At 43.4% G+C, this 547268-nt stretch overlaps 12 protein-coding genes and 4 long non-coding RNA genes across 41 annotated transcripts; 8 read left to right on the plus strand and 8 right to left on the minus strand.

Moving 5' to 3' along the window:
• The first annotated feature begins 1413 nt into the window (after positions 1 to 1413).
• Positions 1414 to 54200, plus strand: SMG7 (SMG7 nonsense mediated mRNA decay factor). Of its 6 annotated transcripts, XM_082052756.1 has the most exons (24): positions 17138 to 17246; positions 18003 to 18085; positions 22356 to 22387; positions 23683 to 23800; positions 24734 to 24866; positions 27881 to 28052; positions 28903 to 28974; positions 29685 to 29835; positions 30167 to 30302; positions 32725 to 32887; positions 33933 to 34089; positions 36983 to 37053; positions 37389 to 37449; positions 38115 to 38234; positions 38480 to 38915; positions 42552 to 42696; positions 43748 to 44136; positions 44848 to 45213; positions 46705 to 46854; positions 48927 to 49007; positions 49648 to 49807; positions 51137 to 51307; positions 51393 to 51544; positions 52055 to 54200. In XM_082052756.1, exons 3-24 carry the CDS (start codon positions 22381 to 22383, stop codon positions 52166 to 52168), a joined length of 3525 nt encoding a protein of 1174 aa, XP_081908882.1. In that variant the 5' UTR covers positions 17138 to 17246; positions 18003 to 18085; positions 22356 to 22380; the 3' UTR covers positions 52169 to 54200. The 6 variants fall into 6 exon arrangements, with proteins under 6 accessions (XP_081908884.1, XP_081908881.1, XP_081908880.1 ...); XM_082052758.1 differs by lacking the exons at positions 17138 to 17246; positions 18003 to 18085 and adding an exon at positions 1414 to 1756 and having other exon boundaries at positions 44977 to 45213; XM_082052755.1 differs by lacking the exons at positions 17138 to 17246; positions 18003 to 18085 and adding an exon at positions 1414 to 1756 and having other exon boundaries at positions 33933 to 34086.
• Positions 54201 to 54397: 197 nt separating this feature from the next.
• NCF2 (neutrophil cytosolic factor 2) lies at positions 54398 to 64713 on the minus strand. The gene is made up of 15 exons (XM_082053053.1): positions 64447 to 64713; positions 63894 to 63976; positions 63456 to 63564; positions 63108 to 63242; positions 62374 to 62481; positions 61796 to 61855; positions 60690 to 60733; positions 60348 to 60489; positions 59805 to 59867; positions 59345 to 59423; positions 58334 to 58377; positions 57519 to 57670; positions 57336 to 57447; positions 56927 to 57089; positions 54398 to 55115 (listed from the first exon to the last, which is right to left on the minus strand). The coding sequence occupies exons 1-15, from the start codon at positions 64618 to 64620 to the stop codon at positions 55018 to 55020; spliced, it is 1566 nt and encodes a 521-aa protein (XP_081909179.1). The 5' UTR covers positions 64621 to 64713; the 3' UTR covers positions 54398 to 55017.
• Positions 64714 to 67514: 2801 nt separating this feature from the next.
• Positions 67515 to 71698, minus strand: ARPC5 (actin related protein 2/3 complex subunit 5). The gene is made up of 4 exons (XM_082052452.1): positions 71511 to 71698; positions 71022 to 71093; positions 69244 to 69420; positions 67515 to 68798 (listed from the first exon to the last, which is right to left on the minus strand). Exons 1-4 carry the CDS (start codon positions 71652 to 71654, stop codon positions 68736 to 68738), a joined length of 456 nt encoding a protein of 151 aa, XP_081908578.1. The 5' UTR covers positions 71655 to 71698; the 3' UTR covers positions 67515 to 68735.
• A 1595-nt stretch (positions 71699 to 73293) lies between these two features.
• On the minus strand, positions 73294 to 74253 carry APOBEC4 (apolipoprotein B mRNA editing enzyme catalytic polypeptide like 4; the record flags this gene model as incomplete). The annotated part of the gene is made up of 1 exon (XM_082052294.1): positions 73294 to 74253. One exon carries the CDS (start codon positions 74251 to 74253, stop codon positions 73294 to 73296), a length of 960 nt encoding a protein of 319 aa, XP_081908420.1.
• A 29365-nt stretch (positions 74254 to 103618) lies between these two features.
• Positions 103619 to 182641, plus strand: RGL1 (ral guanine nucleotide dissociation stimulator like 1). The gene is made up of 18 exons (XM_082054809.1): positions 103619 to 103761; positions 104723 to 104833; positions 130069 to 130277; positions 139934 to 140011; positions 150316 to 150500; positions 153681 to 153805; positions 154446 to 154661; positions 158379 to 158482; positions 159492 to 159576; positions 161735 to 161824; positions 163016 to 163102; positions 164117 to 164149; positions 165618 to 165739; positions 166557 to 166646; positions 168575 to 168764; positions 169662 to 169922; positions 180356 to 180470; positions 180649 to 182641. The coding sequence occupies exons 1-18, from the start codon at positions 103735 to 103737 to the stop codon at positions 180834 to 180836; spliced, it is 2316 nt and encodes a 771-aa protein (XP_081910935.1). The 5' UTR covers positions 103619 to 103734; the 3' UTR covers positions 180837 to 182641.
• Positions 181175 to 185158, minus strand: LOC309440758. Its single transcript, XR_014184259.1, has 2 exons — positions 184806 to 185158; positions 181175 to 184648 (listed from the first exon to the last, which is right to left on the minus strand). It is a non-coding gene; the product is annotated as an uncharacterized lncRNA (long non-coding RNA).
• Positions 185159 to 187186: 2028 nt separating this feature from the next.
• Positions 187187 to 199074, plus strand: LOC309440757 (uncharacterized protein). Of its 13 annotated transcripts, none has more exons than XM_082054815.1 (10): positions 187191 to 187230; positions 189031 to 189109; positions 191284 to 191341; positions 192048 to 192119; positions 192279 to 192543; positions 193388 to 193445; positions 196418 to 196491; positions 197305 to 197359; positions 197537 to 197603; positions 198722 to 199074. In XM_082054815.1, exons 5-10 carry the CDS (start codon positions 192511 to 192513, stop codon positions 199008 to 199010), a joined length of 576 nt encoding a protein of 191 aa, XP_081910941.1. In that variant the 5' UTR covers positions 187191 to 187230; positions 189031 to 189109; positions 191284 to 191341; positions 192048 to 192119; positions 192279 to 192510; the 3' UTR covers positions 199011 to 199074. The 13 variants fall into 13 exon arrangements, 10 of the variants coding, with proteins under 10 accessions (XP_081910938.1, XP_081910940.1, XP_081910941.1 ...); XM_082054816.1 differs by having other exon boundaries at positions 191287 to 191341; XM_082054812.1 differs by lacking the exon at positions 192048 to 192119 and having other exon boundaries at positions 187187 to 187317.
• Positions 199075 to 199216: 142 nt separating this feature from the next.
• On the plus strand, positions 199217 to 426387 carry RABGAP1L (RAB GTPase activating protein 1 like; the record flags this gene model as incomplete). 7 transcript variants are annotated; one of them, XM_082054683.1, is made up of 26 exons in its annotated part: positions 199468 to 199640; positions 218372 to 218539; positions 219757 to 219934; positions 221741 to 221951; positions 223315 to 223489; positions 224249 to 224409; positions 225235 to 225345; positions 229001 to 229067; positions 230510 to 230612; positions 232210 to 232376; positions 236505 to 236649; positions 250804 to 250897; positions 255565 to 255715; positions 325105 to 325218; positions 335027 to 335101; positions 339005 to 339130; positions 340501 to 340644; positions 354997 to 355038; positions 372264 to 372392; positions 411290 to 411382; positions 418638 to 418748; positions 421066 to 421170; positions 422302 to 422385; positions 422872 to 422943; positions 424236 to 424433; positions 424771 to 426387. In XM_082054683.1, 25 exons carry the CDS (start codon positions 218405 to 218407, stop codon positions 424924 to 424926), a joined length of 3147 nt encoding a protein of 1048 aa, XP_081910809.1. In that variant the 3' UTR covers positions 424927 to 426387. The 7 variants fall into 7 exon arrangements, with proteins under 7 accessions (XP_081910811.1, XP_081910809.1, XP_081910810.1 ...); XM_082054684.1 differs by lacking the exon at positions 199468 to 199640 and adding an exon at positions 199886 to 199905; XM_082054685.1 differs by lacking the exons at positions 418638 to 418748; positions 421066 to 421170; positions 422302 to 422385; ... (1 more) ...; positions 424236 to 424433; positions 424771 to 426387 and adding an exon at positions 411676 to 414895 and having other exon boundaries at positions 199217 to 199640.
• Positions 279225 to 280310, plus strand: GPR52 (G protein-coupled receptor 52; the record flags this gene model as incomplete). The annotated part of the gene is made up of 1 exon (XM_082053843.1): positions 279225 to 280310. One exon carries the CDS (start codon positions 279225 to 279227, stop codon positions 280308 to 280310), a length of 1086 nt encoding a protein of 361 aa, XP_081909969.1.
• LOC309440711 lies at positions 410167 to 430661 on the minus strand. Of its 2 annotated transcripts, XR_014184247.1 has the most exons (4): positions 427492 to 430661; positions 419786 to 419956; positions 417852 to 418051; positions 410167 to 411304 (listed from the first exon to the last, which is right to left on the minus strand). It is a non-coding gene; the product is annotated as an uncharacterized lncRNA (long non-coding RNA). The 2 variants fall into 2 exon arrangements; XR_014184248.1 differs by lacking the exon at positions 410167 to 411304 and having other exon boundaries at positions 417422 to 418051.
• Positions 430662 to 433448: 2787 nt separating this feature from the next.
• On the plus strand, positions 433449 to 439778 carry CACYBP (calcyclin binding protein). Its single transcript, XM_082053517.1, has 6 exons — positions 433449 to 433630; positions 434086 to 434278; positions 434974 to 435070; positions 435662 to 435761; positions 436961 to 437055; positions 438248 to 439778. Exons 1-6 carry the CDS (start codon positions 433478 to 433480, stop codon positions 438405 to 438407), a joined length of 798 nt encoding a protein of 265 aa, XP_081909643.1. The 5' UTR covers positions 433449 to 433477; the 3' UTR covers positions 438408 to 439778.
• Positions 439779 to 439780: 2 nt separating this feature from the next.
• MRPS14 (mitochondrial ribosomal protein S14) lies at positions 439781 to 442536 on the minus strand. The gene is made up of 3 exons (XM_082053518.1): positions 442436 to 442536; positions 441880 to 442038; positions 439781 to 440274 (listed from the first exon to the last, which is right to left on the minus strand). The coding sequence occupies exons 1-3, from the start codon at positions 442478 to 442480 to the stop codon at positions 440092 to 440094; spliced, it is 387 nt and encodes a 128-aa protein (XP_081909644.1). The 5' UTR covers positions 442481 to 442536; the 3' UTR covers positions 439781 to 440091.
• A 988-nt stretch (positions 442537 to 443524) lies between these two features.
• LOC309440136 lies at positions 443525 to 446736 on the plus strand. Its single transcript, XR_014184136.1, has 4 exons — positions 443525 to 443644; positions 444342 to 444505; positions 445061 to 445347; positions 446143 to 446736. It is a non-coding gene; the product is annotated as an uncharacterized lncRNA (long non-coding RNA).
• Positions 446737 to 448738: 2002 nt separating this feature from the next.
• Positions 448739 to 458194, minus strand: KIAA0040. The gene is made up of 2 exons (XM_082053519.1): positions 458129 to 458194; positions 448739 to 452079 (listed from the first exon to the last, which is right to left on the minus strand). Exon 2 carries the CDS (start codon positions 451966 to 451968, stop codon positions 451642 to 451644), a length of 327 nt encoding a protein of 108 aa, XP_081909645.1. The 5' UTR covers positions 451969 to 452079; positions 458129 to 458194; the 3' UTR covers positions 448739 to 451641.
• A 12867-nt stretch (positions 458195 to 471061) lies between these two features.
• On the minus strand, positions 471062 to 500176 carry TNR (tenascin R; the record flags this gene model as incomplete). 2 transcript variants are annotated; one of them, XM_082053516.1, is made up of 21 exons in its annotated part: positions 471062 to 471181; positions 471634 to 471797; positions 473387 to 473548; positions 474348 to 474444; positions 475784 to 475935; positions 478215 to 478347; positions 479333 to 479463; positions 480059 to 480196; positions 480932 to 481051; positions 481675 to 481818; positions 482722 to 482841; positions 482950 to 483216; positions 483874 to 484137; positions 484250 to 484339; positions 486849 to 487034; positions 489060 to 489329; positions 492013 to 492163; positions 494582 to 494697; positions 495493 to 495756; positions 496581 to 497057; positions 499681 to 500176. In XM_082053516.1, the coding sequence occupies 21 exons, from the start codon at positions 500174 to 500176 to the stop codon at positions 471062 to 471064; spliced, it is 4062 nt and encodes a 1353-aa protein (XP_081909642.1). The 2 variants fall into 2 exon arrangements, with proteins under 2 accessions (XP_081909642.1, XP_081909641.1); XM_082053515.1 differs by having other exon boundaries at positions 480059 to 480202.
• A 16768-nt stretch (positions 500177 to 516944) lies between these two features.
• LOC309440307 lies at positions 516945 to 518852 on the plus strand. The gene is made up of 3 exons (XR_014184169.1): positions 516945 to 517197; positions 518409 to 518535; positions 518715 to 518852. It is a non-coding gene; the product is annotated as an uncharacterized lncRNA (long non-coding RNA).
• The last annotated feature ends 28416 nt before the right edge of the window (positions 518853 to 547268 follow it).

Genomic DNA, 547268 nt, shown 5'->3' on the forward strand with positions numbered 1-547268 from the left:
GGGGAATGGCTCCCTGCCCAGCCCTGATTGCACCGAAACCAGGAAACCGATTCTGCAGCCTCAAGAGGCTTCTGTTTAAACATGTGAGGCCCTGAAAATAATTTCCCTAAACATGTTCTCGTTTCAACCTGAAAAAAAAAAAAAAAAAAGTGAGGGTTTTATTTTCGAAACATGATCTTTCATTTTGTCCTTTGGGTCACTTATGTGCTCAAATAACATGATTCGCATCAACCAGCCTCCTCAGTGCTCATCTGATCCCCAATTTTCATCTGCCTCATTTCTTCAGCCCACCATCGAATGGCCACTGAACTCAGGGAGATTTTTTCTGCCCATAAAGATGGGTTTGAGCCTAAAATGAGTCACTGAGTAGGCACAGGAGGCAGTACCACATGGTGTAGATAGTGTAAATATTTACCTGTGATAGGCTGGGGCTGTTTAGTCTGGAGAACAGGAGCTGAGGGGAGACCTTCTGATCTCTGAACTGCCTGAAAGGAGCTTGGAGCCAGGGGGGGTCGGGCTCTGCTCCCCAGGAACAAGTGCCAGGACCAGAGGAAACAGCTTCAGCTTGCTTCAGGGGAGCTTCAGGTTGGATCTTGGGAACAATTTATTCCAAGAAAGGGTTATAAAGCATTGGAACAGGCTGCCAGGGCAGTGGTGGGGTCACCATCCCTGGAGGGGTTTAAAAGGCACACAGATGAGGTTCTTAGGGACGTGGGGTAGGGCCAGAGTTGGGTTATGGTTGGACTCAATGACTTTGAAGGTCTCTTCCAATCGGAATGATTCTGTGGTTCTATGATTCTGTGACTGCCACACCGAGGTGCAAGGTCACCGCCCAAAGCGCCCGTGTCCTGGGTGCAGGGCTCACGCTGTGCCTGAGCTCGCTGCCTCCCAGGCGCTGCGGCTGCTGCTGACATTTGGGTAACACAGGGACTCGGAGATGAGGGCTGTTCGGGACACTTTGGGATGACCCTTAGGGAGGGACACCTGAGCAGCTGAGCTGTGGGCAGCCTGGTTTATGCGGGAAGACCATGACACCCAGCATTGTTCCCGCCAAACCGTTTTCTGCCAGAAAGGTGCGAGGCCACCACCACCCTGACACGGAGGGACGGCGCCTCTTCCCCTCTCGCCTCCCCGAGCTCCGTGAAGGGGCAGCAGATAACACGGGGATGGGACGAGGCCGCCGAACGCCGCGCCTGCAGGCCCGGGCCCGGCCCCGGCGGGCGGGAAGGCGCCGCGGTTGCCATGACGACGCCCCGCTGCCCCCTCGGTTGCCATGGCAGCGGGCGAGCCAATCGGCGGGCGCCGCCGCGGGTCGGCGGGGGGGGAAGGCGCGGGGGAAGGGTTTGCCGGTGGCGCCGCCGGAAGTGGCGGCGGGGCCGGGCCCGGAAGCGCGGCCGGCCGGCGGGAGGGTCAGGGCGCCTCAGCGAGGCGGCGGGAGGGTCAGGGCGAGGAGTGACTGCCGCCGCCGGGCCGCTGGTGTTGCCGGGGCCGGCGCTGCTGGGGTTGCCGCGGCGCGGGCGGTCTCTGCCCGGCCGGAGCGCAGAGCGGGGACACCCCCGCCCCTTCCTTCCTGCCGCCCCTCCCCCGCGGCGGCAGGCCCTGCACGGGAAGATGGCGGCGGCGGCCGGAGGCGGCAGCGGCAGCAGCAGCAGCGGCGGCGGCGCGGGGGCGGCGGGCCGGCCCGGGCTGTGAGAGCCGCGGCGGGACGGTGCGGCGAGCGGCGGAGGATGAGCCTGCTGTGTGCGCAGTATCTCCGGTGAGAGCCGGCCGGGAGCGGCGGGGTTGGCGGGGGCGGGTCGCCGGCTGCCCTGAGGCGAGGCCGCGGCTGCCGGGCCTGAGGCCGGCGGGGAGAACGTGGGGCAGGCGTGAGGAGGCGAGGAGGTCGGGGATGTGAGCCGGGGAGCTGCGGGGGTGACTCGGCCGCCACGTTACCGAGCCCCGCGCCGCGGGCGGGACGGAGCCGCGTTCCCCGCAGGCGGGCGGCCCGGGCGGCTGCGGAGCTCAGGGCTCCCCGGCAAGGTCAACCGGTGCCTCGGAGAGGGAAGGGGGAACCCACCGGCTTCCCTTCCCCAAATTCTCCAGCCCCTTTGGAGTAGGTGTCCTGATCACCCGCCGCTGCGGAGCGGCTGCCAAGTGTGATCCCGGACAAGTGAAGCCTGTGCCCACAGCCCCCGGGGGGCTCAGGGAGAACGGGAGTAGAGGAGTCGTGCCCCAGCCCGCGCGTGCTGCAAGTCCTCTGGCGGCTTGAACACTCCATCGGTTTGGGGGACGGTCAGCAGAGGGTTTGGGGGAGAAGTGAGAGTCAGCCGTGGTTGTGCTTCTTGGAAACGCTTCGCTGAATGGAAGTGCTCCTGAGCCCCTGAAGTGGAGAGGGCGAGATGCCGCACGTTGATCTGAGCAGAACTTTGGTAGGTTTTGGGGGAGCTTATCTTTTGGGGATGAAGTGCCCTTTCTTTAGCGATTTTTGGAAAGGAACTTTGTGAGATACCAATAGTTTTTCAGTAGCTGTAAAATCCTAAATACTGCGTTGTACGTGATGTGTTACCCCCCTCCAGCTCATCCAGAGCACCTTATGGAAAAGGTGCAGTGATGCCAAAAGGGTGTGCACGCTCTTTCAGAAGAGTTCAGGGCTTGGGAAGGATTTCTAAGGGATGAATTTAAGGAGGTCTTTAAATTTTCAAAACACTTTCTATCCAGGGTTCTGAAATGCTTTTACTGTCTCTCCTTACTGATTCTTCAAATCCTTCTCTTCCTACTCATCTTCTCTTGTATCTCTGTCTGCCTCCTTCTGGTAGTCTAGATCCTGCCTCAAGTTTATCTTTTCAAAACAGGAAAAAAAAAGTAATATTTTTTCTCTAATAGCAAGTTTATGAGCCTTTTTCTCTTCCAGGCTGCTAAACGACGCTGTCTTAGGACGTTCTTCTTTCTTTCCTGTTACATTATGGAAAAAGCTCTTAAATGCCTTATTATTAGCTCTCCTCTACCAGTAAAAGACTTGCTTTTGTATTTTAGTATATGTCTTCATAATGTTTTAACCTCTCGCTCCCGTTTCCCTTCCCGTGACTCGAGTCTTTGGCTGCTTTGCGTCATTATGAGAGTCACACTCATCGTGTCCCAGTCACCTTTCTGCACCACCGGACTCTTTCTTAGCGTTCTGAATTCTGCCATACCAAGCTGGAGATCCTCCTTGTTTGCAAGAGCAAGTGGGCAGTAATCACCTGTTTCTTCTAGCTTTGTTCCTCCAACCCTGTAGCTCATCCCGGGCCTTTATCACTTGATCCTCCTGACTGCTTTCTTTGTGTTGGGTGTAATACAACAGGACTGAAGCATCTGGGCACTAATGTATTACACATAAGGACTCCTGCCTTTGTCATCAAGAACCTTATCTCCTCCAGAAAACCCAGGACAGCCCCCCTCCCAGACTTTTCAAGCACTTTGTAGTCAGTAGTCTTCATCTTCTCCCTCTAAAGAACATTTAGGATTGTTCCTCTGTTAAGAAGGTAAGCTTGGGGGTGGTTTCCTTAAAAGCTGTGATATGTTTCTTGCATTCCCAGAGTGTCTGTTTAAATTGTTTGATTTACATAGGGCAGAAATTGAGCTGCAGATTTCTGCAGCCCAAGCTCATAAAGAGAACTGGGAATAGAGCCTGGAACTCTCAGAGCCAGTTCTGTTAGTCCTTTGCATTAAGGAGGAGGGCATCCTCCTTCTTACTGCAGCGTTACAAGCTCAGTCCAAGTGTAATGAGGAAGGAATAGACAAAAGTATAATGATATGAAAGGGCAACTTAACAAAACATTGTGCCAAAAGAAGATGTGGAGTGATTAGTCTCTGCTCATCTTTATAATCTTAAAACTAAGGAGGGACAGGAAAGTTTTTGTGAGAGATCTTTCCCTGTGTATTTGAAGTTTAGACAGATGAGAGCTGAATTTATAAGGTGACCACATAATGGTTGAATAACTAGTGAAATAATGACTCTGCAAGAATCAAGATGCTGAAAAAATGAGCAGGGAAGAAAGGACTTATAGTTGGACTTACCTTAACTCCTCCACTACCAGTCTCTTGCTTTCTGTATAAATGTATGTGAATCAACTGTTTTAAAATGCCATCCTTAAAAGATAGTACCCCTTCAGTTAAAGTGCAAGAACTGAGAAATACCTGAGGCTCCTACAGAAGTCTTCCAGAACAAATGAAGAAGGTCAGATTTCATGTACTGAGTCTTTTAAGTGGCAGGAGAGGCTGTTTTTAAGTAATCTTCGTGTGTCGTAACAAAACATTGAGATTTTTTTGCTTTTCTAGTCTTACTATCCTTTTCAAGGTCATCTTTCAAGCCTTCTGTCCTATCCAGTTTCTTAGATACTTCTCTCGGGTCATTGTTTGAGTCATTTCTCCAAGATTTGCATTACGTCTGGTCAGGTGAGTAGACCTTTCAGAAGGTTCTTACAAAGAGTTTGTAGGAAAAAGAGGCACAGTTCACATCTCTCTGTTCAAGTGATGGTGCTTGTCTCATCTGGCTAAAAATATGTACCCATGCCGTTTGTGCGGCTTTGGCAATCTGCAGATACTCCCCATAAATGAACTTTGTGGGGCAGTCATGCTACAGTAAACATTTCCTGTATCCTGCTAGATTCGAAAGAAGTAACTTTTAAGCAAAATATCACTACCTATAGGATTTCTAACATAATACCACAGAAACTTCTGAGCGCATCCTTTCTATAAGACCGTATTGAACTTTAGTTCATGTTTGTTCACTTTAAGGAAATTATCTTGGCTGCCAATTTTATATGTTGATGTTTGAAACATAGTTAACTTGGATTCAAAAGCTTATGAGTTTGACTGTGGTCTGACTGTCTCAGTTGCATTTCACAAAGATGTGGACTCTAGTTACTGGTTAAATATTGCATTACCCTGGTAAATTGTGGCTTTTAGCACTCTGTAAACATAGAATCAAAAGTACTTGAATTACAGGGCTTGAACACCACTTAGAAATTTCAGTGCTGACAAACCTAGTAGTTTCCTGTAGTCTTATGATGAGGCTATAACCAACTTCATTAAAGGTTTGACTGCTTTAATAATTTAAATTGTGGGTCTCTTTTCAAAGACTCATCAGTAGCTCCATTAACTTCTGCATCTCCTGTGTCTCTTCATGGTTGCTCCTTTGCTGTCTGTCAGCCCATGACGCACCTCTTGCAGTGTTTCTTCACTTTTAATGGAGGAGGGTAGAGCAGAGGTAATTTAGTGCTGCAATCTATGCTCGTGAGTGTGTTCTGGTACCAATTCCTGATCAGGATTATGTAGAAACATAGAATTGTTTAGGTTGGAAAGGCCTTTAAGATTGAGTCCAACCGTTAACCCAACTCTGCCAAGTCCACCTCTAAACCACGTCCCTAAGAACCTCATCTTTGTGTCTGTTCAACCCCTTCAGGGATGGCGACTTTGCCAATGCCCTGTGCAGCCTGTTCCAATGCCCAGCAACCCCTTCCAGGAAGAAATTTTTCCTAATATTCAGTTTAAACCTCCCCGACGCAACTTGAGGCCGTTTCCTCTCATCCTGTCGCTTGTTACTTGGGAGAAGAAATGTAAAGGTGATGTTTGTCAGTGCTGGAAAGGCACTAAACAGAATACTTTTTGAAGCCCACAATGAATTTCACCAGGACAGGCAGAGCGAGTTATTTAATTATCTTGAGGAGGAAAAAATAAACGTAACTACAGCGTTAATAGATAATCTTGTCACGTGTGCCTGCAGCGTGCTGCCTGGAGGTCATAGGATCACAAGGTAACTTGGGCTGGAGGAGACATCAGGAGGTCCCTGTCCAACTTCCTGCTCCAAGCAGGGGCAGCTCTGGGGTCCGACCAGGTTGTTCGGGGGTTGAAAACCTTTGAGGATGGAGGCAGGTCAGCCTTTTGGGGCGGCCTGTGCTATTTGACTGTTCTTACAATGGCAAAGATTTTTACATCCAGTCTGTACCTCTCATATTTTAACTGATGCCCATTGTCTCTCATCCTCCTGCCCCAGGCTGCTGCATAGCCTGGTTCCACCTTCTCAGTCTCATCCCTGTGGGCATGTGGATGCTGTGGGTGCCCTGAATCCTTCCCTGCCCCAGGCCAACCATGTCCCGCTCCCCTTCCTCCAGCCCCAGCCACCCTGGGGTCCTCTGCTGACCTTCATCTACATTTTTCGTGATTTGTCTTGATATCTGAACAAGACCAGTCAGTCTCAGAGAGTATTCCCTCCAGCTTTTTTATTTTCTGAAATGATTAATGCTACTTTCATACATTGTTTACTCCTGAATTTTAAACAGGAGAGGAGTAGTGGAGAGATCAAATACTGTGGTGGCCTTCAGGAGTCACCTCTTAGCACACTGTTTTCTTTGGGGGAACATGAAAGGAAAGTGTTCCATCTTCATTTCTCTGGTTTTTTCCTCTATGCAAGATGTCCCTACCATTTGATAAATAGAATTGCTGCCAATATTTGGTATGAGCAACACTTCTCATCCCTCTTCAAGGGTGAGGGTAATGGTTTAAAAAGGCAAATAAGATCGATGATTACTACCAATCAACAAGCTTTTTGTGGTGATCTGTGAAATTAAAAAAAATGACAATTTAGAAAGCGTTAAGCAATTTGCCTCTAAGCTTTCTGCTGAAGGCAATTCATCTTGCTGAGAGTCCCAAGACACGCACTCTACCCCTGGAGTCTCTAGGCAGGTTCCTCCCAGCCCTGGCCACTGGCGGTGGCTGGGACAGCCAGGCAGTGGTAGCCCAGCAGCTATTTTTTCCTCCCTTCTGTTGTGGAGATTTACATTATAGAGCGTGCCACCCCTGGACAACTTGTGCTAAAGTCACAGGTTGGCTGGATGTGCTCTCATAGCTCTGACACTTTTTTTAATCAAGCCTAGATTCCAAAGGGAACAAGGCTGGTGTGAATATACTGCTTATCACTCGTTGCTCCCCTTTCTCAAATGGTTTTGACTAATTTTAAATGTCTTCTACAGAGGAATGGAAGATTCAAAGCTGATTGTTACCATTGACTTTATGGAAGTTAGAAGAGCAATCCAAATGAGAGGCAGAGCTCAGCTGGTGTAAATCAGCACATGCAGAGCTTCATGTCCACTTTTCTGAGTGTGGAGTTTGAGTTTGCTCCTCTGTATGGAGCTGGAGTGCAGGATGTTGAAAGAGTGGCTAGATTCACATCCTTAGAAACGAGAATTTGAATGCATGTGCAGTTCAGCAGGTGGTGGGCTTGTTTTTCCACTGGAGGGAATGGTGGCATGATGGTGACTATGTATGAATGTGTGCCAGCGGGAAGAGCGCTGCAGTAATCAGAAAACCTGATCCTTCTTGCTTAGTACTTGGCAAAAACTTGACCATATAGACAAAGGGTGTGTTTTAAGCTTGAAGCTGCTCCTGACAGAAGTTTCTCACCCTTCCTCTCACCCTCAGCCCTGATTTGATGGTGTAAGTGTATGGCCAAGTCTTCAGTGAACTGGACTGGGGAACTGCACGAGGTTAAAGTGCCTTTTTCTTTTTTAAACCCACAGAGTTTAACCTGAGTTGGTGTCCTGATGTGCTGACAAAAGGGGTGAGGTTGTGTACAACAGGAATGAGGCGCTAATAGTAAGGGCAGGGTGGGACCACTGCTTCTAGTGATAGCACTGGTATCATTAAAGTGCTCACTGACCCATAACACCAGTAAATAACACCCCATTTCCTAGAACATAGCTGTAGCTATATATAAAATATATATATAATGCTATATATATATATATAATGCTATATATATATATATATATATACACAGAATGTAGCTGGTATCACTGTCACAAATAGTTCTCCTGTTTTCAGTCCAAGCTGAGTCTCCCTTTTTTTTTATTTTCTGCTGCAGAACACAGCTTATTATGGGTGCTGTTACTGCGCTTGCTTTGAGGTTACTTGCAGAGCAGTGTTCCAGTGACCTAGAAGTGCAGGTTAGTGTAAGTAAAGTTACAGCTGTATTTATTTGTGATGGCAGGGGTGACTCCTGTAGCTGTTAGCTCTTGTTCTAACCTGCATATTCCTACATAGTTTGATCTTTTATTGAAAACGAAAAGGTTTTCTTGTGGCAGTGAAACCAGGTGATGCTTATCTGTAGTTTTGATGGGGCACTTAAGCTGTGCCAAAAGCCTTTTGAGAAGGCTGCCACCTTCCCTGAATATGGGGTTTGGAAGGGTTTTTTTTCCCCATTTTTTTGTTTTCAGTGCATGATAAGGAGATACGTTTTCTTGGTGAATGCTTAGCTATTTTATTTAAGTACTCAATATAGAGTATACAGTGATATTAATGAAAATCTCTTTCTTCTAAGAGTGCATTTTCCATATAGCAGCCTCATAACAAGTAACCCTAGCGTGTTCCAGTGAGATGATTTTGCCTCCAAGTGAACTGATCTGTGTCCTGAATCGTATCACTAAACTTTTACCTCAGACAACTCAGAGCTTTATTTAAATCAATCTATGTGGATTAATTGCAGATCGAGTGCATGGTGTCTGGGGAGGGTGGAGAGGATAGTTTGCGGTCGTGTTTGATTTTGTTGGGTGAGGAGCTGCTGGGGGTTGTAGAGTTTTAAGGGTCCTTCGTCTCTACTGTTGGATCTTTGCAAGAGCAGCAGAGGTGCACTAGTAGGAGTGTACTCCTTGGGGTAAGGAATGGTGGAAGAGCAGTTAAGGAATGCAGCTGTGATGTAGAAGTAGTATATGTGGGAGGACATTAGGTGTTGATTTTGTTACTTTGAACTTGAGGCTTGTCCTCATCTCACTCGAAAGCTGCGCAGCTGCTGTCGAGCAAGTGAGGAATGAAGCCACAGATTTATTTCCTTAGAATCATTAGCAGAGTTGCATACTTTGGTCTGGCACTTTTTAATACATTACTAGAGAGGTCATAGATTTCAGTGGTGTTTGGTAAAGCCAAAGTTTTCCTGTGCTCAGGAAGGGGTATGGCATGTGAACTTTATTTCTCTGTCTTAGTGCAGTGAAAAGACCAGAGAATTGTGGAACTGACTCTGGGCCATAGTTTTTCGCTATTTCTTATAGGAGGAAGTTGGATGTTGTGTTTTTTGCTTGCTTGTTTGTTTTTTTGTACATACCTCTTGAGCACTCATGTTGTTGCATGTGGTATCTCATTGAACGTAGCTTTACAGTTGTACTGGTTCCATCACCAGCTCCTGCTTGTGCAGCCGTGCTCAGGGTCCTCCTGCCTTTAGCCCACATTTCTAGACTTGTCTGGCCACTACTTTTCTTCCCGTTTGAATTTAAGAAGAACTTCCGATCCTAAGCTTGGGGACTTCCTAGACAACCAAATGAGGGGGAAATGGCTTAAGCTGTGTTTTGATATTGTATATTTCAATTCCTCTGAGATAAATCGGTAGCTACCCATTCAGATCAATGTAATGCTGTGATTTGGGGTGGAATAAGAGCTTTTTTGAATAACATTAGGCCTGCTTTCTCTTCTTTCTGTATTCCAGTAGGATTTTTCTCGGATTATTCACACTGGCTTCTGCACTCAAGGGATTATCTTGAGGAACCAGAATGCTGAGGAGTCTCTTGGGATTGTAACACAGCCGTGGGCGACAGACTGAATTTCACTGATGGGACTCAAATCAGAGATACCCTTGAGGTACTTAGGAGTCCTGCTAGAGTTAATCTTCTCATCCACCTTTAGGGAAAAGAAATGTCATTTTTCTGAAAGTACTTATGATGTCTCTAACACACCAGCAGTATATTTCATTGTGGTGTTGAAAGTACCCTCTAGTGCTCAGCCCTCTTGAACAGTTTTCTGCTTCATCTAATATTGGTATGTGTAAGTTGATTTTTATTTTTTTTTTCCTGCCTTCTGAAGCGTTGTCTGTTTTGAGTCTGTGGAACCATTTGTCATATGACTGAATTATCTCAGAGAGCTGCTCTCTAGAAGTGAGAAATTAATGCTGCATGTGTTTTCAGTGAAACCTTTATGATTGATACTGCCAAATTAGCATGGGGAGAAATTCTTGAATTACTTTAAAGAACCTTAGGCAGCGATTAGACTTTTTGGATGCAGTAAAACAGACATTTTGGGTATTGAGAGTCTTTATTCAAGACTGACTTGGTGGTTTTTGTTGCCTTGATTTATTGAGGCCTTGATAGTTGTTCGTGTTTGATCAGGTTACACCATAGGACAGTTTGAAGACAGCATGTTCCAGGGTCCCCTGGACTCCCTGATGGTCTGTGCTACATTATTTATCCCAGTTTGACTTCCCTACAGGTGTTGTCAGGAATATAAAGAAATTATCATTTTTTCCCCTTTGTTTTATGATAATCTTATAAATTCTGCTACTGTACTTACTGTTAGAGTGAAAGTCTTCTGGTATTTGCTTTGCTGTGTCCTGTCTTGGTCTCGCTGTGATTTGAAGAAAGCACATGGATATTGCTATGTGTCAAACAGCTGCGACTGTGCGATAATCTTTTTTTAAACCAGGGTTTCCTGTAGCCAGCAAGGAACCTTTGACAGACTCCAGCTTCAGTTCCTTCTGCAGTCGGTGCTGGTTTTAGCCCTGCCTTTGAGCATTCTTACCCTTAATTTGAAGTACACTTGAGCCATTAACAGGGGTCTCCAGAGTAGTCTTTCTCATCTAGCCTGATAATAACTAAAAACAGAAACGCTAATCTTCTGCACCTATGAAGAGGGGGAGAAGGAAGGATGAGACAAGAGTTTTGGCTGTTGAATAGATGCTGGTGGTTTGTCTTGACGTAGTGTAAATACTTGTTGAGGACAATGCGGCGACAAAACTTCTGAGTGTAAAGGCTTGATCTAGCCAGCTATTCCTAAAAAAGCCAGTCTACTAGTGGGTCTGTTTTTTGTGAATAGCAGTAAGAATAGTGCCCAAAGGATTTAAGCTACATTTTTAGTATTAAAGAAAAACCTAAAACCACTGAGAGTGCATAAAACCATGAAAATTGTAGCAGCTCTTAGAGCTTCAACACCCAACTGCAGTTGCTAGTAAAACAGAGGAAAAATTATTTGAATATGAAGAAAAAGGTGAGGTTTCTATATACGTTAATGATTATAAATTAAATTATTAAAGTATGGAGAGAGAACTTGCAATAAAAATCTAGAAAGTGTTTCAGTTTGTCTTAATACCATCAATGTGCACAAGTCGAACACATCTGAAATCTTTAACTGGGAAAGAACTGCCTAACATGCATTGTCAACATTCGTTTGAATTAATACAGAAGGTCTTAATTCAGGAGTGTGTCGCATAGATGATGCTAGGATATGAACTTCTGGCAGTTTTTCCACCCAGTTTGAACATATTTATACCATTTCATTTTAGAGGTGTTTTGGTTTGAGGTAAGCTGGAAGCCTTATGGGGCTTAGGGCAAAGAGTCTTGTAGGCAATTGTGGCTTGCCAAGTGTGCAGTCCAGCTTCAGCTGAAATATTCCTCTTCTCCTGGCTTTGCTATCAAAGACCAGAATAACCTCTGAAGCTTGAAGCTATCCGGAAAGATATTTCCAGCATATATATTCAGAATTTTAGGTTGGTCTCTCAAAATCAGGTAAAATTCTCCACACTTTGCATTAAAGATGGTTATAAAATTTTATTTTGCATCTTGTGTAACTGATTCCGTTAATTGCTGAAATAATTCTTTGTGGATTACCAAAGTAGAAACTGCTGTGCTGGAGTGAAGTGGCCCAAGAGTGTCTTGTCTTTAGGAATGACGCATGAGAAAGACGTGAAGATCTTTGGGCCTCTGAGGACACAGCCACAGGAAATTTTATTTGTATGGTTGAAAATGCCATAGAACAGATGGATTTCAGATTTTGGGTTAGGGCAGCATGGTTCAAGTAGTTTCCGTGCTTTATTGTCAAATACTGAAATAGAATGCCCAAGTTATTCTATTTTGAAATTTGTTTTGGACTTGCTGGTATCCTATACAAAACTTTTGACGAGATCCAAGCTATTGTGGTTGCAAAGTGAAATGCTGAGGCTGAGTTGGCTTGTGCAACTAGTGTTGAGTTAATAACCGGTAATTGTGTAGTCACGTGCTGAATAGTTTACCAGCATCGTCCCTCCTCGCTTAATATGTGCCAAAGATTCAGAAAATGTCTTCTCAGTCTAAGCAGGTGAGGACAATCCCTGCCTCTTCACTGCCTTAGGAAGGTCGTGGTGGGTCAAGTGAGGCTGGTGGTGTTTGGTGAGGGGAAGGAGCCAGAGTGGGTGAACCCAAAGCAAAATGTAGTGCCATGTGGAAAAGGTTTAGCCAGGTGGCTGAGATGGGCTGCTCTGGGGTATGGAGGTATCTGGGCTATGTAACCTTTTGAGGTCCCTTCCAGCCTTAAGGTTTGATCTTCAGGCTGGGTGTGTTAGGCCACTGCTTTGGAGCCTGTTCCTCAGCTGTTGCGGAAGGTAAAATTAATGCAGTGAACGAGTCTGGTCTGAATATTGAAAGGGAGACTGCAGTCGGGTAAACTGCTCTTGGGTTTATGTTCTGTAAAGATCTGCTAGACCCCCAGAATTTTCCATACGTGATTCCTGAGGCAGATACTGATTTGTAGTTGGCTGAATATCACGTGAACTTCTTGAAGGCAGAGACTTTTTTAGTTCTGCAAGTAAGATGTTGAGATTTTATTTAGATATAAAATGATTTTCATAAAAATGTTTAATCACCAAAAGCAGCATTAACCTTGGAAGCTACAAATGTGCTCGGCTGCTTGCTCTGAACCAATTTATTAGTTTTTAAGATGGGAAAGGCAGGGGCTGTTCTTCTTGTAGTGTATCCATACCACTTCTCAGCTAATAAAATTGGCTAGATCTGAGCTGGTTGGATTGGTCACAGGTTGTTCCTTCAGCTGAACACAGATGAGAGTGAGTAACTTTTGCATATTCCAGGAGTACGTGTGTGTTGGTGGTGGGCTCTTGGGTTTTGTAGGAGACAGCCCACACTCCGGTACCTGGGAGAACTAAGAGCAGAGCACTGGGAGTGAGCTGTGTGTTGATAAACCTGAAGTTGAATCTGAGGTTCAGTAACAAACTCAACTTCTCCTTCACATAGTTCCATGCAACTCAAACGGGTATCCTCGGTACCTTGTGTCATATGTATGCTTTTACTGAAATATTGCTGGTTGTGTTGTTTGAGGTGTGAATTTAATGATCATGCCTTTTTTTTTTTCTTTCATTAGAAATAAATGTATTTGGTAGGCTTGCATTAAACCTGTGGTGGTAGAGGATTCAACCTCTTTCTTATTTCCCTACTTTTTTGGGGGAAAATAATTATTCAAATATTCTCTAGTTGAAAAGTAAGTATGTTTAGAACAGTGTTGCCTGTGTGTTCGTGATAGAGAAGGGGAAGCAGCTAATGAGACTGCTGTAAACTATTGGCAATATGATGCACTGAGAACCCATTTAATTGTCATAAATAGACAATATAATTCTCCCTGACTGGTATTCAGTCTTTATGCTTTAAGAGTGTACTTTGCATTTAGTTTCAAGACAGAGGACTGAAAATAATTTCTAAGATGGAGCTTGCAGTTAGGATCGTACTGGGATGTGATGCGAGCGTTATTGTTATAGCTTGTCTAAACCCTGCATTGTCCTTTCACACTGAAAAAAATCTTAATTATGAAAAGCTATTTTAAAGCTTCTGGGTATGTCACATTTGTCAATGGGTATGTTTTGTGTGATATTTATGTAATTGTGAGTTTATAAAATGAATGGGGTTGGATAAAAATCGGCTTCATACAGTTGCTGAGTGACTGCAATTAAGAATTTAAGTATCAATAATTTTGTGTTAGGCCTTATGTTTTTTGAAGGCCTTGACTATCTGGGCATAGATCTCAGTACTAGTGCTTTGAGAGCACATGCTCAAAATGCTGAACTCCATTGTATCCTGGTTAACTTAATACAAAGGCAGTATGAGGGGTTACTTGTGCTTTATTTTTGCTACCTGTGGTGGTGACATCTAATATATTTGCTCTTTCTCCCTCTGCTGCTTAGCAAGGAAGGCAGTATATTGAATTCTCAATAACAGAGTCCTCTAATTCCTTCCTCCATCCATGTGAGTAGTTTTCAGCTTGACTGAGGGTAAGGATCAGCATTTGCTACTGGGCAAGGGGTAATTTCAGAGGCATCCATAGAAAACACTGAAAATCAGGCAGATATCTTGGCTTTATATCCTGAGCTGGTTTTAGTGGAGGTTGGAGGCAGTGGGGCCCTGCTAAGGCTCGAAGTCAGGACTTGGAGGGCTGCAGGTATTGCCCTCTTCATGCAAAGTGGCTGGTTTTCCAGGGGGAAATGTGTGTCACCTTTATAACCAGCTCCCAGCTGCAGAGTTCTGCTCTCTGGCTCCGTGGGCAGGTGTGAGGGTGTATTTGATCTGTGTGGCACTAAATTAGCTGTGTAATTACCAGCCCTTGAATTGAACACCGTAGACTTGCCTGGGAGATCCCCAGCGGTAGCTGCGGAGGGTTGGCATCTGCTGCCTGACCTCAGCTGATCTGGCCTCTGCAAGGCTGACTTAACGAGCAGAACAGTCTGAAAGTGATGTGAAGATATCCAATTTGCATTTTCCATACTTCTGGACATGGTTTTCATAATGCAAAAGCTGCTGAAAGAAGTTAAATAATGTTAACTTATCTTAACATCTGTTATCTGCCATTTCCAGCCTTTAACACAAGTGTTTACCAAGTAAGAAACTGTAATAGAACAAATGAGTACTGGTGTTACTATTTATCACAACTGATATTGTGTGCACTCTAATCAGGGTGGATTTGAAAGAGCAAAATAAATTTTGTTGTGAATTTTTTTTTTGTTTTGGTGGTGTATGTTTAGTTGTTGTGTGGGTGGTGGTTTCGTTTGTTTGGTTTTGGGGTGTTTCTTTTGTGTGTAAAGTAATTCTGTGCTTTTCCTTGCTTAGTCTCAAAATCTTGTGGGGATTACCATGGGAAATAAGGTAGTTCAGATGCAAACCTCTCACATCCCGCTGAGCACTGTAGTCATAAGAACTAATAACCCTCCTATGTGCTTACCAGAAGTTCCTCATTGTGGGTAGCAAGCAAGCGGAGCTTTATAATTTTTCTCTCCACCATTTGTATCTTTTGAAGGGAGCGCCTGTCAATGGTTGAGTGGTTTGCAAGGCAATCTTGAAGTTCTGTGTCTTCACACCTTTAAAATTGCTTTGGTTTTTAAAAACTAGCTTGACCAATGGATAGTGTGAAGTTTAAGGAGGTACGCAGACAGATTATATATTCTGTTGAATGTTTTCCAATTGACTTGTTCTCAGGTCAGCTGCAAAGCTGATATGTTGTCAGCTGATGCAGTAAATGTGTTGCTGTATGGATGCTGACAAAGACACAGACTATTCCATAAGCAAATTTATCAGCTGTTTCCTATTAGAAACTTTCATTTAGAGCTATTGCTTAAAATATGCAAAGATATCCATGTCATGGAGTGCCACAGATATTGAGTATCTGTTCTTTCCCGAGTATGCCTTTATTATAGTTATTAAATAGTTTTTAATCCTTTGGGAATTTGCTCTTAATTTTTCTGTACTGCAGACAGTGTCAGGGTTACACGCAGCGTGATGCTGTCAGCTCCGGAAAGGTGAACAGTGTCAAGGTGACTGGAGTTTGTGTGCTTTTCTTTCATGGGCAACATCCATTTAGAGGTGGGTTTTCTCCCTTATGGCTCCAGTAAAATTCCGGATAAGGAGCAGGTCAAGACAAAGAATGGCATAGTCAGTATTTAAAAAATACGTTTACAAACCAGTGACTGTGGAAAATGCAGCTGAGCTTTCCCAAGTTGGTCTTAATGCTGCACATTTATCCCAAGCTATTTTTGTTTGCATTGAAAAATACAGATTGTTCGGTATTTAGTTTGCGGGTTACTCTCTACTTAAATTTTAGAACTCTGTGGGATAGACACAGCCATATTGCTGATGCTGAACAACTGCCTATGGACTGGATCCCATTTCTGAGGCATTTAACTCACGTTTGCAGCACCGCTCTTCTCTCAGGGCTCAGACTCGCTCCTGTGCTTTGTGAGAGCTCTCAGCTGTAAGAAGAGGGAGGCTGGAGATTTTGGTGAGGATAGCTGAATGCTGGAAGCCTGAGCAGGATGGGAGACTTATTTCCCTCCCTGTAGATTAAACTGGAGAATAAGCACATATAAACTTCCTTCAGGGTAACTTTTACCTGTTGGGCACATCTTTTGCAAAACTTGAGTCAAAGGAACTGACTTTGCTGAATCTGGAGGAACAAAATGAGTTTGAATGAAGGTGACTGTGAGGGTGTATCTACTCTTATCCAGGGAGGAGGCTTGTCAGTTCTGATCAAACTTGGAAAGAGCTGCTTTTGGTGGTTGCTTTTTGAGGATGATTATTATGACTTCTAAGAGAGCCTGTGCTAGGAGAAAGGGGGATGATGGGATTAAAATAAATCCTGTCCTGTGTCCCTGTTTCTCACCACCCCTCTCAGTTGAGGTGGGAACAAGAAGGTAATGGAGCAGGATTCCCTGTGGAGAGGGTTTGGGTTCTGGTGCTGATTGCCTTGCTTCAGCAAGGTGGCTTTTTACTTGCACAGTTACGCTGATGCAGAATTGTTTGTGTGGCTTTGATTTATGGCTATAATCTGATAAAGCCACTGGTGAAAGAAACTAGAGGTACCCTGGCTTCAGTTGCCTGTAACAGGAATAATAAGCTTTAAACTAGTGAGCACATAACATTGACAATAAGGCGGTACTGTTGAAAGTGGCTTTTGTTGCCGTGTCTGTGAGGACTGTCCTTTCAGTGTAAAAGGCACATGGATCATTTAATTTGATGTCTCACATTCTCTTGCTACATCAGTAAGAGCTGACATCACCAGGACTTTCCTTCTCCCAAAGCAAGTGATTCCACCCCTTTTTTGAAAACTGTGGTCATTTGAATTAAGTGACAACACTTACAAGTTTGGAACATTAAGAAGTTGTTCCATAAAGATAAAGTTGCTTGAAAAAAATTATTAAACAGTACATAGCTGATGCACAAGTGAGTAGGTAAAGTCTATACGCAAATAAATAAAATCTGTATCGGGCTCTGTATATCACTGCAAAATCCTGACTCCATCCAGTTACTCTTTCAGGACGAGATGTGTCAGGCTGTTAACTGGAGCTGCTGTCTGAAACCTGTTGTATTCAGATGATGTTGAATTAATAGATGAAGGAAATATCCAAGATGAAGCTGACCCACAAGTTCCCTGCTACTGTTATTCAGGTATAAAAATTTAGGTTTGTGCACAATCCTAAGATTGCTATAAAAATATGTCCCTTTGACAGGTTGTAGTTAGAGATACAGTCGCTATCTACAAAACAGTGCAGGGAAGTCAGAGTTATTTTATTTTGGTATGTTTCAAAATCCAACGTTTGGCAAAAAGTGTGAGCTATAAAGGATTAGTGCCCAGCAAGTCTCTCAAAACTGCTAATAAAGCTTTATATGTTAGCAAGCATTAGTGGTTATTCTTAGGAATGAAAGGAAGAATGTTTATCTTCCATAAAACTGTCAGCCACTTAGATCAGACCATAATTTTTGCTCAGCGCTGAACTCCAGATGTGAATGTTGTCTTGGGAACAGTGTTCAGGGGCTTCTGGACAACTCAACTCTCCCCTGAATCTGCTGTGGAATATTCAGTGTTTTCTATAGCTTTCCCCGGCCCTGAATCAGCATGGGTACACTTAAATCAAAACAAACAAAAAAACATACTGAGGTATTAAGCTATTATAAAGTTTTCTTGACGTTAACGACTGTTTTGAGGAAAATCTGCAGTAGTAGTTGCTGGGTGTTGCTTTGGAGTTCCCTCTGGGTGTGAGCCTTGCCAGGTATTGGAATGACTAAAATGTAATAAGTGTTAAGTATATTTGACTTTTTTTTTTTTTTAGTGCGCTAGCATAGAAAATTTACCTTCTCTACCCAAAATGAAATATTACCTACCTTTATTCTATGTATGTTCTCTATCATCTTATTCTTTTTCAGAGGAAGGAAAACTTTGTGGCAATGCCCTTCAGATCAGTCACCTCGTGCTAAGACTTACTTGGCTGCGGGCACTTTTCACCGTGGTACTATTTCTGCACTTACCTCCGGTGAACAGAAGTGCAGGAATATAAATTCCTCCTTGGAGTGAAGCTGCCTGGGCCTTTCAGTATGGTTTTCAGTCTGTATTCACAGAACAAATGACTGGATTCTAATTGCTGTTGTATACCCAGTTGGATTCATTACCCATTTTGGTACTGAAAATCCTCAATTCCTTATCAAGGGGTTTGCATTTCTGTGATTTGATAAGGGAACTGATACAGATGCTGATGCTTCAGGGCTGCCAGGGGAAAACCGAGTGGAGTTCCCCCTTCAGCCATGGTGGAAAGCAGAGCATTGTGTTCAGTGTTTATTTTGTAGGGCTTGTCGTGCCATAGAAGTTCTTGCCTGGCTCATTCTCACTGTGTGAATGTGGTGTAAGTGAAGCTTGGCTTGGACCAGTTGAACTTTCCAAAATAGTGCATGTTAACTGTCTAACACAAGACTGCTGCTTTGAAAAATTTGGCTTAGTTTTATTTGCCTTTCTGTGTGCTTGATGATGAAGCTTTGTAGCAAAACCAGGCTTCTGTAGAACTGATATTGCCCTCTTACAGATGCGGTGTGGTGTATGGAGAACTGAAGTTTTTTTATTCTCCATGCTTTGAATTATAATGGAATTGAAGAATGTAGGTTGAAACACAGATGAGCTGTTTTGGGGTCAACAGTGAAATAGACCCATTTGTTTAGTGCTACGTGAATGGAGTTCAAAGGCAGGGGGTAATAAGAGGATTAGGATACTTAATTTACAAATGTTAACGTTTTGCTGTACAGGAGAGAACAGACGGTTCAGAGTATGGATTTAAGCCACTGGTTTTCCATGGTGTTGGGAGCCACACGTGGCTGTGGGGAGGGCTTGCTTTGCATAAAGGGGCCTTAGTGTTTCAGAAAATGCTTCTGGACTTTCACTGAGCAATAGAGTAGTTAACCAATGTGCGTGGGAGAATCATCCCCGTATTTGTAGGGCTTCTCTAGTGTTTATCAGCTGAAGGGGAACAACTGATTTTCTTTGTCTGCTTGGGGAAAATTCAACTGATTAAGAATGGTAAAAGCTTGAAAACAAAATGCGTCTGTCTTGTCTTCCTTTGCTAAATCCGGTGGTTCATTCCAGGCTGAACGTAGTGTCTGGGTTCCCCGGAGTTACAGTAAAACAAGACTTTGTATACTGCCAGGTTTTTAAGAGGAGAAAAGTTTCCTTTGCCATCTGTGGGTACTCAGATGTCAATATGTGTTATACCTTCAGAATGTCAGAAGAAAGTCCTGACTATTGTCTTTTAAAATGCTTAAACATTTCAAATATTTGAATAAAATGAAAGTTCCTTTAGCTGTCAAACTATTTGACTGAATTGAATGATAGGCTTTTGTATCTGACTTTTGAGTTGAACTAAAGCATGGGCTGAATTATATTTGGTTAGGAAGTCATAAAGAATAGCTATCACAATATATCAAGATGATGTATCATCTAACAGAGATGCTTGAAATACAACTTTCTGAACTGTGGTTTGTGCTTATTTGGCTTTGGACCAACAAACTCAGGGAAACTTGCCTGAACTGCTGAGTCCAACTGGGCAAGGAGGTACTTGAGAATATTCTCAAAATGATAAAATGTGTAAGCAAGTTTGTTTGCAGGCCACGGATTTTTGCACCAGAATGAGTCATTGTAATGCAAATTCAATATGAGGCGGTGCAAGAAAATATATGGACAAAAAGGCATGTTAAAAGCAGCTTGATGATGGAAGGAACGACCTGCACCATCAGAAACTCTTGCTGTTATCAGTGAACTCCAGTTCGTGCCCAGTAGAAGTCTCTGAGCACCGGCGAAGGCTCCTCAGTGACATTCTTTCAAGGAGAAGGCAATGCATCTTTCCTCTCGAGATGCTAATATTTTGCTGCTCCTGTGGAACACATTTGGTACCCAGGCTGCTCTCTCTTGTCGTGGTTTAGCTATGGTAGGTGCAGCTGGTTTAAATAAAAGTTGGTTTTAGGTGGAAATGAGAAATGTCAGACCCACTTTCTAATTCGTTTGGCCCCTAGGAAGTATTGAAATGACATCTGTACATCTTATTAAAAATTACAGTGATTATCAGCTCAGTGTAGCTTGTTGCAAGCTTATTAAGTATAACAGGCAGTTTGCTGTATGTCTAGTGAAGAGATTGGCCCTAAAAGCTCTTGTTCTGTGAGCCCATGAGTATTGCCTTCCAAAAAAGGTGTTCTAAAAAGAAATCTTTCTGATAAAAGTTCCGGTCTGGCCATGTTGTTAGGGATATGCAGTTACGGAGCATCTGTCAGCAGTTGCACTGTTGTAGGGGTTGAGGCTCACTGCATCTAAATTCTCCAGGCAACAGCTGCTCAGAACTTTATGAAAATAAGCCTTCAGAATGGTGCTACTTGTAGTTCCCCCTTTAAAGATTCATACTTAAGGTAGTGGAAGGTAGTTCTGCACAAGTCATTTTCGGAGGAGCAGTTCTTGGCTTTTACGGGGCAGAGCCTTTTTGCCTGCAGGAGAACTTTGGGCTCAGCTTTGCCCAAGCGGCACTGTGTGTCCTTCTTGGGCTGAGTGTCTCGGTAGGATTCATGGCTTTGGCAACGCAGATTGTGTTCTCAACTCAAATAAAAAGTTTGCAGAACTGGTGGGTGTTTAAAGTGCGAGCCAAACTGTATTAACTTGGCTGGCTGTTTAAAAAAGGGAGACTTCTGCATCGAAGCAACTCAGCTCTTCTTTCTGAGCAGCGGCGTTTCCAGCTGCCAAGTCAGAGCATCACAGAACGGGCTCAGCTTTGCGCTCGATTAGACGTGCAGGTCAGAGTCGCAGAGGCTCCTGAGGTGCAGCACGCAGAGATTGCCGTCCTTCCTTGGCTCCTCTTAGCTGTGCAGGGGGTAGAAACCTGCTTTTTCCATCCCGCTACCCGCCGTGGTGGGGAGGGCATCACTGAGCTGCCTTTTCTGACCTCCGTGGTGACTAGGCAGAAATGTTTCTTGGGCTTTCAGCTTTCTCATGACACAATATCTAAAATTTTCCTTGCTTGTCTGCCAGCAAGAATAGGTTGTATCTTCTTCCAGCGTACCCTGTTGTTAGTTGAAAAAAAAAATATATTAATGCGTTCTTGAAAGAAATCCACTAAAAAAAGTTGGAATTTGTGAAGCAGATGAGGAGCGTGCTGATTTACTTCTGGCACCAGTTAAGATATTCTCAGTTAATGTCCTTGGAGCATCCCATTGCTTCTTGGATGGTGGTGAGCTGCTATCGGTAATTTTTTCATTTGATAAATAGAAATTTTGTGAAGGGACTTACCAACATGCATCACCCTAGCGAAGCACTGACACTGGTATGATATCTTTTGAATCCTGATGTGGACCTCAAAACCTTCCCTATAATTTGTGGCCAGTAGGTAGAACCCAGAACAACTTGAAAAACTGTTTTTACAGTCACCAGAACTTCACATTGGCAAGAGAGCGTCTATGCCTGTGTCTGAAACCTCTTTATGGTTGAGGTGGTGCTTTCTCCTAGCTCTTCGTTCTTGCCCAAGCTGGCATCCGACTTTCATTTTAGACACAGTGTGACTTTCATCTTTTTTTTTTTTTTGGTGGATGGAGGTGGGTATTTTGTACAATAGGAAGATGTCTGGTGTGGAAAGCTCACACTCTGTAGTTACCATTCTGTTTGTGTGTTCTGTATGTTCTTTTTTCTTGAAAACCTGATCAAACCATGATTTTAGGGAGGCAGTGCAAGGGAGGGGGTTAATTGGGGAAGCCATTGTCTTTTTATTGCCTCTCCTTAAGGAAATCTAGTGCAGGACAGAGGGGTAGGAGGGCTGTGGTGATGTGCTGACAGGCACCCATGGGAGTTTGCTTCATTCTCTGTTGGTTACTGCATTTGTTGTGTGGCAACTTGGAGTTACTATCAAATTCCCAGTTACAGGTAAGCAGGTCTTATTAAAATCAGCAGGACACTGCTGCCAGGTAAAGCTTTGAATATAGTGTAAGCGTTTTCTAGTTTATATATTTTTCTGAAAGAGACTTAGGCTAAGCAGGGAAAAGACCTGACTTTTGTTCTGGTGTGAATTAGAAGAAATCAAACTGTTCAACAACAGTAGCTCAAATCCCTGCTGCAGGGGGTAAACTATGGCAGTGGAGGTTGTAGGCAGCCTCTATGGAGCTGGTTCCACGTCCTCTACTCACTGTTGCATGAATGTGCTTTAGCATAATTCAATTATTTTGATCAGTCTGTTTCTGATTTATTGTTTTATTGCTTTCCTACAGGCAGGCAGAAGTCCTGAAGGCTGACATGACAGGTAATTGCCTTTATTATACAGTTGATCTAGCTGCTCATGCTTGGTTCCTGGTTTTGTTTGCCTTTTCTGTGTTCCTTATGCTTATCATTCCTAAGAATTCTCTGGAAAGTGAGTGACGTTATGTTGAAGGTTTGTCCTCTGTATTTAAATGAATAGCACTTCAACAGCTGCACCCTTCTTTCCTGTGTCTCAAATACATGTATTTTTGAAGTTGACTTGGAGTGTTTTAAAAAATTTGGAGATGGAGATCATGTTCCTACTCCTCTCCCGTCGTGTTCTCCTTTTGGGGATGAGAAAGAGCCTCCTGCCCAGACTGCCACAGGCACTGCTGTGCTTGGGATTAGCCAGGATCTGGTTTTGAGAGACCTGGGTGATGGAAATGATGATCTGAATGCTACCACAGGTGTTATGAAAGTGATGCCACGAAATGCTACAATCTCTGTTTTAAGCTGTACGTGTTTATGGAAAAATGGAAATGGTTTATATAAATGTATCAGCCAAGCAGTGCAAGCAGCTTGTCTAATGAACCTGTGCTTAAGTGCGCTCACCGCCTCGGTGCGGTACACAGAGCAGGTGGTGCGGTCCCCACAGGAACATTTTAACTGCCTGGATCCGTTTAACCCAGCAGGAGCAGCTACACCCTCAGCAGAACAGCTTCCCGGGGGTGAGGCTGCCCCTTGTGCTCCCGCAGCCCCAGCTCGGGGGATTTCACAGGGAAATTAGGCTCGGGTAGTAGGGAACAGCGTTTGAGTTCTCCCGCAGTGACAGAAAGCAGATGGCTACCAAAGAGGTAGAAAATGGCAAGCATGCAGCAGCGCTTGCCCAGTGTGTTCTTCTAAATGCCAACAGCGCTGGCTCTAGGAACTGTCCTACTTAGCATCCCTTGATGGACTTTTTTTTTTCCTAATAATTTTTTCAGGCGACTCTGGACTTTTTTCTAAATTCATCCGGTGGCAAGAAGTTCTGCAGCTTAATGACTTACAGAGAATCGCCTCCTTGTATCTGTTTTGTTTGTTTGGTTTGGGGTTTTTTTTGTCATTTTAATTTATTTTAACTTCCCAGCTGCTGCCTTTCCTCATGTCTCATTATGGTGTTGTAGGAGACTCATCAGTTAATCAGTGATCAGCCCCTCTGTCATTCTTGTATTTCACTGTTCTAATGAATCTATGATAAAAGCGGGTGTTTGACACCTTACACTGTGCTATGTTCTTTCCTTCGGTGAGTGGGTGAAAGATCAGTTGGAATAACTCTGAGTATTACAAAAACTGTTGTGTCTTTGTTTTTTTGTTGCTCAGATTCAAAGCTGGGTCCAGCAGAAGTCTGGACATCCAGACAGGCTCTACAGGACTTATATCAGAAAATGCTAGTGACTGATTTGGAATATGCTTTGGATAAAAAAGTGGAACAGGACCTGTAAGTACCTCAATAAATTCATGTGTATATGTAATCCAGGCTGAAGTGCAGGAAACCCAGAGACTTTTAGAAAGTGATTGTGTGCTGTGAAATGGTTGTCCTATTTCCTTTAAAATGAGAGCTGTGCTGTGGGTGAGAGATGAGAACACACTGCAGAGTCGATGGAGAGCGTTCAGTAGGTCAGTACTTTACCTCTGGCAGTCAGCAGCAGCTGTGTCAGGCAGGAGGGGGGTTTGGTGAGCCAGATGGGAGAGTTTGGAATTTCCAGAAAGGAGGGGATTTGCCTGATGTAATCACCTGGACCTTTGAGCCGGGTCTAACAGGAGTTCAGTAGCTGCTAAAGACCCTGACTTTAAGCCTTCTGAGGTAGGGCTGGGCAGAGGGAGGAATATTAGGAGAGAACTTGGCCGGGGTGCTCAAGGCACATGAAGAATCAGGGTAAGATCCTGCTGGGTTTTCTCCATGCCCCAAGTCTGTTCCCTGTTAGTTAAGACGCAGACCTGGCTTGTCACAGGTTTAGTTAAGAGAAGGACGTGGTTCTTCCAGCACGGAGGGGAGGAAGATGAGCAGGCTGGCTGAGTTATCCTGTCCATGCCTCCAGATGCTGAATGATTTTTAACTCGAATTTTTATACCGCACATCCTGTTTTCAGAAGAGAGAGCAATGCTACCTAAACCAGAACAATTACAAGCAAATATTGATGCTATTACATTATTAGCTATACAGTATCAGGATTGGTTTCTCTAGTTGTGAGAGGTGGGGACCAGTAATTCTTCCATATTTAACGTTATTTCTAATCTGAATGTTGTCCGAACTTGAATATACTTCATTTGCACATGTGATGCTATGTAATTAAACAGTTTCTTGTTGCTTTTGTTGTCTGCATAAGGCACTTCCAAAGTAAAAAAAGGAAAACACTTCTTCTGTTTGCAGTTGGAATCATGCCTTTAAAAATCAAATCACAACGCTGCAGGGTCAGGCGAAAAACAGAGCAAATCCAAATCGGAGTGAAGTTCAGGCGAACCTTTCTCTGTTCTTAGAGGCAGCTAGTGGCTTCTACACACAGGTGAGTTGCAAAAAAATGTCTGTGGTATATTTGCATAGTCTGGAAGAAAATGTGCTTCAGCCTTACACTGCTGGCAAGTGGGTCCTTTACAAAGCTGTGGCTGTTAGATCTCCTGTGCTGCTCCAGCCACTGCTCGTGAGAAATGAGCTCTGGTATCATACCAGCATGAAAAACTAGTTTCTTGCTTTCTGAGTATACATTTGTTGCCTTCTTGAGCTTGTTTGTACCTGAATCATCTGGCTATGAGGAGGTCTGGCCTTCACTGACTCACCAGTCCCTCTTGAAACCATTTACTCTGGTCTTTGTAGTAATCTGTGGTGAAGAATTCTGTATTTTAATTGTAATGTCTTAAGAGAAAGACCAACAGAACCCCACCTGAGCCCAACAAACATGTTAAATGATGGTTTCATTGTACTCTTATTTTTTTCATGCTATTTCTCTACAAATTCTCATTCACCTTCTCATTACTAGGCCTGAATTCATGGGAGATTGTTTATCCTTCACTATGCAGGGGAACCCTTTTTAAAAGAAGGAATTATGACAAAGATAATAAGTTTTGTTCTTGGCTCCAGTCACTCAGAAACAGGTGCAGAATTCCAAAATGTGGATGCACTGAGGATTTGTGTGATGGCTTAATGTGTTGTGCTTTGTTGTGTGTCTCCTCTTTGTAACTCCTGGTGCCAATGGTGAGCACAGAGTTAAGTTTTCCAAGAACCGTCTGTGTACATACTGCACACATATCTGAATACAGCTCTTTTTCTCTTAATGATAATAGCTTAGTGCCCACTACAGCTGTGTGTTTAAGTAGCGTGGATGTCCCCAAGAGTATTGTGTTACATCTATAAAGTACGATGCCTTACTGCTTTTCTGATCAAGACTCTCAGGCTTTACAAGCACATCTTCAGTCTCAATTCTATATTTTTGTCCACCATTATTTAGAATTGCAAACTTCATTTATGGGAGTTTTTCTTCCCCTTAACCAAAGCTGGATTGTTGAGTGCTCTTGAGCTAAGTATCTTTTGCAGGGTTTTCAGCTAATTGCAGAAGGGTTGTGACTCCTCTTCATCTATTTATTCCTTACTGTCAGTTTTTTGCCCATATTCTCTTTCCAATGGTAGATTTCAGCTCGTAGATTATGGAGATTAAGAGTCAGTGTGTGGCAGTGACCTTAATATAGATAACTTTGCCTTTCTTTCCTTTTTTTTCCCCCCTCTTTTGGTGAATGCTTCAGCAGCATTGTCACTGCTGAATCCTCTGTCTCAGGTATTGGTCTGACTAGACTTTGTGGCTGGTTTGCCCCTGCCTCAGGTTACAACACACACAGTAGGTCATTCTTACCACATCAGTTCCTACCTTGATTCTGAACATCTGCAAGACAACCCCAGGTTGGTTTGTTTGGGTTTTTTTGCGTGTCCTCCCCCCACCCCAATCTGTGTGATTATCGTTATTATTTCCCCTTCGGCATTGTTTTCTGGAAAGCTTCTTATTTGAAGCAGCCAGTTTGACAGGCTGTGGTGGGGTTGCCAAGGGTTTTCTTCCATCTCCAGCATTTGTCTTGCAAAAGCTTTGTTCTTCCCTGCAGTGTACTGGGGAATTTTGCTCATTTTGTGTATGACACTACAAACTGCGTTGTCTTTCACCGTTTGCTGTGATGTTAATCGTCCCATTTTTAGTTTAAATATTTTGCTCAGGCAAGATACCTGCTCTGCATCTGCGAGGCCTGTGCAAATGACATCTTTGAAAGGGAGCACACATTCTCCTAACTCAGCATGTAGGAAGCTGTCAAGTTTCTCTCTTTTATCCAGCTTTCATCTGTGAGATCCCTCTCTTCTGGGGATTTTTGTCTACTGTATAAAAGACAGAGCAAAAGGGGAGGGAAGTGTAACACAAACCTTTTCCTGCAGCAAGCAAAAGCACCGCATCGCAGGTTTCGCCGTTGACAGAGCGCGCATCTCTGTCACCCCTTCAATGCGCCTTCATCTGCAAGCAGAACCCTCCTGCAGGTCTGTTTTATTTGGAGACCGATTATGTTCCCAGCGGGGAGAAAGTCTCTCAATTCTTACTTTCATTTTCAACTTGTAACACAGTAGAACAAACACTTTTCATCGCTATGTGGTTATGGTTACTTTCCGAAGTGTTTGCTGGAGTTTCGTTGTGAAAAACTTCAGAAGCGCTAATTAGAATGGAAGAGTTCAGATTTTCCTTCAGTCAGCTTTTAAGATATCTGATCAAGTAGCTGATGCCTTGTTCTTTGAAAGAGTCTCACTCTTAGCTTGGCACAAAGGTTTCCTGACAGCTCAGCCCCTGAGCTCTTAGCCACTCTTGCCTGATGTTGCTCACAAACTTGATGCTGAAGTTTAAGTCAGGGTAGTGCTGTTCCTTATGCTGGAACAAGGTGCTTTGGAGGATCCGTGGCATTCCTTCCCCTTATTTCCAGAGAATGGTGTTGCTTCATCAAGGGATTAAAAAGAATGTCTTCCTCTTGAGTGCCCTATTTACAAACCAAACAAAGGAAAAAAAAAGACAAAGCCAAACAATAACAACAAAACACTACAAAAGCAAAAAAACCTGCAAACAAACAAAAAAACAACCAAAGAGAAACAAAGCAAAAAAAACCACAAAACAAACTAAACCAAACACAACAACAACAAAACAAGCAGAACACAAAACCTGACAAGGTTGGTAGATCTCTGATAGTCAGTCTCCTGATGCGCGCTTGTTAACTTAAATATCGCAGAAATTAAGTTGCTTGCTGGTTTGGGATGCACAGCTCTCTTTTACAGAAGTAAAACTTTTCCTCATGGTTCTGAGCAGAATAACACAGTGTGGAGCTCAATGACTTCTGTATGGAGAATATAATTTTAAGTCTCTCTTTCAGTAACCAAGGCTTGTTCACTTCAGACATGGTTAACTAATCCACACCTCTGAGTGATGCTCTGTTAGTTCTGCCTGTTGTTTCAATGCTTTTCTGATTACTCTCTTGAGCTGCTACTAAACTAGACCTGTTTTTCTAGTTATTACAGGAATTGTGCACAGTTTTTAACGTAGACTTGCCGTGTCGTGTAAAGTCTTCCCAGCTGGGGATCATTAGCAATAAACAGACGCACACCAGCGCCATAGTGAAGCCGCAATCTAGCTCCTGCTCTTACATCTGCCAGCACTGCCTTGTCCACCTGGGAGATATCGGTGAGTTTTTGAAGGAAAAAGAGGTAGGATGCTGTGTTCTACCTGCGTTCAGCCCTCATGAAGAGAGATCTCTGTGTACCCTGGGCATCTCTGAGACCGAGTGCACTTCAGATTAACAGCTGGTAGCTGATTGTACATTTGGTGGTTGCTGCAGGGGGAAAGGTGTGGAAAGCGATGCTGTTAGACCTTTCTGATGTGTGTTACGCATTAACGCGTGGAGACAGTTAATCACAAGCTTTCTAGTGACTTGCTAGAATCTGTCTTCTGGTGTACTAATCATTTTGTAGCTGGTAGGCACAGCGAAATGTCGAAACCGGCAACGATTACAAAAGCTTGTTGCAGCAGGTTAGCGTACTTCTCCGTTTCAGAACATTACTTTTAAATCTTGTGTACAAAGGCCACAGTTAGAATTTCAGCCTTTCATAAACGACATTTCTCTTTTACTTTAAGTTCAACAGGGTTATTTCTTTGTTTATTAGAGTAGAACTATGTGTTGTAGAAAATTCTCTTTTCACAGGAATTTGCAGTTGCTTTTGTGATAACCTAAAAGTAGATCTGGTTGCTGATTGTGCAAAGTAGTATGAAAAATATTTCTTGCTGTCTGGAGGTGATGCTTTTGGCACAACATCTTTCTGAATAAGCTGTGATAATAGGATCTGAGGAAAAAGAACGACCTTAAAATTGAACATTTTGAATTTCACACTGCTTGGTGTAATTATATGTTCTTCTAATGCCTGTTTCTAAAACAACAGTAAAATGCTCTTCAAGTAAACCGGGTTGTATGAAGGTATGTGCAGGAGAGTTGAATTTTTTGTCTCAACTTGTTTTTGTTTTGTGTTTGTTTTCTTAGCTCGCTATAGGAATCAGACCAGCCAGGCAGAGTCTTACTACAGACATGCAGCTCAGCTCGTCCCTTCTAATGGTGAGTCTGGGATACCTTTTATATTCATAATTCCACAGGAAGATTTAGGGTTTTGATTTTCTTGCATGGCAGTTGGAAACTGGGGATTTTACATAAACCTTCCTCCCCAAATACTCGAAACAATCCTGCAACAAAGCCTGTTGGTAAATCATTTAGACAATAGCTGTTTGCTTGATCCGTGCTGCTTGTCTCCTTTTTGTGAAGATTAAAAGAAAACCCAAACAACAAAGAGTTAATGCACAGCTTCACTCTAAGGCTTCACAAATGCTACATTATACTGTGCAACGTTCATATGTTATAAAGTACAATGAATGAAAACTTGTCTACCAGCAGAATTTTTTATTGTTTGCTCACATGCCAGTTTGTAAAGTTCAGTCGCTAAAATCAGACTTTTCAAGTTGCTCATGCAAGTGAAGAGCTTCTTTAGTTCAGGTATCTAGCTTTTTATACCATATTTATTGCTCATTTTAAAGCATATGTTTAAAAAAAATAAAATAAAGAAAAAAAACACAACAACCAAACAAGGTAAAATATACTGGAAGTTTGGATGCTTTTTCATTTCAGTGATACCAGTGTGAGGCTGGAGTAAAAGGGTCGGCAAATGAATCTGAACCTTGTATGCTGAAGATTTTAGGACTTTGTGCTCCCTTTTAAGTTGACCACACTTATTGTGAAACCTAGCACACTCAACTTGTCTTTTTCTCCCTTAGGTCAGCCTTATAATCAGTTGGCTATTCTAGCTTCCTCCAAAGGAGACCACTTGACCACAATTTTCTACTACTGCAGAAGCATTGCTGTGAAGTTTCCTTTCCCAGCTGCCTCCACTAACCTACAAAAAGCACTTTCTAAAGCACTGGAAAGGTAAGACTAAGCATAATGTGCTTCTGCTCAGATAAGGTGGTGGAGACTTCTTCCAAATGTACCTGCCTTGCCAGAAGTTATTTGTATTTGGTAGTAAAACCAGAAGTTTCTCGACCCCTTACACGTGTATGAAGCAAAAAACTGTTTGTGTCTGGGATGCTCCCAAGTGTGAATAATGAATGCAGAAAACAAGCATCTTGTGCCACCATGAAAAAGTAGCTTTGCACAGACATTCCTCCTTTCTTGAAGTCCATAGAAAAACTTCGTAATGTTATATGCAGCTGTGTTTAACTCCAAAGACTGAAGTCGAGTGTTTCTGTTCTGAATGTAGTCGTGATGAGGTGAAGACTCGATGGAGCGTGTCTGACTTCATCAAGGCATTTATTAAATTCCATGGCCATGTGTACCTGAGTAAGAGCTTGGAGAAGCTGAGCCCTCTTCGAGAAAAGCTGGAAGAACAGTTCAAGGTTAGTTCTAGCAACACAATAATGAGTGCATTGAGGAGACTATTTTTAGCAGCTGAGTTCTGAAATTACAGTCCAATAATTTTTTCACATATTAAAATACAGGAAGCTCAAATAGCCAGTTATGGAAGGTTTGTACCGAAGCTGACACTGGATAGTTCTGTTGACTTCTGCAAACAGTAGGATTTTTTTCCTGTGTGGCATGTGCTGCGTTATTAGTGAAAATACAGGAGAAATCAATGACTACAGTTGATTTTTCTGCCTTTTAACATGCAGTAGTGAGTTGAGAGAAGGGAATGGAGCTGGTGAGGGGCTGGAGAACAAGTGTGATGGCAGCGGCTGAGGGACCTGGGGGGTTCAGCTGGAGAACAGGAGCTGAGGGGAGACCTTCTGATCTCTGAACTGCCTGAAAGGAGCTTGGAGCCGGGGGATCGGGCTCTGCTTCCAAGGAGCAAGCTCCAGGACCAGAGGAAACGGCCTCAAGTTGCACCAGGGGAGGTTGAGGTTGGATGTTGGGAACAATTTATTCCCAGAAAGAGTTATTAAACATTGGAACAGGCTGCCCAGGGCAGTGGTGGAGTCACCGTCCCTGGAGGGGTTGAACAGATGCGGAGATGAGGTTCTCAGGGACATGGGTTAGAGGTGGACTTGGCAGCATGAAGTTGACAGTTGGACTCTATCTTAAAGGTGTTTTTCAACCAAATGATTCTGTGATTCTTGGATACCTGTGAAAAGCACTTGATTCATCTGTGAAGTCTTGGTGCAGTTGCCTAAGGAGTTTTGAGAGCTTCATTTTTGGATGGCGTTCATCCACTCCCACTGGTTATTAAGACTTCTTTTAACCTTCCTCTGAAAACTTGTCTCTCCTGACCGCAGTTTGCATTTGAAAACTATGTCCAGTACAACCTTAATTTGTGTGCGGACTAGAACTATTCAGAACACGTTTCCTCTGGAAAATACAGGAGTACCCATTAATTACATAGCCAGTTCATTAAGTTGAACAATACAGCAAAGACTGAAACAAAGAGAATTTTGTAAGGAATTTATAAAAGGTAGTACAATTTCAAAGTGGGCATTATATTAACTGTTATATGCCTTTTGGGAACTGCTCTGCTTCAGCATCTTCATTTGTGGAAAATGAGCAGGTAGTATGGGTACGTTCAATAGAGCAAATGTAGTGGGTGCTTTTCAAAATTAAGAAAGGGGGAAATGGTCTTAGCAGATAAAGAATTGCAAATGTTCTTTACAGTGCCTGTTTGCATTTTTGCATCAAATTGGGCTGCTAGACCAAGGTCCAAACATTCCTTCAAATAAAACAGACAAAACCCACGCCTTGTGAATTGCAGGAGCTTTCAATGTGAGCTGCTTGAACCCTGGGAGTTAATGTTGTTTTAAAATTAAATAATTGTTTCTTTTTGTGTGTGTGACTGTCAAATGAGTGCTGCTTTTTCCACAATGCTTATAATCAATAATTATGAGCATTGCTCAGGCATGTGGAAAAGTCTAATTTTTCTGAACTGATCCTGGGTGTTCAAAGAGAGCTAATTGAGCCTGGCTTTGTTGCTTAGATTACTTTGTTGTTTATATTATGCAACATAAGGCTTAATTTTCTAGGAGAGCAGTCGCGGGGTTAGGAGTGTTCAGCCAGGCCTATGGTTCTGCTTCTGACAAGCTCTGCTGGTTTGAGTTGTCAGTTTCACGCCCTTTACTAAAAATCAAGGTTGAACATGGAGCTCAAACCTCTTCCTGATGCGTATGCTGGTTAATCCACTTGTCTCCCTGACTGTTGTGTCTGAAGATAAGTTTATTGTGGTTTAGGGGTTTTTTTCCGCAATGCTAAAAAAAAGCATTCAAGTTTCTTTTCCTGTTCTGAGAAAGGTGCCTTTTACAGCATAGTTACTGAAATGCATTTGTGAATAGCCCGTGCTCTTTAAGTCCACCGTGCCATTCCATGATCCATGAAGTCAGATGTGGAATTAGTCTTTAATACAAAACCAAACAGTATTAAATTTTCCTGGGGTGTTTTTTTTTTCTTAATGTCACCTTCTCTGTGCTGTTTCTTCCAAAGACTGAAAAATACAGTGGATATACATGCCTTCGTAATTCTTGCATTGCAAGGCTGTCATTGCAACATTAAAGTTGCACTTAGTCTGAAAGAGAGCTGTATCCAAGGGGGTGTTGGTTTGTCATGCGTGTGAGTTGGTGTATGAGCAAAAACCTTTGGCTTAACAGTGCGTGTCTGCCTGTGTCCCCTTGGGAAGCCCAGTGCTGCGCTAACACAGATAACCTGAAAATAAAATCTAGAATGAATGTCGCCTTCAGGGCAGAAACATTAGTCAAGCAGTGAAGTAGCAACTACTAATCCTTTCAAGCGTGTGCTTTGCCAAATAAAAATACGTATTTTGTACGTGTGTCTTTGTTGCAGAGGTTGTTATTCCAAAAGGCCTTCAACTCTCAGCAGTTAGTCCATATTACTGTTATCAATCTGTTCCAACTCCATCACCTGCGAGACTTCAGCAACGAAACGGAGCAGCACAGCTACAGCCAGGACGAGCAGCTCTGCTGGACGCAGTTGCTGGCTCTCTTCAGTGAGTAGGAAAATGAATTAATTTTTATTTTATTTCTCTTTGGTTTTTATATGGAATCCATTAGTAATTTGCTGTCAGCATCGAGCTTAATGGCTGTGTAAGTGATGAGAATAGACGTTACAGGAGACAGTTGAGAGGAGATGGTTGCGCAGGATCATTTATGTCTAGCAGTGCTGGCTACCGCTGGATTTCTATACCCCACACTTAATCCGTTTGAAACCTCACCGAACTCTGCACCTTTTTCTTGATTCTGAAAGAGCATTTTAACCTGGGTGCCCAGATGGATCTGATTTAACAGAGGGTAGTCACTTGCTTGTGGGCTGCTTTGCAGTCAGCTGCAGCGTGGGGTTTGAGTTGCTTTGAATGGAGCTGATTCTGATTCAACAGGACTGAACTAGGACCTCAAGTGCTTCTGTGCTCTTGGTAATATCAAGTAGGAGATAAGAGGGACTCTAGGCACCTAATGCTGATTTGCTTAACCTGATCCAACCCGTGATCGGTTTGGCCTTGTTCATGAACACCTAAATCTCTGAATAATTGAATTTCTCCAAGTTCTAGCCTGGAGACCATGTGCCCATGACTACTGTGACTACTGTTTTTCAGCTTGTGTGTCTGAGCTGGCTGCCCACAAAGCCAGCTCCTCTGGATTTGTGTGCCTGCTGACCTGGGAAAGCAGATAAAATGCAGATAGATAGTTTAGTCGATCATTTCTAATAAATGAACAGATGAATGAATATTTTTGTAATGGGCTTGTCTCATCAGATTTTGTTAACTTACCCAAATAATTTGCCATGACACTTAAAAAGGAGAAGGGGAGGAAACAACCACCGAGATTCTGCTTTGTGGTAGAAAACTCTTTATTGAAAAAAAAATGTTCTCATCTTCTGGTGGATTGTTAAGTAATTGGGCTGGTTTGTTCTAAAGAACTAGCTCTAGGGTTTTATGGGTGGGATGTGTTTGATTAGGTTGTTTAGTCAACTTTCAAGTGTCATTTCCTCATGTCATTTTTTTATTTTATTTCTTTTTCCCCTGCTCTGTTTTCTAGTGTCCTTTCTTGGAATTCTGTGCAAGTGTCCTTTACAAAATGACTACCAGGAGGACTCTGGGGCTGCATATCCTCTTCCAGCTGTGAAGGTTTCAATGGACTGGCTGAAGCTGAGGCCCAGTGTTTTCCAGGAGGCCGTGGTTGATGAAAGACGGTAGTGAGTGTTACTCTTTCTTTTGATACATTTAATTGCACAACTGCAATAACTGATGCTATGCAAATTAGTAATGGGGAAAAGTGATCGTATAAAACATTATTACAGACATCAAAATGATATAGAATGTGTGTGTGCTAAAAAGTTAAGAAAACACAAAATGAGACTTGTGGGCTACATGAGCAAATTCACTGTTCTAATTGGCTTTAGGTTTGCATGTAACTTTTTTTAAGAGCAGAGGGATCTACTTTTAAATGTCTGGCTCGAGCATAACTACTGAGTGTACCCTTAGTCTAATCTATTGTAATGATTTCTCAGCTTTATTGAGGTGGGCGGTGGGAGAACATTTGCCTTAATTTCATGCACTAAGCCACCTCTTGGACAGTACTGGAATCCAGTTTTCCTGGCTCATCATCTAGGAGTTAAATTTAATTGAGCAGAGGGGGAATCTTTAAGTGTCAGCACAGGCGTTACTGTTGTCAGCTGTTGCTCTGATTTTTTTTCATTTCTGCCTCTAATCTCATAAATTTGTGCTTAAATAGTTCAAAACTCGCCAAATTTTTTCATAGCCTGTTCACTTCTCATAAATTATAGCAATTCAGTAAAGTGCTTCTGACTGCTTCACTGCAGATTGGAGTGATTGGTACTGACACAGTTGGATGAGTATTTTTTGTAGGATGGCCACTTTAGGTAAAACAGCGTGAAACCAGCTTGCTTAGCTGATCTTTTGTGATGTGCCACAGTGGTTTCAGCTCTCCTGGCGGTGTGTGATGTAAGATGCCATTGTAGCCAAGGCTTGTGTTTTCTGTGCATTGATGTATAGGAGACAGGTGTTCCTAAAACCTCCATTTGCTAAATGAGTAATAAAACTCGGGCAAATAGGTGAAAAACCTAAAGCCCTGGAGCTCTGGGAACTTCAATTCCCGAGTTCCTGAAGGCAAGATTAAGGAAAAGAGGAGTTCACAAATGGTTTTGAGATGGTAATAGGTATTACTGGATGCGTATTCTGAGGGAAGACTTTATACCGGTGTTTAAATAGGGAAGATTATTACTTAATATAAGGTAGTCCTTGCAGAGAGGAGATACAGACAGTGCTTCATGGAGTATCAAAATAAGTCTTTGGGTGAGAATGTAGTATATTTTGAGTTAGCCAGGGTAGGTCCTTCTGCCCATAAAACTATCAGGCTCTCTTTAAAGACTGTGCCTGGCTTTTAAATCTATAGTGTGATACTGTGATGTTCTCGGGTGCTCATTGTACAAGGGAGCTGTGAAGTGGGCAGCAAACAGCTGTAAAATGCACAGCTGAACTTGAAGAGAAAGTTAAAATGCTGCTAAGATTTGTCAAAATGGGCATTAATTAGCAGCCATTAAATTTGTTGGCTCTATGAAGTTGAGGTGACTGACTGTCTGTCTTCCCCTCTGTTTGTAAGGATGGGAGTTTTATTTCTCTTGTAAGATCCTAATAAAAATCATTCTTTGCAGATTATACAAACACACATATACCGCTTTATTGGCTGCTGTTTAAAACCGGGTGTCTGTTTTATATTGAAAAATCTTCCTTACTCTGAATTAATTCTTAATTGTGCTCTTGGTTCTATAAATAACCCTTATTCCTTTTAAACTTGCGGTCATTTGTCCTCACTTTGTGCTTATCCATTTTCCTGGGGATAATTAATCCTACCCCAAACCGAACAAGCATGTCAAGTAAGAAGGAAATGTGTTTACCTGGAAAAGTAGATGAATCTGAAGGCAAGAACTGAGGACAGAAATTACTCTTATCTCTATTAGTGTGTGCTGTTTGGAAGTGAGTTTTCTAAGCCTGCCCTGTGCAAGCTACTTCAGGTCTAGTTTTTTACGTGTTTCACTACATCACTCTTCTTCAGAGATCTCTTATTATGAAATCTCGCTATTTCAAGTGTTGTGCAGGAAGCTGGCAGTTCACTATAGGCTGCAACAGACCTGCACTCTCCCTTTTTTCCTCCTTCTGTTCCTTGTCAGTCATGGGAAGGAGCTATTGCTTAGGTTTAGTGCAGACAATAAGCACAAACATCATGTTTTGGGTGCACGTTGCATTCTCCAGTCCAGGTGCTGGATGATGAGCAGGAGCCGTGCTGAAGGAGGATGGATTCATTTCACTAAAACCGAGCACAACGGTCACCTTCCTCAAATAGTTTCCAGTTGCCTCCATGGACTTGGTGCCCATCGCTAAACCAGAAGGGGGATGCTTGGATTTTTGGCTTGGAACTTTTAAAAAACAGGAGAAAGCAGCTTTTTGGTCACAGTTAAACGTTAACCATCTATGGAGCAATCGTTGCGATTTTTAAATTATTTGCTCCAGGGCCTTTGGAAAGAATTTCCAGTTGCTGGTTGTACTGGCATTGCCAGTGCAGGGTAGGGAAACTGCCAGTTAACCTCTAGTTTAATGGCCTTACCCTTACCGGGACCTTTTTACCTTTCTGATAACTGTTTCAGTGCTACAGTATGGTGTTAATGTTCACAGAACAGAAGTGCTTCTGCACAGCTGTATCCTGATAAATCGTTTTGCTTCCCAGCTGATGAACTTACTGTTCTTGGGAGCAGTCAGCTTTGGACTCGAAAACAGGAATTGCAAACAGGTGCTCTGAATGTTTGCTCTTGCAATAGGTTTGTCTAATTAAATTCATAACTGGCTTTCTGACTTGCTGGATAACAAACACTGTGCTGTCTGGCTTCCTTGTTAACTTTAGATTGACTTAAAAAGTTTTACGTTCTTCGAGAAAGCAGTCTGTTCCCTGACACTTTGAAATCGAAGGATTCGTGGAACCTGTGACTCTGAGTTCAGTGTTTTCTTAGTGAGGGGGTAGATTCCATATTTTGTAGTTCTCACTTATAGTTTGTCTCTTTTCTGGTTTTGTAGCATATGGCCCTGGCTGATTTCTCTTCTAAACAGCTTCCAGCCTCATGAAGAAGATCTATCCAGTAACAATGGTAAGGATGCTTCTAGGCTGTGCTGTACAGAACTGGGAACTTTGCATGTTTTTCCTGATGTTGTGGGGAATTGCAGTTGAAGAGCAAATAAGGGAGCAAGTTATCTTCTAGTATTGGTGCATGTGAGTGCTTTGCAAATGCTGCTTTCTTGTGTCGAGCAGACTTTGCTCTGCTTTGTCATTCCTGAGGTCCTCGGATTGCAGGGTAGACTGGTACAGATGAGCATGTTAATAAAATTATTTACTACCTATGGTGACTTTCCTGCATTATCTGCTTATGATACTGTACTCAATGCATTTGTGTTTTCCTTATGCTGTTTATTATCTATTCACCAGCAACCCCCCTTCCAGAAGAGTTTGAGTTGCAAGGATTCTTGGCTCTGAGGCCCTCATTCAGGTGAGTGACAGCTGAAGGAAACCCTACTCTTGCTGATGTCACTACTTCAATTAACATTGACCTGTTCCTTACAGTATCTTATTTATGAGTACTTACTAATGTACGGACTGATGTAGGTATCTTTGCAAAACAACTGTAGTAGATAATGCAGTAAAACTCGAGGGAAAGTCATGAACTTATAACATTGCTCATGACTTTTTGTTTTCCTTCTGTAGTTTTCAGACTAGGAAACTGAAATGGAAAAATACAAGAAGTGAGGAAAGGAATAGTTTGACATGAAAACTGCTCGATGTGTTTCTACTTTGCTGATCTTTTTGCACTATTTTAACTGTGTCCCTGTACCTAATATCATGCACAAATGCTGACTAAATATTAGATGTATTCAGTCAACTATTAATTTTGTGATTTTGATAATCACACAGCTGAGCTTTCAGCCTTTTGTTTTTTAAAAAAGCCCACCAAACCTCTTAATGTAGATGCATCTTACCGAAAGTGAATTGCATCTATAAATCAGACATCTGTGACACTCACGTTTTGAATAGTATCTGGTGAAATTTCTCAGCTTCTAATAGAGTAATGCTGATCAGTTGTATTTCTAAAGAAATATGATGTTGCAAAGGGTAATTGTGTAATTAATATTATTCCCTCTCCTATGTCAAAACTAGGAACTTGGATTTTTCCAAAGGCCACCAGGCGATTTCAGGAGATAAGGAAGGGCAGCAATGTCGGATACGGCAGCAGCGTCTGATCTTCACAGGCAAATGGATTGCTGATAACCAGCCGAGGTAATTGCGAGTAGCTTCTCTGTGTTTCACTTGCTGCTGTAAGCTTAGGTAAGGTGGGTGCTGGAGTTGGATGGTGTTTTTCTCACTATTCAACACAGCAATTAGATATAATGTGAATACAAGATGCTGACAGTGCCAGTAACGTGATCTGTGGGTCAGCATGCCATTGCTACATAGACTGATTATGATAAGGAATGTATTTGAAGTAATGTGCTTGCTTTTCAATTCCTTTCTGTCTTTCTCAGGTTGATTCAGTGTGAAAATGAGGTAGGAAAGCTGCTGTTTTTGACAGAAATCCCGGAACTCTTACTAGAGGACCCTAGTGAAGCCAAAGAGAGTCTCGCCTTGCAGGAAACATCTATTGCAGAGCCGCTGTCTACAGATGGGAGCCCTGGCCTCAAATCAGTTCTGTCCTCTGGCAGAAGCCTCAACAACAACTGCGACGCAGGAGAAAAACCAATGGTCACGTTCAAAGAGAACATCAAGCCCCGGGAAATGAACAGAGAGCAAGGGCGAATCTATCCCCCTAAAGACATAGGTAGGGAAAGACGGGACTATAGCAAAGGAATAGTAGCCAATAAGAATGATGGGAAGAAGGATAACAATAAAAGAAAGAACGAGACCAAGAAGTGCGGCTTGGATAAGATGCAGGAAGCAGGGAAGCAGAACGTGGCAGTTCAGGTAAGCCTTTAGATCAAAGGGATTCTGCATCTTAATCAGTAAAAAAAAAAATAGAAACACGTGTATCTCAGGCACCGGGTATTGGTGATCGTTGTGTCTCTGCCCTTTTTGGTGATGCTGTTTCAATTTATTGGGGAGGAAAAAGTAGGGAGCAATGACAGGTGATTTTGCTGTGTTAACTGTCTTATAAAACAGACTTCTACCTGTTGTTCCATAAATAATTCAGGCTACCAAGACAGTTCACGTGGCCAGGTCTGCAGAACGCTCTTACCCATACTAAGGAAGCAGGTAGTTTGCATTTTTGGTTCAGTTGACTTGTGCACATTCAATAAATTGGACACATGGCAAAAGCACCCAGTTGTTGATGTGGACTGAGATCCTCCGTACTGTGCACACTGTCGGTTCGCCTCTGTGTGAGTCAGGAAAGCCACACTGCCCTTAAACCATCATCGTGTGCTCAGGCGCTTGCTCAAAATTGTTTGTTTTCTCAACAGCTGCTCTTCTATCAGGTGTATTTTTTCCCCTCTGTTTCTGTGAGCATTGCCTGCAAAAACGCTCACCTCGTAAGCAGGTAGTGAATTTGCTGCTCTGGTTTTTGTCAAGCTGTAGTAAATAAGGGGTGGAGACTTTCAGGGCTGATCTGATCTGCATAGTTTGACTGCATCTCAATCATTCCCTGATGACGTCTGTAGGCATTTAATGATAGTGATGGAGACTCTATTATTTCCCTAGATAAAGGGTGTCAATTCTTCCCTGCTCTTGCAAGTGGAAATTATTTCCTAGCGCACTTTTCACCTCCCTTGCCTCTGTGTGAGCCTGTTGCTGCTTCCCAGGTCAGGTCTGCAGAATAATTTAAATCTTCCTCTTTACAGCTGCTCTGAAGGCCTGTGCAGTCAAGGTCTTTATTTTCCTAGGTGAGAGAAACCAGCTCTTTTAGTCTTTCCAGCTTGTGCTATTAGGACCCTTGGGTCATTCTTGTTCTTCTCCTGACTATTTGCTGTTAATCATCATTATGAAACGAAAGGTCTGAACTGGCAGGATTTATGCAGTTGGTTTTGCAGGGGGTCCTACCAAGGCAGGTGTAAAGGGGAGCAGCCCACAGAAACCATGTGGCAATTGTTCATGAGTCTGATGTCTGAAAACCCACTTGGGTAGGCGAGTTAGAAGAGCAGGTTTCTGATTTATTTGTTGAACGCCTCTGGAATGTGGTTGCAGGCCTGAGCACAACTCCGGGTTTTAGCGTTCATGCCCTTGTCTTGCAAAATAAGGACTTGAGGCCGATCAAACCCACTGGATCTTCTGAGGAATATGTGTAGTTTTTTGGATAGAGAAGAAATCTTAATTTTAACCCAGCTGATTTATCAGAAGCCGTCTTGTCTTAATACTAAGGGATAACCCAAGAAAAACTTATTTCAAAACCAGCTGTAGCAGAATCTGTTTTGATGTGGTTGATCACTCAAATTCTCTTGCTGAACAGAAATTAATTTTGATTTTTTAGTTCCATCGGCTGTATTTGTCATGGAAACTGTTCCAATGAAATGCCTTTTGGTTTATATATTATAGTTTGGTGGACTTATTTATCCAGAGCTACTCCAGAGTATGGGGAGGGTCTGCTTTCCCCCGCAGTGAGGAGAAACCAGGGTAGGTTTTGTGCAGATTAGTGGCCTCTCGGTGCTCTGCTTTGGCCTTCCTGGAAATTTCAGGCTTTATCTCCTCCACAGATCATTGCTTTTGGAAGTCTGAATGCTATTATACAAATGTTGCAGCTCTTACTTAGCAAAAACGTTAAGAAGGTTATACAAAAGTAATTAGTCCTGTTTCACAGATCAGTGGAAAACTTGAGCACTCAGGATCGTGAAAGTGTCACATAGGTTGAATCTCTGTTCTCCAGGTAAAATAACGTTAGGTGCCAGGGGAGGTTTAGCGCAGACTTACTCGAGGTGTAATGTACTCTGTAGAACCGTGAACAGGTGCTTCTCCTGAGCACTGTGTAGGAACCCTCAGGCCAGGGTAAACACATGGTAGTATTGACACTTGGGGTGAGGTCAAGAAGGAGCAGGGAAGCAACTAAAATTTGTCTGTCTTGATTGATCAATTATCGTTTTAAAAAGCTAAATAGCTAAAAATTATGTGGAAGGGTCTTTTGGAAGCCACTTTTGGAAATGTGTTGTAGCAGCTTTGAGTTAATGATGGCCCGGAACTCATGTTTTGAAATCTAACGGCAGGAAAGAATGTCTTTGAATTCTCCGACATTGCTATGAAAGGATGCATAGATCTCAGTATGGGTGATAAAAACATTCGGCTCCTTGTGGAGCAAAAAGGGACAGCACGATATAAGTTGAATATGCAGAATGCGATGAAGGGTGAAGGTGGGCAGTGAGGAGATGCAGCATGAGCAGGGGCTGCATCATTCCTGCTGCTTAGCATCAACCAGACCTTTGAGGTGGAGTTCCCTCCTGACTTGTTCTAGCGGGAGATCTAAAATACACCCAAACCTCCCAGTCTTACAATCTACTTTTTAAATTAAATGGAAAAACAAACAAACAAACAAACAAAAAAAACAACAAACTGCACTCCCATAATTTTTAAATGGGGAAATTCAGAATTATTTGAAAAAGCACTTAAAGCGTTTGAATGCACCTACACCTTTACCACTGTATTTTGGCAGAAAAGACCTGCCCTCTAACTCCTTTCAAATAAACCCCACGCAGTTTTGGTTTGTTTAGTTTGAATTTTGTTTTTTAATGTGGTCCCTGATAAAAGCCCTTTCTTTCAACCACCCGTGAGGCTTGGTGTCAGGTCTGCTCCGGGGCCCTTTCTGTATTGCCCGGGTTCCTTGCTTGCTGTCTTTTTCCTGCCTGCTCCATCTTGCATTCCAGGCAGTTCTGCCGAGCTGAACAGAAAGGGCAAGTAGTCTTCCCCTCTGTCTTCCTCTCCAGGAAGACCCAGACCGCAGCAGACTGAGAATCAGGTAAAAATTCCATTCCATTCTTCTCTCTGCCTTTAACCGGTGCAGCTCTTTTAACAGAACATACAGCAGTTGTGCAGTAAACTGAAAGAAGTGAAGCCCTCCTGCTGTTTGTCTTGTATGTTCTCTGTCAGAAGGATTTTGTAGTATGCAGGAGTTTGTGCGTACGCTGTACCATATGGATTAGGCTGAAGGAGCTCCCTAGGAAGAAGGTGGTAGTGTTTGTTTTTTAAGGTGCTGCAGGTAAGTCTCATGAGTTAGTTTGAAGCAGTGCCCAGGGAGAAGCATAGTAGCACCTGCACTTTTTATTGTTGTTTTTAAGGCATTATGGGTGAGCAGCATGGTAAGTTCTTTGTATGGTCTGAGGATATTATTATTATTACATCCGCTTCCCACTCTCTCACTAGAGAAGGATTCTGTTGCAGTTTTCTGGGTAGATATCCTCAGTGTGCTTTTGTGAGGCAAGGAGTGCCTGAGGACAGGCAGGGTAACCTGCTTGAGGTCAGCAAGGAGGGAACTGAGTTCCTGTGTTCCAAACCTCTCCCAGTGACTTAAGGAAAAGAAAATAATCTCTCAGACAGTCTGGGAGTTGATTTTTTGGCTTGAGATGTGAGGTGGGTAATTACAGGAAAAGTTACCTAATTTCTTCTTACTTTCTTTGGCATTAGGTGAAATCGCAGACGGAGATGAGGAAGACTCCGGTGCCTGAAGCCAGGAAAACACCTGTAACTCAGACACCAAGTCAGGCCAGCAGTTCTCAGTTCATCCCCATTCATCACCCAGGAGCCTTCCCTCCCCTTCCTAGTCGACCAGGTAATTTGTGTCATTCTTTTGAAGTGTGATTTACTGTTGACTGCGAAGAAAATACTGTAATAGTGGTTGTTACAGCTTTTGAAGGTAGGAGCTGTTTTAACACACATGCATTCTCATGTTGAGAGCCTTACAAAGTAGTAAAGAAGGGGCATAGCAGAACTGAAATGAGATACGTAAGATTACTTATGCTTTGAAGTCATGTCTGTTGTGAAATCTGCCATCTTCCTTCTTGGTTAGTGGGTGTGAGATCAAGGACCTTCACCGTAGGCTGTTTCTGTACTTAGTCAAAACATGACAAAATCTTCTGCTAGCTCAGGAGGAAGCATTCTCTGTGCACAGGACTCCATTACAAAAGATCAATCGTGCTGCTTTCTTCTTTAAAGCTCAGCTTCTTTTGTAGTGGTGCTCATGTTTCAAGCTGTAATTTGTCTGGTCTGATTTGCTGTAGTTGCCACATTGCGTGCTCCTGTTTTGTTGTGGAGTGTTCCTGTCATGCCTTGCTGTCTGTTTGCTCACAAAATAGCTGCAAGCTCCATCTTCCCTGCAGCGATTATGTGTAGTCACTCAATACATAATGGAGGGACATCTTCCCTGTCCCAAAGTCAGCATAAAATCTGGACCAAGACACAAAGAATTAAAGCTTGCCTTCTAAACCTGGCTTTTCAGTGTCAACTACAGGAAAGGAATTGATCTTGCGGATACAAGGATTTGTTTGCTTACCATCTGTCTCTCTATCTCAATTAATCCAGAGACTGGTGATCCTTTGGGAGAGGAGGCAGTAGACTTATTGATTGCTTCTGTCTGTTGCTCCTGAAGTTTAGTCCTTGAAAATGTGTGTGTGAGGGGGTGGGAACTCCATAATCGGGGGATTGGACTGGATGATCTTTCGAGGTCCCTTCCAACCCCTAACATTCTGTGATTCTGTAATGGTGAAGGAAAGAAGTAGCGGGAGGAAAAAAAAGGAGGAGATTTGGGCTGAGTGGGGGTAGCCTGTGACTGTTCCAGATACTCTGCCAAATTGCGCTTAAAGTTGTGTTTTTATCTTCTGCAGGGTTTCCACCTCCGACCTACGTTGTCCCCCCTCCCGTGGCTTTCTCCATGAGCACGGGGTACACCTTCCCAGGTGGTGTTTCTGTCCCAGGAACCTTCCTCCAGCCCACAGCTCACTCGCCTGCAGGAAACCAGGTGCAAGGTGGGAAACAGTCCCACATTCCTTACAGCCAGCAACGGCCCTCCGGACCAGGGCCCATGACCCAGGGACCTCAGCAAACGCCGCCTCCTTCCCAGCAACCCCTCTCATCTTTACCAGCTCAGGCAACAGCACAGGCTCCAAGCCAGTTACAGGTCCAAGCTCTAGCCCAGCAACAGCAGCAACAGTCCCCTACAAAAGCTGTGCAGGGGCTGGGGAAGAGCCCGCCACACCACTCCGGATTCCAGCAGGTAAACTTGACTAATGCAATGTGCTAAGCTTCGTTTAAAAATAAATGACAACGTTCAAGGCTTGACATTCCTGGATTACCTTTTCAAACCTGCCATTCAAGACCTTAGTGTGTGGAATTTTGATCTGTGAACTGGGCAAATTTGAAAAGGGATGAAATTTAGTGGGTATGAATGTAAGATTCTGTAAGTGAGAGGAAGGTGGTCGTCTGTTTTCTGTGTTTATAGACAAGGTATGAAGGTGATATTTCTGATCAGGTATTTCTGTTTTAGTCCTTCCTAGTTTTCATGGGTGAGTAGAGAGGACTGAGTCTGAACCTTCACCTGCCCTCTCCCTTGGGCTAATTGGATTGCAGTGTCAATTCTTAGTTTTATGCTCATGTCATGCTGGAGAAAATCTCCCTTCTGGCACATCTGGGCTCAATGGCGAGACCCTCCTGGTGTTGTGGGCAGCAAAATGCTGGCTCAGTACCTTAGTAAAGGAGTTTCTAAAGCGCAGGATTAGAGTAAGGATTATACTTGGCTGTTGGCATAAAGCTTGACACGGGAGTCTTAGCTGCCTATCGAGACTGTGCGTTTTGATGAATAACAGCAAATTAGGATGTTTGTGGAATGTCTGACAAGCGAACCAGACTGACAGTTTGAGTGGAGTTAGGCTTTCGGTTAACATTAATTGTTCCTACCTGCCGGTGAAATTGTATGTCTCTGCCCCAGTATCCGCAGACGGACTCGTCAAAGCAGCTCTGGAACCCACCTCAAGTCCAAGGCTCACTGGGGAAGATCATGCCCGTAAAACAGTCCTATTACCTGCAGGCCCAGGACCCTCTAAAGTTATTTGAACAGTCGTTACAGCCTCCTGTGATGCAACAGCAACCTCTGGAGAAAAAAATGAAGCCTTTCCCAATGGAGCCATATAACCAGAACCCCTCAGAAGTCAAGGTGCCGGACTATTACTGGGACTCTTCCTACGGCCTGGCTGACAATCGGGTGATGGCGCAGCAGCCCAACATGGACCGCCGGGGAAAACGGCAAGGAGTCTTCCACCCAGAGCAGGAGGCTGTCTCCAGGATGACCTTTGAGGTAAAAGATCCAAGCTATAAGTGGGGAAAACCAACAAGGCTCTGATATTCCTGACAACTCTAGGAGTTTGCCTGTTTCAGGGATGCCCTGTAGCCCCGAGTAGGTCAATGTGAGCTTATTTAATAGGGAGCTGAGTATCAATAAATGGGATTCCAGCAAACAGTGATGAATTCTCCATTTTAGTTGGCTGTTTGTGGGGTCCAGCTCTTGGGGATTTGGTTTCAAGTAGGTGTAAGTCTTGTTCAGTGCAGATGCGACATCGATCTTTGCACTATGTCCGTCAGGTCGAGAAACATGGCAGCTGATAGTTTGGGGGGAAATTTCTTGTCTGGCAACTGGTGGCAACCATAAAAGCCATCCAGATAATTGCAGTTGAATTATTACCCTTTAGATGAACTCCTGTGTAGTTATGATGAACGCCTGATGTAGTTTAGATGAACGCCTGTGTAGTTATGAGTGTGTTGAATGGCTGAGGCTGCAATAGTCAGATTGAGGCTGGAGCAGTCTTGTCTTGGATTATTTTCATTGTTTTTCCTGCAAATCCCACCATGCAGTGAGAGCTGAGCGACTTCTTTGCTCCTGGTTGCACGAACGGAATATTTCTGTTCATGCAGTTGTGCTTCACATTGCTGTTTAATACATAACAAAGATTGCAGGTTTTATAACAGTCCATGAGTTGCCTGTGAGTACTTTTGGTGATGTTTATAAGGAAACTTACACAGAGACCTCTTTAAACCTTTGGTCAGATGTGTCTCTGTAAACACACTCGGGATTTTCAGGAGCTCAGCTGAGATCGCTTGGCTTACCCCTCGGAGGGAAAAGCCAGACAATATACATGAGGCTGCTGCTACCCCGGTGTCAGGTTGTGGTTTATAGATGGAGCCTTGTTCTCATCCCTAACAGGGAAACCAGCACAGTACGGACAGAAGCTGCCACTGTGATACTTGTGTTTTCAGCATCCTTCACAAAATTTGGGATGTCAAGTTTGACCAGCACTTTGCAGGGTTTTTCAGTCAGCTGTATGTTGCCGTAGCAGCCGTTAGCAGTGGAAATAAGCCTTCTGGGATTTAAACTCCACAAATAGAGGAGGGAGAAGAAAATGCAAATGTAGTTTTACTTGAAGCCTAAATTATTCCCAGGTCAGTTGTAGGAGAAAAATTGTAAAGTTCTATGTTCCTTGTCCTTGAAGGTGCAAGCAGGTTCAGTATTTGGCACGGACTGCAATGGGAAGCACATGCTCCACTAATTAAAATGAGCTGCCCGTCATTTTGATGATGCAGCGCTACTCCTGGTGTATGTCAGACCACAAGGCCAGCCGTTTTCTGCTCAGCATTTTCTCTGTGCACCACTTTCTCACCTCTGCATGCCGCCTTCTGCCTTCCTCTTGCTCTTTGCGCTCCTCCCGCTGTGCTTTTTTAGCCTCTCCTGGCCACCTTTTGCTGTTTCCCTCTCTGCTTTCTGTTGTCTCACTGTGCTCATTTCTGTCACTAGGACCCCAAGAGCTCCCCTCTGCTTCCTCCGGACCTGTTAAAGAGTCTGGCTGCCTTGGAGGAGGAGGAAGAGCTGATTTTCTCTAATCCTCCCGATCTTTACCCAGCTCTGCTGGGGCCTCTCGCCTCTCTTCCTGGACGAAGCCTCTTTGTATGTATTTGACGTTAATACTGCTGCTTCTCACTCTTAACTGGCATCTCTTTCTTCTGTGAAATCGTAAGAAATGTGCGGTTCCTTTCTCTCCCCCATCCCTCCCATCCACTTCCCTGCCTCACCCTTGAGCTACTCTTCATGCCAAAGCTCAGACCAGCCCAGGGTGTAGCTCCCAGGCCTCCAAATTTGTTCAGAAATCTGAAGAACAGTTATTTCTAAGTACAGTCCACAGGAGAGACATTGATGCATCGTTTAACGCACTCACTCTTCTGTAGTTGTACAGGCTTAGACAAAAGGGCACGGGGGAGCACAGATTCAGCTGCAGAAAGTCATCCGAATAAGTGTGGCTTATTACAATCTCTGTATAGAAATTCCATAAGCGCAGGGGAACCTGCCCTACTAAATGCAAAAGAGATTGTAAAAGAACAAGATGATGGTCTTAGAAGAAAATTGCAAGCAGCTGCCTAAATAAACAGAAACTCCTATAGAAATACAACAATTTTTGATGGACTGAGAGATTTTTTTTTTCTCTTTTAATATTTATATATTAAAACCTTCCTAGCTGGAGGATCTGAGCTGCTGAATTTATAAATTGCCTCTGAAAACGCAGTATGCTTTTCTAGTATACCCACAAGCATGTACGTTAAATAGTAGTATTTCAGATTAGTAGCAGTAACAAAGAAGAGTTCTACTCAAAATCTCTGATAAAGCCTATTTCTCCATTATTTTATATGCCATCCCGAGGAGCCGCTAGCAAAATAGACACCTGTTTCTGTCTCATTAGATACCTTTGCTGAGAAACTAATAGCTGCTTCTTCAGCAGCTCCCTTTGAAGCTCTTATGGTTGCTGTCTGCTGACAAATGGAAGGAAATTCTTCTCTGTGCAAGCTGTGTGGATATGCAGAGTGTGAATTTTGTCTGCCTTTTAAAATGTGCTTTCAAAGTATCGAGTTGTCACTTTGGAAATCTAACAAGCTGGGAGCTGCTCGCCAAGAAAATCAGGCTGTTTGTCTTAGATTTACAGGATAAAAGCAAAGATGTTCCAGATACTGAGACAGTGGTAGAGAGAGGTTCGCTAATTCAGTTTTTTGATGTTTGAACAATAAATTTGAAAACATCTGGCGTGAGTGTAAGAGGACTTTTATTTGGAACAAGACTGAAGCTTTTGGTTTGGATCACACATAATTTTACTTGTGGCTTCACTGGTTCTATGACTTGGTGATCCTGACGCTAAATTGAGTGGTGTTTGTTGTCCACCAGCCAAGTTTTATAATTTTGCTTCAATTTCTTTATCGATGATAACTGATCCTATTTCTTCTCTAAATGGGCTTGTTCCAGACACACTATTTTTCATTGCTTAATCATAAGAACCAAAGACAAAGCTGAGAAATATTATGCTGGAAATAACAGCTGTATGAGAGGGGGTGTAGCTGAGGGAAAAGGTCACCGTCCATCATATCTTAACATGAAACCTCAGGGGAGTTTTGGAACCTCTGCTGTAAACACTGAGGGTTTTTTCTTGCTCGCTACAGTCACTCGTAATGAAAATGAGAGAAACTCGGACTGTTTAGCCCAATTTAAAAAATCACAGCACTTGGCTGCTCTTACTCTCTAGGGATGCTTTCAAAACTGAAAAATATTCTATTGATAGCAATGTACAAGAGTCTAATTGTGTTTGAAGGAGTCCTCTCATCACTGGGAAGGATCTTGTCTCATTTGTACAAGTTTTTACATAACCATAGTGTTGGTTTTTTTGGCAGGAATCTCCCCTCTAGATGTATCAGAGTATTCCACGTCAGATTTGAAAAGCTGTTCTGGTGGTGGGGTTTGCCCGAGACTCACAGCTGTCATGCTTGTTGATTTTTAGATATTAATTAGTTAGTAAGGGAAAACAGTGATTTTTCTGTATTCGTTAGTTTGCTTCCCCTGCCCTCCACTGTGCTGGAGCTAAAATACCAGGAAGGTTGTAAATGTGACCAAAAAACCCTTGGAAACTTCTGCAAGCGTACTTTCCTCCTGCTCACTACACTGAGAACTAACTGCTCCTTTCCCCTTTTTGGTTTCTGAAGAAGTCCCTGCTGGAAAAACCATCGGAATTGATGTCTCAGTCGTCATCTTTCCTGTCCCTCAGTGGATTTTCTCTTAATCAGGTAAGTCAGGACCAGAGTCTGCAGCCCTTTGCTATTTGAGCTTGCCATTTAGCTATTAAAATAAAAAATACTGTGGCTAATAAATAATAATGTGGCAGGAATGTGGTAATATTCTTTAATTTAGGCTAATGGAAAACCTGAAAGAAACCCATGCTGGTGCCTAATTTCAGTCCATATCAGCAAGGTTATCTTTGCCTTGATCAGTTGTCTTCCCAAATTCATCCTCACTATGGTTCTGCAGATGTACCGGTGAATCTTGGAGCTCATGCACCCCTTGATCTTCGTAGAATCAAGGAACTGACTGAAAAGATGCATCTCAAAGTGTTCCGGTGTGGAGGTTTTTATTCCGGAGCTATGGGTTACCCCTTCTCTTATAAAGAACCCAGCAGGGTCTTGATCTGCTTTTCATGAGTATTGGGAATTTAAAGATGCTGTGAAAGCTTTGCAGTCCAGCCAGGAGAAATCTGTCCTGATTCAGAATGTGATGAACTTTTTGTGAAATAAAATGAGCAAAGAAAATGGGTCTAGGGAGTGAAAATGGAATTAGGAAAATATTTTGACCTGTAATTGTTTCCTTTGTACAGTGTCAGTGTTTAAAATAAATCCAGCGCCTAAACTCTTACATTCTTTCCCGCCCCAGGAAAGGTATCCAAATAACAGCATGTTCAATGAGGTATATGGGAAGAACATGAATACCAGCACAAAACCAGAAGTCACCCCTTCAGTTGCCCATCAGGAGACTTCACTGTATTCCCTCTTTGAAGGGACTCCGTGGTCTCCATCTCTTCCAGCCAGCTCAGGTAATCCTGCTATGATTTTACTTGTGTATAGTGATTTAAAAGGATTTAATTCTGAACCTACCGTCAGTTAAGTGTCACTGGAAATTAAAAAAAAGAAAATAAAGCTGCTTAACAATGTCTGAAGATTTCTGTTTTTCTTTATGTATCCTCAGAAATATGAGGGGATTCTGTAATTAGTCTAGGCTAAGAACCTGGATTTTAATAGAAGTAGTTGAGTAGGATAAAAGTTGTAGGACGTATTAAATCCTGAAATCTCCTTAACTTAGGTTCCTGAGAAGCATTTGGGAATAGGGCTTTAGTAACTCAAAAATCCTATACTTTCAGTGTTGCTTCTTTGGAAAAAACAGGAAGAACTGCATTTCATAATGTAGATATTTGAAAGAAACCGTATGATTGAAGAATGTAGAGGAATATATGACAGTTCTGTTTGGTGTTTTTGGTGGTAGTGTTGTTACTGTAAAGCAGCCTACACAGCAAAACAGCTTTTTCCTTAGTCATTTTCTTAAAGGCATAAAAACCATTACAGTTACATCATGATTTTACTCTAAAAATCCAGAAGAGTGTGAAGGAAGGAATTAGTTGAATCTAAGAAGTGAGTGGATTTTAAATAACATCTGCACTGGATGAGAGGGGTTTTTTTTGGTCACACTAAGACTTTTGAAACCACCCAGGAATAACCCTTGTGGGTGAAATGGACAGAGTTGCAAAGTGCTTTTATTTGAGCAGGGCTTATGGCTCACGTGGGTTCAGCTTCATCTCCCTTCACCTCGTTCAAGATGGCAGAGTCTCCTCTGGTGTCTTTGGGCATCGTTTTCTGCTGCCCACAGTCAAGTTTTTCTGCTCTTGCTGTCCTCTTTTGCTCAGGATTGTGTTCTGGTCTGAATTGCTTTAAAATCCACAGAGGTATAAAACATTCCCAGCCTGGAGAGTTCAGGCTGTTAACTTGCGAACTCCTCGAGGCCTAACCTTTATTTTTAGCGACTTGTAAAACTTGGAAGCAGATATTTATTATTCTTTTCTTAGTTTGAGAAAAGTTATTCAAGAAACATGGGGAAAACCCATTTTGGGTAGCCAGCCCTCTTGAGTTTTCCTGGATTTGGGTGTTCCGGTAAGCATGTGGATGCATTAAACGTAGTCATTCTGTTCTCGTGTATGCACAAAAATTTTCACTTGCAACTTAGGAATTTGCATTATACTTGTGTAATGGAGGGAACAAAGCAGTGGAGAAAACTGGGGAATGGCAGAATTTGCAGCAGCACCAAGAAACTCAAACTCGGGAGGCTCCTGCCGTTTCTGTTGACCTTTCTCCTCTTGCCTTGTCATCACTAGATCATTCGACACCAGCCAGCCAGTCTCCTCACTCCTCCAACCCCAGCAGCTTGCCGAGCTCCCCTCCAACTCATAACCACAATTCTGTTCCCTTCTCCAACTTCGGACCCATCGGGACTCCGGACAACAGAGACAGGAGAGTCGCAGACCGCTGGAAAGCAGAGAAGCCAGGCAAGTGCTGGGCTGCCGACTCTCGGTGTTTGTTTTGAGATGGTTTTGCTACATTCCTTTGAACTTGTCTCTCTCTCATTTTTAGCAATGGGAGGGTTCGGTCTGGACTATCTCCCAGCAACATCGTCGTCTTCGGAGAGCAGCTGGCACCAGTCCGGTGCTCCCAGTGGCACCTGGGCAGCCCAAGGTCCCCCTGCCATGGAGGACTCCTCAACTGTGCTTATGGAGAGCCTGAAGGTACGTTGGGCCAAAACTCAGCTCAGGGACAGGTCCTTGTCTGTGGGGCTGGAAGATGCAGTGATGGGCTTTAGCCTAACAAGCGTCAGAGTTCAGCGTCAGAAACGAAAGGTTTTTCCTGCAGATTCGCTTACACAGGCAGCGTGGGAGGTGTTGACCGCTGCTGGAAGGTGTCACAGTTTTCCAGTTCTTGCTGTTCTAGAATATTTTGCGGAACAAGACCAGGCTGGCAGAACTGGAAGAAATGATAGCGTTTGTTTTGACTAGTCTAAAATTAGTAATCGTTAATGTGGGATGAATTTTTATGGTAATGAGGGTTCTGGAGGAGGATCAGCTTCTTCTAGGGGAGCCTCTCTTCAGAAAGCCTTCTTTGAAGTCTGGCTAACTTTCATGATAAGCCAGGTAGGAGTGATAAAGAAGGAGAAAATAGAAAATTGTCTCTGCTTTCTCATCTGTAAGAGGAGGGCTGTGTAACGCGAGGAGGTACTAGTGTTGGCTGTTTGTTTTTAGTCCATCTGGTCCAGTTCCATGATGCACCCTGGCCCCTCAGCCCTGGAGCAGCTGTTAATGCAGCAGAAGCAGAAGCAGCAACGCGGACAAGGCACCATGAACCCACCGCACTGAGGAAGGAGGTGGCGACCCTTGCAAACGAAGGCTCCATAAACCATGGCATGTTGGGTTTGCAGGCCTGGCCTGTGCGGGTGGCAGCCCTCTCTTCTGTTCCTTGCCGTCAGGAGGGCGTAAGTGCTCCACCGACCCGCTGAGTGTGCAAAAAACGTCTGCAGCGCAAGAAAACCGACACCAGGAACTCTCCCATCCCTGGGGCCACTGGAGGGAGAGAGGAACTGCTGTTTGTCTCACTCAGTGACCCGATATCACCGCCTCTCACCTTCTCCATCGTGCATGTCCCCGGCCACATGGGAAGCAAAAGCTGAGAACGAAGGGCAGATGGGAGAAGCCAACGAGAACTTCTCAATCCTTTTCCTCTCTTTTGGGGAGATAAAAATAGGAATCCATTAATGATTGCTTTGCTGACTGAGAATGTAGTTGAAAAATTACTCCTAAACATCTTTATTACTATCTCAGTAGTAAGATCACACTGAATTCTTCCGTACACGGACGTGCTTCGTAGTCAGTGTGTAGCAATGAAAGCCCCGGTTGCTGCTCCGGTCAGAGGTGGTTGGTGACGAGGTGGGGCTCTGTCTCGTGCGCTAGCGAAGGAGTTCCATGAAGGAGAGTCTGGCACTTGACACCACTTCACCTGTTGCCCAAAGGCTTTGGCCAGCCCGTGGGTTGGGTTAGAGACTCCAGCATGAAATGCCCTCCTCTCAGGAGGTGTTTGAGCTGTCAGCGGTGACGCAGGGCATCGCAGAACTCTGCTGGACGAGCAAGTTAACTGCTACGGGGTTTTAAATTAATGTTTGATTCCTGTACATTTTACTGTAGCATAGTGGCTAGCCCCACAACGGGCAGGCTAGCCTGTGCACTCACCGCCTGACTCATTTTAATAGGTAGGTAGAAAGCTTTCAATGGTTTTTGGTTTGTTTTGGGTTGTTGGTTTTTTTTTCCTTTCTCTCTCCATCCTCCCATCTTCGCTGGACGCTAGTAGTTTCATTACCCACATGCAAATCTCGCAGAAAATAATCAGGGGTCCAGCAGGGCTGGGTAAAGCTGATGCCGGTCGGCCCGGACAGCGCGGAGTGTATGCACCCCTCAGCAGCTCTGCAGAAACCCGTCCGCCCCCGCACCCCAAACCCCCAGCTGCAGCCCCAAACTTTCCGTTCCAGGATGAAATTCAAGGCACCCGTGGACCCACGTGTGTGAGCCGCACGCGGAAGAAAGCGTAGTGCTGTTCATAGGTGAAAAGGTGCAGAAGGGAAAAGGAGAACGTTTTATTTGCTATTTATTAGGGGGAAAGAAGACTGGAAGCTTCGTTAAAGAGAAGGACAGCGTTTTTGTTAGGTTTCCCGGGGAAGTTCTGGAAACAATCTCCATGTCCGTGTGCTGTGTTTAGCAGGAGGGGTTTTGTGATGATTCAGGATCTCTGGGCTGGAAATCAGCTGCAGGGCAAAGCACATGCAGGAGCTGAAGTGATGCTGGAGCCTGGGCAGCCCCAGAGAACACAAAAAGGGAAGAGGGAGGAGACACGATGCCCCCCCGGGGGTACAAGCAGCTCCCCCACCATCTCCACCTTAGCGACATCCCCATTCTTCAGTGCATTTTGAAGCTGTATTTCCTTTAAAAAGTCCAAAAAGTGAAGTTTCCACCCAGTGGTAAGATGAACCGAACCCCTCCGTACTTCTCTTCAGCCCCCCCCGGTTTGTGTATCCAGCTGTGCACCCAGGGCAGCTGCCACATTCCCGTCTTCGAGCCATCACCGACTCTTGCACCCCAGACGCGCTAACCAGGTTCAGCGGCTCGCTCCGGCAGCGCCGGGGTCCCAGCCGCGCCGTTCCACTTGTGCATGAGCATCCAGCCTGGGGAAGGCGTCCGACCCTCGGCTGGGACCCCCCTCCGGTGCCCGGGGGAGCAAGGGAAGGAGCCCCCGACAGAAACTGGTTTGTGTCGTAAGCTTTTTTTGTGTTTCTTGTCTGTCTGTGCAAGAACTGCAGCTGCTGAAATCAGCTTTGCCTTTAATTAAACCATGTTCTCTCCATCCAGGCCTGTGTGTCGTGTTTTATTTCCTGTGTAACTTGGCTGCGAGCTTTTAAAAACGCATTATTTTCCTAGAGAAGTCAGAAGGAGGTTTGAAGTTCATTTTTTTTTAATATTTATTTTTATTTGAAAGAAAACTAAATAAATGGCAAAGATTCTGGCTTGGGCTCAGCACAGATAATTGGATCGTGGGTTTGTGTGACTTATATGTGATTCATTTTAACAGGAATTTGGGACAGGAGTAGCTTGCAGAGCTCTCCTTTGGTCGCAGGCTGGAGTAGCTGAACCTGTTGGAATGCAGTCAGCGGGAGCTGGAGGAGATGGATCCTTCTGCCCTTGACCTGCCTGTAAATCGGGATGTCAGCTGTTTGCAGCCAGTTTCTAAATGGTAAAATGTGGCAAAGAAAACTAGGGAGATGCTTTGTTTTTTTAAAAAACTATGGGTGTTTATTGTATTCAGACAGCTCCTCAAGATAAGCTCTCTTAAAAAGAAAGGTGAGATTTAGGTTATTGGGAGAGTGAGTTTGTCCAGAACGCTCGGTAGGATCCAAAATGGGGAAACCGCTGCCCTTGGTCTCTTGGCAGCAAAGTGCCCCCGGTGCTGTATCTGCAGCTTGTGTGTTTTGAGGATGGGGCAAGTCTCTCGGTAAGCACAGGGGGTTTTTAGAGAACAATGCAGAAGGTAAAAATAAATCTTTTAGTACAAGTAGCAATAATAATTCAAGTCCATTTTCAGATGCAGTGGCTAATATGAGAACTTCTCAACTACAATAGTTGATTTTTAATTTCTTCCCACAACTCCTTTAGCTCTTCCGAAATCACATCTCCGGGTCTTCAGCGTCAGGCTTTTGAACGAAAGCGGAGGGGAAGATGCCAATCTTCCCGTTGCATTGCCCTTCTAACCAGTCTTCATTCACTGGAATGAAAAATTAACAGCATTTGTGTCACCCCAGGGCTGTACAGCAGCACAGTAACCTCCACATGCTACAGACAGGCCTGAGATCTCCATTTTAAGGTTTTTTTGCTGATTAACCTTTTGGCTGAGCGAAAGCCTGGTAGAGAGAGGAATGTGGCAGAAAGGGGCTGAGGAGGCAGGAGAGCAAAGCTGTAAGGTAAGAAAGAACAGGCTGCCAAGCACAGGTGAGAAAAATAGATCAAAATAGGGGTTTAGAAACTGCCTTGAATACAAGGAAACTGAGTGCAGAGCAAGGAAATGGTCTGAGACGTGTTCCATGGTGCAAAAACTCACCCGTGCAGCGGTGGAGGGGGGGACTGAGGTGGCTGCCAGCCAGTGCGAATTACTGAGAGCTACACAGAGCAAACTGTCATCGTTTGTCATTCCTCCTGTGTGCTCTGCACAGACGTGAAAGGATCCAACTCAAAAATATGTGCTAGATCTTGCTGAGGTTTAGGCAGTGTTTGAGCCTCAGTTCTCATAGAAGCACTAAAGACTAATATTAAAAGGACTGAGGCCGATGGGAGATGGTAGACTTAAAAGCAGCCAGGTGAAGGAAGCAGGAGTAAGATTGTTCTGCCGTTGTGGGGGTGGCAGCCAAAATTAGGCATCTCCTTTAAAAAATAATCTGTGATCGGTAAAGTCAGATGCAGCTCGAGTGAAACTCTCCTGTCTTGAAACTGTTTGGGGCAGTTGGAGGCAGAAACAGGGCTGTGATGAAAATATGTAACTGAGACATGGGTGGGAAACCTCTGGTAGGGCTGCAGGAGCAGCTGTGGTGGAAGATTCTTAAAGAAAGCCATCTTGAAGATCAGAGAAACACAGAAGCTTTGGAAGGGCCCTTCCCAGCTCCCCCAGTGCCACCCCTGCCATGAGCAGGGACATCTTCACCAGCTCAGGTTGCTCAGAGCCCCGTCCAGCCTGGCCTGGGATGTCTCCAGGGATGGTTCAGCCACCACCTCTCTGGCCAACCTGGGCCAGGCTGTCACCACCCTCAGTGTAAAAAATGTCTTCCTCATGTCTGGCCTGAATCTCCCCTTTTTTAGTTTAAAACCATCAACCCTTGTCCTGTCACAACAGGCCCTGCTCAAAAGTCTGTCCCCAAAGCTGTTGGGTCCTGCTTGTCTTGTGGCTTCAGAGAACAGTCTTGACAAGCCAAAAGCCCTGTGGTTAGTTAGGACTGAGCCTGGAAGCACTTCAGTGGGCTGGAGCACCCTCTGCTCTATTACAGGCAGTGAGTGGCAGCTTGCAGGAGAGGTTTGCTTTCAGTGAAGCTGCCTGAGCCAGGCTGCTCCTCGGCAGGTTCCCAGCATGAAGCAGTTTGGTTTGCAGGACAGGGAAAGAGATTTTAGAATCACAGAATCATTTCGGTTGGTAGAGACCCCCCAAGATCATCAAGTCCAACCATAACCCACCCCTGGCACTGCCCCATGTCCCTGAGAACCTCATCTCCGTCTGTCCAACCCTCCGGGGATGGTGACTCCACCACTGCCCTGGGCAGCCTGTTCCAATGCCCCACAGCCCTCTGGGGAAGAAATTGTTCCAAGATCAAGGTCCCTAGTGATGCTTTTGAGCTCCACTGAAGAACTTGTGTCCCATGTCTGACCAAATTCCCGAGACTTTTTGGCCTGACCAGCAGACTCTGGGAACCCACAACTTGCACTGAACAGAGCAGGAGCTGCTGCCATTGCCCGGCATCTCAGGTTCAGGCCTGTGTTCTCACCAGAGCCGGGAGGTCCCTCCCTCCCCCCATCGTGGAAGGAGCAGATTACCTTTGGATAAAACGAGTATCACATCTCCTGCCTGAAACTCCAGGTCTTCAGGTTGGGTGGCTTCGTAATTGTACTGTGCTACAACTTGGGTTAGTCCCGTCTCCTCCAGCATTGCCTTCTGCGGTGACTCCTCTGGTTTGCTGTCGGGTAAAAACCCCTCTCCCTGGGGTGGGAAAGAAGCTGGTAAGGATGCCTTTGCCTTCACATTTTTCTTTGTACCAGGGTAAGAGAGACAAGCTCTGCTGCTTCTCGCCTCCCTGCTTTGCTCCTCTGCCTTTCCAGATGTCACTGGCTTGCTTTGAAAGCCCCGAGCCTGCGCTCACAGCAAGGAAAGCAGAGGCAACATCTGCTGAGGTTCCTTGCTGGGAGCGGGCGGAAGAGGTGACCGCCACCGCGAGCCGTCACTGACCTCCGTGATGTCGCACCAGACTGTCAGACAGCTGTCCTTGCTCTGGCTCCAAGCCTGCCCGAGGTTCTCCGTGCTCAGAGTCACCAGCGCTTGGCTCTCCGCAGGCTTGTACCTGGGCGGACACAGGGTAAGTAAAGGGGGGAGCTCTGAAAACATGGCTCACCTCTGAAAACAGGACCTCACCTCAGCTCTGTGTGCTCAGGCTGGAGCTCCAGCTTCTTGCAAACCAGGTCCAGGAGCTCCCGGTAGGACAGGCCTGGCTCAACTTGCAGGGCAACCGTGTATTTGTGATGCACCTTGAGGACATGGGGGCCGGGGACGGCTGCTTCGGGCTCCTGCGGGTGGGAAACAGTGTGTGAGGGCACTGGGCTGTGGAAACTGGTCTCCTGAGCCAGATCGGAGCTGCAGGACATCAGGAGGGTCAGGAGACATCTCAGCCAGCATGTGCAGCCTCGGGTATGTCCCTCGGGGCAGGTTGTGCCACCAAAGCTGTGGCTGGACGCATGGCTGGTTGGCAGCCCTGGGCTTGTTCCAGGAGACAGCACAGTAACGCGTTGGGCACTTATCAACCAAATTGTTGCTTTGAGGTGGCCACATTCAATGTGTGTCCATCCCCCAATCCCCTCATTCTTTTTTTTTGAGTTGGGATTGTCAATTTTCTCATCTGCACAGTGTGACCTTCTGATGTGCTGACCCTGCCCAGGAGCACACACGTTACAGCCCAGCTCTCCTATTTCTCCTTCTCAAGTGCCACATGAGTTGAACAAGGGTTTTGCCAACAGCCACAGGGGGAGCAGACCTCCCAAAAAGCAGCTCTAGTCACCCCGTTGGGTCCTGGTGACCTGCTGGTCCCTAGGTCTGTCGTTACACTTTGGAATGGTGAAAACCTGGATCACTCCAAGGACCGTGGTGCTTGCGGGGCGTGCCAGCACCTTTCAGTGTATAATAAATATGGGTGTGTAGCGTGGACCTTGGGATTCACATTCAGGAGATGTTACCTTGGCTGCTTCTCTCAGCTGTGCTGGAGTCACAGGAGCGTGGTCTGTGGAGGAAGAAAGAGATGGGATGAGAGAAACATTTCTGCTCTGCACCTAAATATGTGTTCAGATCTCCTGCAGCCCTTCTCCTTGACACCCGTCATTATCTGCAGCACCAGCAACCAGCCCTGGAGCCACCAGCAGATGTCCCTTGAGTGGATGCAGCATCGACCGCAATGGGATTCATCGGTAAGATTTAGATAGGACCACCAAGCAGAGGTCTGGGCTCTGTGCCTTTCCTCCTATAGGGACAGGAGCTCTATGGGTGGGATGTCTTTCTGGGTGGAGAAAAAAAAAAATTCTATATGAGCTGCTGGTGTTAGTGTCTTTGCTCTTCTGATCTCCCCAGGTCCACACTGAAAATTGGAGACAATCCTTGTCCTTCACTGTGGTTGTAAAGCTAAATTTGGACCTGCAGGTAGGGCGATTTGATGCAGGTTTGGTGAAATCCTTCACAAGGACCTGCTCTACGTTTTGTCAAGGCTTTGACACGACTGTGCTTGTTATGGGAAGAGACAGAGCTTTGCTCTTGAATGCGGTCGCGCTGCTACATCTGTGGTGGCTTTTGGTGCCACAAAGATGCTCTTTGAGATGGTTTGGTCTTTATGATGTTTGCCCTTAACTCCCATGAGCTACAACCATCTTCTCTGTCACGTGGACCACCTGGGTCACTTGCCCCATTCCTATCCCCAGGCTCTTTTCCCAATTAGTCACTGTGCTAATTAAGAGCACGGAGGGACTTGTTTTCCTTGAGGATTATTCTATTTTACTCCATTCTCAGCGCTGCAGTTGCTGTCTCTGCCTCGTGCTTCAATGTCTCTCCACCCTTGACTGCAAATGAGCCCCGGAACGAGATGGAGATGAACCCCAGCTCTGGTCTCAATGTGTGAGGACACTGAGGAGACCATCTCAAACCTGCTGCCGGGGTTTTGTCCCTAAAGCACCCCTATCCCGTCACCTCCCTGCGCTGACCTGGTGCTGGCCGCCGCGGCTTCTCCGGAGCGCTGCAGCTGGGTGGCTCTGGAATATTGTCTTCTGGAGAGTTTTCTTCCTGTGATGGGTGGGAAGAAGGTAAAGCTTCCAATCCCACCCTTCCCAATGGAGCTGGGGCACTGCGGCCTCGCGGAGCCTCCCCTCCAACCCAGCTTCCCAAGGTTTGTTCAGGGTCTTGAACCACGGAGGGTTGACCTCTCTACCCTTTCGTCTCCCGAGCATTGCCAACCACCATCCATCAGCACAGCATCTGCCCAGATTTCACAGGTTTCTGAGCTCACATTAAGGTACTGTGATCCAGAAGAACCAATTCCAGCACTACAAGGGGGAGGGAGTTGCAGTTATGGGTCTTGCTGGAAGGCCCAGAAATAGGTGGTGGTGGGTGAATATGTGGACATCTGGCCTCCCCAGGACACCATCTCCTCCTGGGCCTCCTCACCTGGATGTGCGGCTTGTTCTGGAGCTCCATGGGCTCAAGGAAATTGCAGGGGACAATTCCTTTCTGCAGAGGAAGGAGAGATGAGTGGGGATTCCTTGGCAAGGAGGCAACACACTGCTGGAGGATGTAGCTGAGCTTGTCCCTGCCCTGACTCCAGTAGAGTCCCTGAGGTGCGAAGGTTTGTTGCTGCAGGTTGAATGGGTTTCACTGAACCCTGTGGCCTCATCCAGGTGGACAGAAGGGACTTAACAGTGAAGGTGGTGAGAGCCTGGCCCAGGTTGGCCAGAGAGGTGGTAGATGGACCATCCCTGGAGACATCCCAGGCCAGGCTGGACGAGGCTCTGAGCAACCTGAGCTGATGAAGATGTCCCTGCTCATGGCAGGGGTGGCACTGGGGGAGCTGGGAAGGTCCCTGCAACCCAAACCATTCTGTGATTCTGTGACTTAAGTCAGAAACTCAGTTGTTGACAGCAAGGCTTTGTTCTCCAAGTCCTCTGCAGAACCTCACAGCATCCTCCCCCCAACCAAGTACACCCCCAGTACCTTCCCGTTGAACATCACTGTAGCCCAGTTGTCCTTCTCTTTCTTCAGGACAAAGACGATGTTTCCCGGCAGGACCTGCAGCTCCTCACTGGTCTCGGGGATGAACTCATACAGGACGCGGTGCGGCTGCCCTTCTAGAGCCCTGCGTGCAGGAGCAGCAGGTGGGTGACATTGCTGGTTTACTTTGCAGGGGGAACCCAGACCTCTGCCTCCTTGTTCCTATGATCCTTTCCCCATCCCCCTAGAGCTTTGGGTGCTACTGGTTGCTCAGGTGTGACGGTGCAGGACAGGGTTGGGCCTGGCTGCACAGGTCAGCAGCACTCTGTCTTTCATCCAACTTACCTGAGGATCTCTGGGGTTTTGGGCCTGGGCGGAGGACCAGTGGCCTGCCAACAAGAAGACAAAAAGAAAATTATCAGTAGTCTGGAAGATTTCAGTTGTGTTGCAGAAATGTCCTGCAGCCTTCTACTGTCATCCTGACCTGGTTCTTTTTTCCCTGAGCTGGTGTTGGGGCAGATGATTTGAACCCAAATTGATTTTTTTTTTGCTGCTCTGCAGCTGGCTGCAGTAGATTTTCGGCAACTGCCTTTTGTGGCTCTGCTCCTTCAAATGAGCACTTTCCAAATTCTTCCACCTGCGGTTGGTTTTCAGAGGCACAGTCCTGGTGTCATTTGTGACTTTGGTTTCAGCTCACAGAAAGCTGAGATCGCGGATTTGAGATCCACTGATTTAAGCAATAAGTTGTGCTTCCCTGTACCTTCTCTTTTGTAAAATACCCAGCTGCTGTCATCCTGCTTTATGGTGTCTCCTGCCGAAGTATTTTGAGGTCTCTGGTGGATTTTATCAAGGCCCTGAAGAAGCTACTTGAAATAGTCCTGACTCCTGCAGCGAGGTGTCAACACTTGGCTGCGTGGAGATGATGTATTTTCTCTTGTGTAATGGTGCTGTGGGCTGCAGCAGCTGCGCTTCCCCGTATCCTCCCAAAACGCTCCTGTAAAAGTCTCCCGGGTACCCTTAGATATGGATAGATGCTGCTGCTTCATCATGAGAATGCAAAGGGCTTTGGGAACCGGGAGGAGGAGGGAGCTCTTGCTTCTCTGGTGGCTTGAGCTGAGACACATGAACCTGATTAATCTTACAGGGAGGGTCTGAGACAGCTCCCTGCTAAAGCTGTTGCCCAGTGGGGGCAGAGGATGTGCTGCCCAGCCACTTCTTCCTTGTTTGGGGAACTGGGTTGGCCTCAACCACAATTGTAGGTGGGTTTGATGATAAGGAGATCAGCTGAGATGCAGGGGCAGCGTCTGCCCCCTCCCCGCAGCAGTAGCAGAAAGTTCAGGGTGATGATGCTGCCGTTTGCTCCTCACTGTGAGACAGAGATGGGGGGTGATGCCCATCCCCATGTTCTCCTGAACCCTCACCAAGGCTGCTGTTCATCGGTGGTGACTTACCTGTGGTTGGAGTGGAGCAAATCCTGAAAAATCATCTTTATCCACCACAGATGCCACCACCTAGAGCCAAAGACAGACAGGTAGTGATTTGATGCTCATAGACCTCTGATGCCCACCCTCCTCTTTTGCTGTTGGCCAAGCCAAGCTCCTCGGGGTGCTTCAGGTTCAAGATTTTACGCAAAGTATCTTTGACTACAGGCTGAGTGCTTCCGGTAGCAAAACTCGCCTCTCAGCTGTGGCAAGGTCTCAGCTCAGCCTCATCTTGACTGCAGATAGAATCACTCTAACCTCAATGTTTCCCTTTATATTCAAATTACAAATGTTGAAGTGAGTCAGAGTTCAAATCAAGCCCCTACCTCCTGTAGGCAACTTTAAACATTGTTTAGAAAGTTCATAAATGTTTGTGTTCTTCAGGGAAAGAACTGGAGATCAGTTGTGGGTGTCAGATGTTAAATATCTTCTTTTCCCCTACCCGAGGTACAGCCCAGCAGATAGCAGCTCGGGGGGGTTAGAGGGTGGTCAGCACCTCACTTCAACCCCCAGGCTTGGCCTGAATGAAGAAGATACTTCTTTCTTACCATAGCTTTTCCCAGGTAGTCCTTCTTCTCCAGCTGAGCCACCTGCTTTTCGTTTGGTCTGAACAGCTTCCCTGCAGGAATGGCCACGAGCTCGCAGACCTTCTGCTTCTGTAGCGTAGAGAAGTCATAGAGTCACAGAATCATTTTGGTTGGAAGAAACCCTCAAGATCATGGAGTCCAACCATACCCCACCCCTGGCACTGCCCCATGTCCCTGAGAACCTCATCTCCATCTGTTCAACCCTCCAGGGATGGTGACTCCACCACTGCCCTGGGCAGCCTGTTCCAATGCCCAACAGCCCTTTGGGGAAGAAATTGTTCCCAAGATCCAGTCTGGACCTCCCTTGGTGCATCTTGAGGCCACTTCCTCTCATCCTGTTGCTTGTTACTTGGGATAAGAGACCAACACCCTCCATGTGCTCTTCAGAGCAGTGACTGTCCCCTTCCTCCTACTTCCGGGGCTAAGGTCCTGCTCCATAAAGTCAAAACCCCACCGTGACAGCCTTTTAACAGACAGTCCATTTAACCTGGTCTTTCCATCCCTGCCACCCCAGTGACCCAAAACTCTTCCCACCAACTCACGTCTCAGTGCGCCACCCACATTTTGCTCCGCCAGCTGCATTTTTCTCCTGCTTTGCTAAAGCTGTAGCTAGAAGTTGGTTTCTCTGTCACTGGGATTTTTCTCCCTCTTCCCTGTGAGCAAACGTGGTGGCTGTGGGACCCGCTCCTCCTTACCAGGATGGCTTCCATCGCCCTGTCGATCTTGTTGTGCTGGGGCTCGCTCTTCATGCTCATGGCCAGCGTCAGGTGCTCCTCAGCTTTCTTCCAGTCCTCCAGCGTGGCGAACACCAGTGCGATGTTATAGAGAATCTACCAGAGGGATGGGAGAAATGAGATGAGCAAGGAAATGAGTTCTTGGAGCAGCTGAACCCTTGCCAGGTGAACGGGAGGACAGCAGGGTGGTGGCACAGAGCTCTGCACCAGCTTGCTCCCTTTTTTTGCAAGGCACAAAGAGAGGTTGGCTGTCTTCTCCTGAGATTTCTTGAGATAGTGAAAAACCCTTTGGGGTCAAGTCTTTCTCACCTCGCAAGCAAAGAGCCTGTATCGCAACCCCAGGATCTTGTAGTCGATGAGCTGGTTGCCTCGCAGCTGGGCCAGCGCCTCTTTGAAATCCTCAATGGCTTTTTCATGGCTGTAGAGCAAAGGACAATGGTGTCACCACCTCATGGTGGCACTCTGGCTGCCTGGTACCCCTTGCAAATGTCTCCAAGTCTTTACTTAAACTTGTTTGGGTTTAGTTGGGTCTCTCCTATCCCCTCGTAGTGCTTTTGGACACACCAGGAGGAGAAGAGGTGCTCCAAAGCTGGCGTTAATCCCAGCTGCACTGCTGAGGAACCGGAGCCTTTTACCTTGAGGGTTGCAGTTTGACCCCCATGGTACCACCCCACCTGGGGCTGTCCCCAGCCAGAGGTTGACATCTCTGCAAGCCGCAAAACTGAAACGCTGAAGCCTTCCACTCACTTCTGCCTGCGATAAAACACGGTCCCCCGCTGGAAATAAGCCACTGCCAGGTGCTTGTCACAGCCGATGCTCCGGGTGAACGCCTGCACGGGGGGCAAAAAGATGGGGAGAAGAGAAAACCTTTACAAATCTGAGGGTTTTGGAGCAGTTATACCTGTCCTCACTTAGCCAAGGGGCCTAAGCTGGGCTCTGTGGGCGATGTCTCCCTGCAGCGTTGGGCACTGGGTGGTAGAGCCTGTACCGGGCTCCTAATTTGTTTTGAGCTGAAGCATCTGCCACTGCTCGCCCGGCAGCTCAGTGCCCTGCGGTCACTTCTGGGAGGGAGAAAACACGAGCAGCAAACTGCGCACCTCTGCTGCCGCTTCGCCTCTGATTCACCGAGAAAACAGGTTCAGCAGGAACAGCCCAGGGCTGTCATGCTTCATCCTGGCTTTAAAAAGCCCCGAATCCTTCCCTTAGACCGTGGCCCTCCCTTTCCCAGCATGTCCATCTGTCTGGCAGGTCTCCGTGCAAACTCGCTGCTGCCTGCAAGGGTGCAAGGGCTGTCCCTTACCTCCTCCGCCTCGGCCAGCTGCCCCAGGACAAGGTGGATGCAGCCGATGTTGAAGCAGATTTTGGCAGGGGGTTGCTGGACAGCCGTGAAGGCGTCCAGGGCTGCCTGCCACTCCTTCCTGTCCGCCGCACACACCCCTTCTTGCCACAGACGGATCGTCTCCACCAGGGACATGGCGCGGTGGCAGCGGGATGCAGGGTCCCCAGGTCCTTCCTCGCAGCGCTGCTCAGCCTCTCTCTGTTCCCTTTCTGCTTCTGCCTTTGTGTCGCAAAACTGCCAGGAAGTGGCTTCACTAGCGTCACCCCAGGCGGCCCCACCATGGGGAAGTGGGGCAGAGGCTGCTGTGCCACAGTGGGTTTCCACGCCGACCTGCCGTGGGTTGCGCGACAGGTCCTCTTCAGGCTTTGCTTCTTTGGGTTTGCTCATGATTTTGTCAGCTGCGTGGTTGAGCAGTTCGAATTTAGGGTTGCAAAGCCAGAGCAGCTGAGCCTCTTGTGCCCTCCAAAGTATGGTCCTTGATGGGGGTGGTTGCCTGGAGAAGAGGAGGCTCTGAGGAGACCTTGTTGTGTTGTTTCTGTACTTAAAAGGGGCCTGTAAGAAAGATGGGGACAGACTTTTGAGCAGGGTCTGTTGTGACAGGACAAGGGGTGATGGTTTTAAAGTAAAAAAGGGGAGATTCAGGCTGGACATGAGGAAGACATTTTTGCCCGAGGGTGGTGAGAGCCTGATCCAGGTTGGCCAGAGAGGTGTTGGATGAACCATCCCTGGAGACATCCCAGGCCAGGCTGGACGGGGCTCTGAGCAACCTGAGCTGGTGAAGATGTCCCTGCTCATGGCAGGGGTGGCACTGGGGGAGCTTTGAAGGTCCTTCCAACCCAAACCGTTCTGTGATTCTAAATGGTTCCTGCAGGCAGGGCTGCTCGAGGGGACAGGTGACACTGAGCATGCGGCAGCAATGACAGCAATGACCGCTGCTGACTCAACTTGGGAGCTGGCTGCTCCACACGTGGTTTCTAAGTTATTTTGGAAGTACTTTGCCTCAGCCGCATCTACCAGTGATGTGATGTGCATGTTGTAAGAGCTTAAAACTTGTCAGCAAGACTTGGCCCTTAAGCGTTTGCTCAGAGTTCCCCAAAAAATTACAAAATGGCAATGAGAGGAGGGAGACAATGGAGGAGACTGTTGGTCGCCTTCTGCTCAGGATGAAACCCAAGCTGCTGAAGAGCAAGGATGTTTTTTAATCAAAAGTAGGACCAAGCTCACCCCTGAAGCTCGGGTCTCTCTTTGGTTCTCCAGCTGCAAGTATGTCCTTGGCATCCCTCTGTGCACAGCTGGCTCCATGGGCTTCTGATGGGAGCGCAGAGGAGACTCTGAGAGCTCCAGAAAAAAAAAAGCAGAGGGAAATATAACCAGCTGAAGCGATGCTGAAGGAGAGGGGTGGGAGTAAAAACACAGTGAGCATGAAAACACCCCTCTGAGACACCTTTTCTTATTCCTTCGGGGAATGGGAAACCCCATCTTGCAGGAAATGGTTCACCTGATTGTAGGGATAATTTTCTGCTCATTTAATTATCTGAATTGGCACATTGGTAAGGAGGGTCAGGTTGAGCCCGAAACTGGTACAAGGGGAGCTGAAGGAGGGTGCGAGATCACCCGTAGCAAGCATGTTTTGTTTTGCTTTTTCTTGTGTTTTGCAGAAAGGTGGGATCTGAAAGATGTAAACGCTCAGAGCAGCTATCCTGCTGCTCGGTTATTTTTAGTGTAACATTCAAGCAATTTCAAAGCTGTGACAAACACACCCCTTCTAGTGAGTCTCTTTGTTCCCCTTTCTCTCACCAAGTTGATTTAGCAGGCAAACTTCTTTCTTCTACAGCAATGTCCAAGAGGAAGTGAGTAACAGAGCTGGTGACACCTCCCGTGGGAGATTCTTGGAATCCAGCACAAACACAGATCCCCAAGATGCGGGTAAGAAATGCACAGAAATGCTCGAAATCCAGCCAGCGTGCAGCAGTTGGGTTTGAGTTGCACAGTAACAACATGCTCAAGTTTATCATCATTTTTGGAGAGGAGACTCAAGAAGAGATTGATCCGGGCACTAGAAAACATTATGTATGAGGAAAGACCAAGGGGATTGACCTTGTTTGGGAGGCGATCTGTAACGCAGGAGGAGATGGAGCCTGTCCAGCTCTTTCTCTGGATGGTGGGTCTGAGCTCTCCCCACACAGGACCCAAGTTTATTTTTTGGGCTTTATGTTGTGCAAATGTTTCTAAACGCATCACAACCCAACCCAGTGGAATCTGGAGAACCTTACATGGCTCTTTTTGTTGCCTTCGTTTATCTGATGCCACCTAGAGGCAGCTGACCTGCTTTGACATTGTTTTAAAAAATATTTTTCACCTATCTGGGATTACTTTTTACGTTTTTCTTTTAAATTAGGATCGATTGGTGTCTTCACCAAATTTGGATGAATGGAAGGAAACAGAGAAGCCAAACACAGTCCTGCAAATGCAGCTGCAAGGACAGAGCCGTTGCTGCAGGAGCCTTCTGTACCTATGCATGAATGTATGTATGTACAGTTAAATTATTAAAACCAACAATTAAATGTTTATTTAATCTCCTGGAGCTGGGGCAGGCAGACAAACAAAAGGCCAGCTGTGAAATTGGAAGTGTCCACACAACTGCCCTGTTGGGCCATTACCCTTTTTCTTCTTCTGTTCCTGAGAAAGCATCTAACATCAATGGTTGTAAGGATCCCGCCTTCTGGCTATTAATAGTACAATATAATAATACAATTAAAACCATTCCAGCGTAAGCAGAGATAGTTCTGGTTTGGAACGATGTGCCGCCTTGTTTAAATATCTCACTGAAATAATCACAGATTTTCTGGCTGGATGAAGCTACGCACGTGTTGTCATTACAAATAATGGCTAGAAAGCAAACCTAGCCAGAAAAATACTGAAATGAGGAAGCTTTGGGACTTGTTTTTTTACTCTTGTCCATCCTTGAACAGCAGCCTCCTGGAAATAGTTAGTCCAAGAGTTAACTTCAAGGCATTTCAGACACCGGCTAAGTATTCAGTGACAATTTATTGTCTGGTCTTTATTATTATTATTACAAAAAAAAAAAAAAAAAGGCAGATATCAAAAACCAGCAGAGATTTCACAAGTTCCTCAACAGTTTTACACAACTGAACTGCAGTAAAATGGTGAATGTAAAACACACATATTTCAGTCTTGGCCCTAAACCTTCAATGTGATCTGTGGTCTGGGATGCCCTGGGCTTTCCTAATTTTTTTAATGCACTCCTCTATTTTGGAGCCTGATTTGCCCACAAGCTGGCACAATGCCACTGGAATGTGAACTGTCTGGTATCCTTTAAGGCCCTATGCATCTAGAAAATAACATACGAGAGCTTTGTGAGGGTGGTGTGGATACCAGTACCCGTTTCTCAAATCACCCCAGGCAGCCACGTTGTTGTGCTTGACAAAAATCAAATCCCTTTCAAGTGGCTGAAAGGTGATTCGCTGTGTGAAAGCTGCTTTTTTCTTCTTTTCTTCAGGATCTTTGCTCCCCAAATTAGAGAGTTCACTGGGGTGGGCTCCGGCGTAAATGGACCATCAGCCTTTTAAATTCTACCATCCAAACTGCGCGACGGACAACTTGATCCCATTGTGATTTTCGGGCTGCGGACCCAAGCGTTTGACTGATCACGAGGAACCTGAACCGGCCGTGAGATGCGAGATGAAGGGAAATACTCAGCTCTCTGGAATGATACTCAGGATGGGAAGGGAGCCTTTGCTTTCTGTCCTGTTCAGAGGTGGACCAAAGGAACCGTGGTCCAGTTACCGATAGTAACAGCTGCCCCACTTCTCCAATACAGATTTTGCATCAAAACACTGCTTGGCTAGCGAAAAGGATTAAGACATTGCCCTGCGTCCCTCAGCATTTGCTTGGAAAGTCAGGTCCAAATCTGCCATAATTATACACAAACGCAAATCATCCTAAACATGAAGTTTGCACATGTCGCTATACGTGTCACTGAAATGTTCACGAGTACCAAATATTCCTGTTAGAAATACAATTGCACCTTCATAATCTTCCAGAAGAGAGAGGGAAAAAAAAAAAAAAAGAGATCACGATATGCATTATTTGTCAGGTATGAAAGAAGCAGCGAGAAGGCAAGCTGAGAGACAGGCGCTGCCCACAGGGCAGCAACGGCATTCGGTGCTTTGGGCTGTGTACCCGCATTTCGCGCGCCGCGGACGGCCGGCAACCGCTCGCTGCTGCATTTAAACCGTTTTCCTGGCAGTCAAAACGCGGACAATGGACCCCACTCCTCCAGCAGCCAGGGCCTGAGAAGGAAAACACAGCAATTAATACCAGGGTGAGGTAGTTACGGGCTGAAACAGCTGCTGAGCGGAAAGGCTGTATTTCAAATGAGCATCTCCCCACTCTTTGTGTTAAAAATGAAACCCTCACGCTCAGGGTGCCTGGGAAGGATGATCACATTTGCTTTGAAGACAGTTATTTAACAGGCCTTTATTTCCCTGCATAACCGAGTTGCAAATTTTGCTTCCCTCTAGGAAGGAAATTTCACTTCCAACTGCTTGAGTCACTGGATGGAACCATTTTGTTTGCCACAGTCTGACATAAAATCAAACTGCAGGATTTCTACCCAGAGGATCGGAAGAAGTAAACACGCGAGCTCGCAGGACCGTACCCTCCTCCCGGTGTGAAAGACGACATTTCCGATTTACCAAAGCGAAAGGCGGTTCTTACCAGTCCCTACCCACGCACCTTCTCGTGCCACTGCAGCAGCACCGCGCTGCTGTTGTCCGAGGGGCTCTCGAAGCCTTTGTAGATGTACTTCATCAGCAGGTCGACGCCGTTCTTGTCCAGCGACTGCACCGCCTTCTCGATATCGTTGGCTTTGAAAGATATGAGCACCTTCAGGACGATACTTTCAGCGCGATCCTGCCAACAAATGAGGAAGGCAGAGATACATTCACTCTCCTGTAAGGTGCGTTCAAATATTACTCAGCTCTCCAACAAACAAAACTAGCTTAATTTTTTTAAAAAACAATTCTAAAATTTGTCTGACTAGGACAGGTATGTCCTCAACGATGAACAGCATAAAAGAGTTTAACACATTTGTGCTGCTCTGGGTTTTCTGCTTCTCTGCTTGTGTCGGCAATTTCCACCAATTACATGAGGATACAGTTAAACACTAAATTTTCATATCAAAACTCAAGGTCTGGCAGGTTCTGAAAGAATTATAAGAATTAAGTACTTGATTGTCACCAGAGCCCTTTCCATGCCTTTGTGCTGTTTAGTGAGATACAACTATTTCATGGAAATGCCCTTGGCCAGCCTGGAAGAGGCGACTGCTGGAAGCCACACGTTTTCAACCCAGTCAGCTCCTGTCTCAGGCACACAGGCAGCATTAATATTTTGCATTAATAACCATTTGCATGTTGATCCAGATGTAGTTTCAAAACCAGGAATGTGTGTGGCATGATCACAGCAGCAGACTGGCCTTGTAATCAGCAAAAAGCAAAAATCTTCCCGTTCATCTGTCACTAACTGAGCGAGCATGAAAAGGTCTTGGGTTTGCTGGACTTCTGAATAATTCCATTATACAAATACTTCAAGCGGCTTCCTTCTTCAGAAATGATGCATGTTTGCTCGTTCAATTTAACAGCCCATAGCTGCTTGGCTTAGCAAGACCTCACATGAAGAACTTTAAGTAAAAAACACAAAAATTTCCGTGAGAGCAACTAAAAATGAAGCCAAACATTAAAATTCAGTCACTCTGCCCTCTTCAATCCCACTGCTTTCAAAGTGTATTCTTAAACACATCAATACGGACCTAAGGGAAACAAGTCATGAATCTGAGGACAAAGCCGATCAGTCTCTTATACAGCATGGATCGCAAAACCCTGCGAAAACCCGCAGGAAAGGGCTGGGTGGAAAAATCTCCACCGGTGGCCTGGTGAGCAGCAGGGAAACGTGCCTGTAAGGAGAACAGAGCTCTGCAGGCGCTCGCCATCTGGGCAGTGCCACATCTTATCTGCTTGCTCCTCACTGCCGCAATCATGAGCCATTCAAGGTTTATTTTGGGGAGATTCAGAAATACATGCAGCCAGCAATCTGTCACAGGGGGAGCGCTCTGAGGTTTTAACGGCTTCATTTTGATTGGATGCGCTAAGCATCATTTCTTCCTTTTTTGCAGGTCTGGCTGTGCTAGGAGGGTTTCCTCAGTCAGTGGAGGTTCCTCCATCGTTCAGTGCCGACTACATCGATTTGCTGCCACGTCTGGATTGGGCATGAGCACCTGGAGATGTGCAGAGTTACCCAGGGCACACAACATACAGCCACGGTACACGGGAGAACACGCAAAACCTGACCTAGCAACAAGTTAAAGGTATGTGATTAAAAGAGGTCATAAATGGTTTGACATAGAGGAGTATCCTAAAAAAACAGCCCTCTTGGCTTCCTCAAAGCACATCTGGCCAGAGTTTTTAAGGAAAGGGTTTTTACGGCGTAGCCCATGAGTGAGTTAGTTCCTGTTTCACCTTCACTGCCTGGTTCTTTGTGTTGATGGGAGGGTTCTTCAGAGCCGCCTGCAGCGCAGCCATCATGTTCCCTGTGCCAGGGGGTTAAGGACCAGACACCAGCTCTTTGCAAAGCAACAGAACCAGCTCCGGGCCAGGGATACCGGGAGCTGGCTTGTGCACACCTCAAGGTTCAGTGGGTGCAATGATTCCCTCAGCAGGCAGCACAGGTTGCAATGTGAGGTAGCAATTATCAGCACACAGGAAACCCCAACCACGGGACACCTCCCAGATACCGCAACCCCGGGACGCCTCTGCCGGAGCCGCCTTCCGCCGTCACCCCTGGGCCCCTTTTCCCCTGTCAGGACAGGCCCCGGTCGCCCCTCTCCGTCCCCCGCACGTTTGTTCCCATACACGGCAGCCCCGGTGCCGCCGAACACCGCCCCGCGCACCCCCCCACCCCGCGGCCGCTCCCGACGGAACTCGTTCCCGCCCGGCGGCGGAAGGATATTGCCGCAGACACGAGTCCACCTCGCCCTCATCGGGCCCCGCTTGCCCGTCGCCTCCGTCCTCCTCGTCCACGAACTTGTTCTCGTCGTACTCGTCTACGTCCACCCGGCGAAACCGCGCCGAAGACACCGTGTGTTTCGCCATGGCTGCTCCCCGTCACTGCTGCCGCTGCCCCGCCCGCCGCTGGGCGCATGCGCTCCGCGCCGGCGCACTGAGGGGAAAGGGCCAAGGGGCGCTGCGGCGGGAGGGAGGACAGACGGGGTAAGAAGCCCTTTTCCTCACAGAAAGACTGGGTGTTTGCAGCGTTTCCTCACAGAAAGATTGGATATTGGCAACGTTTTCTCACAGAAAGGGTTGTAAAGCGCTGGAACAGGCAGTGATGGAGTCACCATCCCTGGAGAGGTTGAACAGACACAGATGAGGTTCTGAGGGACAGGGGTCAGTGCCAGGGGTGGGTTAGCGGTTGCACTCGATGTCTTCCAACCGAGATGATTTTCTGGTGTTCGGGGTTTGGCTCTGAACTTGGCGAAGCCCAAGCTCAAGCACACGTTTGTTACTACAAGAGTTAAAAAATAGCACAGGCTTTATGTTTCATGGCAAAAGAAAATAATCGTCCTGATGCTACAGCTGCTTGTGATTGTGTCAGTCAACATTTTAGCAGAAAGTGCAGACCGAGTATGATCTAATTCAAGAAAGCTTTTCTAAGGCAGCGCCGAGGTGCTGTACGTGTGAGGGATCTGGTGAATTTCTGCACGTTTCTGCCTGTCTTAGGTCATTAGAGACGCAGAAAAATGTTGGAGGTTTGAACATTTGCACAAGTGGGGTCACCTGCTGAAGTGAAGGGTGTTTAAGGTCACACTGGGAAGCAGCCTCATTTTTTCACTCAGATACATAATTGCTCTGACCATAGAAAGAGGGAAAAAAAAAGAGCAGAAACACTGAGAAATGAGCTAGTGTGTTTAACCACAATTAAACATTTCTGGGGAGGGAACCACCCGTTTGCCTGGGAACAATATGTTCTTGATTTCAGTCACCTATTCTTTAAAACCTTTAGTAGAATAATGAATATATTGCATCACAAAATGATCATATTGCTCTAAATGACAAGAACTTCATTCTTTCCCACTTCTGCTTGGATTGTGTAGTTTTTGCGTTATCTGTATTATCCTGTTTGATATTTCTTATTAATCAGAACATTACACAGCTGTGTGAGGTTCCTCTTCATGGAAGGCAGCAGCCTTAGAAAAAACTATATATATATATATATATGTATATATACACACACACATATACATGTTTGTCTAAACCCCTCTATTGTTAAGGAAGCGGCTGGTGTGAAAACCTTATTCATGCCCCAGTGTTCCCTGCAGAACCACCTTCTTGCTCGAGCAGGAATGTGGGATCTGTCCTGTGTTCCACCAAAGCTGCTCAGCTGGGGAGCCACAACCCGGCTGGAGTTGTGCTTGTAGCCCGTGAACTGTTGACCTGTGTCTGGTGGAAACTGGCTTGAAAGCAAGATACAAATTTATCACCAGAGGTATTCTCATAAGATAGTGAGGTTTTGGGTTATGTTTGAAACGTACAGTAGTAAAGCAAAAGCATGTCATCATCATCATTTATTTGAGACCCACAGTTACTTTATGGGTTAACTTTTGTAGGGGTGACTTTTTTAATATATTTTTTGTGATGTCAGTTTTACAGCCTGAAAGCAGTTCAATTTGTGTCATCTTCAGAGTAGGTGTCTGCTGCTTGGAAACCCTTCAGAATGATGAGATTCATTGAATTATTCCTTTGGCATTTTTAAATGCCTTATGATATTTTTAGGTCTGGGGTCTAGATGTTCCCTCTGAAAGGACAGAAACATGCCTGGGAAAAGCACTGAGCAGCTCTGGGACATGGGAGGTGGCAGAATGCCCGGCATCGCCTGGAAAGGCTGCTTGGGAGAAGAAAAGGCTTTTAAGTTGTGCTGCGCAGCAGGATTTTCTGGCACTGCCTGTGGAAAGGCTTTCCTAAAATACAGTTTCATTTCCATTAAGCCATTAATTTGATATGGATTTTGTCCACCTGCTGAGGTTCTCAGTGGTGAAGCTGGGTGACAAAGGCTTGTCCATGGGATGCTGTAGACAAAATTGCAGAGAAGGTGATGCATTGTCCCCCCAGGCAGCCTCTGCAGTGTCACCCGAGGCCACAAGCTGCAGAGGCTCCGCAAAGCCTCGCGGTTCCATGCGGCCGTGGGGAAACCGGCCTCGGTGTGATAAAGCTGAGAGAAATAGATGCAGAGCGTGATTTCTGGATGCTTCAGCAAGAAGTTGTAGATTTTAGTGATGCAGCAGTGGTAGGCCTCGTTACAAGGAGAGAAGTTGGAATAGAGGGTGATGCTTCTGATGTTGTCACAGGCATCTGTAACCGCACCCAGATAACCACCCGCCGCGAACAGCAGAGATTCGGGATGCTTGTCTTGGTCAGTGCAGTTTGTAGCATGGCCTTTCTGGACAACTCTGCCTGAGAAACTCCTCAGTTCGTAGAAGAGAAGGTGTTTGTTTTGGGGAGTTGCTGTTGATCTGTATGGGAAGCCAAAGACCCTCTGAAATTCCGTGTAAGGGACTCTGGCTTCTTCACCGGTCCGTATGTGGTAGGGACACGCAGCACAGGTGTGGCTCTGTCTCTGCCAGCGATAGGGCTTTACTACTGTCCCCTGGTTTGTCAAATATTCTTGCAAAATGGTCTTCTCTTCTGGATTCATGTTCTGTTGAAAAATCTCCCTGTTTATGTGCTATGTAGCGGACAGTCCTGAGTAAAAAAGGGAAACTAATATTTTCATTTAATCCTCCAATTCGCTTTGCACTTGAACTGCAAAAATAATGGGGGGCAATTTCTCAAAAATTGTGCTGAAGCTTGTAGTAAGACGTAATAACTTGGTTGATGACATAGAGAACAAAGTTCTCGGACAGCCTGGGAGCATTTTTAGTTTTCACAAACTAGCCTTTTTGCTAAAAACAGAAGTCAGAAACATTTATTTGGCTTCTACCCTCTTATCCTAAACAGGAGAAACTGTACAATAAAAACAGCCATGCTTTTCAGGAACTGATTAGCAGATGAGCTTTATGCAATCTGGCCAAAAAAACCCCAAGTAAATACCAACACCAACAAAAAAAAAAAAAAGGTATAATTACCATCTCTGCAGCTCCAGCTCAGGGTAACAGTGAATATTTATCTGGCTTCCTTCACTGACTTTTTAGGATTGGTTCAGAATTCCCACTGGGTGAATATTTCAAGCTTTCTTTTCAAAATGAAGTGGTAAAGCCGGAAGTTCCTATTTCTCCCCTGTTTGGGTAGAAGGCTCTGTCCCCAGCACAGCAGCTTTGCTGCGGTTGGGATGGTGACAGCAGGCGGCTCCTCGACTGGTGCCGAGTGCTGGGAGACCAGAATATAAACAGGATTTTCTTTTGTCCAGCCAGCCACCTGTGGGAATTAAGCTGCCGTTCTTTGCCTGTCAATATTTGTTTCCTATCTTATTAAGTTTCCTTTGTTTCTTTAGTGCTGTTTTGATACAGTGTTTTTATAGCTGAAAAATGGATTTTGTTCTAAGGAACAGGTTACTAAATTTGTTTCCAGGTGATTGTGATTTCTGCGTGTGTTGTGCCAGCTGGGCAGAAAGCTCTTGTTGTGCTTCTGCTCTCGTTCACAGGCAACACGTCATTTCAGAAGTTTGTGTGTGTAATTCAAGTGAGCGGTGGCCGTTCCGTGAGGAAGCTGAGCTGTGCATGCTTTGTTGGGCAGGGCTCCAGATGAGGGCAAACACAAGGTTTGTGTAGATGAACAACTTTTGGCTCAAGCACTGCAGCAGATAATTATTTTTCTTCACTGCTGCTGTAATTGAGCCACTCATCATCCCTGGATCTGGTTTAATTCTGTTACTGCTTTTCTGACTGTGTGCAATTTTTCCATCTGCACGTTTTATTACAGCTTGCTTCTGCATTCCATGTTGTTTCACCCTCTGACTGTATTTCATTTTCTTCTTAAATTACTAATTTGATTCATTTGCTTTGTTTTCCACTGCTGACTCTATGCCAACTTCCCTGCATTTTCCTGTGTTGAGGCTCTTTCCTGATCCAAGCCATTGTGCTGCTCTCATCCAGATTACTTGTAAAGATTGGCTTCCTGGCATCAAGAACGCTCCATTTGTCATTTTTGATGTTTCTATGCATTTTTGATATTCAGTCGTACTGTGCATTGCGAGATAGTTGTGGCAGTGGTGTGTCTTAGAAAATGAAAAATGCATTTACCACCTGTCACAGAAAAGAGCAGGTCTGAAAACCAGGGTGGTTTTATTTGCAGAGGGATGTTACGAGAGAGATATCGCCACCTTGTCAGTTCTCCTGTAGGCTGCCAATATGATTAAAGACAATTTAAAAAGCTGTAAATGTGGGGCAAGGTTCCAATTCCTTCTGTCCCTGGGGGTGTTTTTGCAGAGCCGGGATGGCCACACGATGGCAATGCTGCACACCAGGGAGGTGTCCCATTTTGTGCTAGAGAGACCTGAAGTTTAATATTTCCTTCTAAAACTTGCCTCTTTTTGCTTGTTTGGCAGTTGGCCTGATCAAAACCCAGCAAATATTCAGTCTTCTCAATTAGTGGCACATCCTTCTCATTTACCACATATGGCAGTCCCGTAACCGATCATTTTGGGGGTGCAAAGAGGAAGGATGTTCACCAAAAGTGCAAGTTAGGCACAATGGAAGAAAGCTGAGCACTCGTCATATTCTTGGGATGGACCCGTTTCTGGTTTATGAGAAAGCAGGAAGTTGTTTTTTTGTTTCCCCCTCCCTCCCTTTTTTTTTTTTATTTTTTTTTTCTAAAGTAGAGAGAAAAAGGTGCAAATGTCTTATACAAAATCTCTTAAACTGGTGCCTGTATGCACGTATATTTGGATGTGTGTGTGTACACGTGTGTGGATTAAGCAGCTAACAGGAGCACTCATCATTCAGCTCTCCTGCAGAAAAAGTTCTTTTCCCATGCACAGTTTTATTTGATAATACTGAACAGCTCAGTAGCATCTGTCATCTTCAAAGTAGTTTATGAATCTGACCAAGTGGTTAAAATATAATCTGGTCTAAATGGCTGCTTTCCCGGTATTTCTGCTGCTTAGTGTCACTTAGATCCTGCGCAGGGGAAATTGTTAAAGTGGCTTCTGACTTCCAGGGTGCCTAATTTGTCAGTGATCCTGATGCCTCTGCAGAGCTAGTAAATGCTGCAGACTTTAGCTGAAGTTCATAGCTTCTGTGAGTTGGAAGTTTGGAATTCAGATGGTTTCAGGCTGGGAGATAAAAAATGAAGCTACTCAAAAGATGGTTTTCCTACTGTCTGTCTCCAGTACCCCCTTTTTGGCACTAATCAGTTGTAAAGTGCTTTGAGAGCTTCCAAACCTGTGGTGCACCACAGGATTGTATGGTGATGTATAGCTCATTCTGTTAATTTTCTTTATCCTTTAAACACAACACACCAATCAAAATAGTCAATGCCCTGATATAAAAGCGAGATGTCCAAACTGTTCTTTTGCATTGCTTGGGGTCCCATGTTTTTGCCTGTATCTTCCCTGATAGTCGCCTTTTTCAACACCCAGCCCTTCCTGAGCCCATAGGCTGTTCCACATCCTCAGAAGAAATGCTTGATTTTAAATATGCTGTATGTATCTCAGGGCAGGTCGTTTAACACTTGAAGTTGTTAGGAAAAATACCATCTTTATTTATCAATTTAATTGCATGAAAACATCATCCTGATATAGAAGAGCATGTCTAATGGGTATGATTAGGAACAGATCCATGTCCCTTCCTCAATTATCTTTAAAATTATATCCCTGTTCCAACTATATTTGGACAAGGATATAATTATAATTTTAAAAAATTGTTTTGCTCATTACTCAAATGCAGCCATCTTTGGGGCAGAGGGCAGTAGCTGTTAAATAGTTTTCCACAACAAGGTATAAATGTTCACAGGAGGAGCTGGAAAGGAATGCTTTATCCAGTTAAAACCACAGGGGAAACTTCTGTGGTCAGTATGTAATTACTCAAGTTGGAAGTTAGCCAGGATACAAGCCATATGTTCTGCTCCTACAGCAAAAAAAAAGTGTAATGATCAGATCCGTGCATTTTCTTAATCCAAATATTGCCTAAAACCTGGTATCTTTTCAGGCTAAAAAAACCATACAGAAATTCTGATCCACCCCAACATGATCAGTTTGGACCTGATATTTGGTTTACTGATTAGATCCTGAGATTTATGCATGCAGATGTCTTTTGGAAGCAAAGTTGCATGCGTTGATTAAGCAAAAGCTGTTTTTTCTGGCATGTGATTATGTGGAAGTATGATGATGTTTTTATTCCCCGAACTAAATAATTATCTACTTCCATAGTCTGGTACCAGTTTAGTCCTGTTTCTGTGAGGGGATCTGGTGCTTCCCCCCAAAGAGCTGCACTCAGTATAAGAATGGTTCCTTTTTTTATTTTCTGCTGAAATTTGAGTGTTGAAATTCTGTTGCATTTCTTAGTACGGCTTGGTTCAAAATAATCTCTGTTGGAAAGCATTTTACACATGACTTCATTCAGTAAGAAGTTTATCTGAGTTCAAAGTACAGAGGAATCACATGGTCCTTAAAGAGCCAGAGACTTGATGTTCTTGTGCAGTCCTAAGATTTTCAAAATGAGTAGCAAAGGAAGTGAAGGAAGAAGCAGAACGCTCTCCAAAGCTGCTAAGAAACATGTCCACACAGACAATTTAAACCTGAGTTCTTAGGGCATAACTTGCCTCCACACTGAACAATCTGTAGTTCATTTAACCTGTGAATTTGGGATATCTAGTCCTGCAGGAACGCTGGCTCTCAGCTCCGGAGCGCAGCCCTGGTATTCTTCATTCCGCCACTGAGCCGTTAAGATTAGCGAGGATTTAAGTCCTGAGTTTCGAGCGTTTCCTGCTTGAGCTCCTGTGAAAGTCAGACCTCCACAAAACTGTTCCACCAAACATTCCTCACCTGGCTTGTCCAGCTTCAAAGTGATTTAAATTATCACCTCGCTTCCAGAGATTTTTCCAGGGCTCCACTACTTTTTGTTCATTTCTCTTTATCTTTATGTCTAAACCTAAGTATTTTTCCCTTGTCTATCTACTCAGAGTGGAATCTTACATCCACTGATAAATTTATGTTTCTTCTGATAATGAACAGCAGCTTGCCTTCTGCTTCTGTTACATTGACATGTAGATCTGCTGATGGTGATCATGAAAACACAGAACACTTTGCTGTACCCAAACTATCTGTATTCTCAGAGAACTCGATATGAAACTGTTTCCTGGGCCTCCTGAAGTCCGCAAGGTACTACAAGGTTCTGTGTCTTACGCTTCTCTTGTTTATCCTCACCTCTTTGCCTGAAATAATATAATAAATAATATAATAATCTTACCATTCCTTTCTGTAGCAGTCTCTCCGCTCTCTGGTAGCCGGGCAGGGAAAGGCACTGGCTGACATGAGTTTCAAACCGTGCAGGTCCAGATCTGCTGATGCCAGGTAGTGGAGCAGGTACCAGATGAGTCATATTGACAAATTTTCCTTAGTGGGGGCACTTTTTTTTGTCTTTGTCTGCCGATTATGCAGAAGTTAGTAGGAACCCTGCACATTGGTGAGCTCTGTTCATTTCTCAGCTGGGTTTGATGGGTTCAATGAGACAATAAGTTCAGAAATCAGCCAGGATGGAGCAGGAAGGGGGCAGAAAGACAGCGGGATTGCATATAGTTTGTTTCTTTAGGATTTTAGGCTAATAACCCTATAGAAGCAGGAAAAAAAATGTCTATCCGTTTTATATCAGTTGAGTCAGAAGGTCTCAGCATGAATTGCCTGAAGTGCTTAAGCAAGCTTAAAATAGAATAATAGAAACTTTACTTATTCTTGATGAATTCATTGGGTACTATAGCACTACACAGACAAAGAAAAACTCTGTAGTGAGTTTATACCTGAAATTCATCTACTATGTTTGTGAACTTTTTGTTTGTTTGTTTGTTTTCCTCCAGTTGTTATGTAAGGTGAGTTACTGAAAGTTTGGTTAGTGGTTTGCCAATTTTTTATATAGTCTATGTGTTACAGCAGGTTACTCCTGTGCTTGCATATGGGAAGAATCTTGCCCTGTCTTGCTTATATTCACATGCTTAAAAAAGTGTAACGAACTAGATCATAAAATGGAAAAAACATATGTCATTGTTAACAGATCAAAAACTCCATCTGTCAGATTGTTTCCAATCAATATTGAAGAGAAGGCAAGAATGTTATTTGAAAAAAAAAATATTGCAATTGAGCAGAGGTAAAACCAGAGAAAATGAAAGACAAATGCTTGCTAGCTTTGGAATATTGTCCATCTTGAATAAAGCAGGAAAGTGCTGAGTCAGGAACAAGCTGTAGGTGCCACAGAGCGGGGAGAGCCAGCAGCTTTCCTTCGTATTTCATGGTCTTTGTGTAACCTTGAGATAGAAACCATCACATCTACTCAAGTAAATTAGTGAAACACTTTCATCCTACTGCTGACACATGGCTCTTCATTTCAGCAGTTTTCCTATGCTCTTCCTACTCACTGCTTCCAGAAATGTGAGATCTCACCTCCTGATGGCTCTTAGACTGGGTATTGCCATTAAAATGGCAGCCTCCTCGCTAGTCATAATTGAGGTATGAGAGAGATGCTGCAATCTCTTGTGGTGAAATGCAGGTTTGTCCCGTAGCAGAAGGGTGGATGACAAATAAGGAATACTGAAATGCCATAGGTGGGGTGACCAGCTTAAGTGTTAGGACAGCAAAAAATATAAAGAAAGAAAGTAACCTGAGATTTTTCTTGCTTTTTGATTGCTGAAAAAAAAAAAAAAATCCCATTTTTGTTGAGTGTGGTCCCAGTACAGATTCTAGGTTGAGAAATTCTTCCATGTGACTTTATAAAGTGTTATTATATCAGGATGCTTTGTTTGTCAAACAATTGGGTAGGTTTCCTCTTGACCTATGAAAAAGCCAGTGAACTTGCCAAGAGCCTGTGTTTGTAGGTAGACAATATGAAAGACCAAAAGGTAAGCTTAGAGCTGGAAACAGAAGGGACCTTGGTGGGTTTGTTTTTTAAGGTAGAATGATACTGGTGAGTTTGGTTCTGTTTAACTCTCAGTTTTTACAGGTGTAAATAATGAAGCAGGTCTACAAAGTTGGCTGCAATTCGCGTGAGACACATGAAGCAAGTAGAAAGAAGAAACCAAAAAATGATTGAAAACAGCTACTGAATGGCTGCTAGTATTATGCTGCTTCATCTTCTTTCCATTTAAAGTGAAGATGGTTCCTGGGCTTCAAAAAGCCACATTTCATTCTTTAAAAAAATATCAGTTCAGAAAGTAATTTGAGGTTTAGGGTCAAATGATGAATGTGTATACAGATTTGCTTCAGTGAAAATCAGTAGAGCTAGGCTGGTTTCCAGAAGTGTAAAGCCAGAGAAGGTTTTACCAACTACTTGCCTGAGTGTTGTAAGACAGGCAGAAATGTTCATTTTAGTTTTTGTAAGAACTGTGAGCTGTGTACATGTAGAATATTGCACTAATATTTGGTCCAATTCTGATCTCACTTCCACTTGTCTAATTTAGGGCCCTTCTTTTGAAATAAATGCAGTTGCACTGGCATAAAACCTGTTTGAGTTCTGACTCCTCTCTAGTAATTGTATAAACCAGGCAAATCAAAATTAATTAGTGCAATCAGGGATGATTACACCTATCAGCTCCTCCTTCCAAACCAGCTGCCTGGTGATTCAGATCAAGCCGATTGACAACTACTGGCTGTATATCAACAAGAAGAAATAGGAGAACAGAATTTGATGTTCTCTGGGAATTCCCAGAGATGCCTGGGGATGCTTTAACTGGGGGCTTTGAGCCTGGGCATCCCAAACAGCCCCTTGTGATTTTTGGGGATTATTTACAAGAACAGTCACCAGAGAACCAATAAATAGGGCTATGTGGCACATATTTCTAAATGGTTTGGTGGGGCTCTAAGTGTTGTTTTGGGCCAGTTCCATCTCTAATCTAGTCATTAGAATAGTAGAAGAGTGGAGAAAAAGTCACTAATATTTCTCTGTTTAGATGACATGTTCTTTCACTATGCAGAGATGAGTGTTAGCTAAATAACACGATTTAAGATCTGCTGGTCTCTAATAGAATAAGACTTTTTATAGTTCAGGAAAATCTGCTTTCAATTTCTATTGTTAAGCATTATTTTAGTCAATGAAAACAAAGTGTGCTTGGGAAGCTGCCTAGAAAACATGTGATTTCAGGGTATTGCTATTTTCCTTTTTATGAGAAAAGAGCCAGCTTTTTTCTTTTATGTCACGGTTGGACAAAGTGATGTATTCAGTATGGATGATGGGAATTCACTTGGACTCCTTTGGTATGTGTAGGGCAGCTCTATGTGCTCGCTGGTCGACGAGGGGTAACTATTTCTCTGTACAGCACCAAAGTGTCTTACTTGGTCTGGTTAAAATGCATGTGAACTACCAAAATTTAGTTCATCATCTCAAGATCCAATATGAAAGAACATATTGTTTCTATATGCATGCATTGCACAATTTAAGCTGTTTTGTATCAGAATCCTTTAGGAGAGAATGAGGCATTTCCTGGTATAATTGATGGTATTAAGACTGGGAAGTTTGAGCTTTGTATTATTTTATGTTGTGCTGTTGATAAGCTTGTGCGGAGGGGGAAAAGTAGAAGAGGAAAGTGGATGAAAACAAATGGAAAAACGTGAGAATATCACTGGCTGTGGAGCACCTTACATTTATAGGGTGGCAGACTTCCTCCCTCCTCCTATGTTCCCTTCTCCCTTTTGCTGATGTTGAACTGCAGGAATTGCATGAGCTCATGTTGTTGCCTACGTGATTTCTTGACTAAATGGGTTGAGGTTTCCTGTGCTCTCAGCTTGGTGTCGTGTTTAGTGGTGGTGGGGCAGCCTCAAAAGGTTCAGATTGCAGACATAGATCAGATAAGCAGTGGAGTTACCTATTCAAATTGAATATCATGGGGCTGCAGTCTGGTCCTTCCTGCTTCTGGTTAAGCTGAAAATACCTCAAAACTCCTGTTTTGATATTTCTGTCCAGATATTTCAGATGCTCTAGGAGGTTTAATGCTTGCTAATATATATATATATTTATATGGCTAAACTTACGGGTGAGGAATGTCTTGTTAATTTTATTCTGAATGTGACTAAATATTATTTTCCAAGTATTGATGCTCTGTTGTGCTATATGATCCTTGTTCCAGGACTTCTAAAACATTTTTATAAATATCAATGTATTTGACTGAACATTTCTCTGAGCTAGCTGAATTTATGAAGCCACTGTACCAACAGTATTTAGTGTAACCGAATCAAAACCGTTTATGTTCAGTGTATAGAATGAGAAACAGAGGCACAGGTGACTTACTGACTGAGCCAGGAAAAGAATCCAGATTTTTCCGGCTTCATGTCAGCAGCAAGACTAACTTTTCCCAGAACAGTAGTTTCTTCCAGTGCCCCGATGCTTGTGTGCCAGCTGTTCCCATTACAAGCCAGATGTGCTGTAGCATAAGCCAGATGTAAACATTATTGGTAGCCTCCTCACATCCCCCTAGAGTTGGCCCTTATAGAAGCAGATCAAAAAACTCTGTGTAGATCAGCGTTGCATCTGAAAAAAAAACAACAGCCCAGTTGCAGACACTTGGAGAATTCCAGACCTGCCTGTAACTCACTGAATTACACAGCACTGGCCCAGAGGCTGAGGCTTCAGCAGCCCATTTGGTGGTTGTTCTAACTGCAGATGTGATTCTTCTTCCTATTGATGTTGAATTTGTGTGTGAAGCTTACAGGTCCTGCTTTTTGCAGCTTTACCTTTGAATGGAGTCAGGCTGTATAGGGGAAAGCAAGATAAATTTTGTTCATATATATATATATATATTTGTGTGTTTGCTTTTAATGAGCACGTTTCTTTACACACTTTATTGTATTTGGATGTTTGGGGTTTTTCATTTTGTTGCTTATGTACAAAAGAACAGACTAATTATTTCCAGTATTCTTGTGCTGACTCTGGAGAGCACGTTTACAATGCCTTGGGAGATGACAGAGAGGACTTGGTCTGTCCTATACAAGCCAGGAAAGATGGGCTGCTGATTTCCTGGGCCATTCACCACAGTCCCAAAGGACCTGGTCTTTTGGGAATGTACCTCAAGGATTCTGTTTCCTTGCATGCAGTTATTTTCTGGAAACAGTAGCCAAGGGGAGGAGCTGTGTGCTTTTTCCTTTCTAAGTGACACCGAATTGCTCTCCTGATTATATCCAATTCTGCTTTCAGGATTCGTGGCTTGCAGAAGCTCTTGAGAAAAGGAGGCTTCAATCTTTGCTGCCTGCCTCTCTTTGTCTGGCTGATACATTAGCAAGGTGGATAAAAACTCGCAGGGTGGAAGGACTCTGGCCTCAGGAGGCATGGATTCAGCTCCCAGGTTAGCATTTGGGCTCTGAATCGCCTCCCTCTGACACTGCACTGCATAACGTACATGGAACAGTAGCCAGAAAAATAAAATTTTAAATTAAGTTTTCTTCATGTGTTAGCTCCTAATTGCTGTTCAGCTATCACTATGGAGATCTTACAGGGTGAGGAGTTCCTGACTGAACCTACTGGCTACAGCAAAGAGCTGCAAGTCATTTCTAGGATTTATTCCTGGCTCTTGCATGCAGACAGTCCCTCCTGATGTTTTGACTGCCAGTGGTTCAGTTCCTGCTTTGTAATATTCATCCTCGTGACATTTCATCCTTGCTTCTTAGAGAATTGTGGGATGTTCAGTTCCGTAAAAATCTGTGAAATGTGAGGAGACCTGATAAAGGATGTAACAAAAGTGCTAAATGTTACAAAAAAACCAAAAGTTGTAATGTCCCAAACTATGCTGGAGTTAACAGTGTGTCCTTTGTGCTCATATGGTTTGTCTACAAAGTCGGATTATAATTGAAGGTAGTTCATTGTTCCGTACAACCCTTTGATGCACTCAGTACGAAGGCTGTGGTGTAAAACCATATCCTTCTAAAAGAGAAATTGAAACAGATCTGATTGAGAAAAAAATCCTACATCTGGTATAGTCATGCCTTTTGCAAAAAGCTCAGGCTTTAATATCCCAGAGCAGGAGAAAAATCTTACTGTTGTATAGGAAATGCTTGAAGACCTGCAATTTTCTTTTTCTTTAGGTTTTCAAATGCTTTAGCAGGGCAGTGTCTGGATTTCTCATCAGATCTTAAGAATAGCTTGGGTAATTGTTAATAGCACTTGCAAAGACAATGCAGAATGGCTTGTGTGTATTTGTTGGGTGTTGATGCTTTGATCCTTGCTCTTTACACATTTTTATGTGTGGATTTTTTATATATAGGTTAAGGGTTAAAGTTTGACAGCTGTGGCTGCTACCTAATTGACCTCTTCCATCTCTTCATATAAGTCGATCAAGGAATATGTAATGCTCTGAGTTTGTGCTAAAACTCAAGTGAAAAGTAAAAATTTCCATTTACGATGGCCAGTAAATTTATCTGGGAAGCCAGATGCAGCTGCTGCCCTTAGCTGTCTTGTCTGCTCTTCTGCTGAAACTGTTGCCTCTGTAAGTAAAAATGACCAGACAGGGTATGTATCTACTTCTGAGTTACCAGAACTTTTATAGTTCACTATAGTAGCATAAACAGCAATCGCCAGTGGACCGTGGGTTTGTGCGGGACCATAAACTGCTGTCAGCCATATAATCTCAGAGTCTGCAGTTCTTTTCTTTTGGGGGAGCCTGTATTCTAGTTCTGTAAAAGCTTGTGAAAGTCTATTTTGACTTCCCCCCCGCCCAATCAATTGTATCATATATTCTCTTAATCTGTTTTAGTCAGTATTGAATAAAATCAATTTCATGCCTGAGACACATTTTTTTCTTTTATTTTCTTTTTTTCTTTTTTTTTTTTTTTTGCTACAATTGTAGAACCAACCTTCTCTACTTGAAGGTTTCCTGATTTTACTTTGCTCCTAAACTTTGTCTTATTTTGCAATGATATTTTCAAATTCTCTCTTATCTCAAAGCAATTGTATTTATTGGCCCAAGCAAGCAAGCTTTTATGTGCGTATGCCTTCTTTTAGCCTGTAGTCCAACTGAATCTTGAATCACTTTGCTAAGCTCAACTTAGCAAAGCAGTAGAGATTTCCCAGGTAGTAATGCAAGTGTCATAAAAACCAGCATTTGACTAGAGAACAGAACTCCTTTCATGGACCCCACTGTGAAAAAGGCTTCCAACTGGAGCTCCAAAAGTTTTCTCCTCTATGTTCTTCTAGCAGGCTGGTTGGCATGGACATGCTGGTTGGGCAGGCAGTGGCGATGGGGAGCAGCTACAAGACAAACTGTTTTTTGCCTGGGCTACATAGGAAGAGGGGTAGGATTAGGGTGTTTGTAAGGAAGTTGGGGTATGTGGAGGAAGGATGAAGTGATCTAGGTCACAGATCAATCAGAAATAGGCTTCATTCACTCTTCTGCTAGCAAAACTGATTGGTTTTAGGGCTGCATTATGGTGTTCCAAGATAATCGAAGTCTCAGAGTTTCCAAAACTCCACATAGCACGTTTCCTGAGATCTGGTGAATGTGCCCTACTATGTATTTTCAGGCACTCTCAGTCACAGAGGCCAGAACTAATGAAGCCTGGTTTACATCTAGTTTGTGTTTTGTGATTGATTCTGGATTTTAAGTTGTTTGCTCAGGACAAAATATTTCCCAAGATTGGGTCCATTTTTATCAGTTAGATGCTAGAAGGCCCTTTCTTCCTTTTCAACTGTAGCTTTCCAACAACTGTACAGCAGTTTAAACTTCTAAGCAACCTGGCTTGGATCCACCGGCTTAAGGGGGAGGGTGGCAGGCTATGTGATTGCAGGAACACAAGGGAAATCAAGCTGAAAAAGAAATAGTATACTGACCTAGTTCCTTCAGTGTTGTTTTACGGAGGTAGCCAGCTGAGCCCTCAGAGTAAGGCTGATCCTTCCCAACATCTCACCAGGTTCTGACTGCTGGGCTTAGGAGTTTTATGACTTGCTACTGACTTATAAACCTCTGGACTTAAAGGTTGTTCTTCAACACATACAAAATGCCTTTCTAGCTTCATGTCTAATGAAGAATCAGCTTGCAGTTGTCACATCCTCTCAATTCCTTGATCAATAAATATCAAGTATTGGGATAGATTATATGTGGCAAATACACTGATTGCTGCACTTCAGGGAAGGCTCAAACAGGTCAGTAGTTGCTTATCTTGGGGGCCTTCTTGAGCTACTGTTGTGTAGGCGCTCTCTTGCTTTTAATGGCATCTTTCTTTGCAGTGGAAACGTGATAAACTGGAAAAATTCCCCTATGGTCTTGGCTAAATATTGCTTAAGATACCATTTACCTCATGCTGCGCTGTATTGTTGCTGCCCTGAATACCTAGATCAAAGGAGGCTGTAAAACAATTCCTCAAATAATTGAGCAGGAAAAGGTAAAACAGTGACCTAGATAAGAAACATTTTCACAAGCATAGTAAGCATAATAAAGTCCTGAAGAGGGACTCCATGGTCCCCTGGTGTGTGTCTCCCATAGAGACTCATTACGTTTTGCTGTGCATTCTCTCTTTTAGCATACCTGTTTAGTATCTGCGTTTGCTCTGGGTGTTGTACTCTGTTCTTGTATAAGCACAGGAGACCAACAAAGATTCTGGAGAACAGGTTAGCACAGGTGAAAGATTTATTGCCATATGACTGTTAGGGAGATGTCTAGTGTGGTATTCTGATCTTGAAGCTAGTCATAACTTGAATGCAATACGCATCATGACTTTTTTTCTTAAGTCTTTTGATTAAACATGTAGGAACAAGGCAGTTACATGCCCTGTATGTGACATCCAAGGAACTTTGTTTGAATGTAGATTTATGTTAATTGACATTTGAATATTACTTGGGAATATTTATTTCCATTCTCCTAAGTACTGTTGCAGGAACTGCTTTCCTCACCCCACAGACTGAACCAGAGGAATTTGCAGGAATTTATTGTTTGTCCACTGAGTAGCCTGAGAGCTGGCAACAAGGTTACAGTGAAGGAAATCCATGGTAATTTCAGAAAAGGAAGTGGGGAGAGAAGGAAGTGGACCCATCCTGTCATTCCGATTCAAGTGGTGTGAGTGTTGTGATGACACAGACCTTCAAATTATGAAGTCTCTGCTCTCTCCTCTCTACCTTCCCCCCTCACTAAACCACTAGTAGCCAGACTATTGTAAAGGGTTAGTTAGTATTATCTAGATGTGATTAGTGATGAGAAGTTTGAACAGATCATCTTTCCTTAAAAGGAAGAAAGGAGCAAAGCTGAAAAAAAGGGAAAATGCAAGGCTGGAGTGTTATCCAGTGTCAGAGTAGTAAAAACTATATATATAGTCTTGTCTGAACCCAATTATCAGCCTTGCCTGACTTCCCTGGAGATTTAACTGTTGGTTCTTTTCCAGAGCTCAGCTGTGATCTCAGATGCTTTGCATTTTGAGATTGAAATGTAAGGAAGTTAGCAAGTAATCTATGGATTTTCAAATTAAAGCCCAAGGAGAAGTTTCATTTAGAACAGCAGGACTTCATGGCTGTACTCCTTGGATTAAATGTTGCCCTTCTCTATACCTGTGTATATATACATTGTGTATCTCAGGAGAAAAATAATGTCCATCAAATTAACCTTGAAGCCTGGGAGATGTGGTGGTAGCTGCATAGTCAGTATTGCTTTTCTACAGAATGGAAAGGGATTTGAAGTAAATCTCTTGGTGTTCAGATTAAAAGGGGCGATATCCTTATGTGTCCGAATGACAGCTGTTAGGATTACAGCCACATCATTATCAAGCCCATCTGGCAGGATCCTCCCTCCCCAATGTATGACATAACAACAAGACTTAAAAAGTAATAATGTTTGCTTTATCTTCATTTTTTAGGTGTTAAAGAAGTTATTGGGGGAGCTATCTTGAGGTGTTGGAATGCAGAAAATCATTTGTATGTAAATGAAAGGTATGACTTTGCAGGGACTAAACAGGGGGTTCTTCAAGGGAAAGACAAAATGAGAAAAAATAATGACAGAAGGCAAAATTGCTGCCTGGATCACTTGTATTAGAACACATATCTGGCCTAGCAAACATATACGTGAGCCTCAGCATGTCCATTGGGTGATAATAAAGAGTGTATATCGGTTGCTTTGCATTCCTGCATTGCTGTTTGCTACTGCTGGAGCCAGTGTCCACATTAAAACTGTCATAGCAAGGGCTGCAGAATCATTACAAGAGTTTTACAAGAGATCCGCTTTCTTCATTAAAGTTGCTCCTCTGGTTGCCACTTGATATGAAGCTTTTCCATCGCTTTGGTGGTAGATGCATCATATTGTTAATGATTTCTGTGTTGCTGTGAGAGACTGAATGCATTAATTAAAAAAATGAGCTGAAAATAACATCTTACAAAGTCATGATGCGTTTCTTTGTCAATGATTCTTTGTTGCTTTCAGGCTCTGTTTCTTTTTTGCGAGGATTTGTTCCTAGGCCGCCAGGCCTGAATGGAGAATAGGAAGTCACTCCAGCTGTTTTCCTCGTGTTGGCACTCTGTGCTGAACAGGAATTGCTGAGCAAAGAACATCATTTCCCCAGAGAGGTTTGCTGGGGTAGCACAAAGGCAGTCTGGATTTTTTCTTTTAATTAGAAGTTCCTGCCAAATACTATGATCAAGGGTTGGGGGAGAGAGGGAGGGAGGCAAAGAAATACATGAAGTCTGGAGTCCACTTGGAAGAGCAAGAAACCTGCCTGAGAAAGCAACAGTGTTTTTCTTTGCTGAACTCTTGCTTTTTAACGTATTAGCTATTTATCCAGAAAGAGGACTGGGATTTTTTTTCCTTCCCTTTTCTGTGAATCTTGATTCTGACTATTGCTTCTCCAGTGAAGTTGGAGTGATTGTGTAACTTTGCACTCGCTTTTGGACTAGCTAGTGGAACAAAAAATAAGCAGAATTCCTTCTCATAAGTGAGTGCCAAATTATCAACTGTCACATTATGCCACATTATGGTGATAAATGCACATCTGGTTGTGGTTTGCAGTAAGCTTAAATTCTCTATTATGTTTTAAAAACAAAACAAAAAGATAATACGACTCTGGCTTCTTTGATTTCTTTTTGCTTTGCAAAAGAAAGGTTAAGAAAACAAGCCATAAAGAAAAATTGACACATGTTTGGGGAAGAGGAAGATACAGAGTCATTTCACTTCTTGCTTGCAGGTTTAATCCAGGATAAATCCATAATGACTGGAACACGCTGCTGCCTGGTGCTGCCTGATGCGGGATGGGAAAGGCAGTGGGTGGTTTAGTCCAGTCCTCTGTACACTGGTGACCACTTAACAAACTCCTTTGGAGTACTTGGCACCTTTCTGGTATTCTTGCTGGCAGTATTACTAAAAAGTTGCTTTGCAGTTTGGATAGTCCTCTCTAGCAAGGCAGTTTCAGGTAAGAAATGATTCGTGGATGAAAGATATGTTTTAACGTGTTACTTGAGGATGCTGCACAATCTCAGTAATGTGCAAGGCAGCTGTTTAAACCAAGACTGACAAATTGCCCATGGAGTAGTGCATCCATAGCTCCTGACAGTTCCGTTGTGGACAACCGAGCAGTAACTTCTTATAGGAAAGGTTCCTGCATGGATCCTACCAGTGTTCAGCTTATAACCCAAAGGGAAAGGATTTAATATTCCTTTGACTTTGTGTGTGTTTTAGTGTGTTTTTTTTTTTTTTTTTAATGTAATAGCATAATTATTAATTATGTGCTTTAGGTTTTGATTTCGAATTCAGTTCATCTCCCTGAGCACAGTAACATATTGCACAATTAATCTGCTGTTTGGAATATTCCTTTGAAAAGAGTATCTTCCATCCTGTTTATTGGCGTGTTTCCAGCTGATCTCTGGAGAACAAAACAGTTGGCTTCTGCCTCAACTTTTGTGTTGCAGTGTTCAACCCTGGCTGAGTTTGAAGTTCTTACTTGGTTTTTACTGAGGAGAAAGTCTGTCTGACTTCAGCTAGATCTTTGCCTATGTAAAAACTTTAAAATATGTCCGTAGTGATGCCATCCCAATACAATGGATAGGGTTTGAGTTTGATATGTACGCTCTGTTGCCAGTAAGCTGGATGCTTGTTCAGAATAGCACAAAACTGACTTACATTCTGGCTTCGTCATTGGTACCTTTTCTTAGTTTTTCTCTTAATACAGCTGGGTTTTTATGTTCATGTATTAATTATTAAGAAGGCACACATAAGCTAAAGGGCATTTCTCAGAAGTAGATTGGATGTGAGGCTTCATATACCTAAAACATTTGTGTTCTATGTTTAACAGTCACTGTGGTAGGTACTTTGAAAATACCTAAGCCAAATACCTTGTAGCTATACCATCACAAAACATGCTAAATGATTTTGTTTGTTTGTTTGTAATTTTACTTGGAGACAGACAATGGGATTTCTCCAAGCAAAACACAGAATCATGAATATTTTTTCTTGTTACATCTTGTTACTGCCATGTTGCTATTCCATTCCTGCTTTTATATAGTCATTTTTTTCTAACATAATGTTCTAGCCCTAGATTCTTCCTAAAATTTTCCACTCTGTTGGTATCTGAATATAAGAGGATTTCCCCTTCACAGAGTTTTGTTTATGTTTTTATTTTGCTTTTCGGACTTTGTCTAATTCTTCAGTAAAGATCCTCTGGAAGAGAACTGGGGGAACTGTCAAAACACGGGCTGTTTCCTGTCATTGTCTGGAGTCTCAAGCATTGTGGACTTCCATCTCCTTCCTGCCTTTTGTTTCTGGGTCGGTAATGTTGTCTTTAGGTTCAAATAAAAATAGATGTAATAGAGCTGGAAATAGAAGCTAGTGCCCTTAAATGAATATCTTTGCTGTCTGGTCACAATGCGCCAATAATAACAAACCGAGGTAATCCCGGAGGGTACTGAAGTGTTTACAGCCTGTGGTTCTAATCCTGTCACCTTTCCCTTGCCAGTGAATCCACTGCAGCACTTCTTCAAGGAAGTGCTACGTGGAGCACAGCAAGCAGCCAAGGAGCAAGAGCACGAGCAGTGAGAGGGACTTTGCTTCAGCTGAGGGTGCTGAGTCATGCTGCTCCCAAAAGTTCACAGAATTTTTACTGGGCATTGAGCTAAATCTGTTCAAGTGGTTTGAATTCTATTAATCTACATCAGAGTGGGATCAGCGACTGTTGGATATCGGACCAGGGCAGTGACTGTCCCCCTGCACTGAGCACTGGGGAGGACACACCTCCAATCCTGGGGTCAGTTTTGTGCCCCTCACACCAAGAAAGCCCTTGAGGTGCTGGAGCGAGTTGAGAGAAGGGAATGGAGCTGGTGAGGGGCTGGAGCACAAGTGTGATGGGAGCGGCTGAGGGACCTTTGGGGTTCAGCCTGGAGAACAGGAGCTGAGGGGAGACCTTCTGACCTCTCAACTGCCTGAAAGGAGCTTGGAGCCAGGGGGGGTCGGGCTCTGCTCCCCAGGAACAAGTGTCAGGACCAGAGGAAATGGCCTCAAGTTGTGCCAGGCGAGGTAGAGGTTGGATCTGGGGAACAATGTCTTCCAAGAAAGGGTTGTAAAGCATTGGAACAGGCTGCCCAGGGCAGTGGTGGAGTCACCATCCCTGGAGGGGTTGAACAGACACAGAGATGAGGTTTTCAGGGACATGGGGTAGTACCAGGGGTGGGTTAACAGTTAGGCTTGATGATCTTGAGGGTCTTTTCCAACCAAAATGATTCTATGATTCTCTCATACAATCTATTTTTGCATTGTAATAGTGCCTAAAGGTCACAACCAGGGTTTATATCGTCTTGTCCTGGAACATTTGCAACTGGGTAGAAATGTGTCTCAAAGAATGTAATGAAAATTAAAAGAAAAAACATGGGTAGAGGAAACAATGGGAAGGATATAGGGCAAAGTATGAAGGTAAATACCAGTGAGAGCAAGTATTTATAGATCACTAGTGATATGCATCACTTGCAGGCTGTAAATCATTTAAACTTTTGTTAGTAATGGAAATGTTGCCTGTGTCCCACAGGATCTTTTTGTCACTGTTGTGAACTGCAGATGCGTTTTTGGCATCAGAATAAAGATGCATCTCAGAGCTGGGTTTATCAGTTTGAAATGGTTACCAAGTATGTATTGGTAGCATATATTAATAAAAGAAAAAGCCTCCCAGGGAACTTTACCATTGGGAGCTTCTGGTAGGCATTGATCTGCGAGAAGCATCAGCAGAGGTGAGAGGCTTCTAAGAGATAAGGAGAGTCAGAAGAGAGATTGAATTCTGAGGGATCTTAGTGAATATTAAATAACTGAGTGCAAAAGAAAGTCTTAATGCTGCATTTTGGCTGAGCTGGAGGGTCGGAATATGGGCTTTGGCAAGCTCAGAGTTTGCACAAGGTGGAAGACGAGTCATAACAGCATAAAGGGAGAAAGGTTGGAGCTGACTTATGCTGGTAAAAGCATTTTTGCCTCCCCTAGCAAAACAGGTCACTAGTTTAGTGCCCATTTTCTTCATCTAGAGATGTCCTGGTCGAGGAAGCCTTAGCTCCACATTGACACATGCAGTGTAGTCAAGAGGCAGAAGGAGATGTGCTGCCCGGGTTACTGGCTTAGGCCACTGCAACAGCAGAGCTTACTCTGGTGTCAGAGAAAGCAGAAATTGAAGGGAGCTGAGAAGGGGCCTTGCGTGTAGGTAACCGTGCCGTGGGTTGTGAGTGGCTGTCACGGCATCTAACGAACACGACTGAACATCTTCCTTGTCTGTCTGATGATCTTATTCAATTTGTGGTGTTTCACGAGAGAGAGAAAGATAAAGGGCATTAAAAGTAAATGGATGCTATCTGCATTTCAAAACTGCCTTTCTGTTGTTTTCAAACAGGGTCGTAATTTCTCCTTAAAGCACCTGTCTCTTCAGAGATGTTAGAGGAGATGAAGAAGGAACCCACCTGAGCAAGATGGGGAGTCTCTCCACAGCCTGGAGGAGGCAAGTCTGAGGAAGCCTTCTGAGCAAGTTGTGGAGGCTCCACAGAGCCTTCAGGAGGCAAGTCACTGGTGTACAGACTGTTCTCTCTGACTAGGGGATATTTTAGAGATGGAGGAGGTAAAAAACAGACAGAAAAACAACTCAAAAAAACCCAAACCCAGCCTCCCCAAACCGGGATTTTATTGCACTGCCCTCAAAAGATATACTATTTTAGTGATTTTTGTGCTGAAGGCTGTGGTAGTTAGTAAAGCCCTGAAATCTTAATTGTTCAAGTGGAATGTATGATGATCCAACATTACATGGTTGCAGAGGGACCCGTATATGTATTTCTAAAGTTAATTGTTACGTATTTGTTTACAGTTATCTTGTAAACAGTGCTGAAAACAAAGCTGTGAAGTAGGAGTCTGATTTAATGGTGCCAACTTGGCTCTGTAGTGGGGCTGTAAGAGGGTAATAAAATTCTTGCAGGATTTGATGAAATCAGATAGAATGAATGTAGCGTTAAAGAAAACAAGAGGCCCATAGATAAGCTGAATTCTTGCTTCACTTCAGTTATTTCCCTTTTAACCCAGTGAAGAGAAGAAAAAAGTTGACAATTCTGTCTTCCTGTTGCTTGAGCACTGGGAAAAAGGTAGGTCAGTAGCCCAAGCCAACGGGAAAATGAGATTCTTTCTCACATCTTTGCTCTGAGCTCAGTTGAAGCCTATGTTCTGTTTTCTGTTACGCTACTGGGAATCCTTTGTTGGCTTGGATTAACAGCATTGCGATCTGAGACCAAAGAATTGCACAGAGTGCAATGAAAACTTGCAAGAATTCGTTTTAGATCTGGCTGAGAAATCTGTCCATGGTGTTCAACAGTCTTCAGCATCCAGAAGAGCGCTATGATGGTAATACAAGGACTTGTGATCAGTTTATCCCTGTTAGTTTAATGACCTCATAGAGGTGAAGAGTGTTGTGTTGGTGCACAACGTTCAGAAATGCAAAACTTTGGTTTGTGGTTCACAACTCTCAGGATTGCTTGCAGATTTTCTTCATGTTTTAAGCCTAAGATATGGAGTTACTTTTGCACATTTTAATTGTGATCTCTGACATAGATAATGGGGATTGGTCTCCCCGGCAGTCAGCAATAGGACAAGGGGGCATGGGCTTAAACTCTGCCAAGGGAAATTGAGGCTAGATATTAGAAAGAAATTCTTTGCAGAGAGAGTGGTCAGGCATTGGAATGGCTGCCCAGGGAGGTGCTGGACTCACCGTCCCTGGAGGTTTTTAAACTGAGATTGGACATGGCACTTAGTGCCATGATCTAGTAAATGGACTGAAGTTGGACCAAGGGTTGGCCTTGATGATCTCTGAGGTCTTTTCCAACCCAGTCAATTCTGTGACTCTGTGCTGTTGAAAACGTGATTACTAGGGTTTGCTGTAGGAACAGCATTTAAATTGAAACTCTTCATTTATTCTTTCTGGAAGCTATGTGTGCATGAAGCAAATGAGTCAAGAGACATGCCATCTGATTGCAACTCAATGGGTGGGAGGGACAAAGTCCTTGGGCTTTGAACTAGTTAGATACAAATACAGAGCTAGCTGGCAAAAGTCTGCTGAGAGGAACGGGAGGCCCCAGATTGAGTGGGAAATACTCCCATATCCTAAATAATAGACACTCCAATAGAATTATTAAGCCCAGACAGCTTAGTGGAATGCTTGGATTAAAGGATACCAGAGTGTTGCAGACTTCTAGGGGAGGAAATATTTCTTTTTTAAGAGGAAAAATGAAAAAGACTTACAGTCAACAGAGATTTATACTGTTTAAACAAACTGTAACAGGGCCATAAAAGGCATATGTGTATCTGTAACCAAAGCAAAATGAAACAGAAAGGAAAAAGAAAGTTATGTTTGTAAATGGGAAGTTTTGAGATCTCATTGTAATCAAACAGGTAAATTTCTTATTCTGGAAAGTGAAGCTTTCTAGAAAAGACCATGAATGGTGGCAAGTAATTTGTGAGTGAGGGGGAGGATTCAGTACCAACTAGCCAAAAATATAAATAACAAATTTGTAAATGTATTGAAAGTAAAAAGATTCTTATGGAGAATCAGCTGTTTATGAAGATGAGAGAGCAACTAGGACAAATTAGAATTTTGCTAAATCAAACCAATACATGCTTTTGCTATGACCAATTTAATAATTAAGCCTTACTTAGGTGCAAAACACAGAGAAGGCAACCTTCTGAAACACAGAGAAGGCAACCTGCTGAGTGACACTTGTGTACGAGAGCCATTTGATTCACAAATCAGGAAAGCGGTTTTCTTTTTCTGACTTCAGCTGGTGTAAACAAAATGCCCCGTTTATATCACAATGTCTGTAAGATTTTCTTTTTTTCCTCGTGTTTGTTGGATTAATTTTATGATGCTGTCTAGGAGCTATGGCTCCTAGGAGCCAAATGGAAGTGTGTGTGTATGTCTGTGTAAAAGACGGTAACATCAGTCCTTTCCTTGAAATAGGAAGCAATCGGTGAGCTCCGTCTCCATGTCTTCTCCTTTATACGCACGCTTGTCTGTTCCTCTGTGAAGCAATCATAAGACAAAGGAATATGTTCCCATTGTTTACAAACCGTGATCTCAACAGGACAGCCTTGTTTCCAGCACTGTACAGTGTCTGAACGCTTTGGTCACAGCCTCTTCAGGCCTAAACCCTTGACCTGTTACAGCTGTTTTGTCCCATCATCTTTGCAAAGAAATTACCGAGTGACATCACGATATGACATTGTATTTGCCTTTATTTGTTTTTGGAGATATGCTTGAATTATCATGAAAAGGTAGAAAACTCACGCAACCAGAGTCCGTTCAGGTGTAACTCCATGCCCGAGCTATCAGCTGAGCCAGACGTGGGCTGTGCTGGTGCAGGGTCTGCTGCAAGGTCCAAATCTCCATGTGTCTGAAGCCACGGGGTTGTCCTGGAGCTCTGCCACATACCAGGGCCAGCTCCGTGTGGTCATGGAGAACTGATAGGGAGCCGTTGTCCTCTTCAACCTCAAATGCCTCTGGAGTTCTCTCTTTCTACCATTTTTCATGCACCTTGTGATACAAAGATTTTGGTATGAAGCCTAAAGGTTTAGGCATTTTGGTCTGCTCTTTTATGGTGCTGTTATTTTTGTCACTGTTCTTAGAGATATTTAATGCTTGCTGGATATATTAGCTTTCTCTTCACAGTCTTCCCTAACTTTTTATTGAAGAAGGGAGTAATAATTTTCATTCTGCATAGGCACTGGGGTTGACTCTGGTCTCATGACAATATAAATTGGGAGAAACTGAATTGACGTCAGGAGAATTACCCACAATCAAATTTGTAATTGAGCAATGCTTTTTTTATATAGGATTAAAGTATTTATTCTTTGCAGAAAGTTTTAAAATTGTTCAAATGAGGCCCTTGGACTCTGCTCAAAGGTGAATTTTTTGGAAAGTTTGAGTGAAAACATTTCATCCATGTGTGAGTATGAGGAGAGTGGGAAACTATTTTTCCCCTTCATAAAGACATTTGCTGCCTTCTTTTGAACAGCTCTGCAGCTTGAGGAGCTGAGGGCTGAGTGCTAAAATTTGGCATCAAAATAGCCATAGCTATGAAGTATCTTAGTTTTGGCTTTTATTTGACTGAGCTATGAGCCTTAGAAAACCACGTACTCCGCATGCACTTCAGGGTTATGTTTCTTCCTTCAAAGCTGGTGAACGGTGCAGTCAAGAGGATTTGCTGTGAGCACCTGAGCAGCTATACAGCATGAAACTAGAGAGAGAGATTGCTTTGTAGCAGCAGGGACACATGGGGCTGGAAAAGGAACCTAAGACCTTGTGTAGCACTTATGGCCTAAGAAAAGTTTCTGTGTGTTTTGCAATATGTGCGACTGAGACTCAAAGTCTGAGAACCTGCTGTCTCTGCTCCTACAGGTTGTTTCTAAAGACCCAAGAGAGATTTCTGCAGACTGAGCAGGGAGCAGGTATGAGAGCAGAGACTCTCTTTGGACTCTGAGATACACTGGCATGACTTAAAATCCTCTTGAGGCAAAAGGCTTAGGGGCCAGAGCATAAAATCCATCTTTGTTGCTCTGTATGATGTTGCAGGTGCTGCTGTTCACTGGTGATGTGAACCGTGGTTTTGCTCTTCACTGGTGATGGCCCATGGTTTTGCAAGCAGCATTGCTTTGAAGTCTTAACAAATGGAACTCTAAGGACTTGCTGTTCTTGAAGGGGATATGCCACCTGGATCTGAGATTATACAACAGCACAGTTTGTGAAACAGTGCATGCCTATCTAATTGCAATCACATGGGAAACGAGAGGTCAAGGGAAGGCTGGATGTGCTTCCTTAACTATATTACATTTACAATGAACCTGGTTAATATGTCCAGTTACTTGGAGGCCTCTATTTAGTTCTAGTGTCAACAAAACCAGATTATGATGAACCTGTGTATCTGGTTCCTTACTGAGCTGCTACTACATTGTCACGTCTTTCAATGCAGTTCAGAGTAGAGTCGGGAGCACTGTTTTTCCCTTTTTGCACAGGAGTAGGGAGTGCAATGGTTGCAGACAGTGGAAGGTCAGACATACAGCACGTAATGTAATGTTTCTTTTGCTTTGATTAGTTAGTAGTTTGAAATTCAAATTTAATTTGTGATCCCAACAACTTTTCTTACTGACTGATGTATAGTGACAATGCGTCTCATTCATTTAAAGAATACAAATCTCCCAGTTAGTTTATTTTCAAATGAGGAGGATGGAGGGCCTGATTCACCTCTGTTACCCTCTACATCAGCACACAGAGTGTGAGAAGTATTGCCCTGGTACTGAGGGATGCATGAGGTATGTGCCTGGGAGGTGCTTTGTGCTGTTAAGGACCTTCAGCATAGATGAGATTATAGCACACTGAATGCCAAAGTAGATCTAAACCACTCCCTGACAAACTAACTGTGTAACTGAGTGGAAAGCAGGAGCTCAGGTAATGATACTGCCACATGATTTTCATAAGGGAACTCTGGTAAAGGGCTCTGTGTAGCCAAGCTACAGGTCAGAGTCCACAGTCGTTAAAACACAATATAGAACTGATTTGTGTTTGCACTTCTACAGTTTTTGAATTCTGTAGCTTTTGTGGCTGCTCTGCGCACGATTTTTTTAAAAATAGCTTCAACCTCAAGAACTGTCGTCTGCAGCACCTGTTAGTTACCAAATTGAGGGCTTATGCCACAAACGGAAAGCAAGAACTAAATGTGGTTATAAAGAAACCAGGCGAATAATAATTAATGAGATAGTCTTAATAGAAACAGCCTTTATTTCCTTTTGTAGGCGTGCACTTCTAATGCATTATCCATTGCAGATGTGTCTCTTCGGACAGGCTTTATTCTTTATGATAGATTCTAACTTATTTATTTTTAGAGGGTGACCAGAGAGTCTTGTGGAATCCTCTCTTCCAGTTAACAGCTGCATATGTATATGTGGTACCCTTGAGGTGGTAGCTGTTGCTTCTTAAAAATAAAAGAAAAAAAAAGGAAATATTGGAAAAACATTTAATGCAAAGACATGGTTGCTAAGATATGTCTGGCATATCCAGCATGCAAGCAATTCTAGCCCCTGGTGCAATCAAGCGCCAAGGAGCAGAAACTGCTGGAGCTGGCACTGCAATTGAAAGGGACATCTTGAAAGCATGGCCTTACATTTTTTTGTAACGCAAGGAGTGTTTTCCATTTTTTGGGGGAAAAAAAAAAGGACACTGTGTGTTTTTCTTTCCTATCTCCTCCTAAGCCCCTAAGCATCCTTTCGCAGGGACACTAATTTCATGCAGATCTCTGGTACCTGGCTTCTTCCCTTTTAGGCTGTGTGATGCTGTTCTCTCACAGAGAAGCTATCTGCGACGACTCTTACATCACCTGGTTACTTTGTCCTTTTTCTTTGCTCTCCCAAATATTTTCCTTATTTGGGCTTCTCTGACTTCTGTTTCCTCTTCTCTGTCTGATAGGCCCCTAGCACAGGCAGTGAGACTGCCTGTTCTTCATTTCCAGCTGGTTTATAGGTCTTTTGCTTTGTCTTCTCATGACAGAGTCTGCCTGCCAGCTGTAGCAACAGCTGAAAACAAGGAAAAATCATCACTCTGTGACTAACTTATTTCTCTGTGGACAGTCGGCAAGTTCTTGTTGGGGTGGTCAATGATCTGCAGTTTGAGAACTTTCCAGACCTCAAAGTATTTTCTTATATAACATTTCCCGGTGAGAAGTGTAGGGTTGCATTCACAAGTGGATTTGTATTTCTTTGTTGTTGCGAGGGGGAGGGAATACGTGCTCAGATGTGTTAGAGGAACAATTCTGATTCAGTAGGAAGGGCAAACACAGGGCTTGCCTGTGGCAGGAATGTAGTTATTCCATGTGAACATGATTTGGAAAGAACCAACTATTTAACGCAACGTTGACCATGAGTCTGGTTCATTGAAATAGATGGGATTTGTGTTTAAAGTCTGTTAAAAGACCAGAACAGCAGTTCTACTAAAGAAAGTTGCAGACTGTTCTTATTCTTTCTCATGCTTCCTTTGGTCCTTGAAATCTTTACAGAACATATTTTAGATTAATCAGAGCCTGCTTTGTCTTCACGTTTTCCTGTGCATTTTGATCCTGTCTCTTGGTCTCAAATAAGTGGTTGAACACCACGTAATGGTCTGACAATGCAACTAAATGGAAGTAAAATGTTACATGTGCTTTTCTCCCTTTCCGGTATTAAATAATCAGTGTTTGGATGTAAGGTAGATTTTTAGGAGCCTAGACTGACCATAATCCTTTCTCTCTAAAAGGCCAAATAAATACATATATGGTTTTGTAAAAGTTAATTACAAGATCTGGAGTTGAAATGGGTCATTCCTTTAAATTTGTAGTCAGTACTGTATGTTTCATCCACTTTGCAAGATTCTGTTAGTCTGAGAGAAATTTCTTGTATTCCATGTAACAGCTTCGTTGTAGCTACAGGATCTGATGATATAAATACAGACAAGGGCTGTCGAAAGAGGTAGTATATTTAAATTGACCTCTTTGTTTAGCTGGAGAGCAACCCCATACTGTGGCTTAAGCTTTTCCAACGCTATGTTGGAAAACACCATCCCATCCCTTCTCAGCTGCTTTAATGAAGATATCACCCCAAGCTACAAACACCCTTTTCTTAAGTGAGACAGTTATTGGTAGCATCCAGACTTTCAAGGAACTAGAAAACTGCAAAATCAGAATTGGCAGAGGATTTGGATAAACACTTTCCCACTGAAAATCTATGGAAAATGTGATTGCTGGGCTGTTTGCAATGCAGTGTTTGATGTAATTCTCATGGGGAGAAGACTTGGTCCCATGGAGGTTTGAACCTGCAATTCACTTTGATTTCAGGGTCCAGGCTCTAGTTCACCAAGGAAACTTCAGAATTTAGTTCCTTTGATGTGAGAGTTTTAAATTCATGCCAAAGTAAAGCTACTGCTTACGTGCTTCTCTGAACTGGCCTACTAGGTAGGGGCTAAAAAAATATTAATTTTCCAAACTAAGCTGCACTGTGTGTTGTCCTGGCCATCTTGCAGTTTTCCCCTTGCAGCTAAACTAGTTAATGGAAACAGCCTCTAGAAGCTTAATCATGTAAGTTAATTTAAGGCATAGTAAACAACATAACTAGATTAAGATTTCAATCAAGTAAATACAGAAGGTTCTACAAAGACAGACTGTTTTTAATATTGGAGAGGTTTTTTGCCTCATCTGTAAAGCGCAATAACTCTTAGCATAGACAATGAATTATTCCCTCAGGCTAATTCTGGTACTTCCCTCCTGGGTCAGCTGACTGAGGACACTACAGAACCAAACATTCCATTGTAAATGTATCGTCCTCAAGGCTCACTCAGAAATCTGTTCATCTGGGAAATAGCTGCCCCCTAAGTATATCTACCTTCACAAGTGCTTTTAGTCTAGCTCTCAGTAGGACTAATGGCAAATCTAATTAATGAAAAGGGTGGCTTTTTGCTTCTTGCTAAACTGGATGAGTTCATCTGGCACTCCCTGACTTGCCAGTGACCAAGAAAATTCAGAAACATCATCCATGAGAGGGTTCGTGCCTTACCTTGAATGAAAAGTCCTAAGCTTGTCTTTCCATAAGGTGTTCCCTAAGGATTCAATCTGAAATGTGTGATTCGACAAGCTAAATGGAGCCAAATAAGCGTGCTCCTTCCCACTGTATTAACTCAATCCCATTTTCTTCCTATTAAAGAAATAGTTAGAAATAAATGCTGGGGTTTGCTGACTGCCATCCAAAGTAATACTAGTGCACTTATTGTGGCACCAGAACATCATACCACGATAAAGCTTTTATTTCAATACAGAGTAGTTATTTGGCTTTGGTGTTAAATTCCTTGTAGCTGGGTATCCATTTTCATATGCTAACAGATGTTTGTCCTGTTCAATAGCAATTTGTTCTGAAACTGCTTGCCTGCCTGCTGGGCTAGCTACATGAATTCAATGCAGACTCCATTTTTTGCACCTAAAAATTATGGTTTGGAAAACCAGTTTGCAAAATCTAAAGCATTCAAAATGGTCTGTGCAGTTTTACAGGAGAAGCCAAGGGACTTGGGAAAGCTGGACTTTGCTTTGTATGCTACAATACATTTTAGTCAGATTATTAAAGCCTGTATCTGTCTCAGCATATTCTGGATAACTTCAGTATTACACAAAGAAACTAAATGCACAGCCTGGCAAATAATCAGATCAGTTCATCCATGACAACAGCTCAATGTTGGTTTCGTCGCTTAAAATAATGTTCCTTGCTTTCATGTGCCTCCTCACGTTCACAGCTGCAAGTTCTAACAGTCTCTCTGCACCAGCTCCTGAGGTAACTGGTGCTAACACTTGTGTATCAACATGTTAATACAGTCGCTGTTAGTGCTGGCCTTCAGGAGCCCTGGACTCTCTAGTTCAATTCTTACCTCTTTCATTGGCTTGTACAGTAATTTGTGCGCTCAGCTCCTCTCTGCTTTCATTTGTAAGTCCAAAACAAACCCCCAGGTAACTAAAGGCAGCTAAAAAGAGGCAACTTAAGTTAGTTTTATAAGGTGTTTTGAGATCCTGGTGTTAGCATGCTGGTGTCTGCAGCCTGCGCTTGTGTGGGGACGATGATCATGGTTCATACGGGCTTGGCTGTGACCAAGGACCCACAGAAGAAAAATAAGGATATTGTGGGTTTAGTCTGTGTAAAGATGTAGGTAGGAAATACGATAATCTATTGATTACAGAATCAGTATCAGAAACTTTTCTTCTTGAGTGGGAAGTCATTCTCTTGAGGCGAGATGGGTGAAAATAGCCGAGGTTTGTTTCTTGATGCCAGTTGTACAGGTCAATGCTTTTCCCCATACCTCCACTTTCCCATCACCCTAAACCCCTGTCAGCCGTATTGGGGCTTACTACAACGTTTACTTCCCTTACTTTCAAGCTTGTGGAAATAAGCTTATAAAATGAAGCCGGGCTTAACATTTCTACCTTTTGTGGCAGTGGTGTGGGGTTTGTTTTGTTTTGTTTTTCTGTGGGTGTGGTGGTTTTGTCTTTTTTTTTTTTTTTTTGGCTTGTTTGTTTTTCTTCTTCCTGCAGAACAGTTCGCAGCCCCCCGGCAGCGGGGCTGGGCCCGCGGCTCCCGCACCTGCCCCCGGACCGGCCGCCCCCTCACCGTGCCCGGGCGCCGGGGCGCGGCTGCACCGGGGCGATGGCTGGAGGGAGGAGGCGGTTCCTTCGCTCCCCGTCCCCGCTGAAGCCCAGCAGGACGCTCCGCACCTTGTCCCCCCTCCCAGGGCCATCACGGCGGCGGCGGCTCACGCAGCGTACCCCGGGGAGCCGCAGCTCCGGGTAGCAGGGACGAGAGAAGCCGCCGTGACTCGTCGGCCGGGGCTGCCCGCGATCAACAGGAAGCCCCTTGGCGGGGCCGGGCCGAGGCGGGGCCTGGCGGGGCCGCCCGCCCTCCCTCCCGCGCCGCGGAGCCGAGGGGCCGCACGGCTCGGCCCGGCCCGGCCCGCGGCGGCGGCCGCTGACAGGGCGGAGCGGCGGCGGCAGCGGCGGCGTGTCCCGGCGAGGCGCCCGGGGAGGCACCGAGAATGAAATTGCTGTGGAAAGCTAAAATGGTAACGGGTGTCCCGTCCCCCCCCTCCCCTTCCCCTGCCCGCGGGGTGACCGGGCGCGCCGGCCGCTGCCTCCCGGAGCCCCGCTGGGAACGCGCTGCCTCATCGCTGCGCTTCCGAGAGATGCTTCTCTTCGGGAGAAACTCTATGTGTGTGTGCCTGACAGCGAGGGGATGGAGAGGGTGCTCCGGAGAGGGTAGTTAGTTTACTCCTCGGAGAAATTCACATGCGTGTGTTCTGTCCGCGTTGCAGGAGCTTGTGCTCTTTTGTACGGTTAATAAGCTTGGAAATGAGGAGTCATTGCAGCACATGTTCGGTTAAAGTTTGGAAGACGTTGCACTTTTTTTTTTTTCATCCGCTTTCTATTATTTGTGAGTTTTAAAGCCTCGACTCTGTAAAGTTTTTTTGTAGCTTGAAATAATAGGTTTTGGAAAAGCAAACCACAAGCGCTTTAGATCCCTCCTGTCAAAAGAAATAAAGGGTTGCTGTATTTCAAATGCTGTTAGCTTCAAAGTTTGAAGGCTGCTTGCCTAAGTAGTTCAACAGTTTTTAAAAGTGCAATTCCTTCCATAAATGAAAGGCCAAAGAGATTAATTGCTTTAAAAAAGGGGGGAAGGGGAGGGAGAGGGAAGACAAGACTGCTAATCAAAACCAAACTGTTGCCTTAGAAAAGAGTTTATACAACTATTTAAAATATGTGCTAGTCTAGGAAAAATAGTTAAATGGAAAGTCAGGGTATCTCGCTACCGCAGGAAAGGACAGCTTGCCAAAAATATCTGCAGTGTTCCCTCAATCTAAAAGTATTCTGTATTGCTTTGATTGTTGTATTGACTTTGTGCAGCCCATCTTCTGCCCTCAGCTGTGCATGAAGCAGTAGAGCACCTGGTATAGATTGTGGTTAGCAGAGGAGGGAAAATATTCCTTTCTCTCTTACTTTTTTTTCTCTTTGCCCTTTTCCTGGCAGAGCACAATACAGGATGGGGGTGAAGAAGTAGAAGAAGGAGCTGTTTACCATGTCACCCTGAAAAGAGTGCAGATCCAGCAGGCTGCCAACAAAGGAGCAAGATGGCTCGGGGTAAGTAAAGCGTGGTGGCATTTTGGATGGATGTTCGTGGACTTTGGAGCCCGCTCCAGGGAGCTGAATTCTACACGGATCGTTATGATATTAACTTTTAGCACTGGCTGCTCTCACTATTAAAAAACAGACAAACAAACAAAACCACCAAACAAAACAAAACAGTGAAGTCATGTGTCTGGATCATCTGAAATGACTCTCTCCTTGTGTTGACTCTTCTTCTTTTCCTGGTGTATAAAAAAGATTTGACCAGTTGTAGCTGTGGGTCAGAGGGTACTTAGTGCAGAAATAAGGGTTTGGCTCATGGCCTGAGAAGCTGAACATTTGTCAATTATTTTGGAGTGGCTGTGTCTCATTTCTGCTGTTAGGAACCTGTCTCAGGTCTCCCAGACAAATAGTCTTGGTGTTTTGACTAATGGAGGTCTCTGAAAAGTCAGCAGAAACTTCTTCAAAACTTCAGTGAATATAGATTTGGGTCTTATTTTCATATTGCTTTCTCACCTGGGTGAGAAATTATTTGTCTGCCTTTCTGCAGGAATTACAGCTCTGTACTGTTTTTCAGAGGTATTTCCAAGCACGAAGGCTTTAGGGGTAAGTGCAATGAGCTGAAATGCACAGGCTCTCAGTTTGGCAGCTGCTGATGCCTGCACCGTTGTCAGGCCAAGTCCCCAGCTGATTAAAGTGTCCTCACTTCAGTGCAGCTGTGGCAGTTTGAGCCAGATGGTCAGGAGGTGGGTAGAACTTCCCTGTTGTGTGGTGATGTTTCTACATTTTCTTCAGGATCAAAGGCAATAACATAAGAACTTGCTTTGATGTAGTGTCCAGGTTGGTATTGTAAAGACTTAAAACTGCCCTGATGTTTATATTGAGTAATTTTCTTGTGAAATTCCATGACATAAGGCAATGCAGCAGTGCTGAAACCACAAAAAAAAAAGGAGGCAAATTGTATTCTGCATACAAATAGTGCTTAGAATCTCCCCTTCCCGTCTTTCCAAGAAGTACATAGAGTTCTCATCAGAACAGATAATTTCAAATCTGCTTCCTTTGAGTGGCAGATTTCCCATCTCTACCTCCTGTTTTTACCAGGAAAAATATTAGAAAGTATTTTTGAGCTCCTGTCCATTTCCCAGCTGATGGTTTTGTGTAAGAGGTGGGGAGCTTTTTGAGCGTGTCTGTGTCCCTTAAATGTACTTTAGAAAAGTAGATTTTTTTTTTCCCGTTTCAGGGGTGTTGCTCCTTGTACGTAGGAGGAGTTTGCCAGATGTTGCTCATATTCTCAAGGGAAGAGTGCGTGTTGTGTTCATAAGATCGTCCCCACAGCTGATAGTGTCCATCTTAATAGAATGACAAGGGACTGCAAGGTCAGGGAAGTGACTTTGAGCTTTCTGGGGCTGGTGTTGGTGTTTTCAGGTCAGAATGGAGCCGTTTGGGGGGGAAGGAGGCAACATGTCACAAGTCCACACCTGTTCCAGGCATCAGTTAGTGGTGACTTCAGCTTCCAGGCTGGCACCTTTCATGAGCAAAAAATCTCATGCATACTAATTATTTTAAAAGTCTTTAAATGTGTGGGCTGTTTTGTTTCCCTTAAGCTCTTCAGAGCATAAAATATTTTAAGCTTTTTTTGTGATCTTGTATTATTAATGGCTTCGCTGTGGTCCTAAAGTCAATAAATAGCCTCTAACCCAGACCATTATTTACGAACAGCCATCCCTGCCCCCAGCTGTTTTGCTTTGGAAAGCCTAATTGTCTCTTTTATAATTGTCATGAGGTGACTTTTTTTTCTTTAATCTGGAGCTTATAGGGGTTTATGATGTTAATGTTTTTTTCTGTGCTTTGAAATTCATAGCACTAAACTAATAAGCTGATGGATTTCTCAATGTCGGTCTTAATTTTTTTGCTGGTGCTCTAAGTCAGGCTTAAGTTGAAGACTCAAGGTTAACTGAAGAGTGTGAGAACAACCTATTTGCACATTAGCGAGTATTGAGGCTTCCTTGTCACAAATACAGTAACTCTGTTACTGATTATATGTGTGTCTGGATTTCCTTTTTAAGAAGTTTATTTTCCGATGTCAGTTTGCGTCCTGTAAAGTTCCACTTGGCAGTTTGACCTTCTCTGGGTTACTGAGCTGCTGCTGTTTCTTGGTGCAGGTCAAGGTCCTTCTGGCTTGAGAGGCCCAGGTGTTTTAAAACATGGATGTTGGACGTGTCTGTTCAAAGTTGTGTGATATTGGAGCCGGGGGGTGGTCCAGCAGTTCCACAGTGGTTAGTTCTTAGTGATGCTGCATTTGTAGAGTGATTTGGAGGCTTTTCAGCTGAAAAGCATTAGCTGGTAAATTATTGGATGTGTCTGAGAGAAATGCAGCTCTAACTGAAAATTTCGTAGAACCCGCGTTGAAAGGAATATAAAAGTTTTTGTTCATTTTAAGTGAGTTGGGCTTTATTACCAATTCGTTTAAGTACTGAGAAGCTTGAAATCTTGCTTAGTAACTTCTTGCAGAGGTACCAGTAAGTGAAGGAACTTAGATCTTTTATGCTTCAAGAAGTCTAATAAACCTTTCTTAAAATTCCTGATCTGAAGAAAGCATCCAGGGTTCCTTGAATAGTTGGCCCTGGTATGAGAGAATGGTCAGTTTAAAAGCCAACCATAAGATTACAGCTTAAGCACTGGAAACACTTGCCTGTTTAAATAAGAAATGTCTTTCTAGTGTTTCAAACTCTGACAATTAATGGAAGAAAAAGACAGACAGGCTGTGACTGATGCAGTCATCAGCACTTCTTAAATTTCAAGTGTGAAGCTTTTGTATAAATACCAAATTCCTTAGCTTTAAATTTAATATTAGATATCAAAGGATGGCAATCATAGCTATTGTTTTTGTCACTAAATATTGAGAGAAGCTTTACACTTCAGTCACTAGAGTGTTGTGAAGTATTAAAAGCTGTGGTAGTAGCTCATGATTGTGATAGATGCTGCACAAAAGCACTGTCCTGTCTGAAAAGAACTTGCAGACTGAATATGAAATGTTGCTTGTCTGTACCCATGTTGTCTCAGCTGCTGGTCGGTATCCGAGGCAGTGGTATCAGTTTGGCAACAATCTGATGTTTCTGAAGTTATTTGTAGACATCGAGGCAATAGAGAGTCGTAACAAAACTTCCAAAGGCAAACGTTACTGCTGGAGATGTTGGGAGGGAACACCTCCCAGACACAATTGGTCCAACAAAAGAAAGCATGAAGGCATTTTGTGTTAAAAAAGTGGGTTTTGGTGTCTCCAGGATCTTGAGGGAGATGATGTGGAGACTGGGGACAGGCCATGGAAACTGAGACACCTGGCCTAACATTTTTTTGTGGGAAGGATGAAGATGTAGAGATTTGTACAGGTGGATGGTGTGCTCAGAAGTAGGGATGAGGAGAATGCTTTCTGTGGCAGGCTTTCAGCATCAGTTTGAATAGCATTACGTCAGGCTAGAGAAAAAGGCATAACTGGAATAGAAGGTTTGAGAATGCAGCAAGGAATTTTAATGACGTGACTAGGAAGAGAAGGTTGTATTTTAAAACTATGACACAGAAAGAACCTGGAAAATGAGATTTGGCTTACCTCTGAGGATGTAAAGACAGCCTGTAGGGAGGCTGGCACCCTGTGTGTCAAACAGGATGGTGCTATTGTCCGTGAAGAAAAGACAACAAAACAGAAAAGAGAGGTGAAGAGTTTAGACTTCTCTGGGGTTTTTTGGTCTTGAACTGACAGCCAGGTACCCATGAAATGAAAGAGAGACAAGCTGAATCATACCGTGGCCAGCAGCAGATAAGAACAGTAAAACAGTGGCTGTAAAAGTAGATCAGCTGCTAAACACCTGAATTTCTGTTGCCAAGGGCAGTATGCTGACTGAGCATGAACAGCATTGGAAGAGGTGAACTCCAGTCAGTGACTTTTTGTAAGCAGTAAACTGAAAAGCAGACAGTTAGTTGAAAGAGAAAGGAAGAGGCAGCAGGAGGAGAAGCAAGCAGAGAGATGAGGGGAATGTTTAAGGCTGAAAGAGACTTTTGTCTAGGAGAGTAGTAGGACTGGGGGAGGTAAAAGGTACAAGAGGTATGAGTGAGTGAGTGGGGTCCTTTGGAGAAGTGAAAGGATTAGAGGCAAGAAACTCCTGCAGTTGTCACATGGTAGAAATGAGAATTGTTCAAGGTGTCCTTCGCAAAGAGGAACTGGAGGATTTGAGGGCTGGGACTACAGATGTGGAAGGAGGTTAAATTGCAGTTGCTGAAATATGGAGTGGACAAAATTGAGGAGGCGGGGGGAAGGAAAAAAGGCCATTCTAGTGAAGATAACAGGCCTGGTGGTTGTGTGCGTGCCAGATGCCAGGGGATGCATACACTGAAGGTCCACCAAGGCCTGGGCTAGCAGAATGGGCCTTGTAGTCATGGAAAAAGAAGAGAATGAGTGGTGTGAGATGATAAGGCAGGAAGAAAATAGTTGACCATAGAAATAGCAAAGAGGCAAGTGGGTGGGTGGTTTACGGCTACACAGTTGGATGAATGGTCTTGACAACTGACAAGAACTGAACCAAGGCAGTAGATGCTGTTGCCAGCTGATTCCTTCATCAAATGTGACTGATCCAGTAAGAGGTGATGCTGTGTCAGTGGGGTTTACTTTAAATTGGCTTCCAGGAAAGGGTTAAATTCTGTAGAAAGCAAAGTAGAGCAGGTCTGTGAGATGTTTAGCTTTACAGTGGCACACCTGGGGACCGGGGGAAGCATTTGGTGAATTGGAGCAGGAAGTTCAGGTAGCTGAATGTGTGAACTTGGAAGTTTGAGAGTCAAAACGGCAAATGCTACCTTGACTTTCAGTTTGAATAAGGGAAAAAACTTTTGGAGAAGGTTGCAGGAATAATCATCTAAGAAGGATTAATTTTGTTTTTTTAGGAGTTAGGTTTTGGCAAATAGAGAAAAGCTCTTGTCAGCAGAGAAAGCTGTGTCTAAGACTTAAAATGAGAGTTGCTGAAAGTCAGGCATTTGCTTAGAAGGCGAATGAAAACAAACATCTAAAAGTTTGTCAACTGTATGAGAACAACAACAACAACAAAAGTATGCTTCACAGACAGAATGAGATAGAAATTAAAGTTAATATACATATAACTCAAAAAACTAGATACATTTCTACCTGTTTTCTATAAAGATGACAAAGGTGAACCTGGAGGTTGATGGTAATGATGGCAGATGGAACTTTCACATGTCTTTATGTTTTGTGTTTGCGTAAGAGCTTGATGTGTGCCCACACTGGGCAGCTGGTAGCGTCTGGCCCAGAACTGCAAAGAAACTGGTGTATGAAAGGATAGTTGAGCAGCAAGGACCTTTTAATTCATCTGTCAAGTCAGAAATAACTTTGTCTGACTGAAGAAGAGCAAATGTGGTGCCTGCATTGGGGTGGGAGAGGTGTGATCTGGGTAGGGAGGAGATATTTCTCTCCTGATCTTCTGGATTTAAAAAGGCTGCAGGTTTACTTGGTTTGAAAGTTTACTCTTGAAATCACTCGAAAAAATTAGTCTCTGGAGAGACTGAGAAATTATAAGGTCAGTGAAGGACCTGTGAAGCTGAAGGAGGGACTGTTGGTCTGGAGGCAGGTGCTTGTGGGAGTTCTGCATGGGTCAGTGACAGAAAAGCAGAAGAATGCTGAAAAAAATCCAATGGTCTGGCAGAGGAAGAAAACACCTGGAAATGGAAATATTCTACAGGCTGGCATTCAGGATTGATGTAGCAGAAGTAGGTTGAAATTAAGTAGCACAGAATGCAAAGGGATGTTTGTGAACAAATTAAAATTTCTCTATAGGATATTTTTTTGTCCTCGTCCCTTCCAACTTTGGGTGTATTAGTCAATCACAAGATAATTGAGCCACCAGCACCATGCAAAATAGAAAAGGCAAATGTGATGTTTTGTTGGTTTAGGTTATTGCCAGTGAAGATGGGAAGGGTGAACCCCCTTGTTAGAGTGTCCTGGCTCACAGTCTGTAATTTTGATCATTTTTGAGAGAGTCGATTTAAGCTGGGAGACAGGAAAGGACTTTTGGGATCATCAAGAAAATGAGGAATATGTCCAATTATAATCTGAAGACTATAGCTTAGATTAACAAAATGAAGGTTTAGGGAGTATGTGATTAATACCTATAAAAATCATGAAGTAAGCAAAAGGAAGGAAAAAGAGCCATTCACACAAGCTATAGATCAATGTATAAATTGTTAGAATAATGTTTCAAATCATCAAAGCAGTGAAGTAGTGGAGTGGTGTTCCAGGAAGAGTGAAGGAAGCAAAGAACCCAACAGCATCAACATTGGAGCTGGATCAGTTGGTGAAGAGGATTATAAGGTAACTTCCTTTGACAGCAGCACACAGCATCCTCCAATTGTATGTTTCTAAGCCAAGAGGAAATATAAGAGCAAGAAAATGTGCAGCGAAGGGAAGGATTGAGGTAGATCATTGATATGGAAGTTGCATTTTTGAGGGAAAAATGTGGGAGTTTGTGGCAAAAGAAAAAGAGCGATCCAGATGTATAATCCGAGAGAGGGAAGTTGGTTGGGTGGAGCTGGTTGCATGTAAAAGATGAAGACAAGAGTCCGGAGAAGAGAGGCTGCAGAGGAGAACTGTGTGGTGGAAGTCCCCCATAGCCTTACCGAGGCTGATGACAATAGGTTTGCCTGTAAAGCCTTGGACAATAAAATATAGACAGTGGTGCTGGTCTCTCCCGGTGCTGTGTGCAAAGAGGTCACTGTCAGATTTTAAGATTGGAAGCTGCTGTTCTAGAGGCAGCCAGAGAAAGGCAGGTGGGAGTGAGGAACAGAGTGGGGAGGAGGGAGGCGGAGGAATTTGTGCGGATGTCTGAATGTGCACTGGGAAGCGCAATATGGAGAAGTGGATGCAGAAAACTAGCAAAGAGGTGTTAGACAACGTTGGTGTGGAGCTGGAGGAGGGGGAGCAGTGGCCTAAGAACAGAGCGGATGCAGTGCCGCAGAAAATGAGCGGTGAAAGGCATGGGTGTGGCGTGGGCAGATGGACAAGAAGATTATAAAATGAAAAACAAGAAGTTTTTAAATGCTGTGAAATGACTTTCGTAGACCTCCCTGCTAAGCAGCGGGAGTGCTTTATCTCACCCTTCCAAGGGGTTAGGGAGTGGTGGGCGACCCGTGTCCAGCCCTGGAGCAATCTGAGGGAAGCAGAGAGGAATGAGCCTTTGAGCCAGGAGGGGCTCGGGCTCCCTAATGCCTGCAGATGTTTTCCTATCGGAGCCTTTTATCCGGGCAGGAGTGAGGAAGAGACTCTGGAGTTTTTACTGGGGCAGGTCACAGGAAACACAGCCAGGAATGGGAGTTCCCCCAAGGCTCCGCGGATATGGACAGAGACTCTATCTCCACATCTTAAGTGATTGCTGAGCTTTCAGAGCTGGTCCTTAAGCATCAAGTTCCTTGCTCTACGGTGGATGACACAGACCACTCTTTGAGTCCTAAATATCCAGATAACGGAGAAATACTATGCTCCCTCGTGGCTAGCGCTGCCTGGTTTAGTTAATCATTGGTTGTGTGCCTAGAGCGGATTTGAGACACATGCCTTTTTCTTTCTGCTTTCTTATTTCGGCCACAGCTGAACTTCTGGCTCTGGGGTTTGTTCAGGCAGAGATTGATTGAAAAATTTACTTGTCTCATGGTGTCTTCATTGCTATAACATTGAGCATATAGCAGAACATGTTCTTCCAAAACTATTAACAAACTGCTGTAGAAGGATGCTTTAAATACCTTCAAAATTCTGAAATGGGAAAAGCTGAAAAGTAACAGATCTATCATTAAGTATTTTTGTGTTTTCTTAACACTGATATTGATAATGACCTTTTCTGAGACTTTTGCGATGATTTAATAATGTATTTGAATGACTGTCTCACACTGCATATGACCACAGATTTGGCTTCTAGGCACCTCTACAGTCACATACACTGGCAAGAAGCTTCTGTTGGAGAGTTCAGTCAGAAAAACATTACAAAAAAGTCTGTCTAACTAATCTGTATCCCAGTTAGGACCTAGAACATAACCTTTTATTTGACTTGAACAACGTGTCAGAAAAGAAGTGTTAGCTTGGATTTTTTTCTTTCCAACACTGACATCCTCCTAAGTATGAGTTGAGATTTAAATGGTGCCTGGAACCATCAGCATTTTTGGAACATGAAAAACCTCCAATTTTCTTTGGGCCTCCTCCTGCCGTCCTATGTGCCCTTCTGAGCCAGCTCTGTGATTTCTTTTTTATCTCACTCTCGGGTCTGGTCAGATGTAGTTTCCTGTGCAGCGCAGAGGCAAGGGCTTGGCTGATCTCTGTCCTCGCTGCAGCTTGCTGTTTTGACTCTTTATTTATAGCGTATGTTGGTCCCTTTTGGCTAAATCAGATTCTTTAGACCAAAATCCGGTTCCTGCAGCCTGTCCTGACTGCCCAGACCAAGGCCAGGGTGTAGTTCTGACTGTATGTTTGGCGGAAGGAGAAAAGCACTTCCCAAGGAGCTGACAGGATCTCTACAGAAACCAGATTGCCCTATTGCCCACTCTTAATGCTTTTCTATCCGAGGAACTGTTTTGGAGATGGAGAAGGAAGAAAGGTGGGGTGTGGTGACATTGATTTTTGCATGGTGGAAGATGCCTGTCTACTGCTGGACACCCACAAAGAAGATATATAGGAGATTTCAGAGGGAACGATGATTTTACCTCTAGACAGGTACATAGTTATCCAAAACAAAAAGCCTCGGCGTCTCATGCAGCTCGCTCCTTGGTTTTGAGTAGGCTGTTCCTTCCTGTCCTTTCCTTCATTTGTGGGCATAATAGTACCATAGCATCGTAGCCTTTATTAATGACTTCTTATGGAATATTTTTCTCCTTGCTTCCTGGTTCAGGCACAGATCTCTGCTCCAGGGACATCCCACATAGCACTCTTGGATGTGGTCATCAGATGGGTGAAGGCTGTGTGTCGAACAGACATTGAAAAATGAAACCTGAGCTTATTATGAGTTTTCAAATGCAAGTCTGAAAGGTGACTGTCTCTTACTTGCCCAGTTCAGAGTACGAAATGCATAATTAGAAGGGTCACTGGCTTTGTAGCACAGTGTCATGCTCTCAGTTGAGTTTAAAACCTCCCATTCCAAGCTGTCCAAGGGTGACAGGAGGGCAGCGCTTTAATCTTGCTGTGTTATTAACAGCGAGTCGAGGCTGTTGGATGCTCCTGTGAGGCCACACGGAAGCAGGGAGAGAGATGTCAGCAGCCTCCCTTCCTACGGGGCTGTGCAGAGGCATCTCTTGCTAATTATCCTCCTGTTAAGTGGGACAGCAAGAGGCAAGGGAGGCCTCTGGAGTGAATGTTGCTGGGGACCACACTGCTCTGGTTTTGCACTGTTTGCCTGTGACTGCGTTCTGGTGGTCTCACAACCAGCCTACTTATGTACAAAAACTTACATCTGGCACAGTTTTGGTTTACCTGGGACATGTAGGAATATAACGACATCCTGTGCTATAATTAGTATCCACCGGGAATTCCTCTGATAGCCAGGATGCCTTTTTAAACTGTTGTTCTTGGTAGAGGTTCTCCCTGAATTGTAGCATCTGAACTGTCTTCCTGCCAGCATCGCTGGATGGTACCTTGCTTGCTTTTTCAAGAAGAAATAAGTGAAAGGAATAACAACAAAAAAAATAAGCCTGCTCTGCAAAGAAACTGCTATTTTCCTTCTGAATGCTAGAAGATCTAGGTCACTTGTTCGGTTAAAGAAGTGTTGGCAAGGAATGTGGCTATGTGTCATTGGAAAGCCTAGGAGAAGCAGCATGCAAACTGGACTGAGATGCTGTAAGCAGAATAGCCCTGCAGAAACCATTAGTTTTACAGTTTTGGTTTTGATGTTTTCATTTAAGAAACAGGCCAAAGCATTGCGAGCACGTTAGTCACACTTGGATTTAAATTTAGCCTTGGTAAAGCTAATTAAAAAGATGTTTAGTGACAGTGTGTAAATGCATACATTAAACTTGCATCTTTTCCTACTGCTGTAGGAATCTGTTTTCTAAATGTATAGCTTCCTATAGCTGGCACTGTAAGGGGGTACAGCTGCGTGAAGAAATGAGCACAAAGTGACCAGATTGTTGCCTGGCCCCTTGAAGAAAACGGAGTTACCTTGTGTGAAAGGGGTGAATGGATGTTAACTCGATGTGAATCCTGTTCTTGCTTGTTGTTGGGTAGCCCAAGTCTAGTGTCTTGTAAACCAGAGGCAAAATGTGGTGTTTATCACCCCAGTAAGATAGTGTCAGAGGTTGTAAAACATTATGCATAAGACCTTTCTTATTTTTTAAACACCAGAAAAATTGAGTGTCCCTCTTGCATCTGAAATTTTATATTCTTAGGAGATTGCTCAGACAGCTGCAAAGCTGCTTTTATCCAGTGAATTTGGACTGGGTTGATAGAGCATTCTTTGAACACTGGGCTGATACTTCGATATGTTCCATTTGCAGACTTTTCTGTCTCTCCTCCTAGCTAACACAGGTGCTTCTAGACCTCATTCCTTAAGGGCAGAGCAGCTGACCAGGAGTTGTCTCCAGGGAGTTGTCGTGGTTTGTCCCTGCAGCCTTCCAGACCTTTTTTGCCCCTAATTTGCCCCCCAAATGCTCTATTTTCATGTTCAGTGGCCATACAAGCTCTTGAGAAGTGACTTCTAGTTCTTCATGGGCGGTACACTAGCATGTGAGTTTACATTTAGGGCCAAACTATAAAGTCTTCTTATGTTTTTACACCTGGAATAAGGATTTAATTGACATGTATGAGAATGTGTTTTGATGACTTTGTCGTTTTGGTGTTCTGTGGGGTTGTTGTTGTTAATAATGTTTTAAAGCTATAGTGGGGAATTCTGTGTTTTAGACATAGAAATCCATTTAGTGTTTGTGGAAATCACTCCCCCTTGGACCAAATGAGCTTGTGCTAGTGCCTGGATACAGCCGCACTGTAGTTCAGTTCAGCACCCCGCCACCAATCATTTAGGGACCTGAAGGAAAGTAAAAACATATTCAAGTGAGAGGATAATGATCTTGCATTCTTACAGCATCTTTCATCCAAATAAATTTCAAAGCACAGTCACAAATTTTCACCAGACAATGTGAAAGATGTTGTAATGTGACATAGAACAAAAGTATAAGATGGGTGAGGCTTAGAACCCAGCAGCAGAGCTTTTGCGTGGGAGTTGGTAGAATTCCCTTTTATTTGGAGAGGTGGGAAAGAGAGGAGAAAAAGTGGGTTTGGGACAATGTGACCTTTAAAAGGGTATTTTTTGAGGTTGTTGAAGAGATGAGTGTCAGAAAATGTTCTGGGGGAGGTGGATTTTCTGTCAGCGTTGCACGGTAATATTTATTTATCGGCTTAATAGTGTTATCACATGGATAGCTTCTCCACATGTGGGATACATGCCGCAAGGAGCAGCTGCTTAAGAATGCACAGCAGCATGTTGAAACAATTTAGGACCAGAAGTGAATTAGTTAAAACCACTTGGGGAGAAGACCTGGACTTCTGAGAGTCCAGAGTTCTGTGGAAGCATCTGCCCACTGTGCAACAGTAGTTGTGAAAACAAGCTCCACTATTAAGCTGCAGCGGGGAAGAGGGGAATGAATGAAGCTTAGAAAATACTAAGGAGGAGGTTACAGTGGCACCTCCCTTGCTGATGATGCTTGTCCCCCCATCTCAAAGATAAGAGAACTAGAAAAGGGATCCGCAGATGGAAGAAGATTGTCAGCATTTGAATATAGAGAAAAGGTGAGGACTGTTAAATTTGTGTTTTGGTGAATGAGGGTTCATGAGCAGGTTTAATAATAAGTGCACTTATTAAGTCTTCACAGGATTGAGGCTTGAGACTGGCAATGAATAGGAGGATATAGTGAAAGCATTTAAAACAATGAGTGGAGAAGGGACTTTATCTCCAGGGAGTGTTTGGTAGGTTTGAAAGCAAGGAGGAGGAAAAGAAATGTGTAATTTCACAGTGCCTGTGAGTAATCTGAAGGACTCAGTGCTGGAAGAAATAATTGAGTCCAATTGAGTCTAGAAAGCATTAGACATTTAAATAATAATGAGAACAAATGCAGGAATACTGCATGAGATTTAAAACACAAGACATGTAACTTTTTGTGATTTAGGTATAAAACAAACACCTTCTGCAGCTGAGAAGAGTCTTTCCCTTTAGACTGGTTATTCTGTGTGTTATGGGTGTTATTTGTGCACCTTCCTCTATAGCTTCTGGGCATTGTCAGAGGGGAAAACGTCTAGTTTAGTTTAAAATGACAATTATTATGTGTTGCTATTTATAAGCTTCTAGTTTCAATTTGTTTGCAGCAAATATTTAACAAGGCAGAATAAAATTGAACACAGGCACTCATAAAAGGAATGAGGAGAACTTTAATGTCCAGAAGATGTCAGGGCTATATTGCAAAATAGTATGGGAGTTTGTTTTGGGCCTGTTTTCCAGCAGTCCTGCAACCTCCTGCTGGTCGTAGAGAACTCTGGGTGCTCAAATCCGGCTTTTATTTTGTGTGTGTAAAACAAAAGTTTGCATCCTTGCTGTTTTAGACTCTGCAAATGTAGGAATTGGTGTGGGTTGCCCTTTGCTTTACCCCATTCAACTTCATAATAGCTGCTTTAAAAATCAGGCAGCTAGAACAGAGTATGGTTCTCTACATGTGGTCTCATCAGACCTTTTATGCAGTGGAAGAATAATGTCATTTGACTTGCTTTGGTACCCTTTATTTATACTTTGCAGAATTGTTTGCTTTTTGTTGCTGCTTCCAAGCATCGTGCTGAAAGATTTAATGTTCTGCCTCCTCTAACCCTTCAGATCTTTTCTCTGATCTGTGTGCCACAGTGTGACCTTTGAGGGTAGGACTTTCAACAGACTTTTTTGCTGGCCTCTTACATTTTTCTACATTTACTTGCAGGAGCCATCTGTTGCCCATCAGAGTGTAGCTGCCCTCTAACAGCTTTGGCAATCAAAATGAAACTTTGGCAGCCTCCACCTTCCATGTGAAGCTTTCTGTCACTTTGCACGGTAGCAATCGTTAACCTTTTGCTCTGTCAGGTTACTGGGTTACAGTCTGATGGAGTTTTTACTTGTTCCTCTTTGCCTCCAATTGGTGTCCAAATACCAATTTATGGCCAGAGTTTTGCAGTCGTCTCTGTGTAGCTCAGCCCTGCAATCAGTGCAAAAGCTGTAATACGGCAAACACCACCGAAATTTGTGGTGGTGGTCCCTTAGCTGCTGTTGCTCCACTTGTCTCCCATGGCCTCAAAATAATGTGAAATCCTCACTGAGAATAAACTGTTCACTGCATATGATATTGGGCACATGAATTATTATGTATGGAAGCCCTGCTTTGCCAGTTTGAGAACAATCGTGATACTGGGTTTAGAGCAAGTCAGGAGTCCTGTGTTCAGTATTCATTTGCTAATAAATCACCCGGTGGCTTGAACTGACCATCTTCTCTTCTGGGGGTTTTAATTTTCTCACCTGTAACATACTTAGTATTAATTTTGAGATTTAGTGATCCAAGGAGTGTAGAGGCAAACTGTTGTGCTTTTATATGACTGTATAGATTAAAACCTGTGACAGAGGAAACTTTCCTATTGTGGTGAACACGCAAGGAAAGTTCTGTGGCAGAACAAGATCCTCCTCGTAATGCCCTGACTTGGTTGTACAATGCTTACCATTGAAATTTTGGAGGGCAATATATCCTGCTGCTTGCCTTTTCTAATCCCTTCCCACTAATAAGGTGTAGGCATTTAAAATGCTTTTGCAGAGTGATCCTATTATGATATTTTATTATTTCATCTATTTTCCTCTTGCGTTCTTCCCAGCTTTTTGTTCCGAAAGCAGTTGAAGGGATTATTTTATTTTCCTCTTCCCACCCGCTCAGCTGCTTTGTACAGTTGCCTCTTTCCTTATGAAGGCTCAACCTTTTTCCCTGTCACTAGTTGTTTCTTCCTTTCTAGGGAGTCCATGGGCTCTTTGTGCAAGTAAAACATGTTTTTTTAATAAAGTAGTGTTTTCTATTGGAAGATCTCTGATCGAGCAATATGGAGTGAATGAGTGCTTTGAGATGTGTTTAAATTATCATAGCTATTGGGCTTCAAACTGGAGACTTGTATCTCATGTAGTAGCTTAGACTGATCTCAATGACTCCTTCTGACTTTTAAAAATCAGTGCTCTAAACTTTGAAGGATCATTATATCCTAAAGCAGAGACAGACTGTCATGTTAAAGAGCTGTCTAGGGTTTTATTGCCTCCTATACATAGCTAATGCTAATAATGCTAATACATAGCTATAGCTAATGCATAAACTTGTATAAAAGCCTGCATGCATTGAATTATACTGAGTCTCTGTTTTGACTCGAATCAAGTGCAGAATGTCCTTCAGCTGTTTATAGTATTCACCTGGATTAAAACTTACCAGATGAGGTTGGGAATTTTCAAAGCTTTGTTGGTGTTGGGATGCAAATGATAACTCAGTATACCCTTCAGGATTCACTGTTGTCTTTGGTGCAAAGAGATTAGTTAACTAAATGTTCCTGAGATGCATGAGAAAGTCAGTTTAAATATTACATGCAAGTACAACAAGAACATTATTATAAAGATACGCCTACACATCCTTTTGTCTGTTTGCTTGGTTTGTAGTAAACTTTGGTGCATTTTGTATTTGTAGAGTGTAAACCCTTTAGGGCAGGGATAGTGTCTTACATTTTGACGTGGCAGCCATTACGCTGCTGTTGGAAACATTTCATAAGTAACAATAACGTATTTCATTTGGAAATCAGATCTTCTGCTTTTGCATTCCTCCCATTGAGTGCTTTGGATTGATTCTGGCTGTGCTTTCAGTCTGCTGGCTCCCTGTAGCATGCAAAATGTGAATGCACTCTTGCACACTTACTTAAGTGATGAGGCTTGCATTTTTCTTTGTGCAAAAACAGTCGTGGTGTTCGGAAAACATCAGGTGGCCATAGAGTCAGAACAGGGCAGAGAAGAACAGAGGTATGCTCTTAACTCCTGAGGGGTAATTAAACAACAACTGGGAAAAAAAAAAAGACAGTAAACGTGGTCAATGTTTTATCTTGCAGCCTGACATTTTTTGCTCTTTCTTTCCCCCTTACTTGGAAGCTATACTTATTTTGTATTCTGACTCAATACTCCCACATAATTATGTGTGCGTTTTGATTTGTGTCCATCGCCTAAGGATTTAAGTTCCACTGCAACATAGCATTCTTAAACTGAAATACAAACGTCTGCGGCAGGTTCAGCGCCAGCACGAGCAACCCGTGCTGCTTTCCGCTGTGTCAGAAGAGATGGGGTGATGGCTTCAGGAAGGCAGTAACTTGTGTAGGGCTGCACTGTGTTTAGTTGCCATGTGCTTATGCAGTTTGTCATACAAAATGCAGATTTTTTTTTTTTTTTTGTCAGAGAAGATACCTATAGAATTGGCAAAGGGATGTTGCCATCAGAGATATGGTACATATAGACATATGTGGATTCACACATAGACGCTCCCTCTCCATATACGTGCACAGGAGAAGAATTCCAAGAGATTCTATAATCCGATCCACTGTAACATCTGGATAATATAGTAAAAATGCAGTTTGGCCTGAAGTAATGATTGAACTAAGATTTTTGGACTTTTTCAGCACTTCAATAAATGTTCAAGCTGGTAACTCTTAATATTAGGTAATATTAGGTTACTATTACTACTTTTTCTACTCAGGCCCCACCCTGGAGAGGTCTCTTGGCTTCAAAACAAAGGATAGGAAAAAGCACAGCCATTGTAGTGACATTTATAATGCAGTGTATGTATGTATTCATGCTGCAGTTGTAAAAATGGTTTACTTACTGCTACCCTGTTTCTTTTAGAAAAGATTTTAAAAGCTTGGCAATAGAGATTGCTCACAGTAATTATCATGAAACATGTAACAACATTTCCTGGATATTTTTTCTTCCACAAAAATACCTCGTGTTTCAAGTTCAGTTTATTTTAAAATCTGTATCGGTCTTCTGCCAAATATTTTCTCCTCTGTCAGAATGCATTTAATGTCCCTGCACCTACAATTTTATTTTCCAGCTATTCATAATATTTAAATCTTTCACTCTTTCCTTGTTGTTTACACCGAGCTCAGTAGCAGTTTACACAGATTTCCTGAGTCAGTCTAATTTTCATTTCTGTGTACTGTTTGAGCAAGCTTTACAGTGTGAAATGAAAGCCAGCAATACAATCAGGATGAATAAAACCATTTTGGGTTATGTAATGTGCATTCATACTACTGTTATGCAACAGAATTATTACTTGTGGCGTCCTTAAATCCATTTTGAGTTCAGCTATGTTGCCTGCTGTCTCACACAGGATTTTCTTTGTTTCTATTGACTGAGCAGAAAGTGATGATGCACCCCACAATTAAATTAAATTACATTCCTGGAAGGGGAAAAATAGTGTGACTTTTCACAGGAAAATCATCATAGTTTTTGACTACCAACAAAGCAGGTACTGCTGAAAAACGGTCTTTACATTTCCGAATGGTCAAAACCCAATTTTGTCATGTTGACCTATATTTTTCATAAAATGATGTGACCCTTGCCACATTAAATCTGTCAGACTGTGTTAGTGGTAATATCAGTCATCCCTTCTCTTTGCTATACTTGAGTGTTGATTAAAAAGTGACAGCGTATTTTGTTTTAGCATTTTTCATGAAAGCAGCATGGCAAATGGCTTCACTGAGCAGTGTTTCACAAACAAATTGTCTATAATAGCTTTCCTCTGGTGTTTCTGAGGCTGGATGCTGATTTGCTGTCATCTCAAAAATATAAGGATAATTGAGAATTTTCAGCTTCTGCGCAGGGGTGATGTTGTTGGGCTGATAGCATAGCAGTGTTAAGTGACATCAAAATTCAGTTGTACTGGAAATAATCCTGTGATGTCTAGCCCTGTGTCAAAATAATCAAGGGTTATACAACAAAATAGGGAATTAGGGACACGGGAGAGGCTGAAATATTGAAATTGTGTTTATGCAGTAACTGCAGCGTAAGCACTGAGGTGGATGGGACCAGGAGATGAGGCTTGGGACAGGGTTATATACAAAGATTGACAGACAACGCTTTTGATTTCAGGGCAGGCTATGGGCTACTTATGGGCTTGGACAATGGCTTGAGCAGCTGTATTTTGTGTGTCTGGGAGGATATTGATGGGGGGAAGGCTCCGATGTTGTAGGCCTTGAAAGTCTAGATTAGTTTGAAATAGGATAAAGTATTCTGTGTAGAGGCCACAGTGTTGTCACATGCCCTTGAATCAGGTAGCCTGACTTTTACTAGTTTATACAGCCTGCCTTGTATAAAGTTCTTTAATATTTGCATACAAAAGGAGTCCTGGAAGGACAAAACGTGACTAATATGTGCTTTTAGGACAGTAATTTAGCCTAAGCTGCCTAATCTATTGAAGTGAGCAAGGTAAGTTATTACTGTGCATGTTCATGTTTGAAATGCACTTAAAGGTGGGACGTTGACATGGCCTTAGCCCTTGATGCCATGTTTGCGGAGTTTAGTTAGCTCTTCTGGTGGAGATTTACAGACTAATAAGTAAATTCCATTATGTGTGTTCAACCTGGCTGCTTATAATGCATATCGGTGTGTCACGTTTAACAAAAATACCACCATGATTTTGGACAGCATTCTTTTTTTCAAAGTATTTTTTCATACCTGGGTTTGTACCTCTCTGGGTTTGCTTGCTGTGCCCTTAGTTGTTGGCTCGTGACAGCGTTCTGCAATCGCTCAGTACCAGTGCAAAAGCTTAAGGCCATGTCGAAGGTCTCTTTTGTGGAACGCTCTGATGTCCCAACCCAATATTAAGATCTAGACAGACTGGTATTGCGTGACACTGGCAGGTGACTCCTCCAAAGATGGAAAAATGGGTGAGGAGGAACTGGGGAGAAGTTTTCATTTTGGTAAGAGACGTTTTTTTTGTTGAGCTCCCAGCAGACCTCGTGAAGAACTGATCCATGATCTGGCCTTTTGAGCTGAACATATAGACTTATTGCAGTACTTTATTGAGGAGGTCGGTGTAAATCTGCCTGTCCATCGCTGGAGAAACTGAGGCACATGGACATCTCATATTTGGCCACCCAGGAGGCAGATATTACTGTGGCCTGAATTTCCCAAGTGCCAAGACTCTTTGAGGACATCCCAGGAGGGACGACTCTTCTTGCAAGAGTGTCATATGGACAGCAACACTCCCTACCATCTGCAGTTAACAAATATTCTGTTTTGTGCACCTAAAATGTTTTTGAAAAGAATTAAAATCTGTGAGCGGAGAAAATAGTTGCCCTTCTTGCAAAGGGCAGCCAGTAGTTCTGGCTAAACTTAGGGGTGGGCAAACCTATATTTGGCTGTGTAATTTGATTTGTCTGATGTTTTATAGGTATGGATTATATTAAATTCTGAGGTGTTGAACAGTGGGAGCATCCTGCTTCGTTATGCTGTGTTTTCAGATAATCATGATTGAGGTTTGCGTTCTGTGTGTAAATACGATATTTGTTGTGCAGTGAGCTTACACCAGTTAAGTAACTCCTCAGGTAGAAGCTGCAGTATATTTATAATTGTAATGTATAGTCAGGATTAGTGAAAGCTGTTTTAGAGTCAAGTGAAAGGTTTGAGCTGTCTGCCACCTTTTGCACTATTTTTCCTTGCTCAAGGCCCCTTGATTTCTCCTTTATGGTTCCCAGTAAGTAACTGGGCATGGGAACGATAAGCAGGCTTTGGCACCTCCCAGTGTCCAGGGCAGACTGGAAGCAGTGAGAGTGTGGGAAGGGAGGAAGAGAAGTTAAGAGAAGGGTTGTTAATAGGAACAGTAATTACTATTTACTGTTTCTGGGGCACAGGGGAACTGCCCCAACTGCCTCTTTCCGTCTCTTAGGGACCCTCTACAATCCATACCTGTAAAAGCTTTTATTAGTGTTGACAGTTAATCACTGACTGTTTTATGGAAGTCCAAAGACTTTGTATTTGTGGAGATACTATGTAACGCTTCCTTCATCTCCAGAAGTCAACATATTTTACCAAATGGGCTGATTTTACTGCCAAAATGGGTAATAAAACCTATTTCCTTGCCTTCATTCTGGTGCTGTACTCAGCTGTTTTTATTTACTGCTCAGTTTGGTGCTTGCACATTTTGATGTTGCTGCACACTGAATTGCTAAATTTTGCAGAGGTAATTCTCCTCTAATATAGAAGGGTTTTGGAAAGTTATTTAATATGGGGCACATTTGTCTGCTGGGTTAGAAGAGTGTATCTAGTAAATGTCATTTGATGGCAGCTGTTCCTCTAGCAATATAAGGTGCACATGACTAAGAGTCTTACCTCACTTACTAGTTTCTTTTCCTTGCTTTTATATTTTAAATTAGGAACTTGCTAAGCTTCAACGTCTGATCAAAACCACCACAAGGAATATTTGTACGTACTGACATATTATGAAAATAATATGTCCCTGGCACACTTATGAGAAAACAAAGGTTGTGGTGAATGGCGGAACTGTGAAACACGTCCAGAAAATGAAAAGGGTTTTAAGTAATCTGATGTTTCGGGTTCAGTTAACTCAATGAAGACAACAAGTCAGACAAGAAGAGGGTGGGAGGGCTTGTTTTGATTTTGTTAGAAGTCTTTCTAGCAAGACAGATGAGAGTCAGGATGAAGCAATGAGAGTGTAAGTGCATAGAACATACAAGATAGAGATGGAGATTTGGGGCTGAGCTGTTGAGTCAATTTTTGGTCTCTAAAAAAGTTTGTATGCTGCATAGCGAACCTCTCAGGGGACTTGATTTTTGCAGAATAATATCACTACATCGCTTTGCACAGATGCTTCTAAGAAGTGGGCTGAATTCCAGGAGGAATTTCTGTGTTCCCATAGCTAAATAAGTTCCATCATTTGTAAGAGGTGGACAATACCATTTCAATGTAGACGCCTTTGAAGATTCAGTTTCTTAATGCACTTGCTTAAACTCCTTTAGATGCACACATGGAGAGGTGCTGTGTAAATTAGGCTTTACTTTTGTTTTGATTCATTTGGAGCTGGTCCCACATAGTTCAGTGATATCCAAATGAGGCTAAATTTGCATAACTTGAGAAGGTGTGAGAATGCACAGCTCAGTGCCATGGTATGCCTGTTGTTTCTTATTTTCCCCAGAGAGGCTTTAAGTAGCTGCAAGGTGCCACAGTGAAAGGGTTCTAACTGAGCAACAACATTTGTGTAAGAGGCTTTTTTTTTCTGTACCTCTAAATCTGACCCACAGCTTTTGTTACTGTTTGTCAGCTCTTCAGACAGATACCAGCCAGGCTGTGAGCCCTAAGGATACGAGAAAATGAGAATGCCTTTTGTATAATGATCATGGAATTAACTGGTGCTGGAAACTCTGGGTTGCTGCCAAGAAAGGTTATTTATGTGGCAAGAATGGAAAGGAAAAGGGTGGAGCTTTGGAAATCCAGGAATACCCCTAGTTATCAGATCCTAGGAAAGAGCTCAAAGTTATTTTTGCTTCTGAGTTTGTTGCAGTCAACATGCGGAATTCTGATTTTTCAACAGCATCCAAAACGAGGAAACGGGAGTTAGTGAAGTGCAGAGAGCTCTGCGGAGAGCTCCATCGTAATTTGATTTCCAAGTGCACCGTGGGGTAAAAGCAGCCACTGCTGCAAAGGCAAATATCTGCACTTCCCGGGGTCTGAGGCTGCACCAGCTCCTGCCTCTGGCCACCCAAACCCTGCATGCCAAGCCACTGTTTCCTAGAGTGGAAGTTCTGCTTCAAATTCAGAGTCTTAAACTCTGCCAGGGGAAATTTAGGCTGGATATTAGAAAGCAATTCTTTACAGAGAGAGTGGTCAGGCATTGGAATGGCTGCCCAGGGAGGTGGTGGACTCGCCGTCCCTGGAGGTTTTTAAACTCAGATTGAACATGACACTTAGTGCCATGATCTAATAAATGGACTAGAGTTGGACCAAGGGTTGGACTCGATGATCTCTGAGGTCTTTTCCAACCCAGTCGATTCTGTGATTCTGTGATCTCACGCGAGCTGTTTTCCAGGCTGAGAGTCCTGCAGATTGGAGAAGGAGGACAGAGAGTGCGGGATGCGAGGCTCTTAAACCCTGCCAGCCCTGCAGAACTGATGGCAGGAGGGAGTGTGGACGGGATCCTGCCCTACCAGCACTTGAAATACTTGTGACTTTGTTTGATAAGCCCAGACCGGTGACTTGTCTTTCTAACATGCGCTATGATGTGGTGTTGTTAGTGCAGAATTACCACTTTTCATAGTCTGTTTTGGTTGTTTCTAATGGTCATGGGGTGTGGATGGGGGGAGTCAGCACAATGTGCGCAAGTTTGAGTCAGTTCAGCATGATTGTCAGCTGCCGTGGGGTTTATCTCTCCATATACCTATGGGACGATCTTCCTTACTTTTGAGCGGAGCAGGCTCAATTATAAAGCTCATTGTGATCTTTGTTGGAAGGAAACACTACATGAAATAAATTGTTAATGTCTTTGCAGCTGGTCTTTACAAAAATACTCGACTAAAGTGGAGTCTTACGTAGCATCTTGAAGACATAAGTTCTGTGTGTTTTTGCCATGGAATCTGATTGTTCTTCAAAGAACTTTTTGTTTTATCTGTCTTGCTGCTTTCTTTAGGTGATGTATGACTGCATGTTAAACGAAAGATACCTTAAGTTTTTCTTCTCTCAGAGTGATGTCATGGATGCTTTTGAAGCTTAATTGTTCCATTATGTGATTTCCCCCCCTCGAGGTTGAGTGTAGTTCTTAAAGGCTTATGCTGGAGAGCCTATGTGTAAGGAAACAATATTGAAAAAATAAGGGCAGAATCACAAAAAGCATCTTATTCCAACTTTCAGAAGGGTAAAGCTGATTCACATTTAAACAAACAGTGAAATGAAGCTGTCATTCTTAATTAGCGTGCCTTCATTTTAGTTAACTGACAAGTTAATGCAATTTAGGCAGTTTTATTCCAGCACAGGGTGTCTGTCCAGTAAGTTAATAAAAACAGGTAGAGTGGAAAGCTCCCCATCTGGAAAAGCTGTAAGTTTCAAGGAAAGTCAAAAGCATTTAAAAAGATCAGTCAAAGTCAGGCAAAATGGAATTTAGGAGACTCTAGTTGGTTAGGAGTTTTTGAAAATTATTTTGCAGCATTTCTAAACAGAACAAACCTTTAGTAAAGGGATAATGTTTTAAATGACTAAGCCTGAAGAATATTTACCTGCTTTACTTATTGTTCATCCCAGTTGTTTCAGTATTTTTCCAGTCTGCCTCATGAAAAACAATTACATTGATTTCATTCCATGATTCTCACTTGCAGAATCTCAGAAGATAATATTTGCATTGGAAAAAAAACGCACAGCAGTGTTTTTTTGGGTAAAAGCAATTATTTCCAGTGATACTTCTGAAGTAACAACTACAACTATTTGGATAGCAGCCTATTTTTGTACTGTTGTGAATTTGAACTATTCTTTTTGCCGTGAGTCTTGACTCCCTCTTGCTGGCATGTATCATTAACTTGGGAGATGGTGGAGTTTATAATCAATATATAATCCCATTGCAGGTTAACAGACGTTGTTTGTACCTTTGGCCCACGCGGCTGTGGGATCGGATCTGTATTTTGGCTGTTAAACTGAGGGCAGTACGTGGCAACTTGGGGCCATGTGGAGGTTTTCCTTTATTTTCCTGCCATTGGTAGGCAAAACAGCCAGAGATCTTGCCGAGAAGGACTGATAGGAAATGGAGATTGTGATATCGGTGGTTCAGGAGCCAGCGTGTGCAACGTAAGGGCAGGACGGGAATTGTAACCGGCTCAGAACCAAATCACAGCTCCCTCAGCATCTGCAGCTGGGCCTGGGGTCGGTTTGTGGCTGAAGGAACTTCTTATCCTGAATACTTTTTAGTCTGCGTAGAGCTCTCCTGTTTCGCTGTCAATGTGGGTAAGGTTTTGCGCTGTATAGCTGTAAGACGATCACCTTAAAAGAGAGTGGGCCCCTCTGAGGGTAAAGCGTTGCAGGGGATTGGTAAAGATGTTAGAATGACACTGGATCAGTACTTGCACAGCCTGAGAAAATAAGGGCTTGCAGGAATATACCTTTGTTCAATCTTCCTACATTTGCTTTTGAAAGATGCTGTCTATCTGGTAGGAAGCTATTTGGTCATCAGTTACGCTTGCAGATTATCAAGGCTATAATCTGTTGCCTGAAAAATCAAAGTGGGACTGTTTAAAAAAAACATAAAATAGACTATATAATGCCATATCCATTTCTTTATTTTTAGCATTGCAGAGGACCAATAAAACCTTACTGAAACCCTGAGATGTTGGGGTCTAGCCTCTCTGTTACACTGCTGGACACAGTGTTGAAGGAGGCGGAGGGAAGGAGCTGGGACAGCCTTTTTTTGTTGTTTTGATGCACAAACCGCTGCAAAACTTCTGCTGGCTTTAATTGATACCCGGTAACAGTGATCGCCGTGTGCCTGTCAAAACTTGCAAAGAGCTTAAGGCACCTCTTTTAATAGCAGTAGATACAGTATTCCTCTGAGCAGACAACACAAAAGCAAACATGAAATCTCTTTAGCCTTTGGGCAGCCTGGTTGTGTCAGTGAAGGGATGGCCTCTTGATTAAATCCAGACTGAGCAGTTTCCTGCTCACAGGCAACTCAGCCCACAGTGTCTTACTCAGAAAGTCTGTTATTGAGCTTGTCTGCCAAGTCCTTTTTCCTTTTAAACTTGCAGGCAGAATTGCTAAGATAATACAAACAATCCTTAAAAGTATCCTAAAATGATTTCTAGCAGTTTAATGCTTTGCTGACAAACTCTGTTTTAGATTTTCAGGGTTTGGGGTTGTTTTTTGTTTTGTGTCTTCCACAAAGCTGACGTTCTCTAAACATGATGTCTTGGGGAAGTTGCAGCACGGAAAATTTTGCTCATGTATCAATCCTGGAAGCAGGTTCACGATCACATCAGAGAATGAGTGGTTTTCACACACAGAGTAGAATATGGCCCTGACTCAATATATTGTGAGTGGGGCAATCTGCTGGATAGAAAATGAACAGTTACATACAGTGGTGCAGACTTTCTTCCCTGTTTGGCAGCAGTTGTGTGGTATAACTAGTGATTTTCAAAAGTACATTTTAATTGTGAGATGAAAAGTCAGCAAGAAAAATTTAGTTTGCTTGTTTTTCTGAGCAAGTTTTGCCTAGGAAGGAAAATATAGCAGTGGTAGTGACATATCCTTTTAGTGTTTCTGTAATGTTGAGGTCATATATAATTCCGTATGCATATGTAAGTCAGGTATATAACAAATTACCTTTAAAACAGCCACAAGGTCTGTGGAGTGAAATTTTGCAAGTTACTCTGGTGCAATCCCATCCATTGCCTGTGGGGTTGCGTTGGGGTAACAGGGGGTTTGCTGCAGTAGTTAGTTCTGTGCATCACCTTGTCTATTTATAAAAGACATTAACGGGTTCATGGCACGAGACCAGCTTACCCCGTCTGTAACTCCACAGTCTGTTTAAAGAGATGGAAATTGTCTTACAGCTTGTTTGCCCTGTACAACACCACCCCCAAACCATCCATTTGCTGGAAATATTGTGCCAAATGGAAATGTTACAACGGCACGTTTGCAAGATGCCTTTGACACCCTTCTTACAAAAGTATCATTATATGTTTCACATCTGAATGTATTCATGACCTGAGGTTCTGGGGGGCAACCCTAAGGTGATATTTTTAGCAAAGGAATTGCAAGTGCTGATGCTAAAGCTGTGATCAGTATTCGTGTTCGTTCAGAAGTTAAGTGAGGTGCTGAATTACCTCTGTTGTTCCCTCTAGTAATGTTATTCTTTGTAGAATAATGGATTTTCTTTTAGGTAATAACATATGGTGCTATCACAAGATAACTTGATAGCAATTGGACTATATAATATTTTGTGGAGAATGTCAGAGCAATTTCTTAAAGATAAACTCATTAAAAGCCTCCATTGTTTGATACAGCATTTGGAGAGCCAAAAGACAAAATTGTTTACTAGCTAGAGATGGACTGTTCCTGTGAAAAGATGGAGTTGAATCTGTGGTTCATTGTGCAAGCTGTGTCAGGGCTCTGGCTTCTGTCTGAGTTTTGTGCTTTGTTTTTGTTTCCACTTTGTAGGCTGAAGGGGACCAGTTACCTCCAGAACACACTGTCAGCCAGTACGAGACGTGCAAGATCAGGACCATAAAAGCTGGAACTTTGGAGAAACTTGTGGAGAACCTTCTGACGGCTTTTGGGGATAATGATTTTACGTACATCAGCATCTTCCTCTCCACATACAGGGCTTTTGCTTCCACCAGCACAGTCTTGGAACTGCTCCTGGACAGGTAAGAGCTGGGACAGAGTGGAAACTGAACCATCATTTATTATACATGACAAGGGGATGTTGACAAGAATTTCTTCCACTACTTTTAGTGGACATGGAGTTAATAACCTGATGGACGGAGGTCAAGAATTCTGCAAAATTCAGGATTTCAGCATAAATGCACAATGTGTAAATGCACGCTGCCCACATCCCAACTCTTATTAAAGCTTAAGCACCAGGTGGGGAAAGTATGTGGGGTCTGACTGCTAAGGAACTAAACTGGGACCGACACAAGAAAATCAAAACAGCTTCTCCCCTAAAACACGCAGAATGTGTGGGCTGCAGAATCATTCCTGTTATGGAATAGATTCCTACTTTTTGCTGGATACTGCTATTTTCAGACCTAACTCTCCTGTTTGGGGGCTGCTGATTTGAAACGGGGATTGTACCAACATAAGAAAGAATTCACCATCCCCTTCCGGTACTTCACATGAACATGCAGTCATAAATTTTTGCAGATAGCACAACAAACACTTAATGTTATAAGAATAGCTTTTATGGTAAGACTGTTAAGTCATATCTGTTGTATCTGTATAAATGCTTAGAACCCACAATGTTAGTTTTCTCACCCTAAATCCTGACTGAGACATGGCTGGGTCAGAGGTGATCTTATTCTGGGAGAATCGTATTTATTGCATTTTCAAAATCAAGTGATGGAGACATGAACAGTTATTCTGGCACACGGTCATCAGAACAGAGAAGTAGCATAAGAACTCGTAGGTGAATGGGTGATTCTCTACCCCCAAGTTTTGGATTCTGTGTTTTGGACATGCGTATCTTGGAAGAATAAAAAAGGAAAGGGCACCACATCTGCGTGGGTTCTAGTAGCTTTGAAGAAGGGCTGACTTGCCAAGTGACAGCGTGTCATGAGAACCTCTTGCTGCTATAAGCATGTGAATTGCCAAAGAGCCATAAATTTATAGGCGAAACTAATAGTTCTATGCATAGACGTCATTTCAGCCAGTAATACTTCATGTATGATTTATTTTACTTACTTTTATAAAGATACATTTTTAACAGAAAAGCCTTTGCAAGGATGCTTTGCCTGAAGGGGCTGTTTGAAATACCATTCCCCTACCAGCACAGGTTTTGTTGCTCTGTGTTGGTGGGTTGCCAGGCTGCTCTTTTAGGGTTCTTGTGTATTAATTGAAGTGTGTCTGGGGAAATTTTCTTTCTGTAATCAGTGAGGACTTGTGAGTAGATCACATAATGTGAATCAGCCAGTCAAAGACGGCTCTAAACTTGACGATACACAGCTTGCATTTTGATTAAAGGCTCTTAAGTTGTCTTAGGACAACATATTTTGTCTTAAAGTACATTCTTATATTTAAATGCCCAAAAGGCATCTTTATGTGCGTTCTCCACCCAGTTCAATGTAGATTTTTAGTAGTTTCCATTCTGATTTCTCTCTTACTGAGATACTTCAGTAATGCAAATAAATCTCCCACCTGAGACTGTGACCTCATTTTCCGAATCGCTGTACGAACATGCCTAGAATTGTTGGCAGCAGCCTCCACCCTGAAGACCCTCTACTGTCAATAGATGATAAAGAAAACCAGTGAGAGGAACAGGCTGCGATGCAGATACTTGGGAGGAGTGTATTGAGGCAAAGAGAGAGTAAGGGTTTAACTCATAGTGACAATTTTGGAGTTCAACCTGGGTTTTCACATGGCCATAGTTCTACACATCCATATCTGGTTGGTTTTTGCTGTCCTCAGGAGACAGAAGACTGTTACGCAAAGACAATATATTGCACTGATTTAATTTGTGTAGTTATAAAAGATCCTGTGTATCTGACAAGCAAGTTTAGAATCTCCTATCAAATCTTTGAAGCTGAGTGCTCACCGAAGTGATGCTGTTGGAGGAAGGTTCTTGGCGCTGGGAGGCTGCCTTGGGCCCTGGGTACTGGGCTGGCTCTGGTCGCTGCAAAGCCCTGGGGCAGGACTAGGAAAGGGCTATTGGAGCTGTTGGGCTGTTCTGTGTTTTTTTGTGGTTCTGCAGGATGAGCTGGGACATGGGAAAGCACTTCCAGCTGCGGTGTCCCTGCTACTGCTTCTTCCCCTTTGCCACTTCACAGGGGACATCGCTCTCCAGAACTGTCAATTCAGCCCTTCAATGACTCCTACAGTAATTATATCTCTCTGTGTAATTGAGGACTGAAGCATTTGAAATTTGGGGTTGAGGCCAAAGGGGTCATCCATTGAAGCAACAATCTGTCTTGCAGTCAGTTTTTGGGTTTGATTTGTTTGTGGTGTTTCAGCCACTAAAAGGTTCAAAGTCTGTTACGCTGCACTGTTATAAGGATGATGAAAAAGTCTTTTGGGAATCTTGCTTTTGCACTGAAGTTTGTAGAGTCCTTTAGGTAAGCAATTCTGTTTTCTTCCCATATTTTCCCCTAGTGAAAAGAGTCATAGCAACCTAGAAATAGAAACGTACAAAGTTAGTGGAACATTGAAGTTATAAAATCGGATGCTTGAAGATCAGAAATTTGAGAGGGGGAAGAACTCAACATCTTTATGAAGTTCATGATTGTGGGTTTTAGTTGCTACTTCTGCATTGTCTTCTTTAATGTGCTGTAATAATGACAGGATTTTAAAAACAGCCTGAAGAAGGTAATTACTCATTCTCTGAGAATCATTGGTCTTGAGACACCTGAACTCCTTGGGTTCCTGCAAAAACGCCAACTCCATGCACTAAAGGTTTCTGTCAATTGTATAGCTGGTGCAATTTAGCACAGTTAAATCTGCAATTAAGTTCTTAGTATTTTCATATCTGGGAATTACATCTGTGATATTACAGTTGGATGGCAACACAAAGGAAGGGGCAAGTCTGACTTACGAGTTTCCTCAGCAGTGTACCAGAGGAGACAAAACCGGCCTGGATTGGAAAAGAAATGGAGCAGCCAGGAGTAACTCAGCATTTAAATCTGTGATTAGCCAGGTAATAACGGATTTCATTCACAGCTGCTGCTTTTCCTGAGAACGTTTCTTTTTCAAAATGAAAGGCAAGTGCCCAGGCTGAGGGGTTTGCTACCATCTATGAACCAGGAGCTGAGCGTTACCTGGAACTTCTCCTGTAGGCTTTTCCAAATGTACATGACCCTCAGGAAGTCAGCCCTGTCCTCCTCCTCTGATGCCGCTTTAAAGAGATGAAGAAGTCAGAAGAGGGCAAGAGAACACAGGGGAAAACTCTCCATAGAACGGAACTTTATTTTTCTAAGCCTAATTCCAATCCTACTGGCTTGTGTACCTCTCAGAGCAAGTTCTAACGTCTCCTTCAGAGGAAGGGCACGTTGACCTTGTCAACGTTATCCCCAGCCTTTGGTAATAAATGGTAGAATCCACAGGAAATCCGAGGAGGTCACTGCTTCCTTCCCCCTCACAAATCTTAGGAGTGTCATGTTCAAGAATCCATGGATGTTTCTCTTGGCTTTTCGAATATCATGGATGATCTAGAATTTTATGGCTCGAGACATAATATAGATGAAATTTAAGCTATAAAAGTAAGAATGATCTACGTGCGGCTGTGGAATATGGACTTGTGAAGAAGAACAGATGTTATAAGGAAAAATAAAAAAATAAATGGATAGTAATTGAATTAAGCCAGCTTAGTTTTCATGTCTACGTTAGTGTAGAGTAAGTAGCAAATAGTCTGCGTTTTTGCAACTTTCTCATTAGTTGTACTTGTTAATAATAACAGTACAGAGACTGAAGTGGGTATCAGCGCATAATCTGTGTTTTATAAGTGCTTATATTTTGTTTTCCAGTGAAGTAAAAAAACAATGAAAAGGGCAATCTCCTAAAAAAGCAAGTAAGATTTTGACATTAGTTGTCCATGTTAGTTTCATGTGAAAAGCTTGAGCCCCTTTTCTTATTCTTGGTGACAGAGCAGGATTGTGGAGTAAGGGGACACTTGCGATTGGCAGTTCTGAGCTCTTGTCATTTGGTCCAGGCAGAACAGTGATGTGGCCAGATCAAAAAAAAAAAGCATTTCATCTTTTTACAGGTGAGCAGCTCCTTGACACAGAGTAGGAGGAAAGAGCATCTGCATCTCCCAAGATGTAGGATACATATTTTTGTAGGAAAGTACACACTGACAAACTTCCCCCAAAATCTACATGTGTGGAAGCTGGATTCCCCTTAAGTCCAGTGCATTCAGTTGATGTTGGATTTGCTGCGGATACACCCCACGCCGAGTGCTGCAGAATTGTCTGATGTATACATTAGACGTACACAAATTCAGATTAAACAAAGAGAGACCTGGGACCCTTGGAAAACTGTCCAGGAAAGATCTGGATGTATTGTACCTTGTGGGGAGACACCTGTCAGTCATTTGGTGTGATCTGCAGAGTATCCTCTACAAGCATTAGTTGAGTTTTGGATATGAAACATTTATTCTGTCCAAAAAAGGTGAGATGCTTTTCCCTGAGTGACAGAGGCAAAAAAAGGCAGATCCTTTATTTAACAGAAACTAAAGCGTTAGGGCAGGAAAAAATGATCTTTTAGAAGGTTTGAATAATTGCAAATAACGCGTGCTTTTGTTAAATTAGTTCACACTGTGGTGAGGTTTTGTGACTCCTCTTCATGTGACATCAGAAAGCAGCGGGAATTTCTCGCAAAGCCAAACACGTGTGGCTTTGGTTACGGCACCATTGCAGGGTGCTGGTCCTTGGGGTGGTTTTGACTCCCAAAGCCTGTGATGGTGTTGTCATCACAGCGATGCACAAACCAGCCGGGCAGAGAGGGACGTTTCTCAAGGTGGTTTCTGGCCTGCGATACATCCAGTGCATGAGTGCAGTCACACGAAGTATCCAACAAGGCATACAGAAAGGTTTAAATTGCTAATGTATAATTCAGAATATTTAAAGACCAACATAGTTCTCTGTGTTTCGGTCAGAAGGTAGTTACTGGATTTTTAGTGCTGTGCTGCTTGTTGTAACGGACTTTAAATTGGGCCATTCAGTAACTTCTGTCTTTAGTAAAATCAGAAATTTGCTATTTGCTTTTAACACTTCTTGGAGATTGTGAATAAATCTGCTCTGTGGTGTTTTTTCCTCCCCCCACCCCCCTTCCATACTTTGAATTAATCTTTTGCTTTTTATTAAATTTGAGTCTGGAGCCCTATTTGTTCTTTTGGTGGATTCAGCCTATAAAGGTTTTCTTTTAACACATAGTAGAAGTCAAATCAAACAAAATCTTGAGCATAAGCTGGTATGCTGAGAAGTGAGGGGGATGACTTGTATTTTCAAAGCTATTTAAGAGTAATTGGACATCCACATCCCTTTAGTATTCATGGAAGTTTGGCATCTAAAATGCAGCAGACAGCTTTGAAAACCTGCCAAGTCTTTAACACTATATGTTCTGATATTTCCTCTTTGTTTGGCAGAAGTGGGTAGGGACATTTAAAAGGAAAAAAGAAAAATTTTGTTGGCATTTTGATGTGAAAAACACCGGATGGAAGTTCCTGGCGAGAGGAAGAGGAGCCCAACGCCTCCTGCTCCGGCTGTGGGGTCCAGCGTGATGCCACCTGTGGTACCCCCAGTGTCACTGGGTCTGCTCACGAGTGTGATGGGAGCCAAAGATGCTCAGCTGTCCAGATGAGAGCAGAAGCCAGGTTCCTCTCTTCCGTATTTTATTTTGTCATGGTAATCATGTTCCTTGCAACCATGCTTAAAAGCAGGGCCACACTGTGCTTGGCACAGTCGCATCTAAAGTAGCAACTGGTCCCCATCTCAAGGAGTTTACAGAGAAAGAAATTGATGCTGTTTGATGGGAGAGCCAGAGCTGGATAGTGACAGCAAGTAACAAGATATTTTTGTGTTTTCAGTTTATTCCTTTTGCTGGAGGATGGCTCAATAGGGGGTAAACAGAGAGGAAAATGAAGGTAGGGAAAGCATTGCAGGAATGGGTTCTTTGGTCTCACATTTTGGGACAGCAGCTTTACGTGGCATTTTCTCACTGTTATTGCTGGAGCATCTCTTCTTGTCTCTGTTGTTTTCTGGTATAGCAGGTGGTTTGTCCACTCAGTTAAAGAAGTGACTTTGTTTCCATGATTCTCTGTGTGTATAATTCAAAACACCTTGTGACTCTTGCTGAGTATCTGTGCTTCCAAGCTGCTTGTTTCAATGCTTACAAGCCTTATTTAGGGCTATGTTTGGGGCTTGTGCAGAGAACCACCTTTCCCTATTATTTCCGAGTAATTCAAAGAGTATTTTCCTCCTTCTTTCCTTCCCTTCTCAACAGAGATGCAGGGGTGCATTTTTCTGTTTTCTAGTATTTAAATATTCAGTACTATCGACTACGTTCTCATCTCATTTGCTTAGTCAGTCCCTTTAAGTGGAGTCTCTAACTTTCCAAACAGCCAAGCAAGGCTGAGAAGTTCTGTGGGCTACAGGATCCTTTTGTTTCTCATGTCTCTTTTTGTATGCAAAGCGTTCATACAAGGCTGGGGAGTGAATGGCTCTTTGTCCAGGAGCTGGTGAGAACAGAGCACTGAAGTCTGCAGAAATGCTGTTCTTTACATCAGATGTGGCATTAACTCCTCCTAACCCGTAGTTAATGACCTGTTGTTCATGCAGAGCTCTTGTGGTGGGAGATAGGCAGAGGTTGACATCTGGCAGCATAATGAAGCGTTACATTTAATACTTCTCCAGTTTTGTACAGAAAATTCGCTGCTCTTTATTACTGTGTTATGGATTTATATTGTAAAAGTCAGCACGTATCTCTCTAGTGGGATTTAAATGCAAATGCCTAATGTTCTGCAAATACATATTTTATATTTCACACAATACTAGGACAATGACAGTGAGTCATCTCAGTACATTCTGCTCTAAGAATTAACAGCAAGTTTTGAAAAATGGATATAAAAATGTAATTGCTATTCAAAATATAAAGCTTTCTTTGCATATTTCTCCCAACAGAGGGAAAATGCCTTTTGTGTGTAGGCTAAGATGTATTTTAGCCACCTTACCTAGTAGATGGCAGTGGAAAGTGAAATCCTTTCCCTTGAGCAACTGTCACATGTGTAATGTGCTTTATATCACATATATGTCTTGACTCTGTCCTGGATGATCTCCACTGAGAAGGCGTTTGCATAGTTCTCTAAATAGCCCCCTCACGCTCTTTTTGTATCTTCTTGGTAAGATGATGTGTTACAGTATTTGGAAATGCAGGACAATCTACAGGTCTGCACGTCCAAATATTGCAATGAATACGGTTAAATCTAATAAAAATAGGTTAAACTTTACACTTCAGCTTAGTGAAGTGTTGGCGGTGTTGTTCTTAAGGCTCCTCTGGTGTATTCCATCCCTTCAGTAAAGTAGTGGAAGTTTCTCAGTTAGTTAATTGCATCATTTGGAACTGCAAACATTGTAATGAGCATTTAGAGTATGACTGAGAGCTGGGAGAGGCCAGGTAGGATTCAAGTGGCAAGTTTGGGCGTCGCTGAAAGTCAGAAAGAAGATATCTGTTCGATTTTATAGCTTCAGTAGTGCTGATTCACACAGGCAGGGTGTGGAATTGCTTGGGAGGCTTTAAGAGAAAGCACAGTGGCCACTGATGCACCAAAACCTGTCAGAACAAGATGGAGACTCCTTCTGGTACCAAGCGATGGTTCTGCTGAGGGTGCTCCTGTTGGGATTTCTTGGGAGCCCCAAGGCATCTGGGTGTTATTCAGCGTGTTGAGAAGGCGACTCTTATCCCACTGTCAGTTCAGCTAAGTGTATTTTTCTTTAGAAGTTTGGATTAGCTGTGTAAAATCCCAACGGCAAAATGGGTTATCCTGTGTGTACATCAGTCTCTAAGGACTCTTTCCATTTTAAGAAGCCCTTAAAAGCTCCTCTCATACTTCTGCTGTCTTACAGAGCCAGCAGGATTGTTTCAGGATGACTGAGAAGAATTTGGGTCCTTTAAAACACAAGTTTGCAAGTTCTTACGCATGTGTTACACCTTTTTTTTTTTTTTTTTTAAAACCTGAACAGATAAAATCCTGCGATTTCTGAAGCCTTCACCACTGATGTGGGAACTTAGAATGACAGACTTAGAATGCATGAGAAGTTAGAATGAGAGACAGCGTATGGGTCAGACTAAGCTCCGGGGGTCAATGAGTCGTGGTTTTGTTCTCAGCCTGTGACAACAGGAGCAAATAATTTTTGTTAGGTCTACCTGCGGTGTAGTTGGCGATGCAAGGTGTGGTTTGAAAGGAGCTGTTCCAGCTGCCGCCAGGGCTCTCCCCGCAGGTCTCTCGAGGCTCAGTGTCCCCAACTGAGCTCCCTATGGCTGTGGCTGCGCCGCTCCTGCCAGAAGGACCACGGGTTTGCCTGGTTTAGTCTGGGTTTGCTTTGCAGTGCACGGGGATATGTGCAAACCCTTCATCCCTGCCTCAGCTTCCCCAGCCACGGTGGAATTGTCCTGCATGAAGCCCTTGTCATAAGATTGTTGAAACTTTAGTTCTTAGTTTAAAGCCTTGGGCGGTGCTGAGGTTGTGAGCTGTGACAGGGCAGAATATCAGTATGAGGGCAGCAGATGGTGCTGCTAAAACCTGTTCTGCTGCTAAAACCTGTTATTTATAGTCTGGCAGATCTGCTGCTGAGAGGGAGCTTGAATGCAGTGACACTGGTCCACTTTCTGTACAGATCTGGGATTCTGACATGTGAAGCCTTAGACTGATACTTTAGACTTGCATAAAACTCTCGCCTCTTCTTTTGATCCTTTGAAACATTTTAGATGAATTTGTTCTGATGAATTTAGATGAATTTGGTTCTGATATGAGCCTTCTGGACACAGACCAACAGCCCACTGGATTTGCTCTGTCTGATGCTACGGGGATGTTGTAGCAGAAACACTGGAAGATGCACTTGTTCTCCTAATTATTCAGATTAATTGCAGGTGCCTGACACAATTAGTTGAGCACAGAATGTGTAAACTCAGTTTACATTATTCTGGACTGTGAGTCATTATCTGTCTTCATTAAAGCTGCCTGTAAGGATCCGTGAGATTCTTCCTGGAGTTGTAGATGGGAAACAATGGGCACTGCCAAGGCACAGGCCTTGCCTGGGTAGGTAAGAGATTCTGCTTTGCTGTTGGAGTTGTGCCCATGGTTTCCTCTTTCCCGGTGGCGATTCCACAGCCCCACAGCCATGCCCACTGGCGACAGCTGTGCCAGTAGTTTTGGCACAAGTGGCATGTGCCACCTGGAAAACTTGGTGTAAAATCTCCCTTGGAGTGGGAAGGAATGGCAAATACTGGAGAAACAGAAGCTGCGTTGCAGAAAGCGGTTGTGTTCCAGCCTCATTGTATGCTGGAGTGAAAATGGGCAGAAAGGGTCTTGGAGCTGTGAGCAGAGAAACTGTTTGGGTTGATTCCTCCTCTGTGCAGGCTGCTTCCTATGTATTAACAAAAAAAAAATGGAAGATACTGGCTGTTTTTTTAGGATTTTTTTCCACCTAAATGAAATAATCTTCAAACTCCTTAAGTTTTCCCAGCTGTTAGATTCTGTATTTGCAATTTGAGCTAGAAACGCTCTTTAATTGTTAATGCTAATTGTATATGGATTACATTATTTGGGATTTTGGTTTTTTTTTCAGTAGAGGTTCCTCTAAACACCCTTCTCATTTTTCAGGTATGGAAACCTGGAGATCTCAGGCTGTGAAGAATCTGGAAACCAGAATTCCCCCGAATCCAGCACAGTGCTCAGGACGTAAGTTTGGTTTCGCAGCGCCCAGCGAGCCCCAGTCAGGGTTCGGTGCTGGAGCAGGACGTGGGACCCAGAGCTGTCGTTTCCTTTGACAATTCACAGCCCTGTTTGCTTCAAGGAGCTTGTGTAGCTGTCTCATAACATATCCAATAATACAACCCAGAGATGTTTCCTTCAGGGAAATCGTCTCAGAATTAAATGCGAGATGAACGCATTTTGGCCAGTGTTTTGTTTATTAAGCCAAGGAGTGTTTTTTTTTCCCCTGCCTTATCTATAGTAGTAAATGACTATTGCTGATGACTGATTTTATTGTGTGTTAGGACAGTGTCTGCAGACCAAAGCTGAGGTTGTTCCAGGCAACGTGTGTCTGCGTGTATCTCTTCCATTAGTGCCTTGATGATTTACAGTGCTGCTTTTAGAGTGAAGTTTAGATTCTGAAGTCATCCTCATTTGCAAGAAAAATAGCAAAGTTGTTTTGAAATGCAGTTTAAATGCGGTAAAAAATGGTTTGATTATCCTCCTAGCATCATATGGAACTGTGTTTTATCTTTAGACATGGGGTGTAAAATGTGCCTTAGGTCATCACCATTTGTACTTTGGCATCTGTATGATCTGTGGTCTGCACGCATCGTGGCAGTAAAAAGTAGCTGCTTGTTATATTTGATTAAAGTGGTGATGCTTGATTCTTGTCAGTGTTACTGAAGATTGGTTTTGTATGAATTTATCTCCGCTTCTAGTGAAAAAAACCCTTAAATTCTTTTTTGTCAGTGCACTGGTTTCTCCAGTTGTAGTTGAAGAAGCAGCCTTTTCTTTTGAGATGGAAGAAAAATGTTGAATTCTTCTGTCATGCAGTACTTTCATTCCTGAGATTGAGGAAGATTATTGGTTGAAATCACACTGTTCTGCAATATTGGGCCTGCCCTTCCTACCACTTACAGGCCAGTGGAAAAGCACAGAGGTGTGTTGCCATGGGGGACTTTGAGTGTGCCTTAAAATGGTTCAAATATCTCCAGCCCAGAAATGTGCCGTTAACATACTGGACACCCTCCTCCTCTCCATTATCTGTTGGACAGTGGGGTTGCTTTGCCTTCTGTCATCCATGTGGAAACTGTGGGGTTTTTTTAACCCCCAGAGATAAATTGATAAAAGCTCCTTGGCTGTGAGTGTTTCAATAGTTGTCTCTGAAGACACAATGAATTGTGCTTGCTTGACTGCAGAAGAAATGCAAAGCTTAATTAATGGCTGTAAACGATACAAGATTCTTTAACGTTTTAGTTAGAAACAAAATGTTGTTGCCTGTTCATTTTTTTTTTTTTTAGCAGTTTGTAAGGACACCAAGGTACAAGCTCTGATGATTGGGGCTGTCCCTCTTGCCCCATGAGACTCGACATGGGAGCTCAATTCTCCAGTTCTTTCCTGGTTGGAAATATTTTCCTCCTGTTTTGCCGTTAGAATTCACCAAAGACCAACTGGGGGTTAAAACCTGGTCCCAAGCACCCAGAAGGCAGTGTTAAGGATTTATACTGGGGATGAGGAAGATAATTTCACCAGTATAAATCATGTTGGGATTAATCCCCCCAACTACCTTTTCATGGACCTGAAGGAGCTTGATTATGAGATGGAGAGAAAAGGGGTGAAAATAATCTTGATGTTAGTGTCGCTTTGGGCAAAATGCGCCAATTTTTTGTTACGCCTGGAGGTGAGCATGCAAGTGAAATAACATTTAGTAGGACCATGTTTGGTTTATTTATTTTTAATGGAATTGTTTTCCTGCTGACATACACATAGATTATGATGCGTACCCTGCCCGGTTGCTTCCCACAGCCAAGGGACTGACAAATGGATGGAGCTGTGGTCCTGTTTCTGTGACAGCACAACTTCTGATGAATTTATCTGACAAAATTTTCATTAATATAGTTGGCACAGCTGATTTTGTTCCTTCGGCCCTCGTAAGGTACCTTTTATATCTGAATTTGATGCCTGTTACTCAACTATATTTATTTATAAAAAGCTGAATGACGAAGTTGTCAACGAAGTGATTTGTCAGGTATACGTGTTTTAACAGATCCTGGATAAATGCGAATTCACTTTCCTGCCTTAAAAGTTTCCATTGCTCTCCGTTGCTCTGGCTACTCGTCTCTTAGATATGATTAATGGTATCTGGAAAAAAGAGGTTGCCTTTGTAGTCCTGTTGTGAAACACGTAGTTCAGGTTTTCTCTCAATGGGGATAATTCCGATAGAATTGATGCAGTTGTACTCTCAGTTTTGTATGGCTTGAAGAAATAAGAGGAAGGAGGTGTAGAGCCATGTTGTTTCTTGCCGTTAACTCCAGATTTCTCAGAGGAAAAACATCTCGTGGGGAGGCCCGTGGTCTGTGGCCAGAGATCATCTGTGTCCGTCACACTCCTGTTGTGACAGCTCAAATGCTTTAAAAACCCATTTGGGGCATTAGAAATGAGGATGCAATTTAAAGCATTTCCACTGGTTTGACACACAAAATATTGCCACAGAAGTGAAAAACAACTTCAAGAAAAGAATTTATGGCTCTTTGCATGTCTCATGGAGCTTTAAAAAGAGAGGTTTTTTTTCAGAAATCTTAGGTACGTGTGGAAGGAATATTAGGTTGTATGTTGTGTACTCTAAGCCGACAGGTTACTCATTTCTATGTTGAAATTCTCTGTGCTTCTTGTACTCATAGTATAGAGTTGTGACATGATTTGAGGAGGAAAATGCCTGCTGTATGTACATTTTTTATTAGTAGTATTATTCTAGCATTCCATCCAGTGTTTGTATAGCTCATAACCCACTAGGGCTTGGGTGCTCTGGTGCACAGCCTTGTTGGAGAGACTTGCGGGAGCGATAAACCTGCCCTTGTGTTTCCAAATCCTGGGTGGGAGCCAGCAGTTGCTCATCACACTTGTTGCAGTGACATGGAGTTGTTACAGGCCCAAGATCACTGCAGCTATGTTCGGAAACACGCCTTCTAAGAATCCCTTCTACCAAGGGGGTTTTCTTCTAGTCACTTAAGTGTCATTCGTGTCACTTTTGGGCTGCTGGAGTGGTCAAAAAAATTCTATTCTTCCATAAGAATCGGACTAAATAATGCCTAATGCAAAATGTCTTTCAGGCTTTTTATTATTATTTCCATTTTCTTTAAAACTGCACTTAAACAAAGGTACTGTAATTTTTTAACTTTAAAACAACACAGACAGTTTGGACCTTAGAGTTACGAGTAAGCTCTGAAAGTTTTGTGAGATTTAAAGAACCTGCCATGCATGACTCCAAGCTTTTTTTGGAATTCTTTTTAAGTACCATGGCCCATGGTAGCTTTTCATGTTCAGTAGCTTGCTTTCCACAGTTCTCCCTACTTTCAGTCTGTGATCACAAGTAGGAGAAGAATAAAGTCCAGAAGAGGTCAGATATTCCAGTCATGTGTCTGAGTTAGACGGACTTCAGCCTGTGTTTCCAGAAACATGATGCCATGTTGCTCGTAATTGTCTGATAAGGGAGTTGTAAGGAGTAACTTACTTGACCCTCTCTCTGTCTCCTCCTATAAGCAATTCTTTTATTTACATCATATAAACCAGGTTTCCTGGTGCTGTTTCTCAGTTCTGCATGTTTTTGTGTCGAGTCGCCTCTTGATCTTCAGTTGTCATCTTCAGAGTTCTCTGTGTTCACGGCATGTTTTTTAGCTCGTGACTTCCGCTGACTTTCAAGAAGAAAAGAGTAGATGTAACACACCAAGATATGTGACAATTCAGAATAAAACCATATGTGCATTAAACACAAAAATTCTCAGCATGATGAGTAGCAGTAAGAATTAAAGAGAGGTCTGTATGAAAGTACCGCAGCGGTTGTATTGCCTGTGAGACAGCTAGAAACAAAGCTTTTGGTGACACGACCTGCTGGCTGTGATCTCTCTTCGGAGCAGGAGTGCTCCTCAGTTGACTTTTAACTCGCTGTTAAAAGGAGTTTTCTACGCGGAGTTGGACCAGTTGAACAAGAAGCAGAAACAGTTTACCTGGCACAAAAAACAAGAGAGCTTTAAGCCTTGAAACTCTCCTCTTTTGCAGTCACAAGCACCACGCTGGCTGAGTCTTGAGGCTTTTAAATCCTAAATGGGCCTTGAGTAACAGTAGAAGTCCTTTCAAGCCTCCTGTTAGACTATATTGTGGTTTCTTTCTGCTGCTGGCTTGGGTTTGCTGGTTTGGAGTAGATTGGTGGTGTTCTCCCTCAGATGAATGACAGAAATGAATCAAAATACTTGGGGCTTTTTTTGTTGTCGTGAATGTCAGCTCCTAGTTGCATCTGCTTTATTATCAAAATGTGGAATTTATTTGTTATTAAAATTTGGAATGTGGCACGATTGAAAACCGCAGACGAAGCAGCTTGAAGCTAAACTGAAATCTCCTTGTTTCATTCCACAGGAATTGAGTAAAACAGTTCAAATAGAGAAAATTAAGGAACACACATGGCAACGTTACAACATGGTACATCTTGCGTGTTTACCTCTCATCTTCTGCATTGATACAGCAAATACTAAAACTGCAGCATTTAGAGTTTCCATAGTGATAAACTAACGTTGTCCCATGGTTGCTTGTGCATTTAGACCTTCCCGACAGGAAACTTGACTTTTGTTTCCCACTGAAGTTAACCGTCCTGCTGGAAAACAATGTGTGCAGTTCCAGTACTGCAGAAATAAAACTGGTCCTAAAACCTTGTGCTCCAGAAGAGCAGACACCATAGGAATGTGAGACAAATGGAAGAAAATTGGCTGGAAGTTTCTGCTGCCTGGGAAAGCCATGGTGGGAAGCAGTTAAGATGCATTTGGGAGAGCAACAATCAGCATTCATTCCAGTAAGGCCAATTAAGCTAAAACAACAGCAGAAACCAATGTGGTTACATGAGAAGTCGAGTCAAACACAGGGCAATGTAAGCAATGCAAGAGTGGGAGAGTTATGAAAACAGCCAGAACCAAGAAAAAGAGAATAATTAGAGGAGCAAAGAAAAATAATGATTGGTATCTCAGTTAAAACAAAGAACTACTAGCAGAGCTATTCCCTTAGTGACTTTTCATGTGTCCCAGCAAAAGCCCCCATGTGCTATTTAACCAGTTCTTCCCAAATAAAAAGAAGAGCAGAATATGTGCTGGAAATCATCAGCGTGTTATTTATAAATGGACTGGGTGTGAGAAGCTACCATTGCATCAGCTTTGCTTGCAGTTTACATACGTTTTACCCCGATTAAAAGCTGAGATTTGTTGTTATTTAACAAGCAAACCTGAGAAAATACAGCTGGCTTAATTTAGTCTGTGTGAGCACTGGACAGTGGAGGAGAGGAAATAGCTTTCTGTAAAGATTATTCCACTGATGGTCTTAAGTGTGCGTTTGGCAAATTACGGATAGTTTTGTGCATGTTCGTGTCTAGTTTCATAATCTCTTTCTGCACATGAGGTTCTCCCTATTCTCCTTGATTGCTGAGATTCCCTTCTACTCATTCTTTAGAAATAATTGTGGTGGGAAAGAAAACACCGCTTTTCCTTTTTGGCCAGAAATGTTGTCTTTAATTCCTATGCAGGCTTCTTTATGACCAATGTTATAGCTGTCTTCCCAGCTGAGAAAAGACTACGCAGAATTCTGTGTATCCTATTGAATCACTTGTGGTTATGTGATATGAAAGCCCCATTTTCCACCTCCTCTGTGCCCTTAACAGAGATGTTAGACTTGGAGCTCCTGTGGTCTCATCATATTTTGTGGGAGCTCGTGTGCAAATGGGACTGGGTGGGTAGTTCTGTGTTGGCAGTTTGTAAATGACAGAATTGGATACGCTTCTTCCACCTAACAGTAGGTATATTTTGGAGACTGAAACCTTCAGAAATGGGCTTCAAGCTGGTATGGAAATGAGAAGACTTTGTGATAGATATGAAACTTGAAAGCATCGCTGACCGGAGCCCGGAGTCTGCAGTTGGCAGGGTAGGAGTTAAACAGTCATTTTTGTTATTTTTTTTCTTATAAGCAGGAAAAAAAAAATTATAGCTCATAATCAACCCATGAAAAATGTGGTCTGTGATGTTTCTTTCCTGTCTGAGATCTTGGACGGCTCCCGTTCCTATCTGTCTCTGGGTCTCTCAAGTACAGGGAGTTTCTTCTCAAGGGCAGCAAATGTAAAGCTACTGCAAGATATGGGCAATTCTCCAGCCGGCTTTCAGAACTCTCCCCTCTCTGACATGCTAATGAAACAGTCAGGCGATAGGAGGTCAGTAGGGCACAGTGTACCTTTTTTCTCTTTCCTATTTTCCTTCTTGACTGAAATGATTTTGCTGGCAAAAATCAGTGTCTGTAGCGGCTGTGAACTCTTCACCCTGCTCTGGGAGACTGGGTCTGTCTTAAGCCGAAGAATAAACAGAGTTTATGGAAGTGGCCATCAACCAAGCCTCTGGAAACTGAGCTTAGCAGGACTGTGTGAACAATATTAGTCCGAGGATTTCTCCTGTGGAAAGGCTCCTTCTTCTGAATCATTGCTAAGCTGGCAAATGCTCATGAGAAAAGAATACCCAGCCTTGTTTTTGGTAGTGGGACAAGTAGGGATGATGGTGAGTTTGTGATGCAGCGTTCTGGGTATGTGCGGATGATTAAAAATGTGAGGAGAGGAATCCAGAACATGTTAGCATGTTAATTTTTGGTTATGAATGCTTTTTGTAGCTCTGAAATTGTAATTCCAGAGCTTCTCCATTCAGCAAGCCGAACCAAACAGTATTACCGACGGATTACCGAATGCTCTCGCTAATTAGAAGTTTGAACTTGCCACAATATCAGAGAAGGAAAAAAAAGACTAAAGTAGATAGGACTTGTAAAATGACATCTGTGTGGGATTAAAGTGAATTTTGAGGAAAACTCAATACAGTTAAGAGAGCCAAGGAGAGCGGGAGAAGCAGTCATTGCCCTTTCTTACCTGCTGGTTTATTTTGAGTGCCACTGAGCAGCTGAGTTAACCAGATAATTGCTGTGCAGAACAAACGTGCCTCTATTTGTCCCTGGCTCCAACGTGAGAGCCTTCAGGGCTGCCTCTTGGGTTCCACACTGTCTACATAGGAAATCTGTGTTTGTATTTGCGCTCTTCTCATGATCTCACAGGTTGAGGAGAGAGAGTTCCTCCTGGCGTGCTCATCCCTTTCCATTTTGCAGCTATTAATGCAACAGACCTGGAGCCACATCCGTGGTTTTGAGGATTTGAACTTTAAAAGCCAAGTGCCCGATTGGCACGAGCACAGGTGCTCTTTGAACAGGAACATTGGTGTCTCTAACTGGATCCTCATGGTTAGAGGTTTTTACTGAAAGCATGGCCCTTCTCTTCATGGAATATCGTTGGGAGCATGGGATACTGTTATTGCACGAGAGTCTTCTGAAATTACATTATTGGAATAGGTATCACTTGATAGAAAGGTTTCTGTAGAGGTGAAAACCATTTTCATTGAAGGGCTGAGCTCCCACAGCGAACTACGCAGCACAGCCCTAAGCATTTGCAGAACCCAATAGGACCTGCTGCAAACAAAATTCTGTTTAAAAAGTGTTTAGATACGTTTTCTGTGTCTTCCCAGCCTGTAATATGTGCTGTGGCCAGTGCTATTAGTGCACCGAATTGTACATGCTGATTTACCAGCACGTTGCTGTGAAGAGCCAAGGATCTCACAGCCTTTCCTGCAGCAGAAAAAACAGAAGTTGATCGTTATTTTTAATCCAGGCCTGAATTTTCTTAAAACCTGAAGAAACTTGGTTATTTTTCCAGACTTCTTCCAGTTTTTCCACACGTAGTTGAATTTGTCAACAACATTGTGAGTTACTTCTGAAAAACTATAGCATAAATTGTAAGTCTTATTTTCTTACAAAATTGGGTTGAAAAATCCCTGCAAAAACAGGAATTAAAGAAATTCCCACAAGCATACATTTGTAGGGTATCTAAGTACCAACCTAATAGATGGGTGTGAGTTAAAACCGATGTAAACCAGGAAAAGTGTAGCTAAACAGCTCACTTCCCTCCGCTTCAGGCAGGATGGAAACCCTGGTGATTCACCAGCTCTGGTTTCCTCTCATCCCCCGCGGTCTGCAGAAGGATTGTCCATGGCCAGTTCTCTGCAATGGGTGCTTTTTTAGGTGTGCGTGTCTTAAGAAAGTCCTGAATAACTTTCCTGATGGAGATCCAATGCACCCGTAACTCCTCGAGCATCCCTTTCCTGCACTGAGATACCTTCTTGCGTCGTATAATTTGTCAGCCCCTCCTTATCTTTGGGCTAAGTCTAAAGCCCAGGTTCTGATGATATCTTTTTGTTACGCATTTCATCTTCAGATTAACAAGTCCAATCTGTCTTGTGGCTCCAGCTATCTCGGTGCTCCCAGCCTGATCCTGGGTGCTGGCAGCACTCACCACCCGAGCTGCACGTGTCGCCGTGAGGGTTTTGTCTGTGCAATGAGGCAATCTTGCTGGCCGCGTGTGCTCCCGGGGTGAGGTTCAGGCTTAGACTGCTTTTTTGCAGAATTCAAGGTTTTATGAGCGATGTCTTCTAAGCAGAGAATACTTAGGAGTGCAAGTATATTTCCGGTGTAAGCTGGGGAATGACCTATCAGAGAGCAGTGTAGGGGAAAGGGACCTGGGGGTCCTGGGATGACCATGAGCCAGCACTGGGCCCTTGTGGCCAGGAAGCCAATGGTACCTGGGGTGGATTAGAAGGGGGATGGTTAGTAGGTCAGAGAGGTTCTCCTGCCCCTCTACTCTGCCCTGGGGAGACCACACATGGAATATTGTGTCCAGTTGTGGCCCCTCAGTTCCAGCAGGACAGGGAACTGCTGGAGAGAGTCCAGCGCAGCCACCAAGATGCTGAAGGGAGTGGAGCATCTCCCGTGTGAGGAAAGGCTGAGGGAGCTGGGGCTCTGGAGCTGGAGAAGTGGAGACTGAGGGGTGACCTCATTCATGTTTACAAATATATAAAGGGCGAGTGTCAGGAGGATGGAGCCAGGCTCTTCTCGGTGACAACCAATGATAGGACAAGGGGCAATGGGTACAAACTGGAACACAAGAGGTTCCACTTAAATATGAGAATCAACTTCTTCCCGGTGAGGGTGGCAGAGCCTGGCCCAGGCTGCCCAGGGAGGTTGTGGAGTCTCCTTCTCTGCAGACATTCAAACCCACCTGGACACCTTCCTGTGTAACCTCATCTGGGTGTTCCTGATCCATCAGGGGGATTGGACTGGATGAGCTGCTGAGGTCCCTTCCAATCCCTGGCATTCTGTGGTTCTGTGAATGAGTCATGCTTTGTGGAGGAATCAGCAGCTTCAGTTTGGTCCCTGGACACAGCAGCAGTGATTGGTGAGAGGAAGGGCACGGAGGGAAGTGTTTGATTTAGGACTTCCACGGGGAAGCCACAAATATCTTGTTTCCTCCCTGCTATTTTCCCCCAACATCCCAAGGAGCAGTGACGGAGCAAACATTGCAGCCTCGCTGGGCTACAGGTTTTCCCACTGGCACAAGGGGGAATTAAGAAAATTATGTTCCGCTTTTGATTGTGTGCATAATGTCTGGTAGTTATTCGAACATGGTCAGGGTACAGCTAAGCCAAGATACTTCAAGTGATTAAGCAAAGCGTATCTGCAAGGTAATTTGCAAGTCTTGCTTTGCTTGCTTGGCAAACAGTGCAGTACAGGGAAGCGGGATCATAAGCTCTGCAGCTCCCTGAGGAGGGACGTGGACAGGGAGGCGCTGAGCTCTTCTCCCGGGGACCCAGGGACAGGGCATGTGGGGATGGCTCAAACTGTACCAGGGGAGGTTCAGACTGGACGTTATGAAACGTTTGTTTACTGAGAGGGGGGTCAAACACTGGAAGAGGAGAGGTGGTCAACATCCCAAACCTGTCTGTGTTTTAGAGGCATCTGGACAAGGCCCTTAACAATGTGCTTGTACCTGTGGTCAGCCCTGAAGTGGTCAGGCAGATAGACTAGGTGGTCATTGTAGGTCCCTTCCAACTGATTTGATTCTGTATTAGCTTGCATTTTGGGGCTATAGTTTTACTCACTTGTGCGAGTGCAGATCAGGAGCGACTTCACTGAATTCCTTGGCAAAATCTGAGTAATATCTTAATAAGATTCCATGCATAAAAAGAACAAATTAAATTCCTTGCTCAAAAAAGTCTTCCTACTGCCTTCACGTGGGGGATGAATATCTCAGTGTTTCTGTTGTTATGTTAGATACAAATCCATGCGATGGCATCAATACCTGCTGTATACAACCCATGTGTTCTCTCTGAATTTGCTCACAGTGCAATAGCATCAATCTTACGGGCCTGGCTCGATCAGTGCGCCGAGGATTTCCGAGAGCCGCCCGACTACCTCTGTCTGCTGAAGGTGCTGGATTATCTGAAGAGGAACATACCTGGCTCTGACCCGGAGAGGAGGGCACAGAACCTCTTGGAGCAGTTCCAGAACCAAGAAGTGGAAAATGAAGGTAAATTTACCTTTCTCTGCTGTCTTTCTGTTCTCCCAGACTGTATGGTACCACAGGGATTTATGTGCAGTACACTTCATTAACTCCTATGCTAAATGACAATATTGTGAGGCTCACGGGTGACTTTTTCCTTGTTTCTTTATTTTATTTTTTTTGTAAATCTCTGTATGAGGCTGCATGCTCCATGAGGGATGAAATAGTTGTACAGTGTAGGTGCCTATGCCTGTTGATTCTGGGGTGTATTGAGAAATCCAGCCCTTCTCTAGTATTTAGCTAAAGCTTTGAGGTTGCTGCAGCAGCTAAGGGGTTAATTGTCAGCACACTTCCCATGTCATTGAATTAAAACACACAGCTGCTCTTTAGCTGGTCTTCTCATTTCAACCCTTCCCCCCACCACCAAGAAAAGCCCAAACCACCAAAAAGGAAAATACAGAGCTGCGACAAAATACAGCTTGAGTCACCAGTCTTGTTGTCATGAAGCTTTTCTTCCTAGTTACCATCATGTCAAAGGAAGTGTCTGTAGCTGTTTTTTCCTATTTGAGTGGCTGGCTTGCTGGTATCCAAGGCCAGAGGAAAAACTTACGTTATTGGGGGTCACAATCTACTGAAACAATGGTGAACTGTAGCAACGCAAATATGCTGCGTGCAGTGTCAAGCCTGATACATCCCCTTATCCTGGGCAGAAAGCTTCCTGTGCCGTGAGCCGAAAAGTTGTAGGAGCTCACGTAGTATGTGGATGAGAACTGGAATCAACTTCCAGCTTTAGTAGAAGGGTGAGAGGGAATAATTTGTGTACTAAAGGATAAAGGAAGTGACAGGAAGAAAAAAACTCATCCCATAAAAATCATGTCTGCCGGATGTTCCAGAAATACCGTGTGAATGCATGATACTGTGAGATGCCAAATTAACTTGGTCATTAACACATACATAAAAAGGAGTAGTGTGCAGTGCCCAGGCAGTAAGTGAACAGGGTTACGAACACGTGCCTGGTGCTGTCCTTGCCTGGGTTTGGGTCCCACCGCACACCGAGTGAGCTCGTGAGAGCTCTGTTTAGATTCCTCTGGTGTTCCAAGTGAGCAAGAGTTCCCAGCAGCCCTGCCTCTGCGTTTGTTTCCTCAAGTGACAGCTGAAAAGGTTATTTTTTCAGTTAAAGATCAGTCGATTTGAAAAGCAACGTTTTGCAAATTGTGGCAGAATAGAGGCTGTTAATTAGAATAAAGTAAGAGAACAGAAGTGACCTGCGAGGTCTACAGAGAAGAGTTTCAGAGTCTAGAGCTCCATCATTGTTTCATTTCAGAGATTTTTCATGTGTTATCTGCAATCAGGACTTGCTGATAATTATTGTTCTAAAGCATTCATACTGGGCTATGAATTTACAAGTGTTGGTCCTAATCGTACAGTTTGATTTGTGTAATCAGACCTCCACGAAGTGCTGCTATCAGCCCTGCCTGTAGATTAGATTGCAGGACCAGGTACATAGATAAAAATCTGCTCCCCAGCCTCAGCGCTTGCGGCTTGAGCAACACCAAGTGAGTCAGAAAGGGCACATTCAGAAGGGGCTGTGGTTGCTCTCACTCAAGAGGGCAGCTGGGCTTTGAGAGGGCTAAATGGATCAGAGCAATTGGAACACGATAAGATGCTGAAGTACAAGAGGATTCCAGCTTCTTGGGCAGCAGGGAGGAGGCTGGTCACACATTCGTAAAGGTGAGAGAGAAAGGAGAAAAAGAAGCATGAAAAAAGTAAAGGGGAATGTTGAGTTGCACTCCAGGGCCTGATTTTAAGGGCACTGTGAGGTTTAGAGCAGGGTTGCAACTCAGCGATGAGGATTTTTAGTTGAATTTCAAGAACTGAAAGGAAAATTAGGAGCTACGTAGCCAAAAAGAAAGCGAAAAAAGTGTGACTCTCATAATAGTTCAATAGAAGTCCATTCAATTACACATATTGTTGCAAAACAGCCACAGAAATGCTGGCATAGAGGTCTCCATTTATCACATTCAACTCTGTCGAGAAATTGTGCAATTGAAATGTACAGATGGAAATCTGGATACAGCCAGTAGTTATAATGTTACATCAAAACCGCAGCAGTTTACATTGATGACTAGGTTTTGCTAATTAATGAAGAAAGGAGAAATGAAGTATCTTGGAAAAAAACAATGATGAAGTAGCACTTTATCTGCGTTTGTTGCTTTAGTGCCTGTTCTGCTTTAATTGGATATGAAGCATTGCGTAACATTGTTTTTGTTAATGACATCTCGCTAGTAGTAAACTCAGTACTTTGGTCATTAGTCTTCAACAAGTCCTTTATTTTTTCTTTCCCTTCTTTTGGAGTTACTGTTGCCTTACCGTAAAAGGGATTAGGGAGAGGATTTATTTTCAGGGATTTTGTGTTTGTCTTCCTTCTCTACCACAGGAAACAAGGGCATATTTCTTGCTGTTTTAATATGGATTTGTTCCCAAACTGGCCAAAAGGTGACATGGGAACATCTGTGAAATCCCTTCCCTTCTGCACTGGATCAGGTCCCTGGATGAGAACAGCTCTTCTCTCGCACCTCTCCACTGCTGCTCAGTGCAAATTTTAGAAGCTGCATTTATAGCCGAATGCTGTAGTTCCCTTTTCTGGGAAAAACTCCCAGAGAGGGAAGGTGAGGGATGCTGGAAGAAACTCTATTCAATATAGTCAGTGTAGCCCTGTAAAGGCACAAAGGGTGCCAAGAAAACCTGATATCACCTTCTATTTCCACACATGGGAAGTGAAATCTGAATATAAGAACATTCCTAATGCAATATTTTGGGGAGATGATTGCAGTCTCATCCCTTTGCAGTTTACAAAATTCATAAATACTGAAAGGCAGATTAACAAAATTCTGAAATGGTAGTAAGGAATTGTTGTTGTTGGGGTGGTGGTGCTTTGTCTTTCCAAAGATTGATTAGTGAATGGGTTAAGCCAGCTAAGAGACCCTGAACAGCTCAATTCTCTCTAACTCTGTTTCTTTTTCTTCCACCTTTTCTTTGCCAATTTAATCTTCTTGTCATCATCTTTCTCTCTAAAATATGCAGCATGGTGAGGCAAGACCTTTTGGGTGTTCTGCTGTAATATATATAGTGATTTTCAAAAAAAATCTGCTTTGATTAATTGCTTTCTGTATAAATTTCCTAACTCGTGTTTTCCACGCTGGACAGACGGGTTCCACAGCCTTTCTCCCTGTAACCTGGATGACGAAGAGGAACTGGAGATGAGCAGTCCAGAAGAATTCTCATTGTTCCAAGAAGACCTCGTGGCAGAACAGCTGACATACATGGACGCGGTATGTACATCATACGTATTACTTGAAATGCTCAGGGAAATAGTTCTGGGCTTCTAATTGTTTGGTGTTTTTTTTTAACTTACATCAATATAAGTCTAGTGTTCCAGAACAGTTCTGTTGCTGGGACACAGAGCACAGCTCTGCTTGGTTATCCAAACTTGCTTCATTGATTGTGCTTTTCCTTCAGTTATTCTGAAGGTGTTTGTCTTTTTTTTTGAAGTGTGAATGTAGACTGTGTAGCCTCTTTTGCAAAGTTTAATGTTAGACCCCTCAGAAATAGCATATTTTGACTATATTTTAGGCTACCTCGCCTAGAGATGTATGATTGTAATTGTAGTGCTCCAATTTGGTTTGTTTGTATCAATCTCCTTCAAAAATATCATTATATAACATTTTTCCTCTTGGTTATGCAAGCGATATAAAGGTGTCTCTTATTTTGCCAGGACTGTTTAGCTGACAGTTCTTCTAGGGCATCAAGCCTAAAGAGTTATGCCAAAGTGTATATTTTAAACTAAGAGAAAACAAATATCTCTCTTTTAATACCATATTAGCTTTAGATCCAGTTTGTACTGTAAACATGCATTTCTTCCTGTGGGCAATAGCGATTCAGGCTGACTTGGACACCTCTGTTTCCCTCCAGACACTCTTCAAAAAAGTTGTGCCCCACCACTGTCTGGGCTGCATCTGGTCCCGAAGGGATAAAAAGGAAAACAAGCACCTGGCACCGACCATCAGAGCCACCATCTCGCAGTTCAACGCCGTCACCAGCTGCGTGGTCAGCACCGTCCTGGAGAGCAAAGAGCTCAAAACACAGCAAAGAGCTAAGATCTTGGAGAAGTGGATTCATATCGCACATGTAAAGTGTTCATTGGCGACTGTTTAACGTTCCTCGTGCGGGTGCTGTGGAGCTGGGAGGGGAGAGGGGGGTTTTTCGCGTTGGGCCCAGGCCAGGGAGCAGCTGAGCTCTTGTTCTTTCTGGTTTTGACAGACTGTCCCTGTCACAGCACATGCAGCATTGCCCTTCCTCTCTTTATTCCTTCCCCACCATGGAAATGGGGTTGACGCTTCTCTCTCCACAGGGCTGGGAGTGTGAATTAGTGGTGAGGCTGATACTGTGTCTTGCAGATGGGGAGTTCAATATGTTTACTCATGTTTCATTTCTGGTAAGACAGGTATAAATTCAACCAGTTCACTTCGCAAGGAAGAAGCTACTGCTCATATCAGTGAAAAAAGGCTAGACTGGGTTTTGGCATTACAGTTTAATCAGAGCAGAGCAGGACTGGCAGTGGTGCAGCTTTACGCTTACCTGCCCTTCACTGTTCATGTTCACTCAATGAGCATCGTGCTCCCCTTCCTGTGCCTTTGAACACTGTGAGAGTTGAGATCAGATGTGGTGGAAGACAGCACAACTGTTTGTGTTTTCATACATTTACATGAATGCGTGTATATAAGTAAAATGAATACAAAGTTTTAAGTAAGTGCAGGCAAAGCTAGCTTACTTCTAGGAAACAGCCTCTTTAACATAGAAAAAAATGAAATTATTGTTCGTAGTCTTTGTTTTGAAAAATTCTTGAGGTTGAAAGGTCATTTGTCTACTGAGTTATTCACAGTTTACATCAGGTATACAAACCAGCTGTGTTTGGAGGGGTGAGAAGTGCAAATAGGGACCAGGAAAAATAAGTAGAGTTACAATATTATACTGGTCTCCTTATCTCCTTACCTTTCTGCTTTAGCATTCTCTCATGTGTTTAGAGAAACACGTTTTTACTCTTTGCTTCAATTCCTTTGTCTGGTAACAGATCATGTGTTTCTTTGCATGAAGTGGTTTCACATGCCTTCTTATGGAACTCTACATAGTGTTTCAAAAAGATGGACCTGATTTCAAAGCAGCAGTGATTTCAATTTGGATCCATCTCTTTGAAACACCCTGTAGTTTGCTAATTGCTTATATTTTATCTTTAATAATTTACTGTAACCTTTCAATCTCCCCTCACAGCACAGTGCAGCTGGCACTAAACTAGATCTCTCTTTCAAAGAGAACATTTAAAGCACTTTCATATGGTTGTCGCTTGCCTTTTATTTTAAGAACCACATTATTCTTTCTGAGCTATATAAAATAAGCCATCAGAAAAAGCTCCAGCCAAACAGAGCCTTTCTGGCCTTGACAATGCACTTTGGTGCTTCCAAAGGAGGATTGTTAGTCCTGGCACCTGAGCTCCAGCAACCGCATGGTTCAGTAAACTGGTACGGGGAAGTCAACTCTATTTTCATCTGATGGCTGCTTTATAGCCCGTGTGAACGGATTAGGAAGTTGGATTCCTATTTTCTGTGCGCAGATCTCTAGGTTGCAGAAGGCACCAGCTCTATGGGGCGGACTGGGCTGCAGCCTGGGCGAGCAAGTGGGAAGCAGATTCCTGTTCATCACAGGGCAGCAGGAGAACTTTTGTTCTCCACCTCCGTTGATTCAGTGCTTCTCCTTTTACTTAATTCATACACATAATTAAATAGTCTAGTCTTAGCTCAGCGCGTGAAAAATGCACGTGCATGCTCTACAAAATAATGGCCCATGTAGAACAGCTCGTTGCATTTATACTCAGCTGCCCACTTCTGAAGAAAGGTGCTTTGTGCATGGAAACGAGCCTTTTGCATAGTTAGATGCCTGAATTAGAAAATAATCCGCTCATTAAAGCGCAGTTATTCACTGACAACTAACTCTGTAACTTAGCAGCATGGAGTTCCACGTTTGTTATCTGTTCGTGACTTTTTGATCCAGTTTCTTGGTTTACAAGATAAACCGAATACTTTGTCTTACTGCCAGCCCTCTCTGCTCCACCTAGATCTAAGGTTCCTGAGCAGGAGCAGCCAATTTCACTCACATAATATTTTCTTTAAAAATAAAAAGTTAAAATGAAATCATTAATATCCTGTTATGCTTATTTTTTTTAAATCAAAGTTGCTTCTGCACAGGATTCTTTCTGGTTTTCCCCTTGTGAGGGACACAGTGTGAAACAAAGTTATTCAAACCAGTCTTAAAAATTCTTCTTATAAACAAATTGAAAGCTTGCTAAAGTGTTGTCTACAGTTAGCTAAATTATTTGGAACACAAAATCCAATACTGAATCCCTAATGTGCTTTGAATTACACAACATGCAGTTAAGTCAAGGTGATTCCAAATGGGATCTACCGGTCAAACTTCGGTGTATTAGAAAAAAAGAAATGCTGAGACTCTGTGCCTCTAAATCCCTGTTCTCCCCAGCCTGAATTTCAAGTTGAAAATACAGACAGTAGGATCTCGTTCTGAAATGTGTCAGTGTCTGAAGAAGAGCTGTTATGTGGCTTCTTCGCCCCAAGCCATGCAGGAATAGCTTCAGGTCTGGTGTGTCCCACCACATGATCTTGAACTTGGTCCTTATCTGGCCTGGCTGTCAACCTGCTTCAAGTGCTGTCTGCTCAGCCAGTCTTCTGGGCCACACTTTGTGAAATGTAGCCTCTTAAGTTGCATGAAGATATCTTTTTTAGCTAAATAAATGGGAATAAATATAATTCCCTTAGTTGTTCAGTCAATTTTAATGCAACTCAGGAGCAGAGGTGCTGATATATTAAGGTCCGACTTTTGTTTATGCTAAGGTTGCTTTACATTTGTTTGGTCTTACAAAGGAAATAAATTATGTCTGTTTTCACTGTAAGGATTCTTTACATAACCAGTGTTATTGATGTAATAATAATATCCGTAAAAATCTGGAGAATTGGAGTTGTAGTTTGAATACATTCTCATCTACGTGCAACAATCAAATTGGCAAGTGTTTTGTCCGCTTAAATTTGCATATACAGACCCCTGTTTGTGAGAGTTTGCAGGAGTTTCCTGTGTCTGTGGTGCCCGTGCTCTGGTTCACGAGCCACCAACAGATGTGCAGGAGCCCCTTGAAGAGTCACAGGCCAGACTTCCCCCAGCTCCCCTTGCTCCCATCTGCTTTAGCAGCAATCTGTACTATTTTTTTGAGAACTAAGTTTTTCAGTGTCCTTTTCCATGCCACAGAGAAGCTGCACAAGAAATGTGTGTGATCCTAACTCTGGAAAAGCTGGGAAGGATTTTCTCTTTAATGCTGTGCACATACTTGAATAACAGGTTATTCCTTTGCATGTCTTTATTTTTAATTGACACTTAGGAGGCTGAGGGTTTACATTTTAAATACTGCATAGAAAGTGGCAAAGCCTGTTTTCTCCCCCTAAAGGTTAAAAGGGATTGGTAACTCTAAAGAGCTTTTTAAGAAGTGTAACTTTTGTGATTTTGAACCTGGCTTCATGGCCTCAGTTCCACTTTTATTTCTCTTAGAACTGGAAGCTGTAATCACAATTAGGTGAAAGTGAGGAAGACGAGATGTAAATGCCAAAGCCCATCAAGTGTTTGGTGGCTGGAGTGGGGAGTGATATTTTTGATGCTCAATATTTGTAGAGCTGCCTGCTTAGCAGGGAGAATGTGCAGCAAGCAGGACATGGGTCAGACAGAAGAGCACTGACCTAGTGGTGATGCTGACATTTAATGCTCCTGTGTTTCTAACCGCTCCTTTTACAGGAATGCAGGATCCTGAAGAACTTTTCCTCCTTGAGGGCCATCATTTCAGCACTGCAGTCCAACTCCATCTATCGTCTGAAGAAGACCTGGGCCTGCGTTCCAAAGTAAGGCTTGGCCCAGACAAAGGCAAAAAGCTCTGCGCTCTTTCTTTTCATGTTGTTCTCGCTCTCCCTGTTCTGCTCCTTCTGTTCTCTTAGAAGAGCCTTTTGTTCCTGTGAGGCTCAGACCCCTTTTTTTGGGTCTGACTGCTATGGGGTTCTCTTTGATACTGAGGGGACAACCTGCCCTTGGGGACACTGGGTCTCTCCTGTCCTTTGCAGCATATTGGGTCTTCCCCAACCTATTTGAAAAGCTCTGGCACTGGCTACTCAGTCAGCTAAAGGGCACTGTGATCCCTGCCTCTTGTCCTCTCTGCTGTGAAGCCGCAGGAGGTCCAGGTTGCTGCAAACACTCATTAATCCCCTCCTGGTCTGACATTGCCTTAAAATACATCCCCAAACTACAACATCCAAATCTGTATTGAAGACAATACTTCTGACAGGAGGAAACCTTTTTGTGCAGCTGGCATAATTACTGCTTGCCAAACAGACACCAGAAATCTCTTGCAGGAAAGATGCTGTTCTGCTTGGTCAGTTTGGGAAGAACAGATTTCTTTCCTTTCCCTCTGATAAATCAAAATGCGACTCTGCCAGGCAGTCTGTCACACTTCTGCATTTCCCCTGGCGGGGGGGGTGGTGTCTTTCCTTCCACTGCCCCGTGTTCCTGCTCAAAATATTGCATCTTGTGTGTATCATGTTGGGGTAACAGAAAGGGCCTTGTACGCTTAAATCCAAAGTGCATGGAACAGGGGGAAAATGAAGTATTTGGGATACCTCAGAGCTCTTGTTCTGTTCCTTTGTACCCATTTATCCACCTTCTTACAAGGATCTCATACCTGCAGTGTGACGATCCCAGGAAGGTTCCTGGTAGATGTGCAGCGTGTCATTGGGTGCATTTTGGTGCTGTTATCTTTTATATGCCCAACTGTTTTACTTGCCCAAGAGAAAAATAGTAATCTGATCTGATTCAGAGTGCTTACAAATAATTTACATGATTTAATCTTTTCCTCTACAGGGACGTAATGCTGATGTTCGAGGAGCTGTCTGATATCTTCTCAGACCATGACAACTATTTGACAAGCAGGGAGCTGCTGATGAAGGTGGGAATTAGTTTAAGTTGCAAGGCTTGTGATCTCAAATCAAAGCCAAGCTCAGCCCTTTTTCTAACCAACTGAACTCCCGTATGCGGTGCTTTGGGGAAGAACAGGTCTGTAAATCCTGGGCTTTTCTGCTGGGGTGAGAGGTACTGCACAGCGTAATTTGACGCAGGTGAGTTACAAATGAGCACTTTGGCTCTATACCTCTCTGTACAGACACGAACCACTGGCTCGTGCACCCTCGGGCAGCCCTGGCACAGCTCAGGTTTGCACTGGTGAGCGCTGAGCAGCTCCACAGGAGATTCTCAGCTGGGTTGCGCTCCTGTAATGCTTTTGGCTCCACTGGAACGATGCCACTGGGCTTCAGCTGAGGAATTAAACCAAGATGTTTATCTGACTATCCTGTACCTTTCTTGGAACTAGAAAACAGGGCTGGGAATTTCGAAGGAACAGGCTTCCTGCTCCGTGTGTGGCCAGATGGACAACAAAGCAGGCTCTGTCCGAAACACTTGGACTTGTGCGCTCTCCTGGGCAAACCCCAACAAACTCAGGAGCTTGAAAGGAGTGAGGAAGAATAGCAGGGAAGGGTTATATTCTGTAGGCACTAAGGAATGTTTCTGGCACTTTTTTCTGTTTACATTAAAAAGTTCCTGTAAACTGGTGAACCAGTTTACTCTTTGGCAGTTCTGTGCAGTCCATCTGGCATTTGTACCTTACCCCTTGCCTTGGTATCTGAAAGACTGTGTTTTATTCAGGGATGATGAGTGAACACATTGAAACCTGTCAGTCTGTTTTGTTTATCTTCCATTTGTCAACATCTGTAGCTGAATTTTAAAGCTGGTGAAACAATAATAAGCATAGAGGGAAAATGTGTGTTCAAAACAGATTATTTGGCTAAATATTAAAAAGACAAAACAACAACTCAGTCTGAGCCCAGACCTTCTGGCTCCCAGCAAATCATTCTATCCAGCTGCCTGTAAGTAGATTTGCAAAACATTTTGAAAGCGACGAGGAGAGAAAAATTCCACACAATAGCTAGAACCTCTCTCCTACTTCTCCTCTTGGACAGTTTTGTAACAATTGGAGGATTAGTGTCCACTGAATCCTTCAAGTCTTTGTTTTTCTTTCACTATAAATAGTCTCTCTAGGGGAAGCTGTGTTTGACCTTGCCTGTCCATCCTGCAAATGTCAGTGTAGAGCAGACAAAATGCCACAGGAACCAGGTTGGCTGGCGCGGAGAGGGAGCACCGTGTTCCCTCCTCCCCAGACAACGGCTCTGCTGCAGTTTCAGCTCCTGTGCCTGCCCGCCGGCAGCTGCTGGAGAAGCTCGAGTTTATCTTTCAGTATCTTGAAGACACGGACACAACGCTCCTTTTTTCATTTGCTCCTGTTTTTCAGCCAAGGAAGGAAATAATCTGTTCATTAACTGCGACTGGGAGAGGTAAACATTGTAATGAGAGGAGCTTTACAAGTGCAGGCTGTTGTTTTGTGCCTCTTCAAAAAACATTCATAATGATTCATGTCCCATCTATCCGACCACTGGAAAAAATAACAATAACTCCCAGCATCCTGTATGGATCCAGGGAAATAAATGCTATTGTGAAATAGCTCATCCATTCACAGCAAAGCTTGAATTGTGAAGATGAAAACCTTTTACTTTCATTTCCTGTGTGGTTTTGGATTAGTCAGTAAGCCACAGATGCTGGATCTCTGTGTTGCAGCATAAGAAAAACAACAAAGCATTAAAGATGATAGAAATGTTTGCTTGTAGCTTTCCTGATTAAGAAATTAAACAGAAATTTTGAGGTCAAGATTGTCAGGATATAGAGCTCAAAGAAGCTTCTGGACACCTGAAGTATATCTATGCTTCTCTGATTTGAACTCTCAGGAGATTTTTGACAGCACTTAACTTTGGCTAAATAGAGCCATTTTGCAGAAAAATTCATCCTGTGGGATTTTGTCCGAAATTCCAAGTCAGTGTATGAGTCCCAGAAAATTAGGGTACATGTGAATGTGTACATGCACGTATCTGCACAGCAAAGATTTTTGCTGGCCTAGCTTGTGTGGTTAAATGTATCTGCAATTGTTTTACACAGATGTAGTTGCCAGCTTACCACTTAGCTCCTCCATTAACAGCCGTTAATTCCATTTTAACTCACAGGAAGGAACATCCAAATTTGCAAACCTGGACAGCAGCGTGAAAGAAAATCAGAAAAGGACACAGAGGCGACTGCAACTTCAAAAAGATATGGTGTGTCTGGAGTCCTTTTCCTCCCATTTTTGAAGTGGTAACATGATTTAACCTTAATTAGTGGATTATATAAGAAGTAAACATCTAGAAAGGTATTTAACGAAGTGAGTATGCAGTAGGTGATGCTCTTGTATGTGGACGGATGCAGGGCCCACGTTTCATCCCTGCCCCAGTCAGGTCTGGGATAGCTGGGCGTACAGGTTTGCTGCTCCCGTCCCCACCTGCATTTGCTTCTCATCCCAACCAGCTGGTCATAAGTGATTGATGATTATAAACATGTGTTCATCATTTTCAACTATCTTGGTTTCTGTCCTACAAGAAAGAATTCCATTAACTACTCCTGTTACGCTTGAGAGAGAAATACAGGGAAAGCCACACTATTTTTATGTAGTAAAATGCATCATGTAAATACCAGAATTCTTGTGATCAAGAAAATTAACTCTGGCCAGCGCAGAAATCTCCTTTACTTTTAAACAAGCTCATGAAGCTTCTGTCATACCAGCTTGAAAATGGCACAGGCTTCTGCAGAGATTGGTTTGTAAAATGTGTCCAGTTTCCAGTCAGCTGGTAAAAATGGCTTTTGTCTCGAAGTCAGCAAAAATTTAAAAGGATGGGGGGAGAGAAATCTGTAGTAGGGAGGCAAAAGTGCTGAATGTGATTTTTTTTAATATATATATATATTTTTTTTAATTTGTTTGTTTGACTGGAAAAAATATGGATCCTTTTGGATGGTAGTAACAAGTGTTTTCTTCACAAGTGTAGCAACAGCCTGAACTCTACAACTGCTAGCAGGCTAGAAAGTTTAACTTTTGAATAATCACTGTTAAAATGCAGTGAATGGCTGGGGCAGAGGATCACTTCTTGGAGGAAAAAACCTGTGACTTGATTTGACTTCACTGTCATGTGGGACAGCAACGTAATGAAGTAAAAATCCGCTGGAATGAAGCAGAGAGAGAAGCTGCTCACACAGAGCAGCCAGGACCATGCCCCAGCTGGGGCTCGATGCTGCTTCCACAGCCGTGTTTTCTGGTGCCCCACGGTTAGAAATCAGTGTCTAGTGGCAATATTGTCATATAAACCCACCTGGCAGTATCCGTGAGAGCATCCCATGCTCATTAGCATTCAATTCTAGCATTCTAATTGTTACCATTTCTCAGTCCATTAATCCAGCGCTGCTCTGATTGTTTGCAGGGAGTCATGCAAGGCACGGTACCTTACCTCGGTACCTTCCTCACCGATCTTGTGATGCTGGACACAGCCCTTCAGGATTATCTCGAGGTATTTTGGGGCAATTTTTGGAATCCTAAATACCCTCCCTGCCCTCCCAGCACTTCTGCTCCTGTATCTTCTATTGGGTTCTTGTGTAGCTCTTTTAAGAGGAATCTGTTTTCAAAGCTTAGCATTATATTCAGTTTTGTTTTCTTAGGATAAAAATGTGAAGAAAGCCAGCTTTCCATTATTGTGTTTTATTTTTCTGCAAACAACATTTTAGGTGTAAAGATTTCTGTAAAAAAATGGTAAAACACCCCGAATCACCAATTCAGCTCTTCAGGCTGCTCACTGAAGTGCTTCAGTATCAACTCGGGCATGTCCGAGCCCTGAAGCTATTAGAGATTTGCTTTTTCATTGCTCTGTAGCTGCACAAGGAGCTGCACAGGGGCTCAGGGTGGGACAGATTTTCAAAGGTGTTTCTGTGCAAAGGTTTTCAAACACCTTTGAGAATCGGCCTCGTTAATGGAGACACTGAAGCAGCCACACTGCAGCCACTCAGCCGTGTGCTGGTGTGAGACCAGTGATGGGAATGGGCAAACACGCTTCTCCCTGGGCTGCTGCTTGGGTGGGTTTTTGCAAAGCTGCGCTCAGGCAGGCCCGCCTAAAGTTACAATAGAACTATTTTCTTGTTGGCCGTTTCCCTTCTGCCCATGCTGTGTGTTTGGTTGGTGTTTCAGATGCTGGGCACACACAGCACAGGCAAAAGCCCAGCTGGGTTCTTGTATGCAAAATCCTACTTGCGTTCTGCAGACGTGATCTCAACACAGCTTATACGAGCATTCTTGTCCTGGGCTTTTCTGCTTGGGCAGAGGCCATTCAGGCCATGAGGAGAGATGTCCTTTGCAGACGTGGGGACACAAGTGCTGTGGTTTATCCTAAAGCTGGAAACAGGTCTTTGTAGAAGCCTTTGGTCAGGGCAGGTCTGGCTTTTCCATTGGTGTCGCTACTTCATCCTGTTTGTGATTAATCCATCTGAGCCTGTGCTCTTCTCCTCTGATCCCTTCTCTTTCCTTCCAACAGGGTGGCCTGATCAATTTTGAGAAGAGGCGAAGGGTAAGTGGAACGTTGACTATTCTGTGATGGTTAGTTACTGATGCTCTCTGCTAGAGCGTTCTCTTGGCAAGGCCTGTTGTCTTTGCTCAGGCATATCCAACAGCCACTGATGTTAATGCAGATTGTGAGGAAGGAACTATCCCTGGCATGCTGTGAACCTCTGCCGGATTGTGAGGGGCAGCGCAGGAAGAGAAATTCCTTTTAGATGCGGGCAGCAGGGGAAGAGGAGCTGCAGGGCACTCGCTGCCACGGGATTTATATCTGGGGCACGTTCCCCCTGTTTGGTGTTCACGGGAACACATTACACGTGTTTGTTCTATGTGCTGGGAGCGAATCAGACCTGCTGGCCTGAGACCTTTGCTGGCCACAAGATACAGTTTGTGACCATCTTCCTTGTGCTGCAGTAAATAGTTGTGGGTAAAAGGTGCAGAGAGCGAAGCAGGTACCTGGGACTGAGAAATCAAGGCTCAGTGTTTCCTTCCAGCCTGAGCCTTGTTGGTCAGAGATCAGTAGGAGCAAAGGTGCCGGGGTTTCCTCTGTCCGAGGGCAGTTGCGCCAGATCTCCGCTCTGGGGTCTGCAAGCAGACATGGTTTGGCTGTGATGGAGCTGTTTCCTTCCCTCGGCTGCTTCAAGCTCCACAAACCACCGCTCGGACTTGCCGTGTATGCAGAACCGCGCGGGCCAGGATACTCATGAGATACACGAGCTGCTCCGTGCTCATCGGTCCAGCTTCACACAAACAGTGGCAGAGCTGAACTGCGCTGAGAGCTCAGCTCTGATTCCATAACCTGCTCTGACATGAGGGGTTATAAGAATTATTTTGGGCAAGTGTGTGTGCAAGCGGAGTGAGGGAAGAGCAGCGCGTTCCAGTCACACGTTGGGGGCAGCGTTTTGTGTTCCTCTGGTGCAAGTGTGGGTGCAGGACGTGCGGAGCCGGGGAGGATCAGGCTCTGCTTTCATCACAGGCACCTCTAGTTATTTCCCTTGCTTAGTGCCTGAGAACCGCCTACGTACAGAGCATGATTCCTCTCTCAGCACCGCTCTGGCCACGCAGGGGTGAGCGGGAAGGGTGAGCTGAAGAATCTGTGACTGTTTGCTCCCCTTGTTCCCAGAGGCACAGCCAGCAGTACTGCTGTTCAGTGGGTTTGCACCAGCATTACACTTGGTTAGTACTTGGGAAAAGTTCTGTGGTAAAGTATGGTTCCTTGTGTTTGTCGTCTAATTTGTGCGTGTCTGACAGAGTGTTCACATTCAGATGCTCGTTATGGATGCTGGGGAAAAAACAAACAAAAACCTTCGCTGTTTGGAAAACTGGTTCTTGAAATAGCCAGTTATTCAACTGAAACTGAACTTCAGGTTGAACGAAGTTTCTCCTGGATCTGTTGTTGCATGTGTTGAGTATACGAATGAGTCTGTGTGGCTTCATCATGTTTGCTAATTAGAATTCCTATTTGATTATTTTCTCAGGAATTTGAAGTAATCGCCCAAATTAAGCTCTTGCAATCTGCATGTAACAGCTATTGCATGACACCAGATGAAAAATTCCTGCAGTGGTTTAGGAGGCAGCAGCATTTAAGTGACGAGGAGAGGTAGGTTCTGAGCCCAGCTGGCGAAGCAGCTCTTCTTCCCCCGCACCCACCCGCAGGCAAGTTCTCTCCGCTGCCAGAAGCTGCCGCACGCTGCTGCTCCCGGAGAGTGGAAATACATCTGCCTTCTGTGGAACAGCTGGAGAAAACCTGCAGAAAATGCTGAGCGGGGTTGAGTTTGGAGACTGGAAGTCAGGCTTTTGACTTGGAAACGTGATAGTCTGTTGTGTCTGGGCTGTCTGTGTGCCCAGAGACGCGCTCGGAAGAGGATCCCGAGGGATATCAAGATGCAGCGGTTGTGTGTTGGGCTGTGGATGTGGCAGCTGGGAGCCAGGGCAACACACAGAGCTCACTGAGTGCCCACCAGATCAGTGTCTCCTGGGCAGCTGGGGCGGGTTGTGCAGCCTCACTGAGTTCTATGCTACTGCACATGCTGCTAGGCCAGCCCAAGGCTATTTAGTTACAGCATTTTAAGATCTCCGCTAGGTATTTGAATACTGCTCTGCCACGCTAAGGGTGTAAGCACAGATACATACTTGCATGTACTGAATCATAGTAAAAAAATGTCAGCTTATCCAAGATTTACATGTTAAGTATGTTTTTTAAATAAAATTACTAATGTCGTCCAAAAAAGCATGAGGTTTTAAAAATTATTATAAAGAAGTAAAATATCTCCTTCACCATGGTAAAATGCAGACAGAGCTGCCTTCCTCATTGGGGGATGCAACCCTCTGTGAAGTGGGAATAACCAAAGGTTTCTTATATTTCTCAAATATTGCTTCTTCGAGACATATAACTAATAGTACTGTCTGTTCTGCAGTTTCAGCCTTTCGCGTGAGGTTGAAGCGGCTGCCGACACCAGCACCACGTCACCCAAATCTCGGAAGAGCGTGGTGAAGAGATTCAGCCTGTGAGTACGACGGGGAGAGGGGGGTTTGGTGTGTGAATATGAACTGGAATAAATCAAACAAGCAGCGCATACTCATTTCACCAGCTGACAAACCTGGCTGGGGATCCAGAGCACTGCAGTACTGTAAGGAGACACCACCAGCTAGAAATACGTATTTCTGTCTGAAGTTGTCCCTTTCTATTGGTATAAGTAGTCATGAGGATTATTGATGATTAAAGAGATTAGAAACAATCAAGCCTTCCTAAGGTGCCAGACAAAGGAGCAATTTTAGTGCTGGATTAGAAATCCAATATCTGCTGTGTAATTGAATGCAGTAGCAAAACAGAGTAAATATGGATAAAGCCCAGCCTATTTTTGGTCTCATGTGCTGTACACATACAAAAAATTCCTTGCAGCGTTTTAATATGAAAATTAAGGTTAGCAAAATGGCATTTGATAATAGAATCAATCTGTAGGACTGCCTTCAAGTCAGAGAAGGAAGAAAAATCAGGGAGACATGGTCCAATTCGGTGGGTGGAGAACAGGGGCCGCAGCTCAGCACACGCAGGAAACAAGACGCCAGCAGGAATTCAGGGAAAGCTGCAGGGAATGAAAGCAGAGATCGAGGACCAAAGGAAAAATATCGGAAAGGTGAGAAATTTGAACCTGGAGAGCAGATATGAAGGGACTCCCACATACCAGTGGCATGACAGGCTGAGGGGAAATGATTAATTTAGTGCCACAGTCGGCTCTGAACCCTCCTGTTTGGTTCTTGTACCTGGTTTGCCCAGAACAGCCACTGCAGGTTCAGGGCTGAGGGAAAAATCGCTGTTTTCAATCTAGAATTTTGAGTTCTGATACGCAAAAAAATCCTGGCAGCTGTTCGGAAGGTGTTTTGGGTTGATGGTGCCGTGTTCTGAGAACGTGAGCTTTGAAGATGACAGTGCCTGAACTCCGGTGGCCTGTGCTTTGTGTCTCCCTTGGCACGTGCCTCAGTGTTGTCCCTGCGGAGCACAGGCCTTCGTGTCTCATTTCTGACTGCGTTTCAGTGCTGCAGGATTGGAGTTTACTGTATTGAGTTTGTTTACACTGTGCAGTCTTTGTCTAAAGAATTGTTGCATCTGCACTCTGAATGCCTTCTGCAAATTAATACTGTGGAAAAGACTGGCATAATTCATCCTGGAAACAGTGACACCTCTCTCAATTGTTTGAAGTCATGACTGCATGCTGCCATAGCATCTAATTCACCTTGCTCCTCTCCCTTGTATATTATACAAGTTTGTTTCCTTTGCCACTCCTTGAAATTTCCTTGACCTGCATTTAGAAATTAGTCTGGGAGAGGGAGAGCGCCTGTAATTTACACTTTCTTGTGATCTCCTCCTTGTGTACATTGTTGAGACTCTTAGGGAGAAACTGGTACCTGTGGCACATTTATTGAATTGCAAGGATTTGCAACGGGGGATATATTTGCCCTTTGAAAACCTTTGCCCGGTGTGTTTTCTTGCGTTACCTCTCATGTGTTGGTTCGCTTCTGGTGACCGAGTATTTTGAGCTGCCTTGTGTCAGAGGGACCAGGAGCCCCCAGGGGAGGAGCTGCCATGGCTCTGCCTTGTCCCTCGTTGCTTGGAGTGTAAATGCTTCAGGTTCACCATCAATCATTTCCTGGCGAGTGAGTCTGATAATTAACAGACTGACCAGGAGTCTCGTTTGTGACAGTGAGCATTAGCTCTGACTTTGGCCTTGCAGCTGGCTGGGACACTGGGTCAAGAAGGTTTTGTCTTGGTGAGTAACAAGCTCTGTAAACAACAGGGAGGAAATGAAAACAATAGGCCACTCGAGATAGGAAAACACAACACTATGTCAGATATTTGAAGCAACTGACAGCTTTGCTCAGCCCAGCTCTGTTGTGCTTTCCCTCACCAGCTGTTGCACTTGCTTTTCTCTCCTAGGCTGTTCCTGGGCTCCGAGGTGATTGCCCACAGCACACCTGTCAAAGCGCAGCCCAAACCTGCTCCAGGTGGGAGCTCTGGGGAAAGCACAGACACAGCCAGTGTTTCCTCCTGTGAGTTTAATCACTCCGAATCAGAAGACATCTGCACCATCACTCCTATTGACACTCCTGATGAGCCTCAGCACAAGGTAGGGCCTGAGCCCCTTTGCCAGCATAGCCTGTGCAAGGCTGCAGGCAGCCCCAGGCCTGGTGGTCTTGACTAGAGCATTGCTTGTGATGGAATGGAGTGACTCTAGGAATAAATGTGTAAAAGTGGAAGCAATACAGTCATGAATTTTGCACAATCTATGTTGCCGAGATACAAGGCAGACTGAAGTTCTCCTTCCCTGAAACCAGATGTTCTTGTGGTGCCTGGCAGTGTTTTGGGGCTCAGTGAGGGCCTGGAGAAGCAAGAGGTTAATTTTTCTTGTGCTTTTTGGGGCTGGTGAGCACATTTCTGCCTTTGAGCCTGTGGGCAGTGGGGTGAGGAGCCTGAGCATCACTGCTGGTTCTTGGCACACCACGTGTGACGTTAGCAGCGAGGTGGACCAGAGGATTTATAAGTCCCCAAACAAAACCAAATGAAACAGGAAAAGGGTCAGCTGCAGAGGAATAAGCTCAACAGCTCATCATTTCATCCTTGAATATCTCAGGTCTGATGGGTGGTTCTGCTGTTGGCAGCCTGCTCAGCTGTAGCTGGAAAAGCGAGTGGCGCCCCCAGCACTGTCCCAGTCTGTCCCAGTCCCTGGCTGGTGCCCACAGCCTGATTCTGGTCCTTGTATCTGCTGCCACCTCCTGGCCTGCTCTGAGAGGCAAGAGCCAGTGGCGCAGGGTCTGGCACAGCGAATTGGAAAGACATTTTCATTAAAACGGTGAAATGAATCAAGTGAAGATCACTTTTTCTGGAGGCAGGGAATCCCACTGCCAGCCTAGTACAGGTGGCTGAGGGTTTTGTAGATGCCTCCTGCTTCCTCCAGCTCTTCCTCCAGAATAACACACAAAATGTCTGGGTTATGAGAATGCTTTTCTTTCATTCTATTGTGTAGTTCCCTGAAACCTCCTCCTCCTTCTGTACCACCGACCACGCCACAGACACATCTTCCTTGGGGGTGTCATCTTTGATCCCGTCCCCTCCCTTGCTGCCATCTGATGACAAGTGCTCCGAGAAGTGCCCCGACTCCATGACACCTGTTACCTCAAAAGAAGTGCCTCCAGTGCAGCCAGTTTACAACCAGCAGAACAAAGACACCTGCATCATCCGCATCAGTGTAGAAGACAACACTGGCAACATCTACAAGAGCATCCTGGTGAGTAGTGTGGAACAGCAAAATGCTGTTACTGTGGGTGGTGGTTTCACTCCAGGTAACTTAAATGGTGCTTTTAGTTTCAGAAACACCTATTCACTAATGAAACCTCCTTGAAAGGGAAAAGGATGGCTGAGCTTAGCTTTTGAGTGATGCCTAACTAAACCAAAATTATCTCAAGTCAGCAGCATAAGTCCAATTGTGCTCAACAGCCAGCTCAGCGTTATATTGAATTCACACGTTTACAGATTCACCCATAGTGCGGGGTCAGGCTGTGGTCATTGACGCACTTACAGATTCACAAATAGTATAATATATAAGTCTGTGCGTATCCAGTGAGAAATTCTCATGACTAGATTCACAAATAATGAGATTTATTGAAGCAACAGGTACAAGTTCTTTTAGATTGCTGGTGATAAAATACACTGTCTGCAAAAATACACTTTCGTTACAAAAATACACTTTGGTACCAAATACATATATTCTAAGATGACTATATAGTGTTACTGATGTTGTTAACAAATACAAGCTCAGTTTCTAAGTTTCCTGGGGAAACACTTCGTATAAGCAAGTGTGCAGGTGTTACCCAAAGGCGTCCTTATGGGTGGGGAGGAGAGGTTTAGCCTGTTAATGGTCCCAGAAGTCTGCAATGCCATCTCCTGGACTTCTCAGTGATGGCATCTCCCCGAACTTTCCCATCATTAGGGTATTTTATACTATTTTCTATGTTTAGGTGGAACTTGAGTGACTCTGGCCATACATACCTTTGTTTTTGTAGAATTCTCTCAGTTTTAAAGGTATAGACTTAGAAGAATTCAGAGCATGCTTAAGCGAGAATGGATGCAGGTAGCTTTTGGGATGGAGGTGTGTTTTGGTATTATGAGATAATAATGAGCAAAGTTCATCCACAGGACAGATTTGGCACAACTGCTAGCTCAGCAGCCAGCATTTTGGATGGAATATTCTCTCTTGACAGCAACTACGTGCACAGCACCATCTAGTTCCGTACCTGCCGTGCGCACAGAGCCTGGCCGCGGTATCTCCACACCGCTCCACCCTCCGTGCTCCTCGGTGCCCGCACACTGAGCTCCCCATGTGCGAACATCTAAGGATGCAGGCCAGGCTGGGGGGAACCACTGCAGAGCAGATTCCTTGTGTGCTGAGCAGCTGCTGTATGTGCTGACAATGTGGATGCAACTTTACTCTCAATAAGTGTGCCTTTGATAATTAGTTTCAATAATTTGCTGCCTCAGTAAATATTCCACATATCTACCCCGTGACCATACTCACTCAAGCTTCACAATATTTAGATGGGATTGGGGATGTCAAATGAGTGCTTGTTGTGCGGATTATCAAGTACATCTACATCTTGTGGAGATATCAGATAGGCTAGATGTTTTGTCACAAGCCAAATTCTAACATATAGTGCTATTATTAAAACAAGACACAACAAAGTGGGTATTGATAGGACAACGATAGGATGTGGCATTTTGTTAAAGGGTCCAGTAGCAGTTGGTGACCATCCGAAAAGTGTCCCACCAGCTGTGTTCTCAGTCCTTCATCACTGGTCCTAGCACGTGGTGTTTTTCTTCTGCATCATGATGGAAAGAATCAGTTTTTTGTCCATTCTCTTTGACATGTCACAGCAATCAATGTAAATCATCATGCTGGAGGAGTTTCTTCAGCAGGGTGAGATCCATTCCCATGGGGGTAGGCAGCAGATCGTGGATGAGCTTGTAGTCAGATTGCAGCAGCTGAGTTGTGACAGGAGCTGCATAACTAAAATCACATGCTATGCTTTCAGTAAAGTTACAAATATTAGAATGATTATTGGTAGCTACTGTAATGTTGTCTGCAAGTATGGACTCACAGACAGTTCTCATACATGCACATCCTTTTCCAGTATGTACAAGCATGGTTTCAGGATTTTTGTGAGGATGAACCTCGAAGTGGCGAATGTTTTGCTCTGTGTCAGGACAAATGTCTTGAGTTTTGATGGTGTGCCTTTCACAGATGAATCCTTGTTGTTGTCGCACAATGCATGCATCAACAGCAATGGTTTGCCATTTATTTCCTTTTTGTTGCGCCCGTACTCTGCTCCATCAGATAAAAGTATCACTCCGTTGAGATTCAATCCTAACACAATGATTTGGTATATGGTATGTACCAAAGCATTGTATATGGTTAGGACGAATGCTGTGACAGTGCTCTTGATGGGGTTGTAGGAAAAACTGACCAAATGCCACCAGGATTGAATTTCTTCTTGAATTCAGTTGTGTTATCCCAAATCACCTTCCAAATTTCAGTGGGTAGGGCGCCTTCTTCACCTTCCTTTATGATGGTGGTCATCATTGATTGTATCCACAATTGAGCTTGGATACAATTAAGAGCTAAAGAAACATTACTCTAGGCTACTTCAAGTGCATTTACAATCAACTGGTGATCCTTTTCATCAGTTGTTTCCTACTGAGGTAGTTTACCAGATAAACATTGGTTGGTTCCCAATGCTACAAGACCGTAGTAGGTAATTCAATTTATTTTGGTCACTAGTCACTGTGACTACATTGTTTCCAAGTACTTCAGCATCTATACTGTTTAAGACTCCCAGTCCTGTCCTGAGACACTGCTCACATCTCTCCTTGGTCATTCAAGAGAGGTGAGGCTTCAAGCACACAACCCTGCTGACCATCCCGTCCAAGATGTACTCAGGAATGGTGAGCAGGTATGTTTAATTGTGGAGATGTTAATTTGCATTGATTCCTGTTTGAGGGACTGTGATGGATTACACAGCATCTGCTGCTGCCTTGTATTTTTTACTACATATGGTCCAATTTTGGAAAGTTGTGGCATCAACCTCTTTTTCCTTAGTGGAGCTGAGGTGGGGATTACTGTGGTGGATGGTACAGGATCAGTTTTCACACACATGAAGTTCATTGTTAACGCTTATTAATTTGAGGCTCGTCATCTCATCAACTATATACTGACTGGTGTCAGTTGTTGAGCAGCAACTGGCATTGTGGAGACATTAAACTTCAGTCTCATTGTTGACCTAGACTATTGTAAGTGATTCAGGTACCTGATTTGTTTCACAGCACACACAAACACTTTCCGGAAAGGTTCTCCTGACTCTTTATAATTCATGTGAATCAACTTCCCATCAGTTTGGTTAAATGTATCAAATAGTTTCTTGGAAGGGTCGTGTGGGTCTGTTTTTCTGATACGTGTCCATCCTGTGGCAACCATGGAGCGGGTGTATTTAGGTCAGGTTTAAAGCTAAATGTTAGGCCTATGATGGATGGACGCCTGTTTTTGTTGCCAAAGGCACGTTACAGAAGTGGGTTCCATCAGGGTAAAATTTAGCCAACAATCTAACCTCTCAGAGGTGCAAGGCTTTGTTATTCTTGACATTGAGAGCAAGGTACTGTTGGATACTACCATGAACGCTTTTTTTGTATGTAGTTTTGTTGATCATTCTACATCCTATTGGAATTTTTTCTCCAGATATTCTCTTCAAAAGGGGAATCAACGTTTTCCTGTCCCAACCCCACTCATTTTCTAAGTATGTGTAGGTTCTGTGTATGACCATGGTAGCTAAGTTCAAATTTCCACTAATGGAAGGTAGTCCTATACTTCCATTGTAGGCAACACGAGTGTGGGACCATGGCCATTCTGGGTCCCTTTGGCTGCCAATCAAGGGAAACCAGATGGTTAAGGTAAAAAATAATGCCATGAATCCAATTTGTTGGTTTATCACCTCGAAATTTAGGGGATCTAGATAGGTGTCTGGAGATCTAGATGCATTTGAGGTTGGTATCAGCAGTTCCTTCAGGATTCCTGTGAATACAAAAAGAAGGTATGCTCCGTTGGGCATACAATCAGCAGGATTATTTAAAAAGAGGGTGTGATCCACTGGGTGCTGATCTGGTGTATTTTCCCTGAACAATCTTTAGTTTTCCATGCACAGGGATTTTTGGGTGGTGTTAGTACCACTGGTCCTGTTCCAATCTGGGGCATTTTCACCAGTACTGGTTGCCTGGTGTAAAATCCCATCAGGTATTCTACCAGCTTAGTGTGAACCTTTGGGGTAACTGAAGTAGCGAACGTGCAGAAATCTTTCATTTTATGTGCTTTATCCTGCTCCTGGAGAGAGAGTGCAGAGGAGGGTGACAAAGCTGGTGAGGGGCTGGAGCACAAGTGTGATGGGAGCGGCTGAGGGACCTGGGGGGTTCAGCTGGAGAACAGGAGCTGAGGGGAGACCTTCTGATCTCTGAACTGCCTGAAAGGAGCTTGGAGCCGGGGGGGGGTCAGGCTCTGCTCGCAAGTAACAAGCAACAGGATGAGAGGAAATCGCCTCAAGTTGTGCCAGGGGAGGTTTAGATTGGATATTAGTAAAAAAACTCTTCACAGAAAGGGTTGTGAAGCAGTGGAACAGGCTGCCCTGGAGGGGCTTAAAAAGTGTTTAGACGGGGTTCTTAGGGACATGGTTTAGTGCTGGAGTTTGGTTATGGTTGGACTTGATGATCCTGAAGGTCTCTTCCAACCAAAATGATTCTATGATTCTAATAATGCCTCTCCTGTCAGTGCCTGTAAGTGCCACTGCCAGCAAGGGATATTGCTGAACAGTGGTGATTTCAGAAGGGGTAAGGGCATAGATGTTTCTGATAAGTTCAGTTTCACTATGTGCAGCTGCTCCTTGTTCCCTGCAAAACTCCCTAGAGTTCCATCAGGGAATTTCCACGTTTGTCCACATAATAAATCAATTTATAGAATGTTAGTGTCAGTGGCACCAACCAGCACTTCAGCATTGTCTTTGCAGTAGGGCATTCTTTTATTTCTCTGCTGACTCCTGTGTATTTAACTCCTTGCCTACTACGTATTACACCAAGAGTTTCCACTGTCTTTTTAGAAATTACTGGCATTTGGGCTCTGGTATCAATAAGAAAGTCTGCTAAAACCTTTTGTGGTGCAATAAGAACTGCAATGGCAGGTTCGGAGCATTTATCAGAGACCCATTGAACTGCCAATATCTGCCAGGCAGGGTGGGAAGAAAGGTTTTTTGCTGGGATTCTGCCAAGTCAATTAGACTGAGTTCTGGCACGGGGTGCAGTTTCTTTAGAATCAGGGCTTTTTCGACTGGACGATTTCCTCAGATGGAGGAAATCGTCCAGTCGAAAAACCCCAGTATTTGGAGATTATTAAGTAGGCATGCCATGTAGCACTTGTTGGGGTACCCCCAACTCTAGGACTTTATGCCATTCATGTCATTTATTCCCTGGAGACATCCCAAGCCAGGCAGGACGGGGCTCTGAGCAACCTGAGGTGGTGAAGATGTCCCTGCTCATGGCAGGGGTGGCACTGGATGAGTTTTGAAGAGACCTTCCAACCTAAACCATATTATGATTCCACACCCTATCAAATTCACAGTATCACAGTATGTTTGGGATTGGAAGGGACCTCAAAAGCTCATCCAGTCCAATCCCCCTGCTGGAGCAGGAACGCCTGGGTGAGGTCACACAGGAACATGTCCAGGCGGGTTTTGAATGTCTCCAGAGAAGGAGACTCCACAACCCCCCTGGGCAGCCTGTTCCAGTGTTCTGTCACCCTTACTGAGAAGAAGTTTTTTCTCATATTTAAGTGGAACCTCTTGTGTTCCAGCTTGATCCCATTACCCCTTGTCCTATCATTGTTTGCCACCGAGAAGAGCCTGGCTCCATCCTCATGGCACTCACCCTTTATATATTTATAAGCATTAATAAGGTCACCCCTCAGTCTCCTCTTCTCCAAACTAAAGAGACCCAGCTCCCTCAGCCTTTCTTCATAAGGGAGATGCTCCACTCCCTTAATCATCTTTGTTGCCCTATGCTGGACCCTCTCCAGCAGTTCCCTGTCCTTCTGGAACTGAGGGGCCCAGAACTGGACACAATATTCCAGATGTGGTCTCACCAGGGTGGAGTAGAGGGGAAGGAAGACCTCTCTCGATCTACTAACCACCCCCCTTGTAATACACCCCAGGATGCCATTGGCCTTCCTGGCCACAAGGGCACAGTGCTGGCTCATGGTCATCCTGTTGTCCACCAGGACCCCCAGGTCCCTTTCCCATACACTGCTCTCTAATATGTAATTTCCCAACCTGTACTGGAACCTGGGGTTGTTCCTGCCGAGATGCAGGACTCTACGCTTTCCCTTGTTAAATTTCATTAGGTTATTCCCCGCCCAACTCTCCAGCCTGTCCAGGTCTCTGGATGGCAGCACAGCCTTCTGGCATGTCAGCCACTCCTCCCAGCTTAGTGTCATCAGCAAACTTGCTGATAGTACACTCAATTCCCTCGTCTAAATCGTTAATGAATATATTGAATAATATTGGCCCCAGTATTGACTCCTGAGGCACTCCACTAGATACTGGCCTCCAACTAGACTCCGCACCATTGACTACCACTCTCTGGCTTCTCTCCCTAAGCCAGTTTGCAACCCACCTCACTACTCTATTGTCTAGACCACACCTCCTCAACTTAGCTGTGAGGATGCTCTGGGAGACTGTGTCAAAGGCTTTACTGAAGTCAAGGTAGACCACATCCACCGCTCTGCCATCATCCATCCACCTTGTTACATTCTCATAAAAGGCTATGAGGTTGGTCAAGCATGACTTACCCTTGGTAAAGCCATGCTGACTGCCCCTAATAACCCTCTTACCCTTGACATGCCTTGAGATGGCACCAAGGATAAGCTGTTCCATTACTTTCCCAGGGACAGAGGTGAGGCTGACCGGTCTATAATTACCCGGGTCCTCCTTCTTGCCCTTTTTGAAGACTGGAGTGACATTTGCTTTCCTCCAATCCTCGGGCACCTCTCCTGTTTCCCAAGACTTGGCAAAGATGTTGGAGAGCGGTCCAGCAATGACTTCAGCCAGCTCCCTCAGTACCCGTGGATGCATCCCATCTGGACCCATGGATTTATGGATGTCCAGACTATTTAATTGCTCCCTAACCCAGTCCATCAACTAAAGCAAACTCCTCCATTGACCTGGCTTCATCCGGGGTCTCAGGGGTACCGGGCTCCCCAGGACAGCCTCCGGCAGAGTAGACAGAGACAAAGAAGGCATTCAGTAATTCTGCCTTCTCTGTATCTTCTGCCACCAGGGCACCCACCCCATTCATCAGTGGGCCTACATTGCCTCTGGTATTAGTTTTATCTGCTATGTATTTGAAAAAGTTCTTTTTGCTGTCCTTGACCCCTCTCACCAGCTGTAATTCTAAGGAGGCCTTGGCTATCCTAGCTGCCTTCCTACATCCTCTAACAGCAGCCTTATATTCTTCCCAAGTGGCCATCCCCTGCTTCCATGACCTGTAAACTCTCCTCTTCTGCTTGAGCATACCCAACAGCTCCCTATTCAACCACGCAGGCCTCCTGGCTCCCTTCCTTGACTTCCTACGTGTGGGGATGCTCTGATCCTGAGCGTGGAAGAAGCAATCTCTGAATGCAATCCAGCTATCTTGGGCCCCTTTTCCTTCAAGCAGTCTTGCCCATGGGATTTCCCCCAGCAATTGCTTGAAAAGGCCAAAGTTAGCCCTGCTAAAGTCCAGGGTTGCAATTTTACTTGCTATTCTGTTCCTGCCACACAAGATGCTGAACTCCACCATCTCGTGGTCACTGCAACCCAGGCAGCCCTCAACCTTTACTGCTTCGACCAGACCCTCCTTGTTAGTGAGGATGAGATCCAGCAGTGCACCTCTCCTAGTCGGCTCCTCCACCATCTGCATGAGGAAGTTATCATCAGTGCACTGGAGGAACCTCCTGGACTGTGGCTGGCTGGCTGAATGGTCCTTCCAGCAAACATCAGGGAAGTTAAAATCCCCCACAACAACCAGGGCCTGTGACTGTGAGGCCACTCTCAGCTGCCCATAGAAGGCCTCATCAACTTCCTCAGCCTGATCTGGTGGCCTGTAACAGACGCCCACAACAGTGTCACCCCTGCCAGCCTGCCCCTTGATCCTGACCCATACACTCTCAACTCGCTCGTCATCTACTCCTGGGCAGAATTTAATACATTGTAGTTGCTTTCTCACATAGCAACTCCACCACCACGCCTGGCTGGCCTGTCTTTCCTGAAAAGGGCATAGCCATCCATGACCACATTCCAGTCATGTGAACTGTCCCACCGTGTTTCTGTAATTGCCACCAGATCATAATCTCCCGACCGAACATAGGATTCTAAGTCCTCCTGCTTATTCCCCATGCTGTACGCATTGGTGTACAGGCATTTCAGGGAGCGAGCAGAGCACACCAGTTTCTCCCTAGGGGCAGAGGAGGCCACCTGGTCCTCATCAGTTTTAGAAGGTTGCCCCACTGGGACAAGCCCAGCTACAACCCCATCCCCCTTCGAGCCTAGTTTAAAGCTTTCCAAATGAGCCCAGCTAATTCCTGCCCCAGCATCCTTTTGCCCCTGCGAGATAAACCTTTCCCGCGTGACAGTGTCCGGACTGGTGTCTTATAAAACCAACCATTATCAAAAAATCCAAAGCCCTGCCTGTAGCACCAGTCTTGGAGCCAACCATTTAGAGACTGAATTTTCCTATTCCATCCCACATTGTCACTTGAAGATGGAAGGAGTGAAGAGAAGATCACTTGAGCCTCTGAGTCTTTCACCATCCTTCCCAAGACCTTGAAATCGTTCTTTGTTCCCCTCAGACTACGGGAAGCAGCTTCCTCCCCATCTGTCTGGAAGACCAGCAGCGGGTAGTAGTCTGTCGGGTGCACCAGTTTGGGGAGCTCTCTAGCGATATCCTTGATCCGGGCTCCAGGTAGACTACAAACTTCCCTAAGATGAGGGTCAACTCTGCATATTGGGCCCTCTGTTCCTTTCAGAAGGGAATTTCCTATTACAATCACCCTTCTTTCTTTCTTATCAGAGGCAGTCTTAAGTTGTGAAGTCAACCGCCTCTTCCTATGTGATCTTGTAGGCAGGCTTGGCACCACCTCCTCAACTACCTCTTCTTCAAGATCCAGGGCTTCAAACCTATTACGGAGGGGTACCTGGGGAGACAAAGCAGGCAGGGAGGGGGGCTGCCCGTGACACCGAACCGGAATACACTTCCAACCCTCGTCATCTTTTAGGTCCCGTACCTCTGCCCGACAGCAACAAGGGTGGGGCCGTCTCAGGACTTCGGCCTCTGTCTGAGAGGGCGGGAGGTCCATCTCCTTTTGGGGGGTACCTCCCTGGGACCTTTCCGACTGGCACGTCAGGGTGTTACTCCACCAGTCGATCTCCCTTTCACACTCTCTGATGGTCCTCAGCATCTCAACCTCCTCCTTAAGTTTCACAACCATGTCGAGCAGATCTTGCACCTGCTCACACCTCACACAGGTGGAGTGCTGGCCTCCCTCCCCCGGCAGCAGCAGGCTCTGGCACTCCCTGCAGCCGGAGACCTGAACAGCCACCGTTCGGGACAGAACCTCAGTCTGCGTTGCCACCATCTGTTTGAGACAAGCTCTCCTCCTGGAGGCGACCATGGTCGTCAGCAGTCTGGGATGCTGGCAATAAGTTAGAGGGGCTGACAAGCAACAAGTGCTCTCTGCACTCTGCTGCACAAGCTACCACACCCGCTGCTGTAGCACAGTGTGGGTGGGAGTCACCAGCTGCACAAGCTGGTTGCTCCTCTCTGCACCTGGTGGGCAGCGACTAGTCCCAAAGGCTTTTTCAAGGCAAGGGGAGGGGGTGTGGTCGCCGTCACCGTGGGAACGCCCCCGCCACGTCAGCCGCTCTCTCGCAATGGCTGCTGGGGCTGTGGGGATCGGGACCCGCCGGGAATCACGCTGTCCCTGTTCATTTCCTTCTGAGCTTCCTAATCTCGGCTGAACCTCGTGGTCGGCTCCCCTAATGCGTGGGGTTTGGGGTGCAGATCTGACCAGCTCACCAAGTGTAAACAGCAGGCCCTACAGCCTGACAACTTTGGCTGCTGGTGAGAAAAATAATTGTTCTGAGTGCCCAAGGCTCTGGAGGGAGCCCCGTGTCTGCTCCGCATGCACAGCACTTCCCCAGCAGAGAGCAAACCCAGCTACAAGGCCAAAACTCTTTGCAGGACATCAAAGAAAGTATTTAGCACAGGAGACTGTGGATTAATGGATGTCTGCAAACAGCAGCTGGGGCAGCTATTGCTGTGGATTTGATGGCTGCTGAGAACAAGGTCTCACTTCTCCAAGTAGTTGCTCAGGAGAGCAGAGGCTGTTGTCTTGAACTAAATCAACCACCACGTGTCACAAAGAGCACGTTTTAGTATCTGGCAGAATCTACTACGCAGTTACTGACCCATTGTAATTTTTCAGTACTTGGCAGTCTTTTCCAAGACCAAACAGTCTGCAGAAAGACAGGCCTTTGCTAATTATTAAATCATTATAGAGTGAATAAAGCAGAACCTCTCATTGCAACTCTCTCTTCCCAGATAACTAACCAAGAGAAGGCTCCTGCTGTCATCCAGAGAGCCATGGAGAAGCACAACCTGCAGTCTGGCTCAGTTGAGGATTACGAGCTGGTACAGATCATCTCTGAGGACAAAGGTGGGGAATCAGAACTCTGCTGCTGCTGCTTGAACAGTTCTGCTGCATTTTGAAGGAAAGAGTAAAATGTGAAGCAATGTTAGAAACACCATTGACATGTTGTCACAGCTGCCAGGGAGAATAAAGCCCTCGCTAACTGGTGCACAAATTAATGCTTGCTCTGCTCCCTCTCTTGCAGAGCTGGTGATCCCAGACAAGGCGAACGTATTCTACGCGATGAACACCCAGGCCAACTTCGATTTCATCCTGAGGAGAAAAGCTTCAGCCACAGGGCAGGTGCAAAGGAGGAGCCTGGGCAGCCTGACACTCCCCAGAACTGCAAAACGGGGGTGCTGGAGCAATAGGCTCAGCAAAGTCCCACTGTGAGGGAGCCACAGGCCCAGGGGGGAGAGCGATGAGAACTTTGCTGCCATCCAGTATTACAGCAGATGAATGTATCAGTATTCAACTCTGAAAACATTTGAGGCTGAAAGGCAAAGACCTACAGCCAGAGATGTGTCTCTCCTCCCTCGTACCAGTTACGGACTGACAGACACGGATTTACAGGACAATATGGACTGGAATTTTTTTTGTCATTGTTTTGCACATTAGCCTAGGAAGGTGAGAGCCTCAGTTTGAGGGGAAAACAGGACTGCAACATTTGTCTTAAGAACAGCATACAAGCCAACTCTTTTTGTGAGAAAACATATTCCTTCGTGCCAGTATTACACAGAAGAAAAAGTCTACATTTATTTTTATAGAACTGGAGAAGTCTCAATGCCACTCTGCCTCCAGCTGAGTGCTGGGAGCGCTGGTTTGCAGAAGGTGTGGGTGAGCCCAGTGCCACTGGCAGCTGCTGCCTCCAGGAGGCATCTGCATTCACAAAAAAGCAGGGTGGGTACGTCCCCAAACCCTCATTGCTGGAGACAGCACAACCTGCAAGCGTGTGTATTGCTTTCACACAGCTGGCAAATGTCTTTTTTTTGTTTGTTTTTTTTTTTTGCACTTGTTCTATGCCAGAAAATTACCAGTTTTTGGACTTTTTTTCCAAAGAACTTTTAAAGAGTGGACTGCACTTGCTTTTGGATGAATGTCATGGTTTGCTCATGAACAAGGCAAACAAACACGACTTGTCTGGATTTAGGTCTTAGTGCCGCTACAGGGTGGTTTCCTTTTACTTTGCTAACACGTTGAACAGAAATCGATGCCTTTTGCATGTATCCTGAGATACCTGATGTACCTCTTTGTAATGTGCAATCACTCGTCAAGAGCAAAATTTAACTCACATTTTCATTCACGTGGGGCAACTACATGCCCTTTTATTTTAAAAGTTCGTATTGAGGAGACAGCCGGGTTTTAAGCATTTACCCCAAACAGCCAGAGATTTTAGATACTTTTAGCATTATTTTTCATAATCTACAGGCACCTCCCTCATTCTTCGTACACCTCTATTTAATGGATTTCCTGACATGGTACAAACTTTCAGCTGGAATAAATAATTTAATTACCTGTTCTCTGTGAAACTTAAGATACTTCTTGAGTCCCTTCCCAGAACATTGGCTTCCTTGATAGGACAGTTAGAGATGTTATTTTTAAAAAGCCATAAGACATTGGATTGTAAGCAGGCTGTCTCTGAGATACATTAGTATTAGTTAAAATAATCTCAAATACTCTGATTTTTAAAATACTTAGGGCTCTTTTTTCCCCACTAGTTCCATAGCATTCGTTTTCAAAACTGGGTTCAGATGACATTAACAACGGGCACTAAACTCATGATGCAAACAGTGTTGCGCTGTACTGTTTTACACTACGGGAGGGTTTGTCACCTCTGTTTACAAGTAGCACCGCGCAGATCCCAGTCTGAATAGTTTAACAACTCCAATTGTGTTTGTGTTGAGAAGGTGAAGACGGTGAGTTTGTAACTGAGCCTTCGCCTTTGCTCAGAATTTGGGCAAAATTTCTACAGCAGTTTAGTTTTCTCAGCATTTCAGCAAAAGCTGCATCGATGTCTGGCCGGTGCCTTTGTCAGGGCTGTGTTGCTCCCTCAGAGGTTGTGTGTCTGTGTTGAGCTGAAAGGTGAATGTTCTTGATTTTAAAGTTACACTCTCCAAAAAATTATATATGAAAAAGATTTTTTTTAATTGCTTACCTGTAATCTTTATATAATAAGTATATAAACTTTTTTTCCACTATTTTTATGTCTAGAGTTAATCTACTTTCTTCTCTTAGACTTTATTACTGCATGGCAGTTGTGGGGTTTTTACTACACCTCACACCACTTCTCTGTCACTCTCTTCATCATTTTTACCATTTTAACTGGCCTTAACCTCTTCCAGCTCCCCAAACTCTCCCTGACACGACCCAGCAAGTGGCAGCAGCTCATCCCGAGCCATCACGTGCTGCAGGAGCCTGGGAGAGCTCAAGGCAGCAAAGCAAAAGCCTCAGTCACACACATCAACCTGCTATTGCTACGGAACAGGTTCTGCTTTTTAAGCTTTCAGTTTAACAATTTCTGTTTTAACTGGGTAGCTTATATACAAATTTTGCAACTTCTTCATGCAATCTTTCTCTTTTCGGTGACCGAATGAATTCTGTAGCAAGTTAATATTAGGTTGTGCAAAAGTAATTGCAGTTTTTGACCATGAACTTTAAATCATTATAACTAGTCTCAAACACATCTTTATTAATCAAAATAGGAACCATTACAATCAACATAGATTTGCCAATGAGAAATAAGTTTGTTTATTCCTGTAGCATAAAAATCCATGCCTTGGGACTCAATGAACTCTTGGAAAGCATTTTCAGCATCCTGCTGGTTGTAGAAGTGTTTTCTCTGTAAAACACTGAGATGCTTGAAGAGGTGGCAGTCGGTTGGTGAGAGGTCAGGTGAACACAACAGATGAGGCAAAACTTCATAACCCAATTCATTCAACTTTTGAAGCGTTGGTTGCATGATGTGTGGTCGGGTGTTTTCATGGAAAAGAATTGGGCCCTTTCTGGTGACCGATGTCAGCAGCAGGTGTTGCAGTTTTTGGTGCATCTCATTGATTTGCTGAGCAGGCTTCTCCAATGTAACGTTTTCACCGGGATTCAGAAACCTGCAGGGGATCAGACCGGCAGCAGAGCACCCAACAGTGACTGTGACCTTTTCTCAGTGCAAGCTTGGCTTTGGGAAGTGCTTTGGGCGTTCTTCTTGGTCCAGCCACTGAGCTTGTCATTGCTGGTTGTTGTATCAAATCCACTTTTTGTCACACATCACAATGCAATCAAGAAACGGTTCATTGTTCATTTAAGTCTCCTTCTCTGGAGACATTCAAGACCCGCCTGGACATGTTCCTGTGCGACCTCACCTAGGTGTTCCTGCTCCAGCAGGGGGATTGGACTAGATGATCTTTTGAGGTCCCTTCCAATCCCAAACATACTGTGATACTGTGATTGTTGTTGCGCAGAATGACACTTCAAAATGACCATTTTTTCGGTTTTTGGTCAGCTCATGAGGCACGCCCTTATCGAGCTGTTTCACCTTTCCAATTTGCTTCAAATGCCGAACAACACTAGAATGGTCAACATTGAGCTCTTCAGCAACTTCTGGTGTAGTTGTGAGAGGACCAGCTTCGATGATTGACCAAAGTTGGTCGTTATCACTTTCTGATGGCCGCCACTACGCTCCTCATCTTCAAAGCTCTTGTCTCCTTTGCGAAACTTCTCGAACCACCACCGCACTGTAGTTCGTTAGCAGTTCATGGCCCAAATGGGTTGTTCATATTGAATGTTGTCTTTGCTGCTTTACCACCCACTTTGAACTCTAAGAAAATTACTCGCATTTGCTTTTTTAGCTAAATCATTTCCATAGTCTAAAATAAATATGAAATGAACAGCAAGTAATAAGTCATTAGCAAAAAATTATGTATATATTTAAGAATGTATGTAATAGCAAATGGCAAATTTCAACAGTGCAAAAACTGCAATTACTTTTGCACCGACCTAATACAAAAGAAAAAGGTTGTGAGAGTTTCCATCTTTTCCCCATTGTCTACATCACGGCGTTTTTTTCCTCTTGGCCTCACAGTCGTGACCCTGTTGGGTTTCTTCAACCCAACAGCCACATTTGGAGTTTCCATAGTGAACTAACTACCTTTGAGCGCTGCCCATGCTGTCGTTTATCAAGTCGCTTCAGCCCTGGGGGAAGAGTCCTGGACCTGCAAAAGTCACACCCAGAGTCCCTGAGCCGTGGCCTTTGTCACCAAAGGGCCTCCCGCGTTACAACAGCAAAGGCAAAACCACAAAACACAACAACACAACCTCAATCCATTTCCCTCAGATAAATACGGGAGGCAGAGCAGACAGCGCACTCACCACACGGGCCGGGCTCCCCGCAGCGGTCACCGGCCCCTCAGCTGCGGCACACGGGGGCGGCCACAGCACCCGCGGGCCCCGGGGCTCCCCCGGCGCAGCGGCCGCTTTTCCGCCGGCTGCCTCTCCTCCCCGCTCCGCCACGATGCCGCTGCCGCCCGCCCCTTCCTGCGCCCGCCCTCCCGAGCAGGTGGGGCGGGACCGGCAGAAACAACCGAGTCACGCCGCGGGGCGCCGAGCGGGTTCGGTGGGGTGAGAAGATGGCGCTGCGGGGCTGTGGTGCCGCCACGCGCCGTGGGGAGCGTGTTGTCAGCTCACGTGAGGGACCGAGTGAGTTCCCTCCGCCCTCTCTCGCCTTTTGGGTGTGTTTTGTTTTCCTTTCAGCTCATTTTCTCGTCACCAGTGGTCATGGCGGGCGCAGCGAGGCTGTGGGGTGCAGGTGGAGGCTTTTCACACGCCCGGTGCAGCCTGAGGAGCGACCTGCGCGGGAGCCCCCTGCCCGCCATTTTCTGTCCCTCAGCGCCCGCAGCGGGCGGGGCGGGCTCTGCTCGGGGTTCGCTGCGGTTCCCGCTCCTTCCCGCCGTGCTGTCTCCCGCCAGCGAACCGCAGAGCTCTGGGGATGGGTTATTTCCTTGCTTAGAGGGATAAAACCACACGTGAGTGCTGTTCTCACGTAGGTGGCTGTGCAAGGCAAAGACCCCGTTGCTTTGCTCCCAGAGCCAGAACTGGCGCTGCTGCTGGAGAAGGTCGCCTGTAGGTTTCTTTGCTGCAGGACAAATTTAATTCATCCTCGCCCTCAAACAGCTCCCCAGGTAAGATGTTGGGGCCTCACCAAGCCCTTCTGTATCACGCAGTGTCTGAACTGCGCTTGGGCTACTGAAAACATTTAAGTTCTGAAATATCTTACAAGTGTTCCTGAAGACATGCTGCATGTAGTTAGCACATACTGATAAAGTGCTTTGAGAAATAATTGTTTAACTTCAGGATATTTCAAGGTAGCGTTGAACTGATTCCTGCTTGATGAAAACGTGAACTGTGGTATAAATTGCTAAGGAATTGATCCAAATCTGTTTCCTAATTTGCCAACGAGAAAAGAGTTTGGTGTTCCCATCCCATTCCCCGCAGGTTTTATCTGGATGTGCCCCGCTGCAGGCGGGAGGTCACAGTGCGGGATGCTGCACATGGAATCACCGCAATTCCGAACACTTTATAGCCTGTGAGGAGCACACCCTGTGCTGTCAGTTCATGGCACGACATGGAGGTGCCATTGAAACAGCGCAGTGTCGGGTCAGGAGTGACCAGAAACAGAGGCTTGAGAACAACCTGCAAAAGGAAACTGGGCTGTGACACGGAGACAGAAACGCGGAAACATATAACAGAGCTGAACTGCAGGACTTTAATCTTCAGTCCCTGTTTTGGACTTTTTTATTGATCACAGACATATTTTCATGTTAACTTTATTAGAAATGCGAGAGTAGCTAAATGTATTATTACTCTCAGTTTTATTCAATAAACCGTCTCTACTATTTAGTCTTTTCCACCAAAACAATTTAGCTTAGTGCTTATCAGGGATTACTGCTTGAATAAAATATTATTAAGAAGAGCTATTAAATTATTTTCTGAAAACGGGGGTTTTATGCCATATTCACAGGCATTTGGGATCTTATGAACACGGAATGCTCTGAACTTTACAAAAACCACATTTAACTTACTATGAGTTACATGAGAGGTGTAAATTGGGCAGTTTAGTTAAGTGTGAATCTTTATGGCAGTTTTACTGTTATTTCAAGAAGATTATCAGGAAAGATTTAGAAGTCTACAAACAAATCTAAACCAAGCAATGTTTGTAAGCATCAGAATCCTTAGTACCATCATTACATAATAAAATATCCGAATGAATTATTTAATCAAGAACATCATAGTTAGCCAGATTCGGAAATTAAGGTTCATCATAGATTAGTACATTATTATATTTTTACCATTCTGTTGGCATTGTAATATTTCCTACAATGCCCCAATGAAACATGAATACCACTTGTTCTTAATGACTGTATAAATTATGTAAGAGTCTTTGTCCTGCAGCACAAGCTTTCATGTAACCATTTGGCAAACTGCAGCATAGTTTGTTAAAAAAAAAATCTAATTCGTGATAGTCCTGTCTAATTAGTCTTCCCTCTTGGAAATGATCTAAGTAGTATCTCTGAGCATTGTTCCCGATCAATTTAATTATCATCTTCGTCCTGTTTTTCTAATTTAAAACTGTACATAACATATAAAATTCTCAATCCGCAATTGCCATCTTTTGCAGACTCCTCTCCGAAGTTATGCTAGAAACGTGAACCTCGCTGGAGTTCTGAGTAAGGAAGTTCAGGAAGTAAGGAAGAGTAAGTTCAGACACAGGAGCCGGCACCAGGAGCTGGAATGGAAGGTGCGCTCTGCAACCTTGGTTTAAAGCCACAGAAACTAGTACTGGCCCAGGCCTGAGCGAATCCTCTTGTGTCCAGGTTTAAAGCAGGTGATTGTATAGGGTGCATCATTCAGGTGTTTTATTCAGTCTGGGGTTTAATACTCCAATCTGGAGACTTCTGCCACTTCCTATACGTGGCTTCTGTACACGGTTCCTATATTGCTGAAAGGTTTTCATTTTCAGGTAGCTTAATTTTTCCCTGAGCATTTAATTCTGTTCCCACTTAGTGAATTCGGTTACCAGTATTTACTTGCTACCAACAACTACAATGTAGTTTACCACGGTACTGCATTGTTTTAATTTAAAGAAGTGGGATCTGAAGTGACTTGTGGTTCTTGTTAAGTAACATTGCAAGGGTGAGTGCTTTAAATCTCAACCCCCATTTTAGGCCTCCATCGCAGTAACGCTTTCTAATGATTATTTTTGTTCTGCATTTTAAAATAAGTTCAGAAATTTGTAGATGAGCTTGTTCTCTCTTGGCAACTGATTCCACAAGATGTATAGATTATTTTTAATGTCTGCTTTCCCCAGTTATGCAGCATTTCTTTGTATATGACACATTGCTTTAGCATATGAAACACAAAACGGTATTTGCTTTTAGGATCAGTGCTTTCATATCTTACTTCAGCTAATTATTAAATAGGCTGTAATTTAGTTATTCACATTGCTGCTTATGTCCTTATAAACCCATAGGAGTTAGTTTTGAGTCTACAACATATCATCTCAATTTTCCATTCCTTTTCTTTTTTTCTTTCCAAAAGGGAAATGTGTGGGCATGGTTCTAGGATTTTACGTTTGTGGCCACCCTAGTAATTTTCTTTAGATTATACATTGGAAATGAATCCCCATGTTAGCCTGTATGACTGAGAGAAATAGGTAAAATACCAGTGTAACTGTCAAATTGTATCATCTTCTGGTTCAATTTGTATATAACTCTTTCCATATAAAACTGTTATGAAACTGTAGTAGCAGAATAGCTGTCTTCATAAAAAGAAGGGTTTTTTAATGTGTTGGGAATGTTTCAGTTTGCTATTTCAATTATCTATGTGACCTGTAAAGCTCATGATTATGGAAAATTGCTCATTTTGAAACCTGTGATATCAGAATGAAAGGCAAGAACTAAGTAGTTTTCCAGCTGGCTGCAAGCATTTAAGAAAATGTCCTTGTTACTTCACACAGCCAAGATTCTTATGTATATCATATAAACCAAAAGATAACAAAAAAGAAAATCTTTAGCACTTTTTGTGCTTGACCATGATGTTAACGAAGTGTAAGATTCTTGCACCTTTATAAAATTCCACTGACAAAAGCAGAAGGCCAAAGCATATCTGCCCAGTGTAATTGCAGAAAGCCCCAGTACTCATTAATGAGTATGCTGAATATTGTCCACGCCCATGTAATCCATATGCAACTTTTAGAACTAGTTGTATGTGCATATTTTAACATAACAAGAGGGTGATGGCAAAATGAAGCCTTCCGCAGTGGAAGGACATGCTCAGTATCTCGACCATAACATAGAAGGTTTAGATTTCCTTCAGACAACAGGATGTAAAGGAATGTGAAGGGCACAAGTGTAAAATTAATATTCCTCCATGAATGCTTGTCTCTCAACCATTCAGCTTGCTCAGGCAAATAATACTATATAACCACCAAACATTATCAGATTTGTTTAAAAATTTGTAAAACGTTTTGCAGTTCTTTAGTGCTATGCATGACAGATTTGCAGAATATCAGTGCAGTTATTAACATTTGTGTTTTCAGGCTACTTGGAGTGCAAAAGCCCCAATGTAAATGTACCCTGTGAACAGTTGCTGTGAAAAAAGAAGAAATGATAAGGAAGGTAAGAAACTCCCTTTGTTGATTTCTTATTGTAAGTTTCACTTAACTGTCCCATCTCCTTATCCTCCTTGTCCCCTGACATTTAGAGGTGCAATATGCTGATGTAGCAGAGTGTGCCCCAGATCCTCGCTGTACTCCTTCCTGCTTCTCTGCTTGTGTGGAATTGCCCGGTTAATTTCAGTCCCAGAGCTTTCAATGTCATTCAGCAACATCCCTCTCTAAGCACGACAAAGGTTTGGCAGCCTTATAAAGTACAAGAATTCGCAGCATCACAAGAATGCAGAGCAGCTTGGAGGCTGTGTGGATATCGGAGATTTAATGTTCAGTGGGCAGAGCAAGTCAGAGTCATTACCACATACTTGTTGTTCTGGTGCCCTCTGCTGAAATAACCATCCTTTTGGGTTCTGAATCCCCCCGGAGAGGGCTCAGAGCCTCTGCCAAGTGCCACGTGCTGCCATCTCTTTATCTTGTCCATTAGCTCCTTGATTAGTTCCTTTTCTTCTCTGTCTCAACAAAAAGCAGAAGCATGACCCTTTATTACTTTTCCTTCCTCCAGCAGTACTTATGTTGAAATGTGTTCTTTGCCTTCATAACATTGTCCCATCACATTTTATAACAGCCTTTTATTTAGTTTAGTGGCTTATTTAGCAGTAATGTATGAGCTGAGATGATAAAGAGTTAAGAAAATTACATTTTCTAAGATTTCCCGCTTGCCTGTATGTATAAAACCACCTAAATTAGCAATGTAGTTTTGTTCCTTTCTGGGAGATTCCTCCTGTACTCTAAAACTGGAGGAGAATGAAAGGCAGGGTGATACAGTCAGCATGGGTCTTCTACAGCAAGTCAGTGCCTTTGCTTAGCTGCACGCAAAACCACAGCGTGACTCTCCCTTGGCAGGGGAAGCTGAACTGTAGAGGTTGAGCAAGTTTTCGGGTTCACCCAGCGAGCAGTGGCAAGATGAGGAGTGAACCCCATGCTCTGGTCTCGTCTTCCAGCCGGTGCAGCTTCTGCATCCTCCACACTTGTGTGTGTTACAGTCATTGCGTTACGACTAAACTGCAGTCTGAGTAATTCTTCCAATCAAATTCACAGGTAGAGCTCTGATATTACAAGTGAAAAGAGGGGCTGTCTTACATCTCTGTAGTCGCATCACATGCTACAGTAAAAGAGAACGTGCTGATAATTCCCAGCAATTATTTTTGCTGAGTATCATCCATAAAGACTCCAGGTTTTGTACTGGTTTGGTGTGAGCACACCGGGTACAAAACTTGCCCAGTGCCCTTTCCAACAAATGGGACTATCAGTTCCCCCAGGAAAATAAAAGTGAAGGCCCGAGTGAGCCTTAGGTATTCCTAATGTCTGAATAACTGCAGAAGGTAAGTTTAGGTGGTTTTGTATTAGTGTGGCTCTCAAGTAGCTGCTGCTTGTTCAGATGTCAGTTGTAGCAGTTTGTAAGAAGTGTATTGTTCAGGCAACTGCAGAGGGATGTTTTTACATTTCATCCTTTGGTGGTTTTTGAGAAGAGACCTAGAAATAAAAATGAATTTTATAACATGTAGCTGCTTGAAAAACAGTTTATAAAAAGCTTATTTTCAGTGGAAACATGTCTAGTATGTTTAGGTAGGCTGAGATTATTTTTTGGAGATCATAGCTGTATGGTAATTTCCTTTATTCTTTTACCGGATTCTACATATCGTGTCTACTCTGACAGGCAAATGCAAAACCGTACGTTTTTACTAAGAGTTTCCTCCTCCACTTTTACATTTCTTTTCAGCACAGTATTTTCTGTTTCCTGTCTCTCATTATTACTGTACTGGTAAAAAGCTGTTGCACACCACTCCAGCAATGCAATTGCAGAAGGAAACACAGAAATTTCAGAATTGTAAATGTACAGTATAATTTGTTCTGTTGTGTATGTTCATCTGTTTTTGGTAAATTGTCATCAAGAATTACATCGTTAATCCTAACCTTAAAAAACTTTTTATTAATGTAATGTTTCAACTACTAAATTTAGTTTTTCACTTGGTTAAAAAGAACATGGGTTTTGTAAAAAGAAGTTTCTGTCTTTTATGGTTAATAAAATAATGAGATTTTTTCAAACTTGGTGATTTGTTGGTTGAAGGCTGTAGTAACCTGACATGCCATGTGATGCTGCCCACTGTTCTTTGATTCCAGCAGGTGAAGGAGGCGGCATTTACAGAAGAAGAAAAAGGAAAATGACTGAAGAGAATCAGTAAGTTGAATGAAAAATAGTAACTAAGAGTGGAATTAGCTCTCATTACGAGACAGGAACAGATAGTATTTGTGGTTTGGCTAGTTGACTACTTTTAATGTTACTTTTCTACATAAGCTACTGATATAATTGCTAAAGAAACAACGAAAGGATTGGAATGTACTGTGAGCGCAGATGGAGCTTACATTGTATATACATTTTTAAGACATTCAATTAATTTCATTTTAGCAAGAGTGACATGAGTATCTTGGAGACTAATGAGTATTTATTACATACTCATTGAGGCACATGGAAGGTTACTGTGTGAGGAAAAGCTTCAGCCTGTTAACAAAATCAAGATATTGTGAGAAGCGCACTTTCTGTTCTCTTAGGGAAGTTTCTCCTTCGTACATAAGGCCACAGTATCTCTTAATACTTTTGGTGTTCCGATGGCTCTGCTAGGCAGACACCTGCTCCCTGTGTGTATCAACAGGAGTCGGAACATAAGTTATTCGTCTTCGTCCTAAAGTCCTCGGTCTTTACAACTTGACTGTACTGGAACTTCAGTTCAGAGACTGGATATCAGAAGGTTGTTTATATTGCAGTTTATGACTGTCTCTCCCAGGCAGCAGCTTCTCTTATCAATGTTTCCGTTAACGGTGCTCTGCAAATAAAGAGGCGTCCTCTGTTTTCATACACAAAAAACACCTTATATTTCCCTCCACAGGAAGTGTGTATGCATATATACATCTATTTGCATATTAAATAGACAATATAAAACTGTTTTTACCCAACACAGGTGAGTGAAACAGAAAACTAGTAGTTTGCTCTCACCTAGTAGAAAACTAGTTGAGAGCAAACCTGTTTATACACTGATCTCTGAGGTGTAACAGCTAGAACTCACAAGGGTCAGGAGACAGAGACTGAAACAAACTGCCTTTGTCTTGCACTTCTCAAGCTCACAAATCTTAAGGAGAATACTGGGATATGCAATGTGGATGTTCCAGCTCAAGCCCAGCACCACCGCTGTACGAACCATCAGGCTCACAAGCCATGCGGCGCTCTGACCTGAAGAGATATCACCCTGAAAAGATACATTCCACGCGCTACCTTTAGCCTTAACGAATCTTTGGCAAATACCTCAACAAACAACACCACTGTCTCTCTGTGAAATACTATTCAGAAGACTGATGCAGCTCCCTGGAACTGATGTATCCACCCATGTAAGTTTATTAGCAGGAGATAAAAACAACCCAGAGAATTTTACAAGTTCATAGATAACTAAAATGTGATTGGGCCCAGGCACAGGTTGTACAACCAGGACCTCTAGAAGGGGCTCTGCACTCCTTCAACCTAGGGAATGATGTTTGACTAAAGTACACAAAAGGAAGGGTAACTGACCTCCTCGGTGGGAGGGACCGTTTTTGGTATCACTAACCTTTCTCAGCACTAAAGGTGGAAGGAGAATCGAGTTGGATCCACCACTCTCACCCGAAAGCTGTGACCAGTTCTTGTAATTCTTCATGATGATTAAATACTGAGCTGCAGCATAGCAAGTTATTGCTTCTCAAGTTTTTGGAAGTTCTCTGTCACAGGAATCTACTGTGTCATCAGACTAGAACTGCTTCATTGCTCTTCATTTGTCAGCTTTTCTCTGAAGCCTGAAAGAGATCTGCGCTCCCATAACCTTGAATCCCATGGCTGTTTAGGTATTAGACATTACCGGCAGCCACGTGACGGATATTTTCTTCAGAAAACAGTTTCTCGCACAACTTCCAATTTTCTTATTCTTCAGAACTTGCAGATGAAGGAGTTGCTTTGAAGGTCAGGGCTTCTTGTAATAGGTACACATGCTGTTGAGTAGAGACATGTTGATGAAAGGGAAGGCTTTATTTGCCCCATGCCGTGTTTGTGTGGGTATGGCTGTATGTTCTCATATATATATATATATATTTAGATAGACAGATCTCAATATGTGTATGTGCATGAAGATAAAGGCACTCGGTGATGGGATGGCAGCGTTTCCTGTCAGACATTTTTGGACTTACCTAATTTTGTTTCTTGTAGTTAAAACAAGATAAAGATGATCTAACTCAGCATCATGAAATGCATGCATTGGAACTATGTAAGTACCAAGAAAAAATAAAAGATATTACTTCGTTTTTTTGACAGAGAGCTATAGTCACCTGAGCATCTCAAGGAAAGCACAATTATAGTCTACATTAATTGACTGATACATAATTGGCTACAGCATGTGCGTGAGCACCTCTCATATTCAGTTGTGCACTGTGTATAACGTGTACAACAGTTAGGCAAAATATACAAGGAAAACTGATTTGACTTCCGCACACTCTGTTTAATGGTTTGGTAATTTTGCTATAGATTTAGACTCTGCTGCTTTTTCATAATGCCATACACAAGCCAGAGAGAAAAATAAGTCATAGTGGTAAGACCTCTGTAAAACTTAGATTATCAAGTGAATTTGTAGTACATAAACAGTGAAGTGGTAGCTTACATGAAGCAGTATTATCTCTACTTCTAGGTCTCTGCAGGTCTTCAAAAGATCAATATAATAATTATCAGCTTTTGCATTAAAATTACCTGATTTTTCCAGCCCTGTTTTATATAAAAATCCAACCCTGAGATACTTAAAAGTGTAGAAATGATTTTTTTTCCCCATGAAATCTGGGCTCAGTAATGACAATCAAATCCACATTTCTCAGAAGGAGGCAGCTTCCTTGATACCTGTGCTCTTCTCCTTGCCCCCAAAAAAGGAGAAGTGATGCTCCTTTCATTTTACTGCCCATTTCCTGAGCTGAGCCCCTTCCTTTAACAATGCCATTTGAAGCCTGGCACTCAGTTCAGATGTTACAGCGCCAAGAAGGCCACAAACAGCCCAGTCACTTTTATCCTGATACACAGAAAGGACCAGTAGAATCCCTTTGCGTGCTTGCAGTCCCATATGTAGTCATATATAGTTCTAATTGACTGAAAGACAGTAAAAAAGTTAAATTTATTATGCAAAATTTCGAAGTCAAAGGAAGCTTTATTGCCATCAGGAACTTAACAGCTAGGAAAGTCTTCTGCTGAGCCCTAGGGACAGGGATGGTGTTTCTCCTCACAAGGCACAGGACATGTTGACAGGTAGCAAAGGGGTTTTATCTGTTGATGGTGTTATGCAGATGTCATCAGCTGCGTCTTGCAAACTACACGGCTCTAAGAAGTGTGTAGCTACAGAAGGGATGCTGCTCTTTAACGTCTAGATTATATTATAGAGTTAGGTGTTTATATGCCACAGGAATCCTTCTGGGTGTAGTTTTCAAATGGCTCTTAACTATTGAATAATGTCTAATTCACAAAATTGTTATAATGATCTTTATAATTCAGGCTTTCTCATTCCCTTCTGTTACTTCTCTGGAAAGTTAGACAAGTCTTCCATTAATAATTCCTCATAGGTCTTTATTTTTCTGTTATTATGGTATCTTAAGTTTCTGAGGTATTAATATTCTAAAGAGTAACTGCATTGCTAAATGACTCATGCAGAAGTAACAAGGAAATTAAGCCCTAAATTTGTAAATCTGCGACATACAAAAAGATCACACCAAATCTCATTAAAATATAGCACGGATATGTAAGAATAACAAATTATTGTTTGATTTCTACAAAAAGAACATTGGTAACTTTTAAAATCTCAGTAGACACAATCTCATTTTTAATTAAAGTTGATTTGTATGGTTATGCAATTACACACTATCTCATTAAAATGTCAAAATACTTTATAGTCATTCCCTTCTGTCTCAGTTCTGACACTGGGTAGTGTAGATCTCAATTTATATTTGTAAAATAGAATAATACTGGGTTTTTTTTGAGGCAGCTAAATGTGAAAGAATTTGGAAATTTAGTCTATAGCTGTAAGAACACAAAGGCCACATTTTCACAATCAAAACTTTAGAAAAACCTCTGTGTGTTTTCTCCAACTTAATACTGCTAAAAATAAGCTATTGTTTCCATTGCAGTTACTGTCAGATTCTTACTGATTTATTCTGTCAGAAATAACTTGTCAACTCACTATTGAACCACCAAATATGGGAAACTAACAACCAAATTATAAAATGGATTATCTATATTCTGTTCTTGGTTATGTGGACAGTGTTTATTTAGGGCTGTGTAACTGTTTAATTAGAAAACTTGAAATGTACTGAACATCCTAAATGCATCAAACTTCTCCACAGCTTGTATCTAGAAAGTCTCAATAAGTAGTCAAAAAGTGAAATGCATCCCATAAAGTGTTGATTAATTACCTGTTGAAGGCAGTTTGACTTCTGGCATATGATGTTTGGCACCAGCCCTCTGATTTTAAGGGTATCAAACCTCCCTAGAGAAAAGTCACTGCGTGAGCCTATTCCTGAGTATTTCCTTCCAGTGCTGGTAGTTATCAACTCTCAGTAAGGTTTTATATTTATCTCAGAAATTCTGATTTAACAAGAATAATACAAACACAGAAAAAGTTGATGGGACCATGCCATCCATGCAAGTTTCACACTATAGTATATTCTAAAATAGAGAGAAGGTTAAATGCAATTCCCTCTACCAAGACAAATGTTTATATGTGAGCTCTGTAGAGGGCAGGTTGTAGAAATACACGTGGGCTTCATAGCTCCAATTAAGTGTGCAACTGGATTCCTGTATCACCACCTGTGCAGTAGTGGTGCACCTTCAGCTCCTTGTAGTGGATCATGCAGGAGAGGCCTGGCATTGATTTTTTTTGTTGTTGTTTTGTTTGTTTTCTTGGTGGATTTGAAAAGAAATGATCTTAATTTCTTCCCCCCCAACGTATGGATGCTCTGCATCTTCAGGATTTGTATCACACCTCACAGGATATTAAGGATATGAAGATTTAAGTACACTAAAAAAGAAAGTCCCATTATGTGTTTTAGCTGAGGAGTTCATTATGCAGCAAAACAATTATTTCCATTATCAAACAAATGGGCTGATACATTTATTTACTTTTCCAGTACTCATACAGACTGCTTTCTTTACATCAAATTCTCTCCTTTTTTTCCAAGGCTGACCAATCATATGTGTTTGAGTTTTCAGATGTCCAGCTGAACTTCTTTCAGTCATACTTGAGCATGACTCAAGGTCAACTTGTCCAGACTTCTGGTAGTGCTGTATGTTCTCCACAGATTTGTCTCATTGGAAGGAGGTGCCCGAAGCTGAGAAGTGTTCTTCACCAAAAGCCTTTTGGAGCTCAGTGGAGTGGAAGAATTGCTTTGCTTTTCTTGTGTTTGACAGTCTTTTTCTACATTTCAGTAAAGCAGTCACATTTTTTTATACTACTGAATTGCTGTTGACTCATTTTCTATTTGGGAACTGCTATGATTCAAGACTTCTCTCTGTAAAGCAACTGCTTATCCAGTTTGTCTCCAGCTTATATTTTTGCAGTCAGTTATTCCCAGCTATACATAATAGTTTCTTGCCTTATTGAATTACATCCTATTTACTTCAGATCTTTGTTCAACTCATCACAATTTGTTCAATGCTAATTGCATCTTCCAAAATGCTTCCAGCTCTCACTCGAACAGAATATCCTCCACAAATATGATAAAAGATATTCTCCTGTTGCATCACGTAAGCAGTTCAGGACTTGGGATGCGAACATCTGGAGATCTCACTTGGTACAGACTTACTGGGTGGTGAATCACTTGACACCACTTCTGAGTGCCATTTTCTAACCATTTCACACAAGTTTTGTCTGGCCAGTGCTGCTCTGTCCTTCTTACGAGAGTATTAGATGATGTAGCGTCAGAAGCCTCGCTGAAGTCAAGATTCCACGATTTGTTTTTAAGATGTTATTATTAATTATTATTAATCTTCTCATCCAAGGCCTTACAAATAATTTGCTTAGCAGTTTGTTCCAGTATTTTGCCTGACACAAAGTAAAGCTGGCTGGACTGATTCCCACCCTTTTCTTTCTTTTTAAGGTAGGCACTGTTTCCTTTTCCTGCTCCTGTGGACTCTCAGCTCTGAGTTCTGAAGGTAATTGCTAATAGCTCAGAGATTGCTGAGCCATTTCGCTAAGTATGTTGGCTGAAACAGCTGGCACACGACTTCCGTACACATCTTACTTTAGTAAAACCTATTTCTTTCCTTAGTTTAGCTTGATCATTTGTTTTTACGTTGCTGTTGTTAACCGTGTAAACCATCTGATTACAGCTGACATTTTGGAGAAGAACAATGCAAAAAACATGAGGAGCACCTGTTCTTCCCCAGCAATCTTTCATGTAATCTTTTTGTTGTTACACTCTATGGCTTTTTGATGGTTTTAGCTCATTTTGTATGTTAACCTTTCTGGATTTTCCCTACATATTACAACAATCACTTTGTTGTGGGTTTTAGTAATTTAAGCTAGTTTCTGCTTTTTTAAAAGGTGCAAAGCCATTGAAATGGTTTAGATTTAGCCAGACTCTTCTCTTGCTAGCTTGCTTTCTCATTGCGATGCTCTGTTTGCAGCCTTCGTGGTGATTCTATAGGAGATGGCAAACTTTGCAGAGTGTACTTTGCCTTAGATTTACTACAGTGGGGTTTGGCATTCAAGCTGTGAGTTTGCTGAAACTTATTTTCTTCAAGCCTATTGGTTTGATTTTTCTTCCTTCCCTTTTGAAGAGTTATTAAATTAATGACCACCGTCACCCATATCGCCTCCCAAATTCCTTTCTGAGTAGCTATCTACCTAGTCCAAGTCTCGTTATCACTAGTTGCTACGCTTTGGATGATTTTGTTCAGATTAAAGTACCATGCACTTGATCTTTTTCATTTGTGGGTTGCTAAGGGGTCTTTGCTGTGACACTGCTCTTTTCCTTTCCACCATTATCCAAAGATTTTCACTACCTCTTGTGCCCTATGTTCCTTTTCTCCTACCTGTGCTTCCTGAACGCTCTGCCTTTCCATAACAATAACCAGTTATGAGAATTTATTCATAGTTTTTGTTATCAATATACTGACTTTCAGTTCCTCCTGTTTATCGCCCATATTCTTACACAAGCGTGCAGCATCTGAGTACAACACCAGGGAACCTTTTTTCTTATTATTCCTCTATTGTAATACTCATTAAAATTGTTCCCTTCCTCCCCCTTAATTTTTGTTGTTTCTCCATGCTTCTGTGGTTTATCTGAACCCTGGGGTTTGATAAAAATTATCTGAAGATAATTTAATTTACACTAGCTGCGGATGACTAGGAAAGGCATGTAATAGTAACAAAGTGAGGGACTGGTGTAGCATCTCCTTTGCTCACCAGCTTTGAGACAGATTTGTTACAGCGCAGCAATGCAAAAAGCCAAATAAACCCAATAAATCATCTCTCTGTTTGCACATTCAGAACTTGCTCTGCTTTTCTTACAGCATACAAGTGAGCATTCAGGAGAACGAAACACTTGGACGTATCAGCTTTCAGTACCTGTGCTCTGACGGTGCATTAAAAATTCCTCCAAAATCGGAGCTACGTGTTTTTGCTGCTACAACTAATTGCACTTCAGCTTTTTCCCCAAAGTTGGGGTTTATTGTCACAGTGACAAAACAACATACAGACAGGACACAGCTGGACACAGCCCGCTTGTCTTTCACCCAACAACGTTATTTTATTTCAGACTGTGCACTGACATTCCTTAAGGTTTTGCTGATCCACATCTGAAGTGAAAAGAGCAGAGACAAGCTGTATAAATTATGTGGTTAATTTAAATGTAATTTGTTTCACACGCAAGACAAAAAAGAAAAGAAACCAACAGGACAATCTCTTATTATTTAAACATAAACAATGCTGGTATTTATTTAAATATACACGTATATTTACTATTTAAATATTTGTTTAACCATACAAACACACTATTGATAAGCAAACACTGTCTACCGAGACTGGGGTACAAAAGGGAAACTTTAAAAAGTTGGTGTGGGGTTTGTTTTTTTTTTTTGAGAGTACCACGATCTGTGGGTCGCTGCCACAGTTTTAAAGTTGCAGTCAAGAGTTCTGACGCCTTTAACCCTTTTCTGCGAGCGGGACCGTTTCTTGGGGGCCGAAAAGCGCCGTTTACCGGCGGCGCCGCTGACACGGCGGAGTCACAGGGGGAGGGAGCGGCGCTCGCGCGCCCCCGCGCGCCCCGCCATCCGCCCGCCGCCGGAATGTGGACGGCGCCGGCCCGGCCCTGAGGCGGCTGCGCGGCCCGCCGAGCCGTTCCCGGCCGGCCTCCCACCGGCCCCGCTCCGCTGCGCAGAGAGCCCCGGAGGCGGAGGACGCGGCGGCGGGAGGACGGCTCGGCTGGCAGCGGTGAGAGGGGCGGGCGCTGCCCGGGCCTCCTTCGCCGGGTGAGGGGAGGGAGCGGGGGGTCTCGCGAGGGCTGCGGGCGGGAAGCGCCGTCGCTCCCTGAGGAGAAGCGGCCGGGCCGTGTCGCGGGGTGGCAGCGCCCGCTGACCTGAGGTGGATTCCTCCTTCCGCGGGCCCTGCCGGCTCGGCCGCGGCCCCGGGAGCCGCCGGCTGCCCCCGGCTGCCCGGCCTGGCCCCTCCCGGCGGCGGCGGAGGGAGGAGGCGTGAGGTGCGTGGCTGTTCGGGGGCTGGTGCCGGTGCTGCGTGTGGTGTTTGTGTGCGGAGGGGAGTTCCCGTGCGCCGCTGGCGCGGGGGCACGGAGGAGAGTGCGGGATTTAAAAAATAAAGTTGTTTTCCTGGTGAGGGAAGGGAGAGGGCTGTGGAAGAGTTCATCTCCCTTCCTCCTCCTCCTCCTTAGGAAAAGTGAAGTCACTTCCCAAGAGCCCAAAGTAGCAAACTGCTGTCCTAAATCTCTGCTGTCTACATGCCTCAGATTCATCCACTTTTTTTTTTTTCTTCTGGTGTGTGTGGGGGGAGGATCTTTCCTCCTTTCCTCTTTTCCTCTTTTCCTCCTTTCCTCCTTTCCTCCTTTCCTCCTTTCCTCCTTTCCTCCTTTCCTCTTTTCCTCTTTTCCTCTTTTCCTCTTTTCCTCTTTTCCTCTTTTCCTCTTTTCCTCCTTTCCTCTTTTCCTCCTTTCCTCTTTTCCTCCTTTCCTCCTCTCCTCCTCTCCTCCTCTCCTCCTCTCCTCCTCTCCTCCTCTCCTCCCTCCCTCCTTTTCTTCCCCTTTTCCCCTTCTCCCCTTTTCTCTTTTTTTTCTCTTCTTTCTGTTTTTCTCAAGCCTCCTTCCACAGTCAGGCCCTCCCTAGCTGTGACCTGGTCCCAAACTCCTTTTCCTTACATAGGGTGCTTCAAAAGCTTGCAGAGCCCATCTGAAGCGGGTCTGGAGCTCCAAATGCAATAGACTGGGCAGCTCTGCTCACCTGGGACTTCGTGGAGTGTGCTGTGTACTTTGCTCTCACTGTCACTCTTTCAAAACTCCGTTGTTAAGATTGCTTGTGTTGTAGATAAATCATAACTTATCATATTTCATAGCTGCATGCATGTATGCATTTATTATTTTGTGTAAAAGGGGAAAAAATGATTTAAAGTGTCATCTCCTCTTTAAAATGGAAACAAATCCAGCCGCAAACAAGAAATCACTTGCTTGGTTAAGCGCTGCTTTTCTCTGTCACTGTCAGGCTGTGGTCTCATAACCATGTTGGTGACTTTTCAAATAAAACTTTGGAGAAGGGTAACTGTCCTTTCTGTCTCCAAAGAGGAATTTTGGTGGTGTTACAGGCAGCATTTTCTTACTCCTTTAAATTCAGGAAAGGTGCTGTCTGAATCTCTGTCATATAGGCCAAAATCCTGAGTGCCTGTCAGATTGACTTGTGCTCCAGATCTTATGAAGATTAACTGGGACTGTAAGCTTAGTTCTGCAAGTTATGCTTGTGTGTATGTTTTAAGTAGAATTGTAGTCAATAAAACAATTTGTTTATGTGGGTTGTATGGTATTAATGATACTAATTAAGAGGTTAGTTTGCAGTTTAAACTTGAAGGGACTACAAATATATTTACACACAGGAAATACAAATTGACTCCAGTGTTGTAAGAAATGAAGCTGAATTGGAGCATTATTGGAAGTACTCTGCAGTGTTTTCTTTAAGGGGGTTACAGTGAAATGTGTTGCTTGGTTAAAAATAGAATTCAGTCCTTTAAAAAGTGATTCACTGGCTGAGATTTGGTCATGTTAGCAAGGGGATTTCAAAAAGATCCAGGGCATAATGTGGCTTTCTGTGGAAACCTGGTTCTTGGTGCGTACTCCCCGGCATTTGAAGACAATCTGTGTTGTGGCCGCACCTTCCCTTGTGTCGTCAATGGGACTTCCACAGCTAGGAAGTGAATTAAGAGAATTGATCTGGTCAAAAAGCAGTACTTTTATTTCTTTGTTTTCCCTCTCTGAGTTACTTTTTGGTTAGAACAACTTCCTGAACCAGCTCGCTTGCCCAGTCGTACAGACATTGTCTCAATTCAGAGAAGGAAGAGATGTGTTGGTAGGCAGGAGTGTGTAACTGCAGTCCTGGTACGGTCGCGTAAGTTGTGATGGGTGATGTGCTTATCTGGGTTGTGATTTTATGGTCAGTAAGTTAATATAAGAAGGCACTACTGCTGGGTTTTTTTATTTGCTTATGCCACTTGTGGTGAAGTTAGCAAAGGATAGTAAAGGTGGTAGGAGCTTGCTCTCAGTTCTGGCTTACCTTGATTGTGAAGGTGTCTATTTTTCTTTTTTATTTACTTTTGGCAACATTAAATGGACTATGGCTTTTTAAGAGCCACCTCTCTGTTTCTCTTCTGTGCATCCACAGAAGCAGCTGCTGTCTTCTGCTCTCTCTCTTGTATATTCTTTCTTCTCTCTAGACTTTTTGTTGATTCATTAATTGTAAGGAATGATCTGGGCATTGTTAGATAGGGACTTCTGTAAGTTTATTCAGCTTTAATTTAAAAATAATCAGTTGTATATTGTTATTACCTCTGCTATAGTTGGAAGGCTATTTCAAACTTGGCTAACAATTGCTTTACAATCTAGATCAATTTGTCATTGAGTTATACCAATTTTATGTACTGATGTATGTTATATTGGCATTTTTGATCTTTGTATCAAAAGCAGCAACACTCTTAAACATGTAGATGCAAAAATGTGTTGAAGTGCGACACCGGGTGTTTCTTTTCCCTTTTGACCACTTGCTATACTCATCTTTGCTGTAATAGCTCTCACTCTCTCCCCATTAATTTTAGCCTCTACCTTCTAAGTGCAAGTTAAAATGTACATTTCAAGGATTAACACTGAGCTTCATAGAGGTGTCCTTTTAATGGAGAGTAAGGTGTTCTCAAGTGTATTTTCAGGACCCTCAGATACATCCAATCTGGTCCCATGGACTTGTGTGTTTTCAGTTTCCTGAAGTGCTTCCGAACTCCATCATCCTTTTTTGGGGATGACTCTACTCCAGCAGACTCTGCTGCTTGGCTCAGGGCTTTGGGAAGCTTGAGGGTAGACCGTCCCAGTGAAAGGTAGAGCAAAATATGTATTGAGTATGTGAATTTTTTCCATTGCTACCAGGTCCCCTGTCCCACGGAGCAGAGGGAGCACTTTTTGCTCAGCCTTCCTTTTGCTGCTGATCCAGGAGTCATTGCTCGTCATCCCTTGTCAGTTTGAGCTGCAGCTGGATGTTGATTTCCCCAATGCTGTCCTTGCATGCACAGCCGTGTCTGTGCTCCTCTTGTGCAGCCTCTTTCTGCTGCTACCTCCTGTGTGCTTCTGAAGCAGAGATCAGAACTGGTTCATTTTACCCTTTCATATCTAGAAAGGTGTGAGACTTCGAAAATAAATATTTTTAAGTTTTCTTTAATAAATTATTCTACCCTCGGAATGAAATGTTTGAATGAAAGATGTCAGTTCCTCTTAAGCAATAAGCATAACCAAACTCTTGTGATATGGGAGTAAGTCCTGTCTAAAATATAGACTGCAACTTGTACTGTGGTGCCAAGGAGACAAAACAATGAGAAAAATGAACCACACCTCTTTTTTTTTTTTTTCGGCCATAATTAAAATGATTAATGCCAGGTAGCAATTTACAGCCTCAGTGTATGCCTATCCCTTTTTGAGCATTGTAGATAAAAAGGAGATGTTGATAATTAGCAGCAAGATGGTTGAATAAATATTTAGCTTAATGCAGTCTGTATGTAAGTGCTTTCAATTGAAATTCATTTGATGTTTTTCTGTCGATGTATAAATTCCTTTTAGAAATTATTGGAATAAAAAATTTTGAAATTGAGCCATTTTAAGTGTGTAATGGGAGATTTTTTTTTTATTTATTCAACAAAAAAAGAGAGGGAGAGAGTTGTTGAGTTATGCTCTGTGCAAACAATTTGAAACAAAGTTCTTAGTTGATTTAAACCTTCTGCATGACCTTACCTGCATTTTCTTAACTGGTGTGATCTGTGCTGAGGGACTTTTGTTACCTTAGCAGCACCAAGATAAAGCCTTGGTTATAGGCCCAGGTATGCCAGGTACTGGTCTCACTTTTCTGTCTGAATAGGTCATCCGTTTGGTCTAGAAATATGGTTTTTTAGCATACTGGGGAGTTCTGAGTGGATTTCTAATATAGTAGGAAAGTATTTGCGTCGAGTTACATTTGTCTGCAAAACGATGCTCAGTAACTGCTGCTGTTCATGGTAAAATGTCGGTGTGCACGTTTGCCTTTCGAGTGTGATCTTTCGTTTTATGGTGGAGCTCATTACTAGTGATGGTGAGCAACTCTCTGGCTTAATTGCTCAAATTCTTAGTATCTCCTGTATGATTTCTAAATAGGAAATAAAAGGTCAAAGGGCAGAAAAAGAAGTAAAAGGTATTTTTAAGAACCAGTAAATGATCAGAACAGGATTTCAGTCACTGACTGAATGTAAGAGTGGATCTTGAAGGCCGTTTGCCAAGTGGCTGAGTATGGTTTCCATATTGCTGTGGGGCTTAGAAGTGCAGTAACTCACTCAACTTCCTGTAGTAAGTTGGTGATGCGGATGAGGAGTGGAATGATTGAGAATGTGACAAAAAAGGCCTTACTCAATACTCGCTATGAAACTTGTGTTGTAGTAATCCTTTTATTATAAGGAATCAGTTTTGAGTAATTTATCATTCACGACCAATCCCTGGTCTTTTCTGGTAGGCAAATGCAGTTGTCAGAATGTCTCTTACATTATCTTGGCTGTTGCTGTTGCTGTTTTATTCTTCCCAAAACTTCTATATGGCAAGTTTTGTATTGCAAGATGTAGAGGTCGAAGTTTCCAGAGGACGGTTACTTAGTATTTATGGAATAGTCTTGAAGTTATAGTTCTTGTTAGTGATAAGTGATACTTAAACCTCTGTAATTTCAGGGTGCTGAAGTTAAGTAGCTGTACTTTCAATTCTAGCATAGCTGACCTTTCTAATTAGGTCATGTCTGTTATACGTATCTTAGGACACAGCACCAGATTTTTATAGGGTGTGAAGCATATTCCAGATGCTCATCCATTGCACTTGTCTGTGCATTCGATGGGCTAACCTTATTTTTCCTTTTGGAAAGAGTCAAAGTTAAGGGCTTTCTCTGAGAATCTTATTTTAAGGATTTAATTTTATTGTGAGCTAATCGTTAATTTTTGTAATCTTCACTACTGTTTAGGCAAATAGATCCTTTTATTGTAAGGTTTCTACCTTAACTAGAAATGCACCACCACCCTCTCTGCAGCAGTGTTTTATTTAAAAAGTAGTTATACTGAAATACATTGCTTTACACTCTATTCAGTACAATTACTAATCTCAGGTTATGGCCTTACAGTGGTATAACAGTGGCATGTCTCTAGGTATTTTTGAATATTTTTATTATAAATTCTGTAGCAATATGCACTTTCTGAAACTTCTCCAGTGTAAAACAGATCAAAGTCATTCCATTTAGGTATTTTTACTTGATTACTTTGCTTTGTAGAGATCCAGAGTCTCTTTATCAACTATTTCAGCGTAATAAGTAAGGTGGTTCTAATTTGTGCTTCTGTTGCGTATGCAAACTGTTATTGTGTTTTTTCCGATATCAGACAAAATCATTTTGCTGTGGTCCTCAGCTGTCTTCCAATACCCATAGTTGTATATTTTGTACACTTATTGTATACACATATTTGTATTTCTAACAAATGTTACAATTTAAAAATGTATGTATGTTAGGTTTTTTTTTTCATTTTGCTGTCAAACTCTTCATTCCCCTCCCAAAATTTTAACTTGGGGTGAAGGTTCTGCTATGCCTTTTCAGTTCTCAGGCCTTTGCAGGCAACTGAGAGTAAAAATAAAATGCAAATAGTCCCAATCTGTTGCATTGCCTTTGTGTGTGTATATTCAGATGATACAAAATACAAGATCCAGAATTGTAATGTAGAAGTAGGTGGAGAAATTCAGTAACTGGCTAAACTTTTAAAATAAGTTTGCAAAAATACTTAGGAGATTTTTTTAATTTGTTCTTAAATAAGGTGCTGGAATATTTCCCTTTACTCAGAGCGCAAATGCTGCAGACTGATAACAGTTTTTCATAGGAGCCTGTTTATTTTGGTTTGGTTTTGTTTTTTTCAGACATTATTGAGAAACAAATACTAGATTATATGGATTAGACTGAGCCATCTGAAATGCCTGTGTCAGAAAAAGGATTTTTTTTCCCATTCTATGAACCCTTTGTTTTATTTGGCTTCACTGCTGTATACTTTCATTATTTCCTGTTATTTTGAAGAAAACTCTCGCAAGTAACTTGGTGGCAGTGCTGCATAAGTACTAGCTGTCCCCAGTCCCAGCTGCTTGTTTTTGTCTGCCCTCTGTGTATTTATTGTGTTGACATAGGTGCTTGTGTACTCAAGTGTTGAAGTGGCTGAAGAAATGCTCTAATCTTCCTTTTCTTCTCGGTGGTTGGTTGTCAGTCAGTCACTGAAGGTGTCTATCTCTTGCTGTGTGTGACTACCCAGATACATGTGCAATCTCAGCAGAGAAGGTGGGAGAAGCTGCAGCTTTTCAGGCAGTTCTTCACCTCCTGCATCTTCAAGATATTACTGAAATATCTGTAGCTTTTAAGTATCAACATTTTCCACTTGGATTTAAGTGGCTGTGAGCACTGGAGTGCAAAACAGCAATGGAGTTGAAATTCAACTGTTTATATGTGCCAGCAGTTGGTCTGGGAGTAAACCTTGGACTGGAACTCAGATCAGGCGGTGCAGTGGAGATGAGCCCTTGGAAATACTAGTCCTTTCTGTTCATGTGGACAGAGTTTGTGTTTGCTCATAGATGTACACTTCTATCATAAAAAGGTATTTTTATTCTCATTATACTTGATTCTAATTGTTAATGGTTAGTGTCGGCAGTATAAACTTCCAAGAAATTTGGAACTGCTAGCTAGAATTCTTCTTAGAGAGAACTGTTTGAGGATTTTGAGGAAATAAGAGTCAGGAATGAAAATGACTAAGGCCATGGTAGAAAAGTCAATAATTTATTTTTACATTGTTTTGAATGTTAATTGTTCCTGTTTATTGCTATAGGGATATATAATAAGTGTGAGGGGAGAGAGTTAATCAAAATGTCCCAGAAAATACTTTGTCAAGCCTCAAAAGAGTAACGTGAAGTTGGAAGTTCCCCATGGTTGTAGTGAGTGCTAATTTGTCTTTGACCCTTATAGCTTCCCTTTTCTGATTCTTCTTTCATCATATTGAGACATCAGAAAGCGAGACTGACTATAAAGGGGTCAGATGGAAGTATAGTTTAGTATCTAGCTTTTGATGGCAACCAGAGAAATCTGAGGGTATAATAAGGCAAACACAAGCGATCCTTGTTCCAGCACATCCTCCAGGTTTCTCTCCCTGGCCTCTGTGATTCTGCATGGTAGAGTATTGAAAAAACAGTTGCATTGTTCTGTATGTTTCCCAGAAAATTCATGTGAGGAGCCATAATAAGATGATGTTCTTGCGCTGTGCAGATGTGCAGTTAGTGTCACTTGTTTTACTGAAAGCTTCTGAACAGCCAGCTGACTTTTGATTTTGTGCAGGTGGAGCCTGGGTGCTTTGTTTGGCTTGTTGAAGACTCAGCTTTAATTTGGCTGTGTGCTCATCTAGCTTGCACTTCATATTTTGGGTTTGGATTCCTTGTATTGTAAAGTGATTCCATCTTCCATGGGCGTTTCCGTGGTGATGCCAGTTGTACCCGTTGCAGTGCTTGGGCTCTGGGGTGGGCTGGAGTAGCCCACCTTCGTTAGCTGTGACCTTGCAGCTCTGTGTTTGTCATTGTGTTGGCTTGTACTGTGGTCAGGGACTACAGAATTTAACATCTTCCTTAACGGAGACCAAGGTAGTACGCTGACAATGCTATTGTGGAAAGGGTATGCTGATGTAACTACTTAGTAGAACATGACCTTTCATACTTCTTCATGTTTCTGTGAGTTTTATCTTTTATGTTGGTTGCTTGCAACTTCCTCTCTTTGTTTCCGGAAGTAAAAATATTTTGCGGAAGCATTTAGTATGTAAACATTGATAGTAAGCTTTCATTATCTGCATTTAATGACAACCATGTGTTACTTGTGTTGAAACAGATAGTAAAACAAATTTGGGAAGCTATCTTAAACGTTGAGATAAGAGACAGTGATTTAGAAAAAAAGGTATAGTGGTTACAGATACAGCTTTTTGGCTTCGCAGGTTTTATTGTTTTGTGCAGGCAGGTGAATTTATCAAATAAGAAGTATAGTATAATGCTTAACATTCAAGCTACTCTGGGTAGCCTGTCTCAGCAGACAAATGTTGGTTTTATTCATGATAGTTGGGTTATGTTAGACAGGATGATTGCATCAAGAAAATTAATGAGAATTCTGTCATGGCTTTGTGCAAGCTTTTTGCAGTTACACTTGCTTATGATATGAGCAACTATATTGTATTATTTTAAATACCTCATCCCCTTATTCTGTGATTTTATAGACTGGTTTAGATTAGCTTACACCAAATATAATAAATGAGAATCATTCAATTTAATAAAAAAGGTGCATAAGATCTAGATAATAGTGATCTGGCTCAGAGGCTCAGTTAATTAAAAAAAATCATCCGCTTTTCTTTGAGCCCAGTGATATTTTAACCATAAGACAGATCTAAAAAGTGGTTTTGTCATGATGTTTTTAACATAGAATTTATATTTTAGATCAAGTCTACTTACCAGATTTAGCTACTGGAGAAAAAGGTGCTAAAATAAACCAAACACTTTGTTTGGCAGCCACAAATTAATTTACCTATTGAAAACCTTTCTTTCTTGCAATCATTGGTTAAAGGTGGCTTTTTATTATTTTATGAGTCTTTTCTATAATACTTTGAGATGTACTTGTTGGTTTCAAGGCGTTTTTAAAACAAGAATTTAAAATAGAGTGATCAAAAGATGATACCTGTCTTTCGATTACATGGACTTTTTTTTTTTTTTTAATATATTTTATCCTTTAGGAGGAAAAGTTAATTCTGATCATTGTGGATGTCATGGATGAAGAGAAATTGTGTCTTGGGAAAAGGGCACATGTATTCTTTGTATCTCCCATTTCCCTTTTCAGGCAGTGTGTGGAGGAAATTCTGAGCTTAAGAAATTCTACAAACTTTCCAGGGCTTGGTACAAAAAGTGTTTTGGAAGGGAACACTATGCAGAGCATCTTCTGAAAATCAAGATTGTATGCGATCTGCCAGCATGAGATGTGTACATGTGTATGTACACATACACACACCATTCCTGTGTTAAGATTTGAAGGTAACTTCAAGTAATGCAACAGAAGTGTGTGTGATTTTTCAGATACTTGATCACAAAGCTTTGAGGGCTTCCTTTAGATCTAGTAAACTTTGTCAGAATTGTAAAATATTCTTAATAGCTCATTAACTGAATGAACAGGCTTTTGTATAGGGATTAGCTTTTTTTTCATAGTACCTTTCCGAGCAGTAGCTCCTTCCTGAATTACAGAATGGATTTGGAATAAATTGGCTAGAGAAGTTGATCACACAGAGAAATCTTCTCAAAGAACACACTGGCATTAAAAAAAAAAGAAAGTTCTGTTTAAATTAAGAAAATTATATGTCATTTGTTTGTATATGCCTTTCAGAAACTTTCATATGTGCATCTCATACCAGTTCCTAGAAGAGTTTAGGTACTCTGGAAAACTTCTAAGAGTCGTCTGCAGGTTGAGGGCAAACTGTGTTTCTCCTCTTTATCTATGATATGAGCAAATTGTTTTGATTTTTTAGACTTGAAATGGAAAAAGCAGGAAGGGAAGGAAAGCCTTTTTTTATATTTTATATTTTACTCTAATGTGATTAGGTGGGATAGAGTGGTCTATTAGTACTGGGTATATCTGATTACATACTGACCTGTTCTTACCATTGGAAGATCATTTTCCTATTAAGGAAACAGTTTGATTGTCTCTTGTGAATTTCCATTCTCCATTTTCTAGAACCTACAAGGCCTTTGAAATTAGCAGTAGAGCTGCATTGTAGGGTATGTTTATTAAAAACTTGCTGTAGAAATGTGGAATGTCAGCAGATTAGTTCCAGCATGCAGAGGGTGGTAACAATTTAATGGTCAAATAAAAATTAGAATGCTAATTGAACCACTACAGTTCATCATGCATAGGACTAAGAGAGACCGTAGTTAGAAAGACGGTCATTTAGTGTGGCTTTGTCATGAACACCTTTCTATATTTCTCAATATGTAACAGTTACTTTAACTTTCATAAGGTTTCACTTTCAGTTAACCTCGGTCTTTAAAATAACTAATTTCTCTCTCCATCTTTTAATTTTATATCTAAATATTTAGTTTTTCAATGACGAGTTCTTAGCTGGGATCCTAAAGGATTTTAAGTGCATAATGTATGTGGAAGTATTTGTTTTTATCAAGAAGGTTGGGTTTTTTTTTCATATCATGAAGAAAATTATTTTCTTCCCTATGAAGTCTTGGGTGCAGTGTTGAAACTGGATGGTTTTGATACAAAAGCAGAAATCTGTATGGCTGTCAAATCCAAACTCATAGTCCTGGTGATTTTGGAAAATCTGTGGCTGAATAATACAAAAAATATCTGGTGTGGTTATTAATTTACAACTTATGATTGGCTTTGACAACTACTAGAATGAAAAGCTTAAGATAAAGGAAAATAACTAAAGAAAGTGAGATTAGGAGTATAAAACATCATTTAGTCCATCCCATGGTGTGGTGCTGGACTGACTGCAGCTTAACAGGTTTTTGAGAAATATATAGCAATGTCATCTGTGGTTGGTTGTATAAAGGTAGATTTCTGTGGTTACGAAAAAAAACATTGTGATTTCAAGTTAAATCTACAAAACCTGATATTCCCAAAATGCATGTTGTAAATCTCAATATAACAATTGTTGTAGTTTATAGTTCTGGCTTTGGGGAACAAGGATTTTAGAAACCCTGAAAGTAGTGGGAGCCAGGCAATGAATTAGGATTTCTTGTGTTTTTAACTGATGTCGAAAGTGACATGTTACACGGCACTTGTTTGGCAAGGAGAAAGGTTGGCACCCTGCATCACTTCTGCGTTGAGTCATATTGCTGTTCCGTATGGTCTCTTTTGCTTTATGTCCTGTAATTCTCATTGGAAATAATAGCTTGTGGAGAAAATACCTGGTCAAAATATTCAGTGTATTTAATGGAGAGAGATTGTTACATTGGCTAAATTAGACCAACACTTTTATTTCTATTATTAGGGGATAAACCACGAAATAATCTCTTTTAAAAAACGATTTTCTTGTGCTACTGCTTTCTTCTGGAATGTAGGTCATTATGTTTTTGAGTGAATGGCCATACAGTTCCTGAGGTTGGCTGGTGCTTGGTTTCAGTTTGAGTGCTCCCTGCAAGCATCATGTAATAAGGAAAAAATATAGGAAACCAAATTTGCCAAACTCCAGCTATGAAAGATTGGATACTTCTTGTTGCTACTTTATATTTTCCAAAGTTAAAAATTAATTACTGGCTCAAGAAGCTGATGTGTTAGTGTTTAGTTGATGACAGGGAAACTGTGTGAAGGTGAACTAGGGATGCTTTATGTGCATTGTTTGCTTCATCCTTGAGGCAGAATGAGCTACTGCACTTCAGCTAGGTCTTTGAAATTCTAGTAGACTACCGAGTAAACCTTTTTGACATGTAATTGAGGTTGTTTGTTTTGTTTTGTTTTAAAAAGATACACAGGTAAACCGGTAACATCTTTAGAGCAGCAGAAGCCTTATATACACTTCTGTCTAAGTTGTACTTTTTGGAAGAGGGTAGGGAGAAAGATTTTTCTTTTAACTGGCAGAATATAAAATATATTTCCTTAAATTGGTTAAACACTAATTGGGTTAGCTAGCATTGATTATACTTGTAAACAGTGTAAATTAATATGTGTCAGCAAGAGTTGTGTATGTTAATTTGTTCTTCAACGGATGTCTCTTATGCAACTAACTTCTTTCTGTGCGTGGACAAATCTTAGGCACGAAAAATTGTTTAAATAATTGTTAAAAAGAATCCCCCCACCTTATTTTTAACTCTGTGTTGTCTAGGGGTAGCTTGTCCTCCCTGACTCTATTTGCTCAAACTCCACAAATGAAACAAAAAGCAGCACCCATCTGCCTTTGTAGCTAGCAGCTCACCTGATATTCTTTCACTTATCTGGACCCATATTTCATCTGATGTTCTTGATGCTTCTTCCACCCAATATATATATTTTAGGAGTTCAGATCAGTGGGTTTGTTTTGTTTTTAAATTCGGTTCTCATCTTCCTTCATGCCTTTTACTGACTGTGATTGGTGACCTCTGCTGAAGAGGAGAGATGGTGTTTCTTTGGCTGTAAATGTCAGCTGCTTCCTTGCCTGAGTCATGCTAGGGTTCAGTACCACCCACATGCCTACCATGCCTCTAGAAGGGTTCTTCACACTGATGGTCTTAAATTTAAATCAAAAACACTGTTTTTCCCTGAGCAGCTCCAAACAACAAATCTTTGTAATGTTTAAGTCGCTTGGTGACGTTTGTGTAGTCCAGAGATTCAAGTCAGGAAAGCTATTTCCTTTAGAATAAATGTCTCGGTGTCCATAATGTGATGTGTTGAAAAAGTGCTGGTTAGAATTTGAGAAGATACGGATGTAGTATGTTTTTGAAGGAGAGCAGACGTTTTCCTTAAATTGTTATTCTTTGGCTGTAAGATTGACGTGTAAAAACAGTCTGCAAAACCTCTGTATCTAGGCACCCAGTACAACAATTAAAAACAGTTTGCCATCCATGAACAGACTAATTATTTGCTGTTGCCTACATAGGAGATGTTTGCTTTCACAGAGGAGACGGTGTTGCCAAAATAAGCCATGTGGTTACTTTCTAGTTGTAGGAGATTGGGTTTGTTTTCGTGTTTGTGTGGTTTTTCTGTTTATTTGTTGTTTTTTTTTCACTTTGAATAATTTTTATATACATATATGTATTTTAAAATATAGTGATACAGCAGTCATCTCTCTGTATTAGGTTTATTTTAATCCTGGGAAACAGTAAACCAAGTAAATGCTAGTTTGTGTTTCCTGTATGTGCTTTACATAATGTTTCACTGCCTGAGATAAGACACTGGGAAACAATTTGTGGGTAATAAAATGGTAGTTAGAACAAACATAAAGATTTAGCTTCCTAAGTAGAGATTATACAAAGAGAATTTGAGATTAAGGATAAAATTATAGTGCTGCTGTTGTCAGTGAGATTTAAACAAATCTATTTTATGACACCTAGGATTTTCTTCTGCATATGTGTCCACTCAATCAGTAGAGGAAAATGTTTTGGAGAAGATGGTTATCTGTGCTGCTTCAACGTACGATATAGCAAGGAATTTTATTAAGTGGTTTAGTCTTTCAGTGAGAAAGCATTGAAAAGGTAAAAGCTTTGTGTACTTGAAGCATTTGTTAGCTTTCTGGGAAAGATCTGCCTCTCATTAATGTTAGCAAGCACACAGGGGTGAGAGCTCTGCGTGCCTCATTAAAGTTAGCAAGCTCGTGGGGCGAGAGCTATGGTAACATGTAGCTTTGACACGTCTTAAAAGTAAGACGCTGTGGTCAAGACACTCAGTTTTTTGTGTGTGTCTAAGTGTGTCTGCCCAGTTTGCAGTTCCCTAAGTGGCAAGTTAGGCTGTAACCACATCACTTCAGGAAACTAGAAATCTGACTTATGATATGAAGTTCATTTAGCTTAATACTCTTTTTGCTGTCATGCATTGTATTGTGTGGCTCCAAAAAGGGAATAAACCATGCTTTTCAGTGCACAGTTGTACTTCAGACATCTGTTAGCAAAAGCTGAGTCTCTGTGTAGCTGCATTGGACCTTCCTCTTCAGGAAGGTCCCAGAGATTCTCTTGAGGAACTTTAATTCTGAAAATAGGTAGAACTTATTTACCAGTATTTATTCGAGGTTTGAGATCATCAGGCAAAGTGTATGGCTTTGAAAGCCTGTGTTTAATCCAGGACCCGATTTTGTTTCTCTCATGAAAGTAATAACTAGCCTGCTCTTGATTACGTTCTTTCAAGAAGGCAAGAAGCTTCCTTTTAAAACAGGCCTCTTGTTGCTTACTGAAAATAGATAGTTGAACATTTATCTCGCTTGTTGTCTTGTCACACCTCTGTGTTTTTGTTTGTTTTGTTTTTTGTTGGTTATAATTCTGAAACTTTTTTTTTTTTTCTGAACCAACAGCAAACTTACGTAGTAACTTTGAACTACTTGTTGAACATAAACTGGAAGTAAATCCAAAAATGTCTGGTAACTGCTTCAGAAGACTGGTTCATGTAAAAAGTGCTATTCACGTTTGGGGACCAGTTTGATGAGGAAGTTTTTGAATCTGATCAGGTCTGCAAAGCAGCTCCCTTCTGGAAAGTCAGTAGCTCTACCTTTGATTCTTCTCCTGTGCCAGTGACTGTGTTGCCAGCAGTGCCCTGTCCTCAGCTGCTCTGCCCAGCAATCCCATGGACTTCCATCACTACCTGGATATTTGTGTTTCTGTAGGGGATGTGATTTTGAATGTCTGGATTCAATACAAAATACATGGAAGAGTTAGGGAGGGAAGGAGTTAGGAGCATTTCTATCCTGTGTCCCTTATTCTGCTTCAGTGCTGAATCCACCTGGACTCACCTGTATTCCAAGTAGTATGGCTAATTAGCTTTTATCCAGGAGATTGTATAAGCAAAACACTAGAAAGTGAAGTACAGCAAAGAGATTAAGTGACTTGACTAAAATTACACAATAAAGCTCACAGAGAAAAACAATCATTGTTTTTAATCATTGTAGTACACCTACAGTTTAAGATTTTTTTTGAGCAAGATCCACCCACCCCCTCCCTTTTAAAAATAGGTAAGTCTGATTAATTACTTTGTATCTCCAGAATCCTTTGGTCTGAAAACTGTTTGCCAGAAAGTGTTTTCTGAAATGGTTACTTTAAAAAATTTTAGTAGTTTTGTTGTAGTAAGGTTTATTTAGCTGAGTCCTCCTCTGTATTTGTTGCTGGGTTTCTGATTTTTTTTTCTTTGTGGTATTGTTTGTCAAAGTGTGGAGGAGAAATTATCTTCTCTATAGGAAAGCACATGACTGTTCAAGATACTTCTTTTGTAGAAATTACTTCCTTGCGGTAGTAGCTCATACTTCCCAGTATTTGTTCCTGTGAGGAGAACTTTCAAAGCACAGTTTATTGTCGCCTTTCTGAAGGTGTTGTTGGAAGGGCCGTCCTGACTTCTGGCTCTGGTGGTTTGGGAAGTTACCATCTGGTCTGAGGTTTCAATCCTTGGAGCGGCGTTGGCAGAACTGAAGGTGTTTTCACACCCTGGCCACATTTGCTCGTTTGGAGCTAAACTGCACAAGCATCTTGAACTAAGCAGCTGGACTTCCTGCAAAAGTAGCTGAGGTGCAGTATGTTTGCTGGCTTTCCTGTCCCTGTCAGCCCGTCTCTGCTGGTCACTGCCCTCCCAGGAACTTTAAAATGATAAAGCAAATGCTGAACCTCTTTCATCAGTATTCTGAGGCAGCGTTCAGCTCCAGGTCGGTCTGCTGCTAACTTCAGGGAATAAACTTAACAGGATGGTAGACTGTATATCTGTCTGCATGTTCTGACTAGTGCAATCAGGAAGTTCTTACATTCTTAACTTTCAGCTTTTGTCCGAAAGGATGATAAAAAATGAGAGTTAGTTATGAGTTTAGTAGTAGTGGTCTGTTCTCAGATTTTGTATGTGTTTAATAGGTGACATTGTCATTTATTCTTTAACTTTCATAGGAAAAAATAGGCATTCAAGTGTATAACACAGTAATGAGTAAAAAAGGAGTAAGTCCTCAATAGGTCTGAAACTAATGACAAAAGGGAAGTGACAGAACCATCTCCTGACTGGAGGTGACTGGAAAGTCCAGAACGCACGTGTCTCTTTTCTTGTTACTGAAGCATAAAAACCCTTTTCAGATGTTCTGCTCTTTCACTTCCTTGAATAACCATAATGCATGATGTTTTTCAGAGAGGTTTTTATTCTTTTTACTGCTTTTCCTCAGATGTGCTTACCTGAAGTATTAGATGATGTGCCTTTATAACATAAAAGTAGAAACTTCCTCCCTTTAAGTAGCTTACTGCTTAACATGGTATAAATCTCCATAATCTTAATGAGTCTGAAAGATTTATTCTTAAACTCTGACATGAATTTTACTCAAGTTGTTTAGTTTGAAAAATTACTTGATTGTGAGTTTTGGTACTTTGGCATTAAAACTGTTTTTGATCAGAGACTGGTCATAAAATACTGTGTACAAAGTTTTTGCTTTCTGAATAGCATGTGACTAGAATGGGGAGGAAATGAGCAGTCTGTACACACTGATATTTTCATTTTTAGTGCACATGGTTTCCGTGAATGATCTAGAACACTGCTATTAATTTGTTGTACATTGAGTTCTCCGGCATGGACATCAAGGGCTGTTTTAGCAGAAGACCTGAGTGGTGTGTAGACTTGTAACTGTGTGAGCTAAGAGTGTAGAGCTGCATTCTTCTGACTGAGGCATTCGCTCCCTGCATGTCTGACCTGTTTGTGTTGTGTTTGACTACTAAACTGAAACTGATGTGGCTTTGTTTTGGCTGCAGTGGGATGGAGGGCATTCAGGTGAATAATGCTGATGGCAGGTTGGAATGGGCTGTAATGAAAGGTTGCAATTAGGGCTTCTGGAGTAATTTATTCAGTTAGCATAGTCATGCATGGAAGAAGGCATGTGTCTGCACTGGATGTGGTGGTTTAAGCTGATTGTAAAGACAAGCTTGGAGTACACACTTATGGATATAATAGGCCTTACAACTCAGATGTAATTGCAAAAGTGTGTATGGTATGCATTTAAGTGTCTGATATGAATGAGAAGCTTCTTGAAGTCATCTCATGTTTCTAATATTTCCTTTGTCTTTCAGATTAAAATTTAGGAAGTAGGAATTCTCTTAAGCTGCCTTTGTCCGCATAGGGCAAGAACAAATATTTTGTACATCATTATGCTTCTCTAGTTGCATTATCACAGGTTTTTTTTTTGGCTTGACAAATGTTACATTTTCCCTGGCTTTATTTTAACAATATTGCTACAAAAAACTTTTCCTCGTTCACAATGTGCCTGTCAGTTCTTTCTTTGCTGTGAAAGGAAGAACTGGTGATATGCTAATGTTAGCAGCTTGCATTTGTCTTTTGGTAATTAATATAGTAGACCATCTTATATTGAAGTACCTATGTTATTCTCCCATCAGTAAGCACAAAAAGAGGAGGGGGAAAATAATTTTGTGGAGTTGCACATATAAATGGTTATGACAAACCAAGTCTTTGAAAGAGCAAAAGCATGTTGACTGTAGTTTCTAAAGTGATGCAAAATAGTTTTGTACTGAAAGTAGTCTAGTTCCCACACTTGTTTTTTGGTCCGAAGTTGCTAAACTGTCACTTGTGACCAGCGTGTTAAGTCCTGCCTGTTCAGAATGGTGGAGAACATGCACATTCTTTTTAAGTGCTGTGTTTGTGGCTCCCTATAGCTAAAACTAAATTTGCATTATTTTCTTGATCCCTTGGTGTTCCGGCACTGTGAGCGGCACAGCAAGCACGGCGCGGTTCTGCATCTTGGCACTACTGTGGAAGGCAATGGGATGCTGATCCTGGCCCTGCTCACCAGTCACAACGTGTTTGTTGAGCTGCCCCTCTTGGGGCACTGTGCAGCCTGGCAGAGGTGACAGTGGCAGTTTGTTTCCTCTCTGGTATATGCGACTCTGCCGACCTCTGAGCCTTAGGCCCAGTAAGTCCCAGCACTCAGCCAGAGGAGTGGCTTTCAGGAAAATGAAATGGAAATAGACCATATCTGGAAGTGCGTGCTGTTTATAGTCTATCTGAAAATACATTTTCTCTTTTTTTAACACAGAAAGTATAAAAAGTATAAAAACATAGATCCATTTAAAATATAAGAAGTCTAATATACTGTGTTCTTCATTCTAGCTCTTCCCTAAGGAATCAGGGGAGACATTCTGATTTAGCATAGGTGATAATGTATCTGGTGGATACCTGCAGCAGCTGTCCTCATTCTGGAGTGCTAGGAGTGGGTTTGGTTCTGCATTTTTATATGAACTTGTATAGGCTAATCATTATGTCACCCCCTTTTTATGTTTGTTTCTGGGCTTGTTTTTTTTCTGTGTGGGCAAGGGAAAGCTTGTTCGCGGTTTCCATAATATTTTTAGCTTTGTTGTTTTGGTTTTGTGGTTAATTTCTTTTTTAAGTGTTTAATTTTAATTCTGTTGTGAGTGGTTTCAGAAAAACTTGCTATGAAGTATGTGACTGTGATTTAGTATCACCTTTGACTTCATCACCTATGGATAAAAAGGGTAATAAAAACAACTTTGTCACAGTCGATTGCTAAATATGTTTATGTGGAGAGCATGCATTTTGATATTCTGTTCTTGGAAAATTATTCTTCAGAATATAATATAATACATTTGTATAACTTGAAGTGTTATGGTATTCCACAATAGCTTCATATTGCTCTATTAACATATTGTTTACAGCTTCTAAACTAATTATTTAATATTTTTCCTTCTTTGTTAGGTTCTTGTGGTAGGAGGAGAATACTGACCTGAGATGGAAGTCAAAACATCATTTAGCAAAGCCAGTAGGATTCCTGAAACTGTATCCACATTAATTAATGAAGAATTTGTCCTGGTTCATCAGCAATCAGAGGACACTTCTGGAAAAGATGAAAAGCCTCAGCTAAAGGTTTATGATTACTTTATTTTCAGTGCGTAGTAAGATTTGTATTGATTGCAACTTCTTTGGAATATTTAAAGATACTTGTGTATACTTGAGGAGACTCTTATACTCTAATTTTTGTCCTTGTTTATTATCAATTACCAATTAAGAGCTCAGATTAAACAAACCTGTCCAAAACTGGCATTTCCGTTTTTCTTTTAATAACTTATTTGGGCATCAGCTTTGTTAGTATTCTGTGGCTTTATACATTAGTAAAGGACTAAAAAGTTCTTTTCAAAGGCTGAACTTCAGATTAAAGCTTGGGAAATATTCTTTATGTAGGGACCAAAGACTCTCAATGTTGTTATCTTAAAAGCACATGATTAGGCTGCATAGGAATAGGCCACAGAGGGTCTTGGTTTTGAGTTTTCAATTTAGATTTCCCGTTTGGTGCTCCTCTAGGCATGACCAAGACCTTTTCTAAACACTTTCTACCTCTAAACAGCAGAATATTTTAGCATTTGGGTGACAGCTGATTGGTTAATTACAAATTTCCCCGCTTGAGTTGCAGTAGCTGATTTACTGGTTTGGGTCCACTTGGAACAATAGGAATTTGTTCCCCTTGAAATGACAATAAGTACTTAGTCTGTCTTTGCAAAACCGTTTGGCAGTTATTTACAACCAATGATTTCCATCTGTGTTAAACACTAATTATGTTTGGAAAGAGGCAAGAGACCTGGAGGTAGAATCCATGATGCAGCTTTATTATGGGCCATGGCTTTTGTTTGATCTGCAAAGCTAGTACTTGTCAAAGGCTGTATTTTTCTTTCCCTGGGGAATGGGTCTCACCCTGTTCTTGCCACTTCCTTAGACTTGCACCCCTCCTGTGTGGGGGACAATTGGACTGGATATGACTAAGAAAGGAAAATTTTCTTTAAGACTAATCTATAATAAAGTCTGTTGATCTTTGTTCTGAATGGAGAATCTAAACACACAAACCTGTGTTTTTAAGAGAGGCCTACAGTTTTTAGGTGGATGGTTATTGGATTAGCAGTGAGGATATGTGCATTATATGTAATGGGATGGGACAATGGATTACGTTTTATTTAATTTTGTTGATTCTTGATGTGTTGTCTTGTTCAGTAAAGTTTCTTAACTTTTGCAATGAGTAAGACTATATGTTTGGAAAATAACAGTGAAACTACAAGTACCTTTAAAAAAATGTCATCTCCTCTTGCTTACAGGTATTTTCAAATGGAGATGATCAGCTGGAGAAGGCAATGGAAGAGATACTGAGGGATTCGGAAAAAGACCAGAACAATTCCCCTGCTCTCCGAGAAGGTTCCAGCGAGGCAGGAGATGGGTCAGCAAGCCAAACAAATCAGCCATCTCTGCACCTCGTTTTAGACCCTTCTACTACAGGTATTGCTAAAGTGCTTCCCCCTTAATCATATATGGCAGTTTGTTTCTTTCTGCAGTTTCAAGTTAACCTTGAAATTGAATACAAAGCCCTCGGGAGCTTCATGGCAAAACCATACGGGAGAATTCCCTGGGGCCTCCTCTCCTTTTATGATAAGTTGAGGGTTGTAGGCTGGAATGAATTCTCACCAGATTGATACCCTCTGCTGCTCTGTTTTGATCCAGATAATTTTCATCTTGTGTCCAGCCCTAGATGAGTTAGGGCTCAGTATCGTGTAACTTGCTGAATGGACTGGAGTTGAGGTGGAGAATCAGCTGGCGTATGAGAAGTTTCAGCGCAGTTTCACTGACTGTGCTACCTGCAAATGAAATAGACCCTGAGCAAACTGAGAGGCTTTTCAGCTTTGATTCTGTCCCCAGGTGTCAGTAAGGACAACTTTAGATTTGGTACTTGCTAGGAATGGTTGGTGAAAAAGGAAGGACTGAAAGCTTCTTATGTAAACTGTATTTTGTTTATTTTATGTAAACTATATTGTATATATTTTATGTAAAATATATTGTAGCTTGTTTTTCTATATGTATCTCTTATGAATACAAGGCTGTGGCCATCTCTGTGGGCCTTGAATTACAGTTCTTTTTCCCTGTGGCTTTCCCTGCGCTTCTGTGGCATTGTGTCAAATAGTTCCTATAGCATCTGTTTGGGAAGTGGAAAAAAATAAAGTTTTTGTGGTAGAAAAAGATAGATAGTTTAGTCATAATGGAAACACCCTTCTCTTAATTATGTGTCTACTGTATTTTTGAAAAACATGCCTTACTGCCTCCCAGTTTGATGTGCTTCAAACAGAACACAGCCCTTAGCACGAATGAACAAAGAAATACTTGTAGATACATTCTCCTCCTTGCCTCACAATAGGAATAATTCAATTTTACTACCTTTCTGATTTAAGTATTATGGAAATATTAGCTATAGTAATAAGAAATAGAAATAACAGAGCAGATTGCTCAGAGAGGTTTGAAATGTCTGTCTTTGGAGATACCAAAACTCAGCTGGACAGGGCCCTGAGCAACCTGATCCAGTTTTGAAACTAGCTGTAGTCTAACCTGATCTGTCTTTGGGCAGAGTTAGAGCTAGATGACCTCTAGAGGTCTTCTCCAACCTCGATTACTCTGATTCCATACTTAATGAATCTTTCTTGTACCTCTCTTCTTGTTTCTCAAATGTTGAAATGCCTTTAAAAAAACCTGCTAGAAAAAAACAATAACAGCAAAACTCCCAAAGGCTCCCTCAAGATCGCCCCATCCACAGTAATGTGACAGTGGAGAAAGAACGTTTCTCTTCTGCTGAGTAGGGTGACAGAGATTCTTTTTCTTTTGTCTAGCTCCCTGATGGTTTCATGCAGGTAACATAGCTATCCCACATCTAATAATTCTACAGAAGCTGCAAAGACATGGGAGAGAAGAGATTTAGAGGCATCTTTATGCAAAGTATGAGTAGAATTTGAAGGAAGTATCAACTAAATAAAACACCATCTGGGAATGTAGCTTAAAGAAAAATGGTGTTCTAGCACTGCTAAAAAGACTCGGAAGGCATTTTTTCCCTATGCCATAGTACGAAACATGCCTTAGAATGGAACAGACTTAATGTTAATATTAAGCCGCCAAATGGGATTTCTTACTATTGGAGCTGGACTTGTGACTCCTGTGTCCATTCTCAGAAAAACTAGTAGATTTTACTGTGGAACTCTCTAAGAAAACAATGTGTAAAAGCAAAAGCAAATGGTTAAAGAAGTGTTTTTTTTTCATTTTCAGAAATCTCTGCACCAAGGCCGTCATCTCCCAGTGAACCCCGGGAAGAGGACAGCGTGTTGTTTAACAAACTGACTTATTTAGGTTGCACAAAGGTGTCTGCCCCTCGAAATGAACTGGAAGCTCTACATGCCATGGCAAACATGAAATCCTCGAGTCAAGCCCCCTTACCTGTAACGCTTTATGTTCCAAACATTCCAGAAGGCTCTGTAAGGTAACACACAAAGTTGCTTTTGTTACTTGCACAGGCAGATAAAAGGTGGTTTCTGACTTTTTTACTTGCACAGGACAGTAGTTTCTAGATACTAGAGAACATTTACTTGCCCCTGTGTATTGACTATCATTTTGCACAGAAAGAAAGAAGGACCTTCAACCACAGATGTTATTTTCTTCCATTTTTCTCTTTGAATGCAATTTAAGATTTTGTTTGACATTACAGCAGTATTTTGTTTGAATTAGGAAATTACACTGCATACTTTTATGATGGCAACTGTCACATAGACAGGAGATGTTAGGTGTGCTGTACCTATTTTTGTAGCCATTGTGGCCATTCAGGAAGGTTGTTTGCAAGTGAAACTGTGGGATCTTTAATTGCAGAGGACATAGGTAAGTGAAGGACTGCCTAAGACTCTGCACAGAGCTCTAAAGGTGAATCCATGTGTGACAAAATACACTCCATCAAAGTTCAAGTGTCACCACTGTCAGCCCTGAGGAGTGTTTCCACTCCAGGTATCTGAACAGCTGTTATGTGGGGTTCCATTTAATGTGTCCCACCACTATTACAGTGTGCTGGATCCTCTCTGGGCTTTTCTTGCCTTTAGCAGATTAGTCCTTTATTTTTATTGTTACAGACTTGTGATTCTGTTCCAGGTAATGTTTATTCCCTCTTGATGTGAATGTGCATATGGACAAGTACTGAAAAGACAGAGCAGAATTATGTGGTTCTAACTATTGTTCTTTACAACTCACTGTCTAGTAGTCCATTCTGAGACCACCACCCCTGTTGTCATTCTTTACAGTTTCTGAAATATTCTTTGGGTTCTGAGTTTGAGAGGAATTTAAAACTTTGCATGAGCCCTCAGATCTGTGATTAATATTCACCTGAACACAGAGACAAGCATTTGCTAAGCTACACTGTCCTGTAGGTTCTGAATAAAAGAGGTTTTCTTAATGTTGTCTTAAACAGATACTTAAATTTTTGTATACTGTTGAATTTTCTTTGATCCTTGCATGCAAATTGCATTTTCATGGTTGCTGTGGTTTCTACATTGCTACTCTTGCATTTTTTCATGAATGATTGCAGAGCAATGATGGTCATTGTTATTGCTTGATACAGAGGTATTGTATTTGTCTATATTGTGGAATATAAAATAAATTAAGCCAGTGTTACAACCGGAAGTACTTATATCTTAAATTTGGCAGGCCTGACATTTCTGTTCCTACTGCCCACCTTGTGTACTTGAATTTAGTAGTAATTACAGTTTAGATATTTGTTTATCTAATTGCAGAAAAGCCTTTTAGATGGGCCTGTTTTACTGACCTTTTTCTTTGATCTTCCCTGTTCTTCTCCTTGACAGAATAATAGATCAATCAAGCAATGTGGAGATAGCCTCTTTTCCGATCTATAAGGTCTTGTTCTGTGTGCGTGGACAAAATGGGACTTCAGAGAGTGACTGTTTTGCATTTACAGAAAGCAGCTGTGGAACAGAAGAGTTCCAGATTCATGTTTTCTCCTGTGAGATTAAAGAGGCAGTAAGTACTAAGTGTTGTACAGTGACTGATAAAAAGAATACAAGTGATATTTTATGAAGTTATTCCAGACCTGGAAATGGTATATAGTGCCTTGAAAATAAAATAAGTTTCACAGAATATGCATCTAGTCATACATTAACATTAATACAGATTATTTTTTTCTTTCAGTACTTCCATAAAATTTCAAAGTTCACCATAATCGGAAGATTTAGAAAGCTTAAGTTTAAGACAAGTATTCTGTTTGTCAGGCCTCTTTTGGGTAGGTTTCAGACTGAAGTTGCAGTCTAGACCTTGAGAGCTACAAAGAATCATTTTACAGTACTCTGCCCTGGATATTTTAGGAAGAACTAAGTGATAGTCTGGGGGGAAAATATTTTCTAGGGTGGAAAAATAGAGGTCTAAAAAGAAGTCTCCTTGTTTTTTGACATCTGCAAGAACAAGCTGTAAGTTGTGTTGTTAAATACACAATCTGAAAAGTACATTATTCAGGTCCTTTAATTCCTAATCTTGTAATATATATTAACTTACTGGGCATTGCATGAGCCGTGAATGTGACATGAAACAGGAGATGTTGTTACTGAATTTGCTTGGTTATTAAACACCTGATCTGAATGTTGTGTGTTAGATGTGATGTGCTTTGTGTTCAGTACAAGAGGCAAGTGACAGTAATTTTATGGCCTTCAAAACCACATAACAATACCTGATTAAAAATCCTCTTTTATTTTTGATAAAACTAATAATTCTTTTGCTTTTCTGCAGGTCAGCCGAATTTTATACAGTTTCTCAACAGCATTCAAACGTTCTTCCAAACAAGCATCTGACCATGTTAAGGACTTTGTTCTTCCTACTCCAGATAGTGATGTGTACACTTTCAGTGTTTCCTTAGAAGTCAAAGAAGATGACGGAAAAGGAAATTTTAGGTAATCTGTATGGAAAGGGAAAAGTAGAAATCTCTTTGAGAAAAGCATTTAGCATATAGCAGAACACACAGCTGGTTTGTTGCAGTAAAATTGATTTGGTGTCTTCTCATAAGTAGACTTGTTATAAAAAGGAAGCTGTTACTTTGCTTTTACAATTTTATTTTCTGTATCTTTTCTGTAAAAAGATTAAAAATCAAGATACCTTTTTCAACTTAGTTTCTTTTAAATGTGATTTCTGGTAGGGATGCTCAAGGTAGGCCTGTGTAAATGGAAAAAATAGTAGGAAGTCTGCTAAGAACTGTAGTCAAACCAATTTTCTTGAGTTAATACAGTCTAGTAGTTCCTCCTTTTTGATTTTTTTTTTTTTAATAAGCTAATAAATTCTGAAGGTATCGGAGATTTAGAAAATGCAAACTTCTCGAAGCATTGCAGGGGACAGGGGGGCGTAGTGTTCTTTTCCTGACAGTTAACTACAAGATATTTTGAAATGGAAGAGAGAGCTGAAAATAAGATTTAATTCTGTGAAAATGTCCTATTTATTTTTTGCTTCATAGCCAGTATATGGCATATTTTCCATCATTTTAAAACCCAAAATAACCCTTGCATTTTTGGATACATTTATCTGATAAAGCCTTCAGACAGTTGGCATACTAAGTGTGAGCCTGGTGTTCTTTGGTGCCGGTTTTTTACTTGAGAATAAAAAAAGATAAAGTCTCTCAAATGAGTTGAGCCACTCACAGTTTAAGTGGGCTGGTACTGTCTTTTCTGTATTTAATAGTTAATGTTCTACACTGGGATAAGAGACTTGTTTCTTTATTCTTTTAGCCCTGTGCCAAAGGATAGAGATAAATTATATTTCAAGCTTAAACAGGGAATTGAGAAGAAAGTGGTGATTACAGTTCAGCAACTCTCGAACAAAGAGCTGGCCATTGAAAGGTAAGACTCATAAAAATAATGCAGGTTACGTTTTTGAAAGAACAGTATTTAATGTACTTTTCTTGGCTTTGCAAGTTATGTGACAGAAGAAATACCACAATTACACAGAAGGTGTTATTGCACAATATAATTAATTCATAGGTGCGCAGTTCAGTTTTAAATTTTTTTTGAAGTATTTTTGTGTGGGTTTGTTGGTTGGTTGGTTGGATGGTGGGTGAAAACAAGAACCAGAGGCTGTAACATTCAAACATTGTTTTTTTGCCTTTTAATTGCCTTTCTGAATGTGGTGTTAGGATACTCATGACATTCAAATGCTTTGGATTTTGCTTTCTGTTGTTTTGAAGCATTCCAAACCCACACATTTATTGCAATTCTGCGTTACCAGCATCTCACTGTTTAGCAAAAGTAACGAGGTGAGCGTGTCTGAGCTGTGTTACACCTTGGAGCATGAGAATCTGTCAGATCAATTGTGCTGGAACAAGTTGGGACTCAACCTGCTGGTCAGAAGGAGCGATCTGCTGGTGGAGGCTTCAAGACAAGTGAGATTCCTTTGTAGCTGTGCAGTGAGAGGATGCGAATGTTCATCTCTGAGTGACGGTGAAGAGCTCAGGAATGGCTGGTGACTCCTGTTGCATTTCCTGGCAATTAGATGAGAGGCGATCCCTTTTGGACAGTATAACCTGACCTTTTGTGCAAAGTATTTGCACAAGAAGTGGACCATGCATGTGAAGACCATCAGTTAGTGTGTACATTAGCAGTAGAGTCTTGTAACTACAGTAGTAGTAGGTATTATATTAATTTAAATGAGGAAATTATTTCTCAATAGCTTGATTTTTTTAAAAATAGCAAATGCCACCAGATGGCAGTCTTATAAAAGACTAACAATAGGAGAATTCAATTTTAGCAAAAAGAGAATTAAATATAACAGGAGAATAAAGAAGAAAACCAACAACCCTCCCAAAACCTTTGAGTGTTCTCTTGACTTGCTTTGAAGCTCTTATTTCAAAAATGAAATAAAAATCTTAGACAGGGAACATACAGCACAATTTTTTACCATCATTCTTTTTTACTATAAAACTGTGCTTTAGTACTCTATGGCTTTAAAAAAATCCTATTTTCAATGTATTTTTAATTTAAATAATTTTAGCTTCAGAATTCAGTTAATGAATGATGAACTCTTCTAAACATTTCTGAATAGCATTGGATTGTTTGATTTTTGTTTTGTTTTCCTTCCCCCTTCTCCCTACAGGTAAAGCTACCTTTCTTAGAAATTAGCTTTTATTTTTAAGTTGTTTAGGATATTCAATTAGGATATTATTTTTATCACCACAAGCATTGCTAATAAGTTACTTAATTGACATGACATACAAGTGTGTGTAAGTCATTTTATATACTTACCCTGCATAGCATTAAAATTTAAAACCAATATAAAAGATCAGTTCAGGTTACTTCAGACAGTGAGCTTCTAAGCAATTTAATGCATCTTCAAAAGTATTTCTAAGTGGAAATTATAATTCAAAAAATGTTGTTGCTAAAGAAATTTTGTCTCTGATATCAAGAGTTCAAGAATCTTTTTTCATGGTCTCAGGAGAGTGGACCTGGTATCCTGCAGAGAAACCCGGGCTTCATCCCACAGTGTGCGATATCAAGTCGCAGTGGTTTACAGGATTCAGAAAGGAAATTCTGTTCAGTGGTTGGGGGCTTTAAGAAAGTTGTTCTGAAGAGTGAAATAGCCTTTCATTCTGAGGAATGAGAGGATTGACACTGTTCTCAGTACAGTGGTGTTTAAATGTAGTGTGCTGCCAGTCATAGGGGAGAGTTAATACCAAGTTGTATAGGGGTAGCTTAGGCTGAAGTCTGGACTGGAGTGCTTAGAACTGCTGTACAGAATATTGGTTGGTTGCTCAGTACCACGGGAAACGTAACGATCACGTTCTCATGTTAACTTAAAACCATCAGCCGTATCCGTGGGTAGCATTGGTATTTATGTAAATGGAAATATGTATCAGTGAAGAATAATTTCAGTTCTTTTTTTGCACGTCAGAAGTGGCAAGACTGAGGCCCACAGTCTAGGCAGGTCATTCTGAATCCTGGGTGTGTGGTTCAGCCTCCTCAAATTAGAGGCTGATTGTGTTGAGATCTATTTGCATAATATCTGGCTCCTCTGCAAGTGAGGGTCCTGAACTCATCTGAACTCATTTTGCATTTTAAGCTTGGTGGGAAGAGAAGCCCCGACTCTTCTAGCAGCAGGATGCTGCCAGTGATCCTGCGTGTCTGTCTGTGAGAGGCAGGGGTTACTCGTTCCCAACTCCCACTCTTGGAAACAAACTTCCCCCACATTTTGTGTACAGCTGAGAGAGGCGCAGCAAGAGCAAGGATCTGTGAGCTGTTGTCTTTGGAAAGCACAGATCCTTTACCTGCCTCTGAACATTAGCCTTACAGTTTCCTTTAGCAGATCTACCAGAAGCTGGTGAACCCTCTGCTGTTATAAATTATAGCCCTCTCAGAGCTATTTCTACCCCAGGAACAAAAGGCAGTAAGTCAGTCTACTGTAACATTCTGCCCCATCTCTAGTCTCACAGAAACACCTGCTTGTGTGGTTAAATGTAAGTCCTGGCATCCTAGCTACCTTGCTTGCTTTACATGGCACTGCATTATGCTATATAGATAAATGAAATTTGTGGTCTACTGTTTTACTTACTACTTTGATTTTTAAGATTTCAGTAGTGAAAGAGATGGAGAAAGAAAAATACAATTGTGGATGTAAGTTACTGTGTAAATGTAATGAGGTGGAAAATGAAAATCATATACCCAAACGCAATAGGAGCAAACTTGCTAGATGGTGTCATAATTGCATATCTGAAGATTTTTACAGTTAATAGCATAATTGTAATGATATCTCTATTCATGATAGTGTGCTTGCCTGAAAGCTGGGGAACTGTTCTGTCTTCATTGCTAACATGTGAATGTTCAAAGAATCTCCTACAATTTAAGTCTGCTGAAAAATCTCAGTTTTCATTTGGATTAAGTGGGTTGCCCAGATGCCAGAACTGCTTTTGTTCGGACTCGGAGAGGGTGGGAGTGTGCGGCTCTTCCTGGTGCAGTCGGAGACCTGGGGGAAGGGGATGGAGGAGTTGGAGCCAGACTCTTCTGGGAGGTGCAGAGTGGTCAGATGAGAGTCAATAGACACAAGTTACTTCACTGGAAGTTCCTCTGTGAAATTAGGCCAGTTCTTGCCAATACAAAGGGAGTTGAGCATTGCAACAGGTTGCCAAATTTTTTGTATGATTGTATGAAAACATTTTTTAAAACATATTGGGGAGAGAGTGAATTTCTTCTTGCCAGTCTCTGTCATTAATATATAGGAATTACTGGTATCTTTAAACTCAATATTCTAAGTTATCTTTAACAATAATTGATTGTTCACAGGTCAGACAGTAATTTCTGTCATTTTCATTCTGGAAAATAATTTCGTTGTCATTTCTATAATATATATTGTGATGTTTCCTGAACGTTGCCATAACACTAGCAAAAAATTGCTAAGAAAGGTTTTCTCTAAATTAGAAGCAGTAGGTGGCTGTGCCATTATGTTCAAGAAAACACTTTTGTATTTTGAAAAGCTAATATCTGTATTTTTTTTTATTAACTTTCACAGATGCTTTGGGATGCTATTAAGCCCTGGACGAAATGTGAAGAACAGTGACATGCATTTACTAGACATGGTAATACTTAGCTTTAATAACAAGTTTAGTAAGGTAAAGGTGATTTAAAAATACAAAACAAACCTCTCATCTGTCTGGTGTTGTTTGTTTTTTGTTTCTTAAATCGTGGGGTTTATATCTTCAAACTAGAAACAAACTTGTCACATACAATGGACAAAACATTTCCATTAATGTCAAAACCTGTGGCATCTGGCTTTTGTTCAATTGTTAAAGCACAGGTTAGGTTAACTGGCAGCTGGTTGTTACAATAGCTAAGCTTTCTGTATTGTGTTAATCATGTTGCCTAAAAACTTAGAGCAAATTATTGGTTTTATATTTGAGCATTGGGGAAGTGGTCTTTTTTTAGCCAGGCGCTGAAAATTTTGCCTCAATTACCTTCACTTGAATTTAAATTCTTGCTGAGTTTTGAGTATTAACTTGTCTTCTGCAATCTTCATTTCCTATGAGTTGCTTCTAAGAGAACTACAAAATAATATACCTTTTTTGAGAATAAAAATGTACTTCTATACTGTGGATAAGAATACAACCATTTTCAAGTCACGAAGTGCTGGAGTTAAACCAGTCAGATATTTTGTGGCTATGTAGTCATCCCAGATTTGCCTATTCTGTTTCTTTACTCATGTTGATGATTCCAGCTGTCAGTATTTAGTTCTCTTGTCAGGCTCTCTTATTTGCCTGTTTGTATCTACCACCTCATTTTTTTCTGGTTTTATTTGCTGACACTAGTTTCAATTTTCCATTTTTATTATTTGATTATAAAATGGAATAAATTATACTGAGTTATGGAGCATAATGAATTTGCTTCTATGAATCTGTCCAATACCTTTTACTGCATGGACTGTATATTTGAATTCCTGTCTTTACTCCACCTATAATTCAATTTACATTCCAAGTACATTTAATGACTGTATATAATGGCTTATTATTCATTTCTTGGCTATAGCATATACATACAAATTTGTGTTTTTCTTTCAATCCTCCTTCTCCCTATTTACATCTGAAGAACTCAGTCACTCAGTTGGTTTGGTTTTGTTTTGTTTTTTCCCCTGGATCATTTCTGTGTATCCTGTGGGACTAGTTTAATTTTCTGAAGTTTCTTGTAACTCATCCTCTCCTTACAACCATGTCAGCTGCTCAGGGAGTAGAGTGGCAGACATCCCACCATGCTTTCATGCTTATAATAAGCATTGAAAAACCACATTGACAAACTCACTTGTCTTCAGTTTCTTATATAATGTTTCTCCTGTTCTAATGTTTCTTTGCTCTTTGCCACTTCCCTATAACCTTTCTCAATCCATTATTTCACATTCTTTGTTTAGATTGTGTTCTCTAGAGTGAACACAGTCTTACCCTGAGCTCCCTAGAACTATTTTCCCTCCCCATGCTCAATCTCTGATCTCAAACCACGACTCCAATAGAATCCTGTATGTTTTTATTCTTAGGAATCCATGGGAAAGAGTTCTGATGGGAAGGCTTATGTAATTACTGGATTGTGGAATCCTAATGCACCCATGTTTCTAGTACTTAATGAGGAAACTCCTAAAGGTAATGTAATCTAATTAGTGATTTTTTTTTTTTTCCCCGACCTGGGTTTGGTGTATGTATTCTCTCCTGGGAATTGTGGTGCATATGTCTCAGTACGTATACCATTATGTTCCAAGAGTCCATGGCTAGGAACTTCTCTGTATAAACATGCACAACATAGAAATGCGAATCATTGTTCAGAGAACTGTGTGTTACTGATTTGGAGATGTTAAATTATTTGGGGCTTAAATACCTGCTCCCTGTTTTTTGGGGCTTTTTTTGTCCTAAGCTGTTTTCCATCTCCTGTACTCTGAAAAGCAGTATAAACAGTAAGCATTGCTATTCTCTTACTTTTATTTTTGAGGTGAATTGATTACAAAGAGCATTACCCTTCATCTTGGGGCAGCTGGGAGTGGTGCACTGAAATGCTTGATCATACAGCACAGTTTCTTATGGCTAGAACTTATAATCTCTGATGTGGTGTAAAAGGTTTGAACACCATGTGGAGTTTGATTCCTATCCCAAGGCAGAGCTCATGGCAGTTGATTAAAGGCATATTCAAGTATGTACAGCCAGCGTCACTGCTCTTGCTGATGGACTTTCAAACCACGTTATTTTTAGTAGCATACAGGCAAAACTCTTGCTGTGCAGCTTGACACAGTTTCCATTTCACAATGTGACTTTGTGTGGTGTGGTTTGGTTTTGTCATGTGGGAGGTTTTTTTTTTTAAATGCCCGCTTGCCTCTCTGGTCTGATAAGACAAGGGAACGTAGGGATCTGTAATGTCTGACTCTGTAATGTCATTGTGAAAGTCTGTGCATCCTGAAAGAAAGGTATCAGTTGTGATGCAACATGATGGTTACTACCTCTCTCTGTGATGGATGTTTCCAGAAACAGCACAACTTTTCTTGCACTGTAAACCTACAAGATACACTTGAACTGTTTCAGTCTCATCCTCTGGTCAGTTCTGCATTCTCCTCTACTTGAAAAGGTTGGAGTTCTGCTTCAGTATCAGGAAGATGGAGCTATTCCAGATCAAGATTACTGATCCATGCTTTGCTTTCAAAATATGTTTTGCTGCTATGAGGACTGACTCAGAGAGTGGGACAGGGAGGGGTAAAATGTTTTTAGTCCTTTTAACTGACAGAGTATGAGCACAGACATAAAAATTGATCTGAAGTATTTCTTAGTCTTATGAGAGGATTTAGGACCAACAATGCTGTAGGAGATCCTTGACACTGATTTGCTATGCAGATATGTATTTACTCAGCAGTAATTTTACACTTTTAAATGTGACCTTATCCTTTGCATGTTCCTTTTGTCTAATGGGGATTGTATATCTTAACGCTATTATCGTTGCATGATGTTTTGCTCCTGTCTTTAAAACAGAGACACATTGTTTTAAAAAGTTATCGGAATGGCATGGTACACTGTTTAATGTGTACTCTCATTCTATGCAGCAGGCATGTAGGGTGTAGATAAATAAAACCGGTTCAATAGAATCAATTATATAGAAAAGGCTTTCAATTTGAACACCAGTTTATTTCTGTCATTTACTGGTTTGAGAAATTCGAACTGTGACTAATTTTTCTCTGTGTGACTGATTTTTGTGTTTTAGATAAGCGTGTATTCATGACCGTGGCAGTGGACATGGTTGTTACTGAGATAGTAGAGCCAGTCCGGTTTTTGCTGGAGACTGTTGTGCGTGTGTATCCTGCCAATGAACGCTTCTGGTACTTCAGCAGAAAAACCTTCACAGAAACTTTTTATATGAAGTTAAAACAGGTAATGCATGTTTGTTTTTTTTTTTTAAGAAATGTTGATGCTGGGAGCATTTTTTTTATCTGTCTTAATTTGGCCTTTATAAAAGTTAGCATGGCACCTGCACCTCAGTAGTTTGTTTCTTTTAACTGTTTCTGAGATGCTTAAATGCAAAATGGTTAAGTAGCACGTATAAATGTTCAATGCCTTTGTAAACTGAATTATAGTAAGTAATAAGTCATAAATCATTAGCTTTGTGGGCTTAAACAATTTAGAACCTACCTATTGAATTATCTGTATTTTCATACAGTCAGACCTGTGTACAGGCATCTAGAGCAGGTCCATCTGACTCATGAAATTGGGAAATGACTCTTTAGTTGTTCACTGTAAAATCAGCTTATTTGTAACAAAGGGAAACCCTGGCTACTGAGGTTCAAAATGTGAAATGTAAGTGGCTGTAAGAATGTAATCCATTGAAGGCAAAGGAACCTAATGCAAAGGTTTGAAAGAGTTAGGCTATTAGTATTGTTTTTTCATAGTATCTGAGAAGGTAGTTTTCTCCGTGTTTTCAAAAAGAGAAGTTTGGAAAAAGATTACCTGGAGAAGTTCTGCTGCATGGAGAAGTTGCCATTTCACACCCTTGTGGTTGCCGATGAGGGTGTAAAATGAACAACGTTCTTGTCCTTCAGTGCCTCCGGGCTTTATGAAATGGGAGGCTAATGGCTTGTTGCAATGATTTATTAAATTAGCATTGTTTGTGTGATTTCTTGCTGGTGATTGTAACCTTATGAGGTGTGAAAGTAGCAGTAAAGAAATAACCACTTTTAGCAAACTCTTTTCTCTGAAGTATTTCAGTTTGTCTCTTGGAGTTTGGCTGTTAGTCAAGTTATGCAAACACTGCTCGATTCTACAAAGCGGGGAGGTGGTTAAGATGAAGCTTAATGCATAGTTGTGTATTCTGTTTACGTTAGTGTTTCTGGTCCTCTGCTTGTGTGATTAATGTGCATTTATTTCTTCCTCAAGCACTGAGAGATGACATCTCATCTGATAATGTTTGTTGAGTAGTTACCTATGAAGTAGAATGCTAAATTCTGTTCCGCTTTGGTATTGGGTGAGGTATGTCGAGTGTGTATGTCTGCCCATGACCATTGTAGGGTGATGGGCAACTGCATCCTCCTGCAGCGACTGGTGACCTGCTTTGTCCAAAGGCTTCTCTTGTGGTTTTGGTTCAAAAAGTGAACAGCAGAGGCTAACTGGAACATTTGCATTGGAGTAGTGGGCCATCATCTTTGTCTAATGAAAACAGAGAGCAGTGATTTAATTTTACTGAGCCTAATGTGAATATCTGAGTTGTCATCTTCCCATGAGGTGCAGTAATAGGTGTGGAAAAACAAGCTATGCTGATATTACATGGCAAAAGTGCCACTGTGCTTAACACCTAGTGAGTAAATAAATCTCATGCAATGCTGCTTCTATATTTCTTCTAGAGATTAGCATAGCAACTCAGAACTTCAGAATATCTGAGAAAATCTACTGTTACGTGCAATTGTTGAGAATATCTACATTTTAAATGTAAAGAAAATACTTTTGAAAAATACTACATTCTCTGGTTTTCGATACTTATCTATAATCAATAATCCTTTTAAATCACTTACAACTGTACCATTTCTAAGTGAGTAATATAGATACTTTCTTTTTTTCTTTCTCACCCCTTATAATGTGACAAACATATACTTGCCTCCCCTCCCTGAAGAAACACATGGATTTCTTCCTGCTCTAAAATTCTGAGGAGCCGTTCGGCAAATTCTTGTGAAAGGAATGCTTTTAGTCCTTGTAGTCCTTTCTGGAAGATTAGGTCCTGATTCTGGATGACAGGATCTCTCTGGGTGACCTGTAGCAAGTCTTTATTTAGCCAGTTACCAGCTGGACACTTTGAACTGCAATAGCTGTTCCTGCCGGTACCTCTGAAAGACACTGCACCTCAGGGCACGCTTCCTCCATGGAAAAACATTACTGAGGTGCAGTCAGATATGAGGAAGGACATAAATGCAGTTGCTGTATGATTTAGGATTGTTCTATCTGTCTGTCGTCTGTCTGTCGTCTGTCTATCTATCTCTCTATCTCTCTATCTCACTGCGTTACCCATGCACATTTTCATCGTTAGAACATGATCCTTGTAAAGGTGGATTTCTGTAGATGGTAAATTCATGCTTCAGAAAAAAAACAAATGATCAAATTATTAGTGTTATTTGCAGTTAACCAGAGCACGTGCAAGGAGCTGAAGACCAGTAATTCTTGTAACATACAATAAAATCCATAGTATCTCATGCCTTACTCCCTCAAAAATAAAATCTATAGATAGTGATGGTTAATAATATTAGTGGCATCAATACTTGATTGATTTAATCAATTACTTTGAAATTACTTGATAGTGGTGTTCTGTGAGAATAAACCAGGGATAACGGCTCTAGTATTGTCCTGCTAAACGTTACAAAATGCACAATATTTACGCTACACCCCGAAGTTCATAAAGCTGACTTCATGAGAAATTTAATCAGCAAAATTGGCTGGTAATTGGAGCCACTGCTTCCAAGCAGTATTGGCTTTAAAGGAAGCAGAGCTGAATGATTGATCTAAGTTTTCTAAGTGTAAGATAATGTATATTGTGTCAGTCCAGGCAGTCCCTGTTTGAGCTACCCATCTGCGTAACTTCACCAGTTTGTTGAAGTTGCAAGTGCTGGTCAGCAGTTCACGTGCATCTCCAGCGAAGGTGTCGTGGAGTCTTCCAACTTTATCATAATTTTGTTTTTTAAACAAATTGAATGTTCTCTAACTGAAATGGTGTTCTCTTTCATGGTTAATTTGATGGTTTTAATATGTTCAAAAAATTACCTTATTTAAACTCATTAGGCATGATGCACAGAGAACAAAATAGCATAACATTTTGGTCTGGTTCATTTAATACAATCATTAATTTGTAGTTTTATACAATTCTCTACAAATAGATTAATCACTGCATGTTGCTGAATAATAATTGTGTTCAGAACTGTAACTTGAAAGAGAAACTAATATTTTATTTTAAAATTTGGAATCTTGTATCCAGCGCTTAAAGTATAAATAACTGACTTCTTTTTCATGTGAAAGTCCATTGAATGTGAAAATCTTAGGTTGAACTCTGAATTTTCCAGTCTGAAGTAAAAAGAAAACAAACAATTTCCCCCTGGCCCCCAGCATTTCAGGTGGTTTGCCTTGAAAGTTATCAGATTCCTAAAGAGACAGATTTGGAATAAAAACTGCTTTCTCAAAACAAAATTATTTCCCCTGAAAATATTCCGACCTCATATCCCTCTCTGTATAGATATAGGTATAGATATAGTTACAGACACCACACTCAAATTTCCAAATTAATGGAACTGTTAGGTTGACAGATGTTCATAATTTGTACACATGCATACACACAGACACAAACACACACATACATATAAAAGTAAAAAATAAATAAAACTTAGGCTACAAACACAGGTTTTACAGCTAGGTGCAGCCAACACATTTCTCCTTTGAACGGAGTATATTGCAAATTGTAATCACTGGATGAAAGATACATTTTTCTGGTTTTTGAGGATTTTTTTTGTGACTAAAACACTACAAGGAATTTTTCACTATTAAAGGCTTTCAAAAAGCATGAGAGATTTTTCCTTCTTTAGTCTTGTCTTTACCTACTAAGAACTCTTACCCTTAGACTCCCCCTCCCTCCCCAGGCGTTTGATTCCTGTTTCTGTGATGTTGGTTACTTCAATATTTTTCCTCTTTTAATGTGGTTTCTCTTTGACCTCATCTCACTATAGCTGTTTAACTTGGAAAGCTTTTTTTATCAACATCCTGAACAATACTTAAAATGGTGGTTAAGAGACAGCTTTGGAAAGAATGCAGTTTTATTTACATTTTTTACCTATAAAACTGACGGAGAAGCAGAGCTGTCAATTACTGCCAGCTTACATGTGCCATTGCAAAAAAATCTGCAGGGGTCTTGTCCAAACTATTGTTCAGCTTCGATGGGAGATTTGTTTGTATGCGCTTGGGCTTGGGTTTGGGATCCTATTAGAACTGTATTTATCAACAGTGGGGACCTAATACAGAGACATTTTGTTTCAGTCTGAAGGAAAAAGCCACACAAGTGCTGGAGATGCAATTTATGAAGTTGTCAGTCTACAAAGAGAATCTGCAAGAGAGGAAGAACTGGTCAGCCCAACAAGTGGAGGAGGGCCCATGTCATCCCAGGAGGATGAGGCAGAAGAAGGTAAGAATAAATGAGCATTATAGTACCCATAGATAGCACTGATATATTTCTGCTCTTAATTTACTAATTTAATTCTTCCTGTTTCTGTCTATTAGAAATGCTGCTGTTTTGCACAAAAAGATCGCACATAATTTTCTACTAGCCGTAGTTCTTGAGTAATGACATTTTTACCAAGCCATTATTTGGAGTTCTTCCAGTAGCAGCAGCAGGCAGCGCATGTCTGTTTTTCTGTGTGCTTCAAAATGTGTTACTGATGCACTCGGGCTCTACCTACAAGATAGAAAAGCTTTTCCAGAGGGATGTTCTTCTGATCAGAAGCCATTTCCCTTGAATGTGCTGCTGTAGGACAGCACTGAAATGACAGGCTTTCAATGCCTGTTGGTAAAGAAAAACAAAAAAAACTCCAGACTTGTATAGGGAATTCCTCCACCCCCAAACTGTCCGCTTAGCATGCAATTCATTTTCCCTCATTTATATCTAGGACTTATCAAAGTATTTCCTGGTTCAGTTGGGGATTGTGGCTGTTCATGGACCCAGCAGATTTGCCCACCTGTTCCTCAGTGCCTTTCCCACTGGAGGTTCTTGTTTGGCTTTTTTTTGGTTGTTTTTTTGAAGGTCCCTGGTATACTTTTGTTTCTGTACTCTGAGGGTTAGCCCACAGCCTTCAAAATAGGCTTTCTATGTGCCATTTTGGATTTGGATATATGACCTACCAGAGCTTCTGATAGTTTCACAAAGTTATTCTTCAGATTTCTGGTACTTTTCTGTCAATACTGTAAAATGTCTCACTACAGCGGAAAAATTCCTTCTTGATTCTTACTTGTAGGTAAGTATTTGTATGTTGGTTAGTGCAATGCGAATCAGAACACAATGATTGACAGAGTCAGGAGCAGACAGGTATGGTTACATGGTTATTCCAGTTACAAACAAAAAGCCCCACGCAGCCCAGGTGACACCATGCTCACCAAACCTACCCCCAAGTGCTCTTTGAACTGAAAACCTCCTCCTGATTCCTGGGAGGGAGCAGGATGGATGTTGACTGTCATCGTCATTCCCTCCTTTGTAAAAATGCTGTTTTCTCTAAAGCAGCTTTTATATTTAATTGGTATTTGGGATTGCTCTACTGTTTGTAGCAAGAATTATTTCAGAGTTGACCTTTGGGTCTCGTGGTTCAGCGTAGCGTCGCTCAATGTCTGTGGATGTTCTTCTCCCTCCCAGATGTTTGGGTTGTGTAGGTGGAATGTTTTCTGGGGCTTGTTTGATAGGAGAGGGTGTAAGTAATTACCTGAATACTTTTGTTTTTTTTTAAATATTGCTTCTTACTGGGAAGAGTAAAGCATTGTTCCAGAATTTGATCAATGTAGCGCAATTAGTAATAATGTGGATATTGTCCTCTTGGTACTATTATAGAATGGCTTTATTTCGTCATGGAGTACAAGTATTCCATGGAGGTATGAACCAAAGTTTAACTTTGGTTTAGCTTCCTAAGGCTACTTTCGATATTTTAAATGTAGATGACTTCCTAAGAGAAGACATTAAAAATACCATGATGTGAGTCTGTTCTCATGGAAACTGCATTTAGAGTTATCTGCCTAGAAGTTATCTATCCTAGTGGATCTGCAGGTTAAATGAGTCATTTGCAGTTGTTCTAAATAAATCTCTTCATTCTTTGTCTTTCTTTTTCTTTTCAGGGTACTAATTATGATGATGGGGGGGAAAAAAAGCCTAAGTTTACAATATCTTGTCTTAGCCTTGGAAGAAGGCTTTTGCTTTTCTTTAATGCTAAGGGTGGTAGCTACCTGGCCATTTAGACCTTGTTTTAATTCCCTGTGCAATCCGACTGGGGCAGATGGGCATTATAAGGACTTTACTATTTCATAGGCCAGAGGCTGGTGTTCCCATTGCAGATATTGGGGATTATTATCTGTTCTCTTTTTCCCTACATCCTCATACACATGCTACATGCCCACAGAATGTCAGTTAATGTCCTTCCGCAGCGCTGGGCCTTGCAGCTCATGTGTCTGAGCGCGCTGGCCTCATTTGCACCTGACCTGGCTGCTGCGTGTCTGTGTGTGCACAGCTCAGTGCCATCGCTGGTGTCATCACTGTGTAATAAAGACATTCACAAGCAGGCATGTTTTTCAGTATTCTTGTTCTTTGTGTTTTAATGAAAGGCCAAACATGGTTCCCTCTTGCCAATAATGATTTAAAATAATCACTATATTGGTGTTAGGCATAGTCCGTTTCAAATGTGCAGCAACTACATATAGAAAATTGAGATAATATGTTCCCTAAATAACATTCTTAGCTTCTAGTGTTATTTTCTCATTTTAGCTTTGCTTTCCAAGCAGATATATTAAAAAATAAAGATCTTTGCAAAGGTTGTGCAGTAGCTACATAGAGAGCTTTCAGATCAACCTCACTTTTTAAAAAAATTATTGTAATAGGTATTTCTGGCAACCCAGTCATCTAAGGTCCCTTCTTTGGAGGTAATAATTTAAAAAATATAATGAATATTAACGATTTATTGTCAAAACCTAGAATGTATACTCTTTGATAAGAAGTTTTCTATTAAATACAGAATATCATTTAAAAATATTCAGAAGCGTAATGAGGAAATTCTTATAGTTTCTGGAAAGGTTTCAAACAAAAGAGATTTAAGAATCAATTTTTATCAATAAGCAGAAAAGTACACTATTAATATTTAATTTTGAGTAGAACCTTGTAACAAGGTGCAGGGCACAACTGGTTGAACTGATCTTTCTTCCTTTTGGAGCATTATGAATAAGTGAGAAGAGGTACAGAAGCGATAGTTTGTATATTGCAGTACTCAAAAGAGACAAAGCTGCTCAGAGGATTTGTCCTGTAGCGCCATTCCAGTGCAGGGTGAAGCGTCTGGCTGCATGTGTGAGCCCGAGGACTGGAGGAAATTGCGTTCCAGCAGAAGCATTCACAAGGAGAATGTGATCCTTAGGAACAAGGAACGGAGAAAGGGAGGAATAGGTTGGCTTCTTTCAGCAGCAGCGCTTGCCTAAGCCATACATGGAATGATAACTTTTCTTTGGCTCTAATATTTTAATTTTTTCAAGCTATAGTATTTCAGGAGAATACTAAATAACTCTATTTGAGTTTCTTCTTGAATCAGAATAATGTTAGGAGGTTAACGATCACTGTAAGTGGGAGCAATTCTGTTTAAAACCAGAAAATAGTCTTTAAACTCATTGTAACTGAGTTGAAGATTTTTTTGCTGAGGCTTTATGTGGTCCCAAGTGTCTGGTTACTGGCTCTTGTTCCAAGCCATGAATTGCACACAGAGTCAACACGGGATGTTGAGCAGACACCCTGAAATGGGTAGTTCATGACAGGTAAAACAAGAAGTTTCTGCGCCTGAGTAGCCACTTGCCTCTAGAACCCTCTCAGGTGACTTCAGGAATGCAGTGGTGGTTGCTTTGTGTCTTTTACTTACTGCAGCAACAGATTTCTTAATGGTTTAGATACTCCTTTTCTGCCAGCTGAGCATTGAGCAGGGATGTTGTCAACAGCATAGTGGGTACTGATCCATAAACAGTGGACTTAAACCAGAAAGAAGCCTATCGAAATGTGTTTGGGGTTTAGTTATTGGCCTTTAATAAGAAGAAATTCTTATAAGTATGAAGTTGTAGAGGTAAGAAAGGGCAGCAAAAGAGAATAAATAACAAACTTAAGAGGGTAAAGCTTTATCTCTGTGTTCTCTCAGCTGCCTTAACTCTAAGGAAGAAAAGAGACCTTTTACAATAGAAAAATTAATGGGAGAGGTATGGAAATTCAGCATGAAGATGGTGAAATTTGACAAGGAAAATAGAAGTGAGAGGATAAAGGACCCTGAAAGCTTGAAAGAAATCTGAGTGTGATGTATTATTGGACAGCACAAAAAGATGGTGCGTACAGTAGATAAGGAGTGGGCAATACTGAATGATCAGAGATGATCAGCCAGACTAAATTAGGATCCTGTGTTAAACCTTGTGGGCGGGTAGAGGCTGTTTTCAGGATTCAAAAAAGCAAAGGAGTAAAGGAAGTGGAAGTGGGGGTTTAGGAGTCAATAGAGCTATTAAGAGTATTTTCTGATAAAATAAGGGTTTACAATGAAGGATAGTGTGAACAAATGAGGATGGCTGAGTGACAAGAATGACATTAGTAGTGTGGAAATAGCCAACTCTGCATTTTTATCCAACTTAAAAAGAGCTGTATGTAATTCATAGGAACTGCTTGTTATATTAATGCAATACAGAGCGTTGTGGTGGGTCCTAAACAAGATCAATTAAATCTGCATTGGAGTCTTTCTGCTTTCTCCATAAAAATGAACTAAAACTTTATAAATCCTAAATTCATGAGGTCATTTGGCTAGTCGCTCTCTTCAGACACAATCTCCCTGCTGCAGTTCCAGAAGAGATGAGTTTTAAACTACAAACGCTTCTGAAGAACACAGATCTATAGCTTCCAAATGAAAAGGAAATATTCCTGGTGAGCCTGATGTCATTTTATGGGCTCTACTATCCATTCTCTTGCATTGGATTAATTTCATGCCTTACAAGTTAACTTTTGTTACCAAAAATCAGAAGCATAGCATAAATGCACTCAGTTGACTTCTGCAGCTACTGTTATGCTGCCAGAAAGAATATGATGCCTTCCTGAAAAAAAACCCACTGAGTGCAGAAGACTGTGTTTTTTTAATATGCCCTGGATAGGGCAGTTATTGTTGATAGTTACCATCGTATTTAATTTTTTTCATGCAAGTATGGCCTTTTTGTTAAAAGGCAAGTATTCAAAGTGTTTTGAATGCGAAGCACTTCTGTGGATTACAAAAGTATTTAATCAAAATGCAGGGTTGTAAATGAAATAGAAAACTGGGGAATTTGAAGGTCGTTTCTGTTGCAGGTGTACAGGGAGCTGGAAGCACAGGGAAGGTCACCGGGCTGGGGCTCACGTTCCTTCCTGTCCTGTCACCCAGGCTGCTGGGGGAGGTCACTTGTGCACCGGTTTGCAGGCTGGCCCTCCAGAAATGGGTGTGATGACTCTGAGCTATTTTATTCCCCTTTTCCTCCCCACAGGCACTGCTGGAAGGTGCCTCTGCGCACACACTGTGGGTACGGATTCTTGCTTTGATGAAATCTGTTGCTCGCACTGACTCTGTGAAGTTCAAGGCAAAATTTAATTCTATTTTTCTGGCCTGCAGTTCATGGATGCTCCAGGGAAATCTTTCAACGACTTCAGTTGGTTTTTGCAGGATTATGGGAAAAATTACTTTCAAATTAAGGGAGTTTTTAGTTCCTTGGGTACATAGGGTGAAATCTGTTTCTTGGATTTCAGTCCTCTTTTTGTAGCTTATGTAAAATCACTTCAGATTGTGGTACAAAATAGGCATTTTTCAGTAATAAATGAGCATAAAATGGTGTTTGCATCTTGTCTAGAAGCAACTGCAGATTATTTTGAATGTTTTCAATGCTTTATTTTAATAGTGGCTGTCTTTTCCTTGTCTGCCTATAAACAGTATGGTTGTTTGAAAAGAACTGGGAAAGGGATTTGCCATCCTGTTGGTTTACATAGAAATTAGAACTTCCTATTGCCAGAAGATCTTTTCAGTTTTCTCTCATGAGTGCCACAGTTTCGTGTGGCCTCAAGCTGCCACTATGCTCATATAACTTCACATTTCATATCATTTAAAGAATTGCCTTATTTAACCACCTTCATATAAAGGTAATAAAAAAGACTTTTCTCAACAAACAGTTCCCCTGACTTTTTACTAATAATTCACCTCAAAGTGAGATTCTTGCCTTTTTAGTTTTGGCCATTAGCCTTCTAGTGTTTTGTTAAGTCGAAGGATTTTATAATCAAAGTGACTTGAATACTGCCTTGACACTTCTAGTAAATTCCAGGCAATATATAATTTTAATGTGTTTATAATGTTGATTTTTTTTTTTTTTAAATTTGGTTATATCAAATATTGGCAGTAGATAATAACCTCCAGATTTGTAAATTGCTAAGAGGCAATAAAGAATTGCATTGCCTTAGGATTGTGACAGCATCTCAAATTAGCTTTTCTTGCCTGTTCTCGAAGGTGTCGGTTTTCAGAGAGCACGGTGCATGTGAAAGATGTTTATATTTACGAGAAAACCTCCACTGAGCAGCATTGAGTTGGCTTTGTCATCCGTGTGGGAGCAAAACTACCGAACTCAAGTGATAATTTTTCTCCATCTTTTATTCAGCTTTAAGCATTTGTACATCAGCTTTAGAGATGTCTCAGTGGCTCGCTTGTGTGGTCACTGCTCTTGGGTAGAACCACCTCTTTGCGCATCTTTCCACACTCAGATTGGGATGCACCGTTAAGGTTTATTTTTGTGATTTTTTTGTTTTAATGGTTCTTGTTTAAAATGACAGCAATGCCCGTGTAGAAACTATATGACACAGAACCAAGAGATGATGTTAAATGCAGAAATGTTGGTAGTATTAAAAAGTTAATTTGACTAGCCATTCCACACAACCAGCAGAATTGTTTCCAAGCAGAAGCACGAGTCCTTTGAGAGATTTTGCACAGACTTCTTTATACTGTGTGTGAAAACCTCGATTGTACGCAGTGAGTGAAAGACAGACACCATCCAGTCCCATGCTGTTCCACCTCTTTCCGTGTTTAGCCAATGTAGGGGTTTTTTTGGGATCCACATTTTTCAGTTACATAGAGAAGCAACTAAATTTGCAAGGTAATCAAAATGTTAAGCTTCGTCAGCATTAGGTTCTGCTCGAATGATTTTAAGTGTATCTTATAATTCATAAAAAGGAATTAAAAAAGAATACTATTTTTTTGCTATTATTGGCTTGCTCTTAGTGAAGAATTCAGGTATCTTTTTTGTTTTTACTCTCTTTGGATGTACTTCAGTCACTGCCAAATTAATTTTTCTGCAAGTTAATTATATAACTTAAACAGAAGGTTCTTGTGAGCAGAATTCAATGCATGTATTCTTTGTTCATACTCATAAACCCATACTTTTTGACTCTTGATTATTGCTCTTCGCTCTAAATTAGAAAATATACTGAGGATCATAATTTCCTAAACATATCGTTTGGAAGGCATTTGGAAATCTTTTTCTCTTCATGAAAACATTTTGTAATGCAGCGAAAAGTTGCACCTTTCTGAAAATCTGCCTAATTTAATACTAGGATGAATTTCATAACAAACTTTGTTTCACTCCTCTCTTTCCCGGCAGAGCTGTAGTTCATGCTCTATAATTTCCTGTTACCTTATAAAGGGAAACTTGCTTTTTTTGTGGCCCTTCTCCCGCTCCTCTTTTATCTGCTAAGTATGGAATGATTCCATGTCAGGAACATTTATATCTTATTGTCCTGATAATACGCCGCCAACTTCAGCTCCCCCTTCATTTTTGTTCTTCTCCTACAGTAAAATCAACCTTCACATTTTGAAGTATTCCAGTTCCATTCCCCCCTATCTTCATGACCTAATTTCCTTCTCCTTCAGGATGCTCCAACTATATTATTCTTCGGTTCCACCTACTCTTTATTTCACTTGTAACAGCTTCTCAATTAAAGCCCATCAAAATCCTTTTTTCTTCTTCACATCAGTGCTCAAATCCCACCTGTTCATTTCTATCTGCTATATTCATGCATTTCTACTCATTTTAGGGTGTACTTCACTTATTTACTTTTATGCTTGAAGTCTCTGACGAACAGTATCGTATTCTGCCTTATTTGCCTTTTTTGTTAACTGAGAAATGAGTTTCACTTCCAAGGTATTGCCATATTTCAGGTGATCTAGTAGATTTCTCTAAGGAGAGCTGCATCTATTGGAAAAGTAGCTCTGGCTGTATAATTGGTATTAAATGTGAATGATGGGAGTATGGTTTAAACTCACATTTTTAAAGTAAGATGCAAAAAAAAGGCTCATTCAAAAAAACCCCAGCACAAGCAAACAAAAAGCCCAATACCCCCTAACTACAAAAAACCCCTTTCACTGTACAAACAACAAGATTAAAACATTCAAGCATATTTAATACCCCAATTTTTGTTGACATGAGTAGGAGTTCTTAAGTAGAACCTATTTTGTCAAGGGAAATGGAAACCATCAATAAACATAGTTGTTTATTTTTGTTCGAAAGAGTCTGTTAAGTGATCGGAGAGAGGAACTTCTGTGCTATCTGACTTCCGAGTTGGTTTCTCACAGTATTTTGTTACCATCTTGTCACCACAATTTGTCAGTGCTGCTGTAAATACTGGAGTTATTCTCTAAGGGTTCTCTGTGGTCTCTATTTGTGAGCTAGAAAACGTTGTACTGTCAAAATAAATGAGGGGGGAGAAGAGGCCAGGATTTTGCCTCTGTGTATGTATGTTTGGTTTGTTTTTTTCTCTGGGGTATTTGCTTATAATCGTTACTTTGTGCATAATTCTTTTGGTTCGAACATTTGATGCCAGCTGGAGGAAAACATCAGATATAAGTGGAGAATGTGTCCTTTGAGGAAAGAAGCAGAGGTTTTTAGAGAAGAAAGAATAAAGATTTTTTTGGAAGTGAGATGTGTTAAAATTGTTTTCCGTGTCAACTCTGCTTAGGAGGAAAAGGTAATTGGCATAAATTGCAGGTCGAAATAAGTGGGTTCAAACTGAGAAATAAGGTCCAAGAGTAGGAGTAACAAAGTCCTTGGGATGAACTGCTGAGGGAGGTGACTGGAGGTTTGTAGGGTTGGGTTAGACAAATATCTGCAGGGGACTTTATGATCAAGATCTGTGTTCTCTTTAGTCAAGCTCAGAAGGTAAGAACTTGGACAACCTAGGGGAGATGTCTCGTCAGGCTCGTCTTAATCACTCTGCTGCCGTCTTGGGAGGCAGTCGCAGCCTCCCATGGTTTTGCAGCGCTCAGATGTGAACAGCGGTTTCACTGCGCAGGGTGCTCTTCCATGGCACTTCAGCAGGTACAAATACTTCACAGGAAAAAACAAGCAAAATCCCCAACCCAAACTAACCTTATTACCATTTCATATCCAAGGTAATTATTGTAATTCTGAAAGTTTTCCACTAAAAAGACTGAAAGATCAGAGGTGCCTCTGCTGCATGGAAGATGGGCCACTTTGGGAAGCATTTTTCAGATTACTGGTTACCAAGAATAATGAGCCACAGTTTATTTTGCTCAAAGTGCTGCTAAAGCACTTAGGAGAGGGGTCTTTCATACCAGTCATACTTGTGCAGGTTGGAGTCTGCTTTTTATAGGAGGAGGGGAAAATGATTAATATAATTGATCCTAGTCAACAGAATATCATTCCATAATAAATGTTACTGCTGGGCCACTTCAAGTACAACTCTTTGTGCCCTATTCTGAATAGTTTGCTCATATAATGTATAATTTATGTAATGAGTGTTTCTAAATGGAATAGGCACAAAATTCTATAAATCAAATAGGGTTTTTTTGTTTGTTCTTGAATGTCCCTACAGATTTTTGAAAGAAACCACTTTTTACACATGTTTATGTTTGTCTATAGGTATACTAACAAAGCAGACTATATGCAAAGTCTGTCATGCAGAGATCCTCCCCGAACCCAAGTGATACCTGTTCAGGCTTCCATGTTTATCTCATGCAAATAGCAAATGTCCCAAAGAAGAAAAGCAAATGTCCTGAGGCCTGAAGGAAGTTCCAGATCAGTCTCACCTCAGTCTGTGGGACCAATTACGGAGCAAATACTCCCCAAAGTAGTTTCTAAACATATGAAGGGCAAATAAGGTAAGTGGGAACAGCCAGCGTAGATTTATGAGGGGCAAATCATTGTAACCAACCTCATTACTTTCTGTGACGATATCACCAGTGCTGTGGACAAGGGACAGGCAGTGGATGCTGTGTACCTTGATTTCATCAGGGACTCCAGCACCGTGTCCTGTAGTGACTTTATCATTCAATCAATGAGATAGGGACTGGATAAGTGACAAATAATGTGGTTGGAAGGCTGGCTGGACTGCTGGGATGAAAGAATCAATCAGCGGTGCACAGTCCAGCTGGCAGCCAGCAAGTAGGGGGATCTTTCAGGGATCAGTGTTGGGGTCAGTGCTGCTTAATGTCTTAATTAATCACCTGTGTGATGGGTCTGAGTGCACCCTCAGCAGGATTGTGGGGGAGTATTCGGTAATGCTGGAGGACCTGGGCAGGCTGCAGAAATCACTGGCAGGAACCTTGTGGAGTTCAAAGGCAAGTGCAAAGTCCCATATCTGCGATAGAATAACCCCATGTGACAAGACAGGCTGGACACTAACCAGACAAAAAGTGACTTTTGCAGAAAAGCACCTTCTCGGAGGTGCACAATAACAGGCTAGAGGTCACAGACACAAGTTGGAACCTGCGAAATGATGGTTAGATAAGGACGTTTTTGGTGGGTTAGTTGGTTTGTTTGCTTTTAAACCATGAGCGTGGTCAAGTAGTGGAATGGCTTGTCCAGAGAGATTCTACAATCTCCTTTCTTGAAGGTGTTCAAGACTACCCTCCCACTCAGGTCCCCAAGTGAGCTGATCTCACTGGAGCTGCTTGGAACAGGAGGTTGGGCTGGACGATCTCCAGAGGTCTCTTCCAGCCCGAAGTATTCTGTGAATCCATGTGGATGCCAAGCAGAGCAATTCTTGCTGTGCAAGTGCGATCCTTCAGGCTTTAAACAGAGCCTCTGAATTCAGGGAATTGGTTCATAAGGCACCCACAAAGTGAGCTTTTTGTGAATCACATTGTCAATCACCAAACAAATAAACAAAAATCTGAGAAACTTAGTGTTATCTGTAAGTACTCTTAAAGGCCTAAATGCACATATTTACAGCCCAGTCCCTCAGGTTTACTCCCTCAAGACATCTCCTGTCCTCCTCCCATTCTGATGAGGAAGTTTTGTCCATTTGACAGGTTCCGAGAGGCCAGGGCAAGTAAAAGAGGAAGGGAGAAGTACACAATACATTTAGGGATTTGTGGCATTCCCTGCAGAATAAGGGGAATAAAATTATCCTCTGGCTAATGCTGCTGGTTTATAGATGCTATAGAATGTGGAAGAAAAATGTATAAAAGTGCACCTCAGAGGAGAACATCTACGGTTAAACATCCCTCCCCTTTTTTTTTTGGACCCCCCCTTAATCTGTACCTAAGTGCTTAGTGTTAGAACATGCAAATAGTCTTTAGAGTGGAAGCAGAGATTTTTAAAGCTGTTTATTCTCTCTCCTTTATTCTATTTTAAAGTTTGACGTTAGCGTCTTTTGAAAGGGAGCATATGGCACTTCTAATTAAGGCTTGTGATTTTCTGACATATAACTGAATAATACATTCCAAATACTGTTAAGCCTTCTAGATGAAAGAAATTTTAGGGCTGAAGCACTGTAGCTTTGTGATATGTCTTGCTGGAATATGTATGCTATGTAACACTGATCTCCTTAAGAACTTCGAAGAATTCTGCATAGAATACCAGCACAGTGAGAAAAGATGGGGTTTGTTTCTATTTTGCCTGGTGTTTGTGTTCCCTGGCAAGCTCAGGTTTGGCTCAGATAACAACTAGTGCGCTTTGTTCCTGGAAGTTTTCAGTGTAGCTTCATTTTTAAATGTTTTGTTCTGCTTGGGGATTTGTTTTATTCATCTTTATCAGATTTTATTTCAGATTGCAGGATTTGTTTGTGTCTGTTTTCACCAGTAGCTCTTGCAGAGATGCACTAGAACTCTTCAGTCTCCCCAAAGTAGTTCAAAACTCTCTTTTCAGAATTTTGTATAAAGCGAATTGCCTTGCTTTACCGTGAATGTGGGAAACCCATCTGAAGTTCTGGTTGATGACAAATTTCTGCTGTGAGCCAGGTTTCTTGAGATTCCTGCTGTGTACCAGCACCATTAATAGGGACCAGTGTGTCTCTGGATGGCAAAGGTACTCAATCTAGAGAAGGTTTCACAAACTTCTGTTCCTCGTTCGCACAGGAAGTTGAAGGGCTGCATTTATAATTCATCTCTTTGATCAAGTCAGGCAAATCAGGAGAGGACAGACTTGTAAAAACGTGATGTATTTAATTTTTGTAACTGAAGTTGTGAGGTTTTGGTTGGTTGGTTTGGTTTGTTTTTTCAGTTATTACTGGGCCTGGCTGGTGAATGAGGAGATTTGCCTTTACAATATTTTTTGGTAATTTTAAAATGAAAGGAAAATTAAGTCTTCAAATATATTTCTCCCACTGGAACTTAATGGATTCCTTTGGTTACTGCGAAACCTTTTACAGTGAGATCAAATTTTAGTTACAGTGATAATGTATGCAAAAGGTTGGGAAACCTTAAAATCAAGTTTCCTGTAGACTTATAAGTGGATTTTTTTTTTTTTAATTATAAGGGGAAGTATTTAAATGCATGTTGGGCTTGTATTTTGGGGCCTGTAAAGCTGTACAAAGAGGTTCCAAGCTAAAGGGTTTCACTAATCTAATGTTCAGTTTGAAATACATAGGGGTTTCCGATATCCTTCTCTCAGGACAGCATTTTAGCTGTTAATTGTCTTTGGCATACAGCGTATGCTGTCTTTGTCCTCCTGATTCATTGTGAAATTCAAGCACTGATGATATTTTTACTAATGACTTGTATTTGGCAATTGCTGAAATTGTAAATTAGGAACATGTAATAGAAGTGAGAATGACAATGACTTAAGAGGATAATTGTACTTGTGTTGAAGCACTGAAGATCCTCCTCTACCTGAACTATTACTGTTGTCTGCATGAAGTTGGATATGAAGTGTTTAATGTATCTGAGGAATCAAAGGTATTAGGGCAGCAACCAGATGTGACTGACCTATGTTGAAGGGAGTATTTAAGGGATTTGGGGAGCAGCCGTAGGTTTAGTATTCCTTTTTTGTTTTATTTTAGCTTCTTGAGACAGCTCAGGTCATAGGAAAGAGCAACCTCAGTGGTTGTGTTTCATAGTAAAGGTGCTGAGAATCAGAGCCTTGACAACATTTGGTGGTGTTGGAATTGTGCTCACTTTTTAGCAGGACTTTATTCAGGTAAAAATGGAAAAAGTCCAAACAACTGCTAAACCATGTTCGCATGAGGAGCAGCTCCAGCCGCTGGACTGTCCAGCTCACTGTGGATGGCTGCAGAGACCCCGAGCTGCTTGCAGATTGGTTCCTTGGGTTGGGTGGGTGTTGAACTGACTATCCCAGGCTCACATGAGACATTCTAGTTTTGTGCATTAGTCATATAATAACATATATCCCTCTGTGTTTTATTCTTAATACATATGAGGTTTCTTTTCCATTTGAAGCATTCTTTTCTATTCCATGCAATGTGACTTTCAATGTCACAGTGTTGTTTTTGCTGCTCTTCCATGAACTTGTTTCAGTAGAAAAAAAAATATCTTGTGGCTCTGAGTAGGCTTCTTGAGATCAGAGTCCCATGGGGGAGCAGAATGGCATGTAACGGATGCTGTGTGACAAAGCAGCATCATCTTCTGTGCTTTAAAAGAGAGTTCTTGTTATGTGAAGTCTGGAGTGGATGTGACATTTAGATAATACTGCATTGTGAAATTTCATTAAATGGATAGTTAGCAGCCTTGAATCTTTTCTCACAAAATGCTTTTCTAGATCCCATTTGAAACCATTACCCTTTGTTACGACAGGAGAAGGGATAATGGTTTTAAATTAAAGGAAGGAAGATCCAGATTAAACATCACTAGGAAGGAATTGTTGCCCCTGAGGGTGGTGAGAGCCTGGCCCAGGTTGCCCAGAGAGACGGTGGATGAACCATCCCTGGAGACATCCCAGGCCAGGCTGGACGGGGCTCTGAGCAACCTGAGCTGGTGAAGATGTCCCTGCTCATGGCAGGGGGGGCACTGGGGGAGCTGGGAAGGTCCTCCAACCCAAACTACTCTATGATCCCAGCCCTTTTTCCTGTAACAGTGCTGTGAATTATTCCCCAGTCTTGTTCTCTTAAACTTTATGGTAACTTCATTAATGCACTTGTTTTGTCAAGTGTGCTAAACATTATTTACGGTTCCACTAATATTTTCTATGTCTTTTTGTGGTTTTAAGACTGATATGTGAGAAGAATTTGTCTGAGACCTATATGTATGCATCCCTAATTGTCTGTTCCCTTTGTAAATCTGTGCATGCTTTTGTTTTTTTGTTTTGTGTTTTCTTTTTGCAGAGAGTGATAATGAACTCTCCAGTGGCACTGGTGATGTGTCAAAGGATTGTCCCGAGAAGATTTTGTATTCCTGGGGAGAATTACTGGGGAGATGGTAATGCTTCATTTCTTAAATTTAGGTTTTAAATACTAACTTTGTTTTGTGAGACTATATGCTCTTGAACTAGGAGGTTTGAAGTTCTTCAGCTTACACAGTGTAAAAACTAAAATACAAAATACATTGAAGTGTGTCTGTTAAACCTAGTTTAAAAGGGACTGGTAAATCCTCTTATTGCAGTTGTTTGACACATCTCTCTCACAGCGTCTGCCCAGGTCTTGTTTCATTGGGTGTTTGTGGATTGTCTGTGTACGCTCACGCTGCAGGTGTGAGTCTCCAGACGCAGAACTTTCTGACCACCTGGTGTTACGCTCGCATGAAACTCACAGCCTCTCAGAGCTGAGATTGAACAGACACAGCATCTCTGGTCTGCCCTGTCTAAGCCATTGGAGCTGGCTGCTGTACATTTAATTGATTGATTTGTTTAGAAGCGCTCTTTTTTGTTTGAATGTGCTATATGTAAGCACTTGAAAAGCAGTTCTAGATCCTCACTGAAACTTCTTCCGTTAGAGAGTAAAATGAGAAGTATTTGTAAGCCTGGAGTATGTTCTCTGCGGTGTTATTTCTGTGGTTTAATTAAGTGCTTCAGTAGCAGCATAAACATTGTCAAGAGAGGAAAACGTCTGTGAAGTTGCTACCTCTGAGAGACCTTATGCTATTAGCAAATGCCCAAACCACTTATTTGGTTTTCCATTTGTAAATAATAGCTCTTGCCACCCGAGACAAAAATAATCAGAGGCCCTTAATCTGGAATTGGCAAAGTTTCCAACACCAAAAAGAGAGCTGAAAAACGTTTTAAGAATTTATTCGGGCTATTCCCCGTTTTACTTGTCTGCTTTGTAGCTTTAGAAAAACACAGCTTGTTGCTGCTGACCTCATCTTAATTGGAGATTTCATGCAAAGGTTACCTAAATGAGACATCACAAGGTCTTATTGAGCTTAACCATTCCCTCCGGAACTCTCCTCTCCTGCTTGTTTTTAAATATTTTGTCATCCAAGTTTCTATCTTTCGGGAAAGATCTTTCTGGGGAAGCACAAATATTTAGCGGAATGATTATACAAATATTCTGGCTGTGAACCCTTTGAATGATGAAGAAAATACCAAGGAAAAGTTGGCTGACCCCTAGACAAGGATGTTTTGCTCACCTGGAAAATGTGTAGACAGACCCGCTCTGGGGCTGTTTAGAACTTGCCAAAGCCTGTTCTAAAGGGCATCCCAAGAGAGACTTTATAAATTGTTTGTGGTTTTATATCTGGCACCCCAAGGCCAATGAGGACACACACCCTGAGTCTTTACAGAACTACCAGGCAGGCTCCTTTCCGGCTGCCTTGCATTTGCATTGGAAGATGCTACATTTGGGGTTGTTTGGTGGGGTTTTTTGTTTGTTTGTTTGTTTGTTTGTTTTTAATCTGTCAGTTGATTCTTTTAGTTTTAACTTTTGCCCTTGAGAAATCTCTGGGCTGCTGCGGATAAACATGCTGAGGTACAGAACCACCCGCGGCTCATTCTCTCAAGTTTCATGTAACGAACTATTTCTTCAAGTTACTCAAGTATCGTTACTATTCAATGAGACAAAACATTTAAGACTTTTGGAGTAAACGAATATGTTAGGACTTCAAAACTCACACACTTATCTCAGAGAATCATTTAGTAGTTAAAATACCTTAGTTAAAAATGAGGTGAGAAATGGGAGATCCCAGCCAGCTTGAAGACTAGCAGCAGCAAACAGCTTCTTTAGGAGCGTCTCAAGCGATGTTACCTTTTGAGATAAATTAAAGTGTATAAAATACTTGAATTCTTGAATAGTGATTTTACATTTTAAGAAAAAAACTTAGAAAGAGTAACAGATGAAAAATGTTAACAAATTGAAAACTAAAAATAGATTGAATTAAAATCTTCTAGTGTGTTGGAAACTACAGCATATGCTAGTCGAATATCTGTGCGCTTGTAAAAAAAGTAAATAAATAAGAATTAACATTTCCACTTGGAGAAGTGGTGTGCGGATTTCTCTTAGATAAAATATTTCTTGCACTTTAATTGCTTCTTGTCATTTCATTAAAATGTCATTGTAACCTAACGAACTGACTCAGCAGAAACATTGCTCCAAGAGTCTCCTTCAAACATATAAACAGGAATAACGTAATTTACCAAAAAGATAAAATAAATAGTTGGAAAGTAATGGAATAGCTTTTAATTTATTTTACTATTTACTGCATCCTCAGCATTAAAGTTGTTCTTGCAAGCTGAGCTAGTTTAGCTGAGTACTTAACTATTTCTGATGTGTTGGTTGCTTTTTTAAGTAGTAATTATCAATAGCAGTCTTTGATCAGAAATATTTGTTTGTCAAGTTGGAGCATAGTCCATGCATTGCAGTTCTGTATCCTTGCTCTTTGATGTTGTAAAATTAAGTCTTTGAATTTTGTGCAGGAGAATTACAACATTTTGTAACAAATTAAAGGTGTCAGCATCCATGAATGACCCATTTCTTTCCCCTGTGCTAAAGGATAAGACTAGAATAAGACAAGCTTTTATTTTATGCTTGTTTCTGTTTGGCCAAGCAGAATGTGTCTAGGACTCTAAGGTGCCTGGGCCTCTACACAAAGGAGGGAAAAAGGCATATTTGTTCGTTATAGTAGAGTACAGAGCAAGGATGATTAATGATCAAGCTGTTCCCCAACAGACATTGGAAAACTAAGAAGTTGTCTGTTAAAGTTAGAGTTATGCTTTACTGCATGGACAAATGTTGCTGAAGTATTACATTTACTGTAAAACTCTCTCTATAGATGACAAATCCAGTAAAATCTGGTGTACCGTAGCATGCTTATTTCTCAGCTGTGAATGTTTAGTAGTAAGGATGGTATTACAGCATGGAATGGGTATTACAGCGTGGAATGTGCCTCTCTCTGACTTCTTGCCATAAACTATTGTTTTCTTGGTGTCGCTGAAAACCTCCCCGTTATGTTTATATGGGAATGCACCTTTTTAGATGTTCTTTTTATTTTATCTGCTTGCCAAATCTCAGAGAAGGCCTCTGTGTTTCATAGTTAATACGTATGGCCAAATCCATCTAATAACCAAACTAATCTGAAGTGTGCTATGAATGCTTCATTTTCACACAATTGAGCCTTAAGTTTCTGGTGTATTTTATTTATTTATTCCTGAATGCACACATCATAATTCTGTAACCGCTTAGAGTATCCAGTCCTTTTGATATTTCTGTGGGTAATGTTTTTTCTGTCTTGCTTTTCCCCATCACAAGACCATTAGTCTAATGTGACCTGTACTGAAAAAGAGGAAAGGGACTAGTTGGGTTTTAATTTGGCTGACTGAATGATAAAGTTTGGAATTAGTTGTTTAAAAAATAAGGGCTTTACATTATTGTACTCTCTTGGTTTTTAATTCTCGGATCATTAGAAAAAATGGGGAAATCATCCTCTGAGTACAGGAAAAAGAAATTTATTTAGAGCACCTTTTAAATTGAACCAGTAGTGGTAAACTTTTCACATGTTAATGACCTGTTTCAAAGAATGAGTACTCTAAACATTTACTGAAAATTGAGGATCAAATTGCAGGTTATTTAATTTAATCGCAGCCTACCAGCATTTGGCTAAACTGCCACTCTCGCTATTTTCTTACAAGTTGAAAAACATAACAATGGTCAAAACAATAACAGAGCAAAGCGCTTCCTACGTTAGACAGAATAAAGAGTCAATTCATGCACTCCTCTGCTGCTTTGCTATGAGAATTGCCATCATAAGTCAAAGCGAGGTTTAATCCGGATCAGTAAACACTATTAAATCAAAAAGGATTTTTAAACATCCGTGACTGAAACCTTGTGCATGTGCAGTGATTTTATCCTAAATGTATGGGCTCAGTGACCGGCTTATTTATGAAAAACACATCTTTAGTATTGAACCTGCCTGAACAGGCTGTCCGTAGTTCTGTAGACCCAATTTTGTAGGGTTAATTATGCAGTGCTGGAAAATTTAAAAAGTCATCCTGCAATTGCCTTCCTACATTCTTGCTGTGTGTGTAAACAGGCAGTGAAACACTAGCTCCAATTAATAGGCAGTTTTATTTGGAACGGTGGGTTTTACCGAGGCACGTGCGACTGTTGCTGCTTTGTAGGACTTGCAGCTGCTCTTGGCATGAAGTGTATAATAAACCTGGAGCTTCAGTATCCATGGTAGTACTCTTAAAACTGGCTTTTATTTGTTTTTCAAACTTTATTTCTCCATACAGTTTAGGTTATTTTTAATGTCCTTTTCTCAACCTAAGCTAAACGTTGAACAAATATTTAAATTGATTTGTCTGCACAGATGGCATAGTTTTCTCCTTCAGTTAAAACTGTTCTTCATTAGCTAGATTAGTTCAATTTCTGCAATTGTTTATTGTTCTGTTTTTCAATAATTTCCTCAAACCTAGAGAATTTGGATATCACTACATTTTGCCACTGGTTCTTATTGGAAATCTCTGCAGAATTTTTTCTTTCTATCTGACAAATACTAATGAGAGTAACCAGTGGAAGCAAGGTTAATGTTGCCAGTCACTGACTCTACTGCTCAGAGTAACCCTGGAAAGCTGAAAAAACTCTTTATGTTTTTTTATCGTGATTTCTACTCTCCTCGCTGAAGTCTAATAAACAAATGATTGTGTTTCTCAGGCACAACAATCTTGTCGTGAGACCGAACGGATTATCTGCCCTGGTGAAGAGCGGCGTTCCAGAGGCGCTGCGGGCAGAGGTTTGGCAGCTGCTGGCAGGATGCCACGACAACCAGGCCATGCTGGAGAGATACCGAGTCCTCATCACAATGGTAAGGGACTTTTTTATTCTTTCTCGCCTTGGTAAAAATGAATTTTACTGAGCAGCGGTTTTATTCAGTGGCAAAGTAGCAAAAGAGCGAAACAGTCTGACTTGTTTTAAGCAACTGAAGTTGTGGTTGGGTGATATTACCTTCTGCCATGGCTACCCGCTGAATGGCATTAACAATAGAAATTACTGACCTATATCTGTAGTAACACTTGACATTTAGCTTTCTGTTCACTTGCTGTGATGATAATAAGCACATCAGCTTGTTGTTCAGCTGTTGGTTTTTTTTGTTGTTTTTTTTTTTAAATAAACTCAAATTCATAGCTTTGTTTTTCTCAACAGTTTCTGTTTTCTGTATGCCTCAGTGTTCTGTTTTTTAGGGAAAAAACAACCAAGCATACAACCAACCAACCACACCAAGTTGCATATTTCTCGGTTTGTTGTTTATTTTAAAAAGAAGGTTAAAACCATTTTTACCATTTTACCAGTGTCCTTGCTGTTTGGGCGACTGGAGAGGAGAATCCTGTTGGGAATCTCTTCCCGTTCTGTATCCCAGTGTCACCAGTGCAGTCAGTAAACATTGTAAGGAGTTGGCTGTGTCGATGTTCTGGGCTGCTTGTAGTTGTGACTGAAAGCTTGAGAAGGGGTGTGTTGTGGTAACAAATGCTCTGCAGTGTCAGGACATGAACTCACCATTTGGGGTTCTACAGTTCTTGCCGCTGCTGGGCAGTTTTGTGCTCAGAGAAAAACAGGAGTTGTAAAAATGGTCGGAAAGGCAGAAACAAATGGAGATCAATTTATATGTTACTCATCCAAAGTGTGGGATTTGTTATCTAGGGAATGAATTGTCTGTCCATACAAAAGTTTTGGGGTAAATGTTGTTGGTAAAAATTTATATTCGTCTTCTTAATTTGACCTCCCCATTATGTTTGTAAAGTTTAAAAGTGTCCCCAGAGAGAGATCTGTCCTCATGGCTTCTTTTTCCTTTACCAATAGAGAAGGATGTTTTGATAGTATAAATTTTTCTTTTTGACGTTGTAGTTGGGCTATATTTTCCTTAGAAACCATTCACAGGACATCTGTCAGCTGTATGTTGCATCAAAACCACCCCCATTATTTTGCTCTTGCTGGCCAAAAGTGGGGAAGATGTTTGTTTCACAGCAGAGGAGGAGGTGGAAAACTTCTAAAATGCAAGTCTTATCTTGAAGCTATGGCCTCATGCCTTAAAAATACCGTGCTACACTTGGCCTTTTCATGATAGAAATATTTCAGTGACGTATATTTTAGAACACCATACTGCATACAGTGTTCAATCTGAAGTACTATACTGTTACAGCTTAGAAAGTTAAATCCTATTCTGAACTGAAGCATTTATGCAAACTCAGGGTTTTTTTCTGAAGTAAAACACTTTTATTCTGAAATCACAAAATTTCTTCTGTAGTCTGACTGTAACTGCTGGTGATCACATCATTTGGCACACATTGCATGAAAGGATTCATGAAGAGACATGAACAGGAGAATGTCTATGCCAAACCAAAGCAAAGGCTCATTTTTAGGAATAGTTAATATTGGTCACTCCAGCAAAACTTGTCAGCTATATTGTTTTATGAAGTATTGTCTGGTATTTATGTCTGTGAATAGAACTTCATCCAGTTTCATTTTGGTGTGTTGGTAATGTGAACTGAGCTATTTTAGAGAGGCATGTATATATTATTCTCTGAATCCCACTAAAAGCTGTGTTATAGGGTTATGTTATGTGTGCCAATAATAATTGGCATGTTAAACTTCACAGTTACTTGGATATCAGTGGTTGTTCACTTCTTTCTCCTGTATGAGAAGCAGAACTTATTTCTTTTTTCTGCATTGTTTATATGCTACCATTCCAATATACCAACAACAGGTCAAGTGTGCTGGGATACAAGGAGAAGGTGGCAGCAACATCTGTGACCCAGACGCACTACCTGCCAGAACCTTCCGTACCGCTCTGTCCTGCTGCTCCATCTCCTCGCTCGCTGTGACAGTTCAACTCTATAGCAAGATGCCATAGAGTACTATAGTAATTAATGAAGTGTTAGCCAGTACTTACCAGTAAGGTAAGGGATGCTGGCCAGTTTTCTTGAATGAGGCTTGGATTTAAAAGCATCTTTGACATCTTCGATTTCTTCGGTTATATGAGACATAAAGGAATTGTTTTATAAAAAAAAATTCAGTGGCCTAACTTGGGGAACAAATCATGGAAACTGTCATTTTACTATCGCAGCTTAAAAGGTGAACCTGATACCTGTAATTATTAGTATTGAACATATGATGCCTAATTTATGACTACCTCTTCAGGGAACAGAGATAAATACATTAAAAACTGGAGCTCTAAAGCTACTCCAGTGTTGCTGCTGGTTAACTCCTGGTGAAACTGTGCTTGCTGGAGGGTGAGGAGAATTGTCTGGTTGGCCAGAAATGTGTTTCTTGTGATGAACTGCATGAGAGCACTCTCAACATTCAGATTTACTTTAGACACCATGACAGACGTGTTTGTTGTTCTACGCCGGTTGCACGCAGTTTGTGCAGAAGTAGTGTGTGGGCTTGGCCAACTATTATTCACATCACTCAACAGATCTGCTATGTATGTTCTACTATATATATATATCCATCTGTATGTAGAGCTCTGAAATCTACTGCAGTATTTTTCTGTCAGAGGAGTGTTTTGTTCAGCGTGTTCTGTAGGAGAGAGTAATTTGGGACTTATTTTAGTGTTCAGTTCAGCACAGAAAGCAAAATAAAATCTCTGACTTATTTAGAAAAATCAATGCCAAACTTATTTTCTCCAAAAGACATGTCCTCTAGTCCTGTGTGCTGGAGGTCAGCAGCCTGTCAAGAATGATCTAGTGAACTGCATTTCCTTTCCCCTATCAGAGCATCCACACCCTGATGCATTTCTCATCTCTGAGTCCGGAGTTCAGGAGAGAAGGGAGAAAGAAATACTTGTGCTCTCGCAAGTTCTTTCTTACCAACAAGCACTGTCTTGCTAGGTCTTAGTCCCCTGCTGAGTTCCCGCTTGGTGATTACCATGAGCCTTCTCAGGAATTTTGACTGGAGCACAATTGTAGGTCTTGCATACAATTTTAGAGTGTAGGAGTTGTGATTTGGCAGCTGCTTCATTTCTGACATATATGTAAATTTGTACTGTATGACAATCAAAATCTGCCTTAGTTACCCTTCTGGCATGTGTGCCATAGGCTTCTGACCCTGCTGCACGTGGCACAGTACAGAAAGGGGAGGATACACCAGCAGAGACAAATATACGTATATATGTATTTTTTTTAAGGAAAACACAAATGCAAATCAGAGTGAGGAAAACCTGCTTGTGTGATGGTAACAAAAGGGTAATACTGGTACTTACATAGAGAGCTTTTGTAAAATCATGTCGGATCCATTTGTTAAAAGGAGGTAAGTAGAAAACCATGCATAAGGTAGGGTCACTTCACGGACAGAGTGGTTTTTGGCATTATGTCATGTTCAGCTTCACTGCTCCCTCTCAAGAGATTCGGATGAATGTTTCCTATGACAAGATATACAGAGTGTGTCAAAAAGATGGACCCAATTTGAAATCACTGTATCTCTGCAACCACAAACTATCAGCTTTCATCTCAATCTTGTCCATACAGCAGGTGGAGGGAACATAAAGCATTGATAAAACGGTTACTAAAACCTTATAACTCATTAAACTGTTCATAAATTTTTCTGTAATTGTAACATATTGCAACACGCTGTATTTTGAGCACCCATGAACTGAGCAGTGGGAAGCCCCAGTTTACCCGGTTTACAGGTGAGGTGACTGGTATTTTCTTCAGCAGCAGTTACACTCACCTGGCCCCACTCTTCTGCCCTTACTCCACACCGTCCCTTCCAGAATAGGTGTCAGGTGCTGTCGGTGTGTAAATCATTAGAAACTTGCTGTCACTTGATGGCAGTAATAAAGCAACTTACTGTAGAACACTTGTTGCATCTGACTGGGGACAAATGTTTTATTGATTACATCTTATGCTGCCTATTACTAAACTTTTGCTTTTGTGTTTTAGATGATTTCATTCCTGTGTGTGTTCTCAGTGCTGAATTTGTAGGGTGAGGCTTTCATCCTTTTTGGTGTTACAGACCAGGCGCCTGGTTTGTAGTGCTGTTACTGATTCCTCTTGAAATCACCTACGCTCAAGTCCTTTTTCCTAAGTTTAGGAAGTAACACCTGTCAGGGTTGTATGTGTTTGTATAAGTAAAATAATGAAAGCGGAAAAAGAATGCAGTCATTCACATTCTATAGTTGGAAAACTTTTGGATGGACCATTTTAAGGTGGGATTTATGATTGTTAAATGTGTAATTTCTTTATAGAAGACCTTCAGTTTACAGATTTCCATTAATAAATGAGCTGTATGTATAAAGCTCATGTAACAGCATATATTCACTACTTTAAAATGCTGCTGCTGCTCTGGTTTAGCAAAGCAAAACTTGTTTTAAATATATTTGTATTATTTTTTAAAGTGTGATCAGAAAAAGAAACCTGGTTTCAGATAAAGTAGATGTTGGTGGTATTATGTTACTTAAAAGCAATGAAAGTTTGCATCTGAAGGTGAACGCCCATTTTTGGGATGAATGGTGACTTTGAGTCGAAGGTCTTAAAGAAAGACTGAATGCCTGTCCTTCCAAATGGCTTGTAAGAGAACCAAAAATAAGATTATTTGTTTATTTTCATAATTTCCTTTGGCAATATGAGCATGTGCCCAGAACAGTTAGAATTAATAACTAATTAAAGGGTCAGGCTTCAGAAGAACTGGCCAAGAAATAGCAGTGTCTGCTGACTGTGTGATGGTGTTTTCTGTCTGGGCCAACAACATTTCAAGGCACTCTACAGAAGAGTGAAAATCCTAAGAACTCTTCCAAAGTCTGAATAAATACGATTTGGGGATTAAATATTGCGACATTGTTAAAATAATTTATCTCAGTAATACAATAATTTGAAATTGGCACTAATGACACAGAGGTACAATTCTCATGCAGTAGGGGCCAGTACGTGAAAGTACATTCCATTGCTGCAGAAGATGGAGCAAACTGATTGGGTTTTGGGCTGGATGAAATGTAATCAATTTAGAGCTAATAGGTGTAGTTTGTCTGTTCTGTTTGGACCAGTATGATTGTTCCTGATTCCTACAAGACAAATCCTCTCATTGGAACAGGCTGCCCATGGCAGTGGTGGATTCACCACCCCTGAAGGGGTTGAACAGATATAGAGATGCGGTTCTGAAGGATGTGATTAAGTGCCAGGGGTGGGTTAGCGGTTGGAGACAATCTTAAAGGTCTTTCTCAATGAAAATGATTATGTGATTCTATGATTAAAAAGAAAAAAAAAAAAAAACAAACAACAAACCAACCCCCAAAACAAAACACAAGTTTGGGTTTCAGGTTTCTGGAGACCTCTCAGGTTAAGAAGTTTTCTAGGCCCAGATACAGAATGCAACTTTAGCACCTGTTTGCTGAAAAGAACAGCAAATGATGGCAGGTTGAAGCAGTCTGTGTACGCTGATGGAATTACACATCACTCGCACTAATTTTCTCATACCTGTGTAGTCACAGCCCTGCAGTGCCTGTGCTCCAACTGCCTTGGCCAGGATCAGTTGTGTGCCATGGAGGACAAGAGATGTTGCCTACAAAGTCATCCCTACATCTCTTGGATTTCTTGTAGTTTGTGACCACAGACTAGTTTTCTGACAAGTTTTCAGTACTCTTCAGGAGCTGAACAATTCCCACGGTGAGGTGTTTTCCCACAGAAGCTTTTGCTGCCTGTGTAAATCTCAGCCAGCATTGCTGCTCCGTGTCTGGTTCGTGTCTGGGTGGGTTGGAGTTCCCAGCGTGCTCTGCTGGTGCATTTCCAACTGGTCATCATATCGATCTTAACACTTCTGGTACCAACCTCTACAGAAAAGGAAGAACTATAGTAGAAAAAAATCTTCAAAGTTCTTTAAGAGCTATATTTCAGTACTATAAGCATTTTCTGAGAATATAATTTTTTTCATCATATTAGGACTATGAGACGGCCTGCAAATGGATGTCTGTATCATTTCTTCTGCCAAAGGTGTAATAGTTGTCTCTTGTCCAAAATTAAAAGTTAGGAAAGCTGAAAATAGCAAATACCGTTGTTAAAGTTTCATGATCTGCTTAAGTACAGTCCTTTCATGCATTACATTATCTTTAATTATCTGTTTTCCTTGGTGCATCTATCAGCAAACTGATGTCAAAGAGCGGAATAGGAACTTTAATGTAAACCTAACATAGGAAAGTATTTACTTTTTACCCTTTGAAATTACCAAAACTGTTCAAAAGAGAAAAAGTATTCGCTTCTTTGCTTCATACTTCGTATTTCCTTAGCTTTTAAATTTGTATTGCTAGTCTGCTCACATAGTTAGTAAATGGAAAGTGGAGGAGGTTACAAATGAGCCCCTGTGTCTATGCAAACAGGATTAAATGCAGTTGACTTTGAAACTGGTGCCTTGATACCATGTTTGTGGTTTTTGGTGGTGATTTGGGTTTTTGAAATTTGGGTGAAGCAGTTGGCTTGAAACAGTTCAGCTGTGGATTGAGAGAATTACTTACATAGGAAGGCTATTTTAGTTTGCATAGAAAATTAATCAAGCTTGTTATTTGCAGCAATACCAAAGGATATTAAGCTAGCACTAGGAAGAGGAATATTTTTTGGCCCAATGGTATCGTGCAGGGTTCCACTGCTCAGTGTTCTGAGACTAATTAATCAGTAAGGGTGTCTAATTAAAAAGATGACTGTTCACCAGCTGCCGCAGCAGGTTGCTTAATGGACTGAAACATTAGAATATTTTTGTAGCAAATATTTGTGTTCAGAATGCTGCATCTGTTTGTCCTCACTGAAAATGGGGGAGTTTGTGCTTCTGCGTAGCGAGGAATAACTTGTGTGTTCTCTGCTCAGGGCTGTGGGAGCAGCCGAATTCATCAGAGCTCTGTCTCACGTGCTCTGCTCACAAACAACGGGAGAGGATCAGGAGTAGCGTCCAACGTGTGCGTTTCTTGCAGCAGTTCTTCAAAAACCTGTCTCTGCAGTGAAGCATTCTTGTATTTCCAAGCAGAGCACTATTGTGGACTACAGCCAAATTGGGTCTGACAAGCATCTTTTCTTTTGACACATGGCAAATAGCCTCCTGAAAGTGATAAAAAATCCCTCCTTTTGCAAGAAGCCATCCTGAAATCCTTGAAGATGCTGCCTTGCCCGGTTAGTGATCACAAATATTAGAAACACAGCGAGGCCCTCTTTTTGCACTGAACAAATTGGCCAGCAATAGAAGTTAAAAAGTTCTGGAAATGCTGTTCTACTGTAATTTTGTTGTTCTAGTTTTTTCTCGCCGTCATTATTTGTTCTCTCCACTGATTAAGAACAGCCTCTGTTAACTTGTAGAGAGATTAGATATCAAGAATTATATAGCTATATGCTTATTAATTATGAAATATCCTATTATATAAGGATCAATTAGCATCATTAAAATAGTGATTTTTTTTCAGTTGACTAAAATACATGGTTTATTTCTTTTTGAATGAGATACTTAGATATTAAGCAAAGCAGTTCTAGAGGAACTAATCACTTTGAGATGTGCAACTTTTCCGCTTTCATGTTTCTTTTAAATTCAGTATCTTAAGTTTCACTTTTCTCCGCCTTTTCTGAAAGGGTAAGGATAGGATGACTTTAAGTTACCTCTTCTCTTAAACTGAGATGGTTCATTTCTTGGCAAGAGGTTCTTGATAATTTTATAACTTAATGTGTTCTGTAGAGAAAAAGCAGATCAGATGCTGGTTGGATGCTTCATTTTCGGTATAGCTGTTAGTGCTGACGGTTAGGTCTTCTACCTGTTTGAATCATTTTAGTGGTGCTGCATATTGTGGAATAATAAAGTATTATATGAACTGAAAATACTTATTAGAAATTAGTGAAAAAGTCTTGCCTCTGAAGAGCAGAAGTTGACAGAATTTTAATTCTTTAAATAGCTTCATTTAAATTCAGATAAAAGGTTTAGTTTATTATGAATGTACGAGGGTACCTAGTTTCATAGTAAATGTTAAGATTACTCTTACAGAGTCAGGAATATAGTGTCCCTAAGGTGAACTTAATTTGCCAAGTTTTGATTCATTTAGAGCTCATCTGGAGAAAAGCTTTCAATTTACTGTGCACAAAAGGGAGAATCTTGCGCTCACTCTGTCTTCAAAGAAATTCTTCAATTTCATGACAGCTCTTTTCAGGAAAAATAGGAGTAGCATCCCTTAGTAATTTTTATTTTTCTGTCATCTTAAATTTAATTTTTATGTATTATATTTAAGGTGGAAAATAATGCCAATAATATTTTTTTCAGGGCCTGCATAAAATTATAAGAAGATCTGCCACATTAAGAATTTTCCTGCCATTTCTTTTCTGTACATAACCACTTACGATAGCACTAAAATGACGCTCCCAATACAGCTCCTGGCTCTGAGGTCCTGTGCGACCTACTGGCTCTCAAAGTCAAATAAATCGACACCTTTATTCTGAAGGGTAGAGTGCAAATGAGATTTGCATTTGGCCCCTTGGGGACGGCGTTCTCGTCGGTCTGCGTGAATTTATAAACCCTTATCTGCAAAAAGAGGGGAGCATAGTTGCCCATCATTTCAAATCGACTGATAAAGCGGCGGGTAAAATCAGTATTATGGCCCGAATGGGTTGAAATGATGGTTACTGGAAGAACTGATATTAAAATAGTCTCATGGACACCAGATATATGTTTATTGATGCCGATAAGCGTTTGTTGGGGAGGACGGAGTGGGCAGGTCTCTGTCTCGCTGTCCCTTTACAGCAGAGTGTGCAGGAAGAGCTGCTGGTTCTGGTATTATTATAAATGTTTGGCACCTCGCAGCTTGTTTTAAAAATCCGTGATACTCCTTTGTAGATAAAACATTAAGAGGTATCCTAGTTTAACTTGAATACTGGTTTGTTAATAGGTGTTTGGGTTTCTTGTAGCTGGTGATGCTGAAGTGATGCATGGTAAGATGATGTTTTAAACAGCGGTATTCCACAGTACCAAGTAATGCTGGATCACTCTGAAGTTCTCTGCAGTGCGTGTTGTCTTTACATAATGCGTATCCATTCTGTACGTATGTATCTATCTGTTGCAGTGTAGGCTGCTGCTTAGATGAAGCAAATAATTATGTATGTGGACTGTTGCTGCACGTCCTAAGAACGTTATTTTTTTTTCTTTAAACAATCAGCCTTCTCTGGGTATTGCTCTTTTGTCTAAAACTCACTTCTTCCTGAGCACCCCCTGCTTCAAAGGCTGCAGTACTGGCACTTGGGAGGCTGCGTCTCCCAATGGCTGAAGCCGGTGAAGGCGAGAGGAAGGGACAGAGCATTGGAGTTTGTGTCTTCCCATAACAGAGCAGGTGGTATGAGAGCAACGAGGTGGGATTATCCGTACAGCATCCACGTTCTGGAAATCAGAAGGCTGCGTGGGAAATCAGAGTACTTGGATTTTAAATGTCTTGTTTGTAAGGCTAACTGATTTCTGTCATTGCACATGTGAATAAACAGTAATGTTACTCTGCAAAAGAATTTCTGGGCAGCCTCGGTCTGACTTTGAAACGGGGCCGTTTGCGTGTCCCTGGGGTGCTGAACCACCACGCTGGCCAAACACAGCAACTCTATCTGAAAATGACTATGACTCTGGAAAATCTGAATTTCCAGCTGTAATTTGTATTTGGAATGGTTTGTGCCTGAGTTAAAGCTGAGAGCAACCCCCTTGTAGGTTCTGTTGTGTGATTCTGAAAGGCTGTTTTGAACCATCAGGAGCTGCTTCCTCTGCAAGGCCCACCTGGGGTCCTGCACTTACCCAGAAAAAGATGCAGAAATCAGTCTTTAAAATAGGCGGTATTTTCTGTGATTGTTTTATGGAAGTTAATGCTTAAAAAAAACCTCAACTACATTTATTTAAGAGAGCAAACCACCTTTTCCTGATTATTAATTGCTGGTTTCAATATGTTAATGTTTGATGCTGTAAGAATGAAACAGAGAGCTCTAAATGCTTACAAAGACTAGGAATCAAAGGATCCAAAAGTATATTTTATATCTAGCTTTTTTATTTCTGCAAAGAATCACAGTTGGTGTTTCAAAGTTTCTTAAAATGCCTTTGTTAACAAAAGTACCGGTGGTCAACATTTTATTGAAGCCTGTTTTTACCGTAGCAGCGTGCGGCTGGCAGTGGGCAATTCACAGTAACTGAAACAGTCACAAAACCCAGAAAGACTTGAGCTGCATGTGTAGAAAAATTAAAGCATACATGAGTGATGAATGCATCACTTAAATTCAGCCTGGAATTGAATATAGGGGTGAATTCTGACACCTTTTGCTACCTAAATTTGTATCTGACTTCTTTATGATAAAACCCAAAATGACAATGTTATTTGTATGTTCTTTAGGATATTCTTCTGAGGGGCTGAGCTGTAATTTACAGTAATTACTTCAGAAGAGATAAGCGACCTATAGGTCTTCTTTACAGCCTGTATCCCTTAAACATTTTTCCCCTTTGTAGTGATGAGTATGCTCATACCAATTAAGAGTAATTTCCACTATCAGCAAGCAAATTCGCAGCTGCTGAGGTAAAGTAACCAAAAGGAGATCAATTGCCATGTGCCAGTGCATATACTCCGTATTCTCTAATAATCTTTTGTGTAGGTTTCTGTGGACATACCCACATATTTTGGCAGCTAAGAATTTTTTTTCTTGTTGCGAATTTTCATCTGTTGTTTTTTAAAGTGATAGCTGAATACTGATGATGTGGAGCTTCATGCTTTTTAATCAAACGCTGCATATGACAGAGCCATCTTCATATGGCTGGTTTGTCTCAGAAGCAATCCAGTTCCAAAAGATAACCTTTTTTGGGCTAGGTAATACAATATATGGCTTGAATCTAAAATGAAATTGTTGTGTACGGGGGGTGCGGTGTCAAGCCTTGCGTACACTCCATCTAGAGATTGCAAGGCTGATACATCTCAGTAATTTGTAGATTTTTTTCTTTAGAAAACCTCCTTCCCCCGTTTCTGTGCTGCAGCTGAGCTGGATTCGTTGTGTAGGTGGTGGAATTGCGGGGTGGGAGCACAGAGCTGGCACAGGGCAGCGGGGACAGGCCGGCCCTTCGTTAGGTTAATGGGACGCTGCTCTGTCATTGAAGTGTACTTCTCGTTACCTGTATGGCAAAGGAACTAGAGGTACCTTTTGGAACGATGCCGCCTTTCTTTCATTCGTGGTCAATGTAATTTCAGAAAGCGCTTTTGCTGTTTGCTGGCACACCCTCCAGGATTTGCTTTGCCTTTCTAGGAAAATGCTTGCACTCGAGTTCTTCTTTTATGGAAAACTGAAAATATAGAAACACATGCTAGGGATAAAATGTGCTTGCAGACGTTTGAATAGATTTTATTTAGGGATGTTTTTCTATATAATTATATTTATATATATTCAGTGCAGAGTGGCTATACCTGCTATCACAAATGTGACCCCGGGTGCTGAAGGCAAGCAATGGATTTACATTAACATTGGTTAAATGGACTGATATTTGGACTGCTGCACACTTTCTTTCAGCTTTTAAAGACTTATATTTCAGGCAGCTGTGCATTTGATTAAGTTTAGAATATTATAAAATGAAGAAACTGATTTCACAGAAAGCTCAGAACAGCATCTCTTGTGTCTTTAGTAGCTGTTTGAGTCAGTAACAAACCTTGAAAATATGCAGCCTGGGTCCTTTAACCTAACCATTAGACAGAATACTTCTAAATTGTGATTTAAAGACTTGATATTTTTATGTCTAAGATTTATCCTGACTCAGGAAAATTTATTTATAGTAACTGTTGCACATGGAGGTTCCTTTGAAGAAACCGTTGACTTTGTCACAGATTCACTAGTTAACATCTTTTCCTACATTATTTGCTTTTCTAGAAACACTTGTGGCTTCATGTGATGCTTAAGAGGGAATGAGTTCATTGTGTATCCAGCCTCAAGGATAAATACTAAGGCTGAGGAAGGAAGACTGCAAAGATATACTGAAATTTGTTTGTGTGATCCTTGTTGCACTCCTTTGTGTGTTGTTTGAGCTTCTGGCGGACGTCTTGACTTTTGTGCTGCAATAAGGAGTTAACCTGATTCTTTTCCTTTTAGTAAAAGTGAAGGAGGAACCTGCCTTAGATCTGTGTTGTTGGCCGTGCTGCTCCCGCATGTTGAAAGCGCTCATGGCCTCCTCATATGAGCCTGAAAATAGTCCTGAGGAACACTGGTAGGAACTTTGATTAACTGCAGCAAAGATAAAATACAAGGCACATCCTTTGTTAAAATATTAGCTGACACTGAGATGCGAGCACATGCTACGTACATGGTTCCAGTGCAAATATTGCCAGTATAAGTTACTGTTTCTAGTCATAATTCTCTGAAGTATGTGTTAAATACTTTGCTTAGTATTAATTAAGGGTTATCGAAGTATGGTCTGTGGAACATTTCACAGTGCACACAGTTCTATTAATTTTTTAAACTAAAGTAGCAATTTTGACAATGACAAGCGTTGGATGGGAGACAGCAAGTTCTCTGCGATTTTAGTGGAAATGCTTATATAGCTGGGAGCCCTGTAATGATGATCAGGCACGTATCAGAAACTTCAATATGTTATGATCTTGTAATTATACTCATCTTTATAATTCCATACGTACAGAGGGGCAGAACTCTGCTTCTTCAGACAGATTAATTTTGGTATTCCCTAACTTTTCAGTACTTAATTTAAAATCCTTAAGTAGCTTTTAGTTATGTAGTGTCTTTTGATCATTGGGATGAGTGACATAAATACTGTCCCATTGCTGTTTATTTTGATAATGAGCAGATAGATTTTATGGATACAGGTGAGGTTGCCAGGATGTTAACTAAGCGGCATAGGGTGTGTGTTTCATCCTACTGCCAGCGAGAACTTTGAGCGACTAATTTTTTGTTCACCTTGATTTCCTCCCTTGTACTCTGTTGAGTTCTCTGCAACTTGTACTAATTGTGATCTGCAAAGCAGAATCCCAAAAAAACCCCAACCACTACTTGCCTCTGAAGCTCTTTCTCCAAATTGAGTCATAGACGTTACATCTTAAGCCAGCAGAATGTTTGATTATTCTACTTTTGACTGCCTTTAAAATTCTAGTTGCCATAACAACTTTATTTCTTTATTTTTAGCACATCAGTTGCCATAACAATAAAATATAGCTTTTTGAATGTCACCAGTTTTTTCCTCACTTTTTTTGCTTTGTTTTATAAGGAACCTTCTTGGGGTGGTGGGGGAGAAGGACATGTAGCAAAGCTCTTCCCCTCTGAGCACTTTGGTTAGAACTTAAGCTGAAAAATATTTGGTTTTTAATCTAGCCTTATTCCATTTCTATGGCAGTTTTTTGACTTGCGAGTATTTTCATAAGTTATACAGAAAAATTAATGCAAGTCACTGCATAAAGCCTCTGTAGAAAATTGCTGTTGGGGTTTCATTTTTATGTGTTGTAGTTAATGTACTAGAAAACCATAACTGTTGGAGTAATTTCCAATATCTTTATTTCATTACATGGAATGGCTATAAATAAGGTATAGGCAACTGCTACTGCTACAAGAAGCATTTTTCTTTATGCAATTGAAAGCTGTCCCTCTTTCTGGTTGTTTTTTTCTCCCTTACTGTAAGATGGCTTTAAAGATTACTCTTGAAGTTTTGCAGCAAGTAACTCCATTTTTGTGGTGTCATTCTTGATCTTTCACTAAAAATATGAGGACAAATCACGCTCAGACTGCTCCTGCAGCAGATGTGATGGAGATGCTGGGGAGAAGGGTGTTCGGGAAACACGCTGCGTGTCTTTTCCAGCCAAATTCATTCTCTAGTGGCCATAGAAAAACGATGGCATTGCCGCCCTACACACGCACAAAGCAGGAGGACCCAGCGCTTCCCTTAGTTAAGAGGCCAGTGTTGAGTTCAGTGTCATGATGTGCTGAGTTTTGGGAAGTTATGTGGGATATAACTGTAAAATATAGAAATGAAGAGATTGAGCTTTACCTTCAAACCATAATTTTGAGTAGAGGGGAGAGGTTTGTGTGTGAATTTAATATTGATGAAAGAAGTTGGACTTAATCTTTCGTATTCCCTGATATTGTCCTTTCCAAAAGGACTTGTAGGTTCTCTGAAAAATGCTGTCTTTATATTGAACCCATTTTTAGTCCTGATAAACTATAAGTTCATTTTTTTTTTTCTTAGAGGTGGCAAATAATGTCAGGTTTGGTATTTCTTTTTGAATAAAAAAATAATTTCTCAGCTCACATAACATTTTACATGTGCCAATTTCTCGCTATAAATATAAACGTCCTCATTATCTAATACAATCAAACTAATTTAAGAGAAAATTTGCTGGCTGCTGAAAGTTGAATGTGTTTATATGTTATTAATCTTGAAACATAGTTATCAGATATGAGATGATTTTATAAATTTTAATTAGTTAATTTTTAATTCTGGGGGGAAAAAAAGAAATCAGTAACTCTCGTGTTCAGCGGCATGTTCCACACGTTGCTGGTTCCGTGCCTGAGTTACCCAGGAATCTACTTCAACTGCTCCTGTGGGCAGAATTTTCCCTCTAGACTGCTCCTAGTAGGAAGCTATTCCTGCTCCTTTCTCATATATGGTTATTGATGCAAGTCTGCGCTGATATAGACTCCGTGCTGTAAGAGAATATAACCGATACCTATTCAGCAGTTCCAGCTGGGAGGAAAATTTGGTCTAAACGAAGCTGAGCTTAAAATCCATAAAAAGAAATTGTGCCACGCTTCAGTTCATAAATAGATTTTGTGCCATATCCTTTCCATGTTCCTCTTCTCCATTTCTTCACAAAAATGGTAGAATAGTAATAGTGAGTAACACTTTGTTTAAAGATAGTTTTCTAAAATTCACAATTTGATTCTTTCCAGCTTTATTGTTCTCAAGAAACAGTGGGATTGGATTGACTAGTCTAAGTTTGGGATCAGTACCGCCAGCTCCTCACTAACCCCAAGAGTGAGTCTTTAGTTCCTAACTGCTTTTTGTCTGCACCAACATTTGTAGCTACGACGACTTCTCCTAAATTAGCCTAGTTGTTCAGTGTTTTTCTGAGCCACCTTTTGTCTCCTTGAGGAAGCACTATTTTAAAAAATCTATTAAAGGAAAAGTTTGGGGTGGAATGTGCCAATTATGTACGCAAATCAAAATGTAAATTGTCCATGTGACCAGGCATGTGCTTCCAGGGAGCCCGTCTAGATTAAACTGGATGTTCTGGGAGAATGTGCGGCGACAATTTAACCTCAGGAGCATCCACGGAAAGTGGATTTGAATCTGTTCTTGACACACGGCCGGGAATTGGTCACATAATCTAAGCTGCTGGTTAATAACTTTTAGAAAAGACAATCGGAGTGAAGTGGATAATTCTGAAGGGTTTTAATCTATTTTTGAAAATATAAATCATGTGCATGTTGTAGCTTACGGGACAGATTAAAAATAAGTTTCCAAAGGTTACGGTGTGGAGGGTTTTGTCACAGTTTTGCTGTAGCGTGGTGTGAGATGCTGAAGGATGTGGAAGCACACGCAGCGTTGATCATACAGCAGTTGGTGCATGTGTGGCCTTGGCTTTGAGTTCTGCAGGATGCTTTGAGGGGAAAGAGAACTGAAAGCTCTTGGCAGAACGTAAAGAAATAATATTAGATGCAACTGTTTTTGTTTGTTTGCTTTCAAAAGGCAATGAGGAATGAAAGTCACATTTGCCTGTACTTCAACTTTATTCTTTGGTGCCTCCAAACGGATGATTTTGAAAGACTGACACATGTATCTGGTTTTGATCCTTGTGTTCATATCTTAGTAGCTGCTTTTGCTCAGGCCATAGCACTTGGCTAAGGCCACAATAAATTATTCGTCATTTGAACTAATTAAATAAAAATGAGTTGTATTTTAAAAGGCCGTTCTGTAGTTTAAGAGAACTCTTTGGCTTGCGGTATATGACAAATCAAAATAGGTTGGGATTTTGGGATTTTTTTTTTTAGTAGCCTTAAAATCTGTTATTCTAACTCTGCTGAAATGGAATTACCACTAATACTGACTGAGCTCCTGCTTCTGCCACGTCAGTGGGAATCCTTTAGAACACACGCTGTCTTGGTGCCCAGTTGTGATGTGCTTTTCGAATACCAATATCCATGGAAGGTAAGTCCCGGCTTGACATAGACAAAAGCATTAGGAAAAACACAACTATGTCAAAACATGCCTCTAAAAAGTTTAAATGAGCACAGTATTAAAATAATCTCTGAAGTATTATTTTAAAATATGAGAATTGATTCCCACAGGAAAAGAAAGGGTAATACTTTCTGCACTGTTCAGGCTATTCTGTACATTTCAGTTTTTCTTCATTTACAGTTCTCTTAATTGCTGTCTTTTGTCCTGTGATTTAACAGGTGAAAATGTTAATTATCTTTGGAAAGCAGTGTAATTAATAGCTAGTTCCTTTCCATTCACTGGAATGTTGTTCCATACACAGAGGCTGGTTTGTGTTAGGACAGCTGCATGGACAGCACATGGGGTTTGGGACAGTACCTGAAACATATAGGGACAATTTTGAAGGGAACACATGTTCTTTGAGCCTGTCCATGAGTTTCCACAACCCACTGATCGAACATCAGACACACACTGAAAGCGGGAGCTAAAGAAAAAGCCGAGCTTTTCTTACCATATGTGGTCAGTTATGAAATAGAATCCTTATGTAGCTTAAGCGCTGTTAAAGTAAATACTGTGTTTAATTCCTGAAAAATGCTAGTTATCACCATTCATTAGACTTCACAGCATTTCAGTTCTTGATAGATAGTTTATTGCAGGTGTTTTATTTCTATTGATTGGAGGCACAGAAGTTTGGTGGTATTTGTCACTCCGAATTGAGCTTATAAAGTGAATTCCATTTGTCGTAGGGGCATCAATATCATCTTGAGGGAAGCTCCTCTTGAAGAAGAATGTTCTTTAATGTAAAATTCAGAAAAGTAACCATCTGATCCATAAGATCACAGTAGTAATCTTTAAAGGGATTTTGTAGCAATTTATGCCAAAATTTTGCTTAACGTTTATTAAATACAGGAATAATGTTACTAGGTGACCTGAACTCCCCCTCCACCAAATTATACCAACCCCTTCCTTCTTCTCCATCTTACAGAACCTACTCCATCACTGCCATCAAATTCTGTTTTGCTTCTAATGCAGAAAAGGTTTGTGTAGGCTTTGGGGATATTTTTTTCCCTGTAGCAGTGAGGTAGGTGCTTCACAAAAGCATCTGCATTTCAAAAATGTAGCTGTGGAACTGGTATTGCTTGATCTTTCTTGCAGTCACAGGGGTATGTGGGCCGTAGCATTGTAAAATGATTTATGGCATTTTTTATTATCATGGGGTGGGAGGGAGAAGGGAAGGAAACCAATCTGTGATAGCAAAACTGAGAAATGAGAATATCAGGTGGAGAAATATTTCACGGATTTAAACTTTCTACAAGATACCGGAGTTTCCTTGAGAAAACACTTCGGGTTTTTACCACTGTCCTGAATCTGTTTAGTCTTGGTGACCATGAAGACAAACTGCAGCAAGAAAAATTGTACATCACATTGCGAGTGGTTGAATGTTTGAAGCGCAGCCCACGCAAGCTATTGGACCCAACTTTGGTGTTGGCCTTGCTTTGAGCTGTGTTTAGATATCCGGATGTGCCTTCAAATGTGAAGTGTTTCAAGAAGTCTTAAATTATTAGATTAAGAAGATTATTTTGAGAAAAAAAGAATGCATTTATGCATCTATGTGTATACTTCTGTATCTCACATTATGTGCCTTTACTCAGGTGAAAATTCTGTGTGTTCTGTGTAAGCTAGAGCTCTTCATGGCAGTTTTTTAAATAGACGGCTATAGTGGGTGGATTTTGTAAAGAGCCTTTATATTCCAAATAACAAACTGATTTCTGCCCTAAATACAGAACCAATATGACTTCAGAGAGCAACCTCAAATACTAGTCTGATGTAAAAAAACCCCAACAAACAAACACATACACACACAACATTTTTTAGGTAACTACTGATTTTTCTTCCTTTACTTGATCTGCGCTCCAAGCTGCAAGCTTTATAGAACAGAATTTTTCTGGAGGCATTAAAAACAAAACCAGAGTGTCCATATGATGTGGTGGACAGGGAAATGCCAGAGGCAGTTGAGATAAAAATAAAGCAAACTGAAGAAACACCTTTGTTCTGTAGGTTAAGCTGAAAGTGGATAAAAGAAAATAATACTTAAAAAAAAAAAAGGTTAGGCAGAAGAAAGAAAGGTAAGGAGGTGGTATATATGTCAACATTGTCATTCAGGTCTGCATCGAAGTAAATAACTATTATGTTCTTCATCCCGCGCTCTCAGCTGCATCTCCCTGCTCTAATCAATGCCTTGTTAAAAAGATTTTACAGGAATGATTGTTGTCCATTTAATCCAGCTGTCCATCCAATATTTTAACAAAGACAGTCCTGAAAGACTTCAAACTAGACATGAGTGGTGCGACCGAGACGCTTCTTTGTGCGCGGCAGGAATTGCTTCTGTCAGTCCTGTTGCCGTACAAAAAAAAAAAGATATACAGAAAACAAATATTGCTATTCCTGTCCAAATAGAAGAAATGAGTAATAGATTGTTTCCTTGTATGGAGCTTCCAGATCTACCCCTGCATGGACTTTTTCTGTCTGAGCAGCTTTATCTCTCGTCCTTACAGGGTCCCACACGTCACCGCTGCTTTCACAGGCTCTTTTCACACACAAAGCTCGAGCTCCTGCATCTCCTCTGTTTTCAGCAGGATCAGATGGTGAGAGCCTTCTGTTTTGGGTGGTAGCTTCTGTTGTTTTTAGCTGATGTAACTCATAAAGAAGGTGTGGAATCGCTCCTTCTATTCAGCTTGAAGAAGAGTACTCAGTCCTTCTGATGGACGTAACCAGCTATGCAATTTATGTGCCATATAAAATACTGCCTTGGTGACAGCCATTAAATTCTTCCAACAGTTCTGTCTTTCTCACTTCCTTTTCTTTATATGCAAATTTAAAAAAAGAAATCCTGAAGCACAGTTTAAAACTGTGCCAGAGTCCCTATGATGTCTCTAACCTGCAGATAGAAAATGTTCTCCTTGTAGCTTTTTAATGTGCGGCCTCCCATAGAACATTCCAGTATTGCCACATCTTGTAAGATTCTGTCTGCAATGTCATAGTTTTGTCAGGACTAACTGATTTCTGCTTTAATTTACGCTTGCCTCCATATATACGTAAAATGCAGTACAAGTCAGTGCAGTGTTGAAGTTTGCGCTGCTGCTCCTTAGAAAATGCCACCGGGAGAAGCTGAGGTGATAAAGCCACTGGCAGCTTGCAGCATGACTTTATTTGTTTTCTCTTTGTAGTGAAGGAAGCCTGCTTGTATTTCCACAAAGAAATCACTGGGTTTTTTTTAAATCACTTTGGCCATTTAATTATAATTCATGACAGGGAAGCATTTTACCTGCATTGAAAACCAACCAGCAGACATTGCCATCGATTTTTCTGTTCCCTCTTACCTGTTTAGCAGTATGTGGATTTCTTGTGCAAGACCTGACACATTTGGCTGACGTGGGTGCTTGTTGCCAGGGTTGAGAACGCTGAGCACAGGGTTTTGGGCAGTTTTGAAGGTCTGACCCGTCCACAAGGTGACTCAGTGGTCGCCACAAGGTTTGAAAGCTTTAGGAGTCACCAGTATTCAAATCTGCCTGAAGTAGGATGACTGAGCATGTTGTTTCTGTGGTCCACTTAATTTTAGGCTTTACCTTTGTTTATCTAACGTTCTCCGGTGTCTTTGAGGTTCCTAGTATCCATGTTAAGGTGTTTTGTCCCTTTGTTTCTGTGGAGCCCCCCAGGAGCTGCCATTCCTGTGCACACCGGTGCTGTTCTCCTCCTCCTCCCCGCGGCAGGAGTGGGAAGAGGAGGAATAAAAATTGCTTCCTATTGTTCCGCCCGTGGTATGGATAGCTATGGCTTAAAGCTGTACTCGGGGACTAAATTTAGTCATTAAATCTGTTGTTGCAGCCATTTACAGTTCGGAGGTGTTGGGAGTGATTTTAATTTTTTTCTTAAATCCTTCGATGGAGGAATTTGGCATTATCACACGCCGTTATTGCGAGCCGTTCTCACACTGCTGCATTTTCTGCTGCTTCACATTTCTACAGACTTGTCACTCAGGCTTGGATCTTTGCTCCAGGCTATACTCGAAATACAAGATGTTAACCCAGGAGCAGCTTATTAAAATTTTGCCTGTGGTTTGCCTTGGAACTAGAAGAATTTAAATCACTCTAGTTTCTACTGACTTAGTTTGTTAAAGCCTCCGATACCATTCTTGACACATGTATTTTGCTGATCTAGCCCAGAATACTGTTTGGTACCTAAATTTGCTGTTTCTGTGTCTAAGGACGTGTGGAATGTCTGTGCAAGATAACTTTGATGATTGTACTTCTGCTACTGGTTTTATTTTTAGGAAGCACGAAGTAAACAAAAGTTCTGAGTCCTTAACTGGGGAATAACAGCATCTATTTGCATGAATGGAGAGATCAGTTAATTGGGTTTAAAAGTCTGTGCTTTGAAAAATAACGTGTTACTCACAAGTATTTGTACTAAAACTGATGTTTGCTATTGCGTGGGGCAATTAAACATTGGTACAGTATTGAAACCAGTTGCAGATGAGTTCTAAAATAAATCTGCCTTAAGTATGAAAATAATTTTTAGGGGACCGTAATTTTGTCTTTAAAGCAGGACAAAATTTGTGTCAAACCGCAGCAAATCGACATTGTCTGTAAATGTTTAGCTTCGCAAAATAAGAGATGCACAGGAAATTAGCCATCTGAGAATAACTCTTAATGAACATTTTTAGTGAGGTGGTGATGGCGGTTTCTAAAATAACCTACACAGCTATAGGGAGTTGGGTGGACCGGATTGAAATGTGATTTATTTGGGGGGCGGGGGTGTGTATATCCTCTGGACTTCAAACATTCTTTAAATCTTTGGCATCCAGTGGGGTTTGGAGCTCGGCTGTTGGAACGAGCGGGTCCCAACACTTGGAACCTTGACCCCCACGGCAGCTTTCCCGCTCCCACAGCCGTTCCGTTCGGTTCCGTTCGGTTCCATTCGGCCCCGCTCGGCTCCGTTCGGCCCCGCTCGGCTCCGTTCCCCCGCCGCGCTGCGGGGGGCGCCGCCGGCCCGGCCGCCGTTACCAAGTGACAGCGGCGCGGCCATTGGCGGGGCGGGGGGGCCGGTCACCTTTGCAGCGCCCGGCTCGGCTGCATCGGCTGGGGAGAGGAGGAGGTGGCGAGGGAGAGGGAGGAGGAGCGGACTCAGGTGCAAGCAGTAATTCCAAGGGGGAAGGAGAGAAACAGCGACAGAAGCTCCAGCCGCGCCACAGTAAGTAGGACTCCCCTGTCAAGCAGTTCGTCGCAGCGGCTGATAAGGATGCGTGTAGGTGAGAGAGATTGCTGCCTTGCTTTAACCAAGAATTAGAGAAAGTAGTGATTTGATACGTGTTTTGTTGCTTTATAGACAAAGGGAAGGAATAGCTGGAAATATTCTGGGATGTTATAAAATCGAAAGGACTTTCTGTACAGCGTGGCGATGCACGGCAGGAAATTAACTCCAAAAAGAATGCTTTCTCTCAAACTGCTGCAACAGAATTGGAAATTTTTCTTTTCTAGTACCTGAAATTCCTCCTGAAGACACAGCAAGGACTATCAAAAACATCAGAAAGATTCTGGTACTTTTAAAGAGACTTAAAGCAAACGCCAGCGTAATATCTGAATGACCTTGGAGATCATTTTCTGTGGATTCATTAATTTTCACTGCCAGACTTCTAGTCTCAGGAACTCTAGGATGAAAGATGGTTTTAACAGTTTAGGGGCCTTTTAAAAAGCAAGATTGTATACAATTAATTACCTGCCTAATGATTCCTGAACTAATCAAGCATTTACTTAAAACTGAACAGAGAAGATGCTTTCTTTTAACGTTTCCTTTCTCCATAACTGTGAATAAAATGAACAAGGTAATGTCCTGCAATTCAAAGAACATTTTTTAAAGCGACTGTTTATTATGCTGATCGTCTAATAAATATAGAAACCCTAAAACTACGTAGAAGATGAAGCCGAATAACAGAATAATGGAGTAGTAAACAATGGCAGCTTTTCTAGTCAAATCAGCATTTCATTAGCTTCCCAGCAGAATGCAGATGGAAGTTTCTGTTCTCGTTGTATGAGGGTTTGTGGAATGATTCAGGTGTTGCTACCGAGGTGAGCAATGTCATGGATAGAGCTGTGGACTCCTGTGTACTGACCCACTGGAGCAGATATGGCAGAGTTTCCAAAGATGCTGATTTTAAATTACCACTGCTGAAGTTAAATTCAAGAGGATTTATTTTGTCGGTGGGGACCTTGAATTATGCTTTTGGCATTAATAATTGTAATGGACTATAAGTGTTGGAAGGAATTGTGAATATTGACATAAGTCTCCAAATTATCTCCTTAAATTATTTTCATTTTCAAAGGAATAGACATAATCTTCCTCATTGTATGCGAGATGTATGTTTGCTTTCTTGGGAGTCAGAGGACAGACCTGCCTTGTCCCCCACCCGTCTCCCTCCAAATAAAATTCATTATTCATACCCAAACAGTGGTGAGTCTATTGGAATTAACCTTGACAAAGATGTTTTCCTTACCTTTCCAATGAATAGCATGGATAATACAGAATACCGACTCCTGAATGGAGCCAGAAAAGACAGCATTAGATGATGAACTTTTTCCTTTACTCTCCAGTCAGTCTGTGATTTGAATTGGGACATTAAAAAGATAATCTCCAGTAACTGCTGGTCAAGGAAACCTGAGCTGTACTGGGGTTCCTCCTTCTCTTCCCCCCCCTCACCCCATTATATTCCAAAGTAAATGACTTTCTCAGGAAAATAAGCAGAGATTCCCCCCCCGCTTCCTTCCATGGGAAATGAATGTGTCTCCTTCTTTGGTCAGTTTTTATTTCCATATTTCACAGTACCTGTTTCTTTTAGAAGTGCCTTGTGTTTGCTAAAGATTGGTCAAGAGCACTGGAGGAGCTGATCAGTGGCCTTTCTCTTTCTGGCTTTTTTTTTTCTTCTCTTTTGTTTGTTTGTTTGTTTCTTTCTTTCCTTAAAGCTAAGGTGTGCCAGAGGTGATGCCCTGATGCTGAGGAGGCATCAACAGCTATGGGACTGTAACCCTCCCAAATGTAAGCACTGGCAGTGTCTACCAAGAGAGACCGTGAGACGCTGAAGCAGAGCGTAGCTGCTGTTCAGCAGGTCATCTGCTCACTACGGCTCAGATTGCAGTGGTCCCCAGTCACAAAACATGAACCAGTCCCGATGGATTGAATGGAGGACTCTGAATATGAGCAGTAGTGTTCTGAACGTGTCTGAACATCTCTCCTGCCCTCTTGGATTTGGTCACTACAATGCAGTTGACATCTGTATCCTTGAGACAGTTGTTATTGTCTTGCTAACATTCTTAATTATTGCGGGTAACTTAACTGTGATATTTGTTTTTCACTGTGCTCCACTTCTGCATCATTACACCACCAGCTATTTTATTCAGACCATGGCCTATGCCGATCTTTTTGTTGGAGTTAGCTGCCTGGTACCTACTTTGTCACTGCTCCACTACTCGACAGGTGTCCACGAGTCCTTGATGTGCCAAGTTTTTGGATATATCATCTCAGTGCTAAAAAGCGTATCTATGGCATGCCTGGCTTGCATCAGCGTGGATCGCTATCTCGCTATAACAAAGCCTCTCTCCTATAACCAGCTGGTCACACCTTGTCGCTTGAGACTCTGCATCATTTTGATCTGGATATACTCTTGTCTGATCTTCTTGCCTTCCTTTTTTGGTTGGGGAAAACCTGGTTACCATGGAGACATTTTTGAATGGTGTGCTACCTCCTGGCTAACTAATGCCTATTTCACTGGCTTTATCGTGTGCTTACTATACGCTCCTGCTGCCTTTGTCATATGTTTCACCTATTTCCACATCTTTAAAATTTGCCGGCAGCACACCAAAGAGATAAACGATCGGAGAGCTCGATTTCCTAGCCACGAAGTGGATGCTGCTGGGGAGACTGGGCACAGCCCCGATCGCCGCTATGCCATGGTCTTGTTTCGGATAACCAGTGTGTTCTACGTGCTGTGGCTCCCCTATATCATATACTTTCTGCTGGAGAGCTCTAGGGTGTTGGAAAACCCAGCGCTTTCCTTCTTAACGACGTGGCTTGCTATAAGCAATAGTTTCTGCAACTGTGTGATCTATAGCCTCTCCAACAGCGTTTTCAGGCTGGGACTGCGGAGACTGTCAGAGACAATATGTTCATCTTGTATGTGTTTAAAAGACAGGGACGTACGGGACCCTAAGCCGAGAAAACGGGCTAATTCGTGCTCCATTTAAAGAAAACTGGCGCATGCGATCAAACGCGGAGTTTTGATAGTATTTGCTGTACCTGGAAACTTGCCAGGAGAGAAATGTTTACTTGAATAGTTTGCTGTGATGTTAGAGTGAGTTTCAAAGTGATTGCGGAGAAGGCGAAGGCTGCTGTAAGAGGGGTCGCTGAGCTTGGGTAAAGCTCTTGTGCAGTTGTGAGCAGAGCAATTCGACAGAGACAACCGAGAAAGTCAGAACTAAAAATCTTCCAAAGGGCATGAAATAACTACCACGTCAGAGGAGATTCCTCATAAAATAAGTTAGTTACTACCTTCTATTTTCTCCCTTGTAGAAAAGTTGTCTTACTATCTTTGTGTCAGAATATACTGTAGCCTTCTGAATTTAAATATATTTAAGAGGAAACAATCAGCAACACAGTAAGTGGCTATCCATAAATTATATACTTGAGGACTGTAGTAAATATTGCAGCTAAATAATCAGCTCTATCTCTGCTCACATCTTGTACAATTTTCAGTTGTACGAGCAATCCGCAACGCATAAAACCTACACTGGGCATGACGCTTTTGGATAAAATGGCACATTTTGGTACAAATTCCACAGAAGCTCTCCCTCTCGTTTCCCCTTTTTCTTTTCCATACTGTGCATCCCTAGATCCCATCGCGTCCGAGTGGGTTAGTTTGAGGGCACCAAGGAGGTAACCGAGTTTCAAACCATTTATCCTGCAGAAAGCAATAGCCCCTCCTGGCTGGCTGAGTAACTGCAGCTGCCGTGGACAAGGACTTCTTCAATCTCTCCTTCTCTTGATCCTGTTAAATCAGCACACGGTATCGATGTAGTGTCCTTTAGGGTGTACTAAAGCTTCTCCTTTATCGGCTACACAGATAATCCTAATGCAAATATGATAATCGCACAGAACAGTGCGCATCACTGCTTAGAAAATTAAAACTAACCCTTATCTTTGGGAAATCTAAATAGCTTACTGTCGTAGCTGTCAATCCGTTGTGTGAACCTAGCTTGCACATGCTGTATTTTTTTTAGAGAAAATGTAAATTGTGGTCTGTGCCTAATGTTTTCCTAGCACATGGAATAGGTCAATGCTACAGGATTGAAAAATTACACTTGCTTTAAGAGAAAAACTTCTGTGCAGTTGTTGAATAGCTGTTTGTTAGACAAGTGTTCTTGGAGGAGGTGAGCAAGACAGTTTAGTATTAAATACGGGCAAAAAGCTTCAGTATTTCCTTTTGTACTGAACTGATTTTCAGGTCCACTGATGAAATCTTTTTTATTTTGCAAGGGCGCACATTAGGTTTGTGTAATAAATTTCCAGGGGTTCAGATGCATGCTAGTCAATAACATATTTAAATTATTATTTTGAACCAAATGTAATTTTCTTAGATGGTTATTGGCTTTTTAAAAAGGCCCAATTATTGATTATTGGTGCCTTTTAACACTGCACTATTATTCCTTCTTTCACCAAAACACATATGTAAAGATTGTGCCTATTACTTTTTGTAATGGAAGCTAACCACGCTTGCACACTTGTGGTTTGACTCTAGATCTCCCTTAATGATGTATTCTTTGTTCTGTTGAGGTGGTTCTGAACCCCTGTACATTTTTTAAACCTGTAAGAAAGTTGAAACAATGGAATAAAGTAGTATTATGTATATCAAAACCAGCCTTGGCTTTAGTTCCCTGATGTCACGCTCCGTTTGCTGTGGAAGTTGTTTTGGGTTGGGGCTGAGGAGTGAACAATTTAAACTCCAAACTCAAAGCTGCTTCCTTGCCATCTTAAACATTTATATACCAGTTTCTAGCACTGTACACTCTTAAAAGCAGATTGAAATATGACTTGAAACTTTCCTCTAGCTGATCTGAGCCATTGCTAATGATTAGCCTTGGCAGATACTGTGGAAAAATGAGTTGTGTTTTTGCATGTATCTTGTAATGCTCCATGTCTACAGGAATGTGTCGGCTGCCTTCTTTTGAGAAGCTGCCGATCGTTTGGGAAGGCTCTCTTTGGCTGACTGCTGCTCTCTGAGGTTGTGTAACCCCGTCTCTTCTTACAAACACGACTTGGATTCAGTTCGTTTTGTCACCACTTTGCCATTGTTTCCTGCTTAGTAGGTCCTCAGCGTGCAAGACTTAGACAAGGAACAATGAAATAATCTTGATTCTCACAATGCAAGGGGCTGGTTTCACACCAGTAAAGTAGTTTTGTGTCTGTGCTCCAGATCTGACCACTCACCGCTCCTGGTTTTTGTTGGTGTTCCTGGTAAGAAGTTTCTGTGGGACCTCCTGAAATTCAAGAACAGTTCTAGGAAATGTTTGAAGTTGAGCTAACCTTTCTACTAAACCCAGCCTGAAGGCAGTAGATTCATTGTTAGCGTGATACTATAACTGCAAATACGTAGAATTAACAGTAGCAAACTCCTCTGGATCGGCAGTGCCTTAGTCAAACCCTGCTTGTAGAACCTCAACAAAGAGTTGGCGCCCATCAACTCAAAGCTTTATTGCCTGCAAACGGTGGGTCAGAAAAGGGAGTTTCACTCCAGAGGCCGCAGCACAAGGTTTACTTGCCAGCCCTAAAGGCAGAATTAGCAATACTTTTCATTCCACCATCGCCTGGAGTTCGCAGGTGGGACTGAATATTTTCTTTTCCTCAGGCCGCCCTTGGAGGGAGAGACTAGAGTAGAAATCCAGTACCCTGCAAACAAACCGTAGGTTCCTAAGTTCTTTGTCCTTTTTGGGGGGTTTTATTCTTAAATGCTCACTTAACATTATTGGTGCAAAGCTGATTTGCTTATCTGGACCCTGAGTTTCAGCTGCTGTAAAGTCCCACTTGAACCTGTTCTCTGTAAATCCCAGTCACCTGGAATCTGTCAAATTCAACACCCTGAGCAGAGTTAAATACTGCATTTCTTCTCACTGTTTGCAAGGTGACGGTATTTGTCCTGGTGGTCGGTCACAGGAATTGTTAAATTTAGTACGTGTGTTTTATTTTTTGAAAGCATTTTCTAAATTCATGGTTTAAAATTTTATTTGAGGGAGGTTTGTTATTGTTTTACTAATGTTGTCTGAGGATTCCAGCTGGTGCTGAATTCTCTTCCAAAATTATAAGGCTGGATGTTTCAATGGATTAAAAAAAGCCACCCAATCTGTCACTTTTGATTTTCACTCTGTCATTATGTAAAGTCTCATGTTCTGGTATAAAAATCTTGATTAAAGAATGAGGCTTTTACAGCTGGTATCTGGAGCACATATCCCACTTCCACGTGCCTAAAGATCTTTATGATTAGTGAAATACTTAGTAAATAGGTGACCTGCCAGTGAGCAAAGAAATCCATATCAAAAAATTGTTGTTGATACTATAGGTAATAATAAAAGTCTCTCCATATACAGATACATTGAGGGAGTCACTAAAACTTTAGGTTCCTTAAAAAGAAAAAGAAAGTAGCCTTGAGTTGAAAACTTATGTTAAATATGAAATAAAAAGGGTAAAGTGAAGAGATATACCTAATAGGTAAGCAAAACAAATACATATATATATATACACACACACACACATATATATATATATATATGAAATTCGTGCAGGTAGATGATGATGTGCTGCTCCCTTTCTCCGCAGTGCTCACGCCCATAGTGTAACGGAGCCTCTGTCCAGGTCGATTGAGTTGCTGGTTTGGAACCTCATGTCTTCAGCCTATGGAAAAGTAAAAAAACAAATGGTGTGATGGCAGCAAAAGTGCTGCCACAAGAGTAGTTTTTTCCACACCAAATTCTGTGTGCTTCTTTATTTTCTGGAATGGCCAAGTGAATTCCTTCTTAACTTTCTGTTCTTTAAAGGGAAAGAAAACTGTAGTAATGAGAAGCAGAGTGCTGTCTTTTAAAAGTTAACTTATTATCTTACAGTAACAATAATTTTTCCCCATTTCTGCTTAAGAATCCATTTTGTAATTGTTCAGAGTGTTTTGCTTTATCGAGCCATGTTTCTTAGAGACAGGTTATAAAGACCTTTTAAAAATAGCATTTACATTGTTTTTACGATTATTTTTAATAATCCACGTCTTTCCATTCTGTTGTCACTGGCACCAAGAGGACAAGTTTGAGCCTTTGACTTCATCCCCCCCGTTACCTCTGTGTCCCTTTAGGCAGTTTTACAGATGGAGTGGTGTGTCATTCTAGTAAAGAACTGAATTAGGGTTTTTTAAAAATTAATATATTTTATGTCACTTGAATGGCAAAACCAAACATGACTTTGTTAACAAGATGCCAGTTAATTTTTAGGCCTTTCCAGAAAGGGAAGCATCACTGGGGCAGTGTTTTCCTGCTAATGTCAGCGTTGCCCGGAACATTGCTTGGAGATAGTATTTTCCAAAGATTACATGATTTTTGCTAAGCCAAATATGAAGTTCAAGTAAAATCTGTGGGGTTTTTTCCTATTTAACATAGACATGTTGAATTTTTTTAATATATACTACATTTGTACATAGACGTCTGCAGTCATTAAACATTTTTAATTGTTAACAAAAAGTTATGTCATTATTGTAGATTAGTGGGGTGAAAGCAATGTAGAAGGATAGTTAACGGTAGCTTCCTACTCACAAATTTTTCTAGTCAATCTTAAATAAAATGCCTCCTTCCTCCATCGGATATTAGGAATATTCTTCTAGCAAATAAGATTTGAGCTGTAAGTGCTGAAGGAACAGTATGTGAATGGAGAAGCAGCTGTTAATGGCTCCGTGCCCCAGCACAGCCTGGAGGAAACGCTCACAAACCCTCGCTTGTACAGCCCTCATTTCTTTGGACTTTTCCTTTGTCCAACGCTGTGAAAGGCAGGGTGGCTATAAGGAAACCCTGGTGCTTTCAGCTCTGCCGATGGGAGGGTAGGAAAAGCAATTTCAGGCAGTAAAAAAGCCTGGAGATCTTCGGGGTTTTATCACAGTCTTACGCCGTCTGCTGCCAAACTTAACCCTCTCGAGAAGAATGTGACAGCAATGCTGAAGGCTTCTCATTTTAATCACCGGCTGCTCGGTTTGAACAAAGAGCAGGTGATTCGGATCGAAATGAAACTTTCGTAAGTGCAGTGATTAGCAGGGAAAGAGAGTTTCAGTTTTTCTGTGCGATGTTCATCCTGCCTCAAAGCTCACAGTCTAAATTTTTGCGAGTGGCAGTATTAGAAAAAGTGACAAAACGTGAAGGTTTGGAGAAGGGGAAGCTCAGAGATGTCAGTGTTAATCATGCGAGGGCATTTCTGCTTTTTGACAGCATTGCTTTTTGTTTAATTGTTTTCTTTAAGTGAAATACGTACTGCTTGTTATTTGAATAAGCACAAATTCTTTTAATCACAGAACAAGTCCATTTTATGAAAGATTTAAATGAAGAGTAGGTTAAGTATCCCTGGTAGAAAACCAAGTATGTTACTTGTTAAACAGATACTACTATGAATTTCAAACACTTTGGACAGGAAAGTCTTCAAATAGCTGTACCAGGTGAAGGTTTCTAGTGTTTCTATGATCTCTGCAGTGTTATTTATGCTCTTGCCTGCATTATTTAAAAGTTCCTCTCCTGTAAGATCTACATTTAAAATTGTAAATGGACAAATGATATTTTCCATGACCAGGTAAATTTGTTGTGACCTAAACTAGACGCTTGCTGCACGCACAGGTTTTGGTGTTTATTTGGTGATCATGGCACACAGGTTCTCATCACCTGTTTGACTGCAGGGAAGCAAATGCAGGGTCTGTGTACTGAGGCAGAAGAGCTTGACCGTTCCTCACATGGACTGCTCCTCATCTGGTGCAAAATGACTCCATCAGGTGAGCCCAGGTAAGGTGGTGGCTTTGTGAGGGCAAACATGACACCAGGTGACCTTAATTTAGTCATTTTGGTATTTTACCTTAATGCTACTGTGTTACCCTATCTCTGTTTCACACCTGTGCTTAAATTATGATCATCACCTACAGCTGAGATCTCTCTCAGTCCAGCATGCTATTTAAACTTCTGGTTCCCATTCTTTGCCGAAACCTGGGGTGGTTTGAAGTGTTACCCTTCCAGCAGCAGAACGAAATGCTCCTTGCATCGCCTCCTTATCCTCGGTCATTGCAGGTCAGTCAAAACGCTGTGCAACCCCATTTTTGGCCGTGGGTAGGGCTGCATGGTACAGAACGCTGGTGTGGCTGGATCCTGTGTGTGTCCTGTACATGTGGTGTTGCCAGGTGGAGTTACCCGTCTGGCTTAGCTGAAGGCAATAATGATTTTAACAGCTTCATTTAGGGCTTTATTTAGTAGGGTTTTTAATGGTAAGGAAAGTTGTTGGAACTTTAAAAAAAGAGTAATGAATTGTTATTAGGTCAAGAACAAATTAGTCTTTTTCATCTATGCTGAACAGGATCTTCATAAGAGAATTTTATTATAATCAGATTTTGGGCGCTACAGTTTTTATAAAGAGTTTTAATGCAACTGTGCATAAGGGTTGTAAACAGTCATATAATGGTAAGGTTTCAGTGGCAGCTTTTTCTTCACTTCAAGGGTTTTGGGACCATTTTGTGGATAGAGCTGGAGGAGTGCTCAGTGTGTGCAAACATTAGCAAAGCCAAAGCAGCAAACAGAGCCTACACAGGAAAGACCTTTAGCTCAAACTATTTCCTCTGTAATACTGGCTACTTAATATTGCCCAGGCAATATTTTGTGTTGGCTTATGAAGATCATCTATAGAGATCTGATAAATGTAAGGATAACTATATGCTATAGTAATTAAATTGCTTTTAAGATTTTTGATTTTTCAACTTGGGACTTTTAGAGACCAATTAATTCTTTTCTTTTGCTGGCTCTGCTTTACTTGGTCTCTGGCTTTGAGATTTTCTTCAAGTTCCATTTCAAATTAGAAATTCAATTTTGCTGTTACGTAGATGCGTTCTTCACTTGACTCCTATAAAAACCTTGAGAAGAATATTAGGAAGATGATGTCTTTGAAGGGAACTCCATTTAGCCTTAAATTTATTGAGGCTGCATTTCATTGTATCTAAAATACGCTATTGCTGTACCTTGTTTACTAGATTTCAGGTGTCTTGGCAACAAGCCTCGTTGACAGATGACAAGTTCTCCAACCGCTTCTGTTGGGCTGAAAGACCATTTGCCACTGATTTTATTTGTCAAGGTCGCTAACTAAAGAAACTCTGTTTTGGTGGTGAATCAGTATTTTGGATGCCATTTATGGAGATACTTCATCTGTTGTATTAAGTACAGTTGGAAGTGTTGTCCCTGTTATCCCTGTGCGTTTGCAGCTCATTTCTTCTGGTTTATCCTGGCTTGGGAAGCTTTTTTGGGGAAAAGGATGTCTGTGATGGTTGGTTGGTGATACAAATGTGCTTTGGTGATCATCTTATTTTATGAATTTTGCTGCATTAGGTCTGTCTGCATTTCAAAAATAAAAATCATAGCAAAGTGCTCTTGTAGTAATGGTATTGATTTTGTTTAAAAATAAATTTATAACAAGATGAAAACTTTTTACTCTGGTAAAAAGGGATTTGGAATGTGATGTATGTGAGGAATACTGTTGATAATTTATTTTGGGAAAGATTTGAATTTGAAGGGGCAGATGAAATTCAAGAGATTAAATACAAATATTGATTCTGAAGAAAAGCAGCCCTTAGTTTCCATGCAATAACAAAATGAATTGTATCTGCTTCTTGTCAGAAAGAGGATTTGTGATTACTATAAGTCACCTTATGGAAATGGTACTTTAATGAGCTGTGACCTACCAAAAACCATTGAGATATTAATAATTATAAAAATTATAAAGAAAACTATTAGGAAGCATCGCTGCCGCGTCCATGGTGTGTCTGGGTTTCGAATACCGGGGGTAGCAGAGCTGGAAGGGGCTCTGGGGAAGGACAAGGGACCTACTCTTCTTTACAGGACAATCTCTGTCTGGGATCTTCCGGTCCCGAAAAGGCAGGATTCAGGTGCAGGGGAACACAAGGGACAGAAGACGCTCTGGATGTCAAAAGCTGACATAGGTTAAAAATTCAGATACATTCAGAGAATAATGTATTAAATTCTTCTGCCTGTCCCGTTGGTCCTCGGGTGCCTGTGCCCGGTTGCTGTTGCAGACAGTAGCGATGCCACAGGGACCCCAGGCCGACCTCACGCTCCTGCTCTGGCGTGTCCGTACATCTGTATTACTTTTCATATACCAACTCTGGATATTTATTTTCATATTTGGTGCATCAGGAAAAGAATGCACAGTTTACTTCAGCTGTATTTTCTGAATAAATAGTGAGTGCCAAGTGAGCGTCTGTGTGTCGGTGTGTGTGGAAGGTGGCTGTGACAATATAAGTGTCAGTATGATCGACTGTCCCCATCTTTTCTCACCTTTTGGAAGAGCATCAACAAAGGAGTTGCGAAGGGGACTATATTGTTAATTCTGATGCCACGTATCATCATCTTCATCGTGCTCCTAGAACATGGGTGGTACCAAACCGATAGGAAAAACACTACAGAGGCTGCAATATTGTATTTGAAGAGGGGCTAAATCCTTGCAAAAATTCCCCTGACAGCCTCTTGTGGCTGTGACACAGAGTTAGCATTTCCCAACCACTAATTGGTATTTTATCAAGTATTTCTGCAATCCCCGAAGTTAACGGCGAAGCTGACAACATAGTCCCACAGTGAGTAAGGCAAATAAGTATCTTAATGAGCCGTGATGAGGGTCGATTGTGGCCATGTTCTTCCACTCCGTATCAGCAACATGATATGTATTTTCTGAAATAACGTGTGGGCCTTTGAGAAATAAAAGCAGAATTCTAACTAGATCTCCGTAGAACTGGGGCTGATATATTTAGAGTTGGAAACAGCGTGTAGTTTGTTCTGCCTGTCTGTATCTCCACAACTATATATTCTCCTTAGTTTTTTTATAGAGGGAAGCTGTTCCATCCTACTCCTTTCATTTTGCAGTCAGATCAGTTAACACTGGTTTGCCCTTAGCATTTTCTCATTTAAAACCAGTATCAATAGTTATGTCCTGTGAATAAAATCTGATTTATAGGGTGCATTCTGGTCCCTTCTTTGCGAAGTGGTTGTGCCTTGTCTTTGTGGCTAAATCATGACCTGGATTCTCTGTGCTCCAAGTTGTTTCCTTGTGTTGCGGTCCCATGTATCGCTGCATTTTAGGCCAGTTTGAGTCCTCTTCCTCTTGTTCATGGATCCAAGATGTGGAAAATATTGGGCACAATTGTAGCTTAGGATGTCACTATTGAAATTATTTTCATGACTTTGTCTTGTTCATTTTCTTGTAGATTAATTTAAGTGAACTTGCTGAAACCAGCGAGACCATGGGTATTTTTATTTTTCTTCTTTATGAAGTAATAATTGTTTGAAAAACAATGTGCTTGTGCAGAACATTTTGAAATTTCAGGTGGATATTTAGCTTATACTTTTTTTTTTCCTCCCCCCTATTCTTGGAAATATTCTTGTTATTGGTAATGTAAAATAATGAAAACTGAAGGTAGCGTGCATTGCAAACATGCCTGCTAACAATGTTTGCATTCATACAGACAGACAAATTTGAGTCTAGAAGTCAGCTTATCTTTACGATGTTTTCATCAAAAAGCATTTTTGCAGCTTTTAAAAGCGGTAGCTCGCTAGTATTGATAACAATAAATATGTTGGTCCAACCCTTTGTCCCTGCTGCAAACAGATTTCCCATGGACTTCAGGGAAACCTTGGAATATTAAGGAAGTTTGGCTGAGTTTTCTCTGTTTGGTTTGGCAGCTGAAGTGTTACAAACAGGACAGAAGCCTCACATGAAGCAACTGTGTGTATTTGTGTGCTGAGCTGACGATGGTATGTTAACATATGTTCAGAAAACCACCTTTCTCATCTCTCTTACCGCTAAAAAGCAGAGACTGTGAAAGCAACAAAGGGAGAGAATGCTCAGCTCCGCTTTGCTGCATTGCACTTCATGCTTTTGGTCTATTTTTTGAATAAGCAAATTGACTGGCAGGATTTAAAACCAGTATTTTTCCATGTACTTGAAAATGCTGGTTGTAAAAATATTATGCTATATGATTTCACGTTATTAAAAAACTTTAAACGCAGACTGTTATGGTAAACGTAGGTTATTATTTTAGAACTTCTGTATCTGAACTCCAAAGAGCTTGGCTAAATTTTGTTATAGTTCCTTTGTTGAGCCCTTCCCTTCCCCCTGAACTGTGGTGCATTGAACTGCTCTTCTTTTTCCAATTTAACAGCATATTGGCCGTTTTTCCTTGAAGTGCAATATGACCATATGAACATAAAGGGCATTAAGACATTCTATGACTAGATTAAAGAGTGACTGAAGATTGCATCTTATTTTTTGGTTGCTGTGATCTTTTACTGTCCAGTTTGCCAGATGGAATATTTGAACATGCAAAATCAGATTTGAAATCTCAAAGGATTCATTCCTGAAGGGAATGTGGGGGGGTGTTTTTGTTGTTGTTTGTTTGTTTGTAATGAAAACCATATTTTTCTGTAACTCTGAGACTGTAATCTTAAAAAGGTTGTATACCTATTTACTGTTGTGTAGAACTTCTGTTAGATATTTGATTCTTAACTATTGCCATAAGAAGCCTTTTTCATCCTGTGAGAACTTTCTGCATAACAGAATGTTGTTGGTCACACTTCAGTTTATCATTCCTGCCACCTTTACTGTGCACAACAAAATAATCTCATGCATATAAATCAAGTTCAGGTTGTGTCTTGTGCTCTTATCGCTGGACAAAATGATTTATCTCAGTTCAGCTCCTTCAGTTCTTTGTGGTCCTTTGGAACAGCATCTCTAGCTGTGTTGGAGTTGACCTGCTTTCTTATTAATCATTTTGTTTCAAAATTAGGGCAATATTAGCATACATTGTGTTATATTTAGGTTTCATTGTTCTTGGAGTTCCATGAATTCACAGTTAGACTTAGAACATGAATTTAATGTTTTGTGTCGATGTTTTTTGTCCTGTCTTGGCAACCATTAAAGCCTCATAGAAGTGGTTCAGAAGATCAGTAGCAAAATCTTGGCTCTGAACCCTAACAAAAAGACAGAAATACTATTATTTTCAATAACTTTAGTGTTAGCGCTTAGAAAACTCTTTAGTTTAGACTCATTTTTTTACTTCTCTTAATAGATTAGCAGCTTTGATCAGCAGCTTCATTGTAAGCTCGCTTTCAACAGTGACTAGGAAAGATTTTATTCTTTCTTCTTATTTTGGTGTGTTGTTTTTAAAGACTTGGATCTTGATCAAATATATAGTTATAGGCTGCAAAATGGGCAACTTTCAATTCATGCTCATTTGATTGTTGGGTAATTCAGAGGAGATAAAATTCTGTATTGGAAGAGGCATGAATCCATTCTGAGCTCTTTTCGACTTGACATTCCGCAGCGCTAAAGATTTCAAATCTAAAAGTTAATCCAGAACTCACAAAATTAATGCCTGAAGCAATGATTTTTTTAGGCAGCGTATGGTGATGAGTTACGTTCCCTTGGAGAACGCTTGAGTACATACACTACATTTCATACCACAGAGGCAGAAGCTCCACGCGTTACAGCCCAAACATACCTTGGTGTGCGATATGTGGTTGTAAATAGGCCAGTAGGCCGTAACTTGTCAGAGGGTCGGCCTGGAGGCACCGTAATTCTGCAATGCTTTTGTTTGTTTGAGGGAAATATTCCCCGCGGGGCTGTCGTTGGGTTTATATAAACCGCGAGCTGCTCCCGAGCCGAGGCTGAAGGAGAACGTCCTTCCTCCCCAGCCGGCACACGCGGAGCTGCCATCTGGGTGCACGGGACCCACTCCAGAGCAGCCTTGGAACTGAGCCGGTAAATGGTACAGAAACCTTGAAGCAAACGGAACAAAACATCACCCGACAAAGCCTTTTGTCAACGGTGGTGCGTTCAACGGCGCTTTCCTCCAGCCAGCGTGGGGGTTTTTGGAAAGGCAGAAGTTTTAGATGTTTGAAGAATGTTTTTTCTGAAACCTTATGCCTTATTTTTGAGGGTGTTTCTTCTTGCAGTGTTGTCAAATGTTGGCTTCTGTTTTTTTTACACTTCTGATTAGTTAATTTATTTCTCTCAGTAGGACTGAATGTGAAAGAGAAGAGAAGCAGCTTAGTCAGCCATCCTTGCTTTTACTTGTTTTGGTTTCTATCATTTCCTATGAAAAGTCATTTTCTTAGACCTATGAAGTGGAAGATTACTTAGAAAAGCAAGAACCATTTTTCTGTTTTTTTAATGGTTTTAAGCAGCTGCTTTTTCTCATGGTTACACATCATTATTTTTTTATTTCAAAAAATACTTGAGGGTTCAAATTTGATCTGCTTGGGTGCGTTCTCAGTCTCTAAATTTATGTTCTGTTTATATTACCTAAACTTCAAGTAACATTGTTCCAATCCTGACACCAGGTATAAATTACCTCTCCTGTACTATATTCTGTTTAAAACAAACAAACAAAAGTTATTAAGACATGGCCAAGAGCTGATCAGGTGAGTTCTAACTAATAGTGCATTTTTTGATTGTCCTTGTTTATCTTGGGCTGAGGTTTTCTGACTGATCGATATCCTCACTCCTCTCTAACAATTCAGATCTCTACTTGAGATCTTTGTATCTACTGCAAGACGTTGTTAGCGGGACCCAGCCACGAATCAGTCGGTGTTTCTTTGTCATCTGCTCTGTCTTCCAAACCTCAGCATTATACAGTTGATACCCACAGGGTAAGATCTTCAAACTTAAAGGTCATTCTATTAGAGAGGCAATACATAATAAGAGATAGCTAGGACTATTTGAGGCTTTTAGAGGTTTGCATATAGTGATCTTTTTGAAAATCTAACAGAAAGAGAAAGAACAGCACTTAGAAACCCGGGGATTTAAAGTTAGGTTCCTAAACGCTCGTGTGTGGCTCCTAAGTAGACCTGAGCAACCCATAATCTCACAGTCAAGTAACTCAACAACTGTGGATTTAATAGTAACAAGTAAATAATCTCCACGGATAGTCTATAAACTTACTGAGACTTGAAATGTGGTCATTTTCTTCTAACAGTAGGGATTACAGCTCATCTTTATTTCCAATTGTTGAGCTGTCTTCCTGGAATTGAAGGTTATGCTACTGATGTAAATACCATTATGAGTTAAACGTAATGGATCCATCAGCATAATGGCTTGCTTCCTTTCCTCCTGTTTTTCATTGATTTCTGGTTTTTTACTACCACCTATTTTGTCAATCTTCTCTTTTCCTGATTCTCCATTTTCCATATAGTTGCCCTCAAGTGCTTCCAGGCTGTTCTAACAAGGGTGCATCGTGCACAGGAGCAGCGTGACTGGAGGAGCAAGAGCTGTTGTAAGAGGCGCCTGAAACCAGCTGGGCTGTTGAAATTGTTTCCAAAGCCACGTTTAGGTGGCCCCTCCTGGCTGGAGAGGGCAGCACCTCACACCTTACGTGTTAGGATACTGTGACCTTGCCTTTCTTAGCTGGTGCTTGTTTACAGTTTGCTAGAGATCAGAAGGCAATAGAAACGTTAAGTAACCTTTCTGAACGTAGATCAATGATATTGGTGTGAAATAGCATGTTTCATACTACTTTTTTTAGTTTCAGTTGGGAACTGGCATTCTCCAGGGTGTGAACAATTAAAGCTTAGTTAGCAGTTGCAGACCAAGTAAGTTTTTGTTGATCAAAACACATTTGAAAGATTCAGTTGTACTCCAAAAGGGAGCTTTTAACTGTGCGAAAGAATTGGATGAGAGGTCGGACAGTGTGTGGAAAAATGGAATCAAATGAAATAATGACTGATTTCAGTGCGTGTTTCCCATTGCTTTCACAGTGGGCAGCATCTATTGCGTGTCTTCTGCAGAGCTTTGTCTTGCTGGGCTGCCTTTTACTGGAATTTATTTCAGAAGCGGGCCGCTCTCTTCAACTCAGCGGTCACACTTTTGTCCAGTGTCCAGGACGGGTGATAGGGTGGGTGACTTATGCTACTACTCATCTAATACATATGAGGTTGTTTTAAAATACTGGTGGGTGGTAGCAGGTGGGGAAGAATAAATCGCATTTCTGCTCTGTTGGAAACGAGTGTTTGTTTTTTCTACCTCTTTCCATCATCCAGTGGAGAATTTTTTTGACTTTTTGTGAATACCAAGAAGTAGACAACATCCATCCCTTCACTGTGTCTGTTCCAGTTCCACAGTTCGTGTAACAAAATGATGTTAGAAATAAGAGTTTTCTTAGAAGTAGGTACTGTTACATTTGTACGCACTATCTTGATTTGAGCATTAGTAACTGTGAAACAGGATTAGAAAACTAACGGCTGAAACAGTCGCTTGGGGACACCTTGTTTGTTTGCTCCCTCGTAATTCTTGGTGTGAAGCAAAGTTGCAGAGGAGAGATGAGCAGCATCCGTTGTCTGAGGAATAAACAAAGGTCTTTAGTGGGCCAGTGATGAGATTTTGTCAAGAGGAATAATGCATTCTAGAAGAATCTAGTTGTAGAACTGCAGTTCTTATAATTGTCCCCACCAGCTACACATTTTCCAAACCTGCCAGAGCCTGGATCCTGTCTACACTGTCTGTGCTGAGTTTCATTCTGTTGCTATTGTGTACGGTGAAAAATTAACAACTTTTTAATACCCACCTTTTCACACTTCCCATGCTTTCCAAGTACAGTTAGTTTTTCATGCTTGTGGTATTCCTAGGTGGATAGGAAGATAGGAATAATATTCAAGCTATATGGACAGAGCTTTCAAATTCTAGTAAGAGTCAACGTGTTTAGTGCAGAAAACCCCATACATAGGAAATAATGGCTGTCCACAGTATTTGGCTTTCTAAAGCCTGAATAAAATAGCAGGATAATTCTAATCCTTATGCAGATGCGACTACGTGTGGAGCCTTAAATTGCTAGTTTCTAGGATTGTTGTAGCATTACTGACGGGAAGGTTATGAGGGTGATAAGTTGTGCTGATGGTGTGTTTATGGACAATGAGGTTGGAGATGAATTATTAAGAGAGTGTAAATAAATGTACTGTTTAGGAGCAGTGGTGTTTGCACTGTAAGTTATAATGCTTTATTCAAAATAGGCAGCTGAGAAAAGATATTACTGTGAATAAATATCTCGAAGTGCTGTAGTGATGTTCCTCAGGCTCTTGGTTTTGCAGGTGATACCAGTTACAGTTGGTTATCACGTACCTCTTACTGTCCTTTGTGTAGAACCAAAAATCTCACCCCCCCGCCCTTCCCAAAAGAGCAACTAAGTACTTGATGTTATCAAAGAAAAAACAGAACGGATTTGTTTTAATAATGATTAAACCACAGCTGACCCCAAAAGTCAAGGAAAAGTGCAAATCTTCGGACAGGCAAGCAAATGCAGTTGTGGTTGTCTCTGTGGAAGAAGCTGAGGTGTTGTCTATGTGCGTAGCTAATTTGAATCTCAGAAATAACATCTTTTTTCTAAAAGCGAACAACGTAGCAGAAATTTATATGAGAACAACTTGTTCAGAGTTACCTAAATATCAAACAAAAATGTCTTGCGTGATAATGAAGACGAATGTTTTGGCAAAATCGTAAGAGAGGTTCTGTGAAGCACATTAATCTTCCAGTCTTCCCCTACGCAGCCCTCAGGACGCCTCCTCCCACCCCACAGCCAAAAAGCCCCAAATGTACTTGACGAAGAAATGTGAAGGTGGTTTTTGCTAATTAACTAGCGAGTCATTCACAGACACAACAAATTAATGCCGTTGCAATCACTGTGGGCCAGTATAGATTTGTAGAGGTGAGGAAGAGCGCGATTTAGTGAAAATACTAGTTTTGAAGTAGTTTATTTTCTATTTCTGACCTTCTGGTCAGAAGCAAGTTTGTCTACAAATAATGAAGTGGGTAAGAAAAGTGTTGAGCAGCCTCCTGCTGCCCCTCGCTGTGGATATTGGAGTGAGACAGAGACGGAGGGAAAGCTGGAACCCACCGAGGGCTTGGGGAAGATTCATTTCCATAAGAAATGAGGCTAAAAATACATTTTAGTGCATTGCTAATAGTGATGTATTGGTGAGAGCAAGTTTAATGAAAAGCTGTCTTATGTGGTTAGAGGATAACATTGTTCCCGTAATTGGGTGCTGAAAGCAGCCTTGTTATTTGTTGCAACAAATCCTGGAGAAATGACAAGATAAAGAAGAGGTCGCAGAATAGCGATGGAGCTTTTAAAACCAGAAACAATACGCATGAACACTTTTAATGACAAGATGATACGTGAATGGTATCAGTGCTAACGTTTAGTCAGCGGTATTAAAGTTATTGAAACAGAACATGTTTTCAGTAGGTAGGCAAAGTTCTGTAAAGCCTGCTCAACCAATTCAACAACATAATACTTGAGAAAATAAAGAGGTTGGATAATAAATACATTAAAAGTAGAGTGTGTAATAGACTGTGCTTGTCTGAAGCAGTATGTGAGGATTTCCTTGCCTTCTGGATGTTACTGTCTTAACTTTGGATGCAATGGTTTACAGTATACAGAACAGAAATTTAGATTAAAACTGTGAATGAAGTGAAAAATATAAAAAAACACAGAGCAGAAGGCAGAAGAGAAGGCACAGGCACAACCAATACTTCCTCGCATTGCCAAAGCCTGGGTTTGGCATTATACTGAGGGGAAATACCTGATAGACCATAGGTGTGGTGGTCATGAGGTGGTTGGGTTGACCTTGCCTCCCTGTCACACATGTCACATGCTTGTCCATTTTTACAAAGGCAGCTGTACTGTGCTGGGTGCTCCGATCCGGTGCTTCACTGGCCACAGGAGAGTGGGTTCAATAGTGGGTTTGATGGCTCTGGACGGCTGCCCTGCATCTGACATGAGCCGTCTGCTTGGCCAAGAAGATACCAAGAGAAGTTTGCAGCGTAGGTGGCACTTGGGACAGGAGCAGGTTACTGCTGAGAAGCCAAAGGGAAGGACAGGTTGGGTGCTTGGTGACACCAAAGAGGTTCCTTAATTGAAGTGTGCTGGATAGTTTTTGTATTGGAATGTTAAACTTTAACTGTAGACTTAATTTTCTAAAGGGTGGATGGGAACATAAAATTTCTCTATTTCAGTTTCTCTTAATTTTATAACTTTACATGCGTAATCATTTAAAGTAACTTCAGTTTTTCTCAGAAATTGGTTCACAGTCTACACCATGTCAGTAGGCTCTGAATTGTCTGTTGTCTTTGTTTCTTCATATAAACAATCTGCATTGCCAGTGGACCATGTGGCAGTGACATTTCTCTGCCTCTAATTGTCAACAGTGTAGGTAATAGTAGGGAAAAACAAATTAGAGAAAGTTGCTTCTTCTGTATGCCACTGTCTGAAAAATGAACATCCATTCTAGCTAACATTGGCCGTGCTTTATGCATGTACTTACTGCAAAGAAATTCAGCGATGGTTAAGTGGAAATGACACCTGTCTGCTTTAAGAAAGGTTGTAGGATAAAGTGTTCCAAACCCAGTGACAATGTAGAATGTTCTGTATGCTAAATGGGTATGTAGCATAGTCATTTGTCTTAATTATAGTCAGTCATTTTCTTCTTAGAACTGAAATGCTAATATAGTTTGCTTTTTAATTTTTATGCTATACAGATTCCTTTAGTGTCTAACACATTATATATATACATATACAATTTAAATTAGGTGTTACAACTCTTGCACGTTTCTTAATAGTTATTATGTTTCTAGTTGTGTTAAAACCTTTGCTTATTATGTTCATTAAGTTGACTACCCATCCTGTTCTATAATATAGGGATATTTTTACAGTTCTGATTTCCCATCATGCCAAGAAGCTAGGAAAATATTTTGTGATGGATGCACGGAAAACCGGTATTTTTTTCTTAGCAAAGTAATTGTATTTTGTGATAAAATCAAAACCTGAAAGTCAAAACCAAGAGTAGTGACGGCTTAGAGCACTGCTCAATGTGAGTGTGCTGAGAGTACTGACAGTGTAATGGGGATGTCAGAGCTGCAGTTTGGGTTGTGCTGATCGCATGGAGCCAGGTAAACTGAGCCAGAAACCCCTTACCCGGCTGTTTCTAGCACCTTTTTGTCCCTGCCAACCTCCGACCGTTCCTCTGGCCCTGCAGCACCCTCCTTGGCATCTGTGAATTTACATTATTCAGGGGGGAGTCATGTTTGGGGATGTAATTTTCATATGGAACAATGAGGAAAGGTAACTTTTGAATGAATCACTTAATAAGCGGGAATGAGTTCTTTGCACTGAACTAGGGCTGGTGTGGTGGAGGTGTGAACGAGGGGTGGCTTTTACAGCAAACTCTGGTGGGGTTTTTCCTGAAGTTTTGTATGCTTGATGTTGTATGTGTGTTAGTAAAGTGAATAAGATGGGATGTAGATCATGTTTACTAATGTCAGAGTTCTGTCATTACTGATGTGGAGGATTCACAAACAAAAGCAGGAGGTTTCAGGGAGCCTGCTTGATATAAAATAAATAGACTTTGTATCGCAAGCAAGTGGTGTTTGAGTGATGTACTCCCTAAGATGGAATGTTTTTCATTAGTTGCATAGAAACAGAAAAATGACGTTATTACTTCTGATAGGAAATGTTAAAAAAGTCTTCCTTTGGTTACTGTTTAAGGTAAGGGATATCTTGAACCTCTGTGGGAGTATATGCAAAAACCAATCTTTAACTGATGCTGAGTACGACTGAGTAGTGCTTTCTGTTCCGAAACATTTCAGATATTTTTTCAGTTTTCTAAATGAGGCCAAATGTTGTTGGTCATTAATCTGCTCACTTAGAGTGCCCAACATGGGCCATAGCGTTGCTGTTCAAATGTAGATATCTATGTTCTGTTTTCTGTGAAGATAAATTGCGTTATATTTGTATGAGTCATAGACTCAACTCCACTGGTTGGGAGTTCACGGTTCCCAGGCTGTACAGGTACTACTAATAAATGTAATTAATTTACTTTGTGCAGCTTCCTTACCAGCCCAGCCTCTTCTTGCCATACTCCCATTCCTTTATTTGGAGTTTAGGTTTTCCTAAACATTTATTTGATGAGAAGCAGCATCAGTATAATTTTTTGAAACCTAAAGTTTCTATATCTCTGAGCAATCACGTCTGATCAAACAAACAAACAAGGCAGGAGTAGAAGGTTTCAAGTAAGAGTTAAGATAAAAAACTAACCTTGGTTTTATTTCTTTGCTCTTCTAAAAACCCTTTTTCCTTCACTGTTGTGAAAAACGAATTCAGCCACTTGCCTGCCCCTCCTCTAATGTGGGAGTGGGAAATGTCTGTCTTGGTAGGATTTCTCATGTCCACAGTCCTTTGGGCAGTGCTGTTTGCTGCTTTTGCTATTGGATATTTAGCTAGAAATGTTTTTTTATTGGCAGGACTTCAAAGCATTCTCATTGCTGAAAAGTATTGGGGGGGGGGGATAAATTTTTTCCCATACCCATTTCAATAGGTACAAACTGACCCTGAACCTGTTGTTCTCCTACATCTACACACCAAACCAATTCTGGATATGATTATATTATTAAGAAACTGAAGAGCTGGAACTCACAAGATTTCAGTATTTAAGAACACTTTTATTTATAAGGCCTTGATAAAATTTGTGTTTGCAGAGTTAAAAATGAATAGTTATTTGATTTTCCTAAACACATCTGCATAGAATAAACAGGATTAACCATTTAGTGAAGGAGAACCCTGCTCATAGCAACGGGAATGCTGTCTACTTCAGGAGAAATAATCAGTCACTATTTTTGTCTTTTTAATTGTAACAATTCTTAAATAACTACTGAAAAATAGCAGAAGACCTTTGCGTGTAGCTTTTGGTAAAGCCTCTCACTTCACAAAATCCGTTCTTAACTAAAAAGCAGAGTAGAAATATAAACAGATTATCTAGTGTCTACACTTTATTTGTGTCTGTTGGTCTCTGTTAATGTCAGAGAGATGTATGTTGTGGTGGTAGCAGCTCTGACATGGATTACTTTCCAGTGCTTTCTCCCGATTCCCATCTCCTGGGCACCGATATAATTACTCCTAGTTCTCCTTGAAGAAAAAGAACCTTGAAGAACAGGAGCCTGCAAGCTCCTTATTTTACAGCCTGGCTTTCTGTCTGCATGATGGTATTTTTGTACATTTCAACTTAAGATGCATTTATTTGCCATTCGTATTTCACTTCTTAAAAATAAAACTTTATTTGTATGATTGATACATATAATTTCTTTAAGACTTTCTGTGTTAGATTTGGAGATACTGATTTATATTTATCTAAATTTAGGGTTGAAATATAGCATATTGCACAGGCTATTGTCTTTTAATTCTAGGGAGCGCTGAACAATTTTCAGTTCTTACAAAATCAGGTTCTTATTCTCGAAATGTGACCAATTATCTAATAGAGTTCTTTGTGGGTGTGGGTTTGCAGGGAACATAGCACAGCAAGCGCTGACGCGTAATCTCCCTTTTGAGGAATATGTATTGTATTTCTCAACTACCCGCTGACAATAGCTGCCAAAATTAGGTAGAAAAATGAGAGTAAGGAGATACTCAAAGCAAGAAAATGTAAGTGAATATCAATTAAAATCTGAACATGGTGGACACAATCATGCTGCATATTCTGTTTCCCCATTTTCAGTACTGTATCTGTTGTTGGTTTAGGTCATTCTAGCACTCAGATTTTACCTGGTTTTTAAGACTTTTTTTCTAAAGGAAAATAGAAAGTCTGATGTTTTCTGGTGCTACCATGAAAGGCGTATTGAAGGTTTTCCAAATGGAAGCCTTTTGTGGCAGGGGAATCCAGCCCCTGGCAGCCCTGGGTGCAGCGAGGAGGATGCTGCAGCGCTGCTGGCGCTTCCCATTTCACTGGGGGCAACATGCGACTTCTGCTCTGTTCTGGTTCAAAGTTTCTGCTGTTTTTTCTCCCCCCCACCCCCCCCCCCCGCCCTCCAGGTGCGGTTTTCCAGCAGCAGATAAGCAGTGAGGTCTCAGAGCTCCTCTCTAGTGCTTTCCCTTTGGTTTGCTCTTGTCCTTCACAACTGCAAGTCAGGTTCTGTTTTCCAGGCTAAAATTCAAAGTACAGTCATTTATATACGGTGTTAGAAACTAAAGATGGCATAAAAATGAGGAAAAGACTTGAAAATGTAATTGCACCTAGTAGTGAACTACTAAAAGCTCCTCGGTACTACGTGTCATGAGGCTTTAATTACAGAAGTGAAAAGGTTCTACTTGTGATTTTCCAGATGATTGAAGGCATTCAGAGCTTTTGACTTCTGTGCCACTTCTCAGCTCTCCTCCCACCTCTCGTTGTTCATTCTCCTTTGGTCGCCTCAGTGTGTGAGTCAGGGAGAGATGAAAAGAAATAATTATCAAAGCACAAGAACACAGAATGAACAAATTAGGTATTTTTAAAAATATTGTCAGAATTTGAGCTATACTTAGCGCTCCTTTAGCTTTCCAGAACAATGGAGAGTTACATTATATTTTGAGTTAACACGTGTGTGCAAGTTACACAGTACTAAGAATATTCCTAAAAAGCATTTATTGATCTGGCTCAAAACATGTAGAAGAGCAAAGCCTTTGAAATCAAGCAGCATGAATTTTTAATGTTTTGGGGATCTTTGCTCCTTCTTCCTATTCTTCACCTTTGAAACCTGTGTTAATAGACTCTCTACCAAGATTTTGATTTATTGCAAATAGTTTTTCATGGTAATATGTTGATGTTTTTTCTCCTCTATGCTCCCTACTTTGTCCATCACCTGACCCCTCTTGTGATGACAGTTTGCTTGCTTTGAATGTTTGAGAAAGAGCTTATGCAGAGCTCCGTCTGAATGCTCGCTGGGGAGGATATGGAAGAATTGGATTAAATGTTGTCCTTGGTTTAACAAGGATTTAAAGAGATGTTTCTTATGTCTTGAGGTCCCATCTTGGAGGTAAACAGCAGATGTGAGATGGGTGAGCTCTGCCTCTCGTGGGCCAGTCTGCCATTGCACATTAAAAAAAAATGAGGTTTGGCCAGAAAAAGCCTGAACGTGCCTCTGCAGATTCGTCAGAACGTTTCCTAGAAAAGGAACGTTTCAAAATACGTTTTTGACTCCAGCTCCGATTGGGAGTGTTGTGCGTGTGTGTTAGCCCATCACAGTTTCCTTTTTTCCCCCCTGCACACTTAGTTACTCTGCTTTAATTTTTGAAGCGTTCGATGTGATTGATGCGTCAGGTTTTGCTTTGCTGCATCTCCTTGCAGTTGTCAGTGGTCAACTTTTCCCTTGTTCCCAGCAGACTGTTCTCCTGCCTTGTCTCAGTTTCTAGACGTACAGTTTGCGTGTCTATCCTGCTTTTTTTGATCTGAACGCAATGGAACAGTTGCGTGATGAAGATGGTTTTGGTGCTGGACACCTTGTATCTACAGCCTCTCCAACGGCTCGTCTTCTAGCTCAGAATTTAGATTTAACTACAGTAAAGAAGCTGGCTTAAGAAATTGATGATAAGTAAAAGTGAAAGCTTTTAATATTAATAATCGTGATTCAATAAAAGTAGTTAACAATCTCTCATTTCTTCTTGGCAGTTTTTAGTGACAGGTATTAACCCTGTGATGCAAGAGACTGAAAGCGATTTTAAATGAAAAAGAAACCGGTATTTTGGTTTTCATTGCCCCAATAGATGCATTAAAAATTATGCCACATGCGTAATAATAAATGACACCGTGGCGATTTGTATTTAAATGACAACAAATTGTACTTTCACCATATGAAAGCAAATCTAATGACTGCTTGCCTCTGCTACTCAAGTGTTTTGTAGTGCTAGATCATTTCAGTTTATCTCTTCCGTTTCCCTTTTATAGAGTTTGCTTGTGTTTAACTGACACCTTTAATACAGAATTGCATCTGGAAGTTGCCGTTTTCAGATTGACTGGTTGTAAATAGCCTATTTTGCTTTTTACACAAATATATTAACTTTTATTTAGGATAGAGCTGTATATGTAGGAAAGAATAAGATCTGTGTTAATATAATTACAGAATCGGTGCAGGGGTTTAAAATAGCTGGTCTCAGATGGTATCTGATAAAGGTAATTAAAGCATGAAGAGTAATGATAAAAACCTTGCGTTCTGCTGCTCTCCTGTAGTGCTTCAGGCTAAATGTTTTACAATCCCAACACTAGTTTCTTGCCTGGAAACCTCAGTGTGATGGAAACTTCTTTTCTGCTGCAGAAATGGAAAAAAATGTCTCTAGTCTCCTCTAAATTAATAAAGAAAGAGGCTATTTCTAAAGGTATGGGTTTGTGAACTTGATATGTTTTAACCGTTCATAGCAACTTTGCTTTTTTGGAAGAAATATCATCCAGGCAGCGTGATGGGGTAATAAAAGCTCAAGGGGGCTGATCGTTCCCTGGTGGGACACAGTGACAGGACAGGAGAGACATGGGCATGTCCAAGGGAGCCCAGCACAGGGCCAGTGAGAGAATTAATGGCTTGGAACATCCATCATCCGAGGAGAGGTTGAGAGCTGGGATTATCCAGCGAGAAGAGGCTCAGGGGAAACCTCGCCAGGGCTCCAAATACCTGGTGGCAGGGGCTGTTAAAGAAGATGGAGGCAGAAAGTGTTATCCAGTGACAGGACAAAGGCAATGGGCTGAAACCGAATTACAGGATATTCTGTTTAATGCTAAGAAAGAGCTTTTTGCTGTGAGAATTGTGAGACCCTGAAACAGGCTCCATCCCCGGAGAGACCCAAATACTTATGGAACTTGCAGATGCTTGAACCAGACCGTCTCCATAGGTCCCTTCCAACCTCAGAGCTCCGTGATTCTGTTTTACCCAAAAAACTCTACAATTGCAGGAGTTTGCCTGTATATTCCTGGACTGATAATTTTTTTTAAGCTATGTTGATCATACCTCAAGTTTTCCTTGGATTAGTATTTCTCTGTGCTTAGAAGAAATTTTGTCTGGTTTTGCTTATTCAGGCAGGTGAATTTATCTTTTCAGGGATGAGATGAAACTTTCACAAAGGATGCGTTTTATCCAATTTGGCAGTCTGAACGTATAATTGAAACAAAATCACTGATAGTCACTTACAAGTAACTAAAATTCTGCTGGCTGCCTAGAAAGCAGGACTGAATGTGCCTGTTTCCTCGGCTCTGCTGCTGAGGCGAATTCCCAGGTGAAGGAAAAAAGGATATTTAAAGTGTCAAGACTGTGCAAGTTAACAGTACGTGGGCTAAAGCACATTAGATATTACCCTGTCAGAAGGATTACCTTGTAAAATGGAAATGTGAATATTTGCTATCTCTTCCTACTGACTTGCTCTGTAGATACTAAAGTGACTGCTACTTGCTATAGGTATCTCACTCACAGACTAAGCTCTTTAGTGTGGAGGCAGACTTTTTGTGTAGGGTAACATGATGGAAATATGAACATTTTGGAAGATACTGGATGCTGTCAGGGCAAAAAAATTGCTCACCAGGTGCCATCCTTCTGAACCGGCCAGCTGAGCTGGGACACATTCTCCCCACGCTGGTCTTCAGCCGGACTTAGGAGCCCAGTTCCCAAATGGGATCTTCATCTACCAACTTCTTCATCCCTTCTCCAAGTCTTTTCTTTAGAACTAGCGAGATTCCACAAAGCTGGAAGGCTGGAGGCTAAACTGAGCTTATCATGCGTTATCACAGAACGGTGCAATTAGCAGGATTATTTAGGAAAGTCTTAGGAGCAGTTTTACTTAATTTGATGGTGGAACTCTTCAAAACTAGGTTTGAGTGATGTGCAGGCGATAAAATTACTCAACTCTTCCAAGGTTTTGATATAGTAAACAAAACAAGGGTATTACTTTGTTATTGTTTCTAATTGAAAAGGCTATTAGGCTGTTATGGTTTATGTCAAACCATTTTTTTGTATAAAAATGATAGAAAAATAACATTTTTTGTATTAAAGGAAATACTAGTGTACCAATGCGAACAATTCTTCAATAACGTTGAGATTTTGTAAGTACAGAACATAGAGAATAATAGAAAAATGGGGGCGTCTGCCTCCATCTTCCCTGTAAGCTCCCTCTCGATAGACTGGAATCAGTCATCCCTTGGTCTGCTGTATGGAATGTATACATGAATGAGGAGGGAAATAAGAGCTCTGTTTTGAAAGCATTAAGAATATTGGGGAACCAAATATGTGGGTTGTAACGAATGTGCTCAAAACTACGCTGTTTAACCAAAAAAATAAGCAAAATGCGTTTGCTCAATTTATCGATAACAACTTTATGAACAGAGGTTTATAAGAGAAACAGAGCTGAATTTTATGTAGCTTCGGAGTAGTGATGTCAAAAGCACTTTTATTTTAGAACAGTGAAGCCATAGCACTGCTAAATTGGTAGCAGTTCTGCCCACAGCGAAAGCAGAATCGAGCCTCGAAGTATTAAAATAAATCAAATACCGTGTCTTTTCCCCAATTAACAACGTTCTTTGGCAGTGCCAGACAACCATTTTGCAGTCAACTCCATTTTGTAGTGCATATTTTGCAGTGAATAGGGTGTTTGTGAGCCGTGGTGGTCGTGTCTGTGCACTGGTGCTGGGGGCAAACTCTCAACTCGCCCCACGTTTTCAGTGCTGACTCATTCAGAAAGATTTGGCTCCCCAAAGGGATTATTTTTGGCTATTGCAGTTGATACCGGAGATTTATTTTTATCTACTCCTAATTTCTACGAAACTAGAAGCAAGAACGGTGTCATCGCGAGGAGCCGTGTCTGCTACAGTAAGAAAAGCACCCGCAGGCTGCACCAGTGCTATTAATTATCCTTTTTCAGGTTCTCTTAGCGCTCATCCCATTTCTTTATAGTAACGGATATCAAACCGGGTACCATTTGTGTTCCTCGCCTTGTTCTCTCCGTCTTGGCCTGTGGTTTTGTGCGGCTGCCGGCGGCACAGGAATAGCCTGGCAGATGGCAGCGGCCACTATTTATAGCGGCGGCCAAGCTGCCCCAGGTGAGCGCTGCTCAGTCTATCAGGATTGTTTTCAGCTATTAGGGCGCCGAGAAAACAATATCAGGCGGGAAGGGGGGGGGAAATAAACATAAAAATTGCATTCCTCAGAAGCCACCCTGGAAACGCCAAAGCCTCGCTTAGTATCGATTCCTGCGTTTTCTAAACAGCGGGAGCTATTTTTGCCTCTCGATTTGTGCCCTGTCTGCGCCAGTCGCCCCGCAAACCTTTGGAGCACCGGTTGTGGCTGAGCTGGAAGAATTTATTGTTCTGGGGAAGTTGTGCTGCCATGGCAACCCAGGCATACGGAATTTTAATTGCAAGGCACAAGATATGTTTATGAAAATAATTAATAAAAATGCTAACAGGGATGTTTTTATTGTAGTAGCGATTCCTTTTTTACTATGTTTCTCATTCTTGCTTTTTTTACACAAAAGTCAGTGGGGCAGTGTTTTTAAAATGTACTGATTTTACTGATTTGATAATGAAATTTGGGGTTTTGTTGTTTCTTTTTAAATCAGATCAGATGAAACACTGGTTTTCGAGGATTTAACCTAGATATGTATGGTTGATTTGGGGTTTGATGGCATTTGTATCAGAAGCTATAAACCATATTTAGTACCACAGCAGTGGAACTTATGCAATCACATGCTTGTGATCCTGCAAATCCAGGCTTTGGGCTCACAGGAGTCCGTGAAAAGGGAGAATAAGGAGAGATTATTTTAAGTTTATATTATGCAAGGAAACTTATCTCACCTTCCAGTTACTCTGGAAGTGACTGGAAGCGTGTTTGGTGCTGTGCAGGTGTTTGCTGGGTGCTCAGTCCAGCGCAGTGTGTGGCAGAGTCTCCCTGTTTGGCTTCTAATTCTATCTTCTTCTGAGTAGCTCCTATTGTTTGTTATGAAGTATTTAAAATTTTTATTTTAAAAAGAATTAAAGACAGCCCCCCAAGATACAGGCTGTCTAGTTGCGACTTGAACGCAGCACTCGCACATTGGTCCAGACATGGGAGATCTGTTTAGCTATTCCACATGTTTTCCTCGTTTCCCTCTGACCCTCCAGCATGAAGATTTTAATGCTGTAGCTGCCAGTAAAGTGAAATGTCATCTACCTCATTACCACGATTTTTGCTGGGTATGTGCAATATGTGAATTTAAATGCCGATGAGTGGATTTTTTTTTTTTATGTGTTACCTTGTAAGGTTCCTTTTAAAAATAACAAAACTGAGAAAGACTCTTTGCTTTAAAGAAAAATAGTGTATGATACCAATTAACTTTAAATTGGGACAGCAAAACCACCTACAATTCAATTATATCTATATATTTCATCATTTGCTACTAACTTCCTCAGGTGTTCACAAAATACAACCTCTGTTACGATACATTGTGCATTTAATGTGCTGGCTTAATGATTCCAGTGCTGTGTGATGGCTTTCAAATGGATGGGAAAACAAAAATACATTCTGCTCATTAAAGGGTTGTGTATCGAGTTCAACTTCATTAGTTTTGATTAGGGCTGAGTCGGTGCCATCTGTGCTGTCAGCATTGTACATCTTTCACAGAAAAGATGAGAGATTTGCAATGCGGTTCTCTCACGGTGTATTGCCCTCCTATTTTGTGTGGTTTTGTACAAAATTCCATTTCTTTGTAGCTGAGCTTTTTATTTTTGGCTTCAGTTACCTGGCACTGGAGTCTTCGGGCCAAGTTTTGATCTTACGTGCCTGACTGGTTACCATGTAAAATTTGTTTAAAGCTTCGAGTGTGTTTGTTTCAATGCATTTTCAAAATTAAGAAATACCACGGTATATTATCACCAGGTTTAGAAATACGTTAGAAATACCGTTGTCTGAGATAATACTGAAAGGAAGGAAGAAAATAAAACAGTATTGATTCCTAGAGATACAGACAACTTTCTTGAGTAAATTGCTTGCTAGTGAAAGAAGAGATGTGATGGGGAGCACTGGTTGAAGGTAGGAGGTAATTAAAGCTTGTTACCAACTTAGATTGGTTACCAACCAATAGATGTGATCAGCTACCAAGAGTCAGGCAAACCCAATCTCTTTATTGTTTGCAGATGCCCAGTCCTACAGTACTTCATAACATGGAATTATTTGGATATTTTTTTAAAGCGGTAGAACTGAATGTAGCAGATACACAGATAATCTGGGAGGTTCTGTGTCAAACCTGCTCATGGATCACGCCAGGTCCTGCTCGAACTCTCGTTTCGGGAAGCGGCTTCTGCGCTAAGTGTTCTCTCCAGTACATTCCATTGCAGAGGATCTTTCAGCTTTGTCCTACGTGAAATATTATGTGGCACAGAACGGCTGCTTTTTGAAAAAGCTTGATCAATAGAGAGTTCCTTGGCTGCTTTTTGAAAAAGCTTGATCAATAGAGAGTTCCTTGGCAGCTTAAGCTGATTGGAATGGGGGCGGCTGCAGCCCTGCCCACTGACCCTTCCCACCTCCTCTGCTTTCCATGGCTCAGGAGGAGACATCAGGGATCCCACCTGGATGGAAATCAATGGTATCTTTTCCTCGGTGGCTTAAATTAGCTCAGCCTGTGATCAGCTAAGCACTGGTCCTGGCTTAAGGGAGTGTGTGGGGACTGTGGCAGCCTTAAGCCAGGTCCAGTGCAGTCCCCAGGATACGGTTGTTTGGAACCGGGTGGCTAATTGAGGCAGAGGTTAACCTGCCCTTTGGCTTGAAGTGATGCTCAGGATGTTTGATCCCCTTAATTTCAAATAGGATTATGATTTATTTTTAAGATGAAATTGCCATTGGCTTCACAAAATCAGTTCTGAAGCCTCAAACATGCTACAAGTTCTTCACTCCAGGTTTTTGAGCGGCCGTGCACGTTGGAGGTACCCACTTTCCATAATGGCATTTAAGCCATTATAAATGGAAAGACTGCTTTTCATCGTTCATGTTACACACACCCCTTGAAAAAAATTTAGTAGTTTTGCTGGAAAAAAGTAGCAACAGGACCCAGGCAGGATGTTTAGTGACTTCCGTCATCCCTTGGTGCTCTCTCTAGTGTTAAAAACTTATTGAAATGTGAGTTTTAGACAATTCCTGCATTCAAAGAATGCTATTAGTTCAATTTTATTTTGGCTTGCTGGAGTAAATCCCGTACTTGGCTTTTTCTCCCGTTCTCTTTGAAGTGCCGGCCGGCGGTTGCCGTGTGGTCTCGTGTTCACAGTGCTCCAGCTGTAATTGCTGCCTGTCTGTTTGTAGGAGATTCTCCGCTGTAAAATAAGGCGTAAGCTTAACGAAACATGAAGAGTTATTGTCCTACAAATTAACCGTTAGATACTTCAGGGTTTAATTTTTTTTTTTTTTGCAAAGATCCAGAAATAAATGCTTATCAGAAAACGACTCCGCAACACCATTGATGTGTATCTAGGTAATCCACTAGGAAATAAGTCTGAAAAATACCTTTAAAAAGGCATTTACTTTGCACCCGCAGTGAGGATAACGTATGTCAGCCTGTGTTTAAGTGTTCAGTGTACTTTGAATGCAACGTTTTTGTGCCAGTTCCCAGTTTTGTGTTATTTCATGCAGACAGAGACCTCTGCCATCCCTGAGCCTGGTTTGCTGCTGCAGCCTGTGATCTCGCAGGGCCGGTGATGGGTGGGAATGTTCTCTCTGCCCACACCAGCCGAGTTTGTGAGCTTTTGCTTCCTTATCTTCCTTCGGAGGTTTCCCGATACTGTTGATTTCTCTCTTGTGAGGTTGCTCCTATCATGCTGTCAATTATTGATGAGGTCTGCTCTCGGAGCATTTGTTCATAATGAATAATTTCAAAGAGAAATAAAAGACCCCTCTGCAAATTTAATGTATTGCCCTTTTGTAGTGTGTTATATTGCTTTCTTGGAATAGTGCACTGGGAAAAACAATCCACAGCAAAAGCTATTCTGTTTGAAGTTTTATGCATTATGTATATTTCTTCTATGAAGCTACAATACGTGACATATCTAGGATGACTAAGAATGATAGGCGCTTGTGTGATTTGCAAATGGAATGACAAATACTTCTTCTGAGTTAGTATTTCATATATTAGTGTTTTGGGGTTGTGTGTTAAAGGGCATACAAGCAAGAGAGGGTAGATCAGAAAGAATCACAAGAAATTCTGTGCTTAGAAGTACAAAAGCCTAGTTTAACAAACAGTCTGAAAAGGAAATACTTTATTTTGATAATGTATCTTTCTTTCTTTTTAAATTATGACTTATTTTCACTGCAAAGACTAATATTTTCTCACTAACGTAATTGCAATCTAAAATGTGGACTGATTAATTATATGATGGACCTGGGACAATCAGTGCTATCAGGTTGCAGTCCTTTTTGTTATAAAAAAGTTTTGATTCATGGCTGTATCATGACGAGTTGTTTTTTTCCTCTTTGTAGCTCAACCTACAATATGTTGGATGTAGGAAGGGGACAATCCGTAGGTCACCTGGGAAATGCACTGAGTTGGCATCTCTCCTGGACTTCGTGAACCTGAACTTTTTGTGTCTCCTATCAGAGGAAGGTGGAGACACCACCAGCCCTCTTTGGGGGTTGAGTCGTTTTGAAGGGTGGAACCAGGATATTAAACTTGTGATGTGCCCTCCCCTCTCTTCCTGCCCAGCACTTTGATTTGTGTTGAGTTCATTACCTTCCCATCCCCCCCCCCCCCTTTTTTTTTTTTTAATTTTCATATCACTTAAATGTTCCTTTATTTGCTTTGCAACTGATGCTGCTTCTCAAAGTGGGCAGAGCTTTTAGATCATTTTTCTACTGCCTGCTTTGAAACAGCAGATTTAGCTGCAGGAAAACTGTAGAGATAATTTTACAATCTGTCTTCAGGCTGAACTTCTATATTTTCTCTTCTTTCCCATGACACAAAGCAAGGCCGAACTAAAAATAGCGAGCTGGGAACTTTAATGTTGTTAACTGCTGATTGAGCCACTGCCACACGGCGTGTTTCTAAGACCAATGTCCACAGAGAATTGATGGGGTTAAAAAAGCCTTTTCAATTATAGAACTAGCGTTATCTATTAAATATATAGCTCCCTACCTTACTCTGAGACGTATATTGCAATTTTGTTATTTAAATCTTCATTATTAATAGGATACTGTACTTTCCTGATAGCTTTGCAAGAAATTACGTGTCAAGTCAAATACTTTTGCAGTCCTTGGAGGTAAAATATTTTCTGATTAAGAGAAAATTGGGGAGATGGGAGCTGTCATGTAGAAGAGCACTGAGCAGAATGGAAGAGTGAGAGACTCCAGGTGTTCCCTGGACACACAGTTTTATTTTGCCTATAAATAGCAATGTGTGTTTACGCTTCTTGATTCTTTGCAGAAAAAGCTGCAGGTACTTAATGGAAAACTTTGGACCATATTCTGTTTAGAATCAGATCTGGTTTTATATATTTTCAGTCTTTTCCATCTTTTATAGTCTATCTTGACAGACATTTATATAGTGGGACGTTAATCTTTTGCCTCTGCTTAGTCTCTCCATGAGAGCCTGTAACCCACTTTCTGTAACAGCAAATTTAGTGTTCTGTCTTGATGTTGAGAAGGTCAAAGTGCTGGTAAGACTCAATACTGCTAATGCCCTGGTCTACGTTTGTTCTGCCTGTTAAGATAATTAGTCTGGTTTTTGTAAGAATAAAGTCATTTAGATGAATTGCTAGATCAGGTACACCTGCCTTTTGGATCATAGTTACAAAGCAGTTTGGGGACTTCTACAATCCCAAAATCCACGCTGAGAATGTTCACCGTCATGCTGCCCTGTGCTAGTTAGCATGTCCTAGAAGAAATCTGTTCATTTTATATTGTTTTTCTAAATGGGAGTGTGTTTGTGTTCCCCTGAGCTGCTGTGGGCTGGCTGCCCTCCAGTAGGTTCTGTGATTTGGAAACCTCTGTGCTGTAGTAAAGACAGGAACAGTGAGATCCGAGGGGTACGTGGAGGTGCGAGCGTTGTGTCTTTCAAGTTTTAGAATAGAACGGAATAGAATAATTCTGTTGGAAGGAATCTACAACAGTCATATAGTCCAACTGCTTGAATCCTTCAGGGCTGACCCAAAGTTGAAGCCTATTATGAAGGGCTTTGTGCACATGCCCTTTTTACCGTCAAAAGCATTAGATACCTGTGTGAGGCAGCAAAATGAGATGCCGTTATCAATGGGTCGTGCAGCTTTATAGCAATGGGTTGTGCAGCTTTATCATCCCTCCGCTCCAAAGATGAGATGTTATTTCAGTAACACAGTGGGATAGCCATGTACAGTTCTTATCATGACTTACTACAGTTGTCTGGGTTTTTCTAGTTTTTTCACTGTTTCTTATACATGAACTACATCATTATCAGCAAAAGGTATAAGCTGTCCATTTGGTACCTCTTTTTTGACATTAACTTGTTTATATTTGTCAACAATAAGAATAACTTTTGTAAAATAATTTTGTCTTTATTATTTAGTCCTTACTTTGCTGTTGGGAAAAGAATGTATTTGATAAGCATGTGATGTCTTCAGGATTTGTTTAATCCTCTGGCCATGCTATATATGCTCCTTGAAAGTGATGATACACACATTCTTATACATCTATATAGCATTTAGTTTTAAACCACTACTAAATACCAGTTTACACACACACACAAAAAGAACATAATAAATTGGTTTTTACCTTCTAGGTTGAACTTTCCATGTTGAACACTCTAAAACATAGATGGATCTCATTTTTATGAGCTAAATGATCTGAAGTAATATAGGCTGTTAGTCTGTAAACCCATAGGTACCTGAAGGCTACTGAGCGTTCTGGAAGGAACACCCTCTGAAAATAGAAAAAAAATAAATGTTACATGACTCATAAATATTGCCTACATAGAAATATGGATGTTATGTATAAATGGATGGAAATGAATGTATAAATGAATGTGTGATGTTACAGAAATGTAGATTCAGAAGCAGCATTAGCTATCTTTACTTGCAGTATTCTCTGATACGCATTTATACGCTTCGAAGTCGCCTTCTTGATTGATATTTCCTTCAGTTTGCAGCTTAACAATTATACATGGTGGTAAAAGTGGCAAATACGCTATTAAAACACTGCAGGTTAAGCATAAGAGAGTTAAGGTCAAAGAGATAAGGAATTGTGCATTATAAATGAAAATATCTGAATTGTCTTTGAAGAAACCCATTGGTGAAGTACAATGCAGGATGCAGTAACGCTTGTTGGAAAGTGTAATGAAAACAAGACTGGGCATTTGTTTTCTGTATCCTTTTCAGTAATACCTGTAAATATCCCAGTTAGAGCGAATGTTGCAGTGCATGCCACGTGTTCTTCAATCGGGCTTTCTAGCTGCAATAGTTAAGTACAAGAAATGAGCAGTAGTATCGCAAGAGCCTCACATCTATGTAAATCTGTCCAAAGCAACTCTAAGAAGTTTAAATTTTAATCTACATCAGCTGTATATCGTAGGAGTTCAGGAGTTCTTGAAACAGTAGGGTTCTTCTAATAGTTTAGCATATGTTTATAATACGTGAAAAGGAGAAATCCCCTTTTCACCTATCTAATAGCTATAACTAGATTTTTTGAAGTTCCATAGTGTGCATGGTATAAATCTAATTTGGAGCTTCTTTCAAACAGATTTTCATTGATTGAGGTGAAGATATTTGATTTATAGCTTCCTTTTATGAGTCAATGAGAGCTAAATACAATCTACCCGGTACTTCTCTTGTCTCCCATCCTTTATCTTGTTTTATTTCTCCTTGGTCCTCTCCATTTTGCCACCTCTTCTTGTCTGTATTTCTGTTTAATTCTGTTTCCCTTTCTCCCACTTCAGATTTTTCTCTCTCCTGTATTCCAGTCCCTGTTGGCTGCTCATTGTCCACTGACTCTTTTGCACAATGATACAACTTATTTTTCCCCCATTTTGCTGTTGACCAGGCTGTTGTAATCACATTTCTAAAGCATTCAAGGTCATTTAACCACAAGTTGGAGCCTCTTCTTCACCTCAGGCAGTTTGGAGAAGGCCTCGCAAGTCCCTTTGGTGTCTGCTCAGTTTTCCATCGTACCTGATTGCAGGATGCCCATTTTGTTACTTCCTCTGCCAGTATCTTTTGAGATGTTCTTGCGGGTGAAAAGAGAAGTTAGTAAGTCAGCTTAATTCTCTGCGTTTGTTGGTTTTTGTAGGTGGGCTTTGGCAGACTTCACAATAGAACTCGGTGTGTGAGAATTACCTGTGTATACAACATTATTTTAAAAATGGGGACGTGATTTTCTTTGTGTTAAATCTCATGATCTAGTAACATGATAGACCCTCCAAACTATAAAATTGTGTTTAATTGACAGCGACCCTTGGAAAGCGTTGCAAGAAAATACACTTGGCTTCAGTCCAGCTGTGGGGTTTTATTTGGGGAGGTGTGTTTAAACCTCACCAGTTCAGCTTTACTTAAATGTTACAAGGTTGCTGCTTCTTAATATAGACCTTAACATAACTTGAGTAAGGTAACAGAGACACATTTGGCTGCGAATGTGTGGAAGGTGCTTCTTGTAGCATTAAAAACTAATGCTGTCTCATGGTATTTTTTCAGTAATATGCTTTATATGAGGGGATTATCATCTCTTTGTGTTTTGTTTTCGTTTTATCATTATAACTTTGTTTTATTCTTCTGTGCCCGAGGGTTTATACTGAACTGAGTTAATTGCATCTTATGATGACGAAAGTAGCTGTTTTCATGTGTCTCATGGTTATTCCTTGTTTCTTACGGGATGGGAAATCGTCGATTTTGCTCATTGGCGTAAATGTCAAAGGTGCCAAGAAAAGCAGTGTTGGTTCACTTGGAATTAGCATATTTAAACAGATTCACTTCGGTTTTGTCATGGAGAGCGTATGCAGAGATGTTGGCAGAAATTTTGTTTGTGTGTTTCTTGGGAAAATGAAGAAAGAGGTCATTGTGAAACATCTGTAGACTCAGCCTCCCTATCAGAATAATTGAAATAACTAAACCTAATCATTAAATAAGAGGTGGACATAGGCTTCCTGGGTTTCCTCCAAGGAGAGAGAACAGCTAACATATCCCTGAAATCTGCTTATTCCTATTCACTACCTATATGAAGTGCTTGGGAAATGTTCAGATACACCAAAAGGTAGTATCTAGAAAAGGAAGTGTATAGAAAACTGATAACATAACTGATAACTAAGTTAGGATGATTTGTGTGCACTGTGCTGTCTTTGCACTGTCTGGTCTTTATTGTTATGACCCATATGTGACCAGAGAAATACTTTCTAATGTCAGTACTGTATTGATCTGAATCTTTGGAGGTACCGAATCTGAAGCGAATTTCAGTTCTCAAACAATAGGAATAGATTGTATCAATGTAAAAAGGCAAAAATTGAGCTTATGACGGTGATTCCCACCCAGCCCCGCAGGTCCCAGTTACACACAGAGCTGGATAACGTGGCCCTTCCTTTGCCATATGCAGCTGCTGTGTTGCTGCCCCTCAGCTGGAGAGAGAGGCACTGAATTCAGAAATCTCTGTAGCCTGAAGGCTCAGGGAGATCTTCTCAATGTACAGAAATACCTGAGGGCAGGCTGGAAAGAAGACGGGGCCAAACTCTTCTCAGTGGTGCCCAGTGGCAGGGCCAGCGGCAACGGGCAGGCAGAAGGCTCTGTCTGAACAGAAAACCCCACCTTTTTACGGTGAGGGTGACCGAGCGCTGGCACAGGTTGCCCAGGGAGGTTGTGGAGTGTTCAGCCTTAGAGACATTCAGAAGCCGTCTGGACATGGTCCTGGGCAACCAGCTCTAGGAAGCCCTGCGTGAGGTTGGGCCACATCACCTCCAGAGGTCCCTTCCCACCTCCAATGTGTGCGATTCTCTTCCTTCCAGTATTTTTCCCTCATTAGTTTGTCTAAAATTGTACTAAAGGCTTTTGCTAATGAGCTCAGATAGTAACAGCTCGTTGTCAGCCTAGGCAGCTCTGCTTAAACCTCCTTTTAGCAGTAGTACTGGTAGGAGGTGAAAGCCCCTTTGTGCTGCATTCCCTCTCCTTGCAACTGAGCAAAGACTTAAGGAAAGGGTTCAAGGAGATCTGTAGTCTCCCCGTATCAGCATCCCTAAATTGCTTATGCCTTTGACTCATCCTGCAGCAAACTCCAGAGCTGTGTCTGCAGTACGTGCCACCTGTGGTGACAGCGCAGCTCGGCAGAGACCTGGTTGACAGCAGCTTCAGCAACGTCTCATGCACTGAAAGATCAGGAGGGAGGAAATGTACATCAAGCGGTGTCCAGATTGTTGATGAATAGAACTTAATTTCATAAATTTTCTTCAAAACCAGCAATAAAATAGAACAAAACGTTATGGGCAGTGATATCCTTGCCTCATATGACTTCTAGTACAATATTGTGCCACCTCCATAATTACTTCTATGTCAGGTATAAAAATACTTGGCACATACTAACTGCATGTTTGTGGATATTACCATTCTAGATTTACAAATGAAGGACCTGATGCTCATAAATAATGTGTGCTATTCTCCACAATTGAGTTAGGTGCTGATAGAGTCTGGAATGAAAACCCTGTGCTTGTATTTCTGTCCTTTCCCGTATCCGTCTGGCTCATCTTCACCTTCTGCGGCGCCCTGTTTAGTGAGGCTGGAGTAAAGACTTCTCAGAGCTTGTCGAAAAGTGATTTTGATCTTAAATGCTCCCAAAAAGCCAGAGTCTTTGGTCACTTGTTGATATTAATAGTTCAGGAAGATGGGTGGTTCAAAAAAACACATACTTACAAGTAACAGGGTGCCCTCACAGTAAAGAAAATGTAAGGTGGTGTTGCCATAGCCAGTATTAGAATGAAAGCAGCCAGGATATCAAATGCTGGCTTGGTTGATGTAGCTGTTGACAGGGAGAGGATCTGGGAGGTCACAGAGTTGGTGTTTTGCTCGTTGTAAATGTTTTGGCTGCCCATCCGTCTTCCTGAAACATTTCTGGCTGGATTATTGGAAGAACTCCATTGTTTAAAGAAATGAGGGACAGATGTTTCCTTTTTAAAGAAATAATCTGCGCACTTCAACAGCCACAAGTTTAAGAAGCTGTATATAATCAATGTATTGGCAAACCTTTATCTGCATAGTGCTACAAGACATTTCCTTCTTGCTAAAAATCAACATCACTGAAACAGATAAACTGCCTCAGTATTACAGCATTTTCTGGTTTTATTAACATTTTGCCAGCAGCAAGCAATACAGATGCTAAAGGTTAAGGTGTGCTAGGAGGGCCCTACATAGCTATTAATTTTATTATAATTATTTTTTAGACCTGGAGTCACTCGGCTTATGAAGGAAAAGTCAAGCAACTCTGGAAAGAAACTCTTTAAAATCTTAAATGGACCGGTTACACTGATCATGTCATGTTTTGATTGCCAAAAGTAGGTTTCGTTTCTGAATTCGTAGAACTGCGTTGGAAGAAACACAGACAGGACAGACATCTGCTTGGTCAGGGATGCTTCAGGAAACGGAACTGTCAAGGCCTAGGTTTTTAGAAAAGTTTGCTTTTTAAACATCTTCTTATGTTTCTTGTAGTGAAGATTTTGAGGCACTTTGAAGTAAGTTTTGTAGCACCATCAGTTAAGGTATATAAATAGGAATCAGGAATTAAAAATGCCAGTTTCCATTTTCCATGAACAGTTTAGAGGAGTTTTCTGCAGCCAGCTGAGGTAGGTGCAGTTAAATATCGTTTGTGTGGAGCACAAACTGCTTCTGGAAATCACTCAATGAGATGCTGTTAGCCTCAAAAATATTAGAATTTCGAATTGCAGTTTAATCACAAGAACATTTTTTTTTTTTTCCCAACCTTTACAAATGCAGTTTTGTCTCAAACACAGGACACATAATCAAAAACCTAATCTAAAAATTAGCAAACTAGAAGGATCTTGGACAAAATTAACTTGCTACGTGGATAAAGCTGTGGGTTACCCTTTCACTTGTCTATTGATGAGACAGCACCTGTATGCATTTCAGAGAAAAAAGGTAAAATGATGACAAGGAAACTGGATAACGTGACTTCTACTTGGTCTAATATATCTTTGTGTCCTCTGGAGAGGCCAGCCTTCCTAAATAACAGCTGTTAAAACCAGAGCAAATTTAAGACAACATCCAGTGCTTGAAAAATTTGCTCCAACCTTTAACAAAAGAATGCTGGATATCGTATCATGTAACCTAAATAAAACCCCAAACATAATAAAATTGAAAAGGAAATATTGTGATATCTACAAAGAGATATGTGTGGCCCTCCATGCCAACTCTATATCATATATAAGAAATAAAACTCAAACCAACCAACCAAACCCCAAAACACCAACCGCATCTGCTAGTGTCCAGAGCACCTTCTCTCATGTGGGAGATCAGGGAGCTTTCAAGGTAAGTGTTGTGAGAGTGACTCTGAATTCACAGCTTGCCATACCAATGGCAAAAAATTGAGGCTGGCGCATTCAAAAGTTGATCTCTTGCCCAGTAGCACAAACAGCATTTTTCTTTTGACAGCATCTTTCAGAAAGGATGTGGCAGGAGAATAAATTATGTAGCAGTTGCATACAAGGGAGGGAGGGTGTACAGAGTAGCAGAGCAAGAAGAGAGCAAAACATGACGATAGTAAAGGTCATGGATATTTTTTGTTTTTCAGAGGGAGCATATGCAGAATTGATCGGTTTGTGTCTGATGTAGTTTTGCTGTGATTTTTTTACAGAAAAACATCCTCTGGTCTGTTGCTGATTGATGGCTCAACCCTGTTAAGATCTGAGCTGTTTCTGCCTTTACCTCTGTGACTGCTGCAATATCACGTTCTTTTTTACAGAACGATGTTTACGTAGATATCTTTATTGTTCTAGTACTACCTTTTTCTTTGCAGTCTTCAAGGATCTTGGAGTTGTCATTCTCTGTGGTCCATGTCTCTGCCTCATCCAGCCTCTTGTAGCTGCGAACTGTCTGCACCAGCTTCTGGGAGGGTTGAAACCTCCCACTGGGTGTCCACTCCCAAGTAGTTCTGAGATTGACTGAAATACTGAAAGAAATGCAGTGACAGCCTCTCAAAATGAGCATCGTTCCCCATTTCCTTGACATTCATATGGATGATCCTATAAATAATAGAATAGATCATGCTGAGCTAATGACCAATCCAATCCCGGTGGTACCGTATCTAAAAGGATTAGCGTCCCTGCCCCCAAGCTTATTAACAATTAGAGAACTGGGTATTTAGGAGTGATTGGTAATTTTGTGTTCCTAGTCTAAAAAGGGGCATGTGGTAGATGCTTTTCTGAGGATCCGCTCTTGGGAATTCCTCAAAATTTAAGGCATGGGCAGCTGCCCACTACCTTGTCAAACACAGCTGGAGAAGAATGGGAGATAATGTGATAGAAGAGGATGTCTGCTTCCTTGGGCAGAGCTACATTAGTAATCCAAAATATTATGCCGATCAGAGGAGAGAGACTGACGCTAAATTTAGATCCAGGCTTGACCTGCCAGAAGCCCAGGGCTGCTCAGATTTGAACTATTGATTTGGCCTCATGAGATCACGACTGGTTTTTATTTCTGCTTGTAGGAAGCGGTTTTGCCCAAGCAGCAATAAATGCAGCTGGTAGGGAGCCAGAATTTGCCAAGTTCAGTTGACCGGTGTGTTTACTGAACTAACCTAAATATTATGTTTGCTTTATATATCTTGATATGTAACTGTTAACCAAGAAAAAAAAGTCTCCAAAGAATATTCCCCTGCTTTTTTCTCAGCTTCTGCTTCTCTGTTAATTAGTACTCTTTGAGTATTATATGCTCTCAGCAGAATAAAAGCTGATAAAGATTGAAAGAATATATATTTTTAGAAAAGAGCTGAACTACAAGGTATGTATTACCAAAACGGCACAGAAGAACTGAGCATAAACCAAACCAACACATTTTATTCAATATTTTTAAGAGGAAAAGGTCGTGGGGTCCATCCCCCCCCCAAGTATTGATTGGTGCTAAACTGGGATTTTCCTGGATTGCACCTTCTCCTTGGAGGGTTCTAACGTGCGTGGGAGATGTTGAGAAGGGTGGGTGATGTTGGATGTATATATGCCTGAGTTCCTGAGGACGGCAGAAATAATGAGGGACAAAACTACATGCCAGTTAATTTCAGACCCCGGCTGACCTCAGCCGTTTTGTGTATTTTGTATGTGCTGCCTATTTGTGGTTTTGGTTTAGAGATTTTAAAGTTATTATTCATATTCCCGTGTGAGTGTTAGGGAATAGAAACTTCCTTAACATATGTGGGGAACCATATAGAACCACAAAGGAAAAAAAAACCCAAACAAAATGCAAAAAATGTGTTCCTCCAGCAAAATGCTTAGGGTACTGAAACAGTGGCCTAAAGTCTAATAATGCACACTTTGTAAATCACCATTGAGTTTTGGAGCTTTTCGGGATTAAGAGGCGTGGATTCATTGAGGGTGTCTCCTGCTCCTGCCGTCAGCACTCGGTGTGTTTCCGCATCTCCGACTGCACCAGGGTGGTGAACACCTTCTTGCTTTCCATGCAATGTATAGCAAAGTTTCAGTATCTCATCCTGAAGGAGCACAACACACCAAATTTCCAGGGCATGGTAATTTTGCATGTTGAAAGCCCCTTTCCTTTTTCTTTTTTTCCCCTTTCTTTCTGCGGTACTCTGGATTCTGGCTATTTTTAGGTAGTGAAGAGGTGAAGCCCAGGCAGGACAGTTGGATGCAAAATCAGCTGTTTGAACCTCACCAGAAATGCAGATTTCTTAAACGAGTCCAGCCAGGTGCATTTATTCGGAGTTTCCAGCACATGCAATCATATTGTTTTCACATGTAAATATGTCTGACAAAACCAGACTTGAAGGAGTTTAAATATTAGATTAGAGAGAAGCCTTTGGAAGTTAAAAGTACATATGCATGATGATATATTCGTGACCACACAAAGTTCTGTGGTTTTAGGTCTTCCCAGGAACTCTGCCTTGCTGTGTACAGAAGGAATGGTACTAATCAATGAGCATCTTTCTTGTTTTCATTTCCCCCCCCCATTATTTTTCATTGTGTAACCCTGTGCCTTACTATTCAGATCAGGATTTGAGGATGAAGTTGTTATTTTCCTCTTTGGCGTTTCTGTAGGACTCATCACTACAGTATTTCAGTGCTTCAGATGTTAATTGATTTTCATAACACCCTACCGAGATGGAGTATTATTATTAACCAGGGAAATGGAGCACAAGGAGATTGAGGTCAGAAGTACTGCTCAGTTAGAACGCCACGTTTGAGACACCTGTGACCTGGTTTATTTATTTTTTTAAAGTATTCACCTACAACTCTTGAATTCCTTTAATTTCAATTGTAAGTAATTCTGCATTTCTCCATATTGAGTCAACAGCTGTAATACAGGCAGCCGTATAATAAGGAAAACTCAGGCGACCACTTGTGGAACTTTTTGCATAACCCAAGCGCCTGGTTTCATGCAAGAGCTTTTGAGCAGAAGTGGGGAAAGGATCCGAGTCTCAGCACAACATTGAAATGTTGTGACCCAAGAGAAAAAATAATTCCTGATGTACACGCCTAAAGATTGCCCCATATTTCTCAATTTTGGGTGCCTGTGTACCCTTAATTTTCTTTGAACATTTATTGAACGTAAACAATTTTCTGTTCTCCTTTGTATATCTGTACCTTCTGGCGTCAAACGTCCACAATCAGCAGCATCTTAGTGGGAAATGGCAGCGATGTGGAGGAGTCGGTGTCCCCGGGCGGCTGCTGCACAGCTGCGGAAGCTTCGCTGTTTTAAAAGTGAGACGACTCAAAGCAGAGAGCTTGTTCAGTAGGATGGCAGCTGTCACACAGTCGACATATGAAGAGAATTCTTTTCCTCAGTAGAATATTGTTTCTCTGAGTTGGCAGCACAGGAGTGATTGTTAGAAGCGAGAAAGATGGTTAAATCTCGAAATGCTTTGATAGCCATCTCACCTGCGCTTTTTTTCCCCCAAGAAATTAACTAATCATGACTTTCAGAAGAACAAAAATCCTCTGAAAACCTGAATTAGGATAACTTTAAAGTAATCTGCTGTGGTACTCCTGAGAACAGCACTGTTAGCAAATTCTGTCTGGAAAAGGGTGGAAACTTAACCAAAATATTTTTAATCTATTTAAGAAGTAGTTCTGTAGTTGCGTTCATTCTAATTCCTTGTTTCTCTCATAACGTGGGTTTATAATATTTCAGATGGATGTTGTCTTTTGAGAAGGTGTTAATTCTGCTTTTCAGATTACATTTTGTTTTGGGTCCATTTAATTGTTTTCCTTTAGTTTTTAGAAGTGTCTGTTGTTAATAATGTTGAATGAAGACTCTGCTTCAGGCTCCTTTTGACTTAGTAAAGTTGAATTTGCATTTGGGCCTTTACATAAACGCTTTTTGGTTCTACCTCAGGTATGTACCTTGTCAACTTCTATGTGCTCAATTATACGTTGACCTCTCAGTTGAAGAATAGACAGAAATAGAGGGAAGTCAAACACAATTTCCATGCTTGACAGAAAAGTGACGGATGTGCTGGATGTGGTGGCCTTGCCATACCTTTCAAATCTTTTCACTTTCGTGCTGAAGAATTGATGGAACAGATTTTTATGATGGGCTTGGTAACTATGCTGTATTGGTAGATCTTAAACGCTGTTTAAGGCATCGCCTCACAGTGTAACTACCTTTCAATTATTACAATGATTTAGCCTCTCTTATGTTTGAAAGCCGTGTAAATGAAAATACTTATTAAAGAAATCTGATTAGAGAACTGCTTGTTATTAATTTTTGTATTATTACTCTGTGTTTAGCTGCATGTGATTTAGACAGTGTGGTTAGTTTTGGTTGCTAATAGTTCACGATGCTTAGATGTCCTGAAAATCACTATGAAAAGCAAAAAGCGTGTTTATTTTCTCCAGCAGTAACAGTTAACATAATAAAAACATCACCTCTTTTTGTAAGCTTCGCTTTTCTTAGCACATAACAACATAACAACAAAATACTGATCATGTTGTTGTCTTGTACTAAAGATGTTATTGTCAAGCAAAGGGAAAGCAACAGTTGCGATCACTGAAAATCGGGACAACGTAATTGGATAAATTAATGAGGGCAGAGACTCAGAGAAGCCATGAACTTTAGGAAGAGATTTGAGAGACAAGGAAGGGGAAGACGTGTAGGTGCAAGAACTGGGAGATGGTGCTAAGTGCAGAGAGGGATGCGGAGGAAAGATGAAGCCGTAGTTTAATATGGAGGGTCGGGAGAATCTAAAGAAATGAGAAGACAGATGAGAATAGAAGAAAATCAGATTAAAAAAGCCCAAACCACACTTTTAAAATTTTTTTTTCTGTGATGCTCAACTGAGTGCTGTTAGATAACAATTACAGTGACGTTTACACTTGGGACTGTAGCTATTGTTTTAGCTGCCATAGCGGTGAAGACAGGAATGCAGAGATGGGTTTTAATGTCAGAGGTGGCTCAGGGTGACATGCTGGTGTGTCCTCGTTGTGGGTGAGCCCAAAGGAGCCGGTGCTGGGACCCGCTGTGGGGTCCCGGCCAAGCCCCTGGCAGCTGCTGCAAACTGAGGCTTGATGGGATCAGGAAACCACCTAAATCCCTGAGATTACCTGGTTGTTGACTCCAGTAGGTGTAAAGAAGCTTTTTTATGGAGAGTGCTGGATTTCAAACTGCAATCTGAGTGTTTTGATGCTTTTCTATAACAGAGATATTTGGTTTTCAAGGTAGAAGTATTTATAAAGGATTTATTTTCTAAGTGGCAGGTGAGAATTCTATTGGGTTTTCCTTTGGGATTACAAGGTAATAGAGAAAAGCAGCGTTTGATGTTTACTAACCTAAAGATACCATCTCAGGCTGAGAGTAACCGGAACCTGAAAAGAATGGATTAACTGTTGTAATTCCAGCTCTGACACTTTGACCCCACCTCATCACACACACAGTGGTATTTTTCAGGTCCAATTGCCACGATTCCCATCTTTTTATAGAAATGCAGTATGGTGAGCATTTACTACTTCATCTAGAGAGCGAAGTATGGCTAGAGAACAACAAAATGTGGGCATTTGGTGTCGTTTTTGCTGTCTGTGATGTGCAGATCATCCCCGCGGAGATGATGCAGAACTCACAGCAGCCTTGGATCCTTCTGCAGCAGCAGCTGCTTCCCAGGGGAGATTATCTTTGGGCTTCTAAAGTGGCAGCTGACACGGGGTTTAGGCACCTGGACCCTAGTTGCTTGTTAATGTAAAAATAGAATTGAATTGGAGACGGTAGGGGGGAAAGACAAGGGGGTTTGTCTGAAAGTAAAACATTTTCTGGTATTTCTGGTTTTGTTCTTCTAAAGACCACTTAATGGTAAACTTTGAGCATTTCAAAGTTATGGGTCTAATTTGTAATGAACACTGGTTGTATAGTAGATTAATGTACGTTTTAAATTAATGCCTCTGAGCTTTCAAGAGAGAGACAGTCTAATTTTCTTCTTTTTTTCTTCACTCTCGGATGATAAATACAGTAAGCATATGTTCTGTGGTAAAAACGCACCTACAATTAAATAACTCGTCATTTCCTAGGAGTTTTAAACTCGAGCTGTAAGCCCGAAGGACAGAAAACATGCCACGTTGCTCTTGTTACACTGTCAAATTATTACTGCGTATGAGACTAGAGGATTTTCGGTTTCTTCTCAAAGCATTTTTGGAGGATGAGTCAGTGAAGCAGTTATCTAATGTGGCCACGTTGACTGCACATACAATTTTATATTCTGTTCTCTTTAATTACACTGTTACTGGGCTAATACTCTGGGATTTTTCTCTCTTTTTTACAGGATTCTGCTCAAGAGAGTGTCATTACACGAGATATTCATCGTACATTTCCAGCACATGATTATTTCAAAGACACAGAAGGAGACGGTCAGGAATCTCTATACAAAATCTGTAAGGTACAGTCAGGACTCTGAATTTTAACGTGTGTTCCATATTTTGCTATGTCTGTATTTTGCCCTGCTAACCCTGTTTTGATTCAAGTCACTAATCAGTAAGAGTTGAAAGCTTTATTTAGATTGCACATGGAGAGCGTAGTGTTTTCTGCAGGACCGGATATCCTGAAGTATTTGATATAAGCTGGCATTTTGTATCTCCTGAGATGCAGGTGAGAAGGACAAGGCACAAACGAGATTTCCTAATGAACAGTCTGATATCAGAGGTCCAGCTCAGCAGAAATGTGGAATAGTAGGAGGTTTTTGCTTTGCTGGTGCAGAGGTTGGCAGAGGAAGAGAAACCTCAGAGCAAACTCTGCCATGAGCTTAAGCAACAATATCCCTAGATAATTACCCAGAGAACAAGGTAGCTGACCTTTCCACAAGCAACGTGTTTGTGTAGCTTTTCACTCATAGCTCTCAGATCACCTCTGATCAAAGAAAAAAAAAAAAAAGTAATTTTTTCCAATTCGCACAGGGGGAGGCTGAGGTACTAAATGAACAGATTTGTTGAGCTTATACAGACAGACTTTTAGTGCTCAGGAGAGATCCAGAAGGTAGAATATTGCAGCTAGATATGTTGTTCTCTGCCTGACAGTTGTACATTTTATTGTGTTTCTGGCAGTCAGTTTTCATTTTACATTTTTTATTTTCTGTGTGTAGAATAAATGATTGTCTTACCCAAAGCCATTTCCACTTCCCTTTTCCTCGTTACTCAATTTCCACCTCCAATTGATTAATAGACAGAAATGATGGAGGTGTCATAACAAGCAGAAAAGAATGTCCTGCCTTTGGGGTATAATAATACATATTCCTGTTCTCCAGATAAATCCTATGGTGATACAGACTCCTATTGAAACAACAGTTTGCATGACTGTTAAATATAGCTGCTTAGGTTACATATATTGAAGTTCATTATAATGAATAATTCACACACACACAAAAAGGGAAAAATAAAGGAGCAGAGAGAACTTTGAACCAATTATATTGATCTCTCACTAATATTGGAGGACTCTAGAGGGCTGCAAGAAAACCATTCCTGCCAATCTTGGGAAAGAATAACTAGGACAATGCAGATAATGATGGGCTTGTCATTTTGATATCAGTTAAGTGAAAAATGATGGAATGGCATTCAGCTTATTGAGAATTAAATGTGAGAAGTATATTATAATGAGTGCCTATGAGTTTACTGAAAATAGATCTTGACAAGCTAATAAAAGAAAAATGAAAAAATACAGGTTTCATTGGTGAAGGGAATTTTATCAAAATTGTGTAGAACGTGTAGTCAGTCATGCAGAAAATGTATAAATGCTGGACAAGTTAGAAAATGAGCAAGGTACACATTAAATAATTAAAAACTAGTTATCTGGCAGGTTACTTAACAGCAGCGCTGAATATATGTATTTCAAACAAGGCGTCGTGAAGATCACTTGTTAATTTGATGTACTCTGGTTAGTCACCTAAAAGAAGACAGAAAAATCGTTTCTGATAAAGATATCTTGACACAGTGAAAAGGGGAATGTTAAATAATGAGGCATTAAAGGGTGTCTAGATAGATGAATCTTGTGTAGGAATAGAATGACTTGAGTAACTCAGTGTTTTACAGCTGCTGCAGCTGCTTTTGTGTACGGGGCCAGAATGAAAGCTGGATACTGCCGTGCTGGAAAGAGCCTGTATGAGTTCCATGAGGATGGGAAAAGGATTTGGGAAAATACTTTGAGGTTCTTAAGGACGTGGTTAGTGGTGAAGTTGGCAGTGTTGGTTTAACGGTTGGACTTGATCTTAAAGGCCTTTCCCAATCAAAATGATTCTATGGTTCTATGATTTGATTGAAAAGCTCTCAAGAGTAAGTATCTCAGTCTATTTTGTTTAAAAAAGAGAAGACTATCTGTCTGAACTAGAAGCGACTTAGAAGAATTATCTATCCAGCAGGCAGCGGCAGAGAGACAGAGATCTCAGGCTTTCCTGGGCTTTCTGTAGTAGAAGTGAAGAATTCTACTTATCTTCCAAAGCCTTCCCTGCTCTCGAGGCCTCTGCTGCTCCTGCAGAGAAAGTCACTGCAGATGTTGGTCGTCGTTCCTCAGGTTTCTTCAAGTGTGTAGATCAGAGGCCATCAGTGTGTACATCGAGTTGAGGACTGCTTTTCCCTTGAAGAATTTTGTATTTATTCTACCTACCGGTGAATGCCCTCTGCCACTTTGCTGCTTTCTCTGGCTATGAACATGTTCTGCATAGCGTCTTTGCAGTCAGCTTTTAATTTACTGCTCCGAACAGCTTTGTCTCATCAGCAGACTGTTACTGTGCTATTTTTGTGTGTTCTGCATGATTTGTGAGTATTTTCAACAGCATCAGCCCTGGCACAGCTTTTTGTGAGGTTCTGCGAGTGACCTCGCATTCATTCTGTGGGTGAAAACTGTTTATTCTTACCATTTGTTTCCTACCCTTTAATCAATTGAGTGCATAAGAGGATCTTTTCCGATGGCAGCTTAGTTTCCTAAAGACCCTTTGTGGAGGGATCTCATTGATGGTTTATTAAAATCCAAGTGCTCCTTGCTACAAAGAAGGATTTGGGAAGCATTTTCTCCTGGTACAACAGCCATATCCAGTCTTCAACATTGAATTATTCATCAGTTTACTGATTTTATTCTTGATGGTTTCTACCTACTTGCCAGTTTGGAGATCAGACACAGCTGCTCTCCAGGCAGCAACTTCTCCCTCATCCTTGCCCTGTTTGCTTAAATGGCTTTGGCTCCATTCTGCAGAGGACCAGATCTCACTGGACCTCAAGTTTATGACTGATTTGGTGAGTTTTAGAGAAATATTGTGAAAAGCTAATTAATTTTCTTCTAAACTTATCGTTCCACTGCGGAAAAAAAAAAAAGTGTGTTGAAAGTAATATTATGGTTGCTTTGTATTCCTAGAATAACTTCTAGCAGAGGTGCTGTGCACTCATGCCCTTCTTCTAATATGAAAGCAAGGTATTTGAAGAATGGGATTATTGAATAAGGCTAGAAAAGGTCTGTCCTCAAGTGGGAGGGTAAAGAGCTGAAGAGCATTTTCTTCATTCCCCACTGAAATGGGAGATGATCTGAGCTGTCAGTTAAAAAGGAAAACCATTAAAAGCTCACTGCCTCATTTTAACAGGTCTGTCAGGTTTAGTTCCATCTCTTCAGAACAGTAGGAAATCAGGAAAGATGGAAACTTTTCCAGTTGCAGAACATTTTATGTGACAAAGTATCTAAAAATAAACCTTAAGGCTGACAATGGTGATAAGGAATGGAAAGAGTTCCAGATTCTAGATCGGAGATTTCGCCAGAGGACATTGCGTAAGCTGGATTTGCACAGAGCAAACGTCTTTGGGAAGATAGCTCAGTTTCTTGCACGCTTTCTGTTTAAATACCATGCGAATTCGAGCTCGCTCTCTGCGTTACGGTGCACAACACAATAGTACTCTGGCCCTGCTTCCGCGCGTGCAGATGTAGTTAAACAGCTCGATGCTCTGGGGAACCAGAGCACTTGGCAGAAATAGTCCCTCAACTCTTCGGAGCGTATACAGTGCAGAATTTAACGTGAAGTGTGTTTTCTCTAATTTTCTGATTAAAGTTACTCCTGTTCAACAACCAGCCACTGTGACTTTAGCAGGAGAAAGGGAGGATGTTTCGGGGAACTCGATCAGGTTAGTGAGGTGAGTGGTTACTGGGCTAACTGCAAAAACAGACACAACACTTCCCTGTTTTTCTGAAAATGATTGAATTACTTCTCAGAGATTCGAAGCTGGTGTGTTTTCTAGTAAACAGAGGAGCTGTGGAAGGAGATGAATCATTTGTATCATGACTTATTTTGTTACTAAATACTTCTGGTTGATGAAATGTGTAGTTTTTTCCTGATCCCAGTCATAGTTGCTTGCAGGTTTTATGCACAGGATGAGGGTATTAGCTGCTTTACCAGGAAACAAAAAATTCCGTTTCAGTTGTCATTTCAGTGCCTATCTGCTTGTTGGTCCCTGCATTAGCAGAGGCAAAGAAAGATAAGCTGGTTTTCAAGCAAAGCCGATACTGAATGGGCTCCAATATGGGTGTTTTTGCTTTCTTTGCTGTATAATTGAAATGTGAAAATGTCTTTGAGTTGCCCTTCTGTGAGCAGGAGCTCCTATACCGTGATAAGCTGTGAATGATGGATTACTCCTCGGCTCATCCTTCAGCGTGGCAGGACTGCTGCTCAGTGCTGGCCTGTAAGCTGATCGACTTCCATCCTTTTCTCACAGTTTTGTTTCCTTTCCATTGCAGCATCCTTTTTCAGATGATCGCCTCTTCTCAGCATACACCTATTCTTCCACATTTCCCAGTCCTTGATGTCTCCTCAAATTTACAAATGGGAAATTTCAGTGTAATATTTGTCCACCTTGCTTTAATTATTTGTCAGAGAGCAGATTTCTTTCTTTCCTATAGGAATCTGTTTGCCAATTTTAGAATACACATAGGAGCATAAGCAGAATCAGTTAAGAATTATTTTTCATCTCTTTTTAGTTGTTTATTTTCCTTGCTGTTGGGTTGAAGAGCAATTCTAGTAAAAATCGTTGGCTTGTTTCACATGGAGGATTTTTAACGTTATCTTGCCTTCTTCCGCTCACGTGTTAACGAGGTTCCTTCTCTCTACATCTGTGCTCAGCAATGGAGCAGCAGAGCTGTTGTTGCGGATGGGGATTCTGCCGAGACCGTGCTAGTGAAAAGGTCGGGATGGCGAATCTCAAAGGCTGGAAAGGCTTTAGTGCATTCAGAGGCCTGCTTGGGTAGATGGGAAGATTTCTTCCTCCTCTCGGCCCGTGGAGCTCTGGAGGAGGCACATTGTGTAACAGCCACGTGCCTCTCCCTGACACTCGATCAATGAGTAACCCATTGCTAAAAATACAGTTTTCAGTTAACACAGAAATTCCTGATACAATGTGATACATCCTAAATGCTGCGCTCACAGGAATATCATGACTTTCAGACTGTTAGTGTCGTAATAAATTTAGGTGTGGAGTTTTAAATCATACTATCACTGAAATTATTCAGTGACCAATTAGGTCATAAAATACCTTGTTGCATGAGAAGTCCACATCAAAGTATGGATGTTTTCCTGAGTCAGTCTGTTTTTCAGACACTGTGTAAGTTCTTTAATTCTACTGACATGGCCTTCAGCACACAGCTATGTCTGTATGAAACACTGAGTGGATTCCCTAGACCATTTCTATCGTTTGGCAGCGACACAAAGGGAAGTAGTGAGAGCAAACCAAGCTTGTAATTCTCCCCCAAAATTGCATTTAGTTCCCATTACATTTTCCTTTTCCTTGGGACACAGAAGCTGGATGTCTTGCGTAGCTGTTAACAAGCGCTGTGCCAGCGTGCCTGGCGCTTTTCAGAGAAGTGAATGTTTCCTGTGCCAGAAGAGGTTGTTTCTGACAGGAGAGATGCCGTCACTGCGGGTGGGAGCTGGAGATGCGCAGAGCCCCTGCTCCTGCCTTTCCCTCCGCATCACCATGCGGGGAATGAACACTGCAAATGGGAGACCTGGGTATGGGGCAGACGCCAGAAAAACGCTTTTCAGGAGCCCTCTTTAGTTTCTAAAGTAATCGTAATGTTTAGTTTCTAACGTCTCTGAGTTACTATGGTAAAGGCAAATTGGCGATATGATTGTAAGCTGGTATTTGGTAGTTAGTGGTTTGCGTTTTCTTGTTTTAAGTACGTTTAAACCTTCAGCAAGTATAAGCAGTTGTTTTCTTGCTTGTGGGGCTGGAAAATGAAGACAAACATTTCATTCTGGAATTTGAGACATACTCCTTACTCTTCCTTTTTTAAAACTGCTGGGACTCATACGTAGTAGTTGCAGAAATCCCAAATCTGAGGTTTTCAGTTCAAATCAACAGCCTTTCCATTCATCTTTTAAATGCTCCTTACTTGAAACTTTTCTGCCTACAGAACATCCTCATCTTGGGAGATTTTCCTCCATGAATTACTTTAGAGAAGAATTTCTGTCCATCTCTGCATCCTTCATTCCCTTTCCCAACATGCAGGTGGTTCTCTGGCCTTGACTTCATTTGAGAGACTCTGTTGCTTCCAACGTATTCACTTTCTAATGATGTTGTACTAATAATTGCGTAGTAGTTCTTCTCTTCAGAAGGCAGATAACGCTTAGAAAGACATTTTAATTCAGTGAGCGAGATCTTCATTTGGTTAAAATGAATGAAATTAGGCTTCAAGTCAGAATCTTCATTAAGACCCATTTATGAGACAGAATATTTAAAATCTCAGTGAACTGGAGTGTTGTGATTGGAGGTTGGCCAAGAGCTGAAGAAAATAATAACCCAGAAGACTGTGACATTATGGCAGGTTGTCACGGGAAAAATCCCTTTCTCCTGAAATTCTGACTTTACAATGGCTGCAATGGCAGCATGGGGTTGGAATTTTGCTTGGTTTTTGTATTTCGTGTGGAAAGACAAAGTTAACGCTCCTTGGTCCCTTAAAAGGATAAATCTTAAATAATTAATTTTAGATTTTTTGTTAATGTGATATTATGGTGCTATCTGTAGGCAGCATCCTTATTTTTGAGGCTATTCCAGTTAATTACATCATATTTCAGCTATATCAAGTCCCATAGGTTACTTAAAAATAATTTAAAAAGTATAATTGGAAATGTGATATGCGTAAACCTTCAAAAACCTCTTTGCTTTGGGCAACTACAATGAAACAGTGTTGATTTTAGAGCCTTCATTAAAAAATAAATCTTTAGTTGCCAGGATTATGATGCGTTGACTTAAGAGCTGAATCTTCCTCAGTTTGATCTAATTCTCGTGAGGAACTGCAGTTAGAATCTAAGTGTCTGATAAGAGCTGCTTGTCAAGATCAGATTCTGGAGAAGGATCTAGTGGAAATTCAATTCAAAAAGCAAACAGATCAAGCAGTTAATTTTTCTTTCGTAGCTGTTGGCTGCTTCAAAGATTTCTAATGGTGATGCCCTTTTACTGGGGCCCTCAGACACTTTTCTATATCCTAGGTATATCTGTGTCCACTAATTAATTTAAACTATATTTTAAACCAAATTACCCGGTACTTATTGATTTATAGTTCCGTGGATCACTTCTTTTTACCAATGTTTCAAGTTCGTCATCTCTTCTTCTGACTTAACCAGTTTACGTGGTTTATCTTTCCCACAAGATTTTGGGTAAATACTGTCTATTCTTAATAAATTTTCAATATTTTTGTTCCTTTTAATTTATTAGCTCTTCTGATCTTCCAGATCCTTTAACACATCACCTGTTAGAAATGGTTCCAGCAGGATGACAACCCCTGGGTTTCTTCTGCCATAAAACAGACACAAAGAATGTTCGTGGGGATTTTCTGCTCTAGTTCAGATACAACTTTTCTTCCTAGATCATCTATTTCCTAAGTAGAGGCGCTGCCTTCCTCCCCTAGATGTGTTTGGAAATGGATTTATTACTAGTTTAAATGTGTCTAGGAAGTTGATTATGAGAACATTTCTTGGTTTTCCTTCATGTTTTTATATTTAACATGCAGAGTGAGGATTTATTTGCACGCTCCTCCATTTCCCCTCTTTTGCCATAATTTCAACTTCTTCCACAGTCTCAGAACGAATATCTATTTATTTCTGGTAACTATTTTTTAATCTATTTCTGTTTTGGAGGCAGTTTGTTTGCTCCAACGTGTTGATTTCTCAGTAGTTATTTTAAAACTAATTTGAATTAATTTATTGTTATTTTCAGCAAATCATTAGCTATTGTGCTAATAATGCGTCTCACAACAGAGAGAACCCCCAGTGTTGATAATTTGCTATTAATCTTTCAGCCTGGAAGTTTCTAAAGGAAAATAAAAGCGGTTTTATACAATAAGAAGAAATCCTAAATCAGATTTATTATTTGTAATTCTGCATCTCTGGTTCGAAGTGGAGCTGGCCTTTCAAAAGCGGAAATAATACCTCTCTTAGGAATCCATAAACTCATGATGATGATGATTAACCAGTGGATGGTTCCAATTAGTCACATGCAATATTAATTGAAGTGTTAAAAGCAATTTCTGTTAATTCAGTGCTTAGAAGCTAAAGAGTCATTTTAAATCAACTTTTTTCCAAGAGAGTGTGCTTTTGTTCCAATTCAGAGTTTTGTATCTGCTGTTGTACACTTCTGGAGTTATTTTTAAGAATTTTCCTGTTGTGGCTGGAGCTGGTTTTGGCCTCTAAGCAGATTGTAATGGTTCATTACTTGTTTTTTCAATAATTTATGTGACTAGTCTTCTTGTATTTGCTTGACCACTGAAACTGAGCGATGAATTTGGATTATTTTCACTCAGATTCTAGCTAATTCTGTAAAACATACTTTAAAAACATGTAACCAATATAGACAAATGGCAAAGAGCTGTAAGTCACAGTTCAGTTTTACACAAAGCTGCAGATATAGTAGGAAATATATGGATGAGATGTTTAGAAACAGTGACCTTTAAAGGAATACGCAGGTTGTATTCTTTACAGAAATCTGCTCTTCTGGGATCACAACAGAATTCCTTATAAATGTTTCTTTCTTAGTTTTTGCCCATCAGAATGAAAATGGTTTAAAGATGTTATGTTTTGGTCTCTGTTTGGCCATTTCTGGCAGAAATTACTTGCAGTTATCTGCATACCGTTGGCTGGAAAGGAGTCACATCTCTCTTGGAGTCACGATTCCTCTGTCCTTTTGGAGAGGCAGGTTGGTCACCCCCGCGCCTTGCAGGACAGACGCGGGTGGGTTTGGTTCCCTATTGCACCCCGTGGTGTGTATTCACCATCTCTCTGCTCACTGAATTCGCAATCTTGATTTCGTTCAAAAGAAGATAAGCACCGTGTTCCAGTTCCAAACGTTCTCATCTGTAAACAGCCTCGGGGGCGGTGTTGGGACAAGGCGCATTTTCTGATTCAGGTGGCTCTTTCCTCCCCGAGGAACCTTATCCTTCTGGTTCCCCTGGCCGGGACCCTCCTCCCTGCCTTATCTCTGGGGATGTGTCTCTCTGCGATGTCAGTCCCGCTCCTGCTTATCCTTCCGCCACTTTCCTCAAATTCTTAACATCCTCTGACATCTCTTTTAAAACAGTATCTGTCTTCTTGTCTCGGAAAAGCGAGGGGGAAGGAAAGGTTGGTTATTTTAGATTTGTTTTTTTAAGAATAAGGAAAAAAAGGAGCATGTCAGTCATACCGTAGGAAAAATGAGTTGTGTTCATTCTTCAGCACAAAAAGGACATGGAAAAACCCTTTCTTTAGAAATTTTCAGGAGGTTTTTGAACAGCAAACCTCAATTCCTGTACTTTTGTGAGGTCAGAACTGGTTTTTCCAATGACAAATAAGCCTTTCCCCACAACACAGACCAACCTGGTTTTTATAGCATATTTGTTCTATTGTTAAAGTTATATCATTAGTAATCTCAGCAGAATGATCCTTGATTTAGGTGAAGGGAAATGACATCCAACTCTTTTGAAAAATTGTAAAAATAAAAATTTACAAATGCGGCACCTATGGAAGATTGAGGGTGCCCTGTAGATGTTTTTTTGGGTGCCCTGTAGATGGTTTTTTGGGTGCCCTGTTGATGTTTTCTTGGATGCCCTGAAGGCCGGTGCCAGAATGGTTACAGCTTCGCTCCCTCTATGATTTTAGCCTTCATAGAGCTATATATTCTCAGTAGCTCATTGATTATACCATGTTTTGAAAACGCCTGTGTGCATTTTAAATATATGTTGACTTTGATTTTTTCTAGGCATACTCCGTCTATGATGAAGACATTGGCTATTGCCAGGGACAGTCTTTCCTTGCAGCTGTGCTTCTACTTCATGTGAGTTAATTGCAAAATGAAAGCTTTGATATTTGAAACCAAAGCAGCTTTAAAATCAGTAGTACTGTAACATGCTATTTGACAGATATTTACTGTTGTTTATTTGTCTGTATTCATTTTCCTCTTGTTGCTTTTTGGCAAGTAGTGACTAATGGCATCTATCTATGAATGCAGATTTCCTTTAGCTAGGAGAAATCCATTAAATTGTCAAGTACTTCTGTGTCAAAACCTGAAACTGATTTGTTACATAGTAATATTTTCTTTTAATTTACTTGTCATGTAGGTGAATTCCCTTTGTGTTTATGAAGAATTTAGCTTTGGGAGCTATTCTCGGAGCAGCAAACCAGAACAAGCAGTCTCATTAATTTTCAGTGAGACTTGTTATCCGGAAGACATTTTATAAAATCTTTTGCATGAAAGCTGAATTTTAACCTTGCTATTTTAGCCTATAACCAAAAACGGTTTGAACTTTGATCTGTTGCTTCCTATATACATGTGTGTGTATGTATAGAGGTAGATAAATACACATATATTTTTTTTAGTATTTGCAAGATGCTTTAACTTTGAAGTATCAGTGGAAAAGCAGCAGATTCAAGTAGTATGGATATTGTAAAGAATATCTGAATAAACCACCCAAAACCTCAAGAACAACTCTTACTCAGGCTCTTGCCCGCCTTTGCTGTCAGGCTTTAATTCATAAATTATTGAACCGGGTTGAAATACATTTCAGATTGTGGGTTTGCGTTGGCTGTTGGTGGTAGGTATGTTACACTTGCGCTTCCTAAGACATCTAGAACTCAAATTCAGATTAATTTAAGCTGTAATTCCTAGTGAGATCTATGACTCCTTGGAGACTTAAGGAACAGGATACACAGCGACAGTGTTACCGAGAAGCTTTGGGTTCTTTAAGGACAAACCTGTAATGAGTCACATTATTCCAATCCCACATATACTGCAAATTAGCTTATCTCACAGTTGTTTTGCAATTAACTTTTTACCCAAGGAAGGATTTTTGGGCAGAAGAATACTCCATTCTCAATACCAGAGTTGTTTAGAAATGAGTGGGTGTCACATTCGTAACGTTTGACTAATACCTCAGCTCCTCTCGCGGAGCTGTGTGCTGTCATTGCCGTCGAGAATCACCTCCGCTCTTTGTGTTCCTGGAGGCAGAAGAAATTGCCCTGTACACAGGGAATACTAAATGGCAATTGTGCTCATTTTAACGTGCCCTTTATAACATTTTGCTTTCACAATAGGATATTAGACTGAAATAATCAGAGAAAAGGGGTGCAGGGAAGCAGTCTCAATGAGCTCATCTAAGTTGGGAGCTTCCCAGGACATCCTCAGACTCTTGTTTTTCCCAGATTCACCAACCAATCCCTGTGCTGTGAACGCTTTTGAGCCTCCCTCTCACTCTTGTGTCTTTGCATGGGTTTCTAGACCCATTTCCCTTGTTGTTGGGTCAGGATACCCTGTCTCTGCAGTGTAGATGTGTTTCAGGGATGTCTGGGTAGCCTGAACCTCCATCCTGGCTTTTTGTGATTTTGCTATTTTGCTGAAATTCCCATCAAAGGTGGGCAGGTAACTCACAGGCAGACAGTGTTGCCAACTCCAATCATTTTACTGTAAGTCTCACAGTATTTGATTATTTTTTCCTTGTTGTCTGCCTCTCTGAGTCATTGCTATGTGAAAAACTAAAACCTCATTTTAAAAAATGGTAAATTTCTGGCTTTTGTGTCTCCAAAGAAAACATAATAAGAGGCAAATATCTAAATGCTAAAAATCAAAATGGAAGCACCAAAAATTGGGTTTGTTTAACATAAGAAATGAAGACTTGATTTATGATTTTGGATTCTTGGGGCTGGTAATGCTGGAGAACTCCCACCCGCTGCGAGCGAGGACTCGGTGGCCTCTGCCTGTAAGTAAATGCCTTTGGCCCAGGACTCGCCTCCATTCCCTCTCCCTGGCTCGGGGGAGGAATGATTGTCACTGATTGTCACTGCACGTGTGTCTGATCGAGCATGCAAGGTAGGTGTGCTTGTGCATGAGCATCTGTCATTCTATTAGAAATAATTGTTACCTTACCAAAAAAAAAAAGAAATTTGCATTCCTCTATTATAGAGCAAATTCAAGAAATTCAAGGCTTTTGGTCAGGGTAAAACTATTTCTTCCCTTTACTTCGTCTGCAGCTTTTAGCTGCTGTCAGTGGGAATCATTCCATGTGATAAAAGATGCCCAAGAGCTTCTCCTGGGCAACAAAGATGCTGAAGGGAGTGGAGCATCTCCCATGTGAGGAAAGGCTGAGGGAGCTGGGGCTCTGGAGCTGGAGGAGACTGAGGGGTGACCTCGTTAATGTTTACAGATATATAAAGGGTGAGTGTCAGGAGATTGGAGCCAGGCTCTTCTCTGTGACAACCAATGGTAGGACAAGTGGTATTGGGTACAAACTGGAACACAAAAGGTTCCACTTAAATTTGAGAAGAAACTTCTTCTCAGTGAGGGTGACAGACCCTGGACCAGGCTGCCCAGGGAGGTTGTGGAGTCTCCTACTCTGGAGACATTCAAACCCGCCTGGACACCTTCCTGTGTAACCTCATCTGGGTGTTCCTGCTCCGGCGGGGGGATTATTGGACTGGATGATCTTTCGAGGTCCCTTCCAGCCCCTGACATTCTGTGATTCTGTGATCTAACCCAGACAGGTCACTAGCTGCTGATCTGGCAGTTCTTTGGGCACACTGGTTACTCTCATATATGCTTTCTGAAAATTAAAATGAAAGTGTCTGCCCACAGCCCTGGAGGCAGACCATGATCATAGCCTGAACCGTAAAAGACAAAACCCTGGAGGTAAATATCAAGAGGTTAAAATTCTCTTTGAAGAAAATCCCGAGCTTTTATCTATAGCTGATATTTGATACGGGGTTGGCAAGAGGCTGAATGAGCGAATATACTAAAAGGTCAAGAATTGTCATTCTTGATACTCAATAATTGTTTTTATTTGTTCCAATCTGGTGCTTGCAAAAGAACGTTTGCTTTTAAATGTGACTGAAAACCTGATTTGGGGTGTGCGGTGACTCTGCATGTTCCTGTCTCATTATTGCGTTACCTGAAGGTGCTGGGGCGGAGGGGGAGTTAGAATCCTGGAATCATTAAGAGTTGTCTGATTGGTGGAGGTTTCATGACAAACTCAACTTTTGGTGGGCTCAGGCCAAGAAATGTAACTGGAGAGCGGCTCACACAGCTCATCTGTAGTGCCGCCTTCTACAGCTCGGCTGGATGAGAAGTGTTGGTCAAAATGGAATAGAGGTTATTGGAGATAGGGCTTCTGAAAAAGTCGTGATGTAATTAGGTGAGATCAGCCCCAAGAGCTTTGGTTGGTACTGAAGGCAAAATTTGTTATTTCCCTATTCATCTGACTTCAGAGAGTTTGATGTCCCGAGGTTTGGATAAAAGTAGATGAGCCTTATACTCACTAAAGGTTTGTTATACCTTAGGTCTCCGCTAAAGGTCTTTTAACCAAGTCCTTCTCAGTAGAAATCAGTGTTGTGGTCTTTTTCTTTCCTCCTTTTCTTCACAGCTGAGAGCTGTGTCCTGGTTGTTCAGCAGAAAGAGTATGATGACCATTTTGCTGCTGTAGGGCTGTATACTGCCATTAACCTGCAATATGATCCCACATTTTCTTCAAAGCAGGTCGTACAGAGCCAAATCAAGGTGCTTATCAAGCAGAATAGTCCCCTGGAGATTTTAGTTGCTTAATTCTTCATTCAGAGAGTTTTGCTGAAAATGTTAATATATCCCTGGTTCTGAGTTTATCAAGCATAAGGTGTTTGAGTGTGTGTATTTGTGTAAGGAATTTCCAGCCTCGACGCCTTTTTTAAAATGATGGTTTTGTATTTTTCCAAGCAGATGCCGGAGGAGCAGGCATTCTGTGTGTTTGTGAAAATAATGTATGACTACGGCTTGAGGGACCTCTACAGAAATAACTTTGAAGATCTCCATTGCAAATTTTTCCAGCTGGAGAAGCTAATGCAGGTGGGGCCAGGGTAACAAATTCTTCCACTTTTATAAATGGAATTACTGACACGAAGAAGAGATTAATGCTTTGCAAGCTACTTCACAACAAAGCCCCTCTCCTTTTAGAGGTGGAGTAGAACCAAAGCAGGGAAGCTTAATATCTGGATCCAAGCATTGCGAGTCAGATTTATTTCTAATGTATTTTGTCTTTTGTATACCAGTCTTGCTGCTAATCTTTGGATCCAAGTGGAGTAGGCACCTTGTTTGGTTGTTTTTCCCCCTCTCTGTGTTTGCTTATTCTCTTTCTTCCCTGTGTTGTGATGTTGCTTAGAGAGAATGTCTCTGTTCTATTAAGGCCAGAATATCTTTTGGGCTGCCACCACCAGTGTCCTACTTTCTGTGAATTATGTCGCTGGTTAAGAGGTCCGACATATCAGGACACCCTGCCGCTTATGAAATACGATTCTAGTGTAGGTCATTTTGTAGATTTTACTGTGTTTTCAATACGTTGTTCTTTTTTCAGATGGAATTATTTCATAGAGCAATTTAACATAAATAAGCAGCTGCAAGTTTTACACATTGTTGTTCTGACTAATAAGCAGTTACTAACAGTCCATTAAGGTTTGACCTGCGCTTCTGTGAGCACAGTGAAAGCGGCTGCTGGAGTCAGCTCCTACAGATGACCATATGCACCTCCGTGAGATAGATTAAAACCAAACAAAACAGACCACTGTTAATTTAATGATATTTTTTTTTCGGTTGTCAAATGGTGCCTATTTCCTACTTGGTGGAGTAGAATTACATAGTAATTAATTTGATACTTAACTTTGGCATATGGTCCTCTCAATATTTACATATGCTAACAAAGATTTCTACTTTATTAACTGAGTATTAATATATAAGCATTGTACAGTAGGATTATTAGTGTATGTTTTGTGCTGCTTATACATGTTCCTTGTTAGAGAAATTGTCTGCTGGAGTTGCTCTGTTGCTTTCAAGCTCCGCAAGGTGAACTCGTTGTTCTTGTATCTCGTGTTTTTTTAGCAGAAGCTTTTACAGCAAGACAGTGAAAGAATAACTTAAAAATATAGACGATGCGTGACATAGATTTCACAACCACTTTGCCTTTCAACTCTTGAAGTTTCTCAGTATAATCTCAGTACATTATTTGATACTGTGATAGAATCCACAGTACAGATACCTTACTGAAAACTGTAATCATGCGCACTGAAATTTATGAAGAAACGTATTTCCATCACTTAAAAGAAGCCAGGATTGGACTTTGTTGTGTTTTTCAGTGTTTAGCAACCTGGTACTTACTGGCAGCATAGATGATGACCTCGCATTAATGAGTAGTACTGAAGCATGTATGTTTTCCTTTTCTCCAGGAGCAGTTACCCGATTTGTACAGCCATTTCTCAGACCTCAATCTGGAAGCTCATATGTACGCATCCCAGTGGTTCCTCACTCTTTTTACTGCCAAGTTTCCACTCTGCATGGTCTTCCACATCATTGACTTACTACTCTGCGAGGTAAACATAGTCGAATCAGAAAGCCTTTCCTTCACCCCACAAATGTTTCCTCTCTTTTTATTTCGTTTTGTTGGAGTCATTGACTGTTTAATTTCAAAATGCGTGTAACTGAATTATGTAGAAACCATGGTTGTATTGGAGAGAAGCTGTTCGGTGAGATGCGGGTTTTAAAATTAGAACTGTGGATTGCCTCATTCTTTGCTAAAGGTTCTAATTAAGAATATCTGATGCACACATCTGTTCTTCATTTGATTTGATAAATAATTTATTCAAAGTTAGGAATTCTAATACCTAGTAGTAAAAGCCTAGCAGGCTTTTAGAGACAAAGCTCTCTAGATTGTCTGATTCAGTGCCCAAAGACAGCACAGGTATTGCAAGTTGCTTTATGGCCGGATATTAAACAAATAGTGAGAACTACCAAACAGCACAGTCGAATGAAGCTCTTTTTATTGTTTTACCCTATTTCAATAAGGAACGCGTTACTCCAGATACAAAATGGTGTGTTTTTGCATTGTAAACCTATCTGCACTTCCTTTGGAAAAACATAATAGATTGATAGTCTGGAATGTTTGTTTTAGTAAATTATTAGTACTTGCTTTTGTCACCAGGAAGTCAGGGCATCTGTGGAATTAAACCTGCTTTGGAACCTGCCACTGATTTCCTCTCTGGTTTAAATGGGTCACAAACATTTAAAAATAAAAAAAAAAGACAATTTTAATTTCAAAGGACTTAATGAGTATGAAACACTCTTGACTCTAGTTCATTCTGTTAATTTTTACTGTGAAGTATTTTACTTGCAAATTTTCAGGCTTGCTGCACGTCTTGATAGCATTTAGCATTAAATATTGTCCAGTACTCATAATGCAATCTTATTTTTTCTTAAGAATATTGCTTCTTCTGCATATTGGTGCTCAGTTACCAAAGAGGTAGGTTAATAACACCAGATATCCAAGTGAGTGTGAAAGGTAGTAATGGCAATTTCACATTTTCATATAAACATCTGAGCTCTCTTTCTTTCACAATGTCTTGATTATTTGAAGTAAGCAAACAGAAAAAGCAGAAAGGTTGTTAGTTTTTCTGCTCTTTGTCGTCTTCTCTGCAGAGATGGTCGTGCAGCAGATGAACACAATCCCTTGATCACTTTTGAGTCATTAGTTAATTTTCAGAATGAGCTTCTGGTGTGGATTTCCTCATTCTTTGTCAGTTCAGTTTATTACATCATTCTGATATTGATGTAGAGCTGCTCTCAGAAATAACCGTTGTAAGAGATCGTTTGTCAAGAAGTACAGAACCTCATTTCATAGTGGTGATTATTGTGATAGCGGCCTAGTTACATCCTGGCCAAAGCTCCTGCGCTTTTTATTGTATTAAACTTGATGATAAAATATGCTGAAGAAGTCTTTCAGTCATGCTTAATATAGATTTAATGTTTAGAATGAAAAAAATAGGAACAACTCTTAAAGCATTTGCATTCATCTCACATCTGGCAGTGTTTATCTCAGCGTGTCTGGAGGAGTTACTCTGGGAAAGAAGGTGAAAGAACCCCAGAAGAAAGTGAGAGAGTCTGCTAGAGAAAGGGAAACTTGTTAGTGTTTGTAGTCACATAAAGCTAAAGGAACCTCTTTTACAACAGCTAAAAATAAACTGAGAATGGTAAGAAAATGGATTTCAAGTGAGACGATACATACAGACATCTTGAGAAACAGTGGGGCAGCGCGTAGACAACACACTGAGGCGGCAGCGCAGGCCAGCGGAAAACCGCTCCGGAGATGCATGAGTCAACCCGCCTGAAGCGACAGGCGCTCCTGAGAACTGTGGGAGGAGCGTAGATTAAAAATATATTAAACTAAAAATCTACTTGGCCCTCATTATAGAAGAAAAATAAAATCTGAAGGCATATGGCCATAGACAGAATAAGAAAGAAGCCATTCCTAAATGGAGGACTGAAATCATACAGCAGAGCTGTCTGTCCAGGCAGCCTCCAGAAGGAGTAATGGAGCAGTCAAAAAAGAATGTTGTTCTGCATTTAATTGTTCTTTTCTTTATCTCTGAACAAACAGCATGCCTGTAATGCCGCAACTGGAAGGAGAAAAAACAGTTGCAGCTGCTACCAGTGGAATATATTCTTCTGCAAAAAAAAATCCTCAAAATCAAAAAGCTTTTGATGTGAACTGCCTTGTATTTTTAAAACAAGCTTCCAGCCTTCTCATTAATTTGTCATAGATACAGATGAATTTTAAATAGCCTTCAACTTCCTTCCTGACCGTGCTTTCTCCACATCCCTGTCCTGTCTGTCGGTGACAAAATGTTTACATCCTATGCAACTCTTTTATGAACAAAAAATATTGGGGGAAGAAAAACAACCGGAGCCATTGCTGAATGGGAGCTGCTAACTGGTCATTCCAAGGGACCCTCTCTGGTCCCCGTGAAAATATTGGAAGTGTTGGATGAACAATTGGTGTCAACCAAGAGTTTTTGGATGGGATTTGTCATTTTAGTTCTTGGCTGTGGCTGGAAGAGTGAAATTGGTCCTTGTAGATATTCTTTAACTCTCAATGCAGAGAGGACAGATTCCTGTTGGAAACGCTGGAGTTGTGCAGGTAGCCAGGGAGGTACGCTGCCTCACCTAGGAAAAAATAGTTACATTTATGATGGGAATTACGTTTTATTGAGAAATTTTTTAAATCCCATCAAAGCTCGTGTCATTACGGCTGAGGTCTTTTTATCATTTTCTCATTAAATATGACTTGATAGAAGGAACTATTGTATTTAAATTTATACAAATTTGGGACTTGCTGTGGTTCTCTATGTCACTGAATTCTTTTATCCCATTGTCTTCCTCTGACCTTCTTTATTTTTAAGCTTTCTTCAGGCTGTCGAGAATGTGGTTCAATGCCCAAATTACCCAAATTTCCAGTGGCCTAAGAATATTGTCTCAGTAGGAGAGAATTTGTTATTCAACCTCACCTAGTAATGAAATGGTTTGGAATTCTTTGTATTTCCTATGACAGAAGCTTGAAGAAAATTTTGGACTTGGAGGCTCCACAGTGCCATGGTACATATTTTAAGGCTCAATACTTTGCCTGTAATAAAACCACAAGCCTCCTGATGCAGTTGAACATTTTCATGTGATTACAGCAAACTGCGTGTTTTTGAGCCCGGCTACGTAGATCAATTTTCACGTCAGCATCAGCTGAAGATCGTTCTACAATGTTCCTTTGAGCTGCCTGTTTCAACTGCTTTATTTGTCTCCTCTCCTGTTGCTATTTCTGTTTGCATTGAAGAACAACTTTGTTGATGAAATTCAGAGTTGTATTTGGACCTGTCAGTCTTATCCATCAATATGACATGATGTTATTGAACACTTGGTGAGCCTGCTCTGTTTTGCTGTCTCCTTTTGTTCCATTTTGAATTATTTATTTAAAGTCATGCTCAGAAATAGCGACTTGTCTAGGTAAAGCGTGTGTTGCTTAGATAGAGCTGTCCCCGGTGCAACACCTGCACCTGGGTGTTGACATTTAAATTCATTTTGCATTTTAAAATTTACAATTTAAGATGAAAATATGTGTTTTGAAAGCACTAATAAGTGACCTTCAGTAGGCATTTAGAAGAGGGGGGAAAAAAACAACAACCAAACCCACAAACCAGTTGGCAGACAATTTATAAGCAATTCTTAAATTTCTGTTATTTTCTCTGCTTAAAAAAGCAAAATATTTTAACCGGTTGTGATATATACAATGCTGCCTAAACTGAAGGAGATTGAAAGCTCAAGCTGTCATTCCATTCCTAACCTAGAATTTGGGGATGCTATTGGTAACCTCCATGTTAAGTCAATCTGGCTATTTTCATGTGCAGTTCTTGGGGATATAAAATACTTGAGAATTCTGCTTCTCTCCTTTTAGGGAGTGTATAAAAAACCCTATTACACGCTGCCTTTTCTGCACTGGCTCAGATATTTGTATATTTTAGTCTCAGTAATTTGTCTCATTACAAACATTAATAGTTTGACTGCTAAGATGCTGCTCTGTGATCAACACTGAATAGAAGGGGATGCAACTGATTAACAGTTTTGAATATGAAATAATTTAATGTTGTCTAATATAGCCAATAACAGACAAGTGAAACTGCCTTTCACAGGACCACACAACAGCATAGGGGAAGAAGTGGGAACTGAAAGCCACCCTGTTTCCCTGAAAATGAGACAGGGTCTTGTATTAATTTTTGCTCCAAATCTTATTACTTTTTGTACATGTACAGGTGCATGGACAGTATTTAAATTTACTTCTTTTATTAACTGTAACTAGGACTTAGTTTTGGAGTAGGGCTTATATTTCAAGCATCCTCAAACATCCTGAAAAATCATGCTCGGCCTTATTTTCGGGATAGATCTTATTTTCAGGGAAACAGCGTACATACCATCATTCCGTGGCCTTTGTTGATCAACTATTGCATTCAGAACTTCGTATGAAATAACTTCTATAATCAATTTTGAGAAACTATCTGTGATAACGAAGACTGATGGGTGTTTTTAAGCATCTTTTACACTGTGAGTGGCTCGGTGCTGGTAGGCGAGCACCTAGTGATAGTAAAAATGCGGCACCACGTTGTGTAGATGTGCTCCCCGGGAGCGCTGCTTCCTAATGAAATAATGAAAATCTTACAAGAATTATAACTATTGGCGCTGAAGATTTGATTTCTGTCTTACGCGTGTCTTGCTGAAGGATGGATGTGCCAGGAAACACTGCGCCGTATGGTATCGCTCAGACGATAAGGCCGCTCGTCTCTGCGTGTTCGTACTAACGGAGTAGTAGATACCGTAATAGGCTGCTATTTTTTATCCATCACTGTCAAATACTTCTGTGATGCCTCCAACAGAGTTGAGAAAGAGCAGATTAACATTTTAATTTATTAAACTTCCTCAGGAATTGAGTCAGGAACAAGCCCACTTCCTCTGTAAATCTGTGCTCAGATGAAATGTGAATTACATAAAATATTGTGCACAGTTGTTTATCTTCCTCAGATCTATAGGGGAAGAAAAATTGAACTTTTTAAAATCAGCTGGTTTTGACACATTGTCTGCATTTGTTAACCCTCCCAGTTATGAATGTTTCAATAAATCTTACAAAACATCAGATTGGGCTTGCTGGAAATGAAACCTCTCTTAGTAACAGCATATGAAAAGCTAGGCTCAAATTCCAAGTAGGTACAGGTCTGTGCTGAAACTGCCTGCGTTATTTCGCTAATATTTGCAGAAGTAAAGTCAATGTCATACATGGGAGTTGGAAAAGGCTGGAGGGGGTGTTTGTGTTCCTCCTGATGAATTCAGGTGCTTAGACTTTGGCATTTCGACTGTGTCTTTCCTCCTCTCCATTGCTCTTTGCATTACACCTGCTAGAGAGCTCAGTCTCTCTCCGAAATCTTTACATGAAACAGCAGTGGCTGATAAAGAGACTGGAAAGGTTTTATTTCCAAGACTGGTATCTTGTAATTAGTTTAAGAAGCAAGAGAATAGGTTATCTCTCAGACTCCAGATAGAAGACCAGAATTTGAACATGCGTGTCCAGCGGTAATGCTGGTTTGCTACATTCAAGCATCTGTGGACATGTCAATCATAATCTTTTTTGTTGCAAAAACCTGAGGTCTGCAATGGAGTTTGCTCAGGTTTTCTGGCCCTGGATGTTTCGCTTCTGTGTATTTAGATGAGTTATTTAAAGCCATGCTAAAAGGAATTTTATCATCGTTTATCTGATGACTCCAGCTGTATTCTACTAGTTTTTCTTTTCAGTACTAGAACAGAAATTAAAGTAAAAAGACAGAAAAAAGGATGCAGTATTTGACTGTATGTTTGATGGATGAGGAACTTATTTTAAAGTTTTTGTGTATGCGTCTTTAAAACTTTCAGATTGTAATGATAAAGAATTCAAAGTTGTTTTCAAACTGAAGGTCATAAGTGTAGGTGTTGGGATATGAAATTTCAATCAACAGCAGAAATTTTTGAGGTATCTAATGCAGTGTTGTGTATTGCCACAGGGACAGGGGAACACCAAATGCTCTGTTAACTTTTAAAGCTACACAGAGTTTATAAGAATTCAAGCTTGGACTGAGAAAGGTATTTTAATAGAGTACATCTAAGATGTTCTTGGAGAGCCGCAGGGTTTAATATAACGCTTTATACTATGTTGTCCAGCTGTTCCTGTGAGCATCTGTAATTTATGTATCTTCTGTTCAGAGCTACAGCTTGTTTATCCCAAAAATAACAAGGCTGGTGATAAATACTCAGCGTGAGCAAAGAAAACACAGTCTCACAACAATCTGCAATTCAAGATAACTTCTGTGAACAGAAGGTACCTTTTTGGTGATGCCGATAAATGTTGTTGGTCCTAAAATGCTGAGGCTGCTTCCGTTTCAGAAAATGCTTTAAGATATAGGTGACAAGTTACAGAAGATGAGGGACCTAAATGAGTGATCTGGTTTATGCCTTCGAGGGGAGTGACATCTGATGCCATGTCACAGCCTGTCTCTGAATTACTTTCCCCATTGCGACTGAAATATTTCAGCCACTTAGTAGTTGATGTGCACTTGGTTGGTTTTTCTAGGAATACAGTAAGTTTCCATAATGCTTACTTAACACCAGTGCCATCTGCTGTATTTGAATAGCAGCATGTTCCAAAGCAGTCTTGGCAGTCCTCAAAAACGCTTCAGAAATAACTGAAGGAAAGCATCACAAATGGGAGAGAGATATTCCATGAGCAAATCCAGAAAACTAAGCTAATTTGGGGACTGTTTTTTAAAAACAGGGTGGTGCAGGCTGTCTCTGCCAAAACACCTTCCATTAATTTGTGCTTGGAATCTGAGGCCACACTAAATTTCCAAAGTACAGCACTGTGGTGCAGAAGCAAAAGAGAGAAGGGAGAAGAAAATTTTGCCCCTGAGGGTGATGAGAGCCTGGCCCAGGTTGCCCAGAGAGATGGTGGATGAACCATCCCTGGAGACATCCCAGGCCAGGCTGGATGGGGCTCTGAGCAACCGGAGCTGGTGAAGATGTCCCTGCTCATGGCAGGGGTGGCACTGGGGGAGCTTCAAAGGTCCCTTCAACCCAAACTATTCTGTGATTCTAAAGCGAAGAGTGACTGCTGAGCAGGGGATCAGATGGAGAGCAAGGAAGCAGGACCGTGGATTCAACGTGGGCACGAATTGTGTTACGTGACCACATGTAGAGGGGCAGGGAGATAAGGTTCTCTGTCAGGAGATGTTCTGAACTCCTCACCTTGTATCCTCTCAAGGAGACTGGGCACTGGAAGATTCTGGACATTTCTCACAGCCATTCTCTGTTTCCATACGAGAGCTGGCAGACCCGTCTTATCTACAGAGATACGAGGCCTTTCTTTCTGTCCTCATCGTATGTGGATGGTGAGGCCCTTGATGCCTAGTGTGTGTTCAGGCCCCCTTCATTGTCCTCCTATTAATCAGGTTTGGAAAGAGGGAAAGGAATGTCTAAAGCCCCTGTAATTTAAACCTCTGAAAACCAGGAAAGTGGTCTTATTATATGGCCTGGTTAGGCAAACGGAGAAAGCACGCTGCCAGGCCCTAACCAGCTGCCTGCGATTTAGGAACAGGCCGCTACAGAAATACCCCATGTCAGGGAGCAGTTTGATATGTGCAAGTGATTTAAAGTTAGTTTTTATCCTGTGAGAACAGTCACAGAAGCTGGAGAGGAAAAAGCACTAATCTCATAGCACTCTTTACCTTCAATCTGCTGTAGCAACATCTCAGCAGCAAATTAGTGGAAATCACCCACAACATGTAAACATTCACTAGCACTCCTAAATCCCATTCATTTCTGTTGAAAGCAACCAACCAACCAAAATTTCATGTGAAATCATACTAATGCAGGTTTATGGTTGCGTGGTAGTATTATTTATTGTGTGCCTTTTCATGCTGCAAAATACAGAGAAGTGACACAATAAATACTGAACCCCACGGTGCCATTTTTACCATTTCCCTGGTACCTGTTTATCTAATAATTCAGTCAAGTAGTTTTAATTTGGTTTGTTTAGTATTCACAGCATCATAGTATCAAGATGAGGATTCCTGTATTTTCTTTTCTTCTTTCTTGTGTTATGACGTTTCCTGTTGTGAGTTTTTGCAGTAAGCAATGTCTATGGAGCCACAGGGGGAACCCAGTATGAGAGGCTGGCAATACCTCATACATTAACAGCAAGATCTCTGTGCAATTTGCTTTTTCTTTTTTTTCTGTCTAACATAACTGTTTAGCAAGCAAACTGTATCTGTTGCTCATACAAAGCTTGCTGGTTTATGTTGTGCCTTATTTGAATGAGAGTTAACCTTTCTTTGCCTTAGTTGTCTTGTCATTGGACTAGAATAAATGTACAAGATGTACAAACTGTATCTGAGGAAAAGATGTTAATTAACGTGCGTATCCCTGCAGAGCGTGGTCCAAGTCTGCCTTACTTAAAAGGGAAAATTGAGCGTCAGACCCATATATTTATGTTGTCAGCAAAATACATACATTTGTGACATTCCTAAAGTTTATTGTGTGCTCTCAACATATTAGAGTTGCCAAACGAATGTTTTGCTGGAAGCAATCCAAAACATAAATAGAATTTTAATTCTCCTTTAGAGTTTGTAACCCCAATTACCCTCTGTAGCTCTTTTGAAAGAGTGTGCAACTGAACACATAATTATGAAACACTTTCGAATTATGAAACAATGTCAAATTAACTTCAGCTGAATAGCTAATCTCTCCTAAAAAAAAAATTCACTTGTTAGAAAGCTGGAACAGATTAACTTGTTCTCCTGATTGCACATCATGCGAGCCTTGAGACTTCTCAGACCTTGAAGAGCTGCTCACCTGATTTTCACATTTATCTTCTTTACCTGGTGCTGAGTGAATATTGTATCAGGATCTTCACTTTTTCCTCGTACATGTCATGCATACCTAGGAGCAAAACCACAGATAAGGCACTAACTTTAAATGAATTTTCTGTATATTTTTAAGAGATTAATTTCCTATTGTTTGTGAAAATGATGCCCTGTAACCAGAGGAAGGTCTGTCAGATGGTCTGGGTTGGAGAGGGAGAAGTGCCAGTATTTAATACACCCTACCTTCTCCCAAGGCTTCCGTCATTAAAGAGAAGCTTTAAAACAGGAGATAAATTCCACAGTTGTCCCCCATGCAAATGCTGTGCAGGTACTAGTTGATTTAATAGTTTGTCTTGACTCTTGTGTCAGCTCCACACTTGGCTGTTGACCTTTGCCAGTTCCAAGTTATTAGTTTCTGCCCTGTAACTCCTTTTTTTCCAGTCTCTGGGTAGATTTGCTGGGTCAGATAGATAGATACACCTCCTCCCTTCTAAAGGAAACCACGAGCATCCTTTCTGGCACAGAGGTCTCACTCATTACAAACTGGATAGTACAAAATCTGATTTTTACCATTCTCTGTTTGCTGTCCGTTGTTCCTAATCTTTTCAGGCCTTTTTGAATGTCATTTTGTATCAAAGTGCAGAGGGACTCAAACTGAGGACTCCTTAAAGAGAGCTTCTATGTGCAGAAGGAATCTTGGCCTCAGAGGGGGTTAAGGAACTGTGAAAATCTTTCACTAGAAGAGAGTTACCATAATGAGATTCCCACTTATTTTCAGCCAGCCTTAATTTCAGTGCACATGTATCATTTGCAAGTTGAAGTGTTTCATTTTTACGGTCTTACGAGATGTACTTTCGCTGTTTTGCCCATGAGAATGTTAGCTACAAACTGGAAATGACCGTCTTTTGACATTTCATCCGACCAAGTGCATGTTTCTGTGAAGCCTAATCTTAGTGAGTTAAATGGTGACCTACTGGGTGGTGAGTGTTCATCCCAGTAGGTGTAAAAGGGTTCTTCTCCAAAACTGTGCTCTTTCTTCCTGAGTAAGTGCTGCCCTATGGAGGTCTTTATAGGACAGAGAACAATCAGCGTGGCAGTCAGCAGGAGCCATAAGGAGGATGTACGACAGCGCAAACTCTAAATTTTTCCCTTTCTTGACCCTTAACTTACCATCTTGACTGCAGAGTAGTCAAGAGTTCATACAATAGTTTGGGTTGGAAGGACCTTCAAAGCTTATTGAGTCCCACCCCTGCCATGAGCAGGGGCATCTTCACCAGCTCAGGTTGCTCAGAGCCCCGTCCAGCCTGGCCTGGGATGTCTCCAGGGATGGTTCATCCACCACCTCTCTCGGCAACCTGGGCCAGGCTCTCACCACCCTTAGGGGCAAAAATTCCTTCCTCATGTCCAGCCTGAATCTCCCCTGCATTAGTTTAAAACCATCACCCCTTGTCCTGTTGCAGCAGGCCCTGCTCAAAAGTCTGTCCCCATCTTTCTTATCGACCCCTTTTAAGTACAGAAAGGCCACAATAAGGTCTCCCTGGAGCTTCTCTTCTCCAGCTGAACACCCCAACTCTCTCAGCCTGTCCTCCCAGCAGAGCTGTTCCAGCCTCAGATCATTTCTGTGGCTTCTCTGGCCCCTCTCCAGCAGGTCCCTGTCTGTCCTGGTTTTATTAAAAACAAGTTTCTCTTTTAGTGAATTTGCCTGTCAGCTAAAGCTCTCATATTGGTTGCATTTTCCTGGAAAACCAGATACATGTTTTGGTAAACACAGCAATGGAATGCGAGGTTATTGATAACAATTCATGCACATCTCAGGAGAGGGGCAACAAGAAACAGGTGACCAAGAAACTGACCAATGGAGTATAACATCCCATTCACGTGAATACTTTGTATAAAAGTGGGAGATCACGAGGATCTCATCCCTTTTCCTTATGTCAACATTAGGAGAGGACCTTGCTAGTCATCCCTGCGAACTGAGGCCTAGTGACAGACTGAATCCAGCTCCGGTTGGCTGCAGAGTCCAATCCAGGACTTTGGTGGCCGGCTCTGCAGTTGCTGGGATTTTCAAGATTGGTTTTGTATATTTTGTATTATTTTCTCTATTCTTATTAGTAGCATTAGTAAAACATTTTTAATTCTTCCAACTCTCTTCTCTCTGTCCTTCTTTCCCTTCCGATTGCCTGTCCTTAGTGGGAAGAGGGGGCTACCAATTCATCTGCCACAGTTTTATTGTCACCCCGCAGTCAAAACCTCTACACCTGTGCTGAGGACCCAGAGCTGGATGCAGCACCCTTCTAAAGATCATTTAAAAATCTTTTTAATGATCTCTTAAAGAGTCATCTGCTTTGTGATGGGCTTGTTCCTTCTCCAGAACTCCTGAGCTTAATGAGATCTGCTAAAACACTCAAGGCCTCTACATAAGATTAAGAGGCGTCTTAAATTTAACATCTGTTGGAAAATAAAAAAGACACTGTGCAGATGCTGAACTGGGCAGATAAGGCTCTAGGAGAGGCTGTCAAAGAACATGCTGGTGTTGTGCAGAAGGGCAGTTGCAGGCTGGGTGGAGGATGATGTTTCTGAGGCTGCAACTCCTCCTTCCTTCACTCTGTAGCAGCAAAGCCTCTCAGGTTGAAAACCAAGAGAATGGCCACATAATTGAGGAGCGATGTGACATGATGACAAGCCCTTAACCATTCCTGTCCTCTTAGCACAGTTCTTGTCTAGTAAGCATATTTTTTTAGCTCTGACTGGTTTATATTAAAAAATAACAACTGTTTAGGTAATTATGAACAACTTCCACATTTGCAAATTTTTTAAAACATTAAGATGAAATCTGCATGATATTAAAGCATTTATTTCCAAATGCCTAGTTAAACAGATGACCTTTGATTTTAAAAAGTAATTATCCAAAACTTATTTAATATGGACTCTCTTCTCTTTCCCCCTGTGGATGATTTGTATGTACTTTCATGTTTCCATTATAGAATTGCTAGAGGGACATGACAAGCCATGATTTATGTGTCTGGTGCACATTGGTATTTTTGGTCCTTGTTCTAAAATAGATTAAGAAGTTTAAGCTGAATCTTATAAATCAGCATGTGGCAAATGAAGTAGGTTTTTATAGAAGGGATTGTGGAAAAATGAGCTGAGCCTCCTTGTTCGTAATCATAACCATGAAACTTGGCTAAGTCAGCCTTGCCCGCATTACAAAACAATCACCCGTGAGCTGCCCCTTGCCTGGTGGGGCAAAAAAAGAGCTGGGGATCCTTAAGGCAGGAGGTTTTGCTATCTGTGTGAGGAGTGATCATGTAAGAACAGTGCCAAGGGAGAGCTGGATTACTTGGACTTCAGAAATGATGTGAGTTTCAGGCAGGGCAGAAAAAAATATAGAAAATAAATGGAAACTGGGTGTGTTACATGTTGGTTGGTTGTGGGTTTTTTGTGGGTTTTTTTGTTTGTTTGGTTGTTTTTTGTGTGTTTTTTTTTTTTTCCTTGTAGTGCTATAAAATAGACAGGACACTAATTGCTCAGTAATCCCACAGTTGCACATAGTGGTCCTAGTGAGAAAATAATAAAATTGGATCAACCAGTTAGTTAATAAGAAAACAACCAGTTAGTTAAAAAGAAAAGACAATATGTGTGCTGGCTTGTAGTTATTACTCTTATTTATAGTGTGTACATTCATACCAAATCCTCCCTGGTAGGAAGTGAAAGTTGTTAAATGTCATGACTGTGTGGAATTAACTGGGGGCTTCAGATTGATACTTGGAATAAAACTGAGAGTACTATAAACTTCATTTTCCACTGCTGGTGCTCCAGTATTATCAGCGTCATGTCTGAAATTCACAACCAGACATTCTTGTATTAAAATGAGGTATAAAAAGCAATATAACTGTTGTCGTACTTGAAATATTTGTTATCCCGTTTGGAAGAAAAGATTCCTGTAAATGAGCTGAAGTTCAGTCTTGCTACAATTGTGACCTCTAGTGGAAAAAGTCAGTTTGTTACCATAACGATAACGCATCGAATTGCAGAGTAATTCACAGAATGTTGCAATATTCATTATGTGTAATGTCGTAGCATTTCCAAGACTCATTAATGGTAGAATCCCTTCAAGGTGGCATCCTATCCATATAAAAAAAAAAAGAAAGTTTCTTCCCAAGGATGCCTCTGAAAAGTCTCTGCAGATTTGTATAAAAGCCGATTTTTACAGAAATACGGTCTCGGGTTTCAGGAAGAAGTTTGGAAAAACACTCAATTGCAGAAGCAGAAATTTCTTGGAGAAAATTCCTTTGCAAAAAGTCCTGTTACCCCACAACAATTTGTATTGCGGTGACTGTATCACTTGTGTGCAAATCTGTTGAGTCACTTTTAGATACCAGCTCTGAAGGACATTGTAAGTAAAGATTTATCATGCCGTGATTATCAGGCAGGCAGGAAGATTTGTAAAATACGATCTAGGAAAACAGTCTGAACACAAAGTACATAATACAGCAAACATGGTATTTTTCATATTTGGATGAACACAAAGGCATTTGTAATCTAAAATAAGCAAGATTTGGAGAGTCTCTTCCATCAGTAGAGGCTGCCCGGGCTGCATTTCCAAACAGGACCCCAGGAGCAGTTTCATTCAGGCTGCTCCAAAGGAGCCTCGTTCAGGGGACTTTCCTCTGAAAAAATCTTGAGGTCTTTGTTGTCAAAATGAAAAGAAGTTGAATAGGAGCAGAGGAGTGGTATTTCATATTTTTATATAGAACAAGTGAAAATGTAGCCTTTTCCACCCCTCTGTAGTAAATCAGTGGAGCGGTTTTTGCTTTCTTTGATTTTTTTTTTTAAATAATCAGACGTTGCCATTTTATTATTTACTAAATGGATTTCTTTGCGCTTGTTTTGCCAGCTTTTATAAACTAGAAAGCAGACTACTTGATATAGACATCAATTTGCTTGACCTATGAAATGGTTTTGATTTTTGGTTGAGAACAGAAAAGAGGTGTATTTTGTACTTGATTTTGTGTGTCTGTGTGGCTTTTGTTGTTGTTTTGTTTTAATTTAAGCATGAAAGATTGTACGTGATTAATGAAAGCTAAGCTCAGTTACTTGGCAAAAATCCTATCAACTAGAATATTTATTACATTCTCTTGATGCTCTGCTTGTTACAACATTCTGCACCGTTCATGAAAACCAGCATTGATGGGTATGAAATGATGGAGGGATGTCCCGTCACACCCAGAGCAACCGATGGCTTGAACAGTGAGATTCCAAAAGCTCCAAAGAGCCGTCGTCTTCCCTGGATGGGAGTTTGGAAGTTGCCTTGGGGCTTTAATGCTGAACTTTGAAGTGTAGCAGGGAAAAGAGAAGCATTCCCCGGGGATTTACAGCATCTCCTTATGATGCCACGTGGAAATAAGTAATGGAGAAAAGAGATTTGTATGCTGGGACTGATTGAAGTCTTTTTCTTCTTATTTTCAGGGTATGAACATCATCTTCCACGTAGCCTTGGCTCTTTTAAAGGTAAGTCATTGATTAGAAGGTTTTTAAATTGTATTTTAATAAACTGTAGGGAATATTTTCATAGCTTAATATATCGTGTCTAAGGGAACAATAACAGTGGTACCTCTGGAGGAAGGAACAGAGGAGAAATATCCTCTATTTGGATACAGACGTCTTCAAAACTGTGCTTACAGTAGATCTGTTTTTATTAAAGTTAATCATGTCATAAAGTTCCTGGAACGAGTGCAGTCTAAGGATTTAAATGTCTCATGTGTAATTACTATTAAGAAAACAACTTCCATTCCACAGCATATTTGTTTTGTGGCTGGGTTCTTTCATATAAATACTTAAGAAATGTGAGCGGATATTATTTGGTATCAAATGTATTTGTAATGTCAGGAGAGGAATAGAAGGATTTTATAATATGAGGAACTTCTGCCTTTGGCTGCAACACACAATTTACCTAAATAAATAAACCCATTAACTTACAGGTAAAGCATTGGCCCTTTTGATGCCAGTGAGACAGTTCCAAGTTAACTTACATTAACCTCCACAGGCTGGCACTGGTTGAAATCTGGTCCACGTGCAGGCACGTGCTGTGGAATTTGAAATAACTCCTTTGGTTGGAATATAATTTGACCTCAATAATTCAGGTTAAAGCACAGGGTAGAGCAGCCTGTCACTCCTGACACAACCACCCCATAACATGGGCACAGACCAGTATCGTCTGACTGTTGCTTGTCCTCCAGCGTGTGTTCCCAGCAAACAGCTACTAGTTGAGCTGTTCGGTAAAGGATAATTCTCAGAGACTCAATTTCTGCAGCACAAAGTCCGGCAGCAAAAATGCTCCACACCAAGAGTGCGTATGTGTATATATGTTTATATATATATATATGCTGCTGCTGTGAACAGAGCAATTGAAAATTTCAAAACACATATATTTTCATTTAAGGGTAAGTAACTTCAGTGAAGTACATCAGTGTAGGTATGAGATAGTATGTAGTGTAATGGTAAAGAAATGTCCGAAATAACTTGTGTTTTGCACTAACACAGTTAATGTGTCAAATGGTGTTGTGACTTTCTGTGACACATGAGTATACGTATGAAATGCATTCACCTATAAACAGGGAATTTGTTTAATGTATGTTCCCAGGAAGTGCTTCTACACAAATATAAATTTGTAAAAAGCGGGGGGAAGTGTGTGCTGTTTTCTTTCTTTTTCATATTTTCTTTGCAACTATGGGGGCTTGTTAGTCTTCTGGGTTTAAGACCACTATGGCTAAAGGGAAATCTAAGAGGTTATGGCATGATAGATAGTAAAGAAGCAAACCGAACATCCAAGCAACATGCAACAGGTAATGCTGCCACAGGAGCAGGAACAGGTTCTGAAAAGAGGTAGAAATACCAGCTTATAGATCTTAAAACACCTCAGGGTTCCTGCTGCTGCTGGTCTGAACGGTTCAGCTGAGCTGAGCAGCAGAACAACTGCTTAGAAAACGTGGCAAGGGTTGCAAAGGACTAAAATAAGGCCTTAACTCATGGATGTTCTGTTGCAAATAGGGGTTTTCCTTTGCATTGAATGATTAACCCAATTTCCTTGAACAGAAAGTGCTTAATCTTGTTCATTTGATATATGATCTACAACATGCTGTTTATCCAGTTGAACATTTCTCTTTGGCTATTCCAGAAGAAGAAAATTCAAGACAGTATTTTGTCAGTCTTATTATAACTATTTTCAAATTTTAAGAGTTTTAAGAAGGGGGTTTAATTCTCCTTATATCAGTTCTTCTATTATATATACACACACATATATATATACACACATATATATATACACACACACACATATATATATATGCAATATGCCATATATGCCTGTTCTGGCAGTAATGGGCTCAAAATGATGGTACGGGAGGTGTCCTGAGAAAGTGTTTCTGTATTGCAGTCAAAAACAAGTATAAGGGAAATAAAGTAAGAAAAGATTCCAAGTCGGAAACACTCACCTAAGAGCACAGTTCCATATTGGTACAAAGATGGAGCTGATGGTTATGGACAATCGAATCAGCGTGTGATTTGCTGTCAGTGGGAATTGCTGTTCTGTTAGGGAAGAAAATAATTTTGTACTCTGAGACCTGAAGTAATCTTTTTTCCCCCTCATAATCACTCCTAATTATTAGAAACAAAATGGTTTAGCATACCTGTGTTTTTAAATTAGAGAAATTGAATGTGTGTGCCGCAGATCAACCACTTTAAAAAACATGTGTTTCTTGTTTCTCTCTGATTCTGAAGCGAGTGAAAACTACTCCTAAGGATTTGTTCTTTGTTAAAACAGAGCATTTGTTCTCTCATCCGCAATCTTTGTGATTATTTTTAATTTGGATGAGGGAATCCGTCACCAGTGGAACATTGGAACCTTCACTGTACAAATGCTGTTTTCCTCACTGCTTTGTGAAGCGTGTGCCTCACAGTCCCTCATTAAATAGCAGCAGAATAGAAGGTTTTATCTGGAACTCCTTTTACTCCATGCAGTTTCTCACTGTTACAACCAGCTGCTCCTATTCCAAGTGAATGCTCGTTAGTTTTGAAATGACAGCACTACTTCTGTGACCAATTACCCGAGACATCTTGATGCAGTCATCTTTGGAAAATAAACATGTATTTAAGCCACGAGGGGAATCCTTTCCCTTTCCCACATTCCGAATATGATTGTAGCAATGAGCAGCTAGAGGATTAAACCTCTTTAGCTATGGAGACCGTAATTTGTAATAGGGCATTAATCTGATTTCTTATCAAAGGAAAAGCACGGTCTTTTCTTTCTCCAGCATCCAAGTGTTGTATTTTCTAATGCATGTCAGTGCTTTCCGCGTACTCCACAGTGTGCTCACGGTCGGCCCTCCAGCTGGTGGCAGTGTATTTTACACTTGGATATTAATCACTCAGTTACGTCGTGGAGAGACTGCACCTGAATTAACGTTTAGTAAGCTGAGCTGATAGAAAACCAACTCCCTCGCCTTTCATTTTCTGAGCAGCAGAAAGTATAGTGAAGCACTGGGCTGTGAAAAGAACTCCAGTGTTGGAAAAGGCAGCGTAGAAAACCTGGGTTTAGAACAACTCGACAAACAAAATTGGTATTTTGATTTATAAAATCCCAAATCAGACCATTAATTGAGAATGACAGAGGAGAGTGTCCCATTCTGGTGCCAGCATGTCCTGTCCCCTTGGGCATCAACTGCTTGATTTCTTTGTTGGAAATTTAAAAGTAAGCATTAAAATGTTCACATATGCTAAAAAAAAAAGAAGAATTTTTTTTTCATATTTTAATATTTCAGTATTTATTTCCTTAATCGGCTGTTTCTGATCTTGCTACATTAGCAAAACCAGCTAAATGCATGCTTTTATTTTGGAATTACCAAACCGAGGTGAATATTAAGATATGTGATTGTGAAGAAATCGGGCTCTAGATTAACTGCTGGTGTACTTGCTCACTGCTGTAAAGACAGGGAGGAGTATGCAAGAGTGAACCATGGGGTTTCAAAATAAATCCACATCCAAACTTTCTTTTGAGGGTTCATCTGCTCATGGAGTGTGATTCGGAACAACACAAGGTCGACGCTTGGTTTGTTGAGCTTTCATCTGGGTGACCGCTAAAAACGTATTGCTTAATGCCAGAGGGAAGCCATAGTTTTGATCAGGAAGGTATATAATATCCCAATTTAAATGGGTAGAAAATAGTTAGAAACAATAATATATTTGTTACTGCTTGTGTTGCCCAGCCAGTGCATCTTCGCCTTACAGAGATTCACTTCAGTACATATATTATCTTAAAAATAGTACTTTGATATATCATTCCTTGAACTCAGGTGAATAGCAGCAGCATTTCTAACAGTGGTTATAAGTTCTCACAACCCTTATTGCTACAACTTATCAAGTGATAACTGTATATTACCTAAACAAGACAGTTTTATTTCTTGGTTATTTCTGTTGCTGCTTTTCACTCTCAACGCTCTTTGTCAGTCTGTGCCCAGCAGATTAAGGAGAAGGATGGCAGGTCCAGTGGCAAGGACAGCAGATGTGATGAAATTCAGTATTTGATACAGAAGTATTTGATAAGAAGGATTATTTTTTATTTTTATATCATTCTGTATCTGGACTGAGAAGGACCTCCTGGGCAAAAGAAATGCTCCTCTGTTCTATTATGCCATTATGTGACACGGCATCCGTTCAAAAACTAGTAACAGCAGCAGTATTGCAGCTGGAAGGCCATTCTCCTTATTCCAGTTTAGATTTATTACTGATCATTTTCCATTCTTCTACTCTTATATCAGCATTGTCCTTTATCTTAAATAGTCGCCTTCCAGCGACACTCATGCTGCTGTTTATCACCTTGAATTATTTATAGATATCATTCATATTGGTTACTAAATAAACCAATATTCCGAGTGTTCTTGAACTCTAGAGTATCTTAGTAATTCTCTTCTGCATCTCCTTTATTCTGTATTTATCTTTTTAGGGGTGAGTGACTGGACCTTTAAGAGAGGTCATATTATGTTCTCTGTATGAATGTTGTGCTTCCTATTTCTAAAAAATCAATTTGGTGTCATAACTCTGGTGATTGTCCTGTTCTCCTATGTTTGTGTGAAACAGTATTGCTGACTAGCCAGGGGGTTCCACCAATACTATACTATTTCACCACCGTAGATGCGGACTTCTGTAAGAGTACAGATTTTGAATAAAATTTTGCTGTACTTTTGTATACATTTACATTTAATTTCTTAATGAACATATAGTGAATGGTAGCTTTTCTTTTTTCACTTCCAAGACATTATCTTCTTTAGACAGGCATCCAGCCTAACCTGTGTCAGATTTTGTCCGTCATTTATCTCTTGAATTGGACTGGGAGCCAGCCCAGGTCTGGAAGTTTGTTCATGGCTATGTTATATACCTATTTTTCCAGTGAGCTGTGTGGTTTGCAGTGTAAACCAAAGTGTCCGGTGTGATTCCCTTGAGATTATGGCTCCCTTTAGCACCTGCTTCCGAAATTATCGCTTGCCGCTACCTGGCCTGGAGCGTCGGTGTTTAAAAAGCAGCGACGTCTTTTAAGAAAACGAAAAAGTAAAAAGCCAAAGAGTTAAGCTGTAACAGCAAGTAATGAAACAAGTGTTATCAGTCAGGTGAAAACAAGCGGTGTAAGAGGAATAGTTAAACTGAGATAGATATATATATAAAATTTATTTTTTTCCCCAATATCCTCTCTGTGACTCTTGTAACTAGCAAATGTGATTCTGTAGGAGACTTTTTTAAAGTGTGTCATTGGCATAAATTAAAATATAGAAAGAGTCATTCCAGATCAGACTTGTAGGCTTATCTACCCCAGTATTTCTTTGCCAGCAGTGGATACATGGGACAGACTGTAAGAACAGGGCATTAATGCTCTTTTAGTTTTCCTCTGGCAATTTGTGGCTTGGAGACTCTCTGAGAAAGTAGTAGTGTCTCATGTTTAATAACGTTGTACGGATTATTATTCCATGGGTTTGAACACTTGTAAACTAGTAGCCACAAAGTTTTTTCTCGGTTTAATTATAATTTTGTTTGCTTTGAACCTGTCACCCACAAGTTGCCTGTGAGGTTTCTGTAATTGAGGGCATCTTGGACAGTTGGCAGCTCTTCACTTTCTCTCCACCACTCATGATTTTATAGGTCTAGCGATGTCTCATCACTATCTATTTTCCTGGCTTAATAATCCTAATCTGTGTTTTGTCTCCTCATCTGGAAGCTCTCAGGAGCCTTATTCCCTCTTATAAAATACTTATCGGTCTCCATTATCTCCTTTTTGAGATGGGAGGATGCACAATATCAAATATGAAAATGCATCATGGAGTTGTACTGTAGAATAATAGCATTCTCTTTTAGATCTCTACTTCTTTCCTATTAATTACTTTCATTTTATTTACTTTAACTGCTGCTGTGCACTGAGCTGGTATTTTCTTAGAACTGTCCACGGTAATTCCAAGATTCGTTCCTGGGCAGCAATTGTCGGCTCAGAGTCTATTATTGATATGTAAAATTGATGCTGTTCCCCATATGCATCCATTTACATTCCTCTACATTGACTTTCATTTACCGTACTGTTGCCCAGTCACTCAGTCTCTTACGGTTCTTCTGCAATTCTTTACTGTAAGCCCCTGTCGTTAAAACCCTGAATTATTCAGTAGCATTTGCAAACACCGTCACCTCCCAATTCACTCTCATTTCCAAGCCATTTAAGAACAGTTCAACCAGCGCGACCCCAGCACAGATCTCTGATGGAATCTACTGTGAAAATATATTGGTTTATCGTGTTCTCTCTAATAATGATTAAGATGTAAATTTCACTAAAACCCGATTACACAGTTGTGATTAGACCTGAAGAACAGAAAGGACAAAGTAATTTCTGATAAGGTAAGAGGTGAAGCTGTTATTGTGGCCATGATGTAATTCGTGTGGATAATCCAGAGCTGCTCTGGTACAGAATGTGTCTTACCCTTTCATAGGAATCAACTTGAAGGAGAACTTTCTTTGTTCTTCCAGTTTTAGAATCTATTAAACTTTCCAAAGTCAGTGACTTTTTTTCCACTGAAATGCTACAGGCAATCCAAGTCCTCTTTTTTTTTAGCAGTTGACATACAAAAGAGAGATGTTATGATAAATAAGCATTGATCAATTAGCAATTGATACAGCAATTCTGAAAATGTTTAGTTTATCTCTGTACCAACCTTTCAGTACATTCCCGTAAAAATTTGCTCTTCTTGTCAACACAAAGCTCAGGACATTTATTTATGTTATATAGTTATGTCCCTCTAATTTGGTACATTGTAAAGTACAGAGATGTACAAAGGACTCCCCATCAGGATCTTTGGTGGTTTACTACAGAATTCAGAAAACATAGATAACTTCAAGTCATATCCTATATGGTTTTATTTGCTTAGAGAATATTTTGCCATTGATGTCCACTGAACTCAGTGGACATCAGCTGTGTACAGCTGAGCAGATTTTAACTGCAAACAGACGTTTCATGGATAGGAAGGTTGAAAAGAAAATTTCACTGTACTTAAAGACCAGATAGTGTGTGACATGGAAGCCAAACCACGAATAATATGTGTTTACCCTATGATTTTCTACTTAGTGTACAAGTTATTCCCTTTTGTACCATTTTTAGTTCTTAAGTTGACTTTTGAAGAATGCAGGACAGTAATGCAAGGGCGTGGATCAGGGAGTTGAAGTTTACATCAAGGAAAAGTCACAGTTTCTGGGCAGATGTGGATAAAAATAAGATGCAGTGTTCAGTGAGGGTCTGGAAGTATTTAAGAATGGTAGAGAGTATAAACCAATCTCAAACTACAAATCGGAATGATGGTTCACTGTTACGCTGTGTGAAAAGAGTTCTGAAGAACAGGGACCGTTGGATTTCAGCTGATAATTAATGGGGGTTTTGTCAAGCCTTGGAATTTTTTTTTTTTTTTAATTTTAGAGTCTTCTTTTTAAGCAAGAAATCCAGGCCTGATGGAAAAATCATAATGAGGACAATAGACAACATCTCTTGGGAAACTAATCCTATAGTTAATTTTCCTCATTCCTAAAAATTTGCACCCTGTTTATAACCTGAATTCATCTGGTTTTAACCTCTGACTACTGGATCCTGTGATGACTTTCTAGAATTAAAGATGTGATTTACTAATCACTTCATGCAATTTTTTGTAAGCTCAGACGTTACTCAAAATGAGCCAAACTTTAATTTCTGTGAGGACGAGAGTTAGCTTATTAAAGTCTGATTTATGCAAGGCAGAACTTAAGGTTTTCTACTTCTTTTTTAATGTTTTGAGTAATGTTTTCATTCACACATGGAAGATAGAACCTGACGTTTGTGGAATATATTTACCAGCCTGCGTTTAAATTAGATGGAAACACTTTAAAAATTCAGAAGAAATACAGAGAGCTACTTCCTTTCCTTGAAACCCTTTTGCTGTACAGACACACAGTGTGATAAGCTGAAAATTTAACTAGTGATGGATAAATGATCAGTCTTGTGGTGTTTACCTATGCATGTAATAACAAACGAGGTATCAAACCAGAATCTCTGGAACTGCGTGCTGAGGGAGTTTGGAGAGTGTGGGAGAGTTCCCATCACAATCTTCGCTATAATCTTAAACTGGAATGAGATGTGTGGTGGTTGTGGTTTCTTTTTCCTCAGGAAATAGCCCCGATCTCAGCCCAGAGAGATGCTGTAGCCTCCACCCTGCTCCGAGAGCCAGTCCATACGGAAGGTTTTCATCCGCAAAATAGCATTTCACCACCTGAGCTACTTAAATCAGCTTTCAGAAGACTACCTGCACTAAATAGCTAATTCACTACTGCAAAAAATTTGCAGGTGCTTCAGCCGTGCAAAGCCGTGCAATCCCCATATGGCCATAGGATAAATAGCTGAGGTCTTATTGTCGTTACCTGTCATCTTTGACCCGTGACTTCTGCTGATTCTGCTTTAACTATTTTCTCCCCTGCTTCATGTGTCACCAGGAGCCAAGACAACCTGTGTGGTTGGGGCTACTTTTGGTAGTAACGTCATATTTAAAATTCTCATCCAAGAAAATGCACTGGTATTGAACAGGAGTCCGCTATGGCTGGTGTATCAGACTGAAGGCAATCAGTGTATTTTTCTAAGTTTCTCTGCTTTTTCCAGTACTTATCTAGGATTGTTCACAGTAACTTAAAATGATTGTCTTATTTTGGCTACTCATGAATGCGTTTAATATTTCCCTTCGATGACTGCATGCTACGGAAGTTTACTTTGCATTAGTATTTTAACTAAACATGGTTTTTCTTTACACGTTAGACAAATTATTTTCAGACCTTATTTGCAGGAGTGTTTGCAATTAGTGTGGTTTAGATCCGTAGAGCTCCTCACTGCATTTTAAACTACCACCTTTCTGTATGTTAGATATGTATGGAATACTCCTGTCTGCTGCCATCGGAAGCGTGTATTGTTCTGTTACATATCCCACTTTATAATCAGGCAATTCAAAGATGAAGCAGCATAAAAATGTGCTTTCTAAAACACAGACCTAGGGAATATGAGGTAATGCATGCTGGTAATCCCCGGCTGGCGGAGGCGCCCGGCCCGGTCCCTGCGTGGCAGCGATGCGAGGCAGTGTGAGGTGTCACATCACAGCGTTCTCCTCACAAACAATTCCTAGAATCCGTTCAGATGCACCTGCTGACATCATCCCTCCCTGCCCGTCGTCTCCGGATTTAGAAATGCCTCCCGAGAACGCAGCGCTGGAAGTGATCATGGTTTAAATTATTTAATTCAGTCCTGCGCTAGCCATGCAAAGCAGGCCTGCGGCTTCTCAGCATCACCAGCAGCCCAGGGCGATGCCCTCACCCCTCTCGCCTTCATCCTCCAGGAGGGATGAGGCTCTCCTGCCCTCCCTGCTGCTGTCCGGCCTGCACTGACTCTCTATTTGCATTATTCAGAACCGAATCGAACAGAAATCATTATATCAGCCAGCAGGCCGGTTTCTTCCTCACCACGAAACGCCAGAGGATGCAGTTCATACACCGTAAGCCTGTGATTCAACAGCAAAAGCCCTCACGGCTGAATTGATGGAAGGTAGACGGGGAGGGGAGCTCGGCTGTCCAGCCGCTCACTATTGGCTTCTCATGACGGCATTCTCCCCCGAGACGCTCCCTGCATGCTCAGTCACCCCCTCCTCCTCCTCCCAGCCCCCTCCTCGCCTACCCCTTCATTACTGATTCACGGCGAGAGGCAGCAGCGGCAGCCGCCACGCTTGTCACGAATCAGAGATTGCAATGAGCTCATCCTTTTCTCTTTGCAGCTTCGGAACTGCCCTGGCTTTATTGCTCTTATTGCTGCTGCTGGCTGCTGGCACACGCGTCCCCAGGCACTGAGCTCTCCGTTGCTTTTCTCCCATCCGAGCTTTCCTGCGCTCGTTTTCTGCCATTTTCCTGCTTTTTAGGTACATTTTTAGATCCATGTTTTCTTTGGTTTGTTTTTCAAATCTACTTTGGACTCTGGCTGAGCCAGCGCGGTGGATCATATTTTTCCTAGATTCTTAGCAAAGATGCTTTTCCCTTTCTGAGAGACGACGGGCGTTGCTGTAGGCGGCCAACCCAGCCCGTTCCAGAGATCTGAGGCTGGCTTTCCTCCTCTTGCACTTTTGGAAATTGCAGTTCAAAGCCTGTTCTTCTCACTCTGGATACTTACTACTTGCTGCTCATGGAAGAAGGGGTGCCTTGCAAAACCCCAGCTGCCAAGCTCACCCCACCTGTCAAAAAGTCCCAGGACATGCATGACGAGAGGAGCAAGCTGGTGAATGAGTATGCATGTCGGGTGCTGGAACTTCTGGGAATGGGGCATCGCCTATTTGTGCCTCGGCTGCTTGCGGTGAGATCACATTTTCTTGAAATTAATTCATTGCCAATTTGCCACTTTCCCTCCCCAAACCTGCTTCCCCCCCTGCTCAGGAGGCTCAACACTGACAGGAGGTGTGAGAGGTCTCATATATTTTGCTCTCGGCTTCTTGTAATCCTCAAAGCACTGAGTCTGTCTTTTTGCCGTTAGCTCGGGAGGGCTGGACGCTGGTGCTGCTATTGGGGATGGGTGCCACTCCTTAACCAGGATTCACAGCCCACCTGCATCATGAAAAAATACTACTAATAAAAAAAATCTAAATCTGAATTCTAAATTCTAAATCCATTAATGGTTTTGTCCTGTAATGATTCCAAATAAGCAGCATTCCTGGTTTACCTCTAGATACTGGTGGAAAGTGCATTAGTGCTCAGCATTTCAAATTTTATACTTGTGATGTCAAAGGTTAGTTTTAAGCGTTCATAAAAATTCAAGCTATGTGGATGTATTTTGGTTTTCTACTGTTCCTATGTTTGATTTTTCACTATGTAAAAAAGTTTAAAATACATGTGTAGAATTCTCTGGGAAATCAACTGTTAAAGGTGTTTTTCTCCATCATAGCAAATGATGTCTGCATGTGAAATGGCCCGAAATTGGCGTGGCATGGTGGAGTGCAGAAAACTGCACGTTTCTACTGCTGTACAAAGCAGGCTCAAAACCACAAAACAGCGGCGAATCCAGGAATCCGTACCTGGTCCTAGCTGAGTCTGCTCTGGGGTTTCTAACTAAGCCTGACCCCAGCTCAGAGCTGCACTTGGGCGATGGCCTTGTACACCAGGCTGTCATTTTGATGTGGTGCATGTGAAGACACTTTACTGATCCTGTCCCGTTTTCTAGTGGGATGGTGCCTTTATTTCCATATTTTCCCTCTGCAGTCTGTCCTGTGTTATATACAGTGACCTGTCTGGCGGTTACGTTGTGCTATGGAAACCTGTCTCCGTGTTCTGCAGCACATTCACATCGGGGAATGTGCTCTGCCTGTTGTAAGATCCTCAGTGTAAAACAAAAACAAGGTGTGTGGTCGATCTGGTATATCCCTGCGCTGTGAGATGTTGGATAGACATTAAAAAAAAAAGAGGCACGAAGTCTCTGATTGCTACTAAAGTGCAGATGGATTTAGATCCCTACAGTCACTTGTAGAATTGGGTATGGCGGCTCATAACGCATGGTTGAACGTGTTGTATGGGTAAGGGTGATTCCAGTTTAGCTCACCCAGCCTGTCCTGCTGCCAGATCATTCTGAATTGGTTTGTGATGAGTGCTGAGGAAAGCAGAGACAAAACCACTTTTTCACTTGACTTAATCAGGCTTTGTATCTGGCCCTTCAGATGAAGAATACCAGGAAATTTTGATACTTCAGCACCCAGGCGGCTTAGCTGGTTGAATGACATAATATTGCTTATTGAAAAAGGAAAAAAAAAAAAGAGGGGAGGAAAAGGCAAAACAATACAAATAATGCTTGTCATGTTAGAGAGTGTTGACTTGTGGAGTCAGTGTGATTTCCTGATACGTTTTATTAGCTAAATATACCTCTTCTGACATATATGCCTTTTGACATATACCCTTCCGTAGAGGAGGAGAGACTGTGATTCTGATGGTTTTTTAAAAAATGAGAAGCATCTGAGGACCAAGAATTTGTACTTTAATCAGAACTGAAGATACTTCAAAACCTCAGTGTTTCATAAAATTAGGAACTAGATTATTTTTTACTTGCATAAGCTTCTCTCTCTGCTGTGGTTTTGGGCATAAATGTGTAGGACGGGCAGAATATATGTCATTGTAGTGTTATATGAGAAATCTAATCTATAACCTTTATGCCAGCCACCCTGACAAAAATTCGGAGCACCTACTCACTGCATCAGCCAACTGCGATGATGAGCAAGTGAACCATCACTGATTCCCTGTGCTTTCCTCCCCTTTGGGTGGATCAAGCCGGTAGATCCTGTCTTTACTCTTATCCACGTTCATCTTTATTTTATGTAGCACAATTAACATCATCTTTATAAGTCTGGAGCTACATATAAACGCAGTGGTGAAAATTTGAGCAGAGGTTTACTACTGGGTGTACACAAGATTATTGCTATGTTTATGGATGCCAACTCATTGCATGCAAAACCAAAGCTGTGGGTTTTTTCCATAATGCTTATATAGAGAGCCCAGAGTTTATTTAGGAAAAAAGTGTGTTTGACGGTAGATCTTTCAGGGTAAAGAAAGGGACTTAAGTGCCGCTGGTCAGAGGAGCCTTTTGATGTATTGTGCTAGTAGCGCGTGCCACTGTAACTGCGGCCACAGAGCTTTACCTACCAAACTTTCCCGGGCTTGATCCCAGATTTATCCGCCCTCACGCTCCTTGGCAGCCCAGAAGGTCAAGTTCATCCTCTTGGAGTCAAAGCCTGGCTGGCCAGTCCGTGGCTCATGTTTAAGGGCAGCACAAACCCCATCGTGCAACGTTGCGCTGGTGTTTCTGCTGGTGGAAGAGGAACTGTCAGCTTAGGATAAGTAGCTCATGTACCTTGATTTTGGCATTGCGTATCTTCTTAAAAGAGCTTAAAACCACAGTTCTGTGTGTTAGAGAGTGAATGTTATGTTCTGAAAAATTAGCGTGAAGATACTTGTAAATATTTTGGATCTACCAGTAGCAAATTAAATAGTGGAGTAGACTAGGGCCAGATTCTTCTCAGCTTCTAACTTGGTCTTGTTCCTGATACATGTTCATTGAAGTGTAAAATGAGCAGTTTGTGCTCACTGGCATTCTATAAAAATTCGAAAGATATATGCTGTGTATATAGAATTCTCTGGAAATTAGTAATTTTGATCTGCCTATATGAAGAAGAATTAAATGTAGTGTGGCTGATCCAGAATTTCTTCTGCTGTATTAGTTCCCAGGTGGGAATAGGAGTTTTAGTTGATATAGAGAGTAATAAATGAGACTGCAGAATTAATAATTGAAGACATAGAAATTAAATTAAAGAAAAAAGCCAAGGCCTTGCCCTTTGTCTTAATCACATTTTCCAAAATATTTTGGAGAAAGTAGTAGTAACATTATTTGCTTTAAAGGGGAAAAAAAATTAAAATCAAGTCTCTCAAATTCTCTTGCTGTTGTTTGAACATTTGCAGTTTTCCAGAACTTTATCTTTAGATTTGAAAGCTTTGCTGGTACTTGTGGGAAGCGGCTTTCCCTTAGTTTCATCTCATCCATGTAAGATAATTTTATTAATATATTGAACTGCATAAGCAATGTGGGAATGACCTTTGAGGACATATTTAGTCAAACCTTAAGTCAAGTTGGGATGTTTGGTCATAGCTCTCAATGAGTTTCCTCTCTTGCCTGGTTTTAAAAATATATTTTGACCAAAAATATGAGTATTTGAAAACTATATCTAGAATAATAAAAAATGCCCTGAAGTCTCAGAGTGCACAAAAATGCAACGCACCTGCCAAACTTTAATTATTGGTTCATTAAACTTACAGATGGTTTAGTGAAATAAGTTGTTTATGAGTTCCACACGCTGAGTGACATGAACCAACGACTTTACAAATCTCTGTCAAGCAGCTGCCAAAAGGTTCCGGAAATGTCTTTATGATTTATTGATTAAAATCACAAAATGTCAAGAAATGTGAATCTTAGAGTGCCAACATTGCTATTAAAAAAAAAAACAAAAAAAAACAAAAAAGCACTGCATTTATATATCCAGAGACACTGGCTTTATGTTGCGTCCTGGTTTTAATCAGTACCTGAAAAGGTTCGTTTGCGGAAAATACGCAAAGTACACAAACTGCTGAATGTTGCTCTCAAAATGTTACTTTGATTTCTTGTGCTTTTAGTAGTGAAACTAATTTTTTTGATCAACACATGATTTTAATGAAATAAAAATATTCAGCAAAGTAGAAAGAGCTGAACAGTGTGGGCTTTACCACTCATTCCATCCAGCTATACAATGTGATAGCTTAGAATTTTTCATATTTATAATCTCAGTTCAGCAAACTCTGTCAGAGAAGGTCTAATTTCCATGATTCGCCATTATTCTTACAGGACTTTCATTGACTAAAGATTTTTCAGGATTGAGAACTCAAGAGTTTCCATACTTAGTTTTACAAGAGTGATTTCTTTGGGAGCTGTTAAAATATTGTTATAATAGTGATTTAAGCAGAGACCTCGGAGAATTAAAATCAATACCAAAAAAGACTGAGACAAGTACCTCAGAAAAGCAGCAATAACATGTAAAACATTTAAAGTCACTCTGTTGGAAGAGGAGGGTCTCCAGTGAAGGTAAATTTGCAATATAATGGGGAAATCTACTTGAAGTGTATAGTGATGACAGGTGGCAGCATCTCTGAGAGGGAAATGCTGCCAAGTCAGCTGGTTTTCAAACCATTTACTGCTTTTTGATCAACATCACCCCCCCCAAAACTTGGCCCCAGGGGCCTTGGTTGCCCGCGTGGGTTTGGCCATGACACGCTGCTGCCACCGCGCTCCGCAACTCACAGGTAATCTGAAATACAGCCCCTCGTGGCTATGAAATGGTGAGCTGGTCTCAAGCGTGGCAAAAGCACATCTACCCTCAGTAAGTCGTCCGGGAGAAATATGACGTGAGGAAGAAGAATGGGATGTGTTGGCCGTAGCTGCCAAGGCTTGAGCGGATCTGATTCATTAGATCCCCAACTGCAGCAGCTTTCCGTCAACGCAACAGCGGCCTTGTCTGATTGAGCCCCAGCCAAACCGTCCTTCTGCCAAGGATTTCTGGACAGAATCAGCTGTGATGGTTGGTAAAGCCCAACGTTTCTCATCAGCATCATGACAGCAGCTTTTCTCGTGTCCCTGCAGTGATGACCCAGCAGCTTCCTTGGCTGCGAGGGAAGGGAGGATCATGTAGATCCTGGGGATGGCTCTGATGACAGAAAGTCTTAAAAATGCTGCAGTCCTGGCAAAATGGATACGCTGAAGCTACTTGAGTTGTATTTGGAGTTTTCTCCTGCTTTCCTTGTGATTAATGTAGCAAAAACTGCTACAACAGTGCCCATTAGGGTATACAGTATAGTAATAATGATATAATAATCAGCTCATGCTCTCCACTGTCAGAGATACTGGATAACCATGAAAATACCCCTGTAACTTATGTTGCTGTTCCAAGTTTGGTAAATAAATTAAAGTCCCTTCAAAAACCTTTGTCCTTCCCCCCCACCAAAGTAAGTTTGGGTAAAATGCTATTTTTGATATACCCTCTGTATAGGGTGCAGTAACATTTTCAGTGGAAATGTGGAATTTGTTGAGCTAGGTTTGAGTATTACCGTTCCGTATCTGCATCACCATATTGAAGTTCACTTTGCTTTGGGAAACAAGACGTTTGCACTTTTAAGCAGGACTTTCACATAGCAGACATAATTATTTTCATGTAAATGAACTGGTGATGCCAGTTTGTGGGATGTTTAGGGAGGCCTTGTAAACAAAAGCAGAATTTTCTTTGCATTGCAATGATAATTATTTTTATGTATTTAAAAGAAATTTAACACCCAGGAGATATAATAGTATCATCGAGCTTCAGTGCTTACGTGTGAAATGTTGCATTTTCTCCCAGTTGTGCCTGTGTAAGGCTCAGTCTCTTGTGTTTGGCTCAAGAACTCTGAAATTGGAGACAGCAAAGGGTTTTGAGTGGATGAGACCAGAGTTAAGGACCAGACTTTGAAACTACGTGTATGTAGCACACCTGCCATGTACAAAAAGGTAAAAACTGACAAAAGGTGTTACTGGTGAGAAAGCAGAGGGTGCATACATGAAAACGTTGGCAGTGGTACTTGAGCAATTAATTCAGCAATTAACCTGAACCAGAGGTACTTGTGCTGCTCCTGAGGTATTTGTAGTAATACTGTGATAGGCAGCGCCCATCACTGTGCTACCGATCTGTACGCTGACATGGTTTTGTTCATTTTTTTTCTCGGTTAATGATCTTGAAATTCACATTTTTGAGACTATGTCCTAAATGTCTTGTCTGGACACTGATATTCTGGGAATCTTTTAAAGGACCTACCCCCAGCCTTACTATTTCATATCTGCTAAATCTCTTGGTGGAGTTCTCGGTAAATCTGAAGATGAATGCGCTTGTCCCTGTGAATCATACTGCTTCCTCAGCAGCAGAACTGGATTAGTGAGGAATGTTTAACATTTTCTGACCTGTTAGGCTTGATACCACGCTGAGAGGTACAGGGCTATGAGAGATGTAGAAATAAGCATGTAAAACATTTTCTGGCACGGTGTTCCCTGAGAAATTGTGTCACAGACTTCTGCACATTGACTTGCTGATGCCTCTTATGAGTCATATGCATTTCTGCTTCTGCTGTTCATGTCTGCAACCGTATATATCTATATATACATTGTCTTTTTAGGGCAGCATTATGAGAATCAGCAATGGTCTAACACACAAGCTCTCTAGAAAATATTATAAATTCTCCTGGGTTTCTGCTGTTTGCTTGATTTTTAGTTTTCTGCTCACTGAGTGACATCTTGACAGGCTGAACCAGAATCTTTCTTACCCTGCAGGTACAGAGGGATAAAAGACATTAATGTGTTCAGTCCTCTGGTTGTGCGGCTCTGCCTGGGATTCCTCGCACAGACTTGAGCCTCGTTGTGTTTGATGAGGTCGAGATTAGAGAGCTGATTTCAAGGAGGATGTTTTTGAGCTAATGTGAATATTGGTGGTTTGGAATGCATTCAATAAATGACAAATCCAGTAAAAGAGCATGACTGCGTGTTCTCAGTGTTTACTGTAGTTCCCTGCGTTTCATTGCAGACCTCCAAAGAGGACCTTCTACAAGCTGATTTTGAAGGAGCTTTAAAGTTCTTCAGGGTTCAGTTGCCCAAGAGGTACAGAGCAGAAGAGAACGCCAGGAGACTGATGGAGCAAGCTTGCAACATCAAGGTAAGGACGGTCTTCATTTCTCCTCATTTGTCTGGGATTCTTACAGGAAAAGTGCAACGTTAAGAATGGCAGTACCATATGGAAAGTAAAGAAATTAAATCATTAGTTTATTACTTTTTATATATGTCTGTATATTTATACATACAGGTATGCACAGACTTTTTATATTTAAAGTAAAGCAAAGCTCTGAGCTTTGCCCTCTAATAATTAAAATAGAAAACTGATGCATGATCAAACAAACTGAATTACCACAACTCGCTAATTCATTAATTGATTTATAAACAATGATCACACTAAGCCAATTAACCCAGTGTATAATAACCACGCAACCAAGAGTCAGATGTTATTTGTTTTGCTTAGAAGCTATTTCTTTGCTGAGTGCTGCTGTATAATCCAATTGTATTGGGGCAGAAACTTAGTTTTATTTGTGTATCAAGCTTACCAAGACAGAATATCTTTTTATATTCTACCCTATCCATCACCGTGCTTTCCAAAGGTGGGCTCCTTTGGGCTTGTAGTGACTGATGACAAATCAGAGGAGCCTGATTGTAATTTTTTAAGGATGGAAATGTTTGGTTTAAAATGGCCACAGAGATTGATAAATCTGTCATTTGAAAGATCTGCTATATTTGCTGGGATTTTTTGAAATGGAATAGGCGTAGCTACGGATGAGCTTAACATGTGATCTTGCAAAAAGTGTTCTTGTTATTTCTTGGAGTGTGATGGGAAATGTGTGTTTGGTGTGGCCCAAGAGTAGACCGAGAGTGTACCATCAGAAATAATTCTCCTCTACCACTCTGCCTTCTCTTATCTCTCAATATATTGATTAGTTTCCTTTTGTGCTGCTTAGTTTTTTAATTTATTAAGAAATTGCTCTTTTCATACTGATCGAAACACTGTTCTTGTGAAACAGGGGCGCTTGCCGTACTGATGTGTTTTCCAGACAGGAAAAAGAAGATTTGTGCAAAAGTTTTATAAAAATTTGATTGGGATTTCAATTCTGCTGCCAAAAGAGAGTATTTGGGCACAAAAGCCTGCAGTTTGATGTTTGGTATTTAGTCCTTTGCTCAGTTCTTGAAAATGAGTAATTTAAGGTCTTAACAAATATAGGAAAGTTATCTTTATGTTGTTAACTCAGTGTGTATTTTTCTGATGGGAGGTTAAAATAGAAGTCCTCATGGTACTTTTTGGAAGAGATATTTGTCTGTTTTCTTGGGCTTACCTTTCTCATTTCCTTGTGCAATATATTGTGTGCCATATGATGCTATTTTTCAGTTTATATTGCCTATATATGTATATGCTGTGTTTTATTGGAGAAGTATTTTGACATGCATTTGAGGCAGATGTTCAGTGCACAGTGTCTTGTATGGGTTCAGCACATGAGGGCTTTTAAAATCAGAAAATGAAATTCTGAACTGCTCATTGATGTGAATGGGAGGGCGGATGAAGGGTTTGACATTGAATCTGCTGCATACGCAGGATTTCACACATTGTGGATTCCAGCCCATAAGAGAAAAGCGCAGATGAGTCGAGACGCTCTCCTACACGTTACAGAAGTAGGCGAGGACTAGTAGGAATTGTTGGAATGGAAGGAGAACTCAGGGCCGAGACCTGGGGCTATCAGGGATGGGGAAAAGTAGAAGATTGAAGTTACCTTCTGCTGTGTTATTATATTAACACCCCATGCTTGTAAGGAGCATAGTTGGGAGTTGGGTTCTACGAATTCACTGGGCATGTGGCTCATTCCCCATCCAGATATAAGACATAAGAGAGGACCTAAACTGTGTCCTGAACAGTCTTTTGATAGTTAAGCTAGGAACAGCTAAGCTGATGAAGAAGAGTGTTCTGAAACCCAGAGCCTTTAGTTAAGGTTATTGTCAGGAAGGTGAATCTAAGTAGGGAAGACTCTGAACACAGGGGATGTATTTAAAACTGTGAAAATGCAAAAGACTTGAGGCACTTAATGTGAGGAAGCTCAGTGTAAGACCATATTGGAAGGGAGGGTGCCATTTACTTGAACTGAATCCGTTTTCACTCACTTTCAATACTGATAACCATGTGCTCACCAGCACCAAGGCTCTTCTCTGGCCAGGACCACTTGTGTGTGACGAGGATGAGGGACAGTGGCTCTGAAGTCCTCACTAAGTCTCTTGAGTTCGTCTTAACTGATGACAATAAACTGGCTTTTAGGCAAATTCTTTGTACTCTTTAGGAGTCAAATAGTTCTTGTGGTCTGGTCTTTTCCCTCAGAATCTTGCTGCCTTCAGCCCATCATTGCTGTCCTTTTGTCTCCTCATTGCGGGTGGGTTTGTGGCTTCCAGCCAAGTGTCCTGGTGACGTGTGGTGGCTTTGCTGTGTGTTTCCGACTGGCTGGTCATCTCCAGTACGGCCTCACCAAAATGCCAGCCTTCTAGTCTAGATGTAGCAAAACATTTCTCATTTTTTGCCAGTTTGATTGCTCTCACTCGTGTCCTCGTTTATCAACACGTCATTCTTGTCACCTGTTCCCTGTATGGATTCTTTTGGTGCTTTTGCGTGCAGACACTTCCATTCGTACTTCTTTCAGACTGATAGTAGTATTTGCATTACACATCCCTACTGAGTGATTATGCGGTGCCTTGACTCTGTTAACTCGACGCCTCAGTTTTTGTTTATTTGGATCAACTTTTCTCACTTTTGCCAACTAGAATGTCCTTGAGAGCCAAATCTGAATCCCAAGGACATAACCTCTGACTGGAGATGGCGTATTAAATATTTCATAGGCAGAAGAGAAAATCACCTCATAATGAAGGCAGCAATCAGGAGTCATCAGCATGGCTTTATGAAGGGTAAATCATGCTTAACCAACCTAATAGCCTTCGATGATGAGATAACTGTCTTGGTGGATGAGGGGAGAGCTGGGAATGTTGTTTATCTCAAGTACAGCAGGGTGTACTGCCATCCAGGGGGATCTTCTCAACCTATATAAATACGTGCAGGGAGGAATTAAAGAACAGGGAGCCAGGCTTTTCTCAGTGGTGTCCAGTGGACACCAACTGAAATAAAATAATGTATTTATTTAAAAGCTCTGTATTTATTTATGAACTTTGGGGGTGATCAGACACAGGCACAGGTTGCACAAGGAAGTTATGGAGTCCCCAGCTCTGGAGATGTTCACATCACAGCCAGCCCTGAGCAACCTGCTGTAGGTGACCCCGCTTCGAGGGGGTGGTTTGGACAAGATGTTCTCTAGACATCACTCCCAACCTCAACTATTCCCTGATTCTGTAATTAGATATTATAATAATGGTATTTATTTACAAACAGGAGCTAATAACTGCAGGAGCTGAAGTGGTCAAATAGGAAACTGTAGTCTTGATAATCATCACTAGAAGAAGTCCCAGGGAACACAGAGGTTACATTGAGAGTAGTTCTGTCTTGTTGAACGCAGCAAAACTTGTTCTGTTCAAAAAAACCCAAACAAGATGCTTAAACATTTGTTATTTTCTGCTGTATGAATGAGGCACTGGGTGTCTTTCAGCTGCTTCTCGCTTCTGTATTAGTATTTATTATACTCTAAACACCAGATGTTTTTAGAGTAAGTGTCACACAGTAAGTGCCAGGAAGTATTTTCATTAGGTTTTGAAGCTAATTATTGAGGCATAAAAACATGGAAATATAATCACGGTGTTGCGAGGTTTCGTAGTTTGGCAATACCTTTTCCAGTGTTACTGGAAAACAGAAGCCGCATTACTGTGAAACAGAACAAGCATTTAACATGTCAAAAAAATCCACCTCTCCTTTTTTTCCCCCTTGAGTTGTAGCTGACATTGTTCTAGAGAAGGCAAACAAGAAAACACTTGGTGTTTTTTCTCCTTAATTTCACAACTTTTAAGTCTAACTCCTGAGTTCAGGACCTAAGCCCTGGATTTGGAAGGTGCTGCATTGGAAATAGTTTTATCATCCTATTTTTAAAACAAAAAGAATTAAAATCAATCTCTCCCTTAAGAACTGCTCTGCAAATACAAAGGGAAAAGCTCCTATTAATTGAAAATTTAATATAATATGTGGTAGAGAATGTCTTATTCAATTAAGGATTATCCATGGTGATTACTCGCCACATCTGAATTTCAATCATTTACCAGTAAGGAAATCTCTGTGAACAGAGTCAGTGGAATTAGAAATAATAGTAGTATTTTCCAGCGGGTGACTGTTGGGTCGTATTCAATGGTTTAGGAAAATTTTGAATTAATTCATACCATCATATAATATGGCCTAAGAAACTTCCCTTTATTTTTTGCCATGTGCATGTTCCACGCATGCGTGCAAAGTTAGGGCCCTGTTAATACCTGGCTGATGGATTATAGCCGATACTTGCACAGTAGGAGGAAGAGACTGAATCTATGGAGGTATCTGCTCTCGTGGCAGATAGAGTCCAATATTACACGCATTTCCCAGCTCTGAAACAATCAAACAGAGGAGAAAGACATAAATTCTCCAAATAGGGTGTCAGATGCTAAATTAAGGGTTAATGAAATTTAATAAAAGATGAAAATTTAGAGTTAATGAATGGAGGATTGTTCTCCCTTGTTTCCTGTTAGCTTTCTGGTCTGTAATGACCGTACCTTTCACTTTGCAATGGTCTTTACAGAGGGAGGGGCAGATTCTACTGGAGTATCCAGTAACATTTTCAGCTGTAAAAATGGGTTTGGGGATGATAAATTTCTACCTGAGCAGAGCAGGCTGTGTAGTATGTCTCTAGAATAAGGAATTACCCTAATTTCCTATTTCATAAAATGATTACCTGTGCTTTTTTAAACTCATGCTTTTGAGGGGGGGTGTCCTTTTTCTGTTTGTCTTTCATATTTTTTACAAGGGAATTCAGAGGTTCTTCTGTGTCTCTGGAAGCCCAGTTTGATAGGCAAATGAAGAAAGAGCCTATTCTAGAGTAATGAAGGTTAAGCTTAGTGGTGCTGTTTTATTAAAACAGCTGACACATTCTGCATACTCGCTAAATCTGCCTCAGTTGCCATTTGTGTCTTGTAATGCAATATTTCTTGTAGAGATCTGTGTATCTCCTAAAGAAATTGGAATGGCCTTTGATTTTAGTATAGGAAGCCTATCACCTGTGTTCTTACAGCTGCCTTCAGTCAGCTGAGTTGTAGAATGGGAGAAGGTCTTGTTGGGAGGTTTTGTCCCTATGAAGATTTCGTGGTTTGACAGTTTTCAGGTGAATTCAGTTGTGCCCATTTCTCTGTGACCGATATTTGGAAACAGGGCAGAGCTAACATGCAAAATGTGTTATATTGCAGATCTGGAAATGCCACGAAGTTGAGTATAGTGGAGAGGTGCTGGGAGGTTAACTGGGTTTTCACCCCTCGTGCCCAGTGGGGTGGGACAAATGGGGACGGGCGATGCGGGAACTGAGTAAATGAACCTACAGGGATGGTTTTTCTGTTGATAGGGCAGCAGCTGTAACGATACCTTATTTTGTGCGGCTCGGGGGTTGCAGTGACTCCTTGTCTCATCCTTCATCATCATCACTGGCAGGAAAGACCTGGGGTGTTGAAGTTCTTGTAAGAAGAAGTAAATCTCTCCCTTCTTTGCAGGAAATCAGGCTCCCCAGCAGCGGTACAGGGCTGCTGCTCTCAGCACCTTAGGTGAGAGAAGCCAATGGCCTTGAGAAAAAAAAAAACATGCCTTTTTCAGTGCAAAGCAATCACACGCATTTTTGTCACCTGTCACTGCACTGACAAGGTTATTGATCCCTCCTGGGTGCCAAAAAGAAAAGGTTCAGGTGGCAGGAGCTGTGCTGAGCTTTTTCTCATTTCAAAATTGTTCTTTGTATAGTGTTAAAACAGATTTACTTTAATAATGTTTGAATGCAAACTGGTTTTTTTGAAGCTCACACCTTACTGATGTGGGTGAATTACTTTATTCACACCTCTGCTGCTGTTTTATCAGGAAGCAATTTTTTGCAGCCATGGTTTAACAGCAAATTATATATTGATTTATGTGAGCTTCAATGGAAAGGAGTAAAATTAGCTCACTTGCTCTCTTCTTTCTGGTGCCTTCTCTCTTTGTGCTTGCATGTATATGTGTGTGTTTATCCAGATACCATGGGGTTTTTGCTATTGTGAGAGGTGGTAAAACAACACAAATGCAGCAGAAATGCAAAGGAGAGGACTGCAGGAAGACCTTGAAACTGCACACCCCTTTTATTCCTTTGGTTCTACCAGTCATGTATCTAATTAATCTTCCAGTATAAAGGACAGGAAAAAATTGCTCATTTATCACCTTCTCAAGAAAAGGCCAAACCAAATTGAAAAGGATTGTGTTTAGATCTATAGAAAACCCTGCTGAGCCTGGATGCGATTTCTCGTTAAAAGCCAATGATCAATTCCACTCATTATGTCTGCGCTGTTATCTCCAAAGTGCAGGATCCTATTGTGGTGGTGAGGAGGGTCATGGTTTGTACCATCTACTCTGTTTTCAGCCTCCCTCTTGCTTGGCTTCGTGGCACAGCGCAGTGAACTGGCACCTGGACATCAGATTGAAGTGCCTGGACATTAAATGTTGTCATCTTGGTAATAAGTGTTAACAACATAGAAAGTGTCATGCATTTAAAAGCTCACCTTCAGCCATGAAATATTTATTTGAACTCTGCATACCTGGCTCTCCAGTGAGCAGACATGTTGCCTGGTAGCGAACTTAAATGTTCATGGTGTTTAAGCATTAGTTCAGTTGGTGGGGTTTTGTTTTGATTTGGTTTGGGTGTTTTTGTTTGTGGTTTGGTTTGGGGTTTTCTTTGTTGTCATTGATTGGTTTGGGGTTTTGTTTGTTGCTAGTTTGTTTTCTTGTTTCTTGGGGTTTTTTTTCATTTGCACTAAGTTATCGTTGTAAATGAAATCATATATATTTATAATTTTTATCAAGAGGGAAGAACAGGATTTTATTATCAACAATGAAATATAATCGCATTTTAACCATCTAAAGCAGCTTTGCAAATGGAGTACAAATATTTTGATGTCCTTGTACTAGTCAGTTGTTGGCCTGTGTACTTGTACTTGCATGAGCAATGGCATCAACAAGGAGAGTGTTGAAAATTAGGATCTTTAGAGAACTATAAAAGTTTGTGGTGGAAAAATAAATAGAAATATTCATTGTCTGTACCCCGGCAATTGTATTGCAGTGTGTGTCATAAAGAGATTTGTCACAAGTATTAGTGCTTGAATTCAGTCAGGTGAGGGGGACATCTGAGAGCTGTTCCACGGCCCAGCAGGTCCCAGGGGAGTAATATTCTGAATTTTGTTTTGTTCAGCTTCGTGCCGTGAGGAGTCACGGCTTTCCAGGATGATGGATGTTCTCTTTCAGAACCCCAGAGGGGAAGCATACTCAGGTCTTTTGGCTTAAGCTTCTTGAAACAGGCTCTTTCCACTGAGTGAATATCAGCTCCTTTCCATCCTTGATTTTGAAAATAGTCCAGAAAGCAATAGGTGAAGGTGGCAGGGAGTCACAGCCTTTGACAGTTCTGTCTTGTGCCACTGTTGCTGTGATTTGTCTAAAATATCTCAGCTCTGTGAGTCAGAGGAACTGAAGATGTTTCCAAGCTGAACTGGACACATTTAAATCCCAGATGCAGGTTGGCTGGGGTATTGACTGACCTGCTATAAGGTGACATGTTAAAATATTCTGTAAAAAGCTTTTACCTCCAGTGGTCTGTGTGTCTAGAATTACCATTGTCAGCAAATAGTCATCTTGGTTGTTCTTTGGAAGGGAAAGCCTAAACTCCCTCTTCCCTTGAAGGAAGCAGACCCAGGAACTTGTAACTGATTTATCTGAGGGATGTCTTGAGTTTGAATATAGAAAAAGACCGTGATGATGGTGCCTGACAGGTTTGCAGTGCCTCGTGTTCACAGGAAGATGCTTTCCTTTTTGGAGATGCTTCTGTGATGCAGAAGAGGCTGTAGAGGAAAAATAAATGTATTCCAGGGTCGGCGCTTATGGCCATAATGAGAAGGAACAAAACCACAGGCTTTCACTTTTTTTGTGGAGAAAGATGTTTGGGTAAAAATATAGATGCAGAAATGCACAGAAATGAGCTCTGTGCCTCGTAGTAATGTTGCCCAAGATGTGTTCCTGCTGTTGTCTTCAACATCAACAAGACTGTTGAGGCTTAAGATGGAAAATCTCCATGGAGGTGAAAATTCATCTGTGCTTCTCTTGGACCTCTGTCAAGCAGCCAGATGTGAGGAGACAGGGAATGTCTCAGCAGTAAGTAGCATAGTGGTAATTCAGAGGAAATCTATGATTTATTTACAAAAGACCCTGGGGCCAAGATGCAGTGACCCTTGCTAGCCTAAGGCTTTGTGTTGTCTGTGACAGCTCTTAAACTGCAGGACCCTGAAGAATATTATGTCTTTATTTTTTTTGAACTCAGTTCTTATAACCAAAGAAACTCTGTATTCTCCCCTGAGCACTGGAGGAAGAAGCTCTGTTGTGTACTGGGAGCTGAGTGCCCACAAAGAGAATTAGCTTTTATTTCTAAGCGTACACATTTCAGAATATGTGCATTTGGGAGGGATTGCATTTGGGCAAAAAATGTCAAGCTGCCTTGTGTCATATTTGATCGGCCTTTATGCGTCTTTCTCAGAAATGCTATGGTGGTTTTATTTCTGCAGAAGTTTATGGAATTTAAAACTTAAGTTATTGGAAACAAGTCGTGACTGTGTTACAGAAAGCTCAGGTAATGGGGAGTGTGCAGTGGCTTTGGGGAGAAAAACAGTGATTCATTCTCAGTGTACCACAGAGAACAGCAGGGACCAGACGTTTGTTTCGTTTTTGTCAAATTAAATAAGGTGACAAATTCGGAAGCACCATGCTGTACCAAGACCTAAAGCTAAACTTTTCAAAATAATTTGTAGGAAAAAAAAAAAAAGGCAAAGCCTAACAGCATTCCCCTTTTATTCCCCAGAGCTTTTGCAAATAAAGATGCTGGGGACAGTGTCTTTATGCATTTTTGCTGGTGTTTGATTTCTCAGGCACCTGCAGTTGAATTTCCCTGAAAATAAGCAAACAGACAAAACTAAGCATAGAAGGATGGCCATATGCATTTTATAAATGCAGAGCTCTGCAGTGACAGTAGCTTTCAGAACTGAAGTCCCTATTAAGAACTTTCCATTACAAACCCCAGGCATTATTTTTGCCATTATTGATACTGTTTGAAGTCAAATTCAGTGAGGGGTTACTTGGCTGTTATCTACACAATATGTACCTTCTGGAGTAGAAGTTTAGCTGGGTGTTTCCAAAGGGCAATATTCACATTTTTAGGATATCCTTATTGCTTTCCTTCAGGATTCTCTGGTTTCCTGCAGTTCGTTGCTTTTATTTGTACTCTATTACAGCCTTGTTTCTCTTGTGGAGAGTAAGTACTGCAGTAAACACAGGAAGAAGTTAAAAAGCATTATTGCGGGTCTGTTTGCAGGGAAGCCTTGACCGTGTATCTCGTTTTTCTATTCAATTGTTCAAGCAGCAGATGAAGATTGGGTCCTCGTTATGTTATTCTATCTGTTTATTATTCTTTCAACTTGCGTTGCTTAATTAATGCAATTTCCTCGACAATGCTTCTTAACTAAAATTTGATTCTGCAGGCGAAGTTAGTCAAAAGCCATGAAAAACCAAAAAAACCTCATCTCTGAGTAATGACTCAGCATAATAAATAATCTGTCTGCACGAATGGTGTCTGTGTGAACGGCTCAGGCCCAAGCACGGCCTGGCAGGTTGAGTCACCGTGTTACTGTGACAACAGAGCTGCAAAAGCTTCAGCTTCAGCAGCCCCACAGCCCAGCATGTTGCACCAACCTGGAGGGGGGTCCTCATCGCTCCTTTCCCATGGAAGAAATACAGGCGAACTTCCAGTACCGGGAATATGCTGGGGCTGCCATAGCTTGGCAACACTCAGAGGTTATGCCTTGGCCTACAAAATAAAAGAAATTAAATTATAACTAAAGTTCTTAGTGGAGTCAAGTGATTGTCTGAACAGCTTAGAGCAAAAGATCAATGACCCTATCGTACATCCTCACGAGGAACGATTTCACGGCGCTCTGAGTAAGCCAGCTGATTGTGCCACCTGGGATACTCTGCCTTTACACAGTGGGGAATATCGATTATACGTCAGCTGGTCAAGAGCGGTGGAAGAAATTGGAAAGGGATCAGGGCTTTGATTCCCCACTGCCTAACGAGGGTGCTTTGTTCTGCTTGCTCACACGCTCCCGCTCTCCCAAAGGCTGCATCCAAACGCCTGTGCCTTTGGATAAACTGTTTTCCCCACTTTGGGCTCTTTTATTTTTCCCCCATCAGGCCAGTATAGACACAAATCCCGTTGCTTTTAATAGCAGTGGAAAGCTCAGAGGCAAATTTGGCCGTCTTTTCTCTTTCACACGAAGCAGCATCTGTTCCTTTCGGAGCAGGAAGGACATAGGGTAAGAAAGAGCATTGGGACAGTTTGTGTTCCCAAGCCAGGTGATTTGATGAGGGGTTCTGGCAAAGGCGGTGACTCTCCAGCCCGGGGGATCCTTTTTTGTAATGTGGTTTTCTTTCTCTGCCCTGAGATGCACCAGAGCCATCATCTCCAGCTGATTTGACAAACCCAGGTGCTTAAGGACCTGGCAAAGATGTTCCTGGTCAGGGCTGGGAAGGTGTGAAGGGGAAGCAGATGCTGCCTGGACTTGGTGTATCCCTTGAAACCCTCCTCCTCTTGCTCTCCGACAGCACAGAACCTCCCAGCCTGAAGCAAAAGGGTTCGTCACAGACACAGTACTAATTGCTGAGGTGAATTAGGAGCTGACGGCTGGTTGTGGACCCTGCCAGAGCCCATCGTGCGTTCTGCTCTCACCCATCTCTCTCCGTCAAGCAGCTTCTCCTCTGGACATGGGCTGAGGCCCCAGTAGCTGAAGGCAGCGGGAAAGGAGCTGCAGAGCGACAGACCCATCCACAAAGTGTCAGTGACAATAATGTCTTGAAGGACTTTGTCACAAGCATTTCTTACAGGCTGCCTGGTTAAATAAGGGAACTATTTACCTGTGTGCCCTGTGGATTTTCAACCTTTGATCCCCCATACAGGAACGTTACACAAGATTATATAGTGTCACAGGAATTTGGGGGCACGGGGAGAGATGGAAAAAACTGGTAAATATTTTTGAGTCCTTGATATGAGGGTTTTAACATGTCCTTTCTCAATGATGAGGACATGTAGAACAAGCACCTGTTGTAAGGTCACATGAGTCTGGGTTTCCTGTTTGTTTCCTTTTTGTTACTTTTATGATATAAAGTGAACTTATAAGGATTAGCAAGAAGATAAAAACATCCGTGCTCTGGAAGGCTTCTCGGAAAGATCAGTAATGATGGCTCTTAACATTTTAATGTACCTTATTCTACACTAATGCACCTAAACCAGCATTTTATTCTGAAGGCAAATTTGTTGACATCAGAGGAGGACACTTGGCTGCTGCAGGAGTGTAAAGAACATACAGCAGACTGTAACGTGGGAAGGTATGGAGCTTTTGTTTTTTGTGACCTTGTCCAAATATAATAATAATTCAATTCTGAAAGTCTGGAAACCATGGCAGTTGACAGTGCCATTTTAAGAAAAATAAGCATGTGTTTTAATACATCTTCTCTTCCAAACTCTATTTGTTCTTCCCACTTCTCCTTTTTTTGCTCTTAGAACATGATTAGAGTGTAAGATTCAGGCTTGTCTGCGCCTTCATGTGCTAAATCTCTGGTAATTTCCAGTACTTGTGATCTCCCTGACTCATTCTGTGCTGGGTTCGTGTTGGGGCTGAGTGGCCGCCCTGTCTGTGGGTCCTGCTGGGACTGACGCTACCCGGGCGAGGGACCCCGCAACCCATCTGTATTAAGCTGAGCCTTGTGCTTTGCTAATACAACTATATGGCTTTAGTAAGCCAGCTCTAAAAGGCAATGCACACAGCTGCTAGCTCTGCAAGCAGTACCACTCCCATAAAATGGGTCTGAGCACTGGAAAATGGGTGGTATTGGGTCATAGTTAACCTCTTAAATAAAATCCTGTGTGGTGGAGAGTGATGTGAGCTGGTTGCTGTATGCCTGGTATCTGGTATATTTTAGTAAATATAGCAGTATTTTTTAACCTCTCTGGGGAGACTAAATCCTGGGATGCACGTTTTAAGGACTCATTTAGGAAAGCGGAGAATAAAATTCCTTTTGAGTTTTGATACAGTCTTTGGTTCTTGAGACCTAAACCAAAACTGTCTCACTTCAGTTGCTCATTTTTGTGCAGGTTCAGGGAGCACTTAGAGTTTCACCAGACGCTTGACTATCCAAATACCCCAGAGATCAATGTACCACAGCAGCTCCGTGAAGCAGGATTTTACTGTCTCTTGTCTGGAGGATGAGAAGCTGAAGCAGACGCTGAAGCTGTATACTAAGGCACAGCTAATTTGGCTGGGAAAAGTGTCAAGGTGTTGTAGGTTGATGTGCTTCTCCAGCAACACAATCACATCGTTCCCAGTTAACTGTTGTAGCACACAAGTTACTTTCTTGCATGCAGGTACTAGGAATACCTCAGAACGGTCAGTTATCTCTCTGTGTTTCCTTCCTCCAAGACTCCTCATTACACCTTTCATAGATTCACTTAATAAGCTCCTTAAGGAAATGGAGGGCATCTCTCCTAAGTGTTTGCCACATCAGTGAGCCTCAGTTGCCTTCTTTCCAAACCCAGACACAGGAAAACAAAACATGGCCAAAGGTGTCTCTGTGTGCAGCCCCCAAGGACCCAGAAATCACACTGAAAATTACAAGGATTTAAACCAGCCAACCTGCTCAATAATACTGAATTTACTGCCTAGGGAACTGGTGATGGCTCGTGTACACCCCACCCCACCGCAGGAACGGTTAAGTGCTGCGATGGGGCACTAAGGAGGATGAAATGCAGGTGAGAAGTTTCCCTGCACCAAGCAAATTTGGTTCACATGTAGGCCCCTAGATAGGTCTTAGTCTGTTTAAGTGCCACACAAATATAACTAGTCTGTAAATAAGGAGAAAAAGAAGTTATCACTGCTCTGTATGTGTGTAGAAAGTAGAGGAAAAGGCCACTGTGTGCTGCCTGTCCCCCTCCAGTTTAGTGCCTGGACAAGCCACTTAGCATCAGTGCTGACCCAGCCACTGTCCATGGATTGTGTGCCATACGTGGCCTTGCTGCCAGGGACCAGCTTCACACACATTTAGCTGTGGAAAACAATTAACTGGTACAGTCTGGTCCCAGATTAAGTGACCCAGAAATAGCTTTCATTCAAAACGCGTATTTAAGTCTTCCGTGAAGCATTGTTCTTGCTGTTGTCATTACTCAGTCCTTTCTAATAGCTGCTGTCTATGTGTCGATTCTGGGTTGTTCCAGAAGGCTAGAGAAGCAATGTGATTTAGAGGAATTATTTGAGCAGAACAAGTGGATGTATGCAGTTGAGATTCAGTTACTCAAAGGATTCACAGGGAGCAAATTCCTTACGTAAATGCAGAGATGGCATCGAGATAACCTAGAGCTGCAATAATGGGAAATATATTTGATAACTCTGCAACTGAAAATGTCGTATATAGTCAAACAGCGCTAATATATCAAGGGTAGTCTGATATGGTTGGATCTGAGCTATTTAAGACCGTTAATAAGTAATTAACCCATGAGGTGAGTGTAACAGACATCATTTTAATCAAGATTGAATTATTACCTTGCTGGGCGCTCTTTGGAATTTATCAGCACCAGGCAGGGCGAAGCCCCTTGGCCGCATTAATTAAAGGTCCCCGCGCTCAGGAGGTGCTAAAAGCTGCTCCCCATGTCAGGCTCCCAGCTCACACTTTGCCCCTCTCAACGCCACCTCCCCAGTTCCACAGCCAATTTGTCTTTTGCTGAAAAGCTGCTAATTTCGTGCTACTTTAGCCCTGCAGCAGCCAGCCTGTTGCTAAGCAACCTCAAAAAATCGGAAGGGGCCGCAGTCTAGCTGCTTTCCTGCTGCCCACCCTTCTTCTTATTTATTTACTTGTACAGCTTATTTATTTATTTAGCTAAACAGATTTCTTCCATAAGGTGGAAGCTGAGCCGAACGCCTCCGAGTTGCAGCAGGGTGCCTTTACTTGCGTATCTGTTTGTCTTCTCTCCAACTCCATCCCCTACCCTATTTTTACTGCTGTTCCTGCTCATCAGCTGAGCAAACTCCTCATGATATTTGCCGAGCTGGAGTGGCATCCAGGGGTGTATTTTCAAGGTGTAGCTGTACCCAGTGTGAGATGGCAGCTGGGAGTCTGATCCCAACAGTCCTCGATGGGAGAAAAAGGGTCAGAACAAAGCTGGCTTTAAGCCATTTTTCTGCTGACTTTTCTGGCTGCTTTTATCTTCAGCCCTGTCCGCATTCCAGGTTTCTTGTAGCGTAACTAGATCAGCAAAGAGTGAAAAGGCGGTTGTCCTTCCCCTGCCAGCGATGGTGGGAAAAGCCCCACTGGAGAGGTGGTTCTGCAGGAACAACTGCATTTTTGTGGGGTGGGGTTGGGATCCCAGCCAGGGCGTAGATTTGCCTTAAATTATATCAAGGAGAGGAGCAGGTTGCTGGTGGAGTGTTTGTAGATAAACTGTCAGGGCGTTTGTAGTGGCTGCAGGTGGATAGAGGAGGAGAGCAGACAGGAGTGAGGATGTTACCCTGCCATTTGTTCCAGATGTCCTCCCAAAAGGGGACAAGCTGGAAGGGGTTCGTGTGCTGTTCTGTCCTGTGTCACCAGAGAACCTCCTTGCAGAGCAAAAAACAAATGTGTTTTGAATCACTTTTCACAATGAGGAAACACTGAGTGGATATACCACGGCAGCAGAGCCTGGCTGGATTTGTTGTGGTAGCGTCAGTCACATCAGCATTGGTGTTGGACTTGGTGACTGTGATGAAAGAACTGCCCCGCTCTGCAGTAAAGGCTCCAGAAACGAGTCGCATGTTCTCATGAACTCTGACATTTTGTACCTTTTCTCCAATACAATACTGTCACTTGAGAGCGAGGATAAATCCTGTAGAGATTTATTTGGAACAAACGTACCAAACTATCTTTTTCCTTTTTTTTCCCTAACAAGCTGAGTCTCCAGACTACACTTCTTCCACAGCTGTCGCCTTTTGGTCCTCTCCTTACTGCCTTTGGTTGCTACTGACTGGCAGCTTCTTTGTCTATCTCTTGTAGTTTTCATCACTTTTGTGCTTTGATGATCCATCCGTTAGCAGCCCCTCTCCGGAGAAGAGCACAGAGAAGCACAGGAACACTTGTTTCTGTACATGCAGTCCTGCAGAACCAGGGTTGTGCGTAAGGCCAAATGTAATTTTTTTACATAAAAGCAAGATGAGGAAAGTGATGATTTAAGTCCAAATTTAATTTTCCCCTTATTTGCTTTAAGCACTGAATTACTCATTTGGAAAACGAAAATATTTCTGAGAGTGGTTTAGAGTGCTCATTCTCTATTCTGATTTATTTCAAAATGAACTCTTGGTCTTTTTGTCATTTACGACACACGTCTGTCACGTTTTATGCGCATCCAGAGTAATCTTGATCCTAAAAATTTTGCTGACCTGCGGCTCTGTGTATTTTTAAAATATGGTTGAGATTTCACACGCCAAGTTGTCTTGTTTGCGTTAGCATGTACATTTTGGTGCTGTTATTCACATAGAGCTCAGAAATGTGCTTGGGCAAGTCATTAAGTTATCTCAAGTATTCTCTAAGCTGCGCTGTGAACAAAACAGAGGAGCCTTAGAACCAGCTCTGATGCCCAGGAATAACTTCTGCTGCTCTGAGAAGTTGTTTCAGGTGTGTGTAAAAAGATTGAGTCAACAGATAGATATATATTTTTTTAAGTGAGAATAAAAATATAGTATTGCCCAACAAAATAACTGGAATGCTTTGCAATGTACTGCTGATAACAGATGGCCAAGGCAGGGTGCTCCATCTTTAGCTCACCGTGAGCTTTTTCTCTTGCTGCTGTTATGCTCCATTATCAGAGATAAGAACAATCTGACTCAGATGTTTCTGGTCTTTCTCAATTTCATAGTCCTAAGTGGTGTTAAGGAAACTGTCCTTTTGTTTTTATTTTTTCCCCAAGATGGTTCAACAGAGATACTGTCTGTCTCAGTAATGTCAGTACTGCAATGTCAGGGATACGCTGTGTCACTCATTCGTTTCAGTCTCCTTAAAACTGGAGGAGCCCAGTTAATGTGCTGCTAAATCCGTCACCAATCCTCGGGCATCTCTTCCAGTCCCAGGAGTGTCGCTAAGTCCATATTTAGTTCTCCAGGTTCTTGCAAAGTTCTGCAGTGAGACATATCCAGAGAAGAAAACAACGGTGTGGCATTCCAAGAGACAACCCTCATATGGCTGAGAAAGGTGATCAAATCCTTCACTGCTTTTAAAGAGTAATTAGTGCTAGAGTAATGAGAAACTGAGTTATTCTCCCACGAGTGCAGCAGAAAAGGAAATCTATGACCTTTCAAACCATTACTCAGGTCATCTGCATTTACATTACATATTATATGCATATGGAGATAGCAATATAGCTTTTTGATGTCAGTTATTTGTTTATTATAAATTAATTTTCCTTCATTTTCAGATTAGCATCATGTTCACACCATCAGATGAAATGTTGCAGTTCACTATTGTTGCAAGCAAACAACCCCCCGGGTTGGTTCTTTCAGTCTCCAGATGAGTGAACAGATGCAGACACTCATTTCCCCCCTATTAATTTGAACTGTAAACACAGAGGTGAAATTTGATCGCTGGTGTCCTTTCTGAATATTGATGGGTGCTAGGCTGAAACTGCTGCCTTACTATTCCTCACCACCATCAAAACCGAGAGATGCAAAAGAATGGTATCTCTTAATTTTTCATTATGGCTCAATTTTCTCTCAATGTAGCCCTTTATTTGGATGTAGAGGGGGCTCAGTGGGAGCACAGCCCAGGCCCGCGTGGCAGATACCCTGAACCCAGCCTGGGCAGGACCCTGTGGGTACGAGGAGAAAATGTTCTCTGGCCACAGCTGTGCTAAGCTGGACCGATTCCTGATTAGTTCTTTTAGGATGATGTGTCTCATTTCTTTTAGTTGCATAGATATACTAGGAGCAGTAATACAAAACCTGCAGTCCAGATTTTAAACAAAAGATAAACTTGGGATAAGACAAATGAGGGGGGTAGAAGAGGATGTGGAAATATCTCAGGTCTCTGATGTCTGAAGAAATACCTCATTATCAGAGAGAGAGCTCTTTGGTAACTTGTGTAAGAACCTGCTTTCTCTCCTCCTCTGTACATACCAGTTGAGCTCTTAAAATAAGCTTCTTAACAGTCAAATCAAGACAACTTAGTCTTTAATTCATATGAAAATACAGAAGCTTTTCTCATAGTGGTATTTTGAAGCATTCAACGCAGATACAGATTTGCACAGTAGGAGACTAGATCAGCCCAGTTAAGCACCAAAATAGTTTGTCTCCCAAATCATCTTGTGGGAACAGAATTTCCCTTTCAGTGAACTGCATGAGGATGAGCAGGGATTTAGCAGCACAGGATAATGTGAGGCTCAGATTAGGGGATGCTGCTGGGAGCCTTACATGGCAGATCAGCCTGCACGGCCCTGAGCCGCTTTCCTCCTTGGGACCTGACCTGTGCCAGTTCCAGGGGAGCACAGAGACTTGGCTGCCGTCCGTCTTTCCCAGCAAACGCGTCTCATGTCAAATGCTTTCTGAATCAGATCCCTGCTAAAGCGTCTTTGGTATGAAAATACACTAGCAAGTGCTGTTTCTGGCCTTTTTGGCCACGTTCAGTCCTTTGACCGCAAAGATAATGCTTTGATTTTTAATTTCGGCATTGTGGAATGTGCTGCTCTTCTGGAAAGTATCAGTAGTTTGTACTTGTAGTGTATCATGCATGAAATAATCTCATTTCAGAGTCTTCCAGCATGCCTCAGTCCAGATCACATCTCACAATCAAACTCTTTTATACCTGAACCACCAAGATACTGAGACTAGTTTGTCTGGTTTGGTCCAGTTTAGCTGACACCGTGTGCCATATCCTGCTCACTTGCATCATTTCAGTCTTAATTATCCTTTATCTCATCTCCAATCAATCATACTGCAGATTTATGTTTTGTTTTGGGAATATGCCATTACTCTTGCGCTATTTACACGTAGAAATGTCTTCTCCGTGAGGTTTCTGTCAGGGTTTCACACAGAAAACGTTGCCATAGAATTTGGTGGGGCTTTGCTGTGGCCTCATCATTGCCTAGCGGAATGTATTATAGTGAGTTTGTGCCTGGCCAGCTCTGGGGGTTTGGATGGACAGATGACATGCTGAGCTCCTGCCATTTTCTTTTAATTAAGTACAAGACTTTCTCATAATGTCTGGCTCTCTGGCATTTCATTCTTTCTTTTTTCTTCCTCTTGTCCCAGGCTAAAGATGAGGTACAAAGTGACGCTTAGTAAAGATACTAAATGTGATGGGATACAGGGTGCTTCAGATGGCTCATCCAGGTAACTGTGTCACTGTGCCCTGCTGCAGGGTCCCAGCTCCCTGTGCAGCGTGACTTGTTCATAAAATATTGAACAGCACGACGGAGAAAGCTTGTCAGACAACAGCATAATAACACCACCACTAATAATACAACTTACAGCTTTGCATTCGTCATAAATTTCACCATTCCTAGTCTTCCTCTGGGAGGTAGATAAGGACTCTTAATCCCCCTGTGGGAAGGGAAAGATGAATTTGTAGAGATGTATCTACCTCAAGAAAGTGAATCATGTGGGTTTTGAATTAGAAGCCCCGAGTCCTGGGTCCCAATGTGAGTATCTTCATGTGACAGATGTCACTGTTTAATGTGCTACTTGATGTTAATTAAGATCTTTTGTTTGCTGATCATATGCTGTACATGAAAAGACAGTAGCCCGTGGCTGAAGGTAGCGATACAGGTATATACTTGCTGTACAATTATGGTTTGTACAAAGCCTGAACTAGCTCTGTTACTCTGATGAAGCTTTTGTTTGATAAAGTTTGGCTCTGCTTGCCTTAGCTTGTGGGCTATTTGGGTGAAATTGCTGAATCAAGCTCCACTGAAACCAGGCCAGAAACCTGTATCATTTTAAGTGCAAAGCACTCTTACTATGACTGCTGTGCTAATCTTCTTGAAAAACATGCTTGACCCCATTCGTTTTCTTTCCAATACCTGTTGAAGTGATGAATGCAACAAGGTTATAATACATTTCACAGGTAGTGGTGGTTCAGATCACTTTGTTATCACTTCATCAGGGGCCTATAAGAAAGATGGCCACAGACTTTTTAGCAGGTCCTGTTGTGACAGCACAAGGGGTGATGGTTTTAAACTAAAGGAGGGAGATTCAGGCTGGACATGAGGAAGAAAATTTTGCCCCTGAGGGTGGTGAGAGCCTGGCCCAGGTTGCCCAGGGAGATGGTGGATGAACCATCCCTGGAGACATCCCAGGCCAGGCTGGACGGGGCTCTGAGCAACCTGAGCTGGTGAAGATGTCCCTGCTCATGGCAGGGGTGGCACTCGGGGAGCTTTGAAGGTCCCTTCAACCCAAACCATCTTGTGATTCTGTGATTATGGAACTTAGCTCTCAATCCATTCGCATGGTTTAAAAGCAAGCATTATTCAGTTGTTGGATTAACAGCCCTAGGGAATATATATCAGAGACATTTACAATGGCAAACAGGTTGTTAATGTTTGTCCCTTCAGCAGCTGAGGGACCTGTCTGTGGCTTGGCCTGGGAGGGCAGAGATGCAGAGATGCTGCCACGGCCCTGAGCAGGGGTAGGAAGGTCCCTGGTCTCTGGTCCCGCTCCCTCCGCTGTGGTGTTGAGCAGTTTATGGGTGTCTGCTGTCACTGGACTGGGAGGAGATAAAAAACAGGTCCCTGAAGAGAAGGGGTGAAACAGGTGGCAGAAGCCTGTGGCTTTTCAGGAAATTACGCTCTTAGTTTGGGAATTTCTGGCTTTTCCTTCTGACTGTTTTTTGTAGGGGTGTCTGTGATGCGAAGTGGTGTGGCCCCACTCAGAGCACATCAGACTGCGTGTCCTGGAGCTCACCAGTAAAATCTCAGTTTTTTTAACAGCCAAAAGCTAGGATTTCCAGAATCTAACAGTGAGAAGACGTGAATATTCCTTTTACACGGTAGCAACACTGGCTCAGGGGCATCCGACTCTTTCCCTGTCCCGCTGCCTCCATTGCCCGTCCCACCACAGCTCTGCGTGGGGCCTGGGATAACCCACACCCACAGCTGGGACTGGTCCAAACCCTCTGGAAAAAGACCAACAAGCAAAATTCATCCCAACTCTAATGCAAATTCTCAGCAGACAAGAAGGAAGTTCACTAAGTGAGATGTTTTTGTCAGACAGTTGACATACAAAGGAAACTTCGCTGAAGAGAGGAGATAATCTGTAGTGCCCTTAGCAAGTGATAGTAGCATTATGGAAAAGAAACGTGAAAACATAAATTAGAAAAATCAAAAGAGAGTCATGAGTTAATTTTAAAGGCTTTAAAATAATCTGGCATGGACTGAGCTGAGTATGTAGCTGTAGGCTGGCATCCCAGCTATGCTGTTGTTTAAGCTTTTTCAGGTTTGTGTAGTTTTTAGAAATCAAAATGGGTGGATTTGTTTTAGGCAGCTTCATGCACTTGTTTAGCTGTAATTTCAAGTTAATGTAAAACCTGAAATGAAGCACAAACTTGACCCAAACCATTTAAAATTGCAAGCGTCTTTGAGAAACAGAACAAATACACAGAACAGAATTAATGAAGACTATGCTTTTAAAAATACAGGGAATGACCTCCAGCAGGCTGGGGAGCTGTCGGCTGGCCCGCTCTTCCACCCTGTGTAGTGTGAGCGGCAAGGCTAATAAAGAGGTTTACTTCTTTTTGTGAGATTTAAAGATCATCTAGGAACTTTGTGGAAGAAAATCCTTACACGGCAGTTGTTTGGGAGTGGGACCAGCTTTTTGAGCGGCACACAGCTGATTTGGGGAGGCTGGCAGAAGGGAATCTGGGTATTTTCTGCTGCATTCATTTTAATCTGTAAAGACGCTTTGACTGTGTTTGTAAAGGTTCCTCCTGCTTTTGCAGTGATTTTGCTTTTAGTGCTTTTCTGTAAGTGAAGGAGACCAGGGTGATAGTTCTGCCCACCTCTGTTATTCCTGCTTAGAGTAAATAATTCAAGAGGCAGAGCTGGCAACAAAAATGAAGACTCCGAAGTTGGAGCTTTCCCCTGTGCCTTTGTCAGGAATGCCTTTGCCTCAGCAATTCCAGCCCCGCTGACCTCTGCCACCGCCAGCAGAGAAACATGCGCTCCCTCCAGCACCATGGCTTTGCTGGCTTTAATCTGCAAAAATGAGTTTACAACCTCGCCTGCTTTCAAATCGGGAGAATGTGGCATAGCCGCAAATTGGGATGATTTACCCATGTAAGTACATATGCTAAAGCACATGGAGCCCAGATTTTTCCACACATTTGGAGGATTATTTTAGGCGAAACACAGGTGCATACACCCACATCTTTAGACAAAAAAAAAATAGGGAAGCAATTGCTGAACTATAGATCAGCCTGAGCCTGGCAACTGTTCTTCCCCGTGGTACAGGGCGCTCCTGCCAGCAGTGGCTTAGCGCTCAGTGCTCCCTTCGGACCCAAAAGCACATCTATAAGTATCTACCTACTGATGTCTAAAACTGGAACAGAGTTCTGAATAAAATCGCAGCCTTCTCAAAGGCTGCACCAGCACAGCAGTAATGCTTTGCTCCTTGTTTGTGAGACGGGATGACCAGGCCTGCGGAGGACAGGCAGCTCCCGGCCTTCCACTCCAGCACAGGCTTGGCCAAGGGTTGGGACTGACAATGTTTGACTTGTAACCGAGCGTTACACTTGCTGGTCATGTTCAAAACAGTTCTTACAGGTCGTTAATGGGTAAGGGAGTTGTGAAAAGAACGTGATATTGCCGTTATTCATCGCCATCTGGGGGAAAACACCCTTGAAGGTGGCCAAATGCCATTCCACGTGCTCTGAAAGGAGTTTTATGTTTCCTTATCTGAAAACTGCTGTGATCTTCCCAGATTAATTAATACATGAAAAGCAAACAGCAGAAAATGCCTTTATGTTTCAGAAATGAGGTGGCAGGAAGGGAGTGCTTAGCAAGGAGCTGCACATCCCTCCCATCTGTAATGCCTTCCCGTCTGTCAGAAGATCCTCTCCCGTCAGATAGCAGCAAGACATTCCTGGGGGTGGAGTGAGAGTGAATTTATCTCAGGAGCGAGCAGGATTCTGCTTTGCTAAGCTAACCGGTTTGCTCAATTCAGGAATTTTCCATTCACCTCTATTATCCACCAGCATACGAATCGCAACAACTGTAATTAGGGCTACTTACCTTAATTAGTTAACAGTTTTCTGCAGCTCTCCTGTCCTTCTGCTGGCTCTCCTCTGTCATCCTGACTGCTTGGTTGAACCGCTTCTCCGCAAATTCCTGCTTTGGAGGAGGTATGCTTTCCAAAACCGTGTCGTGGAGGGGACTGTGTTCCTGTTCCTCAAGGAAGGCTGCATGGTCGACATGGTGTTACACAGAGCAGCGCTGTTTGCTTTAAAGAAGCATGAAGTTGCATTACGTGCTTTTTATTGTCTTTTGATAGATTATTCATCACTCGGGCGCTCAGAAGCCCTGGCTGAGGGGGAGGCTGTATTTCAATGCTGGCAGGAGCGTGCAGTGCGGCTGGAGGAGATGGCCCAGGGCGTCTCTCTGCGTGGCTTTTCCTTTCCGTCCCCCGGTGCCGCGCTGGGCCTGCGGGGACAGATTTGCTTCAGTCTGTTCAACTCGACAGATTTAGTTTAAGAGGCTCAATACTTATAATTTTGTGTGCTGATTCAGAGCACAGCACAGACCGTTAACACGGATGTAAAACACAGGTTTGTAGGGATTTGTGGGCAGCTCAGCTCCATTATCTTGGAATAACTACTGAAAAACTTCCTTTTTAAAGCAAAGGTATGCATTAGCCAAAGTCAAAAATCAGTTGTTAGGTCTTGCAATTGCTAGTTAGAACATGCCAAAATTACAAGCCCTTTGTTAAGAATAAATATCAGAATAATTATTTGGCCAATAATACAATAGTAGCATGTAGCTTTAGTGCGTTAAATCATCGAAACCGTTCTGTTTAAGATGAAAAAAAAAAAGGGAATATAGGTTCTGGTGCATAATTCCTTATAAAATAGAAATGCCTGTTGGCTAAATCAGGGGAGGGATCCGGGTAGCTGCAGCTGCGGAGTGCATCTGATAATTTGCATTCTCCACCTCCTGCCCTTATTGCAGAGTTAAATTGGTGTCTCATTAACACGGGGATGTTTGTTGTTACACCGCCCGCTCTCTCCCCTGTGCCCGCACGGCTGTTCCGATGTCACGTCAGCCCCTGTTGGCAGCCTGGGGAGCGGGAGGGGTTGTGGGAAGGGACTTTCTTCACCTCTTACAACAGGTGCCTTTGTCAGCACACCTCAGAGCAGCCCGGCAGCAGACACCGCAGCTTGGCCCTGCTCAAGTTTGCGACAAGGACAAATAATACCCACCCCGCAAGGCAGTGAAAGGCAAGAGGAAGCGGCCACTGAAAGCACTCGGGGAAACCTGAGCGGGATTTAGCACAGCAGGTATGGGGTTTGTATGGGCGACACGGAGAGCAATCTCGTGAGCTGGATATCGCTTCGGGATCGGAATCTAAAGGATCTCTGCCGTGGGAATTAACTGGAAAAAACTTGCAAACCTTTGAAGAAAAACTTTTAAAAATGCGCTATAGGTGCATTTTGAGGAAAAAATACCTTTCTTTGGCCTGCAAGGGTTAAGCATGATCAGAATCTGCTTTGGTCTCAAGGATTTAACCTCAAGTGCTGCATTTTTTGTTTGCCATAAGCCTATTAGAACTCTGTTTCCTAGCAATAACATGTAATTTCTCCCCCTATTTAAGAGGAAGAGATGTTGGGCTTTTAATCCTGTACGCTACAGCTGTTGCTCAAGTTTCCTATTGAAATGCAAATAGCAGCCGGTGCTATTTAGATACCTGTATAATCTTTGATAAAGATACTCCGGGAGCACAGGAAAAAGAGAAAAGCAAGGTGGGGCTGACCCTGTTTATTCTGGAAAGTGAGAGTGTAACCATATGCTACCAGCAACCTGAATTGGAAATTTCTACCAGATTTGCTGCATCCAGCACATACTCTTTTGGGAGCCAAATGCAGGGGCTGAAATGATCCGTGTTTCTTGAGCAGGTATGATTTTTCACCAGGAAGAAGAAAAGGCTTCCAAAGAAGATATCAATGTAGTGGAAGAGTTAAAGCAGAAGTGCTGATTTGCTTGGGAGTTTTACTTTGCCTGAGTCTCCTGAATGAAGTTTCTTTTGGGGATATTGTGTTTATTCTTCAAATCGCTTATTATTTTCTAGATTTTCATTTGTAGTTTTGAGAATATTGATTTTTAATTATTTTTCTGATTTTTTTTTTCCCTCGCGCTGTTTTTTTTCTGTGTCAGATGTTTTGATAAATTAATTGGAAAGTCAGGAGCAATTTGAAGGCAGCTACGCTGTTTAGGACTTATAGACAAGAAATCTATCTCTTCTTGGTTAAAAAAAAAAGCCAGTCCCAGATTCAGGTTTAACACCTTATTTCACTTGCGGAGGTGTGAGTTTATTCGAGGAAGAGCTCACAGTCTTCATTGCATTTTGCATGGCTCTTTTACCCTGTATTACAAATGGAAGCTGAAGGACTTTTTGGAGGGTTGTGATTTGATGGCATCATCTTCTTCCTAAAATCCAAGTGTCTACATGGCACGAAATGCATTTCGGATCTGTGTGAAGGTGGAAGTGAGTGGTGTTAAAGATTTGAAAGGAGAAATTTAGAAACTTGCAGAAAATTCCAAGGAATGTCTGAAAGAAATCATCATTACAGCAGTCTCTGAATTTACAAATAAGCCAGAAGAAGCAATTCATTGGAAAGTGAGACTCTGCTAAGAAGAATATCAGCTTTCATGGGAGAAAACTGGATATAAAGAATAAACAATTGCTCCAAAGTTTAAGAAGAACAGAAGTGATTCTGGTCCTGCTGTCAAGCGCTGATGGATCTTTTCTTGCTTAATTACTAATCTGGTTTGGCTACTGCTTTTTCATCTTCAGCCTAACACTGGAATTAAAACAGGTTCCCTGCCTTTCCCCAAACTTGAGCAAATGCCTTTTGCAAGCTGGGAGCGTGAGCAGGTGTTTCATATGTGCTTCCAACCATAATAAGAGGCACCGTGGAGAGGAAAACCCCCGCGGGAGCTGATTTGCTGGGTCATATTTTCTGCGGTGACACTCCTTCCTCGTTAGCTTCTTCAGGTGGGTGTGAGCAACGGCCAGGGGCCTGAGCCCAGGCTCACTGTGCGTTCTCAACCTGCTCTGGCCTCTCACACCAGCTTGCCGGCAAAATGATGGAAGAAATCTCCATAACGGTGGCTTACGATGCCCATGTTTTTAGCCAGCTGTACGATGAAGATTTTCTGGCCAACCTGGTGGCGGTCAGCAAACCCAAATCTGTGGTAGGTGTTGCTCTTGCTCCTTTGCCAGTAATTTTTTACAGTTATACTCTGTCCAGTAGTTAAGTTGTTCTGCTGAAAGCTGTTGATTATTTAGTTTCTCTTTTTATTACTTTTTCAGAAATTTGCTGTCATGAATCAACAAAATTAAAATAATTTATAAGAGATAAGACTGTTAAAATAATGAAGTTTAGAAGAAGGTGATTTGCTCGGTAGGATAACATTTAAAATAATGTTTTTGAAATAATATTGAAATAATTGAAATGATAATTAAGTGGGTAAGTGCCTGAACTTATCTAACAGAAGAATCAGCACTAAATGATGTACACACTTGGTGTCTTAGCGTGTCAGTTAAAAGGTCAGGCCAGATGCCCAGCGTTCACTGAGGATCTGGGGTGTAGGTCACGGTCAGCACTAAATCTGAGAGAATCTGTCCTTTGCTTTGGAATGGCAATTTAACACTTTTGTTTCTTCTGAAATCAGCATAAATGTCCATAAAAACCTTTTAGTTAGATTACTGGTTCATTTTTTTCATAAATAGCGTATATCTTTATGTGGGTGACATGTATAGCGTGGTCCTCTTCCTTCCCTTGTGGAGCCCGAGCACTTGCAGGGAGCTGCACCCAAGTCAGTAGTTTAGGCTCAGTTTGGTGTGAGCCGGTCCACATAGAAGCAGTCCAAAGAAGTCTTTGAAAATGCATGTGCAGGTGTTGAGCTCAGCTTGAAAGCAGAGGCAGTTAAAATTTCAGTCTAAATACAAATCAGGTGAATTATGTAGCAACCCAATTAAGCATTTGTGTTTGCAGATTTTGGTCTGTGCATGTGTTTGTATCCAGGTAGGTCACTAGGCTGTGACAAAGGGAGGTGTTCTTAGATGAGGTAACAGAACATTTCATGGATGGCTTGCCCTATAATTTATATCTGTGAAGTGCTGCTTGGCGATGAGCTCTTCAGTTTTGTGTAGCTTTGTAGCAGAAGTAACAGGCTTTGTGTTGTGTACCTCTAGATTCCTCCGGATCAGCTGTGAGGGACTGGAGGAGAAGTAACTGGTGTCAAGAGCACCATGTTACAGCTCCAACTGACTTGGGCCACTTTGAAAATAAGATGAAATAACATAAAAAAAATTTTTATGAGGTAGTTACTTAGCTCCTATTAAACAGAGATACTTAAGTGGAACAACCATGGGAGGAAGAGCATCATCATTACTATTATTTATAATGTCTGAATGACTGACTTTACTGTAATATGTGTTCTTATCAACTCTTTTTTTTTTCCTGAATTAAAGAGTATTAACATGTTTCAGTACATTACGTACTAGTAGATAAGAAAGGTGGTTTTTGCAGGGTTTACATAGGAAATGCTTAACTACTCCTTTAAATGGTTTTGAGGTGTACTAACTAAGCAAATAATGGTGCAAACAACCTGAGTACGTTTAAGATGAAGCTCAACAGGATTGTGATGGGATTAGATGGTGCGTGGGAGCCTGCGCTAGTACCTGATGACTCAGGAAGTTTCTTTTCAGTTCTCTGTTGCTGTGTTTGATCGTGGGACAAGCGGCCGATTGGGATAAGTTGAGGCAAATCCTATTGACTCTGTCCTGGTCATTTTACCAGGCTGTACAACGGCATGTACTGCATGTAAAGTAAGATTCTGCAGAGAGAATTTGCAGAGTTCATTCTGAGGGTTCATGTTAATAGGACAGGGATTTCTGCAATCCAGGATTCATCTGTTTGTTTACAAAATCCACGTTTCATTCATTGTTAAAGGTTTTTCTAGTATGCTGCTCTAGTTGCAGGGAAATGTTTAAAAGTTCTTTAAAGGTTTTCAACTTGTTCCACAGTTTGGATACCAGGATGGCTTTGTTGTAGTTCCAGAAATCTTGAATTAGTAATTCTTTATAGTTCATTTGGGTTGTGCAATAGGTCGGGACGCACAGGAATCTCTCTTGCAGAGAGCTACTGGTTATGACGTGCAGTGGCAAAGGGTTAAAACTGAAACCAAACCAGACCCAGACAAGCCCTGTCGTGGGTTGTTTGTGCTTCAGGCCAGTCCTGCAGCACCTGCTGACAAGTCCAGTGCCACACAGGTAATGACCTTCATGAGGAAAATCAGAATTATCTGCTGTTGGCCGGGTCCCATCAACGCTAGTTGTATTTTTCAATAGAAAATGTGATTTTTTTTCAGCGGAAAGGGTAGCAGTGTTTTTGTACTGTTGCTTTGATGCACATAAACACTAGACAATTAAACAGGATTTAGATGATCTGAGATAAGGTGTTGTTAAATACGCTACAAAGCAACACTATGATAGCAATCCTCCAACATATATTTTAATAAAATTAGTCATATTGCAGTGTGACCATGACACACGGTTGTTTTGCTGTGTGGTCTTGCTTTCAAGATTTCAAGTTACTCTGGAACTACTTTGCACAGCCCTTCTGCTGTGGAGTTTGTGCAGGAGCTGAGTGGCTTTGCTCTAGCGAATTGCAGTTCTCAGCTTATCTGCAGAAAACTTGGACTCAAGGGTTTATAAAAATTGTACAGTAAGTGGTATAATCCTCTTAATCCAGAGCTGAAAAACATTCTTCTGGAAAGTTTCATTGTACTTCCATTTGCCTGCCTGCCTTGTTGCGTGTAGCTCTCCGTTCAGGGGAATTATCAGCCGTTTCAGAGACGCAATGTGTGGTCACGCACCAGCAGACTCTGCCATTACGATTTCCAGGCTCTCAGTTTCCCATCGAAGCCAAACTGAGGAGGTTCAGAGCGGATGGGTGAACTGCGAAGGGGGTGAGAATCTGGGTGGCCCTGCAGGAGCACAGGGTGTGCTGATGAGGGGCTGAAGTCTAATGGGCAGCTGGCCAGACATTGGGTTTGGGGTTGATAGTGGGGCTGGCGCTGTTTGGCATCTTCACGCCTGGACACCGGGGGCAGGAGCAGTGGTGTTTCGTCGAGTAAGCTGCTTCCAAGAATTCAAATACATGCGAGAAATGTTCTGGTCCTTCTTGTTCTTTACTGCTCTTTCTACCGACGCATCTTCTGCAAATTTTATTACTGGGACTGTGTTTTTCACTTCCAGGCCACCGATATAATGCTTGGTAAGGCTGGATCCTGTATGATTCCCAGAAGACACCTTTTAGGATGTCATTAACCCAAAATGAAAAACGTCATTGAATAATGATGTTCTTTGACAATGGCTTTTTGACCCATTTCCTAAGCATTTTAATTCATGCTTAATGGCTATTATGGCTATTGGATACTCCTCTTGGTTGGTTTTGTTTGTTTTTTAGAATAAATCTATCATGTGGTAGTGAATCCAGTGCTAGAGAAGACTGTTATAACTGTAAAGTTACTTCTATCAATCAAAGCTGTAGATAAAGAATAAAATGGGACCTACAGTTTATAAAATCCCACTGGTGTGGAACCAGTTACATTCCTGCCTTAGTTGTCAGCTGGATCCTTATCAGCTCTGCAGAGCGTGTATGTGGGTTTCTGAGTTTCAGGTGATGAACCAAAGTCATCCAGACGGTTTGACTTGTGGTTCTTAAATGCTGGTAATACAGAATTTTCTTCTGATCTAAGTGAATCTCCACTGCGTTCAAGGATTTACTGACAATGAACATCGGTGACGGGAGATCTCATCCGCTAGTTCTGTCAGCACTTCTGCTCTGCTTAAAAACCTGCACCCTGGTTTGCAACAGAGCCGAGCTGTTTTCTGGACAGTTCTGACTCCTCTAAATTGTAATTATTTTTGAGCTTTAATTATTAATGCATGTGAACAATGCTTAGGAGTCCTCTTGCCTTCAATACGCTCTAGAGTCAACGCCAGTCTAACGAAACTCAAGAAGGAACTTAAACTTTTTTCTTCTGCATTTAGTTTTAGTTATTGTTTCATTTGTCCCTAATTAATTACCTGCATTATTTTCTCTTCATGTTTGAAAGCATTTCTTCTTGCTGCCCTTTTATTGTCTTTGGATCAAGAGGAAATTATTTAAGCAGTGTGTCAAACAGCCCTTTTATAAATAAGAACAGAATCTTTGTGATTAAAGCATGGATATTGGAGTATTTTGAAGCTTCCTCATTTTCTTCTGAAAAAGAATTCCTGGAAAATTGATATAAGTTTTTCTGGGCACTTGAGAAATTGCTTCTGTCTCTGTCATTACAAGCCCGTTTGGGAGAAGAAATTTGAAATAAGTTTCTGGACGTTTTTGGTTCATTAGGTCTGTAAATGTAATGACCTTGAACTTGTTTGGTATCAGCATTGAACCTTTGCAATTAAAGAAGAGCAGGTAACGAGTTACTTTGTAAGGCCATATTTCAACATTTAAATACAGAAATGGTTAAATAAGAATAATTTAACTAATTTCTCTCGCCACAGGTGAGGCAGGTCAGGTAAGATTGATACATAAGCCACTTCTAATCTGTTAGATACCATAATTGTCATATTGAGATGAGAAAGTGGGTCAAATGAAAGATTTGAAGCTCCTGAATTCTAACCTTCAGCCTCCTTACCTCACTAATTGTAGGTTGTCATTATATAAGATACATCACACCTTAGTAAAGCTGTGTACAAACCCGAAAGCTTTGTGTGTAGTCATAGCAAATGGAAAGTACACACATTTCTCAGTGTTCTGTCGGTGTCTGCATGATCAGTGTGTTCATTGACTTTGAAAGGAGTGTTAAAACTAGATGAAAAGGCGGTTAATCTCTTAATGGAAGCCTGATTTCTTAATTACTAGAAGGTGGAATAGAAAGTTTGTGTAGGTGAATGTGGTAGTTAAAAATATTGTCTTCCTTGTCTACAACAATTTTCATTCTTTTTGAACCCAGTTCTCTGAATAATTTGGCATAAATTCACTGCCAAAGTTGGAAAACATATTTCAGTGGGTTTTATCCTGTTCAGTTTGCGCTTTCATGCACCATTCAATATGCACATTTATTCTTTATTGCTTCCTTCTAGCTGTGTCAACATGAACTTCGGAAAAAAAGAACATTGTTTTAAAGCTGTAGGCGTGGTTTTTGTGCTAAGAAAAATCCAGATGGTTTGATTTCAAGGTAGCATCTCAGCTACGCCAACACGAAGTTCAGCGTATATACAAACATTGTAGTTTTGCTACAAGGTGGAGTCACCTGAGCAATCCCAAGTTAACACGCCATGGCATTTGTTTGTCCTTTACCTTGGCGATCACAGGAGCGAAGTGTGTAGAGAAGCAGCAGCAAGCAGAGATTGTCCAGATTCAGGTTGAACGGCTGTAGCAGGTCGGACAACACTGAATTCTGGTATCCCGAAACTGAGGGTCTCCTTTTTGTGTCAAGAGGGACAGTACAGAGAGCTCAGGTAGATTATTAGGCTTGCCTCTTCTTTGCGGCTGTTGGTACTGGGGGATGAAAAACAACGGGAAGTAGATGTTGCTGCTAATAGTAACTGGCTTCCTTTTGTGCAAAAAGTGTGTGTCTTCCCTCTGTAGGAGCCCTCTCTTCTGTAGAGCTCTCTCTTCAGCAGCAGCTTGGCTTTCCAGCTGAAGTTGGCAGCACGGCCACATTTCATCCTCCACCCCCAGCTCCTCCTGCCTGATGAAACTTCTTGCTTTTCTCAGTGCTTAAGATGCTCTTGGGATTTTGCCTGCTAGATGATAAAGTAGTCGGTCTCGAGTTCCTTGGTGACTGACATGATGGATGAGCGCAGGTCTCCACACAGGCGAAGCAGCAAACTCAGATTGTAGCGCTGGGGCAGTGGTGTGGAACTGGAGTTGGGGCAGTGAAATGGCAGGTTTAAAAACCAACAACCGGCCTCGTACATGCAGGTTTGTGAAGCGGTGCACCTGCTTTGTGTCTCTCGGGGCTGCCGTGCAGTGCTGCCGAGCGTTCCCACCCCGGGCTGCTCTCAGACGCTGCTCACGCTGCATCAACAGCTCCCGGTGCCTCTCACCTCTGCTGTCCTGGCCTCCGCCAGCTCCGTGCCAAGGCCTCTGCAGGTACCACCAGTGCTGAGAGGCGCAAATGTGGCCAAACCTGCAGCCTCGTTAAAGGCACGGAGGAAACCTTCTGGGCAGATGAAGGATTACAGAGATAACGGAGCAGCGCAAGGATTAGTTATTGCAGCAAAATGCTTCAGTGAGCGCTTCTGATACCTTGGGAGTTGGACGCTGTCCCATGTGTATTTTCAAAGGGCTCATCATTTTGTGTGTGGTTTTAAAGAATTGGTTTTTTATTTTAGGGTTTTAGCAGTAGTGTTTATGGAGCTGGACAAGCAGAAAAAGGACAAGGCTTTTGAGAAGATGTGCTAAAAGTTGTGTTAGTTGCTGAAATACACATAAAAGTATTTGACATAACAGAAGCCCTGAATGGTTTAGCTTTAGTATAGAAAAGGTATATTTTTTTCTGCTACTGGAGTAGTGCTCTTAGTAATTGCTGTTAGTAACTTGTGGGTTTGAAATATTTGTAAAATTAAGCAAAGGTGTTTTAGCAGCAAGGACCTCACTACACATCAGAGAAGCGTGATTATGATTTTAAACAGACTTGCCAATTTAGAGTGTGACAGCATTACAGTTTTTGATACTGCAACAAAGAATTGCAAACAATAACACATAGAATGTGTATTCCAAGAACACTGCGAGGTTCTTTACTGCTGGACGTGGCTCACGGGGTGTACCGCTCAGAGTTGTGATCTGGCACCGATGCTCCAGCTCAGGAAGGAGAATATTTTGTTCATCTTACGCTGGGCACAGAGTGTGACAGGGGACAAGTCGTGGCTTGGTGTCTCAGCAGGCTCAGGACAGGCAGCCGGTTTCCCCAGGCTCGTGGCAGCTTTCAGAAGATGCATTGAGCTTAGGGGTTGTCAGCTGAAAGCTGTGGGCTGTGTGGACTAAATATGTTTGATGAGACAGGTTTTACAGCCATGATAAGACGATATTTTGAACCTGGTTACTGACCATTTGGTAGCCTTGTGTTGGCAATTTTCGATAAGTGCAATAGGGAGATAGGTCTGTGTTCCTTTCAGCATCCTCTCAGGAAGGTTGGAAAGCGAACACTAGCACCACTTAGCCACCTTCTGTAGCTGGGAACAGGGTGTTCCTTTGCTGAGTGATGCAAGAAAATCACTGGGGGCTTTTTCCTGAATTTCCAGTTCTCTTGTCCTGGGGATGGTGGTGAAGACTTTGCTTGTCGTCCTGTTCACACTCTACTGCTGTGATGTGCCAGGAAATACAACCAAAGCTCTAAAATGGTTGTGGGCAGGTGAAAATCAGAATGAGTGATGTACCTTAAAACGGGGAGAGCGGAGGGTCTGATTTTGTGTAGTCACTGAGGATACGTACAAAGCCTTTAGCACCAAATGCTGTATACTGAAAGGTGTATGTATGCAAGACACACAAAATCACTTGGAACTGCTAGGTTATGAGGTATAAAGCAAAGAATAAATTTTGTGTTGGAAAAACTGCTGTTGTTTGTAATAACTGTGAGCAGGGCCCTGTCTAAGATCCTAGTCTGTGTCTGCAGGATATATACAGTTTCATTTAGCCCATATAGTCTTTTGTAGCAGAGATCTCACTGTTCAGGCATTCTTTAAGTTATGCCAGATAATGAAAATGACCTGTATACCAATATTTTCCATCTAGAATGTTTCAAATATTTGTATCCTCAACCACAGTATTCCTGTTGACCAGAGCCAATTTAAATGCAAAATGGGTGCTTGCTGCCAAAGTGGATATAGCTGTTTCCTTTCACTGTGTGTGTCTCGATGCTAAAGCCCTTATCTGTACGCCAGAGGAAGCGCTTTTTGTCTGGGTGAGCTGCTAGACATCAGCTGCAAGTATATAAAGAATATAATGGCAAGTGCCATTTCCAGGCACTGCTTTTAAGCCACTCAGGGTGTCTCTTTTTTGCTAAAACAAATAGAGTTGAAGTGGATAATAAGCCCTCCATATCTCGAAGTGAAAATGAATTTTTGAATGCTGACAAGAGGTGTTTTGAAGAATCTCTGCTGCAAGGCAGAACATCCTTTCCTTGAGCCGTTTTATTTCTAGATGCAGGTTCCCCTGCAGTCAACACATGTGCCTCTCAAACACAAGCGCTGTGGTGAGAGCACAAGTACATGCCGGTGTTTAGAGCTACAGTCCAGGGAATCTGCATTTCCTTCTCTTTCCCCGTGTTGCTGCTGGATTGCTGGACAATGAGGCTCATTGAACACGTTTTTAACATATTAACTGTGTTGCTCACTGAGCCTCACTAAGCAGATCTTTAAACAGCAGGGCTATGGAAGAATAATGTGTTATGCCAGGTTCAGCAGGTTTCAATGAATGGAAATACATTATAGAGATAAAAAATCTGACTAGAGGATCTGGTGTTGGAAATCAGCCAGAGTCACTGGCTGTGCCCGCTGCCATTTTGAATCACAGTAACTTGTGCAGGTACTCTGTAAATTTTGCACCCTGCCTTTCCCTTCTTCTTATAAATACCTGTGGGTGTCTCAGTTGCAATTGAGATATTTGGATAATGGACTGATGTGGAAGAATTAAATAAAAATAAAAATTCACAGCAAAGCTAGTTTCCTTTGCCTCCAGCCAGCTTTCAAATTGAATTGGTGTTATCCTGAAAACTCTCTTCAGGAGATCTTACACCGACAGAGCTGGCAACGAGGCGACTTGCGGAAGGAAGAAAACTCTCCCGTGCAAGAAAGGGGTACTTAGGTGTGCTGCTGTGGAGCAAGATGCTTTGTCAATATAAAAGGAGCATTTCTGTAAGTTCTTTTTTCCAGCTAGGAGGTGGAGAGCGATGCTGTTCTGCAGCAGGCATTCAGACAGGCACGCAGTAAGCAGACCATCTTTCCAACACAGTGTAGGTTTCCAAGGCATCTCAGGGATATCTCTTCCTGCCAGTGGAGATGATAAAAGAGCATCTGTCATTCAGGGCTTTTATTGTGCTGCGTGCAACAGCCCAGCTCGAGCAGAATAACGGCACCGCGGACCCACATGCAGCCCCAGCACTGCAGGTTCGGTGCTGCGGGCTTGCCCAGCGAATCAGATCATGGCCCAGAAGCTGCTTCACAAAAACATTTTGATCATGTTGCCCCAAAACCAGGGGTTAGGTGATGTTTAATGGGATTTGTGCTGTGTTTTAGAGCGGGGGTGCCCGGGTCCTGGATACGATGCTGTACTTAGGTGAAATGCTGATGAGGACTGTTCCACTTGATTTCAAACCTGCAGTGAAACAGCTTGTTATCAGCGAGCCCTTCACTGCACAGTGACAAAAGGAGAAATGGAAATTTCTTCAAGCTGTATTACAGCTTGTGAATTTTCTTTAGGTAGCAGCTGATTTTAATCCCTACATTTTTTTCTGCAAATGAATGCTGCAGATTTTCTTCTTCACAGACTACCCAGTGCAAATAGAGTTTTGTAAGAAATTATTATTTGCTCTTCTTCCCTTCAGATTTCCTGCTTGTGGCCAATATCTCTTTGGAGATACAGTTGTTCAGATTGTATTGCATAGTATCTAAATATGACATCCCACTTGCCCCTTTTAAAGTCTTGTCCAAGAGACGAGTCTGTTGTATCAACGTTTACCGTGAGTTTGGTTCTTTCTTTTCCATCATGCATCCTTCCAAAAGCAAAACAAATTTCTTATCTACTTCTGAACATTACTGCCAGTGACAGCTGTTGCAGAATATACTCCTTCATGCCTTTTGGCAAACACGTTTTAAGAAAAGGATGATACAGTTATGCATAGCAGTGACTGCAAGGACCAGGAGAGCACTGAGTCAGTTTCTTCATATGTTTTTGTTACATTAAAGATTTATTTTGGCCTAATAAAGTGTTTAAATAGAGCTATATTATCCTTCCTTGAACCTGATTTAGTTGTCTTTTAAATATGAAGTATTAATGAGAACAAATTGATACAACTTTGAGCATGAACTAAGACGATGCGTGTGATCTGAAATCTGTTGTCGCTCACCTGCTGCCTGAGGCTCTGTTTAAAGCTTATAGTCCTTATGCGACACACTTCGGAGAACCAAGTGTTATTTTGAAATTAACTTGCTTTTAATATTGTTTTAAATCATAATGTGAAGAAAATCAAGTACCCACGCGTAACGCGGGTATCCTCAATAGTGGCACACGTATTAACAGCAGTGATTTGTGTTGGTGCTTCTGGTTGCATGCGGGGGCTGAGCCAGGACTGAGTGAGCTCAGCCTGAGCACAGGCTGGTCCCATCACCTTTAAACCAGGTTCCCAGGCGTCGTATGTGCTTAGAGATGGTCCTGGTTTGCAGCAGCAGGAAGAGTCTGGGCTTGTCCTGGGGATCGCAGCCCGAGATGTGGGTGACGGATGGATGGAGGGGGAGCTGGGCTGCAGGCAGGGACACACGGTGTAACCTTGTCTGCGGAGGGGTGCGCGTCCCTTGCCTCAGTCTTCAGGTATCAAGCAAATCCATCACCAGTGAAACAGCAAATTAAGTCATCTGCTTCAAAGGATGGGAAAGAAAAACATTGCATGGTTGGTTAATTGGCACTTTTTTTTTTTCCCCTTCTACATTGAGGTGAGAACTAGAGAGGAATAAATATTCAGAGTGCAGAGATCACAGCATTTAGTGTGATGGGACAGTGTATTTTTGGCGTGTTTATGCAGTGCTGGATAGAGAAAAGAAGTGGCGCTCTGGGAAAGACACTGGTCAGTCTGGTGTTGCGGTGGTGCTGGAAATCAGAAATCGGGTAATAGGATTTTTCTGTCTGGATCAGCCTCTGGCTGTCTGCAATATGTTCAGGAAATCACTTTGTGTTTCCATTTCCTTGGCTGTCAAATGAACATAATGATAACTACATCCTCTGAGTGCCTCATTACAACAAAAAAACATTTTGGAGGAAGGAGTGGTAGATACGTGATTTATTAACCCAGCAAGGTTGGGCTGAACTGTCTAAACAGCTAAAGAAATGGCAGGATGAGGGAAAGGTCTCCTGGAGCTGAGTGATGCTCCACACGCTGCCGGAGCAGGTGGGGCAGATCTGTCCAGCCCTGTCTGAACAGGGGGGCAGCTAAAACCAAAGTATTTTTGTTTCTTACCTGCCATGTATCACCTCACTGCGATGACTCCTTCAATGCAGTAGCTTGTTGGTTGTTTTTCAGAAAGAGGTTTTTGCTTGTTCAGTTCTTCCGCTTGGGTGTTTTATTAAGATGCTGCTTCTGTACATACAGCTAGTTGTGACATGATTTTATGCTTGAACACAATAAAATAAAACGAGTCAAGGAGATAACATACTGAGATAAACAGATGAGCCATGTTTATAAACCATAAGAGTCTCCTAAATTTGATAGCTATCAGTTCTAGCCAATACACCTTGTGATGCTAAAGAAAGAAGAAATCAATATTGCAGAAGCTTTTGCAGAGAATTTATGTGCACACTCTGTTCAGGAGCAGCCCATGAAGACTGAAGCATCGCTAGCACTATGCACTTACTTAGGCAAGGGCTTACAGAGAATTCCCTTGTCGAATTCACCAGCTGTTTCAGGGAATTAAATTAGGTATATATTAGGAATATGGAAATGGGCTTTTAAATATTTTTTTTTCTCCGTGTATCAGTGTATGCCCAGAAGTAGGAAGTGCTATAATAAATTATCAATTATCAAACTCCCTTGAGTCATGCAGCTGAATGGACAATAACAGTGAAGCACAGTCTCTGCTAAAGTTATTAAACATACCTGCTCAAGTTTCTATTTTAAGTGGATTAGTATGGACTGGCTTTCTAATGGGGATTTTCTCCCTCCCAGCCCCTTAAAATAGACTTTCTCTGTATTTAGGTACTATTTTTCCAATTAAGATGAGGTTGTAGAACAAATAGATACTAAAATGCATAAATCAGGATGCTTTTCAAAAAGCATGGAAGAGATAAGGGACGTCAACCCCCCGTGCACGGTCCTCCTCACAGCTGTGAATTAAAATTTAAGAAAGTAAAGGAGAACATATAGGGAAGAACTGGTTGGTGAGAAGAGTTACCAGGCATTAGGAAATAGTTGTGAATTGTCAGCGAGTGTAAACAGGGACTGTGAAGATGGTGGAGGGCAGAGTTAAATGAAGGAGCTGACTCTTGTTCTCCACTGCTCACCATGCGGTTTGTGATGTGATGTGTTCAGATGAGATTTTGGTGGTGTTCAGGCAGGTGAGTAAGTGCCAGATTGGCTCTGTGCAAGTTAAATTCTGTCTTGTCTCAATAGAGAATACAAGATGAAACTGGAAAAATAAGGCAGTGATGGATGTGCAATTGGTTCACTTTATTTAGAGGACTGCTCTGAAATGATTTCTTATTTGTGAATATTAAGTAGCCTCAAGATGTTCAAGCTGAGACAAAAAGGGCTGGGTTTGCATCTTCAGTGTTGCTCTGTTGAAACGTAAAAACGCACCTCTCATTTAATTGTTTTCATGTCATTGTACTTTGTGCTATTAAGAGTCATCAAACTGAAATTCTCTTGTATGTTTGTCCAAAGTGCTTCATGTTTTTGTGTTTACCCTTTTCTCTTTGCTCTCTTTAGAGGGGATGGTTTCAGATTTCATCGGTAATTGTGGGCATTAGTGCTGCTTTACGAGTGCACCAAGCTTTGCAGATCATGGTTTCACATCTTCTCCCTGTACCTGCCAGAGGCCTCTGCAGCGACACTGAGCACTTGCCTGGTCCCTTCCTGTGCTGCAGAGGAAGGAGCTATTGGGCTGGAAACCAATAAAGGGAGAACAACACCAGAACTACGTGTAAACACGTATCTCTGCTCATTGGCAGTAATTTTTTGCCCTAAGGCAAGGTGACAGCAGCACATCCTCACACCAGCAATCAGCTAGATGCGATCGAAATAGACAAGGGGGACAGACAGACACAGAACGGATCCGGGAAAAGTGGATTGTCCAGTCCTTTTGTACAAATGCCCCTTTTTTCTAATCTCACTTTTACCAGTTTGCTTGCTAAGGCATTGTTTTTGTGAATCCTACTTATCAAAGTGTATTTTCCTCTTCCCTGTTCTCTCCTGTTCATGTTTTTTTCCCATCTTGGTACTCTTATTAATATGTCCCTACTTCATTCTTGTTTTCCTTTGAATATCTGAGTAATGAACAACAGTAGGCGCAGAAAGATGACTTTCAGTGTGAACTGTGTTGTGAGTATTTGCTGAGTAGGGAAAGGGGGGGCAATGGGGAGTGACTTTATTCAGCACCGGCTTTCCAGCACTTTCCTTGGCTTCCTGTCTGCCAGGAGAGCTTTCAGACGACCTTTCCGGTATTCCTCTGGTCTTTACATGCATGTTTTCCAAATCTGTTCCACAGGTGCCAACCAAAAAGCTGAAGAAATATGAGAGAGAGTACCAAACAATGCGTGAGAGTCAGCTGCAGCAGGAAGATCCTATGGACAGATACAAGGTACGGGAGGCACTATAGATGCTATATGGGAACCTTTTTCCTCGGCTGAATCCCATGGGGAGTGAGCTGGTCCCAGTGGTTATGCCGAGGCGCGTGTGCTGCACTCCTGTCCCCAGGAAGAGCCGATGCAGATCTTAGGGAAGTCAAGCGGCAGGTGAAATTCATCCCCTTTCTTGAACAAGCATTTTGAACGCTTGGAGTTAGTGGGGTTTTTTCCCAGGAATCTTTCAATCACAATTTGTAATTCTCAAGACATCTGCAAGTAGCCACATATAATATTTTTCTTCTTTCAGTTTATATGTTTGTAGGTAACTCTCCTGCTGTTGCACTTTTACGGGAGATCTTCATGAGACGCAGAAACAAAGGGTGATTCTCAGCTACAGACACAAAAAGGAGAAAACACACAGTGTTCTAGCACAAGCTGTGTGCAGTGGCATCCACAGAGACTCTCGGAAGATGAACTCTTCCTTGACTGATATGATTCTTGGTATTCATCTCTGTTTATATAAAGTGTTAGTGGTTTTTTGTTAATATAATGCCTAGTACAGTGGGACCCAGAGCTCTCCTGGGGTCCCAAGGTACCACTGCAATAGAATTAGTAGTAATAAATATTCTGCTTTAAAGCAGCAGAGAAATAAAGGTTCAGTTATTAATATGATAGCTTGATAGTTCACCAAAAAAGAATAGTTCTTTAGTTTGGATCAGCATTGCTTATCTTTCCAATGTATTTGCTTTTATTGTCACTGCTGCATTCTGCTGCCATCGATTTTTTGTATGTGTGCCTCTAGGCACGTACTTCACTCAGTGTTCAGGATCCACTTATTGTTTACCCTGTTTTGAAAAATTCAGCTTTCTTTAGGTGAAGTTGCCAGAGATGAAGCACTTTACTGCCCATTGCCCAGGTTAGCTGGGAACTGACATTGCTTTCCCATACCTGTACTGTTTACCTGCTGTTCTTGATTGTGCCTTAATACGTTAAGTGACGTTGCAGTTGGTACGGTCTACAAGGAGCGTGGAGTAGTGAATAATCATACAAGGTGCAACAGGTTTACCTGGTCTGTGAATGTAAGGAAAGTGCTCCATGTTCAAAAAACCATAGGATGAAAATCTGTAGTGACTCATAAATGTGATGAGATAGTTACAGGTACAGAGAAAATAAAACTGACTATATTTTTTTAAGTATTTACCTGTGAAAAAAATATGTTTTGAGTGTAGTTCTTTTGATGTCAAAGGGTGCAGATATTATTGTTGGTGAGAACTGGGATTGCTGTAGCAGCTGATAATCAATAGCAAGTCTGACCTATTTAGAAAAAACACAACCTGCTGCTGACTATTTTTCCAGTAGTTCTCTTAGTGTGGAATTAAACTAATACTTAGAATACAAATAAGGCTTTTTTGAAGCTGTGTGGAGGCACATTAACTAGTTAATTTTGGGCGATGGGTGGTGAAGAACATTATGCCCAAGCTGCAAATGAGGACACAGAAAGTGACTCTTTGGCCACTGATTATGTGAGTCACTGTCACAGTCAAGATCCCAGCCCAAGGTTCTGGCTTGCACTTTCGAAAATCTGCGTGTCGTTTTATATTAAGCCGGATTGGGTCTGATCCTCTTAGCGATGCTGTGATTAAAGTGTCCCTGTAACTGGTTAGTTGCACATTAAGTCCAAAGTTCGGATGCATTCTTCAGCTGATGGGTGTCATGGAGAAATGCTTGTAAGTGCTCTCTGTTCCTTTTCTTGCTTTTTGGATTTTATTAGTGTGTCAAGCTGAGGTTGGTAGGAATTGACATTTCAAGAGTGTTTCCAAAGGGCAGCAGGAAACGCAAGCAGTGTGGATCCTTGCAGGCAGAAAACAGGGAGCCAGCTTCGCTTGTCCCTTAAATGATCACTCTGCAGCCCGTGTGTTTAGGAATCCATTTCATTTTGGCAGCATCACCGCTAGGCTTTGCCCAGCTGGGCTTGGTTTGGGAATGGACTGAGCCTGTGCTGCTGAAAAGCCAGCATAGCCTCTGAGCACAGTCTTGCTGTGAGCTCCCTCTGGCCTTACGCACTCTCTGTGCCCTAAAGGACTACATCCTTGTAATTTTTACAGTTTTCCGTCCCAGAACAAAATGAGTTTTTTGTTTACTGCCCAGGGAAGGGATGTTTCTTGGATGGGATTGCTGGAGTAGAGATCTCTATAGAATATTCCTCTTATAGGTCAAGCAGGAAACAGGCTTTCAGTCTGTTACTAGTTTTTAGTTATAGTTGTGTTGTTTGCAGCATGTTACAGTATTTATTACCAACAGAGATTTGTCAGGACAACAGAGACACTGGCACTTCCAAGTTGCAGTGATGAAAGATGTCTTGAGAAAGACACCTGCCTGTGACATGGCCCTCAGTGGAAGTGGCTCAATGGGCTGTTGGGAGAGCAGGTGACAGGCCGTGTGGTGGCAGCGGGGCCCAGGCTGTGCTGCTGCCTCCTCCTCCCGCGCCGTCCCTGCTGTGCACAGAGAACTCACCGGAGCTGGCGCAGCTGTCACCTGCGGGTCTGACCTTCACCCCGGCGTGCAGGGAGATGGGGACTTGAGCAGCCTCCCCGGGGATCCCCAGGGTGGAGATGCTGCCTGCCCGAGGGCAGCTGGGTATGTCCAGGCAGGGAAGGGCTGCTCCAGTCCCACCGACCCCAAAGTCTCCATAAATTCCAGAGAAGGGCTGGTTTTGTGACATCCAGCCTGCCACTAACCAGTCACGTTTTCTTGACAGGTTAAATTCGTGTGCAACAATAAGCTGTGTTACATGCCAGAGGGGTTCCTGCCCAGCTCGTATTTCATGTTGTGATTTGACTTACCAAAAGAACAGGAGTAAAGAGTGCCAATTAATTTTGGAGTTTATTTCCTTCTGTATTTACAAGTATTATCTAGGAAAAGTGTCATTTTTTTTATGGATACCTTTTCATGTTATTTTCTGTGGCTTATAACAATTTATCATTCACATTTTTGTCAGATTTTTTAAAAGGTACAAAAGTAAATATATTTTCAATTGCTGTTTGTCACCAAATTTCATTACTTTTGGTTAAAATAAACTCCAAATTGCCTGTAGAAGCCAGGAAGAAAAGTGAGTTGCATGTGCAAAAAAATATAGCAATATAGTTCAGATTGATCATATATTATGGGGGTTTTATCTGTGTTTGAGAACATCTCATGTAACAGGGTTTTAGTGATTTAATGAGAAATTGCTCGAGTTGAGCTTGTGGCTTCTCTTTTTGAAATAAAGAGGATATAACCATACAGAGAAGGGCGGGAGTTTTGCAAGCAGACCCTGCTTGTGCACACAGTTCTGTTCTGAGTGTAGAAAAGCCTTTTCCTCTGTGGACCATGTTGTGCAATGGACAAGTTGTCTGTCTGAATAAATGTGTAATTTGGATGTAATAGCCTTTTGTGTGTTTGAAGTGGAAGCAAAATTAATACACTGATAATTTTTATTCAGCCATGGTAACTGAATGGTAAATAGAATGAGGAAAAACAAAAGTCTTGATGTGGGTTGTTGTTTGTTTGTTTGTGGTTTTTAAAATAGTGTGCTGGGGCGCTTTTGGGAATGCTGCTTCAGGGTCAACACAGAGAACACAAACCACCTCCGGGAGCCTGGGCATTGCTTCCCAGGAGAGGTTTCCTGGATAGTTGCTGTAAAAGCCTTTTGGCTTTCTAGATGGAGGTTCAGAGGGTTTTCCTTCAGAGCTCCTCCACAATCAAGAGCCCTTTCCAATGGGCTTATGAAGACTTCGCTTTGCCCACATCCAGAAAAGTGAATTTTAACCACTGTTTTCATTCCACCCTTGAGGATCTGTTCATGCCCAAACATCTAGGGTTTGGGTGTTTGCTCAGCAGGAAATGACACTGAATTGCTTAACAAGGTTTGTGCCTCGTTACACCCCGCCTGAGCAGCAGCACAGAGAGGATGCATCATCGGCACTAATCTTGTCAGGAATTGCTCCTCCGTGCTGGCTGGGAGGGAACAGAGGGTGGAGTTCAGCCTCTCCTCTTCCCAGGCTGAGGCTTGCCTGCCACTTTCAATTTGCCGCCTTCTTTCCGCTCAGTGTGTGGTGGACGCTGGAGCATATCCTCTTTACAACTCACAACTAAAAACCCACTGAAGAATCAGCAACTTTTTTTTTTGGTTTTGTTGTCTTTGTTGGTATTAAAAATTATTTTATATCCTGTTTTCACTGTCTTTACACCAATGGTTGAAAGCAGTATTTGGTCTGTGACTTTACAGGAGGTAAGTTTATTTGTGTTTGTATGTATCAGCGGTGTTTGTCCCTTTTGGAAATGCAGTATCCTCCTTTTAAAAGCCAAGCAGAGTTCAGCAGCTGCCTTGTGGAACAGGAAGGAGGAATTTAGGGAAGAGCAATCTCTTATTTTACTGTTTGCAGAAACCGAGCAATGCCGAGAGAAGGAAATCACTGTCATAGTGATGTGTCAGTGGTGTGCAGAGAAAAGGCAGGGAGCTGTCTGTTTACACCAAGGACAAATAGCAGGTCTGACGAGCTGGGTTATGCCAGGTTACAAAACGCTGCCTGTGATGCGAGTCCTGCTGTAACGAACCAGCTCCATCTGTTGAACTTTATGCGTTGCAAAATGGTATTTTATAAAACCCTGTAAATATTTCAGAGCCATCGAAAATAGTTTGGTTATATATTAACCTGCTTTCAGTCAAACCAGCACAAGCGCTGTTTGCTATTTTTGTCTTCAACGGGTAATGTTAGGTTTTATCTAGACATAAGCAGATTAAGAGTTTCCTCCTGAGGAAGGAGGCAGTTTTTCACTGCTAGATCTGGGGGGAGGAGCTGGAAAAGACAAACCGCGAGTACTGCCCTGTGTGGAGGAAGAGTAGAGGTGGCCCTGTAAGAGCCTTTCAGCTGGAAATTAAAAGTATGGGAACGAAATAAGAACATCGCTTAGCTATTGACTGGATGCACAAGGTAAGAGATCTTTAACTTGCGAACAGTGTGCCATGTACATTCTAGTTTAAGAGGAGGATAGCGCATTTCCAACCACGTAGCTTGCTTACCCACTTGTCTGCGAATGCAAAGCAGGAACTTCCAACTTCACATTGTGCGGCTTGCTTTGCGGACACTGAAGCTTTTGGCAAAAGCATAGCAAAAATGTTCAAGCAAACTTCTTTCGGGGTTATTTTGTGGAAGTCTTGAGAATTTGCGGATTTCTCCCTCTAAGCAACATCCCTATGAAAAGGTATTGGTGCTGCAGCACCTGGCAGCAATACCATCCTGATCTGGTCCCAGTGTTTAGGTGAACTCAGGTCTGACTACTGCTCGCTGGCAGTATATGTCTATAAAAATCACCATTTCCAAGACTGTCTGAACAAAATACAGAAATTAAGACATATTGGAGCCTTATTAAAGACTGCAAATTGGTTTTACATTTTGAAGATTATATTAACCTTACAGAAGAAATTTACTTTTGAAAATTCCTTGTCCCAAGCAGAATACAGTGCAATTAAAAAGATCCCCACAGTTATGTGTCTTTTAGCAGTGGTTATTTTAACTGTGTTAAAACATAAGTATTTTACTTACAGTTTCTGTAACAAAACAAGTTATTTAAAGTACAGTCTTTTGGAAAGGAAACAAACTTACTTTCCTGTACAGGGCAGTGCATAGTCACGTTGCACAATAGGGTCGCATTAAGGAGAGAATATTTGCAGAGGTTCAGCTTCCTGCCACAGAGGAAGCTCCCACACAGAAGAGACCTTTTTTAGCATCCTCTTAGGGCTGCACTTGTCCTTTTTAGTTTAAGACAAACATGCAAAAACTTCTTGCAATAGAAATGAAAATTGCAGTTTCATGGTAATGAGCTTGGAAAGAAAAAAGTATCTGAGCATAGCTGGCAAGCAGGAGGAAGTGAAGACAAATGAATAATGTGCTTATGCAAAGAAACCACATTTTGTAGGAAGGCACTCACTGAACAACTCTTGGAAATTTTTTGTTGTGGAAATTTTTTGTTGTCTTAAGTGCTGACATATATTCCTTTTTACTGTTGTTTGTTTTTGTTTTTTTTCTTGGAGAACATAACTTACCTTTCAAGTGAACACAGATCCTTTCTGAAATCTCAGCGTGTAGGTTATTGTTCTTCCACCTATGAGTTTCCACATGAACTTGGTATTTTTCCTTGAGTCTCCATAGTGCACAGATTCCCTTTGCAGTCTCTTTTGGTATGAAAGACCATGATTGTGTGACCGAAGGCCAGCTCATTTTTTTGCTTACAGTCTGAGGAGTGCACCTGTGTGTGCCTCACCTGGCTGTGTTCTTCTGAAGACAAAGATGTGTATTTGATGTGGGCTCCTGGAAGCCCACTGACCCACAGACATCTTTTGAATATGATTCTGTTGCTTAGCCCTAGAAGCAGTCACTGACACTGATTTTTAAAAAACGTGAATTAGTAGCAATTCTGTTCATTCTTCTCTGGTGTACTTACCTTCTTTAGTTAGTGCTCTACGTAGTCACTGCCCGTGCAGAGCGGGTAGGGAGCGCAGTGCAGGAGATGACCAGGGCCTGCGGTCCCAAAGTTCTGCATTCTGTGTTGCCGTGCATTGCCCACCAAGCAGGTTCTGGGCCGTGCTTGGGGTTGGGGAATGAGGTCCCCTCTCCATCTGGCACTTTTTCTCAGCACGTATCCTGAAAAACATGCACCGATGTCAATGATACGAGTTACAAAGAAAGTGCACAAATGGCAATACCTACTTTACAAGCAGTAGGGAGTTCCTTGCTAAATGCTGTTGTTCACTTGGTCCCACGGAAGGTGGGAAGTTGGCACTAGATCATCTACAAAAGGGACTACTTTTATGGATTCCTGCAGACAAAATTTTGTAAAATGGTGCAGGACAGCTTTCTACTGGAAACATGAGTTATCTCTTAACTGGTCCCTGTTTGCTGCTGGGTGGGATTTTATCTGCCTGATTTCTTTTGATGATGAGCAAGCAGAAACTAAGTGCTTTTGTGGAGAGGACTGTGTTTACTTTTGACAGAGGAACCCTACAATCAGTGTGTCCCTTATGTGACACAAACATAACCATCGGGATGTAAGTGGAATTGCTGCATTTGCACTGCTGGCTTAATTCACTGTTGTTTCCCAGAGCAGCAGTCCTGTCTTAATGTGCACTCTTGCCTTCTCAGTGTTTTCCACACACAATATACTCACTTATTGCTCTTTAATATTGATAAGGATTAACTTCCTTTTCTGGTTGTTCCTTTCTTTCTGCAGAGGGAAAACCGCAGGCTCCAAGAAGCAAGCATGCGGCTGGAGCAGGAGAACGATGACCTTGCCCATGAGCTCGTAACAAGCAAAATTGCCTTACGGAATGACCTGGACCAGGTAACACTAACAGAGATGGGTCCCAGCTCAGGCTTGGCAACACCATTTTTAGCAGCCATGCCTTGTGTTAAAGTGAAGCATGGCCACAACATTAGAAGTATAATTACTTGGGCTTTTATTTTCCTGACAACCTCACTTGTAGTTGCAGTCAGAAAAGCCGGATTTCCATGTGCACATAACTGTAGCAATTCAAAGTGGTGTCTTAACAACACTGACTGCACCTTCTCTGTTGTGGATTGTTTCAGAAAATGCAAGCCACAACCTTCAGGCAGGTTGATACCTTTTAAAAGGTATCACTTCTTGAAAGACTAATTTCAAGGGAAGTTGCCTTGCAGAATGTCTGCCACCTTACGTGGAGCTGTTTTTCACAGCAGTTTTAGTACAGCCAGCAGAATTCAAAGATAATGAAGTGGCATGGCACCAAAAATTAGAAGGGCTCCTGGGTGTCCTTTGATAAGTGCTTTTGTTTCCCCATGAAGTCTGTAATGTGTGTGGGCAGCAGCACTCAAAGCCCTTTATCTCAGGGATGACTGTCAGAGAACACTGCACGCAACCCTCCTCTTTCTGGAGTGTTTTAACAGCTACTGTTAGTGTACTGAATACATGAAGGCCATACTCCAGAACACCTCGTGCTTAGTGCCTTGCTCAGTGAGGGGTGTAGTACCTCTTAGATGTAAAATCTTTTCCTGCAAGGGCCTCTCAATTTCATTTCCCATAATTATTTGACTTTCTTTATCAAACCTCAGAATTGTAAACGTTGTTGACCACAGTTGTGCAATTTGTATTCCTCTTTAGTCAGATCCTTGACAGTTAGGCTCTGCTGATCTGGATCCATGGGATTCTACAAATCTGAGCCGTCTTGATGAGCAAACGCAGGCAGATATGCGCTCTGCAGGACAGAGCGGGCAATCTTGTGTGAAGGCTAAAAGCAATGTGCTGAGGTGCTCTATCTTCCCCAGGAGGGGGGAAGTACATCAAGCTGCTGCTGCCTGGCTTGTTTTTTCTCAAGTACCATGGCAGGGCTGCCAAGCACATACCTTTGCCAGTCATGATCCTCGCTCTCCTGCCTTTTAGTAGCCTTTCTGTAGACGAGAGTGGCTCCATGAAGTTTTCGCACACCGCACCTCAGCTCACAGGCACCAAAAGAAAAGCTGTGTGCTGCTCCAAGGACAAGTGATACCATACACCTCTGCAGCTGCTTGGAGAACCTAGAATGAACACACAGAATGACAAAAGATTTATAGTTCCTTCAAAGCATATCTTAAACAGGTCTTTCATGGAAAATATCCTTGTCATCCCTGAGTTCTTTTGTTTAAGATTTTCCATTCTTCCACTGATTGTTTCCTTTCTCCCATACAGTCATATATACACTAGGCAGTGCAGGAATCCTCAATTGGTCCCTTCAGTCATGGCCCTGCTGGAGCTGCTGCCACTAACACTCTCGTTAATAATTAACACTGTGGCAGATAGATAAGCTAATACCACTGGCTGTGGCAGAAAAACAAACTGCAACTCAGAGATAAGTTTTGTAGTGTTTTTTGTTGTTTACAATACCATTTCCCCTCTTGTATTTTCAGCAAACTAGGTATTATTTGAGCACAGCTGTTAGCTGTTCTAGCACCTAGTTACTGAACAGGAGGGATGTGATACAGTGTGTATCTCCCAGCTGGGGAGGGCACCAGAACAGATCCAGACACTGATGATCGGTGAGGACAGTGCTCTCAAAACCAAAGCGTTCCCAATATGTTTCACCTTAAGCTTGACCCTTCAGAGAAAGGAGAAAAATATTATTGTCCAGTACACACACAGTATCGAGTTTCTCCAGGTAATACTTATTTGCGCTGATAAACCATTTTATCTGGTGGTCCTGTTTGTCTCTTTTATACTTATCTTTGCCTGGTAAGATACAGTGCAGACACCTAACATTTTCTATAATATCTGGCTTCCCCACTTACAGATACAAAAATGGCATGAGTTACCTAGAGTTACACAGGAGCTAAATAATGCTGCCCTCACTTAGATTAATATTGTTCCCAACAAAAATATTCTATACATCATTGTGTTTGGTTTGTATTAGGACATAGTATCTATGCTTGTCATCTGGCAAAAGTTGCAGAGTTGTTGAAGCACAATGAAATAACTGAGAAAATAGCTACTTGAAAAGGGAATTTCATTTAAACAATAGGTTAAGTGAGCCATCAGAGGGCAGGAAAATGCAATCCGGGAACCTGAATCTGCAGTATTAGTGAGTGGTATATACAATGCATGTGTGTTGGCACAGGTAACATCTGATTTTCACCAGCATTTCTGATTCTAGGCTGAAGATAAGGCAGATGTTTTGAACAAGGAACTTCTCCTGACCAAACAGAAACTAGTGGAGACTGAGGAAGAGAAACGGAAGCAGGAAGAGGAAACTGCTCAGGTAAGGCATCCTCCAACTTTTCCCATTTAGCAAGCAAAAAGGCATGCAGAAAAACACGAATTTGTTGCAGTTTCAAAAGGATTTTGTCTTCAAAATGCAGTCACAATTAAAAATCTACAATGCTGGGGTATTTTTTTTTTAAGTACGTTTTCCAGTGTTTTCCTTTACTTGAGCTCCAAATGTTCAGTTTTCCATACTTTATCCTCTTCCCAGGATTATAATAATATTTCACTGGTGGTGAGCAATCACAACTAAGGAGCCATGATCAGACCTCTTAATTATCTGAACAAGGAGATGGAGGAGCTGTTGCCTTTTAAGAGGCCATTCTGGATTCAGCTGCTGGTTCACTGAAATAAAGCCATGAACGTTTCTCTCTCAAGCTAAAACCAGCGGCAGAACAGAGTTAAGAGCTGGGAGAATTTTGCAAGATGTTCAATCATAGCTTTTTAATCCTGCGTATCTGATGTGCTGAACACTGACATGATCAAAAATGATACCATGGTTTTTATTTTTGCCATTTGACAACATTGACTACAGCAATCAAATGGTAATTCTTGTATCTCTCTCAAATAGAGGTTGCTAAATTCTCTGTTTGCTATAAACAAGGCAATGGAGGCCTTTTTCCTGCTGAAAGTGCTCTCAAAATGTAGTGGTTCTGAACAGTGGAGGAATGTGTTAGCTGTATTTTAACACAGTACCACTCTGTACTTCTGTTACAGAGAGGAGTGATGGTGCTGAGAGGGTCTTCTCCCTGTTTCATCTCCAAATACACAATCTCTCTGCTCTTACCTGCTGTGACAGTGTGCAGAAAAACAAAATCTGTAAAATCCATTTAATAGTAGTGCTTGTTTAGTGTTCTGTGGACCACTCTGCAGCACCATTTAATGCAGAGAATTACCCTATGGGAGAATTCTCTAAGCAGGGATACACTGTACAAGAGTCTAGACTTTGTGGTTCTAAATGAATATAATAAGTATTCATATATTGAGTAAATCAGACTTTTGTCTGAAGAACTGGAATTTGGTAAGAAAAAAGCGGTAGAACTGTTGTAAACGCAAAAAGACTTTGAGAGAACAATCTGATGACACATTTTGAGACCTTACTATGTAACCTCTCTCCTTCAATTCCTAGCTGAAGGAAGTCTTCAGGAAGCAGCTAGAGAAGGCGGAATCTGAGATCAAGAAAACCACAGCCATTATTGCAGAGTATAAACAGGTACTGTTCTGGAGACGCTTCCTCACATTTATTTGTCAAGTTCTGAGGTGAATTTTCAGAGTTGCAGATCTCATCTTTATACTACATTTCAGGCTCTCAGAATGCAATCATTCTTATTTGTCATAAATAGTTTTGTAGTTTTCCTAATAGTCTCCTAATTTAGGGAATCAGCAATAAACTGTCTTTGAGCTAATTTTAGTACTGTAGGGTGAATGCTTCTTTGCTCTGTGACATAACACAGCGTAAACATTCTAAAGCAATTAATCCATAAAATGTTCTGGTCTCCGTGTTCAGGTTCTGTACTGAATATTGCCATTTTTTCAGTCTCAGCAGCAGTGGATTTGTTAAGGAAGAACGCATATACCTGAGTGAAGCAGAATTTAAGAAATGTTGTCTCTGACAAAAAGAATTGTTAAAAAGCACAGTTTATATTTTACTATAGTAAACGTTAGCTAAGAGACTGCTTTCTTACTTTCTTTGCTCCAGATTTGTTCTCAGCTGAGTACCAGGCTGGAAAAACAACAAGCAGCCAGTAAAGATGAACTGGAAGTTGTGAAGGTGAGAATGATGCCTCAACATACGGCATGTTTCTAACACAAGTGTTGCTAAATGCCAGGGATACAGAACAAAACGTGAATTGCAGTCTTACATCCACTCTGCTGCATTGATGGCCCCACATGCATTTTTCATCAGATGTAAATAAGGAAAGGGTTTATATCCTTTCACAGTTCTTTATCTTGTGTCAGACAGGGTGGGACTCTCAAACTGAAGTGCATATAGTGCTTGGCTTTTCTTTTTCCTGTTGAAATGTATAATTTGGCAAAAAGTGTAGAGAGAGAGAAAACGTGTTGCTTCTCTAGAGTGCACAGTGGAGGAGTCAGAACTGGCTGAATTGGAAACTGTTTACATTTGAGTTTCTATAATTTAAGCAGAGTTGGTTTAAGTCACTGCCACAGTTTGGGCCATCCCCAGAATTTCCATAGCAGTTCCTTCCCCTTTTCTAACTCCCTCATCAGGAACATCCACACTAGAGGTAAATGTTTCCTCATCAGGTAATAATTCCATCCCTCTGCTCTGTCAGTACTGAGTAGGCAGAATTGTCTTCCCTCTGCTGTAGTTTCTAGTTGTTTCTTTAGTACTCATGCTGAAACGGATCTTTTGCTTTATGTTATTATTAAAAAAATAATAATTCTGGGATTGATGTTCTATAGTCTGCTGAAATAATTCAATATCTCATTTTAGTTTGTGCAAGCCAGGCCAGCTGTGCTACTTCTTCAGCCATGAGTAACTGGTTCCCCTCTCCAGGTAGCACAAGAACCTTATTGTTGTGTGTCAGACGTCACTGGCAAAAAGGGACAACCCCTGTGATGCCAAAGAAGCACCTGCAGGACAGTACTGGCCCTCGCAGTGAGCACAGGCTGCTTGCTTGCTTCTGGAAACATGGAAAAGCTACCTGACATTCTTTAAAATATCAAAATCTGTATTAATTTGGTCACATGCTTTTATGGAAGACTAAAAGTTCCTAGAGTGTAATTTACTCTTCTGAATTGTGCTGGCATAAATACTGCAAAATATTACAAAATTCTGGTAGCAAGAGGGCTTGAGTAAGTCTAATCTAGGAGCAAAGCCTCTGGGCTTAGACAGAGCATACTGAGTAGATTTTAGGAATTTTTATCTTGCTTAATATACCCTGGAAATTGTTCATGAGCTTCTCAAATTCTTTTCAAGTCAAATCTGAGAACTGCAGTACTAGATAGTTCAAGATTACTGACAGAAAGGCAGTCTGAGATTAAAAATGGCAGAGCAACTCCTGTAACATGGATTAAAAGTGAGCTTTCTGGATATTTCAGGGTAAAGTGATGGCCTGCAAACACTGCAGTGAGATTTTCAGTAAGGAGGGGGCACTGAAGCTGCCTCCTGTAAGCACGGATAATAAAGGCATAGAAACAGATGATGAGAAGGACGCACTGAAGAAGCAGCTGAGAGAGATGGAGCTGGAACTCGCACAGACCAAACTGCAGCTTGTGGAAGCCAAGTGCAAAATTCAGGTATGTGGATTCCAAGTACAGCAGGGCAGTTTCCTTAACCTCATTGTGCTCAGTCCAAATTACTCTGAATCATGCAAAAAAAAGGTTCCAAAAGGAAAGATATACCTGTACCACTGTGTATCTGTGAACTCCTGCAATGCTTTTGTCTTAAAAAAGAAAGGAGGTTTTCACTTGTATATTTAAGTATCTTCTGCTGTTTCTGCAATTTCAATCTGCCTACTCTCCCCAGTGCCTGGGAGATTGCAAGGAAAGTGCTGGATTGCAGGGACTGAGTTTGAAGGTGCTGTTTTATTAATTAATTGGTTTTTGATTGATTCTGACTATTGTGCTTTCTTAGGAGCTGGAGCACCAGAGAGGAGCCCTTATGAATGAAATCCAAGCTGCCAAAAACTCTTGGTTTAGCAAAACCCTGAACTCTATCAAAACGGCCACAGGCACCCAGCCACCGCAGCAGCCTCAGCCGCCCCTGCCACCCAAGGAGGGCAGCACATAGTTCCAGCCAGAGCCGACACAAGAGCACAAAGAACAACACAACTGGAACCCTGGGGGATTCTTCCAGTGGTCTCTCCTCTTGGGGAAAGGACAAAAAGGCAGGAGTGCAGGCTTGAAGTGAAATTCTTCAGTGTTTTTTGTTCATTCTGATGTGACCCTTTTCAAAAGGGAAAAAAAAAATTCCTGTTTTATGTTGAATTCTTACTTCCCAAACTGCCTTGCTGAAAGCCACGTTCTGATACCTTCATACTTTTACACTTTATTTTATATGACTAGATGTTAAATAAATACTTCAAAACTAGGTCTTTAATACATTACTAATTATTCAAAGTTATTTTTATCTTGCATAGAAGGTTTTTTCTTCTTCTGGAGGAAGAGAGAGAATGTAAATTGTAAAGTACTGACACATAATCTCTTCATAGAAAGCACAGTGTAAGAAGTACTAGTGTGTGTGCGGGTGTCTAGGATAACTCACGCCCTGGGACCATCTCAGAAGTCGATGGCAGTAACTGCGTCCTGCAGAGAAGCACTTTTTGTAAAGCTTAGACCATAGCAAAGATAGTCGCGTGCTCTCTTTGCACAATTGTTTATGAGCTTCCCTAGTAATTTCTTAGTTCTGATTGTTTTTTCTTCAGAAATGCAAGTAGTGAAGTTCTTTGTAGCACTGTTGTTTAAAGGCTATTTACAGCTGAACTGGAATTTAACATAAAGTTATCTAGTTCTCTTTTTTATTTAATGTTTATACTAAGAATTCTAAGAAATAATTCCTTCCACTGGGATAAAGGGAAAACTGTTCAGCATTTTTGATGTTTTTGCTGAGAAGCAAAGACCTTGCATTGTTTTGACCTCTTGTAAATCCTGTGCGATAAAAAGTAGGTTTTGTGAAAAAAAAGTAATGAAAACCTTTCCCTGGGTCTACAAATTTGGAATTTGACACTGAAATGAGGCATCAAATAAAAAACCGAAAAGGCTTGTGCTGCACTGATACATAAAACATCACACAATATCTGTTTACTACAAGGATTTGATTAGGAAATGCAACATTGGTGTTACTTATTTTTATAAAAACAAACATTTTCAAGTGGAATACAATACCTCGACTTTCCCATGGGGTAGACTTCTCTGATGATTCCCAAACCTGCCTGGTTGTTTAATCTCTCTTAAGGTAAGAAAATTCAAAAGCATTTGTTCTGACTGAATATAAAGTGTTTATAGGAATACTTATTTCATGGAAAATTAAACTATTGCTCGAACTGATGGAATATTTTTTTAATTATACTTGTCATGTCTAAAGATGGTCTTGCAGGTAAATAGAATTGCTGGACTAAAGGCTGTGTATTAATTGTTCCATTTACAAAATTGTTTGAGGGACATTAGTTCTGACTTTTTTTTTTTAATTATTTTTAATCTAAGGAATGCCATATCTTGTCAGTTTTGTACAATAAAATTCAATGGTACCCATCTTGTGCTTTGTTGTCAAGCTTAATTGTGAATTACTTGAAACAGGGTAGTACAAATTTAATGTTACCTGTGCCAAAGGAAGTCAGCTCTTTGAAGTAGAGATCAAAATACAATCACTATCCTGAGACTGCTATCCTGCAACGAAATTCTCTCTTCTAAATGTACAGAGATTAAAAAAAAGTTGGTATTTTAAAATGCAAGAACAGTGATTATCTGGAAATACTAATACGGGGGGGAAAGCAGAAGGAGTTTCTTTTGTAAAGATTAGGAAAGATCATTTTTGCTGGTCACTTTGTTGCTAGTAATATTTGCATAAATGTTTCCATTCCCTTGCCTGTCTAAACCTGGCATTAGTCATTCACTTACCAGTACTGCCTCAAACTCAAACTGCATAATAAATGTTGAAGTGACATTTAAGAATACATGGTGAACATCTGATGGTTACATTTTAGAGTATTGTGCCAATGAGTGACACTGATGGTTTGATAAGTATCAAATTTTGTATTTCATTTATCATAAATGATATTTAGAAGTGGATTTAAAACCTTGATTGGAAAAATGCAGTAATAATTAAAACAACAACAACAACAACTCTGAATCCCTGAGCAGCTGAGTTAACGTAACAGCTCACTGCTGCTCAAAGATCTCACCCCTCCAACTCCCAATTGTAGTCGTGTCCCTGTCCTTGTTATGGCACTTACTGGAGATGATTAAAAATAATTAAAAAATATATATATTTGGGTGGAATTCCCCCTTCCCCTATTAGTCTTTTGCCAAGTTAGTAAGTTAAATAATCTCAAAGAGTCTAATAAGTACAAGAGGATCATGAAAGTGGGACTTCCCCAGTTCATCAAAAAAGAATGTTAAATAAGCTCACCACGTTTCGTGGAACTAGCTTTGACCCATCATCCTTCTCAGTGTAGCAGCTCTTTGACTTTGGAAGTTGAGTTTTCTGTGACAAAACCATTATTTCCTACCTGCTAGCCATGATGATTTCAAAACTTTATAGGATGGAAGCTGGCTCACATCAGCAAAAAAAGTTCCAGAAGGCACTCGCTGCATTATCACTCTTGGCAATGACATAAATGCAGTAAACAATTCTCACCTTCCATCTGTAAATCCAAGGTAGTGTTTGTAGCAGGGGCATTTGGAAGAGTAATATTTATGTGGGAACTCTTGTCTGCTCAAAATGACTGAAAGAACAAGAAAATAGCTCTATGGTATTACTTTGATGAATCAGCATAGTTGAAAGAAGAGAGGAGCAAAATGGCAGGATTAAACCAGGGAAGCTAAAATTCTACCTGCTGACTGTACATGCTATTCTGAAACTTGGCTTTCTGTGAGAAAACAAATCTGGGTTTTAATTAGCCCTTTCAGCAATATGTGATAGAGCTACCAGAATGCACATCCCAGACCGACGGATCTGTCGGGCATAGCTGGCTTATCAGCTGTTCAGGCAGAAACACTTTCAAAGTCTCACTGAAACTTATTTTCATGTGGTACTGGAACAGCTAACAGAGCTCATAAGTCTGCAGTGATAAGTATTTTTTTTTTCCTGAGTCAGTATTAAACTATGAAACATATTAAAAGTAATTTGAATTTTATAAATATATATGTGGAGCTAAATCTCATTTTTTTAATTTTGTTGAGAGTGCACAGTTCTGAAATAAAGCCTTTACTTTGCTTAAGGACAAACGTCTAAAGAATATTTTTTAGTACAACTGTTACATCTTGTTGGATTCTAATCTGTTCCCAAGATGCCCAACATGAGGAAAAAAAAAAAACCACAACTTTTTTCACTTTAAAAATAAGTTGGTTTTACTTTGACTGTAACTCTTTACAGGATAAATGAAGCAAGGCGAATTTAGTTATATATGGTACATCTGTGAACTAGTCTTGTATTATCTTTGTGAATCAAACTTAATGTTCTAAAGTAATAAGACACATTTCACTTAGTTTAACGAATTCTAAGTGTACCCAGAGAGTAAAACAATAAAATAGAAAATATAATCTGCGGTCTTAATCCAACAAACTGCAAAATCCCTGAGGTCTGTAAAACCAGTCTCAGGAAAGGTAGTCAGCCAGTCATCAGTACTGCCAGCTGACAAACACAGCCTTGTCCTATCCATTAATTAGTATATTTACTAATTTGCTACAGCTACATTAAATTTCTTACCTCATTAAGCATTCTTTTTCCTTGTTAGACACTTTAAGGGACTTCTCTTGGCTAGCCTTAGAAATTTCTTTTAGGATAGATGCTTTCACCTGTGCCATTGTGTTAAAAACAACTCAAAATTAAAGTAGCCATTTACAAGGGGAGACGGAGATAAAAAGAAAGTCAAGAACAGCAAGAATTCAGCCCCTTGACAAAGCATGAAGTATCCCATTGACTTCAGAGTTACCATATCACTCACTGACTGAATTTAGTAGTAAATAATCTGAATTTACTGGCACTGCAGTATCAAAACTTGGAAGCTATGTAAGTCATGTTTTATCCGCAGGATCAAGGTAGGGCTGTTCCCTTCTATCTGTTAAGTAGCTGCAGTGAAATCTATGAAACTGCTTGCATGTGTGGGAAAACTATGCCTCTTGTTTTGGTTTACTGTTAGACTCAGGGATAATTGGCATACTTCTGCATAATCTAATAAGCCTAAATACCTTTGGCATACTTCTGCATAATCTAATAAGCCTAAATACCTTTTGGCATTGGAAACAGAAACACTCTTATATTACAACACTGGTTTTCTTCCAACTACTACAGAGAAAACCTTAGTATGTGTTACTGTTGGAATGTGCAAATCAGGGCAGAGGTTTTCTCTGGAGTAGGGACTGTCCCACCTGACCAGCACATTACAGCTGAACCCTATAGAGCAGGCTGCTGTGCAAACCACTGGCTGCACAAGACGTGCAATGCCAGGTATACCCAGTGCTGTGAGTACATGCAGCATCAGGCATCACATCGTTCTTGCAAACAAAAAGGCTTGAATGAAATTATTTTTCCATCTATTATGCTAATATCCTACTGGGAGCTGTCCCACCACCTCCTTCCAAGTAATAATACTAAGGGGAAACACTCAAGTTTGGGCCTGTCAAGTTAGGTTAGGTATACACCACAGCAGCCTTTAAAACGGGGCTAATCCATAGGGGTGGGTATTGGGAAACTCGAAGAATTTGCAACTGGATAAATAATACTCACCATTAACCAAGATCCTGTCTTTCCCAAGTCAGAAATCTATGTAATTTATTTCAAGATTGCGAGTTAACACGTACAGGTTAATCCTCCAGGAATACAGGGCTCTCAATTTCTCCTGGATTCCAACTGCTTTGCTACTGAATGTATTTCATGCTATTTTTACCCGAAAAAGAAAAAAAAAGATATGGGTAGAGAATTAGGACATTACTTCCTCTTATTTTCTTATTTGGTGAGACTTGCTTTTATTTAACCTGTAAAGGAATATATATGTATCTTTGGAAAACTATATCTTATATATAGAATAATATATAGGAAACTGAATCACAAGGGGATAAATACATCTAAAGGATATGGTATCATAAATTTTGTTTGTGATTTGATACCACCAAAATCCTGGGCTGTACTAATTTCCTTTCAGTTTCTCTTATTTTTATATTTTATATAATACATGGATGGTACTTCCAATGCAAACAAGAGCAGATGTTCTCAGATTTTTCTCCAGATCCCAATTCCTTCCTTTCAATAATACCTGGGCTTGCACTGGTACTGATCCCACCTGCAAAAGCTGTGCCAGGAGCTCTCTTGAGCTATGGAAACTGTTGCTTTCCCATGGAAGAAGGTTTTCTGGCTTCTCTGACCTGGGAAAAGATGGCACATGAATGCAGAAAGGGGTCTAATGAAGCACGATCCAGATCAGAGTCTGCCATTCCAGGTGGATTCACTTCAGCAAATGGAAAACAGCAGCTTAAAAACTCTGACTCCACTACAATAAAGTTTTCCAGGTTTGGAGTTGATATTTGTAATATAGGTGTGTCCCAAGTACGCAAATCCTAAAGAGTGAGGAAAAAAGAGCATCATATCAGACTTTAAACTGAGAACAATCCAGTACTGCCAGATCTTGTGTAACAAAGCCACGTATTATATAAAGTATAATATGGAAATATGTGTAATGCTTGTTATTAAAAGTGCAATTCAATGTCCATGGTCACAACAAATGTTTACTTTTTTAATTGTTACAGAATTGTTTGGATCAGTACCTTGTTATCATTGTGTGAACGATGCCTTGTAAAATAAATGGAAATGCAAACAAAACGGGAATAAGGTTCTTATTTTGACAAGCCATTTACTTAAGAAACAGCTGAAATCTGTTTGCAATGATGAACAGCTGAAGGTTGTTTTTTTTAATCATGTTTTCTGATAGAGGTCACTCCAGCTGGTTATTTTCAAGCAGTTCTGTTGCACTAGGACACAGTGACTCAGCAGATACACTGTCCAAAATGGGTATATACTAATGTAGCTAATTCCAACCCATGCATTAGGATAACGTTCTTGTTCACAAGAGGTAACCTGTTGCACAGGAGTCTAGCTGTCAGGCACTGTACTCGAGAGCTGCTGAGCCACCTTCGGCCTCTGCTTCACATACTAGTCTGAGGTCTCCAGCACAGAGAACGTACTGGTAAATACACTTTTCTTGAAGGTTGTTGATATATAGCAATGGGGCCATAGGAGTTGTTGTTGAGGACTTTATGCTTCCCTAGAGTACACAAGAGAAATCACAGAATCACAGAATGTCAGGGATTGGAAGGGACCTCGAAAGCTCATCCAGTGCAATCCCCCTGCCGGAGCAGGAACACCCAGATGAGGTTACACTTGAAGGCGTCCAGGCAGGTTTTGAATGTCTCCAGAGTAGGAGACTCCATAACCTCCCTGGGCAGCCTGTTCCAGTGTTCTGTCACCCTCACTGAGAAGAAACTTCTTCTCAAATTTAAGTGGAACCTTTTGTGTTCCAGTTTGAACCCCTTACCTCTTGTCCTATCATTGGTTGTCACCGAGAAGAGCCTGGCTCCATCCTCCTGACACTCACCCTTTATATATCTGTAAACATTACTGAGGTCACCCCTCAGTCTCCTCCAAGCTAAAGAGACCCAGTTCCCTCAGCCTTTCCTCATAAGTGAGATGCTCCACTCCTTTAATCATCTTTGTTGCCCTGCATTGGACTCTCTCCAGCAGTTCCCTGTCCTTCTTGAACTGAGGGGCCCAGAACTGGACACAATATTCCAGATGTGGTCTCACCAAGGCAGAGTAGAGGGGAAGGAGAACTTTTCTCGACCTACTAACCAGCCCCCTTCTAACACACCCCAGGATATGCAAGTGAGCCATGAAGCAGCATGTCTGAAGGAAGAGACAGGGAGCAGAGGAAAACAGCAAGAAATGGAAAGCTAACTCATAGCAGAGAAGCGCAGGGGAGCAACAACAGGACAAAGTGGCATTTACAGCAGTCAAAAGTATTAAAATGTTTTATAAAACCATTATTCCCTGTGAGCATTTGCTCTAGGATTTCTTTGTTATTAATCGAGATGAACAGCCATTGTTCTCAGAAAACTGCAAAAGCACAAAGCACTCGAGGAGAAGATATGAAGGCAAAGAGGTAGAAAAGCTTAAGTTTACCAGACATAACATTTTGTATTGATTTACTATCACATCACTATCCAAAGATTGTTTGTCATCAGTTGCTATCAATATCTGCAGACAGGAGCAGAAGGAATGGCACTAGATAAAGAGGCCACATCCTTTGCAGGCCCTCTCAGATGCTTTTCTCCCCATCTCTAGAGCTGCTGAGCCCTGAGGAGCACTCTGCAGTTATTTTGTCTGCCAGGCAGTTTCTGTACTACTAACTCCAACATAGGTCCTTTTTCTTCTCTGGACAGAGGAACTGTTCTGATTCCTCTCCCCCAAGAGAATGCCTGCCACTTGGCTCCTTGTCAGGATGCAGCATCATGGCAGTTGCACATCCCCCTGAGAATCTAGAGCCTTCAATGGGGCAGTTGATGGCTGTTTTAGCACCTTTTGTGCCCCACTGTGCCTGTTCCCACATACACACCTAGGGTGGTGCCAAGGTGCTGACAGTCACATCCTCCCCTACCCCAGGGCAGGGCGATTTCATCTCCACCAGCTGGTGGGACAGGAGGGGTGGGGTCCTCAATGGGACCCTGAGTCAATTGACTGGGTTAACAAAGGTGTCCAGAGTAGCTGCAAAGCTTCTGGACTATGTTGTAATGCCCACAGACAGATCTGACCAGGTTATAAAAGAGGGTCCCTGCCAAAGGCTCCCTTGGAGTGGTCTTCCCAGAGCAGGAGGAAAATTGCCATATTCCTTTCTCATTTGGACATGTTGTGCTGATTTGCATTGTGCAGTGAGGGCAAAAATCACCCCTTGGTATTTTCAAAGTAAGTGTCAAGGTCTACAGATGGTTTACCTGGGCTTTTGCAAGGGAGGCAGGATCTGATGCTGCTACTTGTTTCCTCTGGGGAATTTTAATGCCTGACTGGAACTTGGGGATATAGAACCCTTTTTTTTGTTCAGTACGCTCATTTGGTAACAGTAGGGGGAAACACCTCGCTATACCTTTTTTCTTGGACAACTGCAGCGCCAGTACTCAGGTCAGGAAGACTCTTCTAGAAGCGCAGCGACTGCGGACACACAGGGCACCCGCTCGCCCCGGCCGACGGCTCCAGGCGGGCTCCCAGACGCGGTTCGGGGCGGGTGGAAACCCGCCTGCTGGTTGCCCCCAGCCGGCTGCTCGCCTCACACAGCGCCGGGCCGCGCGCCCCGACCCCTCAGGGCGGCAGGAACAGTCACTAACGGTCACCAAGCCACGCGCCCCACACCCTCAGGGCAGCAGGAACGGTCACTAGCGGTCACTGAGCCACGCGCCCCGCACCCTCAGGGCGGCAGTAACCCCGCCCCTCCGGGCCCCGCCCCGCGAGGCGGGAAGGCCCGTGGCCGCGCCCCTCTGCTGCCAGCTGCGTGTCGCCATGGCAACGCCGAGGGGGTGACGACAGCGGGGCGGGGCTGGGGTAAAGGGAGAGGACGAGCTGTTCCGCTCACCCGAACCGAATGGCGGCGGGGGCGGTGCGGCCGGCGCGGCGTCACTTCCGGGGCACGCGCGGCGCGTGCGCGGGGCGGGAGGCCGGAAGGTTCCAGAGGGGCCGCGGGAGCCGCTGCCGCTGGGGCGCCGCCGCACGCGACATGGCCGCAGCGCGGGAGGAGGTGAGCGCGCGACCCCCGCTTCCGCTTCTCCCGGGGGCTCTGACTGGAACCGGGGCCAAGCCGGGACGGGCCCGGGATGCGGGCGGCAGGAGCCCTCAGGAGCCCTCAGCCACCTTCATCCTGGGCGCTTGCTGAGTGCTGCTGGGGTCTGTCCCGCGAGTGGTGCTGTGCGATCTTGAGGAGCTGCTCCTAGAGCCCAACTCTGTCGGTTCCTCTTGCTTTTTAACCGATGGAAACTTAAATCTTACAGTATAGACAGAGAAGTGAAAACACGAGTGGCCCAGGGGGTGAGGAGTGGAGGCTTCATGCGTAACGGGGCGTAGAGGGAAACGAAACTACTGGCTTGATAAGCCTACACCTGGGAAATGCGAACGTGCCGTAACTGAAAGAGCTCGGCTGGGAGTAAGTAAAATCTGTATCTAACGTATGCGTTTGATCTTTTGTTTTTGAAACAGTTACAGAAAGATTTGCAAGAGGTTAACGAATTGCTTACGAAAGCCACGAGGAAGCGACTTCGTGATGTCCTGATGACAGAGAAACACAAGCTGGAGATCGAAATCAAGAATCAGCCTCCGCCGAAGCCAAAAGATGTGGTGGAGGAAGAAAAGTCATCACTGGGAGGGTATACAGTGAAAATAAACAATTATGGTATGATTACTTTTCTGGACATTTACTAGAGCTCCAGCATCTCTCAGAAGAGAAGGCGAGGTGGCATTAGTGTGAGTTAGAGTTGCCACTTGGCATTATAGAGAATCCTTCTTAAGTGTTTATTTTGTACTGGAGAGCCCAGTTTAAAAGCTACTATGTGCGTACCGAGCTGTCCCAACCACACTGTGTATTAATTGTGTTTTTATGATAGTACTGGTGGGATGCATTAATGATATCTGATGTACCAACTAGTATTTTTCCATTGCCTAGTGCTTAGTAGGAATGAAAGCTTTGGCTTCTCTGCTCGCCATGTAGGTTAAAGGAGAGAGAATTGCTCAAGATACTTGTCATGTGGGGAGCAGGGTGAAAATTGGGTCAAGGAATCTGCAGGAAAAGCAGACAGCTAATTCTGACTCCCATGCACAGACAGGGTTGCTCTCCTTTTACCTGAGCTGATATGTGTTTTTTTTTCTCAGAATTTGCAGAAATTAGGGAACAGGGCTACCTCTGAGGACTTCTTTTGCTCTCAGGTTATTCCTGAGTAATTCATGTCTTTTCCCTTATCCCTCTGAAGATTGGTTCTATAAGGCAGAGATCCTGGTCATTGCTAGGGAACTTTGTGGAGGGAGTTGGATTAGAATGCATACCAACTCATGGAGCAAAGGTAGAACTTAATCTCTTTTTTTCACTCACAGCTTGGGATCAGTCAGATAAGTTTATTAAGATTTACATCTCTTTAAATGGAGTCCAGAAGCTTCCAGCTGAGAATGTGCAGGTGAATTTCACGGAGAGGTGAGTTCATCTTGTTGCACCACGCCACAGGGCAGAGCACGGGCCAAGAACACTCTTTGAAATGCAGGGATGCGTTGAGTTCTGTTCTGCATCAGCCCTTACTCCTGCCTTTCTTTTTTTTTTTTTTTTTTTAGCTTATGTGGTATTAGCTTTTAGTAGTACTTGGCACATACCCTTAAGTACAGCTCTCCTTAGAGGGTATCAAGGTGTTTTCATTTTACAAATGCTTCTTGCACCTTATCACGCCTGACAGGATATTTAGTGTTAGCCTCATTTTTTGGTAGTGATAGAACTGAAGTGTACATTAAGTAAACTTGCCTTTCCAAGGTTTTAGGAGATCAATGAGGTAGAAAGAACCCAAAAGATCTTGATTTGTTGTGAAATCTGGATAGGTTCTTTTAAATCCTCAGTATTAAATCCAACTGAAGGTTTGAGAGCCCTGGGAAGAAAGTAATTCAGGGCTGTAGAAATACTTTCCCCAAAAATATGTCTGCTAAAGTGCTTTCAGACATTGTTTTTGATGGGAAGGCACAATAGTCTTGCTATTATTGGAATATTTGTGCCCTTCTTCCCTCCACTTTCTGGTTCCAGGTCGTTTGATCTGCTAGTGAAGAATCTGAATGGGAAGAACTATACCATGACCTTCAACAACCTCCTGAAACCCATCTCTGTGGAAGGCAGCTCTAGAAAGGTCAGTGTACTGTGTCCGTTAGAGATATTTGGGTCCTTCACAAAGTACCATGTTTGGTGCCTGACTCTAGTTTCAGGAGACTCAGTGCTCACCTTCACTCCTTCCATTCTGTGTGTAAAGTTCACTCTGAATGTGATTCTTATTAATCTGTAATTGTTGAATTATTCTCTGGAATCTATGTGTTTCTATTTCAAAAGATCGTGTCTAGATATGGTATGCTTTTTTTAACAGCTCTCTGACAGCATTTCAGAAATAATTAAGCAGAAAATTGCACTAAGCATCCATTTGTGCTTTTAAGTACCTCTGAGAAATTCTTTGCAATTTTAAGGTCTAAGAGACCAAAATCTTGGGAAGCTTAAATAGGCATAATACCCAAAGCAAGTCTGAAACCTGCTCTGTCTTCGTAAGGGTGTGTTGCGCCAGAATTTAACACTAGTAACACTTCACTGCTGATGGCTGTGACTGGCTATAGTGTCCATACTTGGCTACTAATAGCACCTTTCTGGACTTAGAGATGTCTCAAATACCTTGTGTGCTTTCTGTGCCATTGTGTCCTGCACTTAGTGACATCAGAGGTAAAAAACCCAATGTTTCAATTTGAAATTGCACTAAAACTAGGACAGTGTAAAATTAAAACAACTAAAATAAACAAGTGGTGATTTTTAGCGTGGTGTAAAAGTGATCAGTGGTCATGGACTTCCTAAGCTGAAGCTCCAGCAGATTGTTGTCTGCTGTGGCACGCACGAGTTCTTTGCAAAATTTAGGTCAGGGTTGCAATTAAACAAGCTTTGCTTGTAACTTGCAAGCATGGCAAGATTAAGCAATGCCCTAAACCTAGTTTCTTACCCTTGGAGAAATAAATTGGGAGAGCCTGAACTTGGTGTAGCCACTTTTTACCCAGCAGTCCTGGGTACTTTTCACATCCTGAGAAGCACTGAGTGGTGTTTCTGCAGCACTATATGTTCTTCTGTATTGCTACTATAGTTCTGTACTAGTATTATATTAATCACTCATTTAAATTGTCCACAACAAGGTTAATACTTCGTGCCCCAAAGGTGAATGCATACTATAATTTCTGTCTGCTACTTAAGGATCAATGCGCGAGTATAGAAAGAGGTTATATACTAATCTTATTGTGGTTGCAACTAGCATCCCTTTATGAAGCATTGTAAATTAATGCCTTGCTCTTCTCCATACAGATAAAGACAGACACGGTCCTTGTGATGTGTAGGAAGAAGCAGGAGGAAAAATGGGAGTGTCTCACTCAAGTGGAAAAAGAAAGCAAAGAGAAAGAGTAAGTGTCTCTTCAGTCCATCTCATTTTCCGTTTCTTGTCCTCCACATTGCCAGGAGAGCAGATCTGTTCTGTACTGACTGCAAGCAGCCTGGGAGAATTGCAGTTCTGGGAGACGAGCCCTTAAAGCATTGGAGAATCATCAGATTGGGATTATTTTGGTACTAATAGGATGGGCAGTGGAGCAGATACACTTTGAGTAGCTCTTGCCACTCTTTTGCTGTTTTATTGCTAATGATGAAGGGTGCATCATAGGAAATACAATAGGTAAGACCTGCAGTGAGAATGCTAAAGGCAATCAACCAATTGAAGATTTATTTATATTTTGATGGCTGTATTCATCGCAAAAATTGCTCTAGTGAGGTTGGCTTTTTTTAGGTTAACTGTGTATTATATACAAATACACTAGCTGTTCTGGTTGAAATAATTGTCACGTGGAGCTCCTGCCCAAAAAATCCAGCGTGATTAGCCCTGTGCTTGGGGAACTTGCTCCCTCTGCTGATCTGTTTTGATCTGCATGTTTTTCAGGCAGCCTGCAGAAAGCAGTCATTACCTAAAGGATTTTAGAAAACAGAATAAACTGAAGCAATTTTGACAAAGAGGGTATTATGTATAGTCTGCTAATGTGGGACATGTTATACCCAGGTGCTTACCACGTGGGTGGCAAGGTTTGTCAGCTGGCTTCTTAAGTTGAGAAAATTGCTTTGAAATGCAAGGGGTTAAAAAAATCAGTTAACCTCTGGAGATAATATAAAAAAAATGAGAAGCAGAGAATGCCTTTTGTGTTGTGAATGTGGCCACTTCAAAGAGCTCAGTGTGGTCATTCTTCTATTTTTATTCACGTGTCACATGACGGCGCACACAGATCTTGGCACTTTTTTATATCCCACTCCTGCTTCCTAAAATTAATTTTGGGTGGTGCTTCTGGGGTCATGTTTTCTGCAGAATGCTTTCTGTCATCCTTGGTGGGACAGTTCTAGCCATACTACTCAACTTGCACTAAATTTAAGGGTACTCTTTAGGATTCTTCTTACTTGGAAGCTGACTGAGGCATAACTGAAGACTGCCACGGTCCAAAGATTTTGGCAAAGCAAAATCCTCACTGTAAACTAGATGTTTCAAATAAATACTTTCATTTTTGTGCCCAGAATTGTTGGATATACCTGGTCTTTTCATATGTATCCATCTTGCAGGAAGGCTGCTTATGACACCTCAGATCCCAGTGAAGGGCTTATGAACCTTTTAAAGAAGATGTATGCAGAAGGGGATGACGAAATGAAGCGCACCATCAACAAGGCCTGGGTTGAAAGCAGAGAAAAGCAATCCAAAGGGGACATACCGATGGATATTTGAAAGTACTCTAAGGGCTGCCTTAATACTGATCTTCCATGTGAGACATGCTGCGGTGCAAAGATCATTGTTTACACAGCCTTCTTCCAAGCAGAGAGAGTCATTTCCCATTGCAGGTTGGAGAAAATATTTAAATAAAATAGCTTATCAAGCATTTCCTTCAGTCAAGTGATTCACCATTTCCTGAAGAGTGGAGCGTAGGTATATCCTTACCCCTCCTTGAAAAAGCATCTCAGGTGAATGGGAGTGTTGTGAAACTGAGAACAGAATGTAAAAGGAGTCCTAAACTAGAATGGGTCATGGCCCCTCTGTTGCAAGTGACAGCTGTACCCATCTGGTCGCTGGGTTTAATGTCACACTTGATACATGGGGTGTGCTTTTTTTTTTTTAAATTAGACGTGGGGAGGTATTTTGAACTGTAATGCATGTCACAAAAGGAGAAATGTTGAAGTAGAACCACTATCTCAAGCACTCGCTAGTTGAGCAGAAGCAATACGGTATTAATCCTGTGGTATTAAAATGTAATGATTACTCTCAGAAATTAATTACTGGCTGTTTAGCTGGTTTAATTTTGAAAATGAAAACAGCTCTTTAGTGAAATGCTGTGACCTCCCTGGGGTGTCTTTGCAGTGGCATCAGTCGCAGGAGGGCAGTGAGCTGCTGATGCTGGACAGTGAGTTCACCCTGGCTCTAGCAGCGTATGAGCAAAAAGACACCACCTCTCCTTTTTCTATCAACTCCCCCAGGTTTTAAGGTAACAGAGTAAGAAGTGTATTGAGACAGCTTATAGTCCAAAATTTGACTCAGCTGGGGGTGATGGGTTGCTGTCAGTGTGCTGCCTGTGTGTCTTTTCTCAGGTGGTAGCAGTTCTGGCATTTACTGCAGCTCTGCTGCTGGGGAGGGGACAGAGTAGCTGTTTCCCCTCTATGGCCCTGCTTTGAAGAAGAGGACAGGGCAAACATGAGCTTGGCAGCAGGCTTCTTGTTAATTTTTTCCCTCCTGCATCCCTCTCATGTCCCTCCCAAGGACCGATTTGTTTGATGTTACCTAATGAATTAAGGAAGCCATTACTCCTATTATGGTCTGGACTAGGATTTATTTGCTACCTTGTTCTTGAAGCACTGGACCAAGCACTGCACTACAAGCAGAAGTTAAATATCAGCACATTGTAGTTTCTAATAGGTCCTTTATCCACTTTGCTAAGTTTGCATAGCAAGAGTATCTAAACTTGAGGCCATGTTTTATTTTCCATTTGTGTTGATCCTTGTTCATGGCAGAATACTACTTTACCCTGTTGTACAATTTCATTTGTGCTTTTACCCAAATTACCGTGGTGAACTTAGCGTACGGTGGCAAAAAAAATGCTTAAACAAGCCTTCTGCTGTATGTCTTTATTTCCAATGTTGCCCACATCACAAACCTCAGCTTAATTCTGGAACAATTGGGTAGTGGTTTTTTTTTTCCTTCAAAATAAAACTGCTTCTCATACAGACCAGCTTAGTGCAGTTTTGCTGCTGCTTGTCAGGTGATAGCAATCGCAGTCCAGTTAAGTGAATTTAATCAGCGTGGCTTCTCGTCCTTCCCTTATTAGTTGGATGCTGGACTCTTAAGACAGTCTTTAATCACTCAGACACACAAACTGAGCCCGTTTTGTGTTTTCTGCCTGAGTGTACATCTGTGCAGTGATCTACCACATAGCCCTCTGTATCCCAGACATCTGACCGTGGTCAGCGAAATGCCGGAACACAATTCTGCTGAGCCTCCATCGCCGCTTCACCCCCCGAGGGCGTGACGTCAGGACACAGCGATTTCGGATCCTCACGGGGCAGCTGTCCCGGGGCAAGGCAGCAATCTCTTTATCAGCCACTTCCTAAAACAGAAGACCACAGCATGGAGTTTGTGTTCCCCAGGATTTTGAGGGGGCTTATTGCCAGACCTCAAACTCTGGATGTGGAGTAGGTACCACCCCAAGCTTCTCTGCCACTTCATGATCATGCTTTGCTATTTGATAGGGAACTCGTGCTTGTCTTCCTCACTTGACCCTTTTTTCCTGAGCATCCTAACAGTGAATGTAAAATCATCCACATGGAGACCCCAAAATTAACCTTATTACATAGACTGAGCAACCTCAAGCCAGTAACTATCATTTATCAGGAACTGCTTTGCTTTCTGCTTGTTGTAGGGTGAGCTCATCCTTTTAAGATGAGCATGTTCTTCATTAACTGCCTGCCAGCAAGGACATGCAGCCTATAGGAAGTCACTTGAGGCTAGATAAGTGTCCCTAACTGCAGAATTCTTAATATTATTTTCTGAAGGACAGAAGGGCTCAAAAAATCCTGTGTTCAGTCATGGTTGTAAGTCACAATTGGAAGTAAAAGGAAGGTCTGAGGCCGGACTGCAAAAAATGCCCACCATGGTGCCAGAGTGCTGAAAAGAGAGCAGCATCAGGCTGTTTCTGAAGGGATGTTTGCCTTCAAAGGAAGACAGCAGCAATGCAACCCAGCTTCAGCAACACCAAGGTCAGTGGGAGTTGTCTTCAGAACATATTTCAGTTATTGGTTTTGTCCAGTTGTGCATCTTCTTTGCATATATAGCTCTATACATACACTTGTATCTAGTACAGCTAAACACTTGCAGTATATTTTGGGCCTATGTAATTCCTGGGATTTTAATCAGAAAGCAGCCTTTACTTTCAGAGAAGACTTTTAGCTTAATTTTTAAGACTTTAATTTTGGAGCCCAAATAATGTTTTTGTCAGGGAGGAATAAGTTACTTTTCCTGCAGCCTTTTTTTTCCATCTAACTGCTGCTGCGACTTCATGACTTCGAAAGGTGGCAAAAGCAGCCGAGGAATACCAAAAGCAAAGACAGTTGCAATTCTATTATTTTTCTTTTCCCCTCTAAGGACATCCAACACAGACCAGACTTCCCAAGGGAATGGTGAAGCCAATATGTAAGAGCAGATCCATATGCTTTCTCTCCCAGAATGTTTACAGGTGAAAGAATGTCCCCACAACAAGGTGTGGCCAGATTGAATATGTGCACTTGCTGATACTTGCAAATGTTTAATTCTTAGTAAGGCTGAAAGCAGGGTGGTGAATATGTGTGTTTTTAAGAACAGATCTAACACCCCGATCTGATGCAGCTTTTACATGCTTGTAGCTCAGGGAAGGAGTAAAAATTAAGTATTTCTAACTGAAGAGAGTGGTTGTTTTGGCTGGATCAGGCTTCCAGGTTTTTAAATAAGGAAAAAAAACCCCTAAGGTATTTTAGGCAACTATAAAAATAACCACATGATATGCTGTATTATAGGAATAATAGGAAAATGTGTTAGTGACAGATGTGAGGGGAAAACATGACTCTTGTGCTCCAAGTTAGGGGAAACGCAAGTGCTGGTGACCCGGCAGGGCCGCTGGGGTCACTGAAGTGCCAATGTCACAGCAGCGGGTCCCCGTGTGGGCCGGTGGTCGCAGTACCTGCAGCTCCTTGGGCAGGAGGGTGTTCTTGCGGATGGCGTTGATGCGCAGCCGCTCGTCCGCGTACTCATATGCCAGCTTCCTCCTCTTCACATCCCGCAGCATCCGCCAGTCCACATAGTAGCTCCGCGATTGCGTCACGCACGCTGAGGGGAGAACCTAAGCGCAAAAATTAAGTTTATGATACCCGCCTGCTGCACATATGGTTTGCCCAATTCAAGTATGAATTATTCCTATAAGCGTGTCTTTATCAGACTTTTTCTAATTGCTTCCTTGCAGTGCACCTCCTGCCCAAGATGTTTAGTTCGCAGAAGCCAACAAGGAGCTGAGAGACGCAAATAAACCCGAAGTCACCTCAAAGTCACCCCCACACCCGCGTCCTTCCCGCCACCACCGAACCCGGGGGCTCAAGCAAAGCAGAGGCGGCTCCGAGCCGGCCGCCACCTCCCCCACCGGCCTGACGGGCCCCACGTTTGCCCCCCGCCGAGTCCTGCCTGCTTCCCAGCGCCTGGGGCGGCCCCGAAGGGGAAGGGGACACGGAGGGCGCCGGGCTGACCTGCCGAGCGGCCCGCAGCGCCCAGCCCAGCGCGGACGCCGCCATCTTGCCGGTGCGCAGCGGCGCCGCCGCGCATGCGCATGCGCCTGGGCCGGGGGTGGGGCGGCCGTAGCGGCTCATTGTGTCGAATTGACTGGAACCCAAGCTGCCAAGTCTATTGGAACCAGACTGGTTCCACCCACTTTGCTGTAAATCTTCATTATCTCGTCTCCTCAAGTGTACAGCTAGGTGCTGTAAAACTTCTTACCTTGGCATTTGATGGGGTTCTGTCTTTTCTTAAAATTGTTTACATAAAGCTCTAAACTAGGCATCTTTAAAATGTGTGTTAGTTCCCTCTATCAGAGACACCTGGCAATTTCACGTGAAGTGAAACTGCTGGGAGAGGGAATGCGTTTAGCATTAGCAGGGATATTTTTGAAAGATGTACCCAAAAAAGCCATGCACTTTTTTTGTGTGTGTGTTATATTTCCAAAAATAATGGCACCGCTGCTAAAGTAATACAATTTCTGAGGGGGTGGAAAAAAACAAAGCAAAACATTTTCTTGCTAAAGGTGAAGGCTGATTATTCCCTAGCATTTTGTTTTTGGCAGGAAGCTGTTCTGCACCGGTCCCTGCACCCAGGGAAACTGCTGCAGGACCCTCCCTAAAGCTGCGCTTTCCAGCCCTTGCTTCTCGTGATGGATTTGGTACCTTTTAGCTCTCTCTGCTGTCCAACCGGAGATATACACGTAATGAGCTACTCTGAGATTTGTGTCATTTTATTTAAAGCAATTGTTTAGTGGTCTCCCAAATGAAGCATGAGTTCATTAGATGATGAACCAATGCTTAGCTCGGAGCCTGGTGGAAGATGGTCTTAAGTTATAATGAATAACCAATGTTTTAAACAATGTGCTGTGTGAACTTTGGTGTTACTGCCCCTGTTTTTGCTCTCTTATTCGGTGTTTTGATTTCTTCTTTACCTTTGTGTCTGTTTTAAATGGTAACCCTAGGCACAAGGAGAGTAGCATTTCCCAGGAGAAGGCACGTTGCTCCACTCTTCTTGGTTATTCAAGACAGACATACCTTGGCTTTGTCTTCCTCCATGGCCTTTTCACAACTGTAATGTTTCACTGATCCATTATAATTGTTGTTATGGTTATTCTCATAGCACTCTTCAAGGTCCAGGATGCCTTGTTGCCTGGCTTACATGGAGAAGAATTGAATGAACAGGCAAGTTAAATGACATGGCCATAGTGCCCCAGGGAGCTCTGTGGAAGAGCAGGGAATTGAGATTAATTATTCAGTTACAGTTTGCTATAAACTCAGGTGTAGTTCAGGGTTGGATCACTCCTCCCTGGAGGCCAGAACTTTCCTCTGCCTCCGGGGAGGACTGACAACAGTGTGTTCACAAGCCTGTCTTCTGCTGAAGATGGGAAAAGAGTTGCTTTTTCACGAGGAAGAGAGGGCTCTGTAACTGAGTGGAACACCAGCTGAAAAGGCAGACTGGGAAGCATTTCCATGAGATAACCTGTGCTGATGGGGGAGCAACTTCTGGGGCTCTCCAGCTGTGAAGTGCAAAGAAAAAGTGGCTTTTGTTCAGAATGGGAATTTGTTCAACAGCAGTAGCTCAACACCATCCTGGTGCTGGCTTCTGCCACCGGTAAATTCTTACCATTGCCATTGTGTCCACGGTATTCCAGTTATCCTTTAATATCCTCTTGCCATAAGGTTTAGATCTTCAGTGGTGTGATCCAGCCTTTGGACTTGCACTCTAATAGCACCCCTTTAGAAATTATTGTCTAGACCCATCCTGTGCTGTTGCTGTTCCCCTGACAGGGCTGGTGTTCTGCCTGAAGGGTGTACAAGCCCTCAGGATGGGCAACTGCCATCTCTCACTCCTACTCATACCTTCCATCCCCTCCCTTAGGGGATGCAATGACCTACCACAATGGCTGGAAGTTCACAACGTGGGACAGAGACAACGATGTGGCTCTCAGCAACTGTGCCCTGATGCACCATGGCGCGTGGTGGTACAAGAACTGCTACTTGGCCAACCTCAGTGGAAAATACGGGGAGAGCAAACACAGTGAGGTGAGTGGCAGAGCTCTGTCTGGTGGTCATCTCTTCTCCCTGGCCTTGAGAAAACATTTGGCAGGGGATGTCTCTCCTTGGAGCAGGAGAAATTGCCCAGGCTATCCTAACTCACTTCATTTGGAAGGAAAATCCTTAAGGAAACTTATAGCTCCTGCTCTGTTATCCTCCCTGGATCCAGAGGACTTGAGATCATGGCCTTCTGATTCTTGTGGGCAGAGATATTTGAGGTGGCGCTGTATTGATTTCTGAGGGGAACAAAGAAAAGAACACCCACTAGGAGCCTATACCTTGGCTTTCAGGGCATGCCTTGGTGTGCATCTCATTGTACAGGCTTATTTTGGGCTTGAAGATGGCTTGGTCCTGTTTTGTTCCAAACTGGATAGAGATTTGATTTATATTAGAAGTGTCTGGATTGTAATTACAGTCAAAATCTGGTGAACAATAGCATCTCTGTTTACTGGAGGATTAAATGGTATTAGAGAGGGGCAGTGGTAGACCCCTAGCACTTGGTCTGGGTGCTTGAATGAACGAAACTCCTTGGTCTTTTCCCAGGGGGTGAACTGGGAGCCATGGAAAGGCCATGAATTCTCCATTCCTTTTACCGAGATGAAGATCCATCCTCAGTCTTTCAGTAATGAGCCAGTCCTGTGGAAGAAGAAGATCAGAGCTTAAATCAAACTCCGTGTAGGACAACAACCCAAAGATAATGATTCAGTATTTCTTAACAAAGTTAGATTTGGACAGCTTTCTCCAATACATTGGGGGCAATCGCTGGCCAGCTTGTACCCAGTGACCTCTGGATCTGGAGCCCAACCTGCTTCCAGCCTCTGGAGCTCCTGGTGAGTGACCTGTCAGAGACTGGGAGGCGACTTATGGGGAGCAGCCCACTAGAAGCTCCTCTGGTTGGCTAAGCATGACAAGAACCTGCTTGATCCAACGTGTGCAACTTCTATGAACTTTACATAGAACAAGCTTTAACATATGATGTTGCTTCTCAAAACCCAGGCTGCTGACTTTCCTTAATTCTGTCCTTCTCTGGTGCCATCCACTTCAGACTTCAAAAACTTAAATTTGATTCCACTAAAAAAATAATAGCTCTCTAATTTATACCAGAGAGCGCTTTCCTGAGACTAATCCCTCTTTCCGTCTTCATCTGTGGTCCTCTTTTCCTTTCCCCTCATCATGTGAGGCAAATACCCTACTCTTCCTCCAGTCAAAGGTCTGGGTTTTGGGAAATGTTGTCAGGCAGCTGGCAAAGCTCAGGTGAGGTCTATAGTCTGGGTCGCTCATCCTCCAGTATTACATCTCTCCAGGTTAAAATCCTGCTCTATATTTTGCTTGTCTCTTCTCATCTCCCAGCCCAAAGAAAAGTGTAGGAAACACAGTGAATTAATGCTTACACTCCTGGGTGAGTCTCAGGCTCTGCTCACTATCCCAAACCTGCCTCTGCATACTGCTTGCCTAAGAGGTCGCTTACAGACCTCAAACAAAATTCCCTGTGCAACTGTCTCATCTGCTGCCTTCTGCTTTTTCATTAGCAGCATGGTAGCTAGTGATGCTGAATGATAATGCTTGTCATCTGCCTCTAAAACAAGCATTTTGGAGTTAAACTGATCCTGCATGCTCTCTCACAGGCCCCAGTGCATGGTGTCACATTTGGCTGCTTTTTCTTCCTCATAAACACAAAGGTGAGTTCTGTTTTCTTTTCGTGGAATTCTGGACCACCAGCTACAACCAGTGAAGAAGTATGAGCTCACCAAATGACGCTTGCTCAAAGGCTTCCTTGTCTGAGCAGACTGGAACATGATTGTCCTATGTCTTAATGGCCTTTTCTATCCCAGTGCTAAGCTGAGTAATATATTTTAAAGAATCCTTCCTAGACTTTGGGGAAGCAATAAAGTTTGTAAATAAAGGAAGTCTTGAAATATTTCTGTCATCTCTGCTTTGGGTGGCAGAATGATTTTTCTTCCCATATAAGCCTTCTTCATGGAGATGGAGCAGTACACAGGCCCTTAGCATTGCTGGAGCAATGTGGAAAGACCGGGGCTGTGAAAATTAGGTCTCTGAAGTCTGCTCCAAAATGGGGATGGGGACTATATAATCTCTTTGTGGCTTAATACTGCAAAAGAATGAACTGATCCATGGCTGCTAGGACCTGGCTGAGGAGAGCGAGCTGGAGAGCTGCCTCTCCAAGGTGAGTACTAAATTCTTCACAGTACTTGCAGGGCTGTGCCTCTTGTGTGGGTGGGCAGGCAGAGACGTTCGGATATCCAGGCCCTGGTATGGGGGAAAGAGGAGACTAATGGAGGGAGAAGAGGAAAGGAAAATTGCACTTGAAGTGTTTTGCAGGCTCCGGGCTAAGAGCATGAGAGAGGGGCACAGGAAAATGATGAGGGTTCTTTGGTGAAGTGGTTTCTTCCCGTTGCCTGATTGTCTGTAGGCGAGGGCAGGTTTCACCATGTTGTTCAGTTAAAGGGCACAGTGTAGACGTGAGGAAGGTGGCTGGGGGGGACCCCAGGACTAGCCCCACACACAGCCCCTCTAAAAGTAAGCGTATGCTCCAAAAAGCAGCAGAGGTGATTGTTGCCAGCAGCGCTTTCCTATGCAGAGGCAAAACACAGCCCTTTTCTAAAGCTGAATCTTGCCTGAGAGCAAGGGATATTCTCTTAAGTGGTATGAGCTTTGTATTTCAGAGATAAACGCAAATGAGACACTTGATTTGTAGTTTCTGACTTGCTCTTCCTGATTATAGGCCTCTCTTTCACCAGGAAGGGCAGTCAAAGTGGCAGCTGCTGGAAAACAATTGTGAGAAGTCAGTATTTCCGAACAGCCACAGGATGGCATCATCTCTTCGTGCTAGTGCGGGAGAAACTTCCCTGGATCCCCCTGTCTTCTGTGGAAAGACCTTTTTGGGGTTAACCAGAGCCTGTGCTACAGCTTTAGAAGCTGGGACAGCACAGATAATGCAGTTTGTTTGCCTTCAGGAACTGGCTGTTCTGGTTTCAAGGCTCAGGCTTGTCGGGGTAGTCCCGTAAAAATTTCACGTTCATTTACTACCCTTGTTTTGCTGCAATACCCAGCCTTGTAAGGGCTGAAACAGATTCTCAAAACCTCTGCCTTGTGCCAAGATCACTTAACTTTTTAGCTGGTGAGGTTTGCAACATGTGCAGGGGCAGAATTTGAATCTGGATGGTGTAATAAGGAGAGAAGTGTCTTACTGAAAGTGGGCACTTGCTTGGAAAGCAGCAATGTTATTTCTGGTCACTGCTCTAGGCTTTGTTGGCTGAATAAAGAGAGGAATAATCCTTGAATATCCCATTCTCCCCTCCTAGTGCGGTTTCAGGGACCTGAGGGGGCAACTTTTGCATTCCCTCAATCCCTCGACAGCTCCAGGATGCTTGGCTTCACGTCAACCCCTGCCTGTTTCTAAACTAGGGCTCAGGAACGCCTGGACCTGAACGTGGTGTGCAGGGCTGCCGTCTGGAGAGAAGCAAGGTATGCCCTGCTCATTTCTTCCCCCCAAAAAGCGTGTCTCTGCCATTTCTAACCACTCAGTGCTTGTGCCCTCCTCCCACCCGTCTCCTCCAGAGCCTCGGCACTGCAGACAAGGTGCAGCCAGGTGTATCATCCAGGTGAGATACAGATTTATTTTTGTTCTCAGAGGGAAAGCTCAGTGGTGCAGGATTTGGTGCAGCCTTTGCTCTGCTTGGCAGAGGCGTGTGCGCCTGGTCCCGGGTTGTGCCCAATGCAGACGGCTGCGAGAAGCTGCAGACACCGTGAAATACTTGTCTGATCAAAACCAACTGGGGTTTATTAGTCTGCGCTGCTGACTCTCTGCAAGGAAAAATCCCTCAGTAGCCCACCTCCCGCAGTGCACAGACACTGCTTTTCTGCTTCCCACTACTTTTTGCAATTGGGGAGAGGAGCTTGACTGTGTTTGTTAACGAGGCAAGGCCATTAAACTTGATTAAGCTAAGCTGTTTCTTTAAAAAAACATCTTGGAGCTGCACAGCTGGCTGCAGGCAGAGACCCAATGGCCTCTGCCTGCTGAGCTCTCCCCATGTCTTATCTAGGGCCAGGACGCAGATACCAGAAAGATTTTTCCCAGGAAAATAAACACATGACTGAAAGCTAGAGACAGGATATTTGTTTGCAGTTTGAGAGTCATTTATTTTTGTTTTAAAAAAGAAACACTGCAAAAAAGTGGTGTTGTTTTGTTTTGTTTTCCCCCCCCCCATTGCAGGGGCTGTTTAGGAAAATAAAAGGTTGATACTGAAATGCAGTTGTGGGAGGCAGTGCAGGGTGTCTGGGGAGCGGGGACCCATGCAGCGGTGGTTCTGTACCATGCTTCTGCTGCTGTGGGCTCCCTGCTGCCCAGCCGATGGGCGACAGCTCCTGGTGCACCTCAGGCTGACGCTGCTTTTTGTCATAAGAAGCAGCTGGTTCGGTGTGTGGTTTGGCTAAACCAGTAGCCCCTGTGCTTTTTTGGGGTGCAGAGCCTTGGATCATATGCAGGTGGGATGGATCAGGGCAAGGTTGTAACCCGTCCCTCCCTGGCCAGCCCAGTGTTGGTTTAAATGATGGTTTTAGGGAGCTCCTGAAATTCAGGCCTGGCTCTGAACTCCCCAAAGCCTGGATCAGAGATATTGTGTGTGATGCAACGCAGGATATTTTCTTGATGGTTCTCTGATTCTTGCAGGAATCAGTTGCCCTTGCCAGAAATGTTACTTGCCAACTCTTGTGGAGAAGGACCTTCTTGCAAGGAGCCACGCAAAGCCCAGCAGCTCCACACCAGGTAGGCTGTACTCTGCTGGCGCTGGCTGCCTCCGTGCCCCTGCTTGTTCGGGTACGCTTCTGGCCTCACATCACGTTTCCCTTTGCTCTTTTTTTTTGTTTAATATTCCTCCAGGCAGCACCGCCCTTCCTGCGGGGCTGCTGCTGCCTCTGGATTGCAGCAGGAGCACCTGCGTGGGCAGCTTTCTGACAGCTGCATTGCCCACCTGGTGAGCGCAGAGGCAGGAGGGCTGGGAAAAGTACCTGGATGGGGGAAAGGAGGGAAGGAAGAAGGAATAATACAAGTGCAGTGTTGGTTCTCCGGTGTCCTGGCTGGACTGGCAGTTTGGGACAGAGACCAGAGCTATTCCTGCATTCTCTCTAGGATTAGGAGTAGCAAATTCTGATTTTTTAATAGCATTATATGTTGCTTCCTGTTTTGGAGAAGGGAGTCACTTATTTCAGTGGTAACAAAGCAAGCTGGAAAATAAGGCACATATGGGGTCAATTTAAAGGGCTGTGCGAGGAGGAGCCCGGGCCTCCTGGCTGTTACCAGCACAGCCGCACGCAGCCAAACCCCCTGACGTGATGTTAACATCACCGCCCTGTCTGTGTCGGACAAAACAGGCTGCGCTGGGACAGGGTGGCACAAGCAGCTGCTTCTAACTGGTGGCTTTGCCGCCCTGCTGGTGCACACCCCGGGAGCTGGGGGAAGGCGGCATCGCCCTCGCCTGGGTTGGAAGTGGTGGTGTCCGGCAGCTCCATCCCGTCTTGCCCATGTGGGTTTGGCTGCTTGTCCCCCAGACATCTGGCTATGGCTGGCAGATCTGTCTGCTCCAGCAGCTTAAGAACTGGAAGAAAATGGGAGGAAAACATCCAGTGTACAGACACAGGGCAAAACCCAGATGTGATGGGACTTTGGATCACGCGTGTGCATCTCTCACTGGCAGAACAGGCTGGGAGAGACAGAGCCTGGCAGGGTGGAGAGTGGGGGGCAGAAGAGATCCCCAGCTCCTCAGAAGGTAGGCGGGGGAGCAGAGGGTCAAAACCAAAGCAGGGGTGAGAGCTGTGTGTGGTCCTTTTAGCTGCTGTGCTTGGCTAAGCCGTCGCACATCCAAGGGAGATGGGCATGGAGAGGGATGCAGGGTCCGGCTGGATGATGCATCCCTGGCTAAGGGATGACTGTGGGCATGAACTTCACTCCTCTCTGCTCCTACAGCACGTCCCAAATCCCGGAGCCAGTCGGCTTGACAGCTGTATAGAAGCCCCTGCATTGGCATCAGCATCAGTGGTGCGTGCTGGTGGGTCTATGTGTGCACAAGGGCTGCAGGGAGAGGGGACGGCCGAGTGTCTGGGAAAGTGTGTCTGCTGCTTCAATACTGCTTCGGTGTGCCGAGCCCCACCACAGAGGGGCTTTTGGTCCTGCTCTTCTTTAGTAGTCATTCAATAAATAACTCTATTGCCCGTGGCACTAAGCCTTTACACAGCTTCAGCTTGTGTTTCCACTCTTGCAGTAGCGTGGTGGGCTCTCTAAAGGCAAGTCTGTATAAAACAGTCTTTCAAGATTTTTTTTTTTAAGTGCTGGTGCAAAAGGGCCAGTCTTGCAGCCTCCTCTCTCCTCCCTGCATCTAGCCTGGGTGGCAATGCATCCTGAGGTCTCTAAGGTTGGGCTGAGGGCATCTGTCTTCAGATGCTCTCAGTTGCCTTTGGTTTGGTGGCCGGGGAGCTGGCACATCTTTGAGCTGTGGGACAACTCTGCTCTTGGCTTTTTTTGCATCTCCAACACATGCTGGGTTTGGACGGAGCCTAGACAGCCAAGTTGTGCCACCTCAGCAGCAGGGCAAGCAAATGAGGCGTGCCCATGCTTGCTTTGCATGCAGCTGTCTGTGTTTATGCAGGGGGAGCGTGCAGGCGGCTGTGTCTTCAAGTGCACGTGGTCCTTGTGCACCCTTGTCTGTGCCATGGTGCATGTGCTCGCACACCAGTGCAGAGGGAGAGAGCTTTGCACCCAGTTTGCTAAGTGCCAGCCCACTGGGTGTGCATTGTGCTTGTGGCAGGAGGTACGTATAGCACGGTGGCAGGTCACCTGTGTGTGCTCAGCAAGGCACACCTGTCCTTTGCAGGGGTTTCTGCCCTTGGAGACGCTCTCATGGTGGGAGAGAACGGTCTTGCATAAACCTGTGCCCAACTGCTTTGCTCTCTGCTGACCCTTCAGCAATGCTGGTTACTCACTGGGCTCACCCTCTTTGGAAAGTCACCATAAAGTGGCAGCATCTCTGGCATCTCCTCACTCCTCATAGTGCACAGCTGAAAGGACTGGTGGTATCTCCGAGGGGAGAGCCTGAACACCCCCCTGGCTGCTAGATGGCCAAAGAGGGTCTCTTGTCCAGCAAGAGCAGCTTGGGCTGAGCAGAGATCCACAGGTCCTCTTCATCCTTCTTCTTCTTTTTCTTCTTGTTCCTCTCAGCGTGCAGCTGCCCATTGCTGCTGGTGGCACCTTTCTTCCTGTGTTCTCCCCTCCGTCTGCAGAAGCAGCAGTGGCAGCAGATGAAAATGAATGCAATGAGGACAACAAAAGGCAGACCCATCAGCACGACCAAGCAGACGGTGTTGAAGACGCCTTCCTCATGCTTGGTACGGATAAGCTCCAAGATGGAATTAAAGAAAGAGCTGATCTTTTGCTCCATGTCAGTTCCTGGGCAGGCTGTCTGTGCTGCTCCCTCTACTTGAAGGCCTCTTGGGATACGTTCAGCTCGTGTCAGCAACTAGTGGGCTCCACAAGTGTCCTAGGATGGTGCCTGCGGAGACAAATAACCACACGGATCAGGTACCTGCTCCCTCAGCAGTTTTCTCCACAGAGCTGCCAGCACAGCCAAAGCCTCAGTAGGGTAAGAAGTCTGATGCCTTGGAGGGGTTTGGGGTCACAGGGGCTGGGTTGTGTTGCCAGCCACATCCCTTTGGGTGTCCCTATCTGAGAAACCTATCCGCCTCTCCTGGAGTCCATTCTCAGTGGTGGGGATGCGCAAGGAGAGCTTTGGGCATCCCTATGTGCCTTGGCATCTGGCTGAGCACAAATCCTGCTGCCCCCGGACATACATCTCAACCCTTGCTTGGCAGCCACAGCATGGAGCTCTTATTAGCCCTTTGTAGGGCTTATTTTTTAGTAGGGGAAACATTGTCTGCAGGAGGAGCTTTCCTCTCTACGAAGGGACTTGCTTGGTCCAGGCAAGGGACCACTGCAGTGAGCAGTACTGCTGCCATTGGAGCTGGGATCCAATGTGCCACAGGTCTCTCCTTACCCCTGGTTCACTCTGGGACGGGGTGTCTGGTTTGGACAGACCGACTCTCATGGTCCATAGTCTGGGACAGGTGGCTGAGCACCGGTGTGTCTGTCCCAGGCACTGTGCTGGGTTCTGGTCCTGCTGCTCTGACACCCTGGACACCACTGGCAGGTCTGGGGTGGGGGCCGCGGTTAAATCAGCTGCATTTTTGATGGGGACTGGGGTCAGTGGGACTCACAGGGGGTGGTCAGGCACCCATGGGCCCCTCCATGAACCCAGGGCTGGCAGCAAAGGTGACAGTGGGGGGAGGACAAGGGTTGGCTGGGGATGGAGGAGCCTCCGCCGTGCCTCACCTGGGAATTGCTCCAAGGGCTGGGTAGGGCTGAGGAGCATTTCTGCAGCCTGACGTAAGCTTTTCCTCTCCCTCGGGGAGGGAGAGGTGCCGCTGAGCGGCAAGACTCCCAGGGAAGCCCTTCTGCAGGGGCAGGGACCTGCTGCCTCTGCTCGTGGCTTTCTGCCTCTCCTGGGGCCAGGCAAAGCTCCCAGGGCTTTTAAGCAGGGGAGGGGGCTTTATGCTGTGAGTTTGCAGTTTTGGCTCAACATGAGGGTCACCAAATTATGCGTTGTGCAGGCAAAGAGTCAGCAGGAGCAATATCAGACTCTAATAACATATTTCACCTTCACTCAGCATTTTATATCAGTGTCTTTGCCAGCCTTTGGGATTCAATCCCCACAGCCCCTTGAGGGAAAGCTGAAATCCCCATGTGCACAGGAGGGGAAGCTGAGGCATGGTAAAAGGAAAACAAATGCTTCCACATAACAAAAACCTAAGAGGTATAGTCTGACCGCCAAAGGTGTCCCAGAGGGGTTGCTCCACTTGTGCCCTGTGACCACCGACTCCTTGGCTCTCCTGCTGGCAGCTCTCATAGAGCCCAGGGGCCTCGAGGGAGGGTGGGAAGGGGAGCCAGGCTGGTTTTGGTTAAAGCCTCCTTGTCTGTAATGCTACTGTTCCTTGCTTTGAATTCCATTTATTGATGTAGCAGCACCTGCTAAGGGATCCTCTCTTGTACCGAGTGGTTTGGGACGCTCCAGTTCACCCAGCCAGCACCACTGCGCATCCTCCCGCCTCTCTTTGCAATTAACATCCTACCTCCTAACAAACAACAAAGCTACCAGCCTCACCCAAAAAAGAAACAGAGTCCCACCCAACCCTAACCATAGCCCTCGCGCTGCTACTGAGGCAGGAGCCCCTGAAAAGGCGGCTTACAAGGGAAAACCTGCTTTTGGAAACACCATCCAGGGACCTACAAACCTGCAGGGGTTTGTTTCATCAGCTGCCCTGGCCACTGGCTTTCAGACCAAATTGCCAGGATCCCAGGGGCTGAATCCTTCAGTGCAGATGCTGAGCTCTCAATCCGGGACTTCACAAGTGCTCAGGTATTATTAAAAAAGAAGAGGTTTATCCTCCGTGCCTGTCGCAGAAACAGACTGACCACTGCGAATGTGTTCTTTTGATGTGCACGAGAGCGTAGCTGAGCTGGCCACAATTAGCTGTGGTTTTTATGAACATGTGCGTGGGAGGTGTGATGAAAATGGACATACGAATTTCTGTGGGTGCCTTTCTGAAAAACTTTCAATTGAGATGTAACGAATGAAACGCAGCACTCTGGGAGGTGGTTTTGGCTTTTTGTGGCTAATATTTCATTGCTGGATTTTTGTCCAGTCTGCTGCATCTTCCAGTTTCTGCTTGCTAGAAGAACTAAATAGATATATATATATACACACACACATATGTATATATGTACATATATATATATATACACACACATATGGTGGGAGTTTTTCAGAGGTAGACAAGGAGGATAGTGGGGATGCCAGACATGCACCCAGGAGGGGAGGAATGATGCTGCAAGAGGCAAAAGAGCTTTTCCACCCCAATTCTGCTGCCAAGCACCTTTTTTGCTGCTCCTTGCATTGCCTCATTCTCTTACTCAGCAGAGGACAGTGGTATAACCACCATCCCCACCTGAGAAATCATGGGCTACCACAGAGTCTGAAATGCCATCCGTCCCCTTCCTACCCCATGCCCAGAGCTAGTGGTGAGTGTTACAGACCTGGTTTTGCTCCCCGAGGAGATAAGCCCAGGCTCCCTTTGTGCTGGTCTCTGCTATCTGCTGCCCACAGGCATCACATGCAAAGGGCAAGGGGGAAAGCGGTGAGAGCTGCGTCTTAAAACTGCGCATTGTCCTGACCTTCAGCCTTGCCGAGGCATTTTTTTGGGACAGCTGTAATAAAGGTTAAACTGCAACACAAATAAACAGAGTGGCTCTTCCTCAGCCTGAATCATCTGCGTGAAGCAGGTTTGCCATTTATCCATAAATATCCTGACAGCTCATTATCCAGGCAGGAACACTGGACGCCTACGATACACTTCACTCCAAAAAAGAAGTAAAAAAAACCCAAAACACAACCTCAAAACAACTGCCTTAATTTCAGACAAAACAGGATGTACAATTTTAATCCTGCGCTGAGCTGCTTTATATTTATTGCCTCTAAAGTTCTGGGGAGGGAAGGAGGGCTGGAACTTCCTTTTAAACTGGTAATTAATTGTTTGCAGAAAAAAAAAAAAAAAAAGAAAAAAAAAATCAGAGCCCTTTGAAATGTTTCAACTTTAAACCGGAGCTGAATGTGCTGCAGAGGCCCTTGGGGCTTGTTCCTGGGAAGTACCCAGCTCAGAGGGACCTTCTTGGTGCTGCTGTGGCCACCAGGCAAAGGGTGGCTTATGGTTGAGATGTTTGGCCATGAAGTGGTGGGTCTGTCCCTGAGCCCAGCTGGGGATGTGCAAGCCCAGAGCAGCAGGGATGCGACTGAGCATCCCTCACAAGGGGAAGGCAGCGGTACCTGCCACTGCCCTGGGCAAGCAGGGCCGAAATTCCAGGGCCACCTTTCAGCAGGGCCAAGCAGCTGGTTTTCAAATGCCGTTTCTTTTTGGTGCGTGCATCGCCTTTTGTTTTGTAGATGAAGGGATGTCTGTGTGCTAAATAAAGGGGTTCTTCAGTTTAGTATGAAAAAGAAAGGGGAGGGAAAAGTAGACAAACTGGTGGCTTTTGAGCCGGCAGCTCCAAGGGCAGAGGGGCTACCCGAGGCCACCCATCGACAGCTGAAAAGCCTGAAATTTAGCTGCATTTAGGGAAAAGCCAGGCTGCCGCTCGATTTGGTGCGACAGCAACATCCCCCCTGAGGGAGGGGACAAATGGGGAGAGCTGCGCCAGGGTCCACCATGGGTTTGAACTATGTGCCCAATGCACATGGAGCTGCAGCTGGGAGGTTGGCTTGTTTTTTTGGGACAAGAGATGAGACCAAAAAACAGGGCCAGGGAGGCACTGGGAGACAGGGCAGCATCTCAGGGAGGGCTGCTAAGCGCCCTGCTAAATGAGCTCTTTGTTTTTGGGTAGCCGGTGCTGGCAGCACGTCAGGGGAAAGCTGACATGGTAATTTGTTCGGGAAATCCTGTAGCCAAGGATGGACGACAGCTCTGCACGACTTGTGTAAGTTTTAATCAAAGTTGGGTGTCCAACATGAGATTCTTTAATGCACGTTTGCTCCAAAGGAGCTGTTTTTTTTTCAAGGGTGGGGAGCATCTGCCACTCCTCTGGAGTTATGGGTGGCCGTGGGTGGAAAACAAGCTCCTTTAGAGGGCCAGCATGGGATGGCATCACAAACCGTTGGCGGACACGGCTTGCCTGGCTGTGCTGGAGGGGTAAAGGCTGCCAGCCTGAGCATGGGGAAATCAAAATAGAGGGGTTGCCTTGGCAATGCTGGCTTGCCCACATCCTGTGCTCTGCTGAGCAACCACAGCGGCCGGCGATGGAGGTAGATTTCACAGAAAAGTTGCAGTTCGCTGGAAACGGGGGGCAAAGGGCTGGAAACTGCTATGCAGGGTCATCGTGGCAGAGGGGAAAGAGCTGGAGATGTTTTAATACCTGATTTTGCAAGTCCTTTAGTTTCAACCCTCAACAGGCTCTAACGTCTATGTGAAATCCTCTCCAGCCTAACAAAGCTCAACTGCCTCCTCTCAGCTGACAAGCAGCCTGGCTCAGGTGGGAGCAGGGCTGCTCTAAGGTGCTTTTCCCTATATCCACGTTGAGAGCAGAGGCACAGCTGGAGGACAACTGACCTACAGCCCATGACCTGTGGGGTTTGGCCCCCAGTACTTCTAGGTTATGTGAACTCCCCCGTGCTGGGTGTCCAGCAGCAACTCAGGACTTGCAGAGGTGACGTGAAAGCGTCTGACTGGCATCCACCCCCATTTCCTTAAAGTGGATGAGACCTCACTTTTGGTGAGACCTCACTTCATGCAATTGATGTTAAGTGGTACAAAACAGGAATCACAATATTAAACTTGACCATTTTCCTTCTGTTATTGGCTTTATATTGGCTTTATACCCACTTCCCAATGGCAGTGACAGCTATGGGTCCAGAAAGGAGAGGCTAACTCTACCCTCAGAGCCTGCGAGCTCCCTGATACAAATAGCAGACACAGCTATGCACGCCAGTGACATCTATTTTCCCGTTTGCACCTGCAGACTTAAAGGAACACTGGATGAAACCTGATATTGAGGGTAAGCAGTTTCCTTAGCTGCGATTGCACGTTACTGCTTTGGAAATGATGATTAATAAAGAGTTTTGCCGCCGGTCTCGCGGAACTCGCAGCAGGCTCCAGCGATCTTCCTCAAACATTAAAAAACAAACACTAGCAGCCGCCACCCAGCAAACAAAACCAACTAAAGCTTCATCTTATTCCCGCCACCATCAAACCTTCCAGCCAGAAGCCACGCGTAGATGCTTTCATCCCCTGAAGGGAGCGATTTGGAAAACTACTGATACGAATGTCGGATAAGAGGGTTAAAGTGAAACTATTTTGCAAGCTGCTGCCTGGAGCCCGCTCCGCCATCGCCGTCTGCACGCACGCAGCTGCCATCGGCCCCGGATCGCTGCGACTCCTGCCCAAAAGACCAGTTTCGCGTTCAGAAAAGCACCGCTGTCATCCCTCACAGCACCGGGACCCCTGCATCCCAGTCTCCTCTAAATCACGGTACAGGCAGCCTCCCCAGCCCACCCGTGACCCTCCTTGGGGTGAAGCTCAGACGTTTTTGGTTATGGGAGGCTCACGGGGCTGCAGATCCACCTCCAGGTGACAACAGAAAAATTTCTTGGCTCAGCCTTACTTTTAGCTTTTGTGACCCAAACCCCCTGGTGCTGGGCAGGCCGCCTTCTGACAAATGTCCCCCCCCGACAGCTGGTTGCTCTTCATCGCCACTTCTCAAGTGCCACTGTCCCCACCCGGCTCTGCCGGCATCTGCCTGTGCCACCGGTCCCACCACCCCGGAGCCCACCTCACCGCGGCAGGCAGCACATGATGTAGCCTTAAATAAGAGAAAAAGCCCTGGGTTTGGATAACACCAAGGAGAACGCCCAGGTAAGGCGATGCCCGGCGGCTGCGGGGAGCGGCTCCCCCCGGCACCCCCTTCCCGCGGACCCCCCCGTCCCCGCCGGCAAAACCTACCTCCGTGTTCGCGGCTCGTCCTCCCGCCCGGCCCGGCCGAGGCTCCCGGCGGCCGGAAGAAACGGGCCGCCCCATCCCGCCCGCCTCCGCCCCCGGCCCGGCCCCACCTGGGGCTCCCCCCGCCCCCTTGCACAACCCCAAAACTGTGCAGGGAGGGGGGAAAGGAAAGGGGAGGACCCCGGTGCTTCTCCTGCCTCGGGCGCCCGGGAAGGTCTGGCAAAGCCGGAGTTGTTTAGTCTGGGCAGGAGGCATCGGGGGGAGGTACAAACCCGTGCCTGAAACATGCCAAAAGTTGCTGGGAAGAGGGAAAGAACAAAGTGTTTTCTGCCGGGAGGGAGGCCTGGGCTTTGCTGCAGCAGAGATTTCCCCAGAATCTTTTTTTTAGCGGTGGGGGTGTGCAGGGTGGCAATGCTGCTGCTGGGTTTCGGAGGCTTTTAACGGACAGCGTAGACCTCCAGCTCCTCAAAAGCAGCGCCAGGGCTGCCGCCCTGCACCCCGTCACCACCCCGGGCACACGTGCTGTCCCCGGAAAGGACGGGGGCTGACCCAGCATCCCCACGAGAGGGGGCACCCCGGGGACAGCACCCGGCAGCAGGATGGGTGCTCTGCACCCGCTGAGATCATAAATGGTGTGTCAACTCGAGGAAAGCCCAGGTTGTGCAAGGTTTTGGTATTTTCAAAATTTGATTTCAGTTCAGTTTGGATTGCCACCCCAAATTTCACTTGCTGCTTTCTCTCCTTATTTCTTTTTTTATCACCTTGTGAGGGATATCTAGGAATCAGTGGATCCTGATTGCTTTCCATGCTGGGGCTGAGTGGTCAGCATTGCAACATTGATAAGCCAGGTAAGCTGTGACTAGAAAAACATTTTGCTGGAATTTTTCTGGCCAGTTTAAATCCTTTTGGGTTGCAAAACAGAACCACAGAATGGTTGGGGTTGGAGGGGATCTCTGGAGATCATCTAGTCCAGCCCGCCTGCAAAAGCAGGTTGACCTAGAGCAGATTGCACAGGAATGCATCCAGGCGGGTTTTGAATGTCTCCAGAGAACGTGACACTTGACCCCCTCACCTTCTTTTGTGCTCCAGAGCCATCTTCATGCTCCAGCTTTGCTTTCCCACTTAAGCCTTGGTGCTGACTTGTTGGACTGCTGTGACCATGAGCAGAGCTGTGGTCGGAATATGAGGAAAAGGAGACAGAGAGGAGGGATGGATGGATGGATGGATGGATGGATGGATGGATGGATGGATGGATGGAAGCGAGCTGCCTGCCAGCCCCTGCTGCCCTCCCTCTGCGGCATTCATCCTAGCACTGGGGCCATAGGGGTGAGACACCCCAAGAAACGCATGTTGCAGGCTACAGCTTGTACTCAGGGCCTCCTGGTAGCGTTGGTGAGGTGTTGATGCGCTGTGAGAAGTACCAAACCTTTTTTACCTAAAGATTTGCTGCTTATTAACACCATGAAAATTGTCCTTGGTTTTATGCTACAGGGTGGAGATCCCTGGGTTTTCCACCATGTGTGTGGCTCATTCCATCCCATTTTGCTCTGTCCCGGCTCGCCCCTACACTGAGATGCAGCAGTCCCCTCATTTGCAGGTAACAAACTCCCTCATCACCGTACAGAAACACCCTTCCCGGGGCACATAGGAGAAGCCACCCGGGTGCTGGCAGTCACCCATGGGACACTCACCCACTCTACAGCACCAGATAGTGTAATGTCACCTTTGAAACCACCCTTAATGGGACTGCCTGCAAATCTTTATTATTAGAGGTCCCTAAGGCTGAGCGTGGCTGGATGTGTCAGGCTTGGGGGTGCCTGGCCCGGGGGTCAAGGGGGCTGCAAGTTCTCAGCATCCCCGGCAGCGCTGCCAACTGTGGTGGCCGGGAGATTTGCTTTGTTCCTTGGGCAAACAGCTTTGTTGGGGCTCAGCACTTTCTTGTCACTAGTTTAATTTGGCAGGGACCTTGCTGAGGGAGGAGCTGCTGATCTGGGCACCTTCCCCAGCTTTTCGGGGCCCCTCTGAGCATGGTGCTTTGGCACCTGCTTGGCTTCAGGCGTAAGCATCATGATGAAGTGGTGGAGTTGGTGGGCACTGATAATGCCTGATCTCAGCATTTAAACTTCTTGCGATGCTACCTGTAAAGGAGAGTCTTGATGCCATTGAGTGTCGCAATACCACTAAACCAAGTTTGGAAGCATTGGACAGACTTAAAGAAAGTTAGAATTAATGCAAGAACATGCAAATATAATCAGCCAGACCTTGGCTATGTCTAGCCCAGCATTTTCTTCCTTGTAGTTGTCTACAGCAGATGCTTTGAAAGAATATAAATGCCGCTTGATGCTTAACCCTGTGGATATCACCTGCAGCGAGGAGTTCCACAGCTCCTTCACATGTCGTGTGGAAAAAAGTCCATTTTAGAGGGAGGTGGTAGTTAGGAGGGTAGTTTTGTTTGGCATCCAGTGTATCAGACTCTAAGGAATTACGCTTTGTTTTTCAAAAGCTTTAATGGGTGAGAGGAAGCCGTGACTCAGCCGCAGATGAATCACTGCTGCTCCAGATTACAAGGCTCTCTGCTTGCTGGTGCCCCTCAAGCTGAGGAATCAATTAAACCTGGACTAGACAAGCTCCTGTCACATCACGGGATATAAGTCTGAGCCCAGGCCTGGGACCAGCTAGAACGCAGATCCCACCTCCAGCCCCTGTTTTCCATCTGTTTTCCCAGACTTCTTCTTTCCATGTGAGATCAAAGCCCTTCCCATGCCAAAAAGCCCTCCCGATAACTTCCATTTCCTCCAAGGTTCCCTCAGCCCCTAATTTTATTTGGAAAACACTACAAATTTTACACTGAAAATAGAAACACTCTCTTGTTTTATTGGATTCAGCTGATTTATTTACCAGTTTGCCCCATTACGCAGCTAGGAGCTTTACTCATGCCTTAATAACACCCAGCTGGTGCCCAGGGCTGGTATATTTGGGTTTTTTCCTCATCATGGTGGGGTGGGAGGAGGTGTGAAATGGCTGTAGACATGATCACACCTTTTTCCTTGGCTGCTTGCTCTGCCCTCCAGTTGTGATTTCTGTTTGCAGAGTCTAGCCTGGCTTAAAGTAAGCAATGGAAAACTCTGCTCCTGGAGAAACATTCCTCTCATTTTTCCCCCATGCTTCTGCCTTTTCCCCTCCCTCTCCCCCTCCCACAAAAAAAGCCTGTAGTTTAAACACCAAAAATAAAGCATGCCTCATTGTGAGCTGGATAAAAATAGCAGCCCTTGGTATTTACTTTAGCAGCAGCAATGGGTTTTCCGGCTTTGGAGGAAAAAGAGGAGGCAGGAGGGGATGGTGACGGTGACCCTTGTGGGGTGGAGGACAAACACTGAGCTGGTGTTTTTGGGGCTGGCAGGCTCTGTGGCAGCTGCTTCTTCCCCTGTTCTCCCTTGTTTGGTGTCTGCCCTGCTCTGTCCCCTCTGGGAAGGGGGCAGCCCTGGAGTTGGGTTGTGCTCAGGTGTCACAGTCCCACCTGTGTCCCATCTTGGTGTTGATGAGCTGGTTTGGAGCTGCCTGCAAGTGCCTGGGGCTGAGTCCTGCATAGGCAGTGATGGGACAAAGGCTCTTCTTAGGAGAAATGTCCCCAAACTGGTGAGTTTTTTTGGGGTGCCTCTTCCCCGCCCATCACCTGGGGGGCTTTGGGTGCAGCTGGGCTTGCTGGGGTGGGTCTGGGTCTGCGTCTGCTGGAGCATCCTTCCTTGGTGCTTAGGGGAAAGGAAGAGAGGTGGAGAGTGAGATGGGTTCCTTGGATGCATCCTCAAGTCCTTTTTGGTATTTGCGTTGAGCAAAGATGGGGTACGAGGCCCTGAATGTGTTTGGGGAGGAGGGAGGGTGTGTCTTGCTGCTCAGTGTGCATTTTGGTATGTGCCATGGGGTTTGGCAGGAAAGCAAACCTCAGAGGTAGGGCTTTTGGTTATTTTAGAGCTGATGATTGTTTTGTGTGTGAGCTCTCAGGAACTCCTTCCTGAGGAAATCCTACGGGCAGTGCTGGTGGGGGGCGAGGGGGAGAGGAGATGTGCTCGGAGGTGGAAAAAGTGCATTGTGGTGCCTCCCCACTTAGGAACAGCTCAGGGATCAGTTGTATGAAGGCCAAGGAATGAAAATCCATTGGTGAACAGGACTGCTTCTTCCCTTGGCATGGCAATGGCATCACTGGTAGTGTCTTGCTGGCTGGATTTGTGGGAGATGTGAACAGGCAGAGGAGTGAGTGACACTCAAGCATGGTCCTGGTGTCCCCAAGGGCCAGCATGTACCCCAGGAGTGGGAAGCAGTGGCTTGTACCTTCTCCCAGAGCAGCCATTCCTGGGGTTTCCCTGCCGGGTGGGTGTTGGATCTGGCTTGCTAAAATTGATTTTTAGGTAAAAAACCAGTTGTGCCAACTGTCCCCTCTGGTGCAGTCCTTTTTTCGGCTCAGTCCCATTAGCAGCAATTGGTGGCCGTCCCTCAGTGCCAGCTTCTCGCAGAGCCCAGCCAAGGGGGCAGCAAGATCTATTACCCTTTCTTTAATGATAAGCATCTGCTAAATTATTATTATTATTTTTAATGTTTTTATTATCCCTTTCCCTTCATGAGCCAGTTCCACAGGGGAAGCCGCTCCTGGTGAGCTGATGTCCCTCCGCCTGGGGACACGTGAGGATTTTTGGCTGGTGGCACCAGAGCAGTTGGCTCCAGGTTGTCCTGCCGGGATGTTTTGCGCTGTCCTTGGGGCTTAGCTCCTGCCTGGGGCTGGTGACTATTTGACCCTTGTTCTTCATAGTTCAAAGTCTTCCTCCTCCTCATCTCATTTGCTAACAGGCAGTCTGTGGGGAGGATGCAGCTGGGTGGTGGGGTCTCACCCATCCCCAGGGAGGGAACTGAGAGCAAAATGCAAATTGTGGTGGGTGAAAGAGCAAAAACATGTCAAAGGCCTTTCTCCTGGGGTTGTTTTGCAAGGGAGAGCAAGTTCCTTTATTTGGAGGGGTGAAGTCCCCCTTGGGCAGGGGTGAGAGGTGGCCTTGGGTCACGTCTGAGGAACCGATACAAGATGGTGAAGGGGCAGGTGCCGGCTGTTTTTGTCATGACTTGAGTGCAGCGGGGAATGTGGGGCTGACGGAGGGTCAGAGCCTGTCCCCAGGAGCAGGGGGATGCCAGCTGCTGGTGCTGCTCCTCCTGCCCTGTCCCCTTGCTACTCCTCTCCCAGCTGCCCATTTCTAATACCTTCTGAAATTCTGTGAGAGAGGATTTCCCACTTTATCCTCCACTTCTTTCACTTTTTGGGAGGATTTTTCTTACAAACATTTGCGGACCCACTTCCTTCAAACCCCTCTTGTCACAATGTCACTAAACACAGGGGACAGTGTGGCGACAAGGGGCCATTGTGGTGAACAGAGGTGGCTTGTGTTCCCACCAGCATCCTGGTGTGCCCTGCTGCACCGTCTGTCAGCCGGGACAGGGAGATAACCTGGGTGGGAGCAGGAGGTTTAGCCACACAGCTGGGAATAATTGCACTTATACTATGTATAGTGTGAGCTATACGGGGGGGGCTTTGTGTCACCAGTGTCCCAACTGACAGCAGAAAGCAATCCGAAATACGGGGAGGGAGGGAAGTCCCGCTGTGTAAAAGTCCCCAGTCACAGTTAGGATCTTGCCCCAGATATAATGTGTATAATATGGTGGTGGGTTTTTTTGGGGGGGTGTGTGTGCATGTGGGGAAAATTGCTGAAACAAGTTGGAAGCAGAAAAATTGCTGCACGTTGAGGCCGTGGCTGTAGCGCAGGGAATGGGGAATAAGCCTACGGGCTGCGATTCACAGCACTCCTCATCACAGAGAGGAGGGAAAAATCAATTAAATTTAAAAGCCCTGCATTTAAATTTGATGAAAAGAGAGAGCTTTTTTTATGCTCTATATAATTAAGCTTTAGAGCTTGTAGCCACAGGAGCTAAAAACATAAAAATGGAGAAGAAGGTTTCAAAGGGATGATGAGCACATCCAGGCTTAGGAGGGGGAATTAAACCCCAAGAATGTTAAAGATGCTGCTGTAAAAATCCCATTGCAGGAGTCATAAAGCAGCTGTGAACTCACAGGATGAGGATGCCCCTTCATTGAGCTGCTCCAGCCTTGCTTCTGCAGGTGTTGCACCTTCTCCTGTGGTGCTGCTTGCTCCTGGGCGTTTCCCTTGTGACTTTTTTCTGGTTGAGATTGCCGGGGGTGTTGCTGGGAATACATCGCTCAAGCTCCAGGTTTTGGATGGTGGCCACACACCCTTGCTGTGAGGACCTTTGTATGCCCTCCCAATGTTTGTTGGTGGAGCAAAGTTCCCAAGCATCGCTCATGCAAGAAGGGGACTTTGGCAAGAGGGCTGTGATGAAATATCTCTGTACAAAGTGCAAACCTGGGGGGGTTGGGGGTGGGATGCTCTGCAGTGGCTGGAAGTGCCCTGAGTGTGTCTCCCTGCAGCGTGGCTGTGCTGCTACTCGAAGCCTGGGCTGCTCGGCTAGGTGGAAATGGGAGATACCAGCACATGTGATACTGCAGGACCATGTCTAGAGTATACCGATGGCTTTGAGCTGTGCAAGAGCAGAGGGAGCCTATGCACTGAGGGTGGTGGGCACTCGTGATGGGGCATAAGCTCCCCAGGCTTTGATGTGGTAGGGCAAAACGCCTCCCTGGCTTAAGTCAAAGCTTGAGGCATTTAGGAAGGGGCTTGTGCCAGCCCTGAGCCCCTTCTTATTCCACCTGAAGCGCAGAGCTGGGCCATGGCTCTGATTTTGGAGATGGGTTATGATCCAGAGGGATGCTGTGGTACCATGTGCACCTGCCTTTCAGAGTACCAACCTCCAAGTGGTGTGTGCCCGTCTCTTGTGTCTGGTTATTGCAACAGAGTCTGTGTTTCCTCCAAGTGAGATTTTTTGGGGGTGTTCTGCAGGGATTTGGGGTCCTGGGGTTCCTGCTTGACCACAGACATGCTGAATGGGGTGTACAGTGAAGGGCACTGCCCTTCTCTAAGGGATCATAAATGACACGCACCACGTTGGGTCAATGGCTTGGCCAAGCTGTGCAAGACTGGGATGCCAAATACCAGCACAGGCAACCCCCCACCTCCATCCCAAACCCACCTCCATCCCAAACCCATCTTTAACCCTGGGCTCCTCTGTATGCAAGGGAGACCCCTGGGCTTGCCTGCAGGGTCTTCCATGGCATTTACTCCTTTCAGACATGAAAAAGGTCATTTAATCCAGCCAGTTGGGTCTATCAGGCTTCAGGCTTGGCTTCTTGCTGTGCCAGTGGCTGAGGCAGGAGAACAGGAGGACCCCAGTGCTCACAACTTCCTTTTTTTTTTTTCTTTTTTTCCTTTTTCACTCAAATCAGAGCAAGAAAGAGAAGTGGAGAAGTTGCTGCAAAGCAAACTCCCCTGTTTTGTCTCTCTGAAATTAAATTTAGAAAATATTGAAGCGCTCTGGCAGAAGAGCTGCTTTCGGGCTTTCTCATCCTGTCTGCTACGTGTCAAACATGAGAACTTAAGATGAGGAGGTCTAAATAAAGTGTGCGTGTGAAATGAGAGGAGAATTTCAAAATCCTCTGAAATTCATACTTGTCCTGGGCATTTTTGCTAAAATGATTTTTTTGGTTTGTTTGGTTGGTTGGTTTGGAGTTTTTTTGTTGGTTTTCTAGTGAGAGCATGTTCTGCTGGAAATAGCCTTGCAATTTGATTTCCAGTGGGGTTTCCTTTGTACTGGGAACAGATTGCTGTCTAAATTGGGAGAACAGCTTTAACTGAAGACTTTGGGGTTGTTTTGCTCCGCTCCTGAGCATTTACACTGTGGCTTCGCTTTCTCTGGCTGGAAGCTGAAGAGCTGAGGGCCTCTCTAGCGAGGAGGGACCTTGGGAGCTTCTGGTCTGACCTGCTGCACAAATCATCCCTGGGGTGGGACCAGGTTTCTCGGGGCTTTCTCCAGCCTGATCTTGAACACCTCCAAGGATGGAGATGGCATCACCAGCCGATGCTGAGCTGCCCCTAGAATTTCTTCCCTGTGTATTTTTTTATCCCATTGCATGTGCTTTGTCTCTCAGCTGTTCTGTTCCCCCCACTTGGTGGACCCAGACCCAGGACCCAGCTCCCGCCCTGCTCCCAGACAGGCACACGGCTCGCTCCTTCGGTATCTTTTATTAATGTATAGAAAATGCATTAAAAAAAGGAACTATACATAGCCTAAGAGCGGTCAGGACTAAAAATACTAGTTAACAATGGTTAACAAGCGTCGATCCCATTCTCTGAGCTACGTTTTCATTACAGGATGGGGAGGGTTGTTTAATATATTATTTATTTATATTATTATTTCTTTTATTTATGCATTTATTTGCTTTTATCTTCCCCCTCATTTGGTTGGGTTAGTTTGTGTTTGAGTTCATCAGAACCTGTCCAAGGGATTTCGTTGCCTGTGTTCTTCCTTTTTATTTATGGTTTTAATTTTTTTGGTTTTTTGAAGTAATAAACACAATTCCAGGGTAACACCTGTAGACAGGGGGCTGCTTGTTTCTTTGTTTAGGTCTTTGTGTCAGCATCCTTCTGAGAAACCACTGACACCTGGAGGGGTGTGGGCTGGGTACTGAGGCGGGTCTGGGCATCAGCATCTCCCCAGGAAAGAGGTCTTTCCTCCCCCTAATCCCAAACCTTTTCCCTGGAAGGGACAAGGAGCTGCCACCACTGTAAGGAAGGGGGAAGGTGACCTGGAAGGTACCAGTGGTCCCCAAGGGGCTCGGTTGGGTTTGGCTATCCTGGGGTGCTTGGTTGGCAGAAACAGGGATGGGCTTCCCACTTGGCTCTGGGACAGAGCCCTTTGTTAGTGGGTATAAGCATGAATTAAAGGGTTTTTTTGGGTGAGAGCTCTTTGCTGGCAGTGTCTGTAAGGTCAAGTTTTGTAGGTGTGTAGTCACCCCGGGGTGCGATGGTGGGGACATACCCGAGGGGCAGCTCTGGGTCTGGATGAAGGGGACGTGCTGGCATGCAGGCAATGTGCTGGGTGGATATTTTGGCTCCTACTGTACTTTGGAAAGTAACTCTAAGCCTGTGGCAGGCACAGGGCCACCCTAGTGTGGAGACACCACTGCCCTTTCCGTAGTGCTGGGGACAAAGGTGGCCAAAGCTGTGTTTTCCATACCCCAACACTTCACCTGGGGTCAGCATCACTTTGAGAAGGAGGCAGGAGGTTGGAGCAAGGGTGCATTTAGGCTGGTACTGCACTTTGAGATGCTGATCATAAAGTAATGTGAAGATAAGGAATAGAAGCAAAGTTTTCTCCCCAACCTGAGAGTGCATGTTCTTCCAGCATCCTGCTGCCAAAACCCTTTGTGGAGGGCCTGGCCTCTCTCCTTCTCCAAATTATTAGTTTATAAATGCTGTCTTAAGGATCACTTTCCTAAAAGCAGTTTTTCCTTTCAGGACTTTTTTTGTTTGGTTGTTTTTAGTTATGTTTTAGTGCAGTGTGTGGTGTGCTTGGAGGTCTGGCAGGAATGGAAACAGAGGGAAATCAAAATTGGGCAAGAAATGAGAAAGTCCGTTGTTATTTCCTATCAGGATTTGGGGTTTAGAAATAAGAGGTGGGTTTGAAAGGCAGAGAGGGTCCTGAGCACACGTGGTGCTCTTCTGGGTGAAGGACCTGATGTGCTTCTCCTTGCTTGATGTTCTGGGAGTTGACATCTTGTGTCGGATGGTGTGGTTTGGGTAACAGCTTCAGGTTCCTTATTTAGGCTCTGGGATAAACCTGGGCTGTATGAGCTGGGTGGCAGAGAAGCCACCAGAGCCCAGCGATGAATCAGGTGGTGGAGCCAAGGTCTGTCGCAATGAGCAGGATCTAGGTTGGGTTTGTGGGAATCTCAGGCCAGTTGCCAGGAGTTCATTCAGTCTCATGCTTGCTGATGGGGAACAAGGCCAAATTTGGTCCAGTTGGAGAATGAATTCAGAAAAAGGGCTTGGCCAACCAGGGGTGGGGGCTAGAGAGCGTCTGTACTTCATCACCTGGCCATCCTGTTGCATCAGTGTTAAGCACAAATTTATTTGAAACCACTGGCAGGAGCTTTGCTCCCCGCCCCCCAATATATCGGGCAATGATGAAAAATATATTTCTGGAAAATCTTATCTTGGATGTGAACAATATGAACAAGGGACAATGGCCCAAATGACTGGGTTGTCATTGCTGATTGTGTGTCTAGGCTTGGGCTGGGTTATCACCAAGAGAACAAAACCACCACATGTAGATGTCTTTCCTTTAAAAGATTTTTAGCACCTGTGTTTCACCAGGGTAAAGGAAACGCAACGCTGTGGTGTACCATGTGAGAGATCAAGGACAAGCACTGGTATTTAATGGCACTGGAAGGTCACATATTATCTCCAAGGGTGTCCTTCAGACTCAACAATGTAGTTGTGTCAACCAGGTCCTCTCATCCCACATATAGGACTTATAAAGGGATGACAGGTATAAGCAGGGGGGACAGATGCGTGTCAGTAAATCTATTTAGAGAATAATCAGCCTTTTTTTGAGGATCTTCTTTTGAACTTCCTGGAAAAGCACAGTGTGTTTTGATTTTCTGTTTGACTTGTACTTTTGAAAAGAGAAGTTTCTTGCCTTCCACTTGATTGGAAATGATGAGCTCCTGTGTTTTTGCTGATGCCTCTTCCTTTCACCTGGGTAGATAAGCAAACAGCACCATCTGAGACAGGTGATGAATGACATCCACTGTCAAGTCTTTGCTCCTCATTATAATCACTGCACTATAGTGCTTTTGCTAGGACACTTCTTGCCTATAAACTCATGGTGATGTTGGGAAAAATATTACTTTGGTCTGCTAGGAGGTTCCTAGGTTTTAATTGGTTCTATAAGTTGTTTCTTGTTGGCTTTTGGAACCTAAACCAGGGCAGGCTTCTCAGGAGGTGTGACATGCTGCCATCCGTGACACTGGCCATGTCCTGCAAGAGATCCCATCATCTGCAGCCTGTTCCTGCATCACTGACCTGTTCCTCAACTGGTTGACTTGTCTGATTTGATGGTGATAGGAAGTAAGAAGAGATGCCTCAGTTACATATGAGATGTTGCTGAGCTACAGCATCCTTCCTCCGGATTGGACTGCAACTTGTAAGCTGACCACTTGAAGGGCTGGACCTTGTAGCTAATCCTGACCTTGGGGTTATGATTTAGTGTGCCGGTGCATGGCATGGACAAGGAGGCAATGCTTAATGCCCTTGTTCAGCTATGCAGCCATTGTGAGTAACGTCAGATAATCCAGGAGCATGATCACAAAAGAGACACTGACCTGAATTATAAGCTACTCCAAAGATGCCTTTATGTTGCCATCTGGAAGATCTTTCTTGAGACAAAGCAGCTTCAGTGTGATAAAATCAAAAAGCAGTGTTTAGCATTTGTAATGTTCCCTTGGCTGCCAACCCAGCGATGAGCTGCATTGTCCTTGAATGTGGGGACAAGTCCCTTCTCCGAGACCAGGCCAGTGACAATGCCCAGCATTGATCAGAGCCCTCAGCAGAGAGATGACTCCAGCGTGGTGGTCATTTGGGCTATGTGGAGGTGGTGTCAATGACAACAGGGTGCAGCCAGAGATATCTGAAGGGTCCATCATCCTTAAGATGGGAGAAGTTAAGAATGGGAAGACCAACTCATCCTTTCTTCCAAAGGTCTTGAAGTGCTCCAATATCTGAATGGACTAAACCTTCCTTCCAGGAGAGGAAATGGTTGATTTCCCATTAGAGAGATGGTGATACCAAGGCACTGAGATTTGTGTCCCCCTTGTGATGGTGGCGAAGAGGGATGGTGTACAAGAAGGAAGGGGATAGGCATTTCTCAGCTTGCACTCATCTTCCCTTGGCTGTGTTGTCCTCCTTCACCATGTCTGTGGAGGTCCCTGAACGACAACACCTGGGTTCTGCCTGCTACTGGCTTGAGGCTGGGCTGTGGTTGTGTGATAGCTCTTTTGGTTGCTGGGCCTTCTCTGAGACTCTTCGGTTTGCAACCAATGACCTCAGTGAGAGACAGCGCAGTGGCGTGTAGAAATAGCACAGGAAACAGGCCCTGGACTTTAAGACAGCAAATAGTGATTTTTTTGTTTGTTTGTTTTTCTCCCAAGTAATTTAATTTGCCTCCTTTCTTCTCCATCAGGCTCTGCATAACCCAAACAGATGTCATGCACCTGAGGTGGGATGAGGTCAGCTTGGAGGAGTGGATGATGCAGGCGGGGGCTGGTGGAGCAGCTTTTGTTCCCCTGCACCCCATGCACACGAGGACGACTTTGGCTGTGGTGGTGCCAACATGTGAGCTGTGGGCTCTCTGGGATTTGCCTACATATGCAGATACTTGCAAAGCCCTCCTGTGCAAACTGGGGATGGGATGACCAGGTCTGGAGAGATGGACATCTGCCTGCTGGAAGAGCTGCTGTCTCCAGGATGGCATGGAGCTTGGTTCCTCCCTGCCAGGAGGTGACAGGGAGAGGACAGGTGTCCCTGGCTGTGACTGGGGTAGAAAGGGTCACACCAAGGTCTCTGTGGGGAATGTTTCTGCCATGAGCTGTGTGACAAATGTTTCTAACAGAGTTTGATGGGGATTTCTAAGTCTTTTAAAAATATATCAAAAATCTGTCTGTCTCTCTCTCTTTCTTCTCATGTTAAGGGCCAGGGTATTGGGGTAGGGAGACTGGAAATTTGGTATTTCTCTGGGACAGGTGCAAAGCAATGAGGTTTTTTCCATTCCAACGGCTTTTGCTTGTGCCGCGGTTCCCTCCAGCACTCATGAGGGGCAGGTTGCTATCTCAGACGAGTAGTAATTTTTTTTTCCCCTTTTTGTATTATAAAATACAAACAAATTACAGAAAAGGTCAAGTGGTGGGAGGCAGGAGGGGTTTCAGCTGGCTCAGAGCTGTAGGGACCGTCGCTTCCTCCCAGAGATGTTACGGTGGTTGTAGGGTCGCATCTTCATTTCCACAAACGGGATGGAGAACTCATGGCCTTTCCAATGGTACCAGTTAATCCCCTGGCAGGAGGGAGAGAAAAGGCACAGGGTAAAGAAATACCCCAACATGAAACTGGAGTGGGAGAGGAGGGAAACAGGCTTGACCGCTGTAGGGAAGAACTTGCTACAGCAGGAGCATGAAACTCTTGCTGTGGCTTGATGGGTTTTTCCCACTGCTCAAAGACTCCTGATCAAATTTCATGTGTGTGTGTGTGTGTATATATATATATATTTAATGTAATGTAGCAAGATGCTGCGGTAAATGACCATGTCAGCCAGTGTGAGACATGAAGGACCAGCCTAAATGGTTTGAAGGTGGTTCCTTTTCCTCCAGCTTCTGTTGGGTCACGCCAGTGGTGCTGCTGACCCTGGTGCACCAACCACGCAGCCCCAGCCCTAGCTTGGGCTTGCTGCGTGCTTGGTGACACTGCTAGAAGAAGTGCTGAAGGCTTTCAACCCAGCCCTGCTCTTACCTGACTGTGCCGGGACTCTCCGTACTTGCCATTGAGGTTGGTGCGGTGGCAGTTCTTGTACCACCAGGCCCCTTTGTAGGACATGGCGCAGTTGGTCACAGCGACATCGTTGTCCCTGTCCTTGGTGGAGAAGGGGCGGCCCTGGTGATAGGTGAGGGAGTCCCCTGCAGAAAGAGATGCCGTTAGAGGGGGTGAATCCCAAGTCATCTGGTCTTTTCACAAGGAAACCGGGATATTCTGGTATGTGTGGTAGCCTGTCAATCAACAGCTCAAGCAACTGAAGGTCTGGGAATAACATTAACTGGAATTGCTCACATCTGGTTCATCTGAGGTTCTCTGCTGTTGGTTTAGGATCAGTACAGACCACAGAAAAACTTAGAGGCTGCTTGGGTTTGGCAGATAAAATGCTTTAGAGTTTTGCATCTGAATTTTAGTGTTCCAGAAAGGAATTAAGTCCTAGATTTGGACGTATCTGATTTTCTAAAGCCTGGCTCTGCTACGTAACTTCAGGATGCTTTCAGCCTCCTTGCCTCCTGTTAGCCAAAGGGGATTTCTCCCAGAGGAGGCCAGACCTTTGCTTCTTGAACCAAGATGCTTGACCTTCTTTTCTCCCTTTAAATAAGGGGAAGAACCTTTTGGAAGGTGCATGATGTTTTGTTCCACCAAACACACCAACCTCATCTCCCCTCTTTACTAAGGAAAAGAAGAGTTGTTTTTAGGTGAAAGAAGAGCCAGAGTGAAATATGGTCATTATTACAAATAGATTATATACTTAGAGGAGACATTCTTAATATGTTCCTTGGTGGTCCCTAAGAAAATACAATATGGACCCATGCCGGCTGTGTGCAGTCCAGCGACCAAGAGGCTTGTGAGAAAACCTCTTGGCGATGGACCATTTTGCGAGTCTTGGCTCTGTTTGCTCAAGGTGGGGCAGAAGTTCCTTGGTTGGACAACTAGAAGAAGAGCTTTCATGGGGACAGGGAGGGAGTTGTGTCTGCAGCACTGTTATTGGTATTTTTGGCAATAGATTGGGTGCCTTGTGCCCTGGGACTTAAGGTCAGAGCAAGTGCTCTGTTGCTTGCAAACAAGATCCCTGTGGCTTCTGTTCCAGTGGCAACTACCAGATGTTGTACAGGCAAATTCCTGCATCTTAGATATGGTGTGGGGTTCCTCACTAAGTATGTGGTGGTGAAGTTTTGTCTGGATCATGGCAGCTTGCACTGGGCATGTCTATCCCAGCTAAAGGGGCTGCAGCTGTACCCCTCTCCCCCTTCTTGGGGAAGAGACCTCCTGTACCGTCCCTCTATCACCCATTAGCCCCTGTTTTCTTGTGGCCAAAGCCTAGTGCTGCTGCATCAACTGAGCAAACAGGTGTGACAGTGTCCTTGCAAAACCAGCCAGTGTTTGGCCTCTGTGTGAGGAAGCGATACAGAGGATTTCAGATTTTTCCATTGCTGTGAGAGGGCGATAAATATATCCTCTGGTTATTGCTGAGTGAGAGGACACCTCTGACAATTGACCTGGTTATTTGAACAGCGAATGCCTCTGATATTAAATATCTAATCCCCAATGGAAAATTCCCTGTGTCCTTGGTGGGATTTAGCAGCCTGGTTTACATGATGGATTGCGGGAAGGCAGAAAGGGCTATGGGTTTGCATCCAGAAAAGTACGCTTTGATGTTGGGGTTTCCTTCACAGTGTCAGATCCACCAGTCCCAGGATTTCCCTACTACTTGCTAGCACTGAGGTTGTACCTGAAGTGCCGTTGTAGTCCCCGATTCGCAGCTTGTACAAGCTCCGGGCGTCACCAATGGAGAACTTGTCGTAGTAGGCATATGCTGCTTCCTGACCGTCCCTCATGTCTATTCGCAACTCGTAGCGCCCTTGGGATGTGATCTTGTGGATATTGTCCAAGCCTGGTGAGGCAAGCAACGGGACACCTGGTCAGACACGGTTTCTGGATCTGCTCCATGAGCAAACAAAAAAAGCTCTAGGCAAATAAAATGGCTGTGGGGGATGAGGGTGAGGAGAGCAATCAGAGAGCAGCAGCAATTCTAGTTAAGTCATTGTCTCTCCTGGCACTGGTGGGATCTGAGCTCTCTGTCCCCACTCAAGCTCCACCTCCATGTGGCTATGAGAGGTGGGTTCAAGGCCAGGGTTCAGCCTTCTCCATGCTGCTGAGGCTGGGGGTGTTCAGCTGTGGAGCTCCGGTGTTTCTCATGTTGCTGTTAAGTTCCTGTATGAGCCAGCACATGTTTGTGCTGCAGGGCTGGCCTCGGCTCATGTCCAGGTTTTGGGGGGGCACACTTCGCTTCAGAGTTGTGCTGGGTCTCCCACTCACCACTTTCCTACTTTCTTTGGGCAACTGGTTTGGCCAAGGCCAAGGGAGGTCTATGCCACCAATGGAACCTATAGTCATCCGAAGGAGAATGATGGGTTTTGGTCCATGAAAACCCACAGCGTACCCACTTCTCTCCTAGGAGGAGCAAATTAAGGAGTTGTCGGCCTTCAGAATGTGTTTTTCTGTGGTGTGTCCCTGAATGACTTTCTAATGTGCAGTTCAAGGAAAGAAAAACAGAAGGAAAACTGTCCAAGAGAGAGCATAGAGGAGTGGGGTGAAAGGTGAGGAGCCACCAGCTGGCACGGGCAAGCAGCATGGTGCACGGGGAGCTCGTGTTTGACACGTTGGTGAACGAGAACTGGTGAACACCTTACCCAGCCAAAATTCGTCCTCCAAGTTTCCAAAGCCGATCCGATAATCTGCCCATTTCCGGAAGAAATCGGTCAGCCCGTTCTGCCGCCTCTGGAAGACCTGTTGCGGGGGAAGATCGGGGACAAAATCAGTGTGCCTTTGGGGCACACAAAATACATAGCACCTTTCAGGGAAGAAAATTGCAATGCCCATCTAGTTAGTGTTCAGGGCAGCCATGCAATTAATTCCTGTGCAGATGGAGGAACTGAAGAGATGTTATGTGATGTCCAAGGCAAATCAATATTATAATGGGAAGTAATCAGCCTTTGAGCTTTCTGCTCTACCCAATATGTGGTGCCTCTGGTTTTCTAGCATGTGCTTCTGCTTTTGGCTGACTCTGTGATATCCAAGGGGATGCTCTGAGACAGAGTGAGATGGAGGGAAATTGCCAGGTTAAAATAACATCCATGCTAGAAATCAGCACCTGAGGAAGCCCTTTTTTTTTGTTTTGTTTTGACTATACATCTAGTGGAGTTTTGCGTAATGCATGTAAGTAAGCGTTTGACACGGATAAAATCAAAGCACCAGAGCATTATTTACTTTAGTTGTCAGTCCATCTACGTCAAGACAAGCAGTGTTTGTGCAATTCAAAAGCCAAACAGGCATTTGCCTCTAAAATGCTCCCGTGTGGACTCAATCCGGGTGATGCCTGACACCCTCCTACTGCCGGCAGCGTGAATCATTCCCCATGAAAGCTATTGGCCATTAATTTCATTTCTAGAACAATAAATCAACTTCAGTCCCAGATTTTGCTCTCCAGAAGCACTGTAAGCGTGTCAAATAAATCAAAGGGCTTTTCTCCAAGTGTAACTATTATTACTGGAGTGTGGGCCATTCCCTATGGCGTGGGAAATGAAGTGTGTGATATTCAGCCTGCTGTTGTTCCTGCACAGTGTAGTGCTTGGCTCTGCTGGTAGGATGAGGTTTGGTTACTTTGTGATGGGGACAACGTGTAGGACAAAAATGATCCGAGGGCTGGAACCGTTTTGCTATGAGAACAGGCTGAGAGAGTTGGGGTGTTCAGCCTGGAGAAGAGAAGGTTCTGGGGAGACCTTATTGTGGCTCTTCTGTACTTAAACAGAGGCCAATAATAAAGATGGGGACAGACTTTTTAGCAGAGCCTGTTGCGGTAGGATGTGGGGTGATGGTTTTAAGCTAAAAGACAGGAGTTTCAGGCTAGACATGAGGAAGAAATTTTTTACAGTGAGTGTGATGAAACACTGTCCCAGGTTGCCCAGAGAGGTGGTGGATGCTATCCCAAGCCAGGCTGGACAGGGCTCTGACAACCTGAGCTGGTGAAGATGTCCCTGCTTGTGGCAGGGGTGGGACTGATGATCTTTGAAGGTCCCTTCCAAGCCAAACTGTTCTGTGATTCTATGAGAACCATGTGGCTACTCACAATCCAGCCGCCCCCATCGGTAGTCATGTCACAGTACACCTGCACCCGCTGGCCAAGGTCCCCGTTGATGGAGATGGTGTAGACGCCACTCAGTGTGTCTCCATTCATCAGGTGCTGGGCACAGTCCTGAGGGTTAGCAAAGACACGGCCACCTGCAAAAAAAAGAAATAACCCTTAGAGGGTATCTTGGTAATGCATTGAGAAGGCATGAAGAACATGTAGCATGCATCCCTCACAACTGCATGATACCCCACTGGGCCAGGGTACAGACGTCTATCTGTTGTTTCCCATTTGGGTGTATTCTTCACCCTTATGACCTGAAGATTTGGAGGTCATCACTTTGTCTAAATGTTAAAGAACCCCTATTTTTTCCCATCTCCATGGTCTGTAGTGCAAGGTTGTTTGCATTTTATAGTATCCAACAATAAAAACTGCTTCAAAGGCAACCACTTCAGGCTCCCCTGAGCTCTGCGGAGATTGCTTGTTTCTTAATTTATATTCATATCTTTAAGAGCCAAGGAGACCTTGAAAGACATTTCAAACTGCTATAAATTATAAATACTGTATCTGTTTCTTCCTTTTGTCCCATCTGTATACAATTCCCCAAGAACCTTATGCAAACATAAAACAAAGAGACCGAGCTATTAATATGTCAGAGGGAATGGAAGAACCCCGGGATGTGTACTGTGAGCAGAAGGAAGGAAAACAATTTGAATTGGAAGCAAAACAATTTAAATTAAGCCTGGGTTTTTGTTTGTTTGTTTTTGTCTTGTCTTTAAAGACAAGTCCTTGCTCTTTGCAGAGTGCCCTGATACACTGCCAGAGTGAACTGAAACCCAGACCCCAATTCTTTGCTGAGGGATGGATGCTGCCCATGGATCACATTGCCTTGATGTTTGTTCCTGGGTGCTTCTGTATCATCGATATAGGGGGTAAGTGGTGAGAAGCTGGTTTCTTGCTGATGCTTATCTCCATCTTAAAAGCAAGTTAAACCTGTATTCGGATGCTGCCTCAGCTGCCAATGGTGTCTGTAACACTTCTGAGGTCTGACATTTGTGTTTAATGGAAATGGTGCTCTCCTTGCCTGATTGCAAGTGTTTCTGCTGCTTTATCCCATCTGAGAAGCCACCCTTGTGCATTTCTGTCCCTGACTCTCCAAGATTACATGCATTTTTCTATCACCTGCCTGAATTGCACTGGCTTTATGTGCTCACGTGAGAGGCAAGAATAGCAGGAAAGCCTGATCCGTAGATGCATTAGAGAAGAGTATTTTTTGTTGACGTAAATAGTTTCTATTATTGCTTAAAAGCAGGTGAAGGGACCTTTGCATGTAGCCAGGATGGGGAAGTGGATCCAGAGCAGATTCAAGGAAAACTCTCCTAATCGAACTGGCAGCGCAAATGGCAGGAATTTTGGTGAATATCATCTTCAGGCTTCTTAGTGCTTTTGAAGCCCAGGAGAAATATAGTTGGATTCAACCCTGAACAAAACGCTCTCTGTCTGTTAAGTGCCCTGACCTAGCAAGGCTTTTTGAAGAGGTTGAGGGATGAGACACTTTGCATTGATTTGAGTGTGAATGGTTGCAGAGGGTGGGGGCAATGGTGACATTTTCATGCAAGCTTCATTCTTGCAAGCATCAGCATTCCCATCTGTGAGGGGTGCGGTGGCTGTGGATGCGCACCCTTTGATTTGGATTTGTTGTCTTACGGGATTGTAACTTCTCTAGAATTAGAGAGGGAAGGAATAATGCAATTAGATAAAATCGGTGGAACCACACTTCTGTGGACATGCTGGCTCTGGTGTCTGGACTCCATTGATGGTGGTGCAGATCCACCTGCTTGATATTTCCAGGGCTGCTCCATCCCTGGAGACATCACAGGCCAGGCTGGATGGGTGAAGGTGTCCCTGCTCATGGCAGGATTTGAACTGGATGAGCTTGGAAGGTCCCTTCCCACCCAAACCATACTATGATATTTATGAGAGATCAGACCATGTCTACAGCATGAAGAGGCCAGCTGGGTCTCTCCCCACTTACTCCAAAAACATACCTGTTGATATACATTGTTGACTTTTGTGTGGTGTGTTTTCCCTCCTCATCCCCCCCAACCCCCTTTTTTTTTTCCCTCTTTCTTTTCTATTTATGCATTTGAGGAGGGGCAAAGGCAAAGCAAAGAGCCTGATAGGTGGTTCCTGGTTTCAAGCTCAAATCCCCTTACCCTGGTCTGGGTCTTGTGTTTATGTTATAGATGCTTCAGCCATTAAGTTTTTGTAGCAAAGCAATGCTGTGGGTCATGGCAATGAACATACCTCTCTATGAATCGCGGTGAAGTGCTGCTTAAGGAGGGAAAGCCCATAAAAGCAGTCCATGTCTACCAGCATGGTGTGTAGGCTAAGCCTCACCTGGCCGAGCAAACATGGTGCAAGTCCTCACCTGTGGTGAAGGTGGTGGAGATGAAGCCGCTCCGCAAGGCGTTTTGGGCAGCTTGCAGGCGCACGGTGTACTCTGTGGTCTCAGAAAGCCCCTCCAGGCGGATCCACGTATCCTCAGCATCCACAATCAGCTCCTGTACATGGGTCCCAGAAGGAGGTAGACACCAAGAGCAACAGATGAGAAAAGCGATGGGGAGCCTAAAGAGCAAGCGAGGAGGGAAGGGAAGCCACAAACTGCCGCAGCCCTCGGTGCATGGCTGCTCACACCCCTGGACTAAGTCAACCTGAGGTCAATGACTATGTGCAACCTTTTGGGATGGTTTGGGTGGGAGAAAGCTAGCTAGTTTGGACACAGGAGGTTTAAAATGTTTGCAGTCTGTGTGCAATTCTCACCAACTTGGTTGGGATCTGCATGCCTCCAATACGGGGCATGACAGATTGGCCAAGCATCGCAATGAGTAGAGCTTCCCAAACCTGGTTATCAGCCAGTTCCGACTCCATCAATTCCTGTCACGTTAATTTTTCTGGTTGTCAGCCAATGCCACGTAGCGTTATATCGAGCCCCTTCTGCAAAGCTATTATCCTCCGGCTGCTGCAAGCCAGTTACACCAGCAAAGGAAACGAGACTATTTGCAGTGACATATTTCTGATAGCATTTGTAGCAGCTCTTTCAAACAGGCAGATATGGACACACTGATTAAATAATCAAATATATTGTATTGCAGGGTTAATTAGCTGTCTGTACCCATCTTCCTTTCTGCAAGAAGGCCAAATGGCATTTTTAGCATCTCTATTTGTGGGATAATCTTCTCCTGTGTCAGCTCGCTTGTGTTTCACAAGTTGTGAATTTACCCTGTTCATCCCAAATTTCCAGGCATGCCCCCTCATGCCCAGACCTTCAGATGTACATAAAGATTTTGCCCTAGGCAATCTTTTCCTGCTTTTTCCATTTGTTTATCTAAAGTATCGCTTATGCAGGAAGTAGCGTTTGCCCTTTTCATCTCTCCCTGACCTAGTGACCATCGTTCTTTTGCTTTGTTGAGTTTCTCCTGCTCGTTTCTCCATGGTAATGTTATTCCCTGACTTAATGAGCCTCTTTCTTTGTGAGGACTCGCTCACCTTGCGGCTGCCATCAGTGGATCTGTAGGTCATGATGTAGTTCTCGATCTCTCCCACGGGAGGCACCCAGGAGAGTAAGGCGCTCCGTCGAGTCACTTCGCTGGCGGTCAGGTTTGTTGGAGGATCCAAAACTGCAAGGGTGGATAGGGACCCAGGGAAGCGCAAGCCCTCACACTCAACCACCCCAGCCCCTCTTCCCCACTGGGATTCAACCTCACAATCCTGAGCTACAGCCCAAAGTCCATCCTTGCCCTCAGCTTCCAGATGTCACTCATCGTCAGCCTTGAACAGAGCTCTGCAAACCCTCTCAAAGTCCTCCTCCTGCATGCTATCTGAAGGATAACAGCTCTGAAATTCATGTGCTATGGGGTGTGTCAAGCTTCTTGTAAGCAAAATGGCTTGTAGTGCTCTTCTGGACTATGGCCTTGGGCAAGAAAAAGACCTGCTCAAGGGTCTAATTGGGAAACCACATCCAGGTGAAATCAAAGAAAGGAGGGTGGATAGATGTTGAAAGAGTGAAAATGATGGTTTATGCTTGTTGTGATTAAAATTCTGGTTTTGTGTTGTGCCCAATACTGGTATTTGGGTGTCGTTTTGGCACATGGCAACTTTTACACCCACATGTATGTGAGAAAAGCTTTGGCTCAGCCTTAGTGGCTGTTTTTCCCAGGGTGGATATATGGCTAAGGACTCATAATGGGCAGCGGGGGAGGTGATTGTACGTACGAGTTGTAAAGTTGGTGCTGATGGTCTGGCTGGTGAGAGGCCCATTGGTGGCGTACATAGAGACTGTGTAGGTGGTACTGGGCATGAGGTTGGTCAACTGATACTCCTGGTTGACTCCATCCACAAGAATTGTTTCTCCTGCAACTGTAAGCCAAAAGAGAAGACTTAGGCTAGATGTTAAAGGTGGTTCTCCAAAACGTGTCTATGGATATGAACTCGTGATCAAAAGCACTGATACTGCTGAATCACCATGAGCTATTGTGTGGCAGCTGAGTGATGGTGTTTGGTCTGAAGGAGGGCCTTATTTTTCCCACACGCTCTGTATTTTCCTGCTGCTTTCTTTCCCTTCAGTAATGGATTTCATAGAGTTTGCTGCACATTGAGTTTCTGTGGGATTGTGGAATCAAAGAAGAGTTTGGGTTGGAAGGGACCTTCAAAGCTCATCCAGTCCAACCCCTGCCATGAGCAGGGACATCTTCACCAGCTCAGGTTGCTCAGAGCCCCATCCAGCCTGGCCTGGGATGTCTCCAGGGATGGGGCATCCACCACTTCTCTGGCTACCTGTTGGGATGGGTACTGGTTTGCCTCTGGGCTGCTGCTGGTGAGCCAAGTAGTAAACCAGGAGGATCCCAGTCCACTCCTGTGTGGACTGCCATGCCCTGAGGCTTGGTGAAGGGCACTGACATGGGACCTGGGCAGGAGATTCTAGTGTCTGGGGATGGGGTACAGCCCTGCCATCTACTGCCCTCCCAAAGCAAGGGCTCCTTCCTTCCTCTCGCTGTGGAGGGCACCCACTGAACCCTGGGTTTTGGGATGGAGGACAAGTGGAGGTGAGCTGAAATGGAGTCCAAGCAAAGCTCACGGCAGACATACCTGCGCGGCGGGTGAGGATGAGGATGTAGCTCTCCACATCTGACAGTGGTGGGTTCCACTGCAGCAGTGCCTCAGTGGGGGTGATGTTGGTGGCCGTGACCCCCAGGGGGGCATCCATAGCTGTGTGGCAAACAGATTCAGAGAGTCAGAGTCATTAAGAGACTGGTTATGAACTGGAAGGGCTTCTTGTGGTCCATCACTTGTGGTCCTGCCTTCTGGCCAGGCACACGTGCCTGCAGAGGAGTTACTTCTGCCCTAGCTGGAGAGCAGACACATCACAGCTTGTGCTGCTCTGCTACCTGGGCTGCTCTTCCACTGCTTTCCTGACGCACAGCCTGGAATTTTACAGGGTGGTTCTTTTTGGTTTTGAGGAGTCTGGGGATAGCAAAGTGTTTTATTCTTGCAGCAGATGCTGTATGTGTCAGGGCTTCCCCAGGGATTATTTCTGAAAGTCTGTACTCCCTTTAAGAAAGGTTGTCATGGTTGCCTAACTTTGTATCTCTGGCTTCCCCCTGCTCAATACACAGATTTATCACTCTCCTCCATGACTACCCATGCATATACAGGAAAAGCTTTGCTTAGACATCTTTCAAAAATCCACACTGGGCTCTTGTGAGTCTTGCTCATGATTTTGAACTTGCATCAGGCTGGCATGAGGTTCAGCTTGCAGCTGCCCCATTGCTACTGCAAGAAGGGGCTGGCACCATTTGATGGGTATCTGCCCACCAGGAGCTCCTTCCCACCTGTGTACACAGTGATGGAGGCCATCTCGCTCTCCTCCCAGCCCCGCACACTTTTCACCTCGATCTCGTACTTGGTGGCAGGCTGCAGGTGGTGGAGGATGTACTCGGTGGCATCGCTGGGGATGGTGGTGCTGTCTGTCTTCCCTGTGGGGACAGAGCCAAGAGCTTTGGTGTCATGGCTGGTCCTGTCCCTGGGGTGCAGGAGGTGCATGGGAGGGGAGGACCATGCCACTAGTCCTGTTTGGGCTCCCCCTGTACTGGGCACTTGTGAGGCTGAACCTCAAATCCTGGGTACAGTTTTGGGCCCCTCACACCAAGAAAGCCCTTGAGGTGCTGGAACGAGTTGAGAGACAGGAGCGACAGGACCAGCGGAAATTGTCTCAAGTTGTGCCAAGGGAGGTTTAGATTGGATATTGGAAAAAATTTCTTCCTGGAAAGGGTTGTTGGGCACTGGAACAGGCTGCCCAGGGCAGTGGTGGAGTCACCACCCCTGGAGGGGTTTAGAAGATGTGTCCATGAGGTCATTAGGGACATGGTTTAGTGCCAATATTTGGTTAATGGTTGGACTCCATAGTCCTGAGGGTCTTTTCCAACCAAAATGATTCTGTGATTCTATGATACTGGGGGTAACTGGGTTTTGTGCCTGCAGGTGCAGACCTGGGTACCCAGGTCTTGACCTTTTCAGCGTCATAGGTGGAACTGGGCCTAAGAGAGATGAGCCAGGGAGGCCAGGTGCACAGTGTGGGATTTCATGATCAGGCCCTGAGTTAATCATCCCTGGGGAGGGCATGTTCAGAGGGTCACTCCCTGTATCCTTCTGTGCCCAGCTGACCCTTGGCCACTGTGGTCCCTTCCCATCCTCATCCTAGACACCTCATCCTCTGCCACCACAGCCTCTTATCCAGCCCAGCTATTGGTGGCTTCTCCCAGGGCACTGGGACGCTGCCTGGGGTGAGGATGATCTGGTGGCTTGCTCTCAACTGCGGATGGAGGGAGGGTTGGCAGCTGCGAGCTCAGGGCATGAGTGAGTGTGGTCTGACCCATTACCTTCAGCAGCACGGTAGGATATTCTATAGTGGTCAAAGGCAGCAATGGGAGGGCTCCAATAGACCATCATGGACTCCTGGGTGACATTGCCCACCCTGAGGTCTTTTGGCGCGTCAATCCCTGGTGAGATGGAGCAGAAAGCAAAGCTGTGGGAGGCAGGTCCGCTCCCCGTCCCCCTGCCCGCCCTCCTGGCGGGGTCCTGTGCCCGGTGGGGGGGTCCCATGATACCTGTTGTGATGGAGCCCACAACGGGCTCGGAGCTGATGGCACCGTGCATGGCCACCAGTGACACCAGGTACTCGGTGGATGGCTGCAGGCCTGTCAGGCTGGCGTGCCTGCGGGTGCCGTCGAGCGTGACCTGCTGTTCCTCCTCCTCATCCCGGGGGCTGTAGGTGAGGACGAGGCGGTCTGCTGGTGGGGATGGATCGCTCCACGTGACGTTCACGCTGGAGGACGTCAGCTGGGAGAAGTGGAGCTGCGTGATGGGCCGGACCCCTGCAAGGTGGAGAAGGGAGATGTAACCCTGACCATCTACAGATCCCAGTGTCTGTGTTGTTCCCAGCACTTGTATGGGAGGTAGCCAACAGAGGTGGCAAACCTCCAGCTTTGGGCTCTCCATTGATCTCAAACTGTGTTGGGATTGAGAGGCAGAAATGGGAGGAGAAAAATGGTGCTTTTCTCAGCTCTGCCTGCAAACACCCTCCATTCCAGACCCATATGGTGCGTGGTGGGGCTGTCCCACTGCAGATGGTATGTGCTGTCTTGGCTTCTCAGCTGCAGGCTTTCCACCCAGAGGTACTTGTGAGGTCCTTCAAGGCTTGTTTTTTGCTTCTCATGAACCCACAGACCACCCTGACCACAGAGGACAGAATGTCCTGGCTGTTCCCCCAACCCTGCCTCTTCCTTATGGGAGCTTCCAGGTAAACAGGTGTGCTCAGAGCTGCTGGCCAGAGGGATGGGATCCTCTTGCTGGTAGGGCCAGCCTCCTTCTGAGGTCCACTGACTTCCTCCCACATGGATGGATTGCCCCCACCTCTCATCCCCATCGCTGCCTAAGGAGTTTTGGCACTGGATATGCAGTGGGCTGGTGGAGATGCTGATGTGGGGTGGTGGTCTGTGCCCTTGGCCCCATCCCAACTGGTCTTTTTCTACCTGTGAAGGCATCCACGGTGGCCTCCAGGCTCTGCTGGCGTCCCCTCTCGGCGATGATGGAAATGGTGTATTCTGTCCCGGGCTCCAGCTCTGAGAGGGTGAACTGTGACTTGTCCCGGGGCACTGTCACTTCAGAGGCCATCCCTGAGGCGGGGGTGAAGGTAATGCGGTAGTGGTCAATGGGACCTGTGGCTTTGGTCCAGGTCAGCGAGATGGACGTCTCCGTGGAGGCTGTCACCAGGAGGTCCCGAGGGCTGTCAAGCTCTGTGGGAGAGGGTTGGTGCAGACCTTTGTCCCCATGCACGGTCTGTCCCATGGGGCTATCTGAGCCATAGGAGCCAGCCGTGCTTGGAGCTTGCAGCGGGGCCAAACTCACCAGTCCTGGCGTTCATGGTTGCCGGCACGCTCTGCTGGCTGTCCATCACGGCTGAAATCCCGATGCCGTACTCTGTCCCCGGCACCAGATCTGTGGGGTGGGGGGTGCAAGGATATGAACAGGTGTGAGAGCAGCACCTGGCTGGGTGGCCTCGGGGCACAACCCCCCCACCTCCCAAGGCTGGGGACAGGGGGGACCCTCCTGAGCATCTCTGGGGTGGGCAGCCCTCCCCCAGCTCAGCAGTTCCTCCATGCATTGAACAGGAGCTGAGCCTTTTTAAAAAGCCCCGTGGATGCATTTGGATGGGGAATTTGGATTATCCTAGCTCAGGAAAAAGCAATTTTTAAAAGTTGTTGATGAGGTCTGCTGTAATTGCTGGCATCAAGACAGAAACTGTGTGTGCGAGAGCTGAGATGGGAACGATAAAGCAGCTATATTTGTTTCCAAAGTGATTCAACATCAAATATTGTCACAGCGCTGGTGTCCCGAAGAGAAATAAATTATGCGGCATAAATGAAATGCACATTAATTAGGAAAGGCGCAGTCTTTCTGGGGGCCAAATCAAGAGCTGCTCCATGGGGTGGACGTATCCTGTGGTGCTTCTCTCAAGGGCCATGGGAATCAAGCTCATCCAGCCCCTTTCCTGTGCTGCTGACTGCAGTTTTATCTCTGTGGGACATCTCCTGCCTCTGCCTGCCACTTCTCCTTGGCTGCTGACGGCTTTATTCCTCTCCTCCCTGTCCTTCATGATCTTTCCCATGGGCTTAGGTAAAGCCACAAATGCTCCAGCTGAGCCTCACCCTGCCTTGCCCAGGGGCAGCACCCCCTGAAGCCACCAAAACTGTCCCCAAGTGGCCAGGAGGGAGGGAAAGCCCCATCCCCTGCTCCTTGCCTCTTGCTACAGTGCACTCTTGGTCCCCGAGGGAGATGGGCCGCCTTCACCCCTGCCCAATATGTGTCAAAAGTATTCTGGGAAGGTGGAGAAGAGCTTTGGAGAAAGGAGGAGGAGAAGGGAGAAATGAGCAGGAGCATATAAAATGGTGCCTCTTCTCTCCCAGCTCTTTTGGGTAGAGCAAAATTACAGATCTTTCTGTGCAAATGCTGATTTTTGAAGTGAGACGTATGGGGCAGGCAAGGCTTACTGTATTTTGAAACGTAAATCTTTGATAAGCTCTGCTCAGCACTATTCCTTGCTGTTTTTCCTACAGGCAGATGAGGGTAGCTGAAGGAATCATCAGTTGCATTTACACCTTGCAAGCCAGCAGGTCCTGGGTGGCTGGAAACCCACCCAGGGTTCTGCACCACATGCAACAAGACCTTGGAAGACCATGTGCCTAATGGAGCTATGGGAGAGGCTCATGTGCCATCCACACTAGGGCTATCCTGGCTTTTGCCAGCAGGATGTTTTTTGAGTTATTTTCTGCTACAATTAGTGGTGGTGTTGTTGCTATTGTTGTTTTTAATTTGTTTGTTTATTACATAGTACCCTGGGAGCTAGAAGCAATGCACTTAAATAATGATGGAGCCAATATATAAAAATTGCTCACTGCTGTTGGCTTAAGCCTCTGTATCTCTGGAGCTTGCTCTGTGGGAGTTTCTTGTAGCCCTGCCTGAGTCTGGCAGCCCTGGTGCTGCCAGGTAGAGACTTTTTCAGACTAACTACTCTAACTGCTTTCCTGCCCTCCAGCCTTTCTTGTGACTCAGTTTTGCTGTACCTATAACTTCACATCTGACTTTCCCACTGAACTTATTCCTATAGATCCATACAGCAGAGGTGCCTGAGCCCTCTTCAGGCTGGGGTGGTCCCGGGAGGGCAAGGAGAATCAACGTGGAAAAAACTGGTGTCCTGCCATACTGAAGAGCTTCAAGCTGAGTGAGTGATCTTTTTTGTATATGTGAGAGTCTTGTCTTTGCTCAAAAAAATGCCACTGGAGCCACCAATCTGGCAGGCAAGTAGTTGTAGTTGAAAAACAAAACAACAAAGGAAAGCAGATCTCACACAGTGCTTTGTGGTGATGCTGCAAAGGGTATTTTGGACTTCCCTGGCAGGGGGAGGTGGGTGGTGTTTGCAGCCCCCAGTGGCACCCCCTGTGCTGGCCTGAATAACATACTGCACAAGGGACTTGCTCAAAAATAGCATTCCTGGATTCAGGTCTGCTTTGTGCCAAATTGGTAAAAGGCAACAGACTCAGGCAGCCTGGAGCCCCATCAATGCCTACAGGGCATCCGTGCCTGCAGCTCTTTTCCAGCAAGGAAAAAAAAGGAGGAGGAAATAATATTTTCTTCTAGATCAGCTTAAAAAGCCTTCCCCTCCTCATTTCTCACTTTGCTTCTTGCCAGCTCTATTTGGGACCCATACAGACCCTTGCCAGAGGTGCATCGCTCAGCTTGTGGATAAACAACACCCAAATCCAGAACCACAGAGGGGACAATGAGCTTCATGCCAAGCAAAACCTTCTCTTTGGTAACTAGTAAACCCCAAAACAGCCTCAAATGTGTGCCAGCATGAGGGCAGCCGAGCATCAGTGCTGATTTGCGCTCTCCATTGCTTGTGAAGAGGAGGAGGAGGGGGAGGAAGGGCATGTGGGTACACGCATACCTGCGAGGGTGGCCCGGGTGGTGGGACCGGTGTCCCGTGGCACCAGGACTTCGTGGTAGTGCTCCCCGGCCAGGGTGCTGTAGACCACCCTGTAGCTGTGCGCCTCGGCCTCGCTGTTGTCCCAGGCCAGCTCGAGGCTGGCGGGTGTCCGTGAGCCCACCCGCAGGTTCTTGGGGGCATCGATCTCTGCGTGACACAAGGGAGAGAGGCCAGGTGTGATGTCCGTGAGGTCCCATCTGTGGTCCCTCTTCCCCAGGGCGTGTCCCTGTGGCAAGGGACATCTGCTGTCAACTCCTGCTCAGCACAGGTCCCAGAGATGCCACCCATGAAACCAATGCAAGCACTGGGGCATTCACAGCATCCCTCAGTAAGTATCTTCGGGAGCTAATTGCATGTTATTTGAAAAAGAAAAGTGTTTTCCGCCTGTATTGGAGTAAGGGAAACTGAGGCAGCGTGCATAAGAGAAAAAGCTATCTGTAGGAGTCATGCATTGCCTTTAACTTCTCTTAGGAGAACTCCAAGCATCTTTACAGGCACATTCATGCTCAGACATTGCCTAAAGGGTTTGTTTATTAGTGCTGCTGAGGCTGTGCACCGAATCTGCTCTGATTTGCGTGATAAACCTCTCCGGTGTGTGACAGGTTGGTGCTGGGCAGGGGCTGGGTGCCAGCAGACGGGGGGTAGTTACTGCTCCTTGATGGATCCAGGTTTAGTGGGGGGGAATATTTTATGTCATCTTTTAGAAATAAAGCAAGTAAGGCCAACACAGCAAATCAGTCGGTGTGAGCATCTCTTAAGAAATATATATCTATAGAGATATATATACAGACAATTCACACACTGCAGTTGTTGTAATAGCAGTCTAGTATCTACCAGTAATGTACATGACAAGTAATTTATATACCATAAACCAACACTGAAATATGCGCTCTACCTCCTCCATTATGGCACGGTAAATTAAACCTGTTAGCTATCTGCAGGCTTAACATTAATTAAAGTTTTACCGACCGGTTAGGGTATCCAGAGAAGATATAAAATAAGATAACCACATTTCTGACTGAGCTGCTCTCAGCTGCTTGGCTGCTGATTCCTCGGGCAACACATCTACCTCAGCTCTTGATGCTGAACAGGAGTGAGCATCTCCTTGAATTCAGACCTGTGCTTGTTGTTTTGGTGCTCTTGGGAATTGCGCGTTGATCTACAAGTGCTTTTAAGGGTGTAAACTGCTGGGCTTTAAAGTTTTAGCCATGGGCTCAAGCTAAGCTGTGGGTCTGAATGGGCATTGGAGGTGGTGAGGATGTGTGTTCCACCCAGGCAGCAGCAGGTGCAGCCTTGATGCTGCAGCAAGTCTTGGTCAACGTGGGGTTTACTTGGGCACTATCATCTAAGTGTGGGTTTTTGAGTCATCTGCCTGATTTCTGCCATCTGGGGTCACATGGGGTACCCTGAGGACCATATGAGCATCCCTGTGGGGTATGGGGCATGTGGAAGCCCATTGCACCAGAGGCTTAGGGACTAACCAGAAGTGTAACTGAGACAGTCAGATCTTGGGACAAGGGCTGATAGTTTTAAGCTAAAGAGGGGAGATTCAGGTTAGACATGAGGAAGAAATTTTTTACACTGAGGGTGGTTAGAGCCTGGCCCAGGTTGCCCAGAGACGTGTTGATGCCCCATCCCTGGAGACATCCCAGGCGAGGCTGGAGGGGGCTCTGAGCAACCTGAGCTGGGTGAAGATGTCCCTGCTCATGACAGGGGTTGGACCGATGAGCTTTGGAGGTCCCTTCCAACCCAAACTATTCTGTGATTCTATGATTCTGTGTTGGCATTAGGGGAGGGAGGCCAGAGGGTGGCTTTAGAGTACATGTTTCAGGTTGAGCTGAATCTTTTTCTCTGCCTTGCTCTGCACCAGGATGGTGATGGGATGCGTGACATCTGCATTCAAGCATCTTCATTCAGACCTGCATCTTAATCATCAAGTTTTCATTGCGCCACTTCCACCCAGTACACTGGATTAAACCCCAGCTCACGTGTACCAAGGGAGAACCAGGTACCACTAAATCCCAGACGCATAAACCTCAATTCAGCTCCAGATACACAAAACCCGTGTCGGTTGCGGGACAGCCCATCTGCCGTTTGCAGCAAGCCATCTGCCCGTGCTTGCCGGAGCCTTAAAAATTGATGCCGGTTCTCCCAGCAAAGCCAGCTAGCTACCTGTGGTGAACTGGGCGAGGGCCGGCCGGCTCTCGTTGGCACCCCGGATGGCGCTGACGGCGAGGTGGTAGCGGGCGCCGGGGCGCAGGGCCTGCAGGGAGTACTGGCTGAGGGGGGGCTGCAGGCGGAACGTGGTCCTCCCCCCCTCCCCGTCCGCCAGCCCGTACTTCAGCAGGATGGCGTCCACCCTGGCGCGTGGCGGCGTCCACTCCACGAAGGCCACCGTGTCGGAGACATCCCGCACCAGGATCTGTGTCGGGCCGTCGATGACTGTGGAGGAAGGGGGGAAACAGGTGCCTGTTATTCTGGGAGAGTAGGATGGGGAAGGGCTTTGGGGATGCCACACTTCAGGGATGCTTCAACCTGACTGTCAGAGTGGCCTGAATTAGCAGTTGAGGATGAGGCAGAGAGGTTGTGTTGGCAAGAGACATGACCCCCACCCCAAGGTACTCAGGGGTTTTGGTCCCGGTGGATGCCCAGTCCCTTGTCCCCATCTCCTGGCTCTTTCCTGAACCCTCTCCACTGATGTCTCTTCTGAGCTGTGGAGACAATTTAAAAGGTGTACAGACGAGGTTCTTAGGGACATGGTTTAGTGCTAGAGTTAGGTTATGGTTGGACTCTATGATCTTGAGGGTCTCTTCCAGCCTCAATGATTCTATGATTCTGTGACAAGAGCAGGACGCAGCAGCTTTCCAGTTGATGCCTGTTACAGCTATAATGCAACTCATGCACTTCTGTCCAGCTGATTATTTGCCCTAATTCCTCACAGGATAAAACCTCCTATGTCTAACTGTGGTCCGTTTTCTTTGCTCCTAGATAGCTGCTCATACTTCGTGATGCATTGAAAAACCTACAGTTCTCCTCTATGTCCAGCTCTTCGAGCCATGCAAACTGCTTTTATCGATGATCTCCTTCCACTCAATTTTCCCTTTTTCTGAGCATTTTCGTCACTGGCAAAATTTATCAGCAACATTATTATGTCTTTTGAAAGGCGTTGACAATGTGATAAATAATGTGGGACCAAGGACTGATCTAAGCATCCAGAACTGAGGAACATGTCTAGAAATGTTCCTGCATCAGTGCCAGCTCCTCGTTTCTTGTTAAGCTGAGGGATCAGCTCATAAAGCTGTTGATGTCTTTGCACTGAGGAGAGAGGAGAACATGCAACTGCTCTGGCAAGTCTTCATAACCAGCTGGGAGTGGGACTATGGTGGGTGTCCACTAAACCCTCTTAGATTAAGAGGTTTTAGCTAAATTCATACAGGGGATCTACTGGGAGACTATTTTGGTTATTTCTGCTTTCTTTTGCAGAGAGTTGGGCTCTTCCCTCCTCCACATCCTCCAGCATGCAGCCTCTGGAAATCATGGGCTTGAGAGCAGGTGATGAATGCTTTGAGTCCAGCAGGACCTAACTGCTGCATGGACATACAGACGGACAGATGCTGTGCCATGGCAGTATTGGTGCACGGAGCCTGCTGGGCAGCCTCTTTTATCACTTCCATGGTCACAAGGTGGGGAAAAAACCCACGGTCATCCTGTAATTTAGGCTATGCTGCATGCAAACGCATCTAATATACTGTATATATTAGAAAATGGCACTATACAATAAGGGTGTGCTGAAGGCTGCACCCCAGGGTGGGATGGCCTGGGGGAGATGTGTGTGGGCAGGGATGGGAAGGACTAAGGAGCATTAGAGAAGATGTGGGGTGAGGTCTGAGGACCAAACACCATTGGAGAAAGGAGGATGGCTGAAAAGCAGGACCCAACTTAGCCAGGACCACTTCATGCTTATCCAAACCCTGAATCTCCCAAGTACCTCGTTGTCGGGTCATTGAGATGATGCTGGGGAGCAACAAGTTCTGCTTAGCTGTGCAGCATGAAACCATGCCTTTGTTGTTCAATCTCAGCACAAGGTGTTGAGGCAGAATGAGGATGATAGGGGCAAAGCTACAGGGGTGCTGCAGAGGAAGGCAAACACGCCAGCATGGAGGCATCTTCATGGAGCAGAGAGCCCACTGTGCTCTCCTGCAAAGCTCAGCCACTGAATTCGAAGTACCAGCCTCTCTTTTTATTTTTTGCTGACTTCCTACAGAAAGGAAGATTTGAGCTTGACCAGGAGATGTCTCTGTTAAGCCACGTCAAGCTGAGTGTGGAGGCAAAGCAGGAGGAGAAGGCTGAGCCAAGGAAACTCAGACCTGCAGCAAGCTGCTGCTGGTGGAGCGACCCTCCCTTCGCTCTCACCATTGCCTCAAATTAGCAGCCTGGTGAGAGCATCACCTCGTTATAGCCCTCCGGCAGCTATTTAAATGCTGTTTCCGTTTGCAACAGCTTGGATGGAGGTAGACGTCTGCCTGGCTGCCAAGCAGACTGCAGGAGATCTGGCATGGAGAGCGTCTTCTCCCCAGTGAGCTCTGCCCATCGCCACGTCTCCTTTAGTGAGGAGAAGACCCATTTGAATTTTCTCTAGCCTACGGGATGGACCAGGGACTGGCTGAATAAATTGGTTAGGAGGGGACGTGCTGTTGCTTCTGGCTCCCTGTCCTGCGGCTTGATTTTCCTGAATTGGTGGGAGCAGAGGGCATTCAGTGGCACAAAAGCAGGTGGGAGTTTTAATCTGTTATATACGAGTAGGCAATATATTTATAGCGATGCTGCTTGGGGGAATCCAGCCTCTGAAATGTGAGATTAGCGGAGAAGAGGAATTTATCCAGCTGTATAATAAAAGCAGACCTGAGGCTTTGCTCACAACCCCATTAACCTCACCACGGTTTCTGTGTTCACAGTAATTTGGGAGGGAGAGGGACAAAATACCGCATGAAGAAGCTGTTGCCGTGATGCACCTGTAGCTTGGGCAGTTGGATGGTGCTAGTTTTATCCATGCCCATGCAGTCCCAGGATGCTCTTGCTGCTGGGACCTTATTTTGGGGACCCAGCCCAGGGTGGGCACACTCACGGGTTGAGACGCTGTCAGAGGTGGGAGGGCTTCTGGCTTGTTCCTTCAGGGCCACCACGGTGACAGTGTACTCTTCCCCTGGCTTCAGCCCTGTCTGGTTGAAGGTGGTGACAGTGCTGGGGAGCTGGGCGATCACGCCACCCTCGTTATTCTGCCAGGAAGCCAAAATAAGTGTTAAAAAACAGCAACAAAAGAGATGTTTTGGGGGAACTGATGCACAGAGAGATGCTCCCCATGTTGCATCCTCCCACAGCCAGCTCTGCACCCCCAAGTTATATCCTCACCCAGGCACATTGTTGGGCTGAGAAATCCTCCCCCATCCTTTTTTTTTCCCTTCTCCCCCCACCCCAGCTTCTGTATTTTACCATCTGTGTGTTTCCTGTTCTCCAGAAGTGAAAAGATAATAAAACCAAAGCCTGGTCTGGACAACTTTTCCCTGCTATTCAAGTGCCAGGAGTCTTCTGTTATTCACAGAGAGGTATAAAACTACAAGGTCTTTATTTTGGTATCCCCTCCTTTTAAAGTATCTTTATTAGACTCATTATACTTTGCAGTTTTGCTCTGAAAAACCCCAAGTCTTTCAGCAACTGCAAATGTCACCTTTCCTGCCAGTGTTTGGACAAAGGATCTTTTCTTGCTGCTGCCTTCACTAATAACGTGCTAAACAAATCTTTGCACATAGCTCTCAATTCATATTCATCTCTTTTTCTCATTAAACAGGAAATCTTCCATTTTAGCCTTGAATTGCCATCTTACCTTTCCTAATTTTCTAAATCTGTCTTTGTTTCATCTCCCCCCGGCTCCCCGACCCCCAATTCTCATTGTATGCAGCAGATGGACAATCCCCACCTGACCTGGCTTTTGGGGGCAAGAGCATCCTGGGGACCACAGAAAGAGGATTACTCTGCGGGACGGTGCGAGCATCCTCGTGGGGATGCTGAGAACCAAATTAGCATCCTCTTGCCCAGTTTTCAGGAAGACTGAGCGAGCTCGACTTTACTTGTAGAGGTTTATTTGTGATGCTGCTGTTATAACTCGGTTGGTTTTAGCCTCTGGGACTAGTTTTTTGGTTTTATTTGGAGTATGGTGTTTGCCTAAGCGAGCATTGCTTCCACGCAGCGAAGGAGACAGCACCCTCTGCCTTATTTTAGGGGAAAAGCTGGTGATGGAGACGAGTCCAATTTCAGCAGCGGACAGACAGGAACATGAGTGCACCTTTACAGCACAGGACTGTGCACATGAGTGATGGATGCAAGAACTTCAAAGCCTCGTGAACTACATCCCCACTCCACCCCGAAAACCTGCATCCAGGAGCAGACATCCTTTTGCACCTTTTATCTTCCTTTAAATTCTGAAGTGTTTCCCTATGGCTTTAAGTTTTAAGCTTAACAGTGGAAAGGAAGACCAATGGTTTGTATTTTGGGGCTGACTTGATAAAAATCTATCATTGATGACCCTGCAGGGAGAAGTTAGTTTCTATCCCAGCAATTCCTCACCCTAAAATGGATATATCCCCATTTGTCTGCTTCAGGGGATGCTGTTGAGCTTAATTCCCGAGTATCAGTGAAATGTTTCAAAGATCACTGTTTGTTTTTATTTTTTTTTTCTTTTTCTTTCTGCCAAAAGCTCTTCCCTGAGGTTGCCTTATAATTTCAGTTTTTATCCCGACGGTGAATGAAAATTACCCTCAGGTTTATACCTGCAGTACCTGAATTTTGACTTCTGACACAATTGGAGTGTGGATGTACCCCAAATTGCACCCAGATCCTTCCGGCCTTTTTGGAAATGAGAGAATGAGTTATCTAAAGCAACTGGGCTCTTGCTTTCATGCTGTATAATGATACTTTACAGTTAATAGCATTTAAAACTTTGGGGCTAAATTCTGCAGTTCTCTGCTGCCCAGAGCTGCCTTTGACTCCAATGAGGGTTTTTGTACAAGTGAAAACATCATAATTGAGCTCTTAATCAGCATTTCTTTTACTGCTGGGGCTTGAATGCTCTTGTAAAGAGGCTCCATATACAATTGAAGCTGTACTTATGGCTAAATGGTGTAGAAATTATGAATATAGATGAAATACTTGATGTACAATTTTTGTTACTGTGCATAGGAAATACGTGATATTTAGGGCAACATTTTCATCCTTTCATCTTTTCTGGCACAGTTTCTACCTGTTCATCACTGCGATTAAAACTCCGTGGCAGGAATTAGCTGTGCATGTGACTCGGGGATGCTGAAGGTGGTTGCATGACAGCCGGCAGCTCCTCGGTTTGATCCGGGGTAGCTTAGTGTGCGGAGAGCAGAGGCGAGGAAGAGGAGGAGAAGGAAGGGTCACGGCAAGGGAGATGGAAAGGAAAAGTAGAGGGGGTGACAGCAAGAGGCTGGCGAGGCTGAAAGGTTTATTTATTTATATGCTTGTCTCTTGCTTTTATTGGGGGCAATTGGGGGTTGAAGTGTTTGGGGTTGTCTGATGTGAAGCACGCAGGGGCTTTAATTGGAAGCTAATTTAGGATCTGCTCGCTTGGTGTTTTTGGGGTGACCGGCTGTACCCCGTGAGGCCAAATGTGGTACCTTGGGGATGAAGCTGATCTCCCAGCCGTCAAAGGGGAAGGAGAAAGGCTCCCACTGCACCTCCGCTGTCGTCTCCGTGATGGTCTTGAACTTCAGCCCCTGCGGTGTGGCGAGGTCTGGAAGGGAGCAGGGAGCGGTGAGCAGAGCGGGACGGGTGTGTGGTTGCTGCCGGTCCCCACCCCACTCCCTGTGCCTGGTTTGTTATCTGGGCAATGAAAATGGGGGACTTTTGGTAGCTGTTAGCACAGTTCCTTTGTCCCTCCTCTGGGAAATACCTGGGCTGCTGGACACCGAAGCGTCCCACTGCATTACTGTGCAAACAGACTGAGTGATAGGGTTGCAAAGGGGTTGTCTGGGTAGTTTATGTTTTCCCCCTGTCCTCTGTATCTTTAGTTTCTGAGGATCCTTTCTGGAGGTGGCCACTACAGCTGGGTACTCTTGTTTTCCTCTGTACATCACAGTCCCAGTCAGAACCATGTATCTCCTGACACACAGCAGCATCTCCTCTTGCTGTGCTATCACCCATATCATGGGGATTCATCATGGGGAACCCATCCAGGAATGGGAGCAGAACTTGTGACCTCTGCGATATATTGCAATATTTTCTATTAGGAAAAAGTGTAATATTTTTGGCTGTATTTTGGGGGCTTCAGTCAAACACGGAAAGTATATTTGATTTTTAGTCATTTCAGGTTTACATCCAGACTGAGCCTTTCTGCAGTGGGTGGACACATTTCCCCCTTTTCCATATTCCCATATGGATATATATGTGGTGATAAAAATATCCTTTTTTTTTTCTTTTTTCTCTTTTTTTCTGAAGGCACTGCTGCTAGAAGGTTTTTATGGAAAATGTGAGCCAGCCTGAGCATCACCTCTTGTCATCCAAGTGACAAGTGCAGTAGGATACTTACTGGTCATCACCTTGGAGGTAACAGGGATGCTCAAGACATTGCTGATGACCGTGTAGATGCTGATGTTGTAGGCAACTCCTGGCTCCAGCTCCGTGATGGTGATGCTGCTCCAGTCCCCGGGCACCCGCTGCTGGAGCTGGGTGCCCCCTGGCCCCGCCGGCTGATACGAGACGACATACTCGGTGGCTGCCCCGGTGCTGTCCCATGTCAGCTCAATGGAGCTCTCGCTGATCCCCGTCACTCGAAGGTTTTCGGGAGGAGCCACTGATGGAAATGGCAGAAGTAAGGAGAGCATCAGGGTGCACGTGGGGAAGGGTGCTTGGGCCTGCTGTGTGACATGGGCTTTGGGCTGGGGGTAATGTGCTATCTGTGGTTGTATTAACTGCTACAGCAAGGCAAAGGCTCGGCAGAACCTCACTGCAGCTGCTGCTGCACTATGGGTTTACCACCAATGTTGGGATGAACCTCACTGACTTTTTGCTCACCTCCCAAATTTTTGCCCTTGGAAACTCTGGGAACAGGGACAACAGGAAGGCAGTCAAACTGCGGGGCCTGAGCAGGTCCTATGTAGATTCATAGTGTCATTTTGGTTGGAAGGAGACCCTCAAGATCATGGAGTCCAACCATTAACCCAACACTGGCACTGATCCATGTCCCTGAGAACCTCATGAGCACATCTTTTAAACCCCTCCAGGGACGGTGACTCCACCGCTGCCCTGAGCAACCTTTTCCAGGAAGAAATTTTTCCTCATATCCCACCTAAACCTCCCCTGGTGCAACTTGAGGCCATTTCCTCTCATCCTATTGCTTATTATGTGGGAGAAGACACCAACATCCTCCATGTTCCAAGCTCCTTTCAGGCAGTTCAGAGATTAGAAGGTCTCCCCTCAGCTCCTGTTCTCCAGTCTGAACCCCCAGGTCCCTCAGCCGCTCCCATCACACTTGTGCTCCAGCCCCTTCACCCTGTGATGTGCTATGCCAGCTATGGCTTTCTCCCAGGCTTCATGGTGCTCCTATAGACCTCTGGGCACCTCAAAGCCCCGGCCCATACATGAGGGTCTGGCTCTCCCCACACATGCCCACGCTACCTGCTGAGCAGTCCTGCCCTTCGTAGCCGTCCTCGCAGACGCAGAGCCCGTCCTGGCAGAGCCCACGGCCGCTGCAGGCATTGGGGCAGTGCAGCCACCCGCAGTCCTCCCCGGCGTAGCCCTCCTGGCAGACGCACGTGCCGTTGATGCACTGTCCCTTCCCCGAGCAGTCGCGGGGACACCGCAGCTGGGAGCAGTCCTCTCCGGTGAAACCCTCCTCACAGATGCATTCCCCGTCCACGCAGAGCCCGTGGGAGCCGCAGCCAGCGGGGCAGCGGAGCTGGGAGCAGTCCTCGCCCCCATAGTCGTTGTCGCAGATGCACTGGCCCTCCAGGCAGACGCCACGGCTGGAGCAGCCCCGGGGGCAGCGGGGCTCGGAGCAGTTGCTGCCTGCCCAGCCCTCCATGCAGACACAGCTGCAGGACTCCAGGCTGAAGTTCCCGTGGCCGCTGCACTGTGGGGTGTAATCCAGCTGCCCTGCAAGGAGGTGGGACCCAGGGTCAGAGCCCATCCAGTGGGAGGTGGGAAAAAGGTCAGCGTTGATGGGCTGTGGGGAAAGGGGACAAGATGTGGGGCAAGTAGGGGAAGGTCGTCCCTCTGGGTGAGGACACCCAGCTCTGGGGAGCTGGTGGCTTTAGGGGTAGAATTGGTGATATGGGCTTATGGTGGGGCTTGGGGGCTACCCAGGAGTTTCTCCATGGCTATGGGTTCCATCAGCCTTGTTGGGGTGCAAGTGCTCCCTTTGGTTTTTCTTCAGATCAGCACTCAGTTGATGGGAACCTCCCTAGACCTCTTACTGGGAAAAAACCTTCCCTGGCCAAGCCCTCTGCACCAACCATGCCTCCTGTTGTCTCCTCTCCACCCACTCTTCCTTCTTACAGGTAAGATTCCTTTTTACTTGCTCGCTCTCTCCTATAAGAAGCAGATATGTACCCAAAGACATCATCTTCATCCCTGTCCTGGTGGTTAAGATGGAGATGTTTGCTTTGCACAAAGTATCACAGGTTTGGGTATTCTGGGGTTGTGGGAAAGCACGTGGCCACCATGGCCACCACCACTAATATACCCCCTTTGGCTGGGCAGGCTTGCACAAGACACTCTAGGGTGAGGAGGGATGCACAGGGATGAAGGCATCAGTCACTCCGACATTGCCAATGCTCCCTTCTCTTGTCCCCCAACATGGACCCACAGCTCCACCTTAGGGTTGTGAACTGAAGAAGAACAGAAACACTTTCTGTGCTTCCTCCAACCCTTAGGGAACCTCTGCACCACAAAGACCCCAAGCTGCAGGACTTCTTGTCCCCCAGCTAAATTTTCCATTCTAGCTGAGCTACCCAGCAGATGTTCAGGTAAAAGGGATTCAGTTATATGCTGTGCTAGACAGAGCCCTTTGGGTTACCAGGCAGGATGCTTCCCCATCTAAACTGCAAATACTGGGAATGGTGATCAGGTTCTCTTCAGATCTCAGCCTCTATGTAAGTTATCAAAAGAGGAGAGAGGATGCTTGCAAGTGTGCTGGAAGAGAGCAGCTTTCCTTGGGGAGATGCCTGGGGCAGTGGGGTAGGGATCCTGATCTTTGTGGTGCACTGAATTGAATGCAACTCTGCTATAAAGAACTGAAATTACTCCAGTTTTAGCTCAGCATGCATCTGCCATCGGAGTGGAGGCTCCACCAAGCAATTAATGTTTAATGGGACCATCTGAATATGTTGCAAGTAACCCAAGAAGGCCCATCAGAGTTTCAAAATAATTCCTTTAAAACAGGTTTTTTCCCATTGTGGTTCCTACGTGATTTTAACCCTTGCTTTGCAAACACCAGTGGCACGTGTGGGTGTTTTCTGTTTTGTCTGTTTTTTAGCACAGCTGACGACTATCACATAGGGGAGGGGGATACAGGCTGAGCCCACGGATGGTGATGCGCTGAGTTTCCCCAGCTGCACGGGAGATGTCAGCCTGAGCCACCTCACTGTGTGTGCCCTCCCTGTTTGTCCCTCCCCAGCCCACACACCCTTGGTCCAACTCTGTTGACCTGAGTGTGGGTCACTCCCATTTCTTTTTAATGCATCCCTAACATAGAGGAGTTGGGCTGCCACTGGAAAAATCACACTAGTAGCTGCCAAACCTAAAAAAAAGCAAGCAGTGGGCATTGGTGGGGGAATGGGGTTGCTTTTAATTTTCCTTCCTCCCTGCTGTTGTTCTTGTCCTGAAGGCAGTTTTCTCCATGGCTCTCCTTGCTTGGTGGCTTTTTCCCATGAGGAGCCCTGAGCAGGGATGGATGTCCTTTGGGACAGTCCCTTACCAGCCTGCCTGAGACGTAAGGAAACCCATCCATGTGCTAGCTCCTGTGTTGTTGAAATGCAGCCTCTAGCCCAAACCCATCTCATTTCAACCATGTGCTGCTTCCCAGGCTCTGAGGAATGGCCGCAGTGAAACGAGGGGCCGTCTTTGACGGGGTGACACTAATGGGGGATCTCAGAGAGCTTCACAAACTGTACATATTGTTATTCAGATGAAATATCCTGTTGATGGCTTCATGTCTTTGTTATAGGTTTTGTTTGCATCTGTCATGGCAACAGAAATTATTCCCTGTATTTTCTATTTTTTTTTTTTTTTTAAATCAGCTTGTCATACACATTCACTCCTCCTACAGAGAAGATGAAGGGGTTTATTGCTGGCTCCCACGGTGGTGCCTTCAGCCCAGGGACAGCTCAAAAGAGCAGCAGCTACATCTCTCCTCCCTGTCCCATGCATGGTGGCAGGTCTCTAACAGCACTGCCATGGTGTCCAGGGTTGGGATATCACCCTGCTCACCCCTTACCAACCATCATTTTATCTGTCACAGGGCTTTTGCTCTGGCCATTACGGGGTTTCTGCAGTGAGCAGGGCATGGTGGGGGGTCAAGTGACCAAATCCCTCCCAGGGGTTTGTCTGTCTTGGAGAACCTAAGCCAGACTTTACCCTAAAGCCACAGCCACACCATGAGTGAGCAGAGGTTTTCCTCTATTTCCTCTGAGTGGCATCGCTGGTTTTGTATTTATTTCTCCTGCCTTTTGTTTGAGCCCTGAGTCCCCAGTGAGAGCTAACAGGATGGCATTACTACCTGTGGCTGCATTTTCTTGGCAGCAATTGGAGTTGCATTGGTCCCGGAGCATGGAGACCTCCCTCTCCAGCATCTCAATCCTGCTCAGCAGCTCCTGCAGGGACGGGAGGGAGGTGGAGCACTTGCAGGCGTGCTTAGGCAAGTTTATCCTGTGGGTGAAGGTGACCTGGCTCTCGCTGTCAGAGGTCTGCTCCGCGTACTCAGCCAGCCGGTCGTCTTCTGAACTCACCTCCTCGGCTGAAGACTTGAACATGGACGAGCAGCAGCTGTCCAGGGGGATGTTGATGTTGTAGATGTGGTGGAAGACCATGGGCTGCTCTTTGATGGGTGGGCTGCAGTTGGCAAGGCCACCCTCCTCGTCCACCACCGGCCTCTCGGCTGGCTCCGTTGTCACCTCCAGCCGACACTCAAAAGGCTTGAGGACGGCACCCAGCAAAAGCAAGTTGAAGCTGATGAGCACATTCCTCAGGACAGGGTTTTCACTGTCAGTCCCCATTTTTTGGGAGAGGGAAGCGCCTTCTAAGCCAGTGCTGGTCAGCCAAGAGCAGGGAGGACCTGGGGACACAGAAGGAAAAGAGCATGGTTGGTGTTAGCCCTGAAACTGTGCTCAATTTGGAGAGGCAAGTCCTGCTGGGCAAAGTCATGCGAAGAGATGTGAGGCTGACTTGACCTACACACAGTCCTCGTGGCTTTGGTGAAGCCTAAATCAGTCCCAAGCAGAGCCCATGGCTGCTGGGAACACCCTGCCATAGCCCTTGAACAGTGACAAAGGCAGATATTTGTTGCTATTATTATTATTATTTTTTTAAAGGAAATGGTTAATCTGGTGCTAACAAAGCACCAAATACATGTGTTTTCAGGAGAAACACCTGGTATGAGATCTACTTTCAGTATGACGTGTAAGGTCCAAAGGGTTAACACATGGGTGACGACAACGCACCCATGTGCTCTCCCTCAGTTGTCTCTGGTGCCCCAGGAGCTGTGCCTGGGGTTGCTAGGCTTCCTGCAGTAGCTAAAAGAATGGCAGCCTTGATGTTAAATACTGTTAAATTACGCCACACAGGTACTGGCTTGTTCAGGTTGACGCTCCAAGCAGACAAATCCCTCCTTTTACAGTGAGTTCACCCCTGCCCGTGCTCTGGATTATGGGTTAACCTTGCCTTGTTTTGGAACAACACAAGTTCTCATTTCAGGATTGACTGCAAGCTCCAGGTGGTAATCCAGCATCTGAGGACCACACTTATCTCCAGCCTAAAATCACCTGTATCAGCCCAGTTGCTCTGGGGATGGATTCACTGCCATTACTCTTGTCAGGACTGGTGTGTGCTGACCAATACTTAATGCCAGCTGTTTTGCCATGAGGAATCACTGCCACATCAGTCAGAGGATATCACTAACGGGCAGTGAGGCTGTGTCTGCAGTGTCATTGCCCTCAAAGATATGACTTTCCTTGAGTTTTCTTTTCAGGAGGTAGTTTAAGTGCAGTCCAAGTGGCATTGCTGGAGTGGGGTTCCTCAGGGGGGCATGTTGTGCCGTGGCCAAAGGCTCTCAGCTGAGCCCTGGCACTGCTTCGGTGTTGGGACAGGTAATGAAATATCATTATTTATAATGAAATATTACCAGCTAATACTTCAAAAAGTCTAATTGAATTTCTCACAGCATTTTAGAAGGGAATGTAAATCACCATGTTTGTGGCTCCCTACCTGTGTTGGGTTTGTAGGACTTGGACTGATGAATGCTGGAGATGTGCTTTGTGGTTCCTTCTGCACCAGCAGTGCAGAAGATGCAGCAGGAACACTAAATCTGGACAACAAACTCTGTATGGTGCTGGTAAAAAGATGTAAAGAACTAAGTACCTTCTTGCTGCATCACCAGAAACTTTACCCAAACTATGTGCTCCTTCTTCGGGAACATTTGGTGGCAAAAGGAGATGGGACATCAACCTGGTCTGACTCAGCTGCCTGTTGCAGTAGCTCTCATACCAGTTCCTGTAGCTGGGAAATGGAGGTGCAAAAGAGTGGCAGGTTGCACATTTCCAACAATCTACTTGGAGCCAAATCTCCCAAGTTGCATTTATTGCAGACCCCATAGGGTCCAGACTTGGGGTTTCACAACTGGTCCACACTCAGGCATGCTGGCCATGGTGAGCAGGAGGTGCAGAGCAATGGGGACGATGTCCTGATGACTTTTGGTGGATGTTTTGAACCTACTTGTGTGGGGTCTTCTCCAAGCCATGAGAGTTGGCCTGGCAGGGTGGGTGCGATACTCCAGTAGTTTGGTTTTGGGGTTTTTTTTGGAGAGTGGGAGAGGATATCAGCACAATGCTCTTCTGTGATTCACAGCTGAGCCTGCTCACTGCATCTGACTTCACCAGTACCTGGCAGTGCCATAATCTTGAGCAATCACCCTCCCTTACTTCTAATGACCCTCCTGCTCTGGACCTCCTCTCCAGCTCCCCGGGGAACAGCCGTGCCTCCCGCCTTCCCCTGCTGCTGGATGAAAATATTTGTTTGCTGGTGTCTCTCCTACAATACCATGCTTCTCCAGAAAATATCACTATTCAGCCACCTCGCAGCATTCACAGCGTTGTTATCCCATCTTACTGCAATGTTTCTGCTGTACTTTTCTCCTCATCTCCCTGCTTAATGCCTTCTTCTTGTGAGCAGGCACCTGGGGCTCCTTTGATAGGTTTTCTCTTTTTTTCCCCTGGTTTTAGGAAAAGCGAGAAAAATGGAAATAACTCCATGGTGGGGTTGCTTCCTTCTTCCCCTTGGTTCCTGTGGTGGATTTGGCCACGCTTGCAGAAGACAGGAAGGAAGAGGGCACTGGAAATGACAAGGGGAGAGAGTAGATCTGGACAGGATCAGTGCTCTGTAAGTGGTGATTTGTGGCTGCGCTATTGTACATTGACGCCTCCCAATCCTCCTCTGCTGTCTGGGCTCTCCAGCAGCTCCTGGGTGGCCCTGGCTGACTTCTTGTCCCTGTGTAATGGGGCAGTCGTGGCAGTGGGAGGCACAGGGACTAATTAGTGTTCGCTGCCTTTGATTGACTCATTGGTGTTTAAGGTTAACTACCTGCTCCTTGGCCTCTCGCTCGGCTTTTTTGTGTGTGCTTGGAGTGGAAGTAATTGTGGCTGTGAGCCAGCTGCGCTGAGCTGGGCCGGAGCTTTGGAACAAGCCTCCGTGCAGGATTACAGGCATGGCTTAGACGTGGAGAGTTGAAATCCTCCCCCTCCCTGCTCCTTGGATCCAGCCTGGCTCAACAGAGAGACCAGAGCCTGTTTAGGAGGGATGTTCCAGCTGGATGCAGGGACAAGGGAGCAGGAGATGGGTCGGTGGATAAAGTGGGGTGAGCAGATGCACGGTGGAGATTGCTTGCTAATGGCAGCGAGCAGTTTGGGTAGTTAACGACTTTCTAACCCGTAGACCGAAAGCCATTCATTTCCCGCTAGAAACCGCCAGGCTTGTTGATCTGAATCTCTTTATCGGTATATTAATCACAGCAGATGCTGGTGGGATGCTGCCCTGCTCTCGTTTCTGAGCATCAAATAACAGCATCCCACTCCAGTTCTGCTCAATGTAGTGGCCTTGGGCAGAGGCTGATGCTGCAGGAGTGGTGGCAACCCCATGGCATGATGCTAGGAGAGCTTTCTCCTTTTTATTATTATTATGAACAGGATCATGGAAGGGAAAAAAAAAGTATTCCAGCATCAATTGGGTGCTGGGTCAGGCTTAAAGCCACCTCTTTGCTGTGGAATGGTTCAGGCTGTCTCCAGCTCAAACTGGGCTTAATCCACAGGGTCCTGCAGAGCAGGAGGATGTTCCTTGGTGTCCTCCAACCCACAGCAGACCATCTGAGTCATAAATCCCTATTAATCCCTGACTTCTTCCTGGAGGCTTGGCCTGACAGCTCTGAAGCCCTGCCAGATTTGTGGATGCATTTACAAGGTCTGTCATCTCCCTTCCCTATCTGGTCCTGCTTTGTCTCCTGCTCCTCCGGTCCGTGATTTGCTTTTTCCCTAAGGAGCTCATTGGCAGGAGCTCAGGTAGGATGGGTTAACACAGGGATTTGGCTGCATGCAGGGCCTGACAGCTCAAGGCTTGCCGACCAGGGAAAAGAAGTTGTATTCATGTTCCTGCTTTGGGTTCCTCATCATCCTGCCCTCCTGGTGCTTCCCAGCCCAGCTAACACTGCCCATGGGCAGCGACAGAACCATTAGAAACCACTGAGGAAATGGAGCCAGGACTGTATATTTTTTTCCTTCTCCCTGTATGAGGAAAAAGAAGCAAATTTCTATCGTCACTTCACATGTAAAATTAGTTGCATTAGGGCAAGTTTTATCTGGGGTATATTTTAGTCTTTCTTTTTTTTTTCTTTCCCCTTCATTGCCACCAAGTTCACATAAAACTCCAAGCTGGTGGTGTTCCTGGTGGCTTCAGTCCCTCTGTCCCCAGAGGTGGCCTTGGAAAACCTTCCCAGCTGTGGCAGAGATAGCAGCTTTGAGCCCGGTGCTTTCCTGGCATCTGATGGCAATGCCTTCTCCTTTGCTTTCCACCAGGCTGGGGCGATACATCCTCATCCACTCACACCCATGATGGGAAGGTTTGATCTCCAGTTGCCTCTGGCACAACACAGTCTTGGGGCTTTATTTTGAATATCACGTTATTTTTTTCCCCTCCGCTGCTCATAGGTGCTGGGTGGGAGCTGTGCTCATTGAGAAGCAGCTTTCCCTGTGCTTTAAAAACTAGAGATGGTTTCCCTTGGTTTGCTTTGCTGCTTCCCCCCACCCTACAGTCCCCCAGAAACATGGCTGTTTGAATTAAAGTTCAAATTAAAGAGTTATTAGAGTTAATTATGAAGTTTGGCAGGCACTGAGCTCTCAGCTCCAAAACATTTTGACTTTGGGGAGCTGTGAAAGAACCAATCTGCTGCAATTTCTGTGTGATGCTCAATAAAAAAACCACACAATATAAAACTGAGTAAAATATTTGAAGGCTTTTGCCAACCACAGCAAAGTGTTCTCTTTCCCTCCTGAACAGCCTCTCTCCATACAGGGCTTGTGTCTTATAGGCCAGAGAAGGAAGAAAGAGAAAAACCCTATTAAACCCACAGTGCACCCACTCTAATTATATATATGTGGCTATTTTTACATTTTGCTGATGGGCTGTGTTTGTGTGAGCAAATGCTGCTGGGAATGCAAAAGGGAACCCATGTGTGGTGATGCTCAGAGCAGCTGCACCGAGAAAATCATTCATGGTGTGGCAGCGTTTTTTTGGGGGACAGCATCACCCAGAAACGCAGTGCTGTGTCCCTCCTTTTTTACTGCTTAGCAAATGCAAACTGTGCCCCAGGGGTTACTGTGGGACAGAAGCAGGGACAACAGATCTGCACAATGGGGGTGATACCAGCAGTTTTATCTCCCGCACTTTCTGGAGATAATTTAAAATTTGGAGGGTACAACAATATTTCTGTTTTCATGCCAGTTTTGGTGAATTGCTTTGGTTAAAAAGAAAACACCCAATGCTGCCTGCAAAGATGCTTGAAAGATTATAGCACTCGTTTCTTCAGCCAGATATTGTGTATTAAAATGTTTTAAAAGTTGCAAAGGATGTGAAAATGAAGTGAACGTTTTGTTCTGGTTGTGAAACTCTTCAGTCTACCAAGAGCCTGTGAACATATATATGCATATATACATATTTATATACATTTGTTGCATTCTCTTTTCCTGCACACCAGATAAACCACAAGCCCTGCTTTCTGATGCAGATGGCAAACTGGAAAACCCAGATTTATTTGGAGTTTGGACTAGGGCACATCCCTATTGCTGGCCAAAAACCATCAGGAAGAGTTTGCTGCCTTCTTCCTTGGCATGCAGGAGCAGGCGGGTATAAGCTGACACCTGGCAGTCCCCAAGCCGTGAGCTTTTATGTTGAAAAGTGTGTTGGAGGTTCCCCATAAGCCAAAAAAACCCTCCACTGGATGGTTTTCAAGGATCCAAAAAGCACTCTGGAGATACCTGAGCACTCAGCGCAGATGGTGCCTGCTCCATATTACAGCCCGTGTAAGTTTTCCCCGTGCTTGCCCGCCTTGTAGGGAAGGAAATTTGGCCCTGTAGTGTCCCTGGTTGGCTTCCCAGCCGTACACTTTCCACTCTGAGGTGACCGCACAGCTGAGATGGACTGAAGATCAGCCCTGTTTGTTTGTTGTTTTTTTCTTTAGATCTCCCAAGACAGGCTGCAGCACTCTCTGGTTTAGAGCAACCCGTGCGTCGGCATCATCACCCGCCCTGTGTGGCAATCACTCCTGGGTGCTGCCCTCCTCCAGCCACGGCAGGTGAGGACGTGTGCATGGGAAGGTGCACATCTTGCTTTTGCTTTGCTTTGTGATCCAGTGAGTAACTCCTGTGATTTGCCCATCTTACCAGAAAGCACTTGCATTACATCAGCTGCTAACTGGAATTAGTGGAAATAATTGGGTCAGCTCCTCGGCAGCTGGAAACTGTTGCAACTTTGGTGTCATGAAGCTGATTGGCACCAGCAGAACCTTCCTATGCAGATGTAGGTATGTAGTGTGTCCTGCAGACTTCATTCCCTCCCGCAGTTTTCCAGAGGGAGAAGAGCACAGTTAGTAATAACCTAATGATGTGCAATTTGTCTGTTTAAAAAGGTTTTCATTGCATTACTTCCCTGGGCTTTGTAGCAGAGTGAAGGTTCTTGCTACACACAAGCAGAGTCCTCTCTGTGATCAATTCCTTCTGCACCCTCGGCCTAATTGCAGTTCCTGTCTCCTCTCTAAATGCAACCTGTTTCTGGCTTTTGGGGCAATTAAAGAAGCTGGAAAGCTTAGAGGAGTGGAGCATCATGACCCCCGTAACACTGGACCTCAGCCTGAGGTTGGTTAGTTGAAGGCCAGTACCTGCGAACTCATTAGATGAGGTTCTTAGGGACATGGTTTAGTGCCAGTGTTGGGTTAACAGTTGGACTTGATGACCTTGAGGGTCTATTCCGGCCAAAGTGCGTGATTCTATTGTGCCAGAGCTGAGGACCAGCACTGATACCTGCAACACACTGGAGAAACCCAGCCGAGTAATTTCATGCCACCACGAAGCAGCTCTCGGAGGGAACGATTTTCACCCTGCTGACTAATTGCATATTTAAAGATGAAATACTTTGATGCTGTTACCAGTGTTCCCTTACTATATGCGGAGGAAGAAATCTATAGTTCCTCCAACTGACTGCAAATTCTGCCAGCTTAATAATTCATGCATGCCTCTGTGATTGCAGCCTACATTATATCTTTCATTACATATTCTTTTATTGAATTGCCACGGCATATATCAATAGCTTCTATAAGGTCCCACAGGAAAACAGGCAACAGCTTAGTGCAAAGGTTTTTTTGGGAATTTCCTTTCATTTTCCCATTAACAGGTAAAGCCCAGATCCAGTAAGTCTGACTTCACACAGCGCGTTCAACTGCTGCCTCCCGCCCGCTCCCCTGTGAAGCCCAGAGAATGGCTGGGGTAAGTCTTGTTTTTGCAAGGGTGCCAGCCCTAATCTGAGCCCATCCCAGCTTTTTATTGAACAACTTGTGGCGTTGACTGTCTTCATTAACATATATTTACAAGCAGCAGCAGGTATGTTACCAGCTCCCCCTTCAAAGCAACTGCGCTCAACCATGTGCTGCGAAAATCTCTTGCTTGGTAAAAAAATAACTGGCTTGTGAAGGTGGGCACCCAATTTTACAATGAAAGACAAGGCGAACACCTAATTTTGTAATGAAAACTGCTAGCAGTGGGCTTGGGCAGTGCTCAGCTGCTGCCCGTACCTCTGCGCTGTGACTGACCTCAGCCCATGGGTGATGCTGAGCTGTGAGCCCCTGGTACAGCACACCATGGCCCATGGTTGGGCACTTTCCTCTGGTCTCTAACATCAACATAAAGACCCAAGGTGTCCAATGTCCCACAGGAGGGTGACCTGTTCCCTTCTGTGACCTTATGTGACGCTCTGGTCCAGCAGCACCTGAACTTTCAGCTCAGAGTTGCTGGCTGCTAAAACTGAGCTCTTCTGTACCTACTTTTGAGTCTGGACATCTGATTTGACATATGGCAGGTGAGTATTTGGTAGCTTGACCCTCCGAGCGCTAAGATTTGATCTCTGTTGGAGATGTCCTCGGCTTCCCTGCTGCTGGGACAGCCCTGTCCCCTGGGACTCTGCCCTTGAGGGGTCAGCACGTCCTGTGCTTCACGCCGTGTATTTATTCACACTCAGTTATGAAATAAATTCCCCCTTACTGGGCCTGGACATTGCAGAAGGGTTTATTTTATCCTTATGCAGCATCTCTTAGTTTTAAAGCAATTTAATCAGGGAGAGCCTGGGGGCAGAGGCAGGGATGCCTCTTGCTGCTCTCCCCTGCATCACTGTTTTCTCATAATGATGCTCCTGGGGGCATCACTCCTGCCCCATGCCTAGGAAGATATTAGATTTCTAAAGAAAGATTTCTGGGACAGGGCCAGGCCTTTCAGAGGTGCTACCCTTCAGTGCTAAAGCTGCACACCGCATTTCTGATCCCTGTGATAGCCGCTCTGCCTGCCCCAGCAGCTCCCAGAGCTCCACTGGAGATGCTCAGAAGCTGTAAAGGAGGAATTAACTGTAATTATGGAGCATCTCAGGACGTAAACACCCTCTAAATCCTCTTTAATTACGTGGTAGCACTTAATTACATGGCAACTGGAATGTAAGCGCTAAAATAAACATGATTTCAGTTTTATCTTCAGCAGGGGCACTGGTAATTAATTTTGGAGGGTAACATAGGACCCAGCTGAATGTGGGCATAGTGTGGACCCCGCACGCACAGCACTGCAGAGATGCTACCAGCTGGGACAGTCAAACCTCCTTTCTCCCTTTCTAACAGCTGCAGCTTTGTCATCCCTTCTCATTCCTCCTTCTGCACCATCCCTCTTTCTGTCCATCCATGCACAGGCAAAGACTTGTGGACATTGGGGTAAGGCAAGACCGGGCAGTGAGGTACCCACTCATCCGCCAGCATGGAGAAAACCAAGCAGGAGAAGCCTCCCTGCCTACTTCACCCCACCTCAATTATGCTGCAAACCAACAGGCTGCAACCAGTGGGATTCAGATCACTCCTGGCCATGGGCATGAGTTTTATTCCCCCTATTTGCTCCCTGCACACAGCCTGGGTGCCGGCAGCGAGTTCTCATGCTTGTGTAGCTGATGCTTGGCTGTCATGTTGCATTAGAGTCTACGAGTCAACCCAGACCTCCTCAGGGCTTAGCTGAAGCGGATGCAAACAACCCAACCTGGGATGCTCCATCACCAAAATGCTGCCACCCATTACCTGCGGTGTGGATGGACCGTACGGCTTGATGAAGATGAAGGGACATGTGGTGAAGTGCAAAGTCACATTGAAGAAATCGGATGCACCGCAATCTCCATTGCCCTGTATAATCACCTCGTGCTGCCAGCACAACTGTGAAAAGGATAACAGTGCTGCGGACCAGGAGAGGAAAATCCCTGCTATTACCAAGGCTTTTTAAAACCATAATTAGGGAATTGTGGCATTTTCCTCTGGGAAACCTGAGCAGGGGCACCCATAAACTCCATTTGCTTTGGTTTTGAAGCCTTAAAAGTAGAACCACCTGCTGAAGACAAATGAGCACATATTTTTTAAACTTGCTTTTCAGTTTGCCTAGTCATTTATACCCTAGCTCGAGGTTGGGGAAAATGGAAAAGAAACACTCATCTGGTGTGATTTTTGCATTTGTTTTTCCCCCACACTTCTGTTTCATCTCTGCAGTGTAAAAATATAACTGATGTGATCGTGAGGTTGTGCACGCTGTGGTTTTTCCCCACCTGCTTTATAACCCCTGTACTGGAAAAATTCTGATTTTTCTCCCTTTTTAATATATTGCTCAAACTAAACCGTGCGTTATGGCTGATTTACGTGCATATGCAACCTGGCAGGTAGCAGCAGAGATCGCGCTCTTTGAACCCTCCAATAATTGGTATTTTCCACTTGCCTTCCTGTTGTAATTTCCCCCTGAATATTCAGAGCAGCAGCAGATACTTGTGCAATAGATTTAGAGCTAGAGCTGTGGAGCTGGCTCTTGCTAGAAGGTGGTTTTGCTCAGGCAAACCTTGTCCCAGGTCCATTTTCGGGACCTGCAGGGTTTCCTTGGGAGAGGAGTGACCACAAGGAGCCTGCAAATGGTTTCTATCATCTCCCATCAAAAACTCAGCTGAAGAGAGCACGAGCAAGGTGGAGCAAAGAAATGAATTGTAGTCCTGCTGCAGAGACTTCATTTGATAAATAATGTATATAGAGTTTGCAGTAATAACTGCTATTATTTTTTTCTGGGGGGGCAGTTTGACACCTCCTGGATGTATTTCTCCTTCCAGGAGGTGAGCAGGATGATGGGCGCTCACTGGCGCGATGGGGAAAACAGGGCAGGCAGTGACAGGCTGTGTTATCTCGGGTTAATCTGGGGCTTTTCTCATTTTTGGCAAGCTGCACACGTGTATGGAGAGGTAGTGGCATTTCCATGCACTGGAGAGGGGCTCACAGGGGTAGGACAGAGCTGGTCTGGGCTTTAAGGATGGGAGTCCTGTACAATAAGTCATGCTGGGTGTGCAGTCAAAATCCCATATTTCCTTAGGTTATACCTTCCTGCCAGGTGGGACAGCCACCACGGACATGTCTGGGCCTGAGGAGATGGCTAGATGCCTGCATGGAGCCCCCAGACCACTGGAGCTGTATAAAATGGCCTTAATCAAGGCTCGCCAGAGATAATGCTCTTTGGTCATTTTTATAGCAGGCTTTGAAGGTTTATACTGGAGCATTTTGGTTAAAAATTTGCTTCTGCTGGACTTTGGAGGAAGACCTGGGCTACCATATTGATGAAGGTGAGTGGGAAAACCCATATCCCTCTTGTTTTACGTCCCTCTGTAAGAACTGGAAATAGCCTCGGTGGTTTTATTGCAGGGGAAAACAAGTTCCTTGGGAAGGAAAAATAGCTGTAATCAATGTGGGCTTGTACCAGCTGAAGGTCTGAGTCAGGTAGGGGTTTTATTGCCATATAATAGGTAAGTACCTCATTAAGGAGCATATATAAACGCATAACATAATTTTGTTGAGCCTGGAGCCAGTGCAGGAGCTTGGAAGCAAGCCCACTGTTTTGTGATGTTTTTTAAGCCAGAGCTTAGTTTTGCTCCCTTTAGTTCTCCCACTAGTATTGTAAGTACTGGGGGTTAGACTGTTCACAAGTGAGCTCTTAAAATCAATTTTAAGGCTGCTTTTATGCAGAAGAACGGTGTGGAGATGTAAGACTTGGGATGAAGGAGATCCCATCAGTCCTGTGACAGACAGTGATGTGATATAACCCCTTTCATGAACGGGTCAGATTTCAGCTTTGGGTTGACATCGTGGTCCCCAGTGTCCCAGAAGGCTGGCTCAGCACCTCGTATTTCCGAGGCTCTTATAATTCCTAAGCCAGAATTAACCACAGTCAGTTGCAACACACTTTCTTGCCTGTGTTTGCTGCCCTCCTTCACTACTGATCAAATGGATGGATAAATAGTGATAAATAACATGCTGCAGCCACCCAAGTAGGGCCTGCTGAACTGAGAAATGAGATCACTTGGGCAGCGATTGCAGCACTGTGGGTAGAGGGGAAATAACAAAAAAATATTTGCAGAGTCAAAGCGTAGCAATTTGAGAGCAAGGGATTATTTGCTGCGCCCTGTTCCTGTAGAAAGTGACAAGTAAATGGCCCTTGATGCCTGGTGGGAGCAGGACAACCCCGACAAATGAGGCAAACTGAACCCGCTAATTGAGACAGACATGGACTGCTTCTCACACACCTTAAATTAAGCAAATAGGATGGTGTTCAGAGAAATGCTTTGGTATATGACTGCACCTGGTCACTGCCTCCAACCCACCACCAGCCTGGAATGGGTTATGCAATGAAGGCTACACCAATGTTCCCTTGAAAATCAGAAGCCTTAGGCACTGTGGTGTCTCCACGACTTGTCCCATGAAGCTGGAACTGCTGAGGGTGACACTGCAGGGGACAGGGCTGTTCTGCTGGGTCTGGAAGCTGGGAGTCCCTGGAAAACCACTGGCGAGGCCACCAGCTGGGAGGGCTTGAGATGTATCATGGTAGCACTGGCCAGACCTCCATGGTTCTGCTGAAGTTAGAAGTGTTGCAACAGGAGAAAGACTCTGGGGTTGAAGCCACCAGATCACTGCAAGAAGCTCTGCATGGGAAAATGAGTGGGAAATGGTAGAAGAAACTCTATTCACCTTAACTGGCAAGGCAGGATCCCACCTGGGAACAGCCTTAAGTGGTTCCTCACTGCAGGGGACAGATCCACCAACATTTCAGAGAGGTTCTTGAAGAGAGGATGACAAGGTAACATCCCAATACTTGCACACATGTACGATTTCTCCAGTTGGGTTTGGCACTGGGCTAGGGGATCATGCCGGAGGAGGTCACTGTGAAGCTTTCAACCAGGCTTAAATCCTGGCACTGTTATTTCAATTCAGGAATGATTGTTTCGGTTCTGATCAAGCCTTTTGAGACATAATTCGTTCATTTGGTGTGGGTAGAGTGGGCAGCAGCAGTCAGGAATTTAACCCCTGCCCTGACTGTGCTGTTTCACCATGGATTTCTCTTGCTGCTGCCACTGCTGCATATCCCCTTTGAAAAATGGGGGTAACACAGGGCTATCTCCCTATGACATGCTGAGATAACAGCCTAATGAATAGAACCACAAGCTGGTGGAAATTCACTTCTGTGCAGAGGTGCCAATCTAATTTTCCACTCTAGATAAACATTTAATAACTCGAAGCCCTCTTATTCCAGTGGGATTATCTGTGAAGCACTTTCCGTCCACAAAGTCCAAAATACTCCACTAAAGTGCATGTGAAAAAGGAAAACAGAAAGCCTGCAGCAGACCCCTCAGACACATGCTTAGCTCCACTGCCAAACTGTGGAAAAAGATAAATTTTACGATCTGGTCTGAAATTTGGGTGGGTTCTCTCCCTACCCTGGCTGGCCTCGCCCACGTCTAATGTGGTGTTTAGGAGATGAAACTGAGCTGTGACATTTCTGATCCCTTGTCGTCTTTTATAAGTGAAGTATGCGGAAACAGATGTTCTTTTAATGCAAAGCTTGGCCGGAAGATCAATAGCAGCTTCACATGTATTTTTTTTGTCTAATGTTTGGTTTTGTAGAGCTTTGGGGAGAAAAAAAAAATATATATTGCTTTTTGTGCAGCACATGGATGTGACAAGCTCTTGCTGCCAATTTCTGGGCTTTTATCATTAATTGCCTCCCCAGCCTGAGCCATTGGGGCCAGACCCACATGGCAGGGGTGGGCAGTGAGCCAGGACTGCCCGAATTATCTCAGACCTTCTCCTGCACCACTGCTGTGCCCAAAAGAATGGACATTCTAAAGCCGGGGCATGGCTGGTGTTTAGCTTGTGGTGTCCTGGCCATGAAGCGTAGTGTGCCTTGCAGAGGGGCTTTCACTCATCTCTGCTCCTACAGTGCCACAAGGTGCTCTGATGGAAGGTTTTCTGATTGCAAATAATTATAATCATTCTCATATATGATTGCATTCCCTGGCAGGAGATCTAGTTTGCTAGATACACACCTGCCTTGGCTGGTCTGGAAAAACCAAGGAAATGCCAAGTGTTGCTAATAGTTATTTTGAAATTCCATCTTTTTTGTGTGTCTCCTTTCTAAAGCTGCTGCAGCTCTCAGAGGTGAGATGGCTAATTGTAAGGGGTGGTACCTGCCATAAGTAATTAGGCTGGCTGATCAGCTCCTTAAATCCGTGTGGCTCTGCTGACTTCTGTGCTCGTTTATGTCAGCTGAGATCAGGTCAGGAGCAGAACAACTTTGGTAGAGGTGTGGGGGATTTTGTGGTGTTTGGAGGATGATGAGTTGTTATGGTTGGTGATGCCCTAGACAGATACGAGATGTAGGTAAGAGGGGTAGGAAGGGACCTGAGGTTTTTTGTAAGGACTGAGCTTCTAAGGAGAACATCCCAAGTTTGGTGGGGTGCCCATGGAACTGTTGCCTTCTGTTACTGGGCAGAAGAAATACCGGAGAACCCTGGAATGCTACTTCTGTCTTGCTCCAGTAAGTGACTTAGTGTGCTGCTGGTCTGCCACCTGATGGCCTCTGAGAAGTGTGAACGTTGCCTTGCTGGGAGTCTCAGGAAAAGAAATACATTGATCATCTGTGACCTGTGCTTGGGAGTTCAGGTGTGGTTTTTGGGTTGGGTTTCTGCTGTACCCTAAGTTGTCTTTTGTATCTCATGTTTTTTTTTCCTATATATATATTTAAAGTACGAAATAGATATGTATATAAAAATATATAAAGCTTTTATATGTGTAAACATATATTGGTGTGCTCCATTTTTTAGATGTGTGGTGGACATCTGTTCCATGGAAAGTTGGGATGCTGAAAGGACATAGGAGTCTATCTTAAAGAAAGCCATGTGTTTGGAGGAAATTCAGGTATTTTCTTTAAGCCTTCGGTCCCTGTAGAGGATGATATTTAAAATCCAACCTTAAACTCCTCAGAGCTGGCTGTCAAGCACAAGGTAGGAGAAGAAAAGTGTGGGAAGGTCTCATCACTTCACCTGTCTCCCCATGCTGTGTTTCCCCTTGGTAGTTTTTAGGGGGGCTTGGTTCATGCCAGGACTTCATTGCCTGTCTGGCTGATGCTCTGTTTCCCAGAGCTGCTTTTATATTTCCCCCATGCTTCTCCTGCCGTTCTGGGTGTGCCACTACCTATTTCGGGCTTTTCAACCCCTCCTGGTTGACCTGAGAGTCTTCCCGTCCACCTAAACATTGGTGCTTTGGAGCTTACTGACTTTGACATGCTGTAAATCAAATTTAGAGAAACAGTTGAATGCAGTAAGATGCTCTGTTTGGCACAGCCAGGAGGCACAACCTATTTTTTTTTTTAAATCAAAGATTTGTTCTGTTTTGAGAATTTGCGGGTAAACCAGTGATTTCCAAAGTCAGTAGAGCACCCAGTCCTGAGCTGGCACAACCACAGCGGGATTATCTAGTGGGTATAAGATCCTTATAATGGTCTTCTGAGGGTTTGAAGAATGTATTTATTTTTAGACAAAGCTGCTTTGTTATGTGTTTGCTGGGTTTGGGTGAAAACTCATGCTGTAAGAGCTGGCTGGACAGTGAAGGTGGGAGCACCTCTGAAAAGCATCGTGGAATGCAGCGCAACCATGAGGACAGTGACAAGGGCTTACCGGAGACACTGGAAATCTCTGCCCTGAGCAAATTGGGCAAACATAATCCGTGTGCCCCAGGGCTGCTTCTGGGTGCTTTGCATGGATAATTGCCCTGGAAAGTGCTGAGGGTGGCTGTTAGTGCTGAAAGACTGGGTCTCATTTCAGCTTGTTGCAGCACATCTGGATGGGAGAAGCTGCTGGACACCCAGAGAGGGAACTGCCCCTAGCCCAAGCTGCAGTGCTCCGTTTCCCTGACTTAACTTAAAACTGTGTCAGTAACTCAACATGCTCTGTTTTCCCTTGCTCGATGTAATGTTTTGCATTTTTTGCTACACTTAAACCACAGGATAATGCTTCTGTACGTGACTATAAACCTGATAGAGCCCCCGCTGAAGTACCTGCCTTTCTGAGGAGCTTAAGTAATATTTTTCAAAAAGCACTTCATCGACCTTTCAATTCCTGTGGAGCACTTGAGTATGCGCGACCTGAGGCTTCGGTGTTATGAATCCAATTCTGAAAAAGCCTGGAAATTGATTTATGGCTGTGTGAGACACACGCGGGCTTTGGAGACATGGGAGAGATGACGACTTGTTATCTGACTCTGGAAATGCTTCAGCATTGGACCATCATCACGGGTGCACCCATGGTGGGTCCATCCATCCTGTGTCAGACCCACTTGTGGTCTCACTGAACACTTTGTTCCATAAGAAAATGTGAGTTTGTGTTGAGCTGTGTTTAAAAAGTGCCTTTGTGAGTTTGGTAAGCCTGAAATAATTAAGTAAAAAGTGCTGATGCTCATGCGATCTGTTCATCCAACGCTTATCTGGTGGCTCCACTGTGATTGCACACCTCCAGCTGTCTGCTTTTTGCTTTGTTTTTTTTTGAATAGGTGATGGAAACTCACCTGCATTCCATGTCAGCCTTCGTTGGCATGTGGGAAAAAAATAGTTTTCTATTTGCTGTGACAGCAGGAGCTTAAATCAAATCTTAAATATCCAAAAAATTGTATTGGATGTGGAAGTCTCTGCTTCCTGGGGCCGGGAGGCAGTACTGTGGCTCCTGGAAGAAACCATCTGATATTGCAAAATCTGCAGGAAAATGGGACGTGGGACAAGGTAAGCCATTGAGGGAGCAACTCTGCTGGTGAGCAGCAGGTCTATGAGCTCTGTTGAGGGCAGCGGAGCATCCCATGGGCACTGCTCCAGCTTCTGGCGTCGTGCCGGGTCTGGCTGCCCGAGTAATGTGTTGGTTGGCAAAGGCAAAGTGGGGCATATCAAAACAGCTTGTGGACCTGTGTGAAGTTAACTTCACATGGTTGTAGTTGGAAAGTGGCCCTCAAACCTGAATATTTGTATTAAGGAAATCTCTTGAGCTGTGTTTCAGGATAACTCCTTTTGTGAGTAACCTTACACTGTTGAAGGGGAACGAGATGCTGCTGCAAAACCTGTTTTTTGGGGGGTCTCAGTGTCTTGCTGCCAAACCTGGCTGGAGGGCTGGTGCTAAGAAAGCAGAGCAACCTTCACAGAGATCCAGATGCTGTCTGGGAGCTGACCTTTCCAGGGCAGAATAAATTACCCAAATATATTGCTCCAGAGAGCATGGCCGAGCCTGCGAGGGAGGCAGCAACGACACAAAAGCCGAGGGCTGCGGGTGAGGATTCACAGCTTGGCAGTCGAAGCCCTGGGCACTGGTCACCTGGGACTTAGTATGGCCTTTTGGATGCTTCCTTTGATTAATTTCTTTTTTTCTCCTAAAAATGAGGGAACAGCATCATGGGACGCTCCTTGTCTGCTGCTGCGAGCAGCTGATGTTGCTGCATGCCCAGTGTGTTCAATCCAGGGCTGCATTCCCAAATTCCTGGACTTTGGGATTAATGGAGGAGGAGATATCTGCATCGTCCAGGAGGCTCTGGGATGTAATTGGGCTGAGACTATTTTAATGTATATATATATTTTTATTTTTCAGACCCAACCCTGATGGTGCAAGGTCAGAGCTGCTGCTGCTTGCCTGATGACTGACTCAGGCTGGACTGATGCCTGGGTGAAACAGCTCATGAATCCAAGGCTGTGCTGCCCCAGTGTTTCAGTCTGCCATGGGAGATGATGTCATGGTCCTGGGCTCAAAAGTAGTGTTTGGAGAAAACAACCTCTTCCCCCAGCTCACACAGGGCACATCCTGGCAGTGATGGGCGCTCTGCAGGCCCTGAATCTCACTGGTGCTTTGCACCATCCAGGTGAGGAAAGCCATGTTCCCTGAAGTTGGAGGTGGCCACGGGCAGCAGGCTGCCCAGGGCAGTGGTGGAGTTACCACCCCTGGAAGGGTTTAAAAGACGCAGAGCTGAGGTTCTTAAGGACATGGTTTAGTGCCAGTGTTGGGTTAATTGTTGGACTTGATGATCTAGAGGGTCTCTTCCAACCAAAATAATTCTATAATTCTAAGGATGCCTTGACTACATCAAAAGCGGCTCCTAGGGTGTCTCCACCCTGCTCACACCAGGTGAGTGTGGGGGGGTGTCAGCTCCCCAAGACATCACTGTGACATGTATTTTATATTCCTATGTGAGGAGGTTGCAAAGAAGCATCCCTTGGAGGGGGGTTGTGTGTGACTGAGGTGGCTGCTCAGCTTTAATCCCACTGAGCAGCTCCAAGTGAGAGATGTTAAGCCCAACAGCCAAGTGTGCCCTGACACATGTGCCACCACGCTGTCCCCCAGAACGGGACCTGTGATGCTGTGAGACTGGGATGAGGCAGCCCTGTCTCTGCAGGACTGCTCACTCCTTCTCCAAGTGCTTCACCTCAGCTCTCCCAGGCAGATCCCAAATCTCTGAGCAGCCCAAGAGTTCCCAATAAATCTAACTTGAATATTTTGGACATGTAGATCAAGCGAAAACTTAATGCCCTGGGGGAGGAATGAATGCATGCACAGACAGAGCAATTCTCATCATGGAAACTCTCTACGGTGGCTGAGTCTACCTTTTCTGGGTTGAAAATAACATATTTTGAATTTCTACATCATCAGCAAGGAACTGGCATGGAGGCACTTGTCACTGATGGCTTTGGCACAGTTGTCCCTGAAGTTGAGGGGAAAGGAGCACCCGGGCTTGCAGCAGCCTGTTCCCATCAGAGATAATTTGACTCCCAATTTTTATGTGGATGCCGATAGATTTTTTTGCTAAGTGCTTATGACTTCTTTCATAAAACACCCTGTCAGGGTCTCTCACTACTTGGGCACCACAGCAATGGCCATGAAAACCCACTCTGTTAGTTTGTCTGAAGTACCACTGATGCCAAGAGTGGAGAATCCAACTCTCAAATCCTTGCAAGGCTTAAACCAAGAATTTAGAAGAAACGATAACTTTGGGGAAGTGTAATTTGAATTACATTTCCTGGCTTTTTTACCCCTTGAAAGCAATAGAAAGCTTAATAGAAAATGGTTTTCTTACAGGTTTTTTGTGGATCATGTTCTATGAAAGGGCAAGGATAATTCTCTCTGCCATAAAAAACCTGAATTGGATGGTTAAAACCACTATTAGAAAGAGCATCCTGAGCTATTAAATCCTGCAGGTTTCAGGGTAAGTCCATTAGCTGCATTGCTATTGCATCCTGTAGGATTTTCCCACAGGGTACAGTTTCTCAGGGAGCTTGAACCATGTACACCACCACTCGGGCATCTAAAAAAGCCAAAATAACACCATTTCTTCTCTTGTGTAATGCGGTTTTTATCTCCCTTTTAATTTTCTTCTCTCTCCAGCTGTTTCAGAAACATGCTGAGGTTATGCCTGGATGCTGATACCCTCACAAGCTTGGGCAGAGGGAAAACATCAGAGAGATGCAACAGGGCATGAGGGCTTTTCAGCAGGAGGGCTGCTAGCTGGGGTGGCTGGGCTTATATGGGGTAAGTGTACAATGCCTAAAAATGTTTGTTTTGTTTTGTTTTTAATTATTTTTGCTGTGCCTTTCCATGCTAATGTGATCTATGAAAGCTTGGGACAGCCAGCTGTGGCTGGAGCGAGCTCCTTGGGGGATTACCATATACTTATTATGAGTTTTCTACCCTCCTGCCACATTTCGCTATTTCTTTTAAGGAAATCTCTCAAGCTGTGTTTCAGGGTAACTTTTCCAAGTAACCTTAAAGGAAAAACTTCTGCAATGCTGGGTTTTTGGTGTGTCTTGGTGTCCTGCTGCCAAACCTGTCTGAAGGGTTGATGCTAAAAGAGCAGAGACACCTTTGCAGAGAGCTGTGGTTAATCCCTCAGCGGTGGCAGGATGTGTCCCTGTGGTGAGGTGTGAGGATGCAGATGATGCCATCAGCAACAGGAGCTGGTCCCTTTGCTGCAGAAACCTCTGCGTCCCTCACCCCATAGCACCCAGCCTTGCTGCAGCGCTCACCCCAGCACCCAAATTTGTCCCCTCTGGCTGAAGTCACCTGGGTTACCATGGAGACTGAAGGGGCTTTGACTGTTCCCCAAAGGCTCTGAAGACACCAGGTAGGTGGCAAAGAGCAAAAGGAGAGTCCAGCCCTTACTCCATGGGGTTTTTCTTAACTGGAAAGGGAAGTCTTGCTCTGAGTCTCCCTCTGGCAGCCAGCATCAGGTCAGCCTTTTATTTCTTTTTTTTCCCACAGCCTTTACTTTTGTTCTTTGTCTCTACCTTGCCATCCCCAAAGGGAAATCGCAGCCACTCATCCACAAACACAGGGCTGGGGTGACACCTCAACCCCAGGCACTTCTCAGTGTGGATGATGTTGCAGCGCTTAGAGCCCGTCCAAGCAGAGAGCTCTGCGGGAAAGCAGGCTCCAAGCAGCTTAAACGCTTTGTTAAGGCTGCTGGACAAGACATTGATCCTTTCCAGCTCCGTGTCGCCGGTGCCTTCTCATGCACTGGCATGGGTTTTGCATTTTTTTCCTTGCTCTGGCTTTTTTTTTCGCAAGTTTTCCTCCTCCCTCAGACAACTGTAAGCAGCTCTGTTTCAAAACGACCAGCAAATATCCTGAGCCCATGAAATCCTTGTGCAAACTCCTCCTGAGCTTCCTGGCCAGCCTGCAGATGAGGGACATCTTCCCAGTACAAACCTTCCAAGCATGGGAAAGCTAACTATTACAATTTCTCTTCAAGGCTCCATTGCCTGCCTTAATTTCTATTACGTGAGATTGCTCACAAACTTTTTGACTTGTCGTTTATCAGGGCCGGAGCCTCTGGTAATGACAAAAATGTGAGTTTTTTCTTGCAGCTTCCCCAGGCAGCCATGGCTGGTTAGTCGTTAAGGGCTCTGTTCATCCCAAAGTTGGGCCAAGTTTCTATTCCAATTTCGCCTCCTATCCTTCACCCTCATTCCCTGTTTTCCCTTTGGGACATCTGTTGCAGTGTATTTTTTTTTCCCTCCTTGTATCTAGCAGAGTTTGATTTGGCGATCAGCCAGGAGAAAAAGGACGCACAATTGCTTTGTCCCTTGGTGGGTCAGGTTATTGTGACTTCATGGTTTTCTGTTAGGAAGGCGATTAAGATGATGAAGTCCCATCCGTGACTGAAAATGGACTTTTGGTGATAAAAAAAATGTCCCTAGGTTATCTCCGAGGCTGGTGCAATCTCCTGCATGCTTCTTTTTCCATTATTTTTTTTTACCATTAATATTTTTTTTGTTGTTGTTAGCAGTTCTATTTATTTCAGAGGTGATTGAGCATTTGAAGGACACTTCTTCTTGGGCATGTTCAGATGGTACTTTAAACCCCTGACTGACGGAAGCAGGGGCAGAACTGCAAAGGTTTTGGGGAGCTCTGGGTAACGCAAGCTGAGAAGTGGCTGATTCACCGTCTTGGTGGTTTGTGGATGAGAAGAAATTCTCTCATCTGTTGTTGAGTTGGGGATCAGCAGAACCATAGACATTTAGAATAATAAAATAGTTTGGGTTGAAACAGACCTTCAAAGCCCCCCCAGTGCCACCCCGGCCATGAGCAGGGACATCTTCACCAGCTCAGGTTGCTCAGAGCCCCGTCCAGCCTGGCCTGGGATGTCTCCAGGGATGGTTCATCCACCACCTCTCTGGCCAACCTGGGCCAGGCTCTCACCACTCTTGGTGTTTAAAAAATAAAAAAATAAAATCTTTCTTATGTCTGTGCTGAAATGTGATGTGTTCTCACTGTGGGGAAGCTGGGATCCCCTTAGGTGGGAAAGGCACCTGGTCACGCTGGCTTTCCATCAAAGCAAGGAGATGCCACATATCCACAGGTGAACAGAAGAAATGCCAATAAATGGCAGGAAAAACAACTAGGCATAAAACGGATCAGAAAGCAAACAACAGGGTGAATGTGTCTGTACACGCAGGGCAAATAAAAAGGCTGATGTAGACATCTTAGTACCTTGCTCAGACTAGGGCTTAAAGAGCATTACAGGGATTTGGTGGGATAAATGGAACCAGCGTGACTTGCTGTGGAAGAGCAAGCTGTGAATGAAGGGAGGGAGGGCACCAAGAGTGGGGCACACTTGTCCTGAGCATTAGCAAGGGGCTTGGAACAGGCTACTGGGTAACTTTAAAAGGGTGAAACTGGTGGGACAAGGCCTCATGTGAGTTGGAAGAAGGAGGTGGGTGAATGAGAGGAGCTCTTCAAACCCAAGATACCTCCACATGTTACAACCTGCTGGCAATGGCATCTTAAACGCCACCAACATCTCTTGGGAGAACGATACAGCAGGATGGAGGCATTTAGTTCTCTGGGTGTGTTAGCGCAACATCTCATTTCCAATGATGGCAAAGGTACTGGAGAAGCTGCTATTTTGGGCTTGGTTTGGGCTAACAGAGCAGAACTGGTGGAAAAAAAAAACCAACAAACTGGAAGGTGATTTCAGGAAATAAGTCACAAAATAGCAGAGCCCACAATGCCAAGAGGAAGGGAGTGAGAACAGCAGAATTAAGATAATGTGCTGCAAAAATCTCAGGGAACTGGTAGGTGGCATCTCTAGGGAAGATCATCCAAGGGATAAAGAGTGCAGGGAAGCTGGTGATTACCTGAAGCGACTGCATTAGGGGCACCACAACAACCTGTCCTGATGCAGAGAAACAAGAGGAAGGTGGCAGACACCTGATGGACCTGAGACCCAAAGAAGAGTTACAGAAAAGGGGAAACTGAGGCCAGAGACCTGGCGATGGGGACAACGAAACAGCAGCCATGCACCTACAACTTTGAGATGTGAACAGACAGTGGACTGTTCTTTTTAAGGCTGTGGAAAAATGTTTTGTAAATGAACTTGAATGAGAACTGAGAAAAGCCCAAGCATGTTGCTTAAATGCAGGAGGAAAACTAAAGGATTCAGCATGGGCTTTGCTTCAGTCTTCCCTTGCACCCAGCTAATTAGGACAGGATGGTTATACTGGGCAGGAGCCCGCTCAGACAGCGGGGAGAAGACCTTCCAGGATATTTTAGATGAGTCAGGTGTGCTCGTGTTGGCAGGGCCTGCTGAAATCTCCCCTTGGCATTATTCCAGAGCTAACCCAACCTTGGAATCATTTAGGGTTTCTCCAGCGCTGCAGGAGCCTGGGACACACGGCCAGCATTAGCTTCTTTCCCCTGCCCTGTCTCCTGGTTTCAAGACCTTGATGGACAGCCCTGCCCCAAAGCAAACCTCTCAGGACTTGCCCAGGTCACTTGTCATGGTGCTTTTTATAGTCTCCTCTGCCTTGTACCTTGTGCTGCAGCACAGCATCCCCCTCCCCAGGATCTGCACCTCCACCTTGCATCTCCAGGGGCCGCGGTCTTGCTGTGCTCATTGCGTGGCTGCATTTGTCTTAACCATTGACCCCTTCAGTTATTATTAGCCTCATGGTCACCTCCAGCACTGCCTGTCACGATGAATTAGAAATAGAGTCCTCTCTGCATCATGGTCCTCCTTAAACCAACCGTTCCTTTTACCTGCCACAGTCATACCTCATTATAACTCCATTACCTTTAACAACAACTCCGTTACCATCCATTATCTTTCTTATCATCTCCTTTACAAGACTGTTATCTGTACCTCCTCCTTTACAGCCATCCCCTCCTCAATTATGATTCCATTATCTTTATTACCACCCCATTACAGTCATAATTATTCCCATTACAATTTTGAGATCTGCGTCTCCATCCAGACAAGCTGATGTCTCCATCAGCCCATTGCTGCCACCAGCAGCATCCCTTTCTTGCCTGTTGCTCCTCATCACCTTCATTGCCTCGTGCAGTTACTGCCACCTTCCCTGCATTTGTAATTATCCCCATACCAATAGTCGTATTTTAATTATTTTTCATTACGATTTTATAGTCTTTTGCTGTTATTGCTTCCTTTATTGGCCATTCTCCTCTCCCTGAAGTATCATAGTTGGGATGGGTACTGGAGAGTGAGCTCAGACTTAGGTCAGTGATATTATACTGGTTTACATCAGCAGGTACCTTCACCTCATCTCTGTCCTTTATTGAAAATCTAGCATTTAATCTCTGTTGCAGCCCTAATTACTGACGTTATCTTGCTCTTATCCTTCAGCTCATTTCTGTCACAGCTTTCCTGATGGGCGCGACCACCTTCTCCAGCCAGTGGTGCCGCTTCTGCCTGCATGGAGAAGCACCCCTGACCATCTGATTTTCCATACCTAAAGCTTGGCTATGGCTCTAGGGACAACTTATTCTTTTTAATGAAAAGAAAATCTGTGTGATATTAGTAGAAGAAGGAGTTTTGTTGCAAAGGTACTAACTTCCATAAATTCTCATGGTACAGCCTTGGTGTTGCTTTCCTTGTATTTACTGCATTATTGTTCCATCTGCACTGCCAGATCCCTCACACCACCTCCATCTTCCAGAACCCACCCTGGTATCTCAGGAGCAGCATTTGGCAGCTCATTCAGCAGTTTTAAAAAGGAAAAACCTTCTCAGACAGCGTAGGGTAGGTTGCACCAGTGCTGCACCCCTTGCTCCATGGTTATTTGGGTCAGCACAGCACTGCTTCTGATCTCAGGGTGGGTTGTGGAGAAGCTTCCCTCACCCTTGCTCATCCAACATGCTCAGGGCATCCTAGACCACATCTTATCAGCTAAACACAACCCTTCCTCCATGCACAAAATATCACAGGCTAAAGGTACAAGTTGTGCATCTAAAGCTGGTGCTGGGATGGGCTCTTCCATCCCAGGGGCAGCAACAGAGCTATGTGGTGAAGAGAGGACAGAGAGAGCCTTGATGCACCCTCAGAGGAGCAGGGCATCATTTAGGGTACCACAGGGGAGCAGGGTATCATTTAGGGTGCCATGGAGAAGTAGAGTGTGATTTTTATCCCCTATATAGCACCGATGCAGCCAACAACAAGCCCTTTGCTGGCAGGTCTGGTGCCCACACTCCTCGAGAGGATGTTGAGGGACTGGAGTGGTTATGGAGAGAGTCACAAAACTCCCCAAGGATGAGGGAACTGCTGCATTTGGAGAGCTCGGTCTGCTTAGTTTATCATGAAGATTGAGAGGTGACATCATGACCTCCTATAAGAACTGTCAGGGCAGGGAAATACTAAAGAGCTCTTTATGGTGGAAGGGAAAAGCGGGTGGAGAGTGATGGCGAGGAGCTGTGGCAGGCCAGTTTGGATGCCTGATGCAACACATGGGGTTTAAAGTGAGAGCGACGCCCATTCCCAGTGGCTCCAGGAGCTGGGAAGGGTGCGATGCACCAGCTCGTCAGCGATATTTCAAAATTTCCTTGTGTCTCTAAACCCTATTGGTCTGGGAGCAATGATTGGCAGCAACTGAGCCGGTAACAGCTTGCAGGTAATTAACGTCTCTGGTGTAAGAGGGGATGTAGCTCATGTTCGAACGCCCCTGGGTTATTTCCCACAATCGATAAGCTTCGTAAATAATGTATCCCACAGGGCGGGGGGAGAAAATACTACCTTGCGCTTATCAGATTTTGCGTTCTGTTTGGTTTAGCAATGCTAAGAGGGAATATGGCTCAGAGGGCAAAATGAAAGGTATAAATAAGGGATCCTGCTAGGGATGCACTGGGAGGGGAAAGCTGATTAAAAGCTAACAAAGGGGGAGCAAAGCTATCCAGCCACACTGCGGATAGGACAGATAACAGCCCCCAGTGCCACGCTGCAGGCTTAGGGGGAGATTTTCCTAATTCTAGCTTGGTTAAAGCAGACCAGAGAAAGGGAGACAAAGCAGTTAGCACCCCTCTTTTATTATTTCTTTACTTTGCTGCTTGTAAAGGCACCTAATGGAGGTGAGCTTGCTGCAAACCACGGGGCAGTGCCCTCCCCAAGGGACATGGGGACAGCTGGCACTTTTGCTCTGTCACAACATTCCCACAGGGATTTGGGGAGAGCATTAAGCACCCAGCGATGCCCTGGCCACACCTCTGGAAATGTGTGGGAAAGGCTCAATACGACACAGAGCGGCAGGAAATTTAAGCTCTTTTCTGAGGTCAAGGGGAAAGATTTGACTGAAGAATTGGGAAGCAGCACCAGGATGGAGACTAGGTCTCCTGGTTTTTGGTTTTACTCTGTAGCCACAGGGTGGCTCTTAAAAGCATAAAGTGGGGTTGCCCAAGCCAGCTCAAACTTATACCTTATTTTTTTTTAATAAATAAAAGCAAGCAGTGTGGTGGCAAACACCTTTAGGATTCAAATAACACCTCCAGTAAGCCCTCGCTAGCAGGTTTGTGCTGCTGAGGCTGCTCCCTGCACATCTGGAGCCAGAACAGCTGGGAGTTTTTATAAATTAAAAGGAAACACAGGTTTCTCTGCTGTAAAATACAGAATTATGATGTGCAGTAGAAGAGCACAGAGGTTTTTACCAGGTTGGAGGTGCTAGAAGTTTTTTAGTGAAGTTAGTAAATGATTCTGGGGTTGAACTAGGCTGGTTCTGTTTTCCACAGAGCCCCTTGCAAGGGGCTGATCCTGCTGCTTGGCATCATCCATCCTCTAATTTCCACCATGCACAGGCCACTAATAATCCATCACCTCCTGGCTGGGACCCGGACCAGGCAGAACAGTTTTAATTAATACCAGCCCCCCCTCCCATTGCAAACCAGTTGCAAATGGCAGCTGGGGATGCTGGTCCCCCAAGAGGGATGCGCTGGGATGCGTGAGGAGTGAGCACGCTGCAAACCGCCGAGCGGAGAACGGAGCACCTTGGGGAGTCTTTAAATGCAGCTTAATTACATTAGCTATACACCAGCCGAGGGGATAATTTACCGTCTCCAGACAGATGCTTTACTCCTTGCAACAAGACGAAAACAAAAGCAAGCGCAGCCCCACGGAGGTGCCACCCACGCCAGGGGACTTGTCAATCCCCAAGCATCTCTGATGGGTCAGGAACTGCTGCTGGTAGCACTGACATTTTCTTGCAAAGCACCAGAATTGGGGACTTTGCTAACAAGCAGGTTTCTATGTGTGCCTGGCCTAGGAATACCCATAACAACCCTACCGGTAGGGTTAAATAAATATTTGCAAGAGCTCAGCTGCTATCTGGGGTTTTGTTTTGCTCCCTGCTGCCTGGGGACGGTGTTTGAAGAGGTGATACAGACGCTCGCTGCTCTCCGCTGGCTGTAAAGCTTTGCTCTGGTGCTTGGCTGCTGGACCATTCAGCTGTTTCACGGTTTAAGTTTCCAGCTTTGTGGGGCTGGCACCATCTCCTGGTCTAATTTTGCCCCCAACTCATCACCAACCCACCAGAGCTAAATTCAACCCCCCAGGGACTAAACGTCATGGAAATGCTGTGCTAGAAGCATCGCGGAGACTGACAGAAGCTGGTGTGTCCCTATTGGGGTATCTCTGTCACTGAATCTCCAAAAAAATCCCAGCTTTCCAGGCTGATGGGGCTGGGGCTTGTTGAAGCTTTCCAGCCCCCCCCAGGGCTGCTCCCGGAGCTGGAGCCCAGATGGTCTGAACAGATTACTGCAGCCTCCGGGGCCGTCTATCCCAGGCATTTTGGCAGGCCTGAATTCCCTCCAAATGACAAAAATAAATAAAATCTCTCAGCATTAAATGCTGAGAAGCCCATGGAAAAGCTGTGTACACAATGAAAACAAATATATGGTTAAATAACCTCTCTAACAGTATTTCTATAAAATGTCTCTCTAAATAACACCAAGTGAAAGGCTTGCTCTGTCCTGATTAACCTCAGTTGGGGAAGATTGTCTGTATCAAATCGTTACCGTCAGCTGATTAAAAATGAATTAAACTGAACGGAAAACAATTCCCAAAACATCCCCTCTCTCCTTTCCAATTCAAGGCTGAAATAAAAATAATAATAAACCCTGTAACACCCAAGAGCAAACACAGCCCAAAGTCACTGCAGCCTGAGGACAAGGCAGGTGATGAGAACCTGGGATGGGATGGGATGGGATGGGATGGGATGGGATGGGATGGGATGGGATGGGATGGTGGGGTTTGGCCATGGTCACCCCATGGAGAGGCAGCAGGACCAGGTGTAAGGGTCACAGGAGATGAAGGGGATGCTGATATAGGTTAATTAAAAATAATTAAAATAACCCAAATGGGCTACCCAGTCCTTCACCTCTTGAACAGACCCATTTTTTGAAGGGCTGGATTCAGCTAAAGTGACTTTTAAACTTCTCTCTCGTATTTTTGTTTTACTTATTAGAAAGCCCAGCAGACCTCTGTGGTCAATATACCCAAAGAAAAGTGTAAAGTCGCAAATCTCAAGTGTCAGCTGGACAAATTCATCCCAAGGGGAGCATGCTTGAGCTGAAAGCCAGTGGAAGTTGCTCTCTTTCATGTAGCAAAATCCCCATCAGAAAGCCTCCAAGTAATGAAAAAGCCTCAAATATTCCTTCTCGTGCTACTTACTTTTTAGTTGTTTCAATTTTTCTCAGTTATTTTCCCAATAACTGTGTGGCAACTGTTGGGTCTCATCAGGACCCATCAGCCAAAGTGCTCCAAGGTTCTCCCTTTCTTGGGGTTGAACAAGAGGCAACCCCAGACATGGATATCTGTCCTGTGTGAATGAGAAAGATCACAAAATTTGGGGGGTGTGGGAGTGCATCCTCCACCGAAGCTATGCTGGTGACATTGCTGTGATGTCCCCATGGTCCCTCCATGTGAACCAGCCAGAAGGTTTTGCGTCTTGGGGTAGGGCTGCTGAAAAATCCACATTGCCAACGCTTCTCAGACACAAACCCACCGTGTTACAAAGGAGAATCTGATTACTAATTCTAATTACAAAGAGGAGTAAATCACCTAGATATTTTTTTTTTTTTTTGGCTTTCACTGAGTGTCTTTGATACAATAAAGAAGAATAATTGACAATCAAAGGGAGCTGACACCCTGACACTTTAACGACTGCCTATTTTGAGACACCAAATCTGCAACTCAGCGGTTCTAGAAGTTGTAAAAAACTGTTGTAAAAGCCACTGTCTGTCTGAGCAATTGTAAAAACTCCCACCATGAGGAGAACACAAGTGCTGGGGGTTGCCCCAGGGCATGAACATCCCCCTTGGGGCCAGTCCCCCAGAAAAGATGACTGTTCCCATCCCCATCAGCATCTGACCCCATGGGATGTGCAGGGAGAAGCATCACCAGGGTGGGCTTTTTCTCCACACCAGCTCATTTTTAGAGCCATGCCATAAAAAGAGCATTGAATCCTCTTAAAGGGGAAGCTTGTCCCTGCATGAGACTTATAGCTGACAAAAATGCCTGCATGTATAGGCAAGACTTTCTGCCTTTTGCTCTATCGCACTACAGCTTTCTAACATCATGGGCACATCCCTGCAGCAACGGCACCCTAAAACCAGCAGAAACCCCTGCTATTAGTACTAACAGGAGCAGTGTACATGCTGTACATGTATGCTTATCTATTTTGGAGCATTCTTTTGGGGTGCAAGGCAATGCAATTAACAGCAGAGCCCTGTTGGGGGCTCATTAAGGGCTGTGGGAAGGCAGCGTGGTGCTGGGTTATGGTGCCTGGCTGCTGCTGGGAATTAGCACCGAGGTGCCACGTGCTGTATTTCGAATAGCTCTTTCGACTCGGGCTGTAAAATTAATGTCTGAGCAGATAGTTGGAAAATAGAAAGCTGTATAAAGTAACTGTGTGCTTGGTGAGGGAGTTGACATGAGCTGCATTTGGGAGATGCTGGGGTTTGACGATATTTCTTCCCACTCTGGAGATGCCAAATGCCCCGTCATGGCAGGTACCACATCCCTCTGCCCCACACCCCCAGCTCTCTGGTACTGTTCTTGTCTCCCTGCTTATTTATCTACCTTGCTTTTCTCTCCATTCCTCCATCCCCTGTATGTTTATCTAGCCTTCTGGCCACTCGGTCCCTGCTTTATTCACCGTCTCTCCCGCCCAGCCTCTACCTTGCACTCCTGGTTCGAGCTTCACCTATTTATATTCTTAACCTTTGCCCCTCTTTCCTCTGTCTCTTTAATCTGCACATCAATCTTGTTTATGGCCTCCGTTGTGCTGCTCATCTTTGCTGTGCTACTGGTGAACAAATACAGCCCCAGCTCTGCGCCCTCTCTCCTAAGCCGCCTGCAGCTCCAGCTCCTCCAGGCAGCAAAGTGTGGTGGAAGGAGACCCTTCGGTGTGGGAGCACGAGGTGCAGAAGCTCAGCATCCCACCCTGGGCATGCTTCCCCTCCTTGACACTGTTTTCACCCCATTTTTGGGATTAGGCTATGACTGGAGAGGCTTTGCCCTGTACACGGGCGTCAAGAAATCCGTGGATGGCAAACGCACACGGGGTAACCAGCCTCCTGTATCCCTTCACCCTGGGATGCTCGGGACCCAGCCACCCTGCAGAGGACAGCGGGTTTGGGGAGAACCCAGGCTAGATATGAGGAAGGTTGTGTTTTTTTTTTTACAATGAGGGTGATGAAACCCTGTCCCAGGTTGGCCAGAGAGGTGGTGGATGCCCCTTCCCTGGAGACATCCCAGGCCAGGCTGGACGGGGCTCTGAGCAACCTGAGCTGGTGAGCATGTCCCTGCTCATGGCAGGGGTGGCACTGGATGAGCTTTGAAGGTCCCTTCCAACACAAACTGTTCTATGAGTCTATGAAAACTCGCATTTCAGTGAAGCTGTGAGATTGGTAGCTGCGGCAGCTTTCTCAGGCTTCCTGGCAGCCAAAATTCAAGCCTGGAGGATCATCAGCTGAACATCCTCACCACAGCACCCCATTGCTACATCTCGCTGGCTGCTCCAGCATCACAGCTTCCTGACTTCCCTTGACCTCCCTATTTCCACCTCATCACTGCATCCCATAAAGGTGCCTCACAGAGTCCAGCATGGCTCTGCTTGACATTTTTCCACCTCCTCTCCCTCCTCAGAGGGTGGGAATTTTCCTCTTGCTGATTCACGCCTCCATAGTGTCATTTTTGTTTAATTTGTTTTTTTTTAGCACTGACGCTGCCTGTGCTCACCCCAGGGAAAGGCTGAAACCCTGAGCTGCTGCTTCAGGGACTGGCCATCTGCCAGCCACGTGCAAGTGGCTCAGCCAAAACCCTGCACCTGTGCTGAGCAAACCCAAACCTCTCCCACTGTTGGAGCCTACTAGTGAAAATTTTGAGGGTTCATTTTCTCCTAGGGCTCTCCTCCATTCAGGGGGAGCCCCCACTGCCTCATCTCCAACCCTGTGCTTCCAACCATGTCCCTGTGATGGGGACAGCGCAACTCAAATTAAAAACAAAAAAACACTTCTTTTTTTTTTTTAAATATAAAAATCTGCTGGCTCTTCCCTCTGAACAGGGATATGGCCATCAGGATGGCAATAAAAAATTCAAGGGGTTGGTCATGGCCCCATGGTCATCAACTGCATTGCTGATGCTGTTTGCAGCCCTGGAAGGGTTTTGGGGAGGCAGAGCATCCACAGCTGACACGGTTTTTGGGGAAAAGGGGGGTTCAACAGCTGTACTGGGTGTTCACCTCTGCTAATTCCTTGTTAATAGTATATATATATACATATATATTTATTTTTTTTTTTCCAGAGGATGTCACTCCCATACCACAGAGGATGCCCATCAATCATTCCTCATGGGGTTGGTTGAGTTTGGAAGGTCTCAGCCACACCGGTGTTCTCTCCTGTCCGCAAAGGCTGCTCGTCCCCTGCCTGCAACCTCAGACTGCGATGGGAAATCCCCACTGAGCTGCCTAGGGCCAGCACAGCTCTGTGTCCCCCGCGGTCCCCATGGCCATCCCAGGGGACTGCTCTCCTTTACCCCATCATCCTGGCAAACCCAGAGGGCAATTAGTGAGTAATGAGCCCCACAGTCACAACGTCAGGGTGGCTTTAGCTCTGGCTGCTCTGCCGTGGTGACAATTACAGGGAAATGGGGAATTTGGCATTCAGCTGCTTTGCCATCATTAGGGATAATCAAGAGGCACCCCTGATGGGGAGGTGGCTGCAGGGTGCAGAGAGGTAGGCAGGAGAATGAGAATATAGTAATTACTGGGTAATTACAGCATAATCGGGGCAATTAATGCTCCTGGCCTGTGAGGTAGCAGGTGGCACTTGTAACTGTGGGCTTGGGACACTGCGGGACATCAGCACGTCCCTACCCCGGGGACCAAGCGTGGCACAGGGGGGATGCTGGCAGCTGCCAGGCTGTCTCCACGCTGGTGAACATCATCTTAAGGCTTTTTGGGATGTGAGCAGGAGCTGTTAACTGGGACCAGCCAGGAGCTGGAGATCTGGCTCTGGGCTTGTCCCAAGTGCAAATTTTTTTGTACCAAGTACACCAGAGCATAAATGGAAGTTGTTCCCCCACCACTTATTTGCATTAAAACATTTGTTTCCAAGTGACTGTAATAAAAAAAGAAGGGAGGAGAGGGGATGCAGCTCCCTGGAATGATGGTTGTGGAAAGGCTGGTGGTAGCCACAGGTGTCAGGAGTTTGCAGCGCCTCTGCCAGACTGAGCCCAGGGCTGGAGCAGCTGCAGCTCCAGGGAAAAGAGCTGAGAGCTTTGCCCTCTCCATAGCCCTGGAGGCGATGCAGCAAGGCGAGAAGCTCCCTTGCTAGGGACAACCCAGCACTGGCCATGTAATTGGGGTGTCACAAGCGCCATCACCCGCTGAGCCCCAAGGATCCCCACAACTCAGGAGCAGAGCCTGAGCCAGCAATTAACTGCATTTGCCCCTCCGAGCTCATTTGGAGTGAATGTTTTTATCAAGGTCAAGCAACAGGGAATGTATTTCTGTAGCTGTCTGCAGGATTTGAGAGGAAACCCCTCAGAAAAACCTGACTTTTCACTCCAATTTAATCTTTAGCCCATTGAGGATGGCTGGTGGTTTTGCATCCCAAAAGCATCCCACCCTCGGATGCAGGAATTATCCCTGGATGGCTGTCAGGACCTGGGCACAGCCACGGCAGCGGCTCAGTGCGATGCAAGGGGAGATTAGACACTGAAGGGGAAAACAGGAGAGGATAAAAGCTTAGAGGGGATAAAAGTCCCCAGTGCATCAGGGCACAAGGCAAATACTAATTGGCTGGGGTCAGGGAGGTTGTTTCCCTCCAGAGATGCTGCTGCACTGGAATTGGGCATGCTGGCAAAATGGTGTGGCCAGAGCCAGCACCTTTCCCTGGAAGCAAAGCTGAGATTTTCCCCAATTTGAGTAGAGAGGTGTGGAGGTTCATGTGCAAAAAGTACTTCTAAGTGAAAACAAGTTACAAGAAAGCATCCCTGGCTTGGCATTGGTTAATAATTCAATTTATACCCCAAAGAATTAGATATTTTCTAATTCCATTGGTATCCTGTTTAATATGACACCGAGCATTGACATTGACCGAGTAAATGATGAATCCTGATGGTTTCTGTGGTGGGGTGTTCCTCAAATACTCTGATTTTAGGAAAGGAGGAGCCTGGGGGACTGTCCCACTGGGCAGGTGGGGTGTACCACACGTCCCAACGCAATGAGAGATCTGTTTGCACGGGGCATGGTGGAACCCAAACTCCTGGCGGGGGGAAATAAATATTAATAAAAGCCACCAGTCCAACCTGCTGTGCTAAGTGGCCTCATGTCAGGCAGCGGCTTATTAAAAAGCTGTCGTCTACCGTGGGCCGTATGCCAGGGCAGAGGAGAGATGTCCGTGCCAGGCCAGGGCTTGCACACACAAGGATCACCATCCTTGGATGCTGAACAGATAAATCGCCCCCGTGCCCAGTCGGGCTGCACAGGACCTGGGTTTGAGTGAGCCTTCCAGCAGCATGCATACGTGCGGGATGCAGTGACAACACACACATCGCCTCCTCCAGCTGGATATAAAATCAGGATAATGCCTTATTCTTCCCTCCACTTGCATTCAGGATGCTCATCCTGCTGCTTGTGTAGGACCCATGTGTACAACGCCCCAGTGACATTAAACATGCATTTTTCCCAGCTGGATCTTGCCCTGCCATCAGCTTCATGGCTTCCCCTACCAGGATTTCTCCTCTGGTAACGCTGGGACACAAAGGGGATGTGCAAGGGCAGGACCAAAAAACAGCGCTATTCCTATGTGGGAGCTGAAATACAGACTGAGGCCGAAATACAGATCAGAGTTCACCTGCGATTTAACGGCTGTTTTTAAGACCAGATGTAAAACGCAAGCCCTCGCTATTCACAGTCATTAAATGTCCCCCGGTTCATTCAGCAAAGGGTAGGCACATTAACCTGCTGGCCCGGCCGCCCTCCGCTAACCACATCCTCATCACGAAATTCCCCTGACATTTGAAACTGCTCTTTTTTTTTTATTTCCCAAACCCGCTGCCTACTCTTGCTTCCCAACCCAACACTTTGAGGCTTGGCATTTGCTTCTTGTCTTTCCTGAGGATCTTAGAGCATAAATGACGCTACAGAGGAAGAAGAAAAGACCCGTTATCAAAGCATCAGGCATAAGCATGTCTCCATCATGAATAGATTAATTTTTGCTCCAATTAATACCCCCAAACTGCTGGGACAAGCCCTCCCTTGGGCAGGCGGTCCGAGCATCACCCCTGCCAGCCTCACTGCTGCCTGTTCTGCCTGCACCAACTCTCCTGCCAGCTCCCATTTCCATGGAAACCTGCCCTCTCCTCCTTCCCCTGCCTCCGCTCCCGATAATTTAAGGAAACCGGTTGCATTCTGCTCCCTGAGGAGTTGCCTGGACTGGCTGGAGACATCCCACCAGGGCGGGCAGTGATGCAGCACAGCAGTGATGCAGCCCCTGCTCACCCCTGCTGGGGTCTGTAATGCCTGGGGTGGGTGCGTATCCTTATTTCTGCTCTCTGGCATGGACGGGCAGGATCCCTCTGCCCCTTCCATCTCCTCTCCTCACTCCTGGTCCTTTGCAGGGCTCTCTCTCCTCTCCCAGTCCTCCTTATCTCTCCTCCTCATGTCCCTCTCATCAGCTCTGTTTACATCAGTAAAACACTTGTCCAGGTCAAACACAGTTTCCTGATAAACACATTTCCATTGATTGCTGGAAAGAAAAATCCTCCAGAGCAGCAGATTCTTTGCTCTAGGGATCAATAACACCTTAAGATCCCTCTTATCCCCCCTCCACAGCCCTCCATCCTGGCGAGTCCCAGCCTGGGGACACAGGGGTTGCAGGTGTTTTGGGGACCCCTCATAGCAGAGGCAGGTATGGGATGTGAGATATGACACCTGAAGCAGATATATGATATAATGCACCTCTAACTCCACCTGGGAGACTGAGAGCAGCACCCGAAAGGCTGATCCCTTCTGTGCTGCACCCGTGGGTGACAAACCACCTCCAGATACTTCCCCAGTGCATTGGTACCTGCACCCATGTCCATGCAGGCAACACATTGCATCCCGCTCCTGCCCAAGTATTCCTGCTTCATGCTGGAAATCAGGGGTGCTGGCAGAGCCCCTTCGCTGAGCCCTGTGTCTGGGGACAGCAGGCAAGGTGCCATCGTGCAATGGCTGGTATCCCGCGGGCCACTAATGCACTTGCGATGAGGAAGCTCATGCATCGCTACAGCAAGTGATTTAGCTGTAAATCTGCAATCGATAAGGCAAAATTTAAAGGGATTAAGCTTTCTGCCTCTGCCACAAATGAGATGCTCCCCATCAGGGTGCCCCCTCCTGGGCCCCATCAGCTGCTATGGCACCTCACAGGTGAGACATGTGGCTGTGGGTACCCACCAAGTCCTCCCGGATACCTGCAGGGTTCACTCAAGACACCATTTTTAGGCTAAAAATGTTAAATGACATATAACGTACTGTGCAAAACCATGCTTCCCCAACCCGTCTGGCGAGTGGTTCACCTCCTCTACAGCAAAACACACAGAGTGATGCTGGGAAGCATCACAGCCCAATGAGCTTCACCATTTGGTATGAGGAGAAAACAAATTAAATTATAATCACAAAAAATTAATGATAAATAATTAATAAATACATTAAAATGAGAAATGATAATTTGAGCTAGGAAGAAACCAGCCCAAGTGCTTCGTACATCCCCTATAAACTACTGGAGCCCTGACCCAAGGGAACCAGCCAAGTGCTGCGATGCGGAGCCGAAGGAGCTGTAATGAATTCGAAGTTTCCACCCAGCTTTAATAAAGTCCTTCTGCAGAGGCTATTAAGGGAACCAAGACGAGAGGTGAAAGTTTGTAATGGATCAAAAATGGTCTAGAAGATGGAGAAAAAGACAAAAGAGCAGTGATGAAGGCATCTGATGGGGTGCAGAGCCTTGGACATCTGGGGCAGGTGCCCCAGTGAGAAGCAGATAGAGGGAGCTGGAGCCCTTTGGGGCTGCAGGAGGATGCACTGTGCCCATCCTCAGGAGCTGGGCTGGTTTTAAAGCAGAATCTGAATCTCATTCATCCCCCGTGTGGGCGTTCATTCAAAACGAAAGCTGCTGCTGATGCTGATGCCTTCTCCCTCCCGACAGCATCCAGCCTGTGCATTGGCAACTCAGCCCTTAACTCCCTCTCCCCAGAAAAGTCTGGGTTTACCCTGGCTGAGCCTTACGGATGCTGCTGGTCAGAACCCATGTATCACAGCTCCATCATGGATTTTTCACACAGCTCCATTCCAATTTTCAGCCTGCGTTGGCTTGGGGGGTGCTCTGGAGGTGCCTGGGAACATCCCTGCCTCTCTTTGGGACACCAGCTTTGGGTGTCCCGCTTGCTGAGAGGGTGAGAATGACCTTTCCCAAAGCCAAAAGGGGTATCCAGGAATTAAGGGGGGGTTTACACCCTCCCAGGCCCCCCCCCAGTCCCTCATAGCTTCACACCTCCAGGCACTCGGCATGAGGGCTGCAAACCCCCAGCGCCTCTGAACTCCTGCCTTCCTGGGATGGATTTTTTTAATTGGATTGTGACAAACATTTAATACCTAATAGAGCTCACACCGGCACAGTTAATTAAGAAGGTGACTAATCCAATTCACTCGTGGGAGCGCAGGAAGAGAGGAGCGGGAGGGAGGGAGCCTGCCTGCGTGGAGGGGGGCAATGGTGGGGGGGAGCAAGGGACGCGGAAATATCAGCTCAGCTGCCGTTGCCCTTCATTTCATTTTGTGTGCATGCATAAATGAGGAAGAAGGACTCTTCTTCCCCGTTTTCTCTTCCCCTTGTAAGCACCAGAGTCGCTGGGTAAATCCTGAGCTGTCTCAGGCTCTGTGTGCGCATCACTGGGGTACCAGTCCAAGGAAGGGTGGAAATTAGTGGCAGGTCGGATGCTGGCAGCTTTCTGGGGATCAACCAGCAACATCCATCTTTCCCTCCAGAGATGCTGACAGCCAAAACCTTGCTTTTTATTTTAAAACACCTCCCAGGTGGTTTTCCAGCTCTGGATAGGATGTTGAGATCCAGACACCCCAGAGCATCCCCCCTCAGCGCGGGACCCCCCTGCGGGGCTGGTCCCAGGCACATGGGACTGGCAGCGCCAGCTGTGCCAACATCTGTATGCCACTCACTCCCCGTCCCCCCGGAGTTGATAAATAAAACAAGTGGAGTTATTTTGGCCCTGGGGACAGGGCTGTCTCCCGGAGCACAGAGCTGCTCTTTCTCCGGCTCTCTGTGGCGCTGGAGTTCATTGTTATTCCCCAGTGGAGAACAGGACGGGGATTGAGCCGAGGTCCCCATCTGCGGCAGGCAGTCGGAGAGAGACTCTCTTCATATTAGTGCCTAACAGCATCAATAGCGCTTTTAAATGAAGCCCCAGGGGGAAACAAAAGGCTGGAGAGGAGAAGAGTGTGTGGGTGAAGCTGGAAAGGGATGGGGGACATGGGGACAGAGCAAGGGGAGGAGGGAGGCAAAGGACAAGCTGAAGAGGAAGATGAGAGCAGAAAACAGAAATGAAGTAGCTCCGCATAAACTGTGTTTCCTACCAAAAACAGGGCAGCTGTAGAACCTGGGGATGCAGGCAGCAGTGGCACAAGTGCCGGGTACCAGGGATGCTGGCAACATCGCCTGCCTCCAGCTCCACCATCGTCCCTTGCCATTCGCCCAGCAGGCAAGTGCCCTGCATGTTAATTAATGGCCTGCTGCAATTAGTCTTCGTTATGCAAGGCTAGCCAAAGGAGACGATGCTTTAGCAAAATGACAAATAGATGGGTTAATATTAGAGAGGAAAAAAAAAAAACCAACAAATAAACAACACAAAGGAAAACCAAACCACCTCTGCGCAGAGATGCTGCCAAGCTAGGGCCAGCGGCACCCATGGGTGGCACCAAAAACACCCGCTGGGACTCCGCGGGTCATCCTGGGGTGCACGGGGCGATGGGTGCCCATCAGCCACACATGGGGATGAGGCGACAATGGCACCGAGTAATTAATGAGGAATTACGCGGAGGGTTCATCCCTCCTGTGGCCAGGAGAGAAGAGTTCCCTGGGGCTCTCCCACATTGTTCCCCTTGCAGGAAATAATTACTTAAGTTAAAATTATTTACTAAATGAGGCAATTCTCGAAGTGCTATCTTGGAGCCGTTTGCCTGGTTTACTTTGTTACTAGTGCTACATAATAAATTAACTGTGTAATTAAAGATAAGTTTAATGTTGGTGCTTTGCAGAGGGATTTTCTTTTAAGTCTGTGTAAGTATAAGCATCCCTTCTAAAAACACGCACATGAGCATCACATGAGGAGGGGACAAACCTTGTGCCGTGGCTGCGGGCAGCGACAGGCAGGAGCAGGCAGGGCAGAGATTCCCGATGAGCCCCCTTGTCCCCTCAAGGGACAACAACCAGATCGAACCAAATCAATAGGTGTTTTAATTACTGGCCATGGGGATGTGGAGCTGTCTCCGGTGCCAGCAGCCAAAATTGCTCCCGGTGAGGCTCCCTGCTCCTCTCCCCCTTGTTATTCAGCAGGGATGTGGATGTGCTCCATCAACAAGACCTATTCCCGGCTGCCAGAACAGCGGGGCAATGCTGCAAAACTCCACAAGAATTAGAGGACTCATCAAAAACAAAAAAAAAAAAAAAAAAAGGAAAATTAATTAAAAAATGCACTTTAGGAATCCACATTTTCAGTGATTTCTGCTAAGTAATGCAATTTCAAGAAGCCATCAGGAAGTACCTGAAGAGCTTCACTTGGGAATATTGCTGGGAAATGTTTCCTTGTGGGAGATGATGCTCCAGACTGCAATGGTGGGACCTGACCCCCAAGAGTGTGGACCATGAGGGGCTGAGTGACCCAGGGGACACTCTGCTCCTCCTGCAGCCAAAGCCCAGCCTTTCCCCTCGCCATTGGTGGGGGCAGCCGTCCCCAACCGCCTGCCTGCGCCCACAGGCATCCCTCATGGTCCAAACGCATCAGTATCGACCTGGCCATCAATTTTCAAATCCCAGGCAGTCGGGCCAAGGAAGGATAATTACGCTGGCCAGCCTCAAGCTCCTGCTAATGCAAATGGAGCAGCTTTCCCTCAGGGCATGAACTCGGATCCCATGTTGGAGGGTCTGAAAGAGAAATCGGTGCTGGGCAGGCAGAGTTAAGGTTGGTTTTCCTCCAGGGAGGTTATTTGCACTTCAGAGGGCAACAGTCAGCACCCACTGGAGCATCTTCACTCCCCTGGTTCTCTCCAGCCCCATCCATAGCCCTCAGCCCTGCACAATACCAGATGAGTTCTCTGCAAATAAGTGAGAGGAAGGAGCCACCCTAGAGATGAAGGACAGAAAGCTGAAATAATTTCTGCCTCTTGTGAGCAGGGTGGATGGAGATAGACAACCCCTCGCTTCTGCCAGACCCCTTTCCTGGAGAACAGACATTACCAAAGGCCATTTCTACACTTGTAGTATCTGCATGTTCTCCATTTCCCTGATGTGTGGGTTATTTTGAGATCTCCTCCAAAAGAAGAAGGAGTTCTGGCTGGGCTAAGGGAAGCAAGGTGGGTTGGCAACATTCCACACCTGCCTAGATACTGGTGAAACACCCCTGAATAATTCCTGTGACGATGGCCCACACAATCAGATGCTGGCAGGAGGCTCCAAACCTCATCCTCCCATGGTGGCTCTGCCCACCCAGGGAAAAGAGACGGGGAGCAGAAATGCGTTATTTAGCAAAAAAGCCAAGAGAGGGGCAGGGAGGAGGTGGTACGTGGCAGCTAGGATGGGTCCCAGCTTCTCCTGAGACACGCTGCCCCAAAACCCAAGAGCTTTCAGAAGAAAAAAATGTTCAGATGACAATCTCTGCTCACCAGACCTCCTAGAGACAAGGACCTCAGCGAGTCCACACCACCTCTGATGTCCTTTTTGCTGGGGGTTTTGGGTGGACCTGGGCCCTTTCCTACCCCAAGCCACCCCAGGGAGTATGGGGGAAGAATTTCGTGTCCCTGGGATTTCCCCCAGCAACCAGCCATAGGGGACCAAACCCCATACCCACAAGGGTCCAAAGCATGAGGAGGAGAAAAGGGGATGTGTGACATCCCACAGCCGTGACATCTCCACCCTCCCCGTGTTTTCCCAACCTCTGCCAACCTGAATGCTCACACACCGCAGGACAAGCTCACCACGTCAACTTATTATTTTAATTTTGTATTTCACTGAAGGCAGCGGGGCTGCAGCTGGGAGCCACAAGCGAGGCAGCTGCCTGCACCGGCTTTTCAGCTCCCCTTTTCACACCCCCTGTCCTGCTTTTCCAGGGAGAAACATGCCGGTTTATGGAAATACAAGGCTGTGACATTGCAAAGCATCAAGGAAAATAGAGAGGGGGGGTGGGAAAAAAGAACCAAACAATTACCTGGAGCTCATCAAGGAGCTGCCAGGAGCGATTGTGCTGGGTAATTATAAAAGGAAAATAAAATCAAGCTCTCAGATGAGGATGACAAGTTGCGGGGGACTGGGAAAGGGCAGGAGGAGCGGGGGTCCCAGCACCTATGGCAGCCCATGGGTGGGAGGTATGGTGCTGAGATTTTTGCAGGGATGGATGTTTCTTTGAATATTAATTCAGTTGGAAATCTCCCTGAGCAGGTCCGGAGGCCAAGAGGCGGGTATGGACGTGATGTCTCAACAGGCAGCACCAAGCCTGCTGCAGCTGCCTGTCCCTGGCCTGGATCAGTCCGACCACTCCAAACTTCGGGGCTATTTCAGAGAATACCAGCATCAATTAATTAGTGCTGTCCCAGAGGGAAGGGGCTCGTGACCCCCCGATCCTTCAGCCAGGGAGGAATGGAGGGGAAAAAACATCCTTCCCAGACCAATGGATGGACAAACAGCACCCGCCAAACCTGACCCACATTTTTTATTTTATTTTTTAATTTCCTATCCCTTCTTATTCCATTATTTTTATTTCTTACACAGTGAGAGTGACACTGGGCTGAGAGCAGTGATGTGAGTTAGGGGAGACTGAGAACTAATCCTGGAGCGTGTCCCATGGAGACCTTGAGCCTCAAACCCTTATTGCCATCAAATTTAGCAGTCACCCCCCAGTAACTCCAGCCAGCAAACCGGACACAGTTAGAGACCAGTTCCCTAGAGCTGGTAAGATCCGAGAGGTCCCAGGCTTTGCCCTCACTGGGATTTTAACCCTGGCCTGGCCATAGGATGCTGCTCCTGTGGCTGGGACCACCCTACAGGGAGAAGCAGCATCTAATGACATTGACATTTTGTTTCTTATTACAGGAGCAATTAAAATGAGAGAGGATTATGAGCACCAGCCGCGTCCTGTCCTCATCCCTCGGCCGCTGCTCACTGCCTTTATCTCTTCTGCCTGGGCAGTTCCATCGATGGATCGACTTCTTCCCCCCGTCTAATTTATGGCTCCTCTATGTTTGTTTATATAATATGGTTAAACATCTACTTTACACCCTGCACGCTTGTACTCACTAATTAGCATTTTTCTCGGCATTTATTGCATTCGCTACGTGCTCTGGCAAGATGAACAGGAGGAGGCAGAGGGCTGGGAGCCCCAGAGACCCCACACCTGGGGCAGGAGCTGCAGCCCCCAGCCCACCCCAGCCCAGCAGGTTTGGGTGCCTGTCCCTGCCCCTCCCGAACTGTGGATGAAGCTGTTGGCAGCCAGAACTGCAGCTGCGGTGGGAAAGGGCTTCCCCAGGATTTATTTCTGCCTCTTAACACGGTCCTTGAGCTGCTTTAGGGGGGACTGACAACACTGGAGCATCGCTGTAAGGGGATCAATGTCCCCCCCTGCAGTGACAAACTATCCCCTCAGCCTTCTGTCCTCACCCTGCTGATGTTCAAAGCCGCTTGCTGAGTCCCCCTGAGTGGGTCTGGAGTGCAGAGCAGGGTGGGGAGGTCTCCAGGGGGGTGGCTGCAGCCTCCCTGTGCCCCATGCCCAGTCTGTCCCTGCCCACAGAGTCATCTCCGCTCACCAGGAGCTGAGCCCAGAAGAAACCCCAACCTCAGCCCGAACCAGACCTTCTCCTCAGCTTTGGTTTGCCAGGATTTACATCCAAATTTCCCCCACTGGCACCATCATGATGAGCCCTAAAAACCAGCACTATATTTTCCAGTCCTGGCAGCATGGATCCATACCACACTGGGGCCCAACTCTGCCCATGGCCCCAGTAAAAGCCCCTGAGGAGCCACAACCACTTGCTGCCCAGGTACCCCAGGGGCTTCCTGCTCCTCCCAGCCAGCTGGCAGGGCTGGTGATGCCTCACAGACTCTCTCTCCCACCGAGCATCCTGTCCCAGGGTTTTGTACCCCATCACTGTGAGCACAGACCTGACAGTCTAATAAACACCCAGGCTCATGTTTCGACCCGAAAAACTCTGCTCTGACCCCTCTGCCTGCCTACCTGGCCTCCTCCTCCTGCCCGTTCCCTGCGCCGCAGTTTCCCTGCCTGCAGACACATGTCCCATGGGGGGAGATGCTGGGGGCAGCCACGGGGATGTGACTGGCAGAAAGTGACACCCAAATCTGGCCTTGCCTTAAGACCTCAGTGCCACCACAGGAGGGGACATCTAGTCTCTGCCGACACAGGGACAGGAGCTGCCAGCAGCAAGGGGCTCCCCGTTTCCAGCGGGAGGGCAGGATACAGGGATGCTTCTTCCCCCCAGGCTCTGCAGCACCTCAGCAAACCTCTTGCCTCTACAAGAATCATCCCCATACTGGGCTCAGCCTCCTCCTCCTCCTCTCCAGACAGATGGATTCTGCCAGAAGCCGTAACAGGTAACTGCTAACGAAGCACGCCTAATTAGCATATGCCTCGGAAACACCCTTGCCGCCCCTTCCTCCAGATTCTTGGCCACCCTTCTGCTCAGCAGTAACCTCGCCAAACGCGTGCTCTGCTCCCTGGCTTTACAAGTCGCAGCTCAGAAACAGGCTCAGGGAGCATCTTTCAGCTCAAAGCTCTCAGATGGCCCCTTCCGGGGTCAGCTCCCCTAACGAAAGGCACCGCCGCTGCCTGCAAGGTATTCCTGAGCAGGCAGGAGAGGAGGCAAAAATCACATTCAAACTTTGGTGAACTGAAGCAGAAACCTGGGCTAAGGCTCAGCATAGAGCCTGGGTGGTCTTCATGTCTGTCAGCAGCATCTATGGGCAGATGGCAGCTGTGTGTGGAGGCAAAGGCTGCGCAGGGTTGTTCCCCCCGGCCGGGCTGGGGTTAGGGATGCTGCTTCCCCAGCAGCACGGTGGTATCAGGGCGCTCGCTGCAGGGGAATGGAGCTGCACTCAGCCCTTGGCAGAGGGGAGCCGTAAGCAGGAGGAGGAAGGGAATGGGGTGAGAAGGAGAGATGAAGTATGGGTTTGATGGGCCCCCCCCCAGCACTGCCTGCGATATGCAGTAAGAAACCTCCTCCCCTGCCCGAACCGTCCCCTCTCCCCATATGACGCAGGTGCCAAGAGCCAAATTTCTTTAACCTCATTCCAGCAACAAAAGGAACTTGCCGAAACTACAGGCAGCCTTTGCCCCCCACCCCCCTATTCCCACCCTCCTTCACCTGCACGTTTTCCCAGTGGCCGGCCCGGAGAGACGCTGCACCGCGGCGGGAGAACCGCGGGTCCCCTCCCAGCGCCGCTTCCCTCCGCGCCTGGCCGCGGGGGCGGAAAGTGGGGACACACTCACATAGAGCACAGATGGCCGGGGCGCGGCTGCCCGCGGGGCTGGGATGCGCGGAGCCGGGACGCGCGGAGTCGCGGAGCTCAGGGCTCGGAGTGCGGAGCCGAGAACGCGGAGCGCGGAGGTCGGAACCCAGAGCCTGGAGCGCAGAGCTCGGAGCGCGAAGCCCGAACGCGGGGCTCGGAGCCCAGAACCCCGAACGCGGAGCCCGGAGCCCAGAACCGCGAACGCGGAGCCCGGAGCCCAGAACCCCGAACGCGGAGCTCGGAGCGCGGCCGGCCGCGGTACGCGGAGCTGTCCGCGGTGCTGAGGACACTCACCGGGCCGGGCCGGGCCGGGCCGGCGCCTCCTGCCGCCGCCGGGAAGAAGCGGGGCGGCCCCGCTCCGGCGGGGTCCCCGGGCTGGCGCCGGCAGCCCCGCTGGCTGCTGCGGCGGAGAGAGGAGCGACCCCGGGACTGGCTCCTCGCTGCCGCTCCCGCCCCTCCTTAAATTTCAGCAGCTTTTTTTTTTTTTTTCTTCTCTCCTTTCCTCTCCCCTCTTCTCCCTCCGCTCCCGCTCCGGGCTCTCCCAGCACGCAGCCACCTAGTGGGGAAAGCGGGAGGAAAATCCCACCCGCAACCCCACGCAGCAGCGCCGCATCGCCTCCCACCGCCCCCGGGCTGCCCCCGCCGCACACCGCCCGGGCGGCGGCTGCCGGAGCAGCGAAGCCACTGGAAAAGAAGCAGGGCGGGGGGGAAGGGGTCATGCAACAAAATGCGATGCAAATAAAAAGTGTGAACCGGCTGAGTATGGACTCAGCCTTAAGGGGTGTGAATGCAAACCAGCGTGGCCATAGAAATGATCCGAGGCTGGAACAGCTCTGCTGGGAGGACAGGCTGAGAGAGTTGGGGTGTTCAGCTAGAGAAGAGAAGCTCCGGGGAGACCTTATTGCAGCCTTTCTGTACTTAAAAGGGGACAGTAAGAAAGATGGGGACAGACTTTTTAGCAGGGCCTGTTGCAATAGGACAAGAGGTAACTGTTTTAAACTAAAAGGGGGTAAATTCAGACTAGATATAAGGAAGACATTTTTACACTGAGGGTGGTGAGAGCCTGGCGCAGGTTGGCCAGAGAGGTGGTGGATGAACCATCCCTGGAGACATCCCAGGCCAGGCTGGACGGGGCTCTGAGCAACCTGAGCTGGTGACGATGTCCCTGCTCATGGCAGGGGTGGCACTGGGGGAGCTTTGAAGGTTCCTCCAACTCAAACTATTCTACGATTCCATAACCCTGGACAACAAAGTTTGGGTCCTGCCCCCCCCTCTGAAGTTTAATTAACAGTCATTGTTCTGGGTGGGATTTCCTACCCAGCTGGGAGGTTGGGGTACTGAACTGTACATCAGAGAAACACTCAGGTGGGAGAGGGCAGCAGCCTCAACCCCAACTGGGGGGGCTTCTCCCTCTGGTCTCTCTTCAAGGGGTTAGACACAGTTCCCTTTCCAAGCAGGATGGGGGAACAGAGCCACGCTGGCATTATACGTTGCCTCCCACCAGCCATCAGACCTTGGGGAAGCAGAAGCATAAACAGTCAAGCTGGCAGTAGGCATTTTTACATCCATCCTTACACAATTTGGTTAAAAAGACCTGAGTTCAGCACTGCCTGCTGCTCCTGAACAGCCAGAGACCGGCCTCACCATGAACATGTGAAACAAGCCACCATCCCCAGAGGTCGCAGCCTCAAATACAGCCAGGAGAAATCGTCAATCAAATTCTCTTCTTGCAGGTTGAGGGCCACCAAAGCCATTTGTGAATTCCTGACAAATTCACCCAATTACCATCACTCAGCCAAAATAATGTGGGAAATATGCTGAAGAGGCTGTAATGTTGTATTTTAACATATTCAGAGCGCACCAATTCCTTTTAACACCAGAACCTACCTGAATATTCAAAGTAATAAGCCTCCAAAAGCTTTTTGCTCAATGACTAGCAGCATTGTTGATGTAGAATATATTTTTTTTTTCCAGCTGAGCTGGTGAACCGAAGTTGAAAGAGCAATTCAATCTAATTCTGCATATGACTTTAGACAGTTTCTACAGGTGGCTTAAACATTTTCCTGGCAAGCTGCTCCATCAGCTGAGAGATTCCCGTCCTGGGGAGTTAAACCAGACCTCCCTTAGTCACAAGGTGGCCCTAAAAGTATCCGTGACTCTAGAGATATGATTTTATTTCCCAATTTCCCCCACGTCGCTTTGGGTAAATTGCCTAATCTACCTCCTACCTCCGTAAAATGGAAGTGTATGGAGAGATGTAAAGCCCATTAGTAACGATAAGATGCTCTGGCTCTGGGGATAAGTGCTCACTTAGATGTAGAGGGAATCATACACCTGCACCTACGCACACAGACATCCCACACGGATGCTTCCATCCCTCCCCTCCTGCCGGTCCTCTCCCAGCAGAGCCCTCAAATCACTTGCATCCCTAGGCTTTGAGCATCCCTGGGCTTTGAGCATCCCTGCTATTTCCCCTGGATGCGCAGAGTGACGGGAATTCTACCTTTGCAGAAAGAGTTTGGGAAATACCTTTTATTTCTTCTCCCATCACCGATGCTGGGGATGGCAGCCCCGGGGAGAAGCTCTTAGGCAGAGCCGCCTCGGCAGCGGTGATCCTTCCACGTGCGCACAGAGGAACAAGCCGGGGCTCCCAGCCTGAATTACCAGAAAATTAAACATATGTCTCCGTTCACCCAGGCGAGGAATCAGACGTTGATCCACCGTGATTCCATCTATTTCAATTACAGCCCAGGGCAGGCATTGCCTTCCCCATGCAGACACCCCAGGAAGAATGAAGAGACCTGGAAATGTCTCCAGCCAGTGGGGCTTTTCCTGGGCAGGGCAGAACCCTGGGCACTGCAGCCCCGGGACCCCCATGAGGGGGATGCTCAGGGCCATGGGGGGATTCCTGGAATACTGGGGGGATGCTCAGTGCCCTGGGGTGATGCTCAGGGTCCTGGGGTGATGCTTGGGGATCTTGGAGGATGCTCAGGACCCCAGGGGGTGCTCAGGGCCCTGAGGAGCTGACAGCACTCCAAGCCGCTGCCCCAAGAACTTGCAGCACACGCAGGGCTGTCGGTCCATGGATAATAAGAGGGAGCGTACCGTAAACCAGGAGCGATATTAAAGAAAGGTTTGATTGTAATTGTGAAAGCAATAAACGCAAATCTTTAAATCCATCTAATACCCTACAATCAAAGCCCCCAAAATTAGCTGCTATCATGCAACAGCTAAATGAAGGCAAGTGCTGGCAGCAGCATGGAGAACAGTGGTGGAGCCAGTAAACAGCCCTGCAAAAGATGGGAGCTTTACAGCAAGGCAGCCCGGATGCTTTATCGGTTGTAACACCAAGACTCCAGTCCTCCCGGTGATGGGCAGGGAAATCCTGTCCACAGCTCAGTGCAAAGAGCCCCCTTGTGTTTCCGAGGGAGAGGAAAAATACCCTGAGATGCTCCAGCGGTGGGAAATGCAGGTAAGGTGGGGTGGGAGATGCACTGGCAGCTACACCCTGTGTTGCCCAGGAGGGTGTCTCTATCTTCAACCTTGCTGGCGAGAAGCAAATGGCCCTGCTGTGACACAGGGGGAAGTTTGTCTTTTTAACGACAAAACAGTTTCTCTAACGTTTCATATGCAAATAACAAATATTAAGATTATAGAATGATATTGCTGTGAAGTCCAAGTACTGCAGGAGGTGGGTCGAGCCAACGTAGCTGTATATACAATGCTCATTAAGAGACCTTTCGGAAAATATCCAATAAAACAGTCCTTAGGGATCACACAAGAAATCAAATGATTTTTAAATTTCACGTTCTAAGGAAGGACAGCGCTTCGCTGCCAAGAACATGGAGGTGTGTCACTTGTGAGAGGCGCTGAGGATGG

This window comes from Streptopelia decaocto (assembly GCF_964273445.1).
Source record: "Streptopelia decaocto genome assembly, chromosome: 5".
Classification (NCBI taxonomy): Eukaryota; Metazoa; Chordata; class Aves; order Columbiformes; family Columbidae; genus Streptopelia; species Streptopelia decaocto.

What these genes read in the sequence shown, in the direction of transcription:
- MRPS14 (XM_082053518.1), bottom strand. Translation starts at nt 442,480, where the DNA reads ATGGCGGCGTCCGCGCTGGGCTGGGCGCTGCGGGCCGCTCGGCAG. An exon ending in CGCTGCGGGCCGCTCGGCAG is followed by an intron (nt 442,039 to 442,435) that starts GTCAGCCCGGCG and finishes TTTTGCGCTTAG; the next exon opens with GTTCTCCCCTCAGCGTGCGT. An exon ending in TCCTGCCCAAGGAGCTGCAG is followed by an intron (nt 440,275 to 441,879) that starts GTACTGCGACCA and finishes CTTCTGTTTTAG; the next exon opens with GAAGTGGCTGATAAAGAGAT.
- CACYBP (XM_082053517.1), top strand. Translation starts at nt 433,478, where the DNA reads ATGGCGGCGGGGGCGGTGCGGCCGGCGCGGCGTCACTTCCGGGGCACG. An exon ending in AGTGAAAATAAACAATTATG is followed by an intron (nt 434,279 to 434,973) that starts GTATGATTACTT and finishes TTTCACTCACAG; the next exon opens with CTTGGGATCAGTCAGATAAG. An exon ending in AAAGAAAGCAAAGAGAAAGA is followed by an intron (nt 437,056 to 438,247) that starts GTAAGTGTCTCT and finishes TCCATCTTGCAG; the next exon opens with GAAGGCTGCTTATGACACCT.
- ARPC5 (XM_082052452.1), bottom strand. Translation starts at nt 71,654, where the DNA reads ATGGCGAAACACACGGTGTCTTCGGCGCGGTTTCGCCGGGTGGACGTA. An exon ending in TGGACTCGTGTCTGCGGCAA is followed by an intron (nt 71,094 to 71,510) that starts TATCCTTCCGCC and finishes CCCCCTGGCACA; the next exon opens with GGGAACATGATGGCTGCGCT. An exon ending in CAAAGAACCAGGCAGTGAAG is followed by an intron (nt 69,421 to 71,021) that starts GTGAAACAGGAA and finishes ATTTGTTGGCAG; the next exon opens with GATCGCGCTGAAAGTATCGT.
- NCF2 (XM_082053053.1), bottom strand. Translation starts at nt 64,620, where the DNA reads ATGTCCCTGGTGGAGACGATCCGTCTGTGGCAAGAAGGGGTGTGTGCG. An exon ending in GGGCGATGGAAGCCATCCTG is followed by an intron (nt 62,482 to 63,107) that starts GTAAGGAGGAGC and finishes TCTACGCTACAG; the next exon opens with AAGCAGAAGGTCTGCGAGCT. An exon ending in TCTGGTGCGACATCACGGAG is followed by an intron (nt 57,090 to 57,335) that starts GTCAGTGACGGC and finishes TTCCCACCCCAG; the next exon opens with GGAGAGGGGTTTTTACCCGA.
- RGL1 (XM_082054809.1), top strand. Translation starts at nt 103,735, where the DNA reads ATGAAATTGCTGTGGAAAGCTAAAATG. An exon ending in TGCAACTTCAAAAAGATATG is followed by an intron (nt 161,825 to 163,015) that starts GTGTGTCTGGAG and finishes GATTGTTTGCAG; the next exon opens with GGAGTCATGCAAGGCACGGT. An exon ending in ACATCTACAAGAGCATCCTG is followed by an intron (nt 169,923 to 180,355) that starts GTGAGTAGTGTG and finishes CTCTCTTCCCAG; the next exon opens with ATAACTAACCAAGAGAAGGC.
- SMG7 (XM_082052754.1), top strand. Translation starts at nt 1,728, where the DNA reads ATGAGCCTGCTGTGTGCGCAGTATCTCCG. An exon ending in AGATCTATCCAGTAACAATG is followed by an intron (nt 37,054 to 37,388) that starts GTAAGGATGCTT and finishes TCTATTCACCAG; the next exon opens with CAACCCCCCTTCCAGAAGAG. An exon ending in CTGGAAAGCAGAGAAGCCAG is followed by an intron (nt 51,308 to 51,392) that starts GCAAGTGCTGGG and finishes TCTCATTTTTAG; the next exon opens with CAATGGGAGGGTTCGGTCTG.
- LOC309440757 (XM_082054812.1), top strand. Translation starts at nt 192,511, where the DNA reads ATGCAGCTCCCTGGAACTGATGTATCCACCCAT. An exon ending in TCCAGACTTCTGGTAGTGCT is followed by an intron (nt 196,492 to 197,304) that starts GTATGTTCTCCA and finishes TTTCTTTTTAAG; the next exon opens with GTAGGCACTGTTTCCTTTTC. An exon ending in TCTTCCCCAGCAATCTTTCA is followed by an intron (nt 197,604 to 198,721) that starts TGTAATCTTTTT and finishes CTTTTCTTACAG; the next exon opens with CATACAAGTGAGCATTCAGG.
- KIAA0040 (XM_082053519.1), bottom strand. Translation starts at nt 451,968, where the DNA reads ATGGAGCAAAAGATCAGCTCTTTCTTTAATTCCATCTTGGAGCTTATC.